The following is a 496,957-nucleotide window of genomic DNA, read 5'->3' as shown; positions in this document are numbered from 1 at the left end:
CTATAACTTGATGTTGTAAAATTGTTTACAATTGACAACCCCAGTCCATCACCAGCATCTCCACATCAATTTATAAAGCCAAGGATTCCACATGCTTTTTTAACAGCCTTATCAACTTGTCCTGTCAACTTCAAAGATTTGTGTATGTGAGCCCCCAGGTCTCTGTTCCTGCACCCCCTTTAAAATTGTACTATTTAGTTTATATTGCCTCTCCTCATTCTTCTTTCCAAAATGCATCACTTCACATTTCTCTGCATTAAATTTCATGTGCCATGTGTCTGCCCACTTCACCAGTCTGTCTATGTTCTCCTGATGTCTGCTATTATCCTCCTTTGTAGCCATAAGGCCCCTGAACCTGGGTATAAGTATGACACATTTTCTAGTTCAGCAGTTCCTTTTCTCTTGTACCACTTTTTAAGTATAAGGATATTTATAAGGATTCCATGGGGATCAGTCTTTTCATCAGATGCCTGGCTCAAATTGAAAGTGTTACTACTGTGAACTTGTGGTTGACTCTTAATGGCCTAGAAAGCCATTGAGTTGTAAAACATAAAACAGAACAATGAGAAATATCAGCAATTACCCAAAGAGCACCTTCAAGCCTGTGGCCTGTATCCCCAAGAGCAACAATGTCATGGGAAAACCATTGCCTCTATGTTCTCTTCCAAGTCACACACCATCCTGACTTGGACATATATTGGCATTCCTTCATTATCATTGGATCAATATCCTAGATTCCTCTACCTAACACCATCATGGGAGCACCATCACCACAAGGACTGCAGTAGTTCCAGAAGGCCCACCACCTTTTTGGAGCAACAAGAGATGGACAATAGATGTGACCTTGCCAGTGTTGTCCACCACTTGAAAAGTTTAAAAAATCTGCCTTGAGACATTCATAGTTTTGAAAGAGATGCCTTCAGTGAAACATTGTAAACTAGCCAAACCTCTTCTCTTCAATCTTGCTTCTTCATAAACTTTATTCCAAATTTTTATCTTGCAATCTATGGTGTGTCCAAGTCTTGTCTATCAGTCAGAGAGATCAGGAGTGAATGGTGATACCCCAAGCTGTTTCCAGAACAGGATTGCAGTTCAGCACAATAATCATGCATAGGTAACTGTGGAGATAGAGAGCAATAACCTCATATTATAGGTGGAAATTACAGGGTTATGTTACCCTGATAACATATCAGTTAATGATGGGTGCCTGGTGCAGTGATAGTTCAACACATGCCTCATCTGTGACCAGCAGTTTATATATGTTTGTTGTTCAAAGGAAGAATGCAAGGGGGTTGCATAATTATCACATTAGCTGGCAGCAAATCAAGCGTCACAAATGGTGCATCACTTTCAGTGATGTAATTTATCCAACAGGCAAACCCAGATAATGCGGTGTCAGTAAGGCAACGCCTATGGCCTTTGTCAAATGGGCAATAACACTGCAATATATGTAATGTGCAAAGGTTGTTGGGGAAACTTGTCTTTCAGTCAAGATTCCCCATATCCCTTGAAATGCTGGAACCGGGAAATTTGCCTGAGCAAGATGCAGTAAGAACATCAGAGAATACCACCCCATAGGAGAAGGAGGAACCATGTGATACCTCAGACTTGTCCCAATTAATATCGCAAGAATCTTAATTTTCAGGGTGTGGGAGGGGATTGTAACACTGCCAGTACTGTAACCACATTAAAATTGGTTACTATTTGTTGGGAGCAGCTTGTCAAATTGAATTATGTATTATTTGGACCAGGTCGACAATATCAATCGTTCATATTGAATAGTGTGACATTGGGTTCCTTCTTGGTTGCTTTTAATTACATTTGAGCAAATGTGTAAGAATAGGAGTAGCTCTGTGGAATGAAGGCTGAAAACAGAATTGTAGTTACTTCTTGAATTCTCCATAATTTGGCCATTACAAAGGGATTGGGTCTTCTAAGCACATTAGGTGGAGAGAGATGATGCTTCAGCCCAGATACCCTGCTGCCAGCAGCATTCAGGCAGGAAATCATCACTGACTTCTTCCAATAAAGTGCGCTTTCCATCTGCATGACATAATAAAGCCCTTCATAATCCCTTGCCTCACTCAACTATTCAGCTAATACCTCTAATATCCTCTCTAGGAGAGGACAGTTAAACATATTAATCATATAAGAGAGATAACAGAAGGCCACCCTGGAAAAAATACACAAAAAAATAGGAATGTACATGTTTATTACCATCTGTCTCATCATTGTGCTCTACTACTACTGCTACCTGTTACCATTGTAACTGCCTTGTCAGCCATGGCTTCGTGGTGGCACGCTCACCTCTAATGTTAGATGGTTGTGGGTTCAAGTCCCACTCCAGACACTTGAGCATGTAATCTAGGTTGACAATTTAGTTGTAGTATTGAGGAAGTACTACACTGCTGTCTTTCAGATGAGATGTTAAACTGAGGCCTTGAGTGCCCTCTCAGGTGGATGCAAAAAATCCCATGACACTATTTGAAGAAGTGCAGAGAATTTCTCCCTTGTGTCCTGGCCAATATTTATCCTTTAAACAATATCACTAAAACAGATGATCTGATCATTATCTCATTGCTGTTTGTAGGACCTTGCTGTGCACAAATCAGCTGCTGCATTTCCTACATTATAACAGTGACTACGCTTCAAAAGTACTTCATTAGTTGTAAAGTGCTTTGGGGCGTCCTGAGGTTGTGAAAGATGCTATATAAATACAAGTCCTTTTTCTTTTCTACTACCTCTTGTGCCTAAAATTCTTTTCACTTGTGACCTAACCTCTTACTCCTATGTGATGCTACCTCTGTGTCAGAAGGTTGAGAGGTTTGTGGCTGGGACTTGCCTCTGGCGGCCTCGAGGACTGAGGTGGGTGTTAGGAACACTAGCAGGACAGATTGTATTAAATAATCCATTTTATGTTAAGAACTTCATTTTTTAACAAACAGATGGCAACAGCATTCTGGAAAATGTCCAAAAATCAGCACAAATCTCCAAGGTGAGGCTGGTTCCGTTGTTGTTACAAAGATAGTTCTTTTGTTATTTGCGTGATTCTGGCCTTCTGGTAGATACTTCTATCTGTTTGATGACAATGTTTACTGTTTCTGTACATGTAAGGAGACAAGAGCGCTTTAGTTATGTCATGAGGCCTCTGATATAAAATCTGTGAAATGATGAGCTAATGATACCTGATGCAAATGAAGAGTAAAAGTCACAGAATGCAGGACATAAGGAGAACAGTGAGACAATTGTATGAAGATCCGGGGGCTAATCACCCTGCAACTGAGTTCAACAACTGTAGCGTCAGATCTCCTGCAGCCTGTGCATCATCGTGTGTGTTGTCTATGAGTATCATTTCCTCTAATAAACTATAAACAGAAGACTCTGCATCTAGAACTCTCATTCCTGGCACAGAGATAACAGCTCCAAGCTTGTCTCAAGCAGTATTAATCGAACAATTTCCATGAAGCTGATGTCCTTGGACTCATTTCTGGTGTCATGTCACTTGCGTGTCCAATGCCTGCCCAGAAATTTGGAAAGAGCTCTCACCACCAACAGTGAAGTAGGTGTTTTTTGATAAATATATAGGCCCTGAGCAGCCATGGGCTTTGAACCTGATGTAAATGAAGGGACCTGCCTGCTGGGAATCTCCATAGCTGACCCTGCCGGAGGATCTGGGATTAGGCGAAGGCTCCCTCATATAAATAAAATTGGATGCTGCCTGCACCACAATGGTACCTACCAGATTGGGGAGATGGTTGGAAGAAGCAACAGTGACCAGCACACATAGCTGTGCTGGTGCCACTGTATGAAGAAATTTGGACTGGGCTGATCAACCACAGAGCTGGCAGCCTCATTTTGGGGATCCAGGACCATCAGGTGAGCTTCATATTCACCAGCCAGATAGCCACTATGTCTGTTTTCTCACAGAGTACTAGCCACCCAGGTCTGTGCCAAGGAAACGCCTTGTCTGGGAGTTCCTCCCCCTGGCCATGCCCACTCTGAGGTAGGGGACTTACTGTGAAGCCAGGACCCAATGTACCTGGTCCTGACCCAGTTTCCAGACTTTCCGTTGAACTCCTGGTGAACTTACACTGGTTGCAGAGCTCTAATTTATTGTTTTATGGAAATGAAATTTGACCCAATCAAACGTGTGACATTAGAAGGACATTAATTACTACTATTGCTCATAGTGAGTCATAAAATTTGTTGTTTTATAACAATTGGGCTGTATATGCCACGTAGGGCATAACACAGCTGTGGTTCATGTTGGAGCCGATGACATAGGAAGGAATCAAATTAAAGTCCAGCAAATGGATTTTAGGAATTAGCAGATAGATTAAAGAGCAGTAACTCAAAGGTCAGGATGTCAGGATTGCTCTTGGTGTTATGTGCTATCTAGTATTGGAATAGTATGATAAGGGAGATAAATATGTGCTGGAGAGATAGTGTAGAAGGGAATGATTCAGGTTCCTGAGACAAGAATGGCCTGTGTAGGACATCCAGGCTTCAACTGAACAATGCTGTAGAAGCAGGGGAAAAACAAAGAAGCAGAGAGATGGCTGTACTAATCAAAGATTCTATTACAACACTACAAAGTAAGGATGATTAGGGGATGGTGGACAAGCTGAATTAATTTGATTAGTTAAGGAATAAGAAAGGAACTGTTACTTTTTTGGGAGTATATTGTAGATTGCAGAAGAGTTATATCTTCCATCCACCAACCCATCCAAAGGCCCATTGGATTGCTCTTCCTCCCAAACAGTAAGTTCACTATAAGCAGTGTGATTAGCGCTGGCAGCTAGCCACTTATTTTTAAATGAGGCCCGGTCACCAAAATTGATTGGGCCTCCCACCAGTGTCATCGGTCGGGCATAGCGGAAACCCTGCCCAATATTTGCTGCAAATGAAAATCGTCCCTAGAATATCTTACCAGAAACAGAGGTGGAAGCAGAATCCGTGATAGCTTTTGAAAGGAAAATGGATAAGTAATTGAAAAAAAATTAAAGGATATGGGGGAAAGGACTAAGTAGATATCTCCTTCAGAGTGCCAGCACAGGGTCAATGGCTCAAAGGGCCTTCTTTGCTGTAAAATTCTATGATTCTACTTCTGATTTGATTTTATTACATCTTACATGGTAACACACATATTTAGAATCTATCTGTGGGCTTTGACTGAAATTGTGAAATGGAAACAGTAATTTGAAAAATTACAGTTTTTAAAATTTCCTAATAATTGAAACAGCAGGCTGTGGAGCTCAAACTTTTACTTAGTGACAAAATGCACACCTGGTTGATCTTGAGGGTATAACCAAAACAATTTGACTACAGTTTGAGCTAGAAGTTGAGCTATTGACTGTACTCAGTAGTTGTACAGTATGTATTTTGTACATAGAAGCTGCACAGAACTATTACTATTTAGTGAAAAATTAGTCTGTTGGTAATTGTCAAACAAACTAGTCTGTTTCTTTCTAGAAAGCTATTTATGCCTTTCTGGGGTTTCCACCAACATTGAAGTTAAGGCGGGAGATCAGAAGAATCCTCACAGAAATTCCAGGTCCCAATGTTTAAGTATGTTTATTAAGTTAGCAGTTGAGGCAGACAGACCCATGAGGTCCCAGGTTCAATCTCTGATCAGATATAGGTGATTAGACTTACACCATATCAATATGATAAAATATAATAATAAACTTCATGTATAGTTTAGAGTTTTTTTTTTAATTTTGAGGTTAAAATAAACATACAATTTACTGGATATAAAGGGAGATGCGATGATATGTATACTGTTGAATGAAGCCATCTAGTGGTCAGAAACAGAATTGATACAAAAACACCAAGTGCTCTGAGACAGGAGCTGACATTTTGGAATAAAGCTTGAGACCTGCTACAGTCTCCTGAGTGTTGCTGCTATAAGAGACTACAACCACTGTATCACTGGTAAGTAAGACTGACGTGCCTCAGTAGTATCATAGGAACATACAAACAGGAGTAGGCTATTCAGCCCCTCGAGCCTGTTCTGCCATTCAATGAGATTGTGGCTGATCTGTACCCTAACTCTATCCACCCACCTTGGCTCCATATCCCTTAATATTTTTGGCTAGCAAAAAATCTATCGCTCTCAGATTTAAATTTATTAATTGAGTTAACATCTATTGCTTTTTGTGGGAGAGAGTTCCACACTTCTACTACCCTTTGCATGAAGAAATGTTTCTGAACTTCTCTCCTGTATGGCCTGGCTTTGATTTTAAGGTTATGTCCCCTTGTTCTAGATTCCCCCACCAGCGGAAAAAGTTTCTATCTACCCTATCAATTCCTTTCAAAATCCTAAAAACCTCAATCAAATCATCTCTTAACCTTCTATAATCCAGGGAATACAAGTCTAGTTTATGTAGTCTCTCCTCATGATCTAACCCTTGGAGCCCTGGTAACATTCTGGTGAATCTGCGCTGCACTCCTTCCAAGGCCAATATATCCTTTCTATGGTGCGGTGCCCAGAATTGTAACTGGTACTCCAGATGTAGTCTAACCAGGGCTTTGTATAGCTATAGCAAAACTGCCTCCCCTTTATATTCTAGAGCTTTAGTTATAAAGGCTAACATTCCATTAGCCTTGTTGATTATTTTTTGTACCTGACCACTGCATTTTAGTGATCGAAGTACTTTTTGTGACTAACTGCATGAGTGTCTCCTGTAGTAAGAATTTTTATGAAGAGACTATTTGAACCTCCACTGTTCCCAGCGTTTCACCATTTAAAAAATACTCTGATCTATCCCTTTTTGGTCCAAAATGAATGACCTCACACTTGTGTTGAAATCCATCTGCCACAGTTTTGCCCACTCACTTAATCTATCAATGTCTCTGTGATGTTATGCTTCTGTCTACAGTACTTACTATGCCACCAATCTTTGTGTCATTGGCAAACACTCACTTCCTCCAAATAAAAGTTGTCACCATGGGAACCTGTATGGGTCCCAGCTATGCCTTTTTATGGGATATGTGGAATATTCTTTGTTCCAATCCTACTCAGGTCTCCTTCCTCACCTCTTTTTCCCATACATTGATGACTGTAACGGTGCTGTTTCTTGCTCTCGCCCTGAACTGGAAAATTTCAACAACTTTGCTTCCAATTTCCAACCTTCCCTCACCTTCACATGGTCCATCTCCGACTCTTCCCTTCCCTTCCTCGACTTCTGGAGATAGGCTGTCAACCAATATCTACTATAAGCCTACCGACTCCCACAGCTACCTTGATTAAACTTCCTCCCACCCTGCTTCCTGTAAGGACTCTATTCCCTTCTCCCAGTTTCTCCATTTCCGTCGCATCATTGACAGGGTCCTCGACTGTGTCCGTCTCATTTCCTGCACTTCTGCCCTCACCCCATCCCCTCCCTCCCAGAACCATGATAGGATTCACCTTGTCCTCGCCTTCCACTCCGCGTATCAACCTCCACCATTTTCGCCACCTCTAGCGCGATGCCACCACCAAACACATCATCCCTTCCCCGCTCCTTTCAGCATTCCAAAGGGACCATTCCCTCCGTGTAACCTTGGTCCACTCTTCCATCACCCCCAATAACTGCTCTCCTCCTCCGTGCGAGCGCAGGAGATGCAACACCTGCCCTTTCACCTCCTCCCTTCCCACCACCCAGGGCCCCAAACACTCCTTTCAGGTGAAACAGGGATTTACTTATACTTCTTTCAATTTAGTATACTGCTGCTCATGACGCGGCCTCCTCTATATTGGGGAGACCAAATGCAGATTGGGTGATCGCTTTGCTGAACACCTCTGCTCATTCCGCAAGCGTGACCCTGATCTTCCAGTCACTTGCTATTTTAATTCTTCATCCTACTCCCATTCTGACCTCTCTGTCCTTGACCTTTTACACTGTTCCATTTAAGCTTAACGGAAGCTCGAGAAACAGCATCTCGTCTTTCGATTAGGCACTTTACAACCTTCCAGATTCAACGTTGATTTCAATAACTTCAGATCATAACCACTGCTCCCATTTTTTTTGGACAGCAGATGCTGGTAATGGTTCTGCTGCTGCCATTTACAACTCCTCTCGACCCATCTTTTGTTTCTTTACTTGTCCTATTACCACTCTTCTTGCCTTGCGCCATCATCCCTTTTGACATTTAATCACTCCTGCCCTCTACCCTATCCCTTTCTTTTTGCTCTTTCCTCCCCTACCCTTCCTCCCTCCTTTCTCCGGCTCTGTACTTGCTTAAAAACTGTTAAATCTTCAACTTCTTCTGGTTCTGATGAAAGTTCATTGACCTGAAACGTTAACTCTGTTTCTTTCTCCACAGATGCTGCCTGACTTGCTGAGTATTTCTAGCATTTTCTGTTTTTATATTGGATATATGGCTCTCTATTGTGTTATTTAAGCCATTAATAGTGAATAGTGAATAGTCGAGGCCCCTGCACAGATCCTTGTGGGACACCACTAGGCATTTCCTTCCAATTCGAGTACATACCTACTATCCCTACTCTTTGTCTTCTGCTGCCTAACTAATCTCTTGACCAAGTCAATTATTTGCATTCAATTCCATGAGCTTTAATTTTAGCTAACAGTCTCTTATGTGGAACTTTTTTTAATGCCTTCTGGATCCATATACACTACATCTATAGACATTCTCCTGTCTACTACTTTAGTTACTTCCTCAAAAAATTCTATTAGATTCATTAGACATGACCTACCCTTTACAAATCCATGTTCGCTCTCTCTAATCAGCTCAAATTTCTCTAAGTGCTCAGTCACACTGTCCTTAATTATAGATTCCAATAACTTCCCCACAACAGATATTAGACTAACAGGTCTATAATTTCCTGGTTTCTCATCTTTCTTAAATAATGGAGTTGCATTTGCAATTTTCCAACCTAAAGGGACAATTCCTGAATTGAGAGAACTTTGGAAGATTACGGCTAAAGCCTCTACAATTTCCTCACCTACTTCCTTTGAAACCTTGGAGTGGAAACCATCAGGTCCTGGGGATTTGTCATTCTTTATTGCCATTATTTTTTCTAATAGTGTTTTCTTGCTTATGTTAACTTTAGTGAGTTCCAGTCCTTGATTCATTATTAGTTTCCCTGGAATGTCAGGTATATTATCCTCTTCCTCTGCTGTGAAGATTAACACAAAGTAATTATTCAACAAGTCTGCCATTTCCTTATTTTCATTTGCAATATTACCCACATCTGTTTTTAAAGGGCCCACATTACTCCTGACTACCCCTTTATCTTCTCATATAATTGTAAAAACTTTTTGTGTTAATCTTGATATCCCTCACAAGTTTCTTTTCGTATTCCCTTTTTACATCTCTCACTATCTTTTTTGTCTTCCTTTGCGGTTCTTTATATCTCTCCCAGTCCCTTGGATCTACACTATTCTTTGCACTTGCATGCTCTTTCCTTTAGTGTCATATTATTTCTCACCTCTTTTATCAACCATGGCTGCTTTATTTGGTATGGGGTATATACTGGTCCTGTATTAAGAGTTCTTTTTGCCTTTTTGCCCATTACACTAGTTACTATCCTTAAATTCCTAATTTCATTAAAAAATGTATTTTCCCCAGTTTCTTAGATCTCATTGGATCACACACCATAAGAACATAAGAGAGAGGAGCAGGAGTAGGCCATACGGCCCCTCGAGCCTGCTCCGCCATTCAATAAGATCATGGCTGATCTTCAACCTCAACACCACTTTCCCGCCCGATCCCCATATCCCTTGATTCCCCTAGAGTCTATCTCAGCCTTGAATATATTCAATGACTCAGCACCCACAGCCCTCTGGGGTAGAGAATTCCAAAGATTCACACCCCTCTGAATGAAGAAATTCCTCCTTATCTCAGTCTTAAATGACTGACCCCTTATCCTGAGACTATGCCTCCTAGTTTTAGACCAGCCAGCCAGGGGAAACAACCTCTCAGCATCTACCCTGTCAAACCCCCTCAGAATCTTGTATGTTTCAATGAGATCACCTCTCATTCTTCTAAACTCCAGAGAGTATAGGCCCATTCTACTCAATCTCTCCTCGTAGGACAACGCTCTCATCCCAGGAATCAATCTAGTGAACCTTCGTTGCACTGCCTCTAAGGCAAGTATATCTTTCCTTAGATAAGGAGACCAAAACTGTACACAGTACTCCAGGTGAGGTCTCACCAAAGCCCTGTACAATTGTAGCAAGAATTCCTTACTCTTGCACTCCAACCCCTTTGCAATAAAGGCCAATGTGCCATTTGCCTTCCTAATTGCTTGCTGTACCTGCATGTTAACTTTCTGTGTTTCTTGATCAATCATCTGCTCGTTGAGGGGTTTCTCAGGCCTCCACCAATGTCACACTTAAGCCTGCAATCAGAAAATGTACAAAATGCTGCCTGAGGTGACATGCTTTTTGAGCCTCCTCCATGTGGAAAGGTCGGACCTCTTCTCCATGTCTCCTCATAATTGCACAGGCCAAGGTTGGAATCGGATCACATTCAGGGGGCATGAACCCAAATTGTAATAATAATGCAGTGCCCCTTGGGTACAGCCCTTAAATGAAACTTAAGTTAAAATATAGACTTTTATTAAGCTCCACAATTAAATGCTAATTAAACACATACAACACATATCCAGATTGCCCAGTCGGACTGGCAATGCTATCTACAAAATTCTTAATTTATTGTCACCTTTCACACACCTGATTTTTTTTAACCTGCAACTGTTAATTAGCAGCTAATGATCCCATTTGTCAAAGCAAGCTTTGGGTAACTGGGCTTAAACAATTCTTCCAATTCAGCACCAAGGCAAGCAAAATGGAGTCTATTTTTAGAAATAAGTGCTCTGCAGGGACAGCTGTGTACATGCAGAGACATACACAGCTTGTTGACCCATGTCCTTGCACAGGCACATTCTAACCGTTCAGCACATTCTGATTTCCTCTTTAGAAGTGGTCTCCCTGTTGTAGGTTCCAAACAAGTTGACTGGCAAGAGCAAGAGGCCATTCCCGATCTCTCAACCATTCCAGGAACTGATTCCTGCACCACATTCAAATATTTTGTTTATTTTAATCCCAAAACACCATGGGTCTTATTTTACTGTGGCCTCGCAAACATAAATAACTTGTAATCCTGCACAGTTATAAATTAATAATATTTCAAAAATAATATTTGTCTGTAACTTACTGCTCATGGTAACTTCAACCATAGTTGAAATTATTAAAACTGTTTTAACTACTGAAAGTGGGCAGTTCTACTGGCTCAACAGGTAAATGCTTTACATTGGCTACAAAATATTTTCAACAAAATATTTTCAAAAAAAAATCGTATCAACTTTTATAACTTCTCTAATATCATATGGCAAAGTGTTTGAAACCAGATGTACATTGTTCATTGTGCAAAATCAATTCAGTGAATATGTTCAAGCCCTACCATGGCAAGTTATTGTAAACAATTTTACAACACCAAGTTATAGTCCAGCAATTTTATTTTAAATTCACAAGCTTTCGGAGATTTTCTCCTTCCTCAGGCAAATTTAAAATAAAATTGCTGGACTATAACTTGGTGTTGTAAAATTGTTTACAATTGTCAACCCCAGTCCATCACCGGCATCTCCACATCATGGCAAGTTATGAAATTGAATCCAATACATCTTGTAATTTGTGGGCTGGCATCAGATAAAATGACCATGAAAGTTGCCAGATTGTTGTAAAAACCCACCTCCGTCTCTAATGTCCTTCAGTGTAGGGAACCTGTCACCTCTACCTGGTTTGGGCCTACATGTCCCACACTATGTAGTTGACTCAGTGCTCTCAGATCAATTAACAATGGGCAATAATTGCTGCCTTGCCCAGCATCGTCAACATCCCGAGAACAAATTAAAAAATAATCTGCCTGATCATGTTAATCTTCAGATTATGTCAATCTTGGATTTTGATTGGCTGGAAAATGAACAAGTAAAGTCAATTTTCAACTGATGAAAATCTCTTTAAAAAAAGTTGCTGCCAATTCCAAAATAAATGGTGGGATCAGGGAGGGCAGAAGCAAAAAATAAATTAAGCACTTTAAACCTAAAAAAGTGAAGAAGAGGTTAGAACAGGTTGAATAGAGTATATAGTGAGAAGTGAAAATTAGTTAAAGTTAAGGATGATGCAATTAGGAAAAAGAAAATACAAAGGAAAAAGGCTATGGTGTAAACATACAAACATAAGAAACTGAAGACCAACTGGCTCATTGAGCCTATCCTATACTGTCATGTCTACACATCAGTACCCCCATTCCCCCCCGCCCCCGCCCCCCGCCAACAACTGCCAACTCCCACAAACCAGCCACACAATCTCCTGGGAGAGGCTAAAAAAAACGTAAGCCAATTCAGAAAAAAATTCTGGGGAATTCCTCTCGGACCCTGATGGCAATCAAACAAGTTCCAGGGAACAACATTAACTGAGTGACACAACCCTTAATATCCACCTGCTTTCTATATGTAATTACATTGGTCACACTCTGTTTAATCGTTCATAGTTTAAGGAAGATCTCTGGGTTTTAAATCCATCCACATCCTGTTGAGGAAGTGTTTCATTCTTTATTTGATTAATCTTTTTTATAAATTGGAGGGTTTCCAATATATTCCTAGTCTTGCCCTGTTGAGGGAGTTTGTAATAAAATTCAACCATGGGAAAGTATTACTAAACATTGCAGCACCTCCAGTGGACATCTCTTTGGCAGTCTTTCAATTTCAAGTCGAGACATCCTGAGCCTATAATTTAGAAAGTGAAGCTTAGGTTTAGTACTGACTGAAATTATGACAGTTTTTGGCTCTAATACACAATCCAGGGGAGCACAGCAGAGAGAGGCAGCACCCTCAATGGAAAGTCATTCTGGGTTTTCCCAGATTGGGAGCCTCTTTTTTAAAATTCGTTCATGGGATGTGGGCGTCGCTGGCAAGGCCAGCATTTATTGCCTATCCCTAATTGCCCTTGAGAAGGTGGTGGTGAGCCGCCTTCTTGAACCGCTGCAGTCCGTGTGGTGAAGGTTCTCCCACAGTGCTGTTAGGAAGGGTGTTCCAGGATTTTGACCCAGCGACGATGAAGGAACAGCAATATATTTCCAAGTCGGGATGGTGTGTGACTTGGAGGGGAACGTGCAGGTGGTGTTGTTCCCATGTACCTGCTGCTCTTGTCCTTCTAGGTGGTAGAGGTCGCGGGTTTGGGAGGTGCTGTAGAAGAAGCCTTGGCAAGTTGCTGCAGTGCATCCTGTGGATGGTACACACTTCAGCCACAGTGCGCTGGTGGTGAAGGGAGTGAATGTTTAGGGTGGTGGATGGGGTGCCAATCAAGCGGACTGCTTTGTCCTGGATGGTGTCGAGTTTCTTGAGTGTTGTTGGAGCTGCGCTCATCCAGGCAAGTGGAGAGTATTCCATCGCACTCCTGACTTGTGCCTTGTGGATGGTGGAAAGGCTTTGGGGAGTCGGGAGGTGAGTCACTCACCGCAGAATACCCAGCCTCTGACCTGCTCTTGTAGCCACAGTATTTATATGGCTGGTCCAGTTACGTTTCTGGTCAATGGTGACCCCCAGGATGTTGATGGTGGGGGATTCGGCGATGGTAATGCTGTTGAATGTCAAGAGGAGGTGGTTAGACTCTCTCTTGTTGGAGATGGTCATTGCCTGGCACTTGTCTGGCGCGAATGTTACTTGCCATTTATGAGCCCAAGACTGGATGTTGTCGAGGTCTTGCTGCACGCGGGCTCAGACTGCTTCATTATTTGAGGGGTTGCGAATGGAACTGAACACTGTGCAGTCATCAGCGAACATCCCCATTTCTGACCTTATGATGGAGGGTAGGTCATTGATGAAGCAGCTGAAGATGGTTGGCCCTAGGACACTGCCCTGAGGAACTCCTGCAGCAATGCCATGGGGCTGAGATGATTGGCCTCCAACAACCACTACCATCTTCCTTTGTGCTAGGTATGACTCCAGCCACTGGAGAGTTTTCCCCCTGATTCCCATTGACTTCAATTTTACTAGGGCTCCTTGGTGCCACACTCGGTCAAATGCTACCTTGATGTCAAGGGCAGTCACTCTCACCTCACCTCTGAAATTCAGCTCTTTTGTCCATGTTTGGACTAAGGCTGTAATGAGGTCTGGCGCCGAGTGGTTCTGGCGGAATCCAAACTGAGCATCGGTGAGCAGGTTATTGGTGAGTAAGTGCCGCTTGATAGCACTGTCGACGACACCTTCCATCACATTGCTGATGATTGAGAGTAGACTGATGGGGCGGTAATTGGCCAGATTGGATTTGTCCTGCTTTTTGTGGACAGGACATACCTGGGCAATTTTCCACATTGTCGGGTAGATGCCAGTGTTGTAGCTGTACTGGAACAGCTTGGCTAGAGGCGCAGCTTGTTACGGAGCACAAGTCTTCAGCATTACAGTCAGCATATTGTCGGGGCCCATATCCTTTGCTGTACCCAGTGCACTCAGTTTCTTGATATCACGTGGAGTGAATCGAATTGGCTGAAGACTGGCTTCTGTGATGGTGGGGATATCGGGAGGAGGCCGAGATGGTTCATCCACTGGGCACTTCTGGCTGAAGATGGTTGCAAACCCTTCAGCCTTGTCTTTTGCACTCATGTGCTGGACTCCGCCATCGTTGAGGATGGGGATGTTTGCAGAGCCTCCTCCTCCCATTAGTTGTTTAATTGTCCACCACCATTCACGACTGGATGTGGCAGGACTGCAGAGTTTTGATCTGATCCGTTGGTTGTGGAATCGCTTAGCTCTGTCTATAGCATCTTGCTTCCGCTGTTTAGCATGCATGTTGTCCTGAGTTGTAGCTTCACCAGGTTGGCACCTCATTTTTAGGTACGCCTGGTGCTGCTCCTGGCATGCTCTTCTACGCTCCTCATTCAACCAGGGTTGATCCCCTGGCTTGTTGATAATGGTAGAGTGAGGAATATGCCGGGCCATGAGGTTACAGATTGTGCTGGAATACAATTCTGCTGCTGCTGATGGCCCACAGTGCCTCATGGATGGCCACTTTTGAGCTGCTAGATCTGTTCTGAATCTATCCCATTTAGCACGGTGGTAGTGCCACACAACACGTTGGATGGTGTCCTCAGTGCGAAGATGGGACTTCGTCCTGGAGAAAGCTTGTGCCACTGCCGTTGATTTAAATACATTTACAGCCGTTATCTTCCTTTATCTTTCTTTCTAACCTCAAAGACCAGATGATGTTCCTGTGCTCATTGTACTTATTTTATCTTGATGTGTGTCTCCGATCGGGAGAAATACCTATTTAAACAAACAGATTGATTGCTTCAATCCTGCTTTTTCCTCAGAAAGTACACTTCCTTTTTACTGACCCTTCCTGAGCTGTCATATGCTATAATCATAGTTTTGTTTTTGTCATTTCCAGTTTACATTAACAACAATAGACCAACTTTTTACTTAACACCCAGAACAGTGTGCCAGAATACTGTGATATTACAAATGAATAATAGGCGTAGAGCCAGAGGGCTAGAAATTGGGCTGTGTAGCACCCGTTGTTTCGGCGCTACGCAGCCTCCCAAAGTGCCAAGGTGGTGTCTTGGCTACGTATGTACCTTTCCAGCGTGACGTGCGCCAGACCCTATCTTGGTATTGGTATTTGCTCATGCGCAAATACCGAACACCAGCAGCATGTAAAGTAAGGAGAAAATGGATACAATCAGTGTGCAACATTAATTTAAAGTGATAGACACCATTTTGGGACTTAACGCTCAACTCAAAGCACAGTCTTAACCACGACCATCTGAGCATGTCCTAGACTGCCTGTAGGACCCCCCCAGCAGTGCTATTTAAAGGGACCATGTAGGATTTACAGATAGCTGAATTATTACTTCTGGCTGCTGATGCATTTGTAACTGTGTTTGGAGCTCTCCTAGACTTCAAACTAGGACATGGGGACAAAGCCTAACATTTAGAGCCAGGACGTGCAGGAGTGAAGATAGGAAATGCTTCTACACGCAAAGGGTGGGAGAAGTTTGAAACGCTCTTCTGCAAACGGCAGTTGATGCTAGCTCAATTGTGAATTCTAAATCTGAGATTGATAGATTTCTGTGAACCAAGGGTATTAAGGGATATGGGGATCTCATCAATGGCGGAACAGGCTTGAGGGGCCAAATGCCACTGCCACTTGCTGCCTCCTGTTATGCACCACCTTTTCCTGCAAGAAAGCGGGATGTGTGTCTGGGTGATGTGCCTGTCATGGTTGAAAGCTGCCGGTGTGTGTGGCCTGTGAGTTGTGGTTGGGTGGCTTGTAACAGTGGTGAGAGGAAGCATCTGTTTGGAAGAGTTGAATATTGATTGAAAGAGTTTGTTGGTATGTGGGTGATGAGGGGTGTGTAGTGCGTGGAGCAGTGAATGCGGCTAGTAGTGTAGTTGGCAGGAGACGCCACTTCACAGTTGATCTCACTCACCTTGACCACTCGTGTCAAAGCATTGAACTTCTTCCTGCACTGCATCCATGTTCATGATGCTGTGCACCTGGCATTGACTTTGTCCCCCGCTGCCACCCTCTGCCTTTTGAGCATATGTCTGGAGGGCCTCTTGCGCCCCCCCCACAGATATAGAATGTCTCTCCTTCTATCCACCTCTTGCACCAAGGCCTCTAGTGCATCAACAGAGAACCTTGGTGCATGCACTCTTGCTGGCCTGGTACAAACTCAGATTGACAGATTAGTGAGGTCTGGTGTGCAGATTGGAGGATGTGGGATTTAGTAGTGTGCAACCTTTATTCAATGTTTTATCATAACTCATCAGTTTGTGAACATAGGGATGGGACCCACATCTGTGTTTTGCATGTGCGATCTCTGATCTCTATTCAGCCTCCGTGCAGACAATAGACTGTTATTTTTAGCAAATAACAGGTACCGGATACCATTAAGAGATTTTAAGAAACATCCTTCCTTTAAGGGATTAAGGCTCCCCCTGCTAGTGGAAAGTGCGCATTTACTTCAATCTTTGCATAAGGCCTAGATTTCAATGCTGCACTGAAGTTCTCATCCTGCCTGCACAGGGGCTGTCGGGCATGCGTTAATAGTGGATTGCGCTATCCACGCCCAATAATAAGCCTTATCCAATTTTTTTTTCCCCCCAGAGTCTCTCTTGTGAATTCCCCACAATCCAGGTAGTTGAAAACCTTCTCATTATATATTCCAACACTTGATAATTAATAAAATCATTAGACAGTGAGGGAGGTAGGAGGTGCCTCTAACTTACCACAGAGGATATGTCAAATCAGTTGAAAGTCTCCATGTTATTTAACTGCTGACTTGTGTTCTTGTATCCATCTATATTGAAATCAAAATAGCCAACGTTTGAGGCATGTCGAGCCAGAGCAGCTTCCAATTTTAATATATTAAAAGCTGTTTACAGATCAATGGAGACAGTATGAAGTTAACATTTTCATCAATCAAAAATATCATATGATGCAACAATCCATTGTGGTTTTACATTCCCTAAAGCTGCCTTTTCCCTCTGTCCAGAACTGAAGTTCATCAGCCCACATAGCCAACTCACACAAAAGATGAGAATTGCGGTTTAACACTATGTAAATAAAGGCGATCCATCTATAGATTCAGAATTATTTGTATCACCTGATGTACATGCAATGATAATTTTAGAAATTCTCACTGGATTAGCATATTTCTTTTATGGACTTGTGTTTTTCCTGTACAGAAGTCCACCATGATTGATATGTACCTGTCCCTCACTGTACCATCGTAACCTGCTGCTTTAAAAAAAATTACATCCGTTGTCTTTGATCCAGACTGGGTCCCAACTTTCACATCCAACCTAGCATTCGTCATCTATTAGCATTGTCATCACTGCTTTATCAAATTGAATTCTAGAATATTCTATTCAAACCAATTCAAAATGTAATGCTTCCTTGCTTGTTTTGAATTTACTGGACCTTCTTAATCACAATGTACAATTTCTTTGTAAGTCTGCTCTTATGTATTATACGTGTGTAGCAGTGGGATTTTGGGCCTAATCAAAAGAATATTCTTCTCATCAAGAGTCTCCTCTTGGGAACTTCGGGAACCAATGAATAAGCAAACTATCCTTTCACCTCCAAGGCAGGTCTGACCCGGTTCCTAATGGGTATGTCCGCACAGCTCGACATTGTCTACAAAGCAGCACTAATTTGGTAATCTCAATAAAAATACTCACAAGGATAGTGTGGGACATGGAAATATCACACTGATGCCTAAGGATCAATAAAGTCTGTTTTTATTGCTGATTTGAAAACCTGGGTTTTTTCCAGGTATTTTTACACATTTTATATTCGGTGTCAAAAACTGGGAGAAAATCAGTGTAAGAAATTGGATTCCAAAAAATCCACGTATATTCAGAGAAAATCAATAAAGCAAAACTCAGGAAAACAAGTAAGGGCCTAAAAAGGCATAGTTCAGCTAAGTGATACCTGCAGTCTTTTTTACATGGCTCACAGGCATCGTGTTAGGGTTCACTTGGGAAAAAATGGAGTTTGGACTTCATGTTTTATTCAATAATATTGACAGTGAATACAGAACTTTTTATTTTGCTTTTGTCTTTTACTCCTCACTGGCAACTGCACTGGATCTCTCATGGCTGAATCTGTGGGAAAATACTGAAGCAGGGAAATATTTTAATACCTGAAAATGGAAGTTAAATTAATTAGTGTTTACTTCGCAGGGAAATTGAAAGAAAAGGGATTTGAGGAGAATGTAGAACCTCCAACACAGTAAAATTCAGTCTCCATTGTCATTGTATAGATGTGAAGGAAAAAACAAATGTGTGCAAGGAAGAGTTACATTAAAAATAAATTAATCTTGTGTGTAAGCCAAGTTTTTGGTTATCCAGACCATGTATGATTTTCCTGCTCTAATCTGGAGTGCCAAGTCACGTTATCCTACAAATATTAAACTTAGATGTGTTTTAAAGCCCAGATACTGAACTCCACTCAAATCGTCAAGAAGTGTCCTGATCCGATTCCCTGGATAGAATGTGGCACTGAACATTGGACCCCAAGATGCATGCACATTGAGTCATGTACATCACGCATGTTATGTTGATATCACATACATGACACAGCGTGCACAATGATGTCACTAATATGATGCATGTGCATCCATTGATAATTATTTTAAATGCGAAGACCAGGAAAAAATCAGGGATTTCAATTCCAAAATTGTGAGAAAATGTTTTTATTACTGATCCACCCGAGCAATTTATGTTGCAAATGAGTAAAATCAGCTCGAATAATCCTTAGCATTACAGCGAAGGAGCTTCTGAGTTAAATTAGTAAAGTAAACAGAGCTTTACTCAGTACGTGAGCGAGTGCTTGATGCTGATACAGCCCCAATGTTTTCAGTCTTTCAGCACTGATATTCCTGCTTATGATGGACCCCAACCCATCGCTTTTATTTCCCCTTTTTTCTTTACCTCTCCTAGGCCCCTCTCTCCTGTCATCGTGCCTCCTTTCATTTCTCCCCTCATGGGTACTTTGCACCCCCCCAAATCCCTACCCCAACCTTTCAGCACTTCTCGACCTTCCTACTCTCCTGCTTGACTCCCTCTGAGATAAGCCTACAGCTACCCTCTGAGCCTCTCTTGGCATCCTCCGAAGGGTCTATTGGGCCACTCGTCGCTGCCTCCTTATGAGCAGCAACCCCAACTGTCCCATCTTACTCTCTCGCCGACTTTCCCGCTCAGTGCGCTTGCTGAGGATTAACCTTGCCAATCTCCTTCCCGTCCCACTCACCCTTCCCAGCGCTGACCCTGTGGACTCTGCCAGCAGATCAGCTATCACTGCCGTTAAACTGCATCTCCCTCCAGAATGTCCGTTCACTTGTGAACAAATCCCTTGACACCCTTGAGCTTATTGTGGATGATTGCAACAACATCATGGCCTTGAAGGAAACCTGGCCGACGAGTAATGACAACTTCCTCGTTAATGAAGCCTCCCCGTCTGGCTATATCTTCCACCACTTGGCCCGCCCAGAACACCGTGGTGGTGATGTGGTCCTTATTACCAAATCACACCTTGGTCTGTTCCTCTCCTCCTCTGGCACCTTCTCCTCCTTTGAGCATCTCACTTTTAAAATCATGGTTCTCTACCACTCCCCCAAGTACCATGCCAAGTTTCTCACTGAGATCTCATCATGCTCTCTCTCTGCTCTGAGTTCACTGCCCTCATATCCTCCCATAATCTTTCCCTTCATATAAACTCCCCTACCCATATTCACAGCCACCCCGTTGACCTTGCCATCTCACATGGCTTCTCTACTCCCATCGTGTCAATCACGGATAAGGCCATCTCTGATCACTTCTTTGTATCCCTCTCCAACCACATCCCCCTTCCCCCTCCCAACCCCACTTCTTTCTGTTTTCACCCCTGGAAAAAGCTTTTTTTTCACTTGTTCATGGAATGTGGGCATTGCTGGCAAGGCCAGCATTTATTGCCCATCCCTAATTGCCTTTAAGAAGGTGGTGGTGAGCTGCCTTCTTGAACAGCTGCAGTCCGTGTGGTGAAGGTTCTCCCACAGTGCTGTTAGGAAGAGAGTTCCAGGATTTTGACCCAGCGACGATGAAGGAACAGCGATATATTTCCAAGTCAGGATGGTGTGTGACTTGGAGGGGAACGTGCAGGTGGTGTTGTTCCCATGTGCCTGCTGCCCTTGTCCTTCTAGGTGGTAGAGGTCAGGGGTTTGGGAGGTGCTGTCGAAGAAGCCTTGGCGAGTTGCTGCTGTGCATCCTGTGGATGGTACACACTGCAGCCACAGTGTGCCGGTGATGAAGGGAGTGAATGTTTAGGGTGGTGGATGGGGTGCCAATCAAGCAGGCTGCTTTGTCCTGGATGGTGTCGAGCTTCTTGAGTGTTGTTGGAGCTGCCCTCATCCAGGCAAGTGGAGAGTATGCCATCACACTCCTGACTTGTGCCTTTTAGATGGTGGAAAGGCTTTGGGGAGTCAGGAGGTGGGTCACTCACCACAGAATACCCAGCCTCTGACCTGCTCCTGTAGCCACAGTATTTATATGGCTGGTCTAGCTAAGTTTCTGATCAATACTGACCCCCAGGATGTTGATGATAGGGGAATCGGCGATGGTAATGCCGTTGAATATCATGGGGAGGTGGTTAGATTCTCTCTTGCTGGAGATGGTCATTGCCTGGCACTTGTCTGGCGTCACTGTTACTTGCCACTTATGAGCCCAAGCCTGGATGTTGTCCAGGTCTTGCTGCATGCGGGCTCAGACTGCTACATTATTTGAGAATGGGTTGTGAATGGAACTGAACACTGTGCAATCATCAGTGAACATCCCCATTTCTGACCTTATGATGGAGGGAAGGTCATTGATGAAGCAGCTGAAGATGGTTGGCCCTAGGACACTGCCCTGAGGAACTCCTGAAGCAATGTCCTGGGGCTGAGATGATTGGCCTCCAACAACCACTACCATCTTCCTTTGTGCTGGGTATGACTCCAGCCACTGGAGAGTTTTCCCCCTGATTCCCATTGACTTCAATTTTACTAGGACTCCTTGGTGCCACACTCAGTCAAATGCTGCCTTGATGTCAAGGGTAGTCACTCTCACCTCATCTCTGGAATTCAGCTCTTTTGTCCATGTTTGGACTAAGGCTGTAATGAGGTCTGGCGCCGAGTGGTTCTGGCAGAACCCAAACTGAGCATCGGTGAGCAGGTTATTGGTGAGTAAGTGCCGCTTGATAGCACTGTCGACGACACCTTCCATCACTTTGCTGATGATTGAGAGTAGACTGATGGGGCGGTAATTGGCCGGATTGGATTTGTCCTGCTTTTTGTGGACAGGGCATACCTGGGCAATTTTCCACATTGTCGGGTAGATGCCAGTGTTGTAGCTGTACTGGAACAGCTTGGCTAGAGGCGCAGCTAGTTCTGGAGCACAAGTCTTCAGCACTACAGCCAGGATGTTGTCGGGGCCCATATCCTTTGCTGTACCCAGTGCACTCAGTTTCTTGATATCACGTGGAGTGAATCGAATTGGCTGAAGACTGGCTTCTGTGATGGTGGGGATATCGGGAGGAGGCTGAGAGGGATCGTCCACTCGGCACTTCTGGCTGAAGATGGTTGCAAACACTTCAGCCTTGTCTTTTGCACTCACGTGCTGGACTCCGCCATTGTTGAGGATGGGGATGTTCACAGAGACTTCTCCTCCCGTTAGTTGTTTAATTGTCCACCACCATTCACGACTGGATGTGGCAGGACTGCAGAGCTTTGATCTGATCTGTTGTTGTGGAATCGCTTAGCTCTGTCTATAGCATGTTGCTTCTGCTGTTTAGCGTGCATGTAGTCCTGAGTTGTAGCTTCACCAGGTTGGCACCTCATTTTTAGGTACACCTGGTGCTGCTCCTGGTATGCTCTTCTACACTCCTCATTGAACCAGGGTTGATCCCCTGGTTTGTTGGTAATGGTAGAGTGAGGAATATGCCGAGCCATGAGGTTACAGATTGTGTTGGAATACAATTCTGCTACTGATGGCCCACAGCACCTCATGGATGCCCATTTTTGAGCCGCTAGATCTATTCTGAATATATCCCATTTAGCACGGTGGTAGTGCCACACAACACGTTGGATGGTATCCTCAGTGCGAAGACGGGACTTTGTCTCCACGAGGACTGTGCGCTGGTCACTCCTACCAAAAAACTCTCCCCCAAGTTACACATGATGGCACTTTCAAATTCCCAACTGCCTAGCCTTTGGCCCTCCATTCACCATGACATTTCTGCAGCTACCTATCTGCTCAATCACGCTTTCACCTCCACCTTTGATGCCCTGGTCCCCACGAAAACCATTACTCTTTCTCACCCTGGTCGTTCCCCCGGTACGGCCCTCATCTCCGCTCGCTTAAGTCCAAGGGACGCAGAGTTGAGCGTTTGTGCCCCTCCCTATCTCTGTAACCTCCTCCAGCCCTACAACCCTCCGAGATCTCTGCACTCCTCCAATTCTTGCCTCTTGCATCCCCGTTTAGCCATTCATCGCCAGATCTGGCTGGACCACATAAAGCACTTTTGGGTCCTGCTCTCCTCTGGCAAAACCGTTCACTATTTCAGGATTATCCTGATAACCTCCGGCTTCTCTTCACTACAAACCGTCTTCTTAAACCACTCTCCCCTGCCTCCTCCACCCTCACCTCCAACAACAAGTGCAAGGAGATCATGGACTTTTTTGTCAATAAGATTGAGGCCACCTGTTCAGCTGCCTCTGCTGCTTCCCTCCCTTCCCCTAGCCCACCAAACCAAACTTCCCCTAAGGTTCCCCCCTGTCCTAATGCTGAACTTGCATCTTTCTCTCGTTTCTCTCCTATCACCCTTCATGCCCTCTCCGAGCTCATCTTGACCATGAGACCCACCTCCTGCTCCCTCAACCCTATTCCCACCAACTGCTGACCACCCAACTTCCCTTCCTGGCCCCCGTGTTGGCTGATATTGTTAACGGTTCCCTCTCCTCAGGTACTGTCCCCCTCCCCATCAAATATGCCATTATCACCCCTCTCCTCAAAAAACCCATCCTTGAATCCTCTATCCTTAAAAACTATCGCCCCATCTCCAACCTCTCTTTCCTCTCCAATGTCCTTGAACGTGTTGTCACCTCCAAAAATCAGTGCCCATCCTTTCCCGCAACTCCATGTTTGAATCCCTCCAATCTGGTTTCCACCCCGTCACAGTCCTGAAACAGCCGTTATCAAAGTCACAAATGACATCCTATGTGACTGTGACCGTGGTAAACTATCCCTCCTCATCCTTCTCGACCTGTCTGCAGCTTTTAACACGGTTGATTACACCATCTTCCTCCAAAGCCTCTCCACCGTCGTCCAGCTGGGTGGGACTGCGCTCGCCTGGTTCCATTCTTATCTATCCAGTCACAGCCAGAGAATCACCTGCAATGGCTTCTCTTCCTGCTCCTGTACCATTACCTCTGGAGTTCCCCAACAATCTATCCTTGTCCCCCTCCTATTTCTCATCTACATGCTGCCCCTCGATGACATCATCCAAAAACACAGCACATCAGATTTCATGTGCACACTGACGACACCCAGCTCTACCTCACCGCCACCTCCCTCGACCCCTCCACTGTCTGATTTGTCACACTGCTTGTCCGACATCCAGTACTGGATGAGCAAAGATTTCCTCCAGCTAAATATTGGGAGGACCGAAGTCATTGTCTTTGGTCTCTGCCACAAACTCTGTTCCCTAGTCACCGACTCCATCCCTCTCCCTGGCCACTGTCTGAGGTTGAACCAAAACGTTCGCAACCTTGACATCCTATTTGACCCTGAGATGAGCTTCCGACCACATATCCGCTCCATCACCAAGACCGCCTACTTCCACCTCCGTAACATCGCCCGTCTCCATCCCTGCCTCAGCTCATCTGCTGCTGAAACCCTCACCCATGCCTTTGTTACCTCTAGATTTGACTGTTCCCATGCTCTCCTGGCCAGTCTCCCATCTTCCACCCTCCACAAACTTGAGCTCATCCAAAACTCTGCTGCCCGTATCCAAAATCGCACCAAGTCCCATTCACCCATCACCCCTGTGCTTGCTGACCTGCATTGCCTCCCGGTTCAGCAATGCCTCGATTAAAAAATTTTCATCCTTGTTTTCAAATCCCTCCACGGCCTTGCCCCTCCCTATCTCTGTAACCTCCTCCAGCCCTACAACCCTCCGAGATCTCTGCACTCCTCCAATTCTTGCCTCTTGCATCCCCGATTTTAATTGCTTCACCATTGGCAGCCGTGCCTTCAGCTACCGTGGCCCTAAGCTCTGGAATTCCCTCCCTAAACCTCTCCACCTCTCTTTTCTCCTTTAAGACGCTTCTTAAAACCTATCTCTTTGACCAAACTTTTGGTCACCTGTCCTAATACCTCCTTATGTGGCTCAGTGCCAAATTTTGTTTGATAATCGCTCCTGTGAAGCGCCTTGGGACGTTTTACTACATTAAAGGCGTTATAGAAATGTAAGTTGTTGTTGTTGATGAACACAAATAATCATCTGAGAAAATATAAATTTTAAAATCAGGACAGCTGACTGAGAACTGGAACCTTCCAGATAACACTCCGCTCTTTCCCAAGGTCTGTGCTGGAGAAAGTGTTCGGAGTATTGCTCCCTCTATTGGAGAAAAGCTGCAAGATTGCAACTTGGATTTCTCCGACGCATCGGGGCGGAAATTCGACTCATCCCAAAAACGGGCACAAAGTTCCGAGTGAAATTGGGCTCAGGGCCTCATTTAAAGACTGCCTACAGCCTGTGGGGTCAAATGGGCACCCGCCCAGATTTTGATGTGCAAGTAAATAGAAAAAATGAAATGGCTGCATATTAGGTTTGTTTGTTACAGAGTCATCGCATCTGTTGAGATTCAAGAAAAGTATCCCATCTTGGATTTGCCATTGGTGTGGGGAAATGTACAAAATAGCCCAGTAATCACAGACACACGTATTTAGTCTACCACTATTTGTAAAACAACTTACTCTCACTCCAGGAGCTCCACTTTGTGCTTTGCCATCACTGTCACTGTGCAGTTAATTATAGGAGTCAAGGGCTTCATTTCCAACTTGTTTCTGTGCTTACTTATGATTATGACCATGATATGATTGCGATTCTTAAATGGTTCACTCTGCTGAGTTGTCTGTCCCGTAACAGTGGAAAATTACAGCAGAAATCTGGGCTTTATTTGCCTTTCTCCTTTTTCTGAACTTTCTTGTTCCTTTGTCCTGACTCTGGTATAAAATACTGCTATAGGGCAGTTTACTTTATCCTCCACTGGTTGGTGCCTGTCACCCTTTCTCTCTCAAGGATTCTGACTGTTGCACTGGTACGGTGTCACGATTGGTAACACCCCTCCAGTAGAAAGTAGCCATTCCTCATGACAGAGTGTTGGTAGGCTATCCAATCCGATCCTGCCATCGCCCAATACCCACACACACAAACTTTCCAGCAAGTGATCGCTGGATAGTGATCAATAGCAGGAACCCTGGGTGAACTTTCCTTCCTTAGCTCAGGGACACTGAGGCCAAATGTAATGCCCTCACTGTCACTGACTGAGAACAGCTAACTCAGCACAGAACAGGAATTAAATCTTGGACTTTTCTGCCACATTTACCCACTAAGCCTTAACAGAGGGTTGTGTGCATTGAAGTGATTTAATTGCAGATTGTGATAAATGCTTAAAATAAGCAAAAAAGAAAATAAAAAAACAGAACACTTGCCGCTAATAATACACATGTTTATTTCCAGCTAAGAAACAATTCTCAAAAACAAACATCTGGTTAAGCCCTAAGTTGGGAAGAATGATGATACGATGTGGGACGACAGATCCACAGTGGTGTCCTTGCCCAGTAATCTCAACGAGCTTCACTGAAGATTAAAGCTGTCTACTCCATGATTATTGTAGATGAAATCAATGACACACAAATTAGTAAGTTTCTGCAGCAAAAATAGTGAGTTAATTCCACTCCAACTGGGAGATATTGAAATGGAAGTGCACTTAGTATAATTTAATTCAATGGCATTTTATTTCAATGCTGCTCCCAATTATAATCAATAAAAAGCTTTGTCAGGAACTTTTGCTCAAGAGAAAATTAACAAATTCATTTTTTTAGTGACGACTGAAAGAATTTGCCACTGTGTTGTGCCCATGTGACTGGCTTTCACTATCTGAAACAGATGCTTGTTAGTAACAATGACTATTACTAATCTACCCCTGTCCATCTGTCTGTCTGAACTATCCCCATTTATCTTTGTCATTATTACTGTACAGTACTGAGGCCTGAATGGGCTCACTACGAAGCTGTCTCTATTCATTGGCGTATATTGTCTCTGTCTTTCTATTCATATGTCCATATGCTTGCTTACCTGTTTGCGTATCGGTATGTATAGGTTGCCAGAAAGAGTGCTTTTTCATGACATGGTGGCACATCACATAGTTTATTTATGTCGACCATTTAAAAGTGAGTCCTGCATGGTGTGTTGCCTCCCTGGTGCCAGGGTAAAGGACATCATTGAGAGGGTGCAGAACATTTTGAGGGGGGAAGGGGAACAGCCAGAAGTTGTGGTCCATGTGGGAACCAATGACATAGGAAGGAAAAGGGTTGACATTCTGCAGTCAGAGATTCAGGAGCTAGGGAGGAAGTTCAGAAGCAGGACCTCAAAGGTAGTAATCTCTGGATTATTCCCAGTGCCACATGCTAGTGAGATAGGAATAGCCGGATAAAACAGGTTAACGCATGGCTGGAGAAATGGTGCAGGAGGGAGGGCTTCAGATTTCTGAGGCATTGGGATCAGTTCTGGGGCAGGAGGGACGGGTTGCACCTTAACAGAGCTGGGACCAATGTCCTCGCAGGGAGGTTAACTGGTGCTGTGGGGGAGGGTTTAAACTAATTTGGCAGGGGGATAGGCACCAGGATGAAACATTAGAAAGGAGAAACAAGGTGCACAGGGGTCTGGGAGAGACAAATAGTACTTGAGTATAGAATAGTTCAGAAATAGGAGGGATCAGATAGAGAGCAAATGAGAGGCAGTCTAATATGAGTTTGGAGTGCATGTGGCGTAAATGCATGGAGCGTGGTAAATAAGGTTGGTGAGCTGCAGGCACAAGTTGCCACACGGAACTATGATATAGTGGCAATAGCAGACCTGGCTCGAAGAAGCTAATGGAATGCTGGCCTTTATATCTGGAGGACTAGAGTACAAGGGGGCAGAAGTTATGCTTCAGCTATACAAAACCCTGGTTAGACCGCACCTGGAGTACTGTGAGCAGTTCTGGGCACTGCACCTTCGGAAGGACATATTGGCCTTGGAGGGGGTGCAGCGTAGGTTTACTAGACTGATACCCGGACTTCAAGGGTTAAGTTACGAGGAGAGATTACACAAGTTGGGGTTGTATTCTCTGGAGTTTAGAAGGTTAAGGGATGATCTGATCGAAGTTTATAAGATATTAAGGGGAACAGATAGGGTGGATAGAGAGAAACTATTTCCGCTGGTTGGGGATTTTGGGAGTCGGGGGCACAGTCTAAAATTTAGAGCCAGACCTTTCAGGAGTGAGATTAGAAAACATTTCTACACACAAAGGGTGGTAGAAGTTTGGAACTCTCTTCTGCAAATGGCAATTGATACTAGCTCAATTGCTAAATTTAAATCTGAGATAGATAGCTTTTTGGCAACCAAAGGTATTAAGGGATATGGGCCAAAGGCAGGTATATGGAGTTAGGTCACAGATCAGCCATGATCTTATCAAATGGTGGAGCAGGCACGAGGGGCTGAATGGCCTACTCCTGTTCCTATGCTCCTATGTTCCTAAGGGAAGGATTGGGAACTTAATATTCCTGGCTACAAGATATTCAGGAAAGATAGGGAAAAAAAAAAGGAGAGGAGAGGGGTGGCAGTATTGATCAAAGAAATTATTATAGTACTGGAAAGGGATGATGTGGTTGAGGGGGTCAAGGACCGTTGTTTAAAAAGGGAGAAAAGGATGGACCGAGTAATTATAGGCCAGTCAGCCTAACCTCGGTGGTGGGCAAATTATTGGAAACAATCCTGAGGGCCGGTTTAAATCGTCACTTAGAAATGCACGGATTAATCAAGGACATGGATTTGTTAAGGGAAGGTCTGTCTGACTAACTTGATTGAATTTTTTGAGGATGTAACAAGGAGGGTTAATGAGGGTAGCGCATTTGATGTAGTCTGCATGGATTTTAGCAAGGCTTTTGACAAGGTCCCACATGGCAGACTGGTCAGAAAGTAAAAGTTCATGGGTTCCAAGGGAAAATGGCAAGTTGAATCCAAAATTGGCTCACTGGCAGGAAGCAAAGGGTAATGGTCGACGGATGTTTTTGTGACTGGAAGGCTGTTTCCAGTGGGGTTCCACAGGGTTCAGTACTAGGTCCCTTGCTTTTTATGGAATATATTAGTGATTTGGACCTAAATGTAAGGGGCATGATTCAGAAGTTTGCAGATGATACAAAAATCAGCCATGTGGTTGATAGTGAGGAGGAAAGCTGTAGACTGCAGGACGATATCAATGGACTGGTCAGGTGGGCAGAAAAGTGGCAAATGGAATTCAATCCGGAGAAGTGTGAGATAATGCATTTGGGGAGGGCAAACAAGGCAAAGGAATACACAATAACTAGGAGGATACTGAGAGGTGTAGAGGAACAGAGAGACCTTGGAGTGCATGTCCACAGATCCCTGAAGGTAGCAGGACAGGTAGATAAGGCAGTTAAAAAGGCTTACGGGATACTTTCCTTTATTAGCCGAGGCATAGAATATAAGAGCAGGGACGTTATGCTCGAACTGTATAAAACACTAGTTAGGCCACAGCTGGAGTACTGCGTACAGATCTGGTCACCACATTACAGGAAAGATGTGATTGCATTAGAGACGATACAGAGGAGATTTACGATGATGTTGCCAGGACTGGAGAATTTTAGCTATGAGGAAAGATTGGATAGGCTGGGATTGTTTTCTTTGGAACAAAGGAGATTGAGGGGAGATTTAATTGAGGTGTATAAAATTATGAAGGGCCTAGATGGGGTGGAAAAGAAGAACCTATTTCCCTCAGCAGAGGAGTCAGTGACCAGGTGGCATAGATTTAAAGTAATTGGTAGAAGGATTAGATGGGAGCTGAGGAGAAATTTTTTCACCCAGAGAGTGGTGGGGGTCTGGAACTCACCGCCTGAAAGGGTGGTAGAGGCAGAAACCCTCAACTCATTTAAAAAGTACTTGGATGTGCACTTGAAGTGCCATAACCTACAGGGCTACGGACCAAGTGCTGGAAAGTGGGATTAAGCTGGATAGCTCTTTTCCGGCCGGCACGGACCACGATGGGCCGAATGGCCTCCTTCTGTGCCATAACTTTCAATGATTCTATGATTCTATGAAGACAGAATCTATTTTGTTAGAATTAAGGAACAATAGAGGAGCTATCATGCTACTGGTTGTATACTTACAGGCCACCAAATAGTGGGAAGGAGATAGAGGAGCAAATTTGCAGGCAAATTACAGAAAGATGCAAGAACTATAGAGTAGTGATAATGGGAGACTTCAATTATCCCAATGTAGACTGGGATAGTAACAGTGTAAAGGGCAAAGAGGGAGAGGAATTCCTGCAATGTGTACAAGAGAACTTTCTTAATCAGTGTGTTTCCAGCCCAACGTGGAAGGAAGCAGTGCTGGATCTAGTTGTGGGGAATGAAGTGGGGCAGGTGGAGCATGTTTCAGTGGGGGAGCATTTAGGGAGCAGTGATCATTATATCATCAAGTTTAGAATAGTTATGGAAGAGAACAAGGAAGAAAAATTTCAGTGAATTAAAAAGGCCCAGGTGGATTTGAATCAAAAAATGGAGGCAGAAGATATGACTAAGGTGCTAAATGAGTACTTTGCACTGGTCTTCACTAGGGAAGAGGATGCTGCCAATGTAGCAGTAAAGGAGGAGATAGTAGCGATATTGGATAGGATAAAAATAGATAATTAAAGTCACCTGGTCCAGATGGGATCCTAGATTACTGAGGGAAGTAATGGTGGAAATTGCAGAGGGTCTGGACACAATCTTCCAATCCTCCTTAGATATGGGGATGTTGCTGGAGGACTGGAAGATTGCAAATGTTACACCTCTGTTCAAAAAAGGGGAGAGGGATAAACCCGGCAATTACAATTAGGCCAGTCAGTCTAACATCGGTGATGTGGAAACTTTTAGAGACAATAATCTGGGACAAAATTAATTGGCATTTGGAAAAATATGGGTTAATAAATGAAAATCAGCATGGATTTGTTAAAGGAAAATCACGTTTTAATAACTTGATTGAGTTCTTTGATGAAGTAACAGAGAGGGTTGATGAGGGTAGTGAGGTTGATGTGTACATGGACTTTCAAAAGGCATTTGATAAAGTACCACATAATAGAACTGTTAGCAAAATTAAAGCCCGTAGGATTAAAGGGACAGTGGCAGCTTGGATATGAAATTGGCTAAGGGACAGAAAGCAAAGAGTAGCGATGAACGGTTGTTTTTCAGACTGGAGGATGCAATGGCGTTCCCCATGGGTCGGTATTAGGACCACTGCTCTTTTTGATATATATTAATGGCAGGGTGTAATATCAAAGTTTGCAGATAACACGAAACTTGGAAATGTAATAAACAGTTAGGAGGATAGTAACAGACTTCAGGGCATAGACAGACTGGTGAAATGGGCAGACACATGGCAGATGAAATTTAACGGAGAAGTGTGAAGTGATACATTTTGGTAGGAAGAATGAGGAGAGGCAATATAAACTAAATGGTACAATTTTAAAGGGGGTGTACGGACAAAGAGACCTGGAGGTGTGTGTACACAAATCTTTGAAAGTGGCAGGACAGATTGAGAAGGCTGTTGAAAAAGCATATGGGATCCTGGGTTTTATTAATAGAGGCATAGAGTACAAAAGAAAGGAAGTTATGCTAAACCTTTATAAAACACTGGTTTGGCCTCAGCTGGAGTATTGTGTTCAATTCTGGGCACTGCATTTTAGGAAGGATGTCAAGGCGTTAGAGAGGGTGCAGAAGAGATTTACTAGAATGGTGCCAAGGATGACGGAATTCAGTTATGTGGAGAGACTGGAGAAGCTGGGGTTGTTCTCCTTAGAGCAGAGAAGGTTAAAAGGAGATTTGATGGAGGTGTTCAAAATCATGAACGGTTTTGAGAGAGTAAATAAGGAGAAACCGTTTCCAGTGACAGCAGGGTTAGTAACCAGAGGACACAGATTTAAGGTGATCGGCAAAAGAACCAGATGCGACATGAGGAAAAAGAAATTTTATGCAGCGAGTGTCGTGATCTGGAATGCACTGCCTGAAAGGGTGGTGGAAACAGATTCAATAGTAACTTTCAAAAGGGAAATGGATAAATACTTGAAGGAGAAATATTTACAGGGCTATGGGGAAAGAGCAGGGGAGTGGGACTAATTGGATAGCTCTACCAAAGAGCCGGCACAGGCACAATGGGCCGAATGGCTTCCTTCTGTACTGTATGATTCTAAGATTCTATGATTCCAAGAGCAGTGTCATCACTGTAAAGTGGCTTGCAAGACAATTTACTTTATTAGCAGACAAAATCTTACATTATCTTAGTGCTGATGATTTCTGTCAATATTAAATTACTTAACGGTTTGAAAATCAGGGCAATGCCATCGTACAAGATGTTGAAGCCCCAGTGTGCTACATAGGAAAGGATTCCTGCAGCAGTTCTCCACAGGGTGATCTACAGATCTCAGCTGTGATACCAAACAAAAGTGATTAGAAAAAGAAACGTCAGAGGAATAGTCACTATTTGGCCCCTCCTGCACAGATGCTGATAGGTTTACTGCCACTGGGAAGGTGGGAAATATAGTTTAAGAAACAATTAGATGCTACAATGGGAGAACTTTAGGGTCTTTCTGAATGAATGAATCAAGAGTTTGGAGAGAGTAACGTATCGGAAGGTTCAGATAATTTCAATCAGCCAGTTGCCTTGCTCTCACAGTTCATGGCATCATCTGAACCTCATGATGTCTTATTCCCCGTATCTCCCACTCTGGTCTATGTGGTACTCCATAGTCCATATTCCTGCTGGATCCACTGTAAGAGATGTCTTGTCAGAAGAGCCTAAAGGATCTTATGAAAAGCATTCAAAAAAAACCTCACTGTCCTGGAAATTGTTGAACTGTAAAAATGCTGTAGGTTAATCGTCAAATGATCAAAGGATCTTATCTCCATGACCCTATCTTTCCTCTTGTACGTCTGATTTGCATCATTGAAATTCATTCTGTCCTGAAGTAATGTATGTCTCACTAGAATTTCTCGATGGCCAATCAGTGCAGAATGGAAGTGAAATACAAAGATTGCTCCCTCCATCTCTTTGGTGTTCCATGGCTACCTGAGATTCCCTCATAGATTGAAATTTATCCTTCCTTAAGCATAGAGGCCAAGCTTCCCCATGGGGAGAAAGAGAAAATTGGTGGACAATTCATCATGCATTGATCTCATGCACTTTTAGTGGTGGCTAAAGACCAGTATCGGCAGAGATCTGGGAGTTGCTCACCTACTCATCTTTCTTTCATCCCATCCTCCCTGCCCTTCAGACAAGGAATGGTATGGAGTAAGAGCAAACTTTATTAAAGGTAAAAATAGTCATTTTTTTGGTTTAAAATGTTATCTTGTACACCAAAGAAAAGCTTAAGAGCTGAAATTCTCTCCCCCATTTCAATGGAGTGAATCATAGAAAGTTACAGCACAGAAGGAGGCCATTTGGCCCATCGTGTCTGTACTGGCTGAAAAAGAGCTATCCCACTTTCTAGCACTTGGTCCGTAGCCCTTTAGGTTATCGCACTTCAGGTGCACATCCAAGTACTTTTTAAATGAGTTGAGGGTTTCTGCCTCTACCACCCTTTCAGGCAGTGAGTTCCAAACCCCCACCATCCTCTGGGTGAAAAAATTTCTCCTCTGCTCCCCTCTAATCCTTCTACCGATTACTTTAAATCTATGCCCCTGGTCACTGATCCCTCTGCTAGGGGAAATAGGTCCTCCCTATTCACTCTGTCTAGGCCCCCTCATAATTTTATATACCTCAATTAAATCTGCCCTCAGTCTCCTTTGTTCCAAAGAAAACATCCCCAGCCTATCCAATCTTTTCTCATAGCTAAAATTCTCCAGTCCTGGCAACATCCTCGTAAATCTCCCTTGTATCCTCTCTAGTGCAATCACATCTTTCCTGTAATGTGGTGACCAGAACTGTACGCAGTACTCAAGTTGTGGCCTAACCAGTGTTGTATATATTTCCAGCATAACCTCTCTGCTCTTAAATTGTGTGCCTCGGCTAATAAAGGAAAGCTTTATCAGCTTTATTAGTTAGCTTTTATTAGTTAGCTTTAAAAGTTAATTTTTATTAGTTAGTTGGAAATTCCAGCTAACAAAACTCATTCTTCTGCATTATATATTATTAATGGAGCATTAAGGTACTTTATCAATGTACTTAAGTCAGAGTTTTAACATTGTATCAGGCCGTTACAAATAAACTTGGGGAATGTATGGTGATTGTCTTTTCATCTCAGGGATCTAGGTAAAGATATAACTCAGACAGAAGGGATGTAAAGAAGGTGTCCTCAATCTGATGACTGTAAGATGTATAACATAAGCTGCGATGCTTTAATGTTTTCTTTGATGCAGTGCAGTTTACATCAGCCAGCTCCTATCCATTGTAGACGTGCTGCACTTTCAATAAATACACGAGATATCTCTTTAATTATTTAGTTAAACTCCCGGTTTGATTACATATAGAACCATAGAAGTCACAGGAATTACAGCACAGAAAAAGACCATTTGGTCCATCAACCTGTGCTGGTACTAACTCTTCAAATGGAGCTATCTACTCTGAAGTCATTTTGCTGCCCTTTACCCTTATCCTTTTATTTTCTTTATTTTCAAATACTTAATCCAATTCCCTTTGAATGATATTATAGTCACTGCCTCGATAGTCACTTGGTCTAATGCTCTAATAAGCCTGTGCAAACAAATCTTCTCCATTCTTTCTTCTGGTATTAAGCCTGACTCTGTGGAGGGGGTTTTCATTGGGCTGCCTGGAAAATTTTCTCAGTGTTACTTGAACATCAAAAGCCTTTTCTTTTAAATAGAAATAGGTTTTCTCCCCTCATTTCTGTGGAATTCTGTGATATTTATGGTTTCAGTGTCACTTGGTGTAATGTTGTTCTCTCTTTTATTGCAAGGGGGTTGGAGTAAAAGAATAAGGACGTCTTGCTGCAATTGTACAGGGCTTTGGTGAGACCACACCTGGAGTACTGTGTACAGTTTTGGTCTCCTTATCTAAGGAAGGATATACTTGCCTTAGAGGCTGTGCAACAAAGGTTCACTAGATTGATTCCTGGTATGAGAGGGTTGTCCTATGATGAGAGATTGAGTAGAATGGGCCTCTAGTCTCTGGAGTTTAGAAGAATGAGAGGTGATATCATTGAAATGCATCAGATTCTGAGGGGGCTTGACAGGGTAGATGCTGAGAGGTTGTTTCCCTTGGCTGGAGAGTCTAGAACTAGGGAGCGTAGTCTCAGGATAAGGGGTCAGCTATTTAGGACTGAGATGAGGAGAAATTTCTTCACTCAGAGGGTTGTGAATCTTTGGAATTCTCTACCCCAGAGGGTTGTGGATGCTCAGTCGTTGAGTATATTCAAGATTGAGATCGATAGATTTTTGGATTCTAAGGGAATCAAGGGATATGGGGATCGGGCGGGAAAGTGGAGTTGTGGTTGAAGATCAGCCTTGATCTTATTGAATGGCGGAGCAGGCTCAAGGGGCCACATAGCTGACTCCTATTTCTTATGTTCTTATGTTCTCTGGATGATAAGAAAATTCGTTCTGATCTCCTGACATCAACGGTGGTGTGGCATATGATTGGCTGCCTCAGATTTAAAATTAATCAAGTTCAATTACACTAAGGGGGATTCATCCCATTTAAAGTAAGTTCTAAACTTTAAGTTTACATTTTCAAGGCCCCTTCCCTCAATCACATTGAAAACTATCATAATCTTGGAAGTGATCAACATTCATCAGGATCATAGCTAGCCAGGACTCTTTGAGTGTTCATTAAAAGAGACCATGTAGCTGGGGCATTCTGCTAAAGATCAGTTTTGGACTTGGCAAAAGGTGGAAAACCAAATTAAATGTGAGGAAGAGGTGGCAGCAACAGGTAGCAAAGGACTGGGACATCAGGAAAGCAGAAAGAAAAACTGACAGATCGGAGGCGGCTAGAGGAGGGGACATGAGCACTGGTGGTACCTAACCTACTGGGAAGTTGCTTTATTCATCAGCTTTGCCAAAGCTCCCTCTCCTCTGATGAAATGTTGAGTGGTATTTACCAATCCATTTAGTGAAAGAGGCATCATCCTAATAAAGCATCTTCACATTGTCTCCATTCTAAACTTCTGGGATAGGGTATCACTGTAGAATTAAAATACGTTAAGTCACATTAAAGGGATTCATCCAATATAAAATACATTGCATTTTAAAGACACTCTTCTCTCCCTTCCATTGAAAACCATCATAATTTGGGATGAAACCAACATTCATCAGGATCACAGGCACAGGTGGACAATGCCATGAAGGGATTTAAACATGAGGGTGAGAATTTTAAATTGGAGGTTTTGGAGGACTGGGAGCCAATATAGGTCAGTGAGGGTAGTGGTGATGGGCAAGACACACTTGGTGTGGGATTGAATATAGACAGCAGCGTTTTGGATTAGCTGAAGTTTATGGTGGGCGGAAGGTGGGAGGCCTGCCAAGAGAGCATTGGAATAGTCGCGACTGGAGGTGACTTCATGGATGAGGGTTTCATTGGTGGATGGGGTGAGGTAGGGGCAGAGGTGGGAAAATGCTACCTAGGTGGAAGTAGGTGGTCTTTTGTGATAGAGAGGACAGCTCAGGGTTGAATAAGATTCTTTGGTTGTGAACAGTCTAGTTCAGCCTGAGACAATAGAAGGGGGATGATGTCATTTGCAAGGGCATGAAATTTGTGGTGGGGTCCAAAGACAATGGTACAGTTCCATCGCACCATTTATTCTTATTTTCATGGCACCCTTGATGCACCGAATAAAGTCTATTATTCTTGGAAGGACAGATTTATTTGCTGCTCTGAATGTGGAAATCTTTATTTGATATAATTAAACAATTATGGGAATTCATGATGCATGAACAGTTAGTATGCAGGCAAAATATATTCAGCAGAATAACATGTCCACTTTAATACTGGTTCCCCACAGCCTCTGATGTAAGGCACAATAGGGCCAATTTTCCGAATGTGCACTCGTGGCATGGAAACTTGCATGCTTGGAGGACGTATCTGGAAATCTGATAGGGACAGGGATGTGTCGGGAATTCACATTTGTAAAATTGTCCCTACTATCTGTGGCTTCCTCAACACCCCCTCTCTGTAATACACCCCTACCGTTAATACTTTGCGATGCATACAGTGTCTCATATAGGACACATTGTTTCTGGCTCCCTCTATGACAGAAACCCTTACTTTAACACTTACTTTACCACAACAATTGCTATTATAATACTCTCTCAGTTATATTTTCCTCCACTCGCTAAAGCTAAGTGCAAAAGTCAGTGTGAGCATAAAATGAACAGAGTAAAATATATCCAACTATATCACTAAACTCAGCACAGTAACAACAATTCTTTTGCAAAACTCCCTTAATAATACTCTTTTTAGGTGTCTGCTAAAGACACTGCAGACAGAGTCTGGTTTTAAACATTTTTATGGATAAATATTTTGAAGATAGACTTACACTTTTATAGCTCCTTTCTTTGAAAGATAGGGGAAGGGGAATTGCTCTTTACATACTTATATAATGGAGAGTAGGATACAATTTATATCAGGAACTCCCTGCGTATTAATTACTGATTTCACAGGGAGAGATGTGTGACCTCCATGAGTTGATCCTACCTCCCTTCCAGCAGCACTTTCCCTCTCTCAATCTCACGCTTTGCCTCATTTCACCTCATCTCCATCATGGTACCTCAGAGGGGAATTGTAGGAGCCCCATGACCAGTCACCCGATGGCAGAGCATATTTGTCCATCAGAGAACCATAGAATTTTACAGCACAGAAGGAGCCCATTCGGCCCATCATGTCTGTGCTGGCTCTTTGTTACAGCAATGTAAAACTAATCCCACAGCTCTGCCCTTTCCCTATAGCCCCGCATCTTCCTCTGTTTCAAATGTTTATCTACTCTTCCCTTAAAAGACACAAAAGTCTCAGCCTCTGTCCATTGGCAAGTAGTCCATGCTCTTAACAACTCTGCATAAAGAAATTTCTTCTAATCTCCTTCCTTACTGTCTTAGTGACAATTTTATTATGTTATACCACTGATCAACTCTTTTTTAAGGTTCATTTGCACAAACACGAGACCTACTTGTAAACATTTTCTTGCCTTTGCCTCTTATGTGGTTGAAAATAGCACAACAGACGCATGAGCCCCAGTTTCCCACCAAACACCCTCTCTGCACTAGTGAGGACCTCTGCTGGGGGAATGAGGACATTTCCAATATAATTCTCAGAATTTGCCAGACTGGAAAAAATGACAACAAGCAATGTTTTGTAACAATTCATTTTAATTGAGTTGTACAAATTTACATACTTTCTCAGGTTATGCTATCTTATCAAGTACATGCTACATAGCAAATGCTACATTTCACAGTACATTTACAATCTGGCTACAGAGCTCCCTGATGCCAAGGGAAGGACTGTACAGTCCTACAATATCAAAATTACCAAGGTGGCTTGTATGCTGAGAGCTCAGCTTATGGCCAAAATAAAATGGTAAATGTAATAACAAGCAACTCAGGTAAAAAAAAACTTCTGCTCCTCCTGGCTCCAGGTAATTCAGGTATGTATTTTTTAAAGACTTACCTTTTTGGTGGTGGCCAGTTACAGTCCCTTTAAGGACTGCTGGCTAGGCCGCATGTAGACCTGGTTTTCCTGAATGCGACCAGCCGGTACAGGCTGCGTTCAGGGCAAACCAATTTGGTAAAGGGGGCATCAAACAGACATTTAGCCCCTTATTTGCATATGTTTCAGGTGCAGGGCCTGGACGCCTCTTTTGATGCCTATTCTAATATGGTGGGCAGTGCACTTCCCATTCAGAATGTGCATGTGCACGCCACCCGCCATATTGGACGCTTTTGCTTTTGCGTCCATTTTAAACCTGTAAAACAGGCCTATGATTCTTACAGTGAAAGACTGTTTATAGGTTGTACAGTGGATCAGCCAAAATTGATAGAATTAAACTCTTTTCCATGTTACATGGAAGAGCCTTCCATCAGTTTTGCCTATCTACTAATTTGACTAGGTGAATCTGACTGAACAGTAGAATCATCATTGTCCCTAAGTATGAGGTTGTGAGGCAGCTTGTTGCAAGGCCTGTGCCTCTGTTGCTCTGGGACTGAAGGGATGCACAAGAGTAGCTACAGCTATCTAACCTCCCCTTTGGTTGGGGAAGCACCCAGCTCTTCCTCAGGTTGATGAGGTAAAATTGTTGTCTTCTCACTAGGCAGAGACCAGCCACAAACCCAACGCTGGTGGACAGCCGCTGTATAAACTGAGAAGAAAATTGAATGACTGAGCAAAATATATTCGGCTTGTTTATCTGGACAGCAGCAAACACGTCACAAAGGGACTGCCATTAGTTGGTTCAGCCCTAGGGGAGTGAGCAGAGCGCCTTACAGCAGGGGTTCTGTGAGCTTACATTGTGCCTTTGTCTTAAACAGCTTCACTTGCTTTCCGCCTGCTGGCTGTACCAGCACTGATCTCCTCCCCTGAACTTTCAAACAGGCTTACATTATTATATCATAAATAGCTAGAAGTTTGAAAAGAAACCAGATACTTTGGGTAGTTTTTAAAGAACTGAGCAGCTTAACTCTTTCACCAACACAGAGTTTAAAATGCACTGGGGGTGTGGAACTTGAGTTGCATGGCTGAAGTTTTTCTGTTTTTTTAAAACCAAACCATATTGGATTCTTGCCATTTCACAACTGAAATGAGCACCATTTAATAAGGATTTTAACAAAGGAGGCAATGGTTATCAATAATTAATAAATAAATGCAACACTCAGAGAGCAGTCTGCACTGTAGGACCTCAACAAGTTCACAATCATAACAGATGGGGGCAGCACGGCCGAACAGGAACAGGTTTACCTCACAGTGGGTAGGAGAAGACTGAAGTGGGTGTGAGAAGATTAACAAAACTAAATGAGAGAAAACTTCACACTAAGAATTCAGCACTGTTCAGAAAGGGTGTGTATGACCAATACTGAACCTCCAGCAGGGTTAAAGACAAATGACTCTCTGTCGTGAGCCTGCAGACTGCAGTCTTTTGGAGTAATGTGATCTTTTCTTCTTTTCCTCTCCCCAGGAACATGTTATTAATTTGATGGAAGATGACGTTATTTTTATAGCCCAAAGTGGCCAAATCAGTCTCTTGTTCAGCCCATTCCTACTTGTCAGCTTGACTGCTGATATTTGATAGCTTATCCCAGTGATTCAGTTTGACAGAACCTTATAAAGTACAAACAGTACCTTTTTAATTATAACCATGACAACATTTTATAAATCTTAAACAATGACAGTTCCAGCATAGAACCCAGAGCTATCAACAATGGGCAAGTCCTAGGTGTGAGATTTTTCAGTCACGAATTAGCCACATTCCCGAAAAATCACCTTGTGCCAAAAACATGAAAATGGTTAAATGCAGTAAACTGGATTTACACACAAATCTTAAGGAAAGAACTGTCAGTGCTTTTCAATGCCCAGTTTATGCTGGTGCAGTACCTTTGAGTCCAACAAGTTCAGTCCGCTAGTCAATTCAGATAAATGTTTTTATTGTCTTGCCTTCAATATCTTTTCCTTTAAAATTTCACATTTATAAAATGTAGTTAAGTTAGAGATGATGAACACTATCATCACATAACAAATCACATTGCACGATCCTCTTAAAACAGAGGTGTTCAAATTTTAAAACAATTTGCCTTCACCCACAGCCCCTATAATTCGTGTGAACTGGATTCAGTTTGAACAGGGCTGAAAAATATCTTGAAAGGTTGGAGTGATATTGTTTCTCTTTTCAAAATAAAGGGCATATTAAACTTTATAAATTCAGCAGAATGCTTATCTATCCGGGGATTAGCTTCACATCCAATCCAGAGGCGAGAAGTTTGCTCACTGAGCCTTGTGCACATTGGGAAAGAAACTGCAGCACACTGGAGCTTCTGGAGATTAAAGAAGGCAGCACATGTGATACTCGCACATCGGAACCACAGGAGGGAGAAGAGTCAATGTACTGGACAGAGCCCGATTAAGAATTTTTGGGGCTGTGGGCACCAGGAACATTCAAGGTCCCTCTACATGCCCCGCACAACGCACCCCCTGATCCATTAAAACACAAACGTGCAGAAAAATTCATGATGAAATAGACCCATAGAATGTTTACACACTGCAATAATAATGAAGCAAATCATATCACAATATACTACATCCCATATTTGCAGGGGGGCCCCATATTTGCATGTTCCCCAGGCCTGGGTCCCACCAACTCGTGTCTTAATCTGTCCCAGGCACTGGAATTGGGTGGGTACAGAAGCACCACAGCAGGGACTTGGGGCAGAGAGAAGACATCAGGGTCCAGGGGCAGGGAGGGGGGACATTAGGGTCTTGGGGCAGGGAGAAGACTTCAGGGTCCAGGGGCAGTGAGAGGGGACATTAGGGTCTTGGGGGAGGGTCATCAGGGTCTTGGGGCAGAGAGAAGATATCAGGGTCCAGGGGCAGGGAGGGGGGACATTAGGGTCTTGGGGGAGGGTTATCAGGGTCTTGGGGCAGGGAGAAGACTTCAGGATCTAGGGGCAGTGAGAGGGGATATTAGGGTCTTGGGGGAGGGTCATCAGGGTCTTGGGGCAGAGAGAAGACATCAGGGTCCAGGGGCAGTGAGAGGGGATATTAGGGTCTTGGGGGAGGGTCATCAGGGTCTTGGGGCAGGGAGAAGACATCAGGGTCCAGGGGCAGGGAGAGGGACATTGGGGTCTCGGGGGGGAGGGACATCGGGGTCTTGGGGCAGGGAGAAGATATCAGGGTCCAGGGGCAGGGAGAGGGACGTTTAGGGTCTTGGGGCAGGGAGAGGGACATTAGGGTCTTGGGGCAGGGAGAGGGACATTAGGGTCTTGGGGCAGACAGATAAGACATCGTGCAGTGATTCCATTTCCCACAGACCAGAGGCTTCTACATTACAGTTAAGAGTCTTTTCTGTTCCACACTGCAGTGTGAGAAACAGAGCCCTCCATAGGTATGAAATCAACATCGTCAGGTGGGAAGGGATAAGATTACAATCACACAGGATTAAATACAAGAGCATTGGTAGGCCCAGTAGGATCACAGAAAGAACTCCTGCTTTGAGTGCAGAGTCCGGCACTGCTGTGCAATTAACTCCTCCCACTCAGCATTTACTTCAAAAAAGTTGATCCCAAGCGTTGCCTACGTACTCTGAAAACTCTTAGTGCCTATAAGGTTACAACAAAGATATTTTTGTTTTGTAAGTTCTTATTTAGGAGTTTATGCCAAATACAAGAAATATACAAAACAAAATATTGTAACAGAATTGGGTACCGAGGTTATTACAATCATAGAGAGAAGATTATACAGTCATAGAATCATACATCACAGAAGGCGACCATTCGGCCCATCGTACCTGTGTCGGCTCTTTGAAAGGGCTACCCAATTAGACCCACTCTCCTGCTCTTTCTCCATAGCCTTGCAAATTTTTCCTTTTTAAGTATTTATCCAATTCTCTTTTGAAAGTTAGTATTGAGTCTGCTTCCACCACCCTTTTAGGCAATGCATTCCAGATCATAACAACGTATCACAATAAGCTGAGTAAAAAAATTCTCCTCATTTTCCCCCGGCTTCTTTGCCAATTATTTTAAATCTCTGTCCTCTGGTCACCAATCCTCCTGCAAATGGAAACAGTTTCTCCCTACCTATTCTATCAAAACCCCTCATAATTTTGAACACCTCCATTAAATCTCCCCTTAACTTTCTCTACTCTAAGGAGAACAATCCCAGCTTCTCTAGTCTCTCCAGATAACTGAAACCCCTCATCCCTGGTACCATTTTAGTAAATGTTCCCTACACCCTCTCCAAGGCCTCGATGTCCTTTCTAAAGTGTGGTGCCCAGAATTGGATGCAATACTCTAGCTGAGGCCTAACCAATGATTCAGCATAACTCACTTGCTTTTGTACTCTGTGCCTCTATTTGTAAAGCCAAGGATCCCGTATGCTTTTTAAACGGCTTTATCAACGTGTCCTACACCTGCACAATGACCAAGAACAACACTGAAGATACAGCTGGACATGTGCGTGAATCAACATAGCCCTATCAATAAACTGTGAAACACCTAGGCTATTACCAATCATAGACCAAGTTCCCAATGAATGGACACACTCCATAAATAAAATTAATCCTTAGCTTGATGTGGACAAACAGCACCTGACTTGTCACATGATAAACTCACCCAGCAACTCAGGTCCCTGCAGGAGTGCTATTTCAAGGGCTTGTCCACGCCGTACAGGTTAGTTGCTGGTTTGACTTCTTAGGCTGTTGGTTAACTTCTGGGCCCTATTTTGGCTATTTTCCTCATTCCACAAGTGAACTCTGCATTCTGGGAACAACTTTGTGCTGGTGCTGCACTTATCTGCTTTGGGGTTTTATTCCAGTCATGGGTGGTCTGGTAGGTCTGCCTTTGGGTCTGAAGAAGGAGGGGGAGCAGCGAAGAAGAAAGGTGAGCAGGAGAAGCTGAAAAAGAGAGAGGAGGAGGAGGGCACTGTACAGGAAGCCATACCCACTGCGGGTCTTCAGGGAGCACTTCTCATTCCTCAACTTCACTGAGGAGCAATATGTGAGGCGTCGTCACTTCACCAAAGAGGCTGCCACCGAGCTATGTCACCTGCTGCAGCCCCAACTGGAGCCAAAAACCAGGGCATGGACAGCACTGCCTATGGCTGCCGAGGTCAGCAGTGGTGAGAGTAGGATGTGCAGAGTTTGTGAGTAAGAGAAGGAAGTGGGGTGAAATGTGGTGCCTGACCTCTTGTAATGAGCTGCCAGCACAAGTTTTACCTTGTCCCTGTGCCCATGTGAACCCCCTGTGCGCCCGTTATCTGACCCGATCGAATTTCTAGGCCGGAATCTTTCCACTAGGATTAACCTCCGTCCCAGACAGCTCCAGGTGCAGAACAATAAAAGTGTAGTACTGTAAAGCACATTGCTGTCTCTCAGTATTTTCAAACCCAACAGGTATCAAATGATGAGAGCAACTGTGAAGAACACACCCACCCACCCACACATACACACCCACACACACCCATGCACACGCACACACGCACACGGATACCCACACACACGCACACGGATACCCACACACACACACACACGGATACCCACACACACACACACACACGCACGCACGCACCCCCCCCCACATACACACACCCGTGCACGCACACACCCCCACGTAGACACACACACGCACACACACATATTTAATTTAATGGAATGGCAGTATCATTAATCAACACTGTGATAGTTTGGCAGCTAGCTTTGCCTCCTGGGGACTTTAACAACCACTTGCCATCGATAAAAATCACAGTTGTTTTGTGAAAAGCATAAGGAATGTGAAACATTTTTAAGCCAGGACCCACAGGGATATAATTTACCATAATTTTGAGATTTAATGCCAAGGCTGGTTATAGATTTAAAATGAGAGACTATGTATAATCTGCAGGGGGGAGCTTTATGAAAACCTATGGTTTCTGTAGCAAAATGTTTACTTGCCTGTGAAACACAGAAACTGATGGGCGCTTAAGGCTCATTGCCGCAGTGCAAAAGAAACATTTTCACCCTGGCAAAGTAGTTTACATGCCATGTTACCAGGTTGGTAAAACAGCAAAAAACATGATGAAGTTTGAACATTGCTCGTAGTGTAAATTCCCTGATTCAGCACGGGAGTACCTGCTGTCTGCTGCCAGCTGTAAAATACGTTTGCACCAGTCGACTAGAAAATCTGGTTTACTGGCACTGTGTGAGTATCAGAGGGTAGGCTAAAAAGGTTACCCAGCACGAGTGTGCAGGAGCATGGGCAGGGGGTGTAGGACAGCCCAGGAAGCAGCTCACTGGAGTGAGAGTCTCATCCTAGCACTGCTGTGCATGATACAGATGAACACATCGAGGGCCCACCATACGTAAACAAATGATAGCAATCCACAGGGAACTTCTAAGCGCACAATGTCAGAGAGCATGGAGGAATCCAATGCCAACTTGTGTGCTGACTTCACGCACAGCATCGAGTCCATGCAGTCAAACATGGAGCGAGAGATCAGCTCTATGAGCAATACAGGGAGACCCACAGCCATGGAACCTCTGGTGACAGCTCTGACAGCTTCGATGGAAGCTCAGACTGTTCCCATCTTGGCTGTGGGGTCCAGCATCTCCTCTAATTTACAAATCCTGAAGGATAGCTTGGACAGGGGCTTTGAGAGCCTCCCAGCATGCCTAGACGCTGCTCACGCACAGACCAGTGGGAGTGCTGAGGCTCAGCCTCCTAAGAGTGGCATTGGCTCCATAGAGGAGGTTCCTGCTGTCCTGTCTCAGGATGACAACATGCCTGCTCCCTTGCTAGCCTCTCAACCAGTGCCCATTTTGATGCCAGAAAGCCAGCTGGGCCATTCTGCCTTTGCTGAAGCTGAGTCCCAGCAGTCGTCAATGGCTAGAGCTCCTCGAGATTGCCCACCACAGTCATCTCAAGTGCCCTCAGTGGAATTTCAGCATCTGTCCACCTCCCAAGCTGTAGCCACAAGGGAACCACCTTGTAGGAGCGCTAGGATTGGTGAATGAGCACACAAGACAGGCACTAGGGCTTTGTACAAGGGAGATTTGTAGATATGTAGCAGTCATGTAAACATTTGTGAACTCAAGAATGGAGTCTTTTGGAAGTAAAATATTTTGTTTTGGTCTAGCTGTTGGCCTTCATAATCTTAGTGATGTAACAGGAACACTTATTAAGTTGTACTGTTTGAGGGCATTGATATGGTGGGTGTCAGGACAGGATCAAATGGAAGGAGGGAGTGTTGATGCTCTGGGCAGGGAAGGGATTGTTCAGGAGAATCTCTCCTCGATAATTTGCTCTCTCACGGCTCTGGCAGCTCACTGTACTGCTGCACCACGCTCTTCTTCTGAATCGTCTGGCTCCTCATCTCCTTCATCAGGAAGCTCCAAGACACCTCCTCTTTGGATGGCAAAATTGTGGAGCATGCAGGGAATGATAATGAATCTTGACACTCGCTCTGGCCAAACTGAAGGACCTCTCCTGAACTGTCTAGACAGCAGAACCATTGTTTCAGGACGCCAATGGTCTGCTTAATCAGAACCCCTGTTGCTGCATGGCTCTCATTGTATTGGCACTCTGTGTCTGTGCCGGGTTCCTGAAGGAGTCATGTGTCAGTTGGTGAGGGGATAACCCTTGTACCCAACAGCCAGCCTGCCACCTGATGGCTTAGGTAGAACAGAGGGGGTATTGAGGGTGAAGTATGAAAGCATCATGACTACTGCCAGGACACCGGGCACAGACCTGCATGAGTCATTGCTTGTAATCACAAACAACTTGATCATTGAGCGAACTGAAATCCTTTCTGTGACCTTCACTGCCACAGACAGTGAACTGCTTGCCTGGTGTTGAGCTCCAATCCTTGCTCCGTTGGTTAGTGACTGTTTCCCTGTTAAAACACAGCCACTTTACACACTGCTTCTCTGTGAGGTTCAGGTATGATGTTCTGTTCTTGGACATCCACATGCTGTAAGGCCTCCTGCACCCTCTTGCAGCCTGTGTAGGTCTTCTCTGCCTTCATTGCTGTTGCTCCTCCTCCTGATTTGGGAGCTTCAATGATAAGTCCAGCAGCATGCCCATGTTCAGCAATTGAGAACAAGCAAATCCTGTTCTTACCCTCCACAATCTCAATCTGCAAAATTATTAAACAGAGAAACACTTGACAAAACAGCCAAAAACCTGGCTGTTTTGCACTCTATCAGCCTAAAAAGAGTGACCAGAGATTTACCTGGATTGAGGTGAGGATTCCTTTAAATACAGTTTGTGAAATCTGCTTACCGACTGTTCCCACCATGATTTGCTGGATGGGTTAAGGAAGTGACGTTTCAGGCGTACACGAACACCAAATTAACAAAAGAGCCCTGATCCACGTGCAGAACCCCTTATTATCATATTAAAATGATGCCTAGATTTGTTGCAGGCGGCTGCCATGGACGCCTATCGAGTACCCACTTCAATATGGCGTTGCACGTGCTTCCGTCGGTTTTCCGGCTAGAGATGTCTCGCTGCTCTATTCTTTCCTCTGGCTAGAGAGTCTAGAACTAGGGGGCATAGTTACCGGATAAGGGGATGGCCATTCAAGACTGAGATGAGGAGGAATTTCTTCAGGCAGAGGGTTACGAAACTTTGGAATTCTCTACCCCAGGGGGCTGCGGATGCTGAGTCATTGAGTATATTCAAGGCTGAGATCGATAGATTTCTGGACTCCAGGGGAATCAAGGGACATGGGGATCGGGCGGGAAAGTGGGGTTGAGGTCGATCAGCCATGATCTGATTGAATGGCGGAGCAGGCTCGAGGGGCCGTATGGCCTACTCCGGCTCCTATATATGACCCCGAAAACGTGCGAGATGCATTGCAATTTTTCCGCCATTAGATCCGGGGATACAATAAGAGATTGTTTCAGATCTGCCCGAGAAAGGCAAGATGGAAATGGAGAAGTGTGAAAACATGGGAGAGAGTGAAGATCATCAAGCATATGGGGCTCAATTCTAAAACCGAGCCGGGAAGGGGGCGGGGGGTCAAATTGAGAACGGGAAACCCATTAGTACGGTTTCCAGGACATCCTTACGATTTTGATGTAAGTTTCCCGTCCGACTGACCGGCCTGGTTGACAGGCTGGTCTCAGTCAGACGGGAGATCAAAGGGAGAGGACGTCTTCAGGTAAGTCTGTAGGTAAATCTTTGTTTGTGTGGAGCGGGGGGGCACATGGGTGGGTATGGGGGCAGGGTGGGCATAGGCTGGCATAGGTTGGCACAGGTGGGCATAGGTTGGCATGGGGTTGTGAGTCAGGGGGATGCGATTGGGGGTCAGTCACGGGGGGCTGTCGGGCTTGGGAGTCATCGCGGGGTCCGCGGTCGTTGAAGGGGAGGGTCGAGGGTGGGAGGATTGGAGTGGGGGGAGGATCGGGATTGGGGGTCGGAGGGGGAGGATCGGGGTCGGGGGTCGGGGGATCGGGGTCGGGGGTTGGAGGGGGATCGAGGTCGGGGGTTGGAGGGGGAGGATAGGGGTCGGGGGTCAGGGAATGGGGGTTGGAGGGGGAGGAACTGGGTCGGGGATTGGGGTTGGGGGTCGGAGGGGGAGGATCAGGGTCAGGGGTCGGGGGATCAGGGGTTAGAGTGGAGATCAGGGTTGGGGTTGGTGGATCAGGGGTCGGAGGGGGAGGATTGGGGTCGGGGGAGCATTGGGGTCGGGGGTCGGGGCGGATCAGGGTCGGGAGTCGGCGATTGGGTGTCGGGGGTCCACTATTGGGGAGGGGTCTGCAATCGGGGGTCGGGTGTCCGCAATCGTTGGGGTGTCGGTGCAGGTAGGCTTGTTGGGCCTGGGGGAAGCACTCCCGCTCCTCTGGACCCACAAGCTGTGCCTTTCTAGGCACCTACCTGTTAGTCTCGGCTCTTCTCGCCTCCTTTCACGAGGTTTAAAACAGAAGGCCCGGGAATCTTGGCCCCCTGGGGCTGAAATCGGGAATTTGAGAAAAATGGAGGTCGGAAGCCTCCTTGATAGGTTTTAAGGCCCGACCCGCCTCCTGGGAGCAGGTTGGTCACCCGCCCCTCTTCCCACCCCGGTGGAAACCAGAAATTGGCGGGTTGGAAGTGGGTTGAGGGCGGGTCTGAAATGGTGGCAATTTTCAATGCCCCCCCCCGCCCCAAACCCACCCATTTTTTACTTTAAAAATTGAGCCCCTGATGCCTACAGAAAAGGTACAGCCTTAAAAAGGAGTAGACATTACAGGAGCTCTAACACTCAGCCTTTCTACTTCATGGCATCACCTAACTTCAAATGTTCAGATCTTCCCCCCCCCCCCAACCCTCGGTATTCCTTCTGACTATCTGTCTCCTGAAGGCAGTCATTTATCCTGGGGTACATTCCAGTACAGAGTTTTTACCTTTTACCGAATCCTACATTGGATAGGGTTTCGGGGTGGGTGGTATGGCCAGCTCAGGGCTTGGCCATTCAATAAGGTAGCAAAACACCAGTCATTTCACGGCAGGCAGCAGCTACACACATGAAGAACCCCAGGAGGCAAAAAAATATTAATTTTAGTCACTTTTTTTCTTTTGCGTGTGTGTGGGGAGTGCTTCTGCCAACAAGAAACAATTTTGGAGCTTTTTCCAACACAAGGTGCAATGAATCTATCGACATAAATCTGTATTTTTTTTATGATTGATTAGTTTTCCTTGTAATAAAGTCAAGAACCTTTTCCTGAAGGCTTCTGGTTTCAACATGTGTGCCACATGGATCTCTGAACAATATATGGCATCAGAAGTTGGATCTTATCCATGGAAAATAAAAGAAAGCTGTTAATCTAAACTGCTGAAGACTTCTCACTAAACTAGGAGAAAAACAGAAGTCAGTGTGAGGATTGAGCGAGAAAGTCAGAGCCATGTGCACTGAGTTGCTATTACGACAGCCCAAAACATGTGTTAAATGTCAAGCAAAAACTAAATATGGCAGAAGCTGATGTTGCTATAGATTTTTCCAGCAAATTTTAATTTTTCTAAGCCTGAGGAATGGCATTGCTGCAAAAAAAGCTTTGGGAGAGCTATTGTATCATGTCAGGACTAGCTGGTGTAGATGAAATTAGTCAAGTAAACAAAATGATTTATTGCATGGGTGCTAAAGCAGAAGGGATTCTTGTATCATTCAACTTGACAGCTGATGAAAGTAAAAAGCATAACACAGTAATGGGAAAGTTCAAGAAATTGTTATTGCTCAGAGAAGGTGATTCCCCACAAGCACCACACACTGCAGTGCCTGTAGATCCAGTCAAGTATACAGACTAGATAAAATATAATGTCAAGCGCAAGGTGATTTGTAATAAATCCGGCAAATGGAATAGATGCGGTTACCCAGCACAGCAGTGAGAAGCCCCATTCATAAGTAATAAATCCCACAAGTGTGGGGGGAAAATGGACATTTCGCAATTGTATGTTATTCAAGCAAAGAATATGTATACCAAAAGGAAATAATCTGCAATCTGGCCAAGAGAAATATCTCTAAATGAACTGTATATTAGCTCTTTGTTGGAAATAATTATGATTGGGTTGAAGATAACAGGATTGGCAATACTAACTCTAATTTCGACACTCAGGCCAATGTCATGATACAAATTTGACAGGCAATGGCTCTAATGACAAAAGCAAATCGTTGGAAATGTTGCCTGTTAAACTTGGATCGTTTACCAAATACAAGGTGAGGATAAACAGACAAAATAAACTGGCTGTCACCCATTGGGAAAAAACATATGTTTTGAAATTTCAAGTAGTGAACCGTGACATTAAAGCGATTCTCAGTAAGAAAGATTGTGTGGAACTAGGTCTAGTGACAAGAAATGATAATGTAGACCAAGTTCCCAGTTCTTCATCCAGAAACATTCTCAAAAGGTACTGTGATGGTTTTGGTTGTATGCCAGCTGACAATAATTGAAGCTAAATCCAGGAGTACCATGAGTAGTCCATACATCTAGGAGAGTACCCCTAGTGTTTTGTGGGAAAGAACAAACTGGAATTGATGGAGAAAATGGAACAATCAAAAGGTAAAAGTGCCAACATCATGGTATCAGTCAGTAAGAAAAACTGATTAGATTCATTTATGTATTGATACCAAGGACCTAAACAAGAAATATTACTTAGTGCCAACAGTTTAAGCCATTACATATAAACTTCCTGATATGTAAGTCTTTTCCATTCTTGATACAAAGTTAGGATACTGGCAAGTAGCCATTTGCAATCTCAGCACAGGAAGTAATCCAATGAACGTTCATGAAGCTCGAGTTGGACTAGAGGGTGCCTAGTTGATAGTCATTGTTATTTAGGTGTTCGGAGCTACATAAGATGCATGTGACAAAAACATCAGAGAGTTGCCCACAGTATAATGTGAGATTCAATGAAGCAAATTGCAGTTCCAAAGTAATTTTGGACATATAATTACTGATAATTACTGATCTTGAACCAGATCCTAAAATTATAAAAAGGCTGAAGTTATTTGAAAATTGAAATCCCCAAAGATAAACGCAGAACAACATTATGGAAATGGTGAATTATCTTATGTAATTTGCTCCAAGACTAATGTAGGTGACAGAACCATTACATAATCTGATGAGAAAGGATGCACTTTTCAATGGGATGCCATGGGATGCCAAACTTGATATAGCTATCAAAGAACCAAAGTAACTGTGTCAATTTGGCTCAGTTGGTTGCACTCTCGCCTCTGGGTCAGAAGGTTGTGGATTCAAACTGTGCTAATCTAAGCACATAATCTAGGCTGACACATCAGTGCAATGACAGTGCAATGAGGGAGAACTGTGTTGTTTGAAGTGCTATGCTTCAGACCAGATGTTAAACTAAGGCCAATTTACCCATTTAGGTGGATGCTAAAGGCTCCCATGGTACTATTCAAAAAAGAACAGGAAGCCCTGCCGGTGGCCGGACTAACATTTCTCCCTCACCCAACAACACAAAAAGCACATTAACTAGTCACTTATCAAATTTTCTGGTTGTGGGATCTTGATGTGTGCAATTTGGATTTCTGTTTGCTTACGTAACAACAGTAACTACACTTCAAAAATAATTCATTGGCTGTGATGTGCTTTGAGCTGCCTTGAGGCTGTATTAAGGTGCTATATAAATACAAGTTCTTCTTTTCTTTCTAAGTGATTATGAAATCTGTAGAACCAGTATTGCAGTAAATTAACAGGTCAGAGGCCAGGTTAGATGCTTTACTTCTCCATGATGACAAACCCATGCTAATACTGACCAGATCGCAAATAGACAAAGACGCAGGTTCAAAGTGGAAAACGACCCCAAACCACTTGTGATTATCATGAAAAAACATTGCCTACAGCCCTACCACAGCTGGAGCATTATCTTAGAACTCCAAAAGTCGGACTTTGAATTTCAAGCATCCAATGTTCACAGTTCCACTTTCCAACAGTTGTTGATGGAAAGTGATCAGGAGCGGGAACCGTGGCTGATTTCTTTTTGGCTCATTTAAATATAATTTACTGTAGCCTTACCCATGCCCTGAACCAGTCCAGAAAATTCCTGTTTCTTTTCATATCGTCATATAAGTTTGATGTAAAAGTGTCAGTATTGTTATCCAAGTTACTGCTGCTTGATTGTTGTGTATATCTCACTGAATCCTGTGGTTTACTGTGGGTGATACAGGGAGTTGTGTGTTTTCATTCACTCTCTGTAGATTACTGTGGGCGATACGATGAGTTGTTAACGAAAAGTAGTGATAATATTATGATATCAGTCACTTTCCATTAGTTATGACCTTCCCTACCCTGTGAATGCAAGGACTGTTTTCGATAGGTTACCTTTCTGCTGTGTTCATTGGTCTGTCTGGTTGCTAAGGAAACATTGTTATTTCACACCCTATTTTGTGTAGCAAGTAGATGAAGGGGAAATGGTTGCTTAATTTTAAATGTTCACCATGTTATTTTGCGTCAGATGAGGTACAAGAAAGATCATTTGGGAGGGGTGTTAATTAATGGTCTAAATTGTGCAGCCAGCTGTATTAATCCTGCTCTGTCAAAATTGGCCAGAATTCCCATTTTTCATGGCATATTGGAAATTCTGCTGCTGGTGCCGGGACCACAGTCTTCTCTTTTTCTGGTGCCTCAAGAATGGATGTTTACAGGGAAATGGCATGAGGTGCTGCCTAGACAATCTCTGTCTCTACTTTATGGCCACTGTGTGAACTGCAGGAATGTGCTCTGTAAAACTCTATTGTAAGCACTGTGAAGAATGAAGGAGTATAATAAATGTTTATGACCGCAAGTCCCTGTTTTGACTCATTCCAGGAATTTAAAAAAACATTTCCCTGAACCAAAGTCCAAAATTAAAGAAAAAGCCCTTGACACCTTCATACATGTCTAAAGTAAACCTCAGCAGACACTGATCGTTCTGCTTCTTCTCTGGAATGGAGAACGACAGACTGCAAACAATGGTATGATCTGTGGTTGGCCATGCTGGGAGATGGCAATTTTTTAAATTCACATTTCTAACAGGGAAACTGAAGCAATACCTGACCTCCTCTGATATGGATGAATACCAAACTAAATGGAAATTGGAAAAATGACCTGAATGGGATTTTAAAGTAAATAGTACACATATAAGAGGATAAAAAAATCCACATTATATTGAAGATACCGTTGTCTTCATTGTGTATAGCAGCAGGCGTGCACAGCATGACTAAATGTGGCTCTGTGCATGTGCAATCTCATTCTCCATCTTTTCCAGAGGTCATAGCAGTTGGTGCACATCAGACATTTACAGATGCATAACACCATCGCTGATGCAATGCATTCTTTATGATTTTGGGAACAATGGTTTTTGGGGGCTTTTTAATTTCCTGCAGTTTGATACCTATTTTGAATTTGCAAGTGACTTTTTGAGCTTACTGTTGCATTTTTGTTTTAATTGATTGTTACACTAATTTATGAAGCTCCAGCTGCTAACACACTGTTCATATTTTACTGTGGGTTTTCATGGCAATTCCACCATTTACATTCCACCCTTCTCACTCCACTACTAGAGCAAGCAAAAGGAGACCCAATCTGAAAACAGAAAACAAATTTGTCATTGTCTCTATCTAGTGCTGCATCTAAGCATCTCGCTGCTCAAGTCAGAGCAACTGAGAACACAAAGGATCAAGCCTGATGTGTAGGACACAACAACAATGGTCACAAACAAACTGTCCTCATTTAGAATAAAATCTGGAGTAGATTTTAATACCAAGACACCAATGAGTGGGAGTACCAAATTTGCATACTTTTGTCAAAGTCACTGGCCCCAATTGTAACTGTGGGCCAGTTTTCAGTGGGTGAATTTGTTGTCAGTTCAAAGGGCTATTTTTATTCAAGTTGCCTCTCTCATGAATAAATGCTAAATCAAGATCTGTTAGGATCAGCTTGAGATATATGCAACTTAATGGGAACATGGATTTAAACTTTATATCTGGCCCCGTGGCCTCAGCCTGCAGAAGCACTGTTCCTCTGACATGTTGAGATATGTTTATCTTAGTGTGTAAGTGCAGGTATGAGGATATTGGTAGGTGAGCACTGACTGCCTCTGGAGTATCCTGACCTATTTTGCAACCCTCCATTGGCCCTCCTCTTCTTCCAGAAGATTGAGCACTCCCATGGAGAAACCCATTTGTGTCACTACTAATGGGTAGTGACAACAATAGCATTTGCTATAAAGGTATCTTAACAACCAAGTGAAAAGAAAAAAACAAAAAAAATACAGATAAGGTTTAAATTCTCATTGCAGTCTACAGGAGTCTTTTAAAAAATTCTATCAACAGTTTTGACTCCAGTAACCATGGACCATGTGGGTTGGTAAATGAATGAGTGAATGATAAACCGGCGAGAATACTAAACAATTGCATGGAGGATATTAACGTCATTCAAGAGCTCACTTACATACCAAATACCAAAGTGGTTGAGTGCCAGAAGAAAATGCTGGTAGAAAATTGCATGAGGTGGTAAATGGGTAGAGAATGTGCATAATAGTGCTCCACCCCAATTTTCAGTTGGTTTTGCCCAATTTATATCCCTTTTTTTGAGCAAATGTGGGGATCAAGATTCATACGTCCACAAGTCCTGCATTTGTGGCGCTGCTACCAGAGGAGGCCCCAACTCCTGTGGGAGCATTGAAATATAAACGAGGCAGCACTAGTGCTTTCAGTAGCACGAGGAGCCTTTTTCTGGTTAGCATTCCTGAAACCCAACAAAATGTTTGGAATGAAGGGTGGGTGGTTGAATGGATGTACAAGCCCTGTGGGATTGTTAGAGATGCACCCAAATATGGGGATGCAGCTAAATGCAGGGAGAATGCTTGACCTGTTAAGAGGTTTGTTAATGGAGTCAGCAGCCATGATGCCACCAATAGCCCTGTTCTCCAAATAAACATCAACCCAGTGTTTTCTCTCCTTCAAATAATGTAAGCACCATGGACTGCTGCACATTGAAGGCTTCATGGCTTTTTTTCTGCATAATGGTCACTGATACCACCTAAACATTAATTGAGTGCAAACAATCAATGTTTGCACTGAAAGTACCTTGTGTGATGCTTTGCACTTGAGCGAACACTATCACCCAGTGAAAGCTGTGTGCCCTGTCTAGTTGGTTCTTCCTTTTCATAGGAAAAGTAATTAAGGTACTGCCCCTTGTAGACATAGCATTTGGTACTTGTTTGATACACGTAGGTGCTGCAGACTGCCTGATGTGACACATGTCTCCTGGGGTGGCTCGGAAGGATCCAGTAGCATGAAAACTTCCTGCTGTGGTAACCTTCACTCTGTTAGCCAAGCTGTCCCTGATTCAGATGTTGTTTGCAGCAGGTCATCCTGCAGCTCCTGATACAACTTTGTCACAGCTTATTTTGTGAAATGGAGCCATCACTGGCAGGGCCTCGCCAAATGAGCTTTATAAATATAACTCCACGTTTAAATGAGTTTCAATCTCTGAGTGGAGTGTTACTCTTAATATTTCCTCAATGTTGAAAACTCTGCTGAGCACAAAATGCAGTCTGATCATTGTTACATAAAGGAGACTGACAAAATAATGTCATACAAAGAATTTATTTTGTGGAAAGACTGAAGCTCATAGAAAGTGAAGATGTTCATATAAATCTTCCCAGACCAAAAAAAGGGGAGCAAGATGGAATTTTCCAGGTTCAATCCACACTACTGAGAAGAACAATTTGTGGTAACTTTACTACAGTATTACACATCTACAGGCTCCTGAGGTAGAGCCACTCACTGTATTGCAGACAATACTTTCATTAACCAAAAACAATTAGAAGTCCATGCAGGAGATGGATTTTTTTTTCACTTCAATTTTCACAAGTAAAAACCCCTTCTTAAGATTGTTCCACCATGTCTTTGCAGGGAATAACCTTTCTGCTGTTTCTCCAATGATACTATTCTGAATGCAGGTGGAAAAACAGTATTTTGGTGAGCAAGAAAAAGATTTGAAATCAATGTAAGAAGGTTCCTTTCTATCCTTAGCCCTTTTGTCATCCAATAGCATGTGCTTGTTAACAGTTCAATGGAAATAGGCTTGATTGATCTGTCTTGCATGCAGCCATCACAGAAGTTTCTAAAACAGTGCGGTATATGGTGGCCATCGCTTCTGCTTCATCATCGTAAAACAGCAGCAGTCATGCCCAGATTAAATACTAGCAGTGCTCCAGACAGAGAGATGCCTGAAACCCCTCCACACTCCTCTGCATTTTCCTGCGAAGACAACGTACCTTGTCATTAAAACATTCATTTAAATTCTTTTTTCTTTCTCTTACAATTTTCTTCCCCACCCTCCTGAAGATAGACTCATGCTGAGATACAGTTCTTTGGGCAATGGCAGCCCACCAGTACCTCACCCAAATGGCTCTTCTGTATGCATCAGCCAAGACAGTGAGCACTGGTAGCCTATTCAGCCATGGGGAGCAATTAGTGCCAAGCTAGATCCTGAGCCAAGATAAACTCATCTGCACAAATGGGGAAAGAAAAAGACAGGAAGGGGATCATCACTAATGCAGCTCCTAGCAGCTAGTTCAGAGGGCCTTAGGCAAAAGGCACAGAATAAATCATTTGCTCTTCAGTCTACCTACCAATACACCATTCTCCCAGATCTTGGCCAATGCAGATATGTAAAGAAGAGACAAAACTTGTGTTTGTCAGTGACACTGTTGAAGTGGCACCATCTAAACTGCTCTCCTGCTTATAGAGACACAACCTTTCACTTAACTGCCTGGGCTCGAATTTAGCAGGCCTGCGGGTTCCCAGCGGGTGGTCGTCCGGGAGCGTGGAAAACGCGGACGGCTAATCGTGTGCGTCCCCCACGCGATCGCGGGATAATTGGACCCATTAAGCCCAGCTTCCGGGTTCTGTGCTCCCCAGCTGCGTGCCGGCCGGCTGCGCATGCGCAGTACCGTCGACGCGATGTAGGAGCTCCAGTTAAAGGGGCAGTCTCCCAAAGCCCCTCCTGCTACAAGCAAGCGGTTTGAGACGATGGCTCAATAAAGGGGAAAGGCTGCGCCCCGTTTTTCAGATCTGGCACTGCAGCTGATGCTGGAGGGCGTGAGGAGGAGGAGGGAAACACTCTTCCCAGAAGATGGGCGCAAGTTCCCTGCCGCCGCAACCAGGAAGGCATGGGCAGAGGTGGCGGCGGAGGTGAGCAGCAGGGGCAACACCCCAAGGACTTGGGAGCAGTGCCGCAAGCGCTTCAATGACCTGACTAGGTCTGGCAAGGTGAGTACACCAACGCACCCTCCCACATCCCGTCCCCACCATCACGCCAAACAGATCACAACCCCTCCTGCACAGCCACCACTGCGCTCCATCAGCAATCCTCACAGCCACTCATTCACCATCCTCGCCGTGCACGCAAGTACCCACCGTCCCTGACCCCACCCGAACACTACCACACACCCCAATCCCCATGCAATGGGATGGGCACGTGGCCCACGCTTCCCCCCATCCGTTCCGCGCCACGCTCAACCCAACCACACCGATGCTCGATGCGTCTCACGATGCAAGACGCACCCACTCACACATCTGTGTTTTGCCTTCACAGGAGAAGAGAAGCAAGAACAATAGGGAAAGGGCACGCACCGGAGGTGGGCCGCCGCAAGTGGTGGAGCTCACCGACGCAGAGGTGGAGGCGCTCGACCTCGCCCGCACGCGACATTGCCTGTCGGTGGCCGATGGCGAGTGTGTCGCTGCCGAAACGGCCGGTAAGGGAAAGCTGACACTCAACACCCATGATCGCGAGTTACCGTCTCATCACCTGCCATCAGGCGCACTGTCAAGTTGGTCCACATGCCTCAAAGTGCCCTCTGTTCTCTTGCAGGTCCGTCTTTGGGTCAAGCGAGCTTGGAGGGCGATTCCTCAGAGGACATGGCGGTCTCTGAGGGTGCATCGTCACATCAGAGCCAACCATCCACCAGCGCAGAGACACGCACCTCGGTGGGTCCCCCTCGCCAACTAGTTGGGGTAGCACTTGGTGAGTCACTGCGCACGAGTGAGCATGAGCAGACCCTGGTGGCAGGGGCAGCCGCGGAGGGTCCGCGACGGAGGGAGCACTCATCTCCAGGCTCTGCTCAGCCGGACCCAGATGCTGAACCCAGGGGGCCACCAGTGAAAAGGAGAGTCGTCGAGGGCCACAAGCTAATTGCTGAGGTACTGGCAGAGGTGCCGCGCGCATTGTCCACAATAGCGCAGGCGATGGAGGAGTCCACCTCCTGCATGTGGGCATTGGTGGCGCAGGCACAGGAGGGTACCGGCGACACAGTGTCGCGGGTAGGTGCGGGACTGTCTGCGGTGGAGGACAGGCTGGCCTCCCTCGAGCGTCACGCACAGCTCCACTTCGAGTCCATGCAGGCCCTGACAACGTCTGTACGGATTCAGGGTGAGCAACATTCCAACGCCACCAACAGGCTGAGGGATACACTAGGGGTGGCCTTGCAAGGCCTCACACATGCCATCCAAACTGCCGTCCAGCAGGGTGGAAGGGGTGATGTGGGCCGAGGCCAAGAGAGGGATGATGGTGACCGGGGACATGGAAGCGGGGACGCCCAAGTCCCACCCGTCGCCCACCTCTCAACCAGTACCCGCAATGGTGCCTCCTCTCCAGGTGGCCGAGTCTGCCCCTGCCCCGGTGCAGGAGGAGCAGTCTGTGGAGGTGCCGTCACGGGCACCGAAACCCAGGGGCCGTCCGCCAAAAGCATCTACCCGGTCAAGGCAAGAAGACGAGCAACCTGCCACTACCTCTGCTGGAGCCACAGGGGTAGCACCACGTAGGAGTTCCCGGAGAAGAATTGCAAAGGCCTTATAATCACAAAGGGAATACACCAGGGTGTTTATTATTTTGTACTTTGTTTCTTATATAATGTCACATTCCAGATATTAAATAGTCTATTCTCACCACTCCTGCCACCTCTCGTCCATTCTTCCGCGGCTTGTGTAATAGTTGCGTTCCGTGGAGGCCATCATGACAGCGAACACCTGCTGCCACCCATTGGGCACACTGCTGTGGGTGCAGGATTACTGGCAGCACTCTTCAGTGGAGGGGGCTGGTATGGCCGCTCGCATGTGCAGGTGAGGAGATGTGAGCGCCTCGCAGTGTCTGACTCTAGGAGAACCGTTGACGTATGAGTGCCTCCCTGGCCCGGCGACCATCCCGGTGAGTCGCGGCTCGGCGCATGGGTCGTCCAACATCCTCTGGCGCGTCCTCCTCCTCCGCCTCCTCCTCCTCCGTCGCCTCCTCCTCCTCCTCCTCCTCCTCCTCGCCCTCGCCTTCCTCAATGTGGGTGGCGGGTGTGGATGGGGCCTCCTCCAGCGGCACCCCTCTCTGTTGGGCCATGTTGTGCAGGGCACAGCAGACAACTATGATTCGTCCCACTCTGAATGGTGTGTATTGGAGCGCTCCCCCAGAACGATCAAGGCACCTGAAGCGCATCTTGAGAAGCCCTATGGTCTGCTCAATTGTAGACCTGGTAGCAGTGTGGCTGTCATTGTACCGACGCTCCGGCTCGGTGATGGGGTTCCTCAGAGGTGTCATGAGCCACGTGTGGAGGGGATACCCCTTGTCGCCGAGGAGCCAGCCGTTGCCGGCGTTGGGTGCCTGCAGGATGGGCGGGACGGCGGACTCCCTGAGGACGAAGGCATTGTGGCAGCTGCCGGGGTATCTGGCGCACACGTGTAGGAATCTCTGGCGGTGGTCACAGATGAGCTGGGCGTTCATGGAGTGATACCCCTTCCTGTTGATGAACAGCCCTGGCTCATGCGGAGGTGCCCGTATTGCGATGTGGGTGCAGTCGATTACACCTTGCACCCGTGGGAAGCCGGCCATGGCATGGAATCCAACCGCCCTCTCCATCTGGCTGCGCTCGTCCATGGCGAAGTTGATGTAGTGGGAGGCCCTGCGGAACAACCCATCGGTGACCTGCCTTATGCACTTGTGTGCAGAGGACTGACAGACCCTGGTGATGTCCCCGGTGGCACCCTGGAAGGAACCGGATGCGAAGAAGTTGAGGGCAGTGGTGACTTTGACGGCGACAGGTAAGAAGATGCTGCTTGGTCCATCAGGGAGCAGCTCGTCGTTAAGGAGGCTGCAGATGTCGGCGACTACCTGGCGATTGACTCTGAGCCTCCGTATGCACTGCTCCTCGGAGAGGTCCATGAAGCTGAGCCTCGCTCTGTACACCCTGTGCGGAGGGTAGTGCCTCCTGCGACGCATCTCTCTCTGCGGTTGCCCTCCCTCCTGCTGTGCAGGTGGGTGTGCCGCAGCACCGTGTTGGGGGGCCCCACCTCTCCGAGGCGGACGGCGTGGACTGCGAGGCTGCTGGGGCTGGTCATCCTGTTCGTCCTCCGACGATGTCAACGCACCACCCATCTGGCAGGTGTTGGTGTGAGGGGTTGTGCAGGGTAGGTGGGTGGGTCCTCGGACTGGGGCTGCGGTTTCGTGTCGGTCTGTCCTCTGGCTTGGCGGGGGTTGGTGGAGGGCAGGGGTTGCCCTATGTGACGCGGTGGCCTCCTGCGTGGGTGAGGGCTCTCCCCCGTGGAGCGCACCTTGGCACCTGCCACAGGCTGCTGGCTGCAACACGCCTGGTTTGAAAGGTACTGTTTCCCCCAGTGTGGGAAACTGACTGCGTTGAACCTAAAATCCCACACTTCCTCTTTTGACAGCTGCTTCAGCTCATTAACTGACCACAACGAGCAAGTTAAGTACTCTCAAGTGGAACCCCACTGGCTTTAATTGCCTGCGGGATTCCCACCAGCGGGGCTTGCGCGCGCAGCCCCGCACGTTAGCGCGGTACCCGGAAGTGGCCGGGATTTCGTCGCGATCCGGTCACGTGACCGGAGATCGGGATTTTCGGGGGCCCCCCGCTGGAAACCCGCAGGTAACCCGACCCTAAAATCGAGCCCCCTGTGTTTGATATCTTAGATGAGAATGAAAACGGTTGAAGGACAGGCAGGAAGCGGTGTCCAACACATTGTTCCCCCAGATATCCTCAGATAGTATGCTTTTAAATAAAAACTTATGTAAGATTTATAAAATGTTTGTCATGGACCACTTTGAATACTGGGGTGAAACTGCTGTAACAAAACCCGCACCAAAGAGAGAACTGCCAGATTGTAACACTATATTTCAACTCATTGTACTCTTATGCATGAGGATCTACTTTTTTGTGGTACAACAGTGTTAGTCCTGGAGTACACCTTACCTCAGGATGGAATGCGTGACATGTATCGGGTCGACGCCTTAACTTCTGCGTTCGCATACGGTGACACTTAGCGGATGTGTTATTTACACTGGAGTTAAGAAGAATAGTGGCATTTAAGAGATTATCAGGTGAACACATTTAAGAGCACTGAGCCTTCCGGTCAGTTTGTCAAGATAAACATTGGACTGCAGTGCACTGTACAACATGGGCTGATTCTGTGTATGTTAGAGTTACATCGAAACTACAGCACAGAAACAGGCCATTCGGCCCAACTGGTCTATGTCGGCATTTATGCTTCACACGAGCCTCCTCCCTCCCTACTTCATCTAACCCTATCAGCATACCCTTCTATTCCTTTCTCCCTCATGTGCTTATCTAGCTTTCCCTTAAATGCATCTATGCTATTTGCCTCAACTACTCCTTGTGATAGCGCATTCCACATTCTTACCATTCTTTGGGTAAAGGATTTTCTCCTGAATTCCCTATTGGACTATTTTATATTTATGACCTCTAGATTTGGACTCCCCCACAAGTGGAAACATTTTCTCTATGTCTACCCTATCAAAATCTTAAGGACCACTATCAGATCACCCCTCAGCCTTTTCTTTTCTAGAGAATAGAGCCCCAGCCTGTTAAGCCTTTCCAAATGAGGATATCCCACTCAGTTCTGGTATCATCCTTGTGAATCTTTTTTTGCACCCTCTCCAATGCCTCTATATCCTTTCTATAATATGAAGACCAGAACTGAGCACAATACTCCAAGTGTGGTCTAACCAAGGTACCATACAAGTTTAACATAACTTTTTTGCTTTTCAATTCCATCCCTCAAGAAATGAACCCTAGTGCTTGATTTGTCTTTTTTATGGCCTTATTAACCTGTGTCGCTACTTTTAGCGATTTGTGTATCTGTACCCCTAGATCTCTTTGCTCCTCTATCCCGTTTAGACTCTTATTATCCAAGCAGTACGTGGCCTTCTTATTCTTCCTATCAAAATAGATCTCCTCACACTTGTCTATATTGAAATTCATCTGCCAATTACATGCCCATTTTGCAAGTTTATTAATGTCCTCTTGCATTTTGACGCATTCTTCCTTTGTATTAACTACACCCCCCAATTTGGTGTCGTCCGCAAATTTTGAAATTGTACTTCTGATTCTTGAAACCCGAATCCCGAGTCCAAATCATTAATGTAAATTGTGAACAACAGTGGTCCCAGCACTGATCCCTGTGGAATACCCCTTCCCATCTTTTGTCAGTCTGAGTAACTACCTTTAACCCCTACTCTCTGTTTTCTATTTTGTAACTAACTTGCTATCCATTCTGCTATCTGTCTCCTGATTCCACATGTTCTGACCATAGCCATGAGTTTACCTTATCAAAGGCCTTTTGAAAATCTAAATATATTGCACCTACTGCATTACCCTTGTCTACTCCTTCTGTTACTTCTTCAAAGAATTAGTGCTCATGTGGTGTGTGTGTGTATATTAGTGTATATGGTGTAAACATTAGTGTATATGGATTTTCAAAAAAAATTTGATAAAGTGCCACATGGTAGGCTTGCTATTAAGATTGCAGCCCATGGAATAAAGGGAGCAATAGCAACATGGATACAGAATTGGCTAAATGACAGGAAACAAAGAGTAGTAGTGGATGGTTGTTTTTCAGACTGGAGGAAGGTGTGCAGTGGTGTTCCCCAGGGGTCGGTGCTGGGACCACTCATTTTCTTGATATATATTAATGACTTGGACTTGGGAGTACAGGGCACAATTTCAAAATTTGCGGATGACACAAAACTTGGAAGGGTAATGAACAGTGAGGAGGATAGTGATAGACTTCAAGAGGAAATAAACACTCTAGTGGCATGGGCGGACACGTGGCAGATGAAGTTTAACGCCGAAAAATGTGAGGTGATGCATTTCGGTAGGAAAAATGAGGAGAGGCAATATAAACTAGAGGGCACAATTCTAAGAAGGGTGGAGGAACAGAGGGATCTGGGAGTGTAAGTGCATAAATCAGTGAAGGTGGCAGGGCAGGTTGAAAAAGCGGTTAAAAAAGCATACGGGATCCTGGGCTTTATAAATAGAGGCATAGAGTACAAAAGCAAGGAAGTCATGATGAACCTTGTAAAACACTGGTTCGGCTACAACTTGAGTATTGTGTCCAGTTCTGGATACCGCACTTTAGGAAGGATGTGAAGGCCTTAGAGATGGTGCAGAGGAGATTTACTAGAACGATTCCAGGGATGAGGGACTTAAATTACGTGGATAGACTGGAGGAGCTGGGATTGTTTTGTATAGTTAATTACTACAGCATGTTGCAATATATGTTATATAAAGGATATATTTCACTTCTTTTGGTTCCAGCACGACTGGTGGGAAAATGCTGCAGTCACAGTATGCCTCAGTCACCAGGAGGAGCAGATTACTGTTTTCAATCTGCTGTACCACAAACATCCTGGAAAAGAGAAAAGCACATAGCAACTTTTAAGCACACCATTGTATGGGTGTTAAAACTAACACACTATTGGGGGGTGATTTCAATATTTTTCCTTTGAGTATTCAGAACCATGTTTTGCCTGATTGGTTAATTTCTCTCTCCATTTTACCTTCCTACAAGAAGCACTCAGTCATCACACAGGTGGGGGGAGAAGGAAGGGAGATAATTTGGCCTGTGGACTTGAGACCAGGACACAGGGGAGGCTAAATGTTGAAGGAGATGGAGAAACACCCTAAGACAGAGAGGATAAGAAAGTAGCAGTGAAAGAATTAGGTAAAAAGTAAAAATAAAACACAAACAGGTGAAGAACATGTTTTCAGCTACTGTAGACTTGTAGGTGGCTTTCGTTTTATTTGCTGACTGTGGTGTTACAAAACCTAAATCATCGAATATACCTGGGCCATTTAAGTGAAGCACATTGAAGAGCTGGCCAAGCACAGAAAGTGACAGTGACCATTGAGAATTGATGGCCATGGTAATGGTACGTAAACTCAAGCAGGGCCAAATTTCAATGAATGCACCAAGACAACTTCCAGCATATCTTGCGTTGACATGTAGGATCCTTTGCATGTTGTCAGATACAATGTGTACATTCAGGGAGTGCAACCCTTCCTGTTGAGGTAGTTGAGGAGTTGACTGTCAGAGCTCGCAAAGCAATGTGGATTGGACTCTGGACCTTGGGAAAATCAGTAACCCCATAAAACTGGATGGCCCTATCTCGCTGCTGCCTTGCTGTGTTGCCAAAGGTGATAAATTTGGTCGTTTACATCTTCCTTAAATACTGCCTGACTCCTTTGCTTCATCCTGTGCTGCTTCTCCTCCTCCCCATGACAAGGGTATGCCCCTAGGGAATGTTGTAACTGCTTCTGAGAAGCACTCATGTGGGAGGTGGGGTCAGCGAGGGTGGGGGGGGGGAATCTCCTTGTGTTCTCATGCTGTCAGAAGCAGGCCCAGGTTAAAAAAAATTGCTGCAAAAAGTCATTACCAGCTGCAGAAATCACTACCAAAACTCTCCACACTCTTCAGATTCACAAACTCCTCACTCTGCCTGTCTCAACTGATTCTGATAACAGCTGTACCTTATTTATCCTCATTCTAACTTAGTTTGAGTGCTGTGCGAGTGTAAAAGCAGGAAATTTGGAACTGCAGCACCACTGGCCCTCTTTACAGTACATGTAAGTGATCTAACTCGGGGCCTGTCAGACAGATCATGAGGAGGACGAAAAAGCTCAAGAAAATTTGGGAGGATCGATCCTGGGGCAGAAAATAGTCAGGAACGGCTTCTGCTCCATTTTGCTGCCAAAAACATTACACTAAAATCATGCTCAATACAGTGTGATACATCTAAGCAAAGGAATCTAAAATAATGATTGATGTGGGGAATGTTGGATTGGTTCAGTAGAGAGTGCTTTACTGAGGTTGGAACTAAAGCATGTTAATTGGGACTGAGATGAGGGAGCTTTACTTTCCAGCTGCCCATGCTACATCTGACCTGAGAGTATTGCTGCTGACACTTTAAATGGCAGACTGTTGCATTCCTTGATGCTAACATCCTTTACCTTGATGAGCACAAAAACAATTACAGGGAAAAACATTATGAATTATGCTGACTAATTAATTATAATCAGAATTAAATACTGGATCCTATTAAAGAAAGGCGTTTGATTTTGTCTTTGACAAATATGTCCTTTCACTGATTTCTTACATGTAACTGTTGACATTCAATCACTGAGGAGCAGATGCCTGGTCCGCTGTTCTCTGAGGACTTTAGTGCTGTTAGACATTTCTACAGCTGATTTATTCCCCAATTTACCACATTAATCAGCCAGGAGAAAAAGCAATGGAATGTTTCCTCTTTTTTTTAAACGCAGACAAGTTGTAAGTGGTTTTACTGCTAGACTTTGATCAGCTGCCCATTAGGACCTTTGTTTGCAGGGTGTGAGTGAAATCCGTCCAGCCACATCCTCCTGTAAACTTTTAAAAACAGATATTATCTTTTACAAGCCAAGGTCCAAGGAGGCTGTTTCCTTGCAGTGACATGTTGCGGACAGTTTAGAAAATTCCTGACATTGCAAACATTTTACTGGTACCTTTCAACTCTGCTTTCAAAGGGAGTACTGTTGTTGAAAGCACCAATTACATCCTTCGACATAGGTGGAAGAAGGTCAAATCTTCTTCAACCTCTGCTTCATACAAGTAGGTATTTGTAGCACAATTAGTTACTTTTCATACGATTCCCCTATTTAGGTCTCCTCTGCATCTTGACTGAGATGATGTCACAAAATGGCTGTACAATATTTGAGTGTGAATTACTTTCCAATGTCTTAACCAGGTTTGAAGGTAAGCAGTTTAGAACAAAAACATTCTCTGGATGGTGTTCACCTACACACTGCTTTGATCAAAAAAATCCATCTCCTGAACAACACCAGCTGGCTAAACTGAACCATTATGACAGTAAAATCAGGGCTAATTCCAGGATCGGCTCAAAATATGGGCCACGCTTGCTTTGTGTGGTGAGATGACCCTGCTGGATCCTGCAGTTTCAGCTAATTTAAATAATTTGTTTAATCTCCTTGCATGTATTTTACATGCGGAGAGAGTGCTGAATCACCTGGGAATGGGAAATTCAAAATACAGCAGCTCTTAAATGGCTGCTGCACCAGTTTTGGTGGAAACTGACTATTGTATCCAGAAGATGGCTGGAGGAGATTCAAGAACTGCTCATTTACTGAGAAAAGCCTGGAAAGTCCTGCTGGAGAAGATGGTGCTCATATCTGGAGCAGAATAGAGCCCTCCTCATGGCTACAGTGCAACAGACAAGACAATAGGTGGCCAATCACATGAATGCTATCTCCTCTATGAATCGCTCATGGGAGCAAGTGAGGAAAAGTTCTCTGGACTGAGGAAGAGTGCCAAGGTAGGAAAAACCAATTAGTGCCTACACAAAACAAGTGGATGACTGGACTATGCATGCACCAAGCATTAAGCAAATGAAATGCTGCCAGTTCTGCAATACAGCCAGCATAGCACTGACCGTATCTTTCACTTATTAACCTAAACACTGACTCTGAAGTCGCACCTCCAACCTGGTGTTTGCTAAAGGTATAGGTTTCCTTTCATTTACAAGTGTTGCTTTCACAAGTCCTGAATATTTCTTCACCAACTCACTATATGGCTCTGTTACAAATTTGGATCTGCTGTAGAAATCTTCCTGTGATCTCTTGCTATCAATCGCTGGTTTGAACATCTTACTTTTTACGGAAGCTGTCTCACATTGTCCTATATCTACTTGTACGATAGTGTAACCTGAGGATGTAACAATAATATTCCCTTGTAACCTGAACCAGTTATTCGTGTTTTTCACAAGTATACTTCTTCAATCTCTCCACAGGTGGACCAAGCGAATGCTTGGTGAAATGAGTTTGATATGAATTGTTAACCTGCTTTATTTCACAGTGAATGAACATGCAACGGTACGGTCAGCTTTACTTAGTTTGACCAGTACAACTTCTCTTTGCGTAATGATACAAAATACAGAATATGCTATGCTTCTCCACATCAGTAGGTCATCTTATTTGACATAAACAACAACAATTTGCATTTATATAGCGCCTTTAATGTAGTAAAATGTCCCAAGGCACTTCACAGAAGCATTATCAAACAAAATGTGACGCCAAGCCACATAAGGAGGTATTAGGACAGATGACCAAAAGCTTGATCAAAGAGGTAGGTTTTAAGGAGCGTCTTAAAGGAGGAGAGAGATGTAGAGAGGTGGAGAGGTTTGGGGAGTGAATTCCTAGGGCCGAAGCAGCTGAAGGCACGGCTGCCAATGAACAAAATGTCTTCTAGGTATCTTCCAGCATTTCTAACTTCTTTGCCTCCTCACAGCCTCCCTTTTAACAAAACCTGACTGCCCTCTCAGCCTGTTTCCAAGAGATTGACTCTAGTGTCAGCTTTTAGTCAAATTAACTACCCCCATCCATGAGCGGAATCCACCAACCTAACATAACAATGATCCCTGCTGAGTTCAAATCGTCACAGCATCAAAGAGTGTGAATGACCACTACAATGTTAAACTATCTTTCATTGTCTCCAGCATGCTGGTTCAGACATCCAATCTGAAATCTAATCTACATCTCCTATCCCTGTGAATGTAAGCTTGAGAGCACCCATCAAGTATTCCAGAGTCGACAAGCACCAGCGCAGATATATACATTTCAGGGGAATCACAGGGAAATTCAGGAAGGAGCACCGAGTGAAGATCCAAGTACCAATGAGAAAGAGCAAGTGGAGGTGGCACCAGAGTAGTGGACAGTTTGGGATGGTGGGGCAGCTGCTAAAGGACATACAGATTTGTATCTTACAGGGGCTACATGCAAGACTGCACTGATGAATCATCGGAAGCTCTCCATGTAGTCCTTTGGGACTCTTCAGAACTCCATGCACGGAATAGCAGACAACATGCAGTAGTGCTGATCTTCATATGTGCAGGCAGAAAAGGGTTTTGACCATTTGTAGAGTATCATGGATTTTGAATAAAGAGATGTGGGGGACAGTCACAGCAACTCCGACAATAGTCGACAGATGATGATGATGGAGGGAATGCCAAATGCACAGCATCCTACAGGGAGCCCCCAAGCATTGATGCAGTTTTTCTTACCACCAGTGTATCAGCTGCTATTGAGACTTTGGGCTCCAACTAACAAGGGGCTCTCACTGCTGGTGTAGAGAGGCTACGGGATCCAAATATATGGATGTTTAGACAAATACAAATACACATCCTCACAGAGCAGGGTTGTCACATGACTATTTTTTAGCTCAACTGTTCATTAATTTAATAGTCTGGCCTTTTTTTCTTAACAAGGCAGCAAAAGACTATTTAGTGTTTTTTGTCTGGTTCTCTGGACCACACACACGAGAGCCAAAAATCCACGATGCCACACTCCACCATAACTATGGCAGAACTGGAATTGTGTCTCACTGTTGATCTAAGTGCCTGACCCCCTCGGAATTACATAGAATGTACAGCACAGAAACAGGCCATTTGGCTCAACAGTTCCTTGCCAGTGTTTATGCTCCACACTAGTCGCCTCCCTCTCTACTTCATTTAACCGTATCAGCTTCTAGGAATTCCTGGAGTCAGGCAATTTGCATAATACAAGCAGAAGTTTGCATCACTATCAATATCCTATACCTCCGAATCTTTAGCACCAAAGACAGCAATGTTGCCCACATATCTCCCTTTGCTGCCCACTTTTCTGCCAGCAGAACTCCTTTAAATGCGAGCAGCTGGCTCATGGGATTTTACGTTCCCCAGCCAAGTGTGTTACAGACCACCAGGATCTCTGGGCAAGCTTTTCTATGTGTCAATAGCTTATTCAAATTAGGGAGTGGAACTCCTATTGCAAAACTTGGCATGGCAAGCCTCCTGAGCTGCTGTTGCAGGTGAACCTGTATAGACCAGCTCAACAATATTTTTACCATTGCAAAATCAGGGATGATGAAAAAAGAAAGCTTTATTTTTCAGGAAGGTGAATTCCAAGTGTAAATTCCCACTTTTCAATAATGTATTGCAACATAACTGAGGACCTCACTAGTTCTCACACCCAGCAGTAAATAGTTAATATATTATAAATAATTCCAAATACATAGGATAGCTGGGACAGAATGGAAGGAACGATGTATGTTTTGTTAAGGCTGATTGTGTCCATTTTTATTCCACCCATCTCACATGAGAACTGAGTGTGTCGGCAGAGCAGCTAAACAAAGCATTCAAAGAGCTTTACAAAAGAGCCGCATGTGGCTCACATCTCCTGCTCTATGGTCTAGAGGGTTCCCAGCTGGCAGACTGCAGTCCAGAAACAATACAGAGACATTTTATTTTGACCGCACTAGACTGTGATGTACAAGCACAGGCCAGAATCTGTTGAGATGCAAGGTAAGCACTACGCTGCTGCAAGTGATAAAATCACTTCTTTTTCTTTTATAACTTTAATTATGTAGGGAAAATGGGAATGATTTTAAACTAGCTGAGGGTAAAACAGATGCTGGTAATCTGAAAATTTAAAAAAAAACTGAAACTCCTCAAAAGATTATTAACTAAAACAGGGTCAGGATGTGTGCACAAGAGCAGACCAAATTGTTTGATCTGGTAATTAATGAGGTAAAGGGGAAACCATATTTGTATAAAGGGGTCGATGATTCATTGTCTACAGCATTTAGCAGCTCCTTGGAATGTGAGGACTGGACAAGGTGTAAATCGTTGCACTTCAAATGTTGTCATGTTCAAGATGCTCTATTATGTCTTTGAACCCGGCATGATTGACAGCTCAGTGCCTGGAGACCTCTTGGACCACAATAACTACAAAGGGTTGTTGGCCAGTTCTTTAGTTCACATGCTTCAACTAGTAAGCTTCAAGTCTCAACAGTACAATGAAACGCCATGGTGCCATGTTTACATCTATCCAAATCTCAGTTAAAGGACTCTGAAAAAAGATTCTTAAGAATTCTAAAACGTTTTGTCCCTGCATTTCCTTGCTATCATCAACGCAAATGCTATTATTACACTGTTATTGCATTAAAAAAAATTGAGGAAACTCGTGTTTAATGCATTATGGGACTTATACACAGTTAATGCGCTAGATGTGAGTTTCCTTAATTTTTTAGCAGCTTTATGATCCGCCTACCCAAGCACTGGGGGCTCAATACACAGGAACGTCGCTCACCTGGTGACGCTAGGCCCAGGAATTTCCTCCTTTTACGCCACTACTGCAACCTGGGAAAGTTAGACCCATATAAAACAGGCACGACTGCTCCCCCAGTCACTAATTCAGGTGGAAGTGAGGAATTTGAGAGCTTTGAAAAGTCCCCAAGCTTTGCTTGCTGATTTCTGGCTGCACAGACAATTTCTTAACCCATTTTTTCACAGCTTTGCTCACTGAGACCTGCACTAGACCCTCCCTCCCACAATGCCACAGTCTCACCCCACCTGTTTTCAGGCGTAGGGGCCGGCCTGAAATTGGGCCCCAGGCCTCCTTTCAATAATTTAGGCTGCCAGCGGCTGTTGCGCCTTCACAGGCAGATCGCCCATTTCAGAAATTAATTTTGGACGACTTGCCTCACAGGTTATTGCCAGGATGGGGGAAGGGCAGTGGAATGGGCTGGGCTGGGGGGGGGGGGGTGATCATGGCAGGCAGTGGCTGTCAGAAGATTTCAAGCAGGAAATAAAATTTTGAGAATTCAATCGCCAGTATTTTTCAAAGTCTTTTGCAAATAAACAAAGTATCTTATAAAACCTCACATGATGAGAAGAGGCACCCTTTACTTCCACACAGATACATGCTGGGAAATTCTACTAAGATGTGGTTGGTAACTTTCCAGCTGTTCCAGGGAAAAATATTCAATCGAAGCCAAGGCTTTTGAGGCCTTCGAGTAAAACTTTAAGGAAGGAATTAACAGTCTCAAAAACCAACCAATGAGTAAATGCAATTATGTTGTGAAATATGTGATTTTTTTGGTGTTTCAATTTTGCTTAAAAATGTTATTTTGAACATTAGAAATTTCAGTTACTGAGAAACAATTGGCAGATGATTTTTTTTCAAAAAGCGTACTAATTTGAGTGATTCACCTATTTTTCCTTTTTAATTTTTAAAAATTTGTTGATCAGTCATTCACGATTGGTTATTTTAGTAAGCTTCTCACTGGCAGTTTTCTACCCAATTACCTTGATTTTGATTAATATGTTCCCTACTGCTTCAGTTATGATTTGCCGCTGCTTTACTTTAAGCGAATCAACAAACTGTGATGGTGAATATGGACACACTTTACAAATGCTAGCATATAAATTATTACTCAAAAAAAGTGACACCAGAAGGAAGGTTAATGTGTACAGGAAGTGCTATATAAATTTCACATCATATATTAAAACAGTATATCATTCCAACTTCCCATGAAAACACTATTGGAGATTCACTCGTAATAATGGCCCAGAAATTACATACCTGAGATGCCGCTCCGTAATGGCGTCCTCTCCAACCACCGTCGAATCCATTGGAGCAAGTTTGCAAATGCGCACATGCACGGTAAAACCCGGAAATCGCGAACTTGCTCCGATTGGTTCAACGGCGTTTTGACAGTTACGAATTAAAGGGCCATCTATGTTACAATCAATACAATCAGCAAACATCAGTAAATTTACCCATCTGCCCAGCTGGAACGAAGATACTTAAGCCACGAGAACGTTCGCTTGAAAATACCTACACTACTTTTTAAAAGTGCAGTGACTTATAATGACTGTAAAACAACAAAAAATTAAATTTTCAAAATGTGGAATGTCTAACTATTATTTTAATATTTTTTGATCATTAAAAAAAAATTAATTTTCAAAAAAACTTTTAACTTCTGTATGTTTCAGTACATTATAAATCATTTCCTTGCCTTTTTATAAGATATGTTAATTTTTTATTTACACTAACATACGCAATGTCACTTTAAATGAATGAGTTTTACTTGCCTACTTGTGGGCAGGGCTTCCATTCTCACTGTCCATGCATGCGCATGAGGGCCTACGTTGATAGAATCATAGAAGTTTACAACACGGAAACAGGCCCTTCGGCCCAACATGTCCATATCGCCCAGTTTATACCACTAAGCTAGTCCCAATTGCCTGCACTTGGCCCATATCCCTCTATACCCATCTTACCCATGTAACTGTCCAAATGCTTTTTAAAAGACAAAATTGTACCCGCCTCCACTACTGCCTCTGGCAGCTCGTTCCAGACACTCACAACCCTTTGAGTGAAAAAATTGCCCCTCTGGACCCTTTTGTATCTCTCTCCTCTCACCTTAAATCTATGCCCCCTCGTTATAGACTCCCCTACCTTTGGGAAAAGATTTTGACTATCTACCTTATCTATGCCCCTCATTATTTTATAGACTTCTATAAGATCACCCCTTAACCTCCTACTCTCCAGGGAAAAAAGTCTCAGTCTATCCAATCTCTCCCTATAAGTCAAACCATCAAGTCCCGGTAGCATCCTAGTAAATCTTTTCTGCACTCTTTCTAGTTTAATAATATCCTTTCTATAATAGGGTGACCAGAACTGTACACAGTATTCCAAGTGTGGCCTTACTAATGTCTTGTACAACTTCAACAAGACATCCCAACTCCTGTATTCAATGTTCTGACCAATGAAACCAAGCATGCTGAATGCCTTCTTCACCACCCTATCCACCTGTGACTCCACTTTCAAGGAGCTATGAACCTGTACTCCTAGATCTCTTTGTTCTATAACTCTCCCCAACACCCTACCATTAACGGAGTAGGTCCTGGCCCGATTCGATCTACCAAAATGCATCACCTCACTTTTATCTAAATTAAACTCCATCTGCCATTCATCGGCCCACTGGCCCAATTTATCAAGATCCCATTGCAATCCGAGATAACCTTCTTCACTGTCCACAATGCCACCAATCTTGGTGTCATCTGCAAACTTACTAACCATGCCTCCTAAATTCTCATCCAAATCATTAATATAAATAACAAATAACAGCGGACCCAGCACCGATCCGAGGCACACCACTGGTCACAGGCCTCCAGTTTGAAAAACAACCCTCTACAACCAGTCAATCCAATTTTGTATCCAATTGGCTACCTCACCTTGGATCCCGTGAGATTTAACCTTATGTAACAACCTACCATGCGGTACCTTGTCAAAGGCTTTGCTAAAGTCCATGTAGACCACGTCTACTGCACAGCCCTCATCTATCTTCTTGGTTACCCCTTCAAAAAACTCAATCAAATTCGTGAGACATGATTTTCCTCTCACAAAACCATGCTGACTGTTCCTAATCAGTCCCTGCCTCTCCAAATGCCTGTAGATCCTGTCTCTCAGAATACCCTCTAACAACTTACCTACTACAGATGTCAGGCTCACCGGTCTGTAGTTCCCAGGCTTTTCCCTGCCGCCCTTCTAAAACAAAGGCACAACATTTGCTCCCCTCCAATCTTCAGGCACCTCACCTGTAGCGGTGGATGATTCAAATATCTCTGCTAGGGGACCCGCAATTTCCTCCCTAACCTCCCATAACGTCCTGGGATACATTTCATCAGGTCCCGGAGATTTATCTACCTTGATGCGCGTTAAGACTTCCAGCACCTCCCTCTCTGTAATATGTACACTCCTCAAGACATCACTATTTATTTCCCCAAGTTCCCTAACATCCATGCCTTTCTCAACCGTAAATACTGATGTCAAATATTCATTTAGGATCTCACCCATCTCTTGTGGTTCCCCACATAGATGACCTCGTTGATCCTTAAGAGGCCCTACTCTCTCCCTAGTTACTCTTTTGCCCTTTATGTATTTGTAGAAGCTCTTTGGATTCTTCTTTGCCTTATCTGCCAAAGCAATCTCATGTCCCCTTTTTGCCCTCCTGATTTCTCTCTTAACTCTACTCCGGAAATCTCTATACTCTTCAAGGGATCCACTTGATCCCAGCTGCCTACGCATGTCATATGCCTCCTTCTTCTTTTTGACTAGGGCCTCAATCTCCCGAGTCATCCAAGGTTCCCTACTTCTACCAGCCTTGCCCTTCACTTTATAAGGAATGTACTTACCCTGAACCCTGGTTAACACACTTTTGAAAGCCTCCCACTTACCAGACGTCCCTTTGCCTGCCAACAGACTCTCCCAATCAACTTCTGAAAGTTCCTGTCTAATACCATCAAAATTGGCCTTTCCCCAATTTAGAATTTTAACTTTTGGGCCAGACCTATCATTCTCCATAGCTATCTTAAAACTAATGGAATTATGATCACTGGTCCCAAAGTGATCCCTCACTAACACTTCTGTCACCTGCCCTTCCTTATTTCCCAAGAGGAGGTCAAGTTTTGCCCCCTCTCTAGTCGGGCCATCCACATACTGAATGAGAAATTCCTCCTGAATACACTCAACAAATTTCTCTCCATCCAAGCCCCTAATGCTATGGCTGTCCCAGTCAATGTTGGGAAAGTTAAAGTCCCCTACTATTACCACCCTATATTTCTTGCAGCTGTGTGTAATCTCCTTACATATTTGCTCCTCAATTTCCCGTTGACTATTTGGGGGTCTGTAGTACAATCCTATCAAAGTGATCTCTCCCTTCTTATTTTTCAGTTCTACCCATATAGACTCAGTGGGCGAACCCTTGGATATATCCCCTCTCACTACTGCCATGATGTTCTCCCTAATCAAGAACGCAATTCCCCCTCCTCTCTTACCTCCTGCTCTATCTTTCCTATAGCATCTGTACCCTGGAACATTGAGCTGCCGGTCCTGCCCCTCTCTTAGCCATGTTTCAGTCCCATGTACCCATCCATGCCCTGAGTTCATCTGCCTTGCCCATCAGACTTCTTGCATTGAAATAAATGCAGTTTAATCTAGACTTCCCTTGGTCTTTGCCCTGCTTTCTCAGACCATCTGTCCGGTCATGTTTTGTACACTCTCCCTTACTGCCTTTTGTTTCTGTCACCACTTTACTTCCCACTGACTTCCTGCATCGGTTCCCATCCCTCTGCCACATTAGTTTAAACCCTCCCCAACAGCACTAGCAAACACTCCCCCTCGGACATTGGTTCCAGTCCTGCCCAGATGCAGACCGTCCAATTCGTACTGGTCCCACCTCCCCCAGAACCGGTTCCAATGGCCCAGGAATTTGAATCTCTCCCTCTTGCACCATCTCTCAAGCCACGTATTCATCCTAGCTATCCTGTCATTCCTACTCTGACTAGCCCGTGGCACTGGTAGCAATCCTGAGATTACTACCTTTGAGGTCCTACTTTTTAGTTTAACTCCTAACTCCCTAAATTCAGCTTGTAGGACCTCATCCCGTTTTTTACCTATATCGTTGGTACCTATGTGCACCACGACAACTGGCTGTTCACCCTCCCCCTCCAGAATGTCCTGCAGCCGCTCCGAGACATCCCTGACCCTTGCACCAGGGAGGCAACATACCATCCTGGAGTCTCGGTTGCGTCCGCAGAAATGCCCGTCTATTCCCCTTACAATCGAGTCCCCTATCACTATAGCTCTGCCACTCTTTTTCCTGCCCTCCTGTGCAGCAGAGCCAGCCACGGTGCCATGAACCTGGCCGCTGTCACCTTCCCCTGGTGAGCCATCTCCCCCAACAGTATCCAAAACGGTATACCTGTTTTGGAGGGAGATGACCGCAGGGGACCCCTGCACTGCCTTCCTACTCTTCCTCTGTCTGTTGGTCACCCATTCACTATCTCCCTCAGTAATTTTTATCTGCGGTGTGACCACCTCACTGAACGTGCTATCCACGGCTTCCTCAGCATCGCGGATGCTCCAAAGTGAGTCCATCCGCAGCTCCAGAGCCGTCAAGCGGTCAAACAGTAGCTGCAGCTGGACACACTTCCCGCAGGTGAAGGAACCAGGGACACAGGAAGGATCCCTGAATTCCCACATCCCACAAGAGGAACATGACACGGGTCTGGGATCTCCTGCCATGACTTAACCCTTAAGTTAGCTTAACAACAACTACAATGTCAAGAAAAAAAAAGGAAAGAAAAACTACTTACCAGTCACCAGCCAATCACTTACCTGTTGGCTGTGACTTCGTGCCTCCAGCAGCTGCAGCTGAAATAAACTAAAGACTTAAAAAAAGACGGTAAAAGAAACCCTCACTAGCTAGCAGTCAATCAGCTCCTCCCCTTGTGCTGACGTCACTTTTGATTGTCTTACCTCGCTCCTTGAAGCCCTGAACTCTTTATCGCTGATCCGGCGCTCCGACACACTGCCCCCGACTCCGACACACCGCCCCCGACTCCGACACACTGCCCCCGACTCCGAACAAGTCCGCTCCTTACCTCAGGCGCTCTGATTGAGGCCTACTCCCCGGGCCTCGCTCTTTATTTAGTCCGGCGCTCCGACACACTGCCCCCGACTCCGAACAAGTCCGCTCCTTACCTCAGGCGCTCCGATCTCAGGGCACACCACTTGAGAAGAATTCAAAATGGAGCAAGTGGACGTCATGGGCCACGCAGTAAGTATCTTTGTACTTTTTATCCGCAGGATGTGAGGAGAGCCTTGCCACACCGGTCGGAGCAAGTTCCGGCCCAATATACGAACATACGAAAATGATGGGCAGGAAAAGACAAGCTGATCCATCAAGTCTGCCCCAAAAATTTATATATTAAAAATGGTATGTCAGCACATGCAGCCATCACACTACAGATGCTGCACCTTAGGGGTGATTTTAACCTTACCCACCTTGCAGCAACCAGGTGTGCAGGCTCTTAACATTAGCTGGGTGACTTACCCACTGATATCCCGCACTGACCCCACTGTCTTCTATTTCAATCTGCACTTCTGAGCAGGCGGCAAGTACGCCCCCTGAAGCCGGAGGGCTCTTTCTTTAAATATGCAGATCTGGGTCTGATGATGTTATCGGATCCCGACTGCAACTTTAACTGTGATCTGAGCAGGAAAGCTATTGTGGATAGCAGGAAGAGGAGCTGGGGCCAGGAAAGACCCAAAACAGGTAAGTTTTTAAAACTTTTTATTTTAGTTTTCTCGTGCCCCACAAGGAAAGTTAGGCCTTCTCTGTCCCAGGCTTCCCCCTTCCCTCTCACGAGACCCTCTTGAAATCCCCACCCATTCCTTTAGTGCCAGCTGATGGCTCTTGCCACCCAAAATTCCGCTCCCACCCACCGACGAGCTGCCACTTCCCATCTGTTTCTAGTGGGTAGCTGACCAGCAGCATGCAGATGTGACTCAGGATTTAAAATCGCCTGAGCCGCACAATGCCTAGGTTAGTAGGGTTTGATGCTTGCTTCGGCCCCTCCTCCCTTCCTGCCTGATTTCCGCTCATGGTTAAAATTGGATCCTTTGTTACAAATGCAAATAAATCTTAAAATGCTGTGTGCGTACTCCACAGCCTGAAATGATGAATACCTTCTAATCTCCAGTGTTCCCTCACTAAATAACTACATTGAGTGACCTCTGTTTACTTAACAACAATTAGAGTTTGAGCCCTTAAACACTTAAAAAAAAAGCTAGATTGACCTAAGGTCAACCTAAGCATTAGTTTAAAATATGCAGAGCAATTAAATATTGTAATCTTAAAGCAAAATACACCTACTTTGACAGAGTAATTAATTGAGCATTATATGCTTTAATACACCAGTCCTTATAAAATGGCACATCCTCTGACTTGCCATGAGCAGCACTGTGGGAGACTCATTATATATATCTATATGTATAAGTAAAACTCCTGTGCCCTGCATGTCATGCTGGTTTCTTTTGATCTGGAGTTGGAGATTTACGAGCACCTGCCAATCTGTAAACTTCTCTCACCAACAGCAATTAGTCTATTAATGACCTCAGGAGTTAGAGCTTTTGGTCTTTTTGGCTTTAAAAGGTCAGGATAGCTTAACCTTCAAAATAATACTCATGTACAACAAGTTCATTACATCTTACAATGCTGCTGTCATATATGTATATCCTGGTATAATACCAGGATTGAGGTTATAGTCCCATGCGGACCTCAATAAGATTGATGACTGAGCTTGTCTGAATATTATTGACAATGTCTGATATAGTTTTTTTTGGGTAAAATAAAATAGAAAATAAAATAAAAAAGAACTTGTATTTATATAGCGCCTTTCATGACCTCAAGGCGTCCCGAAGCGCTTTACAGTCAATGAAGTATTTGTGAAATGTAGTCACTGTTTTAATGTACGGAAATCCGGCAGCTAATTTGCACACTGCAAGGTCCCACAAACAACTGTGAGATAAATGACCAAATAATGTTCTTTTAGTGATGTTTGCTGAGGGATAAATATTGGCCAGAACACCGGGAGAACTCCCCTACTCTTCTTCGAATAGTGCCATGGGGTCTTTTACATTCACCTGAGAGGGCAGACAGGGCCTTGTTTTAACGTCTCATCCGAAAAATGTCAGCCTGGATTATGTGCTCTAGGCTCTGGAGTGGTACATGACTCGGAGGTGAGAGTGCTACCACTGAGCCAAAGCTAACACCTTGCTACGTTTAACATGTGTCAAGAAGCTACATTGTTGACATCAATTCAGTTCTTCTGAAACCACAGCCCTGAAATTCCTCAGGACGCGATCCCAGCAGTTTAAAAAAAATGCCCTCTTTTGCAGGGATCCGGGTCACTTCCCTGACCTGGACCCTATTGGTGGGGTCCACTTTTGCCCATCGGGAAGCAGGTACACCTCAACTTATCTGGCATACTGGCTTCCAGACATATGCTGGATCTCGACTTAGCCAGGCTAGTGGGAACTCCCGACCTAGTGAGTCCCGGTCCCTGGCTCCACCCCCTGACACTTGCCTTGGAAAGGTGCAACCAGAGGTATTGCTTCTGACGAGGCAAGTTGGAAACTCCCGGAAATGGCACAACCAGGTATCCACTATAATCTGGGGAGTTGCACCAGTAAAAAAAAAACCCTTGAGGAATTTCAGCTCACGCATTTCTATCTGGAAGCCCCAGCACATCTCTTGGCTGGGGCTTCCAGATAGAGCACCTTGACTGGCAATATCCTGGTTCAGTCAACTTCATCAAATGACAACCAACCCCATTCTATTGGCTAATGCCAATGGCTGCAGGAAGTGGATATCAGTAAAAGGAGTCATAGGGACATAGGAACAGGAGTAGGCCATTCAGCCCCTCTGGCCTGCTCTGCCATTTGATAAGATCATGGCTGATCTGTGATCTAACTCCATATACCCGCCTTTGGCCCATATCCCTTAATACCTTTGATTGCCATTTGATTAAATTTTACCATGAGTCATTTAATTAAATTTTACCAAACCATGAAGAATAATTTCTGGGGGGGGGGAACAGATTCTTGCTCCCAAGGGGTATAATCCAATGTTAAAAGTAAATTTTTAAAAAATAATTTTGACCAATATTTTTCTTTAAAGTTGTCTCTCTCTATGAAAAAAATGCTTAACAACCATGTTTGTTTGTCAGGCATTGCAATGTGATGGCACAAACCACATTGAATCAAACTGCTGAAGCGCAAAATGTTGCTGTGGCTGTTGAACAAGATATAATCAAGATGAAGATAATGTGTAACGTGAAATATTTCTAATGGGTTCAAAGCACAAATTGGGTGCACGGCTCTGAGCACGGGGCATGTGAGTGATTGACGGTTGCTTTCCCTGTCAGGAGAGAAAAAAAAATCAGAAAAAGCAGATTAAACACTGTCCTTCTCCAGTAGGTCCATTTAGCTAGCTCTGAAACAGGAGATCAAACCCAAATCTCAGACACAGACTGGTGCTTGCTATGGGGGCAAGTACTTGTATGTATTTTGAAAAATCATTTTTATTTTGAATTTTACTTCACACACACACGACAAGATGAATTGCAATGCTAAAACAGCTAACAGATAGCAAAGATATGGATGGATTCAGAGAACAGCACCATTGTTATGTTATGTTATGCAGCACCAGCCATGGCGAAGAGATGGGAAAGCAGTGGCTGAATCAGCCTGGCCCAGTGATGCTGGAAATCATATGTTGAAATAAACCTCTGACTCCTTGAACCAGAAAGGTAAAACAACGTACAACAGGAGCGAGAACCTAACTCCTTCTAAACAACTGAAGCCTCTCAAACACTCTTCAAACAGTTTGTGGCTGTTCGGCAGCACAATTCACATCATCTGCTTTGAAATCCAAATATGAATAGACTTTACAACAGTGGGGGGAACTTTCAACTGGCAGTCGCCCATTTCTCGCCTGAAAAGCAGGTGGCCAGCAGTTGAAAATTGGGGGGTGAGGCACCTTGGCTGCCCCACTGACGCTCTAGGTCCACCTGATGCAATTTATAGATGGGCCTGTTTATGGGCAAGCAGCCCCCCTGCCCAAAATAGGTGCAAGCTGCATAAATATGCAAATCGAGGTCCTATGCTAGATGCAGGATCTCGATGGCAAATATCAGGTGCAAATGGGGAGTGTGTGCTGTGCATACTCAGCTTATTTGTAATAGGCACTGAACAGCCTAACCAGCAGTCCTTAAATGGGCCATCAGAGGCCGCTCATAAAAGGGCCAAAGAAAATTTTATTTTTGTGGCCCAGGAGGACTAGTAGTGTCCTCCCTGGGCCCACAGAAAAAATTCCAGCCCGCTCCCAGGCCATTGGAGGATTTCCCCTCAGTATGTTTAACTAAGTGATAGGAATTGAGTACTCCCTATGTGGAGAACTGTTTCCATGACTGAAAATAAGTACAACATGAACCAAGAACAGGGTCACAGGAAGTGAAAATCAACACCATAAGAACCAGAAACATGTTACAATAACTGAGTATAGTATCAGGAGCCATAAGAAGCATTAAAGGAATTGGAGGGTATCACAGCAAGACTAGAGGAAGTGACATCAATTAAGGAAGGGAGCAGAGCACAAAGCTTTATCAGTATTATTAAATGGACAAATAATAATATTATTTGATATCTGATAAACTGCAGCAGGGAATTTTCTTTAATTTCTTTTTGCTAGAGCCTAAGCATCATGACTATTTTCCCTCTCTTTATAAAAGTTTTTATTTGGGGAATTTTAGAGCCATTGATGTGGGTGATGGCAGTGCTGAGGAAAGTGTATGTTGGCAATCAGTGTTAGTATTGAGTAATACCAACCGAAGCTTAGTAGAAAAGCAAATTGGAAACAGAGCTGTGTTCTCCTACCACAATTCTGAAGTCAAAGCTTTATTAATTGATGGCTGTGGAAATATGGAGCAATTCTACATTTCTAAGGAGGCAGATCAGTATCGCAACAGCCTGTATTCACGTGAGAGACAGATACACAGCTGGAGAATGCAGCAGCTCTTTCCTGTTATATGTAGCTTCAGGACTTTGCTGGCACTGACTCAGCTGTGAGATGGAGCAGATGCCAGCAAGGCAGCTGAGTCTTTCATATACAATGGAAACTCCACTGTTCCAAAACAAAATAAAGTAGTTTCAGCTGAAGGGAATCCCAGTGGGAACACAAACAAGGACATAACATTCTCCAGAGAAGAGTTCCCTACCGTACATGTCTAATGTGTGCCTTTCCTATTTTTGTTCCCTTTTGCCTCTTCCAAGTTAAAAATTTCCTCCTACTGTTTGTTTTCATTCAGCTTTTTTTCAAAGACAGGAAACCTTTTCAAAGGGACTGGCACTAACACTGTTTGGGCAGACCAATTGGAATTTTGTGGCCTCTGATATGGGCTGTTGCCTTCATATACACATTAACACGCCACATGGTTGTGTGGGTCTTGCACAACAGGTTGTGTACCATTCAAAGGAACTCATGGCAGAAATAGCTTCTGTTGCAGGCTGTGTTCATTCCAATATAAACAGCGGCTGCTCAACAAAAACAAGCTACACTTTTACAAGGAGTATTATGTAACAGTCAAATTGGATTATTAACTGGAGCTGGAAATTTATTTTTTACATTTTATGTTAGAGCTCAATAATGCATCAATTATTTCCAAACTTTCATTTACGTGTATCAATCAGCACTGTTTTATATATATATCTATGTATTTTTTTTGTTGTTCAGTGAAATTTTGTGCTCATCAAGGTCAGTGCCGAACAATAAAACCTTCCTGTATCAGTATCAAATATTCTCAGGTCACATTCAGCACAAAGTAAAACCAAAGTAATTTGCTTGGGCTTCAACAACCAGCTCCCATATTGTGAGTTTCATGTCTCATGCAGCTGGAGACCATATTAAAATGAACTTCCTGTGTTTTTTAATACTGGCACCCAGGAAAACCTGTTTTATACTGAGTCTGCTTGGGGCCAGTAAACCTACTGCTCCGGTTTAGGAATGCGTTTTGGTGGTGACATCATGCCGTTTTTCTCAGTGTCATAACGCAACATCATGATGTCACATCATAACTTTTGCACCTCCACATTGGCGAAAATGTCACAGCCAGTCTGCCCATGCACATGTGTGCAATAGTAGCCCCTTCCCCACCATGGTGCAGCTGATTTACAGGAAGACTGGCTGCACATTACAAAGGTGAATGGAGGGAAGCAGCATAGTTAGCTCACTCTCCCAAATACCCAGGCTGCAATAGAAAATCAAAGTTTCCTCAACTTCAGAAGAATAATTCCCACTGTGTAAGAGTTCAATTTCTAATTCCTACAGCAGTCTTCCTTCTAGCTCCCTAAGGGGATGAAATTTCTTCTATCAATAGATTTAGCAAAAGAAAACGCAGAGAGGAATTTCATCCTCTAAGTGAGCAAATAATGTTAGAACAACATGTTTGTGATCCCTTGGGTCCCTGAAAAAGTTGTATCACGGCAAGAAGCTGATCGATGACATAATTTGGTAATGATTTGTGCTGCGGATTCACATCAATTTGAACTGATTTGAGACGGTTCACTTAAGACCTTTTCAGTGATCAGAAAGAGGAAACGTTCATCCCATAAACTGGGACTAATTCCAACTAAAGTCCAGAGGTGAAAAGACAGTATGCCAATATACTGCACCACTCAGTCCCTCGTCATAGAATTATGTAGAATTTACAGCACAAAAACAGGCCATTCGGCGCAACTGGTCTATGCTGATGTTTATGCTTCACACCAGCCTCCTCCCACCCTACTTCATCTAACCCAATCAGCATAACCTACCATTCCTTTCTCCCTCATGTACTCATCTAGGTTCTCCTTAAATGCATCTATGCTATTCGCCTCAACTACTCCATGTGGTAGCAAGTTCCACACTCTAACCACTCTACGGGTAAAGAGTATCTCCTAAGTTCCTTATTCGATTTATGAGTGACTACCATTATTTATGACCCCTAGTTTTGGATTCCTACAAGCAGAAACATTTTCTCTACGTCTACCCTATCAAAGCCCTTCATAATTTTAAAGATCTCTATCAGGTCACCCCTCAGCCTTCTCTTTTCCAGAGAAAAGAGCCCAGCCTGTACAATCTTTCCTGATAGTTATAACCTCTCAGTTCTGGTATCATCGTTGTAAATATTTTTTGCACCTTCTCCAGTGCTTTACACATCAAGTTACATCAGAACTACAGCGCAGTAACAGGTCATTCAGCCCAACTGGTCTATGCCGGCGTTTGTACTCCACATGATCCACCTTACCTAAGGAAAGATATACTTGCCTTGGAGGCGGTGCAATGAGGGTTCACTAGATTAATTCCTGGGATGAGAGGGTTGTCCTATGAAGAGAGGTTGAGTAGAATGGGCCTATATTCTCTGGAGTTTAGAAGAATGAGAGGTGATCTCATTGAAAGATTCTGAGGGGGCTCGACAGGCTAGAGGCTGAGAGGTTGTTTCCCCCTGGCTGGAGAGTCTAGAACTAGAGGGCATAGTCTCAGGATAAGGGGTCGGCCATTTAAGACTGAAATGAGGAGGAATTTCTTCACTCAGAGGGTTGTGAATCTTTGGAATTCTCTACCCCAGAGTGCTGTGGATGCTGATTCGTTGAGTATATTCAAGGCTGAGAAAGATACATTTTTGGAGTCTAGGGGAATCAAGGGATATGGGGATCGGGCAGGAAAGTGGAGTTGAGGTTGAAGGTCAGCTATGATCTGATTGAATGGCGGAGCAGGCTCGAGGGGCCGTATGGCCTACTCCTGCTCCTATTTCTTATGTTCTCTCCCTACTTTATCTAACCCTAACAGGATACCCTTTATTCCATTCTCCCTTATGTGCTTATCTAGCTTCCCCTTAAATGCATCAATGCTATTTGCCTCAACTACTCTGTGATAGCGCGTTCCACATTCTTACCACACTTTGGATAAAGAAATTTCTCCTGACTTCCCTATTGAATTTATTATCGACTATTTTTTATTTATGGCCTCTAGTTTTGGACTCCCCACAAGTGGAAACATTTTCTCTACATCTACCCTAACAAACCCTATCATCATCTTAAAGACCTCTATCAGGTCACCCCTCAACCTTCTCTTTTCTCCAGAAAAGAGCCCCAGCCTGAAAAGCATTTCCTGATAAGGATATTCTCTCAGTTCTGGTATCATCCTTGTGAATCTTTTTTGCCTTTATATCCTTTCTATAATATGGAGACCAGAACTGTGCATAATACTCTAAGTGTGGTCTAACCAAGGTTCAATACAAGTTTAACATAACTTCTTTGCTTTCCAATTCTATCCTTCTAGATATGAACCCTAATGCTTGATTTGCCTTTTTTAAATGGTCTTATTACCCTGCGTCGCTACTTTTAGTGATTTGTGTATCTGCACCCCTAGATCCCTTTGCACTTCTATCCCATTTAGACTCTTATTTTCCAAGCAGTATGTGGCCTCCTTATTCTTCCTACCAAAATGCACCACCTCACATATCTATATTGAAATTCATTTGCTATTTACATGCCCATTCTGCAAAATTATTAATGTCTTCTGGTATTTTGTCACGGTCTTCCTCTGTATTAACTATACCCCACAATTTGGTGTAATCTGCAAATTTTGAAATTGTACTTCCGGGTCATTAGTCATTTGATGCATCCTAGGAAAATCTAACCTCCAAAAATTGTTTCTCTACAAATTCAATTTTTTAGTAAAATTAATTTTTCAGTATCTCTTGCTGTCGCAGCTTCTCCAGTGGCATTAAGGAGCAATAGCTTGGAAACAATTAATTCTTGGCTTTATGAGGACATTGAGAGACATAGCTTCAGGTATATGGTGGTTGAAACAGTACAAGCTTGTAGATGTACAAGTCTGCAGGTGTGCACGGCAGTAAATAAGCAAAGCACCAGGCATGCAAGGGTGTACACATATGAAACGCTAAGAATAAGAGCATCCATACTGTCCAGCATTACTGGAGATGCTTTAACTGTTCCTCCTCCACACAGTCTGTATTACTAGAGATGCTATCACTGTCTCTCCTCCACACTGTCTGTATTGCTAGAGATGCTATCACTGTCTCTCCTCCACACTGTCTGTATTGCTAGAGATACTATCACTGTCTCTCCTCCACACTGTCTCTCCTCCACACAGTCTGTATTACTAGAGATGCTATCACTGTCTCTCCTCCACATAGCATCTCCAGTAATACAGACTATGTGGAGGAGAGACAGTGATAGCCTCTCTAGTAATACAGACTGTGTGGAGGAGAGACAGTGTGGAGGAGAGACAGTGATAGCATCTCCAGTAATACAGACTATCACTATCTCTCCTCCCACAGTCTGTATTACTAGAGATGCTATCACTGTCTCTCCTCCACACAGTCTATATTACTAGAGATGCTATCACTGTCTCTCCTCCACACAGCATCTCTAGTAATACAGACTGTGTGGAGGATAGACAGTGATAGCATCTCTAGTAATATAGACTGTGTGGAGGAGAGACAGTGATGTCTGTATTACTAGAGATGCTATCACTGTCTCTCCTCCACACAGTCTGTATTACTAGAGATGCTATCACTGTCTCTCCTCCACATAGTCTGTATTACTAGAGATGTTATTACTGTCTCTCCTCACACAGTTTGTATTACCAGAGATGCTATCACCGTCTCTCCTCCACATAGCATCTCTAATAATAGACTATCACGGTCTCTCAACAACAACAACTTGCATTTATATGGTGCCTTTAGTGTAATGAAACCTCCCAAGGCACTTTACAGGAGCAATTATCAAACAAAATTTGACACCGAGCCACATAAGGAGATAGTAGGACAGGTGAGAGGTAGGTTTTAAGGAGCGGCTTAAAGGAGGAGAGGTAGAGAGGCGGAGAGTTTTAGGGAGGGAATTCCAGAGCTTAGGGCCTAGCTGCTGAAGGCAAGGCCGCCAATTGTGGAGCGATTAAAATTGGGGATGCATAAGAGGAATTGGAGGAGCTCAAAGGGTTGTAGGGTTAGAGGAGTTTACAGAGATAGAGAGGGGTGAGGCCATGGAGGGATTTGAAAACAAGGATGAGAATATTAAAATCAAGGCGTTGCCGGACCCAGAGCCAATGTAGATCAGCGAACACAGGGGTGATGGGTGAACGGGACTTGGTGCGAGTTAGGATATGAGCAGCAGAGGTTTGGATGAGCTCAAGTTTATGGAGAGTGGAAGATGGGATGGCCGGCCAGAAGAACATTGGAACAGTCAAGTCTGGAGGTAACAAAGGCCTGGATGAGGGTTTCAACAGCAGATGAGCTAAGGCAGGGGCGGAGTCGGACGATGTTACAAAGGTGGATGTAGGCAGTCTTGGTGATGGAGTGGATATGTGGTCGGAAGCTCATCTCAGGGTCAAATAGGTGCCGAAGTCCTTCACACAGTCTGTATTATTAGAGATGCTATCACTGTTCCTCCTCCATGACATTCTCATGGGGAGCGGATTCCACAGGAATGTTTCTGACTTGTGTGTCTAAGATATATTAATTGATTACTTTCTATCTGGTGTGCTTTATTTGTCCTCAATCCCATCTTTGCATTGTCAGCAGATTAAACAACAATTTTATGGGGAAGGGAAGTGTTTTTCCACAGGAATGAATTTGAGAATCTTAGCAATGTGGAAGAGAATGTTGTCATTTGCATAACCATAATATTTCAGCATATCTTTCCACTGCAACAATGGTGGTTTTCTGGTGTCATACATGATTACAGCAGACATTATACTCACACTCAATGAAAGGATTGGTCATACAGAATTCACTGCCAAATAAGTAAGTAGATGTTGGAAGCTGATGGTTTCTGAGAGTGACTCTGACCAGGAACCATACAGCAAACTGGGGGAAGGTGTAATAAGTGGGTTAACACACAATCCTTTCACCTTTCAGATGTAAGCTTGAATCCAGTCCATGCTAATGGGACAAAAGTATCCTCTGTCTGCTGGCTGTAAGGGCTCTATACATAGTATCACACTCACTGTCTTCTAATGTACTCTATATAACACGCCCTTCGGTGTAAGTCTGATACATCACAGCCTCCTGAACAACAGCCTTTGTTTATGAAATGCAGCATGGGGATACAACTCAAGGGAGTGGGGAGAAAACAAATCAAAATATGTTAATGGTTATTAATAAACTACTTACAGTAAATGATCTGCTGAATGCAATGATGAAAGAAAGATTACAGGAATGACTAAGGCTTTTTGCTGAGAATTGAGGTTATGTAAATAAACCAGAAGTGCAATATTGACTCCATCAATCTCTGTTTTAATTTTCTCTACACCATTACTCATATAAACAGCTGTGCGACAATTTCAGGATGCAGAATGAACACCTATAAATCAAAATCTGAATCTTTACTCTCTGCCATGTTTGGGTTAGTATAGTCCAGGTCTAACAATTAACCCCTACTGTGGTAAATTGCTCACTGAGGAATGCATTAACTGCCCATTTGCCAGGGGATAATAGATAATAAAAAAAATGTATGTACAAAAATGGAGCAATAAAAAGTAATTGTTACATAACAAAAAGGCAACAGTAGTTGAATAGTGCTCCTGCATTTGGAAGATGAACAAGGCTATTACATTATTGAGTTGTTTCAAGAAAATTCCGCTCTTCAACAGCACAGCTTAAATGATTTATACCAGCCGAACCCTGACACATCAATCTTTATCTCACTCCCTGGGGGCGAAATTGAGCCATGTTTTGTAGGAGCTATGGACACCTAAGCCTCGAAAATGGCGTCCGAGATGCGCGCATACTTCCGGCATTACGTGCGCAGGATGCCATCTTGGTATGCACACTCAATGAACACCGGCAGCATGTCGAGTAGGAAGATTATGATGTTAATCAGTGTGCAACACTGATTTAAAGGGACTGCTGCTATTTTGGAATTCCATGCTCCAGCCAACACACCGTCTTAACCTCACACGGCTGAACAGATCTTAAACGGCCTGGAGGACCCCCCACCAGCTCTATTTTAGGGATCATGCAGGAGTTACTGGTTAGTTGCTGGATTATTTGTTCTGGCTGCATTTGTACCTGTTTTTGGAGGTTTTCTATACTTGAATACAGTTGCAATACTCTACAGGGAATGGGCTGGCTAGCTGACAGGCAACAGCAAAGGCAGTGGCAGAGTGGGACAGGAACACTGTCATCCTGAAAGAGGACAGTAGGTTCATGTTCCATGGAGCCACTGCCACTTGCTGCCTCCTGTTATGTGCCACCTTCTCCTGCAAGAAAGCAGCAAGTGTGTCATGATTGAATAGCTGTCAGTGTGTGTGACTTGTGAGTTATGGGTGTGCAACTTGCAACAGTGGTAATGTGTGAAGGTGAGATGGAGCATCTGATTGGAAGAGGTGCGTACCGATTGAAAGAGTTTGTTGGTAGGTGGGCGATGGGGGATTTGTTCATGGAACAGTGGATGCGGCTAGTGGTGCAGTTGGTAGGAGATGTCACTTGACAGTTGACCTCACTCACCTTGACCACTTGTATCAAATCATTGAACTTCCTCTTGCACTGCATCTATGCTCGTGGTGCTATGCTCCAGGCATCGACCTCGTCCGCTAGGGCCTCCCGCTGCATCGTGAGCATAAGTCTGAAGGGCCTCCTGCCCCCCTGCGGATATAGGATGCCCCTCCTTCTGTCCATCTCTTCCACCAAGGCCTCTCATGCATCATCCGAGAACCTTGGTTCTCGCTCTCTCCTAGGCTCGGTAGAAACTCAGATGGGCAGATTGGCAGGGTTTGGCATGCAGATTGGAGGATGTGGGATGTAGTTTTGAGAAACCTTTATTCAATACTTTAAAATGCAACAACAGTTTTTAAACATAAGGATGAGACCTGCATCTGTGTTTCACTTGTGCAATTTCTGATCTCCGTTCAGGCTCTGTGCAGACCCGTATCTTATATTTTGAAAATGCCAAGTTGTTGATTATTAAAATTGCAGAGTTCCCATCATCACCATTCTTTACTATATTGCAGCACAGATTCACTTCACAATTCACTTCCACAACTTCCTGCAGCCACAGTGCACCTCTCCTTTAAGTAGTGCTAGCCACTTCCGATATCGGGGCTCCCTGCTGATGCATGCAGCCAATCAACAGCGCAGGTAGTGCTGGCTACACGCAGCAATCATTGAAATCATCAGGCCTGCATTGCACCCAACAAGCACAGGTTAATCGTGCACCGCGATCCCAGTGCCCGTTTTCGGGGATTAACCAATTTTGCCCCCCTCTTATTTTTTTATACGATAACATACAATAATGATATTCTTTACAAAATAATGCACAATGACATAAATCTTTTCAGATACAAAACTGCTTTTTAAAGGTCACTGTAACAAAAACGGATAGTAGATATCTGTGGCATCATGACTCACTGCACCTGTTTACAGATGATTAGATGGGTAATACAAAGGTACTTTTTCCCACCGAGGTAAGGATTACAATCTACCATTTCTATTCCTTCTCTCTCTCTCTTCCTTATCTATTCTGCTTCTCTCTGCCAGATCCATGCATTCATCTCTCTTACAAGTCCCTTCAAGTCACTTGCCTACAACACAATGAGCTACATGGATAGCACGATTCAGGAGGTGGTCAACCTGCAGTTTAAGAGAGTGCAGGCAGAGAGGGAATGGGTGACCGCCAGACAGACAAGGAGGACCAGGCAGGTAGTTCAGGAGTCCCCTGAGTGCATCTCGCTCTCTAACCGGTATGGTGAGGGAGAGGGTTCCTTTGGGGAGTGTAGCCAGAGCCAAGTCCACAGCACATGGGTGGCTCAATTGTATAGGGAGAGAGGAGGAAGGTCAGGAAAGCAATAGTGATAGGGGATTCAATAGTTAGGGGAACAGATAGGATTTTCTGCGGCCAAAGACGTGATTCCAGGATGGTGCGTTGCCTCCCTGTGCCAGGGTCAAGGATGTCACTGAGTGGCTGCAGAACATTTTGAAGGGCGAGGGTGAAAAGCCAAAGGTCGTGGTCCATATTGGTACCAGCGACATAGGTAGAAAGAGGGATGAGGTCCTGCAGTCAGATTTTAAGGAGCTAGGAAAGAAATTAATAAACAGGACCTCAAAGGTAGCAATCTCTGGATTACTCCCGGTGCCACACGCTAGTGAGTATAGAAATAGGAGGATAGAGCAGATGAATGCGTGGCTGCAGAGATTGTGCAGGAGTGAGGGCTTTAGATTCCTGGAGCATTGGGACCATTTCTGGGTGAGGTGGAACCTGCACAAGCCGGACGGATTGCACCTCAACAGGGCAGGACCAATATCCTCGCGGGGAGGTTTGCTAATGCTATTGGAGAAGGTTTAAACTAGTTTGGCAGGGGGATGGGAACCTAAGCATAGATTCAGAAGGAGGAGAAGGATAGCTGGAAATGGAAGATAAAAAATTTGGAAGGCAGAGGAAACAAAGGTTAGAAAATAGACAACAAAAGAGTTTGGCAGTGCTTAAAGGTATATACTTCAATGCAAGGAGTCAAGTGAATAAGGCAGATGAGCTCTACCGCAAGCCCACAGACAACCTCACGATGCTCCACTTTTCCAGCTTCCACCCTAACCACGTCAAAGAGGCCATCCCCTATGGACAGGCCCTGCGAATACACAGGGTCTGCTCAGACGAGGAGGAACGCGATGGACACCTACAGACGCTGAAAGACGCCCTCGTAAGAACGGGATATGACGCTCGACTCATCGGTCGACAGTTCCAACGGGCTACAGCGAAAAATCGCATAGACCTCCTCAGGAGACCAACACGGGACGCAACCAACAGAGTACCCTTTGTCGTCCAGTACTTCCCCGGAGCGGAGAAACTACGCCATGTTCTCCGCAGCCTTCAACACGTCATCAATGACGACAAACACCTCGCTATGGCCATCCCCACACCTCCACTACTCGCCTTCAAACAGCCACCCAACCTCAAACAGACCATCGTTCACAGCAAATTACCCAGCTTTCAGGAGAACAGCGTCCATGACACCACACAACCCTGCCACGGCAACCTCTGCAAGACATGCCAGATCATCGACACAGATACCACCATCACACGAGAGGACACCACCCACCAGGTGCATGGTTCATACTCCTGTGACTCGGCCAACGTTGTCTACCTCATACGTTGCAGGAAAGGATGCCCCGGAGCATGGTACATTGGCAAGACCATGCAGACACTGCGACAACGGATGAATGGACACCGCGCAACAATCGCCAGACAGGCGGGTTCCCTCCCAGTCGGGGAACACTTCAGCAGTCAAGGACATTCAGCCACCGACCTTCGGGTAAGCATACTCCAAGGCGGCCTTCGAGACACACGACAACGCAAAATCGTCGAGCAGAAATTGATAGCCAAGTTCCGCACCCATGAGGACGGCCTCAACCGGGATCTTGGGTTCATGTCACGCTACACGTTACCCCACCAGCGAACAAATGTTATCTGTTTTTAATACAACGGGTCATTTGCTGTCTTTTCGATGTTTCTGCCTCTCTCTCTTTTTTTTTGGTGGTTTGTATATTCGGGGGATCTGTAGGTAACACCTGTCTGTCTGCACACTGATTGCCTTGGCAACGGGCAGTTGAAAACACTGTCTGTAATCACCAAGTATTGTTCTGTGATTTATAAATGCGAAGGGTTCGAGGATTTCATTTCCACATTCACCTGAGGAAGGAGGAAGCCTCCGAAAGCTTGTGAATTTCAAATAAAATTGCTGGACTATAACTTGGTGTTGTAAAATTGTTTACAATTGTCAACCCCAGTCCATCACCGGCATCTCCACATAATGGGCAGTAAGAGTAGGGATTTCAACTACCCTAATATTAACTGGGGTACAATCAGTGTGAAAGGTATAGAGGGCACAGAATTCTTAAATTGCATTCAGGAGAACTTTTTTAGCCAGTACGTAGCAAGCCCAACAAGAGGGGAGGCAGTTCTGGACTTAATTTTAGGGAATGAAGCTGGGCAGTGGAAGGAATATCAGTGGGAGAGCATTTTGCTGGTGGTGATCATAATTCAGTTAGATTTAGCATAGTTATGGAAAAGGACAAAGATAGGACTGGAGTTAAAGTTCTCAATTGGGGAAAGGCCAATTTTACTAAGCTGAGAAGTGATTTAGCAAAAGTGGACTGGAAACAGCTACTTGGAGGTAAATTAGTGTAAGAGCAGTGGGAGGCATTCAAGGGAGAGATGTTCCCACATGTTCCCACAAAGAAAAAGGGTGGGACTCCCAAATCTAGAGCCCCCTAGATGACAAGGAGCATACAGGGTATGTTACAGCAAAAAAGGGAAGCTTGTGTCAGATACCAAGAGTTCAATACTGCAGAAAGCCTAGGGGAGAATAGAAAGTGCAAGGGTGAAATTAAAAAGGAACATAGGAAAGCAAAGAAAAGGCATGAAAAAATACTGGCAAGTAAAATCAAGGAAAACCCAAAGATGTTTTATAAATACATAAAGTGCAAGAGAATAACTAAGGAAAGAGTAGAACCTATTGGAAACCAAAAAGGCAACTGATGTGTGGAGGTGGAAGAGGTGGGTACAGATCTTAATGAATACTTTGCGTCTGTCTTCACAAAAGAGGGGGATGATGCAGAGATTATAGTTAAGGAGGAGGAGTGTGAAATATTGGATGGAATAAACATAGTGAAAGAGGAAGTATTAAAGGGTTTAGCATCTTTGAAAGTAGATAAATCACCAGGTCCCAATGAAATGTATCCCAGGCTGTTAAGAGAAGCATGAGAGGAAAAAGCGGAGGCCATCATTTTCCAATCCTCCCTGGCTACAGGCGTGGTGCTGGAGGATTGGAGGTCTGCTAACGTTGTACCCTTAAAAAGGGAGAAAGGGATAGACTGAGTAATTATAGGCCAGTCAGACTAACCTCAGTGGTGTACAAATTAATGGAATCAATTCTGAGGGACAGCATAAATCGTCATTTAGAAAGGCATGGATTAATCAAGGACAGTCAGCATGGAATTGTTAACAGAAGGTCATGTCTGACTAACTTGATTGAATTTTTTAAGGAGCTAACAAGGAGGGTAGATGAGGGTAATGTGTTTGATGTAGTCTACATGGATTTTAGCAAGGCTTTTGACAAGGTCCCAAATGGCAGACTGGTCAAAAAAGTAAACGTCCATGGAATCCAAGGGAAAGTGGCAAATTGGATCCAAAATTGGCTCAGTGGCAGGAAGCAAAGGATAATGGTCGACTGGTGTTTTTGTGACTGGAAGGCTGTTTCCAATGGGGTTCCACAGGGTTCAGTACTAGGTCCCTTGCTTTTTGTGGTATATATTAATGATTTGGACATGAATGTAGGGGGCATGATCAAGAAGTTTGCGGATGATACAAAAATCGACTGTGTGGTTGATAGCGAGGAGGAAAGCTGTAGACTGCAGGAAGATATCAATGGACTGGTCAGGTGGGCAGAAAAGTGGCAAATGGAATTCAATCCGGAGAAATATGAGGTGATGCATTTGGGGAGGGCAAACAAGGCAAGAGAATACACAATAAATGGGAGGAACAGAGGGACCTTGGAGTGCATGTCCACAGATCCCTGAAGATAGCAGGACAGGGGTAGATAAGGTGGTTAAGAAGGCATACGGGATACTTTCCTTTATTAGCTGAGGCATAGAATATAAGAGCAGGGAGGTTATGCTAGGGCTGTATAAAACACTATTTAGGCCACAGCTTGAGTACTGCGTAAAGTTCTGGTCACCACAATACAGAAGAGATGTGATTGCACTAGAAAGGATACAGAGGAGATTTACGAGGATGTTGCCAGGGCTGGAGAATTTTAGCTATGAGAAAAGATTGGATAGGCTGGGGTTATTTTCTTTGGAACAAAGGAGGCTGAGGGGAGATTTAATTGAGGTGTATAAAATTATGAGGGGGCCTAGATAGAGTGGATGGGGAGGACCTATTTCCCTTAGCAGAGGGGTCAGTGACCAGGGGGCCTAGATTTAAAGTAATTGGTAGAAGGATTAGAGGGGAGCTGAGGAGAAATTTTTTCACCCAGAGAGTGGTGGGGGTCTGGAACTCACTGCCTGAAAGGGTGATAGAGGCAGAAACCCTCAACTCATTTAAGAAGTACATGGAGGTGCACTTGAAGTGCTGTAACCTAAAGGGCTATGGATCAAGTACTGGAAAGAGGGATTAAGCTGGATAGCTCTTTTTCGACCGCATGGACACGATGGGCTGAATGGCCTCCTTCTGTACCATAACTTTCAATGATTCTACGAACACCAAGGCTACCCTGGTCACGATCACCAATGACATCCTGTACGACTATAATTATGGTTTTTTGTCCTTCCTCGTCCTCCTTGACAGTTTTGCAGCCTTTACATCCCAACTTCTCTGCTTCCTCTCCTTTGTAGCCAATCTCCATGTCACTGCCCCTCTTGGCTCTACTTGCATGTTTTCCAACTTAGTCATTGCAGGGCTGATTCCATGTTTCCATTGGGGAGCAACATGCATAGGAAGCACATTATAGAAAATAGTGGGTATATAGCCCATGATTTTCCATCCACTAAAGTAATGAATAGAATACTATAGGCTGCACGCCTACCATTTCCTTCCATGTTCTTCTTGTGAGAGCCGCTACCCACTTGGAGTGTTGAGTCAGCCTTTATGTCTTCTTCAATGGATTTTGCTCTTGTACCCACGTAGCCATCTCCAGTGTGTCTCAGTGTCTCATCCTCGGATCCCTTATATTCATCTTCTATGTGCTATGTTTGGTGACATCAATAATAATGAAGTCAGCTTTCTCATGTACGGCAATGATACTCAGCTCTACTATTTACTCCATGGCTGTTGCTATAGTTTTGGACTGCCAGTCTGACATCAAGCAATTCCCTTCAGCTTAAAGTTGACAAAACCAAAGCCATGCTTTTAGGCTTTCTCTAGTAGCTAAGTCCCTCCCTGGCCTTAACACCAACTTGTTCAACCCTGTACTATGCAATCTCGCCCATACCAGTTCAGTCACCAAACTGCATTCTCTCAGTTTGGAACATTGCCCACTTACGCCATTACCTCTTCCTCTTCGCTGCTGAATCCATGGCTTCATCATATCCAGGACTGACTTCTCCCATGGCTTCTCCTCACTGGCCTCCTTGTCTCTACCCTTCACAATCTTCAGCTATTCCAGAACACTGTGGCCTGTACCCACTCCTGTATAGAGTCTTGCATACCTTTCATATCTTTTCTTGCAAAGCTCTGTTGGTTCCCTGTGCTTTAGTGAATTGTTTTCAAGATCCTTGTCCTCATCTTCAAATTCCTCTTTCACCTTACCCCATCCTACTTGACAATCTTGTCCAGTGTCTCCCTTTTACCATATCTATCTGTTTCTGTCAATTACATTCCTCTCTCTGCTGTGTCCATCACCTGTGAGCTTCTGTTTACTGAAGCTGCCTAAAGCTGTTAACATTGGATAAATCTTAACTGTGAGGATTTCAGTCACAAGCTGAGGATTCCATTTGCACTGGAAGTGTAAACATGTTAAAAGTGTTTAGCCAGATCTGCTAAATGGGCTGCAGGAGATGGTCAAGTGGCATTAATGTTCTCTTTTTTTTCCCCCCTTTTCTCTACCTCTCTATTTCTCTTTCTCTCTTTGTAGCCTGCCTGGCTGTGGGATTTCAAGGTGTTTTCACTTGCTTTTTTTTTGCCACGGAGTGAGAGAAATCAAGCAAGAATGGTGGTTGAAACCTTCCTTTAGGGTACTTTTGTCTTACCTAATGTATTCTCTGTATCTATACCTATTAAATTCATTAACTGTCACTATCAAGCGCTCCATCTTCTGCAATCTCCTGTAGTCATTGCTGTATGTCCATAGTGTACCTGTCACTATCTGCTGTATGTACTGCATCTGCAACTCCCTATCACTTTCTCTATCTATTCAGTGCTGTTACTAGATTCTTGTACCAGTGCACAATGGCTAAGCCTTCTGATTTTAATGTTAAACCCAATAATTGCATCTCAAGATATGAATTCCCAAATTAGGGTTAAACTGGATTAAAACTTGAAAATGGTGTGACACAAGCAGCTGCTTTTCCTGTTTGGTGCAGGGATCACCTCATCATCTCTTCATACTAATGAACAATAATCAATTGCTTACGTTTTGTGCAGCTGAAAAAGTTCCACGGCGAGGAAGGCACTGAGGATATAGCTACTTATCACCATCAATTGCTTTTAACATTACACTTTGTGGAGTCAGTTGAAAGTGCCAGCTACTTAAAGTGTTAGCCTTGGCTCAGTGGTCTGACTCAGAAGCAAGTAGTCCTAAGAACGTGGGTTCAAGCCCCAATGATGTGACTTGAGCATATAATCTCGACTGGCACTTCCGTGCTGTTCTGATGGAATGCTGCACTGCTGGAGGTGCTGTCTTTCAGATGAGACATTAAACTCTCAGGTGGATGTAAAAGATCCCGTGGCACTATTTGAAGATGACTATTTCAAACAGATGATCTGGTCATTTATTTCATTGCTGTTTGTAGGACCAGCTGCCAACCTAATGTGATGTACATGACTGGATATTTGCTGCCCCAAAGTGCTGCTGTATAGAACCATAACTAGGTTTCTTTACAAAACAACTGATCAAAAATATCATACAAGCACATGAAATATGAAGCAAAAATAAGTCGGTTCCTTTCAACAGGTAATGTATACAGAACTCACACTGCAGTCACCTCTGCCCAATTTATTTAATCCCCAGAGGGAGGTGAAGGGGCAGAGGTCTCTTCCAAGAAGAAAAAGCTATCTGACATTTCTCACTGATGCCTAAAGGTAATCGAACAAAAACTCCACAATATCAATCTAATGCTACCATCTACATTATTCAGCCCTGAGCAGTTACTCTTTACGGATGGCAATCATGTGGTACCAACAGCCAGTGTTCCACTGTGTTTAAATCTCGGCTCCTGATTTACCCATCCTTAACTGGATACTTATTCAGCTTATCTATCTCAGAATTAATTTAACAGGAAATGATTGCCACTCCGCATTATATTCATCTTCAAAGTGATTGTCAACCTGTGATCCATAAATTTGTATATCTTGGTCTGCTTTTTCAACTTGAACACAGTGAGATAGCACACCCTGTTGGCAGCTTAATAAAACTGCAATTCTGCAGATACAGATAATTAATGATTATTATATGGAAGAATACTTGCATCTACATTAGGCACAACTGTTTATCTGCTTGAATGTCATATTGGGAACAAAATCTGTTTGCAATTTCTGGAAAAATAATAAATTTATAATTATTATATAGAAACCTATATATATTCTTTTAAACATTTCAATTTGATTCCAGCCCCTAACTCATTCCCAGATATTAATTATTTTATGTGTAAACTATTTAGCTCTTTGATCAGAATTCCACTTGTAACTCACTCCATGGGTTGAATTTTAAAGGTGGCATTGTGGAGGAAAATTGTGCGAGTAGACCACATCCCCACCGTGAGCTAGATTTGCCCTTCCCTGTCCCATTTCTCAACATTTTTATTTCCATTGAAATCAGGCCATGCAGATCCTATGAAGACTTTAGTGAGGCGGTCTGTATTACAAGAGTGCACTTCACCAAAGAGGCAATAAAGCAGCTATGCCAGCTACTACATGAAGACCTGTGGCTAAGGTCATCTGCCTGGATAGTTTTGCTCGTGGCTGTGAAGATAATGACCACACTCAATTTCTGTGCCACAGGCTCCTTTCAAGTAGCCACGGGGGGATCTGTGCAATATCACATGTATTCGGCGGGTTTTCATTAGGTAGCTACACATTTTTTAAGAAAGCTGGAGAAATCATAAGTAACCAACACACTTTTTGAGAAAGCTGGGGAATTCATCCAATTTGGCATGATAGCAAGGCAGCAGCATGTTGGCCCATCCAATTTTATCGCATTGCTCTTAAAGTGCATGGTACAATAGATGGCACCCACGCAGCATTACAAGCTCCTACCGTTAACTCCTCCATCTTTCTTAACATAAAGCGGTACTACTCGCTGAATGTCCAGATTGTGTGAGACGAGATGTAAAGAATCCCTCACATCAATGCCAGATTTTCTGGTAATAGTCACGATGCATTCATCCTCTGGAATTCTACCCTCCCCGATTTCTTCAAGGAAGATAGTCAAGTGAACGATGACTTATGTTTGACACGGCGTACTAGTTTCTGCCATGGATAGCGATTCCATCAAGAGTTGTAAGAACAGTAGCTGAATAATCTCAGCTCGCTGATTGGGGTGGGGAGCGGTGCGTAGAGGGGCATTAATGCTCCTCCTGTCCCCACAAAAATCTTCTTAAAAACTTAATTAGATTTCAGCCTATAACTTATTTCCAGGTATTCATTATTATTCTTAGTATATAAACCAGGTGAACCCCTCAGTAAGATTGCAGCCTGAAAAGTACAAGTCCTAGTGTCCATTGATCATCTGCTATAAAGTAATATGAAATCCAAGGTCAGATATCAAATGTCCTTGATACGGAGTCATCCTTTCAGCTAGATCAAAATAATGTACCAGAAGACTGCCACATTGGCTGATCTGTTTCAATTTTCTTCATCAACTAGTGGAAAGCCAATCCACAGTAAAGAATTGCAGTTAGATACTGATAATTACAGATCAGCATCTACTGCCATCACCAGCTGTGCAGGAGAACACAGCACAATTGTGTTTGTTTTGTTTGAAGTTGGAACTGGGTTAGCACTTCAGGAAATGGCCTCAGATTTAGCACTAACTGTTAGAATTAAATTCTCCTTTCTTTGCAACTGTAACAATCCAACATGAAATTAATTTTTGTCAGTATCAACCCAGCTCTGTGTGGGTGTGATTCCACAGCATAGAACTCATGACATCACAAGGATGGCTGATATAAGAAATGGTAAATGTAATACTGGTGCAAAAGAGATTTTTTTTTTAAGATTTGAAATTAAAGCACACTGTTGAGCAGAGTCCAGGGAAGGGGATTTGTGCCTGAATATAGCACTTTCTAAACTAATCTGGGAATGCCTGATGTTGACACAAATTACTTTTTAATTCAAAATTCAGGCGTGTGGGACACCTTTGACAATCATGTTACATCTGTTTTCTGTAGTCAGGTGGTGAATTTGTAGACCCAGATAAACTGGATACTGGAGTGCTGGAATCCAAATTAAAAGAAGAACAATATAAAAGTAGCTGTTATGACCACTAGAAAAAGTGTTCACCACCCCAGCAATCCCCCAAGACCAGCAATCACATCATTCACCTGGATAAGAACAAATACGCAAAGAGCCAAAATACAACTTCTCTTTTATACTGCAGACTGAAAACAAAACAGTTTACCACTGCAAATGGTTTTACAAAGTATATTTTAAATATGTAAAGTCACTTCATTCCCTGACATCCACTGCAGATTAAAGTTCTCACATCTTGTAGTGATGAAGAGAATTTTTCCGGTCTGGGGCTAAAGACGTGGGACCTTAGAGCAGTGAGTATAATGCTCAGTGAAATCATGCTGTGCCAATCTCACAGGATTTCTTGAAGTCAGCCTCTTTAGCTATTCATAGTGATTTCCCAGCCCAGATTTGGCCTGCCTGTGGGAACTCACTGTCAATGGGGAGTGCAAATAGTGTGCAGCTGCAGTTCTTAAACACTGCAGCTGCTATTTAAAGGGACTGCTTCATTTTTGTTGGGCACACAAGGAGAAATAGCTGGAGAAAGGTGAAGCTCACTTGCATTTTCTGAGGCATGCCTGGAGATGCTTGTGGAAGAAGTACAGCCAAGAAAGGGTTGCTTACTTGGGCATCTCAGGACACCCTCATCACAGAAGAAATATCTAGACTGTTTGGCAGGAGCTGGTTACCAAAGTAAAATGTAGCCTCAAATGTGGGAGCAAATGAGGAAGTAACTTAATGGTTTCAGGAGGTCTGCCATGGTAAGACATTTACCTCCGAAAGCTTGTAGATTTCAAATAAAAATTGTTGGACTATAACTTGGTGTTGTAAAATTGTTTACAATGGTAAGACTAGCCAGCATCACACTTATCAAGTTGATGGACCTTGTATGCAGGCCACTAACTGTTTCCTTACATCCTGTCACACTTGACTGAGGCTGCATGCACTGCCATCACAAAACAACTCTTTTCAAACTTTTTAACATGCATGCCCATACTACAACAGGGCCCGCTTTACTACTGCCACTTCAGACTAGAACTGAGGTTGTATTACAATTTGGAAAAGTGACCTCACAAAGTGGCAAATCTGCTCCGGTGTCACCAGCTATGGTGGGCAGAAATATACACTGTGACACTTTGATTCAATCTGTTTGAGAGGGTATTATCAGGTGTCAACTGAAAGAAGTGTAATGGCCATTGTCCACCACAATACCAGCCATTCAAGAATGAAAACAGTCAGCAATGTAACAGCTGAGAATCTGTTATAAAGAAAAGCTGCTGTGTTGATGACTCAGTGTGTAAGTGCACCACCTGGTATGTTACTGAGCCAACCAGACCAGAAAGGTCTCTAGTTTTTTAAATTAAAAATTTAATTTCTTTAAAAAACTTTTAACTTCTGTAAATTTCATTAAATTAAATCATTTGCTTGGCTTTTTATAATAAGATATGTTAATTTTTTTATTTACACTAACATAGAGAATTTCACTTTAAATGAATGAGTTTTACTTGCCTGCTGTGGGCGTGACTTCTCTTCTTGACAGATTCTGTGGGCGTAGCTTCCAGTCCCACAGTCTCCATCAGTACGAAGGGAGGTGCGCTGATATCACAGCGCTGAACTGAGAAAAATTTTTAAATGGAGCAAGTGGACGTCGGAGACCGAGGTAAGTATTTTTGTTGTCTTTGTCCGCAGGATGTGCGGACAGCCTTGCCACACCAGTTGGTGCCAGTTCTGGCCCAATGTCCCCCATAGTCGAATAGCCTGACAACTTCCACTATCTGGGCTCACACAGCAGGAATGGCCACTTGGGTAAGTTACCTCACGGATGCCAGTGCTCGTGAAACTGTCACACTGCTAAGACATTTTGCAGATCTTTTCAGAGATTTCCCTCAGCAGATCAAATAAACTATAGAGAGAACAATGACACAACAAACTGCTTACAGCCTGCTGCTGGGAGTGGGCTCAGACAGCTAAATTCCTGTCCCAAAGGCTGTGTGCTGGAAACACAACCTCGATGAATTTGTCCCACACTCATCCCAGCCTAGTAGATCCACGAGCTACCAATTAATCCTCAGGACTGTTTGTCATTTACAAAATGCTTCTAAGAATTTTACCCTCTCCCTGCAAGCTTTGAAAAGATCAACTTTAATTCACAAGAAGTTAGGAGCTGCTACCATAATGTTCAAGGGCTGCTGGGGAGCTCCTCGAAGCAGAGCTGCACTTCGGCAGTTCCCTGACTGAGTTGTCCAATGCAGCCTGTTTTGAATTGTAATAATGGGATCATAGTGAGTACGATATGCATTGTATTGGTTTGAATTGCATTGCTTGAAATTGTGTCCTTTTAAATCGAACTGTGTGTATCTTTAAATTTTATGAAATAAAGTATATTTTGAAATATAAAAAAAAAGTCTAATGCAATTTGAAGGAGGAAGACAGCTCGGTGACGTCTTCGCAGGCCGACATACTGAGGATCAGCAAGTCCTTTTATGCTGGGCTGTATGATGCGAAGCCCACAGACAGCAGTGCCTCCCTGTCTTTCCTGACCTCTGTCACGGAAGTCTTAGAGGACAGCGAACGGGAGAGCATGGATCAGCCGCTGACTTTGGACGAGCTGACAAAGGTTGTCCGGTCCTTTGAGATGAGTAGAACTCCCAGAAGCAACAGCTTATTGGTTGAGTTGTATTCGGCTCTGTGGGAGTGGATAGGCCCAGAACTACTGGAAGTGTACGGGGGTATGCTTCTGGCAGGCAGCATGTCAGAGTCCATGAGGAAAGGCATCATCACCCTCATCTACAACCGGAAGGGGGAGAGGGAAGAAATCAGAAATTGGCGACCCATTCCCTTGCTAAATGTTGACCACAAGATTCTGTCTAAGGTCATCGGCAATAGTCTCAAGTCTGCTCTGGAGCTGGTGATCCACCCCGATCAGACCTGTGCTGAACCCTGCAGGAAGGTCTCTAATTGCTTTGCGCTGCTCAGGGATACGATCGCCTACATGCAGGACAGGGGGCTGAACACCTGCCTCATCAGCTTGGACCAGGAGAAGGCCTTCAACAGACTATCCCACCCGTGGATGATTAATGTGCTCTCCAAAATGGGGTTTGGGGAGGGAGCCCGCGATTGGATCCGACTGCTCTACGCAGATATCCGTAGCGTAATCCTAATCAATGGGTGGGAGCCAGACAGCTTTCCGATCAGATCTGGAGTCAGGCAGGGTTGTCCTCTCTCTGCGGTCTTGTTCATATGTTGTATCGAGCCATTTGCCGCGTCCATCAGGAAGGATGTAGGTATCAGGGGGATGACGATCCCAGGCAGCTGAGGCTCTCAGGTTAAGGATCCCTTGTACATGGACAATGTCACCGTCTTTTGCTTCGATCAGCGGTCAGTCCACAGACTGATTGGCATCTGCGACCAGTTTGAGCTAGGGCCAAAGAGAACCGAAATAAGAATGAGGCCATGTTCTTCAGCAGGTGGGATACCTGATCCTTTGTCCCCTTCACCGACAGGTCTGACTACCTGAAGCTGCTGGGGATCTGGTTCGGGGAGCTCCAGGCCTGCACCAAGAACTGGAAGGAATGGGTCGCCAAGGCCAAACAGAAGCTTGGTATGTGGGGTGGTGGGGGGAGCACTCCCTCTTCATAACTGGCAGGAACCTGGTGATAAGGTGTGAGGTACTCGCGGTGTTGCTCTATGTGGCCAATTCTGGCCCATTCCCCGCTGCTCCACTGTCACAGTCATCCGAGCTATCTTCCACTTTGTCTGGAGGTCCAAGGTGGAACGGGTCTGCAGGGTCATCGTGTACAACCCCCACACAAAGGGGGGGGGGGGAAGGGCATCCCCAATGCCGTTCAGATCCTGATGGCCACCTTTGTGTGTGGCTGCCTCAGGAGTTGTGTCGAGACCTAATACGCAAACACCGAGGGCTCAATTTTAAACTTAAATTGCGGGTGCGTTGGGGGTGGGGAGGCTGCGAAAATTGCAGAAACGCAGAGTGGGTTCGGAAGCCGGCACCAACCCGCCGACTTCCGAGTTTCCCACAGATGCACCTGAGCGCGCACGGACGTCCAGAATCCAGAAGTTCCACCGGCAATTAAGGCTGGCAGGATGATAGTTAAAGAACCAAATGTACCTCATTGAGGTACTTAAAAATCACAGGTAAAGTGCCTTAACTTAACTGGGTGGCTTTCCCACGGCTTCTGATTCACACCTGGTGAAACCAGGCGTGAAGGGCCGGATCAAGTAAAAAGAAACAAAATAAATTAAATAACAAACCATTGCACAAAGATAAAACACAAAACCAACCTACCTTTCCACCCTGCTCCGACGACCTATGTCTCCCTCTCCGATCTCCCCTTCTCCCCCACCCCCCACCAATTTCCCCCTCTCCCCCCCCGATCATCTCCTCCCCCCACCCACCGATCTTCCGTTCCAATGCCAGATGACATCTCGTGCTCTCTCTCTTTCTTCCCCCACCCCCACCAGCGTTGCAGCTCCTGTCGGAAGCCAGCCTAGAAAGAACTTTAATGACCATCAATCACATAGCGATCGCGTTGGAAATGGTAAGTTTTTTTCAATTCGGGTTTTCCACGCGCACCTTCACCACCCCCCCCCCCCCCCCCCCCCCCGCTGCCAAGTTTCTACATATCCACCACACCGAGAAGACTGGGTCTGGCCACACTAGCTGAGCAGACCTGTCCAGCTGGACCGTACCCCACCACCTGTCCCAGGTGGAGAAGTTCCTGAGGAGGAACCTCTTCGACCACAAGGCCGTCAGACAATGGTTGGCACGGAACGTTCTGGGAGTCCTGCAGGGAAAGGAGAGGATAGATCTGATCGGGCAGTTCCCCGACCAAGACGGTCGACGGCAGAACGTCTTGTCACCGGAACTAACCAACAGGCACCAGAATGCAGCTTGGATGATGGTGAGAAGGGCCTGCCCAGTGCGGTACTTCCAACGTGCACGGAATCTCAGCGCCACTGCGAGCTGCCCTTGAGGCTGCGGCGGGGACAAGACAGTCATCCACCTCCTGGTGGACTGCCCATTCGTTCAGAAGGTGTGGAGAAAGATGGGTTGGTATCTGTCCCGGTTCATCCCCAACAGTTCAGCGACACAGAACGTTGTGCTCTACAGGCTGTTCCCCAGATCGCACACCGAGGCAGATATCAACTGCTGCTGGAAAATCATCAACTCGGTGAAGGAGGCCCTTTGGTCCACCTGAAACCTGCTGATCTTCCAGCTGAAGCTGTCCACGACCGAGTGTTGCCGACTGGCACACTCTAAGGTCCAGGAGTACGTGCTGCGGGACGCATTCAAGTGAGGTGCAGCCTACGCAAAGGTTCTATGGGGAAAGGCCACCGTCTAAGGCCATCTCACCTTGTATCGTACAGCATGTATTAGGATTGTTTTGAATTGTAATAATAGGATCATAGTTTGTACGCTCTGCATTGCATTTTTCTGAACTGTATTGCTTGGAATTTTTATTATTTTACACTGAACTGTGTGTATCTCTAAATTTTATGACATATAGTATATTTTGAAATAAGAGTCTAATGCACCTTGCTAAATGAAAACTGAACAAATAAACACCACCTGTAACCTTGGCCCTCCTTTCACCTCCCTCCTGTAATTATAATGTTGGTAAACTAATGGAGTCTCTTGCTTGTTCCAGGATCAATACTGACAAATGATCGGGGGTGGGGTAACTATAAAACAAGATAACTAATGCATTTAGAGTCAGGAGTTACTCAAAAGCCTTGACTAATTGAATAAATCACTTAGGTCACAACACCCGGATGAGAAAACCTAGCTGATGTCTAAGAGCAAAAGGCTTTCAAAATATTTGCTTTTCTGGATTTATTTTAGAATTAAGAAAAAGTGTGCATAATTAAAAAGGAACTACATATGTGTGTGTGTGTGTGTGTGTGTGTGTGTGTGTGTGAGATAACAATCATAGATAATATGAACAATTGCTGTACAATGAAATGATGTAACTGCAAATACCAAATACAAAGACAGTAAAGTAGATTTTCCAATTGGTAATGCCTGAATTTTGGATGTAAAGTGGGTATTACCAATCGGAAAATTGGGTGGAGATCAGTAATCCTTGACGTCTGCCCATTTTTTTGCCCCATTCGATTTTGCAATTGGATTTTTGATGTCTCCAGGAAGCATCACGTGTTGCATTTAGTGAGGGCATAATGATACAATTCACATGATTTTTCATTGTTTGCATCCGTTCAAAGCAGTTTTCTTTATCTGCTTGTGTAAACTGAGCATTCAAGGTTGTTCAGCGCTGAGCTCCATGAGTTTAAAGAGACCAGTAGTGAGATTGTAATATTGTCAGGTCATCGTTGAAGCTTTTCTCTTACATATTTTTGTTTTTTTCCTTTTGCTATTAGCAACAAGGGAATACAGGAATAGGCCATTTAGTCCCTGGAGCCTGTTTCGCCACTCAATTAGATCATGGCTGATCAGTACCTCAACTCCATTGAGGTTTTTGTGACTATTGCTATAATGCTGTTTTTTATTACTCCAACTTCCATAGTGCCGCAATGAGATTTTAATCTGGGAATTTCCCTATACCATTTTTTTGGAGGAAGAAGAGGACCAACTGAGAGATACCAGGCAGGTCTGGCTGCACTACAGGTGATTTATGCACAGTCACCAGAATATACAGGCAGAGGAGGACCTAAGCTCCATCTATCTACGTCACAGTGTCTACGGAAGCTATGATTTGCAAGGGACATTATGACTGAATTAAGCTGCGCGCTCCTTGACTTGTAGTTAAATTTCTCCACATTGCCAGCCACTGTTAAGATTACAGGTGCCCTGAACTTTTATGCTTTGGGATCATTTCAGCTTTTCACTGGTACATGAGCAACGTAAGTCAAGCCACTGTCCATAGATGTGCCAAGCAAATGACCTTGTTTTCTTTGATCAACAATTTCATATCTTTCCCCTTGGACAATCAAACAGCATAAGACGGTTGTGTAATTTTATAGATTGGCAGGTTTCCCAAAGGTCCAGGGTGTTAAAGATTGTATCCACATGGCCCTACGTACTTCCTTACGCAATGCCAGTACCTAAATGAATAGGAAAGAGTTCTACCCTCTCAATGTTCAGTTTATTTGCAAGTCAATGTTTATTTCCAAGGTAGCTGCCACAATGGCTTTATTATGGTCTGCTGACTTGCCATTATCTGGCCCTTAAAGCCAAAGTCTCAGGGTGGCTCTTGGGCGATCAAGACTGTCCTCTGCAGTCATGGTTCATGATACTGTGTGATATGCCGGAACACCAACTGAGAACAAATATAATGATGTACTGGGTATCTACCGGAGTAATCACCAGGTATGTTGAAGCAGTGGTTTCAGGTGCCGGGATCAGTCTGGGGCGCTCTTTAATATACACTGATAAGGGTTTCAAGGACTGTTATTGTGTATTACACGTCGAACAACTTTGCCTTGCAAAGAGGCATCATTATGGAGGCCTCGGAAGCAAAAGGCCCACAGGCAATCAAGAGGGACAAGCATGAGGAGCGTCGCAGTGGTCCTTAGGTAAGTGAGGGCCGAGGAGGAAAACAGAGGGGGCAAACGGAAGCTTGGAGGGGGGGGGTAGGGGGGGGAATTGGAGGCGGTGTTGGATCAGGACATCAGAGGTCAGGGAGGGAGATAGAAGGCCCGGGGAGAGGGGAAGGGGGGTGATTGGAGGCTGTGACGGGAGGGAGATCGGAAGCCGGTTTGGGGTAAACGGCGGCCAGCATGCTTTAAATGTGAAGTCAGAAGAAGCACTTCTGCTCCTCTCAGCTCCACATTCATGTAAGTAAATTTATAAAACTTACCTTATTGGTAGCAAGTGGTCTCAAGGTCTGGTTTTACTGACGCCAGCTGCCTCAGGGCACATCAATTTTGCATGGGGGGCCTAAAACTGGTGCTCGGCCCCATATTTGCAAATGCAAAGGGCCTAATCCTATTTCAGGCGTGGGCACTGCACAGTTTCTTTTCCTTTCCCAACATGGCAGGCTGCGCACTTCTAGCTGGAAATATATACGCGCTTCCTGCCCGCCATATTGGGAGCTTAGTAGGCTGATTAGCACCCGAAAAATGTGCGCAGCGTGGCCAAATTTATAGGCCTATGGCTCAGATTCATATAAAATCCTGCTCATATTTTGGAAGTCTCACCTTTTTGGGCTTGTTCATACAATATCACTTCCAATAACAGGAACTGTCACTAACTTTCTTTAGTGAATAAATAATATACTTTTTTGTGTGCTAGAATATGCAGAATTACATTATAACTTTAGATTCTCTGTAGCATATTAACGAGGAAAGCATAATTTTGAAATAAATCCCTAGAAAATATAAAAATAGTGATTTAAGCCTTTAACATTTAACAAAGGTTTTTTTTAAACAAGAGAATAGGGTAAGGATGGGGCTGGGACAGGATTACTGTGCCCATTAATCTCACGCTGACTTTGCAAGTGGTTGGTAATATTGTTATGGGAGGCATTAGCCCTCTCTTTCTCCCCCTCCCTCTGGATATCCTGCATGTTTGCTTCAGATGGCTCATTTTCCCAGGGTACAGTGATTGATGAATCTGGGTCACAATAAGATACCTGTGATAGCATCTGGGGAAAAATAAAAATCAGAAAGAATCAATGGCGCCATATTCAGCAATTAAAATCTCTCAAATATTGATGAATTGATACACAGAAGCAGCATGAATAATTTGCATAAAACTATATATTGTTAAACTTAGAAATTCTTTTAAAAATAAATTTGATCGAGTTGCTCTCTTCACAACACTCAAGAGTCCAAGCTGATGGGGTTTCCCATAATGCTTTCAGAATGCTGCAGTAACCTACATTCTTTACTTTAAAAAAGACATGATTTATGAAGTTGCTGAGAAAATAGATTGTGCTGTTAGAAAATGCTATGGATTTCTTTAATTAAAAACGCTTTGTGGTAAAATGATTTTCATGTCAAATGCCAATGATGCAGGAGTAAACTTGGCATTAAACTCAGAGTACAAATCCATCAAATTGGCATTCAGCATGGATGCTCTGCCTCCTATCAGATCCAACCCAAGTAGGTAACGAGACCCACCCAAGCAGGTAAGTGCTGGACTTTCACAACGTCCTGCTCTAGAGTATGTCATAGGGCATTTTGAAAATGCACATCTACTCATAAATCTGAATCCAACAACAGGCTGACAAATTCACCTGGGTAAACCAACTGAATGTTTGGATAGACAAGTGAATTGGGCCATGTACATTGGCTACTGTGGTCATATAGGTAGCTGATGATTTATTGACTAGCTTTGCGTTGACCAAAGGTTGATTTCTTTCTCCCCATCCCAATTTCTTCCTGTTTTGAATATGCTGACTCACAGTGGATTATATTTCCACAGGTGCAGGTTGCTTCTAGTATATTGCATAGACAGTTCTTTATGTACGAGTTTGGACAGTAATCGTTTTCAATCTATTCAACAGCAAAGGGCATCACAGCCTGATCGCCTGATCACCAGATATTCATTTTCCAGCAGGAGTCAACAGTGTGATCAGGAACAGGAACCCTGGCTGACATGTTTCCCTCCCTAGTCAGGTGACATTGAGACCAACTGTAGTGTTCATACTGTTATTATGACCAGTATCAGCTAAGTCAGCACAGGCCAGGAATTGAACCTTGGTTCCTCCTGGTCTGCATGACTTAGTATCATGGGAACTTAAGGAACAGGGGTAGGCCCCTCAGGCCTGCTGGTCCATTCAATTAGATCATGGCTAATCTGCATTTCAACTCCATTTCCTGCTTGCTCCATATTCCTTGATATCCATACCTAACAAAAATCTACCTATCTCAATCGTGAAAGCTCCAATTGTCCTATCATACACAGCCTTTTGGAGGAAAGTGTTCCAAATTTCTACAACCCTATGTGAAAAAGTGCTTCCAGATTTCGCTTCTGAATAACCTAGCTCTAATTTTACGATTATATCCTGTTGTTCTTGATTTCCCCACCAGAGGAAAGAGTTTCTCCATATCCACCCTACTAAATCATAGAATTATACAGCACAGGAGATCATTCGGACCATCGTATCTGTGCCGGCTCTTTGAAAGAACTATCCAATTAGTGTCACTCCCCCACTCTTTCCCCATAGCCCTGCAAATTTCTCCTTTTTAAGTGTATATCCAATTCCCCTTTGAAAGTTAATATTGAATCTGATTCCACCATCCAACAGACAGAGGCCTGCAAAACACATTTGAGCATGTGATGTGTCTGGCTGTATACACTCAGAAGCTTTGCCAATGTATGGTTGAAGCTGAAGCAGCTGAAAATAATACACAGGGACAACCTGACTCCTGCTCAAGGGCTAAAATGATTGGTGGTGGTGGCAAATGCTGATAAAGCAGTGAAAAATGTATTAACAAAGGAGTACTTGCTAATCAAAAGATCCTAGCTAGGTGAATGGAAAAGGTTAAGCAATTTGTTCAGTGAACAGGTGTCCATCACCTGTTGTGGGTATGATAGTGTAATGGTTATATTACTGGACTAATAATCCAGAGAACCCGGGCTCAAATTCCACTATGGCAGTTTGAGAATTTGAATTCAGCTTAAAAAAAATGTAAATAAAAAACTGGTATCAGTAAAAGTGACTATGAGGCTGTCGAATTGTTGTAAAAACACAAATGGTTTATTAATGTCCTTTAGGGGAAGAAACCTGCTGTCCTTACCCGGTCTGGCCTATATGTGACTCCAGTCCCACACCAATGTGGTTGACTCTTAGCTGGCCTAGCAAGCCACTCAATTGTATCATACTATGGGCAATTAATGCTGGTCTTGTCAGCGATGCCCACGTCCTGAGAACGAATAAAAAAGAACTCTGCGATTAATTGTGGGTGTCAAAGGGAAGCATCTAGGGTTAAGAAGAAGTTATAGACTGTGCTTATATTGGTATAAAATAAAAAAAGAGCATTTTTGGTACCAATTCATTATCAAGCCTGCTCTTTCCAACATGCCATGTAAAGTTTGCACTGCAATCTATTTCATCTGGAAGATATGAATAATCAGAAGTAAAACTTTGAAAATGATAAAACTCTGCGAAAGCAAATATCACAACAGCAGAAAAGACATGGCGCCCCATGCAGGGAGGAATGTTCTAACTCACTGACCTTTAGGTTCAAGGATAATCCTGAAATAGGTACCAAGAAGCTGGAGACTAACATGGAACTTCCAGCAGCAGCTTCTGAAGGGCGCCCAAAACTATCTCAAGTCACTACCCTTGCCAACCTACCTTGTATAAGATATGAGCTGACTTCCACAAGGGGTAACCTTAGATGTTAAACACCAAACAAAATGGAAAGATTAATATATTCATTAATAAAGATTTTAAAATAAGATATTTCACGAGTGGCTTGTTAGAAAAATTCATGCATATGGTACGAGAGGAAATGTAGCAGCACGGATAGAAAGTTCATCAACAGTCAAGAAACAAAGAGTTAGGATAAATGGATGTTGCTAAGACTGGAGACTGGTTGAAAGTGGTGTACCCCAGGGGTCAGTGCTGAGTTCCTTGGTACATAAATGTGTTCCATATACTTGGGTATATGGAACACGACCTTGAAATTTGTTTACGGTATAAAAGTAGGAATTATAGCAGACAGTGAGGAGGACATAGATGTGTTAGTGGAATGAGTAGATAGGTGGCAGATGCAATTTAACGTAACTGCTGTCCAGCTGCCCAAACACCGCGTAGAGGGAATATCAACCACGTAATAAAAGGGTTTTGAAAATTAGGAAGCGTTTTGATAAAGTGAATAGGGAAACATTTCCTCTGGTTGGGGAATCAGGGACAAGGGGTCATCAATTTAAAATTATCACTAAGAGAATGAGGAGAGCGGGGGAAATTTTTTTTTGGACAGAGGGTTGCTGGAGCTTGGGAGTGCTTTGCCACAGAGAGTGGTTGAGGCAGAGACAATTGCATCTTTTAAGGGAAAACTGGATAAATATTTGAAGCAGGGGAAGAGTACAATGGGATTATTTTCAGATTACTCTAGCAAAGAGCCAGCACTGACATAATGGGCTGAATGCCTCTTTCTGTGCTGTAAACATCTTCGGTTCTATGCTTATACCATAATGTACTAGATAAGAAGGGTGAAAATGTATTGATATGGTTGAGATATGAGAAATAGAGTCAAACATTTATAATGTCAGTAAGAACATACTTAATTTGATTTCATTGAAGTTTCACAATGTTTTCCTATAGGGGGCACTGCAATCGAGGTTACCACAGGTTTCAGTGGCAGGGCTGTAGCAGTCAGATAAAGATAACACTCAGCAGGTGCTGGCTGAAAACCTATCAGAGCAGGGAACAGAAAGAGGCCATGGATCCTCCAGGCTCTAGTTACAGGCACTGGAGAACAACAATTAATATTAAATAACGGCTGCAGAGAGCATGCATGTCTAGGGCAGGTTTACCATGGAAAAAATAAATCAATTGCCTCTTAATTAATTTTCTGCTGTCACCTAGGTACAACCTGCCTGTTTTCTTTTTGCACATTGCTCTTCTTCATATCTGGCAAGTTAAGAGCAAACTACAGCCTGTGTTGTCTGATGCTGAATGCAGAATGTGCATCAGCTTTTGTGCTTTAATACACACATAGCCACACCTCTATGTACAGCCACACACGTGGAGTCTCATATACATGCATAAATACATATATGTATATATGTGCACAATCACACACAATACATATGCACATATGCCTAATAGTCAGACTTGCATTGCATTGCACAGATGTAGCCACACATATAAACACAAAACAGCCTTTTACTCACCAGTGATGATGTTGAATCCAGGTCAGTGGTCAGGCGGAGTGCAGTACTACCCCACTCATATACAACAATTATATATATAAATGCATGCTCACTTACCCATCCACATCCACAGAGACACATTATGGATCAGTGACTAAAATTCAGAAGATCACGCCTAAAAAGTACTGATAACGCCCAAAACTAGAAGTCATAAATATAAGTCACTAATAAATCCAATAGGGAATTCAGGAGAAACTTCTTCACCTAAAGAGTGGTAAGAATGTAGAACTCGGTACCACAAGGAGTAGTTGAGGCAAATAGCAGATACATTTAAGGGGAAGCTAGATAAGCACATGAGGGAGAAAGGAATGTTGATAGGATTAGATGATAGGGAAGGAGGCAGCTTGTGGGGAGCATAAACACCGGCATAGACCAGTTGGGTCAAATGGCCTGTTTCTGTGCTGTAGTTTTGATGTAATATTCTACACAGTTTGCTGTGCATGTCTGTTCATTTCTAGCTGTTGAATTTAAAGGAACTCTTTTGACAAAGCTCAGTAATGGCCTTGACCTTGAATTTCCTCTGAAAATTTTTACTTGTGGCTAAAAAAGCTTTATAAAAGCAGTTCGCAATCTTTGAAGTAGTGATGATGTTCCTTCCTATACCTTGTGATCTAAGCCATCGGTTTTCCAATTCAACTGAGGTTAGGGTATCTGGAACTGGCATCTTGGCGCCTAACCTTGTGCTCCCATGTTGTTCTGCTGCTCAATGTTTTACACTGAAAGTACCTCAGGGAATTGTATACTTCTCCCAGCACCACAAATGATCAAACATTTTTACTCCATCCTGCACCTGAACAGCACTGCAGCTGAATTTCCTATCTCGTTTTTCAGGTGGTTTTTCTGACACCGCCTGTAGAAAGTGCAGCAATGCAAATGAATGTCAGACAACTCTGCACTCATGATTTTCAGTTCTTATGCCAGATGCAGTCCAGGAGCAAACTGCTTCCCCCCCCCCCTCCAAAAAAAACCTGGTGTTATACCTTCACAGCTACAATTTAGGTGGTATCCATCAAGAAAGGTCTTTATTTTTGCATTGTGAATTCAAAATGTTTTTTTCAGCTTCAGAAACTGTAACTGTTTATACTCACTGATGGATGCAGTGTTTGGTAATTCCCCCCTTTTTGCAAGATGGCTTATTTGGAGGCAGAAACAGGAGCAACAACCACAACCCCCCTTGACAACTGCTGAAGATGTTCGTCTGCTCTCTCCAGAACAACCATCACCTGCTTTCCTAGCAAAGGGCAGTAATCCTTATTCCACCTTTCCATACAATAGCTCCATCCCACATCAATACAAAGTGAATCCTCCCAGTTAAACCTGCACTCTCCTCCTAGTCCCAAATCTTAAGTGTACACATCCACACTTGTTTTCCCTGTGCATCTACAATAAAAAAGCACAAGTAGACTGCCTATTCTTTATCACCATGGTGCTTCCCTCTTATCCAGTTTTTCCATGGTAATGTTCTGGGTGTGTGGCTACCTAGTGCTCTTTCTACATGAATCCCCAATGACAGGGGAGAGAGAGGGGACTAAACTGTATCTCCAGTACATGGTACTGGGAATGAAATGGGCTTCAATCTCTTTATGCACAGGTCCCAGAAGGTGCTGTACAATGCTGCAAACAACCTGACCCAGACTGCCTTCTGGCTTTTAGATAGTCATGGATGTTGAGCAAAGGAGTGGTGACCGACCGACAGATCTTCCATGGTCACAGCCACCCCAATCCTACTTGGAGCCTCCATATCACTGTGTTCTCTATTCTGCGGGTGCACAGGTGGTTTTAATGAGATCACGGAAGCTCATCCCCATCTCATGCCCCATTTGGGCAAACTCATCAGTAACTATGCCCAGTGGTCTGGCAATTGTGCAGCCCAAGACCTGAGATGGCAGCTATTTGAGCTGTCAGGTTGGCCTCTCTGGTGAGGGGCAGTGTTGCAGATGCTGCTGGAATTGCCACTCTGTCCAAGGATATGTGCAGGTTCTGTCCCCTTTGTTCGATTGCTGGACCCCTCTCTACTAGCTGCTATTTTTTGGAATTTTCTGGGTAGCTACACCAATGACCCCAATAACCTACCATACTCATAAAGCATCTTTCTGTTAAAAGCTAGGCCACAGAGATCAGGTTCCCTTACCCTAACAGTTGTGGAAGGAGGCAACCTCAATCTCTGGTGAAGGGCTCCCTGCTCTTCTTCCATTTGCCCCTGCTCTTGTCCACCCATCACTTGTGTTGCCCTCTTGTTATCCATCTAAACCTCCTGAAATGGATGTATCTGAGCTGGTGAGTGGGTAAGGTAAGCACAATGACCGGGTGCTAGATATTCTACTATTTCTCCTGCAGCTGCTGTCAGGCCAGACACGGGAGGGGTTAGCTGTGGAAATCTGAGAAGATCCTTCAAAAACACAAAAAGGACAGAGTGACAAAAAGGAATTTGGCATGGGCAAGCATTCCACATGGTTCTAATGCTCCTGGAGAGATTGTATGAGTCCATTTCAATAGGATGTTACGTAAGGAGCCATGGGATACTAACCCTTTACTGGGACTTACACCACTGCTTATTCATTTCCCACAACCTCAAGGAGCCAATATCCTTGGATGATGATGGCCTGCTCCTCAAAGGGGGCACGATCCATTATGGAGGCTTCCTTTCCTCCCATTGTCAAATGCTACGTTCTGTTGTGGCCTACTTTCTTTTGTAAGAGTGAAACTGGGATGAGGGTTATATCATATGGAGAAGTGACACTAAAAAAAGAGGAAAAACATGTTTCATGCAGATGAAGAGACATTCAAGCTAGGGAGTTTTTGAGGTGGGTATGCTTGTGCTGTGAGACACTACACCACAAGGGTGGCTGGTGTGGGAAATGGAAATGTCACACTGGTACAGCAGTGGGTATCCTTCTAAGATTATGGTTTAGCAAACAGTAGATAAAGCATCACTCTGCATCAAACGCTTGCTATGCCTGACCTGGTTGTGCTCAACACTGAAACTGGAAGTAAAAAGGGAAACATTTGCCAGCACTGATGTTCCACACCGCAACAAGCTCAACAAATTCAAAAATAGCTTAAAAAAACATAAACAGCCTCATCTTCAGAAAAAAGGGGAGGGTCTAGTAAAAAGGGATGGGATGAACTAAGAGTAATTAATTATTTACATCACAGGAGAAAAAATAAAGACGATTTGTTTTAGTGTGAACTGCAGAAATCAGAACACTAAAATTTCAAGTCAACATTTTGGCGGAGAAGGTGATTCAAGGGTATGACAGATAGATTAATATATGCTATTTTTAGAACACTGGGACGAGGCAGATGGAGTGAAATGGTTTCTTCAGGTCCTGTACATTGCTCTGTTCCAATGCTCCTCCTCCCTGCCCCACTAGAAACAGGAGTATTTAATGAGCTGCATGTACTACAATCCAACAGAAAATGTATACAAGGCAGTGAAAGAGATTCCTTACTTCTGACAGTCTCCACATTCGACAAATCCATTTGTTTCTTTGATCGTCGGGTCATACACAAATGCTGGGTACTCAGTGCTGCAGGGCTGGAAGAGGTCCTGTTTCCGGTGCTTGTGACCTGTGACAGTTAAAGCAGTATAAACAAAAGGCTGTAACGATAAGGATGAAGTTCATACAAAATCATTCCAACAAAAACATAAGGGCGTAGAAATTCGGGCGCGCCCTTTTTTGAGCACCGGGGGGTGCAGGGATTACGGTGAGGCTCGAGGTGCACGCAATATTGGGCCTTCGGCCTCATTTCTATCGAGCCAGCGAGTTGTGAATAGTAATGGATAGCAGTTCGCCGGCATTGAATATCAGGCCACTGCGGCGTCAGCACCGGCCTTCAGTTAAGTGATGAATTGGGCAACCAGAAACGGGGGCGATTAGTTTGGGAAGGAACCAGTGGCCGGGGGCCGGGGGCCGGGGGCCGGGGGCCGGGGGCCGGGGGCAGGGGGGGGGGGGGGGGGAGTAGAGTCAATAATCCGGGGGGGTAGTGGTGGCCTGCGTTCTTTAATTGTGGGGTCGGGAGGAGCAGGAGTCCCCCCATATTCAGGTTGGTATATTTGAAAACCTTACCTTGTTGGTTGCGGCCTAACAGCCGGTTCCTTTAAAGCCCTGTTAGGCCCCCTGTAGACCTGGTTTCTCTGAGTGTTGGCTGCCTCAGGGTAAACCAATTGCAGTGGGGACCTCAAACAGCTTCAGGCGTGGTTACTGCAGGCCAATTTTGTGGCCTTTGCCAATACGGCAGGCGGTGCACTTCCTGCCTGCCATATTGGAGGCCGTTTAGCGCCCTAGAGACGAGTGCTGCATGACCGAATTTCTAGGCCAAGGAGTTTTATGCCATTAGACACAACACAACTCACTTTTGATTGATTATTTGGACACTTTACCAAAATGACTGACTTTGTCAATTATGTTCCTAATCATTAAAACTTTAATCAGGTTACCGCAAAGCTTTCTTTTACCCAAAGGACAATCTTATTTAAAAGAAGACATTGTACAGGCATAGGAAATAACAGATTTTTTGGAGGAAGTGAAAGGCTCAAAGGTTTACAGATGTTCATACCCCATAACTTTTTTATTATAGTTTATGCCTTCAGGTACCTTATAACTCCTAAACATCCATTATTTCATATTTAATACATACTGAGACACAGTGTAATAATAATCAATGAAACCTAAGAGTGTTAATTATGTAATGTATTAATACTTGTGCTAATTTACATTTCATCAGTTGTATGTTGCTCCATCATAATAAGTGTAACACTACATATGCTACTTGGTAGTTTGCAAAATTACTTTGATAAATAGACACTCAATGTCATCACTAAGTCAAATATCAGCTTTTTAAAAATTAAGATACAAGTTGTACCAACCAATTTGTAGGAATTGATAAAATATGGGTTAAGTTACCCTCCTGAGGAAGTACTGTAGAACTCATTAAAACTCAAGTTATTGGGTCTTCCACATTCATGTAATTTAATCAGAATCTGATCGATTTCCACTTAATGGGAACAGTTTGATTAGTTATTGTAATGCAATATGGATGAGGATGACCTTGGAGAGGTTGAAAGTACAGTCACTTACCAAAATGGAAGACTGTCTTGGCTGAGCAGGTTACATGATATGTTAAAAAGGGAAGACAGCAGGGTCACATGATGATCACAGTCAGATGATGGGTGATAAAGCGAATGGTAATGATTCATGGAGAAAATATGTGTGAGAGAGACAGAGATAAGAGAATTAGAATTAAAATGATAAACAGACTGCCAGTCAGAGGCCTGAAAAAGGATTCTGTGTCTGAGGGCATCCGAAAGACACACCCAGGAACTGGTGCTCTTACAGAACATAGATGAGATGATCTTATTTATGTTCTTTTACATTTATAAGTAATTTTTGGGTCAATTTATTCTTTCCTTCAGCAACATTGTCTCTTCAGTTATATAAATATTCAAAATAACTAAGGTTGAGCATCAATGCTCCGACTCCTGTTTTGCCTGGTGTTCAAATTGTCTGTCTTGCTCTACAAGTGTGCAGTTTTTAAAATCTATTTCACTCCTTTCTTTTCTCTCTTTGAAGGTATCTGTCTACCACATAACCTCCTCCAGATAGAAGAGAGGAACATTCCAGAATGCTGACTCCTTTACAACCATTCTCAGAAGTGTTCCATTGCCAATTGATGGATCCTTTTCACCATGCTGATTTGCCTGACAGTCTGACAACGACTTGATGATAGGTAAATGCCTATCAAGGGCAGCTGGCTTGTCATCAGTATCTTGAGATAAGTCAGGTGACCCAAAAGGACCATAATACCAGTATGTAACACGCAGTTTGGGCATTGTAGTTACAAGTATTAGGAATGTTCAAACTGCAGCAGACTCCAATGGTCTGAGTTAAGTCACAATGCCTACAATATATGGAGTACATAAAAAGCATCATAACCTCACACATATGAAACATCTTTCACGTACCATTCACCATGTTGTCCAAATTCCACAGGCCACAGAAGTTGAATTCAACCAAAAATCTGCAATATTTAAGGAGATATTATTGTCCCTGAAAAGGTGTTATACAAGCTTAATTCCATGGATATCCAACGCAACCAGGAAACTATGACATTACTCAAAGGACAAATTCCATTGTGTTGCAATAAAAGTCAATGCGTTATCAGTACATGTTATCAGTTTGATAGAAGTGATGTGAGGCTGTTCTAGGCTCTTTCCCTTTCTCAAACAATGCCAATCTCCCTTTAATTGGTACCAAAGAATGTATTTGTCACTTACAAGAAACCTAAACTAAGTTGGCCTCATTTTTCTGAGGTGCATGGAAATGAGCGCAGTGTGTCGGCAGCACACAACAATAGCGCAGTGCTTGATGTCAGTGCTGTGCGCCTGGATTTTGTCTCTGGCCTTATTGGCTTCTCCTGGATGTTACACGGGCAGGCACTGAAGCCTCCTATTGGGCACATCGATGATGGCCCAGGAAATAAAAGCCGAGTTGCAAGCCTTAAAAGGCTGTGCATGCTTAAAGGGGTTGTTGTGCCTAAGGAAGAAAATGTAAACTCTGAGTCTGGTTGAATGTTTTTTAGGCTGGGTGAACATTTTTTAAGATCACAAATTGAAAGGAAATATTCTGGAGTGCTTCTGTGAACTTATTTCTGCCAAGTGAAGGGATTCGCAAAATTTCACATGTTCCCCCCACCCCGAAGATTTATTGGAGTTATTAAAGAAACCCTGGTGTGACTGTTTTAAAAAATCCAAGGTCTCTCAAAATGGCTGCAGTCAGACACATGGCCGAGGACCGGCAGATTTGAAATTGCATTCTCAACAACTCGGCAGGCTTCGTGTTTCAGACAGGTTTCTTTAAACAATGCAGCTGCATTCTAGCCCTGAGGCAAGCTATCAACATGGCCGGCCAACACATCAAAATTCGAGCAGGAAGTGATCGCAGGACAAAAGGTGAACCATCAAGGTACATTTGGAACAATGGTAAAGCAGTTAGCGAACAGATCGATACAGGAACCGTCCATTATGTAAATGGGCTAGAAATTAGGTCCTTTGTCTTAAAGCAGTTATGGAACTCAGAAATACAGGAATTGGCCATTAATGTAAATGGGCCAGAGATGGGGTCCTTTGTCTTACGTTTCGTGCTTAAATCAAACAATGAAGCAAGCTGATGAGGTATGAAAAAAACCTGTTACCAAGAGGGTATAACTGGGGCTGCCCAGTATCTCTCTCTTCTTCTTCTCTCTTCACCTCTTGGCCCTGTCCTGTCTGTCTGCTAGCACCTAAGAAGGAAGGCCATTCAGTAAACCTCGCAACCACATGTCGACGGCAACAGCAGGCACAGAGGCCAGGCCTTTTCATCTGTTTTCATCGGTGAGCATTAATTTTCTGGCCGCCACAAGACAACCTAGCATAAGTGTAAGGGTGCGGGTTAAAGGGGATATTGCTAAACTTGTGATTTTAGAATTTTCCCTCGATGTGTCCGTTTCTTCCAACCCGTTAAGCGTAAAACTGTATTACATCCATAGCGATTTCTTTTTATCTTCTGTATTATACTGTTTACTTTGTAGTTTTAGTTTTCTTATTAATAAACATTGGTTTTCCTTGTACCAATCCACTGGTCTGTTTGTCTGTCTTTGTTACCACTCGATAAGTCCTCAGCTCAGAATCAGGAAGGGGTAAGCGATTCGCAACCGCACTGCGGGCAGGGCAGCTCAGGAAAACATAACTGGCTGACCTATTATAAGCCCGAGAAACAGTAAAAAAGAAACCCCTTACACAAGATATAGTTTTACAATTGGCAGTGGCAAGGAGGAAGAAATGGGCAAGCAGTATCAAATCAATCAGATTGCCAGGAAAGAGGGCGAGTCACTTATGGGCATTCTACTTTGATGATGAGGTCATTGAGCAGCAGCTGCAGGAGGTGGGGCAAAGGACTGTTTCCCTACCATGGAAGAGAGATCTTGAAGGCAGTGGTTTGCAGGGCATAATCTCAGCCACTTCTTGCTACCAGTAACACCAGCTACACCAACGTCCTGCCAAGGACATGGCTGCACTGCCTCACTAGGAGGAGGAAAGCAAGTGTGGACATTTACACATGTAAAATTGTTTGTTTGCCCTGACATTTACACAGATGTAAAATTGTTTGTTTGCCCTGTAGCTATACCCTAATGATTCACTGTTCATTGCTCAACGATGTAACATTTTGTAATATGGTACAGCCTACTTCTCATTTAGGAAACACTCCATGGGCACAGACCACAGAAACTCCATGAGTCAATGTAAAGATGTAATCTTTCAGACCTTCCTAATCCTGGTCAATTTGTTTGAAAATGTCAATGTTTAGGACCTTCCTGTGCAGACCATAGTGAGATGATGCAGGTCATGTGTACACATAAACATTACTGTTCACGTGGCTTTCATTTTGTCCATCTTTACAAGAACCACACAACGAACAGAAGCCAGGCCCTCCACGGCATCAGCAGGGAGCAGCTCATCTGGCATTCAATCACAATTTCAGAACTCGGTGGGAGAGAAATTGGACTTTGATGCGTCTGTTTTTGGATGCAAAATTAGCATTGTGGGACCAATTTCCAGGCATGATCTCTTGTGCCTGATACCCCCTGGAAATGTGCCGTTGGCAGCCAACCACTTCCAAGTGTCCAGGGCGCCTGCCCGAAGCAGCCATTATGATAACCATGCTCTGCTCAGTTTTTCCAGGTCTACATGGCCTAACCATTACTCCTTAAAAGGAGGCCGGTTACAACAATTTAAAAAAAAAACTTATATCTGTGTGGAGCCTGGTGGAGAAGGAGTGGCCCTCGTGGCTCCACAGCAATACTATGGGCCACTCCCAGCCCGAGCTCACTCCCCTCCTTTTTGTTGCGTGTATGGCACCACACCCCAGCATTACCTGCAGGTGTCATTCCTGCTCATCCTCCTTTTGTTTTACATTTGTTCTTGGGATGTGGGCACCACTGGCAAGGCAATATTTATTGCCCATCCCTAGTTGTCCTGAGGGCATTAAGAGTCAACCGCATTGTGTAGGACTGGTGTCATGTGTAGGCCAGACCAGGTAGGGTTGACAGTTCCCATCCTCCTCCATATAGTACATATAAAGGATTATCCCAAAAGGCACTCCTTCCTTCACTTTGTGCTGATGTCCTCCCACAAATAACAGGACAAAATATCCAAACAAAATACCTATTAATAACAGCTTAATACTCCTGTATGAGGATATTGGCTTTGCCTTACTAAATCTGCTGACTCAAGGACCCAAATAACTCTTTACCTTGCCGCAGTGCCCCCTTTTTATGGGGCATTTGCCCACAACATGTACAGCATTCGCTGCATCTGCAAATTAGGGTGAAGCTTCCTGTGGTGCCATACACGCAACAAAAATTTTGACTTGCATCAGTGTGCTTGCCTGAGGCGCAGTGTTATGAGGGTTCTCATCAGTCTGGCAACTAGTTCGTGGAGAGCACTCTTGGAGCAGAGACCCAGCATTGAAGGCCTCTGCCCATATTTCTATTTGCACTTCTTCTGTGGGCACTCCTGGGGTGCTAGGGCCAAGATCATCAGCCCTAATATCTATTAATGAATATCTGGACATGAGCTACAAACTGGAATATAATCAAAGGTTTGGATGATTTATACATAGGATAACGAATGCTTGGGAGTCAGATCCAGCTGGGATGTAATCAAGGGACTCATGTTTATACTGTATATGACAAAGTCATGGATATTTAGGAGTGAGTTATTGGCTGGAATGTTATCATGGGGTTTAGATGGTTTATACATAGAATAGTGGATACCCAGGAATGAGTTGCTAATCAAGGGTTTAGGTGGTATATACATTGAATAATATATGCTTTGTTTTCAAGTCTTTTCTAATGCTGTTCTCTAGCTAACCCACAGAAAACGTGTCAGACAACTGGGGTGCCCTTCCAATTGATTTTTTCCTTTCCCTATAGAGAAATACCTCAGCTATATTTATCAATGCTTCCCAAATTTAAAACTCATCCTACAGACAAGTATTGGCACAAACATCTTACCAATGTTTGGCACAATGGATTGGCGCACCAACGTCCTCCACTTGTAGGCTGAACACACAGGTCACCGTTACCGAGAATTGATTGTGAGCATTAAAATAATATTTATATTTATTTGTTAGGAGTCTTATTGTTAGTACTACAATAGCAAGATGACTGTCCAAGAGGAGGTAAGAACGTTAAAAGATGCAAATAGTATGAAACTGAGGATCAGCATTAAATAGTAAATATTCTGAATGATTGCTTACTCAATCAATTCACAGGAAAGACACAAACAACATGCCTCCCACCTCCAAAAAAAAATAAAGGCAAAATTCAGGACCTCAATATAAAGGAGATGGAAGTCTTAAACAATCTGAAAAGGCTTAAAACAAATAACTCCTCAGGGTTAGATGTTATTTATCCCAGAATGTTGGGAGAGACTAGGGAAAAGATCTGTGAGGCACTGACAATCATTATGAGGGAGTCAATGGACACTGGAAAGATACCAATAGAAGAGGAAACTGGTCCTTTAAAAAGAGACAAAATAGATAGAGGCAATCGCAGACCTATTAGTCTTATTTCAATTCCGTATGAAATAATAGAAATGATTATCGGGAATAAACGTTAAGATTATCTGTATAATGACTACCTAATTAACAACAGTCAACACAGATTTAGAAGGGAAGTTCCTGCCTGACCAGATTCTTTGATTTCTTTGAGGAAGTGACAATCCAAGTTGACTGTGGTAAACCCTTCAACATGGCATACTTAGACTTCCAAAAGTCAGTTGATAAAAGTCCACATGAATTCCACGTCAGTGTCTTGGATTCAGAAACTTAATGTAAATTGGTTAAATGTACAGACAATATCAAACTATGATAGGCAATTGAATTGAAGGAGGTTGCCCAGAAATTTGAAAATGAGTTAACCAAAATGTGCCGAAATTTGTTGGAAAGTTGTGCGATAGCAAGGGCGCATCTACGACACACGCCATTACTAATTCCAGGAAATTATGGCGAGTGACTCAGGCCATTATTTACGCCACACCAAAATTTCTTGATCGATTTGTGCTGCTATGCTCTTTCCCTTGCCAAAACAGTTGAACAGCTAATTATCATGGCTCCATCCCCATTAAAATCAATTACAAGATCGAGTTGCTAAATTAACGCCACTGCCACTTAGATCATTGCAGAATTGGTGGGGTGAGTATACAGGTTTCATAACAGGATCGCGTTTAAAAGAGGCAACAACAACAACAACAACAACAACTTGCATTTATGTAGCAGCTTTAATGTAGTAAAACATCCCAGGGCGCTTCATGGGAGCATTATCAAACCAAATTTGACACCAAACCACATAAGGAGATATTAGGACAGGTGACCAAAAGCTTGATCAAAGTGGTAGGTTTTAAGGAGCGTCTTAAAGGAAGAGAGAGAGGTGGAGAGGTTTAGGGAGGGAATTCCAGAGCTTAGGGCCTAGGCAGGTGAAGGCACGGCTGCCAGTGGTGGAGCGATTAAAATCGGGGATGCGCAAGGGGCCAAAATTGGAGGAGCGCAGAGATCTCGGAGGATTGTAGGGCTGGAGCAGGTTACAGAGGGATTTGAAAATAACAATGAGAATTTTGAAATCGAGGCGTTCCCAGACTGGAAGCCAATGTAGATCATCAAGCACAGGAGTGATGGGTGAACGGGACTTGTTGCAGAGTTTTGGACAAGCTCAAGTTTATGGAGGGTGAAAGACGGGAAGCTGGCCAGGAGAGTATTGGAATAGTCAAGTCTAGAGGTAACAAAGGCATGGATGAGGATTTCAGCAGCAGATGAGCTGAGGCAGGGGCAGAAGGTGTTACGGAGGTAGAAGTAGATGGTCTTGGTGATGCAGTGGATATAGGGTCGGAAGCTCATTTTAATGTCAAATAGGACGTCAAGGTTGCGAATGGTCTGGTTCAGCCTCAAGACAGTGGCCGGGGAAAAGGATGGAGTTGGTGGCTAGGGAACGGAGTTCGTGGCGGGGACCGAAGACAATGGCTTCAGTCTTCCCAATATTTAGTTGGAGGAAATTTTTGCTCAACTAGTACTGGATGTTGGACAAGCAGTGTGACATATCAGAGGCAGTGAAGGGGTCGAGAGAGGTGGTGGTGAGGTAGAGCTGGGTGTCGTCAGCATACACGTGGAACCTGACAGTGTGTTTTCGGATGATGTCGCCAAGGGGCAGCATGTTGATGAGAAATAGGAGGGGGCCAAGGATAGATCCTTGGGGAACTCCAGAGGGAACAGTGCGGATGTGGGAATGGGAAGAGAAGCCATTGAAGGACATTCTCTGGCGACTGGTTAGGTAGGAATGGAACCAGGCGAGGGTAGTCCTTCTCAGCTGGACAGCAAAGGAGGATGGTGTGGTCAACTGTGTCAAAGGCTGCAGACAGGTCGAGAAGAATGAGGAGGGATAGTTTACCACAGTCACATAGGATGTCATTTGTGACTTTGGCAAGGGCCATTTCAGTGCTGTATAATACAGTTGCTATCTCAATTCTAAATTTTCTTGACAGATTGATCAAAACAGAGCCCACGTTTTTGAAGGTTTAATGCAATGCAAATATTATTTCTCACACTGTTAAATACTGAAATTGAAAAAAGTAGGGTAATCCTTGAAACGCTGTGAAATTGCCTCTAGGGGTGACTGTTTTCTGCACTGCTTCTGAAATGGCTTTCTGATGTCAATCATGGGTGAAGTATGGCACTCTTCTTAAAATCCACAGCTCCCAGCCATAGCCCCGTGATCCAGTGTGAGTTGCAGAAGAACTATTTGTTCTAGTGACAATATTTATTCATTATTTATCCCTGTTTATATCTTTTAATAATTTGCTACCAGACATAAGTAAATAAATAAAATTGAAATTCCCGCAGAAATCAACAAGCAAAATGAATTCTTAACTGTCCTCACCACTCCCAATCCACTTCTTTGTTCGCTGCAGCTTATTCTAATTATTTTTCCAGGCCAATATGTGAGTTGGGCAGAAAAATTCCTGGTACTTATGTGGCGTATATATTACCTGGCACTTGGGAGCCCAGGCCTGGATGTTGTCTAGATCCTGCTAGAGGCTAACATGAGCTGCTTCCTTATCAGTGGAGTTGCGAATGGAGCTGAACACAGTACAATTGTTAACTTTATCAATAACTTTATGATAGAGGGAAGGTCATTGATGAAGCTGCTGACGATGGTTGGGCCAAGGACACCACCCTAGGAACTCCGGCAGTGATGTCCTGAGGCTACAATAATTGGCCTCTGACAATGACTATCTTCCTGTGCGTCAGGTCTGACTCTAGCAACTGGACAGTTTTCCTATGATCTCCATTGACCTCAGCTTTTCTGGAGCTCTTGATGCTATGCTTGGTCAAATGCTGCCTTGATGTCGAGGGCAGCTATTCTCACCTTTTCTCTGGCATACAGCTCTTGCGCCCATGTCTGGATCAAGGTTCAATGAGATCTGGAGCCAAGTGCTTCTGATGCAACCCGAACTGAGCTTTTTTAAAAGGGGAACATTGCCATAAAAAAAGAGTATTCTATGATCCCTTAAAATGACATCGTTACTGTTTATGGTAGCCCCAACTTCAGTTGCACAAATAAGGTGGTTTTCTGTCACTGCAGTAATGGATAATCAAGAGATGGTTTTCACAGTCTCCTCCAGAAGCAGAATGCTGGCGCCAGCCACCATTGGTCTCTGGTTGCTCTGCGTACGCTGGTCAGCAATGTGGCTTTCCCCTTGCTGTTCGTACGGACCTACTGTAGCCATTTGGAAAGATCCTGAAGCTATAAATTAAAGTCAAGATTGTGTGTGAGCATCTCTTTTTCTATTGGTGCTATGGGGTGCATGTAGAGCCACAATACTAGGATCTGTAACATATTACACAACCAATTTTACTTCAAGTAGTTCTATAATGCAAAGGGGTCATAAAACTTTTTTCCTGTCAATATACTAAGCAATGCTGCAATGACAAAGAAGGCCAATTGCCACTTTCAAATGATGCAAGGCACTTTTGTCTGTTCTCCTATCACTGAAATGGTGACAGGCCCAATTTAATAGGTTTCTAACTGTTTATATGCATGGCTGAAGGAAGGAAGTCTCAGCTCTCCTTAGTGTCCACTTCTACTTCATTGCCCTTTTGCTTGGGGGTAAAGGATTGGGGATCAGAACATTTTTCTCAGCAATAAGGTATAAGAAATTGTTAAACATGCACAAAGGCAGAGACTTTGCAATGCTTCAGGTGCTTAATTCTGGTTTAATTTATTTTGCAAAGTCTTATCTTTTTAATTTAACATTTTAATGGATCAGTGAAGGAGCCTGACGATTAATCTTTGACTAAAGTACTTATACTCCCAGAAACATCTGTAATGATCTATCTCAAGTGGATATGTGCCCTATATAGATAACAAAAATTGCTAAAAGGACACCATAACATAAAAAAGAATGTTTGAAAAACTTTTTTATGCCTGGGCCGGAAGAAATTAATATAGAATCATAGAATGATACAGCACAGAAGGAGGCCATTCAGCCCATTGTGCCTGTGCCGGCTCTTTGAAAGAGCTATCCAATTAGTCCCACTCCCCTGCTCTTCCCCATAGCCCTGTAAATGTTCCCCCTAGCTCTGTAAATGTTCCCCCTTCAAGTATTTATCCAATTCCCTTTTGAAAGTTACTATAGAATCTGCTTCCATCACTCTTTCAATGTAATGATTTGCCTTGTTGGAGTTTATATCATTGTGCTTCAGATTGCAAACAAATTCAAAATGTATTTAACAAATAATCTTTCATGAAAACAGTGCCCCTTTTAAACCTGTGGAAGTTAAGTTTGATGTTTTAATACAGAGTGGATTACATAGCAGAGACACCTGCTTCTGAAATGTGTACCATACTCATGACAGGTTTTAGCATAGTTTTTACGTACATGAATAAGTTGCTCAGGAGCCACTTCAGAGCAGCAAGGAAAGCGTAGAGAGGCTAAAGAAAGAATCAAAGAAGAAATTAGACTGCTACTAAACAATTTCATCTGTCTATAAAATTACTTTAGATGTAAAACTACTGTGGATGGATTTAAGAAAGTGTTAACAGAAGTGAACTAATTATACAGCCACAATTCTGCTAAAAGGCTCCTTCAATAGTTTTATGTGGGGAAAATTCAAAACTCAATCTGAAATCAAATGAAGTGATAGTGTAAATTCTGTGTTCCCAGTGGAGAAGCTGTGCTCACTGTAGCCCCTAATTCTCTAACATACACTTCGTTCAATTGCGGCTCCCACTAGGAGTGCAGGACCACTGAATTTACCCTAATAACTAGTTTAGAAAGCTTCAAAACAATCAGGAACAAGTAAATCTGTAAAATCTAATTTACTCCAGGAAAACATTCTTCTATTGATATCCATAGTCTACGGTCTTACACCTTATAAATCATCCAGGAGGACTGCATATCATTTGTGCTGGCCTCAACTCCTTGATGTTCTGGGCATGTCCCCCGAATAAATTACATAAGAAAGAACAACTCATCAGGAGGCCTGAATGCAGCATTAGGAGCTTAGGCCAGCACAGGTGATGCAAAATGATTTTGGACAGATCAGAAAACTTATAATTCAAACAATCCACCTAGTTCAACTTATTGTTCAGAGGAGGGATAGTGCAGCCTACTGAACTGCTTCATAATCCAAAATGTTATAAAGACAGATACACTTATCCCTGATTCTGAGTTACTTCTTGCTACTTTACATTTTGTGTGGTACCATCAATTTCAGCTCCAGTGATATCATGAGAGAAGAGTGCTGCCCATAATCCATTGCACCTGTTCATGATGTCACTCAGTATATAACCTTCCACCCATATCGGACATCCTTTTTGCAGCATAGGGTAAACAGCTTAATAGTTTTGTTAAATAGAATTATTTGGTTGAGTGGGAAACAATTTGATGCTGATGGAACAAGCAGAGGGATTGGTTAATTAAGAAGTTAGTGATTTTTGGTAAATAAGAGATAATTTTGCATGATCAGTTGCTGCATCATGATTGGCTGCTGGTGACACACAACTCATACAAGTCCCATGAATACTGCAGCACTGTTAAGAGTTTCAAATTAAGCATCAGAATGTTATTGTGGAGTAGATACTCACACTCAGCATAGGCTGTGATCCACTGTGGTGATTGGTGGGTCCTTTGCACATAGCTTGGTAATCATAAAGTTTCACCCTAAGATTAGAAATAAAACAAGTTTATTTATTACTACACAATTCAAAACCAAACCAGTTGCTAATTTTGTTAAAACTTGCAGAGAAACCTGGCATTGTTATAGGTGGAGACTTACAAAAGACCATTGTGATAATTGTCTAGGCAGAACAGCTGGCAGACTGCTGATAGTGAAGCCTGTTTAGGCAAGACTAGTGGCATATTTTAGTGAAGCCTGTTAGACTATACTCACAGCAGGCCACAGTGAAACCTACCTGAGTGATACTAGTGGCATCTATCTAGATTAAACTTGTGTTAAACTACTGTGTGAAACCTACCTGAGTGATACTAGTGGCATCTATCTAGATTAAACTTGTGTTAAACTACTGTGTGAAACCTACCTGAGTGATACTAGTGGCATCTATCTAGATTAAACTTGTGTTAAACTACTGTGCCATCTGATATTCTCTAAAGGTGCCATTATAATAGTTCAGTCTCTGGTTGCACTCCCACAATAATTTATTTTCTCCTCTGTGGGATATATATCCTTTCTAAGGTGTGGTGCCCAGAACTGTGCACAATAGTCCAAATGTGGTCTAACCAGGATTTTGTATAGCTGTAGTAAAACTTCCTTTTATATTCTAGCCCTTAAGATATAAAGGCTAACATTCCATTAGCCTTTTTGATTGTTTTTTGTACCTGACTACTACATTTTAGTGATCTGTGTACATGGATCCCATAATCTCTTTGGACCTCTATATGGGAGAAATGTAAATATAAGAGAAGGCAAATAATCAGCAAAAACAAAATAACTTAAAAAATGCTTCTCACTTCTATTCCCACATCAACATTACTCCCAATATTCCTGGGGAAACAGCAGATGGGTGAGCTTTGATACAGAGGGTAGCCGAACAGCATTAACCAGGCCAGTAGTAGTAGTTGTATCAAAGGTCTGGGGGTCAATTACCTGACTACATCTCCTGACTGGTATACTGAGGCCTGTTACCAATTGGACAAGGCAGGAGGAAGGGCTTTTCATATAACTATTGTAGTCATGGTTGCAACTAGCAATAGTGACCATTGACCAGAAACTTAACTGGACCAGCCACATAAATACTGCAGGTCAGAGGCTGGGTATTCTGCAGTGAGTGACTCACCTCTTGACTCCCCAAAGCCTTTCTACCATCTACAAGGCACAAGTCAGGAGTGTGATGGAATACTCTCCACTTGCCTGGATGAGTGCAGCTCCAACAACACTCAAGAAGCTCGACACCATCCAGGACAAAGCAGCCTGCTTGATTGACACCCCATCCACCACCCTAAATATTCACTCCACCTCCGGCGAACCGTGGCTGCAGTGTGTACTGTCTACAGGATGCACTGCAGCAACTCGCCAAGGCTTCTTCGACAGCACCTCCCAAACCCACGACCTCTACCACCTAGAAGGACAAGGGCAGCAGGTACATGGGAACAACACCACCTGCATGTTCCCCTCCACATCATCCTGACTTGGAAATATATCACCGTTCCTTCATCCTGTCGCTGGGTCAAAATCCTGGAACTCTCTACCTAACAGCACTGTTGGAGAACCTTTGCCACATGGACTGCAGCGGTTCAAGAAGGTGGCTCACCACCACCTTCTCGAGGGCAATCAGGGATGGGCAATAAATGCTGGCCCATGAATGAATAAAAAAAATCACATCCCCTAGAAGGAGCCAGGACTAACTTAATCACATCAAGTACAAATCACACCACACCAAGGAGACCCAGATGCTGGAAACTGTATAAAAGAAGCAATCCAAAAGCCCTCGACATAACGGAGGAGACGACCTTCGCAAGGACAACTTCACAGCATGAAAGATGAAAACTACAAGCAAGAGAAGACCACGTGACGAGTCCTAGCGTGCTCTGCGGTCCACGGTGAGAATGGGTAGTAAAGCTTGTCTGAACCTGTGACTTACTGCCTAGTGTTGTTAAATTTTATACTTTAATACTTAATAAATTTTTCCAACTTGTTACAAATTGACTAGTCTCGCTATTGTTTCCTTTGTCAAGTTCGAGCCCGAATTCCTTACAAATCTGGTGACCATGGCAGGACTTGACTAAGACGGTGTGGACTATCTCTTGTGACAATTAGGATTCTCAGGGTCATGACTGTCTGGTCAACACGCGCTCTGGGAAGGGAAACCATTAAGGGGAGTGCGGAGACTCATTGAGAGACCCGCCACTAATCAAAGACGCATTCCTGGGACTCGGTTAAGTAAAATGGCATCCAAGAATGTAGCCTCAACCTATAGAGAGAAGCTAGACAAGTTGCCTGCTAATGAAATTCAGGAACTGTTAGCGGGGTGCCTTTCTGCGGGCGAACACGCCCTTCGAAGCGGTGGTAGCGTTTATCCAGGGAAGGGTAGACGAGAAGAAGCTAAAGGTTGATACGGCAGAGAGCCTTTTAGCTTACGGAGCGTATTGTTGCGCTGAGAGAAATGATGAGATAATTAAGCAAAAAAATCAAGAGATTGAAAAGTTAAAACAGCAATTGCAGGAGAGCGATCAGGTGATAGACAGTCTGAACCGGAAAGTTCGTAGCCTAGAACTAGGAGCAGAACAGTCAGCCATGATGCTGCTGCAACAGAGTCTCTCTAGTCTGAATGCGGGAGCTGTCCTGGTAGAGACACAACAAACCCGACATGAACTGAAGAGGTGTCAGGAGGAGAATGAAAAGCTCAAACAGGAATTGGGAGATGCTAGGGGAGTGCTGAGGAAAGTACTCAAAAAACCTAATTGGGGGCTGACCACTCCCTATACAGACTTAAAAATAGAGGAATTGAAAGGGATGGCAGGAGTAGCAGTAAATATAGGAGACCCAGGAGATGAGGTGGACTGGGACCATCCGGATGGCGACTGAGTACGACCATGGGTATGACTGGTCGGTACTACAGGATCCCCCTCAGGGACCCAAACCGGTTGCGGTACTGACGAGGACTGCTAACTATGACATTCAGTTGTAAACAATTTTACAACACCAAGTTATAGTCCAACAAATTTATTTTAAATTCCACAAGCTTTCGGAGGCTTCCTCCTTCCTCAGGTGAACGGTGTGGAAATGAAATTTTCGAATCCTTCGCATTTGAAAATCACAGAACAATGCCTGGTGATTACTGCCCGTTGCCAAGGCAATCACAGTGAGCAGACAGAAAGGTGTCACCTAAAAGGCCACCGAATATACAAACCCCCCAAAAAAAAGAGAGAGAGAGAGAGAGAAGGAAGACAGTCAATGACCCGTTATATTAAAAACAGATAACATTTGTTCGCTGGTGGGGTTACGTGTAGTGTGACATGAACCCAAGATCCCGGTTGAGGCCGTCCTCATGGGTGCGGAACTTGGCTGTCAATTTCTGCTCGACGATTTTGCGTTGTCGTGTGTCTCGAAGGCCGCCTTGGAGTATGCTTACCCGAAGGTCGGTGGCTGAATGTCCATGACTGCTGAAGTCATGGACATTCAGCCACCGACCTTCGGGTAAGCATACTCCAAGGCGGCCTTCGAGACACACGACAACGCAAAATCGTCGAGCAGAAATTGACAGCCAAGTTCCGCACCCATGAGGACGGCCTCAACCGGGATCTTGGGTTCATGTCACACTACACGTAACCCCACCAGCGAACAAATGTTATCTGTTTTTAATATAACGGGTCATTGACTGTCTTCCTTCTCTCTCTCTCTCTCTCTTTTTTTTGGGGGGTTTGTATATTCGGTGGCCTTTTAGGTGACACCTTTCTGTCTGCTCACTGTGATTGCCTTGGCAACGGGCAGTAATCACCAGGCATTGTTCTGTGATTTTCAAATGCGAAGGATTCGAAAATTTCATTTCCACACCGTTCACCTGAGGAAGGAGGAAGCCTCCGAAAGCTTGTGGAATTTAGAATAAATTTGTTGGACTATAACTTGGTGTTGTAAAATTGTTTACAATTGTCAACCCCAGTCCATCACCGGCATCTCCACATTATGACATTCAGGGCCAAGCTATAGGTGCACATGTATCCTCACGGCCGCTTGCTCCCACTGAGGCAGAGTCTCTGGGTTGTGAGTTAGGTATTGTACATACTATGGATGACCCTCTAGAAATTAACAGAAGATGGGCAGATTTTAGAAGGGGCCACCTGGAATTAGAAAGCGGAGATCTTAAGCGAGTTCTTCTTATGTCGTGTACAAACCAACTGCACCTAACAATCTCTCTGTCCTTTTAACTGGATTTCAGTAGGAGGGTCTGTGGGTCTGTAGGTCTGTAAAATTCTGAGCCCTTCTTCTCTGCCTCTTTGCAATGCCCTGCTTCCTTCTTTGGGTGACTCTGTCAGGTCCTCCATTTGAACACATGCTTTAAAAGTGGCACAAAATCACACAGCAGGCCTCTATGACATGTACCTGACAGGTACCTCAGTCTAGCAAGAAGATCACTACTGCTCCCTCAGCCTGCTACTGCAATCTTAAGACATTCTTGGCTTTTTAATGGCTGCACCGCTAGCTTCCAAGCTCCCTGGTGCACTACTTCCATGTTACAAAAGATTTCCGTGAACGAACTGACCCTACAAATTAGGATTGGCGGTTGCAAGTCCCTGTTGAGGGGTGCAAAACCAGCACAATTGGCCCTTCAGGATTTCTGACCTATATATTAAGGTGTAACTGAAAATGGTATCATTGTAACCTGGGGGGGAGAATACAACAAAATGGCCAGAATTTCTTGCCCTCTTGCTGCCAATTTTTTGGTGGAACTGAGGTGAGGACAGGATATGGGTGGGTGAACTGTAAGCACATACAAATGATAGAAAATATATTGGATGAAATATTTCTGTCATGTGCGCCATAGCAGCCTGGATGTCAGGGATGTTTGTTCACCCCTAGTGTCCAGCGTTGCTATGGCAGCATGAGGGAGTAATTTAATTTGTAAAATTGTGAACGCCTATGCAATCGATTGCAGGCCAGGGCTGCAGCAGCAAAAATGTTATAAAAACATTTCTCCATTTTGCCCAGCTTGGAGGCCACCGGCACTGCGATGCAACAGAGGTGAATAAGATATCGCAGAAGTGAATAAGGAGCCTACCAAAGATAGATTAAAGCAAGAAGTCAGCTAGGGTCAGGGGTGTATCTATGTAGCCATGGTGGAAATTCACTCCAGTTTTGCGAAAGCAGAAAATCTGGACCAGTAAGAAAAGGCACAAGCTTTCCTATTTGGAATGTTTTTCAAATAGAGAGATCTATGTGCCATTGGAAACCACCGAATCTGAAACAAAAACATGAAAAGGCAAACTTACCAAAGAATGCAGTTTTATCCTCAGAATACAGACACCTGAACTGACCCTACTTTCCAGGCAATTATTTTTTATGAGATCTCAAATCGAGTGAAACCCCACTCTCGGCAGGCACACATTTAAGTCCTGATAATTACAACAAAATGTGAGTGGACAACATCTTACTCATTGAACATCCCCATGTTCAGCAGTTGTGTCATCACCGACCCATCCACTTCTCCCAGAAACTTCCCTGTCTGAAAGAGAAAGGAAATGAATGAGGAAATTACTTAATTAATAAATCCCTGACCCAGTTACTCCAGTTAACAACCCCTTACCAGCTATCCTTATTAAAGACAGTATGCTGCCCCCAAACTAACAATCCTAGGCTAACCTACTGTAATTAACAATCTTAATGCCATTTTCTTTTCCAATTTGTCTCCTTTTCGCACCTCCTCTGTTGAACAGTGACTCATATTGATGTACAAGTCTATGGATGGTGGCAGCCCTGCAGTACGTCATCAAGTGACCACTCTGTCAGCAGAGATCAGCTAACTCAGCATTGACTGGGAATCAAACCTGGAACCTTCTGGCATATATGGCTTAATACGTCACCATACAATGCATTTATCCACGAAGCCACTGGGTACCTGATGCCATATTTTTTATAACTTATCCTAACTCCATCCACTCTAATCAGTAGCTTCAGGCCCTATCAATTCAAATCTTTAACTCAAATTTATCCGCCAGTGGCATATGCCTTTAACATGGGTCAAGAGGAAAATCCAACTATGACATTTAATTTAACATTAAGTCTTATGTACCCACCTAATGTTCTATATGTAAATTTAGAGTTATTTTAGGTGTCCTGTTGAAGTTATTTATAAAAAATTCAACATGATTCTGTCAAAATCTGGTGAAGCTACAACACAGGACTAAATGCATGCTAAACAGTGGAAGCAACATGCTATAGACAGAGCTAAGCGATTCCACAACCAACGGATCAGATCAAAGCTCTGCAGTCCTATCACATCCAGTCGTGAATGGTGGTGGACAATTAAACAACTAACAGGAGGAGGAGGCTCTAAACATCCCCATCCTCAATGATGGCAGAGTCTAGCATGTGAGTGCAAAAGACAAGGCTGAAGCATTTGCAACCATCTTCAGCCAGAAGTGCCGAGTGGATGATCCATCTCGGCCTCCTCCCGCTATCCCCACCATCACAAAAGCCAGTCTTCAGCCAATTTGATTCACTCCACGTGATATCAAGAAACGGCTGAGTGCACTGGATACTGCAAAGGCTGTGGGCCCCGACAACATCCCGGCTGTAGTGCTGAAGACTTGTGCTCCAGAACTATCCGAACTGTTCCAGTACAGCTACAACACTGGCATCTACCCGACAATGTGGAAAATTGCCCAGGTATGTCCTGTCCACAAAAAGCCGGACAAATCCAATCCAGCCAATTACCGCCCCATCAGTCTACTCTCAATCATCAGTAAAGTGATGGAACGTGTCATCGACAGTGCTATCAAGCGGCACTTACTCACCAATAACCTGCTCACCGATGCTCAGTTTGGGTTCCGCCAGGACCACTTGGCTCCAGACCTCATTACAGCCTTGGTCCAAACATGGACAAAAGGGCCGAATTCCAGAGGTGAGGTGAGGTGAGAGTGACTGCCCTTGACATTAAGGCAGCATTTGACCGAGTATGGCACCAAGGAGCCCTAGTAAAACTGAAGTCAATGGGAATTGGGGAAAACTCTCCAGTGGCTGGAGTCATACCTAGCACAAAGGAAGATGGTAGTGGTTGTTGGCGGCCAATCATCTCAGCCCCAGGACACTGCTGCAGGAGTTCCTCAGGGTAGTGTCCCAGGCCGAACCATCTTCAGCTGCTTCATCAGTGACCTTCCCTCCAAAATGAGGATGTTCGCTGATGATTGCACAGTATTTAGTTCCATTCGCAACCCCTCAGATAATGAAGCAGTCCGTGCCCACATGCAGCACGACCTGGACAACATCCAGGCTTGGGCCCGTAAGTGGCAAGTAACATTCGTGCCAGACAAGTGCCAGGCAATGACCATCTCCAACAAGAGAGAGTCTAACCACCTCCCCTTGACATTCAACGGCATTACCATCAACGAATCCCCTACCATCAACATCCTGGGGGTCACCATTGACCAGAAACTTAACTGGACCAGCCACATAAATACTGTGGCTACAAGAGCAGGTCAGAGGCTGGGTATTCTGCGGCGAGTGACTCACCTCTTGACTCTCCAAAGCCTTTCCACCATCCATAAGGAACAAGTCAGGAGTGTGATGGAATACTCTCCACTTGCCTGGATGAGTGCAGCTCCAACAACACTCAAGAAGCTCGACACCATCCAGGACAAAGCAGCCCGCTTGATTGGCACCCCATCCACCACCCTAAACATTCACTCCCTTCACCACCGGCGCACCGTGGCTGCAGTGTGTACCATCTACAGGATGCACTGCAGCAACTCGCCAAGGCTTCTTCGACAACACCTCCCAAACCCGCGACCTCTATCACCTAGAAGGACAAGAGCAGCAGACACATGGGAACAACACCACTTGCACGTTCCCCTCCAAGTCACACACCATCCCAACTTGGAAATATATCGCCGTTCCTTCATCGACGCTGGAATTCCCTACCTAACAGCACTGTGGGAGAACCTTCACCACAGGGACTGCAGCGGTTCAAGAAGGCGGTTCACCACCACCTTCTCAAGGGCAATTAGGGATGGGCAACAAATGCTGGCCTTGCCAGCGACACCTGCATCCCATGAACGAATACAAAAAAACAGCTTTAATGAACTCTGATTGTACAAAGAATTATCACCTCAGCTTTGGGAGTTAACAAACGTATTGGAATATTCCAGATATTGGAAATCAGGTTCAAATCCAGCCTAGGTAAGTGGATTGAAAGTCTCCTGTCTGATGTAAAATGAAACAGAGTTTAGGGCAGTATGAACCTAGTTCCTAATACGTACAAATCTACAGCACAAAACTGCCAACAGATGGCACAAATTCGCAATCTCATGTGGGAGGCCACAGGTTAGCTGGTGAGAAATGGGAATTTCACGTTGTTGCAGTAGGTGATGCTCTCCTGAGATTGGGGTTAAGACTAATTGTTGGTTCTATAGGGAAATCTACATCTAACTTGGTGGACTCGCTTGACACTAGTAATGAGTGGAAAAAAGCATTGTGTAGGTAGTACAGTACATGATACGATGCTAGTTGTTGGCCATGATACCCCCACACCACTCAGTTGCCGATCTCTGACATGCTTTCATAGGATGTGCCAAATCGACCTCTGTCTTTCCCATGGATAAAGAGGGCAAAAGAGAGAGAGATTAAGGGTGGAGGAGAGAAATAGAGATAGAGGAAGGGAGAGAGAAAGAGGGAGAGAGAGAGGTATGAGTAGGGGGTGGGGGTGGGGGGAGGTGGTGCTGTTCGGTGGGAAAGGAAAGAGAGAGAAAAAGACTGCCAAAGTTGTTGCCTGGCTACACGCATGCACACCCCCTAATGGTTTACTCAAGTGCAAGATGGATAGTCTGGGAATAGGTAGTATGCCAGCCCATTTACCCATTAGGTGGCATAATAGGTTGCAAGGGAGTGAGAGGGAGGAAAAAACTTGTAAAAAAAATAGGGATACATACCCTCAGCAAAGAAATGGCATTCTATTCCCCACCACTGACATCCCTAACTTTGAACAGCACCGGAATCAATAAAAACTGAATCATTATAGACATGATAAACAGGAGACAAGGGTAATATTTCATTCTCTAAAATTAAAATGATTACTTTGCTATTGCTGCTCTAAGAAAATGATTTAAATTTAAAATAATACAGGAATAGAGAAGTGGGTTTTCTTAAAAAAAGAAAATAAAGCCGTGTATTACAGTTCTGACAGTCCATGGGATGTGATTCATGCATTTGCTTATGTTAACAAGCACTTATAATGTGGCCTCAAACTGATATTTCTTCATAACAAACAAGATAAATTCAGGCAGCTACCTGGACACCTCAGCCTGCATAACTTCAGTGGGTAGTAACACTGATGTCTTAATAGATGAGAAGTGACAAGATGTTCTCGTATAGCCTGTGTACATCATTCAACTGCAACCAAACAACAACATGCCAAGAAGCCGTTCTGACCAAACCTATAAGAATTTATTGGAGTGAATGCATTATTTAACAAAATAATCGTAGGGAACGGCGACCACTTTTATAGAAGCTCTTTACTTTGAACTTCCTACCCTACTTCCTGTAAGGACCATTCCCTTCTCCCAGTTTCTCCATCTCCACACATCTGCTCTGATGATGCAACCTTTCACATCAGAGCTTCCGAAATGTCCTCCTTTTTCCTCAGCTGACAATTCCCCTTCACTGTGGTTGACAGGGCCTTGGACTAAATCCATTCCATTTCCCTTGCTTCTGCCCTCATCCCTTCTCCTCCCTCTCAGAATCGTAATAGGGTCCCCCTAGTTCTCATCTTCCACCGCACTAGCCTCCGCATTAGATAGATCATCTCCTGCCATTTCTGCCACCTCCAACGCGATCTCACCATCAAATCTCCTTCCCTCCCTTCTCAGCATTCCAAACGGACTGTTCCCTCCGTGATAACCGTGTTCACTCTGCCATCACCCCTAACACCAGCTTTGCTTCCTCTAGCATCTTCCCATGCAAGCGCAGAAGATGCAACACTTCCTCCCACACCACTAGGGCCCTAAACACATCTGTGTGAGACAGAAATTTACACGTACTTCCCGATCACTTTGCTGAACACCTCCGTTCTGTTCGCCGATGCGATCGTGAAATCCCTGTCGATTGCCATTTCAGTGCTCCGTCCCACTCCCACACTAACCCCTGTCTTTGGCCTTCTACATTGTTCCAATGAAGCTCAGAGTAAGCTCGAAGAACAGCACCTCATCTTTCTACTAGGCACTTTGTAGCCCTCTGGCTTTAACATTGGACTTCAATGACATCAGACCTTAACTACAACTCCCATTTTCTCTCTGGCAGTAGGTGCTAGTAATGTGGGATGGTTGGGTGGCATTTTTGAGGATGAGGAAAGAGCAGATTGGTACTTGAGGCTGGGGACCCTTCTCTCCATGAGAACGATACTAGCGGAGTGATCGGCACCCTTGGTATCACTGCAGTATTTATTCTACCAGACTCCTGGGTCACTGGAGTCTGATATGCCTTGCCAGTTCTTCATACTTCTCTTTCTACCTATCCTCCTTTAACTAATACACTTCCTGTGTCTCGTATATATCTTTTATTTCTCTCATTATGCCTCTAACTTCTTTAGCTCCTGCTATTATCACTTCTGCCATTTAAACATCTCCTGTTCTCCACCCAAGCACTTCACAGGTGTTGCCTGTGTATGATTTTTTTCTCTTCCCCACTTTCCCTTGTTCTAGTCCTTTTAAATGCTGTTTGTCTGTAATATCCTTGCTGTTTGTCTGTAATATCTTCCAGTCCTGAGGAAAGGTCTAAGACCTAAAATGTTGACTTCTGTTTTTCCATAAATGCTGCCTGACTTGCTGAGTATTTCCAGCTTTCTCTGTTTTTATTTTAAGCCCTCGCAACTTAGGTGGAGCACGGGTTAGGTAGAGAGTAAAGTTCCCTTCATTCTTCCTTTACAATATGCTTTGATTTCCAAGATCAGAACAATACTCTAATGTGAGATTTTCAATTCCCACACCGACCATCTTTACAATTACGATTGAATTATGGACAATTTTGCTCTACGGACTTGAGCTCATTGCAGCTGGTTGTGCCTGTCCCAAACCCATTTCATTTGGTATCATTTCAGTCAAAAGAGAGAAAAATAAACATTCATTCCATCTGTCTGGATTTGAATCCAGATGACACAGATGAAAGAACACTATATTCCACACAGCCAACTTCCACTTCAATTCATACTACAAAGGACAACAAAATGTAACTGTTTGTGAGATTAGCATTTTCTAAATTATGTTCTCCTCTTTCCCCAGTTGGGCCTCATACCAGGCAAGAGGGTACCTGATGCCTTGCTTCCAGGCTTTTGATAATGCTGCTCGGAAACTAGGAGATGCTCCACTGTTCTCCGTGTTGACTCTGCCTCTAATTTTCTCTCTTTTATTCCAGTGCTCTGTGCTGTGTTTTTCCCCAGTGATGGCCCCGACATTTACAAGGAGGTGCGGAGAGAGTGGGGGTGCACGTTTTCAGCCGGGAAACCCAGAAATACCTGGAAGACGGAGGTCCGCTGCATTTAATGGCAGGACCTCATTAGAATTTTTAAATTCTGTTCCGGCAGTTGGCCAGATTGAAAGGCTGACCGGCTGTTGGTCGGGAAAGCCTGTGGTACAAAACTGCAGCTAGGGACAGCTGGGGATGGTCCCCAGCAATCGGAGAAGACCCCGAGCTGGTGAGGGGTGGGGTGAGGGGGGGCTCGGACTGCGGCAGCAAGGAGGCAGGGAGATTGTGGTGGGGGGGAGATCATTGGGGGGAGAGATCGCAGGGGAGAGATTGCGGGGGGGGGTGGAGAGATCACGGTTGGAGAGATCGCTGGGGGGAGAGATCACGGAGGGAGAGATAGTGGGGGCAGAGATCGTGGGGGGAGAGATTGTGGGGAGAGATCGCGGGGGGGGGGGGGTCTGACGATCGTGGTGGGGGGTGTGGTGGTCAGCCGATTGCAGGGAGGGAGAGATTGTGGCAGAAGGTTGCTTGAGGGGCCGAGGGGACACAATCCTGCTTCCTGGCCCATAAGCAGTGCTGGAAAAGCACTTACCTGGTAGATCTTTGCAGCTCCCGCTTTCCTTCAGCTCCCAGGTTTCCCGAGACCTGGGAAACCCGGTTCGCAGCCGTTAAATTCAAATGGCTCCCAAAATCTGAGGAACGGAGCCTCATTTAAATATTATAATCACTGACTCGCCTCTCAAGTGTGTGTTACTCGGATGCCCCCAAACCCGCCGCGGTTAAATTGGAAGTAGGCACGTTCGTGGTGTCTTGGAGTCGAGTTTCACAATTTTATCAACTTGACCCCCCCGGACCCTCTGTCGCCCATCTGGGGGGAGGGGGTGGGGTTAAAATTCCCCCCAATATATCTTAAATGAGTAGCTGGGCACTGTGGAAGATCACTAGCAAATTGGTGCAGCACTGCTGGCTGAAGTCTTCTCTTTACAATAGTAACAGGACTTTTCTAGGATTAGGCACCTAGGAACAGCCATCTCTGCCAGAGACCTGTGGTGTGGGAACAGGCCTTTCTTCTGCCTGAGCTTCTCTTCCTGCTCCAAATCCGTTAATGGCACTGCCAGGTCCAATAGAATATCCATGTTAAGCACTGTGGTTTGAGTTCAGATGTTCGGTCGCTGGCAGCAATAATTTTGTTCCGATGTGGCTATAGGTTTGGGGTTCTGTATTACAAAAAATCAGCAGGAATCTTCAGAAAAAGTACAGCAAAATCAATAATACGGAAACAGCAGTATGAAAAGTCAAGCAGGGCAGCAAATTTCCAAATCATCAAAAATCTGTCAATCCCAGCTTTAAAAATCCAAGTTCTGAATTGAGCACCATAGAAGCTGAGAAGCTTTTATAGGGCAAGCAGCGCTTCCAAAGTAACAAGGCCTGGAAACATGGGGATTTCACTGTGGGACTTATTTGATTTCATTTGCATTGAATTTAGAGGTGCAATGAGGCCTCCAAAAACCAGAAAGATTATTGTATTCCATCGATGACTGCATATCACAGTAGTCCATCTTACAGTGCAATCTGCAAAACTGATTTAAGTCATTTGTTAAGTTAAATAAAGGTCATTTAGGAATTCTTATACAATTAATTTGGGAATTTGCAGAAATTTGGTTGTGATTTAAGAATTATATGTACATAATAGGAATCTAGGAAATATTTTTAGGAAAATGGAATGCAAGCAAGAATTACAAGCCTTTCCGTCAAAAATACATATGGAAATTTGACTACTTGTTATGCACGGTCGAAAGAGTATTCTGCCATAAGTGAATATTTTGTCAGAAGAAACTACTAATTCTGTGCAATTTCAGTTTATCACACTTAGCTGCATTACCATGGCAACCATCAATTAGCTATTCCACCTTTTTTTGTGTAAAGTTAGTTTGACTGAAAGTGTGAACATTCAGGGAGACGGTGATCCTAATTTACATACTTTATGATCTATGGAGATGATGTGTGAGAAATGGTTGATGTGTTACCGTGGTAACAGCTAATTTCGATTCAACCCCAGAAGAGCTGCTGATCCAGGGGAAATCTTTGGAAGTGTAATTATCCTTGCTTAAAGCATTTTTCAGTAACTTTCCTCACACATGAGCACACAGACATGGTATCACATTCAATAATGTATCTGCTGCACAGTCATTAACAGCAGAAATGATAAGAAGTGAATAAGGAAGCCAACATTGGTATATTTTTCTTTTTTTAAACAGACTGTTCTTCGCGTACAAGGACCTGAGAATCACTAAAACTGGGATGTTTGTAAAATTTAACAGAATTACTAATAAAATGGGTGCAGTGGGTGAAGTATTTACATTATCAACTACTTACTCCTTTCATAAACCAAAGTGGTTTTACAAAATGATCCAAATGCCTATTTTCTGGATTTCATCTGTTTTGTTGTGGAGCAGAGTGGAGCCTTGCGGACACCTTGTATAATATGTATGTGTGGTTGCTGTTAAGTCATATTTGTGATTTTACAATTCTGGCCTTAGACCTTCCTGAATGCCTGAGGAAGGTCCGTACAAACCAACAATGGTTTGCATTGGTGTCTGTAGATGGGGGCTTAGGGTTTGGTCCTGATGGCGACCATCATTGGTGGCAGCAATCTGCCTTTGACTCTGGAATAGCACTATAATAAATGGTGCACTGTGTAAATGGCCGAGTGACGACTCTGGGAGGTAGGTGAAGGACAGCTGGGCCTTTGGTGCAAAAATTAATTCTTGAACTTTCTGCTAGGGCAAAGGCGGCTTAGGTCATGATACCAGGGTAAAAACTGTGTCCAATAATATAACACACAAGGTTGCATCATACTCCACTAGGAACATAGGACCATTGGGGAATGCTTGGTGATGATTTGTTGGCCAGTAGGAACATTTGACTGATGGTGATGGGGGCAAACATGTAGGAATGGTAGTAAAGGCAGTGGAGATTTGTCCCAGTATGTTAGTATGGCATGAGTAGAATATAGCAAAGACCACTCTTGTAAGGACTGCAGGGATACATTCAACTGAAAGTCTAGTCAATCAGTTCTTGATGGACCAAACTGCCTGGCCTTGCATTAGCTGGGGCCACTTCTCCTTCCTCCTCTTCTGCCTCATCTCCTTCTTCCTCCTCCTCCTCTTCAGGCAAGCGTAACAGACACAAATGACCTTCGAGACTTTCTCAGGGCTGTAGAGTAGGACTCCACTTGATCTCTTCAGACATCAGGGGCACGATATTACCATGGCGGCGGGTTCGCGGTGGGGGGTCGATTGCGCGTCCGGTGAAATCAGTCTGCCCCGCGCGCAATCGCAGGCTGATTGGATCCACTTACCTGTTCTTCCGGGTTCCCCGCTGCTAAGCTGCGCGGCGGGCGGACTGCACATGCGCAGTAAGGTCTGTCAGCTGGAGGAGCTCTATTTAAAGGGGCAGTCCTCCACTGACTGATGCTGCAAGAAATAGGAAAAATTACAGCATGGAGCAGCCCAGGGGGAAGGCTGTTCCCAGGTTTAATGATGCCTCACTCCAGCTCTTATTGGATGGGGTGAGGAGGAGGGGGAGGACAGAGATCATCCCCCCGGCAGGCGGGAGGAAGCGGCCTGCCTCTGCCAAGAAGGCCTGGCTCGAGGTGGCAGAGGAGGTCACCTGCACCACCAACATATCGAGCACCTGCATACAGTGCAGGAGGAGCTGCAATGACCTAAGTAGGACAGCCAAAGTGAGTACACTTACTCATTCCCCTACACTCCGTCTGCCACATCACCGCCCCCACCCCACATCTCCTTCTGCACAGCCAACACTACTCTGTCACATCACCCCTCACACCCATTCAAACCTCATCCTCATCTTACCTGTACTTACTCACCTCGCCAGTACTCATCCCGCCACTACCACTCAACCCAATCCTCATACAGTCTCATGGCTCTATCTCATACTCACCCTCTCATGCATCTCTTTCACGGTCAGCCTTACTCAACCTGCCACTACCTGTGCTGCAGCCACAGGGCATGCATCACATATGTGCAGTAGGAAGCGTAAGGCAAACGTGTCGTGAGCATGAAGGGGATGCACAAGGGTGTTTGAGGGTTTGTCATGGTTTTTACTTCTATTTAATTTCTGATCAACTCACATTACATATTATATTGGCACTACTACTGCCACGTCTTTGCGAATCTTGTCTGGTTTGTGCAATAATGCCCTTTCCTGAGGATCACAATGAAGACCCACAACTGATGCCACCCATTGTGTCACTGCAGAGTGGGTGTAGGTGTATTTGCAGGGCTCTTTTGTGCAGACGACTGAGAGACGTCGGCGATGTCCCCGGTGGCACCCTGGAAGGATGCGGAGGAGAAATTGTTGAGGGCAGTGGTGACTTTGATAGCGACAGATAAGAAGATGATGCTCGGGCCAGCCGGGAGCAGCTCAGCATGAAGGAAGCTGCAGATGTCCACGACTACATGTCGAGTGACTCTGAGCCTCCATGTGCACTGCTGCTCAGAGAGGTCCAGGAAGCTGAGCCTCGGTCTGTGGACCCTGTGGCGAGGGTAGTGCCCTCTGCGATGCATCTCTCTCTGGGGTTGCCCTCCCTCCTGCTGTGCAGGTGGATGTGTCACAGCACTGTGTTGTGGAGCTCCACGTGTCAGAGGTGGACGGCGTGGCCGGCGAGGCTGGTGATGCTGTTCGCCCTCCGAGGAGGTCATGACTGCAGCTACGGCGGCCCCCATCCGGAAGATGTACATCTGAGGGGGTCCGCAAGGTAGGTACATGTGTCTGGACCCCAGGGTAAGTGTACAAGTTGGTGAATTTTATTGTTAGGAGGAGGGTGGTGGAGGCCAAACTTTGTCCAAAGTGACAGAGTGGCCTCCTGCAATGAGTGAGGGTCTCCCCCCTCCCCCCCCTGTCAAATGGACCTTTGCAGCTGCCACAGGCTGATGGCTGCAACACGTCCATTTGAACTGGGAGTGTTTCCCCCAGTACGGGAAACAGTCCCAGTCAGTTGCAAAATCCCATCCCTGCTAAAATAACAGATCAATCAGGTCTGTAAACAACCTGAAGTACCTGTTCAATTACCTTAAGTGGCACCTCGCCGGCTTTAATTGCCGGCGGGAGTCCCACATGCGGGGGGGCTGCGCGCTCATGTCAGCGCATCAGTGGGGAACCCGTAAACGGGTCGGGTTGGAGCCGGGCTTCGGACCCGCCCCGGGAATCCCCTATTTTCGCAGACCCCCTGCCGTGAACGCACTGGATCGCGGGTGCGAAAATCGAGCCCCAGGAGCATCGCTTCAACAATTCAATGGCATGTTCTGTAAGAAGTCAAGTGGAGGCATGAGCCTTAATGCCTCATTTCTTTTAGCATCAGTGTGGGAGTTCTGGACTAGTGCCTTGAGTCAGGGCAGCAAAGGTATTCCTGGTCTTCCAGCTGCCATCCATCCATTCGTCGTGCTACTTCAGAGTCTTGGCACTGCTGACAGTTGCAAGATGAAAGCATCATGGTTGTTGCTGGGGTGCCTTGAAGTTATTTGCATTATTTAGTTGTGGTGGTCTGAGACCACCTTGTGCTGATCGAGTAAAATCCTTTTTTGTTAATATATAGCACTGGGTTGTTATTTGTTGCCCTGGTGGCAACATGGGTGATCAATGATGCCCTTCACTTCTGCAAACCCAGCTACTTGTAGTAGTACTGGGCCCTCTCAGATTACTCCCTTCTTTTCATTGGGAAAGTACAAATGTGTTTCCCCTGGGAAACAAGGCTTTAGTGACCTGCATAAAGCACCAGAGTTTGGGCAACTGACCTATACCAGTAATGGCTTGAAATGAGCCAGCAGCATAAAATATCAATGTGGTGATGACTTTAACTGCAACAGAGGACTGTCCCTGTGCTGGATGTCATCTGCAGGTCAGATTTCAGTATACAGTACAATTCTGTTAGTGCCTTCCTGATGAAGCAGACACTGTAGGCAGGTCTCTTCCGACATGCCCAAGTAGTTGTGCCTGGGTCATATAACGTAATTCTTGGGTCACCTGTTGGTGGGGGCCAGGCACCTGGTTCTCCTCCCTTCTCAGAAATTTCTCTTCCTCCTCCAAATCCAATACAATCATCAGCAGGTCCATGCTCAACACTACTTCCAGCTGCAGAGGTGAGCTAGTGGGAGCAGGAATGCTGCTGTTGGAGGAGTGCACCAAAGGACTGCTGAAGTGAAAGAAAGAAAGCAAGCAAGCAGCAGAAGGAAATGCACGAAGTTCAGTTATTCAAGTTAAAAACAGCAGTCAGAATTTAAGGGCTGGATTTTATATCAGCAGAAAATGAAGGGAAGTGAGATGGGGCGGTCTACTGCCAGGCCCCCCCCACTTCAGTATTATCAAGCTCCCTTTTGAAGGAGGTAACACAGCATCAGTTGTTGTTACTGGGAGGCTGTTCCGCATAATCACTGTGTGGGATAGTGCCCCCATCTTTTACTTCACTTGAGGCTTATTAATTATGAATCTGTGTCCTCTTATTCTACACTGGCAGTTAAAATTTGAATCGTCTGCTTACATCTGCATCAACTATGCCTCTCAGCATTTTAACCTAGCCCTTGTGACCATTCCTCACACTAATCATGCTTATGGAATCTATTAGGTGTGTCCACCTCTCACACGAATCACTTTAATGGGATCATCCTATTATTAATAGAAATTCATTCAGGTTTATGATACAGACTCACATTTGCTGGGACGAAGATTGACAATACAAAGGGGAAATTTTGGAAGCAACCCACATCCCCTCTGCTGACACATAACGGAAAATTGCATGATGCTGCCCCCCCCCCCACCACAAAGTCACTTAATTTAGATCCCTAAAAGGCACAAAAGATAGGAAACTTTCACCTCCTCTGTCTGGGTTAGATTTGAATCTGAACCAAACTTACTCAACCACCTCAGTCTCTCAAACTAAAGATATCCTAAGATTCACCCTGCTGCCAATGGTTGGGGCCAGGAAATCTGGCTTGCAATGTCACATGCCCAATTTTTGCTCAACATGTCTTTGTGGTAGATGGCTTGGGAAAGAAAATGATGCTGTGCATTGATTCAGGTTCAGAAGTCATTATACTAATTATTTTCAACAGTGAAAACTAACAGACTTTTCTTTTTAAAACTGAGACTAATATTGTAGTCATGTCACAGTTAGGAGTACTTTGAGGGGTAACATTTTCAAGGCCCTGCGCTGCTGGTGCAACCTTACACACAGCCAGCGCACATTGGAAAACCTTGGACTCACTGCTTGTGATTTTCCATCCAATGAAATCTTCACAAAATAGTCTGTTTTACTTTCAAATACCAGCTCTTCATTCACCAAAACATCCTGCTCCACTCTCATGCTATGTTTATACTGTGGAATCACTTCTACTGGAGATTTTGGAGGGGGAGGGCGAACAGCCAGCTGTCGTGGTGCACATAGGCACCAACGATATAGGTAAAAAAGGGGATGAGGTCCTAAAAGCAGAATATAGGGAGTTAGGAGGTAAATTAAAAAATAGGACCTCAAAGGTAGTAATCTCAGGATTGCTGCCAGTGCCACGTGCTAGTCAGAGTAGAAATAGGAGGATATTTCAAATGAATACGTGGCTCGAGGAATGGTGCAAGGGGGAGGGATTCAAATTCCTGGGACACTGGAAACGGTTCTGGGGGAGGTGGGACCAGTACAAACCGGACGGTCTGCACCTGGGCAGGGCCGGGACCGCTGTCCTAGGAGGAGTGTTTGCTAGTGCTGTTGGGGAGGGTTTAAACTAAAGTGGCAGGGGGTTGGGAACCTGAGCAGGGAGAGAGAGGAAAGCGTAACAGGAAGGGACAGAAGGTATGGAGTAATAGGTAAAGTGTTAAAAAAGGAAAAAGCAGGAACTAAGCGTCACAAAACAGATTTGAAAGTTCTTTATCTGAATGCACGTAGCATTCGTAATAAAATGGACGAGTTAACGGCACAAATAACTACGTATGGGTATGATCTTGTGGCCATTACAGAAACATGGCTGCAGGGTGACAACGACTGGGAATTAAATATGCCAGGGTATTTAACAATCAGGAAGGACAGGCAGGAAGGAAGGGGAGGTGGGGTGGCTATGTTAATAAAGGAAGGAATCACTGTAATACAGAGAAATGATATTGGGACAAAGCATCAAGATAATGAAACAGTTTGGGTGGAGATAAGGAATAATAAGGGAAAAAAAACATTAGTGGGCGTAGTATATAGGCCTCCTAATAGTTGCAACTCTGCTGGAAGAAGTATTAATCAGGAGATAGTCGGGGCATGTAATAAGGGAACAGCCATAATTATGGGGGATTTTAATTATCATATTAACTGGACAAATCAAATTGGGCAGAGCAGCCTTGAGGACGAGTTCATTGAGTGCATCAGGGATGGATTTCTTGAGCAGTATGTAACTGATCCTACAAGGGGGCAGGCAACCTTGGACCTGGTCCTGTGTAATGAGTCAGGATTAATTAATAATGTCCGAGTTAAGGATCCCCTTGGAACGAGCGACCACAACATGGTTGAATTCCATATCCAATTAGAGGGTGAGAAGGTTGATTCTCAAACAAGCGTACTGAGCTTGAATAAAGGAGACTATGATGGTATGAGAGCGGAATTGATTAAAGTGGACTGGGAAAATAGATTAAAGGGTAAGACGGTACATGAGCAGTAGTGTTCATTTAGGGAGTTATTTTACAACTTTCAAAATAAATATATTCCACTGAGGAAAAAAGGGTGTAAAAGAAATGACAGCCACCCGTGGCTAAGTAAAGAAATCAAGGATAGTATCCGACTAAAAACAAGGACATATAAGGTAGCCAAACTTAGTGGGAGGATAGAAGATTGGGAATTCTTCAAAAGACAGCAAAAAGTAACTAAAGGATTGATTAAGAAAGGGAAGTTAGATTATGAAAAGAAATTAGCAAAAAATATATAAACAGATAGCAAGAGTTTCTATAGTTATATAAAAAGAAAAAGGGTGGCTAAGGCAAACATAGGTCCCTTAGAGGATGAGACCGGGAAATTAATGGTGGGAAACATGGAGATGGCAAAAATGCTGAACAAATATTTTGTTTCAGTCTTTACATTAGAGGACACTAAGAATATCCCAACACTGGACAAACAGGGGACTCTCGGGGGGGAGGAGCTAAATACGATTAAAATCACTCAAGAGATGGTACTCAGTAAAATAATGGGACTCAAGGCGGATAAATCCCCTGGACCTGATGGCTTCCATCCTAGGGTCTTGAGGGAAGTGGCAGTAGGGATTGTGGATGCTTTGGTGATAGTTTTCCAAAATTCCCTGGACTCAGGAGAGGTCCCGGCAGATTGGAAAACTGCTAATGTAACACCGTTATTTAAAAAGGGTAGTAGGCAGAAGGCTGGAAATTATAGGCCAGTTAGCTTAACATCTGTGGTGGGTAAAATTTTGGAGTCTATTATTAAGGAGACAGTAACGGAACATTTAGATAAGCATAATTTAATAGGACAAAGTCAGCATGGCTTTATGAAGGGGAAGTCATGTCTGACAAATTTGCTTGAGTTCTTCGAGGATATAATGTATAGGGTGGATAAAGGGGAACCAGTGGACGTAGTGTATTTAGACTTCCAGAAGGCATTCGACAAGGTGCCACATAAAAGATTATTACTTAAGATAAAAAATCACGGGATTGGGGGTAATATTCTGGCATGGGTGGAGGATTGGTTATCAAACAGGAAGCAGAGAGTTGGGATAAATGGTTCATTTTCGGACTGGCAACCAGTAACCAGTGGTGTTCCACAGGGGTCGGTGCTGGGTCCCCAACTCTTTACAATCTATATTAACGATTTGGAGGAGGGGACCGAGTGCAACATATCAAAATTTGCAGATGATACAAAGATGGGAGGGAAAGTAGAGAGTGAGGAGGACATAAAAAACCTGCAAGGGGATATAGACAGGCTGGGTGAGTGGGCGGAGATTTGGCAGATGCAATATAATATTGGAAAATGTGAGGTTATGCACTTTGGCAGGAAAAATCAGAGAGCAAGTTATTTTCTTAATGGTGAGAGACTGGAAAGTACTGCAGTACAAAGGGATCTGGGGGTCCTAGTGCAAGAAAATCAAAAAGTTGGTATGCAGGTGCAGCAGGTGATCAAGAAAGCCAACGGAATGTTGGCTTTTATTGCTAGGGGGATAGAATATAAAAACAAGGAGGTATTGCTGCAGTTATATAAGGTATTGGTGAGACCGCACCTGGAATACTGCATACAGTTTTGGTGTCCATACTTAAGAAAAGACATACTTGCTCTCGAGGCAGTACAAAGAAGGTTCACTCGGTTAATCCCGGGGATGAGGGGGCGGACATATGAGGAGAGGTTGAGTAGATTGGGACTCTACTCATTGGAGTTCAGAAGAATGAGAGGCGATCTTATTGAAACATATAAGATTGTGAAGGGTCTTGATCGGGTGGATGCAGTAAGGATGTTCCCAAAGATGGGTGAAACTAGAACTAGGGGGCATAATCTTAGAATAAGGGGCTGCTCTTTCAAAACTGAGATGAGGAGAAACTTCTTCACTCAGAGGGTGGTAGGTCTGTGGAATTTGCTGCCCCAGGAAGCTGTGGAAGCTACATCATTAGATAAATTTAAAACAGAAATAGACAGTTTCCTAGAAGTAAAGGGAATTAGGGGTTATGGGGAGCGGGCAGGAAATTGGACATGAAGCTGAGTTCGGATCGGTCAATGCCCTGTGGGTGGCGGAGAGGGCCCAGGGGCTATGTGGCCGGGTCCTGCTCCGACTTCTTGTGTTCTTTAGATTTGTGGTTGGGATCAGATCAGCCATGATCTTATTGAATGGCGGAGCAGGCTCGAGGGGCCGATTGGCCTACTCCTGCTCCAATTTCTTATGTTCTTATGTTCTTATGTTTATTCCATTTTACGGTGGCTGGGATGTAGAGCTGCTAACCCCTAATTCCCTGAAATAATTGGTTGAAGGGATGGCTATCCCATCAGCAAAACCTATCTTTCCCTGTCCATCCCCTCCACCCAGAACGTCATCTCAGACATCTCCACCTTGACAATCCTCTTCACACATTAACCTCTTCAATCCTACCACACTGGGTCCCCTCACCATGTTCAACCTACACACCATCTCCTCCATGTTAATAGAACACTTACCTCTTCCTCTTTCTTGGAGATCAGAATGAATCCATTGTTATCCACTAAGAAACAGTTCAAAGCCTGCAGGACAGATTAAAAGCTTTAGTTTATTCAAGATGCTTTTAGTGATTTCTCTATAATTCATTTTAAAGAGTTCTTTTTTTCAACTCAACAGATGGGTGGATGGATACTCACTTCATCTTCGCAGCTGATGGGACATCTTCCTTCAATATCACTGCACTGGAAAATGAGGAGAAGTGAAAATCTAAGATAGGCAGAACCAAATAAATCTAATTTCTATTAAAGGGGCACTCTTTTCATGAAAAGAATTTAGCAAACATTTTTCCCTTTTGTTTATAAACATGGTGTAAATCACATCAAAATGCATGATTGGACCACTTGCTCATGACACCATTGTAACATAAGGCATGACTCTTTCCCTTCCAAACAGAAAAACAAGATTCTTCTGTGCCTGCCATTATCAACAATCTTGCCTGCAGCCAAAGTGCACCTCACTTTTAAGAGCTGCAGGCTGTCTTTAAATGACGTCAGCCATCAATGATATTGACGCCTCCCCATTAAGCGAGTTGCCAATGAACAGCACATATACTGCTGGAAGCCTGCCTATTTAATTTATTCAGGAGGACCAATTTGGAGCCTTAGATGCATCCACATGATTGTGTGCCTGATAACGGTCTTAAATAAATTTCTATCCCTTTGTGCTAAAACATTCTTTTTAACTATAGTAGTTGAATAATTTATGTTATTATTCCACTTTCATAGAAATATAAAATCATAGAAAGGTTACAGCATGGAAGGAGGCCATTTGGCCCATTGAGTCCATACAAGGGCAATCCAGCTAGTCCCACTCGCCCGCCCTATCTACGTAGCCCTGCACATTTTTTCCTTTCAAGTACTTATCCAGTTCCCTTCTGAAAGCCACGATTGAATCTGCCTCCACTACTCCACCAGCAGTGCATTCCAGATCCTAACCACTCGCTGCGTAAAAAAGATTTTCCCTCATGTCACCTTTGGTTCTTTTGCCAATCATCTTAAATCTATGTCCTCTGGATCTTGGTCCTTCTGTCACTAGGAACAGTTTCTCTCTATCTATTCTGTCTAGACCCTTCATGATTTTAAATACCTCTATCAAATCTTCTCTCAACCTTCTCTGTTCCAAGGAGAACAACCCCAGCTTCTCCAGTCTATCCACCTAACTAAAGTCCCTTATCCCTGGAATCATTCTAGTAAATCTTATCTGCACTTTCTCTAAGGCCTTCATATCTTTCCTGAAGTGCGGTGCCCAGAATTGGACACAATCTCCAATTGAGGTTGAACCAGTGTTTTATAAAGGTTCATCATGACTTCCTCGCTTTTGTACTCTGTGCCTCTATTTATAAAGCCCAGGATCCTGTATGCCTTTTTAATCGCTTTCTCAACCTGTCCTGCTACCTTCAACGATTTGTGCACATATACCCCCAAATCTCTCTGTTCCTGTACCGCTTTTAGAATTGTGCCCTTTAGTTTATATTGCCTCTCTTCGTTCTTCCTACCGAAATGTATCACTTTGCATTTTTCTGCGTTAAATTTCATCTTCCACGTGTTTGCCCATTCCACAAGCCTGTCTATATCCTCTTGAAGTATATCACTATCCTCCTCACTGTTCACTACACTTTTTATGTCATCTGCAAATTTGGAAATTGTGCCCTGTACACCCAAGTCCAAGTCATTAATATATACCAAGAAAAGCAGTGGTCCTTTTACCGACCCCTGGGGAACACCATTGTACACTTCCCTCCAATTCAAAAAACAACTGTTCACCACTATTCTCTACCTCCTGTTACTTAGCCAATTTTGTACCCATGCTGCTACTGCCCCTTTATTCCATGGGCTCCAATCTTGATGTCAAGCCTATTATGTGGCACTTTTTCAAACGCCGTTTGAAAGTCCATATACACCACATCAACTGCATTGCCCTCATCTACCCTCTCTGTTACCTTATCAAAAAACTCTATCAAGTTAGTTAAACACAATTTGCCTTTAACAAATCCGTGCTGGCTTTCCCTAATCAATCCACACTTGTCCAAGTGACTGCTAATCCTGTTCTGGATTATCGTTTCTAAAAGTTTCCCCACCACCGAGGTTAAACTGACTGTCCTGTAGTTGCTGGGTTTATCCTTACACTCTTCTTTGAACAAGGGTGTAACATTTGCAATTCTCCAATCCTTTGGCACCACCCCCCCGTATCTAAGGATGTTTGGAAGATTATGGCCAGTACCGCTGCAATTTCCCATCCTTCCCTCAGCAACCTAGAATGCAACCCATCCGGACCGGGTGACTTATCTACTTTAAGTACAGCCAGCCTTTCTAGTACCTCCTCTTTATCAATTATTAGCCCATCCAGTATCTCAACTATATCTTCCTTTACTGAGACTCTGGCAGCAACTTCTTCCTTGGTAAAGACAGATGCAAAGTACTCATTTAGTTTTTTTTATTCGTTCATGGGATGTGGGTGTCGCTGGCAAGGTCAGCATTTATTGCCCATCCCTAATTGCCCTTGAGAAGGTGGTGGTGAGCCACCTTCTTGAACCACTGCAGTCCCTGTGGTGAAGGTTCTCCCACAGTACTGTTAGGTAGGGAGTTCCAGGACTTTGACCCAGTGACGATGAAGGAATGGCGATATATTTCCAAGTCAGGATGGTGTGTGACTTGGAGGGTACCTCGGCCATGCCCTCTGCCTCCATGAGTAGATCTCCTTTTTGGTCCCTAATCGGCCCCACCCCTCCTCTTACTACCTGTTTACTGTTAACATGCCTATAGATGACTTTTGGATTCCCTTTTACGTTTGCCACCAGTCTATTCTCATACTCTGTCTTTGCCCCTCTTATTTCCTTTTTCACTTCCCCTCTGAACTTTCTATATTCAGCCTGGTTCTCACTTGTGTTATCAACCTGACATCTGTAGTAACATTTCTCCATAACATTTCCTGAACTGTCATTTTAGAATTAGCGCTCTCCCATAATACGTTTAGTGTAGCACTCCATTTATGTATATTTTTAGTTTAAAAATATCCCAATTTATAAATCTATGGAAAAATGCCACTGGAAAAGGGAATGCTATGAGACACGGTGTAGTGAGTGCTCTTTTTGTTAAAAACTCTAGTTAACGAAATTAAATAAATGAGAATTAAAGCAAACAAAAATGCATTTGTTGACCTCATATTTTTTATTCTAATTTAAAATGTAGTTAATTTCATCTCCACCTCAAATCCTCTGCCACAACTAGGCTGGTGAAACAGTCTGGGTTGTAAAGCGTTTGGTGATCTGGCAGTAAGAAATGCAATTTTGACAAGTCATAACAGATTTGATATTATATATAGGGGGTGAAATTGAGCCCCATAGCGCCAGTTTTGTAGGAGTTATGCGGACACCTAAGCTCTGAAAATGGGGTCCAAGTTGTGCGCACACGCTTCCGACGTGAAGTGTGCAGGACGCCATCTTGGTAAAGGGGTTTGCGCGCATGCACCTAACGACCGGCAGGAGCATGTAGAATAAGGAGATTATGACGCGAATCAGTATGCAACGCTATTTGAAGCAGCCGGCAACATTTTGGAACTCCCCGCTCCAGCCAATGCACTGTCTTAACCTCACACAGCTGAACAGGACTTAAAGGGCATGAAGGACCACCCACCAGGCTATTTAAAGGGATCATGCAGGAGTTACAGGTTAGTTGCTGGATTATTTATTCTGGCTGCTGGTGCAATTGTACATGTTTTTGCAAGTTTCCTATACTTGGCTAAAGTTGCAATATTCTATAGACAGCAGGAATTCAGTCATCCTGAGAAAGAAAAGTAGGTTCATCTTCCATAGCACCACTGCCACTCTCCAGGGTGGCGCCTCAGCAATCCTGGTGATCTGATGAAGAACAGATTGCTGGACTGCTGTGATGCCCTGGATGCCCCTTTCAACAGCGGTACCCACAGCCACGATAGCAGCAGTCTGCGCTTCCAAGACAGTAGTCTGAGCTCCAAATGCAGCAATCAGACATTTGATGGCAGATGTTTGTGCTGCAATGGAAGCTGTGACACTGGTCATCAGATTCTGCATCATGGTGGGTTCCACAGTTGTGCTGATGGAGGTGAATACCTGTTCCATGTAGGAAAGGATGGGCTCTAAGCTCTGCGCAAAGTCCTGTGCGAAGTTGGAGCTGGACTCCTCCATGCTCCTTGAGATTGTGTGCAGACTTTCTGGCATGCTTTCCAGTGCACCAAGCATTTGGTTGTGTACGCCCATCATCCTTCTTTTGTAACCTGGCCCATCGAAGTCATCATCTGATTCCTCTGCAGCAGAACTGATGTGCGACCTCACCCTCTGGCGAGCTGGCGCCTGCGGTATCTTTTTCCCCTGCCCTGGCTCCTGTGCACTTGTACCCGGTGTCTCACCAATTGCAGATCCCTCCTCTATCCTAGCCTCTAAACTACGTGCAGTGTCAGTCTTTGAGCTGATGGCTGCGAGTGTAAGATTGAGTGACGGTGTGTCTTCATCATCACTGTCATCTTCCTCTGCCTCATCTGACTTGGCAGGTTCCAGTTCTTGGGTATCTGAAAGGACAAAGGGACACGGGTTGAGTTGTGGTGAGGGGGGAGGAGAAAGTAAGACGTGTGTGCTCACACCATCTGTGAGTCAGAAAAGATTGTGGGATAAGGGAGAAATGGGAAGCGAGAAGGAGGATTTGGTATTCAGAGAACCTCATCATCGATACCTCCGGCACCGCCAGTGGCCACGGCCTCAGCGATGGCCCTTCCAAAGATGCCAGCACTGTCTCCTCCATGGGAGTTATGACGTGTAGGCGTGCTTGTCCTCCTCTAGTTCTTTCCTGCTGCTTACTGTTGTATGCCACCTTCTCCTGCAAGAAAGAGAGAAGTGTGTCAGTGAGTGTCCTGCAAGATGTTTGGGTGATGTGGCTGTCATGGTTGAACAGCTGCCAGTGTGTGTGACCTGTGAGTTGTGGGTGTTTGGCTTGCAACAATGGTAATGTGTGAGGGAGAGATAAAACATATGATTTGAAGAGTTGAGTATTGACTGAAAGCGATTGTTGGTAGATGGGTGATGGGGGGTGTAGTGCATTGAGCAGTGGATGAGGCTAGTGGTGCAGTTGGTACGATATGCCACTTGAAACTTGAACTCACTCACCTTGACCACTCGTGACAAATCATTGAACTTCTTCCTGCACTGCATCCATGTTCTTGACGTTATGCTCCTGGCTTTAATCTCGTCCGCTACATCCTCCCACTGCCTCTTGAGCATATGTCTGGAGGGCCTCCTGCCTCCTGCAGTTATAGGATGCCCCTCCTACTGTCCACCTCTTCCACCAAGGTCTCTAGTGCATCATCTGAGAACGTTGGTGCACGCTCTCTCGCAGCACTCTTCGAAGTATCTCAGCCCAGGAATCACTTCTCTCATGACTCACACCACTTCTTACAGCCACAGTGCACCTCCCCTTTAAGAGGTACAGGCTGCCTTTAAGTAGTGCTAGTCACTCCCGATATCGGGGTCCCCTGCTCATGCATGCAGCCAATCAACAGCGCAGGTAGTGCTGGCTGCACGCAGCAATCATTCAAATTATCAGGCAGCATGAATATTACCTTTTTGGGGGTTATCCAATTTAACCCCCATACTTTTTAAAAATGTCAATAATATATCAGTAACCCTGCAAGCTCTCTCAGATGCAACTTTCTCTTGCCCTAATTTCCTTGATATTAATCAGCAGTACAGGGTAGATGCACAGTAATAACTGTCTATGGCTTAACTCTGTTCCTCCTGATGTGTACTTGTTCCACCAAAACTGTCTACTTACGTCAGTATCATTGGGCTGTGAAGGGGAAACATACAGGGCAAACAGCAGCATGCAAGAAGAAGAAAACAAGCTAAAGTTATTGTTTGTAGACATCAGGGCAAATACAAAATATATCACAATATAAATCAACATGCTCTATTACACCAACATACCATGTATACACCAATATACCTCACTGCACACCAATAAACACCAATACAAACTAAGATCCCACCACACCTCAACACACAGTAACATACGACACACATTAACATCCTTCAGCTACAACACGGACGAACATGTAACATTCCTCAACAAACACTGATAGACACCAACATAAAATACCCACATGCACCAACATATCCTCCCATGTACACTTATAGTTACCCTCAGATCCACTTATCTGAGGGCTGCTGCAACGCTTCAGTGGCCCGATCTTGCACTCCTCTTCACCACCGGGCTGTTGTGCCTGGCCAGCTTCATTATAATGAGGCCTGAGGCCCAATGTCGGGAGCGTCTCAGGCCTCACCATCCCGCGCACCCAAGAATGAGCCCAGCTAAATTTCTAGACTGGTGTGTTTGTGTGTGCGCGTCTAGGCTCACTGATATGAATAATGGCCACTTGAGCAAGGTACCAGCACTATACCCCAGCATGAGTCAGTGAGACAGTAACTTCTGAGAGGAAGGGTGTTGTTTGTGCAATTCCCATTTTTTCCCCTCATTTTGTGAGATCTGGAGACGAGGGTACAAAATTGAACCTTGCTGGTGTCTCTGGAGATGGGTTCTGCAATTAAAAAACAGGCATCTGCAGGAATAAATCTGGCCAAAGCAGGATGTCGACCTCATGTATATTTTAGTCATGATGTTTGCTTTTTGCCTGCGCAGAGAAACTCCCACTCTGCACTGGTGTAGTCATTACTGCAGATCACAGGATCAGCCTTATTAACTGATATACAAAGCAGTATCAAATTACCAGCAGCCGTTCCCATGGAAACAATTTGGTTTCAAAAGCTAATGCACCACATGCCTTAATGAGGACCTCTAATACCTTTCTTTTCTTTAAAATAATAGCTTCTTTTTCTTAAAGGTAGTCTTATATTTAATAGAAGAAAATTCTTACAAAACAGATGTTTAATGGGGCAAATTTGAGGGGTTTATGGACAGTGATGAGATACGAGGGAATGAACATTAAACACATGCATATGAAATTCCTTCTTTATTTAACTTGTTTAAGGAAAAACAGTTAATGCATCTTAAAGTAGCAGAGCAAGGAATTTCATATCAATTTGTTGCGCATTGTGAGCAAGGAATTTCATACCAATGTGTTAAGCATTTGAATGCTTGTATTTCATGGCATAATTTCAAGTCTTTGATGTAAAAATGCATGATTGAAATTTGAAAATGTTCTAAAATAAATACTGTAATTACAAAGATTATGTATGCATGATCATTATGTAATGCATTGAACAACCCACTCCCTGCCCCACAACTTCACTTCAAGAAGTATTTGTCTTACAAATGTATGCAGGTCTGTTAAAAAATTCCAGACACTACAGAAATATTTTCCTTATTTTAAATGATTTTTTCTTTCTGCTTTGTTTAACTGGTTCTGGTGGTCTGACTGTGATGAACAGTAGGTAAAGAACAAAAGTTCAACATAGGCTGCTACTGCAAAGGCAGTTTGCAGTGTTGTTTAGATGTACGGCTAATCTGAAGTTACAGGAAGCTTTGCTATCTCATGACCCTTGTGGATATATAAAAGAGCATGTATTGAGAAAAATCAACTCACCCCATCAAACTTGTTCCTTCCATATATTTACTCATGATTTCTAATAAGAATTAACTGGAATTCTGGGACGTATGTCTTATATTCACATATCTGAACAGAAATTACCAATGGAACTTAGTAAAACAGTAGGTTACCAAAGTGAAGCCTGAGTCACAAATTAACTCAAAAATGTCCCCTCTCTGCCAGCTATATGGATTTAAGTGGAAATGACTTAAGGCAGCATCCAGGGCAGAGAGGAAATGAAGTAAAATGTAACTCATATGAAGAAACCCGAAGAATCACTTATCTGCTAAAAGTTCATTTTTTACCTGTCGTGTAACTGTCCAGAATTTCCGGCGCAGTAATGCAAGATTAATCTGTACACCAACAGCTGAAAAAAAAGATTAAATAATTGTCCTTAGTTCAAAGAAACTAATTGCTTCCTTTTCTGGAATGATTTCAAGTTATAACAACTCACAGGGTAAAAGCAATAATCCACACCATAGGGAAGGGGATGGTGGGGGAAACTGACGGTGCAATGAGTGAGCACACTGATGCTGAGTTCTGGGCAGTGATAAGAAGTGTATTTTCTTTGTGATTTGTTCACACAAGTGTTGGCAAGATGTTTTCCTCGTGATGGAAAGAAAACTTAATGTAGAGCTAACCTGCTACCTCGTAGGGAAAGGCAGCTAGCCACCTTCTGGGCTGGGGAACAACATAGCTGGTCATGAGTGAACTTATAGAACCAGGAGAAAATACATATACAAAGATTGGCAGAAGGAAGAAATGAAAACATTACAGACTAGGGATTGTGTGATTGCAGTCGGTTTGAACACCATACTTTTATTTCTCAGATTTGGGTTCAATAACCATTTAAACTGATAGTATGAAAGTCTCCTTGGCCTGCTGACTGAAAGGTTCAACATGAAATAAATTTAGGGAAGTCTCATCCTGTGGTACCCTAATGGATGTGCGTTGACAGTATCAATTTGCCCAGAATTCAGCAGAAATTGGCACCAATATCTCCTGTTTGCTGACTGTAAAGAGCCTACATGAAATGAGTTGGGGCATTCTCAACAGAGTTTCTACTGGGCATAAACTGGAACAACCTCACTCAGACATCATTGCATTATTGGTTGTTACCTCGCAATGCTCTATTGATCATGACTAGCATGCACCAGCAGTAACCATAGATATCATGACTACCATTTCCACTGATGAGTGAAGTGTATCTGTTAACTGTCAAACTGAAACCAACTCACAGAATAAATCAAAACCTTTATACAGTAGTCTCATAAATTCGAGAGAAACTTTTCTGGTATACCTTGCAGAATCTTCGCCAATTCTGCACAACACCGGAAATTCTAGTCAGGCCTTAAAAGAACTTACCAAAGATAGGCACGTGCTTCATTTTAATATGTCAGTGTATCGTAATAACATGTTTATGACCACAGATGGAACATTTGGTGTTTCCCGCTGGAAGTGCACTACGATTTGAGTTTGCCCGCATAAAACAAGCATTGGGGGCAGGCACACACTGGACTTACAGAATTAAGTTCCAGTCAAGTTTATCTTATGTATAATGAGTCAATTTCTTATCCCACCTATGTGATGTAATAACCATGTATCAAATTGTGTTATTGGCCACAGGCACTACACAAACAAAGCTATCAGTTTGGACTTTGGAAAAACACAAAGGAAGGTAGGACCTAAGAGAGCACTGACAGTCATTTAATCTAACTGCTGCTAAAAGTGGAAAATGTTTCATTTTCCAGCACTTCCGTCCTTCATTTTGAGCACAAAAATGGTTCAAAATATAAAAGAAAATAGAACAGAGACCCAGAAACAAAGGATCTCAATCATGTCACCCATAGCCCAACACAGCTGGGGATCCGCATAGGCCAAAGCAATAATGTTGCCTGTTAATTACATCATAATCACATTAGGCTGTTTACTAGTCATTTTTTTGATGGCAAGCAGGAAAATATAAGATCATGGGAGGTTTAATGGTTCATCTAAATAATTGCATTATATTCTAAAACATATATTGGCACTAAAAGTTAAATAGCTCTACCCCCCCCCCCCCCCCCAAAATAGCCAAACACTTGGCACATTATTAAAACAGCACTGCTGGATAGTTAGTTCATTCTAGGACACTGTACACTGCTTCCTGTCATAGTAGGGTACATCACAATAAGGAACAGTTAAGAAAATGTATACGTTCCCCGAATGGCTCAGTGAGATTTTTCCAATGAGTAGCTGAGCCATACAGACCAGAAAGGTCCCAGATTTCTTTCCCAGTCTCTGATGTGAGCTGATCTCAGCCAAGTTGTGGGGTTCAAAACCCCTTTAACAAAAGACATTTGAAGGAAAGGGTTAACTGTGCCCCTTTTAAACAAAGACATTTGAAAACCTGCAAGCACAGTAATGTAGTAAACTGTGTTCTCACAAATCCTGTTATCCCTTAATGACGCTGATGGTATTGGAGAAGTATGAGTTTTCGGATTGAAGACATTGGGATAGAAATTGGGCCATGTGGCGCCCGTTGTTTTGGTGCTACGCAGCCTCCCGAAGTGCCAAGATGGCATCTTGGCTGCACGTTTCCAGCGTGACGTGCGTCGGACGCCATCTTGGTATAGGTATTAGTGCATGCGCAAATACCGAACGCCGGCAGCATGTAAAGTGAGGAGAAAATGGATACAATCAGCGTGCAACACTGATTTCGACACCATTTTGGGAATTAACGCTCAACTCAACACACAGTCTTAACCACGACCATCTGAACATGTCTTAGAGTGCCTGGAGGATGCCCCCACCAACGCTATTTAAAGGGACCATGCAGGATTTACAGGTTAGTGGCTGGATTATTGCTTCATGCTGCTGATGCATTTGTAACTGTTTTTGGAGGTTCCTATACTTGAATACTAGGATGCGGGGACATTTAGAGCCAGGATGTGCAGGAGTGAAGTTAGGAAATGCTTCTACACGCAAAGGGTGGGAGAAGTTTGGAACGCTCTTCTGCAAATGGCAGAACTGTTCTGACAAAAGGTCTTCGACCTGAAACGTTAACTCTGTTTCTTTCTCCACAGATGTTGCCTGACTTGCTGAGCTTCTCCAGCATTTTCTGTTTTTATTAATGATTTGCCTGATGTATGAATTGTTAAATCATTACATAATAACGTTGCAAATTATTAAGTGTATAACGGGACTTTATAGAGGAAAATCATATGTATGGTTTGATTTTGCTTCATGAACGTTCATATGAATTATAACATCATTAAATAATTACTTTTGATTAATGAAACTACTGTGAATGAGGGTGACTTTCTCTGCTTGACTATTTGTCCAGTTCCAAGAATCAAAGGAAATAAGGTTAGCTCTACAAGGGTAATGGTAGGAGTTCAGCTGTCTAAAGATCCCTGCTGGAAGTATGTATGTGTGGATGTCAGGTGAGCACAGGGTGGGGCTTGACTGCAATACTCCTTCTGATGAATAGCCTGCTGACCCTGACCGTTAACGTTCACTCACTAATAACAACAATTAGGTGAGCTACTGGAAGTCACCAGGTGCCTGTGAAACTCTACAACAACAGAGAGCGAGGGCCCAATTTTAGCAGGGGTGCGGGTTCTCGGCGGGTGGGCAAGCGGGCGCGTGGGTAACGCGCCCGGTGAAATTAGTGGGTTTCCCGCGCGATCGTAGCAGGCAACGCACTAATTGGAGCCACTTACCTGCTCCTCCGGGTTCCCCGCTGCTGGTCTGCGCGTCGGGCGGGCTGCGCATGCGCAGTAAGATCTGTCAGCTGGAGGCGCTCTATTTAAAGGGGCAGTCCTCCACTGACAGATGCTGCAACCAATAGCAAACATGACTGCATGGAGCAGCCCAGGGGGAAGGCTGCTCCCAGTTTAATGATGCTTCACCCCAGGTATCAATACATGGGGTGAGGAGGAGGGGGAGGACAGAGATCTTCCTCCACCCGGCGGGCGGGAGGAAGCGGCCCGCCTCTGCCACCAGGAAGGCCTGGCTCGAGGTGGCAGAGGAGGTCACCTGCGCCACCAACATATCGCCCACCTGCACACAGTGCAGGAGGCGGTCCAATGACCTCAGTAGGTCAGCCACAGTGACTACACGTAGTCTTCCCCCCACACTCCGTCTGCCACATCACTGCCCCCACCCCACATCTCCTTCGGCACTGCCAACACTACTCTGTCACATCACCCCTCATACCCACTCAAACCCCATCCTCATCTTACCTGCACCTACTCACCTCGCCAGTACTCACCCCGCCACTACCACGCAACCCAATCCTCATACAATCTCATGGCTCTATCCCATACTCACCCTCTCGTGCATCTCTCTCACGGCCAGCCTCACTCAACCTGCCACCACCTGTGCTGCAGCCACAGGGCATGCATCACATATGTGCAGTAGGCAGCGTAAGGCAAACGTGTCGTGAGCATGAAGGGGATGCACAAGGGTGTTTGAGGGTTTGTCATGGTTGTTACTTCTATTGAATTTCAGAACAAATCACATCACACATTATATTGGCACCACTACTGCCATGTCTTCGCGAATCTTGTCCGGTTTGTGCAATAATGCCCGCTCCTGGGTATCACTATGAGGACCCACCACTGGTGCCACCCATTGTGTCACTGCAGAGTGGGTGTAGGTGTATTTGCAGGGCTCTTCTGCGCAGACGACTGAGAGACATCGGCGATGTCCCCGGTTGCACCCTGGAAGGCTGCGGAGGAGAAGTTCGGGAGGGCAGTGGTGACTTTGACAGCGACAGGTAGGAAGATGGTGCACGGGCCAGCCAGGAGCAGCTCGGCATGAAAGAGGCTGCAGATGTCACGGCTACATGTCGAGTGACTCTGAGCCTCCGTGTGCACTGCTGCTCAGAGAGGTCCAGGAGGCTGAGCCTCAGTCTGTGGACCCTGTGGCAAGGGTAGTGCCCTCTGCGATGCATCTCTCTCTGCAGTAGCCCTCCCTCCTGCTGTGCAGGTGGATGTGTCACAGCACTCTGTTGCGGAGCTCCACGTGTCAGAGGTGGACGGCGTGGATGGCGAGGCTGGTGATGCTGTTCGCCCTCCGAGGAGGTCATGACTGCAGCTACGGCGGCCCCCATCCGCAAGATGTACATCTGAGGGGGTCCGCAAGGTAGGTACATGTCTCCGGACCTCGGGGTAAGTGTGCAGGTTGGTGACTTTGACCGTCAGGAGGAGGGTGGTGGAGGCCAAACTTTGTCCCAAGTGACAGAGTGGCCTCCTGCAATGGGTGAGGGTCTCCCCCACCCCACCTGTCAAATGGACCTTTGCAGCTGCCACAGGCTGACAGCTTCAACACGTCCATTCGATCTGGGAGTGTTTCCCCCAATGTGGGAAACAGTCCCATGTTGATCCAAAATCACACACAGTCCCTTAATCAGGTCAGTTAATGACCTGAAATAGCTAAATAAATACTCTCAAGTGGCATCCCACTGGCTTTAATTGCCTGCGGGATTCCCACCAGCGGGGGCTGCGCGCGCACGCCGGCGCGTCAGAGGGGAACCCGGAAGTGGGAGGGATCGAGGCGGGATCCGGTCGGGATCCTGGATTTCACGATTTTCGAGGCCCCCCCGCCGAGAACGCACCCGATAGCGGGTGCTAAAATCGGGCCCCTAGAGTCTTCAGGAGAAGGGGGGAGGGGAAAGGAGAAAATTACTGAGAAAATAGGGAAAAGAGGATAAATAGAGGGAAAGTGGGCAAATATACTAATTAATGTATATTTTAACATATTTAATATATGTTTGGACAATTGAGGGGTAATTTTAACCCCCAAGAATGGGTGAGTTAGGGCCAAGTGGAAGGATAAAGTAGCAACTTTGGAGCGGGACTGTATCTCAGCTCCAATGTGCCTACTTCTGGGATTACTTAAATGAAGGGACCGAATGTAATGTATCCAAGTTTGCTGACGATACAAAGCTAGGTGGGAAAGTAAGCTGTGAGGAAGACACAAAGAGTCTGTGAAGGGATATCGACAGGTTAAATGAGTGGGCAAGAAAGTGGCAAATGGAGTATAATGTGGGGAAAATTCACTTTGGTCGGAAAAATAGAAAACGGAGAATTTTTTAAATGGTGAGAAACTATTAAATATTTATGTTCAGAGGGATTTGGGAGTCCTAGTACATGAAACACAGAAAGTTAGCATGCAGGAACAGCAAACAATTAGGAAAGCAAATGGTATGTTGGTCTTTATTGCAAGGGGGTTGGGGTACAAGAGTAAGGAAGTCTTGCTGCAATTGTACAGGGCTTTGGTGAGACCACACCTGGAGTACTGTGTGCAGTTTTGGTCTCCTTACCTAAGGAGGGATATTCTTGCTTTAGAAGCGGTGCAACAAAGGCTCATGAGATTGATTCCTGGGATGAGAGGGTTGTCCTATGAGGAAAAATTAAGTAGAATGGGCCTATACTCTCTGGAGTTTAGAAGAGGTAAACTCATTGAAACATAAAAGATTCTAAAGAGGGCTTGACAGGGTAGATGCTGAGAGTATGTTTCCCTGCCTGGAGAGTCTAGGACTAAGGGACATAGTCTCAGGATAAGGGGTCGGACATTTAAGACTGAGATGAGGAGGAATTTCTTCACTCAGAGGGTCATGAATATTTGAAATTCTCTACCCCAGAGGGCTGTGGATGCTCAGTCGTTGAGTATATTCAAGACTGAGATCGATAGATTTTTGGACTCTAAGGGATTCAAGGGATATGGGGTTCTGGCGGGAAAGTGGAATTGAGGTCGAAGATCAGCCATGATCTTATGGAATGGCGGAGCAGGCTCGAGGGGCCATATGGCCTACTCCTGCTCCTATTTCTTATGTTCTTAGGTTTTTAGCCCAGGCGCATTAGGATGTGCGCACACAACAGAAACCCAAAGGTCCCATCCACACTTAAAGCCGGCGGGCCGATATTTAAAGGGCCAATTCAGGTAGCTGAAACACTTTAGGTACTCAACTTTTTGTGGATTCTGCAACAGAAATGGATTTAACTACTCCTGAACGTGTCTTCCGTGGCTTCTGAAATACGCCATTGAAACGGAGGCGAGTTGCAGCCGAAGCTCATATGGATCTTTAAACCAGTGATTGATACACCTCAATAAAAGTGAAGTATTGCAACTGGGCACTCTGTTCTCTCAAACGTTTGGTTGGGAGTTCTTTGTGTTTAGATTGCGATTTCTTTATTGAGATTCAGAATTCTTGAGTTCAGACAAATTTACCTACATCTTGGAGCCCCTCAAACTGACAAGATCAGGATGGGGGGCGCAACGGATCTATTCCACAGTACATCTGAGGAGGAGGAAAATGAAGATGGGAAACTCATTGCCAGAGCAGCCATGTGCATTGCTGCCCGTGATGCCAGGGGTGCCCTCATCTCTAACAGCTTCTCAGAATGAGATTTGCAAGTTGAAGACTTTGAAATACTCAGGCCGCCTGGAACAACCACCGCCAACTCCCCTCCCCCCACCAGCGGCCTTTGCACAAAACAGTCCTTCAACCACCCATACACCCATTGCACACACGCCCAATGGGTGGCATCATGTCTTGGCATTGACGATGAAGCACATGAAAGGGCGAATTCACAAAAGGGACTCCATAAAGGCCAAGACATGGCAATGGTGGTGATAATGATTAAATTTAATGTACCGTAACAAAAAAAAATTAACAACTTGACAGCTCATCAAACACCCTTGTGCACACCCTTGGTGAATTACAATTGCTTAGCCTTTCTCGTTTTACGATTCTACGTAGTGCATCCCCTGTGGCTTTAGGAGAGGTAGTGGCAGGTTGCTCAGATCCTTGCCCTGACTGCTGAGATGCTCTCAGCCTACAACCCTGGGGATTTTGGAGCCTGTGGACTGTTCCACCTGCACCTGTGGAGGGGCAGACTCGGCCATCAGGAGAGGAGGCAGCATTGTGGGTACTGCTTGAGGAATGGGGCAACGGGTGAGACATGGGAGCGCTTTGAGTGGAGTCCCCACTCCCATGTCCCACCTGTATCTGTGCAGGGGCAGACTCGGCCATCAGGAGAGGAGGCAGCATTGTGGGTACTGCTTGAAGAGTGGGGCAATGGGTGAGACATGGAAGTGCTTTGAGTGGAGTCCCCACTTCCATGTCCCCTTTCGCCATCATCCCTCTCCTAGGCCAGCACAACATCACTCCCACCACTCTGCTGGCCAGCAGGTTGGTGAGCAGATATGCCACATTGTAAGGCCACGGCTAACGTATCTGTCTGCCTGTTTAAGGCGACAGACATGTTGGCATCCAGAGTGCACACGGCCATTGTCATGGCCTGCATGGACTCATTTGAGAGCCATGCTTGAAGCTCAATGGAGGCTGTCACTCTCTCCATTGCCGACATTCTCGCACTTATCTGTGCCACCAATCCAATAGCGATGGAGTTGGACTCCTCCATCCTCTCTGCTATTGTGGAGAGTGTGCATGACACTTTTTCTATTACCTCACAAAGTTGCTGCTGCACCTCTATCATTCTCCTTCTCAACGATGGCCCCTGGGATTTAGCATCTATGTCCAGCTGAGCAGAGCTTGGAGAGGAGTGCGCCATGACACGGACTCTCCACAGCCGCTGCTGCACCAGTGTCTGCTCATGCTTACTTGTGAGTGGTGAATCACCAGGTGACAACCCAACTAGCTGTCTAACAGGAGCCACCAAAGTGCGAGAATCAACGCTGGTGCATGGCTGTATGCCCTGTGACAGTGCACCCTCAGAAGTAATGAGCTCCTCTGAGGAATCGCTTTCTTTCATTTCTGCTGATTCCTCATGAAGTTGTGAAGGCCCTGGAAGACAACAGAAAGCAATATTAATGATTCATTGCAAAAGTGACAATCTTTCCCATGTCCATACTGAGGTCTGGCACAGTTACATCATTGATAAAATCAATTCATTATGTGTGTGAAAGATGTTAAAGTTCTGTCACCAGCCATTTGCGGGTTGTCAGTCTCTCCATCTCCGATGGATAGGCATGCGACGGTCCGACTTATTTCCATGGCCTCCTCCTCCATATCTCTCACCTCCACTATGTGGTGTGCCACCTCCAGTTCTGCTCCTCACCCTTGCGTTTTGCGCTCTCTTCTCCTACAAGGGGAGAAAGTACAGACCTGTGAGTAACTGAAGGTAATGTATTCACTCTACGAATGCATTGCTTTGGGTGAGGCTGACCATGAAAGAAATGCATAAGGGGATGACTATCAGACATTTACATCACATTGCATCAGGATTGGGGTGAGTGGCAGTGGTGGGTGAATAAACTGGAAGTTGAGGAAGTGCATAGAATGTGAAGGATGGTTGCTGCTGCTGACACTTAAGTGGGTGTGAGGAGTTATGTGATGGGGTAGGTGTGCCAAAATAGAGTAACGGGTCGAGGGGTGGGGGGCGTTATTGAACAACACAGGATGTGGGTGAATCAGCATCTGTACTCGCTTTTCCTGACCTGGTTAGGTCATTAAAACGCTTCCTGCACTGAACCCAAGACCTGAGCACTGTGCTCCTGCTGCTCATCTCTTCTACCATCTCCAGCCAAATATTTTTGGTTACAGAGCCAGGTTCTTCCTGCCATCCATGGGAAACATTACCTCCCTCCTGGATCTCATTGCAGCCAGCAGTACATCCAGGGAGGCATCATTAAATCTAGGGGCAGCCTTTGCTGTCCTGGACTCCATTTCTCCTTTCTCTTTCAAAGTCTGTTCTTGGACTGGCCCTTAAAAAGTGGGCTTTAAATCGCGTCATTCATGTGTGCAGTAGACCCGCTGCGCAGCTTGGTGATGCGAAACCTGGAAGCAAAGTTAATTGACTGCAATTGAGATACGATCGCAGATTTAAATGTTCTCTCTTGCCTCAAGGTTCCCCATGCGCAAATCCACCCACCCGCTGACTTCCCGTTGCCATGCTAAAATCATGGCCCTGACCTTCGAGTTCCTGGGCCAGGAAGGAGAAAAATTAGCTAGCCTTCCTGCTGTGAACATTATCCAGTGACCCCTGAGGGAAAGTACATGGGGGTTAAATTGTGCCATGTAGCGCCCGTTTTTTAGGTGCTATGTGGCCACCTAAAACTCGAAAATGTGATCTGAGATGCGTGCACACACTCCCAACAGGAAGTGCGCAGGACACATCTTGGTAAAAGGGTTTGTGCGTGTGCATAACGACTGACGGCAACATGCAGAGCAGGGAGATTATGACGCAAATCAGCGTGCAATGCTGATTTGAATGCACCACTGCTATTTTGCAACTCCACACTCCAGCCAACGCACTGTTTTCACCTCACACAGCTGAACACGGCATTAAACGACATGAAGGACCCCTACCAGCGCTATTTAAAGAGATCATGAAAGTACTTACAGGTTAGTTGCTGGATTATTTCTTCTGGCTGCCGGTGCAATTATACGCTTTTCTGGAGGTTTCCTATACGGCTAAAGTTTCAATATTCTACAGGGAATTATCTGGCTGGTCTTGCAGTACTTTTTGTGTCATTTAAAATATTGTGCTGAAAAAATTTGCTTACAGATATGGGTGGCCTAGTAGGGCTTCCTCTCGGAATTAAACATGACTGGGAGAATGAGGAGAGGTCACGCAGAACAGGACAAGCTGCTAAAAGAGGGAGGAGGAGGAAGAGGAGGAGAGGGCCCTTAGCAGGAGGCCATATCCGCAGAGGGTCTTCAGGGAGCAATTCTCTTACCTCAACTTAAGCGACAACCAGTGCATCAGACGTCTTCGGCTCACAAAAGAGGTCGTGACTGAAATCTGTCAACTGCTGCAGCCACAACTGCAGCCTCAAAGCAGAGCAAGGACAGCATTGCCTGTGGCTGTCAAGGTGACCATGGCTCTTAATTTTTATGCCTCTGGCTCCTTTCAGGCTGTTGCTGGAGATATAAGCAACATCTCGCAGTTTGCAGTGCACTGCAGTATAATGGAGGTTACTGAGGCTCTCTTATACAATGAGAAACACATTCATCTCATTCCCTCTTGCCAGAGACAAGCAGGAGGAGTGAGCACGAGGCTTTGCACAGATTACAGGCTTCCCCATTTTGCAGGGTGTCATTGACTGCACGCACATTGCCTTGCATGCTCCTCATCTGAACTCAGACATATTGATGAACAGAAAGTGATTCCACAACCTCAATATTGAACTGGTATGCAACCACAGGGAGCACATCATGCAGGTGAATGCCCGCTATCCCGGCAGCAATCGTGATTTTTTTCATTCTGCGGCAGTCCTTTGTTCCACCTGTATTTGAACCAGCACAGCAAGTCAAAGGCCGAATACTGGGTGACAATGGTTATCCCCTCATGACATAGCTCATGACTCCAGTCAGGAACCCGTGCCTGCAATGAGAGCCATGCTGCCACAAGGAACATTGCAGAGCACACCACCGGCCTCCTCAAGCAACACTTCTGCTGTCTGGACCGCTCTGGTGGAACCCTGCAGTACTCAGCTGAGCAGGTATTGAGATTTGTCGTTGTATGCTGCATGCTGCACAACCTGGCTATTATGAGGGAACAGCCCTTGCCACCACCTATCAGGCGAGAACCTAAGGAGCATGAGTAAGAGGAGGGGAAGGAAGTGGAGAAAGAGGAAGGGAGACTTCAACATAGACAGGTCCATTCTGTCAAGGCTCTACGAGATCAGATTATTCATGAGTGATACCAGTAACCTCAACTACACCTCCCCATTCACCAACAGTCCCACATTCTTTACCTTTTCTCTCTCACTGACCATCACATCGTCCTCTTTATGATTAGACATATTGGTTCCTTCCTCAGTTCACCGCAGAAATAAAAACCAACACCAAATGCAAATTCAAATCCAGATTTATCAATTCACTCATTTTATAATGCATATAAAATTAAACTATTCACCGCTGTGCATTCCCTTAGTGCCTGTCTTTCGTGTGCCTTTACTTTTCCTAGTGCTCATACGAGGTGCTTCCCCAGTGGCTGGAGCATGAGAGGTGGAAGACTGCTGACCTTCAATTGAGGAGACAGCAGATGGTCTTGGAAGATGACCTCAAGCAGCTCTGGGCGTCGAGTGCCCGGCTTCAGACTGCACCATCTAGGCCTGGGCTGCAACAGTCTGGCCTAGCTGGTTGACAGGCAACAGCAAGGGCACTGGCGGAGTGGCAGGGGTGGGAGCAGGAATGCTGTCATCCTGAGAGAGGGCAGCAGATTTCTCTTGCATGGAGCCACTGCCACATGGAGCACTGGGGTGGTGCTTCAGCAATCCTGGTGATCTGTTGGCGATCAGATTGCTGGACTGCTGTGATGCCCTGGAACCTCATGTCAACAGTGGTACCCAGAACCATGATGGCAGCAGTCTGAGCTTCCAAGGCAGCAATCAGGCCTTTGATGAAAGCTGTTTAAGAACATAGGAACATAAGAAATAGGAGCAGGAGTGGGCCATATTGCCTCTCGAGCCTGCTCCGCCAATCGGTAAGATCGTGGCTGATCTTCTAACTCAACTCCACTTTCCTGCCCTATCCCCATATCACTTGATTCCCTTAGTGTCCAAATATCCATCGATCTCAGTCTTGAATATATTCAATGACTGAGCATCCACAGCCTTCTGGGGTAGAGAATTCCAAAGATGCACAACCATCTGTGAAGAAATTTTTCCTTATCCCCTTATCTTGATACTATGACCTCTTGTTCTAGACTCTCCAGCCAGGGGAAACAGCCTCTCAGCATCTACCCTGTCAAGCCCTCTAAGAATTTTATACGTTTCAATGAGGTCATCTCTTATTCTTCTAAACTCCAAAGAATATAGGCCCATTCTACTCAATCTCTCCTCATAGGACAGCCCTCTCATCCCAGGAATCAATCTAGTGAACTTTCGTTGAACCCCCTCTAAGGCAAGTATATCCTTTCCTAGGTAAGGAGAACAAAACTGTACACAGTACTGCAGGTGTGGTTTCACCAGAGCCCTAATATAATTGCAGCAAGACCTCCTTACTCTTATACTCCAGCCCTCTTGCGATAAAGGTAACATAGCATTTGCCTTCCTAATTGCTTGCTGTGCCTGCATGTTAACTTTCTGTGATTCATGTACAAGGACATCCAAATCCATTTGACTACCAACATATCTTAGTCTCCTTGACATTGTGAGCAGGCTTTCTGGCAGGCTTTCCTGTGCACCAAGCATTTGGTTGTGTACGCCCATCAGCTTTCTTCTGTAGCCTGGGCCATCGAAGACCTCATCTGAATTCTCTGCAGCAGAACTAGTGTGCGACCTCGCTCTCCGGCGAGCTGGCACCTGCGGTATCATTTGCTCCCAACCTGACTCCTGTACACTTGTGCCCGGTGTCTCACCACGTGCAGATCCCTCCTTTATCCTAGCCTGTAAGGTACGCGCAGTATCAGTCTCTAAGCTGGTGGTTGCGAATGTAAGATCGAGGGATGGTATCTCTTCATCATCACTGCCTTCTTCCTCTGCCTCATCTGATGAGGAAGGTTCCAGTTCTTGTGTATCTGAAATGAAAAAGGGACAAGAGTTGGGTTGTAGTGAGCGGAGAGGAGCAAGTCAGAAATGCGTGCTTACACCATCTGCAGCTTGAGAGTCAGAAAAGATTGTGGGATGAGGGAGAAGTGGGAGTGAGAAGGAGGATTAGGTGTGCAGAGACCCTCATCATCTATTCTTCCAGCACTGCCAGTGGTCATGGCCTCAACGACGCCCCTTCCAATGATGGCTAGCACTGCCTCCTCCATGGGGGTTAACACGTGTAGGCGTGCTTGTCCTCCTCCAGTCATTTGTTACTGCCTCCTGTTATGTGCCACCTTCTCCTGCAAGAAAGAGGGAAGTGTGTCAGTGAGTGTTCTGCAAGACATTTGGGTGATGTGGCTGTCATGGTTGAAAAGCTGCCAGTGTGTGTGAACTGTGAGTTGTGGCTTGTAACAATGCTAAGTGGGTGAGAGTGAGGTAAAGCACATGATTTGAATGGTTGAGTACTGATTGAAAGAGACTGTTGGTAGGTGGGTGATGGAGGGTGTGGTGAATTAAGCAGTGGATGAGGCTAGTGGTGCAGTTGGTGGGATATGCCACTTGAAGCTTGAACTCACTCACCTTGACAATTCGTGTTAAATCATTGAACTTCTCCGTGTACTGCATCCACGTTCTTGGAGCTGTGGTCCTGGCATTGTCCTCCATTGCTACTTCATCCCACTGCCTCTTGAGCATATGTCTGGAGGGTCTCCTGCCACCCTGCGGATACAGGATGTCCCTCCTTCTCGCCACCTCTTGCGTCAAGGCCTCCAGTGCAACATCAGAGAACCTTGGTGCACTCTCTCCCAGGTACAGCTATTCTTCAAGGTATTAGTTTACTGAATCACTTCACAAATGACTCCCACCACTTCTCGCAGCCACAATATACCTCCCCTTTAAGAGGTGCAGGCTGCCTTTAATGTGTGCCTGCAGCATTATGAACGAGCGCAGTTTAATCACGTATCACGATCCGCACGCCCGTTTTTGGGGGTATCCAATTTAACCCCCAGTGCCTTTTAGGAGAGGAGGGGAGTAAAGGGAAAACGTGGAGGTAAATAAACACTGCACACAAATTTGTGTTAACATTGTCATTTATATGAAATTAATATGTCTGTGCATTAGTGGATATTAATTATAGATTTATGATTTGCTTCAGGTAAAATTTGTGTCTCTGTAAGTGTTTGTAAACAACTGCCCCAAAACCTGTGAACCTGCTCCACTGCCATTACAGTGGTGGTGTGGGACTCCCAATGGACCAGAAATTTATGTGCCTGACCCTGTCGGAATTTCCAGGTCAGGCATTAGCATATTGTTGGCAGGTGCCCATGCCAGGATAGACATGGGTAGGGTGCCGACCAGATGGGGAAGGCTGGAATATGCAATGGTGGCCAGCCATGGGTTCAGAGCCAGCAGGTCCAGCTGAAGATTGTACAAAAGAAGAATAATGATTCTTTTTCTAGAAAGAGCATTTTTTTTTAACAGCAGCTGGCTGCTTTGCCATCGGTTGATGTAAGGAAACTGGCCATAAGCAACACAGTAAGTCCCACTTCTGGCATTGTGAAGTACTGTACTCCTGCCTCTTGCAGCGTACAGTACGTTGGGGGCACTGGAAGCTAGGCTAGCAGGAGTCCTTGTGGGTGATGCCATGATTTTTTTTTAATGAAATTGTTCGCCATCTATAAACAGCACAAAACTGGAAATGCAGTGAGTAAGCTGCAAGACCTCTAGAGGGAGTCCTTTAGTTCTTTCCAGTTTGGAGAAATAAATTAATTACTATACAGTATTCCATGGTGTTTTCTGAGGACAAATTACCTTGTGCTTACAAGAGCACATTTTTAGAAGGCATTGAAATGATACTTTTGAAAGACCGGGTGATTTCATTGAAATCTTCATGATGATATGTTAGAAATTAACAAAACTGATCCCGGCAAATTGCTCACTATAGTCAAGTGCTGAAATACTAGGGACACAAGTTAAACATTTTGAATTTAAGAATATAAAGAGAAGCCAGGCAGAATTTTTTCACTCAAAGGGTAGTAAAGTTGTGGAAACGTAATTGGAACAGACAATATAAATAGGTCTAAAGGCAACTAGACAGGTTTCTAAGAGAGAAGGAATTGAGGGATGTGGCTGGTTAAGTGGGATTAATCTATGTAAAAAGACAGTCTTGTTGGTCGTCTTGGTCTTTTCCTGCTCCTAAAAATTCTTGTGTTCTCATTCTAGCAGACAGGAGTAACCAGCCTCTGAAATGATTACATTTACTAGCACAAGCCTTATCCACTGCTACCATTTTAGGAGATCGTACATGAAATCCAGAAGCAGAAGTGTGAGGCGGAGCAAAATGCAAGCCCAATGGATGATCGGGAAATATTAACTAAAAAAAATCTACCTCCAAATACTATGAAAAGGCAGGGAGGACTTTGAATCCTGATGTGGTGCTCTGTGAGGATAAGAATACAAGGATAAGAAGAGCCATTAAAAAAAATGGTGCTATGCTATATATTCCAGTTTCCAAGTAAACTATTTTGCTCAAACAAATGTATTTTATATGATAAACTTTTAACATTTTATTTAAAAAAATGCAAACATTGGATTGTGTGTTACTTTTTGTCAGTGCACATGATAACTAATTAGAGAATACTGCATTATGCCATTTGTTATCTCGTAACATTGTGACTGTACCCAAAAGCACGAGACTCTTTCCAAAACTGCCACCCTCCTGTTGCTGTTCTTCACTCTCCCCCACCCCCAGACCATTACAACCATTCACACTATCATCAGAATCAGCCTGAATTGGGTTTTATAAATCAGAAAATAATATAAAAGTTGAGCTGAAATGTTTCCATAAGAAGACTGAAGAGAGTTAAATCTAAATGATCAATTAATTTGTGTAGGGACCAATCAGTTTAAAATGAACCTTGTACTGGTTCCTGTGTGCACGTTACACAATCACATTAATCAACTCCATCAGTGATAGTCTATCAGTTAATGTTTCTAGGAACATCCTCCAGATCACCACAGCAGCTATTCCTGCTGACATGCTTGGACTGCTCAACCCTGCAATGCTACACAAGAACAATGGATTTCAGGTGAAATGAAGACAGCAAGTACTAGGCAGCACTGACCAATTGATCAACTGATGGCTGTTATTTGATGGATATTTATGTTGTTTTGGATACAATATTTCAGGTACAGTCGCAATAATTCAACAATTGTTTGTTGCATGTGAATATCAACAAAACACATCAAATTCTTAAAATCAGTTTGCCACTAGATATGTATAGGATATTAATGGTAAAGAAATAAAAAGGGGTATAAAATCGTTGGAAGCCGATAGAAATCAATATGTGTTATGCGAGCGCAAAGTGTACCAATTTAGCAGTGGAACAGCCTGCGCCAACCTGCACAGGTATTGGTTAAATGTGTTAATGATGGGCCTAACAGCCTGTTCAAGGACCCTTTTATAAAATTAGTCCACGATGAGTAGAGCAGGCATCAGGATTCTTCAGCGGCCCTTGCAGCTGACAACAAAAGGTAAGTGTTCGGAGTATTTTTTTTAAATTACATTTTCTGTGGTGCTAGGAGGAGTAGGAATGCTCCCTCCGACTCCACAGTCCTGGCAAATGGACCCCTGTTGTCCGATCCAACCAACGTCCTGGAACCTACCTAAGGGCTGCTGTCAGCGGCCCGAAATTCATTTTTCCCGTGGAGTGAGCTGCCTGTGTAGGTGCGACAGGTGCCCGCAGCTCACCCCAAATATGCAGGTGAGGCCCAAGGCCCAATTTCGACACAGCCTTGGGTCTCTCTGTTTGGGCTCTGGCTGCTCGAAAATGAACCCAGGCTAATTTCTATCCCTTAGATGTCTCCAGAATAAATATAAAGCTGTTGGTGTAGATTTGTATTGGAGGAAGTGAGAACGGGCAAAAATTTGGCAGATGGACGGACCACCCGGCATCAGACCACTAGGCATCGGACACGACAAAGGCAAACCAAGCCCAGTCGACCCTGCAAAGTCCTCCTCACTAACATCTGGGGACTTGTGCCAAAATTGGGAGAGCTGTCCCACAGACTAGTCAAGCAACAGCCTGACATAGCCATACTCACAGAATCATACCTTTCAGCCAACATCCCAGACTCTACCATCACCATCCCTGGGTGTGTCCTGTCCCACCGGCAGGACAGAACGACCAGAGGTGGCAGTACAGTGATATACAGTCAGGAGGGAGTGGCCCTGGGAGTCCTCAACATTGACTCTGGACCCCATGAAATCTCATGGCATCGGGTCAAACATGGGCAAGGAAACCTCCTGCTGATTACCACTTATCGTCCTCCCTCAGCTGATGAATTAGTCCTCCTCCATGTTGAGCACCACTTGGAGGAAACACTGAGGGTAGCAAGGGCACAGAATGTACTCTGCGTGGGGGACTTCAATGTCCATCACCAAGAGTGGCTCGGTAGCACCACTACTGACCGAGCTGGCCGAGTCCTGAAGGACGCAGCTGCCAGACTGGGCCTGCGGCGGGTGGTGAGCAAACCAACACGAGGGAAAAACCTACTTGACCTCGTCCTCACCAATCTATCTGTCGCAGATGCATCTGTCACTGATAGTATTGGTAGGAGTGACCACTGCACAGTCCTTGTGGAGACGAAGTCCCGTCTTCACAATGAGGACTCCATCCAACGTGTTGTGTGGCACTACCACCATGCTAAATGTGATAAATTCAGAACAGATCTAGCAGCTCAAAACTGGGCATCCATGAGGCATTGTGGGCCATCATCAGCAGCAGATTTGTATTCCAGCACAATCTGTAACGTCATGGCCCCGGTATCTTCCTCACTCTACCATTACTAACAAGCCAGGGGATCAACCCTGGTTCAGTGAGGAATGTAGAAGAGCATGCCAGGAGCAGCACCAGGTGTACCTAAAAATGAGGTGCCAACCTGGTGAAGCTACAACACAGGACTACATTCATGCTAAACAGCGGAAGCAACATGCTATAAACAGAGCTAAGCGATTCCACAACCAACGGATCAGATCAAAGCTCTGCAGTCCTGCCACATCCAGTCGTGAATGGTGGTGGACAATTAAACAACTAATGGGAGGAGGAGGCTCTGTGAACATCCCCATCCTCAATGATGGCAGAGTCCAGCAGGTGAGTGCAAAAGACAAGCTGAAGCGTTTGCAACCATCTTCAGCGAGAAGTGCCGAGTAGATGATCCATCTTGGCCTCCCCCCAATATCCCCACCATCACAGAAGCCAGTCTTCAGCCAATTCGATTCACTCCATGTGATATCAAGAAACGGCTGAGTGCACTGGACACAACAAAGGCTATAGGCCCCGACAACAACCCGACTGTTGTGCTGAAGACTTGTGCTCCAGAACTAGCCGCGCCTCTATCCAAACTGTTCCAGTACAGCTACAACACTGACATCTACCCGACAATGTGGAAAATTGCCCAGGTATGTCCTGTCCACAAAGAGCAGGATAAATCCAATCCGGCCAATTACCACCCCATCAGTCTACTCTACTCTCACTCTCAATCATCAGCAAAGTGATGGAAGATGTCGTCGACAGTGCTATCAAGTGGCACTTACTCACCAATAACCTGCTCATCAATGCTCAGTTTGGGTTCCGCCAGGACCACTCGGCTCCAGACCTCATTGGTCCAAACACAGACAAAAGAGCTGAATTCCAGAGGTGAGGTGAGAGTGACTGCCCTTGACATCAAGGCAGCATTTGACCGAGTGTGGCACCAAGGAGCCCTAGTAAAATTGAAGTCAATGGGAATCAGGGGGAAAATTCTCCAGTGGCTGGAGTCATACCTAGCACAAAGGAAGATGGTAGTGGTTGTTGGCGGCCAATCATCTCAGCCCCAAGATATTGCTGCAGGAGTTCCTCAGAGCAGTGTCCTAGGCCCAACCATCTTCAACTGCTGCATCAATGACCTTCCCTCCATCATAAGGTCAGAAATGGGGATGTTCGCTGATGATTGCACAGTGTTCAGTTCCATTCGCAACCCCTCAGATAATGAAGCAGTCCGTGCCCGCATGCAGCAAGACCTGGACAACATCCAGGCTTGAGCTCATAAGTGGCAAGTAACATTCGCGCCAGACAAGTGCCAGGCAATGACCATCTCCAACAAGAGAGAGTCTAACCACTTTCCCTTGACATTCAACGTCATTACCATCGCTGAATCCCCCACCATCAACATCCTGGGGGTCACCATTGACCAGAAACTTAACTGGACCAGCCACATAAATACTATGGCTACAAGAGCAGGTCAGAAGCTGGGTATTCTGCGGCGAGTGACTCACCTCCTAACTTTCCGAAGCCTTTCACCATCTACAAGTCAGGAATGTGAAGGAATACTCTCCACTTGTCTGAATGAGTGCAGCTCCAACAACACTCAAGAAGCTCGACACCATCCAGGACAAAGCAGCCCGCTTGATTGGCACCCCATCCACCACCCTAAACATTTACTCCCTTCACGACCGGCGCACCGTGGCTGCAGTGTGTACCATCTACAGGATGCACTGCAGCAACTCACCAAGGCTTCTTCGACAGCACCTCCAAAACCTGCGACTTCTACTACCTTGAAGGACAAGGGCAGCAGGCACATCGGAACAACACCACCTGCATGTTCCCCTCCAAGTCACACACCATCCGACTTGGAAATATATCGCCGTTCCTTCATCGTCGCTGGGTGAAAATCCTGGAACTCCCTACCTAACAGCACTATGGGAGAACCTTCATCACACGGACTGCAACAGTTCAAGAAGGCGGCTCACCACCACCTTCTCAAGGGCAATTATGGATGAGGAATAAATGCTGGCCTTGTCAGCGATGCCCACATCCCATGAACGAATAAAAAAAAATGTGGGAAAATGTGAACTTGCCCACTTTAGCAGGAGGAATAGAAAAGCAGTATATTATTTAAGTGGAGAGAGATTACAGAATTCTGAGGTACAGAGGGATCTGGGTGTCCTAGTACATGAATCACAAAAAGTTAGTATGCAGGTCCAGCAAGTGACTAGGAAGGCAAATGGAATGTTGTCATTTATTGCAAGGGGAATGGAATATAAAAGTAGAGATGTTTTGCTACAGTTGTATAGGCATCGTTGAGACCACCTCTAGAATACTGTGTGCAGTTTTGGTCTCCTTATTTAAGAAAGGACATAATTACTTTCAAGGCAGTTCAGAGAAGGTTCACTCGACTGATTCCTGGGATGAGGGGGTTATCTTATGAGGAAAGGTTGGACAAGTTGGGCCTGTATACATTGGAGTTTAAAAGAATGAGAGGTGATCTTATTGAAACATATAAGATCCTGAGGGGACTAGAAGGGGTAGATGCTGAGAGGATGTTTCCCCTTGTGGGAGAGACTAGAACTAAGGGACACAGTTTAAAAATAAGACGGAGATGAGGAGAAATTTTTTCTCTCAGAGGGTCGTGTGTCTGTGGAACTCCCTTCCCCAGAGAACATTGGAGACAGGGTCATTGAATATTTTTAAGGCTGAGTTGGATGGATTCCTGATTAACAAGGGAGTCAAAAATTATAGTAGATAGTCGGGAAAGTAGGGTTGAGGTCATAATCAGATCAGCCATGAGCTTATCAAATGGCAGAGCAGATTTGAGGGTCCGAATGGCCTACTCCTGCTCTTAATTCGTATGTTTGTACGTATGTAATCTCTGAGGTGGTCTTACTTTGTTTTGCTTTTCACCAGGGACAATTATAATGTGTATTTTTGGCCTCACCAAAATTTACAGTATGATCACAGGGTAAAATGGATGGTTGGAGTGGAGCTGAAATGATCAAGACAGCTTCATATTTTAAAAGGATGAGAGGAAGAAGGTCTAAAGAAGTTTCTAAACTGGATGTCTATGGTCAGAACACAATCCTGAACTGAATAGATTTCTCACCTCCTTCTAGTTTGCCTTCCTACTGCCAAGGTGAGGTGCTGTCCTTTTCTAATAGGACATTTTCCTCATTTAGTTTAATACAAATCTCACCTTATGAACTGTTAACAAGACCCACTGGACAACTGCCCTAAGGTTTTCAATATGGGAACTTGTATAAACTGGTTTTATATGAAAATATAGGTATGCAGGTACCTGGGCAGGCAGTATATACTTTGTGCGGTGACATTAATCCAAAGAGAATTTTTAAAAAATTGGTTGTGAGATGTAAATATTTATTGCCCATCCCTGAAGGCATTAAGAGTCAATCATGCAGTGTAGGACTGGCGTCACTTGTAGGCCAGACCAGGTAAGGATGGCAGTCCTTCCCTGAAAGATGTTAATGAACCAGTTGGAATTTTCTGACAGTTCGGTAGCTTTCAAAGTCATTTTTAAAATGGTGCTAGCCCCCAAATTACCAGATTTATTGAATTCAGTTTTGCAACTTGCTATGGTGGGATTTCAACTCATGACCTCTGCGTTGTTAGTCCAACACTATAACCACGAAGCTTATATTGTACCGTTTCAAGTTTAATGTCGAACCTCAGGTACTTTTGGTGTTGGAACCGTTGGCTATGTAGAAGTAAGTCTCCTTTATATGCTGCTTAAATTAACCTAGAGACTTTGGTACTTCTGCTCCAGGGAATTGAAGCCACGGTTGGCTTTTAAGAGATACAGGAAGTCATCAGAATGATGGGCATTATGTCAGTTGTCTTTATCTACTTAATTTTGAGAAATGAAAAGTACCATTTGGAATGTGGTAGTTACAAGTCAATCTGTATTCCTCAATGTAAACTGCAAAATATCAACTAAGGTTTTGGTAAGTAGACTACATGTGGTTGTCTCAAATTTCCTCCAACCTGGATGAAACAGGATTTGTGCCTTAGAGGTTATCATTGTCATGACTCAGGATTATGGTGTCCCACTGGCAGTGATGTCTCTTGATGCCAAAAAGGCATCTAACTGTGTTAAATATTTACATTCTGCATTGTTTCAGGTTTCAGCCTTTAGTTTTTGGGTTTTCATCCTTTCTCTATGAGTGTCGACATTTACTTATGAGAAAATATCCTGGGCTTTTTAGCCAGATGGAGGGATATGTTGGTACGCTGCACTTGAGCCTTACAACTACTTGCTCAGGTTGCATAAACTAACACTGGCATCAAATGGTTTACCGTGGAAGACAGCAATTTCAGGTCAAAAAGTGAATTGGGCAAAAACTGAAATAATCCCAGCCTCATTGCTATAAAGCGGGATACTCTTTAAAATGGATCAGAGTAGGTTTAGGCAGTTAGGCCTCAAAATTATGCAGCGCAAATATTCGTAAACAATTAACTCCACCATATAAAATTTCTTTGTCCACTTTTTAACAGAGGCATTAATCCATTTATTTTTAATTGATTAACACCTGCATTAGAATAATGGACATAGAATTTCATACAAACGCATTAAATGTTCGTGTGCTAATATTTGCATAGTGTAACTTTCAAGGCTTCAGATATATTATTGGCTCCTGTTGTGAAAGATGTTACTGATCAGAATATGGGCAGGTTAGTAAATTATATTAAGTGTAAATTTGCAGTACTGATGCCAATGCCACTTTCTCTACAAGGCAAATCTCAGTATATTAAAATTAATTAATTATATCTGTTGTATGCTTTTACTGGTGATCCATGAAATGTACCTCATTAGAATATAGAATCTGTTCTGTTTCTGTGGAGAGTCTCCACCCCTATGATCAGTTTAATGACACTGATACTGCCTGAGGGAGGTAAGCTTTGGATTAGGACACTCCTATCTCATATACCTATCAGGCTTTCCTTGTAGGATTTAAATTGGTATCTGGCTGTTGATCTGCAAACTCCTTCCCACATGGCTTGCTGTGGAACAGGCTCTGGTAGCTCCTCAGAATACTAAACTGAAGTAATCTGCTACAAGTTGTAGAAATATTCTGTAATACCACATATATGATGCAACAGACTTTAGTATTTGTTAAAGTTTGCAGATTCTGTGAAATAAAATATTTTTAAAAATCAATAACAAAAAAGAAGCAACGGATTGTTATGTTTTGAAAAACATTTTGGCAAAGTTGGGCGGAAGTTAAAAAAAAATCCCTTCCAGCAGCAATAGGACAGAACTGAGGCAAGAGCCCAAAGACAAATTGTGATTGTTATTATAAGGTTAAGAAAAAATCTTAAACAGACACTGACTCTGTGATTTTGTCCTGTTGATAACTTGAATGTAGAAGAATTATATGTTCAATCATTCCAATAAAATGTATTAGTGTTTGTTACCTGGTTCATATTCTGACCTATAGCTGCAGCAGCTGCTCCCCACCATTAAGCTGAATCATGCTCAGGGTAACCTGCCCGCTACAGAGGTACTGAACTCTCAAGTTGTAATCACAAGTGTTGATGATATTAACTTTTTGTTCACAAAGGTTTCAAGTGATACGATATGATCCTCATTTCCTCCAAAGAAAATCCTCTGCTAGCACTCACTTTGTTTCACTAGAGTGTTTAAGCCCCTTAAACTGTCAATTGCAAATTGGGCTGCACTAGAAATAGAAACTGTTCAAATGACAGCCCAAGTAGGCCATCCATGAAGCTGAGATTTCCCTGGGGCCATGTTTGTCAGCCTCAGCTTGGTAGTCGGGAGGAAAGATTGAAACTTCCTGATGGGTAAGGGGATTCCTGTACCCATCTGTTGGTACAGTCGACTAAAGAACAGGTGCCAGCTGGATCCACAGAGATAATTTCCCAAGCTCTCACAAAAGGACAGTATAGGTGCAGTGTTTAACACAGGGTTGTGATAGAGGAAGGCAGGAACAATAGCAGAGAATAAAATTCAATTTGGGGAAAAAATATTCTACTGAATTATGCAATTTTAAACCTTGCATCACCATGGCTATAATTTAGACGATATCAATGTAACATACGGACCCTGTGTCACAGCCGAGGATGTCAGATTCAACCTAATTACAGCTTTGTAACACATTACACCCTGGGGAAAGAAAGATATGATCACTTAAAATGCAAAAGTGGAAGCTTGCCTATCTCCCCAGGTTATTTCATTTGCGATTCATTGGTATATTTAGCAGTATCTTCATTCAGCTTAGCAACACTATCAGGAGAAAAAGCTGCACTGGAGGTATAGGATGAAAGATGGGAGTCTGTGGAAAAGGTAAGGCAATTCATTTATTTATTCATTTATAAGAAATGTACATTGTGTATTTATTGGAAGTACAGCTTAAATAACATTGTAAATATCAAAGTAAAACTGAAGTCCAGTAAAGAATGGTCAAAACGAAAAATGTGGAAATGTTTGACAGTCGGGAGAGGGAAGCACTTTAGTCAATTGTGATACTGAATGGGGGGGTGTCATTTCTAATATACATTTTTTTTTCAAAGTCTGGTGTGGGGGATTCCCACGTTCTGCATGTGCAGTAAATTATACGAACAGTCTGTGGTTGGCGTCTCAATGTAAAGCAATAAGAACTGGCGCCTTTGTTTGCTCCCCAGGTTTGTGTTATAGTGATATTATTGGTTACAAGGGTCAAGTATTGTTTAAATGGTCCATTTGAGGTGCATTTCAGCCAATTGTCTCCTGGTATCCAAATGATGTGTGAGCAAATCAGTTTCACAGAATGCAAAGTAAGATTGTTTTACAGATTGTGTGTGTGTGTCTGTATCTGAGTAAGGGACACGTAGAACATGTGAGGTTTTCCTCCCCAAATATTCTACTCTTCTGTTTTGAAAGTGAATACTACAGATATGTCATAATTTCAAGGGTTAATAACCTGTATCACATGATCTAGGCTGACACGTCAGTCCAATACTGAAGGAGTGCTGCATTGATGGAGGTGTCATCTTTTGGAATAGACATTAAACTAAGGCCCCATTTGCCCACACTGTGGTATAAGTAGACATCAAAGATCTCATGGCACTATTTGAAGAAGAGCAGGAAGTTCTCCCAGTGTCCTGGCCAACACTCCTCCCTTAACCAACACCACCAAAAATAGATTCACTGTTCATTCATTTAATTTGTTGTTTATGGGAATTACTATATAAAAAAGGCAAGCTTTTTCTTTCTTTCTATTCAGCAGTGAGATGCAGCTGTCCTGATCCAGCATACATACAGGCACATTTTCCAGCAGGGGTCAGCGAGTAATGGCTGAGATCAGCTAACTTGGTACAGACCAGAGATCAAACTTGGGAACTTTATGTCTCAGTACCATATCAGGTTATGCATTATCACTAAGGTATCACATGTGTGTTTTGAAAGGAGTTTGGGAAGCACGAAGAAAACTCAGCAATCAAGAGGTTAAGGTGCACTTGCACTGTATGTAGGCCAACTGAAGAGATATTGACCCATCTATGTTTTAAAGCATTACATCCAAAAACGCGTGAGGATATTGATTGTCCTGGTTTCAGATGTAATCTGCTGAATTTGAGCAGCATGCAGAGAGTTAAAGATTTGTGTTATCTGCTGAATCCTTTACCCTCTGATCACTAGAGCTAGATTAATGCTGCTTTAGCAGCTGTGATCCAAGCAGCCTGAGAGTACGGTCACTGACAGCAACAGCACTGTAACACTCCCATCTGTCACACCATATCCCTGTGTTCATTATTTAGAAGAAAGGGGGATTACATGATTTTTTGTCAGACACTGCACAAGACATCACTGGCTTGATGGCTCCGTCGCATATCGCTGTGTCATCACCGAGCCCAGCAGCAGGCAACTGACTGTCAACATCGGGGGGCTGGGGGGGGGGGGATCCTGGCTCCCACAGACTGAACGTTATTAGAACCATGTGAGAGTTATTGGAAAACAATCACACATGTGGTCAATCAGAGTGAGTACAGAGTGATATTGTTTCACTATCAGATAAATTTCTGGTCAGGTATGCACAACATCTAGGGCCGAGCATTGCAGGGTCTTAGTTTGCTTCTTAATGAACCTTATAAAGCAGGCGTCGAGGATAGTAAGAGGGCCCAACGCACCACCACAATTACTAAGGGAGAGGGGATTCTATCCTCATCAAGGCCGGCAATGAACCATTTTACTTGAACTGATTCACGCTACAGGTTTTAAACAAGGCCAGTAACTCTCTCTCTAAAAGAATGTAACAAATTAATAATAAAACGAAACATGGTAACTGCAAAGGTTTTAACCCTTTCATTTATAAGAAGTCTATGCTTAGTTTTCAATGCCATAGTCCTGAATTTCTGCGAAGGTTGTCCCGATCTCCTGCCGTAACTTTGGCGGAAGATCAGCAGAACCCTGGGAAAATGGTGTAAGTGGCCGTTTTCAGCCGCCAATGATGGTAGAATGATATATATGTGCAAATTATGGTTTATAACTATGCAAGAACTTTTTCTATGAAGAACTTTATATAATTCAATTCTTTTGCAGCCAGGATGGAGTGGTTGTGGAAATCGCATAATTTTCAATACCCAGCTGGCACTACCAATAGACTTGAGAATCCATAGTAGTTGATGCAAAAGTGGGAGGAAAATAACGCTGTAAACAGTTTAAATATCAGTTATTTACTAAATCAATATGACCAAGATACATTGTGAATGAAAATGTTTTTGATCATTTTGCTTTGCTGTTTTCCCAGGGATTCCGATGATCTCCTGAAGTAATGGCAGGAGATTCACAGAAGCCCTATGGAAATTCAGAGCCCACATGTGGTGTAGAATTCCACTTGGCTTTGCCATGGATGCACATCTATACACACTGCAGTGGGAGAATAGCACCTTTGAAGTTGAGTCACACCTTCCATGTTGATAGGGAAAGCTGGGACAGTAACCCTAAGAAGCTCCTGTACTTTTTTTCAGGCAGTCTTGGGGACACCGTAGTGCTATTATCTATTCATTGTTTATTAATAATTTTCTGATAATTTTCCAACCAAGTCACAACCCATTTTCCAGGGTTGGGGGGGGTGGGGTTCGTGCATCTGTACAGCAGACTCCTGGTGAGTGGAGTGGGAGAGGAAAGGAAGAGGAACCAAGGGGAGTAGGGATTGGGAAGAGGGAAGGAGTAAACAGTGGAAAGGGAGGGAGAAAACAGTGAAAGAAGAAGAGACAGGAGATGGGAGAGGGAGAGGAAGGGAAAAGGAGAGGATAGAAAGGTGAGGGAAGGAGGGAGAAAGAGAGAGCAGAAGGATGGAGGAAGGGAGAGGAAAGGGGACAAGAACGGGGAATTTAGATCAGTGGGAGTAAGGGGATGGAGTCATGGAACAGCCAGCCATCAGGGAAGAGGAATCCAGCCATGGGGGTGGGGGGGGAATGGAAGGGTTGCTGTGGATGGGAAATACAGTGGGTGGGTGGTTACTGTAAAAGGGGAAACTGAAGCAGCTTACAGGTAGCCTGCAAAGGGAACTGCAGCCAATGGGAGGGGGAAGGGGATTTTATGCTCGATGGGATGGGGATGTGTGGTGTTAAGGTCCAAAGTAATTTTCTGCGCTGATGGGGTTCCAAAATCTTGCTTAATGGGGGGAATATTTCTCAGCGTGAGGGAAGGGGGCAATCTTCATCCAAGAGGCTGAAGTTTGTGTTTCCTGTTTGTTACCTTGGTGTGCGTCACTTAGCATTAGATCCAACACCATCGTAATCAATTGGTCATGTGATGTTATGCTTATAGCACCATCCAAAGTTGCAAGAATGTTAGAATCTTGAGGTCACTCACCATTTTTTATATTTTATAAATGATTTATCACACTCAGCATGGATTATGCCATGCACTGGGAATGTAGGGGTCACAGGACAGGCTATCGAATAGTAGCAGATTTAAAAACCTTCTATTGTCCCTTAAGGGGCATTGCACGTTTTGAATACGGGGAGAAGGCAGTACTGCCCCTTTTACAGAGAGTGCCCTGGGGAAACCCACCTCTTTGACCAAGTTTTTGGTCACCTGTCCCAATACCTCCTTATGTGGCTCGGTGTCAAATTTTGTCTGAAAACACTCCTGTGAAGCGCCTGGGGACGATTTACTACGTTAAAGGCACTATATAAATGCAAGGTGTTGTTGTAGTTGGAAGTGCATCAAAGCCACTTTTGGGGCTGAGGATCACCCACCTCAGAGGTCTGCTGTCTGGGCTAAGTGGGAAGAAGAGGCAGAGCGGATGAATGCAGTTTCAAATGTCAGGAGGTCGTCAGTACAAATGCACAAAAATGTTTTGCAAGCTAAATGGACACTGAATGTAGCTGCTTCATATGCAATAGCTTAATAGGGCTGCAACACACACTTCTACCTCATCCAGGTGCTTCTTGACTTTGCATGCTTGATGATCATTTGATGAAGTAATGGAGAGGGTTGCTGAGGGTAGTGCGGTTAATGTTGTGTATATGGACTTTCAAAAGGCATTTGATAAAGTACCACATAATAGATTTGTTAGCAAAATTGAAGCCCATAGGATTAAAGGGGCAGTTGCTGCATGGATACGATATTGGCTAAGGGACAGAAAGCAGTGGGTAGTGGCGAACGGTTGTTTTTCAGACTGGAGGGTAGTATACAGTGGTGTCCCCAAGGTGTCCGTGTTGGGACCAATACTCTTTTTGATATATATTAATGACTTGGACTTGGGTATACAGGGCATAATTTCAAAGTTTGCAGATGACACGAAACTCGGAAATGTAGTAAACAGTGAGGAGGACAGTGACAGACTTCAGCAGGCCATATACAGACTGGTGAAATGTGGAGACACATAGCAGATGAAATTTAACACAGAGAAATGTGAAATGATTCATTTTGGTAGGAAGAATGAGGAGAGGCAATATAAATTAAATGGTACAATTTTAAAGGGGATGCAGGAACAGAGAGACCTTGGTGTGTACCAAGTCTTTCAAGGAGGCAGGACAAGTTGAGAAGGTTGTTAAAAAGGCATGCAGGATCCTTGGCTTTATAAATAGAGGCATAGAGTGCTAAACTTTTATAAACTAGTTAGGCCCCAGTTGGAGTATTGTGTCCAATTCTGGTCACCACATTTTAGGACGGTTGTCAAGGCCTTAGTGAGGGTGCAGAGGAGATTTACTAGAATGATACCAGGGATGAAAGATTTCAGTTATGCAGAGAGACTGGAGAAGCTGGGGTTGTTCTCCTTAGAGCAGAGAAGGCTAAGGGGAGATTTGATAGAGGTGTTCAAAATCATGAAGGGGTTTGATAGAGTAAAGAAGGAGAAACTGTTTCCAGTGGCAGAAGGATCAGTAACCAGAGGACACAGATTTAAGGTAATTGGCAAAAGAACCAGAGGAGACATGAGGAAAAAATTATTATGCAGTGAATTGTTATGATCTGGAATGCACTGCTTGAAAGGGTGGACATGATGTGGAGATGCCGGTGATGGACTGGGGTTGACAATTGTAAACAATTTTACAACACCAAGTTATAGTCCAACAAATTTATTTTAAATTCCACAAGCTTTCGGAGGCTTCCTCCTTCCTCAGGTGGTGTGGAAATGAAATTTTCGAATCCTTCGCATTTGAAAATCACAGAACAATGCCTGGTGATTACTGCCTGTTGCCAAGGCAATCACAGTGAGCAGACAGAGAGGTGTCACCTAAAAGGCCACCGAATATACAAACCCCCAACAAAAAAAGAGAGAAGGAAGATAGTCAATGACCCGTTATATTAAAAACAGATAACATGTGTTCGCTGGTGGGGTTACGTGTAGTGTGACATGAACCCAAGATCCCGGTTGAGGCTGTCCTCATGGGTGCGGAACTTGGCTATCAATTTCTGCTCGACGATTTTGCGTTGTCGTGTGTCTCGAAGGCCGCCTTGGAGTATGCTTACCCGAAGGTCGGTGGCTGAATGTCCATGACTGCTGAAGTGTTCCCCGACAGGGAGAGAACCCTCCTGTTTGGCGATTGTTGCGCGGTGTCCGTTCATCCGTTGTCGCAGCGTCTGCATGGTCTCGCCAATGTACCATGCTCTGGGGCATCCTTTCCTGCAACGTATGAGGTAGACAACGTTGGCCGAGTCACAGGAGTATGAACCGTGCACCTGGTGGGTGGTGTCCTCTCGTGTGATGGTGGTATCTGTGTCGATGATCTGGCATGTCTTGCAGAGGTTACCGAGGCAGGGTTGTGTGGTGTCGTGGACGCTGTTCTCCTGAAAGCTGGGTAATTTGCTGCGAACGATGGTTTGTTTGAGGTTGGGTGGCTGTTTAAAGGCGAGTAGTGGAGGTGTGGGGATGGCCATAGCGAGGTGTTCGTCATCATTGATGACATGTTGAAGGCTGCGGAGAACATGGCGTAGTTTCTCCGCTCCGGGGAAGTACTGGACGACGAAGGGTACTCTGTTGGTTGCGTCCCGTGTTAGTCTTCTGAGAAGGTCTACGCGATTTTTCGCTGTGGCCCGTCGGAACTGTCGATCGATGAGTCGAGCATCATATCCCGTTCTTACTAGGGCGTCTTTCAGCGTCTGTAGGTGTCCATTGCGTTCCTCCTCGTCTGAGCAGACCCTGTGTATTCGCAGGGCCTGTCCATAAGGGATGGCCTCTTTGATGTGGTTAGGGTAGAACACGGGACGCAACCAACAAATGTGAAGGATTCGAAAATTTCATTTCCACACCACCTGAGGAAGGAGGAAGCCTCCGAAAGCTTGTGGAATTTAAAATAAATTTGTTGGACTGTAACTTGGTGTTGTAAAATTGTTTACAATTGAAAGGGTGGAGGAAGCAGATTCAATAATAACTTTCAAAAGGCAAATGGATAAATACTTGAAGGGGAAAAATTTGCAGGGCTATGGGGAAAGAGCAGGGGAGTGGGATTTCAAAGAATCAGCACAGGCAGGATGGGCTGAATGGCCTTCTTCTGTGCTATATCATTCTATGATTCTATAAACCCTTTTGCCTTTCTCATGCAATCATAGGGCAACCCATACTCATAAATGGCATAACTTCTAACTTTCAAAGGAACTTTTTCAATGCTATAGCTCACTTATCAGAAAACATAGACCTAAAAATCTTTCCACCAATAACAACTTGCATGCTGCATGGCCATGGACTCATATTTTGGGTGGTCAACTGCATATCAAAATCAGCTCTTCAAACCTATATGGCCTCACCAACCTTGTTATGAATGCAGCATAAAGAAGTCCACAACAGAAGAGAGAGGTGAGCAACTGGCGAATGTCCTTTTAATGAAATCCGTAAACTTCCAGCAGGAAATAATCCTGAAAATCACTGGACTGGAGCCCACTGGAGAGGGTGATGCAGGAGACCAACCCACATTTCCAGGTCAGTACCCAGTGTTGGTGCTTTTTCTTCCTGCCATGAATCTTACACACACTCAAGCACTGTGTAAATTCCAAACTTAGCAGGTACCATAACATTATAGCTCAGCACATTTTAGCAAGTCATATTTGTCACTGATATCATTTAATACTTGTTCCTCTTGTGTTTCCATAGGTATCCCAAGGAACGGTAAGCTGCAGGGCTGGAAGATGCTGAGTCCAGCCTCTCACAGCAAAGAGTGGTACTCACATTACCTGTAGCAAGCTTCAACAAAGCAGTATCCACCGTGGGGGATTCTGAGTTTGAGTTAGCGCAGGGAGCACCATGTGGAGCACATAGCACATGTGAGGAGGAGCAATTAGAGGTGCAGCAGAGGAACAGAAGGAGTTGGCTGGAGGGCTAGTTGCAGAGCACCCTCACCTGTCGGGTTCTGGGATTAATGCCATCTAACAACTACTGAGAAAAGAATGCTGCTTTCTGAGACCCATCAATTCATGGAGTTTTTTTAGAATGTGGGAAGCACCATGTAAGGTATTTTGATTAATATGGAGGAATCCACTAGCTGTATCTGCACAGTGGTATTTGATGGTGTGGCACCTCTCGGATCATCTGCTGCACAGCCCTTCTTGACAGAGGTCTTAACCTCAACTGTGGGTTTTTTTCAGAAATATACTAACTGATGCTGCAGCGATCTTGGGCTACAATGACTGTCAGTCTGTCCTGTCTAGATTCACCGTGTTGGGGAATTAGTTGGACAGTAGTCTGATGTGGGCCTTTGGTAACCACATTGCAGTCCTGTGGTTTGCTCCCACGCAGATCACAGGAGATGCATTAAAGGAATAGGCACAGATGAGGGAGCTGCTTCTCAAAGCAACTCATTGGGCGGAATTTTAAACACCCACCCGGGGCATATGGGCCTGCTGCCATTTTTACAGCGGCGGGTTGCGCACCGTGTCTGTGTCCCGCTCTCAAGAGGCATGACGGTTCATTATAGTCAGGCTCCGACAATGCAGTTGGGGAAACCTGGCAGCTAAATGGAGATGGAAGCAGCCGGATCAAGCAAGTATACACAGCTTGTGAGCCAGGAGGCTCCCCACGAATCCCTCAAGCAAATCTACTGCTGTGATCGGCCGGCCCTTCCCATCTCCAAACTCGCAATCCACGCCTTATGCCCCGCAATCTTTGCCGACCGCCCCGTGCCCTGTGATCTTTGCTGGCGCCCCCAATGCCCCCCCCGATCTTTGCCTCCCCCCTTATGCCCAGCGATTTTTGCCAACACCTCCCCTTATGCTCCGTGATCTTTGCCGACACCTTCTTATGCCCCACAATATTTACCGATTGCCGGGGATCGTCCCCAACGGCAGGACCTCCACGTGCCTGGGATTTCTGGGTTCCCACCCCCCGCAAACACGCTACCCCGCTCCCTGGCGGTTTTCCCATAAATATTGGGGCCAATATGCATACTTCCCATCCACCCCACTCTAATAACCCAGGCAGAGCCAAAAATAGGAAAGGCCCTGGTAGCTACCACATATTAAGTGAGGTGTCAGCAGTTTCAGCTCCACCATTTGCCTAGCATAAGGAGGCAGAGAACCACCACCATCCCTGGAAACACTTAGGGGCATACAGCAGCCAAAAATCTCACCTTCTTTGTCCACTAGGATAGCACCTAGCAGGATCAATAGATTAAGGATTAGGATAACTACCACACACAATTGCAAACAGAAAACACCAGGGTAAAAAAATGCTGACAGTTCACTAAGCACTATTGGAGTAATACATAATTGGAATGGGATTTCGACTTGGAGCAGAGAGTTCATGTGCTTGTAATGGAGCACATTTCTATAGCAAGACATTGGTGGATTGGCATGCTGAGGTCAAGTAAATTATGGTGGTGTCAATGAGACATGATGCAACAGTTTATTGGGAAAATGTAGTCAATGCTTGTGCTGAAATTACTTAATTTTAATTTAACTAGTTGTCCATTATATGCTATCAAATTCGAAGCTCTAGTGGGCCTGGGCTTATTATCAACAGCTTCTTCAATGTCTTCCTGACCCTCCTCTTCCACCTGATACATGGTGACTCCTCTTTTAAGAGTATAACTGTGCAGCATACAGCACATTGCTATCATTCTGGATTCCTTTTTGATGCTGTACAATAGGACAAGACCAGAACTGTCTATGCAGCAGATTCTTTGCTTCATAATGCCTAATTAAGAGTCTCCACATCTCCACATCATAATTAAGAGTCATAAGCCTCAATATTAACCCTTGCCAACCCGATGCATATGCACCTGTTGCCGTTTTTGCGGTGGTGGGTTTCCTGCCGTGCGAGAGTCCCATCCTAGACGGGACACTTCATTATCATATTTAAATCAGGCTCCCGCAGTGCAATTGGGAGCCTGATTTAAATTTAACAGCTGCCGCGTGGGTTTCCCAGGGCTCGGGGACCCCGGCAATGAAAGGGAGGCGGGAGCAGCCGGCTCCGGAAGATAAGTGTGTAAGATTCTCAAAATTCACAGATCCCCCAAAACTCGGAGAAAAACCCTAAAAACCCTGAATATGGGAAAACTTTGGCCATTGACTATAAACCTAAAATGGAAGGATAGGTGAGAGGTCACCAGACGAAATCAACAACACACACACCGTGGAGCTTCAGACATGTCTCTGTTTTAATGCAAAATGGACAGCAGGGGGTCGACAACCACTCCCATTGAAAGAGACAACTGTTCCAGACATGGTGGGGCCATGCCTTTGTTTTAAAGCAAAACCATCAACACCTAGGATGCTGGATACAAAAGGAAGCCTTGTGTGACAAGCTCTAGAAAATCAGAATTAACAATGACACATTGGGAGAAGCAATTTGCAATATGATGAGGGACCATCAAAAAGCCATCAAAGATTCTTAAGGGCTTTGTAAGAACTGTTTAAACAGACCATTGTAAGAGAGACATCCACAAGACGAAAGCTCTCTCTCTCTCTGGCTTGCTGGCTCTGGTGGGCTGCTTGTCTTGGTTCTGCCTGTGTCTGGAAAGAAGAGCAGTTTCCAGCAGACAACAAGGAAAGCAATTCGACAGGGAAGGACAGCCGCTCTAGAAGCAGGCCGACACACAAGAAGAAACCAGAGCAACAGTCCCAGTGACCATCAGACACCTCGCGGCAACAAGGGCCTTACGAAACAACCAACTGAATATTACCACAAACCAACCGGGTAATATTGAGCCACCGCGACCAAAGAAAACCAACTCGGGAGAAAACCGAAGATCCGCAAAGTTTCCACTCTACAATCTATTTCTGACTTACCTCTGGGGGAATTACTGTCAAGGTTTCGTTTGGTGAGCATTATCCCTGGTCCTTTAGAGTCCAACCTAGCTAGTACAGTGGGATTGGGAGGGGTGAGGTATCCTTCCGACTGTAATTTCCCTCGCGTGTACTGAAGTGTTCCCCATTTTATTAGAGCGTTAAGATTGTTGTGTTGTATTTCCTCTCCTGAATAAAGGTCAAGGTTTCTTGCACCAAAACCAATTGTCTGCTGCACTTTGTCACAACCCCCAAATAAGTCCAAAGTCTAGAACCCAGGGAGTGGGAGCGATTTGGACCGCTCAGAAGTCAGAGGTGAAGCTGACACACACCACACCCCCTACAAGTGCTTTTTCCAGCACTCCATGTGGGCCAGGAAGAGCAAGAGTGCTCCTTCCGACCCTTCAAGCAAACCCTTGGCCTCCCTTCTGTATCTCTGCAGCCCCGTGATCAGCGAGCTCCCCCCCTCCAACCTCCAATGGCCTCTCTCAACCCCTGATCTGAAACCCGTGATTGCAACACCCCCACCCCAGCTGAAGCCTGCCCCCTCTCCCAATTGCCAGGGACCCGTCCCCAAGGCTTCCTGCCGCTGGTTTCTTGCCTTGCAGCTGGCCAGCCTGTCAATTTGGGAAATGGAAGAAAAAAATGATAATGAGGTCTTGCCATTAAATTCAACCAGGTTTCCCTCCCACTACTGCGCTCCCACGCACCCTCCCAGCCTCCCCGTAAATTTCGGGGCCATAGAGTTTTTCAGCACAGAGAGAGACTATTCATCGCATTGTGCCTGTGCCTGGTCTCTGAAAGATGTGTCCATTTAATTCAATTTGCCTGCCTTTTCCCCATATCCTTTGAAATTATACCTTTTCAGATATTTATCCACTTCCTTTTTAAAACAATTATATGCTTTTACCACTGTTTCTGTCCGAACAGCCTTTGGTGTAAACAAATTCTGCTAACCTCTCCCTTCAATCTTTTGATGATGATTTTAAATTTAGTTATTGACTAACTGATCAGTGGGACTAATTTTTCTCAATTTACTTTATTAAAATCCCTCTTAAGGAGTATGATGGGGGAAAGGAGGCAGTGGAGACTGGAGGCTATTGAAAAGGCACAGAAGGTGGAGGTGGTGGAGGCAGAGGAGACAGCGGAAGCTAGTGGCAGTGTCAGAGGAACAAGAGAAAAAATTGGAGAAAGGTGGAGGTGAATGAAGCTGGCAGTGACGGGGGAGGAGAAGAAAGAGAAAGTGTCGGAGGTAGCATAAGATGGAGGCAGAGGAGGCAAGTAGTGGTGGAAAAAGAGCAATAAAATGAAGTAATAAAATAAAGGCATTTCATTGTTAAAAATAAACCTTATTCCCATTTCAGCATATGCTACACCAAATCTGGAAGTGTTGATATGATCAAGCTTTTATCCCTCCCTACATTTTCCTGCAGCTGTGTCACAAATTTTAGTATGTTCCTCTCAGAGGGTTTACACCAATTAACTGATTCCATTCGGCTCAGAGCAGAACGACTTTCAACATTGCACAGCTTCTAATTTAGGCAAAAGCCTCAATTACATTCCAGTCTACATCACAACATGTCTAGAAATGTTGTTCAGTGAAATATTTTTTACATCTCACCGGCATGTTATTTTGAGCATCCTTTAAAAAGAAATACTATTTGTAAACTTTTGCATATTTTAAAATATTGCTGAATTTTGTATTGCTGTTTTCAGAGCATCTGGCACTATGAATTGAGAGGTGGTTTGCATCTTTGGATGATACAAAATAAAGGGTAGTCAGCAAAGAGATTTGTCTTAAATGATGGTGTTCGCATGATGTGCGTGTCTGACATCTACCACTGCAAGTCCTTTTGTCAGATTTGCAGTGTTGAGTGGGGAACTGTTATGCAATGGTCTCTGGATCGCATTAGCTCTATGGCAGAATCTAACAGCAATAGGATTGACAACCATATATGTAAACAGTCTGTGTCAAACAATTATCAAAAAACAATCTACCGTCACTAAATATTACCAAGTTCAATGACTATAAATGGTAGGAAACGGGGAATAATTATGAAATGCTGAAGTTTTCAGTACCCCTGATTTAGTATCTATGCAAAAAATTACCGTGACTATGGGATAAACATGCTTATGGCAGATTAGAGAAGCCTTGCATTGTTAATGATTGCCTCTTGCAACAGGAATGCCTTAATGAAACCAACTTGTAGACCTATCCGAATGACAGAAAGTAGCTTCAGTCTAAACTGTTTGATAGATCAATGATTTTAGTATTGGTATATGAACATATGAATGCAAGAAAGCAGAATGAGGAAATGGTTTGTTCTATCCATCCAACCTGTACCTTTTGATAGATCTAGACAATCACTGACTTGACCCAACGCACTCAATTTGTTGAGGAAGGTAAATGACCACAAGTAAAACTTCCAAGGCGAGAAACCTTTGTGAAATTTGTCCCAAATCCTTAAAGGCAATAAATTGAAACTGCAAGATACAATTAAAATGTTGATATCAACTGGAGCAGCAATAGAGGATCTACATTTGGCTAAGTTTGCTAATCTCAACTGGGATAGCAAGAGGGGCTCTACAATTGGCCTCTGTGCCAATGGGCTAGGGTGAGGAAAAGTGCCAGGATTACTCGTCCTGATCACTGTTAAGTGACTTCTGTTGAAAGCATGCTTGTGTGAGTGTTGTGTGAGGACAGGATCAGGCTTCCAATAATTTGACACTTTATATACTTTCCTCTCATATCTAACTCATACAAAAGCCCAGATTTTTTGATCAGTGTTACTTTAACAACAACTTGCATTTATATAGCGCCTTTAACATAGTAAAATGTCCCATGGCACTTCACAAGCGCGATTATCAAACAAAATTTGACACCGAGCCACATAAGGAGCTATTAGGGCAGGTGACCAAAAGCTTGGTCAAAGAGGTAGGTTTTAAGGAGAGTCTTAAAGGAGGAGAGTGAGGTAGAGAGTCGGAGAGGTTTGGGGAGGGAATTCCAGAGATTAGGGCCTAGGCAGCTGAAGGCATGGCCACCAGTGGTGGAGCGAAGAAAATCAGGGATGCGCAAGCGGCCAGGATTGGAGGAGAATTCTTTCTTTAGTCTAGTGTCAATTCCACTTGTTATGGCTAGACAGGAACTGCTGACGTTGAATGGGTAATGCTGGTTTTAAAATAATGCTGATTGGAACATCCAAATTAAAAAGTGTCGAATAGCCCGCCAACAGTTCACTGTCTAGGCTCACGCATTAGGGGCAGTGACTGGTGCCTATGAAACCAGACTCCAATATGAGACAACTTCTTCGGTGATGGGAGAGGCGGCCAATAATGAAAAAACCATGATGGACAACAATTCTAGTTTTTTCAGCAGTTCCTGTCTAGCCATAACAAGTGGAATTGACACTAGACCAAAGAGCAGCCCATAGGTCAAGGGGAGGGGGGAAAAGTTGTCAGGGAATCACTTGACATTTGTTTCCCTATCTCAATCTGAGATCTATTGGTTTATCACTATCTAGTATTGTTCATTACATTGATCAGCAACCATATCACTCCTATCTGCTCTATTTATTATTTTTTACAGCTCTGTACTTTTGGGGGCATTTTCTTTGTGCCTTCAACAAGGAGCCTCGCCTGCCAAAAGCGTAAATTGCAAATTGAGGTACACGCTCCGCACAATGATCTGACAATTTAAACATTGATTGTAAAAATATGTACAATGTGTACTGAGATTTCTGTTATGTGATTTTGGCATGCAAAGTTGCCCGCTGGGTGTGTGAAGTCAGAAAATGACCCCTGTAGTACTTTCACAATTTTCACAAAAATGTCTGATGCTAACATATGTTAACAATTAATTGCATCGAAGGCAGACACAGACAAATCTTATAAGCATTTCAGTGAGGAATCTTTACGAACCCTAATTAATTAAAACACACTTTTCCATATCTACAGAAATTCCTGTGTTTTACTAGAAAACTATGGGCAAGTTAGACATAAGAAGGAACATAGGAACAGGAGTAGGCCATTTAGCCGTTCAAACCTGTTTCGCCATTCAGTGAGATCATGGGTGATCTGTGACCTAACTCTATATACCCGTCTTAGCCCCATATGCCTTAATATCTTTGGTTAACAAAAATCTATCAATCTCAGATTTAAAATTAATAATTGAGTTAGCATCAACTGCCTTTCACGGACGAGAGTTCCAAATTTCTACCACCCTTTGCGTGTAGAAGTGTTTCCTAACTTCACTCCTGAAAGTTCTGGCTCTAAATTTTAGGCTATGTCCCCGGTCCTAGACTCCCCAACCAGTGGAAATAGTTTCTCTCTATCTACCCTATCAGTACCCCTTAATATCTTGAAAACTTCAATAAAATCATCCCTTAATCTTCTAAATTCCAGGGAATACAACCCTAGTTTGTGTAATCTCTCCTCGTAATTTAAACCTTGGAGTCCAGGTATCATTCCAGTAAATCTACACTGCACTCCCTCCAAGGCCAATATATCCTTCCTAAGGTGCGGTGCCCCAGAACTGAACACAGTACTCCAGGCATGGTCTAACCAGGGCTTTGTATAGCTGTAGCATAACTTCTACCCCGTTGTATTTTAGTCCTTTAGATATAAAGGCCAGCATTCCATTAGTCTTTTTGTTTATTTTCTGTACCTGTCCATAACATTTTAACAATCTATGTACATGGACCTCTAAGTCTCTTTGGACCTCCACTGTTTCGAGCTTTACATCATTTAGAAAGTACTCTGATCTATCCTTTTTAGGTCCAAAGTGGATGACCTCACACTTGCCTATATTGAAATCCATTTGCCATAATTATGCCCATTCACTTAATCTATTAATATCGCTCTGTAATTTTATGGTTCCATCTACACAGCTTACAATGCTGCCTATCTTTGTGTCATGGGCAAACTTAGTTATGTGGCTCTCTATCCCGTCATCTAGGTTGTTAATAAATACAGTGAATAGTTGAGGCCCCAACACAGATCCCTGTGGTACACCACTAGTCACATCCTACCAATTTGAGTACCAGCCTATTATCCCTACTCTCTCTTCTGCCGCTCAACCAATTTCCTAATCAGGTCAATAATTTGCCCTCTATTCCATGAGCTTCAACTTTAGCTAATAGTATCTTATGAGGGACTTTGTTGAAAGTGTTCTGGAAGTCCATATAAACAATATCCATAGACATTCCCTTGTCCTCGACTTTAGTCACCTCTTCAAAAAATTCATTCAGGTTCATCAGGCATGTCCTAACCCTTACAAATCCATGCTGGCTTTCTATGATCAGCTGAAAATTTTCAAGGTGTTCAGTCACTCTATCCTTAATTACAGACTCTAGTAATTTCCCAACAACAGATGTTAGGCTAACTGGTCTGTAATTCCCTGGTTTCCCTCTCTCACCTTTCTTAAATAACGGAGTGACATGTGCAATTTTCCAATCTAAAGGAATGGTTCCTGAATCGAGAGAATTTTGGAAGATTATAGTTAGGGCATTTGTAATGTTCTCACTTATTTCCTTTAAAACCCTGGGAGGGAAACCATCTGGTCCTGAGGATATGTCACTCTTTGGTGCCATTATTTTCTTCATAATTGTTCATTTGTTTATGTTAATTATGGTGAGTCACCGTCCCCGATTCAAAATTAATTTCCTTGGGGTATCCGGCATGTTATCCTCTTCCTCTTCCTCTACTGTAATACTGACGCAAAGTAATTATTTAACATGTTTGCCATTTCCTTATTTTCATTTACAATATCACCATTACCAGTTTTTAAGGGACACACATTGCTCTTGACCACCCTCTTTCTCCTAATATAATTGTAAACATTTTTTGTGTTGATTTTGATACCCCTTTCAAGTTTCTTTTCACACTCCCTTTTTGTAGCTCTCACTATCTGTTTTGTCACCCTTTGCTGTTCTTTGTATTTCTCTCAGTCGCCAGGATCTGTGCTATTTTTTGCAGTTTTGTATGCTTTTTCTTTTAGTTTTATGTTGTCCCTTAGCTCTTTTGTCATCTATGGCTGTTTTTTCTGGCAAGTAGAGCTCTTGCCCCCTAGGGGTATAAACTGGTTCTGTATGAGTAGGCAAATTATTAAATCAATAAGGGGTTGGGCTCCTGCGATTTTTTCCAGGGTCCAGAATGACTGCCTCAGGTTTCCAGAATCTAAGCATGTACTGCAACTTTTGTGCAGGGATCAAATTATGCCAGAGACTATTAGATATTTGGAACATACGTAACAAACCATCTTTCTTTTGCACTTAGTGAACATCTACAGCAATTTTAAAGTTTTCAGATAATTCAGCCAAAATGAGTAGAGATTTACAGAAGGAAAACAGAGAAAAACTGCATAGTGTACAGGAAAAGTATGATCGTGATGTGTGACTGGTTCCACTACATTTATTTTTTTAAAAAGTACTGGTTCTAACAACAACTGGAACACTGTATTAAACACAGAAATATTATCAACAGAAAATGACATGGAAATATTCCTTTGAAAATTCCAAGAAAACAAAAGCAGATCATTTTTTTTTGAGGGAGGGGGAAGGGAAAACGCAATCCATGTGAGGGATATCAGTGCTGATGAAATGAACCTTTTGCACCCAGAGCCAGCATCAGGCATTCCCACATCAGGACATATATAGCATGGGTCGAGTACAAAGTTCCTTCTGCTTTGCCCCAACAATGTGTCTAACCTTTAGAAGCCTATCTCCAAATGTGCCAGTGTTAAATTTTTAATTTACCACACCAGTCATCCTTATGGCATCTCTAAATCAGATTGTTAACTTGTGCTACTTTGAATAGTTTTGAGTAGTGGACTTGTGCCCTCTTGGAATTGGTTTAAGACTTACCCTGAACTTATTGCGCATAGTTCCTTACAGTTAACCCAGAAAACTTTCATTCACATCAATTTTTGATTGGATTCAAACTCAAGTCCCAGACAAACTTGCACATTCAGCTCCCTGAATATTTTTGTAAGATCATTCTGGGGTTTGTGCAAATATGAGCTTGTATGGATTCGTGTGTGGAGTAGCATAGTATGTCATTCAGCCCACCAAGCTTGCTGTGCCATTTTGTTAGCCATGACAGCTCTGCCTTTTTAATTCCAATATCGTGCTTTTTCTCCATATTGTTTAATATCCTTACTTCCCCAAGTAAATATCCATCTCCCTTTTAAATACCTCAACTAATTTTGTCTATAGCCTTCTGGAGAACTGTGATCCAAATTCTCACAATTCTCTATGAAGATGTTTTTCCTGGATTCACCTTTAACCGACTTAGTTCGAATTTTAAGATTATGTGCTCTTGTTCTGGATTCCCCTACTAGAGGAAAGAGTCATCCACTTTCTATCCTGTCAATTCTCTTTGTTATTTTAAACACTTCAATCAGATCACCGGTAATCTCCCCATCTCCAGAGAACATAGAATCATAGAATGGTTACAGCACAGAAGGAGGCCAGTCGGCTCATCGAGCCCATGCCGTTTTTGTAAGAGGTATTCAGTTAGTCCCATTCCCCCGCTCTTTCCCCGTAGCTCTGCTTTTTCCCTTCAAGTTTTTATCCAATTCCATTCTAGTACCGACCCTTGGGGAACACCACTGTACAACTCCCTCCAGCCCGAAGAACAACCGTTCACCATTATTCTCTGATTCCTGTCACTTTGCCAATTTTGTATCCATGCTGCCACTGCCCCTTTTATTCCATGGGCTTCAATTTTGCTGACAAGCCTATTAAGTGGCACTTTATCAAACTCCTTTTGAAAGTCCATATACACATCAACTGCATCGCCCTCGTCAACCCTCTCTGTTACCTCATCAAAAAACTCAATCTAGTTAGTTAAACACAATTTGCCTTTAACAAATCCATGCTGTCTTTGCTTTATTAATCCACACTTGTCCAAGTGACCATTATTTTTGTCCCCGATTATCATTTCTAAAAGCTTCCCCACCACCGAGGTTAAACTGGCTGGCCTATAGTTGCCAGGTTTATCCTTACACCCTTTTCTGAAGAAGGGTGTAAAATTTGCAATTATCAAATCCTCTGGCACCACCCCCGAATCTAAGGAGGATTGGAAGATTATGGCCAGCACCTCTGTAAGTCCTACCCTTGCTTCCCTTAGCAACCTAGGATGCAACCTTTCTGGACCGGGTGACTTATCCGCTTTAAGTACAGTCAGCCTTTCTAGTACCTCCTCTTTATCATTTTTTAGCCCATCCAGTATCTTAACTACCTCCTCTTCTACTGTGACTTTGGCAGCATCTTCTTCCTTGGTAACGACAGATGCAAAGTACTCATTTAGTACCTCAGCCATGTCCTCTGCTTTCACGCTTGGATCTCCATTTTGGTCCCTAATCGGCCCCAGCCCTCCTCTTACTTCCTGTTTACAATTCATATGCCTACAGAAGACTTTTGGATTCCCTTTTATGTTAGCCACCAGTCTATTCTCATACTTTCTCTTTGCCCCTCTTAATTCCTTTTTCACTTCTCTGTACTTTTTATATTCAGCCTGGTTCTCACTTGTATTATCAACCTGACATCTGTCATATGCCCCCTTTTTCTGCTTCATCTTAACTCTCTATCTCTTTCGTCATCCAGGGAGCTCTGGCTTTGGTTGCCCTACCTTTCCCCTTGTGGGAATGTACCTAAACTGTATCCGAACCATTTCCTCTTTAAAGGCCGCCCATTGTTCAATTACAGTTTTGCCTGCCAATCTTTGATTCCAATTTACCTGGGCCAGATCCGTTCTCCACCCACTGAAATTGGCCCTCCTCCAATTAAATATTTTTACTCTAGATTGCTCCTTGTCCTTTTCCATAACTATTCGAAACCTTATGATACCATGATCACTGTTCCCTAAATGTTCCCCCACTGACAATAGCTCCACTTTATCCACCTCATTCCCCAGAACCAGATCCAGCAATGCCTCCTTCCTCGTTGGACCGGAAACATACTGATCAAGAAAGTTCTCCTGGACACACTTCAGAAATTCCTTCCCCTCTTTACCCTTTACACTATTACTATTCCAGTCTATATTAGGATAGTTGAAGTCCCCCATTATCACTACTCTATAGTTCTTGCACCTCCCTGTAATTTCCCTGCAAATTTGCTCCTCTATATCCTTCCCTCTACTTGGTGGCCTATAGAATACACCCAGTAGTGTAATGACACCTCTATTGTTTCGTAACTCTAACCAAATAGATTCTGTCCTTGACCCCTCAAGGACATCCTCCCTTTCCAGCACTGCAATATTCTCCTTAATCAATACTGCCACCACTCCTTTTTTTTTGCTTGCCTATCTTTCATGAACACCTTCTATCCAGGAATATTTAGCATCCATGGAACCTATCTTAGACCTTCTTGTATTCTCTCAGTCTGATCCCACCTAATACTGTACTATTTCTTACTCTAGTGCTTTCTGTCTCTCATAACCTTATGTAATCTCTTATCAAGTTTATCTCAGATTGTCAGACTTTCTCCAAAACCAGTACATTCTTCCTAATTTAGGGTATCCAAAACTAAACACAATCTCCCAAGGGAGTTCTGACCCCTAGATACCTTTATTCATCTAAGCCGTCAGTGCTTCCCATTTAGATTGCATTCCCATCTTCCATTCCCATGCCCAATCTGTTCTACCTCACACTTTGTTATATTAAGCTGCATCTGACATTGTTCTGCTTAATCTATGTCCTTTTGCAATTTTTTACTCTCTAAACAATCTATTGTATCTTATAACTTAGTATCATCTGCAAACGTGGTATACAGCCCTCTGCTCCTAAATTTGGGTTATTTACAACTGGAGTAAAAAGCTGGAGCCAGTTTTCTGCATGCTTGAATGTATGTGCATGTGTGGAGTTCATGAACATGTGTGTATTTGTCTGTTTTATACAGGGACTGCATTCTATTATTCATGATGTGGAGATGCCGGTGATGGACTGGGGTTGACAATTGTAAACAATTTTACAACACCAAGTTATAGTCCAGCAATTTTATTTTAAATTCACAAGCTTTCGGAGGCTTCCTCCTTCGTCAGGTGAACGATGTGAGGAAGCCTCCGAAAGCTTGTGAATTTAAAATAAAATTGCTGGACTATAACTTGGTGTTGTAAAATTGTTTACAATTCTATTATTCACACACTGTTGTAAATAATAACAGCAGGCAGCAGTAATGGTATCATCTTTCCATGGTACATATTTGAAAACGATACACTGCTAAAATACTGCAATTCAGTGCATTCTGATTGGCTTTCCCCTTTTATTATTCATGACTAAAATCTCAAGTGTCATATCGATATCAATAACCAGCAAACATGGAACAGAGATGGAGTCAAAGATATGCCCACAGGTTTCGGGGGAAAATGAGTTGTAAGACGTCCTTCAAGTGCACCTTCTTCACAAACTAGACCTTGTAACCATCTGTTGCACTTTTACAAGCATGGGTGCCTGCTCCCAATATGGTATTTGGGATGGGGTCATGGTGGAATCACACTGTATGAGTTCTAATACTGTATTAGATAGTAATGCTGTCTTACACAGATGGTGTATTGTGCAATATATATAGTAGCACTGGAACAATAGATACCAATATTGTACCATATAGACAATAATACTATATAGTAGTACTGCACCATACAAATTACGTACAACATTGAAGGAAATAGTACTATCATACTATATAGCTAGAAATACACTGGCATACTGATTACACTCATATTGATAATGCTGTAAATGTAGATAGCAATAGACAAAGAGCAACTTCAGATAGATAGTACAACTGCACATAGACAGTATAACTGCACAAAGACAATATAAGTGTACACACGGTATAGTCTGCATCACACAGTCAGGTATACAGTACAGATGATAGCAATATTCGTCTCTATTGATAAAAATGCATGTACATATAGTAAGTAATAATGTACAGCATTTTATTCTTGAATTTTAAAATTGAGAAGTAAAGAAATAATCTAATTCCACTTGGATAAATGGCTGCCCTAAGTTTAAATATTGGCCTTGAACTGAAATTGAAACAAATAAACAATAGTCATCGATATGTTGAGTAAAACAAATGAAACGAAAAATAAAGTGACTTGTACTTTTGTAACTGAATGCTGAAAATGTTATATCACGTGAAAAAGCACCACAGTCCTCACTTGATTTGATTTGATGCACACTTCTACTCTGTTCAGCTACTGGTAATGCAATCAGTTGATATCACCAGTACTGTGAGCATGAACACAGACATCAGGCATCACTATGATTGTGCTGAAGCCCATTCAATGTTTTTGTAGTGTAGTTATCTCTCTGCAATTTTTTTCAAGGAGGAGCAGTGTTTGAGCTAAGCAGGAAATGTTTGCCAGACAGATGACATAAGAGGAATGAATATTAAAAAAAATTAAGATCTACGGACATTAAGTATTCATTTTTACATAAATACACGAGTTTGGACATACATGTATATGTTAACGCATGTTTGCATACGCACACTCCAAATTTTCTACAAAAAGCAATTTCACATTTATAGCAGGAAATCCTGTAGTGGGTTTTTCACCGGCTTATAATGGCTTCCAGCAGAGCATTTTTCATGTTAATATCAAAAATTCCTGAAATGAGAACCTTAGCTGCTTAGGCATTTTATTGAAAACCCCTACAGGTTTAAACTAAATGGCAAGTTGAGATTTTTGTGACAGAGACACCTAAATTAGGACAATATCCATATAGAGTGCATATGGGACAGACAGTGGGTGAGCGATCACACCACCCACCTGAAATTTTCATGGTCAAGTCTCACTTGAATGGAATTGGCAAGCTGCCAGCACTCAACCAGCTGAGCCAGATTTAAAACTTAATGTGGAGGAGGCAATCCTGGAGGGGAGGCACTGTGTAGCTGGCAGTGGGTGGGAAGATTTTTGTGGGGCCAGGAGAAGCATTCATGCTCCTCCTGGCCCCATAAAAATCAGTGTCATAGATCTTCTTTTGGGCATTTTGGAGCGGCTTTAAATGATCCCTTTCAGGGCTGCTGGTCAGGCTGTTCGACATCCACTGCCACAACTATTGGTAAGTGGAAATTGTGTTAGACTATTACAGCCAGCATAGGACCCTTATTTAAATAAGACTCTTTCTTGCCTGTTTCAGGCGGGACCGTTTGCCATCCATTTCAAGGCCCGCTCAAAAATTGAGTCAGTGGCCAGTGTGCGAGAAGTTTTTCTTTTAAAATATTTGTCTGGCGACTGCCTCCTTTTTCAGCATTAATGGGGTGGTACACAGATGAAAATTGTCCCCCAAATAGTCTCCAAAGAATTAAGATCATGTAGAGTGAAAACAAAAATCGTTACAAGGAAATGGAACCCAATCACCAGGGCAGCAAAGATCCAAGTTTCACAAACAGCATTATCAACTTCCCACCATTCACTGTCAACTTTCCAACATTAATTATTAACTTGGTAACATCCACTATTAGCTTCAGCTGCCAGCTCTCTAACATCCACCATCAACTCTCCAATAATCATTACCAACTGTCCAGTATTCATTGTCAACTTCTCAATATTAATCAGCCCCAGTATTAATTATCCATTTCACAATATCAATTATTAATTCCCCAATATCCACTATTAGTTTTTCAATGCAAACTGTTATCTCCCCAACACTATACTTAGAGCTCCCCAACATCTCACTGTCAACCCCCAACAGCCATCATCCATGTGAAAAACTTTAGAAATTCTATGCCTCATTGACTAATATCAACAGGATTGAATAAGTTGTCAAAGCATAAATGGTACTGGGTGAAAATCATAAAATGCAAACACAAGAAGGCGGCCATTTGGCCCACCCTAGCTCATCCATCCGGTAATAATTTACACATCCACAGTACAGCGTCCAATTGTTTTTGGTTCCAATGTTCTTACCCAACTAGGAAGTTTATTCCAAATGTTGATCACTGGTGTGTGAAGAACTTCCTGACATTAGTCCTTAATTAGTTTTTTGCTGGTTTGAACATGTGCCCCCTTCTCCTACTGTTGTTGTTTAACTTGAATTTTCCAGATTTACTTTTTCTAGAATGTTTACACTCTCATATACCTCTTATGAGGTTACACAGAAACATGGGAATTGCTAGACGAACAAAAATTACTCATTTACTGTACTCCAAAATATTATTTTCTTAAAGAAATCTATCTAATTTGCATTTGAATGAATTAACACTATCTGCTTCCACCTTCCCACTAGGGAGCCGGGTACCATAGATTGACCGCAGATTAGTTTTGAATTTACCCCTTCAAGTGCAGGTCATGTCCTCTGGTTCTATTATTGAGGACAAGGTGAAGCAGCTGGTCATAGTCTATATCATCTAGTCCATTTAGAAACCTAGGTTCCCTCTTTGTTGTCCCTATCCAAAGCTGAAGAGTCCAAGTTTCTTCAATAGTTCCTTATAACTCAATCCTCTGAGTCTAGGAATTCATCTTCAACATTTGATTGTTTATCTTACATCTCAGTGATCAAAACTAGGCACAGTGCAGTTTAACCAGAGCAATGTGTAGTTTTAGCATGACATCCTCCAACTTGTACCCCAATAACTTAGAGATGTACTTCAATATTTTATTTCTTCTCCACAGTGCATGGACAAGTTAAGCATTAAGTCTAGTAACAAGGTTATTTCAGTACTCTTCATGTATGTTGCCCATTTTTCCTTCAAATCTGATGCATCAAGGAAATTGCTATCTGTACTATCTGATCAATGTGCTTGAAGGAAAATGTTAACAAGCAAGCGCAACCTACTAACTGGGCTATGCACAGTACTTGGGAAAGGTAGGATGAATTCAGATTAGGTGTAAATCCCCTTCCTTCTCTCCTTCCTTTTGGTGTTAGAGCAGGTGGAAGAGTAATCTCACCATGGAGCTTTGTCTTACCACTACATGGCACAGTGGTTTTGATGTTCCAAATGTTTGTTTTTTGACTTTGATCTACTTCAACATTTATCCTCCCATTGTGTCGCTGTTGGCCCATGGCCCACCCATGAGCTTATAATGCCTTCTCTCAAACATGACTCAAATGCAGGAATTTTCTTTCATGTTCTTAGCTCCTGTGCTAAGGATGCTGACTCATGCTGGGATAGAGTTCCACAAGCACAACCAGCCCTTTAGTGCCTTGATGCATTCTTGATGCATTAGCCTGAGCAGCAAGTACTGACAGGCTATTTTACTGTGGCTGGGGAGGGCTTTGCACCCAAAACTCAGCCTTTCCTCCCCAATATTCACACACAAACATAGTCTAGCACATGTATAGTGATCAAAAGCTGGAACCTGCGTTTTCCTCTTCTAGCTCACTGGCTTCAAGGCCAATTATAGGACCCCCAACTACAGTACTGTAATCTAACCCACCACCTCAGGGACCAAACCTGGGACATTCTGGTCTGGTCAGCAACACACCAGGCAGTGCTTTTATCTACCAAGCCATTGGGGATGATTGCATGATCTTTTTATATTTGGCCAAGTGCAGCCTCAATGGAGTTCTCGGTGATTTGAAGTCTGCTCAGCATGTGTCCTGCTTTAGTACATGTAACATTATTCATTTTACATATAACTAAGCAATACTATTATACTGATTCACTTAATAAACCTCCCTGTGATTCTGTGCCAATTAAGCTCTGTTGACTGTCATTGGCACTGTTTTCATTTTATTAATGCTATAGTCCATGCTATAAAACTTAATAGATACTACAGAGTGAATAAAAGGCTATTTATGAAATTCATAAACCATTCAAGCTTTGTTCAAGTGGTTTATGGCTTCATACCTCCATATTGCATCCTACTGTCTATTCTCTTTATTCCACTATTTTCCATTCTGTATGCTCTATATCCCATTGCGTACCATCTGTCTCCCATGTGCATCTTTACATAATCTACAGCTGTTTATGTGGGTTTCATTCATAGATGAATGAAGCACACATATGAGAAATCTGAATCACTGCACAGAAGGCAGACAGCAGCACAAGACCCTATGGAACATATCATTTATGTACATATTTTGATACCCAGCTGTAATAACAAAGAAACATCTGAACACTCCACTGAATAACGTTATGCACAGAAGGCAACGGTAATGAAGCAGCACACAGGAGACTTCTCGTACTTTGACTAAGAAATTGCCAGTTTGGCAATAATGAGATTCTACAGTTACCCACTGAGTATCCGCTATATTTAATGTGTGGTTTCAGAATATTTCTGAATTAATTACAATGAATATGGAGAGTGCCTGGCCAGTACGTTGAAAGAGCACTAATTCAATAAATTTATAGCTTGTCTGAGCACAAAGCTACTGAAAACATTCAGCGCTACTTTCTCACTGAATCATTTACAAAAGTATTCATTTGAAGCCAGTTCTTCATTTCACCTTCAAACCAGTTAGTGTTGTGTTAATTTAGTTCTTTAAAAAAAGTAAAGGTAGCTAGAGTATCTGGTTATGAACAAGACTGGTGGTTTATAAGGATAGGAAGAATAAGATGAACACAATCCCTGTGCTTTCTACCTCTTCCAGATGCTGTCCAATTGCATTAAAGCCCAGAAATTCTGAGATCTCAATACGCATATCTCAAGATTTATCTGGGTAGGAAGGCAGCTAAGGGTATGGCTGCAATGGCTTCGCTGCCCATGGGGGGAAGGTGAGGTGCCTCTCCCAAACTTCAGGCATTAATAATGGACAGCATAGGTCCAGAGAATCATTGCTTTGAACCTGGCTGGGCAGGAAGACAAACATCACCCTATCCGCCCTCCAACACAAACTCATCTCCACAGAGTTCCCCTACTACCCAGAAAAAAACACCAGAAGCTGGAAAACGGCTAATAGTATCACTGACAGTTACAGGGAGGCCTGCACTGAATGGAAGTTATCTTTGGAACAGTCTTTGCCATGCTGCATCTCACGGAAAGATTCACTACAAGAGGTTTCACTATGAGGCAGGAGAAGGGAAACACTGCAATAGGCTAGAGCTGTTTCACAAGAACAAGATCTTGTGACAAGTTCCATTGACAACAAGACATCTGCTACCTCCTGGTTCAAAATCACCTTCAAAACCTGCTTTACTTTCCAGAATGTAACACAAAATAACCTCTTAAGAACTGTCCCTCTGTAGTACGGGACACTTCAGCAGACACATTTCCTCTGTCTGGTCGATTTTGTCCTCGGTGGCACGGAAAACACAGAAAGCCTTCATACTTCTTGGGAGAGAGAACTGAACTATTAACTAGATGACTGGAGAGAGGTTTTGAGACTGATTTTCATGGCTTGCGCCTGCAGAAGTAGAGTAGATCAGTTCAGAATTCTACATTAAAAGTACCTTTCTTCACACAAACCCCAAAAACTTAGTCTCACCATAAAAGATGGGAGAACTGCCCACCTGAACACATTCTGATCATGTTTCCACCTCCTGTCCTTCTAGATAGAGGTTCAGCGGTCCACTGAAGGCATAAGTAACCTCACAATCCCTTAGGTCCAACCCCATGCCTACTTTATCCACCCAAGGGGAGCAAGCTCTGCCTAAATCCAATTTCCTTCATGCACTTTCCCCCTTCCCTACTTGACCTATGGTTCCTGTCAAGGAATGAGCTCAGCCCTGCCAATGTATAATACCACTCAAATGTACAGGATTGTATTTGGAGTTGAGCCATGATCTTATTGAATGGCGGAGCAGGCTCGAGGGGCCGTATGGCCTACTCCTTCTCCTATTTCTGATGTTCTTATGTATAAGAGCCTCAATGTTTGCAACCGTAAGTATCAGACAATCTGTATTGTACTAGAGCCTGTAAATTTAAAACAACTATAATATAGATGGAGATGATCAAATACTATATCGAGTGCAATTGTTCCTGAGCTCTTGAAGCCATGGAAATATCATGCTGCAGAAAGCAACTGATCAAAGATGAATAATGTAGGAGGTAAAGTTAGATGGTTGATCTAGTGTTTCACTTGAATTGTCTTTGCTGGAAACTTTGCTCTGGAGATAAAATGAGATAGATGGAGTCCAAGGCCTAGAAATTGGTTCGCGCCGGCCTGCCTGAAAAATGGGTGCAGCACCATCAAATTTCTAGGATCAAATGGCTCAGCTTGGCTCAGTTGATTTCACTCTCAGATCTGAGCTCAAGCTGCACCTTAATTGGACAGTCAAGAACAATTTTGAGGAAGCATTACATTGTCGAAGGTATTGTCCTTCAGATCAGGTGTTATACCAAGTATCTGTGTACCCGTTCCAGTGGTTCAGGTGAATGTTAAAAATCCCATGGCAATATTTGAAGAGCAGAGAGATCCCCTGGTGTCCAGCCAACATTGTTTCCTCAATTAACACCATCAAAAATAGACAAACGGGGTATTTTTCTTATTGCTGTTTGTGGGATCTTGCTGCACATATAATGGCTACACTTCATTGTAAGACACTTTGAAATATTTGAGGGAAGTGATAAGGTGCTATATAAATACAAACCCAAGTCTTTCTGCCATAAGGCAAACTATACACAGTATGTAGAAGGAGCTAATTTCTTTTCTCATTCCATGCTTTCTTACATTCTAAAAACAGATACATATATGGCACTGTACTTTGAAACAAAAAGTGGTACTCATTTTTGATGTTTAATGTGTAAATTGTTGGATAAAGAAAATGAATTGAATTTGAACAAATTGTATTTGGAAAGAGCTTTGAGGCTGTTCATTGTAAAAATAAACAAAAGGAACAGAAGTATCTCTATAAACACTCCAGATTCCTCCATTTTGACTCTCGTTCTGCAACTAAAATATTAGCAAGTGACCAATTCATCTATGAGGTCTCAGGTTTGTCAGCTGATCGGCAGTAAGTAGAGCAGGCAGCAGATCTCAAGTTACTATCTATAACACAGCAGCAGCAGTAGAGAAACTGCACAGTCCCACTACCATCAGAGCGAGGTATGTGCCAGAGGGCTCGTTGCACCACAGCCAGGACCTTACAATGTGGTAACAACAAATGGCAACAAGAGCCGATTGAGTAATTAGAATGATTGAGAAATCAAGGTGGCATGTAAGTGTGTTAAAATGTTTTGTTGAGATGTGAATGGTTCGGAGGCTAAATACTGGGCTGTAACGGGGTCAGGGTCTGTGCCTTTTCACAGTATTTTATAGAGGATTCCTAAAATGGAAAACATTCTGGTCAATCCACAGCTATTAGAAGATCTAGAAGATCTAATAGCTCTTCTGCACTATTAGATCAAATTTGTTGATTGGGCATGAAGTTGCAATGCAGGGATGAGTGGCAGAATCTAACCATGCCTTGTCAGGAATCTTTTATTCTTTAAATTGTTTCCTACTAATTTCTGCATGCCTGAAAGTAACGTGATATTTCTGCTAAACGGTACAGTTCTTTGGTACGCTACACACTCCAGTCGCTTCATTTATGTCTGTATATTTCTGTGACATAGAGATATGTACTGTACATCATATCTTAAAGGTCTCTGTGCATACCCTATCTGCCTATAATCTATCTTTACTGCAAATACATGTACCTCTCTGTACTCACCCTCTCTATCTTTACCTATTTGTAAACATGAACTACATATCATATTTAAAACTATATTATGTATATTGTGGTGTATTACCATCCAGACATTTGGGATGATCACATTAAATCCAGGCTGAATGTATTTCTGTGATACAGCTATCCTCTCACTGAGCTGAACAGCATAGTGAAAATGTAGCTCAGCTCCATGCATTCCTTCACATAACATTTTGTTTTATCTTTACTGACAGAGATGTTCAAGTAAATGTTTATATAAACTCAGAATCTGAGCCCAGGTTTGTTCTCAATATATTACATGTATCTATATATCTGTTAATCTATCTGTACCTGCACCAATCCACAGTCCATCTATACCTGTGTCTGTCCTTTGTTCGATCTATCTTTATCTGACCATCTGTGAGTCTACCTACCTGTATCAATATTTACCTGTATTTACTTGCCTGCCAGTCTGTCAAGCTATCTATTTGTACTATAACAAACTGTCAGTCTGTGCATGTCTGTTTATTGGTCAGACTACATCTGTTCACCTGTGCATCATCAATCTATTTATTTGCACCTCTGCTTCTTTGTCTGTCAGTCTTCTTCTCTATACTTACGTTTGTCTGACAGTCTACCTCTCTGTGCCTGTGTTTATCTACCCACATTTATATCTATTTTTAATCTAACCATCATTGAGTCTGCCTAACTGTACCTATATTTACCTGTATCAATGTCAGACTGCCTTTCAGTCTATCTGTACCTGTGTCTATCTTTTGATCTATTGCCACTCTTCGTACTTCTCTCTCAGTCATCTATATACCTTTCAGATCTACCTGTATCAATGTCTGTAGTCTCGAATTATTTGAAGTTTCTTTACATGAAAGTTTGATGATGCACTGTCTCGAAATGGGCTGTTACAGTGAAAACTGTGTTATAGCGTGAGTATTTTAGATAATTTATCTGTTAGGCTGGGAGCCGAAACAGTTTGTATTATATTAGTGAGTGTTATATTGAGGGCTGTTTAACAGTTTGTATGTTACTGATATAATGAGGACTAAGCTACAGAGAGAGCAGTTTACGTCATTTCTCATTTAGAGAGGGAGGTATAAGCACAGTGCAGTTGTTTCTTGATGTGATAAATAATATGGGTTATGCTAGAGGGTACAGTGGAGCAGAGAATTATACTGAGGGGCTCCTTATCAACTAAGCATGCATTATGACTTTTCTATTTGTAAGCAAGACAGGTAGAACAAATAAGGGAAAAACAGGTGGGTTGGGGGCGGGGTGGGGGGGGGCAATCAAAATCGCTGTTTTTGGGAGTGGGCAGATATCCCGGCTGGAACCCGCACATTTTTGAATGAGACTCAGGCAAATCTGTGTGCGTGCGTACAGCAGTCACCAGGAAGTGCTGCCTCCACTAAAATCTGGTGGGCTGATAATTAAAGGGGAAAATGTACCTCATTGAGGTACTTAAGGTAATTTATTTTTTGTATATAGTTAAAAAGATTTTAATGTTGCCTGGGCGGCTTTTCCACGGTTTCCAATAAACTAAATAATTTAAATAAAATTACATTTCCCATTGCAAACAAATTAAATAAACATACCTTAAAAAACAATGTTGCCTGGACCTCCCCCCACTCTGATCCCGATGTCCGATGTCTCCACTCTAATCTTTGATCCCCCCCCCCATTTCTATGCTAACTGCCGATAAGGTCTCTCTCTCTCTCTCTCTCTCCCCCCCCCCCTCGATGTGCAGCTTCTGTCGGCAGCCAGCCTGGCTGGCTGCTGGGCGCGAAATCCGGAAGAGGCTTTGATTGGCCTCATTAGGGTTGCAAGATCGCAACCCGCCTACTTCCCTTCCAGGTTTGGCGCCCACCAATCACCACCACACCCCCCCCCCCAGGCTCTTCCTGCCGGCATATTAAAATTGTGCCCATGGTGTTTTGTGGAATAGTGCAGTGAGGGGTTTATGGTGTTTCAATAATATTTGTAAAAGTGAGGTGTATTTAGCACTTCCTCCAGGCATAATACAAATACAAGTAGATGAACACAAAGTCTAAGACATCAATTTAATGGCACACAAAACAGGAAAACAAACTTGTGCTACTTGCACTTTCTGTGTACCTGTGTGCTATTGACAAACAAGCAGAGCTTGTCTGTGTTATATGAGATTACGCATTTGCCTGTGCACTGCATGAGGCATAACCCCATTATGCCATTACTTAATGAAGTATTTAAAAACAGCACATAAAAATTAAACAATATGCCAGGAATTTTCAATTTCATCAGCATTATGGCTTTTATTATAGAATCATACAGCGCAGAAGGAGGCCATTTGGCCCATTGTACCTGTGATGGTTCTTTGAAAGAGCTATTCAATTATATCCACTCCCCTGCTCTCTCCCCATTGCCTTGCAATTTTGTCCTTTTCAAGTATTTATCCAATTCCCTTTTGAAAGTTACTACTAAATCTGCTTCCACCACCCTTTCTGGCAGTGCATGCCAGATCATAACAACTTGCTGGGTAAAAATAATTTCTATTCATCTCCCCCCTGGTGCTTTTGCCAATTATATTAAATTGGTGCCCTCTGGTTACCGACCCACCTGCCAGTGGAAACAGTTTCCCCATTTCTATTCTATCAAAACCCATCATAATTTTGAACATCTCTATTAAATCTCCTCTTATCCTTCTCTGCTCTGAGGAGACCAATCCCAGCTTCTCTAGTCTCTCTGCATAACTGAAGTTCCTCATCCCTGGTACCTCTGCACCCTCACCAAGGCCTTAACATCCTTCCTAAAGAGTGGTGCCCAGAATTGGACACAATACTCTAGCTGAGGTCTAACCAATGATTTATAAAGGTTTAGCATAACTTCCTTGCTTTTATATTCTATGTCTCTATTTATAGAGCCCAGAATCCCACATGCTTTTTTAACAGCCTTATCAATGTCCTGCCACCTTCAAAGATTTGTGTATGTTATATTAAATTGGTGCCCTCTGGTTACCGACCCACCTGCCAGTGGAAACAGTTTCCCCATTTCTATTCTATCAAAACCCATCATAATTTTGAACATCTCTATTAAATCTCCTCTTATCCTTCTCTGCTCTGAGGAGACCAATCCCAGCTTCTCTAGTCTCTCTGCATAACTGAAGTTCCTCATCCCTGGTACCTCTGCACCCTCACCAAGGCCTTAACATCCTTCCTAAAGAGTGGTGCCCAGAATTGGACACAATACTCTAGCTGAGGTCTAACCAATGATTTATAAAGGTTTAGCATAACTTCCTTGCTTTTATATTCTATGTCTCTATTTATAGAGCCCAGAATCCCACATGCTTTTTTAACAGCCTTATCAATGTCCTGCCACCTTCAAAGATTTGTGTATGTGAATCCTCAGGTCGCTCTGTTCCTGCACCCTCTTTAAAATTGTACCATTTAGTTTATATTGCCTTTCCTCATTCTTCCTTCCAAAATGCATTAATTCATACTTCTGTGCATTAAATTTCATCTGTCATATATTTGCCCAATTCACCAGTTTGTCTATATCCTCCTGAAGTCTGCTACTATCCTCTTCACTGTTTACTACACTTCTAAGTTTTGTGTCATCTGCAAACTTTTAAATTATACCCCCTACATCTAAGTCCAGATCATTATTATACATCAAAAAGAGTAGTGGTCCTAATACCGACCCTTGGGGGACACCACTGTATTATTCCCTCCAGTCTGACAAACAACCGTTCACCACTACTCTCTGCTTTCTGTCTCTTAGCCAATTTCATATACATGCTGCCACTGCCCCATTAATCCCATGGGTTTCAGTTTTGCTAACAAGTCTATTATGTGGCACTTTATCAAACGTCTTTTGAAAGTCCATATACACATCATCAACTGCAATACCTTCATCAACCCTCTCTGTTATTTCATCGAAGAACTCAATCAAGTTTGTCAGACACGGATTTGCCTTTAACAAATCCGTGTTGGCTGTCATTTATTAACTAATGTTCTTTCATGTGACAATTAATTTTGTCTCAGATTATGTTCTCTAGAAATTTCCCCATCACCGACATTAGACTCATTGGCCTGTAGTTACCAGGTTTATCTCTTCCCCCTTTTTTGAAAAGAAGTGTAACATTTGTAACCCTCCAGTCCTCTGGCACCACTCCCATGTTCAAGGAGGATTGAAAGATTGTGGCAAGAGCCCCTACAGACCCACCTCCCTTATCTTGTAAAAGACTAGAGTTCCTGGGGACAGACCCCTACAGACCCATCTCCCTTGTTCTGAGATAATTAAATGAGTAACTTTCCTTCACTATCATTTCCCACACCAGCCATTTTTGCATCATATCTCACTGAGACTGCAAATTTGGGCTGAAAATTGCGGTGCTGTACTTACCACCCTGTTCCTGCTCTGTTCCCACCCGCTGCCATTTTCCTGGGGGTCTCCGCATGGGCAGTCTAAGCGCCCATGTGTTTCAGGCAGGAGTCTCATTCAAATATGCTAATTGGGGTCCTATGAAGTACATAGGACTCCAAAGCAATTTTTAGATTGAAGGGAAAAAATTTACATCGCTTTGGGGAAAGAGCAGGGGAATGGGACTAATTGGATAGCTCTTTCAAAGAACCAGCACAGGCATGATGGGCCAAATGGCCGCCTCCTGTGCTGTACTTACTATGATGATACTAGATACCAATAGGTAGAGCGTGTGTTGCGCACACTCTGCCCATTGATACCAGGCAGTAAGTGGCTTAACCAGAAGTCCTTAAAGGGATTGCTGGAGGCCACCTGTTGATACTGGAACAGTGCTCACAACTTAGAATAGAATTATAGAATCATAGAATCTTACAGCACAGAAGGAGAACATTCAGCCCGTCGTGCATGTGCTGGTTCTTTGAAAGAGCTGTCCAATTTAGTTCCATACCCCAGCTTTTTCCTTATAATCCTGCAAGTACATGTCCAATTGCATTTTGAAAGTTCCTACGGAATTTGCTTCCAGCACCCTTTCAGGTGGTGTGTTCCAGTTCATAACAACACCCTGTGTGAAAAAAGTTCTCTTCACTTCCCCTCTAGTTCTTTTGCCAATTATTTTAAGTCTATGACCTTTGGTTACCAACCCACTTTCCAGGGGAAGAAGTTTCTCTCTTTTTGCTCTATCAAAACCCCTCATGATTTTGAATACCTCTATCAAGTCTCCCCTTAACCTTCTCTATTCTAAGGAAAACAATCCCAGCTTCTCCAATCTCTCCACATAACTGAAGTCCCTCATCCCTGGTTTCATCCTGGTAAACCTCCCCTGTATCCTCTCCATGGCCTTGATATCCTTCCTAAGGTGTGGTGCCCAGAATTGTACACAATATTCCAGCTGAGGCCTAACCAGTGATTTACAAAGGTTAGGCCTGACTTACTTGTTGTATTCAATGCCCCTATTTTCAAAGCCAAGTATCCCATGTGCTTTCTGAACCACCTTATCAACTTGACCTGCCACCTTCAAAGATAAGGAGTCGCACAACACCAGGTTATAGTCCAACAGTTTTATTTGAAATGACAAGCTTTCGGAGCTTTGCTCCTTCGTCAGGTGAAGTCCTTCAGACCTTCAAAGATTTGTGAATATGTACCCCCTGGTCCCTCTGCTCTTGCACCCCCCTCAAAATAATACCATTTAGGTTATACTGCCTCTCCATGTTGTTCCTCCCAAAGTGCATCACTTAATTCATGATCTCAAAGTAAAGGATCCCTTGGGAAGCAGTGATCATAACATGATAGAATTTCATATCCAGTTTGAGAGCGAGGATCTTGGGTCTGAAACTACTGTATTAAACTTAAATAAGGGCAATTATAAAGGAATGAGGGCAGAATTAGCAAAAGTGGACTGGGTAAACAGATTAGATGGTATGATGGTGGATGAGCAGTGGCAAACATTTAAAAAGATATTTTATGACTCGCAACAAAAATATATCCCTGTGAGGAGGAATGACTCCACAAAAAGGGTGAACCAACCTTGGCTAACTAAGGAAGTAAAGGATGGTATCGGGTTAAAAGAAAAAGCATACAACATGACAAAGATTAATGGTAAGCCCGAAGATTGGGAAAACTTTAAAAACCAGCAAAGGATGACTAAAAGAATAATAAAGAGGGAGAAAATAAATTATGAGAGTAAACCAGCAAGAAATACAAAAACTGACAGTAAAAGCTTCTACAAGTATATAAAAAGGAAGAGGGTAGCTAAAGTAAACATTGGTCCCTTAGAGGATGAGACTGGGAAATAATAATGGAAAACAAGGAAATGGCAGAGGAATTAAACAGATATTTTGTATCTGTCTTCATAATAGAGAACACTAATAATATACCAGTAATAGTAGAAAATCAAGGGGCAAAGGGGAGGGAGGAACAAAAAACAATCACTATCACGAGAGAAAAAGTACCAGGTAAACTAATGGGTCTAAAGGCTGGACCTGATGGCTTTTTAAAAATTCGTTCATGGGATGTGGGCGTCGCTGGCGAGGCCGGCATTTATTGCCCATCCCTAATTGGCCTTGAGAAGGTGGTGGTGAGCCGCCTTCTTGAACCACTGCAGTCCGTGTGGTGACGGTTCTCCCACAGTGCAGTTAGGAAGGGAGTTCCAGGATTTTGACCCAGCGACGGTGAAGGAACGGCGATATATTTCCAAGTCGGGATGGTGTGTGACTTGGAGGGGAACATGCAGGTAGTGTTCTTCCCATGTGCCTGCTGCTCTTGTCTGTCTAGGTGATAGGGGTCGCGGGTTTGGGAGGAGCTGTCGAAGAAGCTTTGGCGAGTTGCTGCAGTGCATCCTGTGGATGGTACACACTGTAGCCACTGTGCACAGGTGGTGAAGGGAGTGAATGTTTAGGGTGGTGGATGGGGTGCCAATCAAGCGGGCTGCTTTGTCCTTGATGGTGTCGAGCTTCTTGAGTGTTGTTGGAGTTGCACTCATCCAAGCAAGTGGAGAGTATTCCATCACACTCCTGATTTGTGCCTTATAGGTGGTGGAAAGCCTTTGGGGAGTCAGGAGGTGAGTCACTCACCGCAGAATACCCAGCCTCTGAACTGCTCTCGTAGCCACAATATTTATATGGCTGGTCCAGTTAAGTTTCTGGTCAATGGTGACCCCAAGGATGTTGATGGTGGGGGATTCGGCGATGGTAATGCCGTTGAATGTCAAGGGGAGGTGGTTAGACTCTCTCTTGTTGGAGATGGTCATTGCCTGGCACTTGTCTGGCGCGAATGTTACTTGCCACTTATGAGCTCAAGCCTGGATGTTGTCCAGGTCTTGCTGCATGCGGGCTCGGACTGCTTCATTCTTTGAGGGGTTGTGAATGGAACTGAACACTGTGCAATCATCAGCGAACATCCCCATTTCTGAACTTATGATGGAGGGAAGGTCATTGATGAAGCAGCTGAAGATGGTTGGGCCTAGGACACTGCCCTGAGGAACTCCTGCAGCAATGCCCTGGGGCTGAGATGATTGGCCTCCAACAACCACTACCACCTTCCTTTGTGCTAGGTATGACTCCAGCCACTGGAGAGTTTTCCCCCTGATTCCCATTGACTTCAATTTTATGAGGGCTCCTTGGTGCCACACTCGGTCAAATGCTGCCTTAATGTCAAGGGCAGTCACTCTCACCTAACCTCTGGAATTCAGCTCTTTTGTCCATGTTTGGACCAAGGCTGTAATGAGGTCTGGAGCCGAGTGGTCCTGGCGGAACCCAAACTGAGCATTGGTGAGCAGGTTATTGGTGAGTAAGTGCCACTTGATAGCACTGTCGACAACACCTTCCATCACTTTGCTGATGATTGAGAGTAGACTGATGGGGCGGTAATTGACCGGATTGGATTTGTCCTGCTTTTTGTGGACAGGACATACCTGGGCAATTTTCCACATTGTCGGGTAGATGCCAGTGTTGTAGCTGTACTGGAACAGCTTGGCTAGAGGCGCAGCTAGTTCTGGAGCACAAGTCTTCAGCACTACAGCTGGGATGTTGTCGGGGCCCATAGCCTTTGCTGTATCCAGTGCACTCACTCGTTTCTTGATATCACGTGGAGTGAATCGAATTGGCTGAAGACTGGCTTCTGTGATGGTGGGGATATCGGGAGGAGGCCGAGATGGATCATCCACTCGGAACTTCTGGCTGAAGATGGTTGCAAACGCTTCAGCCTTGTCTTTTGCACTCACGTGCTGGACTCTGCCATTTTTGAGGATGGGGATATTTGCAGAGCCTCTTCCTCCCGTTAGTTGTTTAATTGTCCACCACCATTCACGACTGGATATGGCAGGACTGCAGAGCTTTGATCTGATCCGTTGGTTGTGGAATCGCTTAGCTCTGTCTATAGCATCTTGCTTCCACTGTTTAGCATGCATGTAGTCCTGAGTTGTAGCTTCATCAGGATGGCACCTCATTTTTAGGTACGCCTGGTGCTGCTTCTGGCATGGTCTTCTACACTCCTCATTGAACCAGGGTTGATCCCCTGGTTTGTTGGTAATGGTAAAGTGAGGAATATGCCGGGCCATGAGGTTACAGATTGTGCTGGAATACAATGCTGCTGCTGATGGCCCACAGTGCCTCATTGATGCCCAGTTTTGTGCTGCTAGATCTTTTCTGAATCTATCCCATTTAGCACGGTGGTAGTGCCACACAACACGTTGGATGGTGTCCTCAGTGTGAAGATGGGACTTCATCTCCACGAGGACTGTGCGGTGGTCACTCCTACCAATACTGTCATGGACAGATGCATGTGCGACAGGTAGATTGGTGAGGACAAGGTCAAGTAAGTTTTTCCCTCGTGTTGGTTCGCTCACCACCTGCCGCAGGCCCAGCTGCCGTGGCGGGATTTGAACTCATGACTCCGGATTATTAGTCCAGGCCTCTGGATTACTAGTCCAGTAACATAACCACTATGCTTGCATCCGAGGGTCTTAAAGGAAGTGGCTACAGAGATAGTGGATGCATTGTTTGTAATCTTCCAGAATTCATTAGATTCTGGAAAGGTCCCAGCGGATTGGAAAACCGCAAATGTAACACCTCTATTCAAGAAGGGAGTGAGACAGAAAGCAGGTAACTATAGACCAGTTAGTCTAACATCTGTCATTGGGAAAATGCTAGAATCCATTATTAAGGAAGCAGTAGCAGGACATTTGGAGACTCATAATACAATCAAGGAGAGTCAACATGGTTTTCTGAAGGGGAAATCGTGTCTGACAAATTTATTAGAGTTCTTTGAGGAAGTAATGGGCAGGGTGGATAAAGGGGAACCAATGGATGCAGTATATTTGGATTTCCAAAAGGCATTCGATAAGGTGCCACATAAAAGATTACTGCACAAGATAAGAGCTCATGGTGTTGGGGGTAATATACTGGCATGGATAGAGGATTGGCTAACTAACAGAAAACAAAGAGTCAGGATAAAAGGGTAATTTTCAAAATGGCAATCTGTAACTAGTGGGGTGCTACAGGGCTCAGTGTTGGGGCCTCAACTATTTACAATATATATCAATGACTTGGATGAAGGAACAGAGTGTCTTGTGGCCAAATTTGCTGATGATACAAAGATAGGTGGAAAAGCAAGTTGCGATGAGGACACAAAGTGTCTGCAAAGGGATATTGACAGGTTAAGCGAATGAGTAAAAATTGGCAGATGGAATATAATATAGGAAAATATGAAGTCATCCACTTTGGGAGGAAAAATAAAAAAGCAAAATATTATTTGAATGGAGAAATACTACAAAATGCTGCGGTACAGAGGGATCTGGGTGTCCTCATACATGAAACACAAAAAGTCAACATACAGGTGCAGCAGGTAATCCGGAAGGCAAACGGAATATTGGCCTTTATTTCTAGGAGGATGGAGTATAAAAGCAGGGAAGTCATGCTACAACTGTACAAGGTGCTGGTGAGACCACACCTGGACTACTGCGTACAGTTCTGGTGCCCTTATTTAAGGAAGGACATACTTGCATTGGAGGCAGTTCAGAGAAGGTTCACTAGGTTGATTCCGGGTATGGAAGGGTTGTCTTATGAGGAAAGATTGAACAGGTTGGGTCTATACTCATTGGAGTTTAGAAGAATGAGTGGAGATCTTATTGAAACATACACGATTCTGAGGGGACTCGAAAGGGTAGATGCTGAGAGGATGTTACCCCCCATGAGGGAATCCAAAACTAGGGGGCATAGTCTCAGAATAAGGGGTCACCCGTTTAAGATGGCAATGAGGAGGAATTTCTTCTCCCAGAGGGTCGTGAATCTTTGGAATTCTTTACCCCAAAAAGCTGTGGAGGCTGAGTCATTGAATACATTCAAGGCTGAGTTAGATAAATTTTTGATCAGCAAGGGAGTCAAAGGATATGGGGAAAAGGCGGGAAAGTGGAGTTGAGGTAAAAATCAGATCAGCCATGATCTCATTGGATGGCGGAACAGGCTCGATGGGCCGAATAGCCTACTCCTGCTCCTATCTCTTATGCTCTTATAACCCGTGCCTTTCTAAATGACAATTTATGCTGTCCCTCAGAATCAATTCCAATAATTTGTCCACCACCGAGGTTAGACTGGCTGGCCTTTAATTACTCGGTCTATCTCTTTCTCCCTTTTTAAACAACGGTACAAGTTTAGGAGTCCTCCAATCCTCCAGCACCACGCCTGTAGCCAGGGAGGATTGGAAAATGATTGTCTCCGCTATTTCCTCCTTTGCTTCTCTCAGCAGCCAGGAATACATTTCATCCGGGCCTGGCAATTTATCTACTTTCAAAGATGGTAAACCCCTTAATACTTCCTCTTTCACTATATTTATCTCATCCAATATTTCACACTCCTCCTCCTTAACTACAATCTCTGTGTCGTCCCCCTCTTTTGTGAAGACAGACGCAAAGTATTCATTAAGAACCATACCCACATCTTCTGCCTCCACATATAGGTTACCTTTTTGGCCTCTAATAGGCCCTACTCTTTCCTTAGTTATCCTCTTGCTCTTTATGTATTTATAATACATTTTTGGGTTTTCCTTAATTTTACTTGCCAGTATTTTTTCATGCCCTCTCTTTGCTTTCCTAATTTTCTTTTTAATTTCACCCCTGCACTTTCTATACTCCTCTAGGTTTTCTGCACTGAGCTCTTGGTGCCTGACATAAACGTCCCTTTTTTGCCTTATCTTACCCTGTATGCTCCTTGTCATCCGGGGGCTCTAGATTTGGCAGTCCCGCCCTTTTTCTTTGTGGGAACATGTTTACTCCGAACCCCTTGAATCTCCCCCCTTGAATGCCTCCCACTGCTCTGACACTAACTTACCTTCAAGTAGCTGTTTCCAGTCCACTTTTGCTAAATCACTTCTCATTTCTTAGTAAAATTGGCCTTTCCCCAATTTAGAACTTTTACTCCTGCTCTATCGCTGTCCTTTTCCATAACTATGCTAAATCTAACCGAATTATGGTCACTACTACCAAAATGCTCTCCCACTGATATTCCTTCCACCTGCTCAGCTTCATTCCCTAAAATTAAATCTAGAACTGCCCTTCCTCTTGTTGGGCTTGCTACGTACTGGCCAAAAAAGTTCTCCTGAATACAATTTAAAAATTCTGCTCCCTCTATATCTTTTGCACTGATTGTATCCCAATTAATATTAGGGCAGTTGAAATCCCCTACTATTACTGCCCTATTGTTTTTGCACTTATCAGAAATTTGCCTACATATTTGCTCTTCTATCTCCCTCTGACTGTTTGGGGGTCTATAGTACACTCCCAATAGTGTGATTGCCGCTTTTTTGTTCTTTAGCTCAACCCATATGGCCTCATTTGATGATCCTTCTAACATATCATCCCTCCTCACAACCGTAATTGTTTCTTTAACCAATATTGCCATCCCCCCCTCCTTTTTTACCCCCCTCTCTATCTCGTCTGAAAACCCTGTAGCCAGGAACATTGAGCTGCCACTCCTGCCCCTGTTTAAGCCATATTTCTGTGATAGCTAAGATATCATATTTCCACGTATCTATCTGTGCCCTTAGCTTCTCTGCCTTATTCACTATACTCCTTGCATTGAGGTATATACCTTTAAGCACTGCCGAACTCCTTTATTGTCTAGTTTCTAACCTTTGTTTCCTCTGCCTTCCAAACTCACTTACTAATTTCTGCCTTCCATTTCCAGCTCTGTTTCTCTATCTTCTGTATCTATGCTCAGGTTCCCATCCCCCTGCCAAGCTAGTTTAAACCCTCCCCAACAGCACTAGCAAACCTCCCCACGAGGATATTGGTCCCGGCCCTGTTGAAGTGCAATCTGTCCGGCATGTACAGATCCCACCTCCCCCAGAACCGGTCTCAATGCCCCAGGAATCTAAAGCCCTCCCTCCTGCACCATCTCTCCAGCCATGCAATCATCTTCTCTAACTTCCTATTTCTACACTCGCTACTGCCTGGCACTGGGAGTAATCCGGAGATTACTACCTTTGAGATCCTTCTTATTAATCTCTTTCCTGACTCCTTAAAATTTGCCTGCAGGACCTTATCCCTCTTTCTACCTATGTCCTTGGTACTGAAAAAAAAACACTCACCAGAAAAAAAAACACTCACCAGCTACTCACCAATCAGTTCCTTCCCTTGTGCTGACGTCACTTTAGGTGTTTTTTCACCTCTCTCCCTGATGCGCTTACTGATTAAGAAAGTTCTCCTGTACATATTTTAGGAATTCTTCACCCTCTTTGCCCTTTACACTGTTTTTTTCCCAGTCTATATTAGGGTAATTGAAGACTCCTACTATTACTGCTCTGTTATTTTTACATTTCTCTGAAATTTGCTGACAGATTTGCTCCTCTATCTTCTTCTCACTATTTGGGGGTCTATAGTAAACACCCATTAATGTAATAGCTCCTTTTCTGTTCCTTAACTCTAACCAAATAGACTCAGTCTTTGAACCCTCTAGTATATTGTCCCTCTGTAGAGCTGTAACATTATCCTTGATCAATACTGTCACCACCCCCCCCAGCCCCCCTTGCTTTCTTCCTTCCCTATCCCTTCCAAATGCATTTTAGCCAGGAATGCTTAGTTCCCATTCCTGCCCATGTTTAAGCCAGGTCTCTGATATAGCCAATATATTATAACCCCATGTTGCAATCTGTGCCTGCAGCTCATCAAACTTATTTGTAACACTCATAGATCATAGAAAGGTTACAGCACGGAAGGAGGTCATTCAGTCCATCGAGTCCGGGCTGGCTCTACGCAACAGCAATCCAGCTAGTCCTACTCCCCGCCCTTTGCCCATAGCCCTGCAAATTTTTTCCTTTCAAGTACTTATTCAGTTTCCTTTTGAAGGCCATGATTGAATCTGCCTCCACCACCCCCTCGGGCAGTGCATTCCAGATCCTAACTGCTCGCTGTGTAAAAAAGCTTTTTCTCCTGTCACCTTTGCAAATCACCTTAAATCTATGTCCTCTGGTTCTTGACCCTTCCGCCAATGGGAACAGTTCCTCTCTATCTACTCTGTCTGGACCTTTCATGATTTTGGATACCTCTATCAAATCTCCTCGCAACCGTCTCTGTTCCAAGGAAAACAACCCCAGCTTCTCCAGTCTATCTACGTAATTAAAGCCCTTCATCCCTGGAATCATTCTAGTAAATCTCTTCTGACCCTCTCTAAGGCCTTCACATCTTTCCTAAAGTGCGGTGCCCAGAACTGGACACAATACTCCAGCTGTGGCCGAACCAGTGTTTTATAAAGGTTCATCATGACCTCCATACTTTTGTACTCTAAGCCTCTATTTATAAAACTTAGGATCCCATATGCTTTTTTAACTGCTTTCTCAACCTGCCCTGCCACCTTCAATGATTTGTGCACATATATCCCCAGATCTCTCTGTTACTGTACCCCTTTTAGAATTGTGCCCTCTAGTTTATATTGCCTCTCCTCATTCTTCCTACCGAAATGTATCACTTTGCATTTTTCTGCATTAAATTACATCTGCCACGTGTCCGCCCATGCCACCAGCCTGTTTATATTCTCTTGAAGTCTATCACTATCCTCCTTACTGTTTACTACCCTTCCAAATTTTGTGTCATCTGCAAATTTTGAAATTGTGCCCTGTACACCCAAGTCCAAGTCATTAATATGTATCAAGAAAAGCAGTGGTCCCAGCATCGACCCCTGGGGAACACCACTGTACACCTCCCTGCAGTCCGAAAAACAACCGTTCACCACTACTCCCTGTTTCCTGTCCCTTAGCCAATTATGTATCCATGTTGCTACTGCCCCCTTTGTTCCATGGGCCGCAATCTTGATGATAAGCCTGCCATGCGGCACTTTATCAAACACCTTTTGAAAGTCCATACACACCACATCAACTCCTCGCATTAACAGACATGTATTCCATAACCATGCTAGTCAGTTTTGCTTTCTTCCTCCATCTAATTCCTGCTTTTTCTACACTATTCTTTATTTTGTTGCTATTTGTTCCTCCTAGTTATCTATGCACCTTGTCTCTCCTCTCTGCTGCTACACGTTGGTTCCCCTCCTCCACCAAATTATTTTAAATCCTCTCCCACCGCACTAGTTAACCTCCCCATGAGGACATTGGTCCCAGCGCTTGTTCCAGTGTAATGAGGCTTGGTACTCAAAATAGCTGAGGCCTTTCAGCACTGCCCACCACCTGCTGAAACTTAAAATCAACCCCATCATGTTGGAACGTGGGTTGCTGCCTTTGATTCTTCACATGCTACGTTATTGATTTTCACCATGCTGCTGAGCAAAGGCCTCTTCCTAGGTTTTTAAAATAAGTTTTAGATTGAAGCTGATTCATTTCCCATTTTAGGGTACTTTTTCACCCCCCCCCCCTACCTTGGCTTGCCCATAGCACATACCAATCCAAAACCTCTGCCAATGTTGCTTTACAACTTACTGCTACAAGGTAGGCATGAGCAGACCAAACATAATGAGACACCTCCCTTTGGCAGCATGGCTGAGATCACTCACTTCGAGCTAATGGTTTAACACCTTATTGTTTAGAATATCACAACTTGTACATGTCAAGACATGGAGAGATGGGACAAGCATTCATGGTTGCAGTTTCATTGTATCAATGTCTTCTGAGTTGGGCAAAGGCTACTTGATTGTAACTGATTTGATTACATAGCTGGTTATAAATAACAAAGTTCATTTGAAAATAATCAACATAATAATATTTTCTTCTAGTTTTGGAGACCCAATTGCTGGTATCACTGAGCTGTGACTTTGGACACTACTGCGATTCCTATTCCACAGAACATCAGGCACAAAACATGAACCAGCAACTCTAAGAGTGGAAGTCAGGATACTATGTTAAATATGGAGCCTGTATCAAGTGCAACTGTGACGCAGGGGAGGAAGGCCTTCTGCACATGTGAGCATGGCCCCTGTTGATTATCCCGGTCTAATGTGTTTCTCATTGTTGTCTGTAATGTCATGTTAGAGGTACTGAGAATGATGAAGGGAGGAGGAGGAGACAAACGGAATCGGAAACACAATTTATAGAATCATAAAAATTTGAGCACAGAAGGAGACTATTCTTCTCGTCATGCCTGTACCAGTGCTCACTCCACATTTGAGCTATCTACTCTAGTGCCATTTTTCTGCTCTAGTTTTCTTCACGTGTCACTCTTCTCACAAATTCCCTCTACAAGAGCTGATTATTTTAAAGCATTTCATATTATAATAACTCTGTGTGAAAAAATTCCTTTTAGCCCTATATGCTTCTAGCATTAATTCTAAATTTAGACCCTTTTGTTTCCAATTGATGGACCAGTGGGAATAATGCATTGTTATTTACCCTCTCATAATTTTGAACACCTTTACTACATCCTCTTAACCTTTTCTGCTCAAATGTATTCCTCATTTTTGAAGTCTAACTAATTAAGGAGAAAAAGAAAATGAAAAAGGCGAGTAACAAAATGTAAATCCTGAATAAATCAAACAAAATGCCATAAAATAAGGGATGCATTGGAAAAATAAAAACTAACTGGACATTGGCGATTGTTTGAGTGTGGATGGGCCCCAAAAAAGGCTGAGATGATTAGCTTTTTCACTAGATGTTTCTCTGTCAATGCAGTCTGGTTCCTTGTTGTACTGTATCCAATTACTGAGAAGTGATTCATTCAATAGCCCTAACTTGAGAAGAAATGAAGCTACCCTGTTATTGCTTAGTGAACATGAAATAAAAATGGACAACAGATCATTTCACTGTGTGTAATCAGTACCCCACGGATGTGTTGGAACACACTATCTTACAAATGTATTTTTTATATATTCCTGTCACAGATCCCAAACTTCAATAGGGTGAGCATTCTGGAGCAATTTCACATTCTGTTTTGCAAATGTGCAGGCAGAAATTGCAAATTGACACTCCTCTCCCACCCTGTTGTCTACTTGCTCACTTCTGGCAGAACTGATTCTACCTGTTTGAATTCCTGGAGCTTTAGGCTAGGGAACTGTTCCTGCAGTGCTATCTCTGGATTTAAACTAAATTCAAAAGAACAGGAACAACCCCCAGATTGAAGCCCCTGGAATCCTAATAGATAGATCAAGTCAGGTTCAGCCAGAAGTGAGCAGCAGCCAATAGGGGGAGAGGAGCTGATGTATAGAGCAGCATCATGGACGGGAACAGTGGGACAGAGCAGTGACCTCTCATTCTCCCCCACACCACTTGCCTGAGACATTTACCTCTCAAACCTATGCCCCTCATACTTTGACCATTGGCCTGATACAGGTAATCTTTACCAGATGACCAGCTTTCGATCCTAAAGCCTGTACAGCACCAATGCTGCATGCTTTTATCCTCTGCCGCTCCTGGGCTAGAAAGACAAGAGATACTGAAATTATTTCTGCTGAAGCAAACAAGGCTAAGAGCTCTTTAAAATCATGAAGGGTTTTGATAGGGTGAATAGGAAAAGATTATTTCCTGTGTTTGGGGAGTCAGTGATGGTTGGTCTTTGATGCTGGGAAACTGGTTATTTACCTTTTAAAGTGCTACTGACACATATCTGCTAACTGAAAATTACAAATTTGGGTATGCCATGGGTTGAGTTGAGTAGCAGCAGTCACTCCTGTAAGCAGTTTTGGCACTGACTCACATTACCCTATGATAATGTGATCTGAACTGCATATTCATATCTCACACATGTGCACTTCTTCAATCTCTCGAAAAGCAGACCAAGCAAACATTGGTGAGATGAGACCAGCTATGAATCATTAAGCTGCTTTATTTCATAATAAAGTGAACATACAGTACAGCCATTATGATTCAACTCACTTAGTTCAATCAAATAACTTATCTTTGCATAAAAATACAACTAAAGAACAAAGTCGGTCATTTTATTTGATTTAAACAAAATAGCTTTTTCACTACCATCCAGCATTTCTTTCTCTTTAACAAACCTGATTGTTCTCGCAGCCTTTCTGTTTCAAAAAGTTTGTCTACCCTGTCGACATCCCAGTTTCTCTCCATCCATGCCTTTGTTACCTCTAGACTTGACTATTCCAATGCTTTCCAGGCCGGCCTCCCATCTTCCACCTTTCACAAGCTTGAGTTCATCCAAAACTCTGCTGCCTGTATCCTAACTCAAACCAAGTCCTGTTCATCCATCACCCCTGTGCTCGCTGACCTATATTGGCTCTGGGTCCGGCAAAGTCTCGATTTTAAAATTCTCATCCTTTTTTTCAAATCGCTTCATGGCCTCGTCCCTCCCTATCTCTGTAACCTTCTCCAGCCCTACAACCCTCTAAGATCTCTGCGCTCCTCTAATTCTGGCCTCTTGCTCATCCCCAATTTTAATCGCTCCACTATTAGCGGCCGTGCCTTCAGCTGCCTAGGCCCTAAGCTTCGGAATTCCCTCCATAAACCTCTCGCCTCTCTACCTCTCTCCCCTCCTTTAAGAGGCTCCTTAGAATCTACCTCTTTGACCAAGCTGTTGGTCACCTGTCCTAACATCGCCTTATTGGCTCGATGTCAAATTTTGTTTGATAATGTTCCTGTGAAGCACCTTGGGACGTTTTACTACGTTAAAGGCACTTTTTAAATGCAAGTTGTTGTTGTTGTTTTTATCTTTCTTCAGAGAGACAGAGATCATGGGACTTTCCAACACAACAGGTGAGTGGTATTTTTCTAATTACCTATATAAGTTAAAGAATTTGCTTTTTCCTGAGCCTCTGGGAAAACAACTTCCATTTATCATATTAACCACCTTTCATCTAGGTGCCTTTTTTAACTTGTGAGAATACACTTTGCTTAAAAAACATTAAAAATGATTCATATTTTCAAATCCTTCCCATGGAAAAATGATCAAAAAATCTGGACATGACAGACATATTTTAAGGGCTGTGAGCACTTTAAAAAATAAACAGTTGGTTTCCGAGGAGTACTGGGAAGCCCATGAAGGAGAAAGTTGAAGGAAAGGAGCAAGGAAGAGAGGAAGGAGCAAAGAAGAGGGGAATGGTTAGGCAGGTGGGGGCAATTGTGTTCAGGGCAACCCAATCTTGCACAGAGGGCCTCAAACAGGCATTAAGCCTCTTATTTGCATATGCGAAGGGACTAATGCCTGATTCAGACATGGGCCCTGGATGCATATTTTTTGCCTCTGCCAATATAGTGGGCGGCGCACTTCTGGCTCTTAATGAGCGTGTGCTTCCTGCCTGCTATATTGGAGGCACAGGACCAAAAAGCAGGCAGAGTGCTATCAAATTTCTAGGCCATAGAACTATAGATGTTTACAGCAATCCAAAACTCACACCACAGCTCTACTCTTTCCCCATACCTCTGTATTTTCCTCTAATACTGAGAGAAGTAAGGGTGGAAATTGCAGAGGTGCTGGCCATAATCTTCCAATCCTCCTTAGATATGGAGGTGGTGCCAGAGGACAGAAGAATTGCAAAATGTTACACCCTTGTTCAAAAAAGGGTGTAAGGATAAACCTGGCAACTACAGGCCAGTCAGTTTAACCTCGCTGGTGGGGAAGCTTTTAGAAATAATAATCTGGGTCAAAATTAATAGTCACTTAAACAAGAGTGGATTAATGAAACAAAGCCAGCACGGATTTGTTAAAGGCAAATTGTGTTTAACTAACCTGATTGAGTTTTTTGATGAGGTAACAGAGAGGGTTGATGAGGGCAATGCAGTTGATGTTGTGTATATGGACTTTCAAAAGGCATTTGATAAAGTGCCACATAATAGGCTTGTCAGCAAAATTGAAGTCCATGGAATAAAAGGGGCAGTGGCAGCTTGGATACAAAATTGGCTAAGTGACAGGAAACAGGGAGTAGTGGTGAACGGTTGTTTTTTGGACTGGAGGAAGGTATACAGTGGTGTTCCCCAGGGGTCGGTACGAGGACCACTGCTTTTTTTGATATATATTTGACTTGGACTTGGGTGTACAGGGCACAGATTCAAAATTTGCAGATGACACAAAACTTGCAAGTGTAGCAAACGGTGAGGAGGATAGTAATAGACTTCAAGAGGACACAGACAGGCTGGTGTAACGGGCAGACACGTGGCAGATAAAATTTAACACAGGGAAGTGCAAAAGTGATACATTTTGGCAGAAGAGGCAATATAAACTAAATGGTACAATTCTAAAGGGGGTGCAGGAACAGAGAGACCTGGGATATATATGCACAAATCTTTGAAGGTGGCAGGACAGGATGAGAAGGCGGCTAAAAAAGCATATGGGATCTTGGGCTTTATAAATAGAGGCATCGAGTACAAAAGCAAGGAAGTTATATTGAGCCTTTGTAAAACATGGTTCGGCCACAACTGGAGTATAGTGTCCAATTCTGGGCACCGGACTTTAGGAAGGATGTGAAGGCCTTAGTGGGTGCAGAAAAGATTTACTGGAGTGGTTCCAGGGATGAGGGACTTCAGTTACGTGGATAGACTGGAGAAGCTGGGGTTGTTCTCCTTACAGCAGAGAAGGTTGAGAGGAGATTTGATAGACGTGTTCAAAATCAGGAAGGGTTTAGATAAAATAAATAAAGAGAAACTGTTCCCATTGGCGGAAGGGTCAAGAACCAGAGAACACAGATTTAAGGTGATTGGCAAAAGAACCAAAGGCGACATGAGGAAAAACTTTTTTACGCATCGAGTAGTTATGATCTGGAATATGCTGCCTGAAAGGGTGGTGGAAGCAGATTCAATCGTGGCTTTCAAAAAGGAATTGGATAAATACTTGAAGGGAAAAAATTTGCAGGGCTATGGAGAAAGAGCGGGAGAATGGGACTAATTGGATTGCTCTTACAAAGAGCTGGCACGTGTTCAATGGACCGAATGGCCTCCTTCTGTGCTGTAACCATTCTATGATTCTATAATGCAAATATGTATCCATTTTCCTTTAAAACAGGCAATGTTGTCTGCCTCAACTTTCCGTGCCAAAGCATTCCAGGCTTCAAAAACACCCTGTGAAGAAATTTATTCTAACCTCTTCCTCCTTTTGTGACAATTTTAACTTGATGACTTACCCCTTCATCACTGACTCCCCAACCACAGGAAATTGCCTTTTCCTATTCATCCCATCAAAACCCGTCATGATTTTAAAGACCTTTTAACCTTGTCTGCTTCAACAAAAATAATTTCAGTATCTCTAGTCTCTCTTAACTACAAGAGAGAATTAGACAGAGAAGGAGAAAGAGAGAGAGAGGCAGGGAGAGGGAGAGAGAAATACACACAAAAAGAAAAAAACACATGCACAAGGACAGGGATTGATTCTGTTTATTTATGGTCACGGTTGGACTTGTTGTATAAGTTGAGCTAACCTTCGTGGTGTGCTTACAAAATATGAAAATAAAATAATTTTTCTCCAGAGCTTCAAGACTTTACTCCAACAACATTATTACCTGCTCCTATTCATGAACACTGTTATAATCTACACTGCGATAAAGCAAATGTTTACTATTTTTAATATCAATCTTACTTGTACTGTACACCATAGACACAATGGGAACTTAGCTTGGCCAAAGCTGGCAGGGGCGTTGGTGGGGTGGGGGGGGGGGGCGGGGAGAAAGTGATCTAAAAAGAGGACAATTTACCTCCAGTTGCCACAAAAACAAACAGTAGCATAGTAGGATGCTATGTATTGTAATGTCACACAACTCGGTGATATTTTCAACCAATCTAATTACAGATGCACTGTTGAAAGCAAAAACAGACATTGTGTTTTTTTTAAATAAAAAGAAGTCAGAGTTCCCCCGAGGAATTACGTCTCTGTTCCAGTTCTGACAGCTGAGCAAGTGTCAGCTATTTTTTTCCCATTCTGCATGACTCTTTCAGTTCATTCAACGACCAACACAATACAGTGCAAAAGCAGCTGTGAAAGAGGTTTCAGGGTATCTATCAGGTTGGGGGTTGGTAGAGTGAGATGATTGCAGAGAAGGGGGCAAAGGTATAACAAAATAAGTGATTTTTTTCTTTGAAGTATTTCTGGAACCAGAGCAAACATTTAGATTAGTGAGCCACCGGGAGTTGAGGCAGCCCTGGAACTACATTCAGAATCATTGCAAAGATCTCCTGCGCATCTGTTTATTTGTGAACTAGAAAATTTCATTAACTTTGCTTCCAATTTCCACCCTTCCCTCACCTTCACATGGTCCATCTCCAATTCTTCCCTTGCCTTCCTCAACTTCTCTATCCCTATTTCTGGGGATAGGCTGTCAACCAATATTTATTTTAAGTCCACCGACTCCCACAGTTACCTTGATTACACTTCCTCCCACCCCGCTTCCAGTTAGGACTCCATTCCATTTTACCAGTTTTGCTGTCTCCGTTCTGACGGTGGCACCTTCCACACCAGTGCTTCCGATATGTCTTCCTTTTTCCTCAACCGAGGATTCCCTTCCACTGTAGTTGACAGGGCCCTCGACCATGCTTGTCCCATTTCCCACACTTCTGCTCTCACCCCTTTCCACCACGAGAGGATCCCACTTGTCCTCATCTTCCACCCCAACAGCCTCCACATTCAACGTATCATTCTCCGCCAATTCCATCACCTCAAGCGTGATGCCACCACCAAACACATCTTCGCCTCCCCTCCCCTTTCATCATTCCAAAGGGACCATTCCCTCCACAGCACCCTGGTCCACTCTTCCATCACCCCTAAAACCCGCTCTCCTTCCCACAGCACCTTCCCATGCAAGCATAGGAGATGCAACACCTGCCCTTTCACTTCCTCCCTTCTCACCGTCCAGGGCCCCAAACACTCCTTCCAAGTGAATCAACGATTTATTTGTACTTCTTTCAATTTTTTGTCCTGTATTCGCTGCTTATGATACAGTCTCCTCTAAATTGGAGAGACCAAACGCAGATAGGGTGATCGCTTTGCTGAACACCTCTGCTCAGTCTGCAAGTGTGACTCTGGCCTTCCGGTTGCTTGCCATTTTAATTCTCCGTCCCATTCCCACTCTGACCTCTTTGTCCTTGGCCTTCTACATTGTTCCAGTGAAGCTCATTGGAAGCTCGAGGAACAGAACCTCATCTTTCGATTAGGCACTTTACAACCTTCAACACTGATTTCAATAACTTCAGATCATAACCACTGCTCCCATGTTTTCAGACAGCAAGTGCTGGTAATGGTTCTGCTGTTGCCATTCACATCTCCTCTAGACCCATCTTTTCTTTTTTTATTTGTCCCATTACCACCCTCCTTGCCTTGCACCATCATCCCTTTTGTCATTTAATCACTTCTGCCCTCCACCCTATCAGAGACCTTCCCTTTTGTTCTTTCCTCCCCTCCCCTTCCTCCTTGCCCCCCCCCCCCTTCCCTTTTGCTTGGCTCTGGGTACTTGCTTAAAAACTGTTAAATCTTTAACTTCTTCCAGTTCTGACAAAAGGTCATCGACCTGAAACATTGGGCTCTATTTTAGCACCCGCTATCGGGTGCGTTCCTGGGGGGGGGGGCTCCGAAAATCGGAGAATCCTGGCGTGGTACCGGAGCCCGCCCCGAACCCGCGCACTTCCGGGTTCCCCGCTGATGCGCCAGCGTGCGCGCGCAGCCCCCGCTGGTGGGAATCCCGCAGGCAATTAAAGCCAGCGGGATGCCACTTGAGAGTATTTATTTAGCTATTTCAGGTCATTAACTGACCTGATTAAGGGATTATGTGGGATTTTAGAACAAAGTGGGACTGTTTCCCACACTGGGGGAAACACTCCCAGGTCAAATGGACGTGTTGTAGCTGTCAGCCTGTGGCAGCTGCAAAGGTCCATTTGACAGGTGAGGGGGGAGACCCTCACCCATTGCAGGAGGCCACTCTGTCACTTGGGACAAAGTTTGGCCTCCACCACCCTCCTCCTGACAGTCAAAGTCACCAACCTGCACACTTACCCCGGGGTCTGGAGACATGTACCTACCTTGCGGACCCCCTCAGATGTACATTTTGCGGATGGGGGCCGCCGTAGCTGCAGTCATAACCTCCTCGGAGGGCAAACAGCATCACCAGCCTCACCAGCCTCGCCATCCATGCCGTCCACCTCTGACACGTGGAGCTCCACAACAGAGTGCTGTGACACATCCACCTGCACAGCAGGAGGGAGGGCTACCGCAGAGAGAGATGCGTCACAGAGGGCACTATCCTCGCCACAGGGTCCACAGACCGAGGCTCAGCCTCCTGCACCTCTCTGAGCAGCAGTGCACACAGAGGCTCAGAGTCACTCGACATGTAGTCGTGAACATCTGCAGCCTCTTTCATGCCGAGCTGCTCCTGGCTGGCCCGAGCACCATCTTCTTACCTGTCGCTGTCAAAGTCACCACTGCCCTCAACAACTTCTCCTCCGCATCCTTCCAGGGTCAACCGGGCATATCGTCGATGTCTCTCAGTCGTCTGTGCAAAAGAGCTCTGCAAATACACCTACACCCACTTTGCAGTGACACAATGGGTGGCATCAGTTGTGGGTCTCCATAGTGATCCTCAGGAGCGGGCATTATTGCACAAACCAGACAGGATTCGCGAAAACATGGCAGTAGTGGTGCCAATATAATATGTAATGTGAGTTGGTCAGAAATTCAATATAAGTAACACCCATGACAAAACCTCAAACACCCTTGTGCATCCCCTTCATGCTCACGACACGTTTGCCTTACGCTGCCTACTGCACATATGTGATGCATGCCCTGTGGCTGCAGCACAGGTAGTGGCAGGTTGAGTGAGGCTGGCCATGAAAGAGATGCACGAGAGGGTGAGTATGAGAGAGAGCCATGAGATTGTATGAGGATTGGGTTGAGCGGTAGTGGCGGGATGAGTACTGGCGAGGTGAGTAGGTGCAGGTAAGATGAGGATGAGGTTTGAGTTGTGTTGGCAGTGCTGAAGGAGATGTGGGGTGGGGGCAGTGATGTGGCAGACGGAGTGTAGGGGAAAGACTATGTGTACTCACTTTGGCTGACCTACTGAGGTCATTGGAGCGCCTCCTGCACTGTATGCAGGTGGGTGATATGTTGGTTGTGCTGGTGACCTCCTCTGCCACCTCGAGCCAGGCCTTCCTGGTGGCAGAAGCAGGCCGCTTCCTCCCGCACGCCGGGAGGAAGATCTCTGTCCTCCCCCTCCTCCTCACCCCATGTATTGATACCTGGAGTGAGGCATCATTAAACTGGGAGCAGCCTTCCCCCTGGGCTGCTCCATGCTGTAATTTTTGCTATTTGTTGCAGCATCTGTCAGTGGAGGACTGCCCCTTTAAATAGAGCGCCTCCAGCTGACAGATCGTACTGCGCATGCGCAGCCCGCCCGACACGCAGATCAGCAGTGGGGAACCCGGAGGAGCAGGTAAGTGGATCCAATTAGTGGATTGGATGCTACAATCGCGCGGGAAACTGACTAATTTCACCGGGCGCGTTACCCACGTGCCCGATAGCCCCCCCGCCAAGAACCCGCAGCCCTGGTAACATCGGGCCCATTAACTCTATTTCTTTATCCACAGATGCTGCCTGACTTGCTGTGTATTTCCAGCATTTTCTGCTTTTATTACAGATCTCCAGCATCTGCAGTATTTTGCTTTTGTTCATTTTAATTGTTCTTATTTAGGGGCTTTCTGCTAACGGACTTTCTGCTAACAATAAAAATGTAAGTTAAAGTTCCCAGACAATGAAAAAAAACACTCAAAATTCAAATAAAATAAACGGTGGTAAACTGAACTCATACAATGAAGCCCACAAGTAGGTTTCTTCACACCACAACTTCCCTGTTTTTATTGTATTAGTGACAGGAAATGCTCATGCTTTTTCCAGCAGCTTGATAAAATGTCTCATTGATACAGACTTTGTAACAGGATCTCCTGCGCACTTGCTTGGGAGGGAAATAGTGGAAGGTCTGCAGGGGAGAAAGGGAGGTGGCTTGATTTAATTCAGTCCTGCTACACACAAACCACTTAAATGAATTGAAGAGCTGAATTGATCTTAAAGCAGTTTGGCAGCACAGCGAAAAGTGAATAATGCAAATTGCACAGATAAAGAACAGCAGACCCTATACACATTGCAGGGGTGGGGGGAGGTTGAAAACCTGCTACATTGCAGAAAAACAGTGAATATTGGATACATTACAGAAGAAGAGAGACCCTATATTGAAGGGGGAATAACACAGCCTGCAAAACATTACAATACTGCAGGCCCTTTCCTTATAACAGGGGAACAGCAAACTCTGTATTTGTCAGGAGAACAACAGAATCTGTGCATATAAGGACATTATAAATATGTGCCAACCTAAAAACTAACAACAGCTAACCAAAGATTCAAAAAATCTGACAGTTCAAAAACAATCTTAAAAGTAGGTTTTAAGATATGTGAAGATAAGGGGTTAGACTGAAAGTGCAGTGGGAAACGGGCTTGCTGTGTTTTCAGTTGAAGGTATACCCAGCATTTGATCATTTTTATTGCAGGGGAAAATCCCATAGTACAGCAATCTGTGCCGTTTGCAGGAGTGATGGACTTTAAAATTACTGAAGGAGGATGCAAGAATTGAAGATGCAAGAATTGAAGATGCAAGACTTATTTTTTAGGGATATTCCCTATCCCCCACTAAATTTTGATTTGACACTTCATTCAGTGCAGTTTACAACATTTTGAAACCTATTGCAATTCTATCTTTCAAGTCAAAAACAATTTATTTTGGAAGAGTTAAAAAAGAAAAGTTGTGGGAGGGATTTCAATACAATATTAGAGGATCCAGTTCCTGGACAAACTAAAACAGCTTTCAAAGGCATCACACTCATCCACAAACAAGCCAACAGTCCACATCCCACATCACAGCAGTGCACTGTAGTAAAATCCTAAATATGGGAATTACAGTGCAATTTTTTGAATTAATTAAAACTCATCACCGCTCCAATCCCATTTCCTATTTTATTTTCAAATCCCCCAATTCTACAAGTGAGACACAACCAATGAATGGCCAGCTATGAGAACAAAACTGCTGGCCTCACACAAACAGCTGTACAATATATTGGAAGGCAGCCATGGATTTTCGCCACTGTGGCTGAGAGTATGGAGGAGTCCGCATCCAGTCTCTATGGTGTTACTTCGCATGGCATCACCCCTCGGCAGTCTTGTGTGGCCACCTCCAGGGATACAGTAGCCAGGCCCTCACAGTAGGAGTCCATGCTAGCACACCTTTCAGCTTTGCTGGAAGCTAAAACAGCTGTCATGCAGACTCTGGGCTCCACAATGGAGAGATTGGTGAATTGAATGAATCGGGGCTTTGAAGGAGTCGGTCATCTTCTGTAATCTGCTCTTCTACAGATTACTGGATGTGATGAGCTCCAGCTCCAAAGGAGTGGTAGTGGCACGATGGGAGGAGAACGTTCTGGCCTCTCTCAGGATGTCAGCATGTCTGCACATTTGCCCCCCCACCCTCCTCAACCAGTAACCGCCATGGGGTGCCAGCAATTCAGCTGGGCCAGACTGGTCCAGCAGCAGCCGAGTTGCAGTAGTCTGCGGCCAGGTCCTCGCAGGATTGAGCACCCAGAGGTCACCGGCCACAAGCATTTCAAGGGTCCCCATATGAAGAACAGCAGCCTTCCACCAACTCTTCTCAGGCCACTAGGGGAGCACTTTGTAGGAATAGTAGATTTGAGAAACCTTCTTTAAAGAAACACACTATGGGTTGATCATCTGGGTGAGAAGTGAATGGAAGGCATTTATTATATTTGGCATTAAATTAATCACTTTGTTCACATTTGGCACTTTGGTCTGCAGTGTGATTTCATAGCAGCTTCTGAGTTTGCATGGTCAGAATGTCATTAATACAGAAGTTGTATGAATCGTTTGAATGTTCTTCAATGCAGGATGAAGAGAATGGGGAAGAATGTAACAAGGACTGGAATGCAGAGGGGCTCTGTGTAAGTTCTCAGGGCAGGGGTATGAGAAGCTCAGCAGAATCACTGAGCTATGAGCTGATCCCTGATATCTCTGGCTGCAAGGCGCTGATGTGGGTCTTTTTCTTCTGCTGGTTCCACTCTTTTCCCTGGGGCTTCCTCTTCTGATGAGGACGGTTGCAGCTGGTCTTCCTCTTCCAAATGTAGGCCTCTCTGTAATGCAATGTTGTGCAATATGCAGCAGACAATGACTATGCATCATCCTCTATCTGGGGTATATTGCAGGGAGGTCCCTATCTAAATCTCTGCTTGAAAATTACTATTGTGTACTCTATAAGGATCCTGGTTGTGCGCTAGCTTCAGTTGTATCTGTGCTACTCAGGCACAGTGTGGTTGCAAGGGGGGTGTCATCAGGCTGGTCTGCAAGGAGTATCCCTTGTCCCCCAGCAGACATCCTGTCACGTACTTCAGAGGGTCGAATACCGGGGGGACGGTGGACTGTCTGAGTATGAAAACATCATGGCAGCTCTCTGGGTACCTTGCACAGACCAGCATGTTGTTGTTCCTGTTATTGGCCACAACTGTGCATTGATAGAATGGTATCCATTTCTGTTGATGAAGGTGATGTACTGCTTAGCCCTAGCAAATAAGGAGTCGGTCACCTATTTAATCCAGCTGTGAACTGCAGCCTCAGAGATGTGGTTTATGTCACCTATTGTAGCCTGAAAGGAGCCAGTGGTGTGGTGACTTTGAGGGTCTCTGGCATTGCATGACCCACAATCCAGCAGGCAGCAGGTCATGTTGAAGGAGGTTGCAGAGGTCTGCGACAGCCTGCCTGCAGAAGCATTCCTGCACTGCTCCTCAGTTCAGTCCAAGACGGTGAATCTTGGCCTGTAGACCCTGTGTGCTGGGTATGGCATCCAGCGCACTGCTCCCCCTCGCCTGTTTGAGAAGCTCAGGTACTGGTGGTGGTGGTGGTTGCTGAGGTTGTTGCTGCTCCTTCTCCCCCAAGTCTTGCTCCAGCCAAAAGGAAGAAGCAAGAATTGCAAGTCGAGAAAGCTGACTAAAGGATTGAAAGGCAACAAAGGCGCAGAAGTCACAATCTGGACGCTGGAAACACTCCTGGCAATCCAGACATAGAGTCATAGAGTCATAGAGTTATACAGCACGGATAGAGGCCCTTCGGCCCATCGTGTCCGCGCCGGCCATCAGCCCTGTCTACTCTAATCCCATATTCCAGCATTTGGTCCGTAGCCTTGTATGCTATGGCATTTCAAGTGCTCATCCAAATGCTGCTTGAATGTTGTGAGGGTTCCTGCCTCCACAACCCTTTCAGACAGTGAGTTCCAGACTCCAACCACCCTCTGGGTGAAAAAGTTCTTTCTAAAATCCCCTCTAAACCTCCCGCCTTTTACCTTGAATCTATGTCCCCTTGTTATAGAACCCTCAACGAAGGGAAAAAGCTCCTTAGTATCCATCCTATCTGTGCCCCTCATAATTTTGTACACCTCAATCATGTCCCCCCTCAGCCTCCTCTGCTCCAAGGAAAACAAACCCAATCTTCCCAGTCTCTCTTCATAGCTGAAGCGCTCCAGCCCTGGTAACATCCTGGTGAATCTCCTCTGTACCCTCTCCAAAGCGATCACATCCTTCCTGTAGTGTGGCGACCAGAACTGCACACAGTACTCCAGCTGTGGCCTAACCAGTGTTTTATACAGCTCCATCATAACCTCCTTGCTCTTATATTCTATGCCTCGGCTAATAAAGGCAAGTGTCCCATATGCCTTCTTTACCACCTTATCTACCTGTTCCGCCGCCTTCAGGGATCTGTGAACTTGCACACCAAGATCCCTCTGACCCTCTGTCTTGCCTAGGGTCCTCCCATTCATTGTGTATTCCCTTGCCTTGTTAGTCCCTCCAAAGTGCATCACCTCGCACTTTTCCGGGTTAAATTCCATTTGCCACTGTTCCGCCCATCTGACCAACCCATCTATATCGTCCTGCAGACTGAGGCTACCCTCCTCGCTATTTACCACCCTACCAATCTTTGTATCATCAGCGAACTTACTGATCATACCTTTTACATTCATATCCAAGTCATTAATGTAGACCACAAACAGCAAGGGACCCAGCACCGATCCCTGTGGTACCCCACTGGCCACAGGCTTCCAGTCACAAAAACAACCTTCGACCATCACCCTCTGCCTTCTGCCACTAAGCCAGTTTTGTATCCAAAGTGCCAAGGCACCCTGGATTCCATGGGCTCGTACCTTCTTGACCAGTCTCCTGTGGAGGACTTTATCGAAGGCCTTACTGAAATCCATGTATACCACATCCATTGCGTTACCCTCATCCACACGCCTAGTCACCCCCTCAAAAAATTCAATCAAATTAGTCAGACATGATCTTCCCTTGACAAAGCCAAGTGGAGACTAATTTTGTCCTTCAGAATTTTTTCCAATAATTTTCCTACCACTGATGTTAGGCTCACTGGCTTGTAGTTCCCCGTTTTTCCCTACTCCCCTTCTTGAATAATGGTATTACATTAGCGGTTCTCCAGTCCTCTGGCACATCCCCTGTGGCCAGAGAGGTTCTGAATATATGTGTCAGAGCCCCCGCAATCTCCTCCTTTGCCTCACACAGTAGCCTGGGATACATTTCGTCCGGGCCTGGGGATTTATCCATTTTTAGGCCTGCTAAAACCGCCAATACCTCCTCCCGCTCGATGTTAATATGTTCGAGTATATCACAGTCCCCCTGCCGTATTTCTATGTCTACATCGTCCTTCTCCATAGTGAAAACAGCAAAAGATCCTGTGACGGAGTGAACTGCAGTTGATAGCCACCTTTTTTAGTGGTCCAGGGGCTCCCAGACTCCAATCTCGTGAAAATTTGCTGGCGGGTTCAAGACTGGCCGGGACATGCGCAATTTGGAGTTAAAATGAAATGGGGCGGGTATGATGTTGGAGCGCAACTTTGACCTTTTAATTTGGATCCTGCCTGGGGCAGGTGCCTCACACACAGCCAGAAACAGGTCAGTTAAAATGGTGGGGGCAGGGTTGGGGGGGTGGTGGTGGTGAGGTGGAGCGTGTGAAGGCACCAGATGCAAATTTAACCTCCCGCCTGGCGGGCTGGGTTAAAATTGTCCTTAAATGCCAGAATCTCAAGCCTCAGAATTAAAAGTCATGAGCAAGGCTAGCATCGGTACACTGAATAGAAACAATTCCATTGCAATTGTTTTTTTGTTACTCAGGCTTTTTTGATACCTTACATGTCGACAGCATACTGACAGTTAGTCATAACAAACAGCTCTAAGGAGCGGACCTAACTCTCGACAAAGCACAGAGATAAATAGCATTTGGTTGTTAGATTAGTCGAAGATTCATCCACCCACTTTCTGCAACATGTGACACTAATACACTGGCAAAACACAGCCTGCAGCTACCAGCATCCCAAACCTTCTTGTTACAATGCTTTAAATTATCATTTACAAAGACTGTGATGAGTTGGGTTACATGGTAAGAACAGCCATCCATTTGTGATGCATTTGAGAGATTTGGGTAATGTCACAAATCGCAAGAGCAAAATGCCAACAACTTATAAAATTCAACTGAGCCTGGAGAACTTGTCAGGACCTTGTAAAACACTCCTGAGACATTCTTGTTACTATAATTATAATACATTCAGTTCACAATTATTCCTGTTATACCACTTTGGAGTCTTTCCTTTCTGATTGTGAGTACATACTTTCTATTACCAATGCCAATTATTGGTCTCTGTCATTAAAATAGCTAGTTTTGCCATGTGACTTTAATTATGTGATAGAAAGAAGGTGGAGAATGACACTAGATTATATCATCAATTGTAAGCAAGCCAATGTGTTACTAAAAAATGAATGTATAAATATTGTATATAGAGAATGATGGGTGGGATATGCAGAAAATTAATGGGCTAAATCTTGCTGGAGCGTGCGCCATTAGTTAGGCTTTTTTCTGCACCCTTCAGCTCGAAAATATTTTGCGGCATAACTTGCTGGAAATGCCAGCTGATAACAAGGGCAATGGGGCATCTGAGACCTTAATGAACGGCGGGACTAACAGTCTATCTCCTTAACCAATGACATTGAAGGATTGAGAAAGAAACAGCGGAACGACGGTGATGGAGGGTGAATTAGAATCAAATCAGGTGCAGAAAAAGAAATGAAGAAAGGGAAAGAAAGATTGGATTAAGAGAGAGAAAAAAGAAACAGAAAGGAAAAGTAAGAAAAAAAGTAAAAAATTAAAAATTTGAAATTTTTTAAATCTCTAAGAAGAATTTACTACATTCTGGAATGAGACTGAACAGTTCAAATTGTTCCCTTTCTGGGCCAAAGAGGTTGATTGACATTGAATTAACAATTATCAAGTCGTTAAAAGGATACTTATGCTCTTAATTACCAGCCATAACTTTCTGCGGCGAGTTTAATGTGCAATTAATGTGCAAATCCAGCAAATTCTTAAAAATAACGGAGAGGCTAAGGGCGCAATGCCATTTGTACGAAGCAAACAGCGGAGTGGCGTAAATCGACCAGCAAGTTCTGAAGATTCGCAACTCACGTCGTACCTCTCAATCCCCTGAACTTGCTGGCCAACTTGTGCATTAATAACAGTGTTAACACGTCGTTATTTTTCCAGCAAGATTTGATAGGGTTCAGATGACACCACAGATGAAAAAGATTCAAGCAGTTGATGGTCACCTGAATTCTATTTTGATCTGAGACTTGTACATTTGAATGTGCTCAAGTCATATATTGTAATTATAAGGGACAATTTAATAAGCATACGTACCCAGTGCACAGCCTTGCATGCCAGAAGCACATATTAGGAAATGCTGGCTGCGCTTCCCACAATTTTCTGTCCACTAATTGAATTAATGGAAAATGGTGGGGAAAGCACCCAGGAGGCTCTGCACTGGACATCCACATTCTTAAGATCGACCTTTACTGTCCCTCAACTAAAGTGAATTTGTTGCACTCTGAAAGCAGTTGCCAGCTTCCTAGAAATGTGCACATCATGAATATCAAAGGGATAATTTACTAATAATTACCAAGCTGTTAATTAAAGGGAATAACTATTATAAAACTGTCAATGATTATTAGAAATAGCACTATTCTCTAGTACAAAATTGTTAATGATTACCAGGAATAACACAACTCTCTGTTACAAATTGTTAATGCATTTCAGAAATAGCTTAACTCTCTATATTATAAAACTGTTCATGAGTAACACTATTCTCCCTATTATTAATACTATTCATGAACTCTGGGAATAGTGCTACTATTCTAGGACAATTTTCGGACTAGCGAGCTTATTCCCGTTGGCATGATTTGGGCTTATGTGGTTTGGAAAATTAGATAACCCATGATCTCACCTATTGCCCACTGAATTTCCCCTCCCCACGTGATTCTGTGATGGGGCTTAATGCAGATTTAGTGAGAGCTTTATTATGACTCAAAACTTGGAAGTGTAGTGAACAGTGAGGAGGATAGTGATAGACTTCAAGAGGACATAGACAGGCTGATGGAATGGGCGGACACGTGGCAGATGAAATTTAACCCTGAGACGTGTGAGGTGATACATTTTGGTAGGAAGAACGAGGAGACGCAGTATAAACTAATGGGTACAAATCTAAAGGGGGTGCAGGAACAGAGAGACCTGGGGTATATGTATACAGTTTGTTGAAGGTGGCAGGACAGGTTGAGAAAGTGGTTAAGAAAGCATATGGGATCCTGGGCTTTATAAATAGAGGTATAGAGTACAAAAGCGAGAATGTTATGTTGAACCTTCATAAAACACTCGTTCGGCCACAATTGAAGTATTGTGTCCAATTTTGGGCACCGCACTTTAGGAAGGATGGGAAGGCCTTAGAGAGGGTGCGGAAAAGATTTACTGGAATGGTTCCAGGCATGATGGACCTGAGATACATGGATAGACTGAAGAAGCTGGGATTGGTCTCCTTAGAGCAGAGAAGGTTGAGAGAAGATTTGATAGATGTGTTCAAAATCATGAAGGGACTAGACAAAGTAAATAAAGAAAAACTATTCCCACTGACGGAAGGGTCACAAACCAGACGAAACAGATTTAAGGTGATTGGCAAAAGAACCAAAGGCGACATGAGGAAAAACTTTTTTATGCAGCGAGTGCATAGGATCTGGAACACACTGCCTGAAAGGGTGGTGGAAGCAGGGTCAATTGCGGCTTTCAAAAAGGAATTAGGTACCTGAAGGGGGAAAATTTGCAGGGCTACGGGGAAAGAGCGGGTGAGTGGGACTATCTGGATTGCTCTTGCAGAGAGCCAGCATAGGCTCGATGGGCTGAATGGCCTCCTTCTGTGCCGTAACCATTCTATGATTCTATGATTCTGTGATACATTTTCGTAGGAAGAACGAGAAGTAATATAAACTAAAGGGTACAATTCTAAAAGGGGTGTGAGAACAGGGAGATCTGGGGGTATCTGTGCACAAATTGTTGTAGGTGGCAGGACAAGTTGAGAAAGCGGTTAAAAAAGCATACGGGATCCTGGGCTTTATAAATAGAGGCATAGAGTACAAAAGCAAGGAAGTTATGTTGAACCTTTATAAAACACTGGTTCAGCCGCAACTGGAGTATTTTTTTTTTATTCGTTCACGGGATGTGGGCGTCGCTGGCAAGGCCGGCATTTATTGCCCATCCCTAGCGAGATTTTTTTACAACTGAGTGGCTTGCTAGGCCATTTCAGAGGGCAATTAAGAATCAACCACATTGCTGTGGGTCTGGAGTCACATATAGGCCAGACCGGGTAAGGACGGCAGGTTTCCTTCCCTAAAGGACATTAGTGAACCAGATGGGTTTTTAAGACAATCCGGTAGTTTCATGGCTATCATTACTGATACTAGTATTTTAATTCCAGATTTTTTATTTAATTAATTGAATTTAAATTCGCCAGCCGCCGTGGCGGGATTTGAACTCGTGACTCTGGATGTCCAATTCTGAGCACTGCATTTTGGGAAGGATGTGAAGGCCTTAGAGAGGGTGCAGAAGAGATTTATTAGAATGGTTCCCGGATTGAAGGACTTCAGTTATGTGGATAGACTGAAGAAGCTGGTGTTGTTCTCCATAGAGCAGAGAAGGTTGAGAGGAGATTTGATAGAGGCATTCAAAATCATGAAGGGTCTAGACAGAGTAGAGAAACTGTTCCCATTGGCAGAAGGGTCAAGAACCAGAGCGCATAGATTTAAGGTGATTGGCAAAAGAAGCAAAGGCAACATGAGGAAAAACCTTTCTACACAGCAAGTGGTTATGATCTGGAATGCACTGCCTAAGGGAGTGGTGGAGGCAGATTCAATTGTGGCTTTCAAAAGGGAATTGGATAATCACTTAAAGGGAAAAAATTTGCAGGGCCACGGGGGAAGGGCGGGGGAGTGGGACTAGCTGGATTGCTCTTGCAGAGAGCCGGCATGGACTCGATGGGCCAAATGGCCTCCTTCCGTGCAGTAACCATTCTATGATTCTATAATTATGAATATATGCTGCATGCAAATGAGGGCTAGCAACCGAACAGAAAGACTTCCTATCTTTGGGTGGAAGGGCCTCCCAGTGTTCGTTCCACCCATTTGAACTGAGTGTTAAAGGCAAGTGAATGGAGTTCTTAAAGTAACACAGGCACTTTTTGTTGGAACTAACATATGTACATTGAAAAACTTCAAAAGAATAAGAGTGCTGAATGTTGTCAAATGAATAATAGGCTGCACAAGTCCTGTTGTTACCACATCTAAACATCATAACTTATGTGTCACTCACTGTATAGATGTCTGTATCCTGATCAGAAATTTGGTCCACAAAGTATAAAGGAAATGACAAAACCTTACAGGATGTACGGTCCCTGCTGCTCTGATGCTGACAATGACACAGCACTTAGAACCATAGAAGTTTAGTTATAAAAGCAGGCCATTCAGCCTATCATGTCTGTGCCAGCTCCCTACTAGAACAATCCAAAACTAATCACACTACCTTTCTCTCTTCCCATTGCCCTCTATCTTCCGCTGCTTCAAATATTTATCCAACTTTCTCTTAAAAGATGCAATGGTCTCTGCCTCAGCCAATCACTGTAGTAAAGCATTCTATATTTCAACAACCCTCTGATGATAAATTTCTCCCAACCGCTCTCCTCACTCTCTTAGTGACAATTTTAACTTCATCACTGACTGCCCAACCAGACAAAATAGTCTTTATTTACTCGATTAAATTCCTTCATAATTTTAAAAACCTCTATTGAATCTCCTCTTAGCCTTCTTTGCTTCAGTGGAAATAGTCTCAGTATCTCAAGTCTCTCCTCATAACTATAGTTTCCTATCACTGGTATGATCCCCTTGAATGCAATGCTGTATGCTTTCATGTCCTTCTTATAATGGGGCACTCAAAACTGAACACAGTAAAGAAAGAACTTGCAATTATATAACACCTTTCATGACCTTGCATCCCAAAGCGCTTTACAGCCAATTAAGTACTTTTGAAGTGTAATCACCGTTGTAATGTAGGAAACACAACAGTCAATTTGAACACAGCAAGGTCCCACAAACAGCAATGAGATAATATGTTTTAGTTATGTTGGTTGTAGGATAAACATTGGCCAGGACACCAGGGAGAACTCCCCTGCCCTTCTTCAAATATGGAGTGCCATGGGATCTTTTACATCCACCTGAGAGGGCAGACGATTTAACATCTCATCCGAAAGGCGGTGCTTCCAACAGTGCAGCACTCCCTCAGTGCTGCAGTGGGAGTGACAGCCTGGATTATGTGCTGAAGTCTCTGGAGTAGGACTTGAACCCACAACTTTCTGACTGAGAGGCACGAGGGCTACTAACTGAGCCACAGCTGACACCGACTAACTGTGGCCTAGTCATTGCTTTGTACAAACTTATCATTACCTCTTTGCTGTTGTACTTTATGCCCCTCTTTATAAAACTCAAAATTCGGTTGGTCTTTTTTGTGGCATTATTTATCTGCGCTTGCACTTTCAGGTAAATATGTATTTGAACCCCAGGTCTCTCTGATCATCCACATCTTTCCATTGAGCGTATACTCCATTCCTCGTTTTATATAGAAATACATAGAAGTTACAGTATGGAAACAGGCCATTCAGCCCAAACCAGTCCATGTTGGTGTCTGCTCTTCATGCAAGCAATGTGGTACCTATACGTGGTAACTCACATTTTTCCACATTAAATTTCATCTGCTACCACTCTGCCCATTCCGCTAACCTGTCCATGTATTCCTGAAGACTTTGACACTCCTCCGTGCTGCTTACCAGGGTATAATTCACATTTTTAAGGAGGATTGAAAAATTCTGGCCAGAACCTCTATCTCCTCTGTAACTTCCTTCAACAGCCTAAGGTACATGCCATTAAGGCTCAGTGACTTATCCAACTTGACTTCTGATAGCTTTTTCAGAACCAATTCCTTTTATAGTTATTTCTAATAATTGTTCATATCCTCCTCTGGTACACCTACTTTACGCAATAATCTGCAGTCTGCTGGAAGAGTCAGCAAGTGATCGCTGTAAGCACGTGGCCTAGAGTATACGCTCAATGGAAAGATGTGGATGATCAGAGAGACCTGGGGTTCAAATACATATTGATCTGGTGTAGCAGTGGCAAACCTGATAACTTACAATGGCAGAGATTCAAATTCAATCATATTTAAGTAAACAGCAGAAGGAAGTGCATTATTTGGCTGAATGGAGTTGAAATTTATTGAGGAGAAAATTATTTTCTGGATCAATTAAGGGTATTTTTATCTTCCATTTTAGGTTTCCCTAGCTGTCTCTCTCCCTTCAGTTAACTAATGTGTGGTCACTTAAAAAGCCACCTGGAGACAAGGGTGGAAAATTTTACAATTTAGCACTCCTAGGACAGGATTTCATAAGTCAGTGCTCAATTTGCAGCCTGCACGATTTTCTGTTCATTCATTTTAATGGATGGAAATTGTACAAGCAGCAAGGATTTGAAATCTTCTTTGGAAAATCCAGCTTATTTCTCCAGTTGACATCTGGGGTGGGATTCTCTTCTTTGCGGAGGTGGGAAGGGATGGGGGAGTTCTGACGAGGGAGGACTTCCAACCACCCCTTCGAGTCTGCCCCAACCCTTACCTATTTTCCTGGGTTAGCTTTCATTCTGTATGCACAATGGACTCTGGCAAGATTCCTGCCATCAAGCAAGAACTCACCTACAAGGACAGAAAATCCCAGCAGTGCTGTAGCAGAGATGCTGCTGCAGCACCAGAAGTGATGAGGGATCTTGAAGGGGCAAAAATGTATCTCATTGAAGGCCTTTGCTGTGACAGAGGCTTTCAATAGGTAAGTGCTGGGCCCAACTTGGAGAGAGTGGAGGCTGCTTCATGGCCTACTCCCTCCAACGAGTGAGCTTGAATCATTTACCATCACTTCACGGTGCCTACCAGCATCTTCCACATGGCAGCCCCGAGAAGTGGCAGTTGGCGGGGTAGACGCGAGGGAAATCCACCAGGGACCTGGGCCATACCCACTCTGCCACCATTTGCACGCAGTTAGCGGCTGTCTCAGTGGGGGCAGGAGAAGAGAAATCCCAGTTGGGGTAGTGAGGCGGCAGTAGGCTTTAATGACCAAATGTTCCCTCATCCTCTACTGTGATCCCACCCAATTTGAGGCGGTTATCCCTGAGGAGAAATTATGCCCCCACCTGATCTTTTCTGCTATTTTAATCAGATTTATGCAATAGCAAAGTAGTTGAGAACTATCTCAATAAAGATAAAACCACTTTATACTTCCCTCCAGTCTGACATCTAAAAGGCATTTGATAAAGTACCACATTAAAATTAAAGCCCGTGGGATTAAAGGGACAGTGGCAGTGTGAATACAAAGTTGGCTAAGGGACAGAAAGCAGAGAGTAGTGGTGAATGGTTGTTTTTCAGACTGGAGGGAAGTATAAGGTGGTGTTCCCCAGGGGTCAGTATTAGGACCACTGTTCTTTTTGATCCATATTAATGACATGGATTTGGGTATACAGGGTATAACTTCAAAGCTTGCATCTAACACGAAACTCAGAAATGTTGTAAACAAGGTGGAGGATAGTAACAGACTTTAGAAGGACATAGACAGACTGGTAAAATGGGCAGACACATGGCAGATGAAATTTAATGCAGAGAAGTATGAAGTGTGAAGAGATACATTTTGGTAGGAAGAATGAGGAGAGGCAATATAAACTAAATGGTTCATTTTTAAAGGGAGTGCAGGAACAGAGAGAACTGGGCTGTATGTATTTTTTAGAGTATTTTTTAAATGGTGCGAGATGGGAAATGTTAATGTTCAAAGGGACTTGGTGTCCTTGTACATGAACCACTGAAAGCTAACATGCAGGTGCAGCATGCAATTAGGAAGGCAAATGGTATGTTGGCCTTTATTATAAGAGGATTTGAGTACAGGAGTAAAGATGCCTTACTGCAATTATATAGGCCTTGATGAGACCGTACCTGGAGTATTGTGTACAATTTTGGTCTCCTTACCTAAGAAGGATATATTTGCCAGAGAGGGAGTGCAACTAAGGTTCACCAGACTGATTCTTGGGATGGCGGGATTGTTGTATGAGGAGAGATTGAGTGGACTAGGCCTGTATTCTCTAGAGTTTAGAAGAATGAGAGGTGATCTCATTGAAACACACAATATTCTTACAGGGCTTGACAGGGTAGATGCAGGGAGGATGTTTCCCCTGGCTGGGGAGTCTAGAACCAGGGGTCACAGTCTCAGAATAAGGGGTAGGCCATTTAGGACTGAGATGAGGAGAAATTTCTTCACTCAGAGGGTGGTGAATCTTTGGAATTCTCTACCCCAGAGGGCTGTGGAGGCTCAGTCATTGAGTACATTCAAAGCAGATTTCTAGATATGGGGATAGTGCAGGAAAATGGCGTTGATGTAGAAGATCAGCCATGATCTTGTTGAATGGTGGAGCAGGCTCGAGGGGGCCGGATGGCCTACTCCTGCTGCTATTTCTTATGTTCTTATGTACACAAATCTTTGAAGGTGGCAGGACAAGTTGAGAAGGCTGTTAAAAAAGCATATGGGATCCTGGGTTTTATTAATAGAGGCATAGAGTACAAAAGCAAGGGAGTTATACTAAACCTTTATAAAACACTGGTTAGGTCTCAGCTGGAGTATTATGTTCAATTCTGGACACCACACTTTAGGAACAATGTCAAGGCCTTATAGGGGTGCAGAAGAGATTTACTAGAGTGGTACCAGGGATGAGGGACTTCAGTTATGAGGAGAGACTGGAGAAGCTGGAGTTGTTCTCCTTAGAACAGAGAAGGTTAAGGAGAGATTTGATAGAGGTGTTCAATATAATGAACGGTATTGTTAGAGTAAATAAAGAGAAACTGTTTCCAGTGGCAAAAGGGTCAGTAACCAGAGGACACAGATTTAAGGTGATTGGCAAAAGAGCCAGCGGTGACATGAGGAAACATTTTTTTATGCAGAGAGTTGTGATGATCTGGAATGCACTGCCTGAAAAGGTGGTACAAGCAGATTCAATAGTAACTTTCAAAAGCGAATTGGATAAATACTTGAAGGGAAAAAATTTAAAGGTCTATGGGGAAAGAGCAGGGGAATGGAATTAATTGGATAGTTCATTCAAAGAGCTGGCACAAGCACAATGGGCCGAATAGCCTCCTCCTGAGCTGTACTATACTATGAAACTATGAGTAATCTTCTCGAGCAAAAAACTCACCATAGGTTGACTCAAATTTATTAGATTTGCTGAGAAGATAGAATGATCCATAGTCCTATCCTTGTGCCAATGAAAGCGAGATGGGCATTCTTACTATGGTTGGCTGTGGATCAAGATTGTGCTGAAAGCAATTTTGCTTTTCTTTTTGACCATTATAATGAACTGAGTTAAGCGACTTAAACTTAGGGAACTCCCTCAAATTCATCTTTCAGTTGTGAGACAGCATACCCATGCATCCATAACTGCTGAAACTTATGATTCAGTAATACATGCTTCTGTTTCTCCACAGGTCTTTGCTTGCTTTTTGTTCTGCTGACTATTGTTGAAGCCTTGCTGGCATGTCCTATGCACTGTTCTTGTAAAAAATATGAAGCGGATTGCAGCAATCGTGGCCTAGTGACCATCCCAACAGACATTCCATCAAACATCAAATCTCTCTCGCTCAGCAACAACAAACTCAGCACCTTGCCGGCTCTTACATTCACTAACTTTACCACACTTGAGAAGCTGGACCTGTCCAGCAACTACCTGGACCAATTACCATCGAATGTATTTGACTATATCAGTAGCCTGACTGACCTCAACTTAAGAAACAACAGTATCCGAAGCCTGGATAAAAACATTTTCTATAAGACCACCAACTTGCAGAGGTTAGACCTTTCTGCTAATGGTCTCTCTCAGATTCCACTGCTCTTATTTGATGAAATGCAGAACTTGACCTGGTTGAATCTGGAAGAAAATAGAATGCAAAATCTTGAAAGGGAGGCCTTTGAGTCGCTTGAACTTCTTCAGCAGTTACAACTGGGTGGGAATCCTTGGGAGTGTGACTGCAGCCTGAGAGACTTCAAACACTGGATGGAGTGGTTCCTCTACAAAGGTCAGTAGAACAAACCGCTGCAACTATAGACGTACTTTCTACCCACACTGGCTATAATTCATGTCTACCAAAATCAAATCAACATGAGCTTGAAACTGAGCACATCCATATCATGTTGAATCTAACTGGGACAATCACAGGCTTTATTCCTGCTCTGTGTTGAGTTAGGTGATCTCAGGCAGAACAGCAGCACGACAAATTGGTCTCAGTAGCCCTGAGCAGGTGACACTAGCCAGGGTTCTTCCTCCTGATTACTAATTAAATTTTGGGAAGACTGGATCCATTGTTTTTGATCCCCGCCACAAACTCTGTTCCCTTGCCACCAACTCCATCCCCCACCCTGACTGAACCAGACCATTTGCAACTTTGGCATCCTATTTGACCCCGAGATGAGCTTCCGACCCCATATCCTCTCCATCACCAAGACTGCCTACTTCCACCTTTGTAACATCTCCCGTCTCCATCCCTGCCTCAGCTCATCTGCTGCTGAAACCCTCATCCATGCCTTTGTTTTCTCTAGACTTGACTATTCCAAAGCTCTCCTGGCCGGCCTCCCATCTTCCACCCTCCATAAACTTGAGCTCATCCAAAACTCCGCTGCCTGTATCCTAACTCGCATCAAGTCCTGTTCACCCATCGCCCCTATGCTTGCTGACCTACATTAGCTCCCGGGCCAGCAACGCCTCGATTTTAAAATTCTCATCCTTGTTTTCAATCCCTCCATGGCCTCGCCCCTCCCTAGCTCTGTAACCTCCTCCAGCCCCACAACACTCCGAGATCTCTGCGCTCCTCCAATTCTGGCCTTTTGCGCATCCCTGACTCCCTAAGCTCTGGAATTCCCTCCCTAAACCTCTCTGCCTCTCTACCTCTCTCTCCTCCTTTAAAACCCTCCTTAAAACCTACCTCTTTGACCAAGCTTTTGGTCACCTGTCCTAATATCTCATGTGGCTCGGTGTCAAATTTTGTTTGATAACGCTCCTGTGAAGCGCCTAGGGATGTTTTACTATGTTAAAGGTGATATATAAATGTGAGGAGTTGTTGTTGTTGTTGTGATGGTAGTAGTAGTAGTAGTATCTGGTGATCCCTGCTGGAAAGTGCATGTCAATGAAAATTGGGCCAGGACAGCATTCGGTTCAATTGTGAAGACTGATTCCCTGCTCCCAGTGGGGAGTGGCACCCGCAGGGAGCATGGGAAATCTCTGGCACATAGCCAGTGATTTTCTTCCCATTAAAATTATGGAAATTATGATGGATAATCATGGGCTGTGTACCAGTGATTTCAGATGATGCACTTCCTATGAGTGCTGTATCCCACTGCAAGTGCAGAGTTGGTCCTACAATGTCGTCCCCACAATCAAATAACCAAATATGATGAGGGGCACTTAAAGAGAGGAGAAAACATTTAATAAAATAAGGTTGCTAATATTTGTCCAACAAATACAAACATTGGCTACTTTACTTGAGGAAATGGTGACATTGGCAAGATATGCTGTACTGAATTGAGTGGTAGAGTGCTACAAGTTCTTATTAACTGATTACTCTGTCTTAAAATCAGGTGGAAAACTTGATGGAATTGAATGTTTTCTGCCGAAAGACCTCCGTGGGAAAGATCTCAGAGTAGTTCCCGTAGAGATGTTCAACTATTGTATCCAACTGGAGGATGCAAAAAGATCCGCGGTAAATGGAAAGGTAGGCACTGGCCCTCCCTGTGTGAAACATGAGCTCAGCACCTCAAGGCCACAGTACTTTCCTACCTCAGAGTGCATCAGACAACGCTACCGTCCAGTCAGCGTCAGGCGTGCCATTGGAACAGTCGTCGTTGCTGGGGTCGTATGTGGCATTGTTTGCATCATGATGGTGGTGGCTGGGACATATGGTTGCATCTATGCCTCCTTGATGGCGAAATACCACCGAGAGCTTAAAAAACGGCAGCCACTGATGGGAGAAGGTGAGCAAGAGCAGGAGGAGCAAAAGCAGGCCTCCTCCATGGCATAAGGAACATGCCTTATTTTGGTCTGGTTTTAATGGCAAAAAACTACCTTTTTCAGTTTTCTCCAGCTCTGGTCTCTGTGTGCTTGTTGCAGTGCTGATATGAATGCTGACTCGTTAAATTCTCACTGAGGTACGGGGAAGCACGCAAAATCATCTAATGAAAATGCATTCTACAGGCCTGAATCCTGCTGTGTTTGTATTCTGGAGCTCTAGATGATGTAGCAGCCTCTTATACAGGGACTTCTATAGAAAGGAGGGAGGTGGTCTTCAAAAATCCTTTGCATGTCACTTGTTTGACAGGTATTTAGAACTCACGGCAAAAATGTCTGTTTCAATCCTTGTACATTCAGCTAGCCCTTTTTAGTTGGAGGAACAAGAACTGAACCTCTCATTTTCTTCTAGTTTTTTTTTATACTCTGAGTGTTTTATTGTGCAGCTAGTTTTAACATACAATATAAAAATATAATGTCTAGAAAAAAGACACGTGTTGGACACAGTTGTAGTTTATCTCAGAATTAGGGTAGTCCAATTGGCTTCAATTATCCAATGCATGCAACATCAGGGCTGATTACTTTGCAAGGCTGTCAGGCAGAATTATTAAAACTAAAATGTAAAACATACTTAATAGCAGGGTGAATTTCTTTTAAATTATTACATTTACTGAACTCAAAATATCTATTTGAGAGTTACTGGATTTTGTTTAAAGAAAGAATAACTTCCAGGAAGTGAAAGAAATAAAAAAAAGAATAGTTTCATGGTTCCCACTATGAAATGATGCATCATTTGCATTCCTTATTTATCTCACCTACAACACCAACACAGCGGAGCAATAAAGACCAACTTAACAATTTGCAATTGAATTACCGGCAGATTGGGAATAACAACAATTAATTCCAAAATTCAAATAACGACTACTTATGGTAACGTGGTAAACTTTCTGTTATGATAAACAGTTGTTATTCTTAATGGAGCTAGATGCAATAAATGTGGTCTCAATAAGGCCTTTTAGGTATGAAGAAATGTAGAATGCCCTTAGTGTTTTCAACCAGCAGTATTTTCTGTGATATTATAAATCTTCATGATTTAAGAGTACTAAAACTGTTGATCATTGTGGTGCTTTTCCAGCAGCATTATGGAATAGACCTGGTACTTGGGAGTCCTGAATATAAAACGGCAGCCCTAATGATTAATTGTATTGACCTGTTCTCTCCAATGTTTTCTAAAGGACAATTGTAAGGTGAACAAAATGTATAGATTTAGAGACAGATTGTGCAGATAGAACTGAATAACAAATAAATTTTTAGCGAACTTATTTATGGTTAAAGTTCCTTAAAGAAACTGAAATGTAGACAAGTGGCAAGAGCATCTAGATTCTCAGTTAAAATGATTGCTCGGGTTATCTTATTGCAACTTAAGGGCCTGCAAAACTGACAAAAAGCTTTTGTTTTTGCACTGACTGATATTTGTTGACTTGGTACTCTCACATATTCATTGCTTCCTTTAAGTTTTTTTTGAGTATGCACATATTCAATATATCCAAATTCCCATACTGGACACATATGCTGAAATCTTCCTTTTAATGTGACCAACAGCTTTTAAAAACCAGGCTGAATTTTTTTTACAAAAAGTAGATTTGCATTCTATATTGCCCAGGTTAAGTGAGTGGTCAAGAAGGTGGCAGATGGAGAGTATAATGTGGGCAAATGTGAAGTTATTCACTTTGGTAGGACGAATAAAAAAATAAAGAATATTTTTTAAATGGTGAGAAACTATTAAATGTTGGCGTTCAGAGGGATTTGGATGTCCTTGTGCACAAAACACAGGAATTTAACATGCAGGTACAGCAAGCAATAAGGAAGGCAAATGGTTTGTTGGCCTTTATTGCAAGGGGGTTGGAGTACAAGAGTAAGGAAGTCTTGCTGCAGTTGTACAGGGCTTTGGTGAGACCACACCTGGAGTACTGTGTACAGTTTTGGTCTCCTTACCTAAGGAAGGATATATATGCCTTAGAGACAGTGCGACGAAAGTTCACTAGATTCATTCCTGGGATGAGGGTTGTCCTATGAGGAGAGATTGAGTAGAATGGGCCTATATTCTTTGGAGTTTAGAACAATGAGAGGTGCTCTCATTGAAACAAATAAGATTCTGAGAGAACTTGACAGGGTAGATGCTGAGAGGCTGTTTCCCCTGGCTGGAGAGTCTAGAACTAGGGGGCATAGTCTCAGATTACGGGGTCGGCCACTTAGGAGTGAGATGAGGAGAAATTTCTTCGCTCAGAGGGTTGTGAATCTTTGGAATTCTCTAGTCGTAGAGTATATTTAAGGCTGAGAACGATAGATTTTTGGATTCTAAGAGAATCAAAGGATATGGGGATCGGGTGGGAAAGTGGAGTGGAGGTTGAAGATCAGCCATGATCTTATTGAATGGCGAAGCAAGCTTGAGGGGCTGTATGGCCTACTCTCCTGCTCCTACTTCTTATGTTCTTATCTGCAGCACCTGCGAAGGTTCAGAAAGAATAGCTGGATTGGCAGTGAATACAATAGTCTGGGACTATTAATACCACTGTGAAGAGGTGATGGTCTTGTGCACGAAAAATCAACCAATAGAGGGAGCTGTCTTACAAACGCTGCTGATTTGGTTTGTTGGCCCCTTGTTCCGAAACAGAAAGGATCCACAAGTGTAACTGTCTCCATAAGTTTTGAATTGGTTCAGTCAGCCCTATTTATGTTACAATTGCTTCAGGAACTCCAGCTTAACCTGGGCTCCAAGGATGAACTGAAATAAGGTCTGTTTTGGTGGAAACTTCAGCTGCTCCATCTACTTGAACATTAACTTCAGATTATTGAACAAATATTTGGCATCCACCCACAGTACGTGAAACAGCTCTGAATTCCACAGTCAATTGCTATTCAATATGGAAAATGTTATATTGTTCAGGAAAAAAGCTGGTCCTCATTCCAGGAAGGTGATATCTTCCTATAATTGTAAAATACTGTTTGGTACTTAACTGTACTGTTATTCTACAAAGATAGACCATACTATACAAACACACTTTTCTAAGTATTTCGATATAGCAGTATCAATTAAAGTTGCTAGCATTTCCTTGCTGCTCTTAATACATGATAGTTTATCACATCACCTTTTACCTGCCCTACTTAATTATAAATATGTTAAAATGAGAAAGCCTTTCTTACCAAATTGACAGAAAATAACGGATACTTGATGATTACAAAGCTGTAATCGTGGGGTTCAATAGCAACGGACACTTATTTGGCACCTTTAATATAGCAAAACATTGCAAACAGTGGTGTAATGGCAGTTGTTGAAGTAGGTACTCTATACACCATGTAAAACATTTACTTTCTAGGGATGACTCGAGGCCAACCCTATAAAATTTTAATGTTTGACACTTGGTGCATTTTTCAGAATTTTGGAGCAGACTTTTTAGATGTTTGTAAGTGTTTTCTGACATGTATATAAGAGGATATAAGAGGATAAATCCCATTAAACTGGACTGAAAACTATAATGGTGAATTAACGCAGATGATACATTGATACATTGTGGTAGGAAGAATGAGGAGAGGCAATATAAACTAAATGGTATCATTTTAAAGGGAATGCAGGAACAGAGAGACCTGAGGGTGTATGTACACAAATCTTTGAAGGTGGCAGGACAAGTTGAGAAGGCTGTTAAAAAAGCAGATGGGATTTTGGCTTTATTAATAGTTAGGCCTCAGCTGGAGTATTGTGTTCAATTCTGGGCACCACACTTTAGGAATGATGTCAAGGCCTTAGAGAGGGTGCAGAAGAGATTTATTAGAATGGTATCAGGGATGAGGGACTTCAGTTATGTAGAGAGACTGGAGAAGCTGGAGTTGTTCTCCTTAGAGCAGAGAAGGTTAAGAGGATATTTCATAGAGGTATTCAAAATCATGAACTGTTTTGTTAGCGTAAATAAGGAGAAACTGTTTCCTGTGGCAGAAAGGTTAGTAACCAGAGGACACAGATTTAAGGTGATTGGCAAAAGAACCAGAGGTGACAGGAGGAAAAACATTTTTACGCAGCAAGTTGTTATGATCTGGAATGCACTGCCTGAAAGGGTGGTTGAAGCAGATTCAATAATAACTTTCAAAAGGGAACTGAATAAATACTTGAATGGAAAAAAATTTACACGGCCATTGGGAAAGAGCAGGGGAGTTGGATTAATTGGATTGCGCTACCAAAGAGGTAGATGATTCTATATATCTTGTGGTAATCTATTTACAAAATAATATACTTGTTTCTTGACTCTTCTTTCTTGCTATACCTTTTCGAACCTAGAAATTACAGTTAGTGATATTAGTGCAATATTCCTCTGTCTGCTATTTTACTGCAAGCATTTACCCATTTATTTTAAACATTAATTCCTTCATTAAAAGAGCAGACTATCGTACAAATGCATTAACTGCTCATTTGTTAATATTGCTTTGATCTTAAAATGAATCACATATAATATAGTATAAAAATAGCTCTTCATCACACTAACTGACACAGAACCTACAATCTTCATCAGAAGATTGCTGCCCATACTGTCTTTACCTTGTGTGCTTTGTTGTCTGTGCTTTTGGAGTCAGGATACAATGTCGTTTTTTAGTTCCCAAAGGGGAGAGGTGGTCCATTCAAATTCAGAACTAGATACTCTCCATATTTGAGATGAGGAATACTATTCTATTGTCATTTTCCTTTACCCTTCATCGTACACTTACTCTGCTACTGCAAAACTGGGTTTGATCAAAATTACAGTGTATTGTTAAGTTCACTGAGCAATGCTGCATAGTTTCTTCCAAAGATAAAACCCTTAAATTTAGAGATTTATCCTCCGTGAGTTTTTTTTTTATTCGTTCATGGGAATGTGGGCGTCGCTGGTGAGGCCAGCATTTATTGCCCATCCCTAATTGCCCTTGAGAAGGTGGTGGTGAGCCGCCTTCTTGAACCGCTGCAGTCCGTGTGGTGACGGTTCTCCCACAGTGCTGTTGGGAAGGGAGTTCCAGGATTTTGACCCAGCGACGATGAAGGAACGGCGATATATTTCCAAGTTGGGATGGTGACTTGGAGGGGAACGTGCAGGTGGTGTTCTTCCCATGTGCCTGCTGGTCTTGTCCTTCTAGGTGGTAGAGGTCGCGGGTTTGGGAGGTGCTGTCAAAGAAGCCTTGGCGAATTGCTGCATTGCATCCTGTGGATGGTACACACTGCAGCCACAGTGCGCCGGTGGTAAAGGGAGTGAATGTTTAGGGTGGTGGATGGGGTGCCAATCAAGCGGGCTGCTTTGTCCTGGATGGTGTCGAGCTTCTTGAGTGTTGTTGGAGCTGCACTCATCCAGGCAAGTGGAGAATATTCCATCACACTCCTGACTTGTGCCTTGTAGATGGTGAAAAGGCTTTGGGGAGTCAGGAGGTGAGTCACTTGCCACTGAATACCCAGCCTCTGACCTGCTCTTGTAGCCACAGTATTTATGTGGCTGGTCCAGTTAAGTTTCTGGTCAATGGTGACCCCCAGGATGTTGATGGTGGGGGATTTGGCGATGGTAATGCCGTTGAATGTCAAGGGGAGGTGGTTAGACTCTCTCTTGTTGGAGATGGTCATTGCCTGGCACTTGTCTGGTGCGAATGTTACTTGCCACTTATCAGCCCAAGCCTGGATGTTGTCCAGGTCTTGCTGCATGCGGGCACGGACTGCTTCATTATCTGAGGGGTTGCGAATGGAACTGAACACTGTGCAATCATCAGCGAACATCCCCATTTCTGACCTTATGATGGAGGGAAGGTCATTGATGAAGCAGCTGAAGATGGTTGGGCCTCGGACACTGCCCTGAGGAACTCCTGCAGCAATGTCCTGGGGCTGAGAAGATTGACCTCCAACAACCACTACCATCTTCCTTTGTGCTAGGTATGACTCCAGCCACTGGAGAGTTTTCCCCCTGATTCCCATTGACTTCAGTTTTACTAGGGCTCCTTGGTGCCACACTCAGTCAAATGCTGCCTTGATGTCAAGGGCAGTCACTCTCACCTCACCTCTGGAATTCAGCTCTTTTGTCCATGTTTGGACCAAGGCTGTAATGAGGTCTGGAGCCGAGTGGTCCTGGCGGAACCCAAACTGAGCATCGGCGAGCAGGTTATTGGTGAGTAAGTGCCGCTTGATAGCACTGCCGACGACACCTTCCATCACTTTGCTGATGTTTGAGAGTAGACTGATGGGGCGGTAATTGGCCGGATTGGATTTGTCCTGCTTTTTGTGGACAGGACATACCTGGGCAATTTTCCACATCGTCGGGTAGATGCCAGTGTTGTAGCTGTACTGGAACAGCTTGGCTAGAGGCGCAGCGAGTTCTGGAACACAAGTCTTCAGGACTACAGCCGGAATGTTGTCGGGGCCCATTGCCTTTGCTGTATCCAGTGCGCTCAGCCGTTTCTTGATATCACATGGAGTGAATCAAATTGGCTGAAGACTGGCTTCTGTGATGGTGGGGATATCGGGAGGAGGCCGAGATGGATCATCCACTCGGCACTTCTGGCTAAAGATGGTTGCAAACGCTTCAGCTTGTCTTTTGCACTCACGTGCTGGACTCCGCTATCATTGAGGATGGGGATGTTTACAGAGCCTCCTCCTCCTGTTAGTTGTTTAATTGTCCACCACCATTCACAACTGGATGTGGCAGGACTGCAGAGCTTTGATCTGATCCGTTGGTTGTGGAATCGCTTAGCTCAGTCTATAGCATCTTGCTACCGCTGTTTAGCATGCAAGTAGTCCTGAGTTGTAGCTTCACCAGGTTGGCACCTCATTTTTAGGTAAGCCTGGTGCTGCTCCTGGCATGCACTTCTACACTCCTCATTGAACCAGGGTTGATCCCCTGGTTTGTTGGTAATGGTAAAGTGAGGAATATGCCAGGCCATGAGGTTACAGATTGTGCTGGAATACAATTCTGCTGCTGCTGATGGCCCACAGCACCTCATGGATGCTCAGTTTTGAGCTGCTAGATCAGTTCTGAATCCATCCCACTTAGCACGGTGGTAGTGCTACACAACACGTTGGACTTCGTTGGACAAGACGGGACTTCGTTTCCACTAGGACTGTGCGGTGGTCACTCCTATCAATACTGTCATGGACAGATGCATTTGCAACAGGTAGATTGGTGAGGACGAGGTCAAGTAAATCTTTCCCTTGTGTTGGTTTGCTCACCATCTGCCGCAGGCCCAGTCTGGCAGCTATGTCCTTCAGGACTCGGCCAGCTCGGTCAGTAGTGGTGCTACCGAGCCACTCTTGGTGATGGACATTGAAGTCCCCCACCCAGAGTACATTCTGTGCCCTTGCTACCCTCAGTGCTTCCTCCAAATGATGTTCAACATGGAGGAGGACTGATTCATCTGCTGATGGAGGGCAGTAGGTGGTGATCAGCAGGAGATTTCCTTACCCATGTTTGACCTGATGCCATGAGATTTCATGGGGTCCAGAGTCAATGTTGAGGACTCCCAGTGCCAATCCCTCCTGACTGTATATCACTGTACCACCACCTGGTGGTGGGACAGGACATACCCAGGGATGGTGATAGACGAGTCTGGGACGTTGGCTGAAAGGTATGATTCTGTGTGTATGGCTATGTCAGGCTGTTGCTTGACGAGTGTGTGGGACAATTTTGGCACAAGTCCCCAGATTTTAGTGGAGGACTTCGCAGGGTCGACTGGGCTTGGGTTGCCTTTGTCGTGTCCGGTGCCTAGTGGTCCGATGCCGGGTGGTCCGTCCGGTTATATTCTTATTATGACTTTTTTTAGCGAGATTTTACAACTGAGTGGCTTGTTAGGCCATATGCTGATATGATTAAAGATGAGATTTACCTAAACCATTAATCAGATGTGAGGTTTGAGGAATAAGTAGGGATATAAATCAATATATGGACCACAAACCATTCATAGTTAGCTCTTCAATAATGGAATGGATTTCTTGTCAGCCCACATTGAAAATTATGTTTAGAAAGGCAAAAAAAATGATGCCATGAAAATATGGAATATATATTAATGAGGATTAAGCATAAGGCGGGTGAATTTTTACAGGGGCTCTTCTGCTCAACTGATGTAACTTCTGTGGAAGATCCAAGCAAACCCTGGAAAAACGTAATGAATGCTGTTTTTCTGGGGTTTCCGCAGCTCTTTAGCGAAGTTATGGTGGCTGAGTGGGAGAATCTCCACAGAAATTCACTCCACTATCTAATGGCATTGGGAAATGTATATGAATGTGGATTATATAAAGAGTATAATGATAATTGGGATCAAGTATGAAGGAGGATTAAACATAGTCTGCAGAAGATCTGTTGATGAGAACTAGCCATAACATGCTAGAGATAATTCTATGCGTCCGTGCTGTCCACGATTTTCCAAACATGATGAATTTTCATTTATGGCTGAGCCTCCAAAAATAAAACAAAGGCATTCCTAGTATCGCCTTGATTATGATGCCTAAAAGTGGGCATACTCTTGCCTCCAAAACTAAAAAATGGTTATTCTCAGTATATCCACAGCAGACCTGAGCCTAAGGTGGTTCACGAGAGGTGGGGTAATTTGGATACTGACCAGAGATTTGGAGATGCATTAGGGGAGGTGACCAGAGGTGAGATCAAAGAGGTTGGTTTTGGGGTGGCTTTTGAAGGTGATGAGAGATGTAATAAAGTGAGGGGTTTTGGGAGAGAACTCCAGATAGCAGGACTGAGATGGTTTTTATGTATGATAATGGATACCTATATGTATTGCAGGCTGTAATCTAATAAGGGGTTCATATGGTGTATATGGAGAATACAGAATACTGGGATAAACCTACAAGCCTTTAATGTAACCAGGAGGATCGATAATATGAACTGCAAGAACAAAGCTTGGGTGTTACAAGCATTATCTGATTCCTGAGATTATATTGTTACCTTCAGTTAATTCCTTGATACTGTATTCTACTTTCTATATACTGTTCTAATTTTACACGTGTTTGTGGTTCCATGGATCATTTGATTTTGGCTCTGTTGTTCTGCCAGCAGCGACCATCAGTACATTCCCCATTGATGCTATGTGGCAACATCCATGCTGCTACATTAAAGACTGTGACATTACTGCTGTCATTTTATTGAGAAAGTTTGCAATTGATTGGCCGAAAAGTCTATGCCCAGGAGATATAAATACCCCCTCAGTCTCAGCTCCTGCCTCATAAACATTTGCTTTAGTGGGCACCTCAGTGATGTATTTGTCTTTACTCCCATGTATAAATTGGGCTTTTAGAAGCAATTGAGTGCTACAACAAAGTATTTGATATGTTTGCTGACAATGAAAGAAGGAACTGCTGGTGCTGTTTTTGAATGACTGAATACTTTTAATGCCTGCACTATTATTCCAGTGGAAACACAAGTATGGTATTGATAAGAATCTGGGCACCTGGAAAGATGTGCAGACCAACTGAACAAAGACCAATGCTGGGGAGGTGTGAACTAAAATTTGGACAACATGACACCCATCCATAGAATCAATCCCCTGACTACAAGGACTTTTATTAACAATACAGGCTCAACATATTGCAGAAACCAGGCTCATTACTGGAAAAGAAAACAACAGTCTTCTTCTCTGTAGAATTTTTAAAAATTAGTTTTTGTTTCCTATTTCAGATCTACTAGACCGCAGGTCAGATGCAGAGTAAAGCTGCCTCTATATTTCTCCCAGCAACGTACCTTAACCCCAACTCAAGAGCATCCCAATACAGACCAGTTTGACACTTTAATTTTCTGCACCATTATAGTAAATTCCAACCATTACACTTTCTACACTTAGAATCATAGAAGTTTACAACATGGAAACAGGCCCTTCGGCCTAACATGTCCATGTCGCCCAGTCTATACCACTAAGCTAGTCCCAATTGCCTGCACTTGGCCCTATCCCTCTATACCCATCTTACCCATGTAACTGTCCAAATGCTTTTTAAAAGACAAAATTGTACCCGCCTCTACTTGTGATGAATGTTAAGCTGCAGATTACTTCTGCCTTCAAAACTCCCCGCGCAGGTGGTAGAAGCCCTCTCCCTTCCCCAGAGATTTACCCACCTAAATTCTGGTAATTTAATATATAAAGTACCTAAACATTTTAATAATTGCTTGATTTAGGAATTAGATCCTGTTGTGTCTGTATTACACCGACATGGTTGAGAACTGATTGATCTGTTTATTGATATATGCCACAAAATGTTGGAGAAATCATTGCTTTGTACAAAGGAGTTTGGATGAAATGTTATTTTTCTCCAGGGCAGTGACAATTGTAAGCATACCCTCACTTAGAATGTTCTAGATTTTGTTTAAACAAACCATTAAAATTTGGACTTCCTTCTTGTTGCTTGTTTTCTGATTTAAAAAAAAATTACTAGTTGATATCGTGTAGTGCTGCACGTGGGGAGCAGACTTGTTTACTTTCCATGTTAAATGAAAAGGAGTCTATTGGACAGCTCCTATGATAAGGTACAACAAAAGTAAATAAAAAATTTGGGGGAATTTAACGACAGCATAATAGTCCAGCTTGTTCCCCTTCGGAGCACTCTTTCCTGAGTACTTGGGCTGTCTCCTCAATCCGAATGTCTTTAGTCTCCTGAAGGTAGGTGTAGTCCTGATTTTCTTCTGTTTATGACTATGCAATCTCTTCAAGACAGCATTCTTAGCCTTCTAAGCCTTGATCTTGGCAGGGACAGCTCCACTGTGACAACAGATAAGCATTTCCGACCTATAGCTGCAGCCTTATGAATCATTGAATCATAGAATGTTATGGTGCAGAAGGAGGCCATTCAGCCCATCGTGTCCATGCCGGCCGAAAGAGAGCTATCCAGCTTAATCCCACTTTCCAGCACTTGGTCCACAGCCATGTAGGTCACGGAACTTCAAGTACACATCCAAGTACTTTTTAAATGAGTTGAGGGTTTCTGCCTCTACCACCCTTTCAGGCGGTGAGTTCCAGACCCCCACCACTCTCTGGGTAAAAAAATTTCTCCTCAGCTCCCATCTAATCTTTGTACCAATTACTTTAAATCTATGCCCCCTGGTCACTGACCCTTCTGCTAAGGGAAATAGGTCATCCCTATCCACTCTATCTAGTCCAGTCACAATTTTATATACCTCAATTAAATCTCCCCTCAGCCTCCTTTGTTCCAAAGAAAACAACCCCAGCTTATCCAATTTTTTCTCGTAGCTAAAATTCGTGGGCCCTGGCAACATCCTCATAAATCTCCTCTGTACCCTCTCTAGTCCAATCACATCTTTCCTGTGATGTGGTGACCAGAACGGTACGCAGTACTCAAGATGTGGCCTAACCAATGTTTTATACAGTTCTAGCGTAACCTCCCTGCTCTTATATACTATGCCTCGTCTAGAAAAAGAAAGTATTCTGTATGCCTTTTTAACCAACTTATCTACCTGTCCTGCTACCTTCAGGGATCTGTGGACATGCACTCCAAGGTCCCTTTGTTCCTCTACACCTCTCAGTATCCTCCCGTTTATTGTGTACTCCCTTGCCTTGTTTGCCCACCCCAAATGCATTACCTCACACTTCTCCGGACTGAATTCCATTTACCACTTTTCTGCCCACCAGACCAGTCCATTGATATCTTCCTGCAGTCTACAGCTTTCCTCCTCACTATCAGCTAAACGGCTAATTTTTGTATCATCTGCAAACATCTTGATCAAGACCCCCACATTCAAGTCCAAATCATTAAAATGTACCACAAAAAGCAAGGGACCTCGTACTGAGCCTTGCGGGACCCCACTGGAAACAGCCTTCAGGTCGCAAAAACACCCATCAACCATTACCTTTTACTTCCTGCCACTGAGCCAATTTGGATCCAACTAGCCACTTTCCCTTGGATCCCATGAGCTTTTACTTTTTTGATCAGTTTGCCATGTGGGACGTTGTCAAAAACGTTGCTAAAATCCATGTACACCATATCAAACGCATTACCCTCATCAACCCTCCTTGTTACCTCCTCAAAAAATTAAATCAAGTTAGTCAGACATGACCTTCCCATAACAAATCCATGCTCACTATCCTTGATTAACCTGTGTCTTTCTAAATAACGATTAATACTGTCCCTCAGAATTGATTCCAATAATTTACCCACCATCGAGGTTAGACTGACTGGCCTATAATTACTTGGTCAATCTCTTTCTCCCTTTTTAAACAATGGTACAACGTTAGCAGTCCTCCAATCCTTCAGCACCATGCCTGTAGCCAGGGAGGATTGGAAAATACTGATCAGAGCCTCCGCCAATTCCTCCCTTGCTTCTCTTAACAGCCTGGGATACATTTCATCCGGGTCTGGCTATTTATCTATGTTCAAAGGTGCTAAACCCTTTAATACTGCCTCTCTCACTATATTTATCCCATCCAATATGTCACACTCCTCCTCAACTACAATGTCTGCATTGTCTCCCTCTTTTGTGAAGACAGACGCAAAGTATTCATTTAGAACTGTACCCCCATCTTCCGCCTCCAAACATAGGTTACCTCTTTGGTTTCCAACAGGCCCTACTTTTTCCTTAGTTATTCTCTTGCTCATTTGTATTTATAAAACATCTTTGGGTTTTCCTTGATTTCACTTGCCAGTATTTTTTCATGCCCTCTCTTAGCTTTCCTAATTTCCTTTTTAATTTCACCCCTGCACTTCCTATACTCCTCTAGGCTTTCTGCAGTATTGTGCTCTTGGTATCTGATGTAGGCTTCCCTTTTTTGCCTTATCCTACCCTGTATGCTCCTCATCACCCAGGGGGCTCTTGATTTGGCAGTCCCACCCTTTTTCTTTGTGGGGACATGTTTGTTCTCTCTCTTGAATGCCTCCCACTGCTCTGACACTAATTTACCTTCAAGTAGCTGTTTCCAGTCCAGTTTTGCTAAATCACTTCTCAGCTTAGTAAAATTGGCTTTTCCCCAATTGAGAACTTTTACTTCTGTTCTATCGCTGTCCTTTTTCATAACTATGCTAAATCTAAGTGAATTATTGTAAGGAATCTTACAACACCAGGTTATAGTCCAACAGTTTTATTTGAAAATCACAAGCTTTCGGAGCTTACCTCCTTCGTCAGATGAGTGAGTGAAGGGTTTTAAATCGCATATCATATATTAGGCTGGGAGACAATCACAGCAATCAAAGGTGTCGTTGGTGTTCAGACAGGTTAGCCACGGAAAACATTACATCCCAGTATACCGAATACACAGTGGGTCAGATTACACAGACAGAGAGAGAATGAGACCCGAAAGGCAAAGAGAGAGAGAGAGAGAATGTCCAGTTGTTTTAAAAACACATAACTTTTTTTTCCCGCTGGTGGGGTTACGTGTAGCGTGACATGAACCCAAGATCCCGGTTGAGGCCGTCCTCATGGGTGCGGATCTCAACCGGGATCTTGGGTTCATGTCACGCTACACATAACTCCACCAGCGGGAAAAAAAAGTTATCTGTTTTTAATACAACTGGACATTCTCTCTCTCTCTCTCTCTCTCTCTCTGCCTTTCGGGTCTCATTCTCTCTCTCTCTGTGTAATCTGACCCACTGTGTATTCAGTATACTGGAATGTAATGTTTTCCGTGGCTAACCTGTCTGAACACCAACGACACCTTTGATTGCTGTGATTGTCTCCCAGCCTAATATATGATATGCGATTTTAAAACCCTTCACTCACTCACCCGACGAAGGAGGTAAGCTCTGAAAGCTTGTGATTTTCAAATAAAACTGTTGGACTATAACCTGGTGTTGTAAGATTCCTTACATTTGTCCACCCCAGTCCATCACCGGCATCTCCACATCATGGCTTCTAAGTGAATTATGATCACTAGCAACAAAATGCTCTCCCACTGATACTCCTTCCACCTGCCCAGCTTCATTTCCTAAAACTAAGTCCAGAACTGCTCCCCCTCTTGTTGGGCTTGCTATGTACTGGCAGAAGAGTTCTCCTGAATGCAATTTAAGAATTCTGCACCCTCTATAGCTTTTACACTGCTTGTATCCCAGTTAATATTAAGGTAGTTGAAATCCCCTACTATTACTGCCCTATTGTTTTTCCACTTCTCAGAAATTTGCCTACATATTTGCTCTTCTATCTCCCTCTGACTGTTTGGCGTCTATAGTACACTCCCAGCAGGATGAAGATAAGACATTTTTTTGTTAAAGATCACAACAGGTTTGGATGAAGAAAGTGCTTCAGCCCATTTGATCTCACCTATCCAAAATACCAACCTGTTCAAGTCGTTTATTACTTGCTGGCTGCCAAACCAGTGGCAAGGTGCGTGGCCTATCTTTGGTGGTCAAACCCATGTTTCCTTTCTAAGAGGCAAGAAAAAGCTGTATTTTAGCCATATCAGTATTGTAGAAAGCATGCATTTAGAGATGCAGCCTGAAGCAGGAGCAGAGGGGGTGAGGAGTCCGATCCATTGAAAACAAGGGGTAGATAATGTTTCCATTTTCCCTGTAGGAGTCGAACCTGGGTAAAAGGGAGTATGAACTTATTTGCCCCTATCAATTGGGAGGTTAACGTTCATTTTTAAAGATGTGAATTGAAGGGACTTGGATGCCTAAATCATAATAGAACTCAAACTCACATCTCTGTTGGTGTTCTCTGATGCCCAATAAATCCTTCTCTACATTTTCATTGTTTCCTCTGTGGCCAAAGCTCTATTAAGGGAAGTATGGAACAAAGGGAAATGTTATGATATTTGGCTAAGTAATCTTTTTTAAAAAACCCAGCTGACACTGGAGTTTCACATTAGTTCACTGGCACCACCACCGTTCTGATCTCCCACATTGAAAATTGGTAGAATGGTGATGTCTGGTTCGCTCCAGACATGAACATAACAGAGATGAAGAAGAAAAGTCTCTCCAGCAACAACAACGGCTTGCATTCATATAGTGTCTTTAACATCCTAAGGCACTGCACAGAAGCGTTATCAGACAAAATTTGACAATGAGCCACATAAAGATATATCAAGATAGGTGACCAAAAGCTTGGTCAAAGAGGAGCATCTTAAAGGAGGGGAGAGAGGTAGTGAGGTTTAGGGAGAGAATACCAGAACTTAGGGCTTAGGCAGCTGAAGGTACAGCCACCAATGGTGGAATGGTGAAAGTCAGGGATGCGCAAGAAGCCAGAGTTGGAAGAGCGCAGGGATCTCAGCGGGTTGTAGGGCTGGAGGAGGTTACAAGGCTAGAAAGGGAAGGAGACTTGGAGGGATTTGAAAACAAGGAGAAGAATTTTAAAATAAAGGCATTGCTGGATGGCAGCCAATGTAATCAGCGAGCACAGGGGGAATGGGTGAACGAGACTTGGTGCGAGTTAGGATATGGGCAGCAGAATTTTGGATGTATTCAAATTCACGGAGGGTGCAAGGTGAGAGACCAGCCAGGAGAGCATTGGAATAGTCGAGTCTAGTGGTAACAAAGGCATGGATAAGGGTTTCAGCAGCAGATGAGCTGAGGCAGTGGCGGAGACGGCAATGCTACAGAGGCAGAAGTAGGCGGTCTTGGTGATGGAGAGGATATGTGGTCGGAAGCTCATCTCAGGGTCAAATGAGACGCCAAGGTTGCGAGTGGTCTGGCTCAGCCTCAGACGGTGGCCTGGGAGAGGGGTGGAGTTGGTGGCTAGGGAACAGAATAGGCCATACGGCGCCTTGTGCCTGCTCCACCATTCAATAAGATCGTGGCTGATCTTCGACCTCAACTCCACTTTCTCGCCCCATCCCCATATCCCTTATTCCCTTACAGTCCAAAAATCTACCGATCTCAGCCTTGAATATACTCAACGACTGAACATCCACAGCCCTCTGCTGCCCGTATCCAAAGATTCACAATCCTCTGAGTGAAGAAATTCCACCTCATCTCAGTCCTAAATGGTCGACCCCTTATCTTGAGACTATGCCCCCTAGTTCCAGACTCTCCAGCCAGGGGAAACAGCCTCTTAGCATCTACCCTGTCAAGCCCTCTCAGAATCTTAGATGTTTCAATGAGATCACCTCTCATTCTTCTAAACTCCAGAGAGTATAAGCCCATTCTACTCAATCTCTCCGCATTGGACAACCCTCTCATCACAGGAATCAATCTAGTGAACCTTCATTGCACCCCACTCTAAGGCAAGAAGACCAAAACTGTACACAGTACTCCAGGTGTGGTCTCACCAAACCCCTGTACAATTGTAGCAAGGCTTCCTTACTCTTGTACTCCAACCCTCTTGCAATAAAGGCCAACATACCATTTGCCTTCCTAATTGCTTGCTGTACCTGCATGTTAATTTTCTGTGTTTCATGTACAAGAATACCCAAATCTCTCTGAACACCAACATTTAATAGTTTCTCACCACTTAAAAATGATTGTTTTTCTATTCTTCTTATCAAAGTGAATAACCTCACATTTCCCCACATTATACTCCACCTTCTTGCCCACTCACTTAACTTGTCTATATCCCTTTGCATCCTCCTCATAGCTTACTTTCCCACCTAGCTTTGTAACGCCAGCAAACTTGGATACATTGCACTCAGTTCCTTCATCTAAGTCATTAATATAGATTATAAATAGCTGAGGTCCAAGCACTGAACCTTGCGACACCCCACTAGTTACAGCCTGCCAACCTGAAAATTACCCATTTATTCCTACGCTCTGTTTTCTGTCCGTTAACCAGCAGTACTGAAAAGCACAATGAAAAGCACCCCTGCCAGATTCACAATCTACCCTAGCATGGACTCTATGCCACTGATTTAATATCCTGTTTTAATCTCCAGAGGATAAAACTCCAACTATTTGCCTATCCTCCACTATTCAGCTTTGGTTGGATGCACTGCTGAGAAAATGCTCCCCGACAATCTCCAGCAGCATAGGGAACATCATGAAATTTGTCCCTGGAGTGTTTATCATTTCCATCTACGGGACTGGTAATGTGGTTCACGGCAGCTGAAGTGTTGCAACGCAGCTTTCTCGCATTATCGGGTGTTCAGGGCAGCTCGTCGCACTCTAATGCAGATTCCAAGCATTGCTGGCATTTGGTGCCAATGCACATACAGTTTGAAATGGGTGCTTCAAGGAGGTCTGTAGTAAAATTGATATTCTTCCTAACTGGTTGGCTCTCTCCTTCCATATAAGGTGGCCCCTCGTCAAAAGACCGCCCTGCCCCATGGCCTCCTACATCTGGTTAGAATAATTTTTTTCTCGATGTTATTGTGGGGTCCAAAAAATGGCACATCTTTGAGGGCAGCCTGGAGCACTTTATCAGATGCCCAATAACCCAAACCTATGATCGCAGTGTACACTTAGAGCATCATGCACTACATGCTGGGAGCACCCTCTCAATATGTTAATAAGATGACTTTGTCTTATTGGCGAGGTCACCTATGTGGGATGAAGGCACTCTCAGTGCCTGTTATACAACCTGCCCAATTCTCCTTTCCATTGATTCGCTACTGCCAGTTTTCCACTCGCTGGTGAATGTTAAAATCTACCCTGCAGCAAGTCCATCCTCCCTGACTTCTTAGGTGTTACTTGCCACTTTAAATGCAAATGTAGCACAATGAAAAATAATGATTGTTTAAAAAAGCAACAACTGGGCCCCGATATTTATGGGGAGGCGGGGAGGGTGAGGTGATGCCCATCTAAAACTCAGAAAGCAGGGGTCCTGCCGATATTAATGGTAGGACCTCATTAACATTTTCTTTTTCTGTTGGGGACGGTCCCCGGCAATCGCGTGAGATCAAGATGGGAAAGGTCAGGGCCTGGTAGGAAGCTCGGGATCGGAGCTTGGTGAGCATGTCATCCTGCATGCTATTTCCTGACATTCATGTGTGCAGGATGTCTGTTTATAATTAACAGGAACTGGGCATCCAGGGTTGCTAGGCAGTAGTAGGTAAAGGATATAATAATGTTAAGGTCTGTTTCAGTCATTTCTTGGATACATTTTCTTCATTTTTTTGTGTTTTTTTCTGCTGGCACTTAGGTGCTCATTATCCTTTACGCCAATTGTTCTAAATGTTTTGCACAATTACTGGCACCAATGGGTGTCAGCCTTGACTCAATGATAACACTCTTGCCCGAGTCAGAAAGTGTGGATTCAATCCCTACTCAGAGACTTGGCAACCATGGGCAACTGCCTTCACAGGTTCCAGGACATCAAAGAGTATATGCAGAGCTGTTCCATCTGCTGAAAGGACATTTCCAGCTATCATGCAGCACAGAGCTGGCATATCCAATAGTAATATTGGTCCAGCTGTGGCCTGAAACTTGGCTCCACATCCTTCCAGACAGGCTGCAATCATTGTTCCCTCTAAGCTGCGTGCGTACGTGGCCGCGAAGCAGTTTGTTGTTTGCGGTGCACTTCATCATTCCAAGCTGAACCTGGGCCAGGAGGTGTCATCATCAGTCACATCTGGGTGAATATAAATAAATGATCTTGTTGCGTCTGGTGGATCTTCATATCTGGCAGAGCGGATGCGCTGGAGTTTGGAATTGGCACAGGCCCTGGTCGTCCTCGTGCTTTGTGTCTGCAGCTGCTCCCAGACCAGCTGCTCGTACTCGGATCCGGCTCTGTGCGCACCCGTGACCATGGAGAATCGGTTCAAGGTGGCAATTTTGGGATCAGGGGTGTATGTCCCAGGTGTTGGGTGTGTCGGGAGCTGGGCCTCTTTACCCCGGGGGGGGTGGGGGGGGTGGAGGTTGTTACAGTATCCGAGCATAAGGCGCCTGGGAGGTGAGGTGAATTTAAAGGGCACAGGCTGGGCTGAATTTTGTTGGGGGCACAGGCTGGGATGAGTTGGGTTGGGGGCACTGGCTGGGCTGAGTTTTGTTGGTGGCACTGGCTGGGCTGAGTTGGGTTGGGGCCTCTATGTAAGGCAGGGAGCAGTTTGGTCATGCACAGTGCACATGACCAAACTGCTCCCTGCCTTACATAGAGGCAGCCAAACTAATGAGACCTGCAAGATGTACAATTGTAATGCAATAATTTTTTTAATCTTGCTGAGGATTCAATGGAAGAGGGCAGGGGGAAGCTTTAACAGCTGTCTTGTATTTCTGACTCAATTTAAAAATTCTGATTGTACACGATTTATTTCTGTTTGAATCAGATTCATTAAGCTGATTCAACAAAAAGCTCATGAGTCGTGAGTCACTGCAACACCACACTGTCATACCCATGTTTAAGTGGAAGACAATAGCATCAGCCAACAATGCAGCCAGTGGTAAGAAGAAATCCTGTCTCACATTCAAAGAACAGTGGCTGTACAAAAATAGTAGAGGCAGAATCTCATGACTCAAGAAGCAAGATCTGTGTACAACTGATGGAGATATTCCAATATAATGCAGATGTGGGCTTGATCTGCAAAATGTGTGCTGGACCAAAAATATCAGGTGATTTCTCAACTGGCAAGAAATGGGAAGACGGATGGAAGTTAGACTATATTAAGAGGCATTTATCAAGCAAATCACATGAATCTGCTGTAGTTGTTCATATAAACAGAAATTGTCGCCCACTGGGATTTGGCTTGCGGAATATGTTAACAGAAACTGCTGCTGACAGAGAGAATAGAATGGACCTGATGGCGAGACAGCGATCGAAGCCAGATGAAATAAAAATTCTCATAATGTATTGCTTGGAGTAAAAATGAACAACTCAATGCACTCTGTGCAACATATACACGACCACATGGCTAAATATCTCCAGGTACCAGCGAGCTGGCGTAGCAAAATCTATGCCTTTGGAATTTTTGGAATCAATCAACAGTGTTGTCCATGCAGAAATGATGTCGGAGATTCGTCAATCTTTATTTCATACACTAATCATTGATGACAGCATGGATATTTCAGTCAGCAAGATGCTTATCATTTATTTTAAGTTCAGGGAAGCGGCTTCTGCAGTGCACAAGACAGTGTTCGGTGGAATTGTTAAGTTAACTTCTTGCAATGCACCGGCTATTACAACGGCTATCAAAGACTTCTACACTCTGAATCAGCTGGACATGATGAAAATGGTGATGTTCACTTCAGATGGTGCTTCTGTCATGCTGGGAAAAAACAATGATGTTGCCACACGGCTTAAGCAGTCCATTCCACATTTAGTAGAGCAACACCATCAAGAAGATTTGGGAATAGTTGATGCCTGGAACAAAGTATCAATGATAAAGGAAATACAGACATTGCTGAAAACCATTTATACAGTTACCTGCAGATCTTCAGTTTGAAAAGGACAATTTGAAGAATTTGCAAATGTCACAGAATGTGAAGCTGTGCCCTTTCGACCTTTAAATGAAGTGAGGTGGCTATTGAGACATTTTGCTATTAGTGCTCTGATGCGCAATTACGATACTCTTCTTCAATACTTTGAGCATGAGAAAACAGAGAACGATGACCCAATTACCAAGTATTACCTGAAGAAGCTCTCAGACTCTATTACTGTATCATCATAGTGGCATTGAACGATATTCTGTGTGAGCTAGTAGAATTGTGCAAATGCTTTCAGAAGAGCTGTTTAACAACCATCGAAGTTGTACAGTTAACGAGGACCAAGATCCGCAGGATCAGGGGATAGTATCTTGGCGAAACAGTCTTCTGGTGCAACACAGTGTAAAATCCAATCATGCACAAGAGATGAACCATTCAAGGGAGATTCCATTCTGACATTCATATCTCTACTATGTGATCATCTGGAAAAAAGGTTCCCAGAAAATGAACTCAATGAATGTCCACTTTAGATTTTGCTTCACTTGCACCACAATAAATCAGCTATGAATTTGGCACTGAGAATATTGAAAAGCTGGTTGACAAATACAGACAAATCCTGATCCTTGGTCAAGTAAGGTCTTCTGGCCAAAACATCCTGGATGAAATGGAGCTCATTATGAGCCAATACAATGACTAAGTACTTAATTGCAGAGAAGATATAAACAAAGTCATTGAAAACATTTCAGGACATGGTGACTTTCACTCTACAAAATGCAGAACGGTACAATGTGGTTTCACAACTAGTGAATATATGTACAACGTTTCAAGCTTCAAGTGTTGATTGTGAGCGTGGCTTCAGCCTTATGAATAATATAAAAATGAAATCATTGTGGATCAAATCGCATCTGTCAAGCAGTAGAGAAGTAAACCTGGACAAAATATATAAACACTGGAAGAGTGGAAGAGACAGAAAAGAAAAACATCTGAACCAGAGACAGTCACCCTCTTCTTCTCCTTCATCTGGCCTGTCATCTACAGACTCTGGGTCTCAATCAGGATGTCCCCATTTATCTGGTGGCAGTGTTTACTTCTGAAATTTCTATCACCAGTTTTGTTTAATTAAAAGTCCTTGACAGCTCGCCTTGTTTCAATTACCCATTATTTTGTACATTTGTTGTGTTTGTTATTTACCCTGAATAATGTTTTCTAAAAAGATGTTCTATTCAAAGTTGTGATATTTTTTTTTACAGTGGCGCACACAGCCTTTATATTGGTGCACAAACCCAAATTCATTCTGCACGTGGCCGAAAAAAATTAGAGAGAACATTGGCTGCAATGCTGACCTAGGGGGATGAATGGCACAGACAGGACACCAGGAGAACTAGTCGAATAGTGCCACGGGGTCTTCTACATCACCCGAGAGGGAAGACAGGGTCTCAGTCTAATATCTGATTCTCTCTTTCCTCTCCAAATTCTTTGAACGTGTTGTCGCCTTCCAAATCCGTTCTGTGCCCAGCTTTCCCGCAACTCCATGTTTGAACCCCGCCAATCAGGTTTCCGCCCCTGCCACAGCACTGAAACAGCTATAAAAGTCACAAATGACATCCTATGTGACTGTGACTGTGGAAAACTAATCCTCCTCATCCTTCTCCACCTGTCTGCAGCCTTTGACACAGTTGACCACACCATCCTCCTCTAGCGCCTCTCCTCAGTCATCCAGCTGGGTGCACTGCCATTGCCTGGTTCCATTCCTATCTATCCAGTCGTAGCTAGGGAATCACCTGCAATGGCTTCTCTTCCCACTCCCACACTGTTACCTCTGGAGTCCCCCAAGTATCTATCCTTGGCTCCCTCCTATTTCTCATCTACATGCTGCCCCTCGGCGACAACATCCAAAAGCAAATGTCAGGTCCTACACATATGCTGACGACACTCAGCTCTATTTCACCACCACCTCTCTCGACCCCTCCATTGCCTCTGATTTGTCATGCTGCTTGTCCGACATCCAGTACTGGATGAGCAGAAGTTTCCTCCAACTAAATATTGGGAAGACCAAATCCGTTGTCTTCAGTCCCCGCCACAAACTCCTTTCCCTAGCCGACTCCATCCCTCTCCCTGGCCATGTCTGAGGCTGAACCAGACTGTTTGCAACCTTGGCTTCCTATGTGATCCTGAGCTGAGCTTTGGACCCCATATCCGCTCTATCACCAAGACTGCCTACTTCCACCTCCGTAACGTCTCCCATCTCTGCCCCTACCTCAGCTCATCCATGCCTTTGTTACCTCTAGACTCGACTATTCCAATGCTCTCCTGATCGGCCTCCCATCTTCCACCCTCCATAAACTTGAGCCCATCCAAAACTTTGCTGCCTGTATCCAAACTGCCACCAAGTCCTGTTCACCCATGTGCTCGCTGACCTACATTGGCTTCCGGTCTGGCAAAGCCTTGATTTTAAAATTCTTATCCTTGTTTTCAAATCCATCCATGGCCTCGCCCCTTCCTATCTCTGTGCCTCCCCCAGCCCTATAATCCTCTGAGATCTCTGCACTAGTCCAATTCTAGCCTCTTCCATATCCCCGATTTTAATTGCTCCACCATCGGCGGCTTTGCCTTCAGCTGCCTAGGAGCTAGGCTCTGGAATTCCCTCCCTTAACCTCTCCGCCTCTCTACTTCTCTCTCCTCCTTTAAGAGGGTTCTTAAAACCTACCTCTTTGACCAAGCTTTTGGTCACCAGTCCTAATATCTCCTTATGTGGCTCGGTGTCAAATTTTGTTTGATAACAGTCCTGTGAAGCACCTTGGGATGTTTCACTACGTTAAAGGTTCGATATAAATGCAAGTTGTTGGTGTTATCCAAAAGACGGCATCTCTGATGGTGAAGCATTCCCTCAATGCTGCACTGAAGTGCCAGTCTAGATTATGTGCTCAAGTCTCTAGAATGGGAACCATTTTAATTCCCATCCCAATAATGTTGTTAAATATTGTTCTAGCCCTAGAAGAAGGCAAGTTCTAGTTGAGTTTTTCATTTACACCTGTTGATGTCTGATGTAGAACAATGGGAACTCTCCATCATCAATCTAATGTCCTATGTTTATACATGCCACTATCACAAGATGTCACTTGAGAAAATGTAATTGAGCCAAGTGTTTTCGATGCTATTGAAACCAACAAGAACAAAGCTTGAGTGGTTTATAAAGCTAAAAGAAGTCAAATTCAATTATGCCTTGTATTTGTTATTCATTTTGTATCCTTTATATGAGATAGCGTTTACTATTTCTCGCTGGTGGTTTGGGTTGGAGTTACATATTGGCATCAGCAACCTGTGTGGGAAGATGAAAGTTGTTCAGAATAATGTGGATGAAAGGGTAATAAAAGGGGAGTGATATTGGGCATGAAAGTAAACACCATTAATCAAATGATTGCTACCATATACTTAAAACACTGGCATCTACCCGACAATGTAGAAAATAGCCCAGGTATGTCCTGTCCACAAAAAGCAGGACAAATCCAATCTGGCCAATTACCGCCCCATCAGTCTACTCTCAATCATCAGCAAAGTGATGGAAGGTGTCGTCGACAGTGCTATCAAGCGGCAGTTACTCACCAATAACCTGCTCACCGATGCTCAGTTTGGGTTCCGCCAGGACCACTCGGCTTCAGACCTCATTACAGCCTTGGTCCAAACATGGACAAAAGAGCTGAATTCCAGAGGTGAGGTGAGAGTGACTGCCCTTGACATCAAGGTAGCATTTGACCGAGTGTGGCACCAAGGAGTCCTCGTAAAATTGAAGTCAATGGGAATCAGGGGGAAAACTCTCCAGTGGCTGGAGTCATACCTAGCACAAAGGAAGATGGTAGTGGTTGTTGGAGGCCAATCATCTCAGCCCCAGAACATTGCTGCAGGAGTTCCTCAGGGCAGTGTCCTAGGCCCAACCATCTTCAGCTGCTTCATCAATGACCTTCCCTCCATCATAAGGTCAGAAATGGGGATGTTCGCTGATGATTGCACAGTGTTCAGTTCCATTCGCAACCCCTCAAATAATGAAGCAGTCCGAGCCCGCATGCAGCAAGACCTGGACAACATCCAGGCTTGGGCTCATAAGTGGCAAGTAACATTCGCGCCAGATAAGTGCCAGGTAATGACCATCTCCAACAAGAGAGAGTCTAACCACCTCCCCTTGACATTCAACGGCATTACCATCGCCGAATCCCCCACCATCAACATCCTGGGGGTCACCATTGACCAGAAACTGAACTGGACCAGCCATATAAATACTGTGGCTACAAGAGCAGGTCAGAGGCTGGGTATTCTGTGGCGAGTGACTCACCTCATGACTTCCCAAAGCCTTGCCACCATCTACAAGGCACAAGTCAGGAGTGTGATGGAATACTCTCCACTTGCTTGGATGAGTGCAGCTCCAACAACACTGAAGAATCTCGACACCATCCAAGATAAAGCAGCCCACTTGATTGGCACCCCATCCACCACCCTAAACATTCACTCCCTTCACCACCGGCGCACAGTGGCTGCAGTGTATACCATCCACAGGATGCACTGCAGCAACTCGCCAAGGCTTCTTCGACAGCACCTCCCAAACCCGCGACCTCTACCACCTAGAAGGACAAGAGCAGCAGGCACTTGGGAACAACACCACCTGCATGTTCCCCTCCAAGTCACACACCATCCCGACTTGGAAATATATCGCTGTTCCTTCATCGTCGCTGGGTCAAAATCCTGGAACTCCCTTCCTAACAGCACTGTGGGAGAACCGTCACCACACGGACTGCAGCGGTTCAAGAAGGCGGCTCACCACCACCTTCTCAAGGGCAATTAGGGATGGGCAATAAATGCCGGCCTCGCCAGTGATGCCCACATCCCATGAATGAATAAAAAAAAGGGGAATTATGGTGAAATATAGCAAGCAACATATTATAAATGGTGCCACATTCTATTGGGACTCAATGAAATTAATTATTTGAAAACTGGCTCTCATGGTGTAGCTGAAGATTTTTGTTTTAGAAGGATAAAGTATGATAAATTACTCAAATGAGCTGGTTATAAAATCTCCACAACTCTGATTCTTCATGTTACTGGCACAAGCAGAAGGAGCAGAGTGGAGACACAATGCAGCTTAGAAAGTTCACATAGAGAGGAACAGGTTTCCACTACCTGCTTCCTTCTGTGCTGCCAGCTGCCATTGAACCTATGGATCTGATACTGGCATCAGCATACAACATAAATTATTTGGAAGAATATGATACTTAGCATGGTAAAGGGTGTTATCAGCAAAACTGTTCTTTTTAAAAAAAACATTTCAAAGATTTTTTTTATATTAAGTAATTACAAGGGAACTATTCTAATTAGGAAAGACAGATGAAGAGCACATAAAGAACCTTGGTTCAGAATGGGATTTGCAATCCAGGCTGAGCAGTCCAACAAGAAAAAGATCTAGTTTCTCTAAATGTTACTGTATCTCCTCAAGCAAACTGCTTGTTCAGACGTCTGTACTTGTTAGCATTAACAGAAGCAAATGGAATTGTTAAATCAGATATCGCTCATTCATTCATTCTGTCTCCAACAGCCGATTGTCTGCAGAGGAGTATTCACTGTTCAGCTTACAAAACAAAACAAAAACACACGAGAAATAAAGTATTCAAATCACCTCTGATAACACAACAGAACTATTTTTTTATCTTTTATTGTGATTTATGTTTGAGTGGAAATTTACTATAGGAAAGAGGAAGAGTCTCACAGAGATTCCACATTTCAGGTTTGATTATTAACAAAGTATTATTCTAATGACATCAGCACCAGGCTCCATTAATGAGCATCTCTAATAAATTAGCAAGGACCAGCATCTTTTTTTTTGTCCTGGGTGCCGACCCTGAGCCATTACTGATCTTTAAAATTCAGTACCAGTCAGAATGCTGCTGCATATTCTTCTGGGAATGAATTATAAAAAACAAAATCACTGCCAGTTCTGCATCATCATCCAGACCTGAATAGCATGCCCATCTATTGCCCACACACTGATAGAGCCTGCAGCGGCATCAGTAGCAATTCAAAGTCAGATATATTCAGCCAGCCAGAGAAATTGCACACTTGCAACTCCCCCCTTCCCATTAACACTTGGAGCACTGAAATTTCTTGCTCCAGCTCAGGCATGGTCATTGGGAAAATTAATGGAGGTAGGGCTGTTGATAACACTGAGTTACGGAGAACAGATGAGCAAGGAATGCATGTCAACTCTGTTTAGTTTCTGATCAGAGCTGTGCTGATTGAGGCACAAGGAGTTGAGGCTGCAACATCTCCCTGTAGGGAAGAGGGAAAATTAGAGAAGAGTGTCATGGTGAGGTGATATCTAGTGACTCCTGGAAGCAGCTACAGGGACATTAGGTACAGGTCAACCACTCCCCAATCTCTCAGCGGCAGAAACCTCAAGGCCAGACAGACCAAGAATGTGGAATAATTCATGAGACAAAATTTAAAAATGTCATTAAAAATTACTTCATGCCAATTTCTAATTATAAGGCATCAGAATTATCAAAATGCAGAGAATTATTTTTCAATCTTTTCCTCTTCTGAAGGTGCTGACACTTGGTAGAATATGCTTTCACAGGCATTGGTAGCTTTCCAGTATCTTGTACACATGTCCATTCTTTATGTGTGAACCTAGATTGTGACTTTCAGCAGATTATTGAATCACGGGGCACATTACAGTCAAGTACTTTCCTTTTCTTACCCTATGTCAACACATGCATGTTTCCATCATAATAATAATCAGGAGTGGAAACCCAGGCTGATTTTTTCTACCCTCCCTAGCCCAGACAAATTGTAGTGACCTCATTGCAGTACCATTTGATAGCTAAATGCAGAGAAACAACAAAAAAGTTTTAAATTGATAACTAGTCGATCCTCTATGGCATTGCACATGGTAAGTCAAAGAACATGGTCATGCTCTTACCTATTTTTGGTGTATTTGTGTTACTGATTCTCTCTGCCTCTCTTTCTCTTCTGTGCTGCTTTTCGCTCCGTAACTCTTCTTTTTGGTTCTCTCTGTCTCTTTTTCTTTTTTCCTTTCAGGTGGAAAGTGGTGGGTGGTATGATGTGGTGTAATGAGGAAAGGAGCCATCATTGGCTGCAGGCTGCATTTGGGCTGGGTTTCCATTCCCCCCCCAATTATTCATTTGTGCTTCCTCTACCCCTCGCTCCCATTGCATCCTCTACCCCTTCACCTTCTCACTATACATTCCCTTTCCTTCCATCCCCTTGTGTCCTATTGCTAACCCTACCTCTTCCCTCTTGAACCAACTACTCAACCCTTGTATAGTCCCTTCCCCCTGGCTTCACTATCACTCACCTCACCCTTAATCCTCGATCCATTTCCCTCACTCCCACCTGACTCTCCCAAGGGTGCCGAGGGGCCAGAAACCCTCGCATTAAGCAGTTTTCCTCCTACTCTCCTTTCCCATATTTTTCTATCAAAGAAGCTTTGCTTGCTTTCAAAATTCAACTTCTTAGAAAAAAAGAAAATTCAAATTAGAATGAGGAAAAATACTGCTTGCCTGCCTTTCTCTTTGATTGTGTCTTTCTCCCTTGTCTCTGTACTCTCTCCCTCCCGCCCTCTGTCACATAGGTGTTAGAAATTAGAATCTGTCCCACAGGTTTACATGATTAGTATTGACCTTTTCTCTCAAAAAAACACAAGTTTTTTTGAAAGTTGAAGTAATATTAAAAGAAAGCACAGACATTTTCTCTCATTTCTCTCTTTCACCCTCCTCTCTGTCTCTATCTTCAGCATGTCTCTGTCTCTGTCTCTTTCTTTCTTTCTTTCTTTCTTTCTTTCTCTCTCTCTCCCTCCCTTCCTTAGTTTAATAAACTTCTTAAAGTATATAGAATGCAAAACAGCTGCAACAGGTGTATAATCAGAACGCCCATTTTTTTCCCTTTCTGTCACACACAGACAGGCACAAACATTGCCTCTTTTTAAAATAAAATTCAATATAAGTTTTATCTCAGTGAAGCTTTTGAAATTTGTCTGCTTGTTTTTCAAAATTATTTGAAGAAAAGCCACTGGGCAGGAAGTGTGAGGAGGTAAAGAAAATTTAGGCACACTGAACAATTCAAATTCAGCTCACAAAGTCATGGCTCGAGGAAAAAATATCAAAGAGAGAGAAAATGTGCTTTCTTCACGTAATATTATTTCAATTTTCAAAAGAATAAACCAATTGAATATTGAAGCCAACTAGTTATCTCCATCTGACAATTAGAAAAGGTTAACACTAATCACATTCACCTGTGAGACAGGGATTTTAGTATCTAGGAGAGAGATGTGTAAAACGGGCGTCAGACCTGAAACCGCCTGTTCTCACGAGGCGGGTTAGGTTCAAACCTGGGTATCTATCTCTAGAAAAATAGTCACAGAAAGACATAGATAGAACTGGAAAAAAAACTTTAAGGTTATGGACTGAATTCTGATGTAGGGTGAGGGGAAGCGGACGATATGTCCTTTAAATGTGACTTTATAAAGTTTCCCTATATAGTTAATTCTCTCACCCTAAAACTATAGAAAAGTGAAACAGAAGAGTGGGTCACCTAAGGGGCCATTACACGCAACTGTTTTTTCACAGATGCTGGAAGCTGGTCACCCACCTTTGTGCTTTCTTGTTCTGTAGTTTTGTGCAAAGAACACAGGATGGCAAGAAAAAATTACAACTAAAAAGAAAATACAAAAATAAACTACGGGCAGATTTTATTCAAAATCAATGCTGAGGCAATCTGCCAGGGGCATGCAAGCTTTAAGAGCAAAAAAAAGAGAAAAGTGTAATTTGTCTGTCAGGATGTGAGCACAGTGCATTCAAACTGCTGCACAAAGCAAAAATTACTGACAAATTGCTTTTATTTCGAGACCCCAAATATATATCAAGCCTGTCAGAGGTTGAACTTTGAGTGTTCCCTCTGGCAGGACAACAGAAAAAAGCTGAATTGTGATTGTTCAAAAGCTATTGTAAAATGAAAAGGAGGGGAGCATGAGCCTGTCATGTGCCATAGGCACCACTTCTCTCTTATACCCATGTGAGATTTATCAAGTTGGCGTTATGCCAGCGGTTTCCTGAAGTATAAACAGCTGATAACTATATATGACTGTGCTACCCATAACATCATTTAACTTTCATTTTAAGTCAACATATCATTTTAGTTCCATTACTGGTTAATGAGCTGTTGATATCTGACTACTGTTAAGGAATACCTGCAGAACAGTCTAATGAATATGTGCAGGAGAGAAAAACAACCTGATTTTATCTCATCAGGCTAGTGAGTGCCTCCCTGAGGTCAAGAGGATGCCTACTGCAGGCCCAAATTAAGAACCTAACCACAGAAGAAAATTAAGGCCCCCTATGTAGCACTTCTTTCCTCATATATTGACTGCATTCTCCATTTAAACGCAGACTGTAATTGTGTGTGAAAATTGAATGAATTTCAAGAGCCAAATCTTGGCCTAGAAATTGGATCGTACTTCAGCAAGGATATATTGGTGTAATGAGGCCTGTAGCGGGACCACGGCAAATTGCTCTGCTGAGCTCCTTACTACAGTACTGGTGAGCTGTGGGCACCAGTCACAGCTCCAGAGGCAGCTTAACGGTCATGCAGGGAGGGAGGAAGGATGAGGAGGAGGGCGGCAGCAGCAAGATCGGCCAGCGAATCTGCTAAGGTGAGTCGGGGAGGGGGGGATGCGAGCGGTGGCCGGCAGTTTTAATGTCGAGCCAGGAGGCGCACTCATGCTTCTTTTGGCTCTGCATTAAGGTAATTTTTTTTTTAACTCACCTTTTTGGTGGCGGCCGCCAGCGGTCCCTTAAAGGGACCGCTGGTAAGGCTGCATGTAAGCCAGGTAATCCTGGATGCAGCAGGCATCAGGCAAACCAATTTAAGGTTTGAACCTTAAAATAGGCGTTAGGCCCCTTATTAGCATATTCAAGGAGCCTAACACCTGTTTTGGGCAACCACTGTGTGGGCACTTCGATTGACACTGTTAATGATTGTGAAAAATTGGGCATAAATCGGGTAAACCCAATCAGAAAAATCCAGGCTTTGGTGTTCAATATACAATCAAAAACTAGACCACCCAGAGCCCACACAGACAAATCAGCTGGATAGCAAACCTAAAAAAATAAGTCACACAGGCTGGGCAAATCAACAAGCTCACCTCTAAAATGCGTAGTCAGCGCACACAACTGCTAGTTCATAGGATCATGAAAGCTGAAACAACACTGCAAGTTTCAAGTGACACCGTATGCAGAGAAAGCCAACTTTACTCAGAAACGTTCAGCATTGTGTTAGAGAAGTGTATAGAGTCTTATTAATGAGTAAATTCACTCATACAAATTGCTGTAATTTAAATGTAAGAGACTGAAACAAGTCCCAAGAAGTCCCGTTTTCATAATTATTGTATTAACTATGATGATTTCTCTATAGCATGTCCATGACAGGATATGTAGTATTGTGAGAGATGAGTCTGGGCAAATTTAGTGATTCTGTACAAAAGTAGCTTCATAGAAAGAAGTTATTGATCACCAGAGCAAAACTGAGAAGGCTTTGCACCACAGAGTCAAAGACAATTCCAGCTCAAATCCAAGACTTCCTACCTGCTGCAATGGCTGTCTTTTTGCTCACAGTAACTGTCACTGCCGTACTCGCTGTCACCATTTTACTTCTGCTCTTTTTTCCTGAAAGAAATAATATTATAGAACAAAGTCAGTCACCAAAAAAATGACCTTTAAATAGTATTAACAGCTAGAGTATCACCATATGCTTTTACTGTACAGGGAGCAACAACTTAAAGGAACAATACTGCCATGATTATGTGACACAGTTGCGGTTTTTATTAAGTTAAAGAGATAAATACAATGATGTGATTGGTCACATGACCATGTCATATTACCAACCTTGTTTGTGTTTAAATTCTTTAAAAAAATAGTTCATAAAAATTTATGAATCCTGCTGCAGAACTAATTTAGCTGGACATCAATATGGTAGCATTGCAACTGAGTTTTCAAAGTAGGCTGATCCCAGGACAGAGCCACACACTCACACTGACAGGCAGAGGCAGAAACACACACACACACACACACACACTCACAAGCAAACACATAGATACATACACAAACAAGTAAATGTACTCACGTATATAGACTCACACATATCAAGCAACATGCACACATATAAGCAGGCACATATATAAACAAGCAACATGCAGAGGTATAACCGCATGCAAACACACAGAGCAGTATTTGAGCAAAAATACATGAGAAGAACACTAACCCATGCCTTCCTCAAAGGCTATGTAGTAAACAAAATGGCCAGCAGGTTGCTCAACAGCCCGTCGGTACCAGAGAGGGAAATGGTCCATGGTGAAAATACTGCCTTTATCCTGAGTTGTGAAGAACTTTCTGTAAAATAACACAAATGGTCAGGGATTATCCAGACAATAGCCCCGATTTTAACTTGAGGCGCGAGTGCAGCGTGTGGGGGCCGAGCCTCATTACCATGTTTCAGGACGTACTCCCGCCCAAACCTGGCAGGAATGACTAGTTCGCCGGCGGGCGGGAGTGGGATTTTGCTCAGCATAACGTAAAAGGTGAGGGAGAGTCCAGAAGTGATCGCGGTCAGGGGAGGGGGAGGAAAGGCCAAGCAGAAGAGGCACAATGTTTTCTGTGGACCTGGAGAAGGACTCCTGCGGACCCCGACTTTTAAATATCTGTGAGGCCCCACCTGCCTGCCATGGGTAGCCCCAACGCTGCCAATAGTTGGCAGTTAAAATGGCGGCAGGCAGGCATGGTTAATATCAGCCCTACTGTTTCTCAATTACTGTAGATGGTGCAGAGATGTACATTCATAATGAAACAGTGTATATTCTGCACAATTAGAGCGTCTGCATACCGAAGCCCTCACAGGAGATGACTACATGATTATATAACCCAGCGGATTTATGGTACACAAACCCTGGGAATGCCTCTACTCACATCTTTCATCAAAACAGTCTGAGGGAGGGAGGAAATGTGTCTTGAGTTCTCAAACAGAAAAATGGGGAGGGGCATGTGTCCAAATGTCCTGGTAAAGTAAGGGGGAGGAAGGTTTGTGTACAAGTTGCCTGTTTGTGAAATCAGGGAGCTGTGTCTCTGTTCCCCAGTGGACAAATTGTGGGATGGGACTGTGTCTGAGTTCACTGGCAGAGGAATGGGGAGTGGGGGGCGTCTCTGGGTTCTCTAGCAGAATAAATGGAGAGATGTGTCTGGTTTCGTTTGTAGAGAAGTGAAGCACCAGGGAAAGGGGAGGGAAAATATGTCCTAGTTTCCTGGCAAAGTAATTAGAGCTGTCAATATCGGAAAAATGTTAGGTGTGAAATTTATAATAAGAAAGTGAGAGGGGTTGAAAATCTATTTGTACACATGGAGCTGTAGTTATCTTTAACAAGGAGGTATCCCAGAATAGGGGACATGATTGAACTGGAATTAGCAGTCGAAGAGTAATGCAAGGATTGTGACTATTAGCTGAGTTCCCTGTAATTTGTGTGTGTGCCAGATGGGAGGGGAAGAGAAAGAATATGTTCAAATTTTCTGGGATGCTAAGGGGGAGAGGATGGTGGAAAATGTGTCCAAGTCAAAGAGTGGGACAAATATCCCCCTGTCCTTGGCGGTCTCTGAACTCTTCTCACACAACGGCCCATTTTGGCTTTTTAGTCAGTATTTGAACCATTCAAAATTCTAGGTTTTCTGAAACAGATTCCTCGCCATACCATGGTCACAAGACATGTATGTAGATGCCTATTTACACAACTCTGTGATGGAGCTGAACCACAGAGCTTAGTAGATTCTTCAGGTCAAATTCAACACCCACTCAAATCATTGGTATTTTTTGTGGATTTTTTTTATTTTTTTCTGAGTTTCTATTATTTTCCCTGCAGGTGGAGCCATTGCTATAATAAAAATCTGGAATGGGAGTTGGGTTTCAGAATATTTCATGTTCGCAAAATGCTTTTTTTGCAATAACATGTCATCCATTTTAGGTTTCACAAGCAGTAAATAATGCCAAGATTTCTGCACTAATTTCACTGTAGAGCTTTTCCTAGCTGTTCTCTGGAAGCTTGCTATTAATTGGTCTGTCCTATTCACAGCATTAAAAAACTGTTTTACGTTGAATACAAAAATTCTGTTATAATATGACATTTCAGCAGAATTGCTGGCATGAATAAATATAGTTGAATGTATTGCAGACATCCAGATACAGCACTGGACACAAGATTCAGAGCAGCTCAGGGTAAAATCCTTGACTCTTATCTCAACTCAGCTGGTATGGACCACTGTTAGTTGTGACCATGAAAAAATCCATGGTTCAGATCAGCTGTGACAGAACATCATAGTGGCTGGAAATGAGCAGGAGGCAATTAACCTGGAAATGTGTGGAGTGAAATCCAGTTATATTCTGCAGATGAGGACCAATATAATCCAATTACCTACAGCAGGACAGTTGTACTACATACAGTATAAATGGTAAATGGGTACCATAGACCTATAATACAGGACCTGTATACATGTGTATATGGCATATTCATCCTTTGTATAGAAGATGCATAACTACTTGTGTGTGATTCTAGACAAATTGAGGCAAGCGGGACTTCAATAGGGAATTGAATAAAGGATGTGGCCTGAAAAATTCAATTGGAGTTCAAGGCAACCAAATCAGCCAGCAATTAAATCAATACATCAATTTGCCCTCAATTCATTACAGCAGCAACTGGGAGGAATGTTGCAGCCAAGAATCAAATCAATAAATGCGGCCAGCTGGAATTAATCAATCCACCCTCAATACATTCAGTTCAGCTTTAGGGGGAGCAGACCAACTGAATGAACTCAACAGATGTAGCCTGGACAAATTAGGTTCCAGAGGCAATGCGCCAGCTACAAACGAAGAAATTGAATAAATATCCCCTAAATGCATGGGTATGGTTGTTAATGGGAACAGGTTATTTCAGATCTTGTATTGTGTAATGAGAAAGGGTTAATTAGTAATCTCACAGTAAAGGATCCTCTGGGAAAGAATGATCATAATATGATAGAATTTCACATTGTGTTTGAGAGTGACGCACTTAAGTCCGAAACTAGAGTCTTAAACTTAAATAAAGCCAATTACAGAGGTATGAGGGGCGAGTTGGCCAAGGTAGATTGAAAAATTAGATTAAAAGGTATGACGGTAGATAAGCAATGGCAAACATTTAAAGAAATATTTCAATATTCTCAACGAAGATACATTCCATTGAGAAATAAAAACTGCATGGGAAAAGTGATTCATCCGTGGCTAACTAAAGAAGTTAAGGATAGCATTAGATTAAAAGAAGAGGCCTATAATGTTGCGAATAAGTGTAGTAAGCCTGAGGATTTGCAGAGTTTTAGAAACCAGCAAAGGATGACCAAAAAATTGATAAAAAGGGAGAAAATAGAAGATGAAAGTAAACTAGCAAGAAATATAAAACTGGATTATAAGAGCTTCTACAAGTATGTAAAAAGGAAGAGAGTAGCAAAAGTAAACATTGGTCCCTTAGAGGCTGAGACAAGAGAAATTATAATGGGGAATAAGGAAATAGCAGAGACGTTAAACAAATATTTTGTATCTGTCTTCACAGTAGAAGACACAAAAAGCATATGAGAAATAGTGGAGAACCAAGGGGCTAATGAAAGTGAGGAACTTAAAGCAATTAACAACAGTAGAGAAAAAGTACTGGAGAAACTAATGGACTAAAAGCCGATAAATCCCCTGGACCTGATGGCTTGCATCCTAGGGTTCTAAAAGGGGTGGTTGCAGAGATAGTGGATGCATTGGTTATGATTTTCCAAAATTCCCTAGATTCTAGAACGGTCTCAGTGGATTGAAAGGTAGCAAATGTAACACTGCTATTCAAGAAAGGAGGGAGAGAGAAAACAGGGAACTACAGGCCAGTCGTTGGGAAAATGCTGGAATCCATTATTAAGGAAGTGGTAACAGGGCACTTAGAAAATCGTAACATGATTAGGCAGAGTTAACATGCTTTTATGAAAGGGAAATCATGTTTGACAAATTTATTAGAGTTTTTTGAGGATGTGATTAGCAGGGTAGATAAAGGGGAACCAGTGGTTGTCGTATTTTTGGATTTTCAAAAGGCATTTGTTAAAGTGCCACATAAAAGGTTTTTACGCAAGATCAGGGCTCATAGGGTTGGGGGTAATATATTAGCATGGATAGAGGATTGTTTAACGGACAGAAAACAGAGTTTAGGGATAAGCAGGTCATTTTCAGGTTGGCAGGCTGTAACTAGTGGAGTGTTGCAAGGATCAGTGCTTGGGCCTCAGTTATTTACAATCTATATTAATGACTATATTAATGCTTTAGATGAAGGGATCGAGTGTGATGTATCCAAGTTTGCTGATGATACAAAGCTAGGGGGGAAAGTAAGCTGTGAGGAGGACACAAAGAGTCTGCAAAGGGATATGGACAGGTTAAGTGAGTGGGCAAGAAGGTGGCAGATGGAATATAATGTGGGGAAATGTGAGGTTATTCACTTTGGTAGGAAGAATAGAAAAACAGAATATTTTTTAAATGGTGAGAAACTGTTAAATGTTGGTGTTCAGAGAGATTTAGGTGTCCTCGTACAAAAAACACAAAAAGTTAGCATGCAAGTACAGCAAGCAATTAGGAAGGCAAATGGCATGTTGGCCTTTATTGCAAGGGGATTGAAGCACAGGGCTTTGGTGAGACCTGACCTGGAGTACTATGTACAGTTTTGGTCTCCTTACCTAAGGAAGGATATACTTGCTTTAGAGACGGTGCAACGAAGGTTCACTAGATTGATTCCTGGGATGAGCAGGTTGTCCTAAGAAGAGAGATTGAGTAAAATGGGCCTATCTGGAGTTTAGAAGAATGAAAGATGATCTCATTGAAACATACAAGATTCTGAGGGGGCTTGACAGGGTAGATGCTGAGAGGCTGTTTCCCCTGGCTGGAGAGTCTAGAACTAAGGGGCATAGTCTCAGGATAAGGGGTCCGCCATTTAAGACTGAGATGAGGAGGAATTTCTTCACTCAGAGAGCTGTGAATCTTTGGAATTCTCTATCCCAGAGGGCTGTAGATGCTGAGTCATTGAATATGTTCAAAGCTGAGATAGGTAGATTTTTGGACACGAGGGGAATCAAGGAATATGGGGATCAGGCAGGAAAGTGGAGTTGATCCACGATCTTATTGAATGGCGGAGCAGGCTTGAGGTGCCGTATGGCCTAATCCTACTCCTATTTCTTATGTTCTTATGTAATGAATACTTTGCGTCTGTCTTCACAAAAGAGGGGAACAATACAGACATTGTAGTTAAGGAGGAGGAGTGTGAAATATTAGATGGGATAAACGTAATGACAGAAGAAATATTAAGGGGTTTAGCATCTTGGAAAGTAGATAAATCACCTGGCCCAGATGAAATGTATCCCAGGCTGTTAAAAGAAGCAAGGGAGGAAATAGCGGAGGCTCTGATCATCATTTTCCAATCCTCTCTGGCTACAGGCGTGGTGCCAGAGGACTGGAGGACTGCTAACGTTGTACCGTTGTTCAAAAAGGGAGACAGGGATAGACCGAGTAATTATAGGCCAGTCAGCCTAACCTCGGTGGTGGGCAAATTATTGGAAAAAATTCTGAGGGACAATATTAATCGTCATTTAGAAAGGCACGGATTAATCAAGGACAGTCAGCGTGGATTTGTTAAGGGAAGGTCGTGTCTGACTAACTTGATTGAATTTTTTGAGGAGGTAACAAGGAGGGTCGATGAGGGTAGCGCGTTTGATGTAGTCTACATGGATTTTAGCAAGGCTTTTGACAAGGTCCCACGTGGCAGACTGGTCCAAAAAGTAAAAGCCCACGGGATCCGAAGGAAATTGGTAAGTTGGATCCAAAATTGGCTCAGTGGCAGGAAGCAAAGGGTAACGGTTGATGAGTGTTTTTGCAACTGGAAGGCTGTTTCCAGTGGGGTCCTGCAAGGCTCAGTACTAGGTCCCTTGCTTTCGGGGCATATATCAATGATTTAGACTTAAATGTAGGGTGCATGATTAAGAAGTTTGCAGATGATACAAAAATTGGCCGTGTGGTGGATAGTAAGGAAGAAAGCTGTAGACTGCAGGAAGATATCAATGGACTGGGTCATGTGGGCAGAAAAGTGGCAAATGGAATTCAATCCGGAGAAGTGTGAGGTTATGCATTTGGGGTGGGCAAACAAGGCAAGGGAATACACAACAAATGGTAGGATACTGTGAATTGTAGAGGAACAAAGGGACCTTGGAGTGCATGTCCACAGATCCCTGAAGGTAGCAGGACAGGTAGATAAGGTGGTTAAGAAGGCATATGGGATACTTTCCTTTATTAACTGAGGCATAGTATATAAGAGGAGGGAGGTTATGCTAGAATTGTATAAAACACTAGTTAGGCCACAGCTTGAGTACTGAGTACAGTTCTGGTCTCTGCATTACAGGAAAGATGTGATTGCACTAGAGAGGGTACAGAGGATATTTATGAGGATGTTGCCAGGACTGGAGAATTTTAGCTATGAGCAAAGATTGGATAGGCTGGAATTGTTTTCTTTGGAACAAAGGAGGCTGATGGGTGATTTAATTGAGGTGTATAAAATTATGAGGGGCCTAAATAGAGTGGATAGGAAGGACCTGTTTCCCTTAGCAGAGAAGTGAATAACCAGGGGGCATAGATTTAAAGTAATCGGTAGAAGATTAGAGGGAAGTTGAGGAGAATTTTTTGCACCCAGAGGGTGGTGGGGGTCTGGAACTCACTGCCTGAAAGGGTGGTAGTGGATGATCCATTTCAGCCTCCTCCCAATATCCCCACCATCACGGAAGCCAGTCTTCGGCCAATTCGATTCACTCCACGTGATATCAAGAAACGGCTGAGTGCACTGGATACAGCAAAGGCTATGGGCCCCGACAACATCCCAGCTGTAGTGCTGAAGACTTGTGCTCCAGAACGAGCTGCGCCTCTAGCCAAGCTGTTCCAGTACAGCTACAACACTGGCATCTACCCGACAATGTGGAAAATTGCCCAGGTATGTCCTGTCCACAAAAAGCAGGACAAATCCAATCCGGCCAATTACCGCCCCATCAGTCTACTCTCAATCATCAGCAAAGTGATGGAAGGTGTCATCGACAGTGCTATCAAGCAGCACTTACTCACCAATAACCTGCACACCGATGCTCAGTTTGGGTTCCGCCAGGACCACTCGGCTTCAGACCTCATTACAGCCTTGGTCCAAACATGGACAAAAGAGCTGAATTCCAGAGGTGAGGTGAGAGTGACTGCCCTTGACATCAAGGCAACATTTGACCGAGTGTGGCACCAAGGAGCCCTCGTAAAATTGAAGTCAATGGGAATCAGGGGGAAAACTCTCCAGTGGCTGGAGTCATACCTAGCACAAAGGAAGATGGTAGTGGTTGTTGGAGGCCAATCATCTCAGCCCCAGGGCATTGCTGCAGGAGTTCCTCAGGGCAGTGTCCTAGGCCCAACCATCTTCAGCTGCTTCATCAATGACCTTCCCTCCATCATAAGGTCAGAAATGGGGATGTTCGCTGATGACTGCACAGTGTTCAGTTCCATTCGCAACCCCTCAGATAATGAAGCAGTCCGAGCCCGCATGCAGCAAGACCTGGACAACATCCAGGCTTGGGCTCATAAGTGGCAAGTAACATTCGCGCCAGATAAGTGCCAGGCAATGACCATCTCCAACAAGAGAGAGTCTAACCACCTCCCCTTGACATTCAACGGCATTACCATCGCCGAATCCCCCACCATCAACAACCTGGGGGTCACCATTGACCAGAAACTGAACTGGACCAGCCATATAAATACTGTGGCTACGAGAGCAGGTCGGAGGCTGGGTATTCTGCGGCGAGTGACTCACCTCCTGACTCCCCAAAGCCTTGCCACCATCTACAAGGCACAAGTCAGGAGTGTGATGGAATACTCTCCACTTGCCTGGATGAGTGCAGCTCCAACAACACTCAAGAAGCTCGACACCATCCAAGATAAAGCAGCCCGCTTGATTGGCACCCCATCCACCACCCTAAACATTCACTCCCTTCACCACCGGCGCACTGTGGCTGCAGTGTGCACCATCCACAGGATGCATTGCAGCAACTCGCCAAGGCTTCTTCGACAGCACCTCCCAAACCCGCGACCTCTACCACCTAGAAGGACAAGAGCAGCAGGCGCATGGGAACAACACCACCTGCACGTTCCCCTCCAAGTCACACACCATCCCGACTTGGAAATATATCGCCGTTCCTTCATTGTCGCTGGGTCAAAATCCTGGAACTCCCTTCCTAACAGCACTGTGGGAGAACCGTCACCACACGGACTGCAGCAGTTCAAGAAGGCGGCTCACCACCACCTTCTCGAGGGCAATTAGGGATGGGCAATAAATGCTGGCCTCGCCAGCGATGCCCACATCCCGTGAACGAATAAAAAAAAAGAAACCCTCATCACATTTGAAAAGTACTTGGATATGCACTTGAAGAGCCACAACCTACAAGGTTGTAGGTTGTGGCTCTTCAAGTGCATATCAAGCTGGATAGCACTTTTTTGGCCGACACAGGCTAGATGGGCCGAATGGCCTCCTTCTGCGCTGTAAATTTCTATGATTCTACAAACACATTCAATGCAACTTTAGGCACAGCCAGCGAACTGCAAGCTAATTAAATACATGGGCACTAAATGAATAAAAAAAGATTAGGCTTTGAGTCCACTCCGATAGCAACAAATTAATTAATTAATGAATTAATCCTCTTGCTTTCCATGACCAGCATCGCACCATGTCCATTTTCTTCTAAAACACCGGGCTGAATTGCCAAGCCTCCTGCCCTGCGGTAATAGGGCGAAAGTACCCTGAGAATGGGGTGGGGGCAATGACCTATTGGTTTATTGCCTCTGTCGTGGCAATGTTCCCCAGGTCTACCGATGGATGGCCGAAGCGACCCAGAGTCAGGTAGTAGACCCATAAATCGGGATCCTATGACGTACATAGGACCCTAATTACAGTCTCTGGGCTGAACTGATATGACCAGTTATCAGCTAGCGACCCGGCTGAAAAGGAGACCCACAAGTAAGTTCCTCTTCATCTTTGTGGGGCCGGGAGGAGCATGTGAATCTTTTAGTCAGCCCCCTCAGATACCTGCTCATTTAAGTGGCAGGATACAGGACTAGGCTGTCATTACACCTGCAAGGCAGTACAGCCTTGAGAAGAGTTCTCACAGGACTCAGATGCTCTGAGGCAAGGGCCATCTCATTTCCAAGAGCCTAATGATACCACAGTGTCGCCGAGCACCTCAGGTGTTCCTAGGCCTCAGGTAGCACTGAAATGGAACAGTAGGATCGGGTTGAAAACAGCATGAAGAGGCACCAGAAGGAAACATGGTGATAAAAGGAAGGATTTGTTGTAAATATTAATGTGTACTTTAAAATGGAATATTTTTTTGAAATTATTAATGCACCCAGTAAAAGAAGGAAGTGCTTGTTGCAAATATTAATGAGCACAGTAAAAATACTTTGTGATACGAAATCTGTCTGCTCTTTGGATTTTGTTTTTCAGGTTTTTAGGAGGATTTCATTTAGAAAGGACTGACAAGGAGAATGGAGTTTCTTTGCTTTGTAAATAGTTGAAGGGAACGGGCAAGGTGCTACATTGACATTAAGGACATTGGTGTTTGTGTCAGTGTAAAGACTGCAAGAGAGGGCCACTTCTTTATGTATTGGTTGGAGAAGGCAGTGTTTATTAGATGTTGTCTAATCTATCTCCTTCCAGGTCCCAGGGACTTATTTGTTCTTCAGTTGTTCATCTGGGATCTCCATTGGAAGGCCCTTCATCAGACAAGGTTATACAGGACCCAGTACGCCACAGCCATTGTGGAGACCATGGTGGTTTATACTGCAATGCTCCCCCGATCTATCGAGGCAGTGGAAATGCACCTTCAGAATATTTATGGTTGGCTCCACAATAACACTAAGAGCTGGCATTGGAAACATTATACTTTTCCTCCACATAGTGGAGTGGATATGGACAGGAGTCATTAGCTAGGGCAGCAGGGAATATCCCTTGTCATAACAAATTTAATAATGCTCACTTTGGGCGAAGTACCAGAGAGCATCCATGGAACCATGCAAGTCAGATAAATAAATAAACTGGTAGGTTTTTTTAAACTTCTAGCAGGATGAAAACTCTTAAGTGCTGACTGATATAATTAGTACAGAATTTTTAATGATACAGAAACCAATGAAACAAAGACAATGGCCAGGAATTTCCTTGGTTCAGCTTCAGCTCTGCTGCCATAACTTCACCGGAAAAGTTGCGACAGTGGAGTGAGGAAATTGTCAGCCAAAATCAAAGGGCGAGGTCTGATTATACCATGTAGGAGGAAGATCAGGAGACAATTACTTGAAGGTTTAGAAAATCCATGACAATTGGTATTATATCCATAATAAGGAGTAGAAGATGTTAGGTTTTGTGGGAGGAAAGGGAAACATGACTGACTTCCCCTCCCAATTGTACCCATATGTGGCCACATCCAACTTACAGTAACCTGTCAAATGTTCAGCTAATTATTAGATCCAACTTCTGGTGTTAACAATGTTTAGAGGGAATATTTCCCGTCTTTGCAAATTGTAATGAAAACGTAAATGTATTCTTTATACGTACATTTACAATTTTGCTATAAATAGCAAATACGGAAAAGCTTTTACAATAACAACTAACCCAATAACGTCCCACAATGTAATGTTAAGCTGCCAGCATTACCAACAGTTGTTATGAATATTCAATTAACTGTTTTAATGCTCGTTGGAACGGCTTGAAGGGGAAGGTGAGGATACACACTTTAATAATTTACACATACTTGTTTGAGCGCTTCTCCTTTCCTACAAAGAGACTGCTTCGCATCAGGCCTGCACGAGTGCCCAGGAAAGCCATTTCAATGCCATCCTCATTATTTCTGTATAAGGGTCAAAGAAAGAAGCCTCAGATGACGCGAGAAAAAATGTGCACATCTGTACATAACATCAGGATATCAAGGCTAGAGAAACCTCAAAGAGCATCTGGTATATGTCAGATAATAAAGGGATAATGACTGCAGTTATTAAATCAAAATAAGTCTGATGATATCATGGAGGCCTACACCACTAAGATATCATCAGAACCTTCTAGATTCAATAACTATTTTTCAATCTGCTAAATATTTTTTCTACTCTTCGTAATTTGCACTATTTACTATTTAAGATGATTTAAGTAACCCAGTGCCTGCTGTCTGCATGGAGGTGTGTATGCCTCTACTATATACTCTGTATAAATGCACTGAGCTTGTTCATGTGATGAGCTGTTTCATTTTTCCAAATGATGTGGATAATAAAGATGAGCGATGTTGGATTTGAAGGTATATAAAGGAGGATTTTCCTTTGTCGTTCCACTGGTTTAACAGTGGTACTGGAGGAAGTGGATGTGGAAAATGGTTGAGAGTCATATGACACTGGATCCCCAACCACTTCTGTGCCAACATATTTGCTGGTGTCATTGCTGCCAGATGCTGGCAGTGCCCACCCAAATATGAATGGACACATTTAAATGAAGCGATAATGATGTTATACGTTACATTATGCATCACTATCACCTCAGTAACACTGAACGCTACTCATGTCAGCATTCAACAGGCATCCAGCATTACTAGAAAAGGAAAATACAGAGGAAATGTTAATGCCCACAGCAAGCATTATAATGGAGTGAGGGACCAGCACTGAGCACTCCCTTATTTCTGGAATTTGGCAGCAGCACTGGAGCCAGCAACATGCTCTCAATTGGAGAGGCTCTCTGACACTTTAAGCTTCAGCAAGTATCTGAATCCCACAGCAACCACATATCACCCACAGCTCCCTCCACTGGGCCCAATGACGAGCTCCTAAATGCAGGTGAGAATGTTGTCTGGAGCTTGCCAAAAATTATTTAAATAAGGCTGACTCTAGGGAGTTTGCCGCAGTTAGATCTAGGTCAGTTAGATGGACAACAATCGCACCTGTCACACTCCAAATGGCCGTGCCACCAGAGAAAAATATCTGGGCTATAGTGTTCTGAGAGTAGTATTATATTACAATTCTTTGAGAGTTATATTGGATAACCCCGGAAAACGGGTGCTGGGATCGCAGTGCGTGAATAACCTGCGCCCATTCGTGCTGTCTGATGATTTAAATGATTGCTGCGTGCAGCCAGCGCTACCTGCACTGTTGACTGGCTGCATGCATCAGCGGGGGCCCCGATATCGGGAGTGGCTAGCACTACTTGAAGGGAGCTTGCACCTCTTAAAGGGGAGGTGCACTGCGGCTGCAGGAAGTGGCGTGAGAAGTGATTCCTGGGCTCTGATAGTTGGAAGAATGGCTGCACCTGAGAGAGAGTGTGCACCAAGGTTCATGGATGATGCACTAGAGGCCTTGGTGGAAGAGGTGGACAGAAGGAGGGGCATCCTATATCCACAGAGGGGCAGGAGGCCTTTCAGACATATGCTCAAGAGGCAGTGGGAGGAAGTAGCCATCGAGGTCAATGCCAGGAGCATAGCGCCAAGAACATGGCTACAGTGCAGGAAGAAGTTCAATGATTTGACACAAGTGGTCGAGGTGAGTGAGATCAACTGTCAAGTGGCATATCCGGCCAACTGCACCACTAGCCTCATCCATTGCTCCACACACTACACCCCCCATCACTCACCCATCAAACTCTTTCAATTAGTACTCGACTCTTCAAATCAGATACTTCATCTCACTGTTACAAGCCGCACACTCACAACTCACAGGTCACACACATTGGCAGCTATTCAACCATGACAACCACATCACCGAAACATCTTGCAGGACACTCAATGACTCACTTCCTTCTTTCTTGCAGGAGAAGATGGCGTAAAATCAGAAGGCAGCAGGAAAGAACTGGGGGAGATCAGGCATGCCTACACATCCTAACTCCCATGGAGGAGACAATGCTGGCCATCATTGGAAGGGCCATCGCTGAGGCCGTGGCCACTGGTAGTGCTGTAGGTATCGACGATGAGGGTCTCTGCATACTAAATCCTCCTTTTCGCTTCCCACTTCTCTCTCAACCCACAATTTTTTTGTGACTCACGTGCTGCAGATGGTGTAAGCACGCATGTCTTACTTTCTCCTCTCCCCTCACCACAACTCAACCCGTGTTCCTTTGTCATTTCAGATACGCAAGAACTGGAAACGGCACAGTCAGAGGAGGCAGAGGAAGACCACAGTGATGATCAAGACACACCGTCACTCGATCTTACAATCCCAGCCACCAGCTTAGATACTGACACTGCGCATAGTTTAGAGGCTAGGATAGGGGAGGGATCTGCATGTGGTGAGACACTGGGCCTAAGTGCGCAGGAGCCAGGGTGGGGGGGAACGGATACCGCAGATGCTAGCTTGCTTGAGGGCAAGGTCACACACTAGTTCTGCTACCGAGGCATCCGATGATGACTTTGATGGGCCAAGTTACAGAAGAAGGCTGATGGCATACACAACCAAATGGAAAACGTGCCAGAAAGCCTGCGCACAATGTCAAAGGGCATGGAGGAGTCCAGCTCCAACTTCGCACAGGGCTTTGTGCAGCGCTTGGAGCTCATCCTTTCCCACATAGAATGGGTGGTCATTTGCATGAGCGCACCTGTGGAACCCACCATGATACAGCATCTGATGACCGATGTCACAGCATAAACATCTGCCATCAAAGGTCTAACTGCTGCATTTGGAGCTCAGACTGCCGCCTTGGAAGCTCAGGATGCTGCTATCGTGGCTCTGAGTACCACAGTTGAAAGGGACTTCCAGGGCGTCACAGCAGTCCAGCATTCTGTTCCCCAGTAGATCATCAGGATTGTTGAGGCGCTGCCCCTGGAGAGTGGCAGTGACATCATGGAAGACGAACCTGTTGTCCTCTCTCAGGATGACAGCATTCCTGCTCCCACCCCTGCCACTCCGCCAGTGCCCCTGCAGTTGCCTGCCAGGCATCCAGATGAGACTGCTGCAGCCCAGGCGAAGGTGGTGCAGTCTGAAGCCAGGCCGGGCCCTCTCGGCCCAGAGCTGCTCGAGATCATCCTCCAAGCCCATCTGCATGCTCCTCATTTGAAGGTCAGCAGCCTTCCATCACCCATGCTCCAGCCACTGGGGATACATCCTGTAGCAGCACTAGGAAAGGTAAAGGCACACGAATGACAGGTACTAAGGGAATGGACAAGGGTGAATAGTCTCATTTTGTTTGCATCATTTCAAGGATTTGGTAGCATAATGGTTATATTACCGGACGAATAATCCAGAGGCCTGGATTAATAATCTGGAGACGTGAGTTCGAATCCCGCCATGGCAGCTGGGGAATTTAAATTCAGTTAATTAAATAAAATCTGGAATAAAAAGCCAGTATCAGCAATGGTGACCATGAAACTACCGGATTGTCGCAAAAACCCATCTGGTTTACTAATGCCCTTTAGGGAAGGAAACCTGCCGTCCTTACCAGGACTGGCCTATATTTGACTCCAGACCCACACCAATGTGGTTGATTCTTAACTGCCCTCTGAAATGGCCTAGCAAGCCGCTCAGTTGTACAATGCTGCTACAAAAAGTCAGAATCAGAATAAAACCAGATGTACCAGTAACAGGCACCGGACATGACAAAGGCAAACCAAGCCCAGTTAACCCTGCAAAGTCCTTCTCACTAATATCTGGGAACTTGCTCCAAAATTGGGAGAGCTGTCCCACAGACTAGTCAAGCAACAGCCTGACATAGCCATACTCTCAAAATCATAGCTTTCAGCCAACGTCCTGGACTCCTCCATCACCATGCCTGGGTATGTCCTGTCAGACCCACCAGAGGTGGCGGCACAGTGGTATACAGTCAGGAGGGAGTGGCCCTGGGAGTCCTCAACATTGACTCTGGACCCCATGAAATCTCATGGCATTAGGTCAAGCATGGGCAAGGAAACCTCCTGCTGATTCCCACGTACTAGCCTCCCTCAGCTGATGAATCCGTGCTCCTCCATGTTGAATACCATTTGGAGGAAGCACTGAGGGTAGCAAGGGCACAGAATGTACTCTGGGTGGGGGACTTCAATGTCCATCACCAAGAGCGGCTCGGTAGCACCACTACTAACCGAGCTGGCAGAGTCCTAAATGACATAGCTGCCAGACTGGGCCCGAGGCAGGTGGTGAGAGAACCAACATGACGGAAAAACCTACTTGACCTCGTCCTCACCAATCTACCTGTCGCAGGTAAATCTGTACGTGACAATATTGGTAGGGGTGACCACCGCACAGTCCTTGTAGAGACGAAGTCCTGTCTTCACATTTGAGGACACCGTGCTAAATGATGCTAGATTCAGAACAGATCTAGCAGCTCAAAACTGGGAATCCATGAGACGCTGTGGGCCATCTGTAGCAGCAGAATTGTATGCCACCACAATCTATAATCTCATGGCCTGGCATATCCCTCACTCTACCATTACCAATAAGCCAGGGGATCAACCCTGGCTCAATGAGGAGTGTAGAAGAGCATGCCAGTTGCAGAACCAGGCATACCTAAAAATGAGGTGCCAACTTGGTGAAGCTACAACACAGGACCACATGCATGCTAAACAGCAGAAGCAGCATGCTATAGACAGAGCTAAGCGATCAGAAAACCAACGGATCAGAGCAAAGCTCAGCAGTCCTGCCACATCCAGTCGTGAATGGTGAAGGACAATTAAACAACTAATGGGAGGAGGAGGCTCCGTGAACATCCCCATCCTCAATGATGGCAGAGACCAGCACGTGAGTGCAAAAGACAAGGCTGAAGCGTTTGCAATCATCTTCAGCCAGAACTGCCGAGTGGATGATCCATCTCGGCCTCCTCCAGGGATATCCCCCATCACAGAAGCCAGTCTTCAGCAAATTCGATTCACTCTACGTGATATCAAGAAACAGCTGAGTGCACTAGATGCAACAAAGGCTATGTGTCCCGACAACATTCCGGCTGTAGTGCTGAAGACTTCTGCTCCAGAACTAACCGCGCCTCTGGCCAAGCTGTTCCAGTACAGCTACAACACTGGCATCTGCCCATAAGGTGGAAAATTGCCGAGGTGTGTCGTGCCCACAAAAAGCAGGACAAATCCAATCTGGCCAATTACCGCCCCATCAGTCTACTCTCAATCATCAGCAAAGTGATGGAAGGTGTCGTCGACAGTGCTATCAAATGGCACCAATAACCTGCTCACCAATGCTCAGTTTGGGTTCTGCCAGGACCACTCGGCCCCAGACCTCATTACAGCCTTGGTCCAAACATGGACAAAAAAGCTGAATTCCAGAGATGAGGTGAGAGTGACTGTCCTTGACATCAAGGCAGCATTTGACTGAGTGTGGCATCAAGGAGCCCTAGTAAAAATTAAAGTCAATGGGAATCGGGGAAAACTCTCCAGTGGCTGGAGTCATACCTAGCAGAAAGGAAGATTGTAGTTGTTGTTGGAGGCCAATCATCTCAGCCCCTGGACATTGCTGCATGAGTTCCTCAGGGCAGTGTCCTAAGCCCAACCATCTTCAGCTGCTTCATAAATGACCTTCCCTCCATCATAAGGTCAGAAGTGGGGATGTTCGCTGATGATTGCACAGTTCCATTTGCAACCCCTCAGATAATGAAGCAGTCAGTGTCCGCATGCAGCAAGACATGGACAACATCCAGGCTTGGGCTCATAAGTGGCAAGTAACATTCGCGCCAGACAAGTGCCAGGCAATGACCATCTCCAACAAGAGAGTGTCTAACCACCTCCCCTTGACATTCAACAGCATTACCATCGCTGAATCCCCCACCATTAACATCCTGGGGGTCACCATTGACCAGAAACTTAACTGGGCCAGCCACATAAATACTGTGGCTATAAGAGCAGGTCAAAGGCTGGGTATTCTGTGGCGAGTGACTCACCTCATGACTCCCCAAAGCCTTTCCACCATCTACAAGGCACAAGTCAGGAGTGTGATGGAATACTCTCCACTTGCCTGGATGAGTGCAGCTCCAACAACACTCAAGAAGCTCGACACCATCCAGAACAAAGCAGCCCGTTTGATTGGCACCTCATTCACCACCTCAAACATTCACTCCCTCCACCACAGATGCACCGTGGCTGCAGTGTGTACCGTCAATAAGATTCAATGCAGCAATTTGCCAAGGCTTCTTCGACAGCACCTACAAAACCTGCGACTTCTACCACCTAGCAGGTGCATTGGAACACTACTACCTGCACGTTCCCTCCAAGTCTCACACCATTCTAACTTGGAAATATATCGCTGTTCCTTCATCATCGCTGGGTCAAAATCCTGGAACTCCCTCCCCAACAACACTGTGGGAGTACCTTCACCACAAGGACTGCAGCGGTTCAAAAAGGTGGCTCACCACCACCTTCTCAAGGGCAATTAGGAATTGGCAATAAATGCTGGCCTTGCCAGCGATGCCCACATCCCATGAATGAATAAAAATTATAAATGTGGATTTGAATTTGCATTTGGTGGTGATTTTTATTTCTACGATGAGCTGATGGAGGAACCAATGTGTAATCATTAGGGGGATTTGACGGTCATGTGAGAGAGGAAAGGTAAGGAGTGAGGGACTGTTGGCGAATGGGGAGATGTTGTTGAGGTTACTGTTATCGCTCATTAATAATCTGATGATGCAGAGCCCTGGCAGACAGGGCCTGTCTTCCTTGTAGCCTCTCCACCTCTTCTTCCACTTCCTGCTGCATCTCCTGCTCCTCCTCCACTTCCTCCTCCATCTCTTCCTCCTCCACCTCTTCCTCTGCCTGTTGTTCAGATCTCATCTGATAGGTGGTGGCAAGCGCTGCTCCCTCATAATGGCAAGGTTGTGCACCCTGCAGCATACAACGACAAATCTTGATGCCCGCTCAGCTGAGTGCTGCAGGGCTCCTCCAGAGCGGTCCCGGCAGCGGAAGTATTTCTTGAGGACGCCTATCATGTGCTCTATGGTGTTCTGTGTGGCAGCATGGCTCTCGTTGGAGGCCTGTTGTGAACGTGTGCGTGCATTCCGGACCAAAGTCATGAGCCATTTCATGAGGAGATAACCCTGGTCTCCCAGTAGCCAGCCTTTGACTTGCCGTGGGTGGCAATATAGGTGGCAAGGAGGACTGCTTCAGGATGAAGGAATCATGACTGCTGCCAGGATAGCGGGCATTGACCTTCAAGATGCACTGCGTGTGGTCGCACACCAGCTGCTCATTGAGGGAGTGGAATCCTCTTCCGCTCATGAGTGTGGCTGAGTTCAGATGTGGAGCATGCATGGCAATATGCATGCAGTCAATGGCACCCTGCACCGTGGGGAAGCCTGCAATGCGAACAAACCCTCGTGCTCCCACCTTTTGCTTGTTTCTGGCGTGAGGGAATGAGATGAATCTGTTTCTGAGTGTGTACAGAGCCTCAGTGACTTATACAGCAGTGCACTGTAAACTGCAAGATGTTGCTTATATCTCCAGCAGCCTGAAAGGAGCCACAGACCTAAAAATTAAGCGCCACGGTTACTTTGACAGCCACAGGCAATGCTGTCCTTGCCCTGCTCTGAGGCTGCGGTTGTGGCAGCAGCAGTTGACAAATCTTATTCACGACCTCTTTAGTGAACCGCAGATGTCTGATGCACTGGTTGTCACTGAAGTTGAGGTAAGAGAGTTGGTCCCTGAAGACCCTCCTTGGATATGGCCTCCTGCTGAGTGCCCTGCTGCTCCTCCTCCTCCTCCTCCTCCTCCAACTCCCTCTTCTAGCAGCTTGTCCTGCTTTGCGTGGCTTCTCTTCATTCTCCAGTCATGTTCAATTCCCAGAGGAAGCCCAGCAGGCCACCCATATTTGGAAGCAATTTTTCAGCACAATATTTTAAGTGCCACGAAAAGTATTACAAGACCAGCCAGACCACTCTCTCTAGAATATTGCAACTTTAGCCAAGTATAAGAAACTTCCAAAAACACGTACAGTTGCACCAGCAGCCAGAATAAATAATCCAGCAACTAACCTGTAACTCCTACATAATCCCTTTAAATCGCACTGGCGATTGAGGGGGGAGGGGGTTCCTGCATGCCATTTAAGTTCTGTTCAACTGTGTGAGGTTAGGGCAGTGCATTGGCTGGAGGGTAGAGTTCCAAAATGTCGCCGTCTGCTTCAAATTAGCATTGCATACTGATTCACCTCATAATCTCCCTACTCTACATGCTGCCGGTAGTCATTAGGTGCGTGTGTGCAAATGCCTTTACCAAGATGGAGTCCTGCGCACTTTACATCGGAAGTGTGCGCATGCATCTTGGGCACCATTTTTGCGGCTTAATTGTCTGCATAGGGCCTACAAAACGGGTGCTACATGGCCCAATTTCGCCCATTGGTTTGTGTTTGATGCCAGAATACCAAATATATTATGATTTGGTATATAAGATATATGTAGCACACCAACAAATCAATAAATTAATGGAGTAGCATACTCACCAACAAATCAATAAATTGATGGGACAGTGAATACAGCAACAAATGAATAAAATAATAGCATAGTAGGCAACAGTGAACTAACGATTTAACGGAACAGTAGACATATCGACAAATCAAAAAGTGGCAATCAACAAACGAATAAATTAATGGAATAGTGGTCACCAATAATTTAATGGAACAGCAGGCACATGAAGAAATCAATAAATTAATGGAACAGCAATCACCAATAATTTAATAAATTCACAGTATAGCAGGCATACCATCAAATAAATTCATAGACCAGCAGGCATACAAACAAATTTTAAAAAATATTGATCCGTGGACACACGACCAAATTAATAAATTTATTGAGCAGAAATACTCTAAGAAAATCTCCAATTGTTACAGAAAATTTTTGTTAGCCCTTTTTAAACTTCTTTTCACTCTTATTTAAACTTAGAGGGACATCAAATTCTGATAATTGAAATATTTTCAAATATACTTTACTATTGATAGAATTTTTTTGTAACGGTTATACTTACTCAGAAATATTCATGGCTATGGCTGTCCAGTAAGCTTCAATTGGAGCAGTTACTACAGCATCAAAGAGAACCTCCTGGAGCAGTTCCTCATCACCTGGGCAAAAAGGTAAAGATTTCAAAGAGACATTATAGAATAGATGGAATGGTAGACAGATTTAGATAAATAGATGTATAGAAAAATAACTACATGTAGACAGACAGACAAAGCTACATAGGGATCTGGATACTAGATAGAAAAACAGACTGGTAGACATATAGATAGACAGTTATTAGAAGGATATTTGCACAGATACATAAAACAAATACATAAAGATACCAAGTAGACTGATGGATAATGGACAGAAAAGTGGAAATATACATAGATACACCAAGTAAAGGGCATATAAATTTTCTGAGAGCAAAATACAGAATTATAAACTAATCTGGATGCAGTAGCCGCTCATTCTAACCCTTTGATAAACAATGGCGACCAAAGATACAACAAATATTGATTATGGTTCTTTTACTGAAGGAGAAATCATACTGTCTATAGCACAAGGCTCATTAAAACACCCCTATACTGGGAGCTCCAACATAACATGCTTGTTTATTGGTCTTTCCTTTGTCACATATAGGAGCTTCTACTTCAGAAAAAGTGCTGGGCAGTTATAGATAAATGAAAATTATCTGCATTATTCATCCAGAATGGAAGACAGCAGCAGAGTATAGCAGTAAGCAAAATCCAAACTGCATAAACTGCTCGTTATAGAACTGAATGATGACATTCTGAGGCATTTACCTCTACATTGAGAGTGTCAGTGTGTCAAACTTCTTGTATTCTGGAATTGGCAGCATAGCAGTTCTAGCATGTGGGAGTTACACTATAAATGTACTCTCAATACAGAAGAAAGCGACTTCAACTACCGTTGGTTTACCAAATTAACTTCTGGACTCCTGCCAGATCCAGACAAATTCCCATCTCTATGGGCTGACCAGTTTCTTTGCATGGCACCTGGGAACTAATTATTAATTGGGCACAAAGGAAAGGAGAATCTTCCCCAAAGCATTGAGAATTTTAGATTTCTGTTCCATTTTACGTTAACTGGTCACTTAACATGAAGGCAGAGCTTCACTGAGTCTTTCTTGTATTCAGTCCCCTTCAGTTGACAACATTGGAAATTTCTTTTTAATAAGTAAAATATTGAGTTTGACGGTCTATTCTACTGGACTTGCATTTTAAATAAATAAGTTCAAGCTACGGATGATACATATTGTGCTCACATTCCAGATCTGGTTCCTCGCCAGAAAGATAACGAATTACAGCCTCTTTTTGCGATTGCTTGCGATGGTCTGGATCAATGTCAGTTACACAATAAATCCTGGCAGGAAGAAGAAAAATAAAGGCTTCTTCAGTTCCGTGTATGATTTTCACTGAAGTCTGAGTTTTTAAATCCATCAGGTTTCAGATACATATTACCGCATCAGATAAGTGCAAAAATGACATCTCACCAGCAAATGGATGTATTAAATAATAATTATATTGGAACAATATGTTTAGATTAAATCACTGGGTAGTATCTAATATAACAGGTCACAATTAGCGATGGTTCAGTGGTAGCACTCTTGCCTCTGAGTCAGAAGGTCATTGGTTTAAGCCCCACTCCTGGACTTGAGCACATGATCTAGGCTAATGCGTCAGTACAGTACTGAGGGAGTGCTGTACTGCTGTAGGTGCCGTCTTTCAGATGAACTCTCATGTGGATGTAAAAGATCCAATAACACTATTCGAAGAAGAGCAGGCTACAGATGATATTATAGGTCGGTATTAGGACTACTGCTCTTTTTGATATATATTAATGGCCTGGACCTGGGTATATAGGGTATAATTCCAAAGCTTGCAGATGACACGAAATTCGGAAATGTAGTAAACAATGAGGATAGTAACAGACTTCAGGAGGACATAGACAGACTGGTGAAATGGGCAGACACATGGCAGATGAAATTTAACGCAGAGAAGTGTGAAGTGATACATTTTGGTGGGAAGAATGAGGCGAGGCAATATAAACTAAAGGGTACAAATTTAAAGGGTGTGCAGGAACAGAGAGATCTGGAAGTGGTGTATGCACACAAATCTTTGAAAGTGGCAGGACAAGTTGAGAAGCCTGTTTAAAAAGCATATGGAATCCTTGGCTTTATTAATAGAGGCATAGAGTACAAAAGCAAGAAAGTTATGCTAAACCTTTATAAAACACTGGTTAGGCCTCAGCTGGAGTACTGTGTTCAATTCTGGGCACCACACTTAGGAAGGATATCGAGGCTTCAGAGAGAGTGAAGAAGAGATTGACTAGAATGGTACGAGGGATGAGGGACTTCAGTTCTGTGGAGAGACTGGAGATGCTGGGGTTATTCTCCTTAGGGCAGTGCAGGTTAAGTGGAGAATTGATAGAGGTGTTCAAAATCATGGACAGTTTTGATAGAGTAAATAAGCAGAAACTGTTTCCAGTGGCAGAAGGGTTGGTAACCAGGGGACACAAACTTAAGATGATTGGCAAAAGAACCAGATCAGACATGAGGAAAAATTTTAGTACACAGCGAGTGGTTGTGATCTGGAATGCACTGCCTGAAAGGGTGATGGAAGCAGATTCAACAATAACTTTCAAAAGGGAATTGGATAAATACTTGAAGGAAAAAAATACAGGGCTATGGGGAAAGAGCAGGGGAATGAGACTAATTGGACAGTTCTTTCAAAGAGCCAGCACAGGCAGGATGGGCCGAATGGCTTCTTTCTGTGCTGTATCATTCTATGATTCTATGAATTCAGATTTGGTTCCTCTCCAGTAAGATAGTGAATTACAGCCTCTTTTTGCGATAGCTTGCGATGGTCTGGTCATTCATCTAATTGCTGTTTGTGGGGCCTTGCTGTGTGCAAGTAACAAAATTACTTTATTGGCTGAAAAGTGCTTTGGCACATTCTGTGGTCATGAAATGCAATATATAAATGCAAGTTTGTTCTTTCTTTCTATGATATAACATTTAAAATAATTACTGCATTCACACATATGTGGTTAATGGTTTGAAAGTATGCACAGACTGTATATATGAATTTCAATATTGCTGAAGCTGATAATTGTTCAGGATGGATATCTGACGGTCAGGTAAGTAGTCTTCTACTATACTAACCTGTCTTCCACAGGTTACTTCCATCTCTACACTTCTTCTGATAGGACTGCCAGCAGCATTGACTCTTCCCATGGCTGCTGTCAGCCCTATCCAAGACTTGCCAAAAGGAAATGTGATTCCACGTGATGGAACCGTTTTCCTTCTCCCTCCACTCTCAGAGATTAAACATTCCACTGTTCTGCTGTAGTTCCATCTAATGAAAGGCCTGGATTACGAACACTGGAGTGTCCAGTGATCTGTTGTTGGAGCCAAATGGCTTTCCAAGCTGTTGTTCAGATTGGGTTTTTTTATTACTAAATAAAAGTATGTTCAGAAACTAGTGTGTGTTATTGTCTGCTAGATAGTAATCCTAAAGTCAATTAAACAATTAATTAAATAACTCAACGTGTCAGCCGTGGCTCAGTTGATAGCATTCTCGCCGCTGAGTTAGAAGGTTGTGGGTTCAAGTTCCACTCCAGGGACTTGAGCACACAATCTAGACTGACACTCCAGTGCACTACTTCCTTCAACATGTCATCAATGACGACGAACACCTCGCTATGGCCATCCCCACACCTCCACTACTCGCCTTTAAACAGCCACCCAACCTCAAACAGACCATCGTTCGCAGCAAATTACCCAGCTTTCAAGAGAACAGCGTCCACGACACCACACAACCCTGCCGCGGTAACCTCTGCAAGACGTGCCAGATCATCGATACAGATACCACCATCACACGAGAGGACACCACCCACCAGGTGCATGGTTCATACTCCTGTGACTCGGCCAACGTTGTCTACCTCATACGTTGCAGGAAAGGATGCCCCAGAGCATGGTACATTGGCGAGACCATGCAGACACTGCGACAACGGATGAACGGACACCGCGCATCAATCGCCAAACAGGAGGGTTCCCTCCCAGTCGGGGAACACTTCAGCAGTCAAGGACATTCAGCCACCGACTTTCGGGTAAGCGTACTCCAAGGCGGCCTTCGAGACACACGACAACGCAAAATCGTCGAGCAGAAATTGATAGCCAAGTTCCGCACCCATGAGGACGGCCTCAACCGGGATCTTGGGTTCATGTCACGCTACACGTTACCCCACCAGCGAACAAATGTTATCTGTTTTTAATATAACGGGTCAGTTGCTGTCTTTTCTATGTTTCTACCTCTCTATCTCTATTTTTTTTTTGTTTGTTGTTTTTTTTTGGTGATTTGTATATTCTGAGACCTGGCAGGTAACACCTGTCCGTCTGCACACTGATTGCCTTGGCAACGGGCAGTTGAAAAAACTGTCTGTAATCACCAAGCATTGTTCTGTGAATTATAAATGCGACTTCATTTCGAGGATTTCATTTCCACATCGTTCACCTGAGGAAGGAGGTAGCCTCCGAAAGCTTGTGAATTTAAAATAAAATTGCTGGACTATAACTTGGTGTTGTAAAATTGTTTACTACTGAGAGAGTGCTGCACTGTCGGAAGTGCCATCTTTCGGATGAGATGTTAAATCGAAGCACCGTCTGCTCTCTTAGGTGGACGTAAAAGATCCCATAGCACTATTTCGAAGTCGAGTAAGGGAGTTCTCCCCTGTGTTCTGGCCAATATTTATCTCTCAGCCAACATCAAAAAGCAGATGATCTGGTCATTATCACATTGCTGTTTGTGGGACCTTGCTGTGTGCAAATTGGTGCAGCGTTTCCTACATTACAACAGTGACTATACTTCAAAAGTACCTCATTGACTGTAAAGTGCTTTTGGACATCTTGAGGTCGTGAAAGGAACTATATAAATAAAAGTCTTTCTTTTCTTTTTCTACTGAGAACATGAGTAAAAATCACAAATAAACAACAACAGATTGCTCGTATGCTTGGCTAAAATCTTATTGTATGAATGTGGGGTTTACAGCATGCAGTCAATACTCTTTTACCATTCATTTGCAAGTGTCAGGTCAGGCTGGACTAAGTCGTGTAACCCTGAAATTTAAAAGAAAAATTAATTAGTGATTCAAAATTACTCCATGTTGGTGAACAAAAAAAGGACAAAAAACTGCACCCAACTCTATTTGAGGAAAGTTGTGAGTTCAGAAAGAAAATTAAGTAGACATTATAAACGACACAAAAGATTACAGGTAAGGTTAAAGAAGGACGCTGATCCCCTCTCTTCACCGTGCACCCACGTGCTCTTCTTTGGAGCAGGCAGAGGCTCCAAACAAAGCCTCACGGTAACTGTGGGGAAGGCCAAGGCCACTTGGTACATTCAAGTCCTGGCCTAATTCCCAGCCCATTCACCGTACTCCAGCCAGACTTAGTGGATGTGCTCTGGAAGGGCCCTGAATTTTCGGCCATGAATTTGTTTTAATGAAATGTAATATAACACTTAGAATTATAATATAATATAATTTATCTGGCACCTTATCGCATTAAAATATTTCCAAGTGCTTCAAGAAACAAATTATTTGAATAAGAAACAGACCTACAGAGTCAGAAAAGATTAGTTAGGAAGGAGCAGAGGAGTTTGAGTGAAGAATGTGCAAAAACTAGCTAGATTGTTTCAGTGGAAGAATATAGTTTGCTAGATTATTTGAAAAAAAAAGTTGAGAGAACAAAAATGGAGAAAAATAAACAGAAATAAACAGGTCATTTGAATGATAAAGAAAGAGGCTTCAGAAAGAAGCCATAAGAATTCAGTTCAACTAAGAACAAAGTCAAACAATTATTACACCAGTTAACTCTAGAAGGGTAAGAAACATTTTAGAACAGTTACATTCCTACAGGATTTTAACAAAAGACATCTGATGAACAAGAAAAAGATAGGGACAATATGCTGAAGGTGTACCCTGGATGCTGAAAATAGCACCTGATATTTCAAAGAAAGCCAGAATCAATTCACCACTGAGGAAGAGACAATTTGCTCCCAGGTGAAGTAAAAATTTCAATGGATCAAGTTGGTAGGAGTTTACTTTAATTCAATTTAACGACCTTGGGCCCAAAATTATGGGGACCAAAGAGTGGGCACATCGCCCATCGGGAGGCTGCAATTTGGGATGGAATCCGGTTCAACCTAGCTTTTGCTCCCACCAAGGTTCCGCCCTGTGCAAGAAAGTGCTATAATTTCAGTCACGAGGAGCAGGTGATTCTTCTTGATGCAGACGAGATTCGCAAGGGGACATGTCTTCCGCACGTGATCTGATTTATGTTGATGGAGGGGCAGAGGCGGGCGATGTTACACAAGTGGAAGTAGGCAGTCTTTGTGATGGAGAGGATATGGAGTCAGAAGCTCAGCTCATGGTCAAATAGGACGCCGAAGTTGCGATAGTCTGGTTCAACCTATGACAATGGCTGGGGAGGGGAATGGAATTGTTGGTGAGGGTACGGAGTTTGTTGAGGGACGGAAGACGATGGCTTTGGTCTTTGGTCTGGATGTGAGTGCGGCTCATCCATGATGTCAGAAAAGCAGTCCGACAACACGGGACAGTGAGGGGATCAAGAGAGGTAGTGCAGTCAGCAAACATGTGGAAGCTGATCCCATGTCTGCGGCTGATTCACCAAGAGGCAGCGAGTAGATGAGGAAGATGAGGAGGCCAAGGATATATGTTTGGAGTACTCTGAAGTGTGAGGGTAAGAAGAGAAGCCAACACTGGAGATGCTCTGGCTATGGTTTAACAGGAACAGGAACAGTGGAACCAAGTGAAGGCTGTTCTGCTGAGCTGGACAACAGAGCAAAGACATTGGAGGAGGATGGTGTGGTTGACCATGATTCAAACATAGGAGTTGTAGGAAAGATTGGCACAGATTTGGCAGGTGAGCAGATCCCATTGTAGCAATTACATTGCTGAAGTCCCAATCAACAGCTCTCTCTATTCAACCAAGCTGATCTAGGAGGAGGTAGCAAGGCCTATAAGGCAGCAGTCTGAGCATTCAGGAGATGCAAGGATTGGCACAATGGTTTCTGCTGTGAGGGGCTGCACTGCAGATGGCTGTTCAGCTGCACAGTATTGTGGGTCATCAAGTCCTTAACCCTATCCACCATGTTTTGGAAGGTGCTAGGCATTTCCCCCAATGGCTCTAATGACCTCATGCTCTGAAATCATCTCGCAGATCTGGATCGCTGTCCTCACCAGCTATGGAAGGATGCAATTTAACCCTCTGATGAGGTGCTTCCTATCTTCCTCTTCCACTTTCACCTGGTCCTGCTCACCTGTACTTTGTATATCATCTAGTGCACCACCCTCCAACTCTCTATCTAAATCCCCTGAAGTTGATGGCTCTGCGCTGGTACTTGGGAGACTGAAGCAGTGTGGTGGTACCAGATGAACAGCTGGGAGGGACCCACTAATTCTCCCTCTACCATACCTGTAAAGTCAGAAAGAGGAAACTTTTAGGAAAAGGAACTTGACATGACTGTAAAGCTGCCCTGAGTAAGTAGCTACCATGGTGCAGCAGATGCTTGTCAGCTTATGTGTCAGTGTTTGTGGGAGGATCAATGATGGATTTTGTAGCAAGTTTCTTGGTCATAAAACCCTGTGCAGGAACAAATCTTTCTGCTTCTCTATTTCTAGCCTCTGGGAACTTCTGTCTCTCTATTTGCAGGAATCACTCCTACAATGGGGTGAACTTATGAACTACAACAGGTCCCTCCTGCAATTGTAGTGAGCAGGCCATATTCTGCCTATGCCATGTGTGAAAGTGAACACCATCAGGATTGTGAGGAGAGATACAGTACATGCAGCATGCAGGACATTTAACAGAAAGAATGTCAGCAGCGTTTCATAGGCCCTTATTCAACTTCAGCACTACAGTCCCCTTGTTCTGTAGCTTTTTGGCTTCAAGAGACGCACCAGTATTTTTGAGAATGAAGATGAAAATATTTTTTCTATTAAATAATCAATCATAACAGAACATAAAATATAACAGGACATAACACAACATATAACATAACATATCATAACATAATCTATTGAGAACAATGGAAATGGGGACTGGACACATCACCCTATCACATCTCGTAGCTGGGTTCAACTCTAACCTAGACTGATGGGATGAGAGCTTTCATTCTCTGCCAGCTGCACTTTGCATCTGATGCGTGACATCCAAGAGCCTGGAGGAAGAAAGAGAGAGAGAGAGAGATGGAGCGGGGAGAAATGCAGGGCTAGGGTGAATGGGGACTAGGGGGGCAGGGAATTGGGATTCCGGGGGTAAGAGTGGGGGATTGTGTGGGTCGTAGGATTAGGGCTCCGGGCGGGGGAGAGATTGACTATGGACTGGGGGTCAAGGGATGAGGGTCAGGGAGAGAGGCTGAGGATTAGGGATTGAGGGGATTGGCGCTTGGGTCGTGGGTGGGGGAAGAGGGAGACTGGGGAATGGGGAATGGGTTAGGCGTGGGATCCAACATTTTCTGCAGATTCGGGAGTAGCAGCAGCAACATGGTGAGTGGGAGTCGCACTGAGATAGGAGCAAGCAGTAAAGGGATGAGTGAAATCTGCGGACTTTATAGTGGGTAAATACTGTAAGATTGTTTCCACTGGTGGGCGAACGGGGAACAAGGGGATGGAGAACGAGGATTCTCACCAGAAGAACCAAGGAAACATGGGAAAATAGAAACAGGAGTAGATCATTCAGCCTCTCAAGCCTGTTCTACCATTCAATTAGATCATGGCTGATCTGCAATTCAACCCCATGTGCTCACCTTTGCTCCATATCCCTTGACCGCAGCTTGTATAGTGCAGGGGTATTCTGGCTATAGTTACAGGGTGAATATTAGTGAGTTATTGGATTACTACTAGTTACAAGTAGGAGACTGGGGCATTACACCTATTACTACTAGTTACATATAGACTATCAGTGAGTTATTGAGTTGTTGGTTATGAGGGGAATCAGAGTGTTACCAGTATTATTATTAGTTGTCAATGCAATTTCAGTGAGTTACTATTAAATTTCTCTCACCTCTGTTTTCCTCTCAATAAATTCCTCACCCACATTCAGTTTCCCCTCTTCCCCACCCTCGGTTTTACACGTGTTAATGGAGTTTCTGTCGCATTTCTGGCGAAGTAACACTGGCGGAGTGGGAGCAGCTCTGAGGAATTTCCCAGTCCAGACCACCAAAACTCAAACCACCTTTAACATTTGCAAGTGTTATGTATACCTTTGGTCCACTACCTGCTGGCTACAGTATAAGTGTTAAGCAGAAGGGGCTGTTCATCTGACCGGGGACATGCCACATCCCTCAGATGCTCCCCAATCTTTGGTCCGCTTTGCTTACACAACTCTCACCTATGGCTCCAAGTAGTTGCTTGAGCACGGCGGCAGCCACACTGCGGGAAACTGCGTCAGCTCACAGGCTAAACTAGATAAGGATAACCTGCGGATTGTGTCCCAGGTGATAGAGCAACACCCATCTCCTCAGTGTGTGAGGAAAGCGGTGATGAAATAGGCAGACTGGGCAGATATGCTAACTTCTCCGGCTAAGGTGGCATGGTAGCAAGGTTTCGTGGAAAGCTCAGGTCTTCGGTATGGGCGTATCAGATACTGCAGCCCTCCCCATCTCCAGACGTCTCAACTTCATCTTGCCACTGGATTCAGATGTGGGAGGCAGAGAGAGGCAAACTATGCAATTTTCCCTCACTTAAATCAATCTCACGAGCAAGTGCCATTCATCTCATGTTTTTCATATCCTGTAAGTAAATGACTGTTGTAAGAAAGAGCTCAGCTTTCTGATGCTGAACACAGTGTTGAGCTATTGATCTTATGTACTGTTTTTCACTATCGTGACATCTGCAATAGGACTTTGAATGCTAATGGCTCACGATCTAATGATAATACACTAAGTAGATCAAGCAGTACACTCCCACCTTCTTCCACAGATATATTTCCAATGATTAGAGATTCACCGTGTCCTCTCGTAAGAACAATACACAGACTGAAAGAAAAAAATGTTAAATTACAAACATTATACATACGGTTCAGTATTTATATACTGTCAGCACCTTTATTATGAGCTGCATGAGCTGTTTCTGTTTGTACTCAGGGTATGCAGAAGATACTTTAGAATAAGCCACTGGCTACAAAGACCCTGATATTCCTCTCTGTAGTAAAAACAGAAAATGCTGGAAACACTCGGCAGGTCAGGCAGCATCTGTGGAGAAAACAGACTCTGTTTTGACAAAGGGCCCTACTGCAAACATCAATTTTACTGTTCTCTCCACAAATGCTGCCTGACTTGTGAGCATTCTCTGGGGTTGATTTTAACTCTTCCGCCGAGTGGGAAAAGGGTGCTTGAAGAAGCTGGCATTAAGCCTTGTGATTAGGGTCCCTTAGATCAGGAGAGTGTGAGAGGACTAGGCGGCAAGGCAAGGTAGACTTGACGAGACAATTCCTACATTCTTTTGCAGCTTATTAGATCATTCAATTAGATTATGGATCTTGGGGCTTGGAGACTTCCTGGCTGCTGTTATCCAATAGCAGCCAGAAGGCCCCGATTCCAACAGCCATTCCCACAGCTGCAGTTCTCTCAGGCCAGCAGCTGTCCACGTGTTCCCACCTCCATATGCAGGACAATGCCAGGTCTCAAAATTTAGTTTTTCTGCTTTGAGAAGCCATGACATTGTGGGCTGGATAGTCCTCTGCAATCCTGCGCAAAATCAGGCGGGATAGCAACAGAAAATGGTGCATGATCAGGCAGAGAGACTTATCGCCACCTCCTCAACATAAGCTCTATTTCCCTCCCTGTCTCTCCCCCCACCCCCCTCCACTTGCACCACTGTCAGGCACCCCTTACCTGCTGCAGATAAATGGCAGTTGGGGTATGGGGCCGGGCTTCTCGGCCCATTTCCTTTCCTTCCAGCCCTCCTATTGCTGAACCCCGAGGTAGCCGGGTGAAAGATGGTAATGGTGGTAATGGCCCTGAATTTTGTAAGTGGAGGGAGACAGCATAGTAGAGGCCTCCTCTCCCTCCATTTCGGCCCATTCTCAACAACAACAACTTGCATTTATATCGTGCCTTTAACGTAGGAAAACATCCTAAGGTGCTTCCGAGGAGCAATTATCAAACAAAATTTGACACCGATTCACATAAGGAGGTATTAGGGCCGGTGACCAAAAACTTAGTGAAAGAGGTACGTTTTAAGGAGCCTCTTAAAGCAGGAGAGAGAGGTAGAGAGGCAGAGAGATTTAGGTAGGGAATTGCAGAGCTTAGGGCCTAGGCAGCCGAAGGCACGGTCGCCAACTGTGGAGCGACGAAAATCGGGGAGGTGCAAGAGGCCAAAATTGGAGGAACGCAGAAATCTCAGAGGGTTGTAGGGTTGGAGGAGGTTACAGAGCTAAAGAGGGGCGAAGCCAAGAAGGGATTTCAAAACAAGGGCGAGAATTTTAAAATAGAGGCGTTGCTGGACCAGGAGACAATGTAGGTCAGCGAGCACAGGGATGATGGGTGAATGGGATTTGGTGTGAATTAGGATACGGGCAGCAGGGTTTTGGATGAGCTCAAGTTTATGGAGAGTGCAAGGTGGGAGGCCAATCAGGAGAGCATTGGAATAGTCAAGTCTAGAGGTAAAGGTATGGATGACGGTTTCAGCTGCAGATAAGCTGAGGCAGAGGTGGAGATGGGCGATATTACGAAGGTTTAAGTAGGCGGTCTTGGTGATCTCTTACCAGCTGAAGGTCTCAGTTTAGGCTGAGGCCAAAAGCAAACATTTGGTTGACATCTTTGGAGCTTTTCTGCCCCTGTAATCTGGCTTCCCACCTTTTCAGGTGCTACTGCTAGGATTTCCCTCATTGGCAGCGCTGGGCTCCCGCTTGATGACACGCCTCCCGCTAGGAGCACATCCTACATGCCAGCTTAACCCGGTCCCAGGAAAACAGGTCAGTGTTATGGGGGGGTGGGAGCAGTACTGGAAAATGGTAAAGACAGCCCTATGTCTTCTTGAAACAGTACCTCATTGCCACATCACTTTAATCAGTGATGAGCCCACATTATTTTCATTCCTTTTAACAGTCAGTTCAAGCTAAAAATATAGCTTCATTTGTAACCTATTGTATAAACTGAAAATAAGTCAGGGTGCCCTGGATAGGATAATTACAAATGACAGACAGAATGCAAGTAACTTCCTTGCTTGTTCATTGCATTAGATCGGTTCACCCAATTGGGTAAGTATTGTATTCCACAGATCCCTGCTGTGTGTCCTCTGTTTTCATAAGGTACCTTTTTTAGAAATTAACAGAAGCACAAAGATGGAAGTAGAATGTTACCTGAAAGGCGTGTCATCGATGTGTGTGTAGAAATAGTCACTGGTTAGAAACAAGACGCGTTTCTGCAAGTGCAATAAGAGAAAAAAATATATAAATCAGCATTAATTAATTATTGTAACAGAGAGCTGAAGATACACATTCACATGGGAATATTTCCAGGAATCTGTGCATAACAGCATATTCAGAATACATAGGTACCCTGACCTGTGTGATGATCATGTGATCCTCTCATCCTCGTCTAGGTAATGTACAAAATCAGTGATGTATGCAGCTAAAGCGATAACATCACACACTCTGTTGAAATAAGTAGTGCCATTCCTAGACCACGACTTGCACAGTCCTGTTGATCAATTAGTGACTATCCTCCTTGGGGTTGAGGTGTGTGGCGTCTCTTTGGGGTTGAAGTAACACCAAGATAATATGCCAGGCAATGCAACTTTGGAACTACATCAACCTGTTATGGCAACAATGGCAACAATGTGTATGGTAGTCAGAAATGGGTACAGTCGCCTTGTGGTTATGGTACTGGACTAGCAACCTGGAGGTTGTGAGTTCAACCCCATCATGGAAAGTTGTGAAATTGAAGTCAATCAATTTGTTCATTTGTAAGTTAGCACAGGAAAATTATGATGAAAGCTGCTGGATTATTGTGAAAACTCACCCGGTTCACCAATGTCCTTCAGGAAAGGGAATACAAACAGAGGAAAAGGTGGAAATTTACACTGAAAAATGATGGAGGATGTCAAAGGTTTTTGTGCCAGTGAAAACAACCCATCGTGGAATAAGAAAAAGGTTTAAGAAATTGATCTGGACTCTAACTCTTCATCAAACCACACTTTAGATGACACTAAATTTGAATTCCTGCTTACATGGCTTCCTGCATTTGCTAATTATTATTAATAGAATTTCACAACCAGTTGCCATTTTGTGAATGAAATTAATGTAATTGAATATGAATTTTAGCAATAAGAATTAATGACCAGTAATCAACAGAGAAAAGTGATGGGGGCAACACAGGGTATTGGGACCTAAACTTTGTGTGTTTTTTTCCCCTTCACTGGAAATGGAGTGGACTTCCACCTGCCCGATGGCCATACCATCGACTATGGCAGAATTTCTGGGGTCAGTCATATTGCGTATCTTTCAGGCTTCTGCTGGAAACCTGCCAAGAATAGGGCAGATTTACCATTGAGAGCGGTAGCTGACGTGCTGCCACAGAATTTATAGTCCTGCAGTAGCTTAATGAAGAAGCATGTGCAAATTCTGCTGAGAAGAACAACAGATAGTGATGGCTGCAAGGAGACCTGCAGTAAGAACAAGCTCCAACTACTCTGATGCTGAGATAGAGCTATTGTGATGTGGAGATGCCGGTGATGGACTGGGGTGGACAAATGTAAGGAATCTTACAACACCAGGTTATAGTCCAACAAATTTATTTTAAAATCACAAGCTTTCGGAGATTATCTCCTTCGTCAGAGCTATTGTTGGAAGAGATGAAGGAAAGACGGGCAGGATTGTTTGGCACCAAGGGGAAGAGACCATCTGGTGCCATGATGAAGCAGTGGATGCCACCCCCACAACCCCAAGATCAGCAATACAATGCAGAAAATAGTTTACTGGCTTAACCGAGATGGAAAAGGTAAGTGTGCAGCCCGCTTCACCGGTAGCACCTTGACTGTTGTTCATTTGTAACAATCCATGTTGGCGTGTTACCAGTTTGGACATTGTGAAGCACTATTGTTCAGTCCCAATTTCCACACTCAGTGGAATGCCAACCCAAGTCAATTTCTGCCCAAACTTGCCACTTTTGCATTGATTTTCAGGCAGACTGGGGACTGAATATCCAGGCCCGGGTGTTCAGTGCATGATGCCACTGAGCAGTTGATCACAGGTTTGTAACTCGATTTCCTCATAAGATGATCTTTTGATCTCAACTGTGCTGTGGTGGGCAAGAAAAAGACTTGCACTTTCTCACAGGTTGAGAGAGAAGTAATTGACCCTCAACTTGTCTAAGATTTGAAATATCCTTGTGTGGAATTGTGGATTGACAGGGTAGATTGACATCTGATTCCAATATATTGCACATTATGGAACAGGAATGAATAAAGTAAATCACCTATTAAACCATACCTGGTGAATGGAAGAACGCTAATTGTAGTTTCCAAAAGGTGAAAAGGATTGAGTATGAAACAAATAATAGAACATGATAAATATAAATGTATCTCTTACCCTTTCATCAACTGGTACTTTGACATTCATTGACAGTTTCCCAGTCTCACCGTTCACCATAGCTGTTCTGAGCTATACATGGAAAAAAATAATTGCTGTCAAATTTAAGTTACTTCCAGAGTGATACATAGAGCCAGCTTAATGCACTCCTTCACCTGTCACAGTAAATATTACACAAGGAGTGGCTTTAATGCAGTTTGTATAAAACTTACCTCTGTGAGTGGCTTGTGGGGTTTTAAACAGCACTGCCTCAGTGTGGAGGCAGCGCCCTAAGTAAAGCAGCCTTACGGTGCCTGGAATCTCTTGTGGTGCATGAAGGCTACAGACATGTGTGCAGTGTATGATGCCCTAGTCTTTGGGGAATACTGCAATCTCTGCAAATCCCAGAGCGCTATCCTGCTGCTTCCAAATGCTCATGGGGAAAGTGATGAAGGTGTTGGTTTTCACACATAAGGCATCAGTCATCTATTTAATATACTTACATGCACTGCACAGAGACTAAGATTACTGATGTCCCCGACTCTGTAAAGATCCAGAGGCAACCATCATGGACCAAAGGACTAAGTATTTGCTATAAAGATGCAATAAAATCCTCCTGCAAACTGCCTTCACACACGGAAAGTGTACGATAATCAGAAAGTCCCTTGCTGAAAGGACAAAGCACTTTCAAACAGTATCTAGTATCAGCATCTGATCCCTTTAAATGGTGGCTGTTTGAAACTGCCACCTGACTTCTGCTACTGCATGTGGTTTGTGGGAGGAAAATGGAAGAAGTATATGAGGGCATACGGGCCACAAAATTGTGTTCATGTCCTAAATACATCACTTTAGGCTAATTTAAATATATTAACAAAGCTCCTGCTTGTTAGAGATGGGGGGAGGGAGGGAGGAATTCAATGTCCATCAGAAACAGGCACAAAGTTGCTGGAGCAGCTGTCCTCAAAGCCAACGCGGGAGGCCCAAACCATATTCAGGTTCGGGTCTCATTTAAATGCCACCGGTGAGCTGCAGGCACCAAATGGTCACCCCGCTGCAGCTCATCGCTCGTAGGAGAGAGGGAAATCCAACCCGTATAATCAAATTTATGTTATCTGTAATACACCATTAAGGCAGATGGGCAGAGTGGGGACCCAGCATAAAAAATAAAACAAGTGAGTTAGAAGAACAAATTCAGCTTAAGGGATATATCGTACCCATTACTAGCTACAAGCTGGGCATGGTTTGTAGCTAAATATTCCAGGCTACAGGATCTTCAGAAAGGACAGGGAAATTGGGAAAGGAGAAGGAGTAGCAATATTGGTAAAAGACAAAATTACAGCAATGGAAAGAAAGGATTTCAGTAAGGGTGAACAGGCAGTGGAAACATTACGGGTAGAACTAAGGAACAGTAAAGGTTGCAAGACTCTGGTAAGACTTGTCTACAGACCTCCTGATAGCAGTCGGGGGATGCATAAGTACGGAGATCAGGGAAGCATGTAGCAGAAACAACGTAGTTATAATAGGAGATTTTAATTTTCGCGTAGACTAGGAGAAGCAGAATAGCTCAGGTAGTAAAAGCAATGAATTTCTAGAATGTATACACGGCAATTTTCTGGAACAATATGTTTTACAACCAACACAAGATAAGGCCATTCCAGATTTAGTGATGAGTAATGAACTAGAATTAGTTAACAATCTGACTGTTAGGGAACATCTTGCGAATAGTAACCATAATATGATTGAATTTGATATTAGTTTTGAAAGGTAGAAGCAAGAGTCGCAAACCAAAGTTTTAAATTTCAGTACGATAAACTTCTAAGAGATGAGAAATAAAATGGGCTGGGCTGAGTGGTTAATGGGTAAACCTACAGACAAACAGTGGGAAGTTTTCAAATAAATTTTTGATACAATACAAAACCAGTACATACCCCTAAAAGGCAAAACCCACTTGTGCAGGTAAGCAACCATCATCAACAAATGAGGTAAGAGACAGCATGGTCAACAAATGAGGAAAGAGACAGATCAGCCATCGTCTAACTGAATGGAGGAAAAGGCTTGAGTAGCTGAATTGCCTACTCCTGTTCCTATGTTCCAACTTTTTTGGACTTCTCTGCCGTCAAGACTACGCTACTCCACTGGATTACATTGCAAGGCTCAGCTGCTGTGACTCTGATCTGCTATTCAGTTGCTTAAGTTTTAAGGTAACTTTGTCTAGCCTACAGACCAACCCCCGCCGCTGCTGTTATCTGCTTAGCTTATGACTGTCCTACTGGTTTTTCAGCTTTATTTTGCTACAGTCTGGGTCCTGATCAGAAATTCACTCTGCTGGACAATAGTCCATTTCTCCGCCGCTTCTGGATCTTATAGTGATCTCCAACTTCGCCACCGCTTTTCTGCCCCACGATCGATTCTGCACACCTCCTGACCCTTCATTCCCACCGAAGTACCTCCAGCATTGTGTCCTCTGATACTCTGCCCTTCAAATAGCTTCTAGACTCATCTGCCGTCCACACCTGGACATCAATTCGTCAATGCTCCAAGCTGACTCCACGCTATCTATGTCAACTTTATCCCACCGAGAGACCTCTGATTTTAAACTTTGAACTCCCTCCTAGTGTCTCCTCTCTTTTCCCACACAGTTCCTTGTCTCATGTTCAGGTAAGTCTGCAGGTAAGACTTTGTTTGTATGGATTGGGGGGGGAGGGGCACGGGGGGGCATGGGGGCATGGGTGGGCACATCTTGGCACAGGGGTAGTGAGCCATGGGAAGAAGGATTGCGGGTCAGTCATGGGAGAGGGGTCCTTGATCGTTGAGGGGGAAGATCGGGGATTGGGGTGGGAGGATTGGGGTCGGGGGTGGGAGGATCGGAGTGGGGGGGACGATCGGGGTCGGAGACCGGGGGTCCGCGATCGGGGTGGGAGGGGTCTGTGATCAGGGGTCGGGTGTCTGCGATTGTTGGGGGGATGGTGCAGGTAGGCTTTTGGGCCTGGGGGAAGCACTCCTGCTCCTCCGGACCCACAAGCTGTGCCTTTCTCGGCACCTACCTGTTAGTCTCAGGCCTTCTTGCCCCCTTTCACGAGGCACAAAACAGAAGGCCCAGGAATCCCAGCCCCCCCCCCCCCCCCCCCGGGGTTGAAATCGGAAAGTCCAGAAAAATGGAGGCCTGAAGCCTCCTTGAAAGGTTTTAAGGCCCAACCCGCTTCTTGGGAGCAGGTTGGTCACCGCCCCTCTTCCTGCCCCGGTGAAAACTGGAAATGGGAGGGTTGGAGGCGGGTCTGAAATGGTGGCAATTTTCAATGCCCCCAGCCCCCAACCCACCTGTTTTACATTGAACATTTATGGCAGACAACTGGGTTAACCATTCATCGCCGGATCTGGCTGGCCACATGAAGCACTGTCGGGTTCTGCTGTCCTCTGCCAAAACTGCTCACTATTCCAGGGTCACCCTGAAATGCAAAAATGTTAAAATTGAGCCCCATGACTTTGACGGAAACCTGGCTAATGGGTGACGACACCTTCCCCATTAATGACGCCTCTCCGCCTGGCTATATCTTCCACCACTTGCCCTGCCCAGACTGCTGCGGTGGCAGTGTGGTCCTTATCACCAAATCACACCTTGGTCTGCACCCTACTCTTCTGGCACCTTCTCTTCCTTTGAACATTTCACCTTGTTCCACCCCTCTCACCCCTCCTTTAAAATCCTCATTCTCTACTGCCCACCAAAGTACGATGCCAAGTTTCTCACTGCGATATATTCACTGCTTTCCTCCCTCAGCCTCTGCACCGAGCGACTTCTCATCCTTGGTGATTTCAACCTTCACCTCAACTCATCATGCTCTCTCTCCTTTGAGTTCACTGCCTTCCTAAGCTCTCTTAATCTCTCCCTCCACATAAACTCCCCAACCCATATTCACAGCCACCCCATCACCATTTCACATGGCCTCTCTACTCCCATCGTGTCAATCACGGTAAAGGCCACATCCGAGCACTTTTGTATCCCTCTCCACCCACAATCTCTTTTCCCCCTCCCAACCCCTCTTCCTTCCGTGTTCGCACCTGGAAAAACTCTCCCCCAAGTCACTTACAACGGCAGTTTTAAATTCCCAACTGCCTATCCTTAGGCCCTCCATCACCACGACATTTCTGTAGCTATCGATCTGCTCAATCACACCCTCACCTCCACCTTTGATGCCCTTGTCCCCATTAAAACCATTACTCCCCCTGGTATGGCCCTCTTCTCTGCTCCCTTAAGTCCAAGGGACGCAGACTTGAACATTTATGGTGGACAACTGGGTTAACCATTCATCGCCGGATCTGGCTGGCCACATGAAGCACTATCGGGTCCTGCTGTCCTCTGCCAAAACTGCTCACTATTCCAGGGTCACCCTGAAATGCAAAGATAACTGCCGGCTTCTCTGCTCCACTGGAAACCCTCTTCTTAAGCACCTCTCCCCTCCCCACCCTTACCTCCAACAAGTGCTAGGAGCTCATGGACTACTTAGTCACTAAGATTGAGACCATCCGTTCAGCTGCCTCTGCTGCTTCCCTCCCTTCCCCTAGCCCACCAAGCCAAACTTCCCCTACAGATCCCCTTGCCCTAGCCCTGAACTCGCATCTTTCTCGAGTTTCTCTTCAACCTCCCCTCATGTCCTTTCCGAGCTCATCTTGACCATGAGACCCTCCTCCTGTTCCCACGACCCTATTCCCACTAAAATTCTGACCACCCAACTTCCCTTCCTGGACCCCACCTTAGCTGATATTATTAACGGTTCCCTTTCCTCAGGTACCGTCCCCCTCCGCTTCAAATCTGTCGTTATCAAAAAGCCCACCCTTGACCTCTCTGACCTTGCAAACTACCGCCCCATCTCCAATCTTCCTTTCCTCTCCAAAGTCCTTGAACATGTTGTCGCCCCCCCTAAATCTTTCCTGCAACTTCATGTTTGAATCGCTCCAATCAGGTTTCCACCTCTGCTACAGTACTGAAACGGTCCTTATCAAAGTCATAAATGACATCCTACATGATTGCTACCATGGTAAACTATCCCTCCTCGATCTTCTCGAACTTTCTGCAGCCTTTGACATGGTTGACCACACCATCCTCCTCCAACGCCTCTCCTCCGTCATCTAGCTGGGTGGGACTGCGCTCGCATAGTTCCAATCTTATTTATCCAGTCATACCAGAGAATCATCTTCAATGGCTTCTCTCCTCACTCCCGCACAATTTCCTTTGGAGTCCCCAACGGGTCTATCCTTGGCCCCCTCCTATTTTGCATCTACATGCTGCCCCTCGGCAACATCATCCGAAAACACAACGTCAGGTTCCACCTGTTCAATGACGACAGCCAGCTCTACCTCACCGCCACATCCCTTGAACCCTCCACTGTCTCTGATTTCTCACACTGCCTGTCCGACACCAAGTACTAGATGAGCAAAAATTTCCTCCAACTAAATATTGGGAAGATCGAAGCCACTGTCTCTGGTCCCCGCCACAAACTCTGTACCCCAGCCACCGACTCGATTCCTCTCTTTGGTCACTGTCTGAAGCTGAACCAGACCGTTTGCAACCTTGACGTCCTGTTTGACCCTGAGATGAGTATCCAATCACATATGGACTCCATCATCAAGATTGCCTATTTCCACCTCCGTAACATCGCCTGTCTACGCCCCTGCCTCAGCTCATGTGCTGCTGAAACCCTCATCCATGCCTTTCTCACCACTAGACTTGACAATTACAATGCTCTCCTGGCTGGCCTCCCATCTTCTACCCTCCATAAACTTGAGCTCATCTGAAACCCTGCTGTCCGTATCCTAACTTGCACCAAGTCCCATTCACCCATTACCCCTGTGCTCGCTGACCTACACTGGCTCCAGGTCCGGGAATGCCTTGATTTTAAAATTTTCATCCTTGTTTTAAATCCCTCCATGGTCTCACCCCTCCTTATCTCTTTAGGCTCCTTCAGCCCGACAACCCTCCGAGATCTCTGCGCTCTTCCAATTCTTCCCACTTACGCAAGCCCGATTTTAATTGCTCCACCATTGGTGGGCATGCCTTCAGCTGCCCAGGCCTTAAGCTCTGGAATTGCCTCCATGAATCTCTCCATTTCTCTACCTCTCTCTCCTCCTTCAAGATGCTACTTCAAACCTACTTTTTTGATCAAGTTTTTGGTCACCTGTCTTAATATTTCCTTACGTGGCTTGGCGTCAAATTTTGTTTGATAATCACAACTGTGAAGCACCGTAGAATGTTTCACTACATTAAAGCCACTATATAAATGCAAGTTGTTCTTGTTGTTTTAATGGTACTACAGTGCTTCCCTCCAATGGACAATGCAATGGAATTGCTAGGGCAGCAAATACACACCTCCAACATTCCCCCATATGAATGCATTAATGAGTTTTGCCTTGGAGCAGCACAGCCTCATTGGAAAACCTAGGGCTTGTGCAAATAAGCGCAAAACACGTGCCAGGCGAAATAACTCAGTTTTCCGTCCCCACTGTGCCTGGTATACACATGCACTTGCAGCACACGAGTGGAATTTCAGTCCTTAGGAGAACAGACACACAGCCTGTTCCCATGTTAATACCTAATGCTTTTCTATGAACCAGCCACCAACAGTTGCACAGTGACTGAGCTAATTGCCTCATGCTCTCATTTTTTTTTAGCATGCAGCTATGGCACCCTCCATCCTGACGGTGTGAGTTTGAGGGGGTCCGCAAAGTAGGTAAATGTGTTTGCACAGCAGAGTTTTGGGTATAAATTAAGAATTTTGAGTGGAAACACAAAGGTCTTGCAGCCAAAACTTTGTCTGAAGTGACAGAGTGCCCTGCTGCAATAAATGAGGTTCTCCCCCCACCTGTCAAATAATCCTTTGCATCTCCCACTGGCTGTTGGCTGAAACACGTCTGCTACAACAGGGAATGTTTCCCACAGCACGGGAAATATACTGAGGATCCTGCAAAATTGCACTCCCGCCAAAATCTCCACTCAATGAGGTCTCTCAAATACCTCAACTATCTGCCTAACTATGTAATGCAGCATCCCGCCAGCTTTAATTGCTGGTGGGAGTCCTGCATTCGGGAGCTGCGCGCGCACCCGATCCTGCTCCGGGATTCCGCCATTTTACGAGCCCCCCAGACCCAAACGCACCCGCTCCGCCATCCGAAAATCGGCCCCACAGTGACTGAGCTAATTGCCTCATGCTCTTATTTTTTTTCAGGGGAAGCACTTCCCTTTGTTTACCAAGTCTCACAGATATCAGCATCTCAGCCAGCAAGGAGAAACTGCAGAAGAGAATCTGTGTGTTGCCACTCCATGACTCACAATGTTAGTGCACCAATACATTGTGTACGGGGCCAGTTGAATACCATTTTATTTTAATGTTCTTTCATTCTGTAAAATTTGAGAGAATTAAAGCTTCAAAGGTCAAAATCACCTGCTCATCTGTTTTGAATATATGATGTCAGAACAGCTTAGCAATGAGATCCAAATGGCATCATCCTCCCTAGTAACCTGCTGTGTCAAGTAGCCAGGAGGCATTATGATGCTATTGATTGTCATTGATGATATAATCATGTCAGACACATTGTGCGGGCAAGGTAACGTGACACTGAATGATTAAACTGCTTTTACGGGTCTGCTATTTGCAAATGTTATCATGGAAAATAAAAGTGCTAAAGAAAGTGTACTGAAATGTGCAGTGATGCTTAAGGATTAAGAAGTTTAGAACATGAGACAAGGAACTGAGTGGGATGCACAAAATCAGTGTCCTGAAAATGTGTTGGTAATGGGAATCCAGTGAGACGTTTTTGCTTATGGAGGTTTAAATATAATCATTGGCAGCCTGTTGATGTTATTGGAGTATTTTTTTCTGCTGCTATAATAACTTAATAAAAAGTTATTTAATACAACAGCAACAACTTGCATTTATATAGCACCTTTAAACATCCCAAGGCGTTTCACAGGAGCGTAATCAGACAAAAATTGACACCCAGCCAAGGAAGGCGATATTAGGACAGGTAACTAAAAGATTGGTCGAATAGGTAAATTTTAAGGAGGTTCTTAAAGGAGAGAGAGGTGGTGAGACAGAGAGATTTAGGGTGGGAATTCCAGAGCATAGAGGCTAAGCTGGTGCCATTCCTATCTATCCAGTCGTAGCCAGAGAATCATCTGCAATGGCTTCTCTTCCCACTCGCGCACCATTATCTCTGGAGTCCCCCAAGGATCTATCCTTGGCCCCTCGTATTTCTCATCTACATGCCCCTCCGGAAATATCATCCGAAGACACAATGTCAGGTTCCACGTGTACGTTGACGACACCCAGCTGTACCTCACTACCACCTCTCTCAATCCCTCCACTGTCTCTGATTTGTCACACTGCTTGTCCAACTACTGGATGAGCAGAAATTTCCTTCAACTAAATACTGGGAAGACTGAAGCCAATATCTTCGGTCCCTGCCACAAACTCCGTTCCTTAGTCACCGAATCCATTTCTCTCCCTGGCCACTTTCTGAGGCTGAACCAGACAGTTTGCAACCTTGACATCCTATTTGACCCTGAGATGAGCTTCCGACCACATATCCATCTATTTCCACCTCCGTAACATCGCCCGTCTTTGCCCCTACCTCAGCCCATCTGCTGTTAAAACCTTCATCCATGCCTTTGGTACCTCTAGACTTGACTATTCTAATGCTGTCCTGGCCGGCCTCCCATCTTCCACGCTCCATAAATTTGAGTTCATCCAAAACTCTGCTGCCCATATCCTAACTCGCTCCAAGTCCCGTTCACCCATTACCCCTGTGCTCGCTGGCCTACATTGGCTCCCAGTCCGGCAGCGCATTGATTTTAAAGTTATTATCCTTGTTTTCAAATCCCTCCTTGGCCTTGCCCCATCCTGTCTCTTTGACCTCCTTCAACGCTACCCTCCTCCGAGATCCCTGCGCTAGTCCAATTCTGGCCTTTGGCGCATCCCCGATTTTAATCGCTCCACTATTGACGACCATGCCTTCAGCTGCCTAGACCCTAAGCTCTGGAATTCCCTCCCTAAACCTCTCCACCTCTCTACCTCTCTCTCTTCCTTTAAGTCGCTCCTTAAAACCTACCTCTGACCAAACTTTTGGTCACCTGTCCTAATATATCCTTATGTGGCTTGGTGTCAAATTTTGTTTGATAACGCTCCTGTGATGCACCTTGGGATGTTTTACCACGTTAAAGGCGCTATATAAATGCAAGTTGTTGTTGTTGTAAATAGCTGAAGGCACTGCTGTCAATGATGGGGCTAAGGGAGTGTGGGATGCTCAAGAGCCCTGAGTTGGAGGAATGCAGAGTTCTGAAAGGGTTTTAGGACTGGAGGAGGTTACAGAGATAGGGTGGGGCGAGGCCATGGAGGCATTTGAACAGGATGATGAGAATTTTAAATTTGAGATGTTGGTGGACCAGAAGCCAATGTAGGTTAGTGAGCACAGCGGTGATGGGTGAATGGGACTTGGTGCGGGTTAGGATACAGGCAGCAGAGTTTTGGATGAGTTCAACTTTATGGAGGGTGGAAGATGGGAGGTTGGCCAGGAGAGTATTGGAATGATCAAGTCTGGAGTTAACAAAAGTATGGATGAGGGTTTCATCAGCGGATAAGCTGAGGTGGGGCGGAAACAGATGATGTTATGGAGGTGGTAGAAACAGCAAAAATGAAAACAATAACAAAACAACTCACAATCTCATCTTTGTCTTCCCACTCCACCTTCGAGAGATCCACACTGTTATAATTTGGCTTTGGCTTCAGTTTCTTTCCATCTTTGTACTGCAATTAATAAGAATGAATCAAAATAAATCCAGAAACCAAGAACAGCCAAGTTCGTGGCAGTACCATGGCACAATGCAGTGGAACTCAAATGCACTTTACCACAGTAGGACAGTTTCTCTCCAGCAATTCCATTTCATGCTACGTTCTCAATCTCAGCACTTGTTGTCAGGGGTGGGGAAGAGAGGAGGGAAGTGCAGAGTGAAGGTCAGACACTCCCCAAAGGGAGCAAGTGAAAATTACCCCAGCCACCTTTACGACTCTCCTAGTGGCAGATTACAGAACAACACTGACAAGGACTTGAGCCCTTATCTCTCCATGGTGTTAGTTGGGCATGTTGCATGGCACTGTGTGTAGGGAAGAAAAACAGTTTACAAATATAAAGTCAAGTCCGTAGAGTGTGTATTTCTTTGTGCATATAGAAAGCCTAGCTGTTGGTAACTCGGATTGTGGGGGCGCTATTAATCCACCCCACCTGGCAGGAACGGGTAGACCGTGCAATTAAAATCGCCTTATCAACCTCATTCCCACTCCATTCCCACCCACCGTCACCTGAGATGGGCCCATTTTTTTAGGTGGCTGAGGCATCCGCCTGACTCAAGTGGGAGCCTTATTAATACTTTCAAATCGGGATCCTATTACGCCATTAGGACTCCGATGGCCTCTTAACCGCTGACTGAGTGAAACCTGGTCTGCAGGAAAAAGAGGCACTGAAAGATAAGTATTACACTCCCTTAGTGGGAGAGGAGCAGCAGGAGTGCTCCACCATTGTCTTGCATTAGAGATCCAAAACTGCTAGGAATTTTAATGTTCTACCTGTCATCCAGCTTGAAAAAGAGACCTTATCCCTTTAAAATAATAGCTTGAGATCAAAAGGAAAAAAACTGCTTTGAAGTATTTTTCTTCATTAAAGCAAGATTTGAATTCTCACACAGTCTGTGTTTAAGAGGTGACATGTGAGCCAATCACAGCATCACAGCTGCTCTCTCATTAAGTCAAGAGCTGACAGTATGACTGGATGTGGAGATGCCGGTGATGGACTGGGGTGGACAAATGTAAGGAATCTTACAACACCAGGTTATAGTCCAACAAAATAAATTTGTTGGACTATAACCTGGTGTTGTAAGATTCCTTATAGTATGACTGGAGGCTTGCTTGGGTTGTAGGACTCCCCCGGACTACCGGGTTGCCATGGAGTCGCCCACAGCTGTTGACATAAGAAAAAAATCTCTGAAGCAAAATTCCTTTTTAAAATAAAATGTGATTTAAATAATTAAAATGAAAAGCAAATTAAAGGAGGCATATGGTTTACTTGTGCCTTAAAACAAATGTATCCCATAAAAAAGGCATTCTGAACGTTCCATGCTTTTCCAGGCTGAGTTTTGGTTCCATACTGTCAACAATACACAAGATGTTATCTTCTAATTGTTGATTACTGTAATGTTATCCTCCCCCTCCCCCACACTCCATGGTTGAGATTTTCTGTGGCAACATTTTTTTTCACGTGACACAAACTGGATTTGACAGGAATACAATGTTAACACAGCCTGCAGCACTGTAGTTGAAAAACATTCAGAGAATACTACTTAAAAAGATAGGCTGCTTTGTCTCGTTGATGAAGTGGTTTGCAAAGGTGGTAATTCTGTTGTTCTCTACTATTTCATATTTTTATGAACTATGTTCCAAACTTCACCACGTCTGTGAAATCTAACATCCATTTGCAGCATCAGAAATTAGAGCAGGAGGTTACGAAGAATCCATCAAAAGCAAAACACTGCAGATGCTGGAAATCTGAACTGAAAACAGAAAATGCTGGAGAAGCTCAGCAAGTGAGGCAGCATCTGTGGAGAAAGAAACAGAGTTAACGTTTCAGGTCGAAGACCTTTCGTCAGAACTGGAAGATGTTAAAGAGTTAAAGTTTTTAAGCAAGTACAGAGCCAGGGAAAGTGGGGGGGGGGGGGTTGGGGATGGGACAAGTAAAGGGGAAGTCATGTCTGACAAATTTGCTTGAGTTCTTTGAGGACATAACGTACAGGGTGGATAAAGGGGAACCAGTGGACGTAGTGTATTTAGACTTCAAGAAGGCATTCGACAAGGTGCCACATAAAAGATTATTGCTCAAGATAAAGAATCACTGGATTGGGGGTAATATTCTGGCATGGGTGGAGGATTGGTTATCTAACAGGAAGCAGAGAGTTGGGATAAATGGTTCATTCTCGGACTGGCAACCAATAGCCATGGTGTTCCGCAGGGGTCGGTGCTGGGTCCCCAACTCTTTACAATCTATATTAACGATTTGGAGGAGGGGACCGAGTGTAACATATCAAAGTTTGCAGATGATACAAAGATGGGAGGGAAAGTAGAGAGTGAGGAGGACATAAAAAACCTACAAAGGGATATAGACAGGCTGGGTGAGTGGGCGGAGATTTGGCAGATGCAATACAATATTGGAAAATGTGAGGTTATGCACTTTGGCAGGAAAAATCAGAGAGCAAGTTATTATCTTAATGGCAAGAAACTGGAAAGTACTGCAGTACAAAGGGATCTGGGGGTCCTAGTGCAAGAAGATCAAAAAGTTAGTATGCAGGTGCAGCAGGTGATCAAGAAGACCAATGGAATGTTGGCGTTTATTGCTAGGGGGATAGAATTGCTGCAGTTATATAAGGTATTGGTGAGACCGCACCTGGAATACTGCATACAGTTTTGGTCTCCATACTTAAGAAAAGACATACTTGCTCTCGAGGCAGTACAAAGAAGGTTCACTCGGTTAATCCCGGGGATGAGGGGGCGGACATATGAGGAGAGGTTGAGTAGATTGGGACTCTACTCATTGGAGTTCAGAAGAATGAGAGGTGATCTTATTGAAACATATAAGATTGTGAAGGGGCTTGATCGGGTGGATGCGGTGAGGATGTTCCCAAGGATGGGTGAAACTAGAACTAGGGGGCATAATCTTAGAATAAGGGGCTGCTCTTTCAAAACTGAGATGAGGAGAAACTTCTTCACTCAGAGGGTAGTAGGTCTGTGGAATTTGCTGCCCCAGGAAGCTGTGGAAGCTACATCATTGAATAAATTTAAGACAGAAATAGACAGTTTCCTAGAAGTAAAGGGAATTAGGGGTTACGGGGAGCGGGCAGGAAATTGGACATGAATTTAGATTCGAGGTTAGGATCAGATCAGCCATGATCTTATTGAATGGCGGAGCAGGCTCGAAGGGCCGATTGGCCTACTCCTGCTCCTATTTCTTATGTTCTTAAAAGATTGGTCAGGAACAGCTGTGAATGGCAACAGCAGAACCACTACCAGCACATACTGTCCGAAAAAATCGGACAAATGGATTTACAACCTTCCGGACTCAACATTGATTTCAATAACTTCAGATCATAACCACTGCTCCCATTTTCTCGGACAGCATGTGCTAGCAATGGTTCTGCTGTTGCCATTTACAGCTACTCCTGACCAATCTTTTGTTTCTTAACCTGTCCCAATGCCACCTTCCTTGCTTTGCATCATCATCCCTTTTGTCATTTGATCTCTTTTGGCCTCTACCCTATCACAGACCTTCCCTTTTGTTCTTTCCTTCCCTCCCCTCCCTCCCCACTTTTCCCTGGTTCTGTACTTGCTTAAAAACGTCAACTCTTTAACATCTTTCAGTTCTGACGAAAGGTTTTCGACCTGAAACGTTAACTCTGTTTCTTTCTCCACAGATGCTGCCTCACTTGCTGAGCTTCTCCAGCATTTTCTGTTTTTACATCTATTACCATGATTGCAGTACCTGGATGCAAAAAATCTTCATTATGCATAGAGATTGAGGATGTGGATTTACTCTCACATTTCCCTGTACTGTGAGTTCCTCATCTCAGCCATTCCAACAGCCATTAAGAGACCAGAATGTCAATGGCAGAGGACTGGGTGATCCACCTTTTCTGTTGACTGACAAGTGGTATTTGGTACAGGAGGGCAGGAAAACAATGGCTGGGAAATTCGTCGGAACTTCTTCCACTCCACTGCCATAACTTTGTCGGAAGTGCGGCGAAAACCCTGTTTAGCCAGCAGAGCAGGAGCAGCTCAGAGGAATTTACCAGCCAATAACCCAAAAAATGGAGGATAAAATAAATACAAAAAGTTAAAAAATCAATTAAAATCTTTTTGCTCCAAACCCCAAACCACATCACGGGAGACTTGTTAAAGAACATTTAGTAGATTTGCCCATTTGTTCCTATAAATTACTGGAGATGATAGTCAAGTTTAATTATTTTTGGTTAAAGGTAACGTTCTTTTCTATGTCGCTATCAAAAAAAGCAGAACAAAACAAACAGCAGTATTTATTGCAATGGATTTTCAGTTCATATTTTTTCTTCAAAAGATTCACTGTTTCCAAATGTCTAACATTGGCATTATATACTGCTGCATATAATCAGGAACCTCAGCCCTCAATTTCACAGTGGAGCCCCAAAAAGCCATTTCTAACTTTCAAGATAGAAATTCCTTCATATACATTTAAATGTATATACCTATGCTATTACCATGGGTACGATTTTATAAGTGAAAAACGGGTGGGTTGGGGATGGGGGCATTCAAAATCACAACCATTTCAGGCCCGCCTCCAACCCGCCTTCAACCTGCCCATTTCCGGTTTTCACTGGGGCGGAACGAGAGGCGGGCGACCAACCCACTCCCAGGAGGCAGGTCAGGCCTTACAGCCTTTCAAGGAGGCTGCAGTTCTCCATTTTTCCACAGTTTCGGATTTCAACCCCGGAGGGCCAGGATACGTGGGTCTTCTCTTCCACGCCACATGAAAGGAGATGAGAAGGCCTGAGACTAACAGGTAGGAGCCTTTCTGGTACAGCTTGTGGGCCGGGAGGAGCAGGAGTGCTTCCCCCAGGCCCAACAAGCCTACCTGCAGAGACCCCCCAACGATTGCGGACCCCCGCCCCGGATCTCTGCCCACCTCCAATGATCACGGACCCCCAACCCCAATCCCCCCAACAATTGCAGACCCCCGCGATGACCCCCGATCCCCCCAATTATCACAGACTCCCTTAACTGACCACCGATCCCTCCCTTCTTGACTGCCTTCCCCCTGTGCCCCCCATACCCCTGTGCCAACCCATGCCCCCATGCCCACCCTGCCCCCATGCCCCCCCCCCATCCATGCAAATGAAGACTTACCTGAACACGTCCTCTCCCTGGCTGGTCTCCTGTCCGATTGAGACCAGCCTGTCAATCAGGCCGGTCTGTCGGACGGCAAACCGACAAAAAAAAAATAAAAAACATCCTCACGTCAAAATCGTAAGGATGTCTGGGAAACCCATACTTCCGGGTTTCCCGTCCGCAATTTGGCCCCCCGCCCCCTTCCCGGCTTGGAGTCAAAATCATGCCCAATGTCTCAAAAAAATCCCTGGCGAGTCTGCGTGTTGAAAGCACATGTGAATGTGAGATAGTGAGAGTTAGAGTGAGAGTGAGTGGCCGAAAATGTTTGCGAGATATTTGTTTAATATAGAATGATATAGCAGTGTATTCTGGTGCTGTACAGGCATTCAACTCCAGGGTTAGAGCAGTTTCTCTCTTCGCTATCAATGCTGGGAAAAGAACTTCCCATTCCACAAAAGCTGTTTCTTTCACAAAACCCACTGCCTCCTCATGTTGACCTGCATGCACTGACACCACAAAAGTGACCGGCCCAACAGAATTTGGGGACGGAAGAAACCGGACTGCAAGGGGAAGTGTTGCTGATCCCGACTCAGTGAAAGTTCCAGATACAGTGGCAGCAGTCACCAGGCAACCGTTGCTGACTTTGCAAATTTTTAACTTCGATTGCTCACAGCAGTGCCTAGGAGATCAATCCTGAATTTGGGGAGACTCCTGAAGAATCCAGAAGGGTTGGCAACCCTAATGCCAAAGGAGGCACTTCCTCCAAGAGGTCCTCGAAACAGGCATTCAAAAATGGAGATTACATACTCCTTGCTCCATCTACTTATTTTGTTATGCAGTGTAAAAATGCAGGTGTCCCTTTAAATAGCAGTTGTAGTCTTTAATAGCTGTAGGTGCATGCTATTTCCCGGCCTCTGTCATCAAGCTCCACACTTCTTTAGCGCGTGACCAGAGAATTCACCTTACTAAATAACATTTGTGCATTTGCCCCTCTCAAGAAAGTCAGTCTTTTCTTCTCTATTCTCCCCCATTGCACAAATTTGTTTGCATCAACATAGAATAATTGAAGTTACTTACTAAAGGTCGGAGATCAGGATGGGCAAGTATGTAACCATTATTGGTATTCAGAAATGCGTAACCATGGACTCCAAGCTGCATGATAAACATAATAAAGGGAAGAACAATTTAAAAAGCAATGTCACAACAATGACATCTATTTGCTCAAGTCAATGTTTCTTTTGTTCTGTGCCTTTGAGCTACATTTTACAAATGGTAAATATTTCACTCAGTTTGGGAGGAGGATGCCACTTGTATTTTGTTAAACCAGCAAACAGTGGTCCCTGTTGATTTTTTGCCACTCAACCAGTAAAGATTATTTCCAGTGCTGCATACATGTCTATTGTTTGTGTTAGATGCAGAGTCAGAGTTTCAAGGGCACTGTCTGTATGTCTGCCTTCACAGCTTAAATCAGCATATACAAGGATCCTAGCTTCTGGTGTTGCTGCAGCTGTAAGTGACTGAATGCAACTCCTGCTCATAGTGGGTGATAATTCTAATGAAAGCTCAATCACTTACTGCAGCAACAACAGCAGGAGGCAGGAGTCCTGCGTTGGCACTGGGGGAGGGTGGGAGATACTGGAAATGTGCTCAGCGGGGGGGCGAGAGTGGGAAGTGGCCAGAAGCAGCACTGGTTAAGGGGAAAGGGGGAAAGTAAAATGCCAGCATGAAATGGAGGTGGGGGGATAGAAAAATACCAGCATGAAATAAGGGCAAGAGTGCCAGGTTGAATAGAGAGTAGAGGGAAGAGAAACAAAATTAAATGGAAAGGGGGGGTGTTGGACGGGAAGAGTGACTCCGTGAACTGGAGTAGCGGTGAAGGGGGAAAGTGCCTCTGTGAGAGGGGAAAATGACTGTTGAAATAATTTTTGGGTAAGCAAGGTCACTTTCCTATTTTTAGAATAAAAATCCATGAATTGTGAAATACAAAAGTATTTATTAAGGACTCAGAAGCAGTCTTATTCACCATAAAGCCTTCCGCGGAGTCAGGCTGTTGGCAGCAAATTTAGAATTTAGACACTACTTACAAAATGTCTGTTGAGGTAGCTTTTGGGAAAGCTGGGTCTGGTTTTGTGCTCTAAGAAAGGTCTAGGCCATGCAGCTCGGAAAATGTTTTTTTACATTAAAAATGGTGTATTCTGTTGCTCAAAATTAAAAGTATAAAAATTATGGTGATAAAAAAATGAGGCTTTTTAAAGGCTCAAAAAAAATTATAAAAAGTTTCCATCCTTTGGAGAGGCTGTTAAGGGGGAACAAATAACAGGAGAGGCTGAAAGGATGGATAATCGAATATAGAGGCATGAAATTGTGTCTGTTGGCAAATAGCAGAGTGGTGCTACCATGACCCCATTTGATGGCTGGCAAAGTCAATGTGCTACTGCATGAGGTGGGTGCAAGTAGAGTTACCCTGTGTGGCATTCTAGGGAACCATCCCCAGAAGGCAATGCAGGAAGTTTCGCAGGAAGTTGTGGCTAGGCTCAATGCCATCTGCAGTACCTGCAGGACTTCGGAACAGATGTGGGAGAAAATGGTACACTTTAAGGAATCTAGCAAGATAACGCTAACCAACAATACCATGTACCAGGTAGCTGCCCAAGAGTCCATTCCACAAAGTGTTACCATATTTAATATTCATCCAGGCAAAGCTCTCACACAACCTAATAGTTCTTTCATTGCACCTCAGCAGGACACATTGTCAAGATACAACATACAATTGAAAGCCACTTTAATATCTTCCAAGGACTTTACACATCAAACCATTGTAACACAAACATGCTCACTTATTGACATGCATGGCTTCAGATTACCTTCTAGCTGAAAGTGTCCCACATGACGTAGAAAAATGCAAAATAGCATCAGCCATTATGGCAGCAGAGGAGCAATGAGTAAATCAGTGTTCTGTGAACGACTGAATATTTACTCCACCACCCAGGACACATAGGCAGACGATAGTGTATAGACCCTGAGACCACTCAGTTTCTTGTCAATAAAATATTTTAAAAGTACGAGAGGGACGCAATTATAAAATGGCACTTGTTTTTGAATGGTGCCTGAAATATATGATGCCGTGGAACATTTCTTACATCTATATATTACTGAATTATCAAATCTGAAATTATAATTATTTCTGCGTGGCTGGCATTCAAAAATTAATGTGATTTGTTAACTGAAGCCATGCATAGTTCATAGAATTATAGAATCATACAGCACCGAAAAGGCCATTCGGCCCATCATGCCTGTGCCAGCTCTCTGAAAGAGCTACCAATTAGTCCCACTCCACAGCTCTTTCTCCATAGCCTTGCAAAATTTCCCTTTTTAAGTAGACAACCAATTCCCTTTTGAAAGTTACTATTGAATCTGCTACTACCACCCTTTCAGGCAATGTATTCCAGAACATAACAACTCGCTGAGTAAAAAAATTTCTACTCATCTCCCCCGTGGCTTTTTTGCCAATTATTTTAAATCTGTGCCCTTTGGCTACCAACCTTCCTGCCAGTGGGAACAATTTCTCCCTACCTACTCTATCAAAACTGTTCATAATTTTGAACACCTCTACTAAATCTCCCCTTAACCTTCTCTGCTCCAAGGGGAACAATCCCAGCTTCTCTAGTGTCTCCAGATAACTGAAACCCCTCATCTCCGGTACCAAATCTGCTTTGCACCCTCTCCAAGGCCTTGATGTCCTTTCTAAAGTGTTGTGCCCAGAATTGGGCACAATACTCTAGCTGAGGTTTAACTAGTGATTTATAAAGATTTACCGTAACCTTCTAGCTTTTATACTCTATGCTTCTATTTATAAAGCCAAGGATCCCATATGCTTTTTTAACAGCTTTATCAACTTGTCCTGCCACCTTCAAAGGTTTGTGCATGTGAACCCCCAGGTCTGTCTATAACCTCCTGAAGTCTGCTACTATCCTGCTCACTATTTACTACATTTCCAAGCTTTGTATCATCTGCATTTATCTCATTGAAACATATAAGATTCTAAGGGGGCTTGATAGGGTAGATGTTGAGGGGATGTTTCCCCTGGCTGGAGAGTCTAGAACTAGGGGTTATAGTCTCAGGGTAAGGGGTCGGACATTTAGGACTGAAATGAGGAGGAATTTCTTCACTAAGAGGGTCGTGAATATTTGGAATTCTCTACCCCAGTGGACTGTGGGGTATATTCAAGACTGAGATCGCTAGATTTTTGGACTCTAAGAGAATCAAGGGATATGGGGATCAGGCAGGAAAGTGGATTGAGGTTGAAGATCAGCCATGATTTTATTTAATGACAGAGCAGGCTCGAGGGGCCGTATGGCCTACCCCTGCTCCTATTTCTTATGTTCTTATGCAAACTTTGAAATTATACCCCCTACATTATAACAGTGATTACACTTCATAAAAAAAGTATTTCATTGGTTGTTAAGCACTTTGGAACGTCCTGAGGTCTTGAAAGGCACTGTATAAATGCAAGTTCTTTCTTCTTTCTTTATACCCAAATGCAGGTCATTAATGTATATCAAAAAGAGCAGTGGTCCTAACACCGACCCCTGGGGGACACCACTGTTTGTCTCCCTCCAGTCCGAAAAACAACCACTACCAATCTCTGCTTTCTGTCTCACAGCAAATTTCGTATCAATGCTGCCACTGCCCCTTTAATTGTGGTTTATCTGCAATTAATTTGCATATGTTCTGGTCAGAATTCCAAAGAAGTATAACATCTTATATCCACTAATGAATGGCATTAATGCAGTTTTGGACTTACCTTATACCTTGGAGCTAACTTTAACAGCTCTTTCAGTGGAACGTCTGAACCTGCAACTCCCAACAGAATACCATGTGCTCTCTACAGAGAAAGAGCGAGAGTGTGAGGGCAGACTCAGTCACAAATAAACAAACATATATGAAGCACTTCACTACTTACATCAGTCCTTATTGCTTCTGTTATAAATGGTAGTCGTTACAGTGAGTTTGTACACTTCATAAGAGGAGCACAACGGGCTGGATCTGGGGAGGTTATCACCTTGGACTACTGATGAAGGAGGGGATCCAGGTGCACTTAGTGGAATTAGATCTTGGGACCACTGAGGAGAATGTGACATGGAGTCTGGGACATAAAGGTGGAGGAAACTGGGCTTGGGATCATCAGTAGTCCATTAGTGGTGGCCTGGGGGTATCAGGGAGGCATCTGATGTTTAGGAAAACTCAGGTGCAGGCTAGGGTCTGAAGCATTTGGTGGGGATGTGGGAGTACTGAGCAGGCCTGCGAGCATTCAACTAATCTGGGATTTGATAGCACTGGGGGATGTCAGAGGTTTGGCAGTACAACAGAAGTCTGGGGTTTGGTAGCACTGAAGGTATCTGGGGTTTGGCAGCACTGAGGAAGGGACCTTGGGTTTGGCAGCAAAAGGAGAGAATAAGCGGCTCGACATTGATGCGATTCAAACTAGCTCCAAAAATGTGTTTTTCTCATTCTCAGCCTCCATAGGAGAGCCTGCATTCTGTAATCTCAAACTTAACATTATGGAGGTGAGTTTTGCCACTTTTATGCCAGTGGAAACAGATTTGCCCCCGCCAATGGTCTGTAGAGGCATTTACATAAGAGTTTCCTGGGTCAGTTCATTTGTATATCCATTGGAGGAGTGATTGACGTAAATCTCATGTAAAATGGGAGTAATCCTTATTGTGCCCTGTCTGAAATGGTGGGGGAGATATGTTAGCCCAATAGTAAATGGCACATAGGCAGATGGGAAAGAGATTAGCAACAGCACAAAATCAAAATGCACTAGATGCAGGGAGAATGTTCCCGATGGCTGGGGAGTCCAGAACCAGGGATCACAGTCTCAGGATACGGGGTATGCCATTCAGAACCGAGATGAGGAGAAATTTCTTCACTCAGAGGGTGGTGAATCTGTGGAATTTTCTACCACAGAAGGCAGTGGAGGCCAAGTCGTTAGATGTATTCAAGAAGGAGATAGATATATTTCTTAATGCTAAAGGGATCAAGGGATATGGGGAAAAAGCGGGAACAGGGTACTAAGTTAGACGATCAGCCATGATCATTTTGAATGGTGGAGTGGGCCTGAAGGGCCGAATGGCCTACTCTTGCTCCTATTTTCTATGTTTCTATGTTTCTAAAATAAAAGCAGCACAATTCAGTAATAAATAAGGTTTCTGTAATTCTTGCAACTAGAACTGCTTGGCTCTGTAAATTTAATTCCACCTTTGCTATAACAGCTAGCAACCACGGTCACCTGTTTCATATAGGCATGAACTTGGACTAGCACATAACAGATGGAAAATGGGGTATCTGATGTCACAACATCATTGCTACCTCCTTTGCATGTACCACCTAAAACATGAATGGGTACTTCCACTAGAAATGAAGGCAGAAAATGGAGTGGCGCTAAAGTGGGTAGAGTTCTGGTGGAACAGAACTCTGGCTCATTTTTCAATCCAGATAGCCTGCTTTATGCCAGTAAACAGAATGGACCCAATCAGAAAATCTATGCTCTGGTCTTCCTTGGGGCCAGAGGCATACTCTTGGCGTAAGTTCTCTGGGAATATGGCTTAATCAATGGAAGTTAAGCCCGAAAGTAGACACACGTGGTCCCAGCTCAGGCCCAAAAGGCCCGACATTTGTCTAGGATGGATGGAACCAATCTGCCCCAAACATGGCCCATGATGTCGGAGGGGACGGGTCGGGGGGATGTTTCCTCACATCTGGAACCTCCTTAGCCCAGCCTCCCTATTGCCCAGCGATCTGGACACCGGGATGGATCTGACTTACAGTTATGAGGCAGAAATGGGGCCTATCAGAATCTCCAGGCTGGGGTCATAACCTGGAAGATCCCAGAAATGGAGCAATTTAAAGCTTTGATTGACCATCCTATAAAGGGGGTCAATCAATCATTGGGGAAGCCTCCATTCTTGGGGGGCCAGATGCTCCCAAGCAGGCATCCAGCACTGCATTTCCTTCCCGCTCCCATAGTGAATGCCTAAGATGTGCCCATGCATGCGCAGGCACCCACTGAGAAAATATAAATAAGTAGCCCCATGTCCTGATATCTGGCTGGGTTAGGAGCAAAGATCACTAGAACCTACTCTACTATACTTAAGGCAGTAAAGCAGAGCAGAGAATTTTCGGAGTCATTGACTTTTAAAACTGCTTTTGAAAACTAAATGTATTCCATTTTTTTGTCACGTCAATACTGGGGGAGAGAAGGGTGTCTGGGGTTTGGCAGGCCTTGTGATCGAGGCACACACATGTAACATGTTAGCTATATGGGAGCACACTGGAGGTGTGAGGTTTGGCAGGATGGTGAGGATCTGGGATTTTTTTAGCACCTGAGAGAGCCTTGGGTTTAGCAGCATTGGGGAATCTGGGATTTGGCAGCACTGGGGAAATAAGGGTCTCGAGTTGCCAACACCATGGTGGGCTCTGTGGTTTGGCAGCACTGGGGATATTTGGGGTTTGGCAGCATTAGGAGGGGGATTCCTGAGAATTGGCACCACTGGGGTTAGGGAGTAGTTCAGTAGGAAACTCACAAGAGCAATCAGAGATCTTGAAGAGTATCTGAGACTGAAACATTAGCCTTTTGTTTGGTCTTTTTAGATGCTGACAGAAGTGGTGTGTTTATCATGCATTTTGTGTTTGCATTTCATTGAAAAATGCTGCAAAATTAGGACAGATCCAGGTGAAATCATTACTCAAAGCAAACTATGAAAGTTCAGATCCTCACCCTAAATATTGTGCTGCTTGGTAAGTCCAAAATGGAGGTTCAATGTTGTGGTGTTAAAGAAGTAAGAAAGCATGGAATGAGGAAGCAAAATTGACCCCATCCAGCCTGCTTCTTCCACAGAATGGGTACCATTTACCCTATTGTGGACTTTACTCCACCCATTTATTCTCATGAGGGAAAGTTCTGCACAAGTACCCCAATGTAAACTGGATGGATTTGTTAAATCTGGCTGCCAGGAAAACCTGGTAGATTTAGTGAATCCAGCAGATTTACGCTGCTGTTAATTCTATCAGATTTATGTGTCATCAGTGCTAGCATTCATCTAAGACTTGGACAAAAGCACCTGTTGTCGTGGATCAACAGCACAGTAACCTATACAGTACATCATCTCTCCACAGATGCTGCCTGACCTGCTAAGTGTTTCCAGCATTTTCTGTTTTTATTTCAGATTTCCAGCATATGCCATATTTTATTTTTGTACCATATATAGTATTTGATCATCTCAGTCAGTATCTATTCCTGTAACTTCCAATTCCATTCCCAAGGAGATATTTATCCTGTTTGTATTGGTATTGTCTGATAGTTAACACTGCAAAGCATATACAAAGCAAGGCAGAGCAGAGAGAGGTGAAGACGGGTACTCACAGTTTCGTTCTTTCTGCTGAAGACTGGCATTGCCACCGTCGTCATGAGGAGCAGACTCTGTGCTGCGGTTTGAAATAGCTGTCATATAAACAGTATGTTGATTTTGCATTGCCTGTTGCAACGGTAACTACAATTCAAAAGTACTTCATTGGCTGTGAAGCTCTTTGGGATGTCATTCAGTAGTAAAAGGTGCTATATAAATGCAAGTTCTTTCTACTTCTCACTACAGCTTTTTCTCTACATGGCAGTTTTCCAAATGCATTTAAAGCTTACAGAGTTTTCAGTGCTTCTTTTTCATTGTCATTTAATATTTGAACATTAGGACTGAAAATTGGTTTTGCGTTGCTTTCCGGCCTCAATGGATTTCTCTCTGCTGAGAAGCAGTGTGAGTAATGTTGAGGTCATTGTAATGGGCACAGGAACATGCCCAGACTAAGAACCTGGGAGAGGAAGAATTCCAAGTAATTAGCTCTCGAAGGACTAGCATATGTCTGGGAGCAGGCCATTCCTGCACCTCCTCAGTTAGAAATTGAAAAATAGTTTACAATGAAAGAAAAATATCACATAAAAAGGGATTGGTAACTGTGGATGGCCCCTTACTGTATACTGGTGTACACTGGATCATTTTGGAGCTCTGTAGAGACTATAATTTAACAGGATGGAGAAATCTTAGAAGGGCTGAATATGATCAATAAGAGTCAGCAGAGGAAGGCAGCACCTGCCTGCCCTTTTCCCCCATTTCCACATATACCTCAGCCTCAAGTTAATGTTAGAGTTTCCAGAGCTCGGTGACCTACTAATTATTTTGTGTCAGATTTAATCTACTGTACATAAAAAGGATTTAAAGAATCAGCGGATTTACAGTAGAATCTGGGTCACAACCAGGTTAGATTTCATCATTGCAAAAGTTAGTACCTGTTTCATTAATACTCAGTGTTATCCTGCAGGAAAATATATCGCCGTTCCTTCATCGTCGCTGGGTCAAAATCCTGGAACTCCCTACCTAACAGCACTGTGGGAGAACCTTCACCACACGGACTGCAGGGGTTCTAGGCGGCGGCTCACCACCATCTTCTCAAGGGCAATTAGGGATGGGCAATAAATGCCGGCCTCGCCAGCGACGCCCACATCTCATGAACGAATAAAAAAAGAGAAACAACTCCTCCCCCAGCTATCTTCATATTATAGCTAGTGAAGAGCTAAAAGCAAATTTAACTGAGAAGACTCATGAGACATCCTAATACTTAACAGGGGCATGAAACTCATTGTCTTATTCAGTATATCATCATCAACAACAGATGTATGATTGAAACTGTGGACAGTGGAGCATAAATTCAACATTGTTGAATAGTTGCATTGTTGTATAGTTTAAATGAGTCTTGACATCTGCTTCAATATTCCTTGCAAGTCTCATTGTTCCTGCTTTCTTCAGGTGCAACGCATCTCTCCTGTACCAGATTTTTTAGTCCTGAAAATATTCTGTTACTTATGAAAGTAGCTTCTTTATTCTTTACATCTTCAATTTCCTCAGTGAACTTCCCCTTTTACCTAACTTTATATTCATTATCTTTGAATTTTGAGGCAATCCTCACATATGTGATATTTAAAGCTCTTATATTATTTCTTCCCATGTTGGTTACCCCTAAATGAACTACAACTACTGGGTCTCTTCCAGTCCCATTCAATAGCTGTTCTTAACATTCCACTATTTGCATTGCTCTGGCTGCAGCGTCGTAGGTATTGCCCTTATGACACACATAGCGATCCAAATTTCCTGTGCAGAGAGTCCACTATGATTACAATCTCCCTATGCTTTAATCTGTTTTTTTGTCCCAGCTACTGGATAATTGGACAGTGCTTCGTATTTGTTCATTGCTGTTATCTGTTGAATAACTTCTTATCTTTCTTGCTACTTTTTCCAACCTTAATCCATCCATTTCTTTGGTTTCCCTCAGCATTTGACGCTATCTCTTCATCAATCACACTGCTGGATAGCAGGGTGATATTACAGAATAGGCAGCTGAGGATAGCAGATTTGATTGTACAGTACAACCAGCTAAATGTAGCAGGTTGGTTGTATATTGCAGGTGGCTAAGACCGATTCTTTAGTAAAGGCAGCTAATATTAGCAAGATGACTATACCAGTACAAGTTAAAGATAGCAGACTGATTGTACATACAAGCAGCTGAGAGTATCAAGATGACTGTACAGAAGAAGCAACTGAGGTAAGTATGATGATTATGTAGAGTAGACAAGTGATCGTCCCTGGTGGACATTCCTCCCATAACAAACAATAAAAACAGGTTAACACATCATTCATCTCATTTGCTATTGGTGGGATCTTCCTGTGTATAAATTGGCTGCCATATCTGCCTATATAATTGCACTTGAAAAGCAATTAATTGGTTGTGAAGCACTTTGGGATGTGCTGAGCGATAAGGTGCTATATGAATGGAAGTTCTTTCTTTCTTTTACCAGAATGATCGTACAGTACAGGCAAGTAAGGGTACCAGGATTATTATAAAGTACTGATGGCTGAAGACAGCAGAATGAATGAACCACTCTGCCTCTGATCTTATCCTTCAGATCAAACTGCCTATCCCTGAGTTTCTTGTTGCAGTATAAGGGACTGTCCATGAAACTGACACCTATATGTAGCTAACATGTACTAAACATTCCTCTGAATCCATATATAAAGCTATGTTCCATTAAAGACAACATTTATCACAAGTACAAGTGCAGTTTGTGATCCCATGACAGATGCTAGATGTGGTCCATTATTACAGAACAGCAGGCCATCATGAAGTTGTGAGGAGGAACAAACTAAAATTCCTTAAGCTTCTGCAGAGAAGTACAATGTAAAGAGTTACACTTAGAAATGTTCATATACATTTGATTATACAAAAGCAATCCACAGCTAAGGTTCAACAGGAAACTTACAGCATTGTCCATGTATGCTTCTGTCCATATGATGTCGTGATCATGATTAATGACCATTGGACGGCTGAGAACATGAAGGTACTCCATGACATTCTCTTGAACATCAGCCAGGGTCGAGATGTGAGTATAATATCCTGCAATTGAGTAACAGATGATTGTCAGGTCATTTTTATAAGGACCCTAGGAGCTAAAATGGACAAAACAAATGCAGTGATAGGTTCTGGCTGCTGAAGTCAATGCTTACTGTGATTTGTCATCTTCTAGCTTTTCAGTGTAGTGCCTGAATATCTGCACTGCAAGGTTTGTGAATGCTTTTCAATGATAGTATTGCACATAAGAGCAGAATGAAACCAAAGAGTCAAGGCTATCGTCAATTAGATTTCTTATTTTAAAAATAAAACAAAGATAAACAAATCCTCCAAAAAACATTGGTTTCTTTGTTCATCCAAATCAACATCAAGCATGAAGCTCATAGATAAGTTTTCTCCACATTATTGAATTCATTGATTTTAATTATTTTGATTGAATTTGAAATTAAGAGCTAGCACAGGCATGAGGGGCTGAATGAATTTTACAGCACAGAAGGAGGCCAATGATTCTAGGTCATCTGGAGCTTCCTTGCCAACATTACAACAGTGACTACACTTCAAAAGTAATTCATTGGTTGTAAAGAAGTCATGAAAGGCGCAATACAAATGCAAGTTCTTTCTTTCCTTGGGGAATCAAAGCGTCTTGAGGCACAACTCCTTACTTATCCCTTTGTATAAGCTCTGGAACCTATAAACGTGTGCGAGGGGACATTGGTGGGTTGGTTACAGCATCCTCCTATGCTGCCAGAAGTGCCTTTGGCACTCTTCCTCCTCTTCCATGAACAGAGTATAAAGAAGGATCCCATTGGGAAGCCCATGCTTACTACTCGTTTACTGTATTGGGGGAGGGGGGGTGGTGGGGTTGGACCATAAATTGGAGGTGGCAGATATCCTAAAACTACATCAGTTTTTAGAATACCTCACCAGTTTCCCAGCAGGAAAAAAAAATCAAAACAATCCATAGTTAAGGTATCAGCCAAAGTTGTGTAAGGTTTAAGCTCTTTTAAATAACGCATTTTTGCTGGCAACACAGTATGGGTGGAAATTTTCAATTTTGACGGGAGTCTAAAACAGGTGATATTGGATTGGCCTCCAGTTACATACCCCGCCTGATTTTCCTTTCTGGAAAGGAAAAGCCGATAACTCCCATTTTACACCCTCACAAAAGTTGAAAGTTCTGGTGTTTACCTCATATATAAGAGTATTCCTTAGGGACAATCACATGGGAGTAGTAATGCCAGGAATTTGGATGCATGATGTCATCCTACTATTATGGTGTGACGAGTTTACATCTGCTGAAAAAGGGGCAGGCGCTTCTACTCCAGCGAAAATTTTTCAGGAGCAAAACTGGGCAAAGATTCTGTGATAATGGGCCCTGCCCTAAAATCCACTATGGTATGTGTTCTCTGTGCCCCAATCCCACAAAAATTTAGATCTTGTTCTGAGTGGGCACATGTCCACAGCACAACGCAACAAGTGATTCAGCAGTAATTCTCACCTTTATTCAGAACTCAAAGATGGCTGTTGTAGAAAATTGAAATGTGACATATATAGCACACCAACTGGCCCACTAATTTTCTTTCCTTTACAGCCCAATTGAGATCAATTATTCACCACATGGAGAATAGGGGAAACAAATCTACATCTTACCATTCTGCACAAAGATACTGTGGAATTGTGCTACCCTATTGTTAATAAATATTTTATAAATTAGAAACATAGAGTCATAGAATCATAAAATGGTTATAGCACAGGAGGTCATTCAGCCTGTCGAGTCCGTGCCGGCTCTCTGCAAGAGCAATGCAGCTAGTCCCACACCCCCTCCCTTTCCCCATAGCCCTGCAAATTTTTTTTTCCAAGTACTTATCCAATTCTCATTTGAAAGCCACGATTGAATCTGCCTCCACCACCCTTTCTGGCAGTGTATTCCAGATCATAACCACTCAGTAAGTAAAAAGGTTTTTCCCCATGTTGCCTGTGCTTGTTTTGCCAATCACCTTAAATCTGTGTCTTCTGGTTCTCGACCCTTCCGCCAATGGAAACAGTTTCTCTCTATCTGCTCTATCTAGACCCTTCATGATTTTAAATACCTCTATCAAATCTCCTCTCAACCTTCTCTGCTCCAAGAAGAACAACCTCAGCTTCTCCAGTCTATTCACGTAACTGAAGTCCCTCATCCCTGGAACCATTCTAGTAAATCCTTTCTGCTCCCTCTCCAAGGCCTTCACATCCTTCCTAAAGTGCGGTGCTAGAATTGGACAAGATACTCCAGTTGTGGCCGAACCAGTGTTTTATAAAGGTTCATCATAACCTCCTTGCCTTTGTACTCAATGGGCCCGATGTTAGCAGGGCTGCGGGTTCTCGGCGGGGGTCTATCGAGCACGTGGGTAACGCGCCCGGTGAAATTAGTCAGTTTCCCGCGCGATTGTAGCATCCAATCCACTAATTGGATCCACTTACCTGCTCCTCCAGGTTCCCCACTGCTGATCTGCGCGTCGGGCGGGCTGCGCATGCGCAGTAAGATCTGTCAGCTGGAGGCGCTCTATTTAAAGGGGCAGTCCTCCACTGACAGATGCTGCAACAAATAGCAAAAATTACAGCATGGAGCAGCCCACGGGGAAGGCTGCTCCCAGTTTAATGATGCCTCACTCCAGTTATCAATACATGGGGTGAGGACAGAGATCTTCCTCCCGGCGTGCGGGAGGAAGCGGCCTGCCTCTGCCACCAGGAAGGCCTGGCTCGAGGTGGCAGAGGAGGTCACCAGTGCAACCAACATATCGCCCACCTGCATACAGTGCAGGAGGCGCTCCAATGACCTCAGTAGGTCAGCCAAAGTGAGTACACGTAGTCTTTCCCCTACACTCCGTCTGCCACATCACTGCCCCCACCCCACATCTCCTTCAGCACTGCCAACACAACTCTGTCACATCACCCCTCATACCCACTCAAACCTCATCCTCATCTTACCTGCACCTACTCACCTCGCCAGTACTCATCCCGCCACTACCACTCAACCCAATCCTCATACAATCTCATGGCTCTCTCTCATACTCACCCTCTCGTGCATCTCTTTCACGACCAGCCTCACTCAACCTGCCACTACCTGTGCTGCAGCCACAGGGCATGCATCACATATGTGCAGTAGGCAGCGTAAGGCAAACGTGTCGTGAGCATGAAGGGGATGCACAAGGGTGTCTGAGGGTTTGTCATGGGTGTTACTTATATTGAATTTCTGACCAACTCACATTACATATTATATTGGCACCACTACTGCCATGTCTTCGCGAATCCTGTCTGGTTTGTGCAATAATGCCCACTCCTGAGGATCACTATGAGGACCCACAACTGATGCCACCCATTGTGTCACTGCAGAATGGGTGTAGGTGTATTTGCAGGGCTCTTTTGCGCAGACGACTGAGAGACATTGGCGATGTCCCCGGTTGCACCCTGGAAGGATGCGGAGAAGTTGTTGAGGGCAGTGGTGACTTTGACAGCGACAGGTAAGAAGATGGTGCTCGGGCCAGCCAGGAGCAGCTCGGCATGAAAGAGGCTGCAGATGTTCACGACTACATGTCGAGTGACTCTGAGCCTCCGTGTGCACTGCTGCTCAGAGAGGTCCAGGAAGCTGAGCCTCGGTCTGTGGACCCTGTGGCAAGGGTAGTGCCTTCTTCGACGCATCTCTCTCTGCGGTAGCCCTCCCTCCTGCTGTACAGGTGGATGTATCACAGCACTCCATTGTGGAGCTCCACGTATCAGAGGTGGACGGCGTGGATGGCGAGGCTGGTGATGCTGTTCGCCCTCCGAGGAGGTCATGACTGCAGCTACGGCAGCCCCCATCCGCAAGATGTACATCTGAGGGGGTCCGCAAGTAGTTACATGTCTCTGGACCCCGGGGTAAGTGTGCAGGTTGGTGACTTTGACTGTCAGGAAGAGGGTGGTGGAGGCCAAACTTTGTCCCAAGTGACAGAGTGGCCTCCTGCAATGGGTGAGGGTCTCCTCCCCCCACCTGTCAAATGGACCTTTGCAGCTGCCACACGTCCATTTGACCTGGGAGTGTTTCCCCCAGTGTGGGAAACAGTCCCAGTTTGGTCTAAAATCCTACATAATCCCTTAATCAGGTCAGTTAATGACCTGAAATACCTAAATAAATATCTTCAAGTGGAACCCCGCTGGCTTTAATTGCCTGCAGGATTCCCATCAGCGGGGGCTGCGCGCGCATGCCGGCGCGTCAGAGGGGAACCCGGAAGTGTGCGGGTTTGGGGCGGGCTCCGGTACCGCGCCGGGATTCTCCGATTTTCGGAGCCCCCCCGCCAGGAACGCACCCGATAGCGGGTGCTAAAATGATGCCCTATGCCTCTATTTATAAAGCCCAGGATCCCGTATGCTTTTTTAACCGCTTTCTCAACCTGCTCTGCCGCCTTCAATGACCTGTGCACATATACCCACAGTTCTCTCTGTTCCTGCACCATCTTTGGAATTATACCCTTTAGTTTATATTGCCTCTCCTCGTTCTTCCTACCAAAATGTATCACTTCGCACTTCTCTGCGTTAAATTTCATCTGCCATGTGTCCGCCCATTTGACCAGCCTGACTATGTCCTCTTGAAGTCTATCATTATCCTCCTCACTGTTCACTACACTTCCAAGTTTTGTGTCATCTGCACATTTTGAAATTGTGCCCTGTACACCCAAGTCCAAGTCATTAATATATAATCAAGAAAAGCAATGGTCCTAGTACCGACCCCTGGGGAACACCACTGTATACTTTCGTCCAGTCCAAAAAACAACTGTTCACCAATACTCTGTTTCCTGTCACTTAGCCAATTTCGTATCCTTGCTGCCACTGCCCCTTTTATTCCATGGGCTTCAACTTTGCTGACAAGCTTATTCTGTGGCACTTTATCAAACGCCTTTTGAAAGTCAATATACACCATATCAACTGCATTGCCCTCATCAACCCTTTCTGTTAACTCATCACAAAACACAATCAGGTTAGTTGCCTTTAACAAATCAGTGCTGGTTTTCCTTAATTAATCCATACTTGTCCAACTGACTGTTAATTTTGTCCCAGATTATTGTTTCTAAAAGCTTCCCCACCATCCTTTTTTGAACAAGGATGTAACATTTGCAATTCTCCAGTCCTCTGGCACCACCTCTATATCTAAGGAGGATTGGAAGATAATGGCCAGCACCTCTGCAATTTCCATCCTTACTTCCCTCAGCAACCTAGGATGCATCCCATCCGGACCGGGTGACTTATCTACTTTAAGTACAGCCAGCCTTTCTAGTACCTCCTCTTTATCAATTTTTAGCCCATTCAGTATCTCAGTCTTTACTATGACTTTGGCAGCATCTTCTTCCTTGGTAAAGACAGATGCAAAGTACTCATTTAGTCCCTCAGCCATGCCCTTTGCCTCCATGAGCAGGTCATCACTTTGGTCCCTAATCGGCCCCACCCCTCCTCTTACTACCCATTTACTATTTATATGTCTATAGGTAACTTTTGGGTTCCCTTTTATGTTAGTTGCCAGTCTATTCTCATGCTCTCTCTTTGCCACTCTTATTTCTTTTTTCACTTCCCCTCTGAGCTTTCTACATTCAGCCTGGTTCTCACTTGTATTATCAACCTGACATCTGTCATACACCCCCCTTTTCTGCTTCATCTTACTCTATCTCTCTTTCATCATCCAGGAAGCTCTGGTTTTGGTTGCCCTATCTTTCCCCCTTGTGGGAATGTACGTAGACTGCACCCGAACCATCTCCTCTTTAAAGGTTGCCCATTGTTTGATTCCAATTTTGCCTGCCAATCTTTGATTCCAATTTACCCAGGCCAGATTCTTTCTCAACTCACTAAAATTGGCCCTCCTCCAATTAAGTATTTTTACTCTAGATTGCTCCATAGCTAATCTAAACCTTATGATACTATGATCACTGTTCCCTAAATGTTCCTCCACTGGCACTTGCTCCATTTACATTACATTTTGCTATATTGAGACATACAGATAACAAAGATCCCAGTTTTAATTCTTTCTGCTGAGTTAGCACATACTAGGAACGGAACTTGCACCCCTCCTGGTCTGTATGGCTAAGCATCACATCATGTGGTGTATTTAACCATTGAGCTATCAGGGGAGCCGTAATGAGCAGGCACATTTATAACTACTCACTGTTGTGCTCACACAACTTCCTTATAATACCTGTACATTTTCAAAAACAAAACTGAAACAAAGATAAATTTTAATGGATATGTTCCTTTGTGTAGATTTACAAAGCTAAAGAAGAGTAAATGAAATAGTTTTGTGGGCACAAGCTGGGAGCACATATCAGGAAATTGTTCACCCTCAGCCCATAATTTTGTGCTCATTAAAATTAATAAACAGAAAATCAGGGGCTGGGGGAACAGGATTTCCCAATTTCTGTTCCTGGCCTGTGCTAAGAACACTTAAGCGGAAAATCCCAGCAAAATATGTATAGAAATTTGAGTCCTATTTTCACTGATGTTACTGTACACAAGTGTCATAAATTCTAATGTCCATCTAAGATTGACTTTCCTAAAGTTGCTGCTTAAAGCCAGGTTTCTTACCTTTATTGTTACATGCTATCCATTTAACATATTCTGCAAACGTTACCTCCCGGCCAATCAGATATGTAAATACACGCACCTGTCAAGGATAGTTAAGGATAGTGACTGTAGGATAATTCATTGCAAAGATGTTTTAATGAAAAAGGCAAGAGGTTAGCATACTGTGTTGACCCTGTCTTTGCAGGTCTAAACATTTTAAAAAAGAAACTAATTAATTCCCATTCCAACATCATTTAGTCATTCCAGCTTGTTCTGCTAATCCTCTTATTTTCTGTTGATTCCTCTCCAATAGGGCACGATCCATGCTTCTGTTGCCACCTATTCCTGATGACATCATTGGACTTCCATTGATCCAGGGTACAAGGCGTATGTATGACAACACACTGTACAAACAAAGCACTTCTTTACTCTGTCCTTTCATTTAATCTCTAATTAAAAATATTACAAAATAAATGGAGAAATGTACATAATTTCACCTCCCCACATAAGAAATACAAGCTGCAACATACTCCAGTAGGCATCAAATACTGGAATTATAAAATACTAAAACATAAACCCACTTTCATCTGATGCTCTTGGCAGTGTTGGGTAACTGCGGATTAGGAACTAAGCAAAAGGTGGCAAATTTGCTCATTTCCATCGACTAAGAAACTGTGGGCCTCAGTCTATAACTATACTGACCCTGGGTTGAGCATTTTTGTGACCCTGGACTGAGTACCACACTGAGCATATATCAAAACTTGAGTGAAGTATCATACTGAACATTTTACCAACCCTGAGCTAAGTGTTATACCAAACAAAATATTGACTCTGCCATGAGAATTATACTGATTTTGGACAAAATATCAACCTGGACTAAGCATCATAGCACCTAGATTATAGCAGTCCTGGGCTCCATATTACAGAGACACTGGGCTTTGTCAAACTCATTCTTGGCTCCATATATCAACCCTAGCCTTTGCATTATGTTGACCCTGAGCCTTGCATTACACCAACCCTGACCTTTGCATGAAACAGACCCTAGGCTCCACATTATATTGACCCTGACTTTCACAACTCTAGGCATTGTAAAATTCAGGTTTTCTCCCAACACGTTAAACTTAGGCTCACAGCAAAAGGTGACTTCCATAATCAGACCCACATTTCCTGTGAACTGAACCACGCTCTCTTATGAGTGACGTAAATGGAAATAGCATCAGAGATTCCATGAATTGCCCAATGTACTCCCCCACCCATCCAAAAAGCAGAAAATATCATACTGTTAGACTGTTGTATTCAAGCTAATACTAATAATCAAATTTATTTCCAAGCAAGATAATTTTACAGATGCAAAATAATAAAGATAGAAAGTAACCAACAATACAATGCTTAACTTACACACCACCAAAACTGTTCCAAAATGTTACAGGGCCTGCAAAATTTTAGCATTCTCTCCAAAATCTTTTAATTGACGGGCCAATTTAGCAATGGTGTGCTCCCGAAGTGCACCCTTGTATTCCAGGGGTGCACCACATTGAATGTGGGTGCATAGGCCCGAACATCCAAATCATGGGGCATGAAATTCAGCAACCTGAATTTTTGCAGGCTTCACACGGAGTGCAGGATCTTTACAACACCTCTTAATAAATTGGTTCCATTCTGAAATCAGCAATCTTTCTTGGCCATTTACTCTTTTAAAGCTGCTCTGGATTTCCTGCTCTGACCATTGGAAGTTTGATTCTTAAAAGTGTGCTTGCCAGTTTCTATTGCACTGAAAGTCCTTTTTTTTGCTTTTTGCATAGCTGTATCTGATTAAGTCCAGTGGATTACTTGCTGCTGGTGTTCACAGCACCATTTTAGCATTGCAAAATTCCTTTTGCAAATGCCTTGTCCCACAGCATTGTTACTGTTAGCAGTAATCGCAGTGTTCAGCATTGGAACTCCGTTGCACCTCCCATGTCAGTGCCTTTTTGGAGCAGAAAGAGGGGTTTATGCAGAGTGAGAAAAAGTAACTATGCCTCAACCATCCTGTGCTAACTTGGTCTTGTCCCAGGAGCTGAGATTTCAAACTTAGGGCCACCTACTTGAGGATGTCTGAAAAGACTTGCCATCACTATCCACACTTTATGAGGGAAGCTTCAATGTAATACTGAGGGAGTGCTGCATCATCAGTGGTGCTATAATCCAGATGAGACATTAAACCGAGGCCCTGCCTGTCTGCTTAGCTGGACGTCAAAGATCCCATGACATTTTTCAAAAAAGAGCAGGGAGTTCTAGCCAACATTCATCCCTCAGCCAAAATGAGCAAAACACATCTTATGTAGGACCTTGCTCAAATTGGCTGCTGGTTCACTTATAAAAACAACAGTGAACTACAAAAAGTAATTAATTAGCTGTGAAGTGCCTTGGGGTGTTTAGAGGACATGAAAGTACTATATAAATGGATGTTTGTTTGTTTCATATGCCCTCTCCTTGAGTCTGATCTCCAGACAAGTTCTAACACAGGGACAGCCCTTCTGATAGCTGTAAAGGTTATCACAGTATTAAATTTAAACAACCGGCTCCTTCCAAACCAACACTGACAACAATTGTCATGCCAGTCGGTCTTCAGTCCACCAATGTATAAACAAGTGATAGAAGCCTTGTTTATCAGGAGAAACACTTTCCTCACTTTCCTCACCACATGGCAGGCTTTATTGATGGCGCACATATTGCCATCAGAGTCTCTAGTCAATCTCACGACATATATGAATAGGAAAGATTTCATTCCATTAATGTGTAGGTGGTGTTGGACTAAGGAACAGCATAATGCAACTAATTGCATGGTATCTTGGCAGCAGCAACACCTTCATTTTGCACCAGTCCACAGTGCCACCATTATTTGAAGGAGCAGGCAGAGTGGATACTTAATTAAGGATCCTTACTGCAGCAATGACCATAAGAGATAGGAGCAGGAGTAGGCCATTTGACCCTTCGAGCCTGCTTCGCCATTTAATGAGATCATGGCTGATCTGATTTTTACCTCAACTCCACTTTCCTGCCCTTTCCCCATGTCCTTTGACTCCCTTGCTGATCAAAAATTTGTCTAACTCAGCCTTGAATGTATTCAATGACTCAGCCTCCACAGCTTTTTGGGATAAAGAATTCCAAAGATTCACGACCCTCTGGGAGAAGAAATTCCTCCTCATTTCCATCTTAAATGGCCAACCCCTTATTCTGAGACAATGCACCCTAGTTTTAGATTTCCCCCATGAGGGGTAACATCCTCTCAGCATCTACCCTATCGAGTCCCTTCAGAATCTTGTATGTTTCAATAAGATCTCCTCTCATTCTTCTAAACTCCAATGAGTATAGACCCAACTTGTTCAATCTTTCCTCATAAGACAACCCTTCCAACCTGGAATCAACCTAGTGAACCTTCTCTGAACTGCCTCCAATGCAAGTATGTCCTTCCTTAAATAAGGGCACCAGAACTGTATGCAGCACTCCAGGTGTTGTCTCACTAGCACCCTGGACAGTTGTAGCATGACTTCCCTGCTTTTATACTCCATCCCCCTAGAAATAAAGGCCAATATTCCGTTTGCCTTCCAGATTACCTGCTGCACCTGTATGTTGACTTTCATGTACGAGGACACCCAGATCCCTCTGTACCGCAGCATTTTGTGGTATTTCTCCGTTCAAATAATATTTTGCTTTTTTATTTTTCCTCCCAAAGTGGATGACTTCATATTTTCCCATATTATATTCCATCTGCCAAGTTTTTGCCCATTTGTTTAACCTGTTAATGTCCCTCTGCAGACACTTTGGGCTCGATTTTAGGGTCGGGTTACCTGCGGGTTTCCAGCGGGGTGGCCCCGAAAATCCCGATCTCCGGTCACGTGACCGGATCGCGACGAAATCCCGGCCACTTCCGGGTACCGCGCTGACGTGCGGGGCTGCGCGCGCAAGCCCCGCTGGTGGGAATCCCGCAGGCAATTAAAGCCAGCGGGGTTCCACTTGAGAGTACTTACCTTGCTCGTTGTGGTCAGTTAATGAGCTGAAGCAGCTGTCAAAAGAGGAAGTGTGGGATTTTAGGTTCAAGGCAGTCAGTTTCCCACACTGGGGGAAACAGTACCTTTCAAACCAGGCGTGTTGCAGCCAGCAGCCTGTGGCAGGTGCCAAGGTGCGCTCCACGGGGGAGAGCCCTCACCCACGCAGGAGGCCACCGCGTCACATAGGGCAACCCCTGCCCCCCACCACCCCCCGGCCAAGCCAGAGGACAGACCGACACGAAACCGCAGCCCCAGTCCGAGGACCCACACACCTACCCTGCACAACCCCTCAGACCAACACCTGCCAGTTGGGTGGTGTGTGGACACCCTCGGAGGACGAAGAGCATGACCAGCACCAGCAGCCTCGCAGTCCACGCCGTCCGCCGCAGAGACGTGGATCCCCCCAACACGGTGTGGTTGCACGCCCACCTGCACAGCAGGAGGGAGGGCTACCGCAGAGAGAGACGCGTCGCAGAGGGCACTACCCTCGCCACAGGGTCCACAGACCGAGGCGCAGCTCCCCGGACCTCTCCGAGCAGCAGTGCACAGGGAGGCGCAGATTCGCTCGACATGTCGTCGTGGAGATCTGCAGCCTCTTTCATGCCGAGCTGCTCCTGGCTGGCCCCAGCACCAACTGCTTACCTGTCGCTGGCAAAGTCACCACTGTCCTCCACACCTTCTCCTCCGCATCCTTCCAGGGTGCAGCCGGCTACACCGCCGATGTCTCTCAGTCGTGTGCGCGGACGAGCCCTGCAAATACACCTGCACCTACTCTGCAGTAACACGATGGGTGGCATCAGTGGTGGGTCCTCATAGTGATACCCAGGAGCGGGCATTATTGGACACAATGGACAGGATTCGCGGAGACATGGCAGTGGTGGTGTCAATATAATGTGTGCTGTTTGTGGCTCTGAAATTCAATATGGGTAACACCCATGACAAACCCTCAGACACCCTTGTGCACCCCCTTCATGCTGACGAGACGTTTGCCTTACCCTGCCTACTGCACATATGTGATGCATGCCCTGTGGCTGCAGCACAGGTGGTGGCAGGTTGAGTGAGGCTGGCCGTGAGGGAGATGCACGAGAGGGTGAGTATGGGATGGAGCCATGAGATTGTATGAGGATTGGGTCGCGTGTTCGTGGCAGGATGAGTACTGGCGAGGTGAGTAGGTGCAGGTAAGATGAGGATGGGGTGTGAGTGCGCATGAAGGGTGATGTGACAGAATAGTGTTGGCGGTGCCGAAGGAGATTTGGGGTGGGGGCAGTGTTGTGGCAGACGGAGTGTAGGGGAAAGACTTCGTGTTCTCACTGTGGCGGACCTACTGCGGTCATTGCAGCGCCTCCTGCACTGTATGCAGGTGGGCCATATGTTGGTGGCGCAGGTGACCCCCTCTGCCACCTCGAGCCAGGCCTTCTTGGTGGCAGAGGCAGGCCGCTTCCTCCCGCCCGCCGGGGGGAAGATCTGTGTCCTCCCCCTCCTCCTCACCCCATCTGATGATACCTGGGGTGAGGCATCATTAAACTGGGAGCAGCCTTCCCCCTGGGCTGCTCCATGCTGCAATTTGTCCCATTGGTTGCAGCATCGGTCAGTGGAGGACTGCCCCTTTAACTAGAGAGCCTCCAGCTGACAGATCGTACTGCGCATGCGCAGCCCGACCGACGCGCAGGCCAGCGCCGTGGACCCCGGAGGAGCAGGTAATTGGATCCTATTAGTGGATTGCCTGCTACGATCGCGTGGGCAACCCACTAATTTCGACGCTCCCGGAGGACCACCCGCTGGGAACCCGCAGGCCTGCTAAATTCGAGCCCTTTGTGTCCTCATCGCAACTTGCTTTTCCACCTATCTTTGTATCATCAGCAAATTTGGCCACAAGACACTCTGTTCCTTCATCCAAGTCATTGATATATATTGTAAATAGTTGAGGCCCCAGCACCGATCCCTGTAGCACCCCACTTGTTACAGAATGCCATTTTGAAAATGACCCTTTTATCCTGACTCTTTGTTTTCTGTTAGTTAGCCAATCCTCTATCCATGCCAGTATATTACCCCCAATACCATGAGCTCTTATCTTGTGCAGTAATTTTTTTATGTGGCACCTTATCGAATGCCTTTTGGAAATCCAAATATACTGCATCCATTGGTTCTCCTTTATCCACCCTGCCCGTTACTTCCTCAAAGAACTCTAAGAAATTTGTGAGACATGATTTCCCCTTCATAAAACCATGTTGACTCTCCTTGATTGTATTATGAGTCTCCAAATGCCCTGCTACTACTTCCTTAATAATGGATTCTAGTATTTTCCCAATGACAGATATTAGGCTATCTGGTCTATAGTTACCTGCTTTCTGTCTCACTTCCTTCTTGAATAGGGGTGTTACGTTTGCGGTTTTCCAATCCGCTGGGACCTTTCCAGAATCTAATGAATTCTCGAAGATTACAACCAATGCATCCACTATCTCTGTAGCCACTTCCTTTAAGACCCTCGGATGCAAGCCATCAGGTCCAGGGGACTTATCAGCCTTTAGACCCACTAGTTTACCTAGTACTTTTACTCTGGTGATGGTGATTGTTTTTAGTTCCTCCCTCCCCTTCGCCCCTTGATTTTCTACTATTATTGGTATGTGATCCCACTAAGAAACCATCAGTATAAGGATACACTGAGGCTCATGCCTCCACCCAAATTCTGATGGAACTTACAAATGGAATGCTGAAGGAGAGATTCTGTTCTTTGGGCAGATGAAGGAGAGTTCTGCTCTATAACCCTGAAAAAGTGACACACATTATCTAAGTATTGCAGAATTTTGCCATTCTCGGAAGCAGTAATTATGTAGAAAGTGGACCAGAAGAGGCAGAATGAAGCCTTGGCAAAAAATGAAGAGAATGAAGTGGAGGAAGAAGAAGTGATTGAGGGCAATGTGCAGCGGGGAGACTAATACTTCCATGATTGACAGAACTTGTATTTAACTTTGTACTCCTGCACGGATAATTCTATGGCAGAGGTTCCCAAACTTTTTTGCCGTGCCCCCTGTAAGATTCTCAAAATTCACAGATCCCCCAAAAACTCGGAGAAAAACCCTAAAGAAATTCACCTTTTCCCTGAGTATGGAAAAACTTTGGCCCCTGACTAAAATCCTAAGATGGAAGGATAGGTGAGAGGTCACCAGACGAATCCACAACCCACACAGTGGAAGGTGGGAGAATTAATTCTTCAGACATGTCTTTGTTTTAATGCAAAACCGACAGCAGGGGGTCGACAATCACTCCCATTGAAAGAGGCAACTGCTCCAGACATGGTGGGGCCATGTCTCTGTTTTAAAGCAACACCTAGGATGTTGGATACAAAAGGAAGCCTTGTGTGACAAGCTCTAAAATCAGAATTAACAATGACCCATCGGGAGAAGCAATGGCAACATGATGAGGGACCATCAAAAAGCCATCAAAGATTCTTAAGGACTTTGTAAGAACTGTTTAAACAGACATGAAGTGTTTTTTTTTAAAAGTGTCGAAGACCAATTGTAAGAGAGACATCCACAAGTGGAAACTCAAAACCTCTCTCGCTCTCTCTCTGGCTTGCTGGCTCTGGTGGGCTGCTTGTCTTGGTTCTGCCTGTGTCTGGAAAGAAGAGCAGTTTCCAGAAAACAACAAGGCGAGGGGAAGGCAGTTTGACAGGGAAGGTCAGCAGCTCTAGAAGCAGGCCGACACACAAGAAGAAACCAGAGCAACAGCCCCAGTGACCATCAGACACCTCGCAGCAACAAGGGCCTTACGAAACAACCAACCGAATATTGCCACCAACCAACCGGGAAATATTGGGCCACCGCGACCAAAGAAAACCAACTTGGGAGAAAACCGAAGATCTGCAAAGTTTCCACTCTACAATCTATTTCTGACTTACCTCTGGGTGAATTACTCTCAAGGTTTTGTTTGGTTGAGCATTATCTCTGGCCCTTTAGAGTCCAACCTAGCCAGTACAGTGGGATTGGGAGTGGTGAGGTATCTTTCTACTGTAATTTCCCTCGGGTGCACCGAAGTGTTCCCCATTTTATTAGAGTGTTAAGATTGTTGTGTTGTATTTTCTCTCTTGAATAAAGACCAAAGTTTCTTGCACCAAAACCAGTTGTCTGCTGCACTTTGTCACAACCCCCAAATAAGTCCAAGGTCTAGAACCCAGGGAGTGGGAGCGATTCGGACCGCTCAGAACCCAGGGAGTGGGAGCGATTCGGACCACCACCCCCTACAACCTTTGGAGATTCACCCCCCATGCACGCATCCTTTTTTTAAGATATGGTGGGGATGAAATTAATCTCTGCCAGTAGCATGAAATGGGTCATAATAAATCAGCAATCTGTTTTACATTGTGCCCTATTTTCTTTTCCGTTGAAGTCAATGTTCGGGTGCGGTGTAAAACAGGCTGCTGATTCTCTATGAAGGCCAATTTCATCCCCTATATTTTTGCGCAGAACAAGAAGATTTTATTTTCTCGGCTAACATAACATATTACTTAAGACAGAAAGCAACATAATAGAACAGTTTCAGTACTATACAACTGAATAAACTTGAACATAAAAGAACACAATGACTCACCCTTATCTCAGTGAGTAGGATGAGCCTGTTTGCTGGGGCACAATTTGTCAAATCTCAGTTTAATTTTGGAGAGTTTCAAACGCAAATTAGTCTCCACATTCAAGCTGCTTTTATACTTGATCTAAATAAGTGAAGAAATTCCCACTTTACACGGGCAAAGTGGACATGTATTTCAACAGCTGTTTGGGAAAATTCACGGAATTCTTTTTCAATTGAGAGCCTGAACTGATCAAAAGGCATGACGTTAAAATTGTTTCTCAAAACAAAGTCACCAGCACAATCAATCAAATTCTCTTTTGGACTCACGGCAATCTTGGCCTTTGCTATGAAATCCTTTGAAAACGGATTTCGAAGAGTCTCCAGAATCATTATAGTTTGCTGCATGTTACATAATACAATGTTATGAAAGGGATGATGATGAAAACATTGGGACAAAGGACATCCATCCAGTCTAATTTTCACATGCCATCATCCAACTCAACAAAGTTGCAACATACACAGAAATGAACTCTGAAGTCTGTGTGATGAAGCTGCATTTACTTTCCAGAGCAACATTCACCAAACGATGCCAACAAATCCATACACCCTACTGGAAACATAGAACCATTGAAAATAGGAACAGGAGTAGGCCATTCGGCCCTTCAAGCCTGCTCCACCATTCAATATGATCATGGCTGTTCCTCTATCTCAATACCATATTCCCACTCACTCCCCAGACCCCTTAATGCCTTTTGTGTCTAGAAATCTATCTATCTCCTTCTTAAATATATTCGTAAACAATTTTACAACACCAAGTTATAGTCCAGCAATTTTATTTTAAATTCACAAGCTTTCGGAGATTTTCTCCTTCCTCAGGCAAATGTTTCAAGATCTCCTTGAAGCCTACGCATTTATACATATTGAACAATAATAAATGGTGTTTACAGACTGCCCCTGCAACTGCCCGTTGCCAAGGCAATCACCGTGTTCAGACAGAGAGGTGTTACCTGCAGAACCTCCGAATACACATTCAATAAAAAAACAAACAGGGAAAAAAAACAGAGAAAAAAAAAAACACAGAGAGAGGCAGAAACATCCGGAAGGCAGAGAGAGCCAGCAAATGACCCATTATATTAAAAACAGATAACATTTGTTCGCTGGTGGGGTAACGTGTAGCGTGACATGAACCCAAGATCCCGGTTGAGGCCGTCCTCATGGGTGCGGAACTTGGCTATCAATTTCTGCTCGACGATTTTGCGTTGTCGTGTGTCTCGAAGGCCGCCTTGGAGTACGCTTACCCGAAGGTCGGTGGATGAATGTCCATGACTGCTGAAGTGTTCCCCGACTGGGAGGGAACCCTCCTGTTTGGCGATTGTTGCGCGGTGTCCGTTCATCCGTTGTCGCAGCGTCTGCATGGTCTCGCCAATGTACCATGCTCTGGGGCATCCTTTCCTGCAACGTATGAGGTAGACAACGTTGGCTGAGTCACAGGAGTATGAACCATGCACCTGGTGGGTGGTGTCATCTCGTGTGATGGTGGTATCTGTGTCGATGATCTGGCATGTCTTGCAGAGGTTACCGTGGCAGGGTTGTGTGGCGTCGTGGACGCTGTTCTCTTGAAAGCTAGGTAGTTTGCTGCGAACGATGGTCTGTTTGAGGTTGGGTGGCTGTTTAAAGGCGAGTAGTGGAGGTGTGGGGATGGCCATAGCGAGGTGTTTGTCCTCATTGATGACATGTTGAAGGCTGCGGAGAACATGGCGTAGTTTCTCCGCTCCGGGGAAGTACTGGACGACAAAGGGTACTCTGTTGGTTGCGTCCCGTGTTAGTCTCCTGAGGAGGTCTATGCGATTTTTTGCTGTGGCCCGTCGGAACTGTCGATCGATGAGTCGAGCGTCATATCCCGTTCTTACTAGGGCGTCTTTCAGCGTCTGTAGGTGTCCATCGCGTTCCTCCTCGTCTGAGCAGACCCTGTGTATTCGCAGGGCCTGTCCATAGGGGATGGCCTCTTTGACGTGGTTAGGGTGGAAGCTGGAAAAGTGGAGCATCGTGAGGTTGTCCGTGGGCTTGCGGTAGAGTGAGGTGCTGAGGTGCCCGTCTTTGATGGAGATTCGTGTGTCCAAGAAAGAAACTGATTCTGAGGAGTAGTCCATGGTGAGCTTGATGGTGGGATGGAACTTGTTGATGTTATCGTGTAGTCTCTTTAGTGATTCCTTGCCGTGGGTCCATAGAAAGAAAATGTCGTCGATGTATCTGGTGTATAGTGTTGGTTGGAGGTCTTGTGCAGTGAAGAAGTCCTGCTCGAACTTGTGCATGAAAATGTTGGCGTATTGGGGTGCGAATTTGGTCCCCATGGCTGTTCCGTGTGTTTGGGTAAAGAACTGGTTATCGAAGGTGAAGACATTGTGATCCAGGATGAAGCGGATGAGTTGTAGGATGGCTTCCGGAGATTGGCTGTTGTTGGTGTTGAGTATTGATGCTGTCGCAGCGATGCCGTCATCGTGGGGGATACTGGTGTATAGTGCCGAGACGTCCATCGTGGTGAGAAGTGTTCCTGGTTCAACTGGTCCGTGGGTACTGAGTTTTTGTAGGAAGTCTGTAGTGTCACGACAGAAGCTGGGGGTTCCCTGTACGATGGGTTTCAGGATGCCCTCGATGTATCCAGAGAGGTTCTCACACAGGGTTCCGTTGCCTGATACGATGGGACGTCCGGGTGTGTTGGCTTTGTGTATCTTTGGGAGGCAGTAGAAGTCTCCCACGCGGGGATTACGTGGGATGAGAATGCGTAGGATGCTTTGAAGGTCTGGATCGAAGGTCTTGATCAGTTTGTTGAGCTGGTGGGTGTGTTCTTTGGTCGGATCTGCGGGTAACCGTCTGTAGTGTTCCTGGTTGTCCAGTTGTCGGTATGCTTCTTTGCAATAGTCTGTTCTGTTCTGTATGACTATGGCTCCTCCTTTGTCCGCTGGTTTGATGACGATGTTGCGGTTGGTCTTGAGAGCGTTGATGGCGTTGCGTTGTGCTCGGGTGACATTCTGGACTGTCTTCTGAGTGCGGCTGATGAATCTGGCATTGACGCATTTCCTGACAGCTTGAGCATACATGTCCAGCTGAGGGCAGCGACCCTCCGGACGACATTTTCTTTCTATGGACCCACGGCAAGGAATCACTAAAGAGACTACACGATAACATCAACAAGTTCCATCCCACCATCAAGCTCACCATGGACTACTCCTCAGAATCAGTTTCTTTCTTGGACACACGAATCTCCATCAAAGACGGGCACCTCAGCACCTCACTCTACCGCAAGCCCACGGACAACCTCACGATGCTCCACTTTTCCAGCTTCCACCCTAACCACGTCAAAGAGGCCATCCCCTATGGACAGGCCCTGCGAATACACAGGGTCTGCTCAGACGAGGAGGAACGCGATGGACACCTACAGACGCTGAAAGACGCCCTAGTAAGAACGGGATATGACGCTCGACTCATCGATCGACAGTTCCGACGGGCCACAGCAAAAAATCGCATAGACCTCCTCAGGAGACTAACACGGGACGCAACCAACAGAGTACCCTTTGTCGTCCAGTACTTCCCCGGAGCGGAGAAACTACGCCATGTTCTCCGCAGCCTTCAACATGTCATCAATGAGGACAAACACCTCGCTATGGCCATCCCCACACCTCCACTACTCGCCTTTAAACAGCCACCCAACCTCAAACAGACCATCGTTCGCAGCAAACTACCTAGCTTTCAAGAGAACAGCGTCCACGACGCCACACAACCCTGCCACGGTAACCTCTGCAAGACATGCCAGATCATCGACACAGATACCACCATCACACGAGATGACACCACCCACCAGGTGCATGGTTCATACTCCTGTGACTCAGCCAACGTTGTCTACCTCATACGTTGCAGGAAAGGATGCCCCAGAGCATGGTACATTGGCGAGACCATGCAGACGCTGCGACAACGGATGAACGGACACCGCGCAACAATCGCCAAACAGGAGGGTTCCCTCCCAGTCGGGGAACACTTCAGCAGTCATGGACATTCATCCACCGACCTTCGGGTAAGCGTACTCCAAGGCGGCCTTCGAGACACACGACAACGCAAAATCGTCGAGCAGAAATTGATAGCCAAGTTCCGCACCCATGAGGACGGCCTCAACCGGGATCTTGGGTTCATGTCACGCTACACGTTACCCCACCAGCGAACAAATGTTATCTGTTTTTAATATAATGGGTCATTTGCTGGCTCTCTCTGCCTTCCGGATGTTTCTGCCTCTCTCTGTGTTTTTTTTTTTCTCTGTTTTTTTTCCCTGTTTGTTTTTTTATTGAATGTGTATTCGGAGGTTCTGCAGGTAACACCTCTCTGTCTGAACACGGTGATTGCCTTGGCAACGGGCAGTTGCAGGGGCAGTCTGTAAACACCATTTATTATTGTTCAATATGTATAAATGCGTAGGCTTCAAGGAGATCTTGAAACATTTGCCTGAGGAAGGAGAAAATCTCCGAAAGCTTGTGAATTTAAAATAAAATTGCTGGACTATAACTTGGTGTTGTAAAATTGTTTACAATTGTCAACCCCAGTCCATCACCGGCATCTCCACATCTTAAATATATTCAGTGACTTGGCCTCCACAGCCTTCTGTGGTAGAGAATTCCACAGGTTCATCACCCTCTGAGGGAAGAAATTCCTCCTCATCTCAGTCCTAAATGTCCTACCCCGTATCCTGAGACTGTGACCCATCGTTCTGGACCCCCCAGCCAGGGGAAACATCCTCCCTGCATCCAGTCTGTCTAGCCCTGTCAGAATTTTATATGTTTCAATGAGATCCCCTCTCATTATTCTAAACTCGAGTGAATTACGACTTTAGTTGTTCTGGGTCATAATCTACTATTTCTACAAGGTGCTCTCCGAGTCAGATGAGGTTGAGCGGTGGGTGACTGCGAAGCTTCCCCGGAGTATTAGCGGTCTAAGGTGACTTTTGTCTTGTGAAACATTTGTCTCAGAGGGACCAGCTTCCAACAGACTTTCTCCTGCAGTGTCAAGGAGTGCTGAGCCCACTCATGTGCAGGCACTGCAGGGGGGTCTAAGGAAGTAGGCTCATTGCCACTCTCTGGCAAGACAGTGTACACTGTGTCTACTCCTTGCAGCCCACTTGTGTAGGGCATGGGCTCTGAGGTGCTTCTTGTAGGTATGATGACAGACCGAATACTCACAAGCAAGACTTGGGAGCCCTGTGAAATGCTGCTGCTTCAAAGCATCTCCTGAAGCAGTGATAGCTGCCACTCTGAAAGGCACCCATAGTGGTTCTAATCCATCCATCTGGGGCCCTTGCTAAGTTAGTGGAGGAGGCACGTTGGGAGAAAGAGGTGGGGGGGGGGGGGGTGGGGGGAGGGAGGGGAGAGGGATTCCTGCCCTGTCGTTGATTCACTAATCAGAGGAAAATCTAGCCTAATGTAAACAGAGGAAAGAAACATGGATGGTCTCAGAACATCACTCACATCAGGGCAGTGTCCTAGGCCCAACCATCTTCAGCTGCTTCATCAATGACCTTCCCTCCATCATAAGGGCAGAAATGGGGATGTTCGCTGATGATTGCAGTGTTCAGTTCCATTCGCAACCCCTCAAATAATGAAGCAGTCCGGGCCCGCATGCAGCAAGACCTGGACAACATCCAGGATTGGGCTGATAAGTGGCAAGTAACATTCGCGCCAGACAAGTGCCAGGCAATGACCACCTCCAACAAGAGAGAGTCTAATTACCTCCCCTTGACATTCAACGGCATTACCATCGCCGAACCCCCCACCATCAACATCCTGGGGGTCACCATTGACCAGAAACTTAAATGGACCAGCATATAAATACTGTGGCTACAAGAGCAGGTCAGAGGCTGGGTATTCTGCGGCGAGTGACTCACCTCCTGACTCCCCAAAGCCTTTCCACCATCTACAAGGCACAAGTCAGGAGTGTGATGGAATACTCTCCACTTGCCTGGATGAGTGCAGCTCCAACAACACTCATGAAGCTTGACACCATTCAGGACAAAGCAGCCCGCTTGATTGGCATCCCATCCACCACCCTAAACATTCACTCCCTTCACCACCGGCGCACAGTGGCTGCAGTGTGTACCATCCACAGGATGCACTGCAGCAACTCGCCAAGGCTTCTTCGACAGCACCTCCCAAACCCGCGATCTCTACCACCTAGAAGGACAAGAGCAGCAGGCACATGGGAACACCACCACTTGCACGTTCCCCTCCAAGTCACACACCATCCCGACTTGGAAATATATCGCCGTTCCTTCATCGTCGCAGGGTCAAAATCCTGGAACTCCCTTCCTAACAGCACTGTGGGAGAACCTTCACCACACGGACTGCAGCGGTTCAAGGGGGCTCACCACCACCTTCTCAAGGGCAATTAGGGATGGGCAATAAATGTCGGCCTCACCAGCGACGCCCACATCCCGTGAACGAATAAAAAAGAAATAAAATAAATATTAAAACAGCCCCTCCCATGTGGCTAGATATACGTGTCAGGCGCTACTGCAGCAGAGATTGCAGACATGGGCCTCCCCCCATTTTTCCTTATTGGAATGCCCCAGACACAGGCGTTAACAGGTGGAAAATCACCCTTCATGGTTGTGCTGATGCTTGCCTGAGCAAGATCCAGTGACGAGGTACTAGCTGAGGTGCTCGTAGGAAGGTCTTGTTGCAACTTTTAGTGTCATACTCGAGGCAACCACCTCCTCTCAAGTTCTTTGTCTCACAGGTATGGAGACACTGTGATCATTGTGAGGTAAGAGAATTTCCCTCCTGCACAAACATCTCATCCGTGTTTTTATTCTTTCTTTTTTTCTTTTCTTTCCTTTCCATTTCTTTCCTTTCTTTCTCCCCATTAAAGTACTTGGCCTGCACATACTCCAGGTGTAGGCCCACTGATGTCAAATGGGAAACCAAAGGAAATCTTGGGGCAACATTACAGGTCTCCCCTCCTTTTTTGTCTTTTCTACACCTAGGGAACACACATTCCACAGCAAAGAGTAAAATCCACCCTCCTGTGTATAACCTTAAGGGTGTTTGCTTTGCTGCATTTGTTTTTAAATGGCCTAACACAAGAGTAATAGAGCACAATAGCATTCAAATGTCACCACATTGTTAATGCACGCACCTTGCAGTCAGGCCAGTTGTATTCCTCAAACACTGGTTCATACTCCTCAACTGCACCATCTGTGATCAGCATGATGGCCTGGTTACACAGGCTGCCTTGTCCTGTCTCATTAAACTAACAGAAGGAATATAAATATCAGCAGGAACACAGAGAACAGAACACAGTAAATCAAAGAGCAACAATCAACATTGGGTACACAACATAAGTAAAGATTATGTTTCCATAAAATCCTGAATAATTTCTGAATAATTGTTTTGTGTAAATTCATTAGGCATACGGCACAAAATAGGAGTTCCAGTTAGTTGTGCAACACAAAAGTGGGAGGCATGATAGCTCCTGCAATTTATCACACAGCCTGCTCTCAATCTCAGTTGTTCTGTCAAAAGAAAATGCCAAGTTATTGCTGGTCATGTCCTACCAGAGGAGAGAGGTAAAGGGGTGATTTAGGGGACATGGGTGGAAGATCCACGATAGCAACCCCACTGGAAAATGGCTCTCTGTGAAGTGTGGGGCAGAATCCTGGTAGGTGGGTTACTCCTCATTTTCTAGCCACCAAGCTAAGAGATCTGCCTGGATACAACATCCCGCCTGTAGTGCTGAAGACTTGTGCTCCAGAATTAGCTGCGCCTCTAGCCAAACTGTTCCAGTACAGCTACAATACTGGCATCTACCCGACAATGTGGAAAATTGCCCAGGTATGTCCTGTCCACAAAAAGCAGGACAAATCCAATCCGGCCAATTATCGTCCCATCAGTCTAATCTCAATCATCAGCAAAGTGATGGAAGGTACCGTCGATCGTGCTATCAAGCGGCACTCACTCACCAATAACCTGCTCACCAATGCTCAGGTTGGGTTTCACCAGGACCCCTCAGCTCCAGACCTCATTCCAGCCTTGGTCCAAACATGGACAAAAGAGCTGAATTCCAGAGGTGATGTGAGAGTGACTGCCCTTGACATCAAGGCAGCATTTGACCGAGTGTGGCACCAAGGAGCCCTAGTAAAATTGAAGTCAATGGGAATCAGGGGGAAAACTCTCCAGTGGCTGGAGTCATACCTAGCACAAAGGAAGATGGTAGTGGTTGTTGGAGGCCAATCATCTCAGCCCCAGGACATTGCTGCAGGAGTTCCTCACGGCAGTGTCCTAGGCCCAACCATCTTCAGCTGCTTCATCAATGACCATCGCTCCATCATAAAGGTCAGAAGTGGGGATGTTCACTGATGATTGCACTGTTCAGTTCCATTCGTAACCTCTCAGATAATGAAGCAGTCCCTGCCCGCATGCAGCAAGAGGCTTGGGATAATGAAGTGGCAAGTAACATTCGGGCCAGACAAGTGCTAGGCAATGACCATGTCCAACAAGATAGAGTCTAACCACCTCCTCTTGACATTCAACGGCATTACCATCGCTGAATCCCCCACCATCAACATCCTGGGGGTCACCATTGACCAGAAACTTAACTGGATCAGCCACATAAATACTGTGGCTACATGAGCAGGTCAGAGGCTGGGTATTCTGCAGCGAATGACTCACCTCCTGGCTCCCCAAAGCCTTTCCATCATCTACAAGGCACAAGTCAGGAGTGTGATGGAATACTCTCCACTTGCCTGGATGTGTGCAGCTCCAACAACACTCAAGAAGCTTGACACCATCCAGGGCAAAGCAGTCCGCTTGATTGGCACCCCATCCACCACCCTAAATATTCACTCCCTTCACCACCGGCACACCATGGCTACAGTGTGTGCCATCTACAGAATGCACTGCAGCAACTCGCCCTGGCTTCTTCAACAGCACCTCTCAAACCAGTGACCTCTACCATCTAGAAGGGCAAGGGTAGCAGGTACATGGGAACACCACCACCTGTACGTTCCACTCCAAGTCACACACCATTCCGACTTGGAAATATATTGTTGTTCCTTCATTGTCGCTGGGTCAAAATCCTGGAACTCCCTACCCGACAGCACTGTGAGAGAACCTTCACCACACAGACTGCAGCGGTTCAAGAAGGCGGCTCACCACCACCTTCTCAAGGCAATTAAGGATGGGCAATAAATGCTGACCTTGCCAGCGACGCCCACATCCCATGAATGAATTAAAAAAAATTCCACCTGGGCGCTGATCAAAATGTTGAGGTCTCAGTATCTAATGTCACCCAGGGTAAACACCAGGGGGGTAAAAAGTAGATCACAACGCACAAGAAACACAATAAAATGGATATGGTTGTAAAGGATATTGGTGTTTATGTTTCCTTTGAGGAACACTGTCCTTTATGCTGCAATGTTCACTTGGCTGTGCAATGATAGTGGCTCAGGTGTTAACCATAGATTGTGTTAGTGCAGCAGTCCAGGAGGAACGTGATCCATAAATGTTTCTGCAAGGGGCATTGACCTTTCACGTTAAGTAGGTCTGTACTAATCTTTGACTCAAGTCATGAGCATGTTGCTGCTCAATGGGTGCTGACAAGTCCACTTCCTGTGTCTCTTGTTCCAACTCATTTGCGGCTCCTTCCTCTGTTGCTGATGCTGCATTTCCTCCAGATCTTCCATTTGGAGAAGAGCCAATGAACTTTATAATGAATGACTATGGTGTGGGTCAAGTTGCCAAGGTGGCTGGATATTTTAGAGTGGGGAAGTAAAGTTCCCAAAGAAATAACTTCTCCAATCCAAATTAAACAGAAGTAAACATAAATTCATAACTTTCAAAAGAAGCAAAAAAAAACTAGCAAAGTAAAGAACATGCAACAAACTATGCAAAGTCAGATACAAAGGCAATGAGATGTTTAAAAGTTTCCGGTGGCCACTGCACTGGCAGGCCTGGCCTTTGCTCCAGCTTTTTATGGTGCACCAGAATGACGTTGTGCCAATGGCACAAAGGAGCACAATCTACTGAACACGCTCCCCGGGATGACCCAAATGCATATAATATGAGATTTGTGCCATGGAGCAGCGCTAACCTTTGTTGTCTCGAGTGTAGGCGCAGTGGAAAACCTAACATATGTGCAGAACCAACACAAAAATCAAAATCCTGATTTTCTGCCCCCTCTGTTGCACTTGTGCCTGTGCCACCAGTGCAAAGGTGCACAATTTCAAGCCCTTTGTGTGGAACATCCCCTAATGCAACATTAGAAATGAGGACTGCAATGATTTTAAAATATAAACATAGTAACATGGGCTGCCTGAGAGGCATTAGAAAATAAAGACTATGAAAATGCCATTCAGCCCTTTGAACTTGCTCCTTCCACCAGACCATGTAAAATTTGTGCGGTCACTGATTGTTCCCAACATCAGTAAATATCAAAGCTAGAAAGCTTTCTAACACTCATTATACAGCAGTTCAGCAGAACACACCTCCCCATTAATCACAGTCAATTTTTGGTACGAATGCTAAAAATATACAAACCTCATTCAAGATTATGAAGGCCTCGATGAGCCCCTTATTTACAATTCCTGTACCTTTGGCATTAAGATTTTCAACCAGCTGCTTGAAATGCTGAAGAGAAAAATTAAACAGAAAATGGTAATATTCCGTGCAGCCGTTGGTAACTAATGACAAACATTAATAAAACCACTTTCTACACTAGCATCCTAACAGCTAAGTAAGTTTATCTAATGAATAGCTCAGCAGTGCACGTTGTTGTGGATCTCCTATGGCAATGCTCATGGTGTCAGCGATTTGTCAAGTAGTATTATTGGGGACACTAATTTACCAGCATTAGGCCCCAAGGTCTGGCAGTAATGGAGGGGCTTAGGGTCTATCAATACTTTGAGGGAAGTCCCAGAGTCTGGGAGGACTAGGAAAGGAGTGCTGTGGCTCTGGGAACACTATAGGGGAGGCATCTGAGAACACTGGGACACATCCCAGGAGCGTGCAATATAAAAGAATGTTACAGTGTGGGTTATCAGTGTTACAAAGAGAAAAATATGCTGGGGGTGAAATTGAACTTGTTATGTTCGTTTTACAGGGAGAAAATGGGTGCAAAGGTTCAACGTAGGGGACCAACCATCTGCCGCCGTATTGGTTCGGGTGCTGTTGAGATTCCCCTGGTAGCTATCTAAAACAGGAGTTAGGCCTTTTGAATATAGTAAAGGGCCTAACGCCTGTTTTTGGACCCAGACCAGAAATTGGTTTACCCTGAATGCAGTTAGTTCTACATGCGGTGTGGAGCTGGGAGCAGTCATCTTCGGCCAGCGTCCCATCTAGACGATTTGCTCCCCTCCCTCCCTGCAACCATCGAGCTGCCTCTGGGGCAGCGACTGGCACCTACTGAGGCCAGTGGACCAATTTTCCATGGTTCTGCCACCGGCCTGATCATGTGCAACGTGCACTGAACCAGGATCGCCCCACACCGCACCAATTTGGGATGCGATCCAATTTCTATGGCTGCTATGTCTTAGATTGTTACATAGCCAGAAGTATTGTGCATCAGGGAGTATTGTAAATTGAGGAGCATGGCACAGCAAAGTGTGTTTTATAGAGAGAAAGATTGACAGTTAAATAGCATTTCTCAGAAAATGCCTTAAAGTACTCTACATATAACTTTGAAATGTAGTAACAGTTGTTCTGTAGAAAAATACAATAGCCATTTTGTGCACAGAAAGATCCCCAAAACGGCAATGAAATGGATGACCAGTTAATCGGTTTCTGATAGCACTATTTGAGAGAGAGATGTTGGTCAAACACTGGGGGGACTGCCTGCTCTTCTTCAAATATGCTTACAACATGCCAAAATCAACAATGAGGTAATAGATTATGTGCTCAAATCCAGATGTGGGGTTCATCCTCAAATAGTGCCCTAGGATCTTGGTTTAATGTTTCATCTAAAGAATGGCAATTCTGACAATGCAGTACTTCTGTAGTACTTCACTGGAATGTTTATACACTCATGTCTGAGTAGAGAGAAGCATGGTGTAATTGAGAGTGTTATATGGAGAGAAGCATGATATATCAGGATGTATTATAACTACAGGTTGAGGTGATATTCAGTGTATTCATACACATTTCATGTTCTTTTTTATTTGTATTAATTTATTTACACAGGGTACAGAATAACGTGAAACAAAAGACTAAGAGTCCTGTTGGGATGGAATTGAATCTAGCTGGCTAGAGAGTTATATTGGGATCCACTAGGAAGTTAAGAGGAGGAAAAGATAAAATGTTCACACAGATTGCAGAATAAATTAAAAGATAATCTTATTAGCTAAAAGAATATAGAAATTCTTTAAAGGAGATATAAACAAATAATTGCAAATAACTCTTAATAATAATTTGTTGGACATAGAATTCCTGGTAATCAATTGCAGATTATTTCTCAATAAACCCATAGAAATGCCAGTGTACTTGCAAATCCTCTTGTGTGAATGCCATCAGGCATCAATGTCATTGAGCACACAGACAGCAGCCATCTGGACCACTAGACACTGGCAGCACAAAAGTTGCCCCAACACAGGATCCCAAATAAATTAACATGTTATGCATGTATTATATTCAGAGAGTGATTTCAAGGCAGTGATCTAATCCTTGATGCAAATAATGGTTATAAATTATCTTTTATTCTTGGAAGTCACTATGATACACCATGATGTGATCTGAACCCTCAGTTAGATAACTCCCTCCTAGGTACGCATTAATTTTTATGTAAACCACCCAAACTTTTTTTTCCAGCCTGTAACTCACTTCAGAATCCATTATTCTATATATAAACCACCCAAATACTTTGGTTGGATTCCAGCTTGTATCTTTCTTCTGGATATGCATTATTCTATATGTAAACCATTAGAACAGCTCCTTTGCCCCCAGTCCTGAATTAGATTCCAGCCTGCAACTCACTCACAAGTATCCATTATTCCACATACAATAATTTTTTAGCAATTGCTATGCGAAATGTTCCAACAAGGGTTCTCCACACTTGCGACAATTCACATTATCCTTGACAGACTGGAAAAATCCCTTGACACTCACCTCTCGGTTGTCCCTGTCAGCTTGCACCAGTGTTCCTTTAAAGCAGGGCTCAACATAGTGAACGTAATCATTGTACTAGAGGAAGTACAGAATAAAACTCATTATTAGATGAACTTTCACACTGTGGTCATTCACTATTGAGTGACTTCCTAGTATTTGTAGGACATAGATAGGGTGGGGTTTCCCTCAAATGGCGATTTGGAAGTCACTATGACTTCAGTGGGTTTGTGAACATGTAAATCTTTACTGCGCTGCGCCGATATATCCTGCTGGATGGGTACTGCCTGGATGGGCTGGCTCTTATCTGGTGCCCCCTGATTAATATGACTTCCCTTTCAGCCTCCTGTTGCTCCTCTTTCTCCAGCATGTATATCATGTAGAGTGGGAATTCCATTGGGAAGTGAATTTTGCAGCCTTCAGGAACTACTTTCTTAGTAAATACAATATTCTCCAAAGATAATGCAGAATGTAGATGAAGGCCTTTTGAGTTTGGCAGGGATTTTTTTTTCAAGTTATGCAGTCAATATCAAGATATAGCTAAAGATTTCCACAATCAATCTCAATTTAGCAGTTCCCTTTAAACAACTACTTCTACCTTATTGAGCAGGGCCTGGAAAACTGCGCCTTTTATAAAGTTGAGCACATACACAAGGATCCATGGGAAAGCGGAGGTCACAGAATTTAAGACAGTTGATGTCAGCCTGCCATAACTCCATGATTTACATATGGCTGCCACTTTTTCAACGTACCCTGAAACTTGCAGGAATTTATGCCAGCGTCCTTCTAAGGCAGAAACTGGTGGACCTCAACAGCATTACCATCGCCGAATCCCCCACCATCAACATCCTGGGGGTCACCATTGACCAGAAACTTAAATGGACCAGCCATATAAATACTGTGGCGACAAGAACAGGTCAGAGGCTGGGTATTCTGTTGCGAGTGACTCACCTCCTGACTCCCTAAAGCCTTTCCACCATCTACAAGGCACAAGTAGGAGTGTGATGGAATACTCTCCACTTGCCTGGATGAGTGCAGCTCCAACAACACTCAAGAAGCTCGACACCATCCAAGACAAAGTTGCCCGCTTGACTGTCACCCCATCCACCACCCGAAACATTCACTCCCTTCAACGCCGGGGCACTGTGGCTACAGTGTGTAACATCCACAGGATGCACTGCAGCAACTTGCCAAGGCTTCTTCAACAGCACCTCCCAAACCCGCGACCTCTACAGAGTGAACAGCTGAGAGTTTGGTGAGTGTGGGAGTTCGGTGAGGTGGGGGAAGGAGGTGCTGCTTTGTCTTGCTTTTCCTAACTTTTTCCGCAGAGCGGAGGTGGACCTGAGCAGAAGACTGAGAGTGGGGAATAAAAGCAGCAGCAGACCTGCAACAAGAGAAAATTACTGTGTGACGTCACAGGTGAGGCAGGAGAGTCCGAGAGGTGAGCACAGTATAAAAGGAGAGTCCGAGAGCGGGAGGAGATTTGAGAGGTGAACGCAGGGTAAATCTAAGGCAAGTCATGGCAGCACAGCTCGCACCTGTGATATGCTCCTCCTGCACTATGTGGGAAGTCATGGACACTAACAGTGTCCCTGGCGACCATGTGTACAGGAAGTGTGCCCAGCTGCAGCTCCTGGCTAACCGTATTTCAGAGCTGGAGCTGCGGGTGGATTCACTGTGGAGCACCCGTGATGCTGAGACTATCGTGGATAGCACGTTCAGTGAGGTGGTCACACCGCAGGTAAAGATTATGCAGGCAGAAAGGAAATGGGTGACCGCCAGTCAGAGTAAAAGGACTAGGCAGGCAGAGCAGGAATCCCCTAGGGCCATCTCCCTCTCAAACAGATATACCGCTTTGGATACTGTTGGGGGAGATGGCTTATCAGGGGAAAGCAGCAACAGCCAAGTTTGTGGCACCACGGGTGGCTCAGCTGCACAGGAGGGGAGGAAGAAGAGTGGCAGGGCTATAGTGATAGGGGATTCAATTGTAAGGGGATCAGATAGGCGTTTCTGTGGCCGCAAACGTGACTCCACAATGGTATGTTGCCTCCCTGGTGCTAGGGTCAAGGATGTTGCGGAGCGGCTGCAGGACATTCTGGAGGGGGAGAGTGAACAGCCAGTAGTCGTGGTCCATATCGGTACCAACGATATAGGTAAAAAAAGGGATGAGGTCCTTGCAAGGTGAATTTAAGGAGATAGGAGATAAATTAAAAAGCAGGACTTCAAAGGTAGTGATCTCAGGATTATTACCAGTGCCATGTGCTAGTGAGTATAGGACCAGGAGAATAGACAGGATGAATGCGTGGCTGCAGGGATGGTGTAGGAGGGAGGGATTTAGATTCCTGGGACATTGGGACCGGTTCTGGGGAAGGTGGGACCTGTACAAGTGGGTCGGGTTACACCCGAGCAGGACCGGGACCAATGTTCTCGCGGGGGTGTTTGCTAGTGCTGTTGGGGAAGGTTTAAACGAGAGTGGCAGGGGGATGGGAAACTGAGCGGGGAATCAGAAGGGAGTAAAGTTGAGAGCAGCAAGAGAGGGGAAGACCCAGGGGAAATTTACAATACAAATAGTACAAACAGTTGTTCAAGAACAAGTGAAAGGGAAAAGTGTAGAGCAGCAGAAAGAAAGTGTACTTTAGACACTACAGATAAAGTAAAAACTAGAAGGTGTAAGGCGATTAACCCAGCATCAAAGCTGAAGGTCAGGCTAGGGTGTGTGGCCCAACTAAGAGTTCTATATACAAATGCACGGAGTATAAGGAATAAATTAAATGAACTACAGGTTCAAATTCAAATTGGAGGGTATGACATGATAGCTATCACTGAGACATGGCTGCGGGATGGTCAGGATTGGGAACTAAATATACCGGGTTATAAGGTCTACAGGAGAGACAGGGAAAATGGAAGAGGGGGAGGAGTAGCCTTAATGATTAGAGATGAAATCACTTCAATGATAAAGGAGGATATAACGAGAGGTAAGCAGCCAACAGAGACCTTACGGGTTGAATTGAGAAATAGGAAAGGATCTAAGACTATCGTGGGAATTGCGTATAGGAGCCCTGGCAGCAGCTCTGAAGTGCTAGATTGTATAAATGCAGAGATTAGACAAGGTAGTGTTTGAAAGGGAAAAAAGTGAGTCAGCTGCTAAGATTCTAGACTTGGGTAAGGCCGACTTCAAAGGGATGAGACAAAGACTGTCCACAGTAAACTGGGCAAATCTGTTAACGGGTAAAACGACTGATGATCAGTGGGAAATGTTTAAAGAAACATTTAACGTGATACAGAATCGGTTTATACCCCTGAGGGGCAAGAACTCTACTTGCCAAAAAAAACAGCCATGGACAACTAAAGAGGTAAGGGACAGTATAAGACTTAAGGAAAGGGCATATAAAAAGGCAAAAAATGGCACAGATCCTGGCGAATGGGAAAAATACAAAGATCAACAAAGGGTCACAAAACAGATAGTAAGAGCTACAAAAAGAGAGTATGAAAAGAAACTTGCAAGGGATATCAAAACCAATTCGAAGAACTTTTATGGTTACATTAGGAAAAAGAGGGTGGTCAGGAGCAGTGTTGCCCCTTAAAAACTGAAAGTGGGGATATTGTCATTGACAATGGGGAAATGGCGGACATGTTGAACAATTACTTTGCGTCAGTATTTACAGTCGAAAAAGAGGATAGCATGCCGGAAATCCCAAGAAAACTAATATTGAATCGGGGACAGGGACTCGATAAAATTAACATAAGTAAAGCAACAGTAATGAAGAAAATAATAGCACTAAGAGTGACAAATCCCCAGGACCAGATGGTTTCCATCCCAGGGTTTTAAAGGAAGTAGGTGAGCACATTGCAGATGCTCTAACTATAATCTTTCAAAGTTCTCTAGATTCAGGAACTGTCTCTCTGGATTGGAAAATTGCACATGTCACTCTGCTTTTTAAGAAAGGAGAGAGAGGGAAACCAGGGAATTATAGACCAGTTAGCCTAACATCTGTTGTGGGGAAAATGCAGGAGTCTATAATTAAGGATAGGGTGACTGAACACCTCGAGAATTTTCAGTTAATCAGAGAGAGCCAGCATGGATTTGTGAAAGGTAGGTTGTGCCTGACAAACCTGATTGAATTTTTTGAAGAGGTGACTAAAGTAGTGGACAGGGGAATGTCAATGGATGTTATTTATATGGACTTCCAGAAGGCATTTGATAAGGTCCCACATAAGAGACTGTTAGCTAAGATAGAAGCCCATGGAATCGAGGGAAAAGTACGGACTTGGTTAGGAAGTTGGCTGAGCGAAAGGCGACAGAGAGTAGGGATAATGGGTAGGTACTCACATTGGCAGGATGTGACTAGTGGAGTCCCGCAGGGATCTGTCTTGGGGCCTCAATTATTCACAATATTTATTAACGACTTAGATGAAGGCATAGAAAGTCTCATATCTAAGTTTGCCGATGACACAAAGATTGGTAGCATTGTAAGCAGTGTAGATGAAAACATAAAATTACAAAGGTATATTGATAGATTAGGTGAATGGGCAAAACTGTGGCAAATGGAATTCAATGTAGACAAATGTGAGGTCATCCACTTTGGATCAAAAAAGGATAGAACAGAGTACTTTCTAAATGGTAAAAAGTTAAAAACAGTGGATGTCCAAAGGGACCTATGGGTTCAGGTACATAGATCATTGAAGTGTCATGAACAGATGCAGAAAATAATCAATAAGGCAAATGGAATGCTGGCCTTTATATCTGGAGGACTCGAGTACAAGGGGGCAGAAGCTATGCTGCAGCTATACAAAACCCTGGTTAGACCGCACCTGGAGTACTGTGAGCAGTTCTGGGCACCGCACCATCGGAAGGACATATTGGCATTGGAGGGAGTGCAGCATAGGTTTACTAGAATGATACCCGGACTTCAAGGGTTAAGTTACGAGGAGAGATTACACAAATTGGGGTTGTATTCTCTAGAGTTTCGAAGGTTAAGGGGTGATCTGATCGAAGTTTATAAGATGTTAAGGGGAACGGATAGGGTGGATAGAGAGAAACTATTTCCGCTGGTTGGGGATTCTAGGAGTCGGGGGCACAGTCTAAAAATTAGAGCCAGACCTTTCAGGAGCGAGATTAGAAAACATTTCTACACACAAAGGGTGGTAGAAGTTTGGAACTCTCTTCCGCAAACGGCAATTGATACTAGTTCAATTGCTAAATTTAAATCTGAGATAGATAGCTTTTTGGCAAAGGTATTAAGGGATATGGGCCAAAGGCAGGAAATGGAGTTAGATCACAGATCAGCCATGATCTTATCAAATGGCGGAGCAGGCATGAGGGGCTGAATGGCTTACTCCTGTTCCTATGTTCCTACCACCTAGAAGGACAAGAGCAGCAGGCACATGGGAACACCACCATCGGCACGTTCCCCTCCAAGTCACACACCATCCCGACTTGGAAATATATCGCCATTCCTTCATCGTCGCTGGGTCAAAATCCTGGAACTCCCTTCCTAACAGCACTGTGGGAGAACCTTCACCACACGGACTGCAGCGGTTCAAGAAGGCGGCTCACCACCACCTTCTCAAGGGTAATTAGGGATGGGCAATAAATGCTGGCCTCACCAGCAACGCCCACATCCCATAAACGAATAAAAAAAAACCTCAGGCCCAATCAAAATTCCTGCTCCCACAAAGTCGCAAATATGGACTTGCCCCTTCTCCCAACCAAGTAATTTCAAAGCCAATGCTCTTCCCACTAGCTTGCATCAGTTAAATCTGGCTTTAGTCACTTGCCACAAGTTAGAATACCTTAAGTTATTTCGATGGTATCGGAATAATTTCACAGTCTCGATTACCATCTTGGCTCCATTTGTCTTGGGCAAATTGTTGTGGGGAGGTACATGGTAAGAACTATAACGACAACAGCATATGAAGCTGCAAGGTGCATGATACATGTGCCTGTTTACTTGGGTGCAGAGGCAATGTGAAATTTGAGCTGGGGCCCCATTATGATGGGACAGGCATGCCACCAGCAATGCTTATTAGCTGCACGCCTGTTTCGGGGGTAGGAAATCTGGTGTTTCTGATGCCACTTAAAGCAGTCTGAACCTCTTAAAGGGTAGGTGCATTCTGGCTACAGACAGGAGGGAACGCTTCTGAAGGAGAGAAATGGCTGCATGAGCTGTGGATCGGGCCCTAGGTTTTGGCACAGGATGAATGAATCATGACTGCTGCCAGGAAACCAAGCAGAGACCTGCATGATGTTTATGGTGTTTTTGAATGCTTTTGGTGTGTGCCCTAGGCACCTGATGCAATATGATGGGCAGCGCACTTCCAGTGGGGGACGGATGCAAGCGTACCACCTGCCATGTTAGGCACCCGTTTTACCCCTGAAAAATGGGCACAGTGCACTCGAATTTCTAGGTCTTTCAAATCTAATAACTCTGCACAAAAATGTATTACCCAATTACCTAATGCATAAGTGTCATGTTCAGCAAACACAACATGAGGCAGACAGAACTTCAGCCTGTGAAGGGGTCATTGAAATTGCTTACTTACAGCAATAATATTGACAAAATCATTTTCACTCAATGTGTCCAGGATGGTATTGATGGTATGTTTGGCTATCGTCATTCTGAAACCTTTCATACTGCCACTGATATCTAACAGTATGATGATGTCCTTTGGGGAAGTTGCAGCCTGAATATACCTGTACATAAGAACAAACAAAGTTACTCTGCATGAGGACTGGTGCAATGAGTCAGCACATACTCTTTCTCTCTGGAGTCATAATAAAATCCGGCCCAGACTTGAAGGATGAAAGTCTTCTCCCTTAACCAGTTGTAACGGTCATAAATGAAATCAATTTAAATGGTCACAACCCAATTACTAGTGGATACCACTTCACATAATTCTGCACTAATTGGCAGTCTTACTCAAAGAGGTCACAAGGATGGCTGGTGTGGGAAACAGAAATGTCACATTGGTGCAGACGGAGGGGCTTTTCTGAGGTTGAGGTAGAGGTCAAGGTTAAGGCATATTGCTAGGGCACAGTTGGAGTTATCCTGAACTACACTTGATCTGAGAGCGCTTGATAGTGACAACATATGCAAAATAGAATTAAAAATCCCCAGTATTGACATAATTCATAACAAGCATAAAATTTATCAAAATTGTAAAATAAAGAAATAAATGATGGATTTGGTATGTTTTTCATCTGTCATCCTAGGCATTTAGCTGTAATGTGACGCCTTACTCGGGGAACTCTGACATAGTCACTTATATGGAAATGTGGCATCCTGGTTTAACGAAACTTGTCACCTTTGAAATTGAGACTTTCACCTTTCAATCTCATTGGGTTTGGTGGTCAGTGTGCCTGTGGACCAGTTTGACCTGATTGGTGTTGTGTGGGTGAGGGAGGAATGGAATTCGAATTTCCAGATGACTCAACAAAAAAACGCTGTGACTTGTCATTGCGTGAGCAAGTGAATATTTTGAACAGTTTGAAGGAAATAAGGATTTAAAAGCTAATTGCATAGAATCATAGCATTTCTGAATCCCAGGTTTCTAGAATTTTGAAAAAAATGGATGTCTTGAAGGATTGGGAAAGAAATGGTAACAGGGATAGGAAACAGAAGTGTGAAAGTAAAATGGCCGATGTTGATGAAGGACTGCTTGGATGGTTTAATCACAAAAGAGTTCAGAAAATCGTACTTGACGGCTGCCTGTTAATAGCTAATGAGCTTGCCAAACAACTTGGCATGGAAAGCTTTGAAATATCAAGTGGATTCCTGTGCCGCTGGAAAGTGAGACACAAACTTGTTTACAAAAAGCTGTGTGGTGAAGAAATGGACAGCGACAAACCCACTGCTGATGCATGGACTGAGGAAGTGTTACCGAGTTTCTCAGCAGAGTATCCACCCGGCTACAGTAACAATTGCGACGAGACCGGACTTTTCTATTATGCCCTGTCTGCGCAAACCTACACAAAAAAAGGAGAGAAGGTGAGCAGAGGCAAAATGAGAAAAGAAAGCCTTACATTGTTGTGTGGTAACTAAATGGGCTCAGACAAGATGAAACCTCTTGTGATAGGGAAAAGCAAGAACTCTCGTTGCTTTAAAAACGTGAAAAGGTTGATGATTCCTGAACTCCACCAAAAAAAATCACAGAATTCTTCGCAGCATAAAAGAACTCACGAGACATGAGCATTTTCTCTTTATTTTTTAAGATGTTATACTGTATTCACCTTTTTAAGATGTTATGGGGGTGAAGTTGGTAACACCAGTAGTGCAAAATGGACCGATGGTGAATCAGTAGCCTGTTTTACACCGTGGTTAGGGGGGAGCCACGGTCGTTGGGGTGCTGCGGTCGGTGGGGGGGACCGTGGTCGGTTTGGGGGGGGGGGCGTGGTTGGTGGGAGGGCCGCGATCAGTGGAGGGGGCCGTGGTCGGTGGTGGGGTTGGTGGGAGGCGTGGTCAGTGGGGGGCTATGGTTGATGTGGGGGACTGCGGTCGGTGAGGGGGCCTTGCTCAGTGTAAAACGGGACACCAATTCGCTATCAGCCCATTTTGTGCTAATGGAGTTGATCAATTTCACCCTTTATAATTTTTAAGATGTTATACAGTACTGTATTCACCCTTGTTGTAAGGTGTTATATGCAACTTAGGCAAATAAAGGTTGTTATGGACCAGATCAGCCTTGACTTATACTGCTTTTGTTGTTTTCCATTTTATAGAAATTCTGTTTTATCACAATTTGAGAGGTTGTCCTGAACAGCTGCAATTAAGCGAGTTCCACTCTACTGCACATGAATTTTGATGCCCAGAACCCTTCCTCTAAAATGACAAAGCTCACAATGTTAGCAAAAATTGGACTATTAAAACAATTTAAATTCAACACAGATTGCTCAAGTGCAGGTGTGTCTTAAATTACACAGTTTTAGTGATTTTAAATATAGCACAGAGCTTCATTAATATTCCTTCCTCAAACGATATGTTTATATGCTTGCAAGGGGAAAGGCATTGCTAGATCTAGTTATAATAATGAAATATCTCAGGTAGATGGTTTAAATGTGGATGAGTATCTCAGGGCAGATTTTAGAATAATGAGGAGTGAGCTATCTGAAGTGAGGTGAAAAGAAAAATTGACACAGAACTACAAATCAACAATGGAATGTTTTTAATAAGAAGATTGGAAAGGTATAGAATGAATATATACTATCAAAAAGGGAGATGACTTCAAATCTCAGGATGCTGTGGATAACGAGGTTAGAAACAAACTAAAATTGAAGAAGAGAGCATATGTGGCCAATAGGTATGGTAGAAGTGATAAAGATAAAAGAGAATACAAGAAAATAAGAAGAGGTTAAGAGAGGGTGAGGATCCATCCCAGATCACAAAGGGATGCTATTGTTACATCCCTGAATTATTCTAATGTACAAGTAGATTTAGGGTTGTGAGTCAAACCCATAAAAGTAAGACACTCAGACAGCTTAAAAAGGTTATTGACATAATTGAACCTGAGAACATGTCTTTGGCAGACCTGAATTCTTAACAGTATGCTTACAAGGAAGCAGTCAACATTACAGTTAGCCAGGCATTCAAATATCTTAATGGTGCCATTGGGTATGGTGCCATAGCTTCTTTTAGGAATAGGGGCCTTCGCACACACTAATCATCTGCCAAAGCGAGGTTCTTCACCCCTGTTTGTAGATATCAGGGGTGAGCAAAGAGCACTTGCGTAGCCTGATCTGCATAACTTTCCTCCTCTTGCAAACACTGCAGATAGGGGGATTCATGAGAACCTAAGTGCCAGCCGAGAAAAAAACAAATTAAAAAATTAACAAACAGTTAAGAAATGAATGAAATATACCTACCTTAGAATCACTGTATTGTTTCCATGACCTACTGTATACTTACCATTACCTAGCAACTATGGATGCCCATTTCACATGGGCATAGTTATGAATGGACGTCCTGTACACCTGAATGTTGGGAAATGCTATTCAAGATATCTTCACCTACTAATTGATACTTAAGTTAAGCAGACGCCTATTTTAAGCAGGCACTTCCAATACCAGTATTCCCCACCCACTGTAACGTAAAGTGGAAAGAGATATTTTGCACTATGGACCTCCTCCCACTTCTCCAATTGAAAAATCTAGGTTCAGGTGTCAGCAGGCAATAGTTCAGCTAATTCAGGTAATGCTAAGGAGTGAACATGACGAGCATTTGTATCACACCATTTGATGTATTTACTCACTGAGGTACTAGAGGAGCTAATTTCTGTTTTAATTTCAGTTGAGACTGGGATCCAAACTGTCTCAATGAAAATTCAGAACTGTACTTAGCTCTTGAAAGCCATTTATGCAGTCACTAAAGATTGTTTTTCCTACCAGCCTCGGTTCCTGCAGTCAAAAGAGATGACTCCGTTTCCATCTGGCATCCATTTTATACCTGTGAAAGTGGGTAAGAACATGGTTATTAACTGCCAATTACCAAGCACCTATTAAGAGCTGTTAAAAGATTTAACGCAGTACCACAAAGTAGCATGATGCATAATCTCCATCCTCCCACCCCCCCATTCTCAGACCTCCCTTCCCTTCTCACTTCAGTCATATCCCATTTGGATACAAGAATGTATGAAAAATGGAATGAGAGTTAAAGAGCAGCATTGCCAAAGTACTGCAAGCAGGACCCATGGCTGCCCTCTTCTCCATCATCAAATTAATATTTAAATGAAGCTCCCCTGTTGATGCAGGCACTTCCAATGCCAATATTCCCTGCCTCAAACAGATGGAAGCTTCATTTAAATATTAAATTAGAGATGCAGATGTCAAATGGCCTCCTTCAGTGCTGTTTGTTTATGCTTCTATTGTTCTTGATCCCCTATAGGTAAATCACCTAACCTATGTCAGATACCAGGAAATTCCAGGAACTGATTCTACTTTGCTAACTTTCAACTAGCAGGAGGCAGGTGTGGGGGGATTAGCACCTACCCTGGTCAACCGGAGCTGAGCCCAGATGTGCAGTGGAGCAGTACTTATGCTAACTGAAATCAGAGGAGGCTGACCCTGTCAGAAATTACGGGCTTAGTTAATTTAAATAATATTAGCAGGTAGTCTCACCAGTGGGGGGCCTAATACGCCAGGGGAACATTGAAAATTTGGGAAACGGGTATCTTTCTTATTTAAAGGGCTCCATGCAGTTACACAGCTGAGCAGCCTAATGAAAGAGGGATGGAACTGGCTGGAGCTGAAGATGGAAAAAGACAAGCTTCTAACTTTTCAGAGGCTGATGTAGAAGTGCTGCAACTACAGTTTAGAAAATGGAGGAATGCCATTGTTCCAGTACCATGAAAGAGGCTATCATATGCATCAGGATGGGCCATATGGAAGAAGGTGGATGTGGTTGTGAGTGGTACCTCCATAACCCCAAGGACCCTCTTGCAGTGTCGGAAGAAATGTAATGACCTCACTAGGTTAGCAGAGGTAAGTGTATTTTCAGATGAATAAGAGGACAGACAACTGAAACACAGAAGCACACAGGTATTCCCTAGAACAATAATCAAGCACTGTTTTATAAGTATATTAAGGGTAAGAGGATGACTAGGGAAAAAATAGGGCCCATTAGGGACAAAAATGGCAATGTGTGTGTGGAGCTGGCAGATGTAGGAGGGGTTCTAAATGAATTTTTTGCATCTGTTTTCACTATGGAGAAGGACGATGTAGACATAGAAATACGGCAGGGGGACTGTGATATACTCGAACATATTAACATCGAGCGGGAGGAGGTATTGGCGGTTTTAGCAGGCCTAAAAATGGATAAATCCCCAGGCCCGGACGAAATGTATCCCAGGCTACTGTGTGAGGCAAAGGAGGAGATTGCGGGGGCTCTAACACATATATTCAGAACCTCTCTGGCCACAGGGGATGTGCCAGAGGACTGGAGAACCGCTAATGTAGTACCATTATTCAAGAAGGGGAGTAGGGAAAAACCGGGGAACTACAGGCCAGTGAGCCTAACATCAGTGGTAGGAAAATTATTGGAAAAAATTCTGAAGGACAAAATTAGTCTCCACTTGGAGAAGCAAGGATTAATCAGGGATAGTCAACATGGCTTTGTCAAGGGAAGATCATGTCTGACTAATTTGATTGAATTTTTTGAGGGGGTGACTAGGCATGTGGATGAGGGTAACGCAGTGGATGTGGTATACATGGATTTCAGTAAGGCCTTCGATAAAGTCCCCCACAGGAGACTGGTCAAGAAGGTACGAGCCCATGGAATCCAGGGTGCCTTGGCACTTTGGATACAAAACTGGCTTAGTGGCAGAAGGCAGAGGGTGATGGTCAAAGGTTGTTTTTGTGACTGGAAGCCTGTGGCCAGTGGGGTACCACAGGGATCGGTGCTGGGTCCCTTGCTGTTTGTGGTCTACATTAATGACTTGGATATGAATGTAAAAGGTATGATCAGTAAGTTCGCTGATGATACAAAAATTGGTAGGGTGGTAAATAGCGAGGAGGATAGCCTCAGTCTGCAGGACAATATAGATGGGTTGGTCAGATGGGCGGAACAGTGGCAAATGGAATTTAACCCGGAAAAGTGCGAGGTGATGCACTTTGGAGGGACTAACAAGGCAAGGGAATACACAATGAATGGGAGGACCCTAGGCAAGACAGAGGGTCAGAGGGATCTTGGTGTGCAAGTTCACAGATCCCTGAAGGCGGCGGAACAGGTAGATAAGGTGGTAAAGAAGGCATATGGGATACTTGCCTTTATTAGCCGAGGCATAGAATATAAGAGCAAGGAGGTTATGATGGAGCTGTATAAAACACTGGTTAGGCCACAGCTGGAGTACTGTGTGCAGTTCTGGTCGCCACACTACAGGAAGGATGTGATCGCTTTGGAGAGGGTGCAGAGGAGATTCACCAGGATGTTACCAGGGCTGGAGCGCTTCAGCTATGAAGAGAGACTGGGAAGATTGGGTTTGTTTTCCTTGGAGCAGAGGAGGCTGAGGGGGGACATGATTGAGGTGTACAAAATTATGAGGGGCACAGATAGGATGGATACTAAGGAGCTTTTTCCCTTCGTTGAGGGTTCTATAACAAGGGGACATAGATTCAAGGTAAAAGGCGGGAGGTTTAGAGGGGATTTGAGAAAGAACTTTTTCACTCAGAGGGTGGTTGGAGTCTGGAACTCACTGCCTGAAAGGGTTGTGGAGGCAGGAACCCTCACAACATTCAAGCAGCATTTGGATGAGCACTTGAAATGCCATAGCATACAAGGCTACGGACCAAATGCTGGAATATGGGATTAGAGTAGACAGGGCTTGATGGCCGGTGCGGACACGATGGGCCGAAGGGCCTCTATCCGTGCTGTATAACTCTATGACTCTATGACATTGCTCTTTAGGGTGTCACATGGCACCATGTCCCTTGCCCCAGAAGCAAAGTCACTTGACAGCACTCATTTCATATCCTGTAATGCATGCAAGCACATTGAAGTCTCATAATCTAGGTCCTTGCTCCCTGACACTTATCATTACTACCATCCATTCCATGAAACAAGAATTCTTGTGACTGCAGAATCTGGAGAATGTAGCAGCCAATTTACACAATGCACGAGGAGACAGCTCACAATGCCAGGCTACTGAAGGAGGGCTGGCCAATATTTGGCATTTGACACCATATGAAAAAGCAACAAAGGCCATAATTAGCATCAACTCTGGCCTAGCAGTTGGGCATGGGGATGTAGGAGACTCTAGGGGCAAAATTCGGCCATGTAGCGCCCATTTTGTAGGTGCTACGCGGATACCTAAGCCCTGAAAATGGTGTTTGAGATATGCGCGCACACTTCCAGTGTGAAATGTGCAGGATACCACCTTGGTAAAGAGGTTTGCGCACACACCTAGTGACCGCCAGTAGCATGTAGAGTAGGGAGATTATGACACGAATCAGTAAAACAGCCGGTGGCATTTTGGAACTCCATGCTCCAACCTCGCACAGCTGAACAGGACTTAAAAGGCATGAAGGACCCGTTCCTCCAGCACTATTTAAAGGGATCATGCAGAGGTTACAGGTTAGTTGCTGGATTAGTTATTCTGGCTCCTGGTGCAATTGTATGTGTTTTTGGAAGTTTCCTATACTTGGAGAAGATGCAATATTCTATAGGAAATGGTCTGGCAGGTCTCGCAGTACTGTTAGTGCCATTTAAAATAGTGTGCTGACCAAAGCTGCTTCCAGACATGGGTGGCCTGTTCGGGTTTTCTCTGGGAATTGAACATGACTGGGAGTATGCAGAGAGGCCACGCACAGCAGGATAAGCTGCTAGAAGAGGGAGGAGGAGGAGGAAGAGGCAGGGAGGCTACAAAGTAGACAGGCCCTGTCTGCCAGGGCTCTGCATGATCAGATGATTAATGAGCGATACCAGTAATCTCAACAGCACCTCCCCATTCATCAACAGTCCCACAATCGTTTCCTTTCCTCTCCCACATGACTATCAAATCGTCCTCCTTATGATTACACATTGCTTTCTCCCTCAGCTCATTGCAGAAATGAAAACCAACACCAAATACAAATTCATAATCACATTTGTATAGATTTACACATCAAATGACTCAAACAAACTGATACTATTCACGCTTGTGCATTCCTTTAGTGCCTGTCATCCGTGTGTCTTTACCTTTCCTAGTGTTCCTATGAGATGCATCCCCAGTGGCAGGAGCACAGGTGGTGGAAGGCTGCTGACCTTGAATTGAGGAGCATGCAGACGGTCTTGGAGGACGACCACGAGCAGCTCTGGGCTGGGAGGGCCCGGCTTCAGACTGCACTATCTCAGCCTGGGCTGTAGCAGCCTGGCCTGGCTGGTTGACTGGCAACAGCAAGGACATCGGCGGAGTGGCAGGGGTGGGAGCAGGAATGCTGTCATCCTGAGAGAGGACAGCAGATTCAACTGCCATGGTGCCACTGCCATTCTCCCGGGGCGGCGCCTCAGCAATCCTGGTGATCTGATGGAGATTAGATTGCTGGACCGCTGTAACGCCCGGGAAGAACCGTTCCACAGTGGAACCCAGAGCCATGATAGCAGCAGTCTGAGCTTCCCAAGCAGCAGTCAGACCTTTGATGGCAGATGTTTGTGCTGCAATGGAAGCTGTGACATTGATCAACAGACGTTGCATCGTGATGGGTTCCACCAGTGAGCTGATGGAGGTGACCACCCATTCCATGTGGGAAAGGATGGGCTCCAAGCTCTGTGCAAAGCCCTGTGCTAAATTGGAGCTGGACACCTCCATATCTCTTGACATTGTGCGCAGGCTTTCTGGCAGGCTTTCCAGTCCACCAAGCATTTGGTTGTGTACGCCCATCAGCTTTCTTCTGTAGCCTGGCCTATCTAAATCATCATCTGACTCCTCTGCAGCAGAACTAGTGTGCAACCTTGCCCTCCATGGCCACGGCAAGTCTAATGATAGACAGCAATGTCTCCTCCATGGGGGTGAGGACGTGTAGGCATGCCTGTCCTCCCCCAGTTCTTTCCTGCTGCCTGTTGTTATGCGCCACCTTCTCCTGCAAGAAAAAGGGAAGTGTGTCAGTGAGTCTTGCAAGATGTTTGGGTGATGTGGCTGCCATGATTGAATAGCTGCTAGTGTGTGTGACCTGTGAATTGTGGGTGTGTGGATTGCAAGAGTGATAATGTGTGAGGGTGAGATGAAGCATCTGATTTGAAGAGTTGGTTGGTAGGTGGGTGACAGGAGCTGTAGTGCATGGAGCAGTGGATGAGGCTAGTGGTGCAATTGGATATGCCACTTGACAGTTGATCTCACTCACCTTGACCACTCGTGTCAAATCATTGAACTTCTTCCTGCACTGCATCCATGTGCATGGTGCAATGCTCCTAGCATTGACCTCGTGTGCGACTTCCTCCCACTGCCTCTTCACCATATGTCTGGAGGGCCTCCTGCCCCCCTATGGATAAAGGATGCCCCTCCGTGCCTCCACCTCTTCCATCAAGGCCTCTCGTGCACTAAGAACCTAGGTGCACACTTTCTCATAGGTGCAGCCATTCCTCGCTATCCTGCAGCACAGAGTTAGTTGCCAAACTAATTCCAGCACTTCCTGCAGCCACAGTGCACCTCTCCTTTAAGAGGAGCAGGCTGCCTTTAAGTAGTGTTAGCCACGCCCAATGTCGGGGCCCCCTGCTGGATCAAGCAGCCAATCAGCAGTGCAGGATGTGCTGGCTGCACGCAGCAATCATTTAAATTATCAAGCATCACGAATGTTACGTGCTGCCTGCATCGCAACAGACGGGCGCCCGTTTTCAGGGGTTAACCAATTTAATCCCCTATGAGTCTTGTGCGATGAAAGTAACTCTTCTCTCATGGCTCCCAAACCTTCAGATGGACATGGGGTGAGTTGATTTTTTTGTCATGGGTCCCTGGTCCTGCAAACATGAAGGCTTTAGTGGGGAGCTGATGGATTGCTCCTTGCCACTGTTGTCATGGGGAGACGCAGCCACTGAGGCACTCACGCCAGCTTCTCCACTGGTGCTGGGAGTAGGATTCTGGTTACCAGTGATTAGTGGGAGAACCAACCTCACAAAATCAGAAAGATCCTTAGGTCTCATGGGAGAGAGTCAACTGAATATCCTTTAGAACCTTCAAGATGTTGCTCTGTATCCTTTGTAATCTGATTGACACATTTCCAGATGGACCCCTAAGACCTGCAATTCTTTGTTCAGTGCCTCCATACTGAGTTGACTGACTTGGCTGGATCTCTCAAAGTTGGGGAAGGCTTGTAGATGCTCCCGCAGCTGCCACTTTCTCCAGCTTTCCCCGCAATGAGTTGAACCCCTTTCAGATGTTGATGCACCGCAAGGCAGTGAACTCCACCACTATCCCAGCCATATGGTCCACATCTAGGGAAAGTCATGCAGAATCTTTATATGTATGTAATGCTCTGTTAGTATATTTTTCTTAATAGATGGACCCGAGATCATTATCCATTTGTTCTGCAGCCAGGCGCTGATGTACCTTATGTCTCCCCTCAGCTACATCAAACCACTTCCACATCTCCATCCTCTGTGCTCTGTGTCTCATCATGTGTCAACTCCTCATCTATGCTATCTGCAACCCCTTGAGAGGGTGTCCCTGGGTGTTGAGTGCAAGGGAGAGAGGATTAATGATGGGGTGGGTGCGTGGTCGCCAGACTGCAAAGTCTTGCTCTTCAGAAATCTTCATCGCAATATTCTGGCTTGTAGCCTCTGGAGAAAAAAAACGGTATTATTAACTTTGATGTGCTTGAGCAGCATTCTTTCATAATCAGGTACTTTGTAGACTACTTAAAAGGAAAATGGTAGCTAGTGAAAAGATTGAAGAATACATAGAAACATTGAAAAACAAAAAGGTACCCATTGTTACAAACCCACTGAAGATACAGACGGGGTTATATTGGATAACCCTCGAGAACGGGCGCTGGGATCGTGGTGTATGATTACTCACGCCCGTTGGTTACGATGCAGGCAGTCCGTAACATTCGCGCAGCCTGATGATTTGAATGATTGCCGCGTGCAACCGGCGCTACCTGCACTGTTGATTGGTTGCACGCACCAACAGGGGGCCCCGATATCGGGAGTGGCGAGCTTTACTTAAAGGCAGCCTGAACCTCTTAAAGGGGAGGTGCACTATGACTGCAGGAAGTCCTTTGGGAAGTGCTGGAAGATATTGAAGAATGGCTGCGCGTGGGAGAGAGCATGCACCAAGGTTCTCGGATGCTGCACTAGAGGCCTTGATGGAAGAGGTGGACAGACGGAGAGCCATCCTGCATCCGCAGGGGGGCAGATATATGCTGAAGAGGCAGTGGGAGGCTGTGATGGACGAAGTCAATGCCAGGAGCATCGCAACACACAGATGCAAGAAGTTCAATAATTTGACATGAGTGGTCAAGGCGAGTGAGTTCAACTGTCACAAGGCATATCCTACCAACTGCACCACTAGCCTCGTTCACTGCTCCACGCACTACATCCCTGTCTTACTATGCACATCTTACTTTCTCCTCTCCCCGCACCACAACTCAACCCGTGTACCTTTGATATTTCAGATACCCAAGAACTGGAATCGGTACAGTCAGAGGAAGCAGAGGAAGACGACAGTGATGATGCAGACACACCGTCACTCGATCTTACACTCGCAGCCACCAGCTCAGATACTAACACTGTGCATAGTTTAGAGGCTAGGATAGAGGAGGGATCAGCACGTGGTGAGACACAAGTACACAGGAGCCGGGGGTGGGGGGGAACGGATACCACAGGAGCCAGCTCGCCAGAGGGCGAGGTTGCACACTAGTTCTGCTGTAGAGGAGTCAGATGATGACTTTGATGGGCCAGGCTACAGAAGAAGGCTGATGGGTGTAAACAGCAAAATGTTTCCCACAAGGAACAGGTGGTCACCTCCATCAGCACACCTGTGGAACCCATCATGATGTAACTGATGTCACAGCTTCCATTGCAGCATAGATGTCTGCCAACTAAGGTCTGACTGCTGCTTTGGAAACTCAGACTGCTGCCTTGGAAGCTCAGGCTGCTGCTTTTGTGGCTCTGGGTTCCATTGTGGAACAGGGCTTCCAGGGCCTCACAGCAGTCTAGCAATCTATTCTCCAGCAGATTACCAGGATTGCTGAGGCGCCGCCCCGGGAGAGAGGCACTGGCGCCATGGAAGATGAACCTGTTGTCTTGCCTCAGGATGACAGCATTCCTGCTCCCACCCCTGCCACTCCGCCAGTGCCCTTGCTCTTGCCTGTCAGCCAGCCAGGCCAGATTGCTGCAGTCCAGGCTGAGATAGTGCAGTCTGAAGCTGGGCAATTGGGCCCAGAGCTGCTCGAGGTCGTCCTCCAAGACCATCTGCATGCTCCTCAATTCAAGGCCAGCAGCCTTCCACCACCTATGCTCCAGCCACTGGGGATGCACCTCATAGGAGCACTAGGAAAGGAAAAGGCACACAAAACGTGGGAATGCACAAGGGTGAATAGTATCAGTTTGTTTGAGTCATTTGATGTGTAAAACTATAACTGTGGTTGTGAATTTGTATTTGGTGTTGGTTTTCATTTCTGCAATGAGCTGAGGGAGAAAGCAATGCATAAGGACGATTTGGTGGTCACGTGAGAGAGGAAAGGTAAGGAGTGTGGGGCTATTGATGAATGGGGAGATGTTGTTGAGGTTACAGGTATCGGTCATTAATCAGCTGATCACGCAGAGCCCTGACAGACAGGGCCTGTCTTCCTTGTAGCCTCCCTGCCTCTTCCTCCACCTTCCCCTCTTCCTCCGTATCTTCTTCCTTCTCCGCTTCTTCCCCTGCCTCTTGCTCAGGTTCTCACCGCACAGGCAGTGGCAAGTGCTGTCCCCTCAATGTCCGGGTTGTGCAGTATGTAGCATACAACAACAAATCTCAATCCATGCTCAGCTGAGTATTGCAGGGCTCCTCCAGAGCGGTCCCGGCAGCTGAAGTGTTGAGGGCAGTTGAGTTAGTTGAGGACACCTAAGGTGTGCTCTATGATGTTCCGTGTAGCAGCATGGCTCTCGTTTTACACCTGCTGTGCACGTGTGCATGCGTTCCGGACCGGAGTCATCAGCCACTTCATGAGGGGATAACCAACATCACCCAGTAGAAGGCCTTTGACTTGGTTGAAATGTAGGTGGCATGTTGGACTGCTGCAGAATGAAGGAATCATGACTGCTACCAGGCTAATGGGCACTGACCTGCATGATGCGTTGCTTGTGGTTGCATACCAGCTGCACATTGAGGGAGCCCTTTCTGTTCATGAATATGGCCAAGTTTAGATGTGGAGCAGACATGGCAATATGCGTGCAGTCAATTGCTCCCCGCACCATGGGAAAACCTGCAATGCGAGCAAACCCTCGCGCTGGCTCATGCTGCTTGTCTCTCTCAAGAGGGAACGTGATGAATCTGTTTGTGTGTGCCTACAGAGCTCCTGTGACCTCCTTTATGCAGCAATGCACTGCAAACTGTGAGATGATGTTTATATCTCCAGCAGCCTGAAAGGAACCAGAGCAGTAAAAATGAAGCGCCACGGTTACTTTGACAGCCACAGGCAATGCTGTCTTTTCCCCGCTTTGATGCTGCAGTTATGGCTGCAGCAGTTGACAAATCTCAGTCACAACCTCCTTAGTGAACCTCAGCCATCGGATGCACTAGTCATCGCTGAAGTTGAGGTTAAGAGAATTGGTCCCTGAAGGCTCTCGTTGGATATGACCTCCTACTTAGTGCCCTGCGCCTCCTCCTCCTTCTCCCTCTTCTAGCAGCTCCCAGTTACGTGCAATTTCCAGAGGAAGCCCTAGCAGGCCACAAATATCTGGAAGCAACCTTGTTCAGAACACTATTTTAAATGCCACCAACAGTACTGCAAGACCAGCCAGACCATTCTATATAATATTGCAACTTTCTCCAAGTATAGGAAATTTCCACAAAAGCCCACAATTGTACCATCAGCCATAATAATTAATCCAGCATCTAACCTGTAACTCCTGCATGCTCGCTTTAAATAGCGTTGGTGGGGGTGGGGGGTCCTTCATGCCCTTTGACTCCTGTCAGCTGTGCAAGGTTAGGACAGTGCATTGTCTGGAGTAGAGAGTTCGAAAATGCCACCAGCTGCTTCAAATCAGCATTGCAAACTGATTAATGTCATAATCTCCCTACTTTTAATGTCATAATCTCCCTACTTTACATGCTTCCAACTTTTGTTAGGATGTGGAGATGCCGGTGATGGACTGGGGTGGACAAATGTAAGGAATCTTACAACACCAGGTTATAGTCAAACAGTTTTATTTGAAAATCACAAGCTTGCGGAGGCTTTCTCCTTAGTCACCTGACGAAGGAGGAAGCCTCCGAAAGCTTGTGATTTTCAAATAAAACTGTTGGACTATAACCTGGTGTTGTAAGATTCCTTACATTTGTTTGGTGCAACCACCTTTACCAATATGGCATCCTGTGCACGTCACACCGGAAGTGTGCACGCGCATCTCAGATGCCATTTTCGGGGCTTAGGCATTTGCATAGAGCCTACAAAATAGGCGCTATACGACCCAATTTAGCCCCCATAATATTTTGCAGCAGCCCAGGCCCTGTTGTAATAAATCATTAGAGTATTTGAAGGGTTCTCAAAATTCCCACATTTTTCATAACATCAACAAGGATATGACTTTTGGACTTTTATGGCAGAGGACCCAACTGCTGGGTTAAACGTGGAACCCTGCAGACAGGAGGTTAGGCCCATGAAGGCCTGGGACTTGACATGCCCAGGCTTGTTGGGTGCAGTGTGGATTGTTACCTGAAAACAGACAACGAGAGGAGACAGAATACGCATTCTTCCCTTTAAAACAATCAACCCAGAGAAAGACTTCATCTTATACGAAACTAAAGCCCATCAAAACCCTACATAAATAATCACTACTAAGGCAGGAAGGCAGCAATCAAGCAATTATGCAAGCCATCAAGACTTCACATATACAATGGCTTTCAGTTCAAGACTAGTTACAGGGGCAGGAAGGCAACGATAAACATTATGCAAGCCCATTAAAAACAAAGAGACAACCGCTCCAAAACCAGTTAAGGCGAAAAACTATAATCACTTGAAGAAGCCCACCTAAATCAGACAAAGAACTAACCTTGATTTGGCGCTCAGATAAGCAATTCGAAAAACAGTATAACTGGGCCACCAGTTACGAAGGGGGCAGGGTTTTAAACAGGTTGTAAGCAGGTTTTAAGCAGTTTAAGCAGAGTTTAAGCAGGGAGAGATAGCTGAGCCAAGCGGAGGAAGGAGATCTGGAGGTTCGCAGGCCTGCAGGCAACATCACGGCGAGCGGCACGGTTTTGCAGGCTCAACCGAAGACAACAAGGCCACAACCGTAGCCCTCCACGAAGAACGACCATCCACAACCGCGCCTTACCGCATCAGCGGACTCCACCCAACTGAAGAACCTTCGCAGATTCCACAGTCCAGGACCACGTGGGGATGGCAGGCCCCAAAGGACACAAAGAACGTACCCCAAAACTGCAACCGGCTTACCTGGCTGGATTTCGAACTGTCAAGGAACCCTGGTTGGTGAGCATGATCCCTGACCTCTCCTAGTTCAATTTAGTTAGGTTTTGGGGGTGGAACAAGAATAAGGGGATTAGTAGCGCGATTTTCCCTCGTTATGCCGTGTGTTCCCCATTCTTAACTAAGTGTACTTTTGTAGGTCTGTATAATCTCAGTGTAATCCTAATGTTAGAAGTTCATTTGGGACTTCAATAAACCCAGTTTTTCTTGCACCAAAACCAGTTGTCTGCTGCACTTTGTCACAACCCCCAAATAAGTCCAAGGCCTAGAACCCAGGGAGTGGGAGCGATTTGAACCGCTCAGAAGTCAGAGGTGAAGCTGACACACACCACCACCCCCTACATATTTGGTGTAAGGACTGCTTGGTGTTTGGATCTCTTGTTTAACAGTGGGGAACAGGTAATCTGCAGGTGTTGAGGCTCAGGATAAGAACATGATGGCTAGCTGTGAGGAGCATGGATTTTACATGGGCTGAGACTTCCAAATAGTAGTGCTCTATTCATTTGTCAAGGTGTGCTGAATGAGACTAACTCTCAGGTGTCTAGCAACGGTTGTTCCTCAACTTTCTTACTGTTCTTTATGGGTTGGGTCTACAGCATAAGCAGTGTCATCATCAGGCCCTCTGGCATCCTCTGGGACATCTACCATCAGTTCTTTCCTGATTATAAAGTTGTGAAGGACACAACACGTGAACACAATTTTTGAGATGATGCTGGGCGTATACTGCAGGACACCAGTGAACCCATCCACACACTGGAACCTTCCTTTAAGCATCCCAATAAAGTGCTCATTTCTTATCCCTGTCTTCATGTGTGCATCACTATAGCTCTTGTCTGCAGCACTGGTCCTCCGAAGAGGCATCATGAGCCATGGAGTAGTGGGTGTCCCTTGTCAACCAGCAGTCATCCTGGACCCTGCTTTTGCTGCAGAAATAGAACTGAGGCACTGAGCTAGCGAAGTAGGAAAGCTTCATAACAGCTTCCACCATGTCAGTAACTTGTGTGCAAAAAGCTCATTGCAAATGAGCTGCATATTTAGGGCTTAAAAACCTTTGCGGTTGCACGCAATGCCACATGGGTGCAATCAATAGCTCCCATAACCTTGGGGAATCTGATAATTTTAAAGATTTTTGATGGCCCTCTCAGTCATCTGTACAAGAGCACTGTCAATTTGTGTAAATTGAGCTGGCCTGGCAAAGTCACTTCATGACTGAAGTGAAACCTCCTGAGATAAAGCTCCTGGGAAAGGTCTCAGAAAGTGTATCTGAGTCAATACATCCTGCTGGATGGGTAGTGCTGAGATGGTCTAACTCTCATCTGGTACTGCCTGATTAATCTGCCTTCTGATGCTCTTCGTTCTCCAGCATAAAGATCTTGTAAAGTGGGATTCCATTTGGGAGGGCCATTGTGCATAAATGTAATCCCTTCAATTCCTTCTGCATAAATGCAATCCCTTATAAGATATTAACATTAGTGTTCTGTAGCGTTTCAATGAATTTACCTGGGTAAAGTCTAAAGAAGCCTGTGGAACTTCCAAAATATTGCCAGGTGAGAGTTGGGTCTTGCATGAAGTTTTCATAAAAGACCATGTTTAATGCTTCCGACCAGTATGCCCCATTCAAAATATTAGGATCTGTGAAAATGATACAAGGTAAGAGATAAGTGATGTGTGCGTCTATAATCACTGCATTATTGAATCATTCAGTACAGAACTCCTTTTGGTATCATTCTCACTACAGTCACTGTGACATCAGATGCTGCTATTACTGCAGCTGTGCAAAATGAAGATGGGTTATAATAACATGTTTTGTTATTAAAATGAAATGTGACAAATTTGAGTAAGTCTCCATTTCTATGCAAAACTCCATCTTGTGACCCACAAGAGCTGCTGAAATTCCTCCAGTGGGACAGAAGGACTGGAGTGATAAGCAGCTTGTTACTTGCTGTACCATCTGCACTATTTTAGTGAATTGCACTTTCGGTGCATTTCCTATTATTGGGTGCATTGTAGCGGTTGCCTCATTTGAAATTCAGTGATTGTGTTGTATAAAAACTGTTCTATGGATATTACGCTGATATTATACAGGAGCTCTACATCATTTTTTCACAAGTATACTGTTTCAACAGAAAACTTGATGAAGGAATGCTGCGTGACTTTATGGCTTCTGCATCACTTGCACTGAACTAATCCTACTATCAGAAACAATCCCTCTGATATGTTGGTTACATAATTTACCCAATATATATCGTTGCTCCAGCAAGAAATTTGGTTTATTTATACCTCGCAGGATCAACCATGTGATTAGACAGTGGACTAGGCTTTGATGCTCTAGGGCTTTCATTAAAAATGGACCACTTTCGAACGCTGTAAAAATACCAGAAATTCACAGTGAATTGTTGTTTGGCAGGAACATAAGAAATAGGAGCAGGAGTAGGCCATATGGCCCCTCGAGCTTGCTCCGCCATTCAATAAGATCACGGCTGATCTTCGACCTCAACTCCACTTTCCCGCACGATCCCCATATCCCTTGATTCCCATAAGAGTCCAAAAATCTATCGATCTCAGTCTTGAATATACTCAATGACTGAGCATTCACAGCAATCTGGGGTAGAGAATTCCAAATATTCACAACCCTCTGAGTGAAGAAATTCCTCCTCATCTCAGACCTAAATGTCCAACCCCTTATCTTGAGACCATGTCCCCTCGTTCTAGACCCAGTAGCCAGGGGAAATATCCTCTCAGCATTTACCTTGTCAAGCCCTCAAACCACACTATTGAAAACTGTAGAGAACATTCATAGCCAAGAAACAATGTCAGGTCAAGCCATATGTCAACATGTACATTTGGCCATTCTAACTAGACAGCATAGAAAGGATTCCAGTCATCCAATTTGGACAGGCTGTCGCTACATGAGAATAAAAGCTGGTGCAGTGTTGATGTCCTGTCACTAGATGCCACTAACATATTTATAAAATATATGTTTGCAAAGTATTTTAATGGTGCTCAGGCAGTTTTTTGTAATAAAGAAATTCACATTGCCACATGAGTTTTGTGGAATTTTCAAAATGTTAATTCAAAGATGACACTATTGATTGTTTGAAGATATTCCAACATTTTGATCATTATTACGATGATGTCATGCTTATATAATTCGGCTAGAAATTGGTTTAGGCCCGTTTTCAGGCTCAAAATAGACAACGCACTCAGAGCACATCTGAAATTGGGCCTCAGGCCTCATCATCATAATTTCGGCGAGCTGCAAGCGCCAACCAGGCGTCCAGAGGCAGTTCGCCAGTGGGCTCCCCATCATTTTGTGCCGGCTGCGATGCCCTCAAATACATTCTGGGAGGGCTGAGAGGAAAAGGGGAGGTGGCAAGCATGGGCCAGCAGCAGCCCTCAGGAGTGCTGAGATCCAGGAATAGCAGAAAATGGAAAAAATAAGCAGCAAGTCTAGCAGCATCCAAAAACAAGAAAAGATATCAAATGCACTAAGGAAGCTAACTGGTTTATTTTACCTTTATTATACACATTAGTTGGGACTTGTATATTGCTGAGTGTGGTGTTCACAGGCAAATTGTTGAAATGTTCATTTTCTTCCAAAATAAACTCATTTCCAAGTTCCACGTAATTCCCATTTTCATCCATCTCATTAATCAGCACAGAATTGTAATAATCAAACTGCAGGGAAGAGAAGAAGAAATGCTTGTCAATACAAACCAGTGGTTAAATGTTTCTGCAGCTTCACTGCCCAGCTGGCAACATGTAGATACAGTTCACCTCTTGGTCAACATTTGAAGCCCACTCAATTATTGAAGTTACTGGATGGTAATCAGGGGATCCTGGCTAGTTTTTTCTCCTCATTAACCCATGGTTCTGAGGCCAAATGGAGCACCCTGACTGACATGACCTAACTCAGCACAGATCATAGATTGAACCTGGTCTGTATGGCTCAGCTACTCAATGGATAAACTTACTGAACATTATTTTTATACTTGAATAGCAATTTACATGTGTTGTATAGAGTTTTAACAAACTGAAGATAGGCTAGACAGTCGGTGACAGGAGTGAAGGAAGTCCCCGTGTCTTCTACCCATCCTCAATTTGCAAAGATAAAGTCGACTATTTTTATTTCATCCACAATACTAAGATTTTCATTTTGCAACTCTACATTTTGATTTTTAATTAAACTTCTTTACTATTTGATAATATATATTTCACCTCTCAACTGTCTTGTGAACACCCACATAATCACTGGATAACAGGGTCTCCAACCACTTCCAGATAAAATTCCAAACACTGAAATGGATATAGAACAGTGTATTTCATAATAAGCAGTAACAATGACACAAGTCACCAACTGCAACAACAGTTTGTCTTCTGCCTCTGTCTCCTCCTCTACAATGGACCTATTGGGTTTTGCCTTATAAATCCAACTTCCCCTTCTCCTTCTCCATCCCCAGAGGTGGGAGAAGCTTCAATCCTATCTTGCCACAGAACAGCTCCTCAGGTTCATGACACGATGGTTACATCTAGTAAATGATCCCATCTCAATAGAATCATCAAGGTACGTTATCCTCAACCAATCTCATAAATAGAATAAAATTGGATTCAACAGCTACCTACTGTTTCAATGATAAGTGCCTAATGCTCCTTTCTTCAATGCTTTGTGGATAAATTATACCACATCATTAAAGATAGGAATAAGGCAGAAGCCCAACTTGATTGATAGATTTTTGTTAGACAAGGGTATTAAGGGATATGGAACCAAGGTGGATAAATGGAGTTGAGATACAGATCAGCCATGATCTAATTGAATGGAGGAAAAGGCTCCAGGTGCTGAATGGCCTACTCCTGTTCCTATGTTCCTTCCTATATTTCAATTCATTCAGCCAGTAGCTCAGTGGTAGCACTCTTGCCTCTGAGTCAGAAGGTTGTGAGTTCAAGTCCTATTCCAGAGACTTGAGCTGACACTCCAGTGCAGTACTGAGGGAGTGCTGTACTGTCAGAGGTGCCATCTTTCGAATAAGACGTTAAACCGAGGCCCCATCTGCCCTTTCAGGTGGAATTAAGAGATTCCATGGCACTATTTCGAAGAAGAGCAGGGGAGTTTCCTCCGGTGTCCAGGCCAATAATTATCCCTTAACTAACATCACTAAAACAGATTATCTGGTCAATATCTCATTGCTGTTTGTGGGACCTTGCTGGGCACAAATTGGCTGCTGCATTACAATAGTGACTGTACTTCATTGGCTGTAAAGCACTTCAGGATGTCTTGACATTGCGAAAAGCACTATATAAATGCAAGTCTTTCTTTCTTTCATAGACATTTCTCAGTGCACCAAAAAACTCCCTGTCAACATTATTGCATTTCCTAAGTAGATTTTACACTGCAACACACACTATTAGCCCGATGTTAGCAGGGCTGCGGGTTCTCGGCGGGGGGGCTATCAGGCGCATGAGTAACCCGCTCGGTGAAATTAGTTAGCTTCCCGCACGATTGTAGCATCCAATCCACTAATTGGATCCACTTACCTTCTCCTCCGGGTTCCCCACTGCTGATCTGCGTGTTGGGCGGGCTGCGCATGCGCAGTAAGATGTGTCAGCTGGAGGCGCTCTATTTAAAGGGGCAGTCCTCCACTGACAGATGCTGCAACAAATAGCAAAAATTACAGCATGGAGCAGCCCAGGGGGGAAGGCTGCTCCCAGTTTAATGATGCCTCACTCCAGTTATCAAACAGGTGCTGGCTCTTTGCATATGCAAATAAAGATCTTAATGCCTGTTTGGCGCAGGCTGCATTCAGGAAAACCAGGTCTACACGTGGCCTAACAAGCAGTCCTTAAAGGGACTGTTGCAGGCCTCAATCAACAAAGTAAGTGCTTAAAATATACTTACCTGAATATACAGTTGGGAGGAGCACATTAAATCCATGCGGTTGGTTGCCATCCACCCCCCCCCACCCCGATTGCCACTGCTACCTCCCCTCACCTCAATCTTGGCCTCTGACCGCCCCCCCCACCCGAAACCAGCCTTTGCCCTCCCCGATCATTGCCACCTGCTACCCTCCCTCCCGACCCGATTGCCTCCCATTCCAACCTGATTGCACCCCTTCCCAGTCGCCCCCCTTCCTGGTCACCCACTTTCCGGTCACCCCCCCTGCCTAGTCCCCTTTAACCACTTACCTCAGGGCCGCTGCTAGCATTCCAGCAGACCGATCTTCGAATCCTCTTCATTGAACTGCCTGGGAATGCCTGCTAGGTATCTGCTGTCTGCTGGTGTAATTTAAATGAAGGCCCAAGGCCTAATATTAGCGAGCCTTGGCCTATTTGTTCAGGTGCAGAGATCGCAGGGAGCCTTGAGGTCAGGGCCAGGAGCGGTGGAGATCTGGAGGGTGGTTCACAGTAAAGTAACTTAACATTTTTCTGCAGGTGATCTATAGGGTTGGTTTCCCTGAGTGCAGGGCAAACCAATGTTGCAGCAGGGACCTCAAGCAGGTATTAGGCCCTTATTTACATATGCAAAGGGCCTAATGCCTGCTTGAGGCATGGGTAAAGGATGCCTCTTGTTTGTCCTTACCCAATATGGCAGGTGGCGCACTTCCTGCCCATTATTTTGGGGACTTAGGAGGCCACGTAGCATTTGAAAAACAGGCACTATCCAACCCAATTTCTATGCCAAAGTCCGTCTTGCTGGGGGAAAAGCCAGGCCCAGTGACTCAATGACATTTATCAGGTTTTAATGGCAGAAGGGGAGCGAGACCTTCTGGCACCATTGTGATCCTGATTGGTTAATTGAATGTAGGGACATTCCTTTTAAAACTTCCCTTTTAAATCAAGATATAAAAATACAGGCTCTGCACCCCTCAGGTTGATCAGTATTAGACAATCAGTAGTCAATAGTTGTAGCAATGGTAGACAGTCTTTACCTAGAGAAAGCAACTTGTCTCTCTCTGTCTTTGTAGAAGTAGCAGTCTCTGTTAGTTCATTTTGGTTTTCTACGTTCTGCAAGAACCTTAACCAAGCAGACACAGAAAATGCCTTTACAGGTATTAGGACAAGGAACAAAACAACTTAGCTTCTGAGGCTGCACCAGCCAAATGTAAGCTGAGAGAAGTGTTACTTAACTTTATAAGTACTCGAGATCAGAGGAAGGTTGGAGTGAAACCAACTCAGATCTTGTCACTTGTGATTAAGGTATCTTCAGTCAGAACCGAACTGAAGATCCAAGTGGCATGGAGAACCTCACTGCCACAAAGGGGTTCGTCGACTCATCACTGCGAAAGGTAACGCCTGCTTCCCAGGGAAGGAAGGAGATTGACTCAACCACGCCGCTCGTAAAGACGAGGTTGTGTAAGCTCTGAACATTGTTAATCACATATGTAGACTGAGCTATTTAATAGACTGGCAAATCAAAGCTGTTAACTTGTCAACTATCTAAGGAATGAGTTTTAAAGTAATCTCACCAATTTATAATCTCAGACTCTGGTTCTCCTATAGTTAATGCTGATTTACAGTGATAGATGAATTGCCTTGCTACTTGTTTTGTTAAGTAACTCTGTCCATTAATGATTTGTTGCTCAACTATTAGATAATTCTGATTACACTTACGCATGTCTATTAAGCATTCGTGCACCCAAGTTTAACTTTAAGTTGTGATTAGTAACCAATAAACAGTGTTTAGTGCATGACATGGCCTGGCCTCTTCCTTGATGATTTACCAAGAAAAAGTTAATTTACTCACTCAGCAGCATGAGGGTAACCTAACCCAGGGTTAGTAAATTAAATTAATTTTGATCCAAACTGGGTTAAATGTAAGACAGTTCAGAAATCGAGGCAGGCATCATTCATCCCTAGACCTAGGTTGGGAGGTAAAACCCCAGACGGTTCCTTAATAAGGATTCATCCGGTTCCTCGGCATATATTTGTCAGGATACCAGCTTTCTTACAGGCTGGTGGCATAAAAGATCTTATTCTCCGAAGGAGTCTTGACTAAAATGAGTTTGTGTGATGTCAATACGATTCCAAATCTATGGCACAAAACTGTCCATACTGTGGCACTAACAGAAACAGCTGTTCTGAACTCGGTTCCAAAAATACAATTGGGATAATGTGGAGGGAGCCAACATCTGAGTCAGTGTTCAACCTGACCCAAGAATACTAAAGATTGACCCAAGGTGAAAAAGTAGAAAAAGGTCCATTCTCCAGTGTTGCACATCTTGATGAGCACTAATTATTCTCATTTTTATATACAATCGCATTAAGTCCATTTTTATCAAAATTGATTTCCAACCACTAATCTTTCTCCATTTATATGAAAATTGTACTTGTGAGTAAGTGAAACATTCCTGGGCACCCGTCTACCAATCGCCTGATAAGATAAATACACCGATCCCATGCTCCCACTGGGGACCCGCGCTTGAAGGGGGCGTGGGTCATAGAACTGGGGCTACAATATTGTAGCCCTGCCTTCAACCAATGCTCTCTTTGAGCGCAGTCAAAGAAAGGTAGTGAATTAATTAATTTACTCTAAAGTGTGCTTGGAGTAAGGGGTGAGGTATACTGCAATCATTTAATCAGTGAAGTACCCTACTCGAATGATGGAATGAAATGTGATTAACCCTGTCATTGTACTATCATAGTCATCCCCACTTGCTGCTGGGAATGAGTTGTGTATAGTGCAGTAATCAAACCAAAATGATAATCACTTTTATCAATTTTGAATTGATGTGTGATTAACTGAAGAATCATGGTAAGAAATTAATTCCCAATCATACTTAGAATAAAGTGTGACTATCACAGTAAATGTATCATCATACTATTATTACATACGTGGAATGAGTTGAGATACCATTGTAATCATACTAACATGGTAGTGAATCATTGTGTCACTGTACCTGCAATGTGATGTAAATAGCACAACTGAACCAGCATGATAATTCCCAGTTGTGAATTAGGAAAGAGCTGTGACAACACAGTAATCATGTCATCATGACAGTTCCCAGTTGTGTACTTGGAATGAGGTACAAATTGAATATGTTATAGCTGATCCCAGGTGAATGACCAGGGTCAGTTACATGAGACAGCTGTGTTGCAGCTGCCTCTGGCTCTACTCTGCTCTTATGCCACCTAGTGCACAGGAACAAAATTCTGATGTAAATTTAAATACATCCTAGCTATAGACTTCTAATGGACAAAATCCTATCCATTCACTTCTATTTATAAAATTTCAATGGAGTAAATCCCTCCCCATTCACTCCCATTGTACAGAATTCCAACAGACCAAACCACTTGCCGTTCACTCACGTTGTAGATAACGCTTGAGAAATGTATAATGGTTAATAAAACATTCCCAATTTAGTGTAAAGTACTCCAGTTATCTTGGGCATCATTTTAGCACCCGCTATCGGGTGCGTTCCTGGCAGGGGGGCTCCAAAAATCGGAGAATCCCGGAGCGGGACCGGAGCCCAACTCCAACCCACCCACTTCCGAGTTCCCCACTGACGCGCCGGCGTGCGCGCGCAGCCCCCGCTGGTGAGAATCCCGCAGGCAATTAAAGCCAGCGGGGTTCCACTTGAAGGTATTTATCTTGCTTGTTCAGGTCATTAACTGACCTGATTAAGGGATTATGTGAGGAGGGGTGGGATTTTATAGCAAACTAGGACTGTTTCCCATACTGGGGGAAACGCTCCCAGTTCAAATGGACCTGTAGGTACATGTCCGGAGACATGTACCTACCTTGCGGACCCCCTCAGATGGGGGCTGCTGTAGCTGCAGTCATGACCTCCTCGGAGGGCGAACAGCACCACCAGCCTCACCAGCCTCGCCATCCACCTCTGACACGTGGAGCTCCACAACAGAGTGCTGTGACACATCCACCTGCACAGCAGGAGGGAGGGCTACCGCAGAGAGAGATGCGTCGCAGAGGGCACAACCCTCGCCACAGGGTCCACAGACCGAGGCTCAGCTTCCTGGACCTCTCTGAGCAGCAGTGCACACGGAGGCTCAGAGTCACTCGACATGGAGTCGTGGACATCTGCAGCCTCCTTCATGCCAAGCTGCTCCCGGCTGGCCCGAGCACCATCTTCTTACCTGTCGCTGTCAAAGTCACCGCTGCCCTCAACAACTTCTCCTCCGCATCCTTCCAGGGTGCAACCGGGGACGTCGCCGCCGTCTCTCCGCCGTCTGCACAAAAGAGCCCTGCAAATACACCTACACCCACTCTGCAGTGACACAATGGGTGGCATCAGTTGTGGGTCTTCATAGTGATCCTCAGGAAAGGGCATTATTGCACAAACCAGACAAGATTCGCAAAGACATGGCAGTAGTGGTGCCAATATAATATGTAATGTGAGTTGGTCAGAAATTAAATAGAAGTAACAACCATGACATACCCTCAAACACCCTTGTGCATCCCCTTCATGCTCACGACACATTTGCCTTACGCTGCCTACTGCACATATCTGATGCATGCCCTGTGGCTGCAGCACAGGTAGTGGCAGGTTGAGTGAGGCTGACCGTGAAAGAGATGCACGAGAGGGTGAGTATGAGATAGAGCCATGAGATTGTATGAGGATTGGGTTGAGTGGTAGTGGCGGGATGAGTACTGGCGAGGTGAGTAAGTGCAGGTAAGATGAGGATGAGGTTTGAGTGGGTATGAGGGGTGATGTGACAGAGTAGTGTTGGCAGTGCAGAAGGAGGTGTGCGGAGGGGGCAGTGATGTGGCAGATGGAGGGTAGGGGAATGAGTAAGTGTACTCACTTTGGCTGACCTACTGAGGTCATTGGAGCGCCTCCTGCATTGTATGCAGGTGGGCGATATGTTGGTGGTGCAGGTGACCTCCTCTGCCACCTCGAGCCAGGCCTTCCTGGTGGCAGAGGCAGGCCGCTTCCTCCCACCCGCCGGGGGGGGGGGGGGGGGGGGAAGAACTCTATCCTCCCCCTCCTCCTCATCCCATGTATTGATACCTGGAGTGAGGCATCATTAAACTGGGAGCAGCCTTCCCCGTGGGCTGCTCCATGCTGTAATTTTTTCTATTTGTTGCAGCATCTGTCAGTGGAGGACTGCCCCTTTAAATAGAGCTCCTCCAGCTGACAGATCTTACTGCGCATGCTGAGTCTGCCCGACGCGCAGATCAGCAGTGGGGAACCCGGAAGACCAGGTAAGTGGATCCAATTGGGCTGCGATCGCGCGGGTGGCTGACTAATTTCACCGGGGGCGTTACCCACGCGCCCAATAGCCCCCCCCCGCTGCGAACCCTTAGCCCTGGTAACATTGAGCCCCTTGTCTTGATATGTTATGTAAAATATATTCAATTCATCACCAAATTTTAGAAGACTAATCAATTTTGTGTGAAATGCGTATGGTTTTTGTAGAATATTTCCATTGTTTTGTTGCAATTGTACTACTGAATGAATAATTAAGTTGCCATAATACAAAGATTATATCCACTAATTGTTTAATGTGAGGTTTATAGAAATACAATCACATTTCTGATGGTTTTGGAATTGGGCTACATATACTATGAAGATATTTTCCTTCAGATTACAGCCTCAATTTGTTATCACAAATTCTGTCATCTACACAATGCTAGATTTGATGACTTATTAATTGTTAATGAGCCTAATCCTATCAAACATTTGTGTCATTATATGTTTTACATAGAATTACATGGAAAGTACAGTACAGAAACAGGGCATTTGACACATTAACATAAGAGCATAAGAACATAAGAAATAGGAGCAGGAGTAGGCCATACGGCCCCTTGAGCCTGCTCCGCCATTCAATCAGATCATGGCTGATCTTCGGCCTCAACTCCACTTTCCTACCCAATCCCCATATCCCTTGATTCCCCTAGAGTCCAAAAATCTATTGATCTTAGTCTTGAATATATTCAATGACTCAGCATCCATAGCCTTCCGGGGTAGAACATTTTAAAGATTCACAGCCCTCTGAGTGAAGAAGTTCCTCCTCATCTCAGTCTTAAATGGCCGACTCCTTATCCTGTGACTATGGCCCCTATTTCTAGACTCTCCAGCCATGGGAAACAACCTCGCAGCATCTACCCTATCAAGCCCACTCAATCTTTTATGTTTCAATTAGATCACCTTTCATTCTCCTAAACTCCAGAGAGTATAGGTCCATTCTACTCAAACTCGCCTCATCAGACAACCCTCTCATCCCAGGAATTAATCTAGTGAACCTTCGCTGCAACGCCTCTAATGCAAGTACATCCTTCCTTCGATACGGAGACCGAAACTGTACACAGTACTCCAGGTGAGGTCTCACCAAAGCCCTGTACAATTGTAGTAAGACTTCCTTACTTTTGTACTCCAACCCCCTTGCAATAAAGGCCAACATTCCATTTGCTTTCCTAATTGCTTGCTGTACCTTCATGATAACTTTTTGTGTTTCTTGTATGAGGACACCTAAGTCTCTCTGAACACCAACATTTAACAGTTTCTCACCATTTAAAAAATATTTTGTTTTTCTATTCTTCCTAACAAAGTGAATAACTTCACATTTCCCCACATTACACTCCATCTGCCACCTTCTTGCCCACTCACTTAACCTGCCTACACCCCCTTGCAGACTCTTTATGTCCTCCTTACAGTTTACTTTCCCACCTAGCTTTGTATTGTTCGCAAACTTGGATACATTACACTCGGTCCCTTCATCTAAGTCATTAATGTAGATTGTAAATAGCTGAGGTCCAAGCACCGATCCTTGAGGCACCCCACTGGTTACAGCCTGCCAGCCTGAAAATGACCCATTTATCCCTACTCTCTGTTTTCTGTCCATTAACCAATCCTCTATCCATGCTAATATGTTACCCCCAACCCCATGAGCCCTTATCTTGTGTAACAAGATCGAATGCCTTTTGAAAATCACCTTATCGAATGCCTTTTGAAAATCCAAATATACGACAACCACTGATTCCCCTTTATCTACCCTGCTAGTTATATCCTCAAAAAACTCATAGGTTTGTCAAACACGATTTCCCTTTCATAAAACCATGTTGACTCTACCTAATCATATTATGATTTTCTAAGTGCCCTCAGCCTCCTCTTTTCTCGAGAAAAGAACCCAAGCCTTTCCTGATAGGTATAACCTCTCAGTTCTGCTATCATCCTTGTGACTCTTTTTTGCACCTTCTCCAGTGCCTCTATATCCTTTTTATAATATGGAGACTAGAGCTGTGTATAGTACTCTAAGTGTGGTCTAACCATGTTTCTTTACACGTTTAACATAACCTCTTTGCTTTTCAATTCTATCCCTCTATAACCTGTGTAGCTACTTTTAATGATTTGTGAATCTGTACCCCTGATCCCTTTGCTCCTCTATCTCATTTAGAATCTTATTTTTCAAGGAGCATGTGGCCTCCTTATTCTTCCTAACAAAATGCACCACCTCATACTTATCTATATTGAAATTCATTTGCCCATTCTGCAAGTTTATTAATGTCTTCTTGCATTTTGTCACAGTCTTCCTTAGTATTAACTATACTCCCCAATTTGGTACCATTCGCAAATTTTGATATAGTACTTCTGATTCCCGAGTCCAAATCATTTATGTAAATGGTGGACAACAGTGGTCCCAGCACCGATCTCTGTGGAATACCACTTCCCATCTTTTGCCTGTCTGAGTAACTACCCTTAACCCCTACTCTCTGTTTTGTGTTTTGTAGCCAGCTTGCTATCCATTCTGCTAATTGTTCCCTGACTCCACATGCTAACTAGTTTTCTATTTTCATTTATAGGGAATCTCCTTAACATTTGACAAAATCTTTAAGCAATTCATTTGGCATTTTGAAACCCCAGTGTTCTGATAAGAGTCTCACATTCTTATTCTGTTACTTTTTCTGATGACAATCATTTAAAAACACATTGACAAAATTTGTTACAAAGCAGATTAATTAAGTTTCAGCTTTTAAGGAAAACTCAAGGCAGAATGTTAGATTGTCCGGATGAATTTCTACACAACACAGCACAAATAAAAGGATTAAGGCAGATCCCATTAATAATTAGTATTGCAGGAAACACTCTTATAAAATAACAAGTTCAATGGATATGGATATAAATTGAACAGATAATGCGAGAGATTTGGCTAAAAGCCAAAAAACATAACCAGGAGTGTGCTCCACTGAGAACAAGGAGCACAATAAGATATGGCAATCAACTTTAAAGTGTAATTTAGCACTTAAAATCATTTAAATATTATATTAATAATAACTTTTAAATTTCATAATTCAAATATATTTGAAATGTTGACATTGTGACTTCAGAACTGAAATCTTTTGCATTTATCATTTATTTGAGAATTTTACTAAATGGTACGATTTTAAATGGGATGCAGGAACAGAGAGACCTGGGGGTTCACATACACAAATCTTTGAAGGTGGCAGGACAAGTTGATATGGCTGTTAAAAAAGCATGCGGGGTCCTGAGCTTTATACATAGAGGCATGGAGTACAAAAGCAAGGAGGTTATGCTTAACCTTTATAAATCACTGGTTAGGCCACAGCTGAAGTATTGTGTCAAATTCTGGGCACCACACTTTAGGAAGGATGTCAAGTCCTTGGAGACAGTGTAGAGAAAATTTACTAGAATGGTACCAGGGGTGAGGGACTTCAGTTATGTGAAGAGACTGGAGAAGCTCATATTGTTCTCCTTAGAGCAGAGAAGATTATGAAGGGTTTTGATAGAGTAGATAGGGAGAAACTGTTTCCACTGGCAGGAGGATCGGTAGCCAGAAGAAAAGATGAGAATTCTTTTTACGTAGCGACTTGCTATGATCTGGAATGCACTGCCTGAAAGGATGGTGGAAACAGATCCAATAGTAACTTTCAAAAGGGAATTGGATATGTGCTTGAAAAGGAAAAAATTACAGGGCTATGGGGAAAAAGCAGGGCAGTGGGACTAATTGGAAATCTCCTTCAAAGAGCCAGCACAGGCATGATGGACTGAATGGCCTCCTCTGTGCTATATGATTCTAATTTACTCGAGCTTTACAAAGGTGATTATTCAGCTAGTTATATAGAAGTCTTAACAAAAAGGGGTCCTAAAGCTCAGTACCAAACAGAAAATCAGAGGGATGGGTCTTAGTATCAGGGTAAATTCAGACAATTACACATATGAGTGCTATTTTTTACTTATAATTTAAAAATATCCTTTTAGCTCTGGTGCATGGTCAGTGCACTCACCTCAAAATCCATATCGTACTTGTGGTATAAATCAGCTTCTTCAGCAGCATTTACTAGTCTCTGCACAGAAAAAAAAAGTAAATTTATTGTTGCCTTCTTTTTTATACCCACATTGTTCAGCTCCACACTAGAATTTGAACCTAAAACAAAAACAGAAAATGCTGGAAACAATCAACAGGTCAATCAGCATCTGTGGAGAGAACAGGCAAGATAACATTCCAGGTGTAACCCTTTATCAGAACTGTTCTGATAAAGGGTTACACCTGGAATGTTATCTTGTCTGTTCTCTCCACAGATGCTGATTGACCTGCTGAGTGTTTCAGTTTTTGTTTCAGATTTACAGCATTTGCAGTTTTTTTGCTTTTTATTTAGAATGAGAACGTAATTTTACTCTGAATTGATGAGACCACTAGCTTAATAAGGAGAAATGTTGGGCAGCACTGGCCGCTAACTTTGTGAAGGCATTGCTGGCTACTAACTTTAAGAAAAGCAGTATTAATTAGCTCTGGCCATTAGATTTATAATAAGAAATGCTGGGGCCAATGGCTGCCATTAACTTTATGAAGAGAAATGGTGTAGGCAATGTCAGCCATTAACTTTCTAAGGAGAAATGCTGGCACAGCAGATTAGAATGGCAACAGTCTGTGGCATAGAATGGCAAGTTCTTGCTCACAATCCACCAAAGAGTTACTGATTTCAGCTGTGTAACTATGAGTGAATAAAAATTAAGGCAAATATTAGAAAATAAAACTAAATCATCAGAAATCTGATTTTCCTTAAACTGATCACAGTACTGTATTGAAAAGACTTGTGTATTCAAAGGGACAGCTGTTGTTTTTAAGCACTAAAACCCTAAGATCCGTGGTATGTTTTTAAATCCTGAACATAGGAGCCAAACATAGAATAAAATTAATACTGAAATGTGCATGCAAGTAAGGAACTTAAACAAAGAAGAAAGCCACACATTGTTTTGGATGGTCCCTGGCAACTGGGAGTTTGGGGGGTTCGGACTGGCAATTGGGAGGAGGGGGGACTGGGAGAGATTGTGGGTTTGGTGGGGGTTGAGGGTCAGCCGATCATGGCGGAAGATTTGCTTGAGTAGCCCGGGGGAAGCACGCCTGCTCCTCCTGGCCCACAAGCAGTGCTATAAAAAGCACTTAACTGCTGGATTTGGCTGCTCCCGCCTCCGAGCAGCAAGCTCATGATGCATCCTAGATACAGCCCAGCAGAGACATCACCCGTTCAATCACACTTTTAGTTGGGGAACATTAGGTGCACAGGAGTGCTCAGGAGATGCAAAAAAACATCATTACACAAAGGAAGGGTAAATACTAGGAATGGCTTCAGCCAGGGAATTGCAGGGATCTGATTCACAGCAATCTAAATGTCGATGAACTTCTGCGTTCCAGAATGTTAGCTAATTACCAAGAATAGGAGGTCATGCTGATCTCAGGGTAGCAGTCTCGCACTACAATTGGTCTCCGTATTGCATTGTTAGGGAGGGGAAAGATCGGCAGGGGTTCAAACTCCTCATTGCTATCCAGTGGACACTGCTGGTAAGTGGGTATGTGCAGGCATCATGAGAGAACAGGATGGGGCTCAGCTGTGATGACCTCTGCAGTCAAGTAGACTGCCAACACTCACTATCTAGGCAGTCATATTCAACCACAACAACAACTTGCATTTATGTAGCGCCTTTGTGTGCCACTGAGTGCCAGCATTTCTCCTTAGAAAGTTAGTGGCTGACACTGCCTGCACCATTTCTCTTCATAAAGTTAATGGCAGCTACTGGCCCCAGCATTTCATAGTAAAATGTCTCCAAGGCAGCTTCACAGGAGCGTTATCAAACAAAATTTGACACTGAGCCACACAGAGATATTTAGACAGGTGACCAAAAGCTTGATCAAAGAGATAGGTTTTAAGGAGCATCTTAAAGGAGGGGGTTGATGTCACCAAGCTGGAGGGTTCTCTGCAGCAGCAGCTGATGATGTTACAGGGTGGCAGGTTGCTGCTGCAGCAGGAAATTTAAAGCGCAAAGATCTCCCGGGCTGCCAGCAGCCATACCCAGGAGATCCATGCTCCATTCCAGGAGAATCCCGGGCAATCTAGGAGGGTTGGCAACCCTACCTATCTAGCCTACCATGACCCTGAGAACAAAAACTAAATTGAAATAGGTTGTACCACGAAAAGCATTCGTGCAGTATTACACCAAATGTGATGACCAGTCTGGTCATTGCTTATCCCAGTAAATCCCAGAGTGAGGCGTTGTAAAAGTATTGTGAAAAGACCGTGTTTGCAGTCTACTGGGCCATTAAGCATTTCTAGAATTAAGTCTATGGACAGAAGATTTCCTGGTGACTTGTCACCAGGCTGTGAGCTTTCTAAATAGCAAAAAGGTTCATGAGGGTAACGTACCCAGTAGTAGAATCATTGCTGGAACGCTGCTGCTACAGGGACTTCCTTTGGAAGTTCTATACGCCAAGAGTAATAAGAGGGATGTTGGTCAAGATCTGGCTGAAGCTCATGATTGTACAGTGGTAGGCCACAAGGAAAAAAAGACTAGAAATTCAGGCTCCATTGCCAACGGCAAACAGCAAACATTACATTTATAAAGAAGAAGGGTGTGTAGGTTTGCCCAATGTGTACGTAGATGGCTGTGCACATCACCATGAAGGAGTACTGTGTGCCAAAGTCAGAGTAAAAATGGCGCAACGATTATCCCCATAACCCTGCGATGCATCAGTTGGGTCTGCGGTCCAACCAATACGCAGAAATTACCGGGATCTTGATGGTGATCTGAACTGTAATTCAAAAAGGGATCAAGGAGCTGGTGATATGTCCAGACTTTAATTATGCATGCAATGGCTTTGTAGAATTCTTGCCCTATTGGAAAGTTAGGAGAAGGAAAACAGCAAAGGCAATGGTGATTAAGAGTTGATACTGGAAGTCAACAGATTGTTTAGAGGAAGTGAGATGAAGGTTTATTGGAAAATGGTGAAAGATCATTCAAAGGTCTTAGCTTCAGACAAGGATGGGAACAATGAGGCAGCCGAGTTAACTAAATTCGGAGCTTTAACAGGAATTAAATGGGAATTGAAACTGGACGCAACTAGGGAGGTAATGGTGACAAATCAACAGGGAAAAGTTGAGAAGATGGCCCAGAGAGCTGTTGTTACCCTGAGGCGAGACTACATCTCCATACTCACGACCCTGAGACATAGCCTATCCAGCCAGAGGATCTTGAGAAAAATTAGGAATTATAAATAATGTATCAGAATAAAGATAGGTTCCAGACACGCAACCACCTCTGAGTTTATGTTCCGAAAACAGGAGGACGCTATAAGTGGGTGATTCCCTTGTGCCATAGAATTAGGGTTGCCAACTCTGGTTGGACATATTCCCGGAGGTTTCATCAGATGACCTCCTGCCTCAACTGCCCTGCCTAGTGGAACAGCCTTTTTTCCCCATTTCCATATTTTTATAACAAATAAACAAAAGTGTTCAATGAAAATTGAAAAAACACAATTTCTTTAATGCCTGTATGATTTTTCTCCTGGGTTACGCGCATCAGCGTCCAGGAGATTAATCTTTAATTCCTGGAAACTCCAGAACCACCCTGGAGGGTTGAAAATCCTACATAGAATGGTAATGTTCCAGCATTCCCAGGGTGAGCCTCGCGGAACATATTGGGGAGTTGGAGCCACTTATAGAACCTTCAAGCAGACTACCTTTTGGCCCCACATGTTTTAAGACCTGGAAGCTCAGGTTCAAAGGTTTTTGGCGTGTTGTAAATTTCAGCTGGCTACCACTCACCATAGGGCCCTTTCACAGGAGAAGAGTTTGCCTCAGCCTTGGTCAGATATATAAATAGTCTGGGTAGGAGCTGTGACTAAGTCTGCAAGAGGGAACAAATCTGTTCTCACAGTCATCTGTCTTTTTACTAAAAAGTTAGAATGTTTACTGCATCCCAGGATACAGTGGTGGTTTTTGCCACCCTGCTGATCAATCACATATTCAGCCAATGGAGATTGCCTCTGCACATGGGAGTCCCTGTCGGATCCTATTTCACCTCAGAATTGATACAGAAGATTTGGAACACACTATGAGTAAAACAGAACCATCATATTGCCTACCGCCCTCAATCCTCAGGTTAGGTAGAACGCATTAACCGCACAGTAATCAATCGCCTTAGGAAGTGTATATTCTCTATTGGAAAGGACTGGGATGTTAAATTGTCTCTGGTGCAGATGGCACTCAGGTCAACTCTGCATAAATCCGGAGGAGTGACTCCGTTTGAGATGATGATCGGTAGACAGATGGCCCTACCCCTACATCTCTTATATGAGCCAGTAGAAGCTAAAGCTGATGCTCCTGCCACCGGGACCCAATATTTAGAAGTTACAACAACCCTGCAGGGAATCATTGCATTTCCACGAGAAAACTTGGGAAAGAGTGCAGTTGGTAGGAAGGTTTATTATGATCGGAGAGCATGTTGAAAAGAGTATGAAGAGGGATACCAGTGTTTTACTTTATTACAGCTGGCAAAACAAGACTGTTGAGATTTTCCTACCTAGTTGGGAAGGACCGTATCGAGTTAGCTGTAAATTTTCAACCGTGGTCTATCAGATAGAAATACCTCTGACAAGGAAAAGAAAGTGCCACATGTGGGTTCATATCAATCAGCTGAAGCCCTGCTTTGGGCCAAAAGTGATTCAGGCATGAGTTTAACTATGCCTTCACTGTAGAGATGAAACAGCCTGCCAGGTTGGAGACAAGATTAAAGATAACCAGTTTGAGAAGGATTTCAATCCATTTTGATGTTAAGTCTTGATTTATTACGTGATTTTACCAATACTCCTCTAATTACAGGTCAAAAGAGACTCAACTATGCCGCCTTTATAGCCAGTATACCCAAACCAATTATGTTACTTGTTTTAGTGAATGTATTAGTGTTGTTATATATGTACTCAATGACCATCGTGCATTATATGTAATGGTAGAGTGACACATGCCTCAGATGTTATTGTGCGTAAGTAAACCCTTGTAAAAAGGACATATCTTTTTTCAAGGTGGGGATTATAGGGAAATGTCCTATAAATGGCATGAAAAATATTCTCAAAATGAAATTTCAGCTTAAGGTGGCCACACATATTGAAGTCAGTAGTTGAACTGAAGCTGGGAAATTGAATCAAACTAAAACCAAAGTTTACTTAAAGAGAACATTCCTTATCAGTGATAAGGAGGCCAGATAAGTGCTGTGCTGAGGATTAGCTCATTAAAGAAGCATAAATATGTCATGCCTTATCTGGTCCTGTGTTAGACCCTTTGTTAAAGAAGAAACTCAGAAGTCAGGAGGGGAGAAGGATAGTCTGGCCTGTCCATGCCACATAACTTGAAATTTTCCAGGACACTATTAAAAGTGATTGACATCAAAAGAGGTAGAACATTCTGCTACGTGACATGCAGATTAGTTCATTAAATGAAAATGGATGTTTCCTTGAATTTCAGGTATTTAAGGTGCTTGGCACACCGCAGCAGATTCTCATAGACTTTCTTAGATTCTCTTTGTTTAGTTAGAAGAAGATTCTCTTTGACTTCTTTAGGCTTTTTCTGTAGTAATCATTACCTAGCAGATACAGAAGAGTACCTTTATAAGTATAAAGTATATTCAGGACAGAGAGGAAGAGGTTATATAAATCAGACTGTACAGCTGTACTAACCAGCCAGGACAGAGGATCCCAGTGGAAAAGATTACCCCGCCACCGGATGGGCTCATCAACTCAATGTTCCAGAGGCTAATGCCATCATCCCAGGGAAGGAAGATCATCAACTCAACCACGCTGCTCATACAACAAGATTGTATAAACTGTGGAAACATTTCTAACCACCAGCCCATAGACTTCAGACTGCTTGTCTGACATCCAGTCCTAGATGAGCCAAAATTTCCTCCAATTAAAAATTGGAAAGAGTGAAGCCATTGGGGTAAATATTAACCCTCAAGAACGGGTGGGTTGGGGGCGGGTGGGCAGTGAAAATACTCCATTTTCAGAGCGGGACCGCAGCCCAGCTCCAAAACGCCCACTTCCAGGTTTGACCCAGACGTGATTGGATGCATGCGCCTTCTAACACCTGGCCAGTGGGCCGATATTTAAAGGGCCAATTTAGGCATTTAAACCACTTAAGGCGATTAACTCTTTTGTGTATTGAGTTACACAAACCATTTTAACTTCTCCTGAACGTGTCTCCCATGGCCTCTGAAACATGCCAGAGAAATGGAGGCAAGTTGCAGCTGACCTTCATTTGGACCTTTAAACCAGTGATTGACACGTGAATAAAAGGTGAGCTTTTACAGCAAGGCACTCAGTTCTCTCAGACAAGGGAGTTCTTTGTGTTTAGACTGAGATTTCTTTGTTTACACTGAGAATTCTTGAGTTCAAATTTACCTACATTTTGGACCCCCTCAAACTGATAACACCAGGATGGGGGTGGGGGCACAATGGATCTATTCCACAGTGCATCTGAGGAGGAGGCACATCGTGCAGTTCTGGGAGTTGCAGGTGCACAAGACAGGGGTGCACCACAAGGACCTGCAGAAGAGCAGAGAGGGGACCAATGGAGGGGCCGACCTCACAGGAGGCACTACTCACGTGAGAGGGCGTACAGGCAGAAGCTGAGTTTCCTGGACCTCTCCGAGGAGCAGTGCCTATGCAGGCTCAGATTGAGTTGCCAGGTGGTCGCAGACATCTGCATACTCCTTCATGCAGAGCTACTCTCGGCTCGGCCTGGTGGCCACGCATTGCCCATCTCACTCAAAGTAACCACTGCCCTCAATTTCTTCACCTCCGTTCCTTCCAGGGCACCACCAGTGACATCTCCAGGGTCTCTTGGTCATCTGTACATAAGTGTATATGACAGGTGATGGATGGCTTGTTTGCCAGGGCATCCCACTACATCAACTTCCCCTTTTTTTTATTCATTCATGGGATATGGGCGTTGCTGGCAAGGCCAGCATTTATTGCCCATCCCTAATGGTGGTGGTGAGCCACCTTCTTGAACCGTTGCAGTCCATGTGGTGAAGGTTCTCCCATAGTGCTTTTAGGTAGGGAATTCCAGGATTTTGATCCAGCGACGATGAAGGAACGGCGATATATTTCCAAGTTGGGATGGTGTGTGACTTGGAGGGGAACGTGCAGGTGTTGTTGTTCCCATGTGCCTGCTGCTCTCATCCTTCTAAGTGGTAGAGGTCGCGGGTTTGGGAGGTGCTGTCATAGAAGCCTTGGCGAGTTGCTGCAGTGCATCCTGTGGATGGTGCACACTGCAGTCATGGTGCACCACTGATGAAGGGATTGAATGTTTAAGGTGGTGGATGGGGTGCCAATCAAGCGGGCTGCTTTGTCCTGGATGGTGTCGAGCTTCTTGAGTGTTGTTGGAGCTGCACTCATCCAGGCAAGTGGAGAGTATTCCATCACACTCCTGACATGTGCCTTGTAGATGGTGGAAAGACTTTGGGGAGTCAGGAGGTGAGTCACTCGCCGCAGAATACCCAGCCTCTGACCTGCTCCTGCAGCCACAATACTTATGTGGCTGGTTCAGTTAAGTTTCTGGTCAATGGTGACCCCCAGGATGTTGATGGTAGGGGATTCGGCGATGGTAATGCTGTTGAATGTCAAGGGGAGGTGGTCAGACTCTCTCTTGTTGAAGATGGTCATTGCCTGGCACTTGTCTGGCCCGAATATTACTTGCCACTTATTAGCCCAAGCCTGGGTTTCAACTCTCTGGCATGCTTCCCAAGGGTGCAAGGCGAAATTGATTGCACACACGTAGCAATCCAAGGACCTGCACATGAACCAGGACTGTTCATTAACCGAAAGGAATATCAGTCCATCAATGCACAACTGGTTTGCGACCACCGAAGAGGTTTCTGCAGGTGTGTACCAAATTCCCTGGCAGTTGCCATGATTCCTTCATTTTCCATGAGTCCAACATCCCAGCCCTCTTCCATTCACAAGACAGAATTGAGGACTGGCTCCTTGGAGACAAGGGACACCCCCTGTAGATGTGGCTCATGACACCTGTGAGAAACCCCACCAATGAGGCACAGCAGCGATACGAGAGTCACATCGCACCAGGTCTGTCATTAAACAAGCCATTGGAATGCTGAAGATACACTTCAGGTCCATGGATCGATCTGGGAGAGCACTTCAGTACTCACCAGCGAGCGTGTGCAGAATAATAGTTGTGCATTGCATCCTGCACAACATCACTCAACAGAGAGGGTTACAGGTGGAGGATGTCCTATTTGTTCATGAAGCATCTGCATCTGCCGGCCACATTGAAGATGACGATGAGGAGGAGGATGACGAAGATGGGCAACCCATCGGCAGAGCTGCTCGCAATGCCAGGGAGTCACTCATATCTAATAGGTTCTCATAAGGAGGTTTGCAAAATGAAGATAGTGAACTACTCAGACCACCTGGAAGAACCACCACCACCAATACCAGCCTCCCCACTCACCACCTTCCCCTTGCACAAAACAGTTCTTCAACCACACAAACACCCATTGTAAATGCGACCAATGGGTGGCATCATGTCTTGGCGTTCATGATAAAGCACATGAAAGGGCGCTTTCACAAAGGGGATTCAAGAATGGACAAGATGTGGCAGTGGTAGTGACAATTATAACATTTAATGCGCATGTAAGAGAAAACAAATATAAATGAAAAACATGACATTTTGTCAGACGTCCTTGTGCATACCCTTGGTGATTACAAAACCTTAGCCTTCCTCTTCCTACTGCTTCTACATGGTACATCCCCTATGGCTTCAGCAGAGCTAGTGGCAGGTTGCTCAGGGCCCTGCCCTCACTGCTGAGATGCTCTTGGCATATGCCCTCTGGGTTTTAGAGCCCACGAGGGCCTCACCAAAGACTGCTCTACCTGCACCTGTGCAGGGGCAAACTCGGCCATCGGAAGAGGAGGCAGCACTGTGGGTACTGGCTTGGGTGGGGGGGGGGGCAATGGGTGAGACGTGTGAGCGCTTTGAGTGGAGTCCCCACTTCCATGTCCCCTTTCACCATTATCCCTCTCCAGGGCCATGGCCACATCATTCCCACCACACTGCTGGACAACAGCTTGCAGCACATCCGTGACATGTTCTAAGGCCATGGCTAAAGTATCTTTCTGCCTGTTTAAGGCAGCAGAAAAGTTGGCATCCAAAGTTCACACAACCGTTGTCATGGCCTGAATGGACTCATTTGTGAGCTGTGCTTGAAGCTCAATGGAGGCTGCCATTATCTCCAACGCACACATTCCCGCACTTACCTGCGGCACCATTCCACTAATGCTGGAAGTGGACTCCTCCATCCTCTCCGCTATTGTGGAGAGTGTGCGTGGCATGTATTCCAGTACCTCGCAAAGGTGCAGCTGTACCTCTATCATTCTCAATCTTAACGATGGCCCTCAGGATTCAGCATCTATGTCCAGCTGTGCAGAGCTTGGAAAGGAGTGCACCCCCTGACGTGGACCCTCCACAGCTGCCCCTGCCACCAGTGCCTGCTCATGCACACTTGTGATTGGGGAATCACCAACAAACTGCCTAACAGGACCCACCGAATTGTCAGTATCTGTGCTGGTGCATGGCTTGATATGATGTGATGGTGCACCCTCAGAGGAATGGAGCTCCTCTGGGAAATCACCCTCCTCCATGGCGCATGTCTCCTCCTTGAAAGCCCTGGAAGAGAACATAAAGCAATATTAAGAATCATCGCAAAAGTTAGTTTGTAATGAGCATAATGAGATATGCAACAATTCAATCATTGATAACATCAATTCATCCTGTGTGTGAAGGATGTTAAAGTTCTATCACCAGACCTTTGTGGGATGGCAGTCATGCCATCTCCGATGGCCAGGCACTCAACCATGCAGCTCAGCTCCAAGGCCTCCTCCTCCGCTTCTGTCAGGGGCACTATTTGTGGTGGGCCCCTCTAGTCCTACTCCTCTCCCATGCATTTTGTGCTCTCTTCTCCTATGAGGGGAGAAAGAACAGATGGATGCATTGCTTTGGGTGAGGCTGCCAATAAAAGAGATATATCAGAGGGTGAGTATCAGACAGATTCATCACACTGCATCAGGATTGGGGTGAGTGGCAGTGGTGGGCTCACAAATGGGGAGGTGAGGTAGTGCACAGAAAGTGAAGATAAGTTGATAATGAGACTTAAGTGCATGTGAGGAGTGATGTGTTGGAGTAGGCTTGGCAAGACAGAGTGGGGGGAGTGGTGGGGGTAACGTACACTACAGGATGTAGGCGAATCAGTAACTGAGCTCATTTTTCCTGACCTGGTTAGGTCATTGAAGCACTTCCTACACTGCACCCATGACTTTTCCATGGTGCTCCTGCTGCTCAGCTTCTCAACCTGGCCTCAAACCAGGCCTTCTTGGTGGCAGAGGCAGGGCACTTCCTCTGATCAGCCGGGTAAAGTATGTCTCTCCTGCTCCTCACACCAGCCAGTAGCAACTCAAGCAAAGAGTCATTAAGCCGGGGTGCTGGCTTAGTCCTTTGTTCCACCATTTCTTCAAATTCCTCCTTTCTCCCATAAATATCCATGGTTGCATGGCCCTTGGCAATACTCCAGCTCCCAGCACATCATTCGGGTGCGCAGTATTCCAGCTGCACAGCTTGGAGACACGAAACCTGAGAGTCACATTAAGGGCCTTCAACTGAGTCGAGATCGCTCAAGCCAACACACGCAATTTTTTCCAGGTTTCCCACGTGACTATTCACCCACCCCGCTGAGTTCCCGCTGGTATGTTAAACTTTACCCCATTGTCTTTGGTTCCTGCCACAAACTCTATTCCTTAGCAACCGATCCTGAGCTGAACTTCGGACCCTATATCCTCTCCACCTCCATAATATCCCCTGCCTCTGCCTGAGCCCATCTGCTGCTGAAATTTGTTACCTTCAGACTCAACTTTCGTAACATTCTATGATACTACGAAATATTCCAATGCTCTCTTGGCCAGCCTCCATAAACTTAAGGTCACCAAAAACTCTACTGTCCATATCCTAACTCGCACAAAGTCCCATTCACCAAACACCCTTGTGTTCGCTGACCCACAATGGTACCTGGTCCACCAACGCATCAATTTTAAAATTCTTATCCTCATATTCAAATCCCTCCATGGCCTCGATCTTCCCTACCTCTGTAACCTCCTCCAGCCCGGCAACCCTCCGAGAATTCTGCGTTCCTCTAACTTTGGCCTCTTGTGCATCCCACTTCCTTCGCCCCATCATTGACAGCCGTGCCTTCAGCCATCTAGGCCCTAAACTTAGAATTCCCTTCCAAAATCTCTCCACTTCTCCACCTCTCGCCTAACAGACCACCCGGCATCAGACCACGAGGCACGACAAAGGCAAACCAAGCCCAGTCGACCCTGCAAAGTGCTCCTCACTAATATCTGGGGACTTGTGCCAAAATTGGGAGATCCATCCCACAGACTAGTCAAGGAACAGCCTGACATAGCCATACTCACATAATCATACATTTCAACCAAAGTCCCAGACTCTTCCATCACCATCCCTGGATATGTCCTGTCCCACCAGCAGGACAGACCCACCAGAGGTGGCAGTACAGCAGTGTACAGTCAGGAGGGAGTGGCCCTGGGAGACCTCAACATTGATTCCGGAGAACCCATGAAATCTCATGGCATCAGGTCAAACATGGGCAAGGAAACCTCCTGCTGATTACCACCTACTGCTCCATGGTGAGCACCACTTGGAGGAAGCACTGAGGGTAGCAAGGGCACAGAATGTACTCTGGATGGGGGACTTCAATGTCCATCACCAAGAGTGGCTCGGTAGCACCACTACTGACCGAGCTGGCAGAGTCCTGAAGGACATAGCTGCCAGACTGGGCCAGCGGCAGGTGGTGAGCGAACCAACACGAGGGAAAAACCTACTTGACCTCATCCTCACCAATCTACCTGTCGCAGATGCATCTGTCCATGACAGTATTGGTAGGAGTGACCACCGCACAGTCCTTCTTCACACTGAGGACACCATCCAACGTGTTGTGTGGCACTACCACTGTGCTAAATGGGATAGACTCAGAACAGATCCAGCAGCTCAAAACTGGGCATCCATGAGGTGCTGTGGGCCACCAGCAGCAGCAGAATTTTATTCCAGCACAATCTGTAACCTCATGGCCCGGCATATTCCTCACTCTACCATTACTAACAAGCCAGGGGATCAACCCTGGTTCAATGAGGAGTGTAGAAGAGCAAGCCAGGAGCAGCACCAGGCGTACCTGAAACTGAAGTGCCAACCTGTTGAAGCTACAACACAGGACTACATGCTAAACAGCAGAAGCAACATGCTATAAACAGAGCTAAACGATTGCACAACCAATGGATCAAATCAAAGCTCTGCAGTCCTGCCACATCCAGTCGTGAATGGTGGTGGACAATTAAACAACTAACGGGAGGAGAAGGCTCTGTAAACATTCCCATACTCAATTCCCATCCTCAGAGTCCAGCATGTGAGTGCAAAAGACAAGGCTGAATCATTTGCAACCATCTTCAGCCGGAAGTGCTGACTAGATGATCCATCTCAGCCTCCTCCCGATATCCCCACCATCACAGAAGCCAGTCTTCAGCCAATTCGATTCACTCCACGTGGTATCAAGAAATGGCTGAGTGCATTGGATACAACAAAGGCTATGGGCCCCGACAACATCCCGGCTGTAGCGCTGAAGACTTGTGCTCCAGAACTAGCCAAACTGTTCCAGTACAGCTACAACACTGGCATCTACCCGACAATGTGGAAAATTGTCCAGGTATGTCCTGTCCACAAAAAACAGGACAAATCCAATCCGGCCAATTACTGCCCCATCAGTCTACTCTCAATCATCAGCAAAGTAAATGGTAGGTGTCGTCGACAATGCTATCAAGCGGCACTTACTCACTAATGACATGTTCACTGATGCTCAGTTTGGGTTCTGCCAGGACCACTCGGCTCCAGACCTCATTACAGCCTTGGTCCAAACATGGACAAAAGAGCTGAATTCCAGACGCGAGGTGAGAGTGACTGCCCTTGACATCAAGGCAGCATTTGATCGAGTGTGGCATCAAGGAGCCCGAGTAAAATTGAAGTCAATAGGAATTAGGGGGAAAACTCTCTAGTGGCTGGAGTCATACCTAGCACAAAGGAAGATGGTAGTGGTTGTTGGAGGCCAATCATCTCAGCCCTAGGACATTACTGCAGGAGTTCCTCAGGGCAGTGTCTTAGGCCCAGCCATCTTCAGCTGCTTCGTCAATGACCTTCCTTCCATCATAAGGTCAGAAATGGGGATGTTTGCTGACGATTGCACAGTGTTCAGTTCCATTCGCATCCCCTCAGATAATGAAGCAGTCTGTGTCCGCATGCAGCAAGACCTGGACAACATCCTGGCTTGGGCTGATAAGTGGCAAGTAACATTTGCGCCAGACAAGTGCCAGGCAATGACCATCTCCAACAAGAGAGAGGCTAATCTCCTCCCCTTGACATTCACCGGCATTACCATCGCTGAATCCCCCACCATCAACATCCAGGGGGTCACCATTGACCAGAAACTTAACTGGACCAGCCACATAAATACTGTGGCTACAAGAGCAGGTCAGAGGCTGGGTATTCTGCAGCGAGTGACTCACCTCCTGACTCCCCAAAGCCTTTCCACCATCTACAAGGCACAAGTCAGGAGTGTGATGGAATACTCTCCACTTGCCTGGATGAGTGCAGCTCCAACAACACTCAAGAAGCTTGACATCATCCAGGACAAAGCAGCCCACTTGATTGGCACCCCATCCACCACCTTAAACATTCACTCCCTTCATCAGCGGTGCACCATGGCTGCAGTGTGTACCATCCACAGGATGCACTGCAGCAAGTCGCCAAGGCTTCTTCGACAGCAACTCCCAAATCCCTGATCTCTGCCACCTAGAAGGATAAGGGCAGCAGGCACATGAGAACAACACGTTCGCTTCCAAGTCACACACCATCCTGGCTTGGAAATGTATTGCCATTCCTTCATCGTCGCTGGGTCAAAATCCTGGAACTCCCTACCTAACAGCACTGTGGGAGAACCTTCACCACACGGACTGCAGCGGTTCAAGGTGGCGGTTTACCACCATCTTCTCAAGGGCAATTAGGGATGGGCAATAAATGCTGGCCTTGCCAGTGACGCCCATGAACGAATTTAAAAAAATCTTAAGATATTCCTTAAAACCTAATGAGCTCAATTTTAGGAGGCAATTGTGGGTGCGTGGGGGTTCTGAAAATCGCAGAAATCCCGTCTGGGTTCAGAAGCTGGCTCAAACCCGCCGTCTTCCAAGTTTCCCAGGGACTCACCTGCGTGCGGGCGACCTGAAAATGGATGTCCTGCTGGCAATTAAAGCCGGCGGGATGACAGTTAAAGAGCCAAATGTACCTCATTGAGGTACTTAAGGCACTTTACCTGTGACTAATGAAGTAATTGTAACGATTTTTAAGTTACCTGGGCAGCTTGCCCACCGTTTCTGATTCACGAAAGGCCGGATCAGGGATAAAGAAGCTAAATAAATTAAATATAAAACCGTAGAAGGAAGTTAAAACACAAAATGAACCTACCTTTGCACCCTGCTCCGTGTCTCCCTCTCCGATCTCCCCCCTTCCCGATGTCCTCCCGATGCCCCCCTTTTCAACCCCCAATGCCGTCCCAATGTCCCCCACTTCACCCGCCCGATATCCTCACGATGTCCCCCTCTTCACCCCACCGATGTCCTCCCGATCTTCCCCTCACCCCCTGATCTTCCCCTCTCCCCCTCGATCTTCCATTCTCCCCCCCCCGATGTCCCCTTCTTCACCCCCGATCTTCCCCTCTCCCCTCCCGTCTTCCATTCTCCCCCCGAATCTTCCCCCTCCCCCCCGATCTTCCATTCTCCCCGCTGATGTCCCCCTCTTCACCCCTGATCATCCCCTCTCCCCCCCGATCTTCCATTCTCCCCCCCGATGTCCCCCTCTTCACCCCTGATCTTCCCCTCTTCACCCCTGATCTTCCCCCTCCCCCCGATCTTCCATTCTCCCCCCCCCCACCGCGATCTTCCACTATCCCCCTACACCCTGGTCTTCCATTTCAGCGCCGGATGACGTCTCACTCTCTCTGTTTCTCTACCTATCCCCCTCGCGTTGCAGCTCCTGACGGCAGCCAGCCTGTCAATCAAGCTAGCTGCTGGGCGCGAAACCTGGAGAGGACGTTAATCATCAGCAATCAACATGCGATCGCGTCAGAAATGGTAAGTTTTGTTCATGCGGGTTTGGCACATGCACCTTCACCACCACCCCCCCCCACTGTCAACCCACCACCATTGCAAAATCGACCCCAATGTTTTCTTCTTTAGCTCAGTATCAATTTTGGTCTGATTACGCTCCTGTGAAGTGCCTTGGGACATTTTACTGTGTTAAAGGAGCTATATAAATGCAAGTTGTTGATGTTGTTAATTCGTCAGCTAATCCTAGATTAATCACACCAATTTATATCCATCTCAGACACTGATCTTAACTATAATTTAATAATCAGGGACCCAGATAACACTGAATTACAGAGACACTGATGAATTGCCTTTACCACCTCATTCATTTTGTTCAGTAAATCTGTCTACAACTATTATACCTATTAATTGTTTATATACTTAATGTTTAATTGATATGATGATTATGATCTAAATAATTGTTAGTGCATGACTTGCTATCAGACTTCTTTGATGATTTGGCAAGAAAGGGTCAATTCATTCACTCAGCATCTTCATAGAATCATAGAATCATAGAAGTTACAACGTGGAAACAGGCCCTTCGGCCCAACATGTCCATGTCGCCCAGTTTATACCACTAAGCTAGTCCCAATTGCCTGCACTTGGCCCATATCCCTCTATACCCATCTTACCCATGTAACTGTCCAAATGCTTTTTAAAAGACAAAATTGTACCCGCCTCCACTACTGCCTCTGGCAGCTCGTTCCAGACACTCACCACCCTTTGAGTGAAAAAATTGCCCCTCTGGACCCTTTTGTATCTCTCCCCTCTCACCTTAAATCTATGCCCCCTCGTTATAGACTCCCCTACCTTTGGGAAAAGATTTTGACTATCGACCTTATCTATGCCCCTCATTATTTTATAGACTTCTATAAGATCACCCCTTAACCTCCTACTCTCCAGGGAAAAAAGTCCCAGTCTGTCTAACCTCTCCCTGTAAGTCAAACCATCAAGTCCCGGTAGCATCCTAGTAAATCTTTTCTGCACTCTTTCTAGTTTAATAATATCCTTTCTATAATAGGGTGACCAGAACTGTACACAGTACTCCAAGTGTGGCCTCACCAATGCCCTGTACAACTTCAACAAGACATCCCAACTCCTGCATTCAATGTTCTGACCAATGAAACCAAGCATGCCGAATGCCTTCTTCACCACCCTATCCACCTGTGACTCCACTTTCAAGGAGCTATGAACCTGTACTCCTAGATCTCTTTGTTCTATAACTCTCCCCAACGCCCTACCATTAACAGAGTAGGTCCTGGCCCGATTCGATCTACCAAAATGCATCACCTCACATTTATCTAAATTAAACTCCATCTGCCATTCATCGGCCCACTGGCCCAATTGATCAAGATCCCGTTGCAATCCCAGATAACCTTCTTCACTGTCCACAATGCCACCAATCTTGGTGTCATCTGCAAACTTACTAACCATGCCTCCTAAATTCTCATCCAAATCATTAATATAAATAACAAATAACAGCGGACCCAGCACCGATCCCTGAGGCACACCGCTGGACACAGGCATCCAGTTTGAAAAACAACCCTCCACAACCACCCTCTGTCTTCTGTCGTCAAGCCAATTTTGTATCCAATTGGCTACCTCACCTTGGATCCCATGAGATTTAACCTTATGTAACAACCTACCATGCGGTACCTTGTCAAATGCTTTGCTGAAGTCCATGTAGACCACGTCTACTGCACAGCCCTCATCTATCTTCTTGGTTACCCCTTCAAAAAACTCAATCAAATTCGTGAGACATGATTTTCCTCTCACAAAACCATGCTGACTGTTCCTAATTAGTCCCTGCCTCTCCAAATGCCTGTAGATCCTGTCCCTCAGAATACCCTCTAACAACTTACCCACTACAGATGTCAGGCTCACCGGTCTGTAGTTCCCAGGCTTTTCCCTGCCGCCCTTCTTAAACAAAGGCACAACATTTGCTACCCTCCAATCTTCAGGCACCTCACCTGTAGCTGTCGATGATTCAAATATCTCTGCTAGGGGACCCGCAATTTCCTCCCTAACCTCCCATAACGTCCTGGGATACATTTCATCAGGTCCCGGAGATTTATCTACCTTGATGCGCGTTAAGACTTCCAGCACCTCCCTCTCTGTAATATGTACACTCCTCAAGACATCACTATTTATTTCCCCAAGTTCCCTAACATCCATGCCTTTCTCAACCGTAAATACCGATGTGAAATATTCATTCAGGATCTCACCCATCTCTTGTGGTTCCGCACATAGATGACCTTGTTGATCCTTAAGAGGCCCTACTCTCTCCCTAGTTACCCTTTTGCCCTTTATGTATTTGTAGAAGCTCTTTGGATTCACCTTTGCCTGATCTGCCAAAGCAATCTCATATCCCCTTTTTGCCCTCCTGATTTCTCTCTTAACTCTACTCCGGCAATCTCTATACTCTTCAAGGGATCCACTTGATCCCAGCTGCCTACGCATGTCATATGCCTCCTTCTTCTTTTTGACTAGGGCCTCAATCTCCCGAGTCATCCAAGGTTCCCTACTTCTACCAGCCTTGCCCTTCACTTTATAAGGAATGTGCTTACCCTGAACCCTGGTTAACACACTTTTGAAAGCCTCCCACTTACCAGACGTCCCTTTGCCTGCCAACAGACTCTCCCAATCAACTTCTGAAAGTTCCTGTCTAATACCATCAAAATTGGCCTTTCCCCAATTTAGAATTTTAACTTTTGGGCCAGACCTATCCTTCTCCATAGCTATCTTAAAACTAATGGAATTATGATCACTGGTCCCAAAGTGATCCCTCACTAACACTTCTGTCACCTGCCCTTCCTTATTTCCCAAGAGGAGGTCAAGTTTTGCCCCCTCTCTAGTCGGGCCATCCACATACTGAATGAGAAATCTTGAGGGTATCTCAATTGAGGATTGGTAAGGTGAACTCAAATTCAATCCAAACTGGGTGATGTAAAACAGTTTGGCATGCCAAATTTAAGAATCATTTACTCCTAGACTTGATCTGGGCGGTAAACACCAGATGGTTCTTTAGTGACGAGTTAAGGTAAAGTGTGTTTAGGATTCATCTGGTTCTTGACATATAATTGTCGGGATATCAAATCCAGTGTGCTTCCAATTATCACTCTTTAAGTTTTGCTCTTAAGTCTGCTTCTTAATCTCCTAAACTCTTTTTGCAGGATTAAGAGACAGAAAGCTTGGTCAAAAGATGAGTTTGAGAAGATTCTCAAAGGAGGAGAGAAAAGTGGAGAAGCAAAGCAATTTAGGCTGGGAACTTCTGTTAGTGGGGCTGAAACAGCTGAAGGCCCTGTCACCAACAGTGGGGAGAAGGGAAGGAGGCCCACAAAAGGCCCAAGTCACAAGATCAGAATGGTGAAGATGGGGATATAAGGCTGGAGGAAGTTGCAGAGATAAGGAGGGCAAGGCCATGGAGGGATTTGAAGATGAGGACATGGAATATAAATTTAATATGTTGGGGGACAGTGAGAACAAAGGTAATGATGAAAGAAGGCATATCAAGGAGATCAGCAGGCAGCAGAGACTATCTGCAGCCTTTGGCACGCTTATCTGCCTCAGGACAATTGCTTCAGCCTTCTTAGGTGTAGCTGGGAGCCGGTTGTAGGTGCTTTCCATCTGCATCAAGGGCACCTGCAGCCAATTTGCAATATAGGAATGGCACTGCTAGTAGCTGGCAACATTACCACTATTTCTCAACTGTTATGCGTCCAGCTCATTTCAGACTATCACTGCAATATCAACAAAAGTGAAACTCACACATGCATTAAACAGATGACTGATGTGTTGGTCAGCATGGCTAGCGCTTTCATCTCCTTTCCCATTGAATAGCTGCCCTATGTCACTGCATAGCTGCATTTCTCAAATTACAGGGAATCACTATGGCTTGCATGTGCCTAACTGGAAGCTCATCCTGGATGTCAGCAAATGATCATGCTTACCTTGTAACGGCTTAACGTATGAAGCCCTTGGAAAATGTGACTGTGGCACACAATACAATTTGGGTAGTCTTACCTTGCCTGATCTTTAAAGTTCTCTGTCTTCTCCCACATCTGCTCCTGAGCACTCCAGCTGCTGTAGACAGCATTGAGACTAACCACCAACTGCTGCCAGGTATGGTGCCCTCTGCCAAACAGAGCAGCAGCATGTCCAATTCAGCAGCCGTCAAACATGGAGTGGGGGCAGCACTGCTCTGCCACTTGCCAATACCCTCTGTTTCAGGCTTCTATTTTGGGGTTCTGTTCTTTTTCTGGCCCTTACTCCTTCCTGTGAAAACTTTTAAAATATTTCCCCTATGCATTTATTTACCTGTTAGTGGCCTCATCCCTTTAATTTTGAACCACAGCCCCATAAGGGCTGCATGCATAAGTCACATTCCCTGCACAAGCTCCAAGTGGTACAGTGAGCATAATCAAAGAGACTCATGAGCTGGCTTTGCAATATCCAGGATGCACAACAGGCCTTGTGCAGTGGCAATTAAAGAGGGTTCACTGAATAAGCCCTTCCTGGGATGAGAGCATTGTCCTATGAGGAGAGATTGAGTAGAATGGGCCTATATTCTCTGGAGTTTAGAAGAATGAGAGGTGACCTCATTGAAACATATAAGATTGTGAGGGGGCTTGACTGAGTAGATGCTGAGAGGTTGTTTCCCCTGGCTGGAGAGTCTAGAACTAGGGGGCATAGTCTCAGGATAAAGGGTTGGCCATTTAAAACTGAGGTGAGGAGGAATTTCTTCACTCAGAGTGTTGTGAATCTTTTGAATTCTCTACCCCAGAGGGCTGTAGGGGAATCAAGGGATATGGGTATCAGGCAGGAAAGTGGAGTTAAGGTCGAAGATCACCCATGATATTATTGAATCACAGAGCAGGCTCGAGAGGCAGTATTGCCTACTTCTGCTCTTATTTCTTATGTTCTTATATGTTCATTCCCACTCTAAAAAAAATGATTTCAATTACAAGATGAATGATTTCTTCTTGAAAAATGTGTAACACAAAGAGAATTTGTGGTTAATGACATACTAGTTTGAAAGCGTAGTGGGATATGACAATTAACAAGATACTTTTGTGATGAAAATTAGGAATTTCTGTCTTTATTTCACAGAATTTTAAAAAAGTAGAATTAAAATGGAAGCAGTCTTTCTCTATCCAATTTGAAAACAAATGGCGACCTGGAAACAAATTGTCTATAGGCCAGATTTGGAAATCAAGATACAGAAATTTTGTTCTAGATGTTAATTAAAGTATACACGGTAAAGTACTGGCAGATGTGTGAGAGTTGGATGATGCAGTACTTGCTCATTAGCATCATTAGCAATATCCCCCTGCCATTGTGTCAATAATCTGGAACTTTTCACATGTTGGGGTCGATTTCAACTGCCGGCCTCCCGTTTCACGCCTAACAAATGGGGAGCCAGCAATTGAAAATTGGCGGGGGTGGGGGTGGGGGGGGGGGTGCAGCTTGCCCTCCTGAAACAAGCGGGGTGCTCTTTAAATATGCAAATTTGGGTCCTACACTAATTACACACGTTCTGCCCATTCGTAATAGGCACTGAGCTGGAGGCTGCTCAAAAAACCGGCCAGCCGGCTCAGCACGCGAGCCAGCCTATTTCCCACCCTCCCAGAGGCATTTAAATGAGGTCTGTGTCTCATGCCGGCAAGAATGGGCAGTTGGCGTGGCCGCTCTGCCACCTTCACGCCCATTTTGGGCAATATTTGAAGATCGTCCCCATTGTCTGATTTTAGAAGCTTTTGAACTATTTAGTTCTGACTGGAGATCTAGGGCAGATTTTCTTGGTCCTGAGCCTGTGGCTATTGGATTGGTTAGGCATAGCAAGTACAGGAATATTTGAACATTTTGGAGCACACGCTTGTAAGGGAGCCCATGCAATTTTCCGTCCATTTAAACTAATGGACAGATAATCAAGCAGAGTCCGTTAGGAACGTCTACTCCTCCTGTGCAGTCTGATGAGATATGCCTCCCTCTGATCCTCTTCGTCCTGCTCTTGTTCATCCTCCATCAATAAAGAGTAAATAGGAAGCTCAAAAGGAACCTCTGGTTATTGTTTCCGTGAGGAGATTAAAGTTTGGGCTAGGCAATACACGATCACCCTCCCATACTGCAAAACAAAAAAAATTGAAATTGATCCAGAAATGCCAAATAAATTAGGAAAACTGGAGGAACACCCACAGGCAATAAAAAGTCTCATTTCCACCTTGATCCATTAATACCAGCTTCATACAGCTGTGCATTAAGTCCGTAATTTCTGATGGATGTCGTCATCCTGTCATTATGCTGTTATTTCTGTACATTCTTCAATCTGGGGGTGAGCGCTTCTTAACAATCACGATTAACGCTGGAATTTTTTGTGCAAAGTAGAAGTGGCAGAATGTTGGTATATCTGGGTCCTGCCTTGTTTTCTGACTCCCCAGCTGCCAATTACGCTATTTTTGTGCAATTTGGATTATACAGTTTTAAAATGAATACAGTAATTTAATCTAAGAAGAGTGAAAAAAGTGAAAGATGAGAAAATAGACTTGCATTTTTACAACGCCTTATCACATCACTCAGTAATGTCTCAAAGCACTTCACAATTAATAATTTTGAAATCCAGGGACTGGTGTTATGTGGCCAAATACAGTAGCCAGTTTAAACGGAGCAAGATCGTATGAACAGTAACAAAATTAATGACCAGTTAATTTGTTTTTGGTGGTTGAGAGCGGAACGTTGGCCAGGATAATGGGAGAACTCCCAGCTCTTCTTTAAATAATTCCATGGAATCTTTAATGCCGAACATAACCATTAGTGTAACATCTCATCCAAAAGACAGCAGTTTCAATAATTAAGCACTCTTGCTCTAATTTATCGTAATATCAGCCTACATTATGTGCTCAAGTCCTGGTGTAAGATAGAACTTTCAAACATGAGTGCAAAAAATATTCAGGAGCTTGCTGGTAAATTGCCTGTTTTCCCCACTGAATTGAAATATGCAACATCAGAAAGTCCCACATGGATAGAAAGAGACTGGAGGGGTATACAGATAATGTGCGAGTGGAGTGAATTAGTTTGTACCTTCACTGCCTCAACTTTCCTTCCTAACATCTCTTTCATTTTCTCTCCAAACTGCATTACCAATTCAACGCCATCCACTTCTTCAATCTTTATAAAGGATTCTACATCCTTGTATTTCTAGATAGGAAGAGAAAAAAATATCAGTGATGATTACAACAAACTGCAATGAACCAAAGGGCAACAATCATCTACCTCTCAAAACATCTATTCATCGGGTGGATCCCTTGGAATATTGAATGTGCAACCAAATCATGGATGTTGAATAAATATCATAGCCAAATAAAATGCCATGTTTTCAGTTTACTAGTAGATCGCCTGTGGCAGTGCTCACAGTGAGTTATATGATACAATGTGTCGAAAAATTCGGGGTCTTTATGCTATATAGGGGATAACATCAAAGCCACTGATTTACAGTGACTGAATATGTCAAATTCCATATTTATTAACTGACAGACTAGTATTTTTACTGGTGCTTTGGGGATTGATTTCCACAACTATCCATTATTCTGAGAAAACTAGTAATGAGTGGCCTTTGATTTTTATGGCTTAGAATTATTAAAACTGAGAATATACAGCAAGAAGGTATGCAACATGTACCAGCTGGAAGTAGATAACTGACATTTAGCAGTACTGGGGAGAACAGTGTGGTTTAGCCCCTTCTACCTTTGACTGCAGTAAGCACTTTCTACAGGAAGTACTGCAGCACCTTACCTGGCTTACTATGATAGCACCCACCACCCCATGGCCTGTAGCACCGAGAAGGGCAATAGCAACAATGTAATGGGAACATCATCACCTCCAAGTCACACAATATTCTGATTTGATCATATATAGCAGTTTTTTCACCATCACTGGGTCAAAATCCTGGAATTTCCTAACCAACAGCAGTATGAGAGCACCATCATCACAACGTCTGCAGTGGAACATCAAGGCCCACTAGCACCTTCTCATGACAGTTAGGGATGGGCAGTAAATGTGGCCCTGCTCACAGCACCTACATTCTGGAAACAAATATGAAAATAAAGATGTACTTGGGGGTAATCCTTGGCTTTGGTAGCAATGGGAAAATCCTGAGTTTTGTTAACAATGGGGCATGGTCCTGGGTTTGGTAGAACTGGGGCATGGTCCTGGGTTTGGCTGAATTGTGAGGAGGTCTTGGAGTTTGATAGTACTGCAATGAGGCTGCTGGTCTGGCATCACTGAAGAGGGGTTTGACAGAACTGTGGAAGGCAAACCTAAGGTTTGGTACAACTAGGGTTGGTATGTGAGATTTAGCACGCTGGTGAATTCTTGGTGTCTGTCAGCAGCTAGGGGTGGACCCTGGTGCTGGTGGGGTGGGGGGGGGGGGCGCGGTGAACGTATGCCTTATAGCACTGGTTTGTGACTTTCTAAAGGATCTCTGCAACGTTGAACGGTATTTAGTAATTGGTTCCTAGATGTGTATTGCTGTATCTGTGTGTGTTTGTCTCCCTGGTTGTCTCACAGCTATAAGAAACTGTAAATATTCTAATTACTAACAATCAGCAAAACACAGATGATAATGAGAGTTCTTCTGTTGCTTTTTTTTTAGTTTTGAAAAAAATGGCAAATTATGATCAGAAAATATATCTTCTTTCTCTCTCGCTATTGCGGTGTGTATCTATATTATAGCAGTTAGTAATAATAAATGTTTACATTTGCTGACTATCAACAAGACACAAATGATAATTAAAATTAAAACCAAAAAATGCTGGAAACACTCATCAGGTCAAGCAGCATCTGTGGGGAGAGAAACAGAGTTATCGTTTCAGGTTGATGATCTTTCATCAGATGATAATTAGTGATAATTAGTTGCTTTATGCCCGCTTTCAAAATGCAACTGATTTGATTTAAAACCCTCAAAATTAGGATGAGAAAAGACATTCATTCACTCTCTCTCGATCTCTCTGTTTCCCTTTCCCTTTGTCTCCCCATCTGTCTGTGTGTATATCTGTGACTGACAGCTGCTAGTAATTAGAAGTTTGACATTTTCCAGCAACAAAACACAATTGATAATCAGATGATAATTAGAATCTGTTTTACAACTCATTTTTTTGAAAAACAAACTCAAATTGGGATGGAGAAAGACACTCTGGAGTAGATTTTCCTGGTCTTGTACTTGGGCACATTAGATCTCCTGAGAACTGCGAATATAGGAGGCTCTGGTGGGGGAGAGGAGTGCAAGCCACTAATTGAGGTAGGCTGACTTTCTGTCCAATTAACTTAAATGGGATTTGACAGGCACGAAGAATGGTAAGACTTCAGGAAGACATAGACAAGTTAGTGAAATTGACATCAGGATTCAATGTATCTGGATTTTTTTTCTGGGTCGTACTACTGGACTCTCGTTTCATGGGAATCCAATGGAACATCCATGGAAATTCAGTTCCATGTTGCTTTTTGTACAGTTGTTCGCAATTCCCTATTTTTCTGTTTTATTGCTGTTGTTGGGGAAAAGTAGTGAATCTTCTGTGTGCCATACAGAAAGCTTCTTAAAGGTGCACTGCTTCTACCATCTGCGCTTCTTTCCCCAGTGAATGCTCATTGTGAGCTTCTTTTAGGGTTGCTATAAGTATCTCTATGGGCATGCCTCTCTATTTGCTGGTTCTGGAGGAGTAGAATCACAGAAAGCATGCCAGAAAAAATAAATTTTCACCTTTGACACTCAATTGATTCCCATTTTTATGCTAAAACCTGTGTACACACTGCTGGGGCCTTTGTACCTTGGCATGTCTGAAGCCACCAGCACACGGAAGCTTTGATTTCCAAAGAAGGCCATCACAGGACTTTGCACATTCCTACTGCCAGTTTGGGAACCACTTCCAGAACAGGGACAGCTCTGTAGCTGTGAAAGTAATAACTGCGTGGAACTTTTATGTGGCAGGCTCATGGCAAGTAACTACAGGAGAACTCTGACATTTGTCCCATTCCCACTCTGACCTCTCTGTCCTCGGCCTCTTACACTGTTCCAATGAAGCTCAACAAACAGCACCTCATCTTTCGATTAGGCACTTTACAACCTTGCAGGCTCAACATTGATTTCAATAACTTCAGATCATAACCACTGCTCCCATTTTTTCAGACAGCAATGCTGGTAATGATTCTGATGTTGCCATTTACAGCTCCTCTAGACACATCTTTTGTTTCTTTACTTGTCCCATTACCACCCTCCTTGCCTTGCACCATCATCCCTTTTGTCATTTAATCAATATTGCCCTCCACCCTATCAGAGACCTTCCCTTTTGTTCTTTCCTCCCACCCCCTTCCTCCACCACCCCCTCCCCCCACCCCGCTTTCCTTGGCTCTGTACTTGCTTAAAAACTGTTTAATCTTCAACTTCTTCCAGTTTTGACAAAGGGTCATAGACCTGAAACATTAACTCTGTTTCCTTCTCCACAGATGCTGCCTAACTTGCTGAGTTTTTCCAGCATTTTCTGTTTTTATTACCACTGATACATTGCCAGAACCGCTGATTTCATCAGTTTCTCTTTGGGAAGCACCATCAGTATGAATAAACCCTCCACTTCTACCATATGGCAGGATTCGCCAGAGGACAGGGCTTTACTGACTGCACTCATTTGACCATACAATTTGTTGGAGGCCAATCATCTCAGCCCCAGGACATTGCTGCAGGAGTTCCTCAGGGCAGTGTCCTAGGCCCAACCATCTTCAGCTGCTTCATCAATAACCTTCCCTCCATCAAAAGGTCAGAAATAGGCACGTTCGCTGATGATTGCACAATGTTCAGTTCCATTCGCAACCCCTCAGATAATGAAGCTGTCCGTGCCCGAATGAAGCAAGACCTGGACAACATCCTGGCTTGGGCTCATAAGTGGCAAGTAACATTCGCGCCAGACAAGTGCCAGGCAATGACCATCTCCAACAAGAGAGAGTCTAACCGCCTCTCCTTGACATTCAACGGCATTACCATCGCCGAATCCCCCACCATCAACATCCTGGGGGTCACCATTGACCAGAAACTTAACTGAACCAGCCATATAAATACTATGGCTACAAGAGCATGTCAGAGGCTAAGTATTCTGCGGCGAGTGACTCACCTCATGACTCCCCAAAGCCTTTCCACCATCTACAAGGCACAAGTCAGGAGTGTGATGGAATACTCTCCACTTGCCTGGATGAGTGCAGCTCCAACAACACTCAAGAAGCTCGACACCATCCAGGACAAAGCAGCCCGCTTGATTGGCACCCCATCCACCATCCTAAACATTCACTCCCTTCACCACCGGCGCACAGCGGCTGCAGTGTGTACCATCTACAGGATGCACTGCAGCAACTTGCCAAGGCTTCTTCTACAGCACCTCCCAAACCCGCGACCTCTACCACCTAGAAGGACAAGGGCAGCAGGCACATGGGAACAACACCACCTGCACGTTCCCCTCCAAGTCACACACCATCCCGACTTGGAACTAGATCGCCGTTCCTTCATCATCGCTGGGTCAAAATCCTGGAACTCCCTTCCTAACAGCACTGTGGGAGAACCTTCACCACACGGTTCAAGAAGGTGGCTCACCACCACCTTCTCAAGGGCAATTAGGGATGGGCAATAAATGCTGGCCTTGCCAGCGACGCCCACATCCTATGAACGTATTAAAAAAAATACACGCTCTTACTCCCAATGCCATTCCATCCACGAATGGAAAGGGTTACCACTCCCTGAATCTGTAGCTGGTCTGCCTCCACAGAAATTGATTATGCATGTGAATGCCTGTCACCCCGTCAGCTGCCATTATTCCTTCATCCCAGGCCAGTCCAATGTCATTGCTATTTGAAGGGCCATGAATTCTGCAAGGGTGGCTGTTGGAGAAAAATTGCTATGTACTGCAGCCATGGCTGATGACACCACTGGGAAACCCAAGTAAGAAGTACTTAAGAAGTACAATGTGGTGCAAGCTTCCACCAGGATCTTAGTCAAGCATGCCACTGGCATTCTAAAGCGGTGATTTAGATACCTGGACAGATCAAGGGAATGCTAGAGTATAGTCCAGTCCATGGTTTCAAAACTATCATAGCCTGCTCTGTTCTGCTCAATTTTGCCCTACATGCAGGCATAGCTGTAGACCAGCCAGAAGTAGAAAGGCAGCAGCAAGCAGAGGCAGAAGACCAACTTGACCTTGAGACAGACTTGCTGTGCAACAGCCCACTGTCAGCAGGAGTCATCAGGCAAAATGTAATAGACATTTAAAATTTAATTAAAGCCCCGATTTTAACTTCAGGCGGGGATCGGGGGTGTGGGGGCCAAAGTGTGTGGCAAACTGTCCTGGATATCGAGGCCCGGGAGATTTTAACTCCCTGGCTTCATTTGCACGCCCCGACTCCTGCCCGAAGCCAACAGGGATGATATCATTGTTGGCGGGCAGGAATTCAAAATTGCAAAGGGTCAGGCCGCTGCTGGGGACTCATGTAAACATTCCCTGGCATGGTAAATAAAGGGAGTGGTGATCAGTAAGGTTGATCATCGGGGGCGGGGGGGGGGGAAGGGGCGGATGCCAGGGGCAGGGGATGCCGAAGGTATCCTTGTGGGGCCAGGAGGAGCAGGAGTGCTAGAAACTTATAAAAGTAAAAAAAAATAAACTTACCTGGGTCTCCACAGTTAAAATGGTATGTGTGTCCTAGTGATGTCATCGGGATGTGACTTCGCCATTTAAAATAGGCTCCTACTCCTCTGGGGTGAACGGCCTTCCTGTGCCTCAATTCAGGCAAGAAGAAGCAGAAATGCAACAGGAACAAAGCACAAACAACCCTGCTATCTTAACCCCCCCCATCCTGCACCATTCAAGCCAGTAAGGAGAGGGGGTTAAAATCAGGCCTTAAGTGGCTGAAACCTGCAATGCACAACCTCATCTCACATGTGCCCAACAACCTGGCCATGTTAAGCCTCACTTCCATTAGTACCAGCCATTCCTCAAGACCAAGGAAGGCTACATAATTTCTCTCCAACTATTGTAATGTGCTTCATATAAAATAAACTATCAGGACATATTCCAGTATCAGACATCACAGGGTGAAAATTCCTTTAGCCCCATTTTTGGGCACCACCACAAGAAGTGTGCACTACAATTGGGAAACCCAAGGTCAGCCCGATATTGGGCCTTGGACCTCATTAATATTATTTGGGTGAGCTGCCGGTGCCTGTTGCACCTCCACAGGTAGTTCACCGATTTTAAGAAGATGAATATCGGACCGCTTGCCTTGCCGGCAGTGGCCCCACAAGGATACCTCCAGTGCGCAGTACTCCAAGTGTGGCGTAGCCAAGATTCTACATAAATTTAACATTAGTTCTCTTTTAGATTCTATTCTTCTAGAAATGAACCTCGGTACTTTGTTTGTACTCGTTATGACTTGATCAACTTGCATTGCTACTTTTAGCAATTTATGTATCTGTAATCCCAGAGCTCTTTGCTCCTCTACCCTATTTCTTGCCTTCCAAATAACCTCCTTATTCTTCTTACCAAAATGAACCATCTCACACTTCATTATATTGAATTTCATTTACCATTTATCCACCTATCTGCAAGACTGTTTATGTCTTCTTGTATTATGTTGCCGTCTTCTACATTATTAGCTATAGACTCCCAATTTGGTATCATTCGCAAATTTCGACACTCTACCTCCAATTCTTAAGTCCAAATCATTTATACATATGTACAATTGTCAAAAAGGGTTAGTATGGTAACAAACTAGTTATATTTTGGTGCATACATTCCTCCACCTATTTTTCCAGAACCACCAAAACCACAATCTCCACCTCTGCCTCCGCGGAATCCCCCACTGCCTCTGAATCCCCCTCTTTCGTGATGTTCATCACCTACATCACCATAATTGGTAAAATAATTTAAATGACTGAAAGTAGAATCAAGCACCACAAACAGTAAGACTCGAACCAACCTGCCTCTTCCTTAGGAAAGCAGCTCTGCAAAAATCAGGCTGCTGAACTGTTAGGAACATGAACAGTTTCACTTTATTGGATTTGTTTGACAGTACAGCCTCCTTTTTAATTGTCCCAGGATCCTTATATTGTACTAAATACGGACGTGACGTTATAACAAATTTACATTGTTTTATGAAGCACGAAAACTTTAGTTCATTGCCCCTTAAAAAGTCCCAACAAAACCATGTTCCAGATTTTTCTGTTTCGTTCGTGGTCTGTGTTTGCATTCTCAGTGTTGGCAGGATTTATTGATAACTATAGCTGACTAATATGGGTTTATAGGCTTAGAGATACTGCATAATCCCTGCTGGTGAAAGTAGAGCAGCACTGATTCCATTTTACATGTAGGATTCCTGGTAACATTGGTAATAATGCACATCAGAAAATCAGGAGTGCCTTTATAATTGTATAGACAGCAGTATAATTACAGCACTGCTTGTTTAAATAGTAAACATATACACTACTTGCAAAAAATATTATGAATTAAATAAAGGATACTGTACTCACTGAGGTGTATTTAACTTTCTAACTGCTGACATCTTTCCTGTCAGGTTGGCATTTTAATGTGAGACACCTACCCGAATAATGAGTATCACTAAGTAGAGAGTATCAATCTGAATCATAATGGCCCGTAAATTGCCCAGAGCGGCGAACCAACAGTGGTCACCACTCATTAGTTTTAAATTCACCCACTAAGTTACCGCGTTCTTTTTGGCGGCAACTTCCTTGAACTGCGAGTTCAAATAACATCAACATTCTTTCCTGGGCTGTGTGAGTGATGAAAGGATCGCTAAGGCCCCTGAGCCAATCAGCTTGAAGCAAGCCACGCTGTGAGAACCAGGAAGTGTAGCTCATTCACAAACTAAAATCTCGGATGTGTCCGATAAGGTGTTATAAAAATGACAGAGAAATCAAAATAAAGAGAGGATAAGATTAAAAGACTGAGATGAAAGTGACAAAGAAAAAGTAAAAACATTTTTTTTTAAATGTCCAAATTGATTAAAATCAGGCGTAATGAGACTCCACATTTTTAAAAGTTAATTTTTAGTGTCAAAGGGGTTGTTCGGCAGTCATTAAGACTTACCATGCTGTTAAAACTTAGTTTAGACTTAAAAAATGGAGCGTACCTGTTTTGTGGTGAGATTGGTTCGTTTCCAGTTGGCCAGGAGAGCAAGTTGGCGCCAGTCCATTGATTCCATTGATTGCAGCTGGCGGTATCCCTTTAAGGTGAAGCTGTCACTTTGCCGGCGAACCAGGAAGAGCAAGTTCCGGATTTTTGTGTTTAACTGTGCATGTGCGGTTGCCGGAATTTGCTCTTCAATTTCGCCAGTAATAATGGTTTGTGCTGTTAGGCTCACCCATTATTTTAAAAGCAATTTCTGGGCCAATGAATACTAAATATCAAATTGAATACTACACTAAATATCGGCTATCATTCACTGATATTGAATTTCGCACTGCAGCTTCTACTAAAAGGTTGATTGCACAGCATATTTGACATAATTGCATAGACTTGCATGGAATATACAGCACAGAAACAGGCTATTCGGCCCAACTGGTTCATGCTGGTGTTTATGCTCCATACATACATCCTCCCATGCCTCTTCATCTAATTCTATCAGAATAACCTTCTATTCCTTTCTCCCTCTGACTCTAGCATCCCTTTAAATGCATTCTCCTGCCCAAGTTGGTCCATCTTCACTTGCTTGAAATCTTATGCGGACAATCCGCAGATGTTTACTGTGCAACAACCGATCAGAATAATGAGTGAATTTACACTGAATATCACATTGAATTTCACACAAATTCCTGAATAACATAATGAGTACCATTATAAAAATTGATTATTTTAACAACTGAATACTACAAAAAATAATACTACACAAGATATGAAACTGCACAAGATATTAATATTGTACTGAATATTACATTGAACTAGAGGATTTCCCATGATGTTGCTCACAGGCACTAGCCAAGAGGAAAAGCAGAGAACTTGGGGCAGAGCTCTGGGAAACAAATTGAAATTTTATTCAATCAGGGCCAAAGCGTATTGAGGTTGTACATAGGAAAAGGCCTGAAATGTTGCATGTTTGTGACAGAAGTTGAGGAGGAGGAACAAGACACAGGTTTTCCCATGACAAGACTAAGCCCTTGGCTTTCCACATGGGAACTCTGCATTGTATTCAGTCGCTGATTTTTTAGTGCACAAGCACACATCCCTGAATATTAGAATGGATATGATCAAAACAATTACTTTAATCAGTCACATAGATGAAATAAAACAGGAAGAGGCAGGAGTTAGTTCCCAATAATCCCTGATTGATTGCCAGATGGAAAAGAGGCTGCGACCTAGTGCAGCAGCAGGATATAAAATCTGCTGCTGCTTAAAGGGGCAATAGCAGCACTGGAGGAAGCAGGCAACCTGGGCAAGAAGGATGGCAGCAAGGTCCAAAACAGCAGCCAAATTCAGGGATCCTGACCTGGCTGTCCTCCTAACAGAGATATGAAGCAAGAGGGGATGTTTGGGGCAGGCAGCCAATGTAAGCTACCTGCTCCCACGGACCCTTCCTTGCAGTATTTTTACATGTGTGATACTCCTTCATTCATTATTCTCACTGTGCTTTAGGGGTGTACTCTGAACCTTGATTCCTTTTCCCTTCCTGTTTCACCTGCAAACTACAAATGTACCTTCCCTCACCGGCTGGCTCAGACGCCAGTCAGAGCCTCAGTAGATTCCAGGTGAGAGACAATCGGGACGGTGGCAAGCAGTGGCCAGCAGCTGTCCACGGTTTCAATCACTGGAAACAGTCTGTTTCTATCTACTCTGTCCCATATCTTCATAATTTTAAACACCTTGGGCTCGATTTTCGGACATTCGAGCCGGCGGGTTCGTGGCTGGGGGGCTCCGAAAATCGGGGATTCCCGAGGCGGGTCCGGAGCCCGGCTCCAACCCGCCCACTTCTGGGTTCCTCAGTGACACGCTTAGATGCCCGCGCAGCCCCTGCATGCGGGACTCCCGCCGGCAATTAAAACCGGCGGGATCCCACTTAAACCAATTAAGTCAGGTCGTTTGCAGGATATTTTAGGAGGGGTGGGATTTTGAACTCAACTGGGACTGTTTCCTGTACTGGGGGAAACACTCCGAGTTGAAATGGACGCGTTGCAGCCACCAGCCTGTGGCAGCTGCAAAGATCCATTTGACAGTTGGGTGGGGGGGGGGACCCTCACTCATTGCAGGAGGCCACTCTGTCACTTTGGACAAAGTTTGGCCTCCACAACCCTCCTCCTAACAATAAAATTCACAAACTTGCACACTTACCCCGGTGTCCAGACACATTTACCTACCTTGCGGACCCCCTCAAACGTACATCTTCCAGATAGGAGCCGCTGTAGCTGCAGTCATGACCTCCTTGGGGGACGAACAGCATCACCAGCCTCGCCGACCACACCGTCCACCTCTGACACATGGAGCTCCACAACACAGTGCTGTGACACATCCACCTGCACAACAGGAGGGAGGGCAACCGCAGAAAAAGATGCGTCACAGAAGGCACTACCCTCACCACAGGGTCTACAGACCAAGGCTCAGCTTCCTGGACCTCTCTGAGCAGCAGTGCACACAGACGCTCAGAGTCACTCGACATGTAGTCAAGGATATCTGCAGCCTCCTTCATGCCGAGCTGCTCCCGGCTGGCCCGAGCGCCATCTTCTTACCTGTCGCTGTCAAAGTCACCACTGCCCTCAACAACTTCTCCTCCACATCCTTCCAGGGTGCCACTGGGGACATCGCCGACATCTCTCAGTCGTCTGCACAAAACAGCCCTGCAAATACACCTACACCCACTCTGCAGTGACACAATGGGTGGCATCAGTTGTGGGTCTTCATGGTGTTCCTCAGGAAAGGGCATTATTGCACAAACCAGACAAGATTTGCAAAGATGTGGCAGTAGTGGTGCCAATATAATATGTAATGTGAGTTGATCAGAAATCAAATATAAGTAAAAACCATGACAAACCCTCAAACACCCTTGTGCATCCCCTTCATGCTCATGACACATTTGCCTTACGCTTCCTACTACACATATGTGATGCATCCCCTGTGGCTGCAGCACAGGTAGTGGCAGGTTGAGTGAGGCTGACCGTGAAAGAGATGCATGAGAGGGTGAGTATGAGACAGAGCCATGAGATTGTATGAGGATTATGTTGAGTGGTAGTGGTGGGTTGAGTACTGGCAAGGTGAGTAAGTGCAGGTAAGATGAGGATGAGCTTTGAGTGGGTGTGAGGAGTGATGTGATAGAGTAGTGTTGGCAGTGCAGAAGGAGATGTGGGGTGGAGGTGGTGATGTGGCAGACGGAGTGTAGGGGAATGAGTAAGTGTACTCACTTCGGCTGACCTACTTAGGTTATTGAAGCCCTCCTGCACTGTATGCAGATGTGTGATATGTTGGTGGTGCTGGTGACCTCCTCTGCCACCTCGAGCCAGGCCTTCATGGTGGCAGAGGCAGGCCACTTCCCCCCGTCCGCCGGGGAGAAGATCTCTGTCCTCCTCCTCCTCACCCCATCCAGTAGGATCTGGAGTGAGGCATCATTAAACCTACGGAGTCGTACAACACCAGGTTATAGTCCAACAGCTTTATTTGAAATCACAAGCTTTCGGAGCTTTGCTCCTTCGTCAGGTGAGTGAAGGGTTCCATAAAGGCACCACATATATAGTCAGAGAACAATGCCTGGTGATTACAGATAATCTTTCCAATGCCCGTTATCACACCTCGGCAGAGAGATAATCACAGCAATCAAAGGAGTAGATGGTGTTCAGACAGGTTAGTCAGGGACACATTACATCCAAGAATATTGAATACACAAGGGGTCAGATAACAAAGACAGAGAGAGAGAGAGAGAGAGAGAGATCTGAAAGGCAGAGAGAGAGAGAGAATGACCAGTTGTATTAAAAACAGATAACTTTTTTTCGCTGGTGGGGTTACATGTAGCGTGACATGAACCCAAGATCCCGGTTGAGGCCGTCCTCATGGGTGCGGAACTTGGCTATCAATTTCTGCTCGACGATTTTGTGTTGTCGTGTGTCTCGAAGGCCGCCTTGGAGAACGCTTACCCGAAGATCGGAGGCTGAATGTCCTTGACTGCTGAAGTGTTCCCCGACTGGGAGGGAACCCTCCTGTCTGGCGATTGTTGTGCGGTGTCCGTTTATCCGTTGTCGCAGTGTCTGCATGGTCTCGCTGATGTACCATGCTCCGGGGCATCCTTTCCTGCAACGTATGAGGTAGACAACGTTGGCCGAGTCACAGGAGTATGAACCATGTACCTGGTGGGTGGTGTCCCCTCGTGTGATGGTGGTATCTGTGTCGATGATCTGGCATGTCTTGCAGAGGTTGCCGTGGCAGGGTTATGTGGTGTCGTGGACGCTGTTCTCCTGAAAGCTGGGTAATTTGCTGCGAACGATGGTCTGTTTGAAGGCGAGTAGTGGAGGCGTGGGGATGGCCTTAGCGAGGTGTTCGTCGTCATCGATGACATGTTGAAGGCTGCGAAGAACATGGCGTAGTTTCTCCGCTCCGGGGAAGTACTGGACCTGGGAGCAGCCTTCCCCCTGGGCTGCTCCATGCTGTAATTTTGGCTCCTTTCTGCAGCATCAGTCAGTGGAGGACTGCCCCTTTAAATAGGGCTCCTCCAGCTGACAGCCTATGATGCGGCTGCGCAGTCCGCCCGCTGCGCAGCTTTCCAGCGTGAAACCCGGAAGCCAAGGTAAGTGCCTTCAATTAGGCTGCGATCGCATGCGGAGCACCCCGAATTCACTGGGCGGGTTACTTATATTCTTTTTACAAAATGTACCAATATACACGGTGAACAGAAGCAGTCCCAGAACACAACCCTTGGAGCACTGGTACCTATTCCAACCACTCTGAGAAACTGCCCTTAACTCACACTCTCTGTTTCCTCCCTTCCAACCAGTTTTTAAATCTAATTTGCTACCTTATTCCTAATTCCACACCTCTTATTTTTCTCCAATAGTCTCCTGTGTGATACCTCGTCAAAGGCTTTCTGAAAGTCCATGTACATCAAATACACTGCATTTCCCCCATCCATCAATTCTGTCACCTCCTCAAAGTCGGCTGCAATTCTGTTGTAAATGGTTCACTTCTGGAATACTACAAGGGCATTCAAAGCTAGAGCTTCCTGGATGACTAAAGATATACAGATTAAAATGAAACTGATAAAGGAGGCTTATGACGAATGTAAGGTTCATAATACAGTAGAGAGCCAAGCTGAATACTGTAAATACAGAGGAGATCTAAAAAAAGGAATAAGAGGGGCAAAGAGAGAATGAGAATAGATTAGCGGCTAACATAAAAGGAAGCCAAAAGTCCTTTATAAACATATAAATAGTAAAAGGGTAATCAAAGAAAGGGTGGAAACTATTAGGGACAAAAAAGATCTTCTTGTGGAAGCAGAGGGCATGGCTGAGGTACTAAATGAATACTTCACATCCGTCTTCACTAGAGAAGAGGATGCTGCCATTGTAGCAGTAAAGGAGGAGGTAGTAGCGATATTGGATAGGATAAAAATAGATAAAGAGGGGGTACTTAAAATATTGGCAGTACTCAAAGCAGAAAAGTCATCTGGTCCAGATGGGATGTCCTAGGTTACTGAGGGAAGTAATGGTGGAAATTGCGGAGGTACTGGCCACAATCTTCTAATCCTCCTTAGATATGGGGATGGTGCCGGAGAACTGGAGGATTGCAAATGTCACACCCCTGTTCAAAAAAGGGGAGAGGGATAAACTCGGCCAGTCAGCCAAACGTCAATGGTGGGAAAAGTTTTAGAGACAATAAGCTGGGACAAAATTAATTGGCACTTGGAAAAGTTTGGGCTAAGAAATGGAAGTCAGCACAGATTTGTTAAAGGATAATCATGTTTGATTAACTTGACTGAGTTCTTTGATAAAGTAACAAAGAGCGTTGATGAGGGTAGTGCGGTTGATGTTGTGTAAATGGATTTTCAAAAGGCATTTGATAAAGTACCACATTATAGACTTGTTAGAAAAATTAAACCCCATGGGCTTAAAGGGACAATGGCAGCGTGGATACAAAATTGGCTAAGGGATTGAAAGCAGAGTAGTGGTGAATGGTTGTTTTTCAGACTGGAGGGAAGTATACAGTGGTGTTCCCCAGGGGTCATTATTAGGACCACGGCTCTTTTTGATATATATTAATAACTTGAACTTGGGTATACAGGGTATGATTTCAAAGTTTGCAGATGACATAGAATTCGGAAATGTAGTAAACAATGTGAACAACAATCGACTTCAGGAGGACATAGACAGACTGGTGAAATGGGCAGACAAATGGCAGATGAAATTTAACACAGAGAAGTGTGAAGTGATACATTTTGGTAGGAAGAATGAGGAGAGATAATATAAACTAAATGATACAATTTTAAAATTCAGGAACAGAGAGACCTGGGGTTGTATATACACAAATATTTGAAGGTGACAGGACAAGTTGAGAAGGCTGTTAAAAAAGTATATGGGATCCTGGGCTTTATTAATAGATGCCTGGAGTACAAAAGCTAGGAAGTTATGCTCAACCTTAATAAAACACTGGTTAGGTCTCAGATGGAGTATTGTGTTCAATTCTGGGCACCACACTTTAGTCAAGGCCTTAGAGAGGGTGCAGAAGAGATTTACTAGAATGGTACGAGGATTGAGAGACTTCAATTATGTGGAGAGACTGGAGAAGCTGGAGTTGTTCTCCTTAGAACAGAGAAGGTTAAGGGGAGATTTGATCGAGGTGTTCAAAATCATGAATGGTTTTGACAAAGTAAATAGGGAGAAACTGTTTCCAGTGGCAGAAGGGTCGGTAACCAAAGGACTCAGATTTAAAGTGACTGGCAAAAGAGCCAGAGGCGCCATGTGGAAACCTTTCTTTTACGCAGCGAGTTGTAATGATCTGGAATGCATTGCCTGAAAGGGTGGTGGAAGCAGATTCAATAGTAACTTTCAAACTGGAATTGGATAAATATTTGAAGGTAAATAATTTACAGGGCTATAGGGAAAGAGATAGGGAATGGGACTAATTGGATCGTTCTTTCAAAGAGCTAGCACAGACATGATGGGCCGAATGGCCTCCTCCTGTGTTGTACCTACTCTGATGCTATGAATATTAGAAATTTCAGTTACTGAGGAAAATAATGGCAGTCAAAAATGTTTCCAAGAACTATTTTGAGTGATTTGATTCGATCATCAACAAACCACAACATAAAAATGTTTGCATATTTTGATAGGGTTTTGACATTATAAATGTTTACATATAGATTTTCAATGATAAATGTTGACATAAAAGTGTGATTCAAAATCTGAACATAGGGAGTAAGGTTTGTGGACAGGAAGCGTGTGCCATATGCAAGACTTTAAAATATATAAATAAAGAAATGCAGCTGTTCTAATCATTGATGATATAAATTACAAAATGTATAAACCTTAAATGGTGGCAAAATTTCACTAGCAATATACTTTGCATTTGTGACACCTTGGATTTTAAAGGGTGTTGCATTTGCACCTGATTGGCTCAAATATCATTTTCATAGAAACGCAACAAATCACAACTAGGGGACCTACAAATGAACAAGTAGCAAGCAGGCAGAAAAACTACCGCTCAAGAACAGTCAACAAAAGTCATCAAGATATGCACTAGATGCAAGACTTTTATTTATTTAGATACACTAAAAATTGTATTTTATTCAAACAATTAAATATTTTAAAATACACAAATGTAGCAACAGAAACACTTAAAGGAGAACGTTACTATCCTTCAAAAACTCATCCTGTTTATATCCCCCATACACTTTGATTTTAAGTTATTTTATATTTCTTCCTCTTTCCCCTTCTTTTCTTTTTAAATTAAAGGCCTTTCTTACAAGGTGCTATAGGTGCTGATTATAGTGGTGTTTGCAGGCACGTACTACAACGTCACCTTGTTGCTCTCAAAGATATTATATAGTCTGTGACATGAGGAGCCCTAGAGAGAAGAAAAAGTGAGAAAATAAATAAAATAACTTGCTGTCCCTATGCCATATGCTATTCCATGATGTGGAGATGCCGGTGATGGACTGGGGTGGACAAATGTAAGGAATCTTACAACACCAGGTTATAGTCCAACAAATTTATTTTAAAATCACAAGCTTTCGGAGATTATCCCCTTCGTCTGACGAAGGGGATAATCTCCGAAAGCTTGTGATTTTAAAATAAATTTGTTGGACTATAACCTGGTGTTGTAAGATTCCTTACATTTATGCTATTCCACTATCAAGAGGATGGCACAGGTAACATGCTCAGAGTTTCTGCCAACATCATTGCAAAGAATTCTGAGAGCAGCCCAGGGTGATTGACCTGCTAATATTTTCTCCACCTGTGTAGAAATCTTTGCCTTCCAAAAAGCTTGTTCTTGCAAGGGTTTGGCCACCAATAAGAATAATATCACCCTTATACAAAAATAGACAATTTTCCTTGAAGAACCAGTCACACCACCAAGGCCCCTTTTAAAAATCTGTTAATTTACATTCCTTTTTTATATGTTTATATTGAATTATTTTTATTTTAACCATGAATGCTGATGACATTATCAGGAAACTGGCTGAGATGACTTCCTGAACCCAAAGTTGCAAAGGCATCATTAATATCAGCACATGGTAGTCATTAATTCAGAGGTGTTTAAGCTTCAAATGTGCATGTTAATTCAACTCTAGCACATTGTGGTTTCAATAACTCGCCAATTTCCCCACTTATGCCACCTGTTTAATGTTTCACTCAAAGGGTGGTGAGTGTCTGGAACGAGCGGGTACAATTTTGTCTTTTAAAAAGCATTTGGACAGTTACATGGGTAAGATGGGTATAGAGGGATATGGGCCAAGTGCAGGCAATTGGGACTAGCTTAGTGGTATAAACTGGGCAACATGGACATGTTGGGTCGAAGGGCCTGTTTCCATGTTGTAAACTTCTATGATTCTATGATTCTATGAAAGGATTTTAAAGTTAATGAGAATTCTTTGTGTTTTAATTTTCAAATGGGAACTAATGTTGAGATTCCCTTTTTAACTAAGATCAATCGCATTGTCCATGACCTTACTGTATTCTCAGAAAACTTAAATAAATGACTTATGAGCTAGATAACTGCACCACTGACAATACATGAATTGAAAAACAGCCCTAATGTCCACAAGATGTATCCTGAGTTAATGACATTGTCCTATTTAGCTTTATGGATCACAAGGGAGTAAGGCTGTGAGACCTCACAACACTAACGCCATAAGTTAGCTTTTGTGGTGCTCCGAATGGTGTATCCCTAATCTCATCTACGTTGCCATGGGGATGCGACAAGCAGAGAGTGGGGGGTGAATTTCCTTGGAGTTACCCCCTGCTCTGCTGTCGTAACTTTGACAGAAGCTCTACAGAAACCCTGTTTACTTTCATAAATGGGGTTTACGCTGACGTTACTTTGGCGGAGCGGGAGAAATTCCGAGGAAATTCAACACCCAGGTCTGTATTCAAGAGGGAAGGAGAGACATTGAGAGAGCGCCACTTTGGGCTGAACTCACACATCTTTAGTGACCAGGCATACAGCAGTATTGTCAAAGCCCTCAGAGCTGATTAACTGCTTGCTTTGGATAGTGCATGGTAACCTAGTGGGACAAAAAATAATATAAATAAAAAACTAAACCAGATTATCAGGCATATTAGGATGGAAATAACACATTTTTGTCCAGTTTTACATGCTGCTAGTTTACCACAGGCAGGGTTCAATGGTGTACAATATGCTACCCATATATGGATGAGCATATTGTAAGCAAATGCAAATAAGAGAAATACATCATTTGATGCCAGGGCTGCCTGTTTGTCCCTGGCATCCAGTATTGCAACGGTGGTGGGCAGATGTTGAATTTTTAGGCCATGACGCCTGTGCAATCAAACTTTAATTTTAAAAAAAAGTTTTGTTGGTAGCACATAAATCACTCTGGGCGGACTTCCTGATGGAGGCTAGTGAACGCACTAACAATCTGGTAATGATCTTTAGCCGGATGATTGGGCAGAAGTCCAGCCAAATTGGAGATGCACCTCAGTTCCGCGGAACCAGAAATCTAGGACATCATGTATAACTTGCCCAATCACGGATTTATTTCTTGATCTCTTTAATCTCTTGATGGAATGTCCAGAGAAGAATTTAAGAAATCATAGAGCGTACAATGGTCACTGTCATTCCTGAAGCTACAGCTGTAAACCTCAGCTATCTTTCCACTCTGATAAACTGTCTATGTCCATCTGCAATCTCATGTATTGTTCCTCAGTGTGCCATCCCCCAATTTGGTAACCTCTGTGCAATTGGTTCCTTTCAAGCTGCCTCAGGGGACCTTTGCCAGATCAGCCAGTCCACAGAGCACAGCTGCATACATCGGTTCACTGATGCCTTGCTTGCCAGAGTAAATAACTTTTTCAGTTTTCCAACAGAAAGCCCTAAGCAGAAGGAGAGGGTTCTGCAGTTTTTTCAGAGTGGCTGGGTTTCCAAGAGTGCAGTGCCTCACTGTTAGAGTCCATGTAGCCATACAGACTTCTTTCAACAATATCATAGCTTTTAATGATTAGGAAGGAGTTCCATTCAATAAACATACTGGCTATATGTGAACCATCAGCACCACATCATGCAGGTAGATGCCAGGAGCCTGTAACCTGTGACAACACATCTATCTTATGGCAGTACTACCCTCAAGATATGTTGAGGTGACCTTGAATCCTAAATCATTGCCTTTTTCCACAGTTACCAAAACAGCAAAAACTGCCCATTAATAAGACAGCAGTTTGGAAAGGTAATTATCGGCTTCTGCTGTACAGATCCAGGTTATCTCTTAGGAACTGATGAAGTTGCCATTTTTCCATCTCTCAAAGCCAAATTAAGTCTTAAAAGGGCCAGAAAATTACTCAGTGTCAGACTGGACAATACATCACTCCAATGGCTTTTCACAGCCCAACTGCTGATACAAATACCTGAAGATATATCAGACTAAACATCACTGTTGTTTGCTGCTATTCCTTGAACAAATGCATTGGATTTATATTCCAGATGTCACACAGGATACTGAACCAGTTGGACAATGGCGATAATCAGATGCATTTTTTAACAATACAATTATGTACAGTATGATTAATGTGCATCTTAATATCAGCTGCACTAAGTAGAGAGGGTATGTGTTGCAAGCTGAGAAAGCAGTGTGTCTGATACAATAGAAAAGCTGATACTTCAAAGTGGGAAGAACAGCTTTTGGTGTTAAAAGTGCGAGAAACTGAATGAGGATGAGAACAGTTACATTGACAAAGAAGATGGCATTTTGTTGCAGAACACAAAGGTGCAATCTACATTTCAATCTCCCAAGTGCATAACGTACAATGCATTCCAGTCATACTCATATATATGATCCAAGATTAATGAAAACAGCATTGATTTTTCATTAATTTATGAAAAGAATGGGTGCCACCATGTCATTAAAATAGAATTGCACTCTAGGGGAAGTACTTTCAAATCAAAATATTTAACTAGTAGGTGTCAGGAGAAATATAAAAATAAAGGAAAGGACTTGCACTTATATAGCACCTTTCACGTCCCAAAGCGCTTTATAGCCATTTGAGTATTTTTGAAATGTAGTCACTGTTGTCATGTAGGAAGCCAATTTGATCACAGAAAGGAATCTCAAATAGCAATGAATTACATGACCAGATAATCTGTTTTAGTTGTTAGTTGAGGGATGAATATTGGGAGAACTCCCTTGCTCTTCTTTGAATAGTGCCATGGGATCTTTTATTTCCACCCGAGAGGGCAATTTAACATCTCATCTGAAAGAAATTGTCAAAACAGTCCGAACAACATCCTATGTGAATGTAACCAAAGCTCTCTTGTCTTTCTTCATCCTCCTCAGTCTCTCCAGTGCCTTAATCCCATCAACCATTCCATCCTACTCCAGTGTCTCTTTTTTTCAATGTAACCCTGTGGTGCTGCTGTGTCCCAAGGTCTACTCAAACCTGTCACACACAAACTCTACAGCACTGCCAACAGCTTCTCCTCCTTTGTCCAACTCCAATGTACCCCAGAACTTCATTCATGGCCCCCTTCTCCTCATCATTTGTATGCTATGCCTTGGCGATACCATTATATACACGTCTGCTTAGGAACCTAGCAAAAGCTGGTTAACAGCTTTAAAAGAGTTGACACTGCACCAAAAAATGTGACAACTCAAAAACAGAGAGGATGCAACTATCAGGAAAGATTGAGCAGGCAGGGGCTCTTTTCTCTAGAAAAGAGAAGACTAAAAGGACTCCTGATAGAGGTCTTTAAAATTATGAAGGGGTTCAATAGGGTGGATGTGGAGAAACTGTTTCCACTAGTGGGTGAGTCCAGAACAAAGGGGCACAAATATAAGATAGATACTAACAGATCAAATAAAGAATTTAGGAGAAATTTCTTTACACAGAGTGGTGAGAATGTGGAACTCGCTGCCACGAGTGATTGAAGCAGATAACATTATTGCATTTAAGGGGAGGCTTGATGTATACGTGAGGGAGAAAGGAATAGAGGGATACGGGGGCAGGGTAGGAAGAGATAATTAAAGTGGGAGGAGGCTCATATGAAGTATAAATGATGGCATAAACCAATTGGGCTGAATGGCCTGTTACTGTGCTGTAGATTCTATGCAATTCTATGTAAAGCCCTGAATATAGGACTATGAAATGTAGTTACATTGAAAATACCACTCGTATGCCCAACATTTCATCAAAAGATTGTGGCAAAAATTGCAGGGATTTTCCCTCATTTCATGTGAAGAAATTGGATCTATTATGGATATGTATAGCATTCTGTTATTAAATTGTTTTAAAATTGTTTCTATGATTGTCACAGCGACATGGAATTACTCTTCTCCTCCCTCTCCCCCAGCTCAAAGAAGTACTTTCTTCTCCTACCCAGCCGTACTTACCTCCATCCTCTGGACATAGATGCACTCTTCTGCTTCCGCTCCCTTCTTCACACTGGCACTCTTGCTCTCCAATTCACCCCTTACCACTGCTCTTGGCTCTTACCTAATGCTACGGTATGCTCTGGGGATTGAAATCTGCTGCAAGCTGTGGGCAGAAATTCCTGATCTTGCAAAACTATTGGGAGATAAAGAATTAAGCTTCATGTCAGTAAAGGTTACTTTATAATTAAATATTGGTAGGTAGAATCCTTGCATTTGACATTGCTTTCAATCACTATATTTGTTTTCTTCAGCCTACAGCTAAACTCAACCCCAAGAAAAGCAGCAGAAGCATTAGGGAGGAACCAGAAACAGCATAGCAGGATGATTACAACTTACCCATAGTAGCTCATGAGGCGACCCGTGTGAAACAGTTTGGGAAGTTTGAATTCCCATTGATCAAGCCATTGATTTCCATCCACAAATGCAGACAAGCAGATACCAGGTCCAAAAAGATCATTTCTACAATGTTTATTTTCATTTGTTTTTACTGTTGCCACTTAAGCTTTCATGAACTTTTGTGGTAATTGCTCTGGTGTTTTTTTTCCTACTGTGCAGAGGTGTTGGCAGAATCCAAAAATTATGGATTTGCTTTTGCAATATTAACCTAGAGGAGGCTTTGGCTTACCTAGGTCTTAATGTTGGGGAGGCAGTTGGAGTGTGTAGCAACAGCCTTTGAATTGATGGAGGAGGCAGAGAGATAGAACTGCATGTTGTCAGCATACTGTGAAAGCTGACAACATGCTTCTGTGTGCATATATGTCAACTGTCAATATTTCACATTACTAATCAGCATTTCTTGGGTTGTGTCTGCTTGTCAGCATTCGCTGATAAAAATCAATACGGGACTGAAGCTTCTCATTTTGTCTCACCACTGTGCTAAAGTGCTCCAGAAATCTCTTCTGCACATGCATGGAATTCAAGTGGCTTGTGATCAAGGCATTCAGCGGCAGGTAAGTTTGTTAGTAGTTCAAACCAAAATAGGCTATAGAGGCCGATAATGTGGTCCCGATGCAGTGATGGCAGGAATACTGACTTTGGGCACTGCATGCACCTGCAGTTCTCTGAGATGACCTTATGCTATGCTGCAAGGTCAACTTATTTACATGACCTAGCACATGGTGGGGTACCACAGGGATCGGTGCTGGGTCCCTTGCTGTTTGTGGTCTACATTAACGACTTGGATATGAATGTAAAAGGTATGATCAGTAAGTTCGCTGATGATACAAAAATTGGTAGGGTGGTAAATAGCGAGGAGGATAGCCTCAGTCTGCAGGACGATATAGATGGGTTGGTCAGATGGGCGGAACAGTGGCAAATGGAATTTAACCTGGAAAAGTGCGAGGTGATGCACTTTGGAGGGACTAACAAGGCAAGGGAATACACAATGAATGGGAGGACCCTAGGCAAGACAGAGGGTCAGAGGGATCTTGGTGTGCAAGTTCACAGATCCCTGAAGGCGGCGGAACAGGTAGATAAGGTGGTAAAGAAGGCATATGGGATACTTGCCTTTATTAGCCGAGGCATAGAATATAAGAGCAAGGAGGTTATGATGGAGCTGTATAAAACACTGGTTAGGCCACAGCTGGAGTACTGTGTGCAGTTCTGGTCGCCACACTACAGGAAGGATGTGATCGCTTTGGAGAGGGTGCAGAGGAGATTCACCAGGATGTTACCAGGGCTGGAGCGCTTCAGCTATGAAGAGAGACTGGGAAGATTGGGTTTGTTTTCCTTGGAGCAGAGGAGGCTGAGGGGGGACATGATTGAGGTGTACAAAATTATGAGGGGCACAGATAGGATGGATACTAAGGAGCTTTTTCCCTTCGTTGAGGGTTCTATAACAAGGGGGCATAGATTCAAGGTAAAAGGCGGGAGGTTTAGAGGGGATTTGAGAAAGAACTTTTTCACCCAGAGGGTGGTTGGAGTCTGGAACTCACTGCCTGAAAGGGTTGTGGAGGCAGGAACCCTCACAACATTCAAGAAGCATTTGGATGAGCACTTGAAATGCCATAGCATACAAGGCTACGGACCAAATGCTGGAATATGGGATTAGATTAGTCAGGGCTTGATGGCCGGCGCGGACACGATGGGCCGAAGGGCCTCTATCCGTGCTGTATAACTCTATGACTCTATGACTCTATGGTGCACTGCTCATGATGTGCTGAGAGTACACAAGGGACATCTGCAGTGAGTTATCTGCAGCTAGCAGCTCTTAAAAGACTGTTGGTTACCCTTAGAACTGCCCTGCTATTGAGGGAGAGAAATATCTTGAGCTATTGAATAAAGCAGAACAGCTCCATTTCAGTGTTTAGATTTGAAGGTTCAGCTGCAGAAGGTTCTACAGAGAAGGGTAGTCCTTTTTGGAGCTAGGGGAATCATAAGTGGGTGCACACTTTTTTGAAGGGATGTACATGATGCCAGAAATACAAGAATGTTCACTTGAGTGGGCATCGCTGGCGCTATGTGACCCCATGTTCATTTTCCCCCCACCTGCCTGACTTCCATTTTATCTCCAGTGTACCAAAAGAAGAAAGCCTTGGCTATAATTACTAGTTACAGAGTTGAAAATTGACATGATAATAGAAAATATAATAAATGGAGAAGGATTTTAGATCTCTTCTTGTTCATGTAATTTACAAACAATATGGAGAAAGACATCGTAAGGCAATGAATGGGGTCTTGATTAACCATCAACTCAATCTAACACCGAAAGGCAAGCTCTTAGTTTCCCTCCATACAGAGCTACTTGAAACCTGCCCAGTTTCCAAATGCATAACAAGTCCACACTGCAGCACTGAAAGACCGTTCCTTTCAGTGGCACAACTGACACACCATCTCATGGCTCCATGATGCAAGTTGTCGGTCACAAACTCTCATAGAGAAGTATTAAAAATCACAGGGGAAAAAAATAATTGCAGATGAAAGGCATAATATACTGGAATTCAAGAAATATCATAGTTAATGGATTGACTGGACCTGCATGACCCATTGCTGTAATTTTTGTGTTTGCATTATGGGGAACCTTTACTGCATGATATAACTGCTGCATTTAATAACCACAAATAGCTGATCCTGCTTGAATAGAAACAGCATATGAATCCTGTGTAAATGGCACACATAAGCCCCGATTTTAACTTGGAGCGAGATTGGGGCGGGCGGGGGCAGACCGAGCGCCAACCTCTATCTTGACAGCGTGAGTCCTGGGCGATTTTAACTCCTGGGTCTCACCTGCCACCACCGGTCAACTGCCTGCCCAAAATGGACGGGAGCCAGCAGCAGGCCAGCAGGTGAGAGCTCCATAGGCAGGAGGCCACTGGCTGACACCAAAGAAAGACTTGCCAGCAAAAAGGTAAGTCATGGGTAGGGTCTTATAGGAGGGAAAGCACCCACAAGGAAAGTAAAAAAACTTACCTTAAATGACCCTTCCGACCCGAATCCTCTTCCCACTGTCTTCATCTGGCAGAAAAGCCACAACGGTTTCCCCACAAGCCACGGTTAAAATTGCAGTTGGGGTCTGTTATCAGACACCAAAATGCATATTTAAAGAAAGACCCCTTCGGCTTCTGTCAGGGGGCCTTTGACATCGACTCAGAAGAGCAAGTTAAAATTGAAGACGGCGATATCCAGACAGGACATCAGCAGGTAATCACCCAGCCAATTTTAACTGCCCAGTTTCCACAAGGGGGAATAGGGTTAAAATCACACCTATTGTCATACAAGTAACAGTTCTGCCTACTATGCTATGTGTATTGCAATTGACTTTTAAATTCTCTCAACTTGATGTTCATTTATTGAATTTAACCCAGCTTGTCTCAATTTAGGTTCAATTGCCAGAGCCAAAGAAATAGGTTTTCAATTGAAAGGCTACACAGAGTTGCATGTGACAACGTGACATTGTCAAGGAAAGTTCAACAGCTGATTTTCGTTGTCCAGTTAACCCTCCAACCTAAACTACTGCCAGCATGTGTGAACTTCTGATAGCATGATTTGTTAACATTTCTGTTCAAGAGTTAAAATCCTGAATTATTTATGTCCCTTTCCTTGTTATCAATGGACTTTTTGACGAATATCATGGGTTAAATCTCAGCCCTGTCTCTTATAATATTTCCTGAACTCATTGGAGTCAATTTTTACAGCAAGCTGTTTCCAGGCAGGCGGCATGCAAGCCAATCAGGCCATCTTCCCGATGTCAGCTGTCTGATTTTGATGGTTGGGACTCATTTCATTGGCGGGCTGCCCATGCATTTCCAGCGGTGATGGGCAGCCTGCTCCATCGGGATTTCCAGTGGGCACGGTGCCCATTTAAAGAGTGAATGCAACTCTTAAAATGAGATGTCACTCAACTCTGTAGAAATCTGTGATGCTACAGGGAGGTTTCTGAAGAACAACATGTCACAAACAAGAGCACCTCAATTCTAAGACATAGTGGTGGAGGTACGTATGGAGCAGATGAGGGCATGCAGGCAAGTCCAGTTCCCCCCAATTGCAGGAAGGTGCCCAAGCAGACACTGCAGCAGGCTTGGGGAGGAAGGTGGCAGAAAATGTCAATTCAGCATCACCCTCAAGACATAGGCCCCAATATTACCAGGGAGTCGGGTTGACAGAGGGTGGTCGACTGGGCGCGTGGGTAACCTGCCCAGTAAAATTGGTGGGTTCCCCACGCGATCGCGAGTAAATTGAAGCCACTTACCTTGACTTCCGGGAAACCTGCGCAGTGGGCGGACTGCACACCCGCATCACAGGCTGTCAGCTGGAGGAGCCCTATTTAAAGCCCTATTCCTCCAATGCTGCTCCTGCAGCAAACAGCCAAAATTACAACATGGAGCAGCACAGGGGAAAGGCTGCTCCCAGGTTTAATGATGCCTCACTCCAGGTCTTACTGGATGGGGTGAGGAGGAGGAGAGAGATCTTCTACCCGGCGAACGGGAAGAAGTGACCTGCCTCTGCCACCAAGAAGGCCTGGCTCGAGGTGGCAGAGAAGGTCACCAGCACTAGCAACATGGATACAGTGCAGAAAGCGCTTCAATGACCTAACTAGGTCAGCCAAAGTGAGCACACTTACTCATTCTCCTACACTCCGTCTTCCACATTACCGCCCCTATCCCAGAACTCCTTCGGCACTGCCAACACTACTCTATCACATCACTCCTCACACCCGCTCAAACCTCATCCTCAACGTACCTGCACTTACTCATCTTTCCAGTACTCATCCCACCACTACCACTCAACCCAATCCTCATACAGTCTCATGGCTCTGTCTCATATTCACCCTCTGATGCATCTCTTTCACGGTCACCTTCACCCAACCTGCCACTACCTCTGCTGCAGCCACAGGGGATGCATCACGTATAAGTAGTAGGAAGTGTAAGGCAAAGGTTTCGTGAGCACAAAGTGGATGCACAAGAGTGTTTGATGGTTTGTCATGTTTTTTATTTATATTTCATTTTGGTTCAACTCACATTAAATATTATATTGTCAACACTACTGCCACGTCTTGGCCATTCTTGACTGGCTTGTGCAATAAATCCCTTTCATGAGGTTCTCCATGAACACCCACACTTGATGCCACCCATTGGGTCACCCTACAGTGAGTGTATGTGTAGTTGCACGACTATTTTGTGCAGGTGCCTGTGGTGCAGCACTGTGTTGTGGAGCTCCACATGGCGGAGGTGGACGGCGTGTCTGGCAAGGTTGGTGATGATGCTCGTCCTCGGATGAAGTGATGAATGCAGCTATGGCGCACCCCATCCTGAGTTCGAGAGGATCCGCAAAGTAGGTAAATATGTTTGCACAGCAGAGTCTAGGGTATAAATTAATAATTTTGAGTGGAAAGACAAAGGTGTTGCAACCAAAACTTTGTCTGAAGCGACAGTGTGCCCTGCTGCAATAACTGAGGTATTCCCCTCAACTGTCAAAAAATCCTTTGCATCTCCCACTGGCTGCTGACTGAAACATGCTGAGGATCCGTGAAAATTGCACCCCTGCCAAAATCTCCTGTCAATGAGGTCTGTCAAGTACCTCAACTAGGTAAGTATTTAAATTGTCATCCCGCCGGCTTTAATTGCCGGTGGGAGTCCCACATGCGGGAGCTGCGTGCGCACCAGAATGCGTCACTGGGGAACCCGGAAGTGGGTGGGTTGGAGCCGGGCTCCAGACCCGCTCCAGGATTCCCCGATTTTATGAGCCCCCCCCCCACCCCCCTCCCGTCTCCAACGCACCCGCTCGGCCATCCTAAAATCGACCCCATAGGCTCAGTGCCGCGAGCACTTCAATGACCTGACACAGGCAGCAAGGATGAAAATTATGTCTTCCTATCTCTATTTCTCTGCATTAGACATGGACACAGCACTCTCCTTCCCTCCCACAGCACTCCAAACATTTCCGCCTCCCACTCCACATGCCTCTCCACCATCACAAGGGAACATTCTACCAACTCTACTTCTTATTTCAATCACATACTCATATGTTGCTGTTGCCCTCACAACAGGCACAAACAACATTTGCAGGTAGTAGCAGAGCGTCAGGAGAGCACGGAGCACCATGGAAATGGCCCAAATATTTAAACAGCAGCACAGCAGGGAAAACAAACTCTAAGCTGGGACCAATGTCCTCGTGGGGAGGTTAACTACTGTTGTGGGGGAAGATTTAAACTAATTTAAACAAGGATCGGTGCTGGGACCACTGTTGTATACGGGAAAGAAAGGGAAGGAAAGAAAGGAGGGGGAGGGGTTGACAGTATTGATCAATTAAGCGATTATAACACTAGAAAGGGATGATGCAGTTGAGAGGTCAAAGACAAAATCTATTTGGTTACAATTAAGGAACAATAGAAGAGCTAATACGCTACTGGGTGTATACTATAGACCATGGGAAGGAGATAGAGGGGCAAATTTGCAGGCAAATTACAGAATGGTGCAAGAACTATAGAGGAGTGATAATGGGGGACTTCAATTATTCCAATACAGACTGGGATAGTAACAGTGTAAAGGGCAAAGAGGGGGAGGAATTCCTGAAATGTGTACAAGAGAACTTCCTTGATCGATGTATTTCCAGCCCAACAAGGAAGGAAACGATGCTGGATCTAGTTGTGGGGAATGAAGTGAGGCAAGTGGAACATGTTTCAGTGGGAGAGCATTTAGGTAACAGTGATCATAATATTATTAGGTTTAGAATAGCTATGGAAAAAGACAAGGAACAATCAAGCGTAAAAATACTTATCTGGAGGAAGGATAATTTCAGTATGTTAAAAAGGGATCTTGCCCTGGTGGATTGGAATCAAAAATTGGTAAGCAAAACAGTAACTGAACAATGGAAGAGATTGTTTGGGTACGGAGTAGACACTTCCTATGAGGGGGAAAAGAAGAGCATCCAAAGCTAGAGCTCCCTAGGTGACTAAAGATATAGAGATAAAACAAAATAGAAAAAGGAGGCTTATGACAAATGTAAGTTCATAATAGGAGCTAGTAATGGGAAATAAACTAGAACAAATAAGAAAAGTAAGCGTAGGGGAACATCTCACCAATAGCCATCACAACATAATAAGGTTTAAGATAAAAATTGAGAAGAACATAAGTAAGACAAAGACCAAAGTAATAAATTTGAAGAAAACTGATTTTATGGGGATGAGAATGGAACTAGGGAAAATAAACTGGAAAAATGTACTGATAAACAAAGAAATAGAATAACAGTAGGAAACATTTAAAATGGTGAACAATGGAGTCCAGGAGAAATATATCCCACTAAAAGCTACAACAAACTAGCCAGTATTGATACACCATGGATGAATAAAGAAATAAGGACAAAATTAAAACTAAAGAAAAAGGCATACACTAAGTACATAGACAACAAAGGCAAGGATGACAAAAGGAAATACGAAACGGTTAGGTAAGAAGTTTAAAAAAACAATTAGGAAGGCTAAGAGAAACCACAAAATTAAATTATCAAGAAATATAAAAAGAAATAGTAAAGTAGTCTACAGACACATAAATAACAAAAGAAAAATCAGGATAGGGATAGGGCCACTACTCACAGATAATGACAGCGAATGGCAGAAATGTTGAATACTTACTTTGCCTCAGTATTTACCAGGGAGACTAAGATGGTGGGCAGGATATTAGAAGAGATCAATAAAGATATAGACATTTAAGATAGAAAGGGGGGAGATAATTGATAAACTGACCAAACTTAGAGAGGATAAAACCCCTGGTCCAGATGGATTACATCTGTGCATATTAAGGAAGTTAGGAAAGAGATAGCAGAGGCACAATTACACATATATAAAAATTCATTAGGAAAGAAAATAGTGCCAGAGGACTGGCGAACAGCTGATGTGATTCCTATATTTAAAAAGGGAGATAGAGCCAGTCCAGGAAACAATTAGCTTAACATCGGTAATGGAAAGATATTGGAATCCTTACTCCAAGATGTAATAGAAAAACATCTAGAAACCGAAAATATATTAAAGAATAGTCAGCACAGATTTCAAAAGGGAAGGTCATGCTTGACCAACCTTATTGAATTCTTTGAAAAAGTAACAGAAAGGCTAGACAAGAGTAATACAGTACATGTAATATATTTGGATTTTTCAAAAGGCCTTCGATAAGGGTAGACTCAAGACTAAGGTCAGAGCATGTGGAGTCAGGGGACAAGTAGCAGAATGGATAGCATGCTGGCTACAAAACAGAAAACAGAGAGTAGGGGTTAAAAGTAGTTTCTCAAACTGGCAAAAGGTGGGAAGTGGTGTTCCACAAGGATCGGTACTGGGACCACTGTTGTTCACCATTTACATAATGATTTGGACTTGGGAATTGGAAATACAATTTCAAAATTTGTGGACAATACCAAATTGGGAGTATAGCTAATACTAAGGAAGACTGCGACAAAATACAAGAAGACATTAATAAACTTTCAGAATGACCATGTAATTGGCAAATGAATTTCAATATAGATAAGTTTGAGGTGGTACATTTTGGTAGGAAGAATAAGAAGGCCACATACTCCTTGGAAATAAGAGTCTAAATGGGGTAGAGGATCAGAGGGATCGGGGGGTACAGATACACAAATCACTAAAAGTAGCAACGCAGGTTAACAAGGTAATAAAAAAGCAAACCAAGCACTGGGGTTCATTTCTGGAGGGATAGAATTCAAAAGCAGAGAAGTTATGTTGAACTTCTATAGAACCTTGGTTAGACTACACTTGGAGTATTGTGAACAGTTCTGATCTTCATATTATAAAAAGAATCTAGATACATTGGAGAAGGTACAAAAAAGCTTTACTAGGAGAGGTCATACCTATCAGGAAAGATTGAGCAGGCTGGGGCTCTTTTCTCTAGAAAAGAGAAGACTGAGGGGTGACCTGATAGAGGTCTTTATGATTAGGAAAGGTTTGATATGGTAGACGTAGAGAAGGTGTTTCCACTTGTGGGGAGAACAGAACTAGGGGCCTTAATATATAAGATAGTCACTAATAAATCCAATAGGGAATTCAGGAGAACCTTCTTTACCCAGAGAGTGGTTAGAATGTAGAACTCGCTAACATAAGGAGTAGCTGAGGTGACTAGCATAGATGCATTTAATGGGAAGCTAGATAAAATCATGAGGGAGAAAGGAATAGAAGGACATGCTGATAGGGTTAGATGAAGAGGGGTGGGAGAAGGCTCGTGTGGAGCATAAACACCGGCAGGGACCTGTTGGGCCGAATGACCTGTTTCTGTGCACTACTTTCTATGTAATGTTATGTAATTCCACGTAATACAGTAGAGCACCAAGTTAAATACAGAAAGTACACAGGAGATCAAAAAAGGGAATAAGAGGGGTAAAGAGAGAGTAGCAAAAGGAGAGTCAAAGAAAGGGTGGGGCCGATTAGGAACAGAAAAGGAGATCTTCTTGTGAAGGCAAAGGTTGAGGTAAATGAATATTTTGCATTGGTCTTCATTAGAGAAGACGATGCTGCCAATGTCAGGAGTGTGATGGAATACTTTCTAATTGCCTGGATGAGTGCAGCTCCAACAATACTCAAGAAGCTCGACACCATCCGGGACAAAGCAGCCCGCTTGACTGGCACCCCATCCACCACCTTAAACATTCACTCCCTCCACCACCGGCGCACCATGGCTGCAGTGTGTACCATCTACAAGATGCAATGCAGCAACTCACCAAGGCTTCTTCGACAGCACCGCCTAAACCTTCTACCATCTGGAAAGACAAGGGCAGCAGGTGCATGGGAACACCACCACCTGCATGTTCCCCTCCAAGACATACACCATCTTGACTTGGAAATATATCGCCGTTCCTTCATCGTTGCTGGGTCAAAATCCTGGAACTCCCTACCTAACAGCACTGTGGGAGAACCTTCACCACACGGACTGCAGCGGTTCAAGAAGGCGGCTCACCACCACCTTCTCAATGACAATTAAGGATGGGCAATAAATGCTGCCCTTGCCAGCGACACCGATATCTCACGAACGAATAAAAAAATAATAGCAGTAAAGGAGGTGCTGGTAGCAATATTAGATAGGATAAAAATAGATAATGAGGAGGTACTTAAAAGGTTGGTAGTACTCAAAGTAGGAAAGTCACCAGGTCCAGATGGGATGCATCCCAGGTTACTGAGGGAAGTAAGGGTAGAATTTGCAAAGGTTCTGGCCACAATCTTCTAATCCTCCTTAGATATGGGGGTGGTGCCAAAGGACTGGAATATTACAAATCTCATACCCCTGTTCAAAAAAAAGGAGGGATAAACCCGGCAATTACACGCCAGTCAGCTTTACGTTGGTGGTGGGGAAACTTTTTGAGGCAATAATCCAGGACAAAATTAATTGGCACTCGGAAAAGTATGGGCTGATGAATGAAAGTCAGCATGGGTTAGCCCATGGGATTAAAGGGACTCAGTGACAGCATGGATACAAAACTGGCTAAGGGACAGGAAGCAGAGAGTAGTGGTGAACGGTTGCTTTTCAGACAGGAGGGAAGTATACAGTGGTGTTCCCCAGGGGTCAGTATTAGGACTACTGCTCTTTTTGATATATATTAATGACCTGGACTTGGGTATAGAGGGTATAATTTCAAAGTCTGCAGATGATAGGAAATTCGGAAATGTAGTAAACAATGTGGAGGATAGTAACAGACTTCAGAAGGACGTAGACAGACTGGTGAAATGGGCAGACACTGGCTGATGAAATTTAACGCAGAGAAGTGGAAGTGCTACATTTTGGGAAAAAGAATGAGGAGAGGCAATATTAACAAAATGGTACAATTTTAAAGGGCTGCAGGAACAGAGAGACCTGGGGTTGTATGTACACAAATCTTTGATGATGACAGGACAAGTTGAGGAGGCTGTTAAAAAAGCATATGGGATCCTGGGATTTATTAATAGAGGCCCGGAGTACAAAAGCAAGGAAGTTCTGCTAAACCCTTTATAAAACACTGGTTAGGCCTCAGCTTGAGTATTGTGTTCAATTCTGGGCACCACACTTTAGTCTAGGCCTTAGAGAGGGCGCAGAAGAGGTTTACTAGAATGGTACCAAGGATGAGGGACTTTCGTTACGTGGAGACTGGAGAAGCTGGAGTTGTTCTCCTTAGAGCAGAGAAGGTTAAGAGGACATTTGTTAGAGGTGTTCAAAATCATGAACTGTTTTGAAAGAGTAAATAAGGAGAAACTGTGTCCAGTGGCAGAAGGGTCGGTAACCAAAGGACACGGATTTAAGGTGACCGGCAAGAGAACAAGAGGTGACATGAGGAAAGATTTTTTTACGCAGCCAGTTGTTATGATCTGGAATGCACTGCCTGAAAGGGTGGTGGAAGCAGATTCAATAATAACTTTCAAAAGGGAATTGGATAAATACTTGAAGGGAAAAAATGTACAGGACTATGGGGAAAGAGCAGGGGAGTGGGACAAATTGGATAGTTCTACCCAAGAGCCGGCAGAGGCACAATGGGCCGAATGACCTCCTTCTGTGCAGGATATGATTCTGCATTTACCTCGTAGCAGTTGCTAAGCATTTCTCTCCTCTGTTGACAACTTTCACATTTCACATTGGAGCCACTTTTTTATACATGAGCACCTTCCCATCCTGCTCGTAATTTGCTGTTTCTCCCTCTCAGCATGCACATTATATGAAGCTGCCTCACACCTCTGCACAAACCTTTACTCACTCCCTCTCTTTCTGCAAAAGAAACTGGCTCACAGCAACCGGGGAGAGATCGGAGTTTTCGGGGTTTGTATGGGAGAGGGTGGGGAGAGATCACGGTTTCCGGGGTTTGCATGCGTTAGGTCAGGGAGAGATCAGAGTTTGTATGGGAAGGTAAGGGAGAGATCAGAGTCTTCAGGGTTTGTATGAGGGGCGCAATCAAGGGGGGGTTGGTGGAAACGTAGAAAATAGGAGCAGGAGTAGGCCATAGAACCATAGAAAAGATACAGCACAGAAGGGGGCCATTCGGCCCATTGTGTCCGTGCCGGCTCGAAGAACAACCAGGTGCCCATTCTAATCCCACCTTCCAGCACCCGGTCCGTAGCCTTGCAGCGTACAGCACTTTAGGTGCAGGTCCAGGTACTTTTTAAAAGAGTGGCCATTTAGCCCTTCAAGCCTGCTCTGCCATTCAATATGATCATAGCTGATCCTCTATCTCAATACCATGTTCCCGCTCTCTCCCCATACACCTTGATGCCTTTTGTGTCTAGAAATCTACCTATCTCCTTTTTAAATATATTAGTGACTTGGCCTCCACAGCCTTCTGTGGTAGAGAATTCCATAGGTTCACCACCCCCTGAGTGAAGAAATTTCTCCTCATCTCAGTCCTAAATGTCCTACCCCGTATCCTGAGACTGTGACCCCTCGTTCTGGACCCCCCAGCCAGGGGAAACATCCTCCCTGCATCCAGTCTGTCCAGCCCTGTCAGAATTTTATACGTTTCAATGAGATCCCCTCTCATTCTTCTAAATTCTAGTGAATGCAGGCCTAGTCGACCCAATCTCTCCTCATACAGCCCTGCCATCCCAGGAATCAGTCTGGTGAACCTTCGCTGCACTCCCTCTATGGCAAGTATATCCTTTCTTAGGTAAGGAGACCAAAACTGCACACAATACTTCAGGTGTGGTCTCATCAAGGCCCTGTATAGCTTTTTAAAAATTTGTTCATGGGATGTGGGCGTCGCTGGCAAGGCCAGCATTTATTGCCCATCCCTAATTGCCCTTGAGAAGGTGGTGGTGAGCTGGCTTTTTGAACCGCTGCAGTCCGTGTGGTGAAGGTTCTCCCACTACTGTTAGGTAGGGAGTTCCGTCCGGTTTTATTCTTATTGTGACTTTCTAGCGAGATTGCACAACTGAGTGGTTTGCTAGGCCATTTCAGAGGGCGATTAAGAATCAACCACATTGAAGTAAGATATCCATGCTCCTGTGCTCAAATCCTCTTGCAATGAAGGCCAATATACCATTTGCCTTCCTAACTGCTTGCTGCACCTGCATGTTTGCTTTCAGTGGCTGGTGTACAAGGACACCCAGGTCCCTTTGTACATCAACATTTCCCAACCTATCACCATTTAAATAATACTCTGCCTTTCTGTTTTTCCTTCCGAAGTGGATAAATTCAAAGTTATCCACATTATACTGCATCTGCCATGTATCTGCCCACTCACTCAACTTGTCTAAATTGTCTTGAAGCCTCTTTGCATCCTCCTCTCAACTCACATCCCACCTAGTTTTGTGTGTCAGCAAACTTGGAAATATTACATTTGGTTCCCTCATCCAAATCATTAATATATATTGTGAATAGCTGGGGCCCAAGCATTGATCCCTGCAGTACCCCACTAGTCATCGCCAGCCACCCTGAAAAAGACCCATTTATTCCTACTTTCTGTTTCCTGTTTGTTAACCAATTTTCAATCCATGCCAGTATATTACCATCAATCCCATGTGCTTTAATTTTGTGCACTAACCTCTTATGTGGGACTTTATCAAAGGCCTTCTGAAAATCCAAACACACCACATCCACTGGTTCTCCCTTATCTATTCTACCAGTTACATCCTCAAAAAAACTCCAGTAGGTTTGTCAAACATGATTTCCCTTTCATAAATCCATTTTGACTTTGTCTAATCCCGTTGATATTTTCTAAGTGTCCTGTTATCACATCCTTTGTAATAGACTCTAGCATTTTCCCTACTATTGATGTTAGGCTAACCGGTCTGTAGCTCCCTGTTTTCTCTCTCTCTCCTTTTTTAAATAGTGGGGTTACATTTGCCACCCTCCAATCTGCAGGAACTGTTCCATAACCAGAGAATTTTGGAAGATGACAACCAATGCATTCACTATTTCCATGGCTACCTCTTTTAGTACTTTGGGATGCAGATTATCAGGCCCTGGGAATTTATCAGCTTTCAGTCCCATTAATTTCTCCAGCACTATTTTTTTACTAATACTAATTTCCTTTAATTCCTCCTTCTCATTAGACCCTTGGTTCCCTAGCATTTCTGTGAAGTTATTTGTGTCCTCTTCTGTGAAGACAGAACCAAAGTATTTGTTTAATTACTCTGCCATTTCTTTGTTTCCCATTATAAATTCTCCCGTTTCTGACTGTAAGGGACCTACATTTGTCTTCACTAATCTTTTTCTTTTCACATACTTGTAGAAGATTTTACAGTCCGCTTTTATGTTCCCTGCAAGTTTACCCTCATACTCTATTTTTCCCCTCTTAATCAATCTCTTGGTCCTTTTTTGCTGAATTCTAAACTGCTCCCAATCCTCAGGCTTGCTACTTTTTCTGGCAATTTATATGATTCCTCTTTGGATCTAATACTATCCTTAATTTATTTTGTTAGCTATGGTTGGGCCGTTTTTCCTTTTGTGTTTTTGTGCCAGAAAGGAATGTATAACTGTTGCAATTCACGCATTCGTTCCTTAAATGTTAGCCATTGCATATCCACCATCATGCCTTTTAATGAAGCTCCCCAATCCATCATAACCAACTCACTCCTCATACCTTCGTAGTTTCCTTTGTTTAGATTTAGGACTCTAGTTTCGGATTGGACTACTTCACTTTCCATCTTAATGAAGAATTCTATCACGTTATGGTCATTCTTCCTTAAAGGACCCCGCACAACAAGATTTTAATTAACCCCTTCTCATTGCATAATACCCAATCTAGGATAGCCTGTTTCCTAGTTGGCTTCCCAATGTACTGGTCTAAAAAACCATCTCATACACACTCCAGGAATTCATCCTCCACATTATTATTGCTAATTTGGTTTGGCCAGTCTATATGTAGATTAAAGTCACCCATAATTACTGTAGTACCTTGTTACGTGCATCTCTGATTTCCTGTTTGATGCCATCCTCTACATTACCACTACTGTTTGGAGGCCTATGGACAACTCCCATCAGTGTTTTCTGCCCCTTGGTGCTTCTTAACTCCACCCAGACTGATTGTACATCTTGATTTTCTGAGCCAATATCCTTTCTGACTATTGCTCTGATTTCATTCTTTACTAACAACGCCACCCCACTTCCATTTCCTTTTTGCCTGTCCTTCCTAAATATCGAATACCCTTGGATATTCAACTCCCAATCTTGGTCACCCTGCAGCCATGTCTCCATAATCGCAATTATATCGTATCTGTTTACATCTATTTGCACTGTTAATTCGTCTATCTTATTATGAATGCTTCATGTATTCAGATACAGTGGCTTTAGATTTGTCTTTTTAACATTTTTAGACATCTTAACATTTACTTGTACTATGGCCCTATTTGTCTTATTACCAATTTTTCTTGCCCGGACCCTATTTGTTAGTGCACGCTTTTGTTTGTACACCCTGTCCCTTCCTGACACAATCTGGTTATCCTAACCCCAATCACTTTCCTGCACTGCATCTTTGTCTTTTCTCTTTAGCATTCTAGATTTCTCTCCAACGGCACCCTCCCTCCCCTTATTTAGTTTAAAGCCATATCTACCTCCCTAGTTATTCGATTCGCTGGAACTCTGGTCCCAGCGTGGTTCAGGTGTAGTCCGTTACAATGGAACAGCTCTCTCTTTCCCCAGTACTGGTGCCAGTGCCCCACGAATCGAAACCCACTTCTCCCACACCAATCTTTGAGCCACGCATTCATCTCCCTGATCTTATTTACCCTCTGCCAATTTGCTCGTGGCTCAGGTAATAATCCAAAGATTATTACCTTTGTGGTTCTGATTTTTAATTTAGTCCCTAGCTGCTCAAACTCTCTCAGCAGAACCTTTTCCTTAGTCCTACCTATGTCGTTGGTACCTACGTGGACCACGACAACTGATCCTCCTCCTCCCACTCCAAGTTCTTCTCCAGCCCGGAGGAGATGTCCTTAACCTTGGCACCGGGTAGGCAACATAGCCTTCGGGACTCATGCTCCTAGCTGCAGAGAACAGTGTCTATCCCCCTAACTATACTGTCCCCTACTACAACCACCTTCTTTTTTACTCCCCACACTTGAACGGCTTCCTATACCATGGTGTCGTGGTCAGTTTGCTCGTCCTCCCCGCAGTCCCTGCACTTGTCCACATGGGTTGCAAGAACCTCAAATCTATTGGACAAGTGCAGGGACTGAGGCTGCTCAATACTACCTCCTGGATCCCCTCCAGCCTCACTCGCGGCTACACCCTTCTGTTCCTGACCAAGTGTCAATTCTAAAGTATTTAATCTTAGGGGTGTAGCTGCCTCCTGGAGCAAAAGGTCCAGTAGCTTTCTCCCTCACTGATGTCTCGCAATGTCCGCAGCTCGGACTCCAGCTCCTCAACTTGGAGCCGAAGTTCCTCGAGACGCAGATACTTACCGCAGATGTAGTCGCCCTAGACAAAAATGTCCACAAGCTCCCACATATTGCAGCAGTAACACATCTCCTTGTTTAATTTATTAAATTAATTAAATTAAGTTTTTAAAATTTATTTATATGCTATATGTTAACCTAAAACTTAGCCCACAGTCACTACTAATCACTTACCTCCTCACCTGTGACGTCACACTGCAGTTTTCTTTTGTTGCAGGTTGGACATTGTGGAGGGTGGGGGGGGGTCGGCCGATCGCGGGTTCTTTAAAAGCTAAGCTTGGTGAGTCACAGGGATGCACTCCTGCTCCTCCTGGCCCACGACTGGTGCAATGAAGGCACTTACCTCATGGATCCGGCCCTTCTCGCCTCCGTTTCACTGGCAAGATTCACGAGCCCCGGGAAACCCATGCTGGAGGCGTTAAATTTGAAGGTTTCTTAAAATCAATTTAAAAAGACCTAATTAACGTCTCATAATGATGTTAAGTGCTCCAATAACTACCCACCCACCTGCACTAATTAGGGGCCCGCCTCCGGCGAGCTGGTTACTCGCACACATCTAATTGCATCTCTGTTAAGCCCGGAAGTGGGTGCATTGGAGACAGGTGTTGGTCGCGCTGGAAAAATCATTCATTTTAACTTCCCACCCGCCTCCAACACATCCGTTCTTGCGGGTTAAAATTCCCCTTAAGGTGCTTATTCCTCAGTAAAGTGAGAAATAAGCCAATCCTTGCACAACTCAGATCAACTTGTTACAGAACGACTTTAACAAAGCCCTGAGAATTGTAAAGTTAATTTCTAAAAAATATATGCACCTCAGTGGGTTTTCAATCTGTCTCAAGTGTTCAGATACAGACTGTTCTATTCATTCAATGAGTTTGCAATCTATCTTTTTCAAATCATAAAATAAAAAACACAAGAGAAATGTAGTAGGATTTACACTCCCCACAGTACTCATTACATTTTACTCCACAATTTGTTAATCAGATTTAGAACTCCAAATGCTCTTGTTAGCTGAAATTAGTTCAGTTGCGATGAATGTAGGCTAAGTAAGATTATAATGTAACTTACCTAAAACATGTGCATACAGCAGGGGGGTGGCACTGCACACTAGATTCCCAATGAGCAGCAGAGGGATGGCACTGTACCCTTGCTTCCCAATGAGATGGAGTGGGGTGACACGGTACACTAAATTCCTAATAAGCAGTAGTGGGGTGGCACTGCACACTAGATTCGCAATGCACTGCACCACAGTGTTTGTTGATCAAGAGTTCATGCCTATAGGCCTGCACATGTCAAGTTCCAATCTCAGCTGTGCTTCCTGGAGAGATGCCTTTGGATGTTCTTCTGCTTCCAGACTCGTTGTTTGGCTATTAGCTCTATTCTTTTCTCGTAGGTTACTTATTCATACTTGCTCAAGTATCTATCAATTACCCACCTCTCAGCTTTCCTGCTCCTTTGTTGTCCTTTTGCATCTGGTAATTCCATTAGCACTGTAACTTTTCTTGTCAACCAAATGTCCTGATCCTCTTAGGACTGGGGAGAATTCCTATGCTCCAATCCTGGTCATGCCAGCCCCTCCTTGTACACATTTACTACATGCCTCTTCCAGCTCCCAAATCTTGATCCATGCACCTAGAAGTCGATCCTAGAGGGTTTACGCATTCCTGCATGAGCCAAAGTTCTACAGTTCTGGCATCTTCTGAATGAAATAAGCAATTTGGATAGGTTTCTTTTATATAAAGATAATCAGAAAAGAAGAAAAAAACAAAAAGTACACTTTTGTTTTATCATTTTTATTGCGATGGAGACATTTGCAGTTCATATTGCAGAATTTGGCCAGGTTACCTGAATGGCCCAGAACCTCTCACAATCAGCAAAGCATAATAGTCCCATACCTTTCAATGTACTAGTACCAATCACTAAAGCAGATATGAGGACCAATGTTCTTGGAACCCATAAAAATGAACACTATGGGGCCGATTTTCGGATGGCGGAGCGGGTGCGTTTTGGGCGGGGGAGCTCCTAAAATCGTAGAAATCCAGAATGAGTTCGGAGCCTGGCTCCAACCCGCTGACTTCCGGGTTCCCCAGTGATGCGTTCGGGTGCACGCTCGCCTCCCAAATGCGGGAGTCCCACCGGCAATTAAAGCCATCGGGATGATCATTTACATATCTTGACAGATAGTTAAGGTACTTGAGATACCTGATTGAGTAGACATTTTGGCAGGGATGCAATTTTGAAAAATCCTCAGCGTGTTTCCCGTGATGTGGGTAACACTCCCTGTTGTAACAGATGTGTTTCAGCCAGCAGCCAGTGGGAGATGCAAATGATTATTTGACAGGTGGGGAGAAAATCTCATTTATTGCAGCAGGGCACTCTGTCACTTCAGGCAAAGTTTTGGCTGCAACACCTTTGTGTTTTCACTCAAAATTCTTACTTTCCACCCAAAACTGCTGTGCAAACATATTTACCTGATTTGCGGACCCCCTCAAACTCACATCGTCAGGATGGGGGGGGCGCCATGGCTGCATTCACACCTACATCCGAGGACGAGCAACATCACCAGCCTCGCCAGGCACGACGTCCACCTCCGCCACGTGGAGCTCCACAACACAGTGCTGCGCCACAGGCACCTGCACAACACCCCAAAGGGCAACAACAGAGAGAGCGATGTCGCAGGAGGCACTACCCTCGTAAAACAGTCTACAGACCGAGGCTCAGCTTCCTGGACCTCTCTGAGGAGCAGTGCATATGGAGGCTCAGAGTCAGTCGCCAGGTAATTGCAGACATCTGCAGCCTCCTTCAGGCCGAGCTGCTCCCGGCTGGGCCGAGCAGCATCTCCTTACCTGTTGCTGTCAAAGCCACCACTGCCCTCAACTTCTTTGCCTCCAGATCATTCCAGGGTGCCACCGGGGACATCGCCGGGGTCTCTCAGTCGTCTGCATACAAGTGCATAAGGCAGGTCACCGACGGCTTGTTTCACAGGGCCTCCCACGACGTCAACTTTCCCATGGGCGACCTCAGCCAGATGGAGAGGGCAGTGGGATTCCACGCTACGGCTGGCTTCCCACGGGTGCAGGGTGGAATCGATTGCACCCATATAGCAATATGAGCACCTCCACACAAGCCAGGACTGCCAATCAACAGGAAGGGCTATCACTCCATCAACACTCAACTGTTTGTGACCACCATAAGAGATTCCTTCACGTGTGCGCCAGATACCCTGGCAGCTGCCACGATTCCATCATCCTCCGGGAGTCCAACATCCTGCCCCTCTTCCACGCATCGAACACCCGCAAGGGCTGGCTCCTCAGGGACATGGAATACCCCGTGCATGCGTGGCTCATGACACCTCTGAGGAACCCCACCACCGAGCCACAGCATCGATATAACGACAGCCACATCGCCACCACGTCTACAATTGAGCATGCTATAGGGCTGCTCAAGACGCGCTTCAGGTGTCTTGAACGTTCAATACGCACCAGACAGAGTGGGACGCATTATAATCGTGAACATGGCACAATAGAGAGGGGTGCCGCTTGAGGAGGCCCCATCCATATCTGCCACCCACATTGAGGAGGAGGAGGAGGAGGATGAGGAGGAACAACCCATGGGCAGAACAGCGGCTCACTTGGCTGCTTGTGAGGCCAGGGAATCACTGATATGTGAATGGTTCTTCTAACATCAGATAGTGTGAAGACTCCAGTCCTCACCACCTGGATAGAGCAGCGCCCACACCAGTCATCCCCCGCTCCCTACACAAAACAGTCCTGCAATTACACATACGCCCATTGTAGAGTGACCCAATGGGTGGCATCAAGTGTGGCTGTTCATGGTGAACCTCATGAAAGGGCCTTATTACACAAGCTAGTCAAGAATGGCCAAGACGTGGCAGTAGTGGTGACAATAACAATATTTAATGTGCGATTAACAAAAAGCAAATATAAATAAAAAACATGACCAACAATCATACACCCTTGTGCATCCCCTTTGTGCTTAGAAAACATTTGCCTTTCATTTCCAACTACTTCTATGTGGTGCATCCCTTATGGCTGCAGCAGAGGTAGTGGCAGGTTGCTCTTATTCATGCCATGACCGATTAGATGCTTTGGGCCTGCGCCCTCTGGGTTTCTGTGCCCATGAGGGCCTCTCCAAAGACTGCTCCACCTGCACCTGTCCAGGGGCAGACTCAGCCACCTGGAGAGGAGGCAGCATTGCGGGGCGCTTTGAGTGGTGTCCCCGCTTCCATATCCCCCTTCGCCATCGTCCCTCCCCTGGGCCAGACCCACATCACTCCTACCACTCTGCTGGACGACAGTTTGGAGGACATGTGTGAAGCCTTGTAAGGCCAGTGCTAGTATGTCTGCCTGCCTGTTTAAGGTGGCAGAATGTTGATCACCGTGAGTCCAAATGGCCGTTATCAGGGCCTGAATGGACTCATTTGTGAGCAGTGCTGAAGCTCCATGGAGGCTAACATTCCCTCCATCGCAGACATTCCCGCACTTATCTGCGTCGCTAACTCAGAGATGCCCTCACGTCCCTGTGACAGTATCTCAGAGATTTCCTCCCTTACCTGTGCTACCATTCCACTCAAGCAGGAGTTGGACTCCTCCATCCTCTATGTGATTGTGCCGAGTGCAGGTGGCACCTGTTCTAGCACCTCGCAAATGTGCTGCTGCCCCTCGATCATTCTCCTTTTAAAGGATGGCCCCCAGGGTTCAGCATCTGTGTCCAGCTAAGCAGAGCCTGGAGAAGAGCGCTCCCACTGACGCGGACTCTCCACAGCTGCCCCTGCCACCAGTGTCTGCTCGTGCTCACAAGTGTGTGGTAACTCACCATGTGCAACCCCAACTAACTGCGTACGGGGACCCACCGAGGTGTGTGTATCTGCGCTGGTGGATGGCTCGCTCAGATGTGACAGTGCACCCTCAGAAGCCGGCAGGTCCTCTGAGGAATCGCCCTCAGCCGTCACAGCAGTTGCTGAAGGCCCTGTAAGAGAACAGAAGGCAATATTAAGCATGATGACAGATGCTGAGGTGCTGAAGATGGCAAGGCATGTTAACATCAATTCATATTGTGTGTGCTGAATGTTAAAGTTCTGTCACCAGATGTTTGGCAGGAGGCAGTCTTGGCGTCCCCGACGGACAGGCACTCGAGGGTCTAGCTCAGTTCCAGCGCCTCCTGCTCTGCGTCTGTGAGCATGACTATCTGTTGCGGCCCCCTTCCGGTCCTCGCCCTCTCCCGTGCATTCTGGGCTCTCTTCTCCTATAAGGGGAGAAAGTACAGACGCGTGAGTGAGTGATGGTGCCGTGACCAACCAATGAATGCATTGGTTTGGGTGTGGCTAACCGTGAAAGAGATGCATCAGAGGGTGAGTATGAGACAGAGCCATGACGTTGTATGAGGATTGGGTTGAGTGGTAGTGGTGTGGTGAGTAATGGGGAGGTGAGGAAGTGCAGGTAAGTTGAGGATGAGCTTTGAGTGGGTGTGAGGAGTGATGTGATAGAGTAGTGTTGGCCGTGCAGAATGAGTTGGGGGGTGGGGGCAGTGATATTGAAGACAGAATGTAGGAGAATGAGTAAGTGTGCTCACTTTGGCTGACCCAGTTAGGTCACTGAAGCACTTCCTGCACTGGATCCAGGTGTGGGAGATGTTGCTGCTGCTGGTGACCTCCTCTGCCACCTCGAGCCAGGCCTTCTTGGTGGCAGAGACAGGCCACTTCCTCCCGTCCGCCGGGTAGAACACATTCCTCCTCCTTCTCACCCCATCCAGTAGCACCTGGAGTGGGGCATCACTGAATGTAAGAGCAGCCTTTCCCCTGGGCTGCTCCATTGTACTATTTGGGTGTTGCTTCAGGAGCAGCCATTGGAGGACTGCCCCGTTAAATAGAGCTCCTCCAGCTGACAGCCTGTGATGCGGGTGCGCAGTCCGCCCACTGCGCAAGTTTCGAAGTTAAGTGGCTTAAATTTACCCCACCCCGGCTGTCATCCCGCCTCCCCGCAAATTTCGTGGCCATGTGTGGGTAGCACATTTGAATAGCTATGCTCCTGACCTCATTTCTCTGCACCCTGATTTCTTTTTGGAGTAACTTACATTTCATAAGTATCAAACTGGCAGGTGCTAAGGCCTCCTAATGGGCACAGTCATGAGGCACACAGCACGTCACTATGATCTTGGATACCTTTCCCAGTTTGTGTTGCAACACACCCCAGATCGATCAAGGCATCAGAACTTCTGTTTCAGAATCCCAGTCATGTTCTCAATGGTCGCTCTAGTGGAAACATAAGATTCATTACATCTCTGCTCTGCATCATTAGATGGAGCATGCAGGGGTGTCATTAACCATGTAACGGTGGGTAGCCTGGGTCTCCTAGCAGCCAGCCTTTCAATCCTTGTTCTTCTTCAAACAAGGGTGGAATGGTGGATTATCTGAGTATGTAGGCATTGGATGAGCTACCAAAGAACCTAGCATTCACCTGTGCAATTTTGTGCTGGTGATCACATATTAGCTGGACATTAATGAAGTAGTACCCCTTTTTGATTCATTTAAAGACCACCCTTTTCCACGGGAGTCCATAGGCCCACGTGGGTGCCATCAATCATGTCCTGCACCCCGGGCAAGCCAGCAAGTCAGTAAAAGGCATATGCTTGCTGTTCCCTTGCATCCAAACAAATCCATCACTTGGCGGATGCCCCTATGCACTGCGCACTGACATCTGCAAGTTACGTCCCTGGTGGCTGCGTAAAACCCTCCAATGGCATAGAAATTGAGTGTCGTGGACTTCCCTTGTACGGACAGTGCAGTGGAGGCTCGGGACCATAGTTTCAGGACCTCTCTCAGCAGGTGACACAACTCTATGATGACATCCCTAATAAACTGGAATGTCCAGAGGCACTGCTCCTCACTAAGTCCAAAAATGTCCGGCATTCAGTTGGGTACCTCTGAGTTTGTGCTCTTCTGATCTGATGCAGCTTTACTGCTCTTGCATCCAAAAGAGCTTCCAGCTCATGCTCTTCCTCCTCCTCTGGATAAGACAAGTATAGCGGTATTCCAAAGGAAACCTCCATCCTGCAGCACAGACAGTTGTCCTCACTGCAGCCAAAACTTTTAGGAATCACATTAAGGCCTTTAATGGCAGCAATTACATTTTTCTCAGTACCTCAAATTTTAAATGATTCAGGCCTCACTGCATTCAAAAAGCCCTTAGTTTTTTACTAGCACCCTCTTTTCATGTGGGCACTCGACCTGTAAACTGGGCTGGGACAGAATATTGGGTCACAGATCATTCTGACATAAAAACAACAAACTGATTCATTTCAATACCTGTGCCTCTTTTAGGTGCAGCACTATGGGGGCTTTCTCAGATGCGGACAGGATGCTATGCACAATCTAAGGGAGTGGAGACCAGGCCTTACAGTTCTCTGCCCATATTTCTGGTTGGCTGTGCCTTTGATTCAGGCATCACAGGGGTGTATACCCAGGAAAGTTGGCCCTCTGGTATAGTTTGCTTGAGTTGTCTTGACACCAAGACACCTGACCAATATTTTGTAACAAAAATCCTAACACATTATGAATGTCTCACTCATTCTCTCTCATACACATACACACATAATGAAAATAGATTAAAAATAATAGCTTATGCCAGAATTTGACATAGCTCTAAGTTCAAATTGATACAAATTCAAAGCACATTGAGCAGATCCTAGTAAAGATTCTATATGATTTGATGGTTTTTTATTTGGTCAGTCCCGAACTGAAGCATTAAATGCAGTTCTGCCAGCTAATCACAGGAATGATATTATTCCTCTTGAAAGGGTGCAGAAACAACATGAAATTGTTGTAAACAACGTGATTCTGGGTATCAAGAAATTAAGTCACGAAGAAAGTTTAAAGAGGTTTGGCTTATTTTCTTTAGAAAAGAGAAGACTTTGAGGTGATCTAATTGAATTTTTCAAGACTCTGAAGGGAACTGATGAAGCTGATCCAAGCAAATTGTTCATTATGGTGAAGGGATTAAGTGCAATAGGGCACTTTAAAAATTAGGAACTAAGAAGGGAAGTTGAGCAGAACAAATTCAACTATAAAGTAATAGACTTGTGAAATACGTTTCCAGGAAAAGCCTTTGAAGCGAATAACAATGATGGCAACAACAACAACTTGCATTTATATAGCACCTTTAACGAGGAAAAATATCTTGAGGTGCTTCACAGTGGTGTAAGGGAAAAAAAAATGGATACCGAGTCAAAGAAAGAGATATTAAGAGGGGTGACTGAAAGTTTGGTCAAAGAGGTGGATTTTAAGGAGGGTCTTAAAGGAGAAGGGAGATTGAGAAGCACGGGGGTTTATAAAGGGAACTGCGGAGTTTGAGGCCGAAGCAGTTGAAGGCCAGGGGGGAGGTGCATAAGTTGTCAAAGTTAAAAGAATAGAGAGTTAGGCAGGGGGGAGATTGTAGTGCTAGAGGATTTTACAGAGATAGGGAGAGGTGAGGCCATGGAGTGATTTAAACACAAGGGTGAGAATTTTAAATTTGGGGGAGTTGCAGAATATTTTTCACAGATCTGGGGGGCAACAACATATTCAAGGATTTTAGAGAGGAAAAAGAGGTTAGAGATGGGGCGGTAGTTTGCAAGGACAGAGGGTCGAGGGCGGGTTGATTGAGAAAGGGGAGTGATGACAGCAATTTTGAAAGGGAGGGGGCAGTACCAGCAGAGAAGGAACCATTAATAATGTCAGCTAAAATGGCGATCAAGAAGGAAAGTCAGGTGGTCAGCAGTTTAGTGGGAATGGGATCGAGGGCGCAAGAATTGGGTCTCATGGATGGAATGAGCTAAGGCAAGGCATGGAGTAAGATGAGAGCAAAACTAGAGAGACACAGTATAAATGGGTTCAAGAATCAATTTGATGTGTTTCTGGAGAGGGAAGGTTGTAGGTAATGGTGAAGAGATACGTAGGTGCAGTTGATCTTTGAAGATGGATAGGCTCTGATGATTGTCAGTAGTTGCATTAAATAAATTTTATGTCTCTGTAATGAAAGATACAGTAGGATTAATGCTGGGAAAAGCATAATAAAGCCTGGAGCCTTTTCCTGTTCCTAAAAGATCTTATGTACTTTAATTCCTATTAAACTTTTCAAGCAAGCACAAAAATCTTTTTAGATTTCAACACAATAAATAAAATATGGATGCTACAACATGATATGTTGGAACCCTAACGGAGCTCCAATTTATGTTCTATACAGGATGTGGCAGTGCTCCCTGATTCCAAAAGTTACCAATTTCAGCCATATCATTATGGGAGGGGTTGATCAGAGATTAGGCACTTCTCAACAAGGAGTGAGGAAAAATTGTAAAGATAAATCACTAATTGGCCTGCTGTCACAAACTTTCTAGCAGTAGTTTCAGAATGGCACTGATGGAAGCTTGGGAACAGTTTTCCAGCCTATTGATCATGATTGGTGTGTGACATGGAGGAGTGTTGCAGCATTTCTGATTCCACTAAAATTTTATTTATTTTGCACTATTATTTTGATGCGCACAATTCGCAGAGATAAAAGGGAGCAAGAGAAAAAAATTATCTCTCCGCCTCTTTTCTGTCTCCGTGAATTATGTGCAATAAAAACGATACTGCAAAATCTATAAATTATTAGCAAAATTATGAGTGTTGGCAAATCTGCCTGTAGAGATGCACCTTAAAAAAGTGGCAATGTACCAACAACAATAAACGAAATCCCTAAATTAGGTGTGCAAATGCTGCACACCTAATTCTTTCCCCGTTATCACGGAATCAAAGATATGATCAAGACTGCAACATATAATGTATTTGTCACACCTAGTTTTAAGCAGATTGCATAAATCACAATGTCAGAAAATGACCCTACTGTATAACATTGATTCAATGCGAGAACACTTACATACTAATTTTACCATACTCCATTCTGAATAGGGTGGTAAAACACAGCTATGTGATCTGACACCTGTAGAAGTTAACTTTAAGGGTGTTCACAAGGAACAATATTTTCTCCAACTCCCCTCCCCCAAAAAAGAATTCTGGCATGGAACAATCCTGGATCAAGGAATTGTTACACTGTCACATGGAATAACAGAACTTGGGGATATAACTAACTTATTTATTCCTAACTTATTAAATGGAAATTGAGGGCCAGTTAGCAAGCAGTAATCTAATAAAGGGTTTCTGATGGTTGATATATAGATACCCTGGAGTGAGCCACAAGCTAGAACCTAGGGGGTTGAACAGTACGGCCTAGAAATTTTTTTGGCCGTTGGGTGGTGGCGGGGATGGAGGGGGGCCGGGGTGCGCAGGCTCCCTTTTATCTCTGCGAATTGTGCGCATCAAAATAATAGTGCAAAATAAATAAAATATTAGTGGAATCAGAAATGCTGCAACACTCCTCCATATCACATACCCTGCACCTAAATGGTGAGGCTCAAAGTACTCCTGATATTGGGCCTTGGGCCTCATTACAATGGAGCCAGCAAGGCACAACAGCCAGCCGACGAAGAGGAGTGCAAGATCAGGTCACTGCTAGCTTTGCAGTGGCCCTCATGTAAGTGAGTCCGGGGTTTGGGGTCGGGACTGCGGGTTGGACCATAGGTTGGGGTCAGATCAGAGCCAGGGTCAGAAGAGGAGGCCGTGGCAGGGGAAGGGGGGCGGGGAGGATAGGAGCCTGGGGGTCAGTATCTGGGGCGTGATTTTAGCCCCGAAGAACGGGTGGGTTGGGGGCGGGGGGGCAGTAAAAATTTTAAAAGTTTGGAGCGACAATGAGTCCCGGCTCCAACGCGCCAAAAAGTGAGTTTCACCCAGGTGCATTTGGGTGCACGTGCGCTTTGGAATCCCGGAAATCCCGCCGGCAATTAAAACCGGCGGGATGACATTTAAAGGGGCAATTAACATCGTTGATGTACTTAAATCAATTAAATTTGTGTGGATTGAGGCAGAGAAACGATCTTAACTCTGCCTGAACATGTCTCCCGTGGCCTCTGAAATACATCATGGAAACGGAGGTGAGTTGCAGCCGGCAACCATTTGAATATTTAAACTAGTGATTGACAAATGGGGATTAAAAGTGAGTTTTTGCAGCAGGGCAATTAGTTCTCTCAGGCTAACATTTGGCTGGTAGTTCTTAGTGTTTAGACTCAGATTTCTTTGTTCACACTCACATTCTTCTGTTCAGACATATTTGTCTGCATTTGGACCCCCTCAAACTAACACGATCAGCATTATAACTGAGGAGGAGGCACATCACCATCTGCGCCAGGCACGGCATGCAGTTCTGGGAATTGCAGCTCCACAAGACAGAGGTGCGCCACAAGGACCTGCAGAAGAGCAGAGAGGGGAACAACGGAGGGCCTGGTGTCGCAGGAGGCACTACCTTCATGAGCGGGTCTATAGGCAGAAGCTCAGCTTTCTGGAACTCTCTGAGGAGCAGTGCCTACGAAGGCTAAGATCAAGTGGCCACGTGATCACAGACATCTGCAGGCTCCTTCATGCAGAGCTGCTCCCGACTGGGCCTAGTGGGCATGCATTGCCCGTCGGAGTTAATGTCACCACTGCCTTCAGCTTCTTCGCCTCCGGATCCTTCCAGGGCACTACCAGTGACATCACCAGGACCTCTCAGTCGTCTGCCTATAAATGTATACAACAGGTGACGGATGGCTTGTTTGCCAGGGTATCCGACTATGTCAACTTCCCCATCGACGACATCAGCCAGACTGAGAGGGCAGTGGGTTTCTATTCTCTGGCTGGTTCCCCACGGGTACAGGCGCAATTGATTGCACACACATAGCAATCCGAGGACCTGCACATGAGCCAGGATTGTTCATCAACAGAAAAGGATATCGCTCTATCAATGAGTAGCTGGTTTGTGACCACCAAAAGAGGTCTCTGCAGATGTGTGCCATATTCCCAGGCAGCTGCCATGATTCTTTCATTCTGCGTGAATCCAACATCCCGGCCCTCGTCCATGCACAAGACAGACTTAAGGGATGGCTCCTTGGAGACAAGTGATACCCCCTGCAGACGTGGTTCATGACACCTGTGAGGAACCCCATCAGCGAGGCACAGAAGCGTTACAATGACAGTCAGAGCACAACCAGGTCTGTCATAGAGCAAGCCATAGTTGCGCTTCCGGTGCTTGAATCAATCTCGGGGAGCCCTTTTGTACTCACTGGCGAGGGTGTGTAGAATAATAGTCATGTGATGCATCCTACACAATGTCCCTCAACAGAGAGGGTTACCGGTGGTGAGGTCCCATGCGCTCCAAAAGCAGCTGCACCTGCCATCAACTTTGAAAAAGAAGACGAGGAGGAGGAGGAGGTTGATAATGAGGAGGATGAAAATGGGTGACCATCGGCAGAGCAGTATTTCACCTGGCTCCTTGTCTTGCCAGTGAGTCACTCATATTTGACAGATTCTCATAGGGAGATCTGCAAAGTGACTACAGCCAAGTACTCAGACCACCTGTAAGGACCACCACAACCACAACCCCCATCCCCCCTCCCCCCCCAGGTTAAACAAAACAGTCATACAACAACATATACACCCATTGCAAACGCACCCGGGGTAGACTCGGCCATCTGGAAAGGAGGCAGCATTGCGATTACCGGTTGTGGGGGGGGGGGCAACGGGTGGGACGTGGGAGCGCTTTGAGTGGCATCCCCACTTCCATGTCCCCTTTCGCCATCATCCCTCTCCTGGGCCAAGGCCACGTCACTCCTACCACTTTGCTGGACGACAGTTTGGAGGACATGTGTGATGCCTTGTAAGGCCAGTGCTAGTGTATCTGTCTGCCTGTCTAAGGCAGCAGAATGTAGGTCGCCCTAAGTCTGCATGGCCGTTGCCAGGGCCTGAATGGACTCATTTATGAGCCATGCTTGAAGCTCAATGAGGCTGCCATTCTCTCCATCGCAGACATTGCCACACGTACCTGCGCCACCAATCCACCAGCGATGGAGTTGGACTCCTCCATCCTCTCTGCTATTGTGGAGAGTGTGCATGGCACGTTTTACACTCTCTCGCAAAGTTGCTCCTGTACCTTTATCATTCTCCTTTTCAAGGATGGCCCCCAGGATTCAGCATCTGTACCAACCTGAGCAGAGCTTGGAGAGGAGTATGTCCACCGATGTGGACTATCCACCGCTGCTCCTGCCACCAGTGTCTGCTTGTGCTCACTTGTGTGTGTTGATTCACCAGATGACAACCCAACTACCTCTCTAATAGGACCCACTGAGGTGTGAGTATCTGCGCTGGTGGATGGCATGCTAAGATTGCGCCCTCAGATACCAAGGTGCGCAACGAATCAATCATTGATAACATCAATCCATGTTGTGTGTGAGGGATGTTAAAGTTCTGTCACCAGATGTTTGCAGGGTGCCAGTCTCGGCATCCCCGACGGCCAGGCACTCCAGCGGAAGACTTATCTCCAAGGCTTCCTCCTCCGCCTTTGTGAGGGCCACGATTTGTGGAGGTCCCACACAAGTCCTTCTGCACAGTCTTCTCCCAGAAGGGGAGAAAGTACATATGTGTGAGTGAGTGAGGGTGAAGTGGTCACCTGATGGATGCACTGCTTTGGGTCAGGGTGACAATGAAGCTGATGCATCAGAGGGTGACGATCAGACAGATTGATCACATTGGATCAGGATTGGGGTGAGTGGGAGAGGTGGGTGAACAAATTGGGGAGTGAAGAAGTGCACAGAAAGTGAAGATAACTTGACACTGAGCCTTAAGTGGGTGTGAGGAGTGATGTGATGGAGTAGGCTTCACAGGGCAGTGTGAGGGGTGGTAATATTCACCACAGAATGCAGGTCAATCAATAGCTGTACCCACTTTTCCTGACCTGGTTAGGTCATTAAATCTCTTTCTCCATTGCAGCCATGACCGGGGCACCGTGCTCCTGCTGCTGACCTGGTCTGCCACTTCCAACCACGCCTTCTTTGTGACAGAGCCAGGTTTCTTACTCTTGTCTGGTGGATAGAGCACCTCACTCCTGCTTCTCACGGTGCCCAGCAATGTCTCCAGGGCGGTGTCGAAGAACCTAGATACTGGCTTGGCTCTGGAATGTTGCATAGTCATTGTAGCCTCCTTTCTCCTTCAAAATGCATTGTTGGAGTGGCTCTTTAAATAGTGGGCTTTAAACGCTGCACAGCTTGAGGATGCGAAACCCAGAAGTTTAGTTAATTGGCTTCAATTGAGTCGTGATCGCTCGGGGAAACCGCACGATTTTTTTCTCCGGGTTTCCCACCCGATTATTGACCCCCCTGCTGAGATCCCACCTCCTAGTTAAAATTTAGGCCCTGATGTCAGGAGTGGCGGTGAGCTTTCATTAAATGTGGGGTCGGGAGGAGCATCCCTTCTCCTCCGGGCTCCAAATTCAGGTAAGTGGGAAAACCTACCATGTAGGTCACAGGCAATCCCAAGGTCTGGTTTTCCTGAGTGCAGCCGGCAGTGGAGTGGGCTGGCTCAGGGCTTACCAATCTTGAAGTGGGGGTCTCAAACAGGCATTAGGCGTTTATTTGCATATGCAAAGGGCGTAACGCCTGCTTCAGGTAATGGACTTTTTTTTCCTTTCCCAAGGTGGTGCACTTTTGGCCAGAAATGTGCGCAGGCTTCCTGCCCGCAATACTGAGGTCATAGTAGGCCATCTGAAAAAGTGCGGTCAAATTTATAGACATAATATAATGAATAACCAAGAGTGATCGTAAGACTTTAATATAATATAATGGAACAGTTTAGATGGCTTGTATATGCAATAATGAACATTTTGGTGTAAGTTACAGATTGGAATGTAATCAAAGGGTTGAAATTTTTCATATACCGAACAACTTATACCTAGGAGTAAGTTATAGATGAGAATCTAATTGCAAGATTAAAATAATTTATACTTTATAGAACAATAGACACCAGGCAGCGAGTTACAGGTTAGAATATAATAGATGACTTCAGCTCATTTATATGTCGAATAATGAGTATCTAGGAGGGATCTAATTGAGGGATAAAGGAGAGATCACAAATAATGACAGCACAACTTGAATGTTGTAAAACAATTACCTAATCCGCAAAATAAAATTATTATTCAAATATATTCTCTTTTTAAAATTCTGGTGGAGTGTATCATAATGAAGACTGACAGGTCGGTACTCTGTGCAGCTGACATACGTTAAAGAATCAACAAATGGCACATAATCACAGCCACATCAAACTACAATGACCGGACTGGACTGATAACACTCCATTACACTAATACTGTTTATAAATCATACAAAATCATTACTAATCTCAGCATTTAATTCAGAGTCTCATGCTGAGGACTCATTTCTTCCCTACAAAGAAAATGACATTAAACTTCATCAAGTTCTTAAAGTCAGCTGAATGAAATGAATTGTTAGCTTTCTGTCAAACAGCTTTGACTAAAAGCAGAAGGAAGTGGAAGACATGGCTCAGTAACATGTAAACCCTGATTTTAACTTGGCGGGAATCAGCCTGCCAGGGGGTGCGGCGAATGGCAAGCCCCAGCATGAGGCCCAGACAATTTTAACTGCCAGGCCTCAGTTTAATATGATTAATGGGCTGCCCACCCAATCATGTCGGGAATGGTATCTTTGGTGTATCTTTGAATGTATCTTTATGGAATCAGAATGATTGGCAATAAAATTTTAAAAACTTCCACAATTGCCTTGTCTTAGACTGGCTATGCCTAATATGCATAAATGACGGTTTCAAAACTTGATTTTCAAGCATAAAGAGGGATTTTAAGAAGGAATATGGCGTATGTCAGTGCTCGATTGTTTATGCGGTTTTCCACTTGTTTTACGTCGGTTTTTATGATAATAAGATTATCAGAGAATTTCAGTGAAACTTGCCGGTGGGAAGATCAGCATAAATTTCAGTGTAAGTTGCCTGTTACGCCGTTTCAGAAAATTCCAGGCCATTATAAGGAAGATTTTCTGAGTCACTGCTTGTGATGAATTACCTTGCTCATCTTCACATACGATTTTCCAATACAATGGTGGGCGAGGAATTGAAAAATCTACCTATGTGCCAAATCAAGGCTTGGGATTCTGACTAGAGAGCCGCTAAAAGAGTCGGTAATTTGTGCATTGGTTTTGAATATTCCATATTGTTACACCCAGCAAATAAAATGCTGGCAGCCAGACAGCATGATAGAAACAAAGATATTTTATAACGGTAGATTTTGGCCTGTTTTCTGAAAGCGCTTTCTGAATGTTCCTTCTGTGCGAAGCAGTTCTGGCATACAGGCAAGAAAGGAAAAGAGAATATTCTTAATGTAGAGGTAAGCATCTCTCCCCGTGCCATTAAAAAATAAGCCCCAATATAAGGAGCTGGTAACATGATAACAGAACATTCTCTGGTTTAGAAGGGTTACTAAGCTCAACAATAAACACAATTGCTCTTCCTTGGAAATTCTTGCTCCAGCTGTCATATGGGCACCTAGTGACAGTGGAATTGGAATCAGTACTTGGGGCAGGAAAGAGATCTGCCGTGGCCATAACGTCTCCAGACATGTGAAAGGAGTTACCACCTAGCTAGTTTATGATAGGCATCTAAGTGGGCCATCTGGAAATTTCAAAAATTCTAGAAAGTCTAGATTTCAGAACAGAAGTCCATTTGTTCTACTTACTTCTGTGTGTTATGTTGTAGAGACATCAACTATTACACTTTTCAATGAATTTACATCATCAGCAAAGAAAATATTATAGCTCAAGCCACAATCCAAACCCTTGTCCTGTCTCTATCTTGTTCTCTAGTTTTAGACTTTGTGAAAGGCAACACTTCAGAAGTGCATCTACCACAGGACAATGAAGGAGCAGCTCTGATGGTAACCATAAAGTAGTAAGTCCCCAACATTGTTTCCTTCAGTAAAGCAGAAACCTTGGCAGCAAGGCAATGAGGATGAAGAGGAAACAGAGACTTGAAAATGGGGAAGGGAGTAGTATGGAATAAATTTTAAATAAACTCACAACAAAAAAGGGTTAAAACATGGCAGCAAATGCTATCATTAGATCACATTTAGACAACATAAATTGCACTTTTCTTCCAGAAATTTTAAAGGGAACATGGCACCATGGACCATAATTCGTGATGCAACATCTCTGCTATTTTCAACGTAAACCGTAATAAAGTATCAATGAGATAGTCGAAGAACAATAACCATACAATAAACAAAGAAATCTTTACCAGCACAAATTACGTCACAAATGGAAAATACATCTTCTATCACTGAGTTCAACTCTCTGCTGTGTTAACATTAGATGGATTTATAAGGAAATGACCGATCCAATGGATTACAGCAATGACACCTGGCACTTCATTTTCAATTCAAGCTGACTGCCTATGCTTGGGCCCGATTAATAGAAAACTATTTGAAAACATAATAAGGCCAGTGCTGAAAAAGTCAAATTCTGTTTTTATTACATGGACATGAAGTTTTGAGGGGGGATCATATTTCATGATTTCCTCCATTAACACTTAGGGCCACTGGTTTATGATGACTGAATAAGTTAAATTCTGTTTTTATTACAAGGAATTCCAGGATTTTTACAGGTGATTCCATCCCTTTTACTGTGAAACCAATACATCATTGGATTTACCCACATGTGTTGCTCAAGGTCTCTCAACGTATCTTATTTAAAAGATGGAAAAGAAATATACTTGATTCTGTTTACTGACCTTCTGTAGCAATAATGAACCTGAATACTTTGTTATAACGGAATTCAGCTCTCCACCAAATGCAGAAGCCCATAATTGCACACTAATAAAAAAAAAGTGTATTAAGTATATTTGTGCTTTAAAATAGTAATAGTTACAGGATACATGGAACAGCTATGTAGAAGAATTTCAAAAACTTTTTTTGCCAAGGTCTTTAACACTGTCAACTTATATTAAATACTGTATGCTTTTAGCAAATGTTCACTTCAAAAATTGCATACCATCCAATGGTTATTGAAAAAAATTAATTATTGGCAAAAGGAAATTTCTCAGATTTTAGATGGGTGAAAAAAAATCATTACTTTCATCTTTGTGTTAGATTCAATGAGAATGTAAATGTTACTTTAAACAAGCACAAAATATAAAAGAAATATGAAAATAGAGCAAAAAGGGGTCTAATTTAATGTGCCCTTAATATAAAACATATATTCATTTTTCAATCTGTAATGCAATGAAGTCGGGTGCTTACGTTTCGGTTGGGATCCTACTCTGGGCTTTGACCGAATAAGGGAGACAGCAGCTGGAGCAGATAATCCACAATATAACGTGCAGTCTCAAACTGTTCCCAAAGCACCATCTGAAGTGCAGTAGCATTCTCTTTTCCATCAAACCAAAATAAATAGAATAACACGAAGAAAGAACAAGCCACCTTGATCTAATAGAAAGTTGCAGAAAGGTTGTTCAAATCTTCACATGATGGTTCGAAGTAGTGGTGTCTTCCCAATGAAAACTGTTCCTATAGTAAAGAGTAAAAGCACTAAGTGCTGCGTACCACATTTTGTTTCCATTTACTGTCATGAACAATGAGTATTTCCCTGCTTCTGCAAGTCAGTCATAAACATTTTAACAAGCTCAGAAGAAATAAAGATCATCTGTATTTATGCATACAATGTATGACCCAAACAGCATCCATTCCTTTCCACTACAAGGATTTAGGAAAAGCGGGGAACAGTTAGACTTAAACTTTGTTGAGTCCTGATGAGAGTGGTCTTCTGTGTTCAAAGCATACCACGAACTGAGCATGTGGGTCGCAGACTGGTGAAAAATGAGAGAGAAATGGTGCAACATCACAGCTGGTGTATAATCCAACCAGATTTAATCTTTAAATGGCTGCAGATTTATGGTGGTGGTAGTTATGGGGGAAGGGAGGGAGGGAATCACACCGGATTATTCTGATTTCTGAAGACAGGTATGCTTATCCAATCAGATGACAGAAAAATCTTTATAAGTCTTTGCACAGACTGAATTAATGAGGGATGGGGGTGGTAGTATTGAGCTATATCTTTTTATTCAGTGACTCTTCCTTCTTTCTCTTCTCTCCAGTTAACAGCCTAAATCAATTGTAAAAGGCAGTGAGATAAGGCTTTTGATTTCAGCCAATCAACTGAAACAGTGAAACAGAACTTGTGGAAATCTGAAGCAAGCATACAGCTAGTCTATGCTGTAACACAGCCCTATGCAAGTTATCAGGCCTTTAAATAAGGCTAGAGAGCAGATACTGGCTGATGTGACAGCATAAGTTTGATACGCTGGACTTTAACACATTCAGAAAAATGTTAAATGTTTTCCAGACAAGAACATATCAAATAAAAAAAAACAGCAACAACCCTCTGACTTTATTTTTAGTTTGAACCAGATTTTTTTGCAGTTACATTGACCATGAAAATCCATGGGCTGCGATCCCAGTGGTTACGCCAGAATCGTGCCTACCTGCATTTGTGGGGTCAGCAGGATGGCACCTAGTTTGCATGGGACCTGCAGGTGCCCACTTCACTACGGGCAATCTGCAGTGTCTGCCTGCCCATGCAGCTGGAAAATCTGGCATCCGGCTGCCTCGGGAGAGGTTATCCAGACTTCCCCCAGATCCGTTGCAGTGTTTCCATGGCACCCTCTGCAAGGGGACTGATTTTGAATAATTTCTGTAGTCTTCAGGAATCCAGGCCACTTCTCTGGCCTGGATCCTCATCTCCGGTATGGCCCAGTTCTGCCCATCTGGAGGCCAGCACAACTCATCTCACTCGGTCTACAGGCCTCCTGTCCAAGACTGTGCACTCACTGAGCCGGCATAGGGAATTACTGCCCCTGGGTCCACCCCTGGGGCCGCAGCCTTGGTGTTATTTGCCTTGTAAGGCGTGAACTTCTGTCCACCCCTTAGAAGGCAGCCCAGAAAATTCTAGCCATAGTACAGACCTGGCACAACCAGGTCATGTCGTTTTCCAGTGGGTTCCGCTGGAGTTATGGCAGATATAGGGTTAGCCCTCACCCCCCCACCACCAAAGGAAATTTAAAGTCATTACTTCTAAATTCCTCCTCCCCTTTTAGTTCTTTGTTGGGGGGTGCACCTCCTTCTTTAGCCAATCTGCTCTCAGCTCTCTGCCAGTGCTGCCCTTGAGCCTGCTGCTAGGAGGGGAGTGAGATCTGCTGATCTTTCTGTTCCCTCCTGTGAAAGTCGCCCGAGCTCTCACAATAGCACAACCAAGATTGGAAAATCAATGGAGATGGGCATTGAAATACTGTCTCAAACTGCCATGGTACTACCTCAGTTTTCCCTTGATGAATAGCTGTAAAAATATTTTTATTTTACAAGTGAAGATGACATTTCCACACTGCACTTCTTTTTTTATACATCGTGATGTTGACAATACCACGTTAGCATTCTTTAAGTCACTGGGACTGCATTATGGAGGTGTGTGCAGTCTTGTTATAATTATGGCTTTACTAGTAATAGTTTTTTCTTACTCCTCATCTCTTTCCATTCCAGCTCCATATTAAACAGGTCAGTGAAGGGCATAACCAGCAAGAGCAGTGATCATTATCAGTTTGGCAACAAATCTGCATTTTTCAAATACGTTCATTTTCAAACAATCACAAACCCTAGAAATGTAAACCAGCTCCACAGCTATTTTGCGGATTGTACTTGCCCTAATTTTGTACTTTACCTTTTGCTGAGTATTTCCAAGGCAGTAGCTCATCTCAAGTACAAAGGATAATGATCTGATGTGAATTCATTTTGTTTAGCTTATCTAAAATTAAATGGTGATTTTTTTCTTTTCAAGTTAAGGGATGTTAGCCCTCAGGAATTAAACACTTTCATGCACTCAGTTGGATATATTATCTTCCAATTGCTAATATAAGTGATAATGACAGTGCAAATATAAAATGGGGTTTTAACGTCAGCAATTGGAAGAAAATATTGCTGCCAGTGAATTGCCAGTTTAGTATCAGGACATGGGCAATTTTCTGCTGTAGGTTTCCTCCACTCGGAACTGGATTGAGTTTGCAAATTTATTTAAATAGGATCCTTACACAAAGGAAAAAGGCATTCACCCCAGCAGTTTGGGATGAATTAAAACCTTGGTTCAAGACGTGGAAGACAGTGTTTTAATCCACTGCAGCACCCAGTGTTCTTGTAACATAAAATTTATACTTCATTTGTAAGGATGACCTGACAATTACTTGATTAGTTTCTCTTCAGGGCTACAAGTCATATTTCATGATATATCCCATCCATACTTTCAGTTTCAGAATAACTTTGTCCTTTTATCATTCATCCATTTAAAAAAATCAGACTTTCTCTGATACTGTAATTCAACCATAAGCTAGTTTGTGCTTGAACAAAAGGTTTATTTTTCCAAACATTTCAAGAAGTTCTTAAAGCACTAAGATTTGCATAGCACAGTCCAGCAAAATTAAAGACGATATTGGAGGGGAGATGAATTACTCAGAAGAAATCTTATTGAAAGGTTCAGATGACATTATAATCTGTGAGAACAAACTCAAGCACTTTTGTGGGAACTGATCACTGAGTCTAGTTTGGATTACTGCTTATAATTCACTGACTGCTATTAAGACTTTAATAAATTTGCCTCCATCTTGCCTCAATCAGCTGCAATATTAGCAATGCATGGGTGAGCATGGCCGGCATTTTCATATCCTTTAATAGCAACAGCAGTATGATATGTCTGCTCAATGCCACTGCACTACAAAGTGCAGGCATCATTGATGGCAGGGCTATTCTGTGTGTCAGCAAGTGACCATGCATCATGCAGCTAGATTGTGTTACAATCATTTTATGTATGAACCCCTTTGAAAATTTAAGAATGCCAAGGGTGTCACCTGTAAGTTGCATTTTGATCACGTGTTCTGCTGGAGTATGGACATGCATTGTAAGCAATGAAAAAGCTGTAAGGTTGTGAGAGCTGGTATGGACCATAAATGTGGCCTGCATACTTGGGACATCTACCTGGTAAATAGTGCTATTATAGTCTTACCGTGGAAGTTTTCTTAAAGGGTGCCATTTTCTTCCATGTCTGTTGCAGATCTTGTGGATTCTGTACACCTGGTCTGCCAGACATACTGCATTGCGGTTTGCTGGGGAGGATTCCCTAGAGTGCCAGAGCAAGCTCTCACCTCATGTAGCAGCAACTCCACTTCAACAGCCATCAAACAGAGGATTCAGATGCTGCACTACTTCATGACTTACCCACAGACTATATTTTGCCTCCACATTTATTTTGCCACTCACTTTTTTGCAGCATAAAGATTTTGGAAAAGCTTACATATTTTAAAAATATTAACAGCTTTTGTAAGACCTCAAAGAAAATGTGGTTACTTACCTTTAAGGAACTGCATCCCGTTAAATTTTAAAGGCTTCTAAAGTTCACAATTTCCCATTCCCATCTGGTGAATTCACAGTACCAAGCATGGTGTGGGCTGGGAGCTCATCAGGTGTATCATAGTATCATAGTAGGTACAGCACAGGAGGAGTCCATTCCACCCATCGTGCCTGTACCGGCTCTTTGAAAGAGCTCTCCAATCAGTCCCACTCCCCTGCTCTTTTCCCCTAACCCTGTAAATTTTTTCCCTTCAAGTATATATCCAATTCCCTTTTGAAAGTTACTATTGAATCTGCTTCCAGGCAGTGCATTCCAGATCATTACAATTTGCTGCGTAAAAAAATGTTTCCTCATGTCGCCTTTGGCTCTTCTGCCAATCACCTTAAATCTGTGTCCTCTGGTTACCGACCCTTCTGCCACTGAAAACAGCTTCTCCTTGTTTACTCCGTCAAAACCGTTCATGATTTTGAACACTTCTATCAAATCTCTCTTTAACCTTCTCTGTTCTAAGGAGAACAACCCCAGCTTCTTCAGTCTCTCCACATAACTGAAGTCCCTCATCCCTGGCACCATTCTAACAAATCTCTTCTGCACCCTCTCTGAGGCCTTGACATGTGTCTGCCCATTAGTCTGCCTATGTTCTCCTGAAGTCTGTTACTATCCTCCACATTGTTTACTACATTTCCGAGTTTCGTGTCATCAGAAAACTTTGAAATTATACCCTCTGTACCCAAGTCCAGGTCATTAATATATATCAAAAAGAGCATCTTTCCTGATTTATGTTGCTGCAAGACTGTTCCATTTAACACATGGGGGGAAAAATTCAATAAGGGCCGTGAATTTTGTGCTGCCTGCTACTTACCATGATATCTCCGTGCAGCCAGCGTTACCCGCGCTGCTGAGAGGCTGCACGCAGAATGAGGAAGTTGGAATTGGGGCGTGCACAGCACATGTCATCAGTAACCTGCACCTCTTAAAGGTGCAGGTGCACAT

The 496,957-nt window shown here is 44.3% G+C and overlaps 2 protein-coding genes across 2 annotated transcripts; one reads left to right on the top strand and one right to left on the bottom strand.

Moving 5' to 3' along the window:
* Positions 1-56,014: 56,014 nt before the first annotated feature.
* Positions 56,015-491,954, bottom strand: cacna2d4a (calcium channel, voltage-dependent, alpha 2/delta subunit 4a). The gene is given in 39 exon segments (XM_067999142.1): positions 56,015-56,213; positions 61,200-61,287; positions 63,547-63,659; positions 116,009-116,126; positions 117,638-117,658; positions 118,522-118,577; positions 127,528-127,580; positions 128,736-128,811; positions 134,257-134,327; positions 151,467-151,529; positions 151,644-151,688; positions 157,305-157,319; positions 159,381-159,442; positions 286,368-286,448; positions 287,044-287,171; positions 297,681-297,776; positions 306,837-306,930; positions 308,097-308,194; positions 311,903-311,948; positions 316,823-316,890; positions 319,218-319,279; positions 321,447-321,518; positions 331,133-331,219; positions 337,451-337,525; positions 341,178-341,258; positions 344,799-344,876; positions 347,739-347,872; positions 354,410-354,488; positions 370,159-370,272; positions 373,557-373,646; positions 376,116-376,190; positions 382,656-382,806; positions 386,491-386,551; positions 399,700-399,831; positions 401,715-401,877; positions 413,396-413,455; positions 435,790-435,906; positions 491,310-491,391; positions 491,818-491,954. Coding segments are annotated over 39 exon segments (3,441 nt in total).
* Positions 239,428-255,513, top strand: lrtm2a (leucine-rich repeats and transmembrane domains 2a). The gene is made up of 4 exons (XM_067999989.1): positions 239,428-239,610; positions 239,841-239,913; positions 252,931-253,518; positions 255,074-255,513. Exons 1-4 carry the CDS (start codon positions 239,428-239,430, stop codon positions 255,511-255,513), a joined length of 1,284 nt encoding a protein of 427 aa, XP_067856090.1.
* Positions 491,955-496,957: the final 5,003 nt, after the last annotated feature.

This window comes from Heptranchias perlo, chromosome 18 (assembly GCF_035084215.1).
Source record: "Heptranchias perlo isolate sHepPer1 chromosome 18, sHepPer1.hap1, whole genome shotgun sequence".
In the NCBI taxonomy this organism is placed as follows: domain Eukaryota; kingdom Metazoa; phylum Chordata; class Chondrichthyes; order Hexanchiformes; family Hexanchidae; genus Heptranchias; species Heptranchias perlo.
The sequence above is the reverse complement of the archived record's forward strand: the minus strand, read 5'-3'. Positions and strand labels throughout refer to the sequence as shown.

What these genes read in the sequence shown, in the direction of transcription:
- lrtm2a (XM_067999989.1), top strand. Translation starts at nt 239,428, where the DNA reads ATGGGGTGCCAGCAATTCAGCTGGGCCAGACTGGTCCAGCAGCAGCCG. An exon ending in GGCCACTAGGGGAGCACTTT is followed by an intron (nt 239,611 to 239,840) that starts GTAGGAATAGTA and finishes TCTTCAATGCAG; the next exon opens with GATGAAGAGAATGGGGAAGA. An exon ending in GGAGTGGTTCCTCTACAAAG is followed by an intron (nt 253,519 to 255,073) that starts GTCAGTAGAACA and finishes TCTTAAAATCAG; the next exon opens with GTGGAAAACTTGATGGAATT.